The sequence below is a fragment of the Plectropomus leopardus genome, chromosome 21 (genome assembly GCF_026936395.1).
Source record: "Plectropomus leopardus strain MGB_pleo_1.0 chromosome 21, ASM2693639v1, whole genome shotgun sequence".
NCBI lineage: Eukaryota > Metazoa > Chordata > Actinopteri > Perciformes > Serranidae > Plectropomus > Plectropomus leopardus.
Genome location: NC_142196.1, coordinates 9,061,149 through 9,600,754, shown reverse-complemented (window position 1 = coordinate 9,600,754; position 539,606 = coordinate 9,061,149). Strand labels below are relative to the sequence as shown.

Here is a 539,606-nt window from a genome sequence, read left to right as displayed (position 1 = left end):
AGATGCAAACTGTGCTCAGTCCGTTCTTGCCTTGGCACAGGCACTGCTGGCAGATTGGCGGCAAACAAAATAAAACCTGTTGCTTTTTTCCCTCTCACCGCCTGTAAAGAGCCTTTCTTCTGCCTTATAAGGAGAGAGCTCACTTAAACGTCTTGATGGTATGGCAAATTATGAAGGCATCAAAAAAGGCAAAGCCAGCCAGGGCTGCTTCCATCTGTGGTCCTGGAGTGAATCACCGGGAAGTTGGATGACACTCTAACTAGCAAACGTCAAACACGGCTGCGAATAAAGGACCACCGCAGCAGAAGATGGATGGTTTAGGGCTGGAACTGTGGCTGAAAGAAAAAGACAGGATTTTAAACGCTTTGTGGGCGTGCATATGTATGTGTGCATAACTGTGTCTTTCACCATGTGGGCACAATTGTGTGGGCACACTAACAGGCATAATGAAAGTTTTGGAAGATGTGTGGATGACAAGCTGACAGCCAGCACATTAAGCAAATCTGACAGGAATTCAATTACAAGACACATCACTTGTCTGTGTGTTGCAAACGGATGTCAGTCTTTCTTCTTAGCAGCAGAGGCAAAGCCCTAGTTTGGGCTGTTAGCTTTCCTTTTTACCATTTTTGTGTTTTTTATTTGCTGAAGAAGTTTTTAAATGGGAAGGCGTATGAGGAAAGAGCTGCAGGTTTGCCTCTTTGAAAAGTCTTTTTCTAATTTAGCGTGACACATTTTAACTCCTGCTTTAATTTATGCCTCCTTAGGCTATCCAAACACATTGAGTAAGGTCAAGATGGGAAAGTGAAATCCCCTCTCCCTCGCATCATGTGCTGCGTTCAGATGCCTTTCACATAAAATATAACCAAATAGATTTGATTTCATTTGATAACACAAATTGCAAACGGTTGTGAGATGTGCAAGAAAAGTGACAGGAAAATGACCTAAAAATTGTTGTTATTTTGTTGTTAACTATTTTATCCATATATTTATTTATTTTTTGTTGATTTTTTTGCTGTTTCCTTTTCCTTTTTCCTTTTTATTGTTGCTGAATTTCAAGTTATTTTCTTGTAACTTGTCACATCTTCCAATGTTTTTGAAAGAACTCAAGCCAGTTTGCTCAGGTTTTAAAAGGTTAACCCTTTGATACCTGGGCAAGTTGGCTTGATTTCTTTCAAAAACATGGGAAGAAGGTAATGAGCAAAAAAAACTAAGAAATGGCCCAAACAATGACCAATAAATTAGTAAAAATGTACAAGAAAATTACCTGAAAACGGATTTTAAAAAAATTGGGAAAGAAATACTATAATGGCTATAAATACAGCTATTCCCTAGCCTTTTTCTTTTTTCCCCTAAACATTTTCCCTTCACTTTAAAAAAAAAAAAACATTTTTTCTAAACATTCATTTCTTACCAAGATGTCTAAAGCCCTTTTGCCTATGTTTAGAGAGAAAATGCACCATGTGAAAGGCATCTGAAAGGCTAATATACTGTCTATGGATAAGTACTCTATACAACCCCACTTCAAAAGATCAGAATTATCCCTTTAAAGTTCTTTGTTTTTATCCGCTGCAACTCCTCACTTGTTGTTGGTGCATTTGTGTGTTTGCCAACACCCTCATTGTTAATATGACGTGCGAGCTCACCATCACATCTGCCGATTGGAGTGTAAATCCGAGATCTCAGATGTGCTCGATGTGTCTGACACAAACAACAAAACATGCTTGTACTAATGCTAATCTACCAGATTTAATCCTGGGCGGTCAATGATGGAGGGTGGGTAGTGTTTTCTCACACAGAAGGATGTTCTTACTCTTTTGTGTTCACCAGAATTTCAGAAATCAATCTTATGGCACTTCTGCTTCCTTTCAGTAATGCCAAATAAGGTCAGTGAAATCCAAGATTTTGTTAGGACAAAGGGTGTTGGGGGGCTAAATGTGTGAGTTTCTGTCTTTTGCATCAGATGCCGAGGTGAATTCAGGTCAGATGCTTAAATGTGTCTGTCCTTATGACACAGATTGCAGATATGCTGGGATCTGCACCGCAGGCTGTTCAGGGATCAACTGTCAACCCCCAAAGTGTTATTCTTAATCTTCCCCACAAGTCTTGATGAGATTTAAGTCCTCAGCCCTTCAAAATACCATCAATAGCAGATTTGAATTTGGAGATGTTTGGGGGAAAAAAGGAGAGAAGTGTCTCCTTATAAACAGATTTCAAATTAGACAGGGATTTAAGTCCATGGAAACCTTCGCCTGACTTCGGACATAGGGCATAATCGTCGTATTCTTCATTTGTCTTGTTTGGAGAGTTCATTTGTGGTCACAGCCATCCGCTAAAGCTCTGCTCGGCTGTTTGAAACTGAGGGAGGGTCTTTTGAGGACACTTAAAGCTTAGATACAGCAGACTGACTACTCCCCCATCCATTATTACCAGCTTTTTATAAGCATATTCACAACCCTTTCTACATGTTTTATCAAGAACAAAACAAGATAAGATAAGATGAGCTGTGTTGTTGCTTCAGAAGAAACCTTTCAGAGGAAAATTAGCTAGAAACAATTCTCACTGTGTTGGCTGATGGTCATTAATTAGTAGATGTCTGAAGTTAAGTACAGAATTGCTGTTGGAGTTACAAATGTGCGATTTCTGTATGATGTATCTTTTATCTTTTTGTATCTTTATCTTTGAAGCATTTTTATACAAAAAGTGTTGGTGTGCTATCGGTCATTTTTATTGCTCTGTAAAATCATTTAAACATTTTAGACCTTCAAAAATCTAAACATTTTTTGTAAAATGAAGGTCACACCATTAAATTCCTTCTAGCTACATAAAAGATAAAGGCGACTTCTCAAATTGGCACGGAAAATTGCCATTGGATGAACAAAAAACATTCTTAATAATCCAACCATGTAATTCATTGAGATCCTGATCCTCATGTCCTCGTAAGTTCACCAACACAAAACTGTCTCTGTGTCCCTGTTCTTCAGTGTTGATATGATAAATAGAGGTGTTAGTTTAATCAGCAGAAAGCCCACACACAACAGGACAACAATAACTCACTGACGCAATGTTCGCAAGTGGAGGAACGAACAGGAAGTCCATATAAACAACAAAAAAACTCAGACCTTTCCATGATACCAGAGTTTTATGCTTGCTGGTTATATTTGTTTTAAGGTGTAGTGTACGGATGCATGATCTGATATGCTGATATATGGTCGATAACCCATACCGATATCGATATATCCACTTTTTTTCCCAACTAATTTTAGTGATCAAGTCCCTTCTGTAGTGGAATTAACATCATTTTGTGCATACTCTTATTGTGATGGCCCACTAGTAGATGGTGATACAAAATGCAGTGCTTTTCAATGTATGTAATAGTCATTCATTATGCAAAATTAGAAAAAACTTCCACCTAGGATTGATGTTTTGCACATGTTCACTTTGTCAATATAAAAAAAGAAGCTAAAGTTGTGTGTGAAATGAGCAGAAATCAGCATGTTGGCCATTACCTATATTTAATTTTAAAGCCAATAACTATAGTTACTGATGGTGTACCAATATTATCGTGCGTCCCTAGTGTAATGTGTAAGATTTAGGGGGATTGTGTGGCATCTAGTGGTGAGGATTGTTGAGTCCAACCAGCTGAAGTGTCTCCCAGACAGAATTTCTTCAATGTTCAGGAGGTTTTTGACAGGAGCCATAATAAACAGAACCAATTATTTAAACAGTAAAAACAATGAATAAAGCAGTTTCAAGTAAAAAAAAAAGTGTTTTTCCAATGCACTTGTTATGGTGCCAACAACGATGCTGTCGCATCTGACGCAGCTGTCTATTTAGATTTAGATTTAGATATAAACAGCTCATTCGGTAACAAAAACACAGCAACTTTTATTTTCAGGTTATTATACAGTAAGAAAGCATACTTAATATATTCCATATCTGCCAGTATATCCCCCTAAATCCTACACACTGGACCTTAAAGTAAAACATGCCACTTACTATTACGTCTTGAACATTCGTGGGGTCTCTTGGTTCACATTACTCAGTAGGCAAACCTAATTGATTATCTATTTCCAGTAATACTACACACAGTTGCCGAGATGTGACCATTAGTGGATGTGTCTTGAGGGAAGATGGTGTAGTAGAGCATGGACACCATGTCAACAACTGATGGTAAAAGGAATGAAGGTGAATTCAATTATAACAGCACTTGAGGGTAGCAGCCAACTGCTGCCCATATCAATACTCCACATTTCTCTGAGTCTAATGAGAGGTTTCATTTACAGAGGATCATCCCATTAAATTCACCTCACGCCGGCAGAGCTCATGTCAGTGGAGAGAGGACAGGAGGAGCTTTATTTTGTTAAGACATGACTGGCTGAAGCTCATGAAAATTTCAGAATGTAACTGTGAGCGGTTCCTTTCCTTGAAAATGTAGCTGATATTTAGAATTCATAAGTGATTGGATCACATGTTCTGAAAGTAAGCTGTGTTTGCTGAGGCTTAAATTTCCTCTTGAGCTGCAGCCTCACTGATCTGCACTCTCTGAGGATGTACAGGATGAAGTTTTCACAGCTAATGCAAGCTGAAAAATTGTTGCTCCACACTGTTGGATGTATTGATTGCTCTAGTGCTATATTGTAGACTGTACTCTGACGCAGGTGTTAATTGTTAAGTAGATTTTTCAAAAAATTATACAAAATAACTGGCACATAGATGAGGAAACGGTGACTGGTGAGAACTCGACTATCATGCAAGTGAAAATTGTGATATAGTCATTATATATTTAATAATTTCTTGGAGTTAGCACTTGATATTAGAAACAAAAATATTTGTGATTTCAACAAACTAAACCTCAATGACTTGATGAACATCCCAAAAACTAACTCAGTGTGTTCTGCATGAGCACCAGACGCAGTCAAAGTAAAAATTAAAGTCATTGTGCTGGGCATAAAAGTTTGCATTCACTCACTCTGCACTCTGCTTCTCCTCTAATCAATCAATCTGACCAGCTCTGACCAGATCAACTGATCAGTTATCCATGCCACAACTCAAACTGCTGCTGAGGGATATAAATAATTCATGATAAGTTTCTCCTGAGTGTTCACAGATCTACAAAAACATAGAGGCAGCACAAAATAACCACAATTATACGTACAAGAAAATAGGCAGCGCAGCTTTTGTTAACTATGCTCTAAAATTATGGAATACCCTTTCAAAAGTCGTAAGAGAAGCTGACTGTGAACATTTTTAGCTTCCGGCGTTTAATTTAAATAATGACATTTTTATTAATGAAATTCTTGTAAATGTCATTTTTTATTTTTCCTGTTCTCACTCTGTTCTTTTTACTTTGGTTTTTATATCTTATTTATCACAGCCTGTCTTTTTATTGTCTAATCTTTTGTGTTGCATTTTCCATTGGGAAGAACTTTGAGATGCATTCCTCGTATGAAAATTGCTATTTAATTTTATTAACTTTTTTAACTTTATTATTATTATGAAAATTACTTTAAAAAATGGTTAACACCCACAAGATAAAAAAAACAACACAAGGTTTGCATAGATTCTGATTCTATTGGAAACACTTTCTAAAAACCTCTACAGTGTTCAGTTCTGTCTGTCAAACAGTCATAACTGGCATGTCTGAGCTATCAGCGGTCCCTCGATCTTTATTGAAGTTATGTAAAAATAGGAAATTTTGAATACTCAATGGTAGATTGTTAAAAATAAAAACTTTAAGGAAACACATGAAATACTAGTTAGTAATGCTATGTTATAGGACTGGAATTTAAGTTTTTTTTCCGCCCAAATATCAGTGTTGTTCTGAATGACATTTTCTATCTTCCAGAACAGAAGTTCTAGTTTCACTCAAGCTCTCTATCTATTTCATATTGAACACATCAGGGCTGCATACAACAGATGCTCACTGTCAATCACTTAAGCATGTTGCTGCTCGGGGAAAAAAATGAATCGGTCAAATCCACGTTGACTCGTCACTCTCCTCACATTTCTCTTTCTGGCTGCTGTGAGCTGATAACAAATGGAAACAATAACCATAAACACATCATACAAATAAAAGATCTCCTTCCCAAACACTTTGCACTCCCCTTCATCATTTTAAAAGTGCTGGGGCGCAGTCAGGCATAAACAGATCCTAAGGAGAAACAAAGACTATAAAAGCCAAAGAGATGTGCTGCTGCAGATAAACATAACAGACAGACCATGGGGAAGCAAAGCAGCTTTGATTGCTCTGGGGGATTTATTTTTTTAAAAAAAGAGAGTGAGAGAGAAAAGGGTTCTCCCATATGGAGTGGAGTGGTGGTTTTTTTGAGCTGTTGGACGTCCACTTAACTGAAGTAAACAGCATCATAAAATAAACATATCCACAAAACAAACAATGCCATTAAACAAATGAGCAATGCAGATAACTAACCTAATTGCTGTGGGGTATATCATAAAAGCAGGCAGTTGTGTTTTAAAGTTCCAATTTTGCTCGACAGGAAGGTGAATGACTCTGTCTGTTAGTATCCTCTATTCATTATTAAAATACACTTATTTTAATTTGGCCCCGGAGTTGTTTATGCATACTCCAACACACATTATCCTCTGCAGATAAGCATGGATTATTGCCAGCTAATCTAATCAATATTAATTACAGCAGAATTAACGATTCAGAATGCTGCTTATCATCTATCATTCCCAGCGTGTAGCTTTATATCTCTTTTCAAGCCGTACAGTCATTTCATCATCAGAGTGAATCATCATGCCGGAGCTGTAAGCCATTTTTATAGGGGGCCAGACGAGTTCTTAAATTGAAGATCCTGCAGTGCAAAATTGACTTCTCTTCCCTCCTCTTTTCTGTTGAATGCCATCATGTAGCTAAATGTCCAGTTGAGCTGACCTTTTTCTGCCGATGACTCATGGGCCTCTCTCTGAGCTCCTGTTGTGGTGAGTCAGCAGACAATCACCACTGATCGCTCCAAATATCACATCCTGTCAACTGAGACAACAACAGAAGCTTCACTTGGGTTCGGAGGAAGTAAGGGAGGAACGTTGTTTTTCTTAGCTGTGGGCTTGCAGACTGTTGGCGTGAATTAAGTAAAACTCCTGACCATTTTACGTCGCACATAAATGCCCTTTTTGCTATTTTACATGGTGAACTTTATTCAGCATATTGGCAATTCAAGACAGCTTTGTGAATACTGGATTGCTGAATACATGAACAAACAAAGGAAGATAATATTAGTTATACTTCAGATAGAAGGACATATTTACTATGGAAAAATAAGTAAAGACAATCTCTACTTTATGGACAACATAACAGTAACTTTATATACTACAATATATGATTTATGCTGATGCCTTGTTGCAAACAACAGCATGAGCTATATCAATGAACTCAATGACAGCAGTGTTGGAGGCTGGCCCAATTCTAGGGCATCATTCATTCCAGATGAATTGGGCAGCCGGACACAGCCTGATTCATTGCTTCGGGCGAGTGGAGTTTGGGCCAATGCTGGGCCAGGTCGTTTTTGACAACAGCTCTGTGATTCTAGTATCGGCATCCAGAATCAGGCTAGGTTTATTCGACTTGATTCTGCGTCACTGTTTATCATTAGTCTCAGCTGACGCAGGCAACCAGATGCAGCTCAATTTATTTGTTACGGTGTGCCGAGTTTGGGCCAAAGCTGGGCCAGGTCAGCTGTGATACCAGCCCAGTGATGGCAGTGCCAGGGCCACTGGACACAATATATTTCAACTGTAAAGGAGCACACCGGCGGTCTTGCATGTTCTATAGTCTGACATTAAGACTCAACCGATATTTCTTTCCACCTCACTTGACATTGTATTCATGTTAGATTACTGATTTTGTCCTTAATTTATATCTTCATATCAATCAAGTTTCAAATTCTCTGAGAACAGATATCTCCGCTGTGCTGGCATGAACGTTTTCTTTAAATTTATTAGAAAATACAAAGTGGGACTGCACCAGAGAACACAATAATGCAAAGCACTAGTATGGGGTTAAAGGACAAGGGGCATATACAGTCAGTTTTATTTGTGTGCACATGCTGTCTACATGTGAGTTTGTGTGTGCAGTTTGTGTACTGTGTGCGCTGATGTGTGAGGTCAGTGTGATTGCATGTGCAGAAACTTTAATGCATTTTATTAAGGTAAATGAAAGGCAGTGGAGGCCCTGGTGTCACCATGGTTAACATAGTGTTTTGGTATCGCCCACAGGTTGACGTGCTGAAAGGTCAAACTCATTGTGGAGCTGCTCTAATACGTAGCAGAAAGGCGACCTTCACCTCTCCATTTACCTCCATCTCTCACTGACGAATAGACACGTGACTGCAACAATGAGAGGTTGGTGTTTTTCCGAGTAATTCCTGTAAAGAATTAAGTTCCTGAACAACTATCAGGGGAGTTACAAGCTTGCGTACAACACAGTGTTTTTATTGATTTCCTGATGGAAATATTTCTAGGTCCTCGCTGGCTTCTTTGAATGTATTTATGCCACAATCTTCGAATTATGTTTCTCTCTGTCTTGGCACATTTTGTCGGTATTTACATTTCTCTGGCGGTGTTTGTCACAGAGATGTTCTCCCCCCACAGTTTCTGTTTTCATGTGTTCTGCTTTTCTTTACTTGCCACTGATTTCACACCTGTCTACATGTAGCTCCTACTGACGTCAGTGTAGGCCCCCCCCCACCCCCGTCCCCCCCTTGAGAAAAGTAATTTAGGGAGATGACATGTGACACGTGACACATTGACCGTTGCATGCGTCCCTCTCTTTTCATTACTTTGTTCTTTAGTTCTCTTTTCTCTTGCTTTCTCTGTCATTTTTCTGTATTCATCACTTTTTCTTTCTCTTTGTTCTTTGAATATTTACACAGGATTTCACTACAGGCATCTTGTTAATATCTGTTCTTTTTTTAAACCACATTTTATTTCAAAGCTTTGCTATTAACACAGAGAGCTATGACAAAACAGACATTAACCCGTAAACACCCCGGCTGATGTCAGTTTTCCTGTGTTGTGTTCAGACACCTTTCACTAGCATGCAATACCTGAGATTTTTTTTTATTAAACACAGGAAAAAAAAACCTAATGAGCAACTAGACAAGAAAAAAAGGTAAAATTAGTAAAAGGTAAAAAAAAATATAATGACTTAATAATAATGATATATGTGTGTGTGTGTGTGTGTGTGTGTGTGTGTGTGTGTGTGTTTCATATATATTTAAAGGGTTAACAAAAACGTAATAGCATCTATGAAGAATTCAGGACATCTGCTGATCTAATATGTAATTTGTCACAAAAATAATGTCCTGCCAGTTATCAGTTTTTGCTCCAAGAATAAAAAAAGAACACAACAACAACAAGATGGCCCGAGGAAGGCGTGACTCACTTGACATTTAACGTTTCTCATCACCCAGTGCAACGCATGTATTTGACTGTAACTGCTCTCCTGGCTGTGATATCATGTTGCTGTGAGTAGGTGCTGTATGGATCCATGCTACACTCAGAGACGTGGTGAAGTGATATCATCCAAAGACTTTCTATTGGATGATTACGCCTCAGATGCGCCTGTTTGGCCCTGAAGTTAATTACCTGATACTTGATCTGAAAATTATTGTAACCTGAGAATGCAAAGGTGCATCACAGCAGCATGACATCACAGAGCATGTAGTCATGGTGAGAGTGTAAGGGGTAGAGTTTTAACCCTTTCTAACCCAAGATAGTACACTTTAAATGAGGGAGGCTTCATAGTTGTGGTCTTAAAATTTGGACTCGAGCACAATTTGATCTGATCCAAAATGCAGGTGGGTTAATCAAAATCTTTAATCTTAGACTATCTTTGTGTTCCAGTACCCCTACTATAGTTTGACAGGAAAAGATTTAGTGTGTCCCAGTATGCAGTATGCCAAAAATACTAGGATGTTCAACTACATCTGGTCAGATTTTGTAGTATGCAAGCCAACATGCATTTCTGGCTATTCTTACCCACAATCATTTGCGCAGTGGAAGTTGCATAGCATCGACATTGTGATGGCGACTGAGCCACAAACAGTTGACAGCTGATTGACAGCTGTCAGAGGGTGCAATGATAGATGGCTGCGCATTAAAGTGACTGCTTAATATCTCTTGATTGTGTGCATACTGCACGCAGCAGTACATACTTTTGCAGGTGTAGTACCTACAGTAAAAAGATTTAGTATGTGATTCAGAACACACGTAATGTCTTTATCAAACCGCCATCTTCATGTGAAAATAATTTGCACCCACATTACCATGTTTTCCAGTTTAAATCACCTCAGCATCATGAAAAAACCTAATCTCATCTTCTTTCACCTTTTTCAGTTGGCAAACAACCAAACTGTGCATCATAACTAACATCTGGTAAGGAGAGAGACAGACAGTACCAACAGACCAAATAATTATTTCTTGGTCAAAATGTTGGCTGACAAAATCTATATATATGACATCTTGATTATCTTGAGTAATGATTTCTGGATAGAGACGTTGCTGTTGAGTTTGTCTTATGTATTTTTTGATGATGTCAGCATCTTCATATATAAAGGCTTATTACGCCAGTGATCATATAAGTATGAATAAAACATAATTTCAGTTTTTGCTCATTTTTCTTTTTCACTACAAATCAACAACATAATCCATTATTTCCTGAGTATTATTTATAAGGGGTGTAAATCACCAGTTTCATCACAATACGATATTATACCGATTCACTGGACAACGATACAATATTTGCCAGTATCACAAAGTCTGCCACGATACGATTTTGATTCGATTCGAGTGATATAAGACAATATCATATGCCCATTTAACACGGTCTGTTACAGAAGGAGCTGCTACCCCTTTCTGTTTTGTTTTTGGCTATATAAGATTAAAACATCACATACAATTTTTTTTAGAGGTTAAGTGCAATAACGTTTACCATTGACTCCACTAATACAAATCGAACAGCAAATTGGATAAATCAACCTTCAGGGCTTTTTTCCTGAAAGCGCTTTCTGGAAGAAATGTTTGTCTTTGAATGTCATTTGAACCTGTTTATTATCTTTTTTCACAAACTTCAAGGCTATCTGGCTCAACAACTTACATGTATTATTTACATGTTTTCTTACTCACCGTTGGTTTGAGTTACCTCATCTCCCAGTAGAACGGCACGTTTTTTCAGCCTCACATCATTGACACCGAGTAGCTAGTGTTGCTGTGTTGCTGCTAGAAGCTAGCAGAGTGAGATGCCCCCCAGGCAAGTACGTCATCTTATATACCATAACGTCACTGTTTACATATGAGATGTGCTTTGTCTGTTGACCCTTACTTTTTCCGAAATCCAAAAGAATATTTCCACACTGCTGATTTATTCTCGCGTAAATACTGTTATCCTCATCATCTTTCTCTTGGCTGCTTAACATTATCTGCCTGCTGCTGTTTGACAGTGACACACAATTTCAAAATAAAGGTGTATCCTGATGATTATGATATGAATCTATGTTTTCGCTTTGCATTGATCAGACTGCTTGTTGATCACTGAATCAATATCAATCCAGATCGATAGATCATTGCACCCATATAATTTACTGTGTTTTTTAACTGTAAATAGCAGTATTGTCCACCTGTCGGTGCCTGAGACAGTGCACCTGATGGTCAAACAAATCAAGAGAAATCTGGAGAACCACCTCATCGTGTTGTTGTTTGAGTACAAACTGAGCACTCCAATTTATCCTACTGCATAAACACTTCAAGTTTAAACGTGAGGACATTTCTACTTTAACTGCTACACTTACAAATCTCAACCGTGTCTTGACTTTGGCTCTTCTCCACAGTGTGTTTCCCACTCAAATGAATTGCCGTCTTTCCTTGACCTTGGTGGAATTTAATCAACTCTTTCAGAATGGGATGAAGAAAAAACAGAAAATCCTCCCTCAAGGAAATAAATAATAGTCGCAGTAAATAATGGATTAGATTGTTGATTTGTAGAGAGAGAAAAAAAGAAAATTATATGTTTTAGTTATACTTATAAGATCACTGGCATAATAAGTCTTTATGTATGGAGATGTGGACATCAGTTTTACATTAAACCACTTGGGAGTCTTCACCGCTTGCAATCCTTTAGGATGTTGGACAATATTGACTTTCACATGGCCGGTTCTTTCCCCGGCTATACATATTTAATATAGGAGCATATGGTTGTCATCGGAGGAGGTCAGTGCTAGAGGCAAAGCTGTGGCTGTGTCCTGTTGGCTATACATCTACCCTCCCTTCCTTGGACGGGGCGAAAGGGGGAGGGAGGCAAGAACTGAAGGAAGTGAGAAAAGAGGAGAGACACTTGAGCTGCATGTAGTTCTGACTGCTGAGAGAACTATGAGAAGAATTCAGGCAAAATAAGATACCTGCATTATTATCTTAAAGGGATACTCCTTTTTTTTTTTTACATACATATAAAGGTCAGTTTAGTAGCCATGAGGAGAATTACTCAGCCTGTGTTATCTTCTGAGGCTCTGAAAGGGGCTTTGTCATGTCTGAAAAACAAACCCTGATCATAATTAGTTAGTTCATCCTTCTTTTTTATGTCTGTCTCTTTTGAGTCCTCTAGCTTAATGGGAGTGCAATACCAAATTGTTGAAATAAGAAAGGACTTTAACAGTTAAAACTTTGTTTGCTTAATTTTGAATTGTGTTGACTTTTATAACATTGATAGAGTGAATGACTCCTAAAAGCTGCACTTAAGTTAACATTGTAGCACTCCCTCATCTGGAAGACAATGTTTTTTTTTTTTTCATTAGGTTTTGGTTAGATGCCGGAAATAAGGTGTGCAGTTAACACATACTTAAGAGACTTTCACGTTTTGCTCTACTACATAAAATATGTCAGTAAATATTCCACTCATAAATTTTGCAGCTGTTATGTGTCTTATAAAAGGTAATTGTGGCTAAATGAGACTACAGAGTGTCCTCTTGAAGAGCACGGCTTTACAGCCTCGTTGTGACGGTGAAGTCATGGGACCATAGTGTATTTTGTTTGTGGCCCACTGTTAGCTTTTTATCTCTGTCAATTTCATTTATGCTTCAACAATCATATAATTGATGTTTATTTGTGAAGATTATCTTTTTGAACGACATGCGTAATTATCAGGAACTTTTGTTTGTCACAGAGCTTATTTTCTGCAATAATCCAAAATATATTTGGAAAATCCCACTGTAAAATCTGACAAGATGATTTTACAGTCTTTTAAATCTACATTTACGTTTACATTATAGGTAATTGTTAAGTTTACTTGAAATTTAGTTTTGTGTACCTAATTTTGTGAAACTGTTGAAATTTAGAAATGACAAGTTTAATTAAACCAATCTTTCTAGGTGTTAAGTACAGTAAACCAAGTTTCCTGTGATATAGTATATCTGTTTTCTGCTGGTGGCAAACTACTCAATCATATTATTTTCAGTCAGACTAACTTGGTTTACTGAAATTGCCAACACTTAAACAAGGTAATTCACTTGTCATTTTTAAGTTGCAACAACTTCACAAATTAAGAGACAAAAATTAGTAAACATAGCTAAATTTCAAGTAAACAACAAGTAAATATAAAGTAAAGAGTTATGGTTATATTTAGGTTCCTTTTTCAAGGCAATCGGTTTTCAAGAATATGCAAAGTTAGATCAACTCATCAGATTTTACAGTAAATAGGATTTTTGAGAAGGGAACCAGAGCAATGCTAACTTCCGCACTTGCCTACAAAATTATAATCCCCACTGCACTCTGTGTTTCCATTATGGAAATGTAAGAATATGATGATGCTGCCCTGGTTTTATATCATAAGGCTGAATATGAATGAATGTACAAATGAGGTAGCTTCAAGACACGTGACTGAAATACACAATAGTCTTCTGAATATCTTATCCATGTCATGGATCCGTTGGATGATAATAAACTCCAATTGATTAAAGCCGTATGAGCCCAAAAAATGCTTCTAAAAGCTGCTCTAGCTGGCTCAAATTTGATCATCATTTTTCCTCTTTATGCTTTGTTTTTTTTAAGCAAAAACACAAGCAGAGATATAGACTTTGATGGAGGCTCATGAAAGGTCTTCAAAAAAAATTAAATATATACAGTTGCAGAAGACATGGAGCAAATTTAATGTACTTTAGCTTTAAGTAAATGCATATGCTCACACAAGCATGCACACACAGTATAGCGGTGCATTCTTCTGCCTTCTGATGGCCAGTTGTTGCAGCATGGCAGAGGTTGACGTGGCTGATCTTCCTAATGCACCCTCCTCTGCAGAGGTCATAAATTAGTCTGAAATACGGAGCGGGCCGCTGCTGCCAACCTCATCTGCAAAGTGAGTGAAGTGAAGCAGAAAGAGACAGCCCGAGATGCAGCGTCAGGCTGTTCTCAATACAGAAGTCTGGCATGTCTGCTGCTCCGGCCCTGCGTTTCTGACTCCAAACTAAGATATTACATTCTCACATGTCAGAGTCCTCGTTTTGCTCCAGAGCTAAGACTGCATCCAGCTCTGACTGTAGATAATATTGACTGATTGGCCTCATTTTATAAACCCGCCATTAATTAGAATTTCTGAGTAATAAAATGTATTGGATTTCCATTATTATGGAGGGAAAAAGATAAGGAGCTCTTTTTGTCTGAGCGGATTTTCTTGGCTTTGCGCTGCTTAAAGCACGAGCGACTCTTTCAAAGCGGAGAACGAAGAAGAGATACGACATGAAGCAGACATTGCTTTTTCTAATTTTCGATTGTAATTTCATTTCCCAAACCTATTGGACCATTATGGAAATTGAAAATCAGGCATTCCAGAGAAAATACTAATTTCATTTTGCCCCAAAAAGCAACCTTTTATCTACGTCTTTGTATTATGTTCCCAAATGGTCTCTTTGTTTGGTTTGATTGGAAGGTAATTGTGCACTGATTGATATAAACTCAACAATAGTTGCTTTTATTGCACTTCTAGTCCAAGATGTCTGTTCAAATTATTTTTTTCACCATTAACTACATATGATAATTAACAGACAGCTAAGCCTAATTGATTCTGCATCTTCCCACTGCAGCAAACATCAATGTTTTAAAACCAATTTAAATTAGCTGTTGTAGGTCACGCTCCTCCATTTGAATGATTTGTGAATATTTAAAAGCCTCCACATAAACAGGATCTGTCTGTCTGCGTATCAGCACTTCAGTGGGTATAAGGAGGAGTATCAACTCAGCATCCAGCAATCCAGGCCGTGTGTTTATCCAGATTTGTTTCAGATAATACACCACTCTGAGAGAGAAAAGACACTACTTTGGCTGGTGTAACATTTTCTTTCCTCGAGTTGTACAAACAAAATTGATTAGCTTCCCTTTCATGTGCCTGAATAACAATTCATTTTGATGCTGCGTATAAATCAAAGATGTGTCTGGTTGGTTGACTGCAGTGCTGCTGCAAATGCTTTGAGAGAACCACCTCCTCTCACATGCACACTTATACCAATAAACAGTGAATTTTTCAGGCAATAAAACATGTTCTCCTCATTTGACTTCAGCCAACATTCTTGTTACAAAAGTTGAAAAAACATTTGTCTGAGAATTATTGTTCTGAAACTTAGCTCATATCCTCAATGCTGCATTTTTATGAATAGCCTGTATACTTACCTATCAGTGTTTCTTATTAAGCATCCTAATGCAAAATTAGTACTATTAATTTTTGGAGCTAAATTTGCTGGTGTATGATTACTGAAACTACAGATAAGCAGAAAACTGGAAAAGGCAAAAAAAAAACCAAATTAAAAAAAATAGCAATTTGAAAACACACCCTCCTCCTACCATGGATGTATTAAGAGACCTGGATACAGCATTAGCTGTGGGGCCCCATTCATTCCTATGAGACTTGCTCAGTGGTGCATGAAGTAAAGATGGTCCAATTACCACATATAAAATTACCCGGATAATCGGCATAGCTACCACACAGCTTCTACATCATTGGGCCCACGGAGAATAGGGAACTAGGGTGTTTCCCAGTGTATCATACATTGATTTATTTAAAGTTATTTCATTTTATTTTATTTCTCTGTTTTTATTAGACAACAAATGCGACAAGAATTAGCAAGCTAATGTTAGCTTTCCCACTGTCCTTTGCCTCGATCTCCACCACTGTGGACTGTTTTGCAGGCCGCAGCTTGAAAACTGAACTTTGGTTTGCAGCTGCAATGGTTCGAATTTGGCCAGCACAAAACCCATTGTGTCTGGTGTCACAGCAGGCTGAATGGACAGCAGTAGTGCTGCATGTAATCTGTAACGGCAGATACAGAAAGTTTGACGATCCGGTGGGGCGTTAGGGAGGTCCAGTCTCTAGTGCCACTTCCCAATCTACTCTTGGCGAGGTGGTCTGTAGCGATGGGGAGTGAGGTGGAGGACGTACAGTGATTCAAGGCTTTACGTAAAGTTAGCTACATAATCATTAACTTTAATTTACAGTGAATTGAACTGAATTTTTAAGCCCTTAGCTCTGGTTAGCAAAAGGTTAAACTGTTTTTCTCTTATCTGAAACATCACCAATATTGACACGTGTTTTGTTGTTTTTTTGTGAAACTCTCTCTTTATGATAATTCTGTCCTTCCTTTTTTGGGTTTCTTTGTAGTGTAGGAAGGAAGTTTGTTGTGGTTTCTATTTTGACCAATGACCCCAAATTGAAACTGCCTACCCCAGCTTTAAGTAAAGTTCCAAAAGCAGCACTTTTACTTGTATTGGAGCATTTTGACAGTGTGGCATTGGTTAAGTAAAGAATACTGAATACGTCTTCCATTACTGTGGTGAAGTTTACTGGATGAGAAGGTACACCTAACACACACACACACATGCACGCACACACGCACACACACACGTACAGAGCAAAGTTTGTCTTCCTGTCTCAATGAAGCGGCAGCGACCATTTAACATTTACAGTGTTTAATCAGTCAAAGATGAAGGAAGTCAGTTACAAGATTAGTTTAATCAGCCTCTTCCTGCTCTCCTTCCTGGCTCATTACAGTGGAGACACTATTAGTGTGATATATCAACGTGCACATCAACAGGTGAGGCTGATCAACCCCAGGAACCTTTCCAGACACCAAATCCGTTTGGTCTCCTATTAATTCCCAGCATAGGAGACTGACCAGACTTACCTGTAGTGCTATTTATCAGTCTAGATTGTTTTGGTGTGAGTTGCCAAGTGTTAGAGATATCTGCTGAGATGTCTCGTCTTGTGGTGCTCAAAGTGCCAAAAAATACATTTTAAAAACTTAACAGCAATGTCTCTTTCCAGAAATAATGACCTGGTAACTCAAAATAATCCTGAGACCTTTTTCTGAGCAGTTTCATGTAGGAACTATTTTCTTTCTACCAAACTACTCCCTATAATATCAGCAATAATATTCTTACTAGTGGTTCGATACTAACTAACCTAAGCTACCTAACATTACAGTTCAGCTGTGGAGGAAGCCATTAATGTTAACAAGTCACATAACAGCAATGTTTCTTTCAAAAAATCATGACCTTGTTACTGAAGACAATTCACTATTTTCACAATGCAGAAGGAAGCGTGCATCTACTGCTCGCTCACCTAGCACCACTGAGCTAGCTAACATTACAACTCAGTAAAAGACAACGCCATTAATGTTTACATCTTGTGTTGTCACCAGTGCAAGCCTCCTGTCCATGATTTTCTTACTACATAGCCACACCTGTCAACCGTATCACCCCACAGAAGGATGTGTGCGTCTACTCATAGACGACGGGTTTGTGCTCGTGACAGCACAAGATGTAAACATTAATGTCGTCCTCCTTGGATGAGTTGTTACATTAGCTAGCTCAGTGGTGCAAGGTGAGCTAGCAGTAGATGCTGGCTTCTTCTGCACTGTGAAAATAGTTCCTAGATGAAACTGCTCACAGAAAAGTCTGTGGATTAACAAGGTCATGATTTTTATGAGAGATATTTCTGTTAAATTTTTCTTATGTATTTTTTGGCTCTTTGAGCACTACAAGCTGAGTGCCATCAAGCTCCATTATATCAGAGAGAAGGCAGCATATATCTTTAACACTTGGCAACTCTCACCAAAACAAGCTAGATTTTTTTTTTTTAATGGCACTACAGGTGGGGGTGAACTGTTACTTTAAGAACAAGTGGCTCCAACCACAAAATCTTATGAATGAACAGAAAAGTGCTAATGAGTTGTGTAACCAGCCTGTAGGGAGAACATTTGTAAAGCAATAATCAGACTTAAAAATGGGGACAAAGTAATGCATCCAATTTTAAGAATACCATATCTAATATTTTTACAGCATCAAGCTTACAGGTGGGGCACGGCAGCCATCTTAATCAGGCGCATCACATCCTCTCATTAATTAACGGTGTCCTGTGAGATCTTCCCCTTTTGAAAAGCTTGTTTCAGCAGTCTTTTCCCATCGTGCATCTGAACGCTCCCCACTCACTGTCTGCTGCAGACACACTTAAGATAATGAATAGCTGGAGGAGGCTGGCGTTCTTTACTGCAGCCCAGTAAAAGGCCACCCTGTCTGGATCCACCAGGCAAAAAAAAAAAAAATCTTTCCGGCAGCATCTGGTCAGACTGTGCAAATCAGCAAGCTGAATCTCTTTGGATTTCAAAGAGTTCAGATGGCTGTATTTAAGATGTACTCATGTCATCATTTAAGTTGCTATGAAAGATTTGAAAAGGCCACCTGAGCCAAGATAAAGATGTCTATTCATGTTCATTCCTTCTTTTCCAAAATGACTGTCCATGACTCTCCACAGGAAGGTCAGCTGTTTCTGCTCATTGCCAATAACTAAAATAGGTAAAGGTCAACCTGAGACAGGCTGGGGGTTTTGGAGGACCTTTAGACGGGGGTGATGAAACCATTGGCTTTGAATTGTCATCATATTCATCTGCCAAGATGTTCTTGGCAGCATCTTTGAAAATTCAGTTTTACTAATGAATTCATCTCAAATGAGCCAAAAAATAAACATTAAAACAAAGACTTTAACCAACCTTGTAAGTTAATTTTTAAAAGGGATATATGCGTCCACTGTGGACAAACAGCAAACAGTACATTTCATGAGAAAACGGAAGTGTTTTTTGACATTTAATAGGCATCAATTGACACACTGATCTAGAGAGTCAATTGTAGATGTGAACGGCACTGACAAAGCTGCGATATTTGATGAGTCGGGATGAGAATATGTTGCATTGGCTCTGTCAGTACTGTTCCTCTTGTTTATGGAGTTAGCACCGTTAGCTGCCAGCCGCTGGCCTAGTCACCTCAATGTTAAGAGCCGTGTGCAGAGAGCTCATCGAGTCATTTTAATATAGCTGCACGATTGGCTTCTATTTCTCTCTTGAGTGACAGAATCTGCTGCATACTCTCAGTTTTTTTTCTTTTCATAGTTCTGTTCACATATCTATATACAGCCCTGCCTGATCAGCCCCTCAGACTGTTGACACCATCACAGCGACACCCCCAGACTGCCTTTTAGATGGTGTAAACTGTCTCCAACAAACGCCTGAATTGGGTCAGGGGATATTTAAGGATGAGGCAGTGCTCTGGGAGTAAAGAGGGGACGATTCTGAGGGATTGGAAAGGCTTTTTGTTTCATCACCACTTGCTATTGAAGCGGAGGGGATTATGGTGCTGGACTATCACTGTTTTTCACCATTATGGAGTGTGGATGTTTGACAAACTGAATTGGACCAAAAGGGCAAAGCGCTGTAAAATGCAAGAGATGCATTTAAGGTCGCCAATTTACTGTAAGCCATTTACATAAACTCCCTGGATAGTTGGTGTTCACAGACTCTCAGGCTACACTGTATAGGTTCAATATGACCAGCACTATCATGGACATACAGTGCAAGTATGTATAGTGCAAATCAAAATTGTTTTGCTGTTGCTTGTCTCTTCCCTTTTTTTGTTCCTTTGTTTGAAATGCAGATTCAGTCAGTGTCATCCACCTCTGATCTGATGAAGGTGCCTTCATAAGCCAAGGAGTATTTGGTTTTCTAAGAGAACAGAATGCATTATAATATGAAACAGGGTGATGGCAAAAACATATGCCGAGCATCACTGAGATGAAAAAGCAGTAAAGCTCACTATCCCTGGTCTCAGTGACTGTCAATGTGCTGTTCATGTCATGAGATTGGGGCTATAAATAAATATATAATCAAAAACAGAACCAAATGCACACATCTTTGTCTATGCGCATTATTGGCATTAGGCAGCGGAACTATAAACATGATCTCTCCTGAGCAAAGGTTTAATAAGGGGGAAGATAGCAATAAATCGCACATATGCTGAGAATTAGGCATACAGCGGGGGTGTTCCAAAAATAAATAATGACAGAGCACTAGCTTCTTAGGAGAGGAAATCTGTCCAGCACTAATTTGTGAAGTATTTCTTATGAGATCAAATTAAATCTGTTAATAAAGTTGATGAACAGAAAGTGATATTTAGCCATGTAGAATGAATACTGTCACTGTCACTGGTCACCCGTTAAGTGGCTTGGTCGTGGAGGTTCTGTGCTGCTGAACACATCACCAACTGACTCCATTTCTGGAAGTCATGGGCTAGGGCCTGAGTTTTGGCAAAGCTCATCGACTCAGTGATATTGTCTGCCCACTTCTTTCGCTGTCTGCCTCGTCTCCTTTCCCCCCACACTGTTCCCTGAAGGATGGTCTTGGATGCCCATCAAATCTTGTCATGTGGCCATACCATCTCAGTTTCCTTTTTTAGACTGTGGTCTGAACCTCTTCATACTGACCAACGTGCTGTTTGATGTTTTCCCTGACTTCTTCCTTTGTTATATGGTCCTTGCAGTCCTACAAGGACCGCATGTACAGTACACTTACACAACATTATACTTAAATTATGCAAATATATTTAGTTGAAATATGTCAAATCTGCCCTAATTTTGGCTATTGTCAGGAGTGTCTCAGGGAGAGCATCATCCATGTCTGACAAAGTGGGATGAATTTTACAGTTTTGTTCAAGATGTGTTACATAAGAATACATGTTTTACATGTAACCTAAGCGTAGTTTTCTTGTTTTGCTCAGTGGATGTGTACATTTTGAAAAGCAATGTGTTTCATGTCTGCGTCTGCCACCAGTTGGCCGTCATGAAAAGAGTAGGCGTAATTCCACTACAGAAAATACTTGATGTTCTCTGCAGTTAGGTGGAAAAATTTATGTGCATATATTGTTATCGGCACCAGCAACTGGCCAAAATAAGTCAGATAATATCTGCATATTGAATATCCCCGACAATCCCAAATTGTGAAGTATGAGACAACGGCAGGTGCCTTTGGGTATCAGTCTTCAAAAACCATATGAGCTGGAAAATACAACTTTGAAAAAAATGCAAACAAAGCTCAAACATTACAAATATATATATATATATACACATATATATAATAAGTTTAAGTTTTTCACCCACTCACTAAGTACCTCTGGTGTCTTCAGCAGCCTCATGTACTGCCAGTAACACAGATGTGTCCCCATTGACTTATTTCAGTCCCTGTATACAGGTCAGGCAGTGACACACTGTAGCACTGAGGGGCTGCGGACGCGTCTGTCTTCGCACTGCTATACCTTAACGTCACTCACACACAGACACACACACACACACACACACACACACACACAGAGTGTTCAGCATGCATACATGAACTTGCGAGCTGGCATGTACTCACGCAAAAACGCACATATGCAGCCTCGCGCTTACATACACAAACACATATACGGGGTCATTTCTCACTCTGGCGCGCATCCACTCGCTGAAACACACACACACGCTGAGCGAGGAGGCCAGATGGAATCACAGCGTGGGCTGTTGGCCTTTCACACTCTGGAGACTTGATTTCTCACTGTTTCTTCTCCTTCACCGGCCCTTTTTCCTCTCCTTCCTCATCCCACTTACCCCCGTTCTACCGCGCTCTCTCATCTTTGTCAATGCATGCTCGCCTTGATTTTGCCTTCTCTTTTCTTTCTGTCTGACCTTTTTATTTGTTCTTTTTATTTGCTTTTCCATTTTGCAAACAATACAATACAAAGGTCGATTGTGTTGAGCAGATTGTTCAGTTCACAACAAGGCAAGCTGTGTCTGAAGACACTACTGAAAAATTAAAGTGGAAGGTCAAGAGTTATCACATGTTGATGCTGGAGAAAAAAAAACCAAACACATAACCCAGTAGTCCTGAGCTATAACCAGTAAGCACACTTTACTCTGACTGCAGTCTTCCTTAATCAAATCAGAGGCAAGAGAAAAGAGGGAGAAATGCTTAGTCCTCCAGCCCTTTCGGTTGTCTGTGCCGTAAATATTGATTACAGGTTAAAGGCAATTAGAATAATGGAGCAAAAACCTTGCAGCCTCTGCCAAGCCTTCTTGGCTTTGCCGTGCAGTTTAAAGAATAAAGATTGTGGAGAACGCTTGCAAGCAGGCCTGAGTTCTGATTTAAAGAGCTTGACTGTCTTACCGAAATAAGCCCTTAATACGTCTTACAGAGGATAATGCATATTATACACCACTGATCAACATCCTGAGCAAGGGAAATCGCTTGCCAATGCCCAAGAGCTGAACTTAAAAGGTAAACTCAAAATTAGACAAGGAAGAGTTTAAGGAATTCGACTGCCAGAAAACACTGCAGATATAATTAGCAAAAACAAGCGAAGGTGTTTTAAGTCCCAGTAGTCTCTTTTCAAAAGACCAGGAAGCCAGATAGAGGCAGACATACTGTATCCTGTAGGCCAGTGGTTCCCAAACTTTAATGCCCAATGTCCCCACACAGGCCTACCACATGAACTAAACACTAAACACATCTTTGACCCCACTCGTCTTGTTCCAAGTGTTCATTTATTCTGACTTTTAATTGGGTGTTATTGAATATTCATGACTATTTCAAAGTAGATATTGTTTCAATATTTTTTCACACAATTGAACTGTGAAAGTGTAGGTCAGTTTGGTCAAGTTTATGTTCATACTTCTACCACATGGATAACTAACTAGCTCATTTCATCTGTCGGCAAGCTCAACAGTAATTTTTAATTAGCTAAAAAATACTTAAGTTAGCTTTGTCAACCATATCATTTACATTGAGCTTTTTCACCTTTTATACTAGCTTATTATATAATTTGTTTACCACTTTTAGCTTCATACATTAAAAAAACTTTTATCTAGCTTAATTATTTCAGTGATTTGTTTGTTACTGTTATCCAGCTGTTTGAATTGCTAACTCATAGTTACTAGACAGTTCTACAATATTTATCTGCTACTTAATTTACTTACAGCTGACTCAATATGGGACTATAATTTTTATTTTTTCAAACTGAGCTACTCTACAATCTTTCCAGATACACTCTGGGGACAACAGGAATACCCTAGGGGGCACAGGCGTCCCTTGGGGTAATTGCTAGACAGTTCAGTACTCTGCCGGTGTTGTTGAATTGAGTCTTGGGCTTTTAAGTTACGCTGAATATGACAGGAGGTAGAGATATTTGCTTTGAAAAAGAGGGCAGTAAAACTTAACATTTGATAGAGGGAGATGTCATCAGTGGACCATGTACCTGATGGCATATCATGACATAATCTGTATGAGGCATCTTGATGCCAGGCTGCAGATGGCAGACACACCAGGATCCTGATTCAAAGCAAAGCATGGGGAGCAGTCCAGTTCTGTCTTAAAGCGTGCCATACAGCTCAGGGCAAAGTCTGTATCACACACACACTCACACACATGCACACACACACACACACATTCTCTCTTTCTCTCTCTCGACACAAGCTCTGTGTCAAAATGTCATATAAATATTTAAAGTCTGATCAGGGGACAGTCAGGCAGCCGGAGACTCCCGGAGGGTCCAAACTCCCATTTCTAGCTCTCATTGCAATCCATTTTCTGGTCAGGCTCTACGCATTCCCACAGGTCTGAGTGTGATCGACTCCAATACACAGCAGACAAGCACACACACACACACACACAGTCACTTTCTTTATCAATACAACCATTCAATCAGCAGCTCAGTGGGAGTGCTCTATGGAATATGCCTCAAAACCCACATTGCGCTTTAAAAAAAGTCTATACTAGATAAAACTAAGCTCCATACAGAAAACTTTTTTGTCTTGAAATTGAAAACTCCTTCCAGAATCACACCTATTATGCTTAGAACTGGCTCAAAAAATGTTCATTGGCTAGATCAAAATCACAGACTCTTGATTTTCTAGGTTGCAACAACCTTAGGGGGGCAAATAACGGTACCTCCAGTAAGAATCACCCCACTGTGAGTTACTGTAATGTTATTTTTTCCAGCTGAGACCAAATAAGGTGCACTATATGATGATGATTCAGTCTCCATAAAGATCCTACAGCCAAACTCAGCTCTGGTTTTACAAATAAATCAGTCCAGCTTGTCCATTCAGTCCCACCGAAGGCAGGAATGTAAACTGGGTGACCGTTTCACCTTAAATAAACATGGGGACCCCTGTGGCCCCTCCAGTTTCTTCCATAACCACCATCCTGCTCTATGAGGAGGTTTTTAAGGATGGGCTAATACATGGCTACTCTCAAACTGACAAGGGAGTGTTCATGCATGCTTTTTTGTATGTACAAGTGCAAGTGGGGGCGGAGGGGGGGTGCATATTTGCTAACATAGGTAAATACACATGTGCAAACATGTGTCCCTCATGTGATTGATAAACTTATGTGTAAGTGCATAAGGGGGATGCTGTGTGTCTTTTATGAGGGCTAATGTTTCATGCTTCTGTCAGTGGCCCCACTCGGAGTTCGTCATCATTTAATGACAAATGTTTAACAGTTTGACATTTCGGTAAATACACTCATTTGTGATCTTGCAGAGGGTTAGCTGGGAAGATTGATACCACTCTCACCTTTGTCTGCTAAATATGGAGCTCAAGCCAGTAGGTGATTAGCTTAGTCTGGAAACGGGGGTGAATAGCTAGTCTGATTACATAAAAAAAAAAAAAAAAAAAAACTGAAATGGAAAAACAATTAGCTAAGCTAAGAAAATCACCTGCTCTATCTCAATATTTCCTGAATGGGCATCACACATGTATACATTGGTACATGCAGGACACACGTTCCTGCACATGACCCTCCTCTATGCAAAGTTAAGGCCAAGCTTCCGCAATAACAGGGCTAATTTCATTTCACCAGAAATCAATGAACAAAATGAGGCTAACTGTTAAAAACCAGAAAGGCAAAATGACATTTAGTCATAAAGTATGGAAAACAAAGTCCAATATCTGCAAAACGTCACAACGTTAATGTACATACAAGATGATATTCTAATGTCGTTAGACAATTAAATTATTAGTAACCTGATTTTCCTTTCAACCAAAATTTAACCAACGTCCAATGTCTTTCTGATGTCATATTAATGTCCGGTGCCAGCTGGAAAACCAAGTTGCTGTTCAAGATAAACATAGCTACAAATCCTCCTCTGGGAATCATGAATTCCCATAACAAATTAAATGGTGAGCTGTATATTAGCTGTCAAGATATGCTGCACTGGTGTCTTACTTATGCGAGGTTCAATATGGATGTAGAAGTGCCCCAGTATGGCAAATGTTGCATGAGCAGTTGCCTGGCACTTCACTCCAGAAGCACATTTTTCTGCACCAGCCAATAAGCAATTCTGTTTTCTAATGACATGTAAAGCTTTGTCTCTCTGTCTGCTCGTCTCTCTCACTCTCTGTTTTGGACACAACTGACAAATACATGGGATGTGTAAGCATGGCATGTATATGTGATAACTTAAAAGAATTAGATAATTTATTTATTATTTCTTGTATTGTTCACAATAGATTATTGTGTTTTCTTGTAAGAATAACACTATTGCTGCAGACTGGAAATGGTCAACATCATGCTTTGCTGTGCCTGCGTCCGGTGTGAACCCGGCGTAACACACACAAAAAAATTGGATCAGATCTGAAGTGACACTGTTAAGCAAGCGACATGTACACTGTTCAGAGCACCAGCAGGGGTGGCATTGTTTGACTGTACATAGTCTAAGTGAAAACAGTACAAATGGATCATCTTACAACTGACAGGAGATCATCCCAGGTCCTTGAACTGATCTCTAAACCTCTGAGTTCGTTCACTTTGATCCCTGATCTTCCTCTGTCCTCCCTCTCTCACTCTAAAAGCCCCAGAGGAGTTTGTGAAAAAGAAACACATCAGGCAGCTCAAACAGGGACCCCTCAATACAGAGACCATAAACAGGCTGAGAGTAGAGGCTGTGTGTGTGTGTGTGTGTGTTTCTAAGATAATATTCTGGTAAAATGCATGTAGAGGAGAGAATGGAAAGCGGCCAATGCATGTTTCTGCATGTATTCATATTAATGTGGTTTGTGTGCTTTAATATATCCAAGTTTATTCTGGTATTCACTTTGTGTGTGTGTGTGTGTGTGTGTGTGTGTGTGTGTGTAAAAAAGTGCCTGCACTGTAAATGTGCTTAGTGTGTATTTGGGTTTACACAGTGCAAAGGTTGTGTGATATAGGATATGACCAGAATGTGTGGAGAAAGAGTGAACTGGCAAACCCACTTGGCTAAAATTGCTTCCAGCTTTAAAAGAAAAGAGGAAATACCATTCTGGGAGAGAAATCCTCAGCGTCTGTGTTAAACATCATTGGCATTGTTCATGTCTGCAGAGTTTAAGCTGAAACACCTGCTCAAAGAGGCCCTGTCAAGCTGAAAAGCCAGTTTTACTGTGTTCATTATTGAAGTTTGTCTTTCGTACAAAAAGATTTGGACTGGAGAGAGTTGTCATATAATGGCCTCAGTTAACCTGCTGGGCCCATTAGCATTTTGTTCGGCTCAGGAAAGCAGAAAAATGTTCCGCAGACTAAAGCACACTGGCAGTTTAAGGAGAAAATCACAAGGATCTGCTGAACATGTGCTGCAGACAGAATCATGAACATTAAACTCCTTTTTCAAGGCTACTCCAACAACTCCTGTTCTGTTTTTACAACTCCATGTAGCGAGGTGAGCATGCAACGAGCTTACATAATCCACAACTGCTGAGCCAGTTCCTTACAACTACCGCACAGAAAAGGCTTTAAGATCCAACTGTGACAGGTTAAGTGGACTAATAGACTGCATTAATATGCTTGGTTTTAATTGATGTGCTTGTTGAAAGGGATAAGGAAAGAAACCAATGCAAGTAGACCTTTAAAAAAATAAATCTTGAATTAATTTTTTCCCTACTAGTGTAAGGCACACACTGAGGTCATGTACTCAGTGTGTTGGTGGTTGTGAAAGCATCTACAACCTGTTACAATGTGTAAGACGAGGTTTCGGTGGAGATTGCATGATGATGTTTAATGAATGTCAGTGCCAACTTTTTCATAGAACTCTAGGCACTGGGTGTAGTATCTAACGTATATAGCCTTATACCATGTTTTGTGTGTGTGTGTTAGTGTTTTGGTGGGGAGGGTTGAAAGGAAATGGTCACTAGTGTCATGCTATCAGTGATTTAAAGGTCCAGTGTGTAGGATTTAGTGGAATCTAGCTAGTAGGTTGCAGAATTAAAAGTTCGTCTGCATGCCAAGCATGTAGGAGAACTACAGTGGTAACCCAAAAACGTGAATGGCCCTATGGAAAGTTTTTTGGTCTTTTTGTTCTGGGCATGGATACAGTGGGTACAGTGTTGGAGGTGGGATCCTCTTCATTCTTACGAAAGTTACTCTGTGGTACTTGAAGCTTAAATTGTTCAAATTCTGTGTATAAAATGATCTAGATGATCGGCATTGGTTTCACACGGTGTGGCCCGGGCACACTAAAGACTTCTGCTGGCCAAGCCGGCTACTTCCGGTTTTGCGCTCTGCTAACTTGACATAAAATAAAATAATTTATTCTTGTGGTTCTTCCAGACTTGTTATTGGACTGAATGGATCAAATCCTGATTGTGACGTCTGTGGTAAAAAATATTTTTGGGCCCAGTGGAATCTCATGAGGAGCTCAGAAGTTGTAATTCCACTTTTTGGCTGCAACAAAAATTGGCTTCATAGGCCAGCGCAGTACCTGGGGGCCTGGCTCTGGGCCACTGTAGAGCAATATAGCAGATTCCATGAGAGAGAGCCTTTACCAGATGTAGATATAAACCGTTGATTCTGAGGTTCCCAAATGGGATTCTTACTTTTGGGTAACTGTACATTAATAAAAATGTAGTTTAATAAATTTGATATACCTTTTCTTTCAGGGAATGCCCATGACTCTTAAATACTGGACCTTCAAGACATCTGTCCATGTACAACATCAACCATTTAGTGGGGACACATTTTGCTAATAAGTTGTGTTTCACTTGGCAGTGAGAGTTAACTGGTCTTGCTTGCTGTGGTTAGGGATGATTTCCACTAGGCGTTACTTTTGGTTTGTTATTTCTACACCTGCTGAGTCATTTGCAGCTCCCACACACTCAGTACTGTCTTTGTCCTGCATTATAGAAAGAAACAGGTCAATATTGCAGTAGTTGTTTCTCTTTAATCGGTCCAGTGGCAATATGGGCATTTGACCACAGCAAAAAACAGCTAAACACAAAATCATAGATAAGACAAGCAACAGGTAGCATCCCTAGCCTCCAAGCAGGTTAGCTGGGATATTAGGGATATTATGAATTATTATGAACACAAGTGAAAATAACCACCAAAATGCCGCACGAAGGATCATGACTGTATTCTAACTATCCTGGCTGCAGCCATGCATATATGGACTGCAAAAACATGAACATATTGTGTTAATATATTCAGCTAAGCAGACATTGATTGAAAGGATCCGTGGAAGCCCGGTCCTCAAAATGTGCTGGCTGATCCAAAGTCCAAATGCATTTTTGTGGTAAAACATATAGAAAGCAGCTGAAAGGCAAATACCATTAAACAGCTCCATACGTGCCAAGATGAAAAAAAGTCAGACGTTTCCTGAAAAGAGTCTTGCTGATAAAATCAAACACACATGTTGTACATACCATGCCAGTGATCAAGTATAGATGTATAACTAACAAACGTAAACCATTTGGGGGGGAAAAAGTTCTGTGTTGGTTGATCAGTGGACAGGTTGTGATGCCTGATGATAATCACTCACTAGAGGACATAGTTCACCCACCCACCTCATCTTATGCATGATTCATTGGCTCTTCATTTCTTTCTTTCTCTCCATGGACTGTACACTGCACACAGTATCTCGTCATCGGCCATTTGGGCCCAGACTGCAGCACCAGATGGATAAAACAAGAACCTTTAAGACTGTGAAGGAAAAAGAACATTTTCTAACTGGTGAGATAAGAGGCAGGATGTTTTGACACATCCAACTACTCTTTACCAAATGCGTTTTATACCGTCAGACTAATTTATTATAAAAGATTCATTTTTCCACAATATTAGTCAAAGATGTACCTCAAGGGGCAAGGTCAGTTTGTGACTCTTTTCAAGGGAAGGAGGTATATTATAATGCTCTGAGTTATTTATTGAATAATACAATGAGTTTATCACAATGCATGTGTGCAGTGACCTTAGAAAGCAGAATTTAAGCTGCAATATTAAAAGCATTATCACAAAAGTCTGAGATGCTTATTAGGGAGATGAATAAGAACGTTAACAGCGATATTATCTATCTCACATATAGTTTGCAATGAGCCTCTTATTAGCAAATTATTGGATATGTGTTTTGTCATAAAATGTCTTATGAGCAAAATTGCTCATTGTAAAGTTGCATCCGGCTGGGTGTCATTTAAAAAATCACAATACCAATACCAGTACCCTTAGTGAATTTGCATTTCCAAGGATAACGAACACATGACTTACCCTTGTCTGCCTTGCTCTGCTTCTGATTAGCTTTCTTTGACATTCTTACCTTAACTCTAACCAATCTCACTCTTCTTACCTAACCCAACCAATCAAACAAATGAAAGCAATGAGTACTAGCTAAAAGGAGAGAGAGTAGGGCAGGTCATGCCTTACTTATCTTAGGAAATGCAAATTTGCATACTCTCAAAGGGATACGGATACAAGTACTTCCTTTGATACCCATAACATGAATGGAGTGGTGTGTAATATAGTCATATTTTTGAATGTTTTGGTGGCAACTTGGCTGAACTGCCAAATCTGTCAAATAGACACACTGTGCATAAATTTAGCAAACTACATATTGTATGGGTTGTGACTGTGGCTGCAGGATTGTGAGCAGTTGTTAGAGTCTGGCAAGCTGTACACTTGCATTAACAGGGCTAACTGTTAATATCACATGCAAACTTCACCTAATAGTTATCAACAGGTTTATGAGCCATTTCAGTGTCGGTGTGAATTTGTTTGGACCATTTTACGTTTGTTGGATGTTAGCTCATGCTAACCAAGCAGATATTTAACTGGCAGTTCACCAGGATGAGAGACTGCAGTAAAGAAAGTTTGCTGTTCCTATAAAAGGTGGGACGCACAAAAAAACATACATTAAAAGTACTTTCAATTGGTGATCTTCCATATCGATTTTTGACAGGAATTTGTCCAAGGTTATCCAATGTTTTATAGCTAGTTGCTCACTTTAAGCTAGCACCCTCTGTGACCTCAGCAGTCCATACTTGAATCTGCAATTCTGTCACATGAAGTTCCCAATGCAAACCTCGGGGGGGAAAGTCTAAACTTTTTATATCTGGCAGCAGGTTGTATCTTAAGAGGTATTTTCACAATCTCACAGTTGTCTTCTGTTTGCAAGGTTAGGTTTGCCCCAGGAACTCAATGTGACCAAATTACAAAGTAACATATATTACAAATGGGACTTGTCTCAAGCTAAATGCAGAGGAGTATTCTAAAGAAAACAACACAAGTTAGACTATGATTTCTGACATTTACTATGTCCAAGAGTTGATTGAACTTGTAAACACTGATCAGTTGACTAAAATGTTACTAGAACTATATTAAAATTAGGTGCCTAAACTGCTACTAAACTAGTAAACACCATCATACAACCTTGGTACACCTGACAAACATGCAGTTCCAGTTTTATCCAAGACTAGTCCTGCAAAGAGCTATCGCAATGTTGCTGCGGATACAGCTCTTATCTATGACTTTTAAATGGATCTATAGCGTAATATTCTCAGCGTGCCCTCCTGTTCACCCCAAGGGGCCTCTGAGTAGATGGCATTCTTCAGTTGCTCATTGAGCCAATCACTCATATGACGAATAAGCTGTTGGAAGGTAGTGATACCCTTGAGGGGCACAATTAACCCAGTGAGTCTGCAGTTACAGGCAAGGATATAAGCAAGGATACGTATATGGGAGCACCAAACCTTTGGTTGGCCTAATGAGACTGTCGCTTGGTGAAGTCGTCATTGATCACCGTAGTCTATCATGATGATGGACACATACGGAGATTCAGATTGTGTTTCCGATGAGTTAGAGTTGGATGTTATGTCATTGCTGGACATCTGAAATGCTGCTTTCAACAAAGTTAATGTGAAACAGAGGCAGGCAGAAGAGAAAAGGTGGTTAGGAGAGTAAGACAAGATGGTGACGACAGGTCAATGGAAACTTCATCAGGGGTATGTCAGTTATAAGTCAAAGGCAGGACATGGCTGTTGACAGGACTGAGTGCCATTCACTGCTGTCCAACCCTCCCACTCAGATTTACAACTTACTTGCCCTTGACAAACCAGCCTTGAAACACAGAGGATTTTTAGGAGCAGAGTTTGTACTGGAACATCGATGCAGCTAGAACGAACAAGACCTCTCTTCAACAAAAGAAATTCTGAGATTTCGACTTTCAGCCAAGGCGGTTAACTGCACACATTGAGCTAAATTGTAAACTGTCTCAGTTGACCTCCCTCAGAGACAGGCATGGTGTAGCATTTCCTGCCCGGTGAGTGCTATGAAGTTGAATCAAATTCTACCCAATTACTTTCTCCTATAAGTGCATCACAACCCAGGTGAAAATATACAGTACTGCAGGGTTCTCAGAAGTGGACGGAGATGGGACTCATTCTGACTATCTCCAGCAGAGTGTCAGGAGTTGATAACACTCATAACCCCCCAGTGTGTCCAATTTTTCAAGGTTTCACAGGGTTCGGACATAAAAACACACTCCCGAGGCAATCATACTAGCTTGATTTTTATGCCACAGTATACTCTATCTCCATAAAATCATGTCCTCATAACTGGCACTGCTACACAAGTAGAAGTGTATTAGGTTTTTATTGATCATGATTAGGTGTTTTTCTTCTCCTTTAGCCACTTTCATGGTTCCTGTCTGCAGCATGCGACACAAACAATAGGGGGTTAATGTCTTTTTTTAGTGGTGCCTTCATAACTCCTTTCTGCGTATTAAGATTAGGTTTATTATTATTGCTCTCATAGGTGCACTGTCATCGTAAAAGTTTCCCCAATTCAATCATGCACAAGCAGCAGTGATGGCCACAATGCTGGGTTTCAGCAAGTTCAGAGCGTACCTCAACCACTGCCTGAAGGAGAGATAAAAAATAATTGAAGAGCAACCTGTTGTTTTATGATCCTCTTCATATTTGACAGAAAAGAAACTTTGGAAGACTTTCAGCTCTTACTAATACAAAATCTTGGCTACTGGCAAGCAGTTTGCTGGTTCAGTGAATCTAATGTCTGACTCGTGGTTCTGTAAGAAGAGCTCCTCTGACATCTTGAAAAACTATAAAACTAATTTGCAATCATCCTATTGAAAATGCATTCTGAGAAGTTGGGTAATGTCGTGCTAAAAAATAAAAATGAAAGTATGGGCTCAAACTGAAAGAAATAAAATAAACCTCTCGTTTTTTTCTGCTTTTTCAAAATTCACCGTGACGTCTCATTCAGGTACAGTATGGCTGTGCATATTTTTATCAGGACAAGAAAGCTGGTATAAGTCATTCCTTTCGCAGCTTGTATGAAAGTAGATCTCAAAAGATGAACAACACGAATCTTCCACAAGATTTTCTTGACTGAATGAAGCTGGACTGATTGAGCTACTAACATAGGGCTTATAGCCCTAATTATAAGGATTTATCATATAGACCTACAACATATGATTTTTTCTGGCACTAGGCCTACAACAACAAAAATATTTTCAATATTGATTATTCTGCTAAAAGCTTTCTCAACAAATCAATGAAAGTTTTGGAAAATAGTTATTTATTTGCATTGTTTCCTGGAGCATATGGCCAGCATATTAAATGGTGAGCTGTAGAGATTTAGTAGTGATGGCAGTCGAATTTTGTGGCCTTTCAGAGTCAGGTGAGCTGTTTCACATCTTAATTGTAGCTGGCTCTTGGTTGTAGCTTAATTATTACAGACATGACAGTATTTTTATTTCTCATCCAGATCCCCATGTATATCCAAAGATCTCAAATTATTCATATACACTGGACCTTAAAAACATGAGAATGAGACCCCCAGTCGCAATGAAATGCCTGTTTAAAAATGCTGGGCCAATTTTCGGACTTCTCACTTTTCCTCAATATGGCCTCTACTTCAGTTTTTTTTTACAATGCCTGGACATTTTCTGGAGAACTTGCTTTTATTTACTCTTATATTTATGTGGTAAAGTTTTCGAGATAGTGAGAAGGAGTCCTCCTTGTTTTGTTGCTGAGTGTCGATCCAATGTCCCACTGCAGCTGTAGAAAGAAATTCAGTGACAGCTGTTATTTCTTTAAAATTAACTATCTTGTCAAGTAATATTTACTGCATTAATAGTGTCTTAGTGTTTTGCCAACTGTCTGTCAGTATTACATACAGTATATTAAATGGCCAGTCATATCGGTCATGTGGGGTTGTATTGGAGACATTGTCCTCAATCTCTGCGTTGTCTTCCCCAGAAGACTCTTGATTACAGGCATTAAACCAGGGAATAATCCAGGCCAAGACTCTTAGAAAATGTTAATGAGAACCTGTTTAAACCAGGTGCTTTGCCAGAGGGCATTAACAGAATGGCCACCCAGAATATCCTCTTTGGTAAAATGAACATTTGGAAGAACCGGTGTTCATATTCTGACACAGCAGGCTGGCAGCTTGTCTTCCAAGTATGTCATAAATCTTATTTTGAGCCTTTACTTCACTTAGAGGTGAAGAGGGATTTATTAAAATCAGGAAATGGGCCATTAATGACCAGGGGAGCGTTGCCTAATAATTGTTCTCAGACGTTTTATTCTGGTCTGTTTCAGGCATTTCATTCTACATTATTTTGCAGGTTACTGGTTACATTTTAAAAAGCTCAGTTTGCACACCCACTGTGTGAGAGCCGTGCTCTTCCTATGTATTGACTCCAGCATCCCAGCCAGATGTGTTATCCGAGATAGTGTTATATTTTAAAAACTCTTTTCCTAAACCTAGTCTATGTACATTTACGTTCAGTTTGTAACTTAACAGTCAGTACATGACATCATCCGTGGGGCACTTATTTGGTAGCAATCACTGTAGGAGGATACGTTGAATATCAAAATATTCTTTATAATTCTCATATTGTGCATATAGTGAGTATGTCTCAAAAGAAACTCTTAATCAATGTTTTTTTTTTTTGAAGAAATACATATTACAGGATAAATACTAAGGAAGTCCCGAGGTACATTTTTATCCACCCAAGAGTTGAGAGAGCACTGTTCTTCCACAGCCAGATGTTTGGCCTCGGTTTAAGCTTGCATGTTGTCGAGTGAGAAGAGAAATCTGTACTGTGCAGCACAACACCAGTTTTCTCTGAGAACCTGAGAAGCGTAGCCTGAACAGAATGTGAGGGAGGATATGTTTTGAAAATGACCTGTAATCCAATCCAAGCTCCCCACTTCCTCCCTGATGGGACTCCCTCGCCAGCCTCTGTTGTTTTCATTTTTGACAACATGCTGAAGCACATTTCATCTCCGCAGAGAGCGACCTCCTTTACAGGATCATCCAGTAGATGTTACGCTGGTGTTGCTGAGCCAGGTGCCCTCGTTCAAAGGAGAACATGCATTTCAGCATGGTTGTCTCCTGTGGTGAGCAAACCACAGGCTTTTACAATAACAAGCTGTACCAACTGAGCTGCACATGAACAGAGTGCTCATAGCTGGCTACTCTGATACTATGCTGCATCACTGTGATTAGACTTTCATTCCAAATCATAAGTAATCGGAAATACAAAACTAATTTAATAAGGTTATGAATGAGAAATTGTAATGCATTCTCTGAGCTCTAAATGTTCTCCTCTAGTGATCAGAATTCACAGTGTTCATATTCTGGGAAAGCTCAATATGAATTGCAAATATTACAGTCATGCATTCACACTTTCAACAATTTACCTAGAGGCGTGTTTTAACAAGCAGTGAAACATTTAGTCATCAGATCTACTTTTTAGACAATTGAATCACGCAGTACAAAGACATAACGGTAACATTCACTCCCCCGTGAAGTGAGCAGTGAAGGCTACCTGAAAAACAGACTATGCAGTATATTGAGTATACAGTGCAGTGACATGGAGTGAAAAAGGAGCAATAGCAAATTAAAAAAGCAATCACTACGTTTACATGCACAGTTAAGTCGAGCTACGGTTATAGCTGGATGGAAGCCATTTAATTGGACTACTGTCCTTGTCCCAGTATACATGCATCGGGGGAGAATTGATTTTTTTGATGGAAGTGTCTCACTCTGGCGCGGTAGGCAATGATCATGCCCCCTTTCAGCTAGTTGCTTGTGGACCATCTTTCAGTTGACGTGCCATATCAAACAAGTAGCGGCAAACGGGTTGCATGTTGAACACTTAAAAAATGTGAATAACCTTTTGCCACTGTGCATTTTGTATGTACTCTTTGCTTTACTTGGTACCATCGTCTTGTTCGTTTTTTTCCCCCTTCTTCTTTTGTTTTTCATGACTTTCTTCCATGAATTTATGCTGCTCCACTTCTGGGTCAAAGCCCAGCATGGAGACTGTGGAGTACACACAAAATGTCTAGGCCAGTTTAGGTTTGTTTTGGGCATATAGTAATTTGTCCCCCAACAAGATTTCTGATTTTATGGTGACGCACACATCTTGATTTGCACTGAATAACAGGGAGGTGTGTACTGATTCCTCATTATCTGTATCTGTATTTTGAATTGAAGTCTGGCAGTTGGTGTGGTTTACACCAGAAGCCAAATTAAATCAGGCAAATGTTTTATTTTTTTAACCTGATATTCATTGGCAAGGAAATTGTGCCTTCAAAAGCATAAAATTGAATTAATAATGACTTATAATTAATTATTTTTCCTCTCTATGTTTTTGTTTTCTTTTTCTTTTTAATTAAACCAGGGCTGTCAAACCTATGGCCTGGGATCCACAACCGGCCTGCCCAGCAGTCCAGTGTGGCCCACTGGATGACTTTGCACACCTAATTTTGATGCATCTGTGAAGGCTTAGAGATGCAAGGTTTCCAGAGCAAGTTAAACAGTGAGTAACCATCTTCATGTAGAAAACTGTTTTAGAGACTTTTCAACCCTTACCAGAATACAGTAAAATGAGTCTGACACCACTGGCACAGCCATGCTAGTGGCTCTGTGAGAGCTAAATGCTAACTTGTGATTTGTGCACTAAAATATGTTTCTGAAATCACTTTACGCAAGAAACAGATAGTGCAGTAACATTAACTTGGACATTCTTTGATCAGCTCTACCTAGTTTTACGGTTTGAGAGAGAGGTGGGTTTGTCTCTTGATCCGCCTCTACAGTTTTGTGTGCAGGCTGGTGTGCATATGAAAATACAAAGGTACAACATGCAGGTTGGGCAACAGTGCTGAGATGTAGGGAAGTTTCCCACAGTTCATTTACACGAACAACCCACATTGTTATGATACAAGCTGGTTTAAAATCATCAAAGTGTCTCTTTAAAGCAATCTACCACGGTTCAGTGCTCTGAGTTCTGCTTACTCTACTGGACACCGATTACAGCAGAAGGGGTTCATTGATATTTTTTCCTCCCTCTGCCCTGCAGCATTTTTTTCTGCAAAAAGTAGGGTGCACAGCTAAAGCTTCCTTCGCCTGCAACGACTCCATCTGGGCACCAAATGACGAGTGGGTGGAGAAAAGAGAGAGAAAGAGAGAGAGGGAAAAAGAAGTGTGCAAAGTGACCGGAGTCCCTCCCCAAAGTCAGCTCTGTAACAGAGACAGATTGCAGTGGGAGGGACATGTCCCATTTCTGAGTGTGAGTAGCACTGAAAGCAGATGACAGCATGATCTCAATCAAAGAGGCTGTCAGGGACGGAGGGATGGACAGAGAGAGACAGAGACACAGAGCCAAAGAGTTTGATGTAACACTGCACACACACAAAACAAGAAGGTTTTTTTAAGTAGGGCAAACCAAATGTGAGACTATTTGTTGGAATTAAGTTTATTTGACAACTGCTTCTCAAATTAACTGCTCTGCTCTGTCCAATAAAATCTTAACGGTGCAGTCAGCGGTTCTAATACAAAACACTTTTTGTCAAACTCTCTTGTGAATATCTCTTTACAGTCTCTATTTATCCTTTCTGTGTCCGCTGGAAAAAGAAATCTGGTGTTTCTACACAGCCCTTGCTCTGTAAATGGGTAACAAACAAAGTGGCTCCAGCCAAGAGCCACAGCTGGCAGACTGTTAGGAGATGAATTTAAAAGTGTGTTGGAGTAGAATCACAGACTGTACATTTAATTCATTTGTTTAAGTGCCCACCCATTATGAGATGAAGGCATCCTTGCGACTGTGGCTAGCAGTTGTGACTTGCTAAAGTCAAATGGTGCTGACTGAAACTCCACAAAAGATTTAACACCCGCCTGTTGCACAATTCACTGATGCAACAATCCCACTTTTAGTTTATGTGTGTAACATCTTGCAGCAGACGGAAATAATGAAAACATTTTATAAGGAACTTTACTGTCTGTGGCAGGCGAAAGAAAGCACTGCAGAGTTCTGTGAATTAAAGATTTGATAAAATCTTTTAGAGTTTCTACTTAAGCCCTACTTAATGCAATTTTTCATTGCCCTCTCCTGGGTTCCTCTTGGGTCAAAATTTTCTTTATTTTTCTGGATTCATTACTATTTGTCCACAGTTCCTTTCTTTTTTACTATCACAACCTGTTTCTGGCACTGTACAGCCTTTATAAAGGCCCTCAGAGACAGCTGGTGGTCAATGTTTGCAGTGTAGCTAAGCGCACTAGAAGAAAAACTGAAGTGATGAAAGTAAAGAGCTAAAGTCGAGAGAGTGAAATTGAAACAAACTTGTTATAACTGTTTTGACAAGGTAAAATTATTTTTCTCTGCCCGTTCAGCAGAAACAATTCTTGATGGTTTGCATTGTTGTTCATTGAACATGGTAAATATGATTTGTTCCTTCAACATTAGATTGTGCTGTTAATGTGCTAACAGGCTAACTAGCATCATGGCGGTTTTCTGTTTTCCCATTTTGAATGATGTCTGCAGACAGCCACTGTCTGCTGGTATGGAGGGGTTCTCCCTCTAACTCAGGTGCAGAATATATGTGCTGGTTGGTTTTATTTGTAGTATTTGCATTCTGTTCATGTGCAATGTTTAGGCTGAGGCACAGGTGATGAGAAGTGGTGAAACAGTCGGCTTTTGTTGCCACTAGTTCTTTGATGTCAGCCCAGAGTGTCTGGGCCATAAGCCCCATGACTCTAGAAGTGCTCTGTTTCCTGCCCATTGGACAGGAAAATGGACACCTTATCTTCATTCTGAACTTGTTACTTGAGCGTAACACAGGACAGTCTAGCTGTGTGTTTTGGGTTTCCTTGGAGTCATGGAGGACCCGACTTGCCCTCCCTCTCCACAGCAGTGTACTTAGCTGCCTTTCAGTTACAGTGAGCCTCCTGTTTTGCCTGAATTGGACACTGAGGACCCAGGGGTGTGTGGGCCAGGGAGGACACCCACCTGTTGGTCCCTGATGTTGGCCAAACCTACAGCCTGGCTTTCCTTCCTCCATCAGGTAGTACAAGGGTCATAAACCCAAAAACTGAACCAAATTAACTGTATGAAACATAAAACTGCTGATGCAATGCACTTTGTATTTTGTTATTTTAATTCTTCAAAAGTCACTAGATTGCAGGATACAAAGCCTGAAATTCAAATTTCTCTGTGAGCACTCCAAACCACCTCTTTGGTTTCAAAATCCTCCCTTTTTTGAGGTCTTAAGGTTGGCAGCAGATACCTTCTGTATCCTCAGTGCTTAAAGTACTGAGTGCTTAATATGGATATAATCACAGTTAAAGAATAGTAGTCAGCTGCAATCCAAAATCTCAACAGCTGTCTCCAGATCAGGTCTTATACTTGCATGTTTTGAACATCTCTCACCTCCCAGTAACCCACCACACTGGCTCCCATGTGCCAGCAGAGTGATTATTCTGTTCCCACTTGGAACATCCACCCTGCAGCTGGCCACAGCGCTCAATACCCACCCAGACAGATCGTAAACGACCCAATCAGATAATCCCGTTCCACCTGGCTGTCCAAACGAGCGGCTGAGCTGCCTGGATGGTTATTAGCCATTGATTACAGCACTCAGAGATTGCCTATCATAGCTTTAGATAAATCTCCGTGCACCCATGTGCTGCATGCCCATACTGGGTCAAATGGATAATAATGCAGATAGTAATGTGCAGCACTCATAGTAAGATAGCAGCTGCAGCTGTTGGGCTCAGCAGCAGGCCACCAGTGGAGGACAACACACTGGATTCATTACACAACAGAATGAGAGCAATTGAGCATCATTACTGTCAAATATCACTGTTTGCTTTCATAATGGGGATTAATGATGATGAGGAACTCTACCGACCTCGTAAATCCATCAAGTGAGCGCAGAGAAAATCACACACCAGCACAACAAATTGATAGCGGCTGCATATTGATGAAAATCAGAATATGACATCATCTCTCATCCCTCTTATGCTTTCTGTAAGAAAATAACATCACGGTGCAAACTTTGAGCCTTCATCTGCATACAGACACCTTTTTTCTTGATCGGTTGATCTGATGCCTCTAGCCTCAAAATATTCTATACATAGCTAATGTAATATTTGCAAATATCTTCAGCTGTTTGTTACAGACAAGGCCGACCTTTGAAATGAATATATCTTCTTATCATGAATACAGTTTTGATAGATTTGTTTGAACCTGTGCCGCTGCCACGCTGCATACAAACAACAGCACTCCCCCGGGCTGCTTTTATTTACTGTGGCATTTGGTTGTGTCGCGAGCTATTGATCAGGGCCAGCTCATCATCCTTTGGGAGAAGAGATTGCTGACCCCCTTGCACACTGTAGATGACCCAAACGGAGGATAGAAATCTGCACCCCCATGTGAGGGTCAACAATCCTCAACTGATCCACAAACCTGCCTGGAGTCATGGAAAATCTACAGTGAAATTTACAGTCTGTGTGTGTGTGTGTGTGTGTGTGTGTGTGTGTGTGTGTAAACACATGTCTCAGTCTAACACTATCAGCTGCTGCCATGGTGCTCACCTCTTTTATATACCCAAGACTGGGCATCTACCAACATCCCACTTATGTTAGATAGATGTAACAGTCTCAAACTGTCAATAGTACAAATTCAACATGTATAGTATCCCTGGAGCTCTCCATGTAAACATAGATATGGACCAATAGTCTGTCAAACTGCTAATTATGATGCTATCTTTGGTGTGTTTGAGGCTTCCTTCTGTTCTGCTGAAGTGTCTTCAAACTCTATTTAGACCTATACATGGACAGGGTGAAAGTCTTGATTGGACTGGGGACCTCCACAACATAGATTGTATAAGCAATGGATGTAGCCTCCATTAAGTCTTCCATTGGTTTGGGGACTGACGTTTTGAAACCTGAGTTCGGCATTTCGGCCGTTGTGTGAAACGTTGTATGAAGATATGTTGATCAATGGATAAATTAGAGAATTTTTAAGACAATGCATCTTAAAAGTGTGCCATAGTGTTGTCACACTTTTTTTTATCATTTCTGTACTCAATTCTGCTCTAATTCTGCAGTACATAATGAGTCAACTTGTGTAGTAGTTTATGTACCACAGGAAGATCACAACAACTGGATGTGACTTTTATTTAAAGGCCAACATACAGTAAATATCAAAGGGTGTGACCTATTACATCGTCTGTGCAGAGATCCAAGCTCATGCAAGACACACATAAACACGTTGTACATCATACTCATCCCACTTGGCAGTTTAGTTTATGAGTCAGGGTCAGAAGCAGCAGGTGAACTTCCTGTGATGCCGTCACATGTGTGCAGAGGGGGGGCTGCCAGGAAATGACACATTGTCTAGGAGGCAATGCTGCCAGGTTGCTCTCTGACAACACTTTGTTCTATTTGTCTGTGCATCTATCTGTAAGGCTCCCATATGTTGTACAATCTCTATCACTAAGGACATGATGCTGAATTTTATTTTATTTATGTCCTGTCCATATGGACCACATAATCTCGGGTGGCTACTGATGGTATATGCAGGGTGTTGTTTTGGATGTCAGTGGTGCTGCACGATTTCATTCCCCTGGTTGGGCATTTGAAAAATTGGGGTAAAAAAGGCAATGTGGTGGACTGAAAATATATAGCTTCAGAATTTTTCTGAAACATTAAATATTTATGATTTAATAAGTAGCAATCAAGCGTTAGACAATGTCACATCCTTAGAAAAAACATTTTTTAAGGTTCGACCTTGAACCCTAACTGAGGGCTCTACCTTGAACCCATCATAAAGGGTTATACGTACAAGCATCTGTGAAAGGTTCTACCCAGAACTCCCTTTGAGAGGAACTACAGAGAAGAACCCTTATATGATGTATTGGTTCCCCCCAGTTTACCCTCTGGGGGTTCTATCCAGAACCTTTCCAGCTTCTAATACCCCTTTCCCGGCCAAAATTAGAGCATGCACATGGGTTTTTCAAACACTTAAAATAGGCTATAGGCTGCTTTCCAATTGCTAATAGAGCAGAGCTGTGTACATGGCACGACAGCAGACTAGTAGGCCATGCCTTTCTGTCACGGATAGAGCAGAGAACAGGAAGCAAAATGGACTGTGAAAACTTAACAGTGGTTACTTGTCTTTGTACATTACTTATTGAGTCTGTATTTCAAACTTGGTGCAGTCTAATTTGGATCAGTGTTTAAGTGCTGCTTAGGTGGAGATGGAGGGTAATTAGTGGTGGCGCCTCATTGCATCTCACCATTTAAGGAGCTTAAATTAGCGTGAACACCCTGATGTTGTGTTCCTATCAATGCCAATCTAAACCAGAGGCGATAAATACCCTTGACAACTTCCAAGTCATTTCACCCAGGTGTGAAAGTACACTTTCATTAAAAAGCTAGATGCAAGTGAGTGTAAGCAGGTTTTTTAGTGTAGTGGGAGTGAGGCTTAAAGAACCCAACGAGAAGGTTCTACTGAGAACCCTTTCATATTTTATGGGTTTCATCTAGAACCCATCCAAGGGGGCTCTAAAAACAGCAATTGACTACATTACCCATAGATCTTGGTTAAAAATTTGAACAGACTACAAAATGCGATTTACTAGGTGGCCACAAAAAATGTGGTATTGTATGGCATGGATTGATGGAAAAGACATTAACGGTGGCAAAACACAAGTAAAATGAGTTAATTAAGGGGATTCCATCTACATTTAAAAAATGAAACATTCATAAACATTTGAATAGTTGAGGGTGAGCATCTTTTAACACCCATACTTTCAACAATCCTTGATGAACTTGTTCTTCCAAAAAGGGTTCATGTCAGCACAGCAACATGACAATGCTAACATACTGATTTTTTTCAGTTGCCATATTTGCCAGCTCAGTTTAGCACATAACATTTGCTAATAAGCATTAGCACAAAGTACCACTGAGGCTGATGGGAATGTCATTGGTTCTGCAGGTATTTGGTCATAAACCAAAGTACTGGACAAATTTAGATTAGGTCCTTTTGATGGTGCTTGAGGTTAATTCATGAGAGTCATAAGGGTTTATTTTCCACAATGAATGTCTGTAAGGCATTTTATAGCAATCTGTATCTCTGAAATGACCAAAGTGGCCAATCTGCTCGTGGCTAAAAACAACTTTAGTTATTATTATTTCAAAAACGTGTCTCAGTCGACATGACTCTGTGTGGACAAGCTGTAATGGACTGTCTGACATCACTTTTTGCTCCTTTGGCAGTCTTATGTCAGTTTAATGTCGGAGTTGCAGGTGCACAGTAAAAACGAAATATTTTCAGGATTGCATTATGGTGGTGTTAACAAGCGCAGCGAGCCCCTACCTCTCTCCTCTCATAGCTCCCAGTAGTGCTTCCACTTCTCCGCTTTCATCCACCTGAAAGTTGGCAGTGATTTCAGTCAGGAGTATGTTCTTGTCTCTTTGTCACAGTGAGCCACAACACCAAACCCTCTGTACTCCCTCAGACTCCTCACCAGTGTTACCAATTCACCCAGCTCATTAACACGGCACATTTCCCTTAATGATCACAGTCTCAAGGCTTTCTCTTATTATCAGCTGCACATCTGTACCATCTCCTCATAAAGTGTTTCTTAACTGTTGGAGCAATTTTGTCTTTAAAAAGCCGAGGGCCTTTTGCTTATAATTAACATTTTTAAAGGCCTCTCATGTCATAACACCTTTGTTTTAATGTGATCATTCATCTGGGGAGCATCTGCAGGATATTGGTTTTGCCATGGCATATTCTCAGCTCACGATTATTCTTGGCCCAGGGCTGATTTAGCCCATTACGGTTTTTACATTTACATTCTAAATGTGTAGATAACACTTGTATCTTGAGCTGCTTACAGTTTGAAGCGAGGTAGGCTTCCATTTTAAGGCTGCCAACAGTGCCAGCAGTAAATGCATTGTATTATGATATTGTAATTGTAAGGAATAGACTGTATGCTTATAAGAAGTGTGATTGTTATTCATAAACTTAGGTATTTCAGTCTAGCATTGAACCTGAGAAAAACTGCCACAAATAGAAAAGGTAGATGTTAAATAAAGGTGCTTTATGAGAGCCCCATCACAGTAAGTAATATGAAATGGCCTAAGTATGTAATATAATCTTTATTTAATTTCATTTTAAATTCTTTTCAGTTTGGAAGATTTTAACATTTGTCAAATGCAGCTTATCAGAAGTGGAGCAGCTGGCGATATGACACGATGCAAACTGTCAGTGTAAGTGAGCATTGTTGTCGGAAGTGGCTGTAGTTCCTGTACATTTTCTTTTCCCTCCCTTGAGCTAAACTGACAAAAACTTTCTGTCTGCTAAGTCTTGCACTGCTTCACACTACATGAACCTGGCCAGTCTGGGCCAACAATTCAGACACATTTTAAAAATCATATGGGGCCGCGACCACGGCCTGAAGCCTGCTCTGCAGTCAGGAGGGTCTGGGTATTCACTCCTCAACCCATTCAGACTACGGGCTAATCTGTGCTGACAGCTGGGCTACTGCTGTCACGCTCGGAATAAGAATAAAACTCATCTAGCGTAACGCAGCATTAATTCATATGCTAACTGTGACAGGTCTAGGCTAACCCACTTCTGCAGGCTACAGTCTGCTTTAAAATGTTCCTGTGTGAAATGGTTCTTCGCCCAGAGCCAAGAGCCAATTCAGTGCACGAGGACCAGTATGAGAAACGCTTCAGGGAGCTATAATCAATCATAATTTCTCAAAGTAGGGTGGTAAGTGCATTGCTCATCTTTCTGCTGTGGCGCTCCCCTCACTGCTGAACTTGCACCATTCAGCTTTTATTCAGCAGTATGTCGAGGTGGACGACAGGCGGTGAGCGTCAGCCACGATGCTTTGAGGTACTTGATCCATCAGTGAGAGTATTCCCACCTAACATCAGCTGCATTAAAGCATATTGGCCAAAGTCTTCTGTCATATTTCTTTCAGAAAGCCTGTGTGTTTCTTCAGGTCACAGCCAACTGCTTATCTCTTTATCTCACACTCACTAACACACACAGACATTTGGAGAAGATGCTACAGATATCATTAGACCCTGACTGGTAAATTATGGATCAGTTGGCAAAAACAGCACTCTCTCTCACTGTGTAAGAGCATTTTGTGCTTCTTCACCACAACATTTCGGGAAAAAAATTACACTAACTATGAATAATGTATTGGTGGCAGTAATTCAAAGTCTTTTATTACTGTTTGTGCAAAACGCATGCACTGATGCTGCTTCTAATATCACTGAATCATTTAAAGTTGTAGAAACAGTAATTATTACCATGTCAGGATTTAAAAAAAAGATTAAAAGGCATATTTTGCACATTTCATATGTTTTTTAGGCTGCCCGCAGTGCAAACTGCAGGCGCACTATATACTATTCGTCATTTGTATTGTTTTTTATGCCATTCCTTCCCTGACTTTTTAACCCAATTGCTAGTGCAAATGTTGGCTTTTCCATTTCTGCAAACCACAGATGTGTTACATTTGAATGTAACGTGGCAAATATGTTGAAATGTTACATCTCTTTATACGTCAATTTTTAGTTGAATGTTTTATGTTTATGACATTGCTGTGGTTAACATGTGGTTGGGTTTTTAGGCACAAAAACCACTTGGTCACGGTTAGGAAAAAAATTTGTGGTCTTAAAAACCCAGTATGGCTGCCACAAACATTGCTGGAGATGACCCGAACTGTTGTTGAAGAACACCCACTTTTATAACTACACACAAGGTTAGACATGTTCCAAATTGCCGTTAAAACAAACACACACACACACACAAAAAAATGCTTTTATTGCTACAAACAACACTGGATATGTCCAGAGCTTGTTAAAAAGCATCCATTTTCTGCTACTAACATGGTTGGACATGAGCCAAACTGTTGTTCAAAAACATCCACCTTTATTACTACAAACACACACACAAACACACGCTTTTGCAGCTACAAACATAGCTGGACATGTGTTGAACTGTGATTGGAAAAAAAGGCTTTTGCTACTACAGACAAAAGCTCTATACAAGTACAGAGCTTTTGTCAAAAAATGCTTTTTAAAAATGTCTTATTATTTTGTATTTATTTATTTATTTATTTTGCTACAAATGTCACTGGACACATCCCCAGTTGTCATAAAAAAAAACTACTTTTGTTGCTCCAACCATGGCTGTAAATGTCCCTAGCTTTCACTCAAAATAAAAAAAGAGCAAAAAATTACTTCTGTTGCTACATGTCCTTAGCTGACATTAAAGAAATACACCAGCTTCTGTGGCTACAAACATGACTGGACATGTCCCAGATTTTCTTTAAAAACACCCACTTTTGTGGCTACAAACACCAGTGGACATATCTTGAAATGTCGTTAAAAAATGCCCCCTTTTTTTTTTTTTATCACAATCACTGTTGTTGTTGTTGTCCTGAGCTGTTGCTTTTGTCGCTACAGACACCAGTGGACATATCCATAGCCTTTGTTAAAAAAACACCTAATTTTGTGGCTACAAACGCAGCTGGACATGTCTCAACTGTTGTTAAAATGCGCTTTCATCACACAAAAACCCTGGGACATGTCCTGCTTTTATCACCACAAAAACCACTGGACATGTCCTGAATTGTATCATTTATTAAAAAAAACACCCACTTTTTGTTGGTCTGCTGTTGTCTGCTGTTTTTCAGTTGTCTCACTTGGGTGTTATGCCAGCACCCCGTAATGTATGAATGAAACGTACAAATATAATATCAGTGGTTTGCAGAAAGGTACAATGCCAACATTTTATTCTGGCAGCTGGGCTCCACTTGAGTTTAATTTGAAATGTTATGACAAAATGCAATGATTACTATTTCTTCACTGGAAAAACACATATTTCCCACTTTGAAAAAACAGAAACAAGCCTCTACAGGAACTACATATTTTTTATATCTTGTCATGAAATGCAGGAGATGGGAAGTGCCATTGCCTTCTTTAGTGTTGCACTTCCTCCAAGTTTCTCCCACTGAAGTTATTAACAGCTCTGTTATGGCATCAGTCTGCCTTATTCCCAAAAGCACAAGTTTGAAAAAGAAACTGTTGGCCACAGTGAGCCAGAGAGAGAGAGTGAGGAAGAGAGGGAGAGGGAGAGGGAGTGAATTAGAGAGAGAGAGTTTGCCAACAGCGCCAATCGACCTACTTCCGATTTTGCGGTGCGGATCAGTTTCAGGTTTTTGGCCAATGGGTGGCTGCATGGTACGAATGTTTACCCCGTACAGGAAGGGTGGAAACATTTTTTGGTGCAGAGCAGACTCTGGGTTTCAGAGCCGCTGTAACCACAACCAATCACTGGGGAAAATCTCCCCAAAGCCATTTCTGCGTGTGTGTGTATGGAATTAGTTTCCATTGCCCTGACTTTGAAGCTTACAGTTTCTAGTCTTATCAGATCTACGTGGAGGTACTGCACAACTACTTTTGACATTGCAGGCCTTCCTGGGAAAAGGTAAAGTCAGTATAATACTGTATATAGGCTGATACTATCAATATATGTTACTAGATTGGCTGGATATTCAAATGCACTAGTAGCAAAACTATAGCATACATTGGTTGACAATGGCGATTCCCTTATAACGTACTAAAAAAAGATGTATAAACTATGTGTAAGCATGTTCTGCATTTACCCTCCACATTGTGTGAATCCAAGTCGTCAACAAGCTTCCAAGTTCAAATATCTAAATGATCCATTTTACGTCAATGCCTGTGTTCAGTGCCAGTGTAGGGAGTAGTTTGTCCCATTTATAGCAACATGAACTTTGTGGCCTGTTACAGACCAACAATTTCAGCTGGCTTTCTCTTTTCTTCAACCATAACCATTCTTCTTCTCTAATTTGCCAGATTACAGTATTTTTCAACCTGTGTTTTTTGTAATTGAGGTCATTGTGACTGTCGGTCATTTTTTTATAGAATCAGGAAATGCTTGAAATCATATCAGAGTAGACGGCACATTGGTCCTGCTGCCTTTCTTCTTGTGCCTCCATTCTTTGTATTTCTTCCTCCATTTGGTTTAATTTCTCGACTGTACACTCCAGTTTGAATAATTATGGTCGGCCATGAAAGTGAAATGACTCACACTCACCCTTATAATAGTCGACTATTACCACCACCACCACCACCATTATTAACCATTGCACTTGGTTTCCCTGAATTTCATTAGAAGACTAAATGCTACTTCTGTAGCAAGCCCCAAGCCCAGATCAAGCCCCGGTCTTTATAGTTACAGCAGCTGTCACATTTTCTTTATTTACCGTCACATTCAAAGAGAAGTATTTAAAAGTATTCATGTAGAACTTACGTTTGTTTGTATGTTCCCTTTACCAAAATCAGAATGTGTATGCAGGTTTTGTAAATGCAGAAAAGCACCTTGAGAAATGTTTGATAGACTTATTTTCCATTGACAGTAAAGCAGAGCGGACAAGTAGGGCTTTCTGTTATTGTTGGAGTTCTTTTTGTTTTTGTTTTTCTTATGTTTCACGTTTTGTTGTCATCGACATGCCTGAAAACAGGTTAGTAAAGAGTGGAAAGCAGCATGGAGGCCAGTGAAAATGTTACGGTGGTTACTTCTTTTCATCTCTTACTTGTTCGTTCTCTCTCAAACTCAGTAACAACTAAATTTTGAAAGATGTTCATTTACTGCTTAGATGGAGATGGACAGTGTTTTAGTGCTTCTACAATGCTTGTGAATTCTGTCTAAACACAGAGATTGATGTGCAGACACACAGAGACAGACAGACACACAGCGACACACACACACACACACTCTCACGGACTCACAGATGTACTACCAGAGAGAATCCACGTGTGAACGGCCAGGCAACTGCTGAAGGGTGCCTGCACGACAATTAAGATATCGAGGTGCTTCCGTTTCCAGTGTGGCCCACCTTGGAAAAGAAGTTTTACTTCTTAAACAATCCATCTGGGTAGATTCAGAGACATGTACTTTTTCAAAAAAGAAAGCTTTGAAGGAAGTAACAAATAATCCTTGTACTGACTATGACAAATGTGGAGTATCACATCCAAAAACATTTAATGTGTCAGCCTTTTATCTCATTTTCAGTTGGCATGTGGCAATACTGAGTTTAAATCTGGAAGAGCAGATGGGGTCTGTGTATATAGACAAAGAGGCAACTGAGGATAACTGATGCTCTATATAAAGAAAGGAAGCTAATGTCATTTCAGGTGATAACCCACCAAGAAAACACTTCTATAAATGTCTGCAGTTACACAGTTTATCTGAGCAAGTCAAAATCAAAAATATGACATCCCATCCCTCTCCTCACTGGAGCAACAGGTCACAAAGAAACTGTGGTAATGACAGCTTGCTTTCTTCTTTCTATTTCTCAATGTCTAGTTCCAAAGTGTCCTTAGAGGGAAAATTAGGAGCATGAAGGAGGGATTTAAATTAGGAAATAATGGAGGAGGTTTGGAACATGGATTGTGAAGATGCACAGAAGTGAGCTATAAATACTCATCTAATAGTATTGCAACATAATTGGCTCATATGTATTATGTTACACCAGTGAAATTAGACAGTTTTGACAACAATATACCCAACAATTGGACAAAGTTTAATGAATTCTGAATGTACGTTATTTATGAATATTCAGTAAAATTATGGATTTTTGAAAAGGCACAACCATACACTACCATGTGTTTATTTTTCAAGCTAAACTGCATATTGCTCTTTACTGGAAGAAACCGAATAGGCCAAGTATTAAGGAACAGAATAACAAAATGCTATGATGAATGGTGTTAGAGGAGATTACTTGCATGTCGCTGCTGTAGGGTGTAAACCTCCTATCTCCAAAATGCTATTTTTCAGGAATTAGAAAAAACACTGTGTTTTTAAAAGGATCCAGTGGAGATGGGAGATTTAGTCACAAGATTTTTAACATACATTTCATTGGTTTAGAAATGGTGAAACCCACTGATAAATGTAGAGGGGGACTATTAGAATTAATTTATGAAAAAAAAAATAGTGAAATATGGAGATATGAGGTTTGTGCCTGACAATGATGATATTGAAATGTAAAAAAAATAACAGTGTGCACCACTCCAAAATAAACAGTATCAAAAAGGAGCACGGTTGAGGCGAAAATCAGAAATGAGAAATACCACCAGCACTCATAAGACTTCACTTATTTAGGTATTTAGGGCAATCGTGGACACAAATGTGTTTCAGCTAACAAGCTGTCTTTAGCATGGCAATCCAAAAAAGGGTATTTAGAGTAAAAATAGTATACAACAGGTGAGGAGTTTCACCTATTATTGCTTTATGTTATAATGAAAAATAGAAAAAATGTGTTTTGAGGAAATCTGGAAATCTTTTATTATATTCCTTAGAAATTTGTGTAGTGTAAAAGTGCAAGGGTTGCCCTAACATAAGGCAACAATCTGATAATATTGTAAAAAAAAATGATACATTAGTACAACACATAAATATCACCTTTGAGACGACTTCTACTAGAAGAATTTCACTTGATCGCACCAAGCTTACTCCTGCCAGCCACTAATGGTACATATCACACATCGTACACTTACAGTACCTACTCCACTCTTTGCTTTTCACAGAACTCCTCCAAACCTCCTCACTCTGCCTGTTTATCTTTCTCTCTCTCTATGCAGATTCCTCTTGTTGAGGTTTGTGCTTTCATCAGCAAAGAAACCGCCAGGACTCAAAGCCAAAAAATCCACAGACTTCCCCGCGCGTCTTTAACTAATCTACTGCCAAATCAGCTGACAACGCTTCGGATCTCTACAGCTTCATCTCATTCATACATCTTCCATCTGATCTCTTTAAACCAACCCAAACTACATCAAGTTGTGGTTTTTCAGTCCGTATGAGTGTGTGAGGCACGCCACAGATTTGTTACCACATTTCTCTCTCGCAGTACAGATAACTGGGGCGTTGTTGCTTCTGCAGAGTGAATCTGGTTTCTTGCTGGTGTGAAACTGACTGCACGACTAAGCTTATTATGTAAATATCCAATCTGTTCTCAGCGATGACAACGTGTGGGCTGTAATCACGTTATTTTTTCACCGAGCCGACCCATTTCTGCTGTTTGTCTGTACGTCTCTGTGTCCAGCGCCCGGCTCGGATGGAGCCACATGGCAGGGACTCTGGCCCCATGGCTGGGTTAATAGAGATCAGCTCTCAGCCTTATGTTAAAACTTCCTAGAAGGAAGTGCAATCACATCACTGCGATGGGCTGTGATCAGAGCCAGAGAACCAGATGTGCTGATTTCCCGTGTCATTTGGCCTGGGGTGGCCAGCCAAGCTGTGATTCAAAATGGCAACTAGTACCGTTTTTGTTTTTGTGTTTTTTATAGGTGCACATGCACTGCCACATTCTGGTTGGTTTAATGACCTTACACTGTATGTAAGAATGCATGCGCAATAGGTATGCCAATAACGATTATTTTAATTGTCAATTAATCTAGCAATTATTTCCCAAACATATTCGTTTTTTGGTCTGCAAAATGTCAGAAAATAGTTTAATAAAAGTTTTGATCAGTGTTTCTCAAAGCCCATGACATCCTCAAATGAAAATTTAAACACTTAAGAAGCAGGAATCTGTGGAGCCCCTAGAGTCCCATAGGTTTTAGATAAGTCACTTGTTCTCAAAAGATAATTTATTTGTTCCCTGAGTATAATAACTTGTGTGTACAAAATAATTAACCTGTTCCCACAAGATAATTAACTTGTTCCTGCAGCGGAATTAACTTGCTCCAACAAGACAATAACTTGTCCACACAAAATAATTAACTTGGTCCCAAAAGTTATTCAACTAACAGGTCTCTCCTGGGAATGAGACCCCTTATCTCAATGATATCATCTGTAACAACAAAGGTTAAATAAAAACAAAAAAGTTGTGCACACAAGATAACTTATGTGCACAAAATAATTAACTGGTTCCAACAAGATAATGAACTTGCTCACACAAGATAATAAATTGTATTCACAAAGTAATTAACTTGAAACCGCAAGATAATAACTTGTGGGCGCAATATAATTATCTTGTTCCCAGAACCAAATTAAGTTGTTCCCAAAAGACAGTGTGTGCACAAGGACAATTTCACCTATAAAAATCAGACAAATTTGACTTTTTTCTTGAAGTGATTGAATGCTTGTCAAATTAGTTGGGATTAATTTAAAGTTGACAAGTAACCAATTTATAATAGTAGCTCTATTGGCGAAACTGTAGGACCTCCAGGAGAAGCTTGTGCTTGGTCTGGCACTGGCTTTTCATAAACTCTGTCTTTGAAATGTGAAAAAAAAAAATGATAAAAGTTGAGAAAGAATGACCCAAAACCTTCCTTTTAAAAATAAACTGAACTGAATGACTAAACATTGGCAGAAAACCAAACTACTAGAAATAAACTAAAAATGAGAATATTAGAGAACTAATGAAACACGCGAGATAGCAGAAACTATAACTTGACATGAATTAAAAGAATCAAAAACGGGTTTTAAGTGTATTTCTTTCAAAAGACGAGAAGCAAGAAACTTAAATAAAAAATGTCTTCAATATTTTGAGTACTTTTAAAATTAAAAATAGTGGCACGAAATATAGAAAAAGTCATGCCTTTAACCACAAAGTATTCGTGGTTCAGAAGAATTGTGAAAGAAAGCAACACTGTCAGGGTGAAAAGCACCCCGGAATGATTTTTGGGTTCAGACCCAAGTAAAATGGTCCAACTGTGAAAAAGGCTCTTGTTGGAAGAGAGTGGTTATTTCTTACTGGAGTGTTTTTTTCCTTCCAGTTGGCTTCAGCTGGCCATACGATAACACAGCAATCAATCCGAGACCTTGTTGAGAGGGCGGCTTCTCTCTGTGCTTCCAAACTGGCCCCGCAGTTTCATCTGGAGAGAGAACGTGATCTGATCTTGATCCCACCCAAACTCAGGAAGCACATTCGGAGTTGAACACGTGTTAAGTCCCAGTTGAAGACAAGTTTTACTCCTGAATAAATGAGGGAAATGTCTGCTCCCAGTAGCCTTTTGTTGATACATGGAGGTAGATTTGAAGTTTTATTGCATGAGCAAAGCAGAAGTACAAAAGAATTTGTTATTCCCAGAACAAATGTACTATTAATAGGTTTTACAACACCTTGAATAATACAACCACTTGGGGGGGAACTCAGTGCTTCGTTGCAGATCGCTTGCGTCTCTTTATCTTCCCCTTATACTCTTTTTAATTCCTCTGCTCGGAGAGAAAGGGAGACAGACGGGAGGCTTTGGATTCATGCTGCCAGGAGATCCAGGAGGTCTGACTGGGAGCAGATGCAGCAGTTATGAGACAGAGACATGTTTGGAAAGGGAGGCTTTGAGGATCCTGGCAAAGCTCTGCGCTGGTGGGAGGGCCAGTTGGAAAGGGCCAGAACCTTTCAGAAAGGGTATTCAGGATTATCGAGTGAGAGAGGAAATCATTAAGTAGAGGAGAGGAAGAGAGACGGTGAGAGCGAGAGAATTAGGAAAGGAGGGAGGAAGTCAGGATGAGAAAATGATTTAACCAGCCAACAAACTTCTAAATGAGAACAAGTGGAACAAAGAAAGGAAGTCAAACTTTCACACTGGGAAGATTATTGTAAACTTTCATTGCGGCTAAGTGCAGTTAAATTAATCAAAGCCAAGGGATGAAGAGAAGGAACACAACTTCTGTGTCACTTCCCTCCAGCTGTGTTTGTGCAGTTTGAGTATTCAGCCAAATTCAGATCATTTTCACTAATGTTAAAGGAGCTCACAGATGCTTTTAGACATGGAGCAAATGTTCCAGCATATGACAGTAAAGACAAAAGCTCTGTGTCATCTTGAGAGTAAAATTGCTTACTCTTTAGCTCGGTGCTAACAGACCAGTTTCGTGCAACATCATCACAAGATGTCAGTGCGTGCAGGGGGTGGAAAACAAACAAGAGCAACTGAGAGTTTATTGGGAGATTTGCAGTTTTTGTGCTACAAATTGCAGTAGTAATGCGTGGAACTACAGTATGTTTCAGATGGGTGCATCATTTTCAGCAATCAGAGCCCTGGATTTTAGTAAGGGGGTGGATAGTTTTGCACGGATATACTGGTGAGGAAGAGACAGCTGACACTGTTACTTTGGCTGTTAAATGTTTATCGGGCTCTGTGATTAATATTCCGGTGACCAGTTTGTGTATTCAGGGGTTTGCTCTGTGACTTGGTAAACCATAGAGGAGGCTGACTGATGGCTTTGGATGGAAAATGCATCACGTTGTTACACTGATAATTTTTCAGAAACAAAACAACACATAGCATAGATGTGAAGATTTCTTCTATAACCCCTGTGACTACTAAATAATATTAATGCTGTTTTACATAGTTTCTTTCTAATAGTATAATATCCAAAACAAAGGGACTTATTGTATGTGCTCTTAACCCTTTGAAACCTGGGCAAATTGGCCTTATTTCTGCAGACAATGAGCAACTCAAGAACAAATTAGAAATTCGGAAGAAATTAGTTAAAAGTACAAGGAATGTACCTGAGAATAAGAAAAAACAACAAGAAAGTTAAAAAGCAAACAGGAAAATGACCTGAAAAGTATTATAAAAAATTACAGTTATTCTGTTCTATATTGTGAATTTTGCGTGTCAGGCACTAAATTTTCTGATTATTCGGATACTGCAAGAATGCAGGGAAGGCCAGACAGGGTTTTTTTGGATTTAGGGTTATTTCAGAAAATAAGCTCTGTGTCAAACAGTTTATGATACTTAAATGTTTTGTTCAGCAAAATAATCTTCAGAAGTGAACAAAACTTTTATGATTTTTGAAGCCTCAGTCCAATCGCCATGACTGTAATGTTGCCATCACAACAAGGCTGTAAGCTGTGCTCAGCTTGTAGTCTCCTTTAGCTTCTTTTTAACAAGGGCTTTTTTAAGACACAAAAAAGCTTCAAAATTGACGAATAAGGTATTTACTGATGTATTTTATGCACAGAACACACTGTGAAGATCTCCTAAGCTCGTGTTAACCACAAACCCTATTTCAGGCATCTAACCAAAGCCCATTCAAATATCCTTTGACTTTTGGATGAAGGAACTGGAACTACTACTGGATGCTACTTGCGCTACTGCACCATTTTATGAAGTGACGTGTGGAGTAAAGAAGCTTTGGATATTCAGTAGGGAGTGCCACAATTAATTTAACCGCTACACAGAAATGTTCTTGATTTCCAGCAACCTGTCTTCTTTCAAACACACTATTTTGAGTGAGAGGGAGACCTAAGCATGATCTCAACAGTGAGAAGAAATGTGGACTTGTCAGGTTCAGTGAAATCACTGATCTACTGAGGATTCCCAGGGTGATTTTAGTGTCTGTATCCTCATCACCTATGTGATAAATCATTTGTGTTTGTGTCCTTCATACATGTCTACATTTCTAAACGGTGGCTCAGCAGTGGAAAAGGTAAATTAACAATTCATGAGTCTGCAATCCGCCTTGTTACACACCATGTGAACTAATGGTTGTGTGAGTCAGCAGACCTCAGAGCACAATGCATCCTTTATCCTTTTTCCAACCCGTGATGAGCTGTCACGTGTCAGCCCTGACGTCTCATCGTCTTATGTATCTAGATGTACATTTGATTTGCATGTGTAAACTGTGTTATAAGTAGTCCCATCATGACTTGCATTTAGCCCGATAACATTTGTTTTTACCTTTTGTAGTGTTACAGTGCATGCCGTAGAAACTCAAGAGTCATGGGTCACACAGGGGTCAAACAGATCACTGTGATAAACAGTTGTGTCCCCGACTGTAATGTTGCTGATGTTTTTTTCCAAACTTTAAATGGAGTTTTCCATTTTGTCTGATCAGTGAGAATCCCTCAGAGATGAGTGGGGTGTGTGTGTGTGTGTGTGTGTGTGTGTGTGTGTGTGTGTGTGTGTGTGTGTGTGTGTGTGTGTGTGTGTGTGTGTGCGCGTGCGTGTGTGAGAGCGCAAATTGAAACCTCATCAATGGGCTAATGGTGCGGCTCACCTAACTTTTCTGTGGCGCACACACACACACACACACACACACACACACACACACACACACACACACTCACACGCACACACTCACTGACTTGTTCCTCATCCCCTGGTGTTAGTCTAAGTGGAAAATCATTGATCTGGCTCATTAGATCTGACCCTTCTCTATATTATCCGAGGAGATTAGAGAGAGGCTTTTTCATTAGATTCAGTTTTGTTTGTGTATTATGAGAGAAGCACAGGCTGATGTATAGTTCTTTTACCAGGCAATATCAATGTAATTAACATATTTTTATTAACATAAAATCATATACTTTATGGATGTAAAGATGATATCAGACCTTGATGAAAGGATTGCCTGTAAAAGAAGGATCTTGAAACACTGAAGAAATCACTTACTTTACACTAACTACAATGACAGTCGATGGCATCATCATAACTGGAAACAGTGCTGAGACACAGAGGAGACTTCTGGGTACAATGAAAGACTTACTTACACTCAGGGTTCTGGTTATTTGACATCAGCACTGAGCCTATCATCGCCCTCTAGTGGGCTTGAGGGATTTATAAAATAAATACAGTATATAAAACCAACACACAGACAGAAATACTACGATACAACGTGCAGCTTTGTACTGGAAGGTGGGAAGTATAAATAATAACTAAAAAAACTAAAACTAACAATCAGTATGTCTATATCAATAATGAGAAGGCAAAAAAAACACTGATGTTAAAAAGCACTGTAAACATGTACCAATTTACTTTCTTTATTATATTTAAATAGAAATAAGGCTGTTTTTCTGATGATGTTTTTATTGACACATTTATGAAAAGAAATCTAAGCTAAATTTAAGTGATACTGTTATAACATTTGCCCTTATACTAGGCAAAAATCTTAAATCACCATGTTGTTTTGCAGAGTTGTTATGAGGATATGTATATACATTTATTTTTCAGTCTCATCATCAACATACAAAGAATACAGAGAACATGTATAATGCATTAAAACACCCCAAAAGTCAGAACAAAATGGCTTGTTCAGACTGAAGTCAATATTTAGTGTGAAACATGGAATCGTACAACAATAACAAAAGGTAGCTCAAACAAACAATACTGAGCTTTGGACGTCTCGACTGCAACCTGGTGTAAATACACCAGAAGATTAGTATAGTAAATGTCATATTGTCAATACAAGAGAGTTCAAGACATGCTAAGTGAAAAGGTCACACTAAATATTTACAACTTCAGCTGTTGAAGTTGTTTTATTCTGAAATTTTTGCGTTTTTATGCTTTTATATTTTCTGGGTGTTCTGGTTTTATTTTAGTCAAGGGTCTGCTGAGAAATAATATGTATGGTCATTTTAACTTTGCTAAAATGACAACGTTTAGGGCATGTTAAGACTTTTTCACAGTACTGTAAGTCATGATTGTAACTTTTTGCTTTAAAATAGAAAGTCATTTAGACTATTTTTTTTTGTAGTTCCTCATAATAAATTAATAAATATACCCTAAAAAAGCCAGTTTCAACACTTAACCATTTACCTGTAGCCTAATGTTAAAATATGTTTGGAAAGGAAAATAATATAAGCATTAGCTACATTCAGCTTTTATTATGAAAGTTATGACCAAACGTCTGTATTCTGGTGAAGTGACATCCCTATCCTGGTGTACAAAGGTAAATTCATAGCTGTTGTCATGAAAAAACTACAAATTTGGAAATTTAACTTAGTGTCTATTTACATAAAGAAGAGAAGAAACAGCGATACTTGAACTTTTGAGAAACATTTCAAACCCAAACCGTCAGGACTGTGTGTGGACTGTCAGTTTTCAGCAGAATTTGGCTGAAGACTTCGATGGGGGCGCTCGTGCCAGCACGCACATGCGCATTCGGTGGGAAACACGATTGAAAACGGGCAGCTATGCCGCGCGGTGCAGAAAACGGGCTGGACGCGTCCGCTTGGAACAACGGCCGGTGTAACGGAGGACTGACCCGGGGACTGCGGGACCGGGAGGCTGCTGACAGGCGTTAACAGCGACACTTTTCCCCGGGGATAACCTCCTCCTGTGAAAGCAGCGGTGCGAGCGGTCGACGAAACGGCTCCTTCTCCCCCCTTTCCCTCTCCTCTCCTCTGCTTTCGGCACCGCAAGAGAGACACACCGAGGCATCAGCAATGTTGCTGCTAAACGTGTAGGATTTACCCCCCGTTGTCCGTTTCTTTGTATCGACTGTAAATAAAGCTGAACAGAGACAGTAAGCGACAACAGCGGGGTTCACTATGGTTTTATTGGCGGTCCGCAATAGGAGATGTCTTAATAGCTGCTGTATGGGGACGTTATGCTTGCAGTTGTTGCTGTGGATTTTATGTGCCGTGAACGGAGAGGAGCAGCCGTTCAGTGTAGAGGTAAGAAACCTTATTTGTTGACATGACATGTCAACATAGGAACAAGATGCTCTCCTCACCATTACTTTGCATTATTTTTGCCTTATTCCCAAAGAGTAATGCATCTGAGGCACATTGTTTAGATTAATGTTGAGTCTGCGTTGATGTTTCGGTAACAACAGGGTCTTTGTGAGGTGCCCAGCTGGGTTTGTAGTCCCATCCTGTCCCTTTCTCCACTTTTGAATTTTCTTTGAAGGTTTTTTTTAATATATGTAATTTAATTATCACAATATAATAACCTAATTTGTTTCCCTATCGAGGCTTGTTCATATTCTCAAACTGGGCTGAGAAGTAGTGTCACCAAACAAAAAAAAGAAGCGGCTTCCTCCTGATGTATAATTTGATTGAAGATGTCCTTAGTTGACATTATTGGTCACAAGACTAGTTTAAATTAAGTTAACTTTAATACTGTTGTTTCCCAATATAAAGTCAACATACCCATGTAATTCAGTGCTTAGTCAAAAATGATATTTTCCCAAAGTAGTCGAACATTCAAGGTGGCTCTATTTTTGTGTTAATAGGGGTCCGTGACTAAGAAATGTTAAGCCAAAACACAAGAAGAGTATTCTCATATACCGTAGAGTATTCATATAGTGCCACTGTATCAAAAGCAGGACATGCTCTGAGGCTTATTTCTGCTGAAAGAGATCTTATGGGTTCACAGGCAACAATGTGGGCAGCTAGAGGAGATTTTAACCGAGAAAGAGAGGTTTCTTTTCAAAGGGAGCTTTTATTCTGATCTGATATCCCGACTTAATGGATTGTTAAAAGCCTCCAGGCTACAAGTGTTACGCCAATAAACTTTAACACTCAATCAGCTTTTAAAAAGAATCAATGTTTATTCCTTTTGTCTTTCTTTCTTTCAAGATCCTGCACGACTAACACAAGCTTTCCTACCTCGGGGAAAGTGAGAAATTTGGGTTTTTATCAAGGGCACATCTGTCTGCTAGACATCTTTTATTTCCAGGGCAAATCAACTCTTGTTTAGCCAAAGTTGAATGCATACGGCTATCATAAAGTGTTACGCCGCAGCCCCTCGCTGTTTCTCACACTTGGCTGCACACACACAAACACAGAGACACCACACAGGAACATCCTGGCATGTCTACTGACAGCCATTCAAGTCCTACATCCACATATCCACATGATTTGCAGGCTTGGCATGCCACACTGTTCCCTTTGGAGAGGCAGGGAGCAGATTTAGTCCAGATGCTACAGGTTATTCAGTTAAAATGTCCAAGCCCACGACAGACAGAGGAAGGAAGTTAGAGAGTTCTTTGCACCCACTTGTATATTCTAGGCTGATTAGTTGATAATTGTCCCCTAAAATGGCCAAATTAACCTAAATCTGTGCCAACCAGATGTCAAAACCCATGTTTTCTGCAAGACTTAACCTTGTTCTTTGTTGCAAGACATAATCAACAATGTAAATATGAGCAATCAGTGATTCCAGCTGGTATTATTATCATTATCATATTTTATAATGTATTTCAAATTCCTAAGTTGGCTTCGCACTCCCTTCTCCCACATCCTCTGCCTTGACTTGCATGTTATTATCCACCCCCAGCCCTTGCATCTTGCCCTTTCTTTTCCAAGCTTCTCTTTGTCATCATGTGAATGTATTGTAGTCAAGGCGCTCCGATCTTTAGTTTTTTATAGGCTGCTTGTAGCGTAGAAAAAGTCCAGGCTAAAAACACAGGAAACACAAAACCTTTGCTCTAAGAATAAGCTTTCATCGGAAAAAAATTAAGAACAAGTCAGTAAATTTCTGTAGTTCTATAGCACTGTAAGCATGATAAGATAAGTTGTGATAGATATTGATGACAGCCTCCTGCTACGCCTGTCATGTGTCCTGCCAAGAGAATGAGGTATTGAACAAATGTGGTTACAGTAGTTTGTATCTGTGATCACTGTGTTTTTAGCATGTGTTGCAGGATTTCAAAGCTTCCATGGTAGTATAAAGTGGGCTTTTCAGTGCAATGTGAGCCATTTATGGCCCCTACTTAAACCAGCATCACCGTCTTAGGTATCCAAGATGTGAGAGAATAAGGCATCAGCATCAAAGGTTCCTCAGTGAGACTGAACTGGGCAGCTCTTAGGTGTATACACGTGTGCCTGTGGATGTCCAGTAGTGGAGATAACAGTTAAATAAATTTGGTAAAGAAGAATGCATACTTAATCCCCAGAGACTTGAGCAAATTAGCTTAATATCTTTGAGAACATGACAGAAAGGCAAAAGGCCAATTAACAAGATGTTGCCCAAAATTAATTAGAAATTAGGTAAAAAGTCACAAGAAAATTAGCACAAAAGTAAAAAAAGAAAAATGGTTTAAAAAAAACAAACCAAAAACAAGGACATGACCTGAAAAAAGTGCTATAGATGTTAATGTAAATAATTTCAAAAATCTATCAATTATGACATTAGGAATCCTCCCGATTGCCATACACCTTTTGTCCTCTGGGGTCATTCTGACCCCACCCTGTTTTGTCAATTGTCAATCAATTCTGTGTTACACCTTTAGTCTTACTTCAGTTCAACCCATTACCACACATTTTCCCTTTGTTTGGGAATTATGGGCCAATAGACCTTGTTTACATAAGTATAAAAAACATATTTTGATGGCAAGAGATTTAATTTGGGGTCAGATTGACCCCAAGGACAACATGAGGGTTGAAAAAATCCAATAATTTTCTCTATTGTGCTCTTTTAATTTTTTTAATCTTATTTTCAGTACATTTTCTGTCAGCTTTCCCTTATTTCCTGCAAAATTGCGGGACATCCCTTGCTTAGTTGCTTGTGGCCTTTTTAGCCATGTTATCCGAGGTTAAAATGCTTGTAAAAATCTGAACGAAGCACAATAAACTGATGCTGATCCAGGTTTTAAAGGGTTAATGTATTATTTGACCCTAAGAAGTAGCTAAAGCAGGCCAAAGCCAAATGTGTCCCACTGTAGGTGCTTTCTAAACAGTGTTGCCACGTCCAGCTTCAGAAGCTCAATCGAGCAGTATTATGCTGCAGTTGGACAGCATCATGCAGCCAGTAGCAGGACGACTGATGTCCCTCTGTGGACAGTGTTGGACTGGCTTCATTGTAGCCATTTACCGGACTTGTTATGACTGCGTGCACGCGCTTTCACTGCAGGTTATGGAGAGTAATAATGAAGAGAGAGTATTTCCTCTAAATCACAGGTGTGGTTTGAGGTGGGAGGTCACCTAAAGCGTCCCCTGTAATTGCCGGTCAGATTGCGGTCTCTTAGAAAACTTTTTGGATGGCAGCTTTAGTGCTGACTTCCTGGATTAGACTTCATGGCTGAATTACTGTATTGCCAATTTTCCCCTTCCTTACAGTTTTCTTTGGATTACATTTTACAGAAAGTACAGCCTGTCACCGGATGATAAAACACTAATTAATACTAAGTTGTAACACCTCACTTCAGTCTAACACTACAGATCTGCCAGTCTGCGCTTATTGCTGAAATAATTCCAAAAGCTCCTCAGCTTTTGTTTATCCGATTGTCTTTCCTCAAGAAGTAATTTTCTCTGCAAATTAGACAATGTCATGAACAACAGCACAGCCAGGAGTTAATTTCATTTATCTCCTTGTGAGTTTTGTTTTCTCTTTCAATTCATATTGATTTTATATGAAAACTAACGCCACTGGAGTCGCTTTGTAATGCTTCCTCTGCAAGGCCACATACTGTACTGTAGGTGGGCTGTGCAGGCAGTAGAGCTATCATGGGTTATTTTTATCATTAGCATTTACGTAATACAGAGTAATTAAAAGGGAGATAATGGATTTTAATCTCTTTTTCCTGTCTGTGTTTGACACTGTCTCACAGTTTGGATGAAATTTCACTTAATATTGCATAGGATTTGTCTCTGCTCAGTGCCACAAACACACAGCAATCCTGAACTATGTTTAAATCTCCTCCAGTTTTGGAGGAGAGTTAAACATAGTGGTGGCTCTGAACTCTTTCTGATGCTTTAAGGCTTTCAGTTCAAGATACAACATCATATTTAGCAGGTTTAAAGGCCAAGTGCACTGCTAAAACTCTTACCCCTGTGCTGCTTTTGCATTGGATTACTATCTTAAAGCTTTGAATGCATCTGACCAATATGGTAATTTTAAGAATTTGCTAACATTACAGCGAAACTGGAGAATATTCATCTTAAATGCTTTTGTTCACATCTGTGTCAAAAAATAGTCTGGTTACATAAAATCATCATTGTAGCACTCACAGCTATTTCTGTGCTCTGTAGCCTACCTTCTTTTCATTCTGCTGGGATTTGTGTTTTTTTGACTCATGGATGATTTTTTCTCACCACAGTAGCTTTCTCTAGGAACATAACAACAACAACAACAACAACAACAACAATGTGGAAGCGCCAAAGCCTCATGAGCATCGCATTGCTTTGGTTTAACTCAGTATTTCACAGAGAGGCATCAGGTGCAGCGCTTCGCTCTGAGTCACATTAAGTGTTTGAATCATGCCACTATGCTCACCAGAGACAAAGCGAAGTTGCTTAGTCAGAGATAATCTGCTGTACAACAAAGAAAGCACAAAGTTGCTCCGGTGTACTCCCATCTGTTAACACATCTTGTCTCAGATGGATGAATGAATTAATAAAAGCTGGTTTGGCTAGACTCTGCTGACTGTCAGCTGTAATAATTAACTTCACCGAGTATTTTATCTGTTCTCTCTATTCGTCTTTCTGTCAGTGAGATATCTCAAAGATCTATGATCGGATTTCTAGGAAATGTGGTGGACAGGCTGCATGTGAAAAACAAATTGTTTTGATTTTGGTCATGATTAAACATTACTCAGTTATTGACTTTAAGCCATAATCACGAAACAGATACAAACATAGAGTTATGATTATAAAATGTGAAAGATGCCAAAATCCATGTAACACTGAATATAGGAATGGGAATGTGTGCGGGTGTAATTCAGATAATACAGTGTTTCTGTCCCCTCTCTAAAGTCCGAGGTTTTTGGAAGTCAGTGAAAGCAGAACAGGCGGAGCTCTCCATGACTTCGTTTTTTCCTCTACAGCAGTTTGTCACTCTCAGATTGGTTAATTAATCTGACAAACCGTTCACAGCTGGTCAGATCATATTAATTGAATAGAAGGGCAGCACTGTGTAAGTGAAAGCAAACTTTTAGACTCAGATGAATGAACGGTAAATAATAATAATTATCTTTATTTATATAGCACTTTTCAAGCATAAAGTGCTTCCCAGAGGGTGCAAGTTCAAAAATACAATTTCGTAAACAAGTAAATAAAATGTAGATAGGAGAATTAAGCTCATTTAGCAGATAAAAATTAAGAGTAAAAGAAATAACGTTATGTATAAGCTGATACCATGCTAATAAAGGATGTAATCTCATATAAAAAAGGCTGAATGGTTACGGTTAAGCTTCACTTTTAATGTACCTAAAGTACTGCTGCACCGTCTCTGCCCCAAGTGTGTTATAAATAACTGAATATATAATAACTGGCATATATATTGTATATTCCAATGGTGCTCCAAGAATGTCTTCTCCCATGTCACGATACAGTGTATACCGACATAATAAACTATTCTTATTAATAATATGACGTTGATTTCACCCATGCCCCCCAGCCCTACTGTAAAATTCTAAGTCACATGCCATTGACATTGCTGGTAGCAGTTTTCACACCAAGTCCAGTCCAGCCCAATGCCAACTACTTAGTGCTGTTGTCACTATGTCGGGAATGATGGAGCTTCATTCCTGTCACAGCTGATGTTACCAGTCAGCATGTCCAGCCTCTGAGTGGCATCTCAATAATGGGAAGCAACTGGTGTGAATGTAAATGTGTGTGGCAACAGTTGTGGTTTCACACTTCCATGGATTTTTGTTTTCACTTGTCACTGTTTGTGCAAGTGTTCATTTTTAGCCGTGTGTGTGTGTGTGTGTGTGTTTGAGTGTGTCTTGTCTTCCTAGCCACATTTAGATGGGACAATGGCTGCCTTGCCCTCACAGTTCTGTTGATGACCAGACCAAAGTGACTTAACTGATGCTTAAATATAACTGAATACAACCAAACACAGTGTTAAAACAGTCTGAAAGATCTTATCTGCTATCTTTGATAATGAGCGTTTACTGGCATGGTGATGTTGCACTAAATTTCTCAGAAATCACTTGGCAGTCAAACAGGATACAAGGTACATTATTGTGCTTTTACTTGAAATAAGGAAGTTTGAATGTTCCTTTAATTTCCTGTGTCATGATGGTGAACAATGAACAACTTGATATTCTCCACAATTGTCCAAAAGCCTGAAATTGAAAATGTATGACTTTGATACTCTTTGATAAAAGGTTCTAGTCTTTCCGCTTTAATTTACATTAAAATATAGCCAATTTCTCCTTTATTTTCTTCAGTTTTCATCCTCATCTTTCTGTTTCTATGCAGCCATATTTCCCTCCTACATACAGTACACTTTGTATGTATGGGCTTACCCTCTGTGTCTGAGTGCACGCAGGGATGCTTATGAGTGTATTTATACTTGTGTGCTTCGCCCTCGTTTCTCCCTGAGCAATCACAAAGATGCAAGTACACAAACATACACATACACGCAGCATTCTTGACGTCATTTGGCTTTGGTAAGAGAGCAGATTTCTGAGCCACCAGGGTGTCTGTGTCAGTCTGTTCACCCAATCCTAGAGAATACACAACACCTGCACTGACCTAAATGATTCATAATCGCACACACAGACGCAGACATACACACACACACACACGGCTGATTTTCCTCAGCAGTCACTTGTTATTGTTATGTGTTGTTCCCAGGCTTTCTCCCTGTGTGTCAACACTTTCTGAGTTGTATCTTTGGTCACAGCTTACTGAGCCGTTAAATCTTTAATGTGGCTGACAACTGCAACATTAGATGATGCCAATGGGGCATCACATGTAAGGCTGTCAATTAAGCTGTTGACAGAAACGCTCAGGGAAAATTGTGTGTGCGTGAATGTGTGTGTGATTTATTTTTTATTATTATTATTATTTGTTTATTTTGTGAGTCATGACAACTGTTACAATCTGTTTTTATGTGCAGTGATACAATCTCCTACCAGAGGGTTTAAGTTTGTGAGAACAGTTCATCCCAAATTTAGCAGAAGTATAAATGAATCAACCCTGTCGAGGCTAAGTCATTCAGGATTAAGATCTTTTTTGAGTTTTTTAAGACATCAGCTGGTGTCAGATGTCATAATCCAGACATGTCTTTTTCTCATTTTTTTAAGTGATCAAGATGCTTTGGAAAACCCCCAAAAGATTATCCACTAGAAAAGCCACTGTTCTGATCAGTATGTATGATCAGACTGTGACATTTTAGGGTGACATTTTTGTGACATTTTGTCCTAATGGGGCCACGGAGATAGTGAACATGGTCTGCATTAAGTTTTGTTTTTTTTTTTAGTGTGTGTACGTGTGTAAGTGCTAAGGGATAAATCTGAAGCAATTCCCCTGTTCAACCTCTGCAGTAATCACGTTGCATCGGGGTCACTAGGTGCAGATGATAGTTTCGGTATCATTAAAAGTCATGCGGCGTATTTTGCAAATGCAAATTTTACAGTATGAATTCAAGTGCAGCAGTAAAATCATGTGTGTGTGTGGGTTTGTGGTTACTGGTGTGGGCAGGAAGGCTGTGGTTGCCTTGACGACCCTGGCACACTTGCCAGTGGTTCTGCGTGTAACCGATGAATAATTCAGGGTGGTCATAGGCTCAGGCTTTCCCAGGAGGCCGGGATCGTGTTCCCACGAGTCACCTGTGACCGGAGCTCCAGTCACTCCCAGCTGCTCTGTCCTGACTCTGTCACTGGACAGAAAGATCCACCATCACCTGAATATTTTGTTGTACCATCAGGCAGATCAGTGCCAAGTTGCAATTCTGCTTTGTTGAATACTTAAATGTAGCTGTAGCAGTTGGAATTTCATTTTAAGAAAAAGTGAAGTAAAAATGTTAAAAAGTGACATTTCTGATGTGTGTTAGTTGCGGCATGATTCATCTTCATTGTCTGAATTTTTTTTGCCCACTGTAGCTCCTGAAAATGGATCTGCTTGTTGCACAGTTAGACTTTTTTTTCTAAATTATCCCTTAAATATCATGGCTGGAATGATTCCAAAGTGTGCTTTCTTTTTCAACTTTTTTAACTTTTTAGTAATTGGTAGACCTGATATTTGCAGTATAAAAGAGGACTTGGGGCAAGGTCCTCTACTGCTGAATTTTCTGTCCTAGCAGGGAGCTAATTGTATTCACTCAGCATCCCTGGATGTAAATCATTCACTGATTAGATGAGTAGACTGAAAACCAGGAGGGCTCTGAAGCACTGACAGGAACTCGGCCATAGCGGAGGAACTTATTGACATTTTGCAGCCTACAGGCAATTCTAAGGCAGGATTTCTATCCTGCCAGCACTTTACCGGTCACACAAAGTGACACACTCGTGTCACTTAAAGTTTGTAAAATTGCACTGAGTGGCATATGGCTCATAATTTGAGCACCATATCTGCTAAATAAATGTGAAACATTATGCTGGAGTGTGGAGTTACCGTTCTCTGGTTTGGCAGATGGATCTTCTGAATTATAAAATATTGCATTTAGAGAGACAAGATAGCATGAAAAATAGCATGCAGGTTTTGGTTGTCTGATTATACCATATAAGGTATCTGAAGATAATTGTACAAACTAATGAACAATATGTTTGACAGATTCTGAGACAGAAGAGGCTGAAACAGCTAAACTATAAGCCAGATGCATGATGGATACTGTATGTGCATATACTGTACATGTATTTAAACTCTTATAAACACGTAGGAACAGTGTGTGTACTCACAGTGAGTTCTACTGTTAAATATACGGTTCGGTTTATGTCCTCTGTCCCATTCTACCTATAAACCTTCCCTGAGTAGCTCAGACTTGTAAACACACTCTACTCCCTGAGCAGTTTGCTGACAGTCTGTTACAAACCTGCTCTGATCACAAACATAGTTTTAAAATTTATACAGCAGTGTGAGTCTAATTACCTCCAATATTGCAGCGTGTGTCACAGGACTGTGGGAAAACTTGTGAAATAATGTGTGATTCGCAGTACTGTCACAAAAACTGATGTATGAACTTCACCTTCAGTGAATTAAAGGATGTGCAGGGCTTCCAGTTCCCAAAGTCCAATTCATATTAGATATTTTTAGATCTTAAGTTGTTAACCAAAGAAAAGCCTCATACTTAACAATTAAAACGGTGATTTTTAAAACGGCAATCACCTGATCCCTCACTTGATGTTACTTTTTTATACTGAATATGGCTTCTCATTAGATTTTTTGACATTTTTAAAGGGGAACCTGTGTTCATTTTCTTGTTTGTACTTGTATTTTTGGTTTTTGCTAAATATTTTAACATGCTTTAATGTAAAAAGAAAAAAAATATATTTTTCTTACATGGTCTACCTGAATATAGCCATTATGGGCCTTTTGTATCGCAATATCTGTGCCTGTCATTGCAGCCGGGGTATGACTGTAAAGAAGTAAGATAGCGGCACATGCTACTGTCGAAATCAACAATAAAAACTTCTGAACCAGAAGTTGCATTTCCATCCTCCTCTCTGTATGCGCATTTTTTTTCAATTTGTGCATTAAAAAAACAATGTGGTAACACCAAAATAAATAAATAAATAAAATCTCAAAATATCACAAAAAAGTGGGGGAGGTGGAAAAGTTGGTACATCCATCAAAGCTAAATGTGACTGAGTGGAAGGAAACAGATTAGCAAAGTCATGATGTATTGTCACTGCCAAGACCACTTAAGTTCTCTTTAAGATGGCTTTTAACAATGTTTTTATTCATATTGTGTTATGCATTCAGAGCTGCTACCAAGATCATGTAACTGTATCATTAGTTGTTCAAAACTCAACTCTGTTTTTCCATTGTTCAGTGTGCTGTCCCTCATTAGGCTATACATCCATTGTATTCCTCCGCTTGTGGCTTCACTGGCGCTCTTCTTCTGCAGTGGTATAATAGCAGCTATTTCTGCTTGTTTTGATAAAACAGTTCACATAATTCACATAACTTTATCTGATTTTCTTGATGGATTTTGAATGGAAACCCAATTATAGTCTTCACAGTCATACAAGCACAAGCAGGAATATACTTACAAATTAATAAAATTGGCAACCAAGATTACATGTTTCCATGACATTAGCATGTAGCTACATGTAGCAGCTTTGTAATGTAAACACTTTTACTAGTGTGCTGGAGTAGATGACATGTCAAGAAATCTGTCTGAGCAGACGTGAGCTTGTAAATGTAAACAGTATTCAGAGCAGTTTAAAGCCTGAGGTTTTTGCTCACAAGGATTACTTTTTCACGCTTACCCCATTATTTTAAAAAATGGGTCACACTGAATATGAACATCACACGTTGTAACATTATACAGTATATGTTGCAGAAAGTAAGAAAAAAAAACATTATTGGGCCCCTTTAAAGTCATGTCAATGTCAGAAGTCTAAAGCTGAGCTGCCGTATCCACACCTCATCATAAACAATTCATGCACATGTGATCTCTGGCACAAGTGGCATGCTGTGCCTGTAACCTGAGGGGACCGAGCTCCTACCAGCTGATCAGTCTCAAACGTCAACATCAGCAGCCACCGCATGCCACCAGCATGTTGCCATGCCAACCAAGCTTCCAGTGGCACGTCTCATCCATAATAGATTAATTCCATCGCCTTACAGGTTGGCCCTCTGATTGCACCTATTGGCTAATTGGCCCTCCTTCTGCTCGCCAGTTAGCGGGCCAAGCCGGCTGGTTGAAAGGTGGTCCGGGGACATGAAGACTTCGGGTTCAACTCAGTTCAGTGCCTGTGCGAGGCATGTGGATGAGGACAAGGCCTCTGAGTCACTCTGCTCTCTTTTTCCTGATGTGTGGCGTCTGTGTATTGGTAGCATAGGGAGTTTACCTGAGATGACTTTACTAAGTCTGATTGTGGGTTTAGTTTCTCTGTTGGAGACTATTCTTTACCCCAAAGGACAAATGTAGCTGGAAAATAGCCTAAGAGAACCAGCTTATTGCATTTGCTATGGTTATGGTTGTATAAATGCAGTGAAGTGTCCTTTTAGGGTAGCTACGAGGGCCAAGATTTTAAACCACAAGCTGTTTTTTTCCTATAGTGTGACAAAGGTGAAAATGAAACGCACTGTGTTGAGGAGTGAGGTGAGGTCAGGCGCCTCTCCCATCAGAAGCATGAGAGAAATCAACTTCAAAGTGTAGTGAAATCAAGTGTGGAGAACCCAAATATAGGCACTGAAGCATTTAAGACATTTTAGCCTTCATCTGGGCATGCTGGTGGACTCCTTATCTTTCCACTTCAAGAGTGCCTTGATTTCTGGAGAAGTTTAACCTCATTATAACATGCCACTCTTTCCGGAAGAGACTCGCTATTTTTCTAACAGCATAATTATTCGATTACGCATGAGAGACTTATTTTTGTTTCATGATGTTTTCACACTTGGCTGGTTTGATTCAGTTGCATCATGATGTGGGTGAAAGAAGGGGTGAATGGATCAAACAAACACGCCAAAAATGATTGCTGGTTTGTTTAACCTCAAACATTTTTATCTGATATCAAGATAGCTACAAGTATTTCCTCTCATATGTCATCTAGTGTCTAGATAGTCCCAAGTCACATCTTAAGTTACAAACTTTGAGTTTTGAGTCCTGAACAAATCATAATATGCTCTGCATTAAATGTAATGCCATTTTACCAACAGAGAAATATCTTTTAAATTTTAAAACGATTGAAAATTGTTCTTTCCCCATCTGTACATCCGTATGTACAGTAGTTTTTGTGCACCAACGAAGTTATCTTTGGTACCATTTTTTCCAGCTGGAACTCAGTAACCTAACATTAGTTCTTCATGGTTCTCTCTGCAACTTGATTGGAGGCTGCAAGATTGGTTTAAATTAACTTGATTCGGGAAAATTAAGTTCCTATTTGCTGGGAATGAATAGCAGTAATGATAGTTGATTCAGGAAAAAAATGGAGACGATTTAATATGTGGCATACTATTTAAATAACGTACTTAAGGTAAGAAGTATTTTTAAGTCAAAAGGCCTAAAGTCCAAGTGAAGTCACAAGTCACTGATGCCAAGTCCAAGTTGAGTTGCAAGTCTTTTTTTTTATTTTGTGTAGAATAAAGACATCAAATCTGTGACTGAAGTCTGACTCTACTCCATGACATGTGACTCAGGTTTAAACCTCTGTTATCAAATAATTCCTTTCTTAGATGCAGGGAAATAGATCTCATTGGTTGACAGTTGAGTTTGTAATCAGCCAGTGTGTAATGTTCACATTTTGGGGTTTGGTTTAGGACAGTGTGTCGATTGGGGAGGAATGTAGGCAGCACTAGATAAAGTGTGATTACCACTCTAAATCATTATCATTACAACAACAACAAGCAGTCTTAATTGTAACTCTATTAAACTGTACCGTCTGCTCGTACAAAGTCCCTCTTTATCCATTTGGAGGTGGAGAAATTTCTGTCTTATTGAATAAGGAGGGCTGTCGAGCTAGAGCCTCCTGCTCTCAGGAACCCTTACATTGGCAGGACACAAGGAGCCATAGATAGTAAAGAGAAAGAGTGAATCAATGAGAAAGAGAAGCAAAGCACACTTTTAGGATCTACTCTTCTACCTCTTGGTTTATAAGATGGGTCACTTTCCTGGGAGGAGCAAAACATGGAAAGACATGCCATTGCCACCAGCTGTTTGCTGCATTGCACACAGTAAATATCTACTGTTTGGTTCTATCAGCTATGTCCCCATATTTTCTAGAGATCCAAAGCATAATAATTTAAGGTCCTTCTATATTTTGCCCCTTTCCAAAAGAAGTCATGAAATACTAATAACGTTTGAGTCAAGAGATAATCTATAAACTCCAGCATGATGATGGAATCAAAGATCAAAGACGTGGATTCAATCTTTGAAAGTGTATGCAGTATTAATACATTTGAGCCTTGAACTTCTGCTTCTCTTTGAGCCTTGAGGGTGTGTAGTTTGATTCTTAAAGTGTAGTTGTGGCAGTGTTCGTGTCAGTTTGACCATGAAACTTTTAGGCTTTCTATGTGACTGATGAACTGAGGAAAGACAAGTTTGTAAGGAAATGCAAATAGCAAAGTTAATAGCTTCAGGCTTTAAAGTGATCCAAGCAGTGTTGCAGATATATGGAATATTTGACTGAACAAGAGTCGCTGCTTAAAGTAAGGTATAAAGCAGCTTTTAAACTAAAAGTGCAACTTATACAAAGCCATGGAGGGGATTTGTCAAGTCTTAGAAAATAGCCCTAATGGTGTAGTGTATCTTGATACAACAGTTTGTATGTTATCTTACAGAAATGCACATGCAATTGTTCATATGATATCTAACAAATTAATGTCACACTAGGCTAGGCTTAGGCAAGTAAAGTAACAGGTTAAGTTGTGGAAAGAGATTTTTGCTGTGTCTAGTTACATACTTAAAAGTAAAGAGATGAACTTAAATGAAGTTACATACTTAAAGTGAAGATACATAGGTTAGGCTTAGAAAAGTAAAGTTATGTAGGTTATATTAAGGCAGGTAAAGTTATGTAAGCTATGTTGAGGAAAAGAAACATGGCACATTACATTACGTAAAGTTACAAAGGCTAGGTTTAGGCAAATGGACTTACATATGTTAAGATGTGAAATGGAAAAAGGTTGGGTGTTGTCATATTACTTACTTAATGTAAAGTTATGTTCTTGATGTAAAGTTACGTAGGTGAGGCTCAGGCAAGTAAAGTTAATGCAAATGAGATTTAGCCAAAGAAATATAGTGAAGAAATACCTTAAAATAATTCAAAGTTCACTTGGTTTCACAGGGGGGCACGTACGCGGGTCTCCTGGGGAAAAATCCTGTGTTTGTTTGACCCATCTACCACCCCAGTGTGCCTATGCCCATCAGCACATGTGATCCAGGCCTTCCTAATTAAAATGTTAAACATGAATTACTGGCTTATGATAATTTGGATTATAAATGAATTGAGGTGCATTAATTTTAGTTGGCATACGTGCAATCAGTGCATGAGAACATCCTGGATGTTGGCATAGTGTTGTTGTTTGGGTTATCTGAGCTTTGGCTGGGAGACTACAAAAACAGAAAGCCAGCGTTGCAAACTGAAGGTGAGAGGTGTAACAAATACATGACATTTGTTGTACTGTAGAAAATGTAAGCTGTAGAGTTATTGGAGCCTGATCTGTATGACAAACTCATAGTTCAGTTAAAAAATGTCCCCCAACTTTAATTAAATGCAGTACTGAAAAGACGGAGGGCTCCTTTAAGCATATAATCGTGCACAATCAAGGGGCCTCAGTATGTTTGACACTTTTCTGTAATTCTATATCCGTCTCTGCTCTTGTCTGCTGTATTCATTTATTGTGCTGTCTTGCTGTTTCCCTGCAGTGTTGTATAAAAAGAACCAGTGTGACAGCTACACCCTCCATGTCCTGCCTCTGTCTCTCCATCTCATTCTCTGAACACCCCTCATCCCTCACCCCACCTCCTCCACGCAGACACACACACCATCCAATATCCTGTCAATGTGTGAGTGACAGACATATCTAACAGCAGCTTCTTTCTCTGTCGCCTCTTTTCTAATACATCTCTGTATCTGATAATGGCTGCATTGTCTAAAAGCCCAAACACATCATACCGCCTCACTTAATACATACTGCCAACACCTCCTGAAAAAACTCTCCGTCTTGTTTTCGTTGCAGCTTCTCATTTCCATAATAGTCGTATAGCTCATGGTGCACATGCATTTCATACACGCTTTTCTTTTGTTCCGAGTTGGACTTCAGTGCATCTAAAAAGTTGTTTCTGTGCACATACATGACATTTGTGTTTGCATAAAACTGTTCATGGCAATACAAGTTTTCGCCCCCACAGAAAAAGTGCGCCAGCATTTTCAAAACCCAGTCTACCAGTTGTAAAGTACTCTCAGACTGCAGGGGAAAAAGCAGCCTCATAGTGTTTGGATTTTGTTAAGCTAAATATGCAGTGCCACGTCTGTGCAGTATACTTTATTTATCAGCATCTTTTTTTCACCCCAAAAGAGAATTCACGGGTACAGTAGTTACAGGACAGAGCCAAACGTGGTTACAATGGAAAAACCCTCTAATGTCAAAGAGGAGATGTGAGGGAGGGACAGAGATGATTACAGGACAAGAGAAGGGAAAGTAGACATTAGGAGGCAAAGGCATGGCAGTAGACAGTGACATGACAGAGACAAGATGCACTGAAGCAAGAGAGAACAAGTCGAGATCTTAGAGTGTGTGTGATACCATCTGCTTTAAGGGAATTGAATGAATTAAACTTTATTATGGGGCTATAAAGATGCTTGTTAAGCATGCTTGTAATTGAGTGTGAACATGAAATTCAAATGTTGCTTGAGGTATTTTTAGATTCACAATCATAAAACTGAAGATTGAAAGGATAAACACAACACAACACAACACACAAGTTCTGAAACTTTCAGCTCTGATTTGGAAAGTTAAAAATAAGACTCGAAGGATTAAAAGTAAGATTTGATTGCCTGCAATAACTGCTCCGTACTTGTAATGTTTGCTGTGTTACAGAGATTTAATTTAAGTTTGTGTGCATGCCTTTCCGGGATCCAACTCACTTCTTCTTCTGAGATTAAAGCATGCCCTTTGAGCCTCGCCTGCTGGTATCTGTGATACTATTTTAACAGGGGAAAGATCTGACACTCAGGGAGAAAAGGCAGCTCAAAACAAACCAGACTTGGCAGAGTGTTACGGAGGGTCGATAAATTATTTGTGCTCTTCAAACCTGAATCATAGTTTATGCTTTCAAAAACTTGCTTTCTGTTTTATGATTTTTACCTCTTAAACTGTGGCTCTTAATACACCTTGCCAGATTAAGACTGAACATGAGTGATTTGGCGAGAGATTTACTTGTTTGTAAGTGTGTGCACCATGTGGGCCTGAGGTATCGTTGTGACCCACCGCGTGCTATTGTGCGTTTTTTAATAGCTGTTGTCAGGCTTGAGCATGTATGTCAGTGCTCTTATAAGAGCATGTTTGAAATGAAATCATCAAAGTGTATCTGCGTTTTTGTCTAAGCTTGCACATATGTGTGTGCCCGTGTGTGTCAGATTATGAAGCTGCAGTTTCAGTACCTGAGCAGCCAAATGGAAATCTCACCCAAGCACTTCTCTCCCCCAGAGGTGTATTCAGAGTGTAAGAGAACATGACACACATCATAATGTTATCACCCACTCACTGAGTGCAACGGGGGGAGGAGGAGAGAGCGTGGATAGGTAAAGAGCAGCAGTGGGAAATGCATGAAATAGACCCAAGCACCCAACACAAAAATAAAAACATTGAAAAAGTGGAAGAAAAAATAACATAAAAAAGGTGAAAAGAAATGTGAACTATGACACATGCATAACATGTGCCACATTGACGAGAATTGTGCATGATATCATTGCTGCGGAGTGTAAATGTGTGCATGTGCCTACCGACAGTCCTCAGGGGACGCGAAGTAGCATCAGGGATTTGTCAGCGTGCCAATCACAGCACAGATGCACTACATAGATGCAGTCAGGCTTAGATGCTGTAGAGTGTTGATCTCGTTTAATGAAAGCATGAAAGACTTTTGATTAATTTATTAGTGCATCTTGGTTTCGTTCTGTTGTAGTGATATGAGACACAGCTGGGCTCAAGAATAAAAGGGCTTTGACACTGCTGCACAGTAACTGCCCAGACAACTGCCTACCTGCTAGAGCGTCCCCCCAATAAGGTAAAGCAGTTTTAAAAGCGGTCCGTGGCTCTGATTCCAGGCAGGTACAAGCTAGCCCATTTGACCAGCCAAACCCAGGCGGAAACTTAAAAAAGTTCAATGGTGAACTCGACGCAGCAGAGGAAGAACTGCGCGCGTGCACATGGGTAGCAACCACTTCAAATCCCAACTGCCTCGTTCAAAATCGCTTCCCCTTTGCCGCCTTCCCCTCACTGAAATGACTTGAGGCAGCGAATTATTGTGCAGCGATGTTAAAGCCTTCAAGGACGGCCCCGGGGCAAGTAAAATACCATGTTGGGCTAGTAAACTAGCATCGAGCTAGTGCTCAAAAACAATAAAACACATTTATTTTCTGGAACTGATGATGAAAGTAGCTAAGGAGTAAGCCATCTTGTTTCCCTCTCATCTCTGTTAAGAATTCCACGAGCGCAAATACAGATCGGATCCTCTGTTTATGAACTGAAACACAAACAAGCATTTCACTTATGCTGGAAACAGCAATTGTTCTCTATATTTAAAGTCAGTTATATTTACAACTAGGATCTGCTCTGTACAGTCAGTACTCAACCATTTGCCACTGCACATACACACAATGTTCACTGCCAGAAACAAAATGTTACTAATTAACTTTCTCCCATGCGTATGATAGGTGAGTCTCAAAGCTTAATTTAACTTTGAGGCAACAACAACAACAACCAAAAGCACAAATATTTCCATCTCTTACTGTTGTCACAGGCGTCTTTTTTCCCTCACAGTGTAGCACTTCATGAATATCTGCAAACAGCCCATCCAATGAGTTTCTAAAGAGCTCATTGTTGCTGCTTGGAGCCTGACATGAGGTTCGCTCACTGTAACAGAAGCTGTAGACTCACATTTGTTCCATTGTTGAATAATGTTTTGCCTTTTTATTACATTCTCCTCACCCGCTCTCACACCATGCATCCCTCCCTGTTTAGTGAATTTCATTCTCAGTGTGTATGCTTTCCTGTGCAGCAGGCCTCCGAAATGACTGAAGCTACTCGACAACATTGTGTACGAGAAAAGGGGCTCAGGTTTCACTGCACAGTGTTGCAGAATAAAGAATAAAAAAAAAGTTTGAGGCAAATACGCAGCCTCGCAGCTCTTTGAGATTCTAGGCCAGTGTTTTAGTGTTTCTCTCTTCTTCAAACAATACCATTTTTTTTATTGGTTGGTTGGCTTTGTGTTGCTCTATGCAGCAGTTGGGGAATCTGTTTAGCATTTTTATGATGAAGAGTGAGAGAATACAGAGAGGCTGGGACTATCCAAATCCCTAAAGCCTCTTGTGTGGGAAAGCCCGGCCGATCCCCCATCTTCTCCCTGGTCCAAAGATCTGAGCTGTGATTCCCTCTGGTGGGATTTTATAGGGACACTGAAAGCTCTATTACACCAAAGCCTTTTCCTGACAAGCCAAATGACATGATAACAGATGACACTCTGCTCTATAAACTTGTATAGAGATTTCCTTCTTTTTACTGGTGCCCTTTTCCTCACTAGAGTATTTCAAAAAAGGTGCCTTTAGATGTGTTATTAGATGATCTTTTTCTACTTTCGTATCTGTTGCTCTCATGTTAAATTGTAATGACATTTAAATGATTATCTAGGTCAAGTGTAAGAGGGAATATTTTATTAAATATAACATTCAGAAAATTAACCGAGTGTGTTACAAAGTGCCTCTCACAACACAACAAATTTACAGCTGATAACATTGGAACCTTTGCACACACAATACACTTTCATCCCTTGTCTTTTTTGCATTGACATCAGACTTTCACCTGGAAACCCTTCTCTGTAATGTCTCATCCTTCTGTCGCTGTGTTTTCCACAGGCATGGCTCCAGAGGTATGGCTACCTCCCTCCTGCAGACCCCAGAATGTCGGTGCTGCGTTCTGCTCGAGTCATGCAGTCCGCTATCGCTGCCATGCAGCGTCGCTACGGCCTCAATGTAACAGGGGCTCTGGACAGCAACACTATAGCGTGAGTCATGCTCCTTTAAAGATGCCACAATATGGGACTTTGAGTTCTGAGCTCTGTTCATGATGAGTTTCTTCCAAAGATAAGGAAACATGGGTGGGAGTTATAAAAATTTAAACAAAAAGGAAAAAAATGCCAGTTATTCAATGACTCCGTTTTAATGCACATGTCACCTATTTTAGGAGATATATGTTAGTACAAAGAAGCATCAATGTTTAATTTAATAGTGTAAATGTTCATGTCTGGTAATAGCTTGATGTGTGCATGCTACTTTGTAAATTTAGTTCAGAGTATTTCAAACAGATGACTGATTCAAAGTTCGGAATAAGGCTGCACAGTCCTTTTTTTATCGTAATGTTTTATTGAGATGTCAGCTTGTGCACAATGTGAAAGACTGGGATATTGCTCTTCATGCTTTGGCTGGTAAAGATTACTGGATACAGCGTTGGAGGCCTGGCCCCATTCATTCCTATGAAAGTTGCTCAGTGTTGCTCACAGCCATAAAAAGTTCAACTGCCATGAATAAAATTACTCAATGATGGGTGCTGCTTCTGCCCTGTGTGGCCCATAGAGCAGGTGCAATAGAGACTTCTGCCAGCCAAACCAGTTATGTCCAATTTAGTGCGGTGCTAATTTGAATGTGGATAAAATTCAATCATGCAGCTCTTGAAGACTTTCCAGTTGTTATCAGACCGGATCAAATTTTGATAGTGAATCGAGTCATTTCGCAGGGGTTGTGATGCCTAAAAAATGTTTCTACTTTTATAGACATCTTTTTCGCAATGTAAGTCAATAGGAAAAATACTTTTTGGACCTAATGGCATCATGTGACTGAGTAATTATACTGTTTGGCCACTAAGAAATTTGGCTTCAAAGCCTGTCGCACTTCCAGGGGGCCTATAATATAGTAACAACTTGCTCTGTAATTCAGTCTGACATAAACTATGCTGTTAACTCTGTGGTTAATTCTGCCAACCAGTCACCCAATTGGGCTATACTCAGAAAAGTCAGCCATGTTCCCATGTCCGCTCTAGTTGACAGAGCTGCACAAAGACAGACACACAGATTGGTTTGTTTTCTTCAAAGAAGAAATGACTATCAATCCTGAAACAACATATGAACTGGAATGCAAATGAATATTTGTTGTATCTTGGAGAAAAACATCATACTGGGCTGAGGAGGATGTCTTGTGTTGTAAGAGTAACTTCTTACAGGGCTATAGCGTGATGTGTAGCGAGTGTGTGGATGAGAGAAATAAAAAGAGAGAGTGACTAAGAAATTACTAGTAAAGTTGTCAGGTGGTAGTAAATGTATAGTGTAGGATTCTGTGCCTTTGTACCTCTGGTAAAGTAAAAATAAATATATATACAGTACGTAACAGGTATTGTGTAAGTCAAAGTTAAGAATTGTATAAACTATAATATATGTTTATTTATCGCAAGTATTATCATTATCATGATATTCAACCTTATCACATATTTCCTCATACTGTGCAATCCTAGGTTGGATTAATTATTAAACCATGAAAATAGCCAAAAGGCAGAAATCCTTCTTAGATATATTTTATAATATGTTGCAGTGTTGTATGATGTGTTGATATCCGTGTTTTCATCAACAACACTAGCTGAAATGTAAATTCACTCAGGCATAAATATATTTTACAAGAGGAGTGAACAACAGCCAGGAGGTAAAACATGCAGTAAAGTAACAAGGACTGGTAAAAGCTAGACTAATGTCATTTATTGTTTTTGACTGTTAAGACTGAAGTGGTCTAGACATCTTTTGAAATGGGGAACAAATGGTAGATGAGTGGCTTACTCATCCCCTGTTTTGCATTCTGTAGGCAACCAGAGTCGTTTCGCCAGACACTGAGTAACCCTAACATGAATTAAGTGGGGCGTTTTAATTTGATCAAAGGGGCCTTTTAAAGAGAGTACACCTCTGTTGTCAGATCAAAGGCTGCAAAATGCCAAAGTATTAATACTCGGTGGAAGAGAGGGAAGAACAGGGACAGTGTTTCGTTGGTCCTCGTACAGTGGGTCAGACCTGAACACAGCACATAAGGTTGGTGTGGGTTTTAAGAAAGAACTTGCTTTTTTTGTATCTACGATGACAAAAAGAGTCACTCTGATGTTGCCTTTTGTGGTACACATGGATGTACTGAATTGTTAACCCCTTGCATTAGGAATCAAAGGTATATTACAAGTAAAACAAAAAAAAAAAAACTGATATTAAGTATATGCATTTGTATTTTTAAACCCACTGTAGCAGTCTTAACCCTTGGGCCTTAACCAGTATCCTTTTTACCTGCATATAACTAAAACCAGTGTTCACTGACATTTGTCCCCACCAACACTGAAATGCCATCCGTGCTACAAACAGCAGTGAGCTCAAATTGGCCACTGAACTGTAACGTGGCAATGTGGTGGCCAGCGGTGTGAATGCAGACTAACAGCTGTCCAACCTCTGGGCTGAAACCGAGTGAAATGTGATAACAGCATGCCTGTGTTTCTCTCTTCTCCTCCTCCTCTGCTTCTCTTTGTGGAAGCAGCGATGACACGATAAGGTGAGGCGTCTTTTGCATGTAATGCATGAGTAAATGTGTACTTGCATGTGCAGTGTTTAGATTTTGAAATAGCTTTATGTGTAGTGCACTCATGCATTATTGTGTGTTTTGTATTTATGCCCTGCACTTCCTGAGAACTTTCCGTCCTGTTAGAATTGCTAATACAAATGAATGCAAAGAAGGACATGAATCATTGCAAGTCTGCCTCTGTTCATAAATTCAAAGAGCTGCATTGGATCAGAATTGCTTTTAGTCATCATGCCGTCATTGTACACCATCTCAGAATGATCAGTGTACCTTCAGTGTTGATTGGTGGCCTCCTCTTGTCTCCTATAGGTGGATGAAGAAGCCCAGATGTGGAGTTCCTGACCAGATAGGAGGTGCATCCAAATTCAGTGTCAGGAAACGGCGGTACGCCCTCACAGGACAACGGTGGCAACACAAACATATCACATACAGGTGGGTGATTTTAAATTCATCAAAATGATGTTGGTCATGTTTGCTAGCTTATAATAGAGGCGCTGTCATTACAGCATTTTATAATAATCCAGTTTGCATCCAAGCCCCATAACCACCTGACATGCACAGAAAATCCCAGCTGCACACCTTCCCCATCAGCTGGGCTCTTGTCAAGTTGTGAAGACATCCAGTCAACAAGATTAACCCAGTATGTGCCTACAGCCGGAGACACAACGTGAATCTGCACACACAGCGGCGTGTGCACACAAACAGCGCTTCAGGATGTAACTGGTGTCATTGACCTTTTCATTAAGATACACATCCTTTTGAGAGAGACAGAAAAAGAAACCGGCGGCTATCTTTTTTTCACGCAGTTCTTGCTCTTTTTCATCCTACTCATCTGCCTTTGAAAAAAAAAAAAAAAGTTTTTCATCTTTCCTTCATGTGGCAGCCCTTTAAAAACTGTCAAATTTTGCTGGAACTTTTGACTGTATAGGTCTCTGTCTGCAGGCTTTTTCCTGTTCTGTCTTGTGGATCAAACGAGTGACTACTGAACACAATATTTATATAATGGATGGAAAAGTACCAAACCAAGGGTTAAACCAAAGTTCAACATTGCTTTAAGCCAAACTACAGCCATTAAACACAACACAGAGCATGTTCTTCAAAGCTTGCGCTGTTTAAGAACCAGCTTTATCCTGAAAACATGGAGCACAAATGGGAAAAAAATGTACATACAAGATCTCATCTCCAATGTCATAATTCACAAGCACATTTTCTGGCATTCAGCTACATGAGTAATAATGTATAGGACATGTTATATAATATTTCCCTGTTGATTTAGTGAGGACAGTAGCCCAGTTTCTGTAATATTTTATATGTACTATACCATCCCTTGCCCCCAGCCCCGTGTTTCATGGGATAATCCTCAAGAAGTGCACTTGTTTTTCTATTTTTGCTCTGCCCTGAGGATAAATGTATAAGTAGTATTACATGCTGAATATAATCTAGTGGATCAACGATGTACAGCTAAAGTATGACTGTATATCACCCATGGCAGAACTGCCCAGATTCCTGCCTTTTCGTTTTTCTCCTAAAACAAATGGCACCGCGATTGGCTTCAGAGCGAGCGTCATGAGTGCTTGGTTCATCTGCCGTGGCAGAGATTTGAAAAGAAGAAAATGAGCCTGCTTGATGAAAAGTGGAGGAGTAGATGGGTGGAATTGAGGAGTGGAGGCAGAGTGCTGGAGGAGAAGCAGCTGCAGAGAGAAAGAGATGTGCAGAGAGAAGAGGAGGAAACCCCAGTGGAAAGCAGAGGGTGCTCTCTGACAGATTAGGGTTATGTAATAGGATAGGAGCATTTTGAGAGTGTGTGCTTGTGTGTATGCATATATATGTTTGTGTGTGTTGTACATGTATGTGTTCCTGGCCTCCAGTCGTTAGTCAGATGTGCCTGCAGCTGCTCCTTTTAGCTCAAATTGGTGCAGTGGAGGTAGTTAGACATTTTATTTCAGGAAAAGACTAAACTACCTCCTCTAAAAAGTACACTGCTCTTTGAATTTATTACATTTACTTTTTATTATTATGCATTTCAAAACAGTTTTGAAGTCCATATTGACAAGGTAAGCATATATTACCAATTGTCTTGATTTTGAATCAAATGACAGCAATAAACAGCATGAGACTAGCTTAAAGTGGGCATGTCTGTAACGGGGAGACTTGTGGGTAACCATGGAACCCTTTTTTATCAGTGACTTGAGGTGAGAGGTCGAGATTGGTACCACTTGATTTCTCATGTCTTCTATTTTCAGATGATACCAGTATCATCACTTTAGCTTTAAAGCTCAGCCCAGTGCAGTTTCTTAAAGACAAGAATATTGGCATGCAATTAACATGACTTAAAAAAATAAAGCATTATTTACGGACCTTAATTGACCTTAACTAACGTGTTAACGCTGACAGCTATAATAATGTAATAGGCATTTTTTTCACACTGTTTATGTTATGTACCACCAAAGCAAATTTCCGTGTATGTGAAAACTTACTTGACAATAAACTAGATTCTAAACAAATCTTATTTTTTATATAAGCCCAATACATAAAGGTTATAAACTCAATTGTTTCACTTTTTTAAGGTCCTTTAAATTGATGTTGGAAGTCGAAGAGAAAAGCAGTGCTTCTTTTAAATGTCATGTGCGTCTCATTTTCATGAATAAATCTGTCATTTTTCCCCTAGTAGCTTGGGTAGATGTTGGTAAAACTGCAGTGTTGTGGGTTTGAATCCAGCTTAACGTCTCCTTCTTCCTTGATAACTTTCTTCATCCTTCAAACTATAAGCTGAATCATCCAAAAATAATTGTAAAAAAAAACCCAACAACTCTGGCATTTGGAAATCATAACAAATGCATGGCCGCCCCAGGTGTGTGCTAGTTTCCATGTAGCCACATACAGTACTTGCTGTGGGTAGGCACTAATTAGCTTTGGCATCCCCACAGTTCTCTCTGCATGCAGGTACTATTATAGCACATGAGCTGCATCCGGAATCATTATCACCTCACAACATGGAGTTTAATATTTTATATGTCCTCAGAGCAGGTTGGGATTCTTTTATTTGTCGTTTTATAGCTTCTCCCTGCATGTGTTTCTCTCTTGCTCTCAAAAAAGGACACACGTACAGTTAGGTTGGTAATAGAATCAAATGAAACCAGCTTTGTATTCCTCAAGAGGCCACAGTTGCTGCTAAGGCCTTTCATTGTAACCCCAGACTGAGCAAGACAAGGACATGTTTTCATGGAGAACCCTTGAGGTGCTACAACATTTTCTCTTCCTTTAATCTCAGAGAAAACATTTGTGTCGTTGCACTCTCTCTGGGTCAGCTAACATTGATTCGAAAGCAGGATTGTCTTGTACGTTGCAAATCTATCTCTGCTCTGCATAAACACTTGAAAAGACAAAAGGGCCATTTTGTATTGCCTCCATAAGTGGCCCAATCAGACAGATGCTGTTTGCTTACTTAACAGCCAACCATCACACTAACACCACTTCAATTTGATGTTCAAGATTGTCTCTGTAATTCAAGAGTACTGGCAGATCTGGAGATGGGAGTGTTTATTACTCACACTTGTTTTAGGACAATTGAGGACACGCATCATTTCCAAGCTAGTATTCATCACAACTGAAATCACTTGCGCTAAACCTGATGATGAGCAACAAGCCATCTGAACAGGATTTTTGTTGCTTTCAGCTTGTGGCCCTTTTAGCATCTTTCATTGTTTTAGTGTAACAGCCTTAAACTAAATTGTTTTAGATCACTCTCACTGCTCTCATCAGTGTTGTTTTCTAACACAGCAAGCAGCTGTTTTTAGCAAGAAAGCTCTTGTAGGACGACCACTGCTCAACCCAGATTAGTTTAGGGAAGTTGCTGGAAACATCAGAAAGACAAACTTGTCAGAAATATTTCCGAATACTTGCAATGTTTTACTTTAGAGTGAAACACTGCATAGATGTAAGTGTGCAGAAGTCTTTTTTTAACAAGCAAGAAAGCTCTTGAAACTCATTGTACAGTAAATGGCCAATACCAACAGCAGGCAGATGAAAACTGTTTGGTAAACGTAGTTTAACATTTTGCGGTTTAGGAGCTAGATATGTCTCTCAAGAGTTGGAGGAGATCAAAACCAGAGCCTTAGTACAGCCTTTAGTTTGAGCAACAGCCCTAGTGCTAGTGTTTTTAGCTGAGAAATAAGCAAGGAGATCTGAGTGCAGCTAAGCTGGAGGGAAGCTTACTACAGTTCATTTGCACATACTGCCCACATTGTTGGTTGAAAATTTCCTTTAAGAAGTGTAGGCGTACAAACCTCTACATGAACTTTATAAGGTGATAATATGGCAAAGTTTTCTTCACAGCATTACCCCCAGATGGTAAAAAAGTAAAAACTGTGATCTCAAATTTGCAGACAAATATTTAGTCACTATAAATCATGTGATGTGGTCATCAGCTGACCCAAAGAAAGACCAGTTTAATTAACTGGTTCCTATTCTTCTTTGCAGATCTATCTGCTGTGCTGCTGTTGACTATTATAACTGCTTACTCCATCATTTCTGCCACCAGATACTCTGCTTCCTTTTTGCAGCAAAAAATGTCTTATGGTCTGTTTTTGTAGACTTGTCTTTTAGAATAACATAATTCAAGTTTCTTCATGATACCTGTGTGTGCGTCTGTGTGTCTGTGTGTCTGTGTGTCTGTCAAAACATAAAATCATTAGCTGAAAGTTTTGCCAAATCTTGTGAGTGTAATTAAAGCATCTTTGCTGAAGTGGGCTGTCAGCAGGTCCGTCTTGACAGAGCAGATAGAGAAATAGAAGCAGATTGTCTTTTGGCTTAAACAATTACAACATTTTAAATGAACATTGCCGGTTATTCAGTGGCACTCTATTTATATTTCATACCCAGCCTTTATGCTTCCCTTTTCACAGAATTTGATTCAATAATTAATCTGAGCTTACATGCAATATTAATATGCAGTATATAAATGTGCCTTGCAGCAGTCTACCCACCATGCTGAAGATGAGCAATAGTCAAAGACAAAAGATGTTCTGATAATATTTACTCCTATTATGGGAAATGACAGCCTGACAGCCAAACAGAGATGCTGTGAAGAACTAAAATGAAAAAAGGAACAAAAGCGATGAGGTGACAGGGAGAGCACAGAGGAAACCGGCTGGATGGGAGGAGAAAAAGGGAATTCTTGAAACTACTTGAAACACCTGTGCAAAAAGACGTGAAAGAGAACAGAAAAGAAAAGTTGGCACGGTGCTGCTTTGTTGCACACTTTATTTACACACTTCACTTATCAACTGAACATCAGCCAACCAACTTTTCGCTAAACTCAGAGTCTGCGCTAAAAGCGTGAGATAACAGAGTATTGTGTGTTTACAAGCGTCTAAGGTAGTTGATGTAAACTAAATCTTTCAATCCCGAAAGAGAAACCAAATTTTAATAGAGCGTGACACTGAGATATTTTTGGAGCGAATAAAGTGAAGTGAGGTTTTCCTGATTGCCCAAACCAGACTGGGGCTCTCAGCAGGCAGTGGGCTGTTGATAATCCTTAATTAGAAAATAAATTCCAGTGGCAGGAAATTGTCCCGTCCTCTCCCACACCTGCAGCAACTCTAAGCTGGCAGGGGAGGACTCAGCTGTTTTCTCTCACAAATCGCTCCATTTAGCTCTCTGTTGGCGAACACGATGAGCGTGAAATGGCTGCATGCAGGGAAAACAGTGATAGGGACAGAGGTTTTTTTTTTTTTTTTTTTTTTAGCATAGTGTGATCATGTAGATTGACATGCAGTAGTATCCTCTGTATTCAGCCCTTGACTTGGTAACGTTATCCTAAACTGACTGTATTGTTTTCTATCCCACCACATCTCATGCTTCAGAGGAGGTGGAGGCTATTTACTTTGCCTGATTAGATTCTAATCTTTCATTTTTCCTCTGAGTGGACATCTAGCAGAATAAGCCACTTTTCGGTGTGTTTGTTTTACCAAACGCTCGGAGAACCCAAGAGTCTTATCAGACCAATTTACAATAGATTTGCTCATCCTGACAGTTGAAGGAGAAATCCCGGTTCGAGGCTTACTGGGGCATGATGATAAGAGAAAATTATCTGGTTGTGTGAAATGTTTACAAAGACTTCTAGGGTTTTGCCGGTCTAACTTTTCCTCCACCTTATCTCATGTCTCTGCAGCATAAAGAACGTGACACCCAAAGTGGGTGCAGAAGAGACCCATGACGCCATCCGGCGAGCCTTTGACGTTTGGCAAAACGTGACGCCGCTGCGCTTTGAGGCTGTGCCCTACAGCGAGCTGGAGAGGACCAAGAAAGACGTGGACATCACCATCATCTTCGCTTCAGGTTTCCACGGTGACAGCTCCCCCTTTGATGGCGAGGGTGGCTTCCTGGCCCACGCCTACTTTCCAGGGCCAGGAATAGGAGGAGACACACACTTTGACTCAGATGAACCGTGGACACTGGGCAACCCCAACCATGACGGTAAGCTTTGATTTATGTTTTTGGGACATTTTATTACAGCATTACACATTTTTGAAACAAGCATGAATTCACAATAGCTGCAGCCACCAAATTTCAACCTCTTAGGGCAAGAACTGCATCCATCAAGGTTGGGGAAATCTTTGTGGACCAACTAACAGAGTGAGTGATAGAGGGGCTGGTCATAGCTAAAAACTACTCTTGACGCGTCCTCCAAGAGTGTATGACAAATAGTGTATGAGTTATTAAAGGGGCATGGCTAAAGTTCAGAGGCAGGGCAAACCTTCACCAATGAAAAATGAACTGTTTCTTTAATCCAATGTTGCCTGTCACAAATGTTTCTGAATATCAGATTATGAGTTGTTAAGGGACAAGATCAAGTTTGGTGTTTATTATTATGAAATTCATAAGGTCAAGAAAAGATCTTCTCAAATTCTGTCTCTGCAGGATCTGAAGAATGAATTTCCTCTTTTAGGGAGGTAATACTGATCATCTGAAGGCCTCCTTCTTGAGTGTAGGCAAAAATGGTTGATGTCATGGTGAAAAAAGCAGTTCACTTGTTTCAAAAAATGCAGGAAGGCGACTGCGGAGCTTCTTCTTCAAAGCACTGCCGCTGTGCAGAGCATGTGATGAAAAGTCATGAAAGGGAACTTTGTTTAATCCAATGATGCCTTTCACATTTGTTTATGAAAATCACATTATGAGTCATGAAGTAACATGGCAAAATGATGTTTGTCTTGTGCTCTGTGTCTGTGTATAAAGTTTTTTCATGTTGCATAAATCCATTTAGAAGTTTTGCACTTGTTTGTTATACAACACTCATACTGCGACACCCCTTTTTCGCCATTCGGTTTGAACACACACCTTCGCCTCCATGCCAAATTTCAGCCTTTTGGAAAATAGCTTTTTGCAACATGCTGCGCTATAAATCTGCTGTTTGCAGCTAAAAAGTTCTGTCAGCTAACTCACTGCGGATGAATTAACATATTAATGTAGAGTATGCACACGGTTGATATTCTGCACATAGGCTCTGACATCATCCCTCTCCATTAAGAAACACAGAGCTTTGAAACAGCAGGGTGTGGGCAGTGATGAGCATTACTTTCCCCCTAGAGAAACATAGAGTCAGAGTTCACAGGTGGAAGTGGGGCTTTTGAAATACCATATAAACAGCAGCAGAAGCCACAAGTGCCAACATAGCTTCCAGGTTGAGTGGTGTGGCAGCAGGCTCGGCAGAAAAGAGTTAGTCGAGCGCTGGCTGCTTATGTACACCACCACCTAGTCTCACTGACAGATTTTGAAGCTCTGCTGGCTGGTCTTGTGTACTGAATTGTAATGTCAGCTTGATATTGGTTTTGTTGGTCAGTGTGCCGCAAATTTCCACTCTGATCTGATGCGATTTAAGTCTTATCAGTTGAGGCTCGCTCTTTGAAAACATCCAAGCCTTCTAGCAGCTATCTCCCCTGGTGAACCATAGTAATCATAGCACCTCTCACTCCTCTGCGACCTCGAGCTTGTGCCCTGGCTGAGTACTTGCCCTCAGAGCTTTACAGCTTGTCAGGCTGTATGTAAGCCTTTAGCTGGGTCCCTAAGTCATTCTATTGTGTGAGTTGCATGTTGAGCAGCTGTGTTGCTGTTTAGCATTGTGGTAAGGGTCCAACAGATCTCTGCTGGTGTGTGTGTGGCAGCAAGCAGCCTGTCGACTAAGCTCCCAGGTTGATCTCTGACCCATGTGCAGCCTTCAGTGCGGCGATGACAGCGCTTTGTAAGAGAGTAGATGGAGAAACAGATGGAGCTGCTAAAGAAAGAAAACACTGTAACAGAGACGTAAATACAAGTAAAGTTAAATAGAGCAAAGAAAATCCAGGCAAGAAGTGAAAGTTAGTTTATATCCTTCTGATATAAAATGTCTGACATACACTGAGTTGTATCTGCACAAATTTTCTCACATCTGTGTTCCTAAAATCTGAGATTTAAACATACATCGTGCAAGCTAGATTAGACACGTCACAAAGACGAAAGGCAGTAGCTGTCTAATATGGGAAACATATTTCAATGGGGGAACAGACTTTGACAAAAAAGGCAGTAAAGAGACCTGAAACCTCCAGTGCAAAGCGGACTTGTCAATACAGGGAGAGTTAGCATCAGCAAAGTCAAAGATTTGAGAGCAAACTTTGCAGAGTGTGCAGTTTTGGATCCTGGAGCTTCCTTCTACTATCTACCAAAACCCCATCATAGCAGATATTATTGTATGCTGCAAAACCACTAACAAGCTAACAACCACACCAAGCAGTGCTGGAGAGAGCAGAAGGCAAAACCTACTGCAGGCAGCGCTGGTAGGCTAGATCCAGAATTTATCAATGTGGGAGAAAGATTAGATCTACCTCCAGACCCTTTTTAATTTATTACATGAGAAAACATGAGGTTGCCATGTGCTTTTTTGCCTAAACATGACCACGTGCAGTGTAATCCCACCATGTGCTTGTGTTGATATCCAGGTAGCAGCATCATCATCACGTCAACAGCAGACGCAGAAGGATAGAGCATGATATGTATACGCTCAAGTCGGCTACAAAGTGCAAATATGTGACAACTTGGGATGAGAATGTGTTGGCAAAAACCATGTCAAACAAAATATTAGTGGTAGTACACTTTAAAGCGTGTCTGGAGGGGGACTTAAAATATTCTTGACTGGATGCTTGTCGCAGCAGGACTACATGTTTCAAATTTGTCTCTGATTCTAAAAGATGTTTTCAGCCTTCTTCGTGAATTCCTCATTAAATCTGAGGGATAAGTCTACCCCATGGTCCTCAGCTCAAGGGGAGTCATGACTATTACTGAGTCATGAGTCAAAACAATGACAGCAATGACTGAGAGATGGACAAGGAGACGATACTAAAAAATAAGGACACAAATGAGAGGGAAAAAAAAGGCGAGCTACTAGCAGGAAGGCGGTAGAGGTAACGGAGAGTGAAAAAGAGGATAAGAGAGAATGGCAGAGTATCTCTAGACAAATATTGGAGGTTCAAGAGCTCATGAGAGACGGACGGCGAGGGAAAGACTGAGAAGTAAAAAAAAAAACATTTGAAGAGGAAAGGGGAGAGAGGAGAGCAGAGATGAGTGGGAGCTGTTGAGCACTATGCGTCGGAAATAGAAGTGAGCAACTTGCTGTCGAAGACTGAATTTTAAGCAGGAGCGGAGGGGCTTTTGTAGGCTTAGATAATATGTTGTGAACGGCTATATTTAAGGCTTTTGAGAATGCGTAGTGTGATCAAACCGACAAGAATCACTCCCGCAGGTTGAATAACACAATGGAAGTGATAATAATTATCAATAACTATTGATGCGCCTGCTGTGTCATTGCCCACATGATCTGCACATAGAAGCTCATTAAACATATTTAAGCACACATCTGTGCACATGTGCAGGTGAAAATCCAGTCTGAGCACGTGCACATATATATGTCTTTTGTTGCGCCTCGGAGGAAGGAGAAGCAGCTGTCATTGAAGGCTATGATTCACCCCCTTCAACACTCACATTCAGACACACTCTCGCACTACCCCTCAGTGCAATATTAATACAGCCCTGCTGCAGCCCACACTTCTGTGAAAGCATCCCATAATGCATGCAGTTCTATTACGCACTCTCCAGCTGGCTTTCTTGCCAAATATGAACATGCACTGGCTGAATCCTGACTGCTCGCTGTGGCAGTGGGTGCTCTTATTCCTGCACGATGACTGATGTTACACTGAGATGAATCTCTGAAAGCTCACACAGCTAGAAGCTGCACATAGACTGTATTTTTTGCTGAAGATATATTTTCAAATTTCACAATTCTTATGCCAAAAAATACTATCAATATCAGACACTATTGGTATTGTTTTTGGGGTCTTTTTGTCCTGGCACAGCAGCAAAACCTCTAAGGCAGTGTGTAGATTTTTGCAACTAAGAAGATTATAGTATTGCAAGTATTACTAATATCACTACTAATAATTAAAGATAGCCACATCATAACGACATGCAAAACCAGTGTAGCGTTTATAAGCTTTACATGTCCTGACACGAGCTCTAGTATACCATAAATATTGAGCAAATAACATTATATCTACTAAAAATTAGTTGGTCTATTAAATTTCAAAAACTAGTAAGAAATGTTGATTGCTGTTTCCCAAAGCCCAAGATGACATTCTCAAATGTTTTGTTTTGTCTTCAACCCAAAAATATTCAGTTTACTGTCAAAGAGATATAAAGAAAACACAAAATATTCATATTTTTGGAAAACAGAATCAGAGCATTTGGATTCATTTCCAAAAAGACAAATCGATTCATTGATTATCAAATGAACTGGCCATTTATTTATTAGCAGATAACTAATTGGTCTAAGCCTAAGAGAATTTTACAACTCTGGGAATCCATCTTTAATTTTAGATGTCATCTAACCAATGCTCATATTATTATATATTCCCCATGCAAGTAGTTTCAAGGATTTGCAATCCATCCATCATCCATCTCCTCTCTCTTCACATATCCATACTTTGTAGGGAACAGCTGGGAATGATGTCATTTTCAGCCTAGAATCGCACATGATGTCTGCGTGGCTGGATTTGTTTTTGTCTTTCTCATCTCTCTTTCTTTTAGTCTCCTCTCCCTCCTTTTATCGTGTTTTAAAAGTGACAACTACACACAAACACACACACACACACTGGCACACACTGGAGATGAGCTCCTGTCCAGTAAGCTGCCCGTGCCTGTCATATTTAATCCCCCCTACGCTGTTGTCGGGAAGGATCAGTCGTCGTGGCGACCGCTGCCAGCATCGCACCATAGATGTTATTGTTGTTGTTTTTGATGATGACGTCCCTGATGCACACTGGAGGATGAATCCCCGTCTGCATGGTGATAAAAACAGTCATACACGTGTTTAAGCACTCACACATACACACTCTCTTTCACGCTCACTCCCTCTCACACACACATACACACATATTCATCTTCACTATTTTGTCTGCACCTTCGCTCACGCTGCAACTCAGGCATCTGAGGATAGAGGATTACTCAAAAGTTGCATTCAGTGAGATTTTTAGCGTACACAGCAGAATGAGGTTCTTATTTGGATTAGCTAATGGCATTTTAAGAGAGACTTGGATATAAAGTATGTAGCGGCTGCTTTCTATATGTCTGTGTGATTTGATACTTTTATCATAGAGAAGAGAAAGTGGTGTGATGTCAGCAAAATCAGAGACACGGTAAAAGGCAGATAACTGCACAAACATCAAGACAGTGGTTCTGATTTGAGGATTTATTTAGCAAAACACTGATTCTTGCTGGAAACAAGTAAAACACTTTTTTTTAAAGGTGTTGCACATTTTAATAACAGTTGTTTGTTTACACCATAGAGAGGTATTCGTCTGCTAGAGCCTGAGTGCCTCTTGGCTGTTTTTATCTTCATCCTTGTGACTTCCTGCTACATCACCGTCATCAAGATATTAATTTGACTGGAGATACATTATCATCTTAGCAAAGGAGTCAGAATCCCAGTCAATTAAAGCACCTGAATTCATCCTCAGTCTTTCTTTATCTTCAGTTTGATCTTTTAATTTGATCTTGTGTCTCTCTAAATACAACCCAAGATATTAGTATGAATCAGCTTCTGCTCTACAACAATCAAAATGGTATTGATTCTGAGTGTTGGATGTGTAAAGACATGAAAACATTAGTGTTTTGATCAATTCGGCGATCGGCAGATATACTTTCTGTTGTAGTTTGTGCAATTTTTCAATAATTATTTATGTTCAATATTTATTTCAGTCATTTCTGAAGTAAAGATCTCAAATTCAGTGGTTTCAGCTTTGCTAATCTAATGACATGTTGTGTCTAGACGTGTCGTAGGTGGTGAATGTCAGATTATGCAGTTGTAGCACCTGCAATATAAACAGGGTTTCCATTTTTCAATAATCACCGGTTTTTGACTGGGAAAATCTGCCAAAGTCCGACATACTTAAATTTCTCCAATCATAACAACTGGTGAAAATACTTCCTCTCTAATAGTGTGTTTTTAATAAATGCGACACACGTGAGTATCAGCAGCACAGTCCATTTGATTGCATTGTTTTCTGTTGGAATGTCCTGAATGGCGTTGCCGTCTTAAGCTGAAGATGCCCTCTTCTATATAATCCTGTGGCTCGCCCTGAGAGCACCGCAGTTAACGAGGAATGGCTGGTTTATGAGGAGTTATCTTTGTGATACCTCCTTATTTCACAATAAAAAGTTAAATACGATTGAAGCTGGATGGAAGGAAATCGCCAGGGAGCTGAAAGTTTCTCGCAAATAACCATCATTAATAAGGAGCTGCTTGTTGATGGCTATATTGTATGATATTTCCAGTGAATATCACAATATAAAACGTGTGTATTCTGTTTAAAAAGTAAATATGTAGAAAGATAGCACCTGTTTTATAAGGAGTCACTTTTCCAGCCTGATCTTGAGTGTACAGCTGATAGGTATGTGGTTTGTTTACATGACATAATACTATAGATGTTTTTTAAGTTCAATAAACACATAATATTTCTCCCATTTGTCCAGCGGCATTGAAATCTTTCAGGACATGTGGACTGGCACCAATGTTTTACTTACAGAAACTGCTGTTAGGCCTTTGTTGTTGCCTCCATTTCACACTTAACCCATGCTGTGGTTGACAGTGGACTCCATGATCTCAGCACATGCCCAGCCCCAGCAGCAGAACCTTTTTATTTGCAGCATATCATGCCTGAGAGGAGTTCAGAGCAGAGTGAAGAGTGTTTGACACAAAGGTTTGGAAAAATCCTTTCCTATGAAGACTAACTGACGGATTTACCCATTTCCACCCTCCCTCCTTTCCCTTGTACGCCACAAAGTGTGCGTCAGCCTTTGGTGCTGCTTTAACAATGGAGCTTGCAGTCGAGGGAAAGGATTTGTTTAAGCAATATTTAAATGAACAAACATTCCCAGCAGTGGATTAGAGAAGCACTTTTGGCTTGAGGAAATTGTTTGTGGGTTTTATTCCGTCATAATCAGAACTCTGTTCATATCAGATTGGTCTTGGTAATGAAGTGGAACACATCTCAAATTGACGGAAGAAGTAAATTGGATATCTTCAACGTGGCAGTTGGCAAATGTGGAGTTATAGCTGACGTGCAAAGATACTGTACACAAGGAGGATCAACATTCATTGTTGAGTTTACAAAATTGGGCAACATCCTGGATGATTTGTGAACTGTTTAATTTGTGTATCCATGCCAGAGGTGGATGACAACACATCTCAAACCTGTTGGCACCGTAGACTGATCAGTTCCACGTATTTCTTTCTCAGTGTTTGCTTTTTCTCTTTGAGCTGTCAAACACGGAAAGTCAAGTATTAAGAAGAAACAGACTGACTGACATGATCTGTCCTTGGATCGCCTTTTGTTTGTACATCCCTTGCTCTCAATCTGTATCATTTTATCTTGCACTGTGAGAATTCACACATTATCGTGTTAAGGATTGCACTATGATTGCTGCTAACATATTTTAGCCAGGATGATACACAGTGTGAGACAACAGGGAAGGAGTGTGTGAGGGGTGGATGATAAGCCAATATCCCCACGGAGAGTGCAACATCCCAGAGTGCAAAACAGAGAGAAGTGGTCCTGGAGCGCCTGCAGCTACCCTACATTCCTAGACTGATGGATGAATCGCTGTGAGGGCTCAGTAGATGGAGGGATAGATAGATACATGGGAGAATAAACTAAAGACGAATATGTTGTAATGGTGTAGGGAAGAGGTAGAATCCAAATATTATGTAGAGCGAGTAAGAAGATGAAATATGATCATGGAAAATGTTTCAACAAAAGTAAAATTGGGATGCAGAGCGCTGGAGGGCAGAGAGGAAAGGATTGTGAGGGATTTAGTGTGAACACAGGATAAGGGAGAAAATACTGGAACTAGAGATAGTGATGATTAGATCGTCTTTTCATCAGAGCCCAACGTGCCACGATTGCTTTTGAAAGGGAGCACATTTGCAGGAGGCATTCTTATTTGACAGTTTTCCATTTCTGGAAAAAAAAAAAGGAAAAACGGCGAACAAGCAGACGTTCATCCGTACGTTATCACAAGGTCATCTTTGTGGGCTGAGGCCGCTGTGTTTTTCTTTGTGGAAAATCAAAGCGATGCATGCAGGAATAGATAAGACAGATTCCAATTTGACTTTCAGTCACACTGAGGCTGATTGAATTTTACAGGAGAAAAAAAAAAAACAACAAAAAAAAACATTGTGGCACCAGAAAAAAAAGGTTTCATCACTGCCACTGCATACCATGACTGTATGCAAACACCCAGTCTCACCCAAGGGTGACTTATAAGGCCTGGTATGCCTTCAAGGACCTTCAGTCTCCAGTAATATCAGTGAAAACTATGTAACATAACACAGCATGCAAGCTAGACCTACACACAGGAAATGAGAGATTCCAGGGCTTTATTGTTTTCTTCACCCTTACCCTCAAAAAGAGCCAAAGAGGTTAGAAAAACACACTAACCAGGATGGGAAATATGCCAAGAATTTATGTTTCCAGGTATTGGGATTAGATAACGGGGCACTCAATAACAGGGAGATGATTGGCTGTGGGAGGGGATGTCGGGACGGGCTCGACATTGATCAGCTGATTGATTGATGGTCGCAGGAAAGCTCGGCTCCTTGACATCGATTGGCAGAACCGTTTATCATTGACGTCCCATCCTGTAACTTGATTGTACATTCAAAGTAACTGTCATTTTGGGTGTTTTTACCAGCAGACAGTGAAAGAAGATCAATCTTCCACTTCTTAGCAGTGGACAATGTGGGCTTTGTTCTGTGGAGCAGACTCTGGGTATTGTAAGGAAAGAGAAAACAGAAGAATGGAAAAGAAGAAAATCAGAGGTGTTAGAGCAGGTAGAGTACAACAGAGGAAAAAGAGGAGAGGGTGAGGAGCAGAGGAGCATATGGTGTCCTTGCAGGTTTATTTTTAGGTTGCTACTCCTACTGGGTGATGAGGAGGAAGCAGTGGACTCTTTTTCCACCCTGTTTCTCTTTTTCTTTTGCCTCTCCCTCACAGTGTGCAGTAAGTTCAGTGGGCCTAGGTTGGCATGCTGCTTGATGTGTTTCCAAAGCGCTGTTAAAGTTATTAAAATAATTATGACTACAAAAGAAACTGGCAAAAAACAGAATGCAGGTGACTGTTTATCTATAAAAAAATGAAAAAAATGAAATGGAGAAACCAGCTTTATTTGCTGGATTTACTTGATGATATTTCCTTCTTGCTATTCCTTTTTTTTGTGGCAGGCAGTAATATATTTTACAGCCAGTGCTACCCCAGAGTGAGGAGTAATTTCTCCTTGTTGTCCAGACATTCAAATTACAGTGTATGTTTTTCCAAATGTTGGAAAGAATGTCTGTTTATGTTGGTTGGACAAAGTTTTAGTTTGTCTGGAGAGTGAGGTCCTTCTGTCTGCTATGGTTATTCAGTCTGTAGATCATCATGGTCTTTTTTAGGTTTCTTATCAGGTATTATGGTCAGTAAGGCTGCTGCTGCATGTTTTTCCATTCCTGCAACTAGTGCATTTCTGTTTTTCTTTAGTAATATTTTTTAGGGACCGTCTCCTTTATTTCTTGTTTTCCAACGATGCAACAAGATTATCATCATGAAACATTTCTTGGGCTGCTTTCCTTTTTGCAACGGTGCTCTTGTTTTGTCTTTTGTGTTATAAATCCAGCCCACCACTTTCCTTCCAGAGATACTTTTCCACCCATCCACGAAGGCCCAAATTCACTCTTATCCAGGCTGTGGCAGTTTATGTCAGGCCTGCTTTTCATTTGAATAATATTAGAATATGTTTTTTTTTTTTTTTAAGTTTTATAAGTGATTGATGTTTCTCCATGAGTCTAGTGAGTAAAATAATCGTGATCTCAGTAATGACAGAGGTAATCCTGATTATGATTTTTGTCATGATCGAACTGCCCCTTTCTAGATCTTTTGCATGGAGAGTTAGTTAGATTTTTTTTTATAGTACATGTTGAAGATATTGGAGCAACCTATTTCTGTAAATCCCAGCGCATTATATCATTGGATTCAATGAAAAATCTATCACAGTCCATTCCCAATATGATTGATTCACACCTTTTTTTATTTAGGTACTTTGCAATGCAGTATAAGTGTATTGTTCTACTGGCATTAGAAGAAGCTCTAAAATGGAGAATAAAGCATTTTGTCAATTCCTCTAAAGTTGTAATATGCGAAACCCATTAACTAGATTAACTAGACCCATTAACTTTGATTTAATCCCCAAAGGTGTAAAATCAAAAGCTGGGAAACAAAACAAAACAAGTCAGTTTTTCTATTTGACTTCCAGCTGTATGATATCTTATGTAAGTTCTTTTCTGTTTTGAAAGCAATTCAGGTTTGATGGTCAGAGTTAAAGTCTGACCATAATAACTGAAAATGTCCAGGCCCATTTAGTAAAAAAGAAGCGTGTCATCTGCATAAGGGAGGATTTGCCTCTCTAGTCATTGATTTTAAAATGTTACAGACCCATTGATTGTTAATTCTGTCAAGGTTGTTCAGCTTCTCAGAATGCCTTCCTTCATCATGCAGTGTGTTTTATAAAGATCTTCAATCTTCACGATGTCCTTCTGTCTCTGTCTTTTTCCCTCTATCTCCCCTACTCTGCTGCTGCCTCTCTCTATCTCTCAGAGAAAATAAATGAGGAGAATCGGATGCCTTTTCCTACCACAGGCACAGATCTTTATCTTTTACTGGAAGCATGTGTATGTGTGAGTTCTGAGGACGTCCAGCATGGCTACATTTGGGCAGGCAGTAGGAACAGTATTGATGGTTGAGTTACTGTAAGTAGAAGAATTTGTGGGAGGACACAGGCAGTAAAACAGCACTGAAAGCTACACACACACACACACACACACACACACACACACATACACACATTTCAAGGGTGCTGGAAGAACTCACTACCTTGTAGGCAGTCTTATCTCAAGGATGCAGTGTGTAAGTTGACATTACATGATATAACCCTGTGATATGATACAGCGCAATATAATATATCGGCACAGGACACTACATTATCCAATCCAGGAACATGATAAATATGTTTAATTCAATATTATATACCACAGCAGATAGATGTGTGTTTTACAGTATACATCATGTTGCATGTCTGTAAGATATGATAATAGATTAAGCCCTTTGTGTTCAAGAAGTAGAGGGGTTTTTTTGCCCCTGGCTCTGCCTCTAAGGCAGCATACAGGCTGTCCTTACTCCTCACCAGTGATTGGTAGATGCTGTTGGAGTCAAGTAAAATTATAATTAGTAAAAATCCACAATCAAACATCCATCAAAGATAAGGGAGGGATGTGTGTGATTTTTGAATAAGGCTAGTGCTTTAAAAATACTGCAGATCCCTTTTTTGTGTTAGACTTGCATAATTATGAAAACACAATACCATCTTACATGTACTGGTTCATTTTACTTTTAAATTTCTTTTTTTTTTTTACCCTGCACGTTTTTGACTGCATCCTATGGCGTATTTGTCTCTCTTTTTTTGCACTTCAACAGCTGTTGGGTAAATTTTATATGGTTATAGTTAACCATCCTGAACAGGACTTCGTTTAAAGTTTTGGCAAACCTCAGGAGGAAAACATTTATTCCGTTGATTTTATGATGCTTTATTTATTAATTTATTGTTCTCAATGTGTTCCAAAACATTTTTGGTCAATGTGTCAACATATTTTCTGAATCCAGTTATGTGCAAAGGTGCATGCAGAGCTGAGAACTCTGTGCACAACTCAAATTTTATGAACACTACCATGCATACACAAATGGTATTTCAAAACCTGGACAGACTGATTCAAAAAAGTGTGCAAGTGTAGGAAATAGCACTCATGTAGTTTGGAGAGCCTTAAATTATTTTTTTCCACCCCATTTCTGAATCCAAGCATATGCAATTGGAGGCATCAGTAATGTGAGAGACCTGCATGGAAAATCCTGGCACCATGTATTTGTGTCCAAAAGTCAAATGGATTGCTTTACAGCAAATAAATAAATAAATGTAAACTGAGTTGTGGTACAAATTGGCGGCTTAAGTTTTCAGACTGTGCCGCACTGGCCAAAGCTGCCAGTAACAGGGAGGAGTGAGGTGCAGAAATTGTTTTAATGGCAGAAAGCCACAGAGTTTATGGGGAATTTAGTTTTGGGGTCATATTTGCTGTAACAATAGTACAGGGGTGAGATAATGGCCACTTGGTGTCTTGATCATCCACGCAGCGGTGTTTAAATTTGCTACATACAGCACCTTTAAAACTTTTCTTATTGTTTGAGAAAATATCTTTGGTGGTTACACACTAAGTTAATTTCCAACTCTGAATACCACTTTTGAGAGCGATAAGGGATTTAAATAATTGCCTTCACACTTTAACAAAGAAAATGAAATGAAGAGAAAGAAAGCTGAGATATCACCATGCGTTCCTGCCCACCAGGCTGCCACTAGAAATAGACAGCCGCCTACTGACAGCAGCATCAACTTCCACGTGGGCGGCCGTACTCTCTTCCGCCCCCACACATGAATACACACACGCTTACACTTACACTCTCAGAAGCACACACACACAAACACAAATGGTGCACCTGGGGAGGCTTGCCCTCCCACTAGTCAGTCAGATGCTTTCATAACCTTACACTCGTAATACTTAGCAAATAAGAAGTGTAAACAGATCTGCGTCGCTCTGAGAACACACATATTTTATCACTCTTAAAGGAATGTGTCTTTAGTGATGTTTCTGTATTGAAAGTATGAATAAACCATGCTTTAAGCGGTGTGATACATTACATAGGGAACATTTTTAGAATCTTAAAGGATGCTTTGGCACACAAGTGACCCACTGAGCAGCTCATACTTAAGTGAAAATCTCACCCTTTGTTACTATTCAAATCATTATAGAAAAATGTGTTTGCTACAACCGCAGACAGTCACTCCTAACCTACATACATTAAGACCTCGGGCTAGAAACTCTGTGACACATCCACAAAGGCAACATTTGTCTGTAAATATCAGATTTGTAGCTCTGCATCCTGGAAGAAAGCCTTACCCAAGAATGTTTCTTTTGTTCCACTCGTAAAAGCAAGGAGGGGTTTTGGCAACAGTTTAAAAGCAGTCAAGGTTTTCTTTTACGCCATACAAAAGCTAGAAATGGCTACATTTTCTGAAAAAAAACTTGTGTGCTCACTGCTGAAATTTAGCAGTTCAAACATTTGCCTCACTATTGAAAATGACAAAAGTTGATGTTTTTGTTGAAGTGACATTTATAAAAAAACACTTCAAGAAGCAGAAATGTCAGCCACAATGAAAGTGCTAACAGAAGTTGAAGTGTAAGGAGCAGTGAGTGAAGTTAATGTATGAGTTGAGGTGAGAGTGCTGAAAGGAGTTGAAGATTCCGCTCAAGTTCAAGCAATGCGAGGAGTTGAAATGTCAGTCGAAGTGTCGGTGATAAGTTCAGCTGGAAGTGTCAGTGGAAGTGGAAGTCATGAAGAAAATTGGTGCCAGTTAAACTGAAAGATAATGGCTTCAGCCGAAGTGTGAGCCCTGAAAGGAGTAAATTGTGCATGAACAGTGAATGTTTTGGGAGTTTTTTTTGTTGTTGCGTTTGTTCAAAGAAACCCAAAAGATCAAAAATGGTTTTGAAGTGTCAGTCAAAGTGCAAACACTGAAAAAAGAGGAAAAACAGTTGAAAAGAAAGTGATGAACGTCGTTAAAATTGAGTTGATGAAGTTGATGTTTTACCACTAAAAGCAGTTGAACTGTCAACCGAAGCGTACGACATGAAAGCAGTTGAAATGTCAGTCCACATGTCTGTGATTAAAGTAGTTAAAATTTCAGCTGAAGTGGAAGCGCTGAACAGTTGAAACAAAATTAAACTTCTTTCAGCACTTCCATTTCAACTGCTTTTTTCTTTTTTTTTCCTTTTTCAAAATTTGTTTTACAACCAACACTTCAACTTTGTGTTGAGCACTGACAAGTGAGATGTCAGTTGACATCTGCGAAAAGTGGTAGACATTATGTATTTTCCCCAAGAAGATGGAAAAAAGAAGTAACAAGCCAAGTGTTTTATAAAAGTTGAAGATTTATTGTTTGGCCGATCATCACTTGTTTGCTGAACTTAACGGAGAACGCTGATGACCTGAGGATGGTCCAGAGTGATGCTCTACAAAGTGTGTTTACTCAGATCATATTAAAAGGAGCATTATTGAAGACGTTTACCAGCTCTGTACTATATTTTTCAGGCCTTTTGGGTTTTATGGGTTTATTGAAAATTCTGTTGTCTCTCTGTCTAGTTCACCGGTGCAAGCTGAGTTTAGAAAGTTTCTTCCAGTATGTTTGTGGTGAAGTAACATTAGTGTTTTCTGTGTCCATGGACACAGCTGCAGAAGTGTGTATGTGTGTGAGAGAGAGAGAGAGAGAGAGAGAACCATTGCATGCGACTGCGTTATTAATGATTAATGATCACAATGAAAATGTACGCACATCCCCATCTCGCTCGCAGGTGCTGCACAGAGATAAACATGACAGGAATAAAGGATGTCCTTTCCTTGGCAGCATTTTTTCTCTCCTTTCTGTTGGTTTATTTACCTCGAGTCCACAGGAGCGGCCAATATTTGGATCCCTGGCAATGTTCCACACACAGAATTTCACTCTGTAGCAGCCTCTGTAAATAAATAATTACTCCAGTGTACATATGTTGCTCCCATCAGCCGCGGTTTTGTTCTCTGACAAGCTTGTGAGAATTAAGTGTAATAGATTCAACGGCACAAGTGTTGCTCAACCAATATCAACAGCCCAGAGCAATGGAGAGAAAGAGGGGAGGGAGGCGAGCAAGTGGAACAACACACGGTTCTTTATAGGATTGTGTTGCTCAATGGATGTGTCAGTGGCATTGAGGTCCCCTTATATTTGTTCCTCATAAAATGGTCTTAAATTCACAAATATGTTAAATACTACTTTAAACATTCCTATAGGTTTTGCAACATCTGCTTTGACACAAGATGCTATATTCGCTCATATCGATGATGACCTGACGACGCTTCACTGTCTGAGTGACGCACCTCATTTTTTCCCTGATAATGCTAAACTGAAGAGCTGTAACTAACAATTATTTAAATTTTAGAGTAACTTGCCGATCATTTTTGTCAGTTATTGGGTTTTTTAAAAATAACATTTCGCTGAATGGTAAAACATGCCCTGTGTAATTCAGAAAAGTAAAAAAAAAAAATCAAAACTATTGTGTCGTGCATGTCTTTTTGTTTGTTTTTTTTTGCTAAAAAATTACAAAACTGGTTATTTTTCATCAAAATAGTTGCTAATTAGTTTTCTTTCAAACAATTAATCACCTAATCATTGCAGCTCTGCTCCCTTGCAATACTTGAATAAATAATAAGTGAAATAATAATATAGATAATAAAAGTAATGATAATATATAAGTGTTGTAGATCATAATAAATAGTAAATAATGATTGTGCCACTGATGGATACTGTACTCATGCTGATGATGACTTGATGATGCTTTACTGTCAGGAAACGTGGCGTGTCAAAAATGTATTTTCCCCAGCAGCCCCCATTTTTGTTCATATTCTCAACAACTTAAAGTCAAATATTAAAACTCCGGACCAGGAGAAAGAGAATAATCATTTTTTCTCAAAATGTTAAACTATTAATTTTATACAATAGGTTGTTTAAATTTTAATTGATTGGCATGTATGCATATAGAGATACATATGCAGTCTGGATTTGTAACTAAAGTTTTCAGATTATTTGCATTTTAAGTATACATGAATATAACGAACAGTTTGTCACCAAAAAAAACACATTTTACTGCGGAACCACTGAAATGACCCCTTGTGGCTCTCGTGGTCTCACTACATTGAATATCTATCAACATCACTGCATCAGATGGTGTTTTACAAAAACATTATCTCCCTCCCCAACATTTTAAACTCAAATTATGCCTGTGACAAACCAGAAAGAAATGGCACTTTCACTTCAGCTTGGTTCCTGAAATTTCACACATGAAACCTTGGTGTTTATACTTGTGGTACTGTACAGTTAAGTTGATCTGGTGAAATGCTGCTCGTGGCACACTGTGTGTTTCTGTTTTGTCCTGTGAGAGTATGTTGGAAGCGGAGAGAGAAGCGAGCAGAATGCAACCATTGTACTTTGGCTGCATTCTTCACAATGGTCACTCTGTCAAGTCAGGCACACAGCTTTGCACTGACAGCCAGCAGAGCTCAGTGTGCCCAGGGCCCTCTGAGCCAGGCACTGAACCACTGGGCTGAGATCCTCTGGCAGCCTGTCAGTACAGCACAGCACTCCTGAACGGCCGGTGCTCCCACTGCTGCCTCTGGTCTCTGTTCTTTTCCTTCTCACTTCACATATCTCCAGCTTCCTTAGGGTGAAGGTTGTTCTGATTTCTGAGGACGTAGCAGCTCAGACATACAAGAGTGTCAGTACTGTGAACTTCACCTTGGCTAGTGGATAACAGCTGATTTCCTTCCTTTTGCTGCTCTCCACTGTTGAACTCGCAGCCAGTGTCAAGGACAGTAGAAAACATCAGAGCTTATTTGGCACTTTAGCATCTTGAAAACCAATGTTATTTTTTTATTAAAGCTGCTCAAGCACTTTTCATGTGTTTAGATTGTCCTGTATCAGGTAAGGCCCCTTCTATTCAAACTCACTGAAGTTCAGCATTAACAGCACTTGAACAAAAATAAGGTTGTTTTCTTCCTGTACCACACAGAGTCATGTACTTAATGTGTACAATAAGGAGGCTAATGAGATATTTCAACCCTCATCAGCGAGTATGGGGAAGTGGTCGAAACAGCCAGCTTCTGACACTCCAAGTGGTAGTAGTACATATACAAACTTGACCAAATAAACCTGACATTGAGATTATTTAAACCAGGTATTCGACGTATAGCAGTGATTGAACACAAGTGGACAGCTGGGGACACCTGGCCTTTCACGCCTAGTTTACATTTGTATTAGGCGCTGTCTACTTGTGATTCAATAACAAAAGTCGCATATTAATACCAGGTACAAAAAGGGCCACTGATGGTTTATTTGTATGGAAAAGTTCTGAAACATCCTCTTTTATATGAATAACAGCATAAATTAACATCCAGTTTAAAGTCAGTTTAAATGAACACATTTTGAACGTGGTGGGTGGTGTTGAAGAAAGTGCACTCGTCTCACAGGGCTTAGGGGGAACATCGTGTTAGGCACCACTTGCCTGCTGTCCAAAAAGGTTTTAATTGCAATTTCAGGAACGTTCCTGAAATTTAACCCCTTTTTTGCATTAACTTTACTGGGCAGCACAAGTTTTACCATTCCTGAAAGTGCAGTGTCAGCCGCCCAGGGAGTCGTTGGGGCTGAACAATGGGAAACATTTGAGCTCCTCTGGGACAAAGAGAGTGCTTATGCTTGCTTGGACTTGAACAGAACAACAACAGCAATGAGATAACAGCAGTAACAGTCGCTGCTGCGTTTTCTAAGGAAAGGCAGGAGGAGTTAGAAATGGCCAACCTCTGCTGGGCATCCTCGTGTGTACAATGGGAGGTTGTTATAGCTTTGTTTGTGGGCTTTCGCCGGTTCAAGATGATGATATGGTGCTAACGTTGCAGGGGCTGTTGTGTTTTTCGAAAGATTTCCTGACTGGAGAGAAAAAAATTGGTCCCTTGATGGAGCTGGTAATTTGTCCACACTAGACAAAATATAGACTTGCATAAGGGGTTCAAAGATTGGAAAAGCTAACAAGAGGACGGTCTACCGGTCAGCTTGTTTTCTGACATCAGATGTCATGTATTGAGTGAACCACGGGTGCTTAGTTAAACAGTAGGGAAGCAGAGAGCGTTACAGGCCCCTGGAGGCCGGCGCTGACAACCTGAGCTATTATTGCAATTGAACAGCGGTGTCCAGGGCCCCATATCTGATTTGTGGGCCGGTGCGTGTTTGTCTCTGAGTGTTTATGTCTGAAACCAGGTATTCCCATGTCACATGTGCCCCCAGCTAGCAGATGGGCTGTAGCAGCAGTGACATGTGCAGGGGGCCGGTAAATAATGGCCAAAGAGCAGGTAGAGGTTTCTGGTTTCTAATCACAACCCCTGTTTACTTTACGGCAGCCCTGTGGGGAAAGACAGAGAGAGGTACTACTGATCATAAATCTCCAGTGACTCTCCTCCTCCACCTCTTCCACTAAATCTTCGCTTCTTTATTTTTATGGTGTTTTTTTTCTTCTTCTTCTTCTTCTTCTTGGCTACACTATCTCATTAGCAGCAACCTTGACCTACCCGGAGGAGAGAGTCGGCAAGACTGCTGCTGCCACCATGATCACTGCCCACTTAGCATGGGAAAAAAACTTTAAAATAATTTAGTTAGTCCTGGAAATGTTGTTTTGTTACATCAAATGTAGCTTTTATGATTTAAATAGTGGGTTGTTTTTATGCGAAATTATTGCCCAAACCAGTGGATTGCACATATTAGATTGTAGTACAGTAAAAATGTCCTGCATCTGCTCTTCTTTCAAATTCAAATTCAAATAGCTTTTAAAGCATGAACAAAATGATGTTAATGCCAAAGCATAAAACAAACACAAAATCATTTTATACATATTATACACTTTCATTCATATATATATATATGTATACATATATATATACATATATATATACATATATATATATATATCCCCCGCAGCCTCCACAAACACAGAAACTGTTGTCCTCAGTGGGTTATCTCACAAGCCCTGCACAGCTTTGCAATGTATTTCATCTCCTGGCATTGTTTTCTTCATCTGTATCCTGCTGTTGAGGCCCTCTCGCTCTGTTTTCTGCTTTACGTTTTGGAGCTGAGATACAGCCACTGACAGGAGGGTGATGTTACAAATGACACGGTCAAAGGTTACAGCTGTATAATTCATCATCTCCATCTTTTGTGGTTGTGGGAACATTAGGACATCTCACAAGATAACAAATAGTCCTGAGCCTTATCGTTTTCCTCAGCTCAGTTTTTCCCCCTCTCTTTATCATTTTGTGTTTTTTCCCCACTTTTCCTCACACAGCTATCACTCCAGACGCCCTTTCTCCTCAGTTTACCTCACCTTTTTTATCTCTGTAATTATCTAGACTGTCGAGTCTTTGTCTCCCACTCATCTCTCCCTCCGTCCTGTAACTTTTTTCTCGCCTTCATTCCGCTTCTTCTTTCCTTGTGTACACTCTCCCCTCACATTACCTCTTTGTCTCTTTTATCCTTAGCTGTCTGCTTCATCCCCTCTCCCGTCTCTCTCCACTCTCAACCATCCCCTACGTAGGCTCTGTATATACCATCCAGCTGATAATTAGCCAGGCAGTGCAAATCTCCTCGGCTTTGTTTTGTGGCCCAGAGGCCAACAGGACGTCCCTGTCTACCACAGCGTGACTTACATAAGCAACCGACACATCAACAACAACAACACTGACCTCAAATGGCCCCTGGAGGAAGAAAGGCTGAATCAAGATTGAGGGACAGACAAGACAGAGATGGAAAAAGACAGACAGTCCTTCCCTCTTTTGCACAGCTGATGTGGCCAGAGCATCTGTAGTATCAGCACTGGTTCAGCTCTCATGTGCTTGTACGTATTCGTCTGTGAAAGAAAATCTTAAAAAGCATAATCGCACGTGCTTTAGCATCATAATTCCTACCACTCCAGGTTGTTATTTGATATAATGTACCTACTTTAGCATATATAATGAGTTATTTCTGAGGTTTTGATAATGACAGAACAATTCATAGATTGAATCAGGCAGGGGGTTTTTATACCTCCATCAGGCATGGGTTGCATAACGGTCTTACAGTACACCAGGGATTTTAGAAATCCTGATGGTGTGATCTTAAGTACTGTCAAAAATATGGACCCACATCTTTCTATTAACTTACCACTGGAGAGGCTGTATTGAGGATAACCTCCACACCGGTGACAGCCATGACCAGAGGTTTTATGTTTTCAGGGTGCCCGTCGCTATATCTCAAGGGAATTTCCTCAGATTTGGCACATTATCCAATTCTACCCAATGAATTTATTAAATTTTGAGTCAAAGGTCAATGAGGCCTCCAAAAAACATTTTTTGGCCACGACTCAAACAAAGTGTCGCTCAAATGTCTAATGGGAAAAAATGGTGATGACATTTTATATCCAAAAGATCAAAGGTCAACTTTTCTGTGACATCAAATGTACTGCAAAAACACTTTTCTTATTCAATGCCATAACTCAGTAACAGAAGGGGAGACATTTGTTCAGATTCTGAATTAGTGACACTAATATTGGGTGCCACTTTGCAAGTGTGATGATTGTATAGATCTTGTGTCGCACTAGTTGAAAATGTGTGTGAAGCATCCATATTTGAAACATTGTCTATTGTCACAGCTTGACTGGTTGGTGGAGGCGTAAAATCGTGAAGCAGTGATTGTAGTTTGTATATGATTTTTCTTTGTGGTAAGTTTTTACAGTTTTGATTTGTTATCAGATGAAATCTATTGTAGCCACATTCAATCTCACTTTAATTACAGTATAAGACAGTGATACAAACTCCATTCATACCTAAAATTACACTGACCAACTGTGCAGAAGCTCAAGTGCACTCAGCTCTGTCTTTCTACTGCTTTCAGGAAACTGCTCAAAAAAAGAAGAACAAATTGCTTGTTGAATTTTAAAAAATGGCACAAAATTATTTTCAACATTCAATTATTTAACAAATGGAGGAGCACACAAAATGTCTCTGAGTGCAGTATTGATTGCAGTGTGGTTATTGCAGAAGTTGACATTGCCATGAAGATTTTAAAAAAAACAAAACTATGTAGTGTGGTAGTGTGCAGCCCTATCCAATTGTATGTGTAATTCAGCACATATATATTGTAGAAATTTGGATCTAAATTCAAATCTTAAACTGCTCAATTTGTTTACTCAGTTTATGAGTTTATTCTGTAATGCAGTGGTTCCTAACCCCAATTTCTCCCGAGTCATAAGTGCAAGGTCCACACATTAGATATATGGCCTCACTTTCAATTTTATTTTACAAAAGGTAAACATTTTGGCTTAGAACACAAAAAAACAAAACATATTGCAAGACTAAACAGAAACAGCACTTCAAAATAAAAGCTCTGTGCTGAAAATTCACTGTACTTCAAAAATAGCGTGTTTTTTTCCAAATTTGGCACATTCACGAGACACTTGTGGTCCATTCAGATTGGAATAGCAACCCACTTTTGGACCGCAACCCTCCAGTTTGGAACCACTGCTATAATGCATTGAAGCCTAATGGAGAGTAGTTTTTTTAAAGCCTGTGTTAACCACCATAACTCAGCCAATATACAGTATAAAGGTGAACACATTTTCTTATTTAAAAGGTCATTCAAAAATCATGGCAGTCAGCATCAGTGTACGCAGCAAACACACACATGTTCTTCTGGAAATGCTACAGTAATTTAATGTGTCAACAATTCTTTGCTCCAACAACACATCTACCAAAAGAAATAACCTGCTATTTGTCTCATTTGTGCACAATAATTGCACTAGCTTCTGTACCACAATTAATTAGCCAATGATATTATGTTGTTTAAAACTGCTTCAGTGAGCACTGATACTCTCCTGCTCACACAGCCATCATTGGAAATGGCCCAAAGATGGGTCGTCAGCTGCAGAGGACTGACCCTGTTTCCTCCACAAGTGATTCCAAATTCACTGAGCCGTTTCTCTCTTCTCTTTATCTCCCTTCTCTTCTGCGCCTCTCTTTACTTGCTATAACTTTATCTCTAGACACTTGTTCAATATTACAAGCTTGCATAAATTTACCCTCTGTTTCTGTATTTTTACTAGCTATCTACTTTCATTGGAAAGAAATGGCTGAAGAGTGGAGCTTTTTCAGCAAAACCCTGGGTGTAAATGCAGTCTGTGTGTCCTTTTACACCCATGCAATAGAGGCCTTTACATAAGCCTTAAAAAGATTCACTGACATTTATACAGTCAAATATCCTCCACAAGGTTCCAATTAGGCCTCTCTGTAGTGGTCTGGTCCGTAAATTCCTAAGCATTATACTGTACCTGCTCAGAAGTGATCTGAATCACCGTCTGTATCTGCTGATGCGTTATTCATGTGACAGATTTGCAGCAGATAAGTGCCTCACTTTAGTAGGAATTGCAATGAATAAGTTATGCTCTTTTTCATTCCTGTCGAGTCTCTCTGTGTGATAAGAAAAAGAGAGAAAGGTAAAACTGAAAAGAGACAGCGGCAGCGGTGGAGAGCATCGGAGGGACAACCTTGAAACAGAGGATTGTACATGCAGAAAATTTGACCTGTCCAATTTTTGAAAAAAAAAAAACCTGATTAACCTGTATTTATTGTCTTTAAATTTGTGATGTTAATGCCAAGATATCACTGTTGCCATAACATTTAATTCATGAAAGGGTGGAAAAGGCTCTTCTTTGAAGTGCATTTATTTTTAGGTCTCCTTGGAATCAGATAAATAGCTTCCCACAGACAACCAATGTGCTATTATAAATTATACATAAGACATAGCAGTCTAACCCTAATTGTACACACATGAGTTTCTCAACAATGATGATGAGTTTCTTTATGGGTTGGATTCGACATGTTGGCGAAACATCAGAGAGGAGGGGTGGTTTTTGTTGTTGTTGTTTTGGTTGCTAGTGACGTAAATTGAAGAACTTGAATAGGATGTGGGGGGGCGGCTTTAAATCCTAAATATCCAAACCTAATACAGTTGGGATCGGGTTGAGGCTTGGTTGTCAGCCACAAAGGGCTTCTAAGTCAAAAGGTCAGCCCAATGTAGTCTTCGGCTTACCACAGCTCGAGGCTAATTACAGAGCGCTGGGTTTCAGTGCTCTATGAGGGGGACTGTGTATATGAATGTGTACATGTGTACAGGCCTGTGTAATACATCCCTTCAGTGGCTGTGGCTCGCAACATAATCCACTCATGAGGTGCATAAATATTGGATTATCTATGCTCATACATACACATTCACATGTGTTTGGATACAGATTCTAGTGAGCACCGTACATGGGCTGTTTTATAGTCTAACCGCGAACTAACCCAAAACTTTTCCCTTGAAGGCTTTGTATTTAAATCAGCCAGTACAAAACTTGGCTTTATTTTGAAGGAGCCACACTGGCACTGCCAACCAGAACAGGTGCAACTTGTGAGAGATATAAAATGCTACAAACACATTTACCGTTGAGCACAGCAATAACAGAAGGCTCTCTCTTTTTTCCCACCCGTCCTTCACTCTCTCTGTGTCTAGGTAACGATCTGTTCTTGGTGGCGGTCCATGAGCTCGGCCATGCACTGGGCCTCGAACACTCCAACGACCCCACAGCCATCATGGCTCCTTTCTACCAGTACATGGACACGGACAACTTTAAACTGCCCATGGACGACCTGCTGGGCATCCAGAAGATCTATGGTAAGGCCTCCTGACTTCATTGATATTTAGGCCTGAGTTATGGCAGGGCTCTCACCCCATTCGTAAGTATCGCTTGGCAGAAATTAAACCATAATTCTCAATGTAGGCTTCAGCAAAAGGTTTCAAGTTGTCTCCATGGTAGTTACGACCCTTCCTTGTGTTTTTGTTTTCTGTCAGAGTTTTATTTCTTTCTATTTAGTGAAGCATAATCTGCACAGACAGCTGTTTAAATCACACAAATATCCCACTGTATTTTTGCTTTAACTAATTTACCGTTTGATTGATAAGATCCAAATCTGTGAGCTGCAGATTCCCCTTGCTCGCCATGGTGGGCTGGGAGCGAATCAATAAATACTACCATTGTTGATTTTTTCACCTTGGTACCAACATAAAAAATATTTTTGGTTTAGCAAATATCTGCTGCCTGTCAGCCTGCTGAAGGCAGTTTGACTGGCCGCTGTCCCCGCAGCTCCACAGGAGCTGCTGCTGACAGACAGCTGCTTCTTTTTACCGAGACACTGAATGCAGGTCAGAGTCTGTATGGATTGAAAACTGCTATCTCCATGACAACGATAATAACACCACCAATCACATTTTGCAAAAATATGACGTCAAGCAACACTCTATTTCTGTCAGAATTACATCATGTTTGTCAAACAACACTCATCACTACTTTAAATGAGGCTTTAGCTATCAGTCCAGTTCTGGTGTTATTTGTAGCTCACCAAAGATTCACACTCGCCCTGCAAGAATGTCCATGAATTGTTGCATTTCAGTTAATTAAATTGATTTCCCTGCAAAATGTAACTCTTTTAAATGCTGGTTTGGACAAGCCCGAAGTTAGACATCATAACTGGATCTCTCATTACTGAAACTGAATTTTTTGTTAGGGCTGAGCAATTTATAGATATTATATTGATAGTGTGATAAGAGACTAGCTGTGATCTTGGATTTTGGATATGATATCAAAAACGTTGTCTTTTTCTTGTTTTAAAGGCTGAAAAACAGTAAAGTAATATAATTTTCTGAACTTAGCAGACTTTTGTAGCAGTTTTATTATTTGCTTTTACCCACTTGAATATCATAACCACATTACTAATTATCAAAAATATCTTTGTGGAAATAGGAATAGTCAACCCTACAATATCGGTGAAATACAGAGATATTTTGTGTTGTATTAGGATCTTTAATTTTCTCCATATTGCCCTGCCCTAGTGTCTGTGTTATTCTAACCCAGTTATAGCACAGTGACTATTTGGTTAGCCAGATAAAGCCCAGATCTGAGATTGAGACCTAGATTTAAGATCACAGGAGATGAGCGCTTCATCATCAGAGCACCTACACATTCCTCATTGACACACATTTTGAGTCGTCAGATGATTGCTGTGCTTTGTCTGCTCATAAAGCTGATGTAGCTCTGGGGCGGGTGTATCAGAAGTGTGAAATTCAATTTGACGGTAATGGATTTATGTAAGCATCAGTGTAGGCTTCATTTTTACACTCCCAGAGTTGAATTAGTGGAACATTAGGGTGGATGTTGCTGAGACCTCAATGTAGACACGTGCTCTTTTATGTGACATGTCGTGGAGGAACCTATAATTTTTAGAGCCGTGAATTTTTCATGTTATCGTCCCAACCTCAGTTTGACATCCAAGTTCAAAAACAACTTGTTGGGGAGTGACAGCGTTGTCCCGTACAGCTGTTGAGGCTGTAAACCAGTCACACTCTGCTGAGATGACTCCGGTCTGTCACATGAATGGCTGCACACACACACACACACACACAAAAGAACCTGCCATCTGCTTACATGGTCAGGGCACGTCCCTCTGGGAGTGACAGACCTGGGCAAGCGATCAAATCTCTCCTCATCCCTCTCGCGTTTAACTCCTCTCCGCTGCTGCCCCTCCCTCCCCGTCTCAGTTGTACAAAGAGTTGAAGGGCAGGACAAGTGATGGCAGCTCCTCTCTCAGTCTCGTTTCTTTTCCAGCAGCAGTTGGCCTCCTTTTCTTTCTCCTGGCAACAGAGATGTGCGGAGACTAAACAGAGGCAATACTGCAATACAGAGGCAGTTAACATGTAAATGAATTAGATGGTGGCGATGAGTTTGAATGAAGAAAACGTACAAATGAGTTTCTATAAAGAGAGGTATAAGGAGATGTAAAGAGAATTATGTGTGAATTGAAGAAATGAAAGAGTAAGATATTAACATTGAAAAGAGGCGTAGGAATGTAAATGAGAGAGAGATGTTGGATTTAGGACTTTGATTTGTAGTCAGTGGGAGCCAGGCCGGATCACACGGTGAATTGTGGGAAGAAAAGGTCTGACAGCGGTAGGATGCGCTTGATGTGGAGGATCGATTCATTCTTAAACTTTTGGACATTTAGCTTTCTTTTTCTCTCCTTAGTGCTGAGGTCAAAGTAGAAATGTAGTGTATTTGTCCTCAAGGAGGAAAGTCTTTTGCACAGTAGGTGCATACATATTTGAATATGTTATACAGAATTTCACCAAATTTATAATACAACAGAGGCAAAAACATTGATTGGCATTTGACACATCACAAACTGGATTTCATACTATTTGGCCAGTTGCATCACAATATATCCCCCGTCCATTTTGGGCACACTTGCAGTACGGATCCACGTGCAAACAGAACACCCAAAGCGCACTTTAATGCAAGATGTACACTGGATCATAGTCATTATTACTCTAAAGCTGCAATGATAAGTCAAATAATCAATTAAGCAATTGAAAGGAAACGTAATCGTTAACTCTTTTAATAGTGGATTTATTGTTTCAGCAATTTTTCAACCAAAAATGTCAAACATTTACTGACTCCAGCTTTTACATTTGTGAGAAGTTGTTGCTCTTCTTTGTGATTCATGATAGTAAATGAAAAACTTTTGGGTTCTGCATGGTTGGTTAGACAAAAGAAGCAATTTGAAAACATCACTTAAACAGCAGATCATTTGATAATGACAATAATTGTACGTTGCAGCCCTAGATCACAGTGAACTACCTCTCAGAACTTGTATAAAAGATGGTATAAGTAATAAAATTACTAATTTGGCATTTAGACTGTATAGTTTAGTAAATTAGAATCTAATATTACACAGCATCACATTCGTAACTGTTTGAGTATGTGTGACACATACTTATTGGCATGTCTCAAATCTATACTACATAATAAGTCAGTATATGATACTGATTGTCAGAGTATATTTTTTCAGAAGTTAGTGAACATAAAAATCAATAATACTTCATACTTATCACGAATAAGTATGATCAAAATGGAATAAGTATGCATAAAGATAATTGTAGGATCCATTGCTTTGGATGTAGACCCATATTGGGATTTAATAGGTAGTATATCTCAGCCACTATTGAGTCTGATCTTTTTTTAATGCTACTCATGTAAGACCCTGATTTTATTGAGGTGAATTGCTGGATTACCCTTGAAAGGACACTCTTCAAGCTTCTTTGTTTTCATTCTAGGCTAGTGGTTTCCATTCATGTTCTGTCCAGGCGCAGGAGTATACAGAATATCACTCTACCCAATCACTGCACCACCTGAGCTCACTGGTTAGATCCCTGATCGTTGGTTTAAAATGTACTAATCAGTGAAATGAGTGGGCCTCTGTGATTGGCTGGGCCTCAATGACACATGGGCGACCTCTGATCTGATATGTAGGACCACCCGAAGATCTCCAGATCATTGGGAATATAATGAAGTGGCCCAGTGGCTTACTATAAACTGAATGACCCCAAATCTGCCCAATGCCGTGTTTAATTTTCCATGTCATGGGTTTACCATAATGTTGTTACGCATTTGCATGTTTGTCTACATGTCCATCTGACAGCGAGTCTTCACAGTGCTTACATAACCGCAGAGCGCTCTGGCTCTGCTAATCTGGGATGTATTTCAGGGGATTTAATTCAGTCAGTGAATGGAATCTCTCGTGCAGCCCCGCTGATCAGTTGTGCGGACTGGCAGATGTGTAGCAGAGTAGCGTTCCCTCCTAATCCCATGATCAGCTAGTGTATCAACTTGACAGTTTGTCTTTGTTAAATTGCTCACTATATCGACTCCTTCAGATAAATGATTGGTTGCTCATTCAGTTCTTTCTAATCCGCTTTTCATTCACTGACTTTTGAATCATTTGTGGAGTCATTTAATCATTCATAACTCCTGAATGTTTACAGTAGCTTTCAAGGCCATTATTTATACATGCCACCATTACTCACTGATACTTTCCATGGGTTAGGGGTGGGGAGAGGTGTAGCTTGTCACATTTGCATCTTTCATATTGAAGTAATCTATTCCTGTACTGTTGGCCCCAATTAACACATGGCGACTCATATCCCTGCATTCACAGTTACACAGTGTGTTATTCATGCGTCGTCATGTGCTCAATTATTCATACACACAACCCACTTGCTTGGCCTCCCTCTACCTCGCTCTTTGCTCTGTTTTTCCTCTGTAAGTCTCTCGCCCTCTTTCTCCCATGTAAATCATGAATGTGAAATGATGCCGAGGCATGTCCAGGCCTCCATTTGGGAGGACATTTTATTTTTATCCCTACATTGTATACATTTTTACCTGGTGTGCTTTTTATTTTTGTTTTATTCATCTTGACCTATCATATTATGCTTCGGTGAGCTGCATCCCTAAACTTGGCAGTGTTAGGCACTACTCACTGATGTTTGCATGACCTTATCTTGTTTTTCTATCATTTCTTTTATCACTCGTGTTTGTTATGATTGTTTTTTTTGTCTTGTTTTCACCCTTGTTGCTTAATTTCCTCTTCTCGTCTAACCTTGTCCTTTGCCACTGTGGTTTCAGTTACAGGTGAAAAACTTGTAACTTGGCTTAAACCTTTGGCTCTCCTGCAAGCTCAGGTGGAGAGTTGGCTGTAAATGGAACTGTTATAATATAAGTTGTTCACACTTAATTTGCATCTATGTTTACATCTGAAAATATCTAATAATTCCTGCACTTATAAACCAGTTCTATCCCACCTGACTCAAGGCTCCTGCAATTTTAAGAGTCTGAAATAAATGTTTCCTGGAATCAGTCACCAATCATTAGCTGTCTTTAACTCATTTTCTGTTTTTCCCAATACACTTTTTCTTTATTGGAGAAAAATATCAAACTCTTTTTTAACAAATACCTCTGTCAACAGTATTATGGAGATGAGGACTAAGTGGGTAAGGGGAAATGAAAATGACATCACTTAAGTGTAATGCAGCCTTTAAAACCAGGAAAAGAAAACACTCTCAATATTACAATGCTCTAAGACGATATATCAAGTCTCAAATCGTAATATTTATGTTATTGAAATTGCCCATCCATAATATAATTGTAAAGTTAGAAAAGAAAAATGTCCTGTCATGTCTTGTCCTTACAGTTAATATAAAGCTAGAGCAGTTGGTTAGCTTAGCTTAGCACAAACTTGAAACAGGAGAAATATGTTATTATTCCTCCACCTAAACCTACCTCAGAGTGCAATCTCCCTGTGAAATGTTGCACTGAGCTGCAGTAACAAGTGAATTTCCTCAGTGTGTGGATCAATAAAGGCTATCTTATCCTAAACAACGAACCTAGCTCTGTCCAAAAGCAACAAAATACTCCAGCCACCTAAACATATTACTGATTAAACAGCAACTTAAACACCCTAGTCAATCAGTGTATAGGAAAATGATTTGTATACTGGATTTTCCATTGCCTATAATGTCCGCCACACTATGTTTCACAGTGCCGATAGGAAGGAGAGAGCAAAAGGGAGAGATGAAAGATGGTTTCCTGCATGTTTTATCTTGTTTGTTTAATCTCTATGGTCGTGACTATTTCTTGGCTGAGAGCAGTGACTTCCTTGGTCTAGTCGTCACTCTGATAAGGAACAGCCGCCACTGGTTGCCTAACAAAGTCATGTGTTAATTACCAATCTTTAGAAAGGCTGGTAGGCAGTTTTTGTAACCGCCGGACAGAGCAAGGCTAGCTGTTTCACTCCGTTTCCAGCTTTCGTGCTAAGCTGTGCTAACCGACTGCTGGCTGCAGCGTCATATTTAGCCTTTGAGAGTCTTATCAATCTTTTTTATATAATATTATATAATATATAATATTATCTAACTCTCAGGAATAAAGCAAGGAAACCTATTTCTCCAAAATGTTACACGATTCCTTGATTTCTTTACAGTTTGCAGTTGCTGAATGAGAGCAACTTAACATCTTTCACATGCATTGATCTGCATTTATTGTTATGTATTTATCATTGCTGTGCAGTAGGGTATGAGTGTGCTTCAAATGAAACCACTCGCCTCTAGAAAGTGGTTAAAAAAGGTAGAATTTGTGGTTGCAAGTGCTACATGTGACAGCTACATGTATCACAACAAGTGAGATATATTCTCTGACTTCCTCCAGGGCCTCCCGATAAGCTTCCCCAGCCCACCAAGCCTTTGCCGACGGCGCCCCCTCCACGCTCCCATCCTCCATCAGATCCCCGTAAGCCAGACAGGCAGACACGACCTCCGAGGCTGCCCCCAGGAGACAGGCCGTCCCACCCCAACGCTAAACCCAACATCTGCGATGGAGGCTTCAACACCCTCGCCATACTGAGGAGAGAGATGTTCGTCTTCAAGGTAAGTCAAGAGTCTGTGATATCAAAACAAACCCAGGGCATTTTCACTTTTGGTTTGTTTTGAAGAGTGAACCCTGGGGATATTTTACCCCAAACATGGATCTCTTGGCAATGTGAGAGCACAGCAATTAGTCTTAACTGGCCAAACAAACTTGTGAGACGTCGTTGAAAGGGTAGTTCCATATCATATTTCCATTTGCCTGAAGAGAGTCCTTTCTTGCATGAGATCTCTGCCTATAACAAGTAACGTGTGATATAACTTATCCATTGATTCAGACCACTGGAAATGGCCTGCAGGTTTGAAGACACCCTGAGAGAGAGAGAGAGAGCTAGAGAGCCTCGAGGATTACCTACGTGTACAGAGGGAGGGAGTTTTTCTGCTAATCTGCTACATGTTCAGTTTGTGCAAAGTGTGCATAATGTGGAAATGGCTCACTTGGATGTAATACAAATTACGTTGTTGTGTTTTTTCTGCACGTTGTTAGAAAAGTTGGTTTTGATTGTTCGGCGTAAAAAGTTTAACACTGGTTATTACATGTAGAAATATGGTGGACTCTCCTCAATTATCTTATAATTAGTGCCTGTTTATTTCAGTGTATAATTAAAGGAGCTATTATGTCTAAAATGAGCACTATTCAGATTACTCGGGGGCCGTTTGAGCAAGAATTTGGACAAATTGGATATTTTGCCAAGAAGAAACACCACACCACACGCAGCGCAGCACAGTTTTCCTTTCTTCTAACAAACTTGAGCCTGGTTTTCATTCCCTTGCATGAGAAAAAAGGTACACATGTCCCTTAATGCATCTTTATCCATGGTCTAAGCTTGTGAGCACTAGACCTTGGCAACATGCGGTAAGACACAGAGAAAAACCTTGGGGCAACACAAAGATGTCCTGTGTTGTCTGCAGAAAGGAGAAAGAGTGCTGCTGATGCTTTATGTGAGTGTGACTGTATTTTTCTGCGGATATAAATAGATAGTACTCAATGGTTAAATAAGAGGCTTGTGGAGCCAGGGGAAAAACCCTCTCTGTCCTCTCTGCCCCCTCTCTGACTGTGTTCTTTTACCTCCAAAAAAAGAAATCCAGCTTGGAATCAAAGCTGCTAACTGTGAAGATATTTAACCAAAGTTAAACTCAAAGCTCACAGTCTCTGGTTTTTATGTTTGTTTGTTTTTGTAGATGCAATCTACAATAGTCTTAATACACCCCCTCTCTTTTGCATGACGTGTTTTGCGTCTGCTGTCACCCTGCTCCCACCTGGTCCAATGGGGTGATGAGGATCATGAGATTTCTGCAAAGCTCAGAGATACTGTGGAGACAAAAAGGAGGTTCAGCAATCGGCCAACTTGTTTTTGAGTTTAGGAAGTGAAGAGTACAAGTAAGGCCACAGCTATCAATTATTTTAGGAATCGAGTATTCTACTGATTATTCTCTCAATTCCTTAGCAACTCTAAACTAGAAATCACACTGATTTTTTCTTCCTTCTTCGGGTCAGTTCTGTAGACTGGATGCTTTCTGTCGAGATTCGGAAGCTTTGATTTGGTGAAACTGTGGTAAGCTACTGCGATTTTACAACGGACGAACCATACAGAGTTTTAGTTTAGGTTAAGCTTGAAACTTTGGACATTTCTGTCATTTCCCCTGGCCTGTCAGTTGTCTTTGCCCCTACCTGTTTTGTCTTTCTTCCTCTATTAGCAATCAGCGCCATTAAATTATGTCTCCTGTCCACAGCTAAGCCTGTTCCGTGACAGTAATAATTATCTTTGCAAAACACCCTGTGCTGTTTATAGTTATATGAATTAAAAGTTTTTGTCATTGAGTTACTCAAGATTCTCAAGCAATCACTTCAGCCCAAAGTATAAGGCCAGCCGCACTCTAAAAACACCTCTACAGTATCTGTGGGCTTAAAATTGTCAGTTTGTCATAGAACTTTTTGGAGAATAATTTCTGTAGTTTGAACATGCCATACCCTGTACTTTATGTTGTCATAACTAATCAAAACATTAGTTTGATGCTTTTTTACGTCTAACATGTTCTCAAATTATTTTACCAAGGCTTTGACAACGATTAGCCCGTGATGCACAGATAGGTGTCTCTTCTCTTTTTTAAAGAATTTTGGCTAATTCGTGCAATTTTTTTTCAAATCTGATCTTTTCCCTAATGTCGGGCTCCTTGGAAATGTGCATTAGGTAAACATCTCTTTGTTTCTTCATCATGCCAGAGCATAAAATGAGCCTTTCTCCTGTTGTACCTCTTCCAATCTTACAGATTGTCCTTTAGGAAAAGCCAAACCTGAAATGATTTTGCTGCTCATCCTGCTTCCATGTATTTGTTACGTAGTAATAACACTAGTTTAAAACTTTCAATAACCTGAGTGTCATATGAGTTCATATACTGTCTGTTCTCCTGCTTGAATGGATGATTTGACTTCTCAATTAACATTTTCTTTTTCTTTTTAATAGCTTTTTTAATAGCATTTTTGACTTTATGTTTTATAGCTCACAGCAGAGAGAGACAGACAGTCTCAACAAAGGTCTGCAGCTGAACTCAAACAAGCAACGTTACAGTTTAATATATGTTTTAACCATCAGGCTACCAGAATTGCCTTACAATTAATATTTGCAATGACAAGGTGAGTTGCTGAGATGTGATGTTTTTTGCCAGCGAGCAGCTTTTTAGCAACTGAGTGTAAATGTGACAACAAGCATTTTAGTTTGCTAGATTTATCTATTTAATTGCTGTTGTTTCTTTTGTATTGCGCTTATATTTATCTTGCAGAGTTAACCTTACTAAAAGTTTTTAGAAACCTTACATATGAGCATTAGCTCAGTTCATAGTAAAAAAAAACCAAAAAAAACATAGTCCTTGTGTGCCAAATGAGTTTCCAAGCACACTGTGGAGGCTGATCCACAGGGGCCACCCATGCAAACTGCTGCTCAGCATAAACAGCATGGCTCCCCCTCTTTGTTTAAACTCTCCGCTTATTACAGCCAGCTTTCCAATTAATGCTGAAAATGAAATGTACATAATTAACCCCTAAGCAAAGGGGTAATGAGGTATGGCAGTATGTATCATAGTGCTGTATATTGGATGTCAGGGATAGTGTTTTGCCCCACTTTTGCATTATAACAGGAGGCAAGTGGGCACTTGAAAACCAATAATATCTATCAGATAAAATGAATAGATTTTAAAAAGTAAAGATAAGTTAATCTGTGCATTTTTGTTTTTAACCTTTCCACATTTGCTATCCTTGCTCATCTTTGCTAAGAGGCAAATTCATTCACAGCAGAAGCAAGTCACAGTAGCATCGGGGTGTTCATAGGATTTGAGGGCATTCAGGGCTCAGCCCAGAGTTTTTTGGGGAGCAAATTTGCATTTCCTTGGATGCCAAAGGCATGACCGTCCCTGCTCTGCTTTACTCTGTCTCTCATTGGTGTACCCTGACATTTTTACCCTTACCCTAACCAATCTTAGTCCTCTTGTGTGAACCAAACCAACAAAGGTAACAAGCATTAGCCAATCAAAGGGAGAGTAGGTCGGGTCATACCTTTGCTATCCAACGGCATGTGAATTTACGCCCAAGAGATTCTCCACCGGTACTTTTTTTTGTTAAGTTCTACTATGAGGCTTTTTATACACTCTTGCATCTTATTTGCAAAGTACAGAAAACACAACAGAGTGTAAATCAATTAATTTTCAAGTTAAATAAAAAAAAAAATAGCGGCATCCAGTCTGGCCCACGGGTCATAACTAAATTATCACTTGTGCACAGAAGACTGCAGTGTTATATGGAGGAGGAACTGAAAAAACAACCAACATGTAAAGGATATAAACAGACATGTCTGTGATTCCAAACTTGAAGTCAGGTTTAAGAATTATGTATATGAAAATAAAAATATCATCACTACCAGTGATGTGAAGAGGGCCCCTGGCTCCATCATTTTTTGAGGGCTTTGATGAATGTTTCGCTCTGTTGGCTTTTATAGCAGTAGCACCAGCTCACATTTTTCCAAAGGTGTAGCGAAGCGGAGGGGAAAGACTGACGGAGAGAGAAGATTTGTTACAGCGCACATGTAAGTGCAGTTGTAAATTCACTGCGTTCACATCATTAGGACCACCAGTAACATTATGACTCATAAATGATTTGTGTTGCCCTTTTGCGTAATCCACGCCTCAGCCCGTGAATCAAATGTGTTTAGTAAAGTGAAATCAATAAGGGATGACTGGTTTGACTTGGATCCACTCTGTAAGTGAGTTTCACAGGAGGAGCAGGTGGTCCTAATATTTCTTGATTCTCAGTGAGCGGTGTGCCAGTTTTCTCCAAGAGGACTGAGGTATCACATTAATGCCTTCTTTCCTCCTGGTAGACAAAGCTGCCCAATTGTAAAACAGTTGATCTGGACTCCTAATTGGAGATGTTTGTGTTGCTCCAGAGCTAGATTTATTCCCTTTAGGGCATGCCAAGGTTTACGTATTAGACTAAGACTAGTTAAAATGTTGGCTGACTGAGTTGAAAGGATTTACAGCTTGTGCTGACTGTTTGTTGCAGTTTTTATTTCAACTTATGTCTCTGGTTACTACCATTTATAAGGGTGATTTCTTCCTTCTTTTTTTATTTATTTATTTATTTATTTGATTATACGATTGTTTGCTGGGTTACTTCATGGTGTAGGTCCATTTGGTCCACACAGCTTGGCTAAACCCACCGTCCCCACTTGATTGTTTTGGAAGAGCGGAGTCGAGTCAATGCCAAGTCATTATAGCAGAGATCTCAGCAGTCTCACAGCCCCTGAAGTCCACAGGTGGTCCAGCAATGAAAAAAAAGGGAGGCTGACAGAGATGACTTTACGAGAGTTTATATCGTGAAATACAGCAAAGGCACTGAGGTTGAGGATGAATTAAAATGTTTCTTTACTCTCACTTAGAAAAATAATGATCCACATTGGGCTTTTGCAACACAAGGACCAAATATTAAGATCCACATTGTCAGCACAAATCAAAGTGGAACCTGTTGGTCTCCAAAAAGAGGCAAGGGAAACAGTATCAGTTATAGTTGGATAATGACAGAAGAACACCTCATTCATACCAAATCTCTGAAGAATATGTCTGTCACAACTTTGTATGTGATTATTCCAGCTTGCTTGTGTTCTGCCTTTGAAAGTAATTTGAAGTCTACAGTTTTGTAGATTACTTTCACAATAATTTACATGTAAATAGAACATTTTTCTCAATCTACTTTTGCAATACACAGGATGCAAGGAAGTTTGAACAAAAGTTTTTTTGCCCCATGTGCTAGCCTTTCAGAGCCTTTGCTTGCTTAGTAAGTGAGTCACGTTAATGATGTGTACTAGGACAGAGCCCTGCATCCACAGGCCTTTTTAAAAAAAAAAATCACAAACCAGAATGGTGAAACCAACACCTCCCCCCACAGAGACAGAGGTTATTGTTTTCCAAATATTTAAATATTCCACTTCCAGATGCAAGTAGTGTAGCTCATCAAGAACTGCTGAGAAAAACTGTTCCATATGCAATTTTATGCAGCCGTGAAGGCAAATGATTTCCATATTACAGCAGGATATAGATGTTTGTTATCAGTGTCTGGTAATACAATGTGGGACAAATTATAAATGTATTATTGCCCTTATATAAAGTTGGCGTACACACAAGAGAAATAATTATTACAAATTAAAAATAGGAAAAAGAAAACTGTGAAGCAGAGGATAAGACAACCTGATATTTAATCCACAGTTTGAGTAATGCTTTGAAAAAGCTGCATCCTACACTTCCCATAATGCAATCCATCATTAATTAGATCCCCCTGTCTCCTAAATGTCCACTTTTTCCAAAAACCACACCCCCAAATTTAGAGCCGAAGCAAATATGACCCTGATGACATCATCATAGCATTTAGGGTCTAAGGACAGAGTGATGTCCTTCTGAGGCAAACCATGTTTTGTGAATATGGGCTTTATAAATAAAATTGACTTGATTTGACTTGACTTGATTTAGACTGCGTTCACAATTGATGCGGAAGCGCCCCGATATGTTAATTGTAAACCAGCACGCAGTCTCCAGGCCATGCCCATCAGAAGCACGTTTGTCTGTGCCAATCAGCAGCGAACAGTGTGAACAGTCTGGCTGCTCAACGTGGGTGCTGAAAGCAAGTTTGTTTGTTTTTTTTTCCTCAGCAGTAGTTTGTGTGTTTAGTGGGATGGATAATTGATATCCATACCTGGTCCAATTAGATCAATAGATGAAATACAAACTTTAGACCCAGCCCAATTAATGATTAAGTGTCACTTTCATTGCACCTGCTGTTCTGCTGCTCCATCTGTGCCCAGAGTATGTTCTGCTCTCCAAGAGTGTGGTGCAATGAATAACGGCATGATATATATATTTGGGCCGCCACAAATAAATTAATGTGTGGGAAACCATTGCACACTTTGCAGGATACCATGAAGGAAAAGAGTGACAAGATCAGATGTGATTTTACAGCCAAACAGTCTAATTTTTATTAACAGAACTATTGCAGCTATTGCAGATGAACTTTAGATGTAAGAAGTATCATTCCCAGCAAAGCTGAGAGGTGCCTGATATATCTGAGGAGCGTTAATCTACAAAGGCAGGTTAGGAGTCATGCTTGTTAAGGTGGTAGCTTTACGGTTGATCATTTGTCTCTCCGGTGGGGTAACAGAGGGTCGTTTAAGGTTCACACAGTCATCTGTGTGGCCGTGTAGATCCAGTGTCACCAGTAAATGCTTCACTGAAATTACACAGCTACCTTTTTTACCTACTTTTATGACTGCAGGGACTTCGGGTTCAACTTTCTATGAACTCTTAAGCCATATGGTAGAGAGTCGCTCATTCATGTATATGCATGCACACAGGGACAGGGCCTTTCTCCAGCTTTTTTCTCCTGCTGTACCAAAAGTGTACTAGACTGTGACCTCATCACTTATACTGTCAGACAGCGACCAGACAGCAAGTTACCAAGAGTCCGCGCATTTCCCCTCAGGCTTGGAGTGTAGTAAAATATGGACATATAGTCTCAGACATCGTCCAGCAGACTTCAGAAGTCTGGATATGAGTTTATGGCTCGCTGCCATCTTGTCAGTTTGGAGAGCCAGGAAATCCAATCCAGGCTTTAAGGTTTTAGTGCAGGTATTCCCCTAGAACATGCTTCTTTTTAAGCTTTAATATAACGGGACGGTCATTTTAAGATCACCACAATGACATTACATGAGTTTCTTGTTATTTGTAGAGAGAAGTTGAATTTTTTTTCCACAGACTTCCATTTAAAGTCATTTAAAGGGCCATAGTTCACGACAGCCCTTATGTAAAAGCCTGAAAGAATACATATTTTGGAAAGCAATGATTTAGCAATGGTGGTAAAGTCATTTTATTGAGTTTACTTCTGCTCGGCGCCTGATTATAATGCATGATTTGCCAGCTCAAAACTTTGTAACTGCAGACCATTGCATAGATGCAATCAGAGCCTCTTGCGCTGCCTACAGTCAGGTACAAAAGAGAGAAAAACACTTCCCTCATCAGTCCAGCTCTCATCCCGAGACAGCCTATAATAAAGGAAACTGCCAGGCTCTTCCTCCTCCACCTCTCCACTAGTCTTAAGTGTAATCACAAGGGTCTTGCCAGTCACTGAGAGACCTTCCTTCCTTGATGTGGACAGATTTAGAGCTGGGGATTCTGGGATGCCGGAGGGTGCCTTGCAGTGCAGGATTGGCCACTTGGCCGCTGATGTTGGAGACAAGCTTTGATTCCGACATCCATTAATGAGAACACAGTGGCCAAGTGGGCAGTGAGCTGTCCACTCTTATCAGTATCTTTCTCCTTTCTGTAACTGGGAGGAAAGAAATGGAGAACCGTGACACCTAGAATCGTGTCTGAGTGCTCTCAAAAATGTGAAAGACTTTTCAATGACACCAGTTAGTTTTTTTTTTCACGTTTGTAAGGTAGAAATGCTAAGAAATAGCTAACTACTATATCATCAACATAGATACATAGTCTTTTACAGATGTTGTAAGATTCTTAAACATCTCATGCTAAATATAAAATATGAGACAGTTAGCTTAGTTTTTAATAAAGATTAACCCTTCCCTGACCAAATTGGCTTGATTTCTCTCAAAAACATAGGGAGGAGGCAATGAACTACTTAAGGGGAAATGACATAAAAAATTAACAAGAAATTTTTTTTAATAATTCTGTAATATAATGTTTAATATGGAATCATGATAATTAGAAAATATTTTTTCTCTCTCTTATTTCTTTTCCCCTAGATGTTGGAATAAGTTGTGCAATGCCTTTTTTCCCATTTTTTTTTTAAGAAAAACGCACCAATTTGCACAGAGTTTAAAGGTTTAAATACTTGAATACTTGCAAAAGGCATCTGATATATATATACATGCATATTGTTTAAAATAATGAATTATTCTATTAATATTATATTATTCTATTATATTGATATTTTGCCACATGTATAAACAGTAAAACTGCTTTATGAGAATGAAGAGTGATGGAAAAAAACAACTGCAGGTTGAAAAGTTGAACCAGCTCTTAGTACCACAGCGACTGCATTTCAAGGTCATACTTCATTATTTACAAGTTATGTTGTTCAGTTACGTTAATGTGGTTTAGAGAAGTTTTGTTCCAGTCGATTCTTTGAGAAGGGAAAAATACATAGTACACAAAAACAGAACAAGTTCTCTTCTGCTGATAGATACTGTGTTCTCAGCTTCAACCCTAATCCTCTACCTCTCTGAATTATTTACACCTGCATTCTGCTCTCAGTCAAGCCAAGAAAGTGTATGTGTCACATTAACCGAGTGAGAGATCAGCAACACTGTCATCCTAACACCACTGTCTGTCATATTCTCACCTCTTCACTCACACACAGACACACACACACAGCAGCAGCAGAAGCTCACCCGGGGCTGAGCTGGATTAGCTTTTTAGTTTAAACCTCATTGTTAGATTCTTTTTTTCCTGCTATTTGTCATTTATCATGGATAGCAACATTAAGAATATGTGTTTTTGTCCTTCTATTTTATTCCTATTAAATGGATAATTCAGATCACATGAAAAAGAGCTGTGTTAGATATTCATCCATAGTCAGTGTATTACTTATAGTAGATTTCATACCCCTTTTTTTACCAAGATTAGTGAGCACACGCAGGTTTATTAACTCAGGTAAAATTGCTAAAAATGCGTAGACTGTTTTCTCATTGCCAGTAGAGCAGAACTGTGTACACAGTGTGTTGTTGCATCTCGCCAGTAAAGGAGCTGAAATTAGCGCAGTAGTACAAGTCAGTTAACTCCACAAACATGTTAAAGGCTTCCACCTGCAATATCTACATATAAGAGCAAGACATCCTTGCTCTTGCAGTTACTAGTCTTGCTTTATAGTCTATTCGTGTCACTTTGTGGCCATTGTTGTCTCTTTGTAGTTTTTTTGTATCTCTTTGCAGTCATTTTAAGTCTCTTTATGTCATTTGATTGACTTTCCAACAAGAGATATACAACAGTCACTTCAAACAGAGGCTGTGACACAGGGGATCCCTTGGGCTTAATCAGTAGTCCTTTCGTGGCCTTTATGTTTGCATAATGGGTTTTTGCCAGTTATGTTTCACAATACTCTTCCAGCAGAGTACCAATGAAGTAATGTTCTCATTGCTTGATCTATGTCAAAATACCTGTTCATTGAAGTATCAACTAAAGGCAGAGCAGTTACCATCATTTATGTGAAGCCAAAAGTGAACTCAGCAGGCCACAAACGTCATGCAGTGATGAGTTGTACAGTATTAACTTTTAACGGAACTTGCAGGATAATTTCTGCAGTTTGCGTTCCACTTCACAAACTTTCCACTGACAAAAACTCATTGGTAGGTACAGTTTGTTAATGCCGTCAAGCAGTCCAGAATTTATATTCCTACAGAGAGCGTATGGTAATTCAACCTCATTGCTCTGCATGCATTATCATGAGACAGTATGCGTGACATACCCAGCACTGCTCTTTCTCTCAAAGTATAGAACATGAACAATTTCAGATAAAACAACGTCCGCTGAGGCTAAACGTGTTGTGATTATTCTAGACATTCCTGTAATTGCAAAGTGTCCGCTGAAATTTTCTACAAGCGAAGTCTGCTCGCCTGAGCTTTATTTTCAGAGTGGGAGTGGGACGGTAGGGAGGGAGAAAGAACATTTTCTCTTTTATGAAGTCAAAAGGATTCAAATGGGTCGAATTTCACAGTTTGATCTGTTTTCAATTACCGGGCCTGGCCGCGTACAGAAGAAAATGCTGAACAATTGAAATCTATGGAGGCAGTAGGTATAGAGCGAGAGGGGGAGAGGAAGAGATGAGGAATTGGAATGAGAGACAAGGGGAAATGAAAAGAAAGAGGTGGAAGAGTCCAGGGAGAGAGGAGAGTCCCAGAGAAACAATTGGATTAGACAGAGAGAGAGAAAGAGAGCAGCGCAGAGAGTGTTTGATAAATGGGCTGTTTATTTAGCTTTCACTGTGAATGAGGCAGGGTGTGATGATGTGTTGTCTCCCTTCTCTGTATCTCTGCGTCCCTCGCTATGAGGTCAGGCTTTTTGGCCTGAGCGCTCAGCCCGTTTGGGGAGACGCAATTGGCCGTTCATCGCCAAAGGGTGGGACATCTCGCTGTGTCCTAATGGCTTTCACAGCTGGGTCTCCCCTTGGCTCCCTCTGTCATCAAGTTTCATCCAACATCAAAAGGACACACCTTCCACTTGGCCGCGCTCACGTTCTCTCCCCCCACCCTGAAGGAAATCAGAGACTCCTGGCTTCTCATAAAGCTCCTGGCTATCACTTTGCCCCCGTTACTTGATGGTTTTCCCAGTGTGTTCTTTAAGTTCTGCGTGCTTTGCGACGGTCTCATGGGCTTTCCAGGCAACCTGAGAAAGTATATGTGGATCTTAAAGCCATCAGGGCTATCACAGCAGCAGCTTGAGCTGATCATCGCCAGCAGGCTTTGTTGTAGGAGAGGGGAAACCAAGGAAGCTGGCCTCAGTTCACCGCCATCAGATGTTCTAATTTACCGCCAACTGTGTTACAATATGCAGAATTCATTATATTTTTTTTTCTTGGTTCAGCGCAGTTTGTTGTTTGGCGTCAAGAAACTTTTAAAGTGACCTTGATCATGCTGCTCTCCCTAACACTGCCCTTTCTTCTCTTTCAGGACCACTGGTTTTGGCGGGTGAGAGATAACTCAGTAATGCCAGGATACCCCATGCTTATCAGTGTTTTCTGGAGAGGCCTTCCGCCCAAAATAGACGCGGTCTACGAGAACAGCGAGGGCAAGTTTGTCTTCTTCAAAGGTAAGCTCCCGTGCTTCATCAGCACCATCACTGTTGTCACTTTGCTGCTGTGTGAAGCTCTTTTCCATTAGGGGCACATCAGAAAGCTTTGATTCATCCTCATCCAGCAGTTTGGAAGTCCAGTCCAAAGACTGTTATTCATCTACAGGAATTTCCTTGGTATGCTCTGTATACATGGCTGTCACATTGTCTTTCTGTATAAACTATACACACATGTCTTTTCAGCATTCAGCATGTGTTTTCTTAAACAAACAGGTTTTTTTCTTGTCTGTAAGAACTGCTGTATGTTATCATGCTCACTCAAGGAATTGCCTTGATCGTATCTATGTGTGTAAGTTCAATGCAAATATGTGGAAGATTAAAGTATTGTTTTGCTCACTTGGTTGACAAATCCACCTTAATCCAGCAGTTTTGCCTTTAAAAAGAATGCTGTCGAGTTTGGTGGTGCTGGTAGTAATGTGAATTTGCGGGAAATTTAACTGCATCTTGCGATGAGGATTGCAACCAGCTGAAACTTTTTGCATGTGTCAGATATTCCGTACAGGTACACACATTCTCCCGTCAAGTATGTTTTTGTAGATCACAACTTCTGCGTGGGAACTGGCTTCTGTTAGGCCTTGTTTTCAAGAAATGAGACCCTGGGTGAAAAGCAGTTTCACATCATTACTCAATGTTTTTTAGTAGAAACATGGCGATATAAACGGCTCATTCTACACTAATGAAAACACAATGATTATTATTTTCACCTTATTTTCAGGTGATAATACAGAAGAAAACATACTTATATTCCATTTCTGCCGACATACCCCCAAAATTACCTCACACTGGACCTTTAAAGCTTCACTGCAGCTAAACATAATAAGTATGTATAACTCATGGAAATCGCTTTCATGTCATGTGCCAAAGAGCTTCAATGTGTGTTACAGTAAGTTTGATTTTTTTCACTGTTCTGAAGAGATGCGTCTATAAATTCAAATCTTGACTAAGCTAGCCCCAAAATACAGAGATTCAAAGTTAATTACGTCTTAAGCCACTTAAAAGAAACAGCAAACAAGCATAGCAGTCCTGAAGACTCCTATTTGCATACACTCCAGAGAGACACAGACAGAGAGAGAAAGGGAGTGTGTTGATGAAAGGAGACGTAGGTAAGCAATGAGAGTCTGCTGAGATAAAAACTACAAATCTTCACTCCAGCCTGTTTCTCTTTTCAACACCAAACAATTCCTGGAAAAGCAGGCCGCTGGTCCTGTGTGTACCACAAGCTTTGCAAGTTTGATTTCGCTGCTTTCTCCTCTACCCCACTCTCTTTCCGTGGCTGGGTAGCATGAGGATGGCACACAGATTTAGAAAATTTATACTAACAGAATGCTATTTTTCATTTGAACATGCACAGCTGATTTCCCAGAAGGCCTTATTCTGTCTGTCCCCATTTGGAATAAAACATTAGGAAGAAAAGTCGGTCAGAAAACAAAATGCAGCACTCTAGGCCCTCTTCTAACCAGCCGTTCTGCATATCCACTAACAGCGCCTTGTCTGATGAATCCTCCTGATGAAAATAAATGCACAGATGGAGGCTTTAGAGTCTAGTTTGCACTGAAGTCATGGCAGAGACACTGATTAGCTTAGTGCTGTTAAGGCAACACACAGCAGGTCAGTAAGCAGACACCACTGGTATACATTTGAAATAGATTCAGCATGTGTTCTCCATTCCCACAGTGCAGCTTTGTGCCAGTTTGGAGTCCTTGTTTGCCTGTTTCTATTCTTCTGAGACACTGGATCTGCAAATCAAGAATGTGTACTCAGCTTATCGTGTGAAAACTGTAGAATCAAGCCTGTTGTCAGCTTTGCTAATCAGAATGTCTTGATGTTGTTGACAGCATGCAGGCAGATTTTGAAGACTTACACTAAAAAGCTGTATGTGTAAAAGTCAAACTACTTGATTAGCGTAAATCACAAGGTAAGAGGTTGCATTATGGCTATGAATTCAATTAATCAAGTAAAATATTCAATGGCAGTAGCAGGCTTACGCAAATGCAGCAAGATCTATATGTCAGTATGCATTTTCCTCCCAGGAGGCAGGATCCAATCAGAGCTTGATTGGTGTCTTTTGTGTCAGAGGACAGCCAGAGTTGGTTGCTTCATTTACCTCATGCAGACATGTCTTAGAGTGTGTTATTTGAGATTAAAGGTACACACATTAATCAGCCATGTCAATATGTCTGCCAATATTAGCTTATTACATAAGTATTGACGTGTACATTATTTCAGTACGGAAATGCAGAATTTGAAAACAGTGTCAACAGTTAACACAAACAGTTACTTAGTTTATCCTCCAGAGAGCAGTGACCGTACTTGTAGGCTACGTCTGTCAAGCTTTTTTTATTCTGGCCATGACTTATCAGTTTATAATAATAACGTGGCAAACTTACCACATAAAATACTTGACTAATAAGAAATAATTTTAAAAAACAGTGGACAGACGCAAACAAGATCAGACCTGTCATTTCAAGCCAGGGATTGTGAATACTATCAGCTGAAATGACGACTGAAGCTAGACTGAGTTTTCAGTTTTAGCTACTGCCGCAAGTGTCAGATAATGCAAACGTTAAAACTCCAAATTTTAACTGAGTTTGTAGCTTATTTTATTAATGTGTGCAGTATTGCAGTATTGTTAAATTCCCTTTCCTGTTCATTTCTGAAAAGATATTTATATAGATAGATACAAAGTGTACTGCAACCTATAAGCCAACAAAATGGAGTTGAAAGCCAAAGATATGCTCTTTGCCACTGGAAAAAAATAACTTAGCAGGGTTAGCTTGTTAGCTGGACATGCTAATATTTGCAGCTTCCATAGCAGACACTTTGGCTCTTGAGTTTGTGGTTTTGTAAAGGCCTAAACAAGAAAGCCACCCTCTTAACTATTTTCAAGGCTTCTTTTGCCTTTATAAAATAGTACAGAGATAATTATGAAAGGGGTTGAAAATAGAGGGGACAGCAGGAGTGAGTCCTACAACCACAGACCAGTTTCAGCATCCTCGGTTCCCTTGTCTCATAGTCAATGGGTTTTTTGATTTAGATGCTCGAAGTAAGGTCTGTGGTTAACACAAGCTGAAGAGGCTTTCAAATTTATTCTACGACATAAAGTATGTCAGTAATTAACCTTACTCGAGAACTTTGAAGGTTTTATCTGTCTTAAAAAAGGCTGTTGCTAACAATTGGCTGAAGAAGACTATAGAACGTCATCACGCTGAGCCGCTTCAAACACGACATTAAGTTGTGCAACAGTAGTGTTGTTTGTTTGTAGCCTTACATTAGCTTTCTATTTCAGGTCATTGCATTTAGGCTTCAAAAATCCTACAAGCAGTGTTCACTTTTTAAGATTATCTTGTTGAACAAGATGTGTAAGTATAAACGTTTGTTTACCACAGAGCTTCATTTCTGCAGTGATCCAAAATCCAATTGAAGAATCCCATAGGTTTTTTGGCCTATGGGACCCATCCCTGATGTACTCTATAGGGCCACAAGTTAGACCAACTCAAATGTGATTGATCAATATTACTCAGACTACAAACAGAAACCAGAATACTTGCAATACCAAAATCTTGTTCCGTTGCCTACAGATTTCTGCAGCGATATTAAGAAATCTTTTTATAGAGATTTTCACATTGGGGAATGTGTGCGTATGATTGTGCATAATAATTTCAGTAAACACATGCACATGTGTGATTCATTTGGCTGTACAGCATGTGTTTGCGTGTGGCCCGTGTAAGAAGGAGGGGTCTCTTTTGGAACAAATCTTCATCCTATATAACACTCCTCATACAGTGTTGAGGGCAAGCGGAGGATTAGTCGTTACACTGAAGCAGATGCCGGAGCTGCCACTACATCAAAGCAGCCCTCACAGCTCTGAAGATGAAGCCAGACTTTTATGTGGAAGGCAATGCAAGTCGACTCCAATTTTTTTTTTTTTAAAAAAAGGAGAATCCTATTAAATGCAGGATAGAGAGAGAAGGCTTTTTTTCATTTTGTGTTTTTGTGAATCAAGTTTAACTCATTCCTCTTCGAGATGGGAGGCTCTATTAATCTGAGGGTGTGGTGTGTTTGTGTGTGTCTGTGTGTGTGTGTGTGTGTGTGTGTGTGTGTGTGTGTGTGTGTGTGTGTGTGTGTGTGTGTGTGTGTGTGTGTGTGTGCGCGCGCGCGCGCGTGCGTGCGTCAGGGCCAGAGGAAGTGTGACCCAGAATGTGTGGAGCAGTGTAAGAGAACAAGGTGAAATGACAGGAATTTCCTTTCCAAAAAAGAGGCCACTACAGGTTTCTCCTTCCCACTTACATTCAGCCAACGCTCCGTCCTGCTGTTCCTCCTCTCCATCTATAAATCTCCCTCCTTCACCTCAGCCATGTAGTGTAAACACTTCTCGAAGGCTAAATGTCAGATGTGTGGCCTTTATGACGCAAGAGAGTGAGTGCTGCAATCATTTCTGCTTTATTTCACACCCTGTTCCTGTATTTGTTAAGGGAAAGTGTGCAGGTCATTTTAAAGCTGACCTTGCAAAAGTCCCTCATAGTCTGTCAGATTTTATCTACCATTCAAGTAGAGTAAAATGTCATGTTAAAGCTGATTCATTAAAAAACTTTGTTACACATATTTATCATCTGCAAGTTTCCTCCATCTGCAAAAGTGAGACATACACACCATCCTTATTTTATCTCTTTCTCCTTTGAAAGAATCAAAATCAGAAATACTTGACTTTGGTTTGTTGCAGTCGCTCAGAGAATTATAGAAAGGAAAAATAAGTACCATCACAAAGTATGGACATGTACAAATACAGTAATAATAACAACAATTAGCACCAGAATGAGAATATTTAAAATGATAAATATGTGTAATGTGCCAAGTGTATAACAATGAAAACATTTGTGCCTTATGGTACAACACAATGTATAAAAGCAGTATGTAAAGTTAGAAATCTGAAAATGTGTATGATGTGTATGACATGGGTCAGCAAAGACTGATAACATTCAATACCCCCCCCTTTCCCTGTTTTTGTAACTTTGTCATTTCCACCTTCTTTTTGTCTCTCTTGCAACATACTACTCTCCCACTCAACCCCCCCTCCCCCCCACTTCCTGCTGGCACACCCTTCACCTCCACTAGTGACGACATAAATCACTTCCTGGGGTCACACTGTGTCAGAAAAGTGCAGTTTAACCTTATTACTGCACAGGAATGGTGGGTTGAAGAGAAAAGAACAAAGGAACAAACTTGCAAACTGTAAAATGATCCAAATAATAGGACATTTTAGGTTAGTTATTTACAACATCATTACTAGAGACCTCCCAAAAAATATCCTAAAGTTCAGGTATTTGTTTGGCTCCTTGGGGCTCGTAAACTTTGAAAAAATGTTTTAATGTGACTCTGTGGTCGCCAATTTTCCCACAAGGATCATTGCTGTTTCTTTTTATCTCAGCTAAGCAGTAACTGGCTCAGTTTGCCGCCCTGAAATGTTCCCAGAGTACCTCTAAGCAAGGGCAAACTTGTCACCATGTCTGTGTCCTATTTTAAATTAGGGAAACATCAACATCAAATGCAGTAATACAAGGCAACAGGTTATTGCCCACCATTTGTTACTAGGCTTGTATGTGTCCTTGTAAATCTGCCCTTCTTGTGCGCTTGCTCCTGGAGGGTAATCCCAGCTGTTACTTGTCCTTCTTCTTCTAATTTATTTTTCCCTCTCTTTTTCTTGATGTGCAGGGAAGCAGTTCTGGGTGTTTAAGGACACGGTGTTGCAGTCTGGATACCCCAAGGACATCGCCCAGTTCGGCCATGGTATGCCGGCCCAGAGCATAGAGACCGCTGTGTGGTGGGAGGATGTGGCCAAGACCTACTTCTTTAAAGGGGACAGGTGAGTGCAAATGAAAGAAGGACTCTGTTTTCACGAACATCAGAAAACAAAAAATCAAAAACTCCAAGAATTCAGAAATTAAGCAGTTTCAAGCCCTGAGAAACTGCAGCTATAGTGAAAGGATGAAACTCATTATTCCAAAAGATATTTCCCCAGTTGTTTTTATGTCTCTATGCCATTGATAGCCGTAGCTGGAGGCAGTATGATTTCAGGTCATCTGTATGTCTATACATTCCATTCTCGTCAAGACCAAATCTCAAGAATGCCTAGAGGGAATTTCCTCAAATTTGGCACAAACGTCCACTTAGACTTGAGAATAAATTAATTTGATTTTGGTGGGCATAGGTGAAAAATCAAGGTCACTGTGACCTCTTCTTTTTTATTATCATGAAGGCAGTATCTGAAGAACACCTCAAGGGAATTTCTTGAAATTTGGAACAGACGTCCAGTTGGACTCAATAATGAACCGATTCGATTTGGTTGGTCACAGGTCAAGACTACTGTGACTTCCATCTATCTAATTTTTTGAACACAATATCTCAAGAAGACCTTGAGGGAATTTCTTCAATGTAGCACACACATCTACTCACACAAAAGAATAAACTGATTAGAACTTTGTGGTCAAAGGTTAAAGGTCAGGGTTATTGTGACCTCACAAAACATGTTTTTGGCCATTACTCAAGAAATCATACACAAACAATGACAAAATTTAACATGAATTACTAAATAATAAATATAAAAATGATAGTATTAATTATCCAAAAGTTCAAAGGTCAACACAGTTTCATCATAACGTTTGGGAAAGAAAAAAAAAAAGACTTCAAACAACGTCATGACTCTGGAATAGAGGGGGAGAAATTTGGTGAGATACTGAAATGGTGACATAAATCTTGAAAATGTAGCGATTGTATAGATCTTTGTGGCTGCTGAAGTGACATGTGTGTATGTTTTCACATACATTGTAAACTGTAATTGCAGCTTGACTGGTTCCCGGCAGCATAAAACTGCTAGGCGATAATTCTAGCAGTTTTTACTGTATTTTTTGTGGTGGAGAGCTCTGTCCAACAACAATTCTGGTGACTTGAAGGTCACTGCATATAACTAACAATCTAGAATTGCACTTCCATTAAGTTAGGGGACTTGTGAGAGACTAAGATTTGCTGACATGTGGTGTTAAGAGACAAGATAAGGGATAAAGAACCATCTGTTGTTAATCAACCCATTCATTCCTAGCTGTCCAGTCTATTTTGTTTTCATGTGGCTCATCATTTGTTCCTGTTTAGGTACTGGCGTTACAATGAGGAAATGAGAACCATGGACCCCGGCTATCCCAAGCCCGTCACAGTGTGGAGAGGTGTGCCTGATTCGCCACAGGGGGCCTTCGTTGACAAAGCCAATGGTACGAGTTGTCCTGCCCGATACTCTGATTTGGCAATAACAGCACGCTTCATGTGCCAAGCGGCATTGATTTCAGCTGGTCACTGGCACACGCAGCGCGGGAGGTAAACCAGGGTAGCATTGATTGAAATTTGCCCCAGTTATTATACTGAGTTTTAGTGGGTGGCTTGCATCCATACATGCAATATCAGGGGAAACAGACTGATAGAGTGTTTGTGCACAGCAAATGAAAGATGAAAAGAGGTCAGTTTTGAATTGTTTCACAAGCTGAATGTTCTATAATCAGACCATCCTGCTCAGTGTGCCATAAGACCCAGTTGGAGCAGGATTGTGGAAAGCAGAAAGGACAAGACCACCGCTGGGCGCCCATTCCGGTTTAAGCCAGTTGGCCCTCGCCAAGGGTGGAAAGGCGGGATCTGTTATTCTCAAAGTGCTTACTCATAGGCTATTCAAATAGCCTGAAGAAGAGCAAAGCTTTTCCCATTGGCTGTATCATGCCAGGTGGGTTTGGGCCTGGTCTTGGCATCTCCGGGGCTGGAAAAAGCAGGGCAGGTGGTGCCGAACGCTCCCGCCATCTGTCCCACGGATATGCTGCCAGATCTGTAGCCGGGCGTGTCTGCTGGTGAGGCCAGGTGGAGCGGGCATCAATCGAGGCATGAAGGGTGGATTGATATCCAAAGGGACGATAGGTGCATCACATGTAATTCCGCCAGTATATGTGTGGGCCTCCGATTATTTGGCAGGGAAGCTGTTTGCAGACAGTGTGTCAAGTGGCACGCTCATAACATTGACCCAGATAACCGGGCATAATTGAGTCTGCTGCTGCTGCTGCTGATGATAGTGTGTGTGAGGCAACACGTTTCAGAGCAGGGGCCCCAGGGTGATGTTGACCTGGCTCTAACCCACAATAGCTCAGGCTGTCTCACCTCTCATCCTCCCCCCCATCTCTCTCCCTCTCTTACTAACCATGCCCCTCACTGTGTGTTTGTGCTCCCAAACCCATCTATCTGTTGCTTCATCTAGATCTCTAGGTCTCTAAATAACTTCTTTTTCGATTCATTTGTGTTAAATGTAGGAGAAAAGTGTGGCAGAAGCTGCTGCCAGACTGGAAAGAAAAAAATCCCAAGAGTGGTTACATTTCTTCAGCTAATCACAATACTCAGCTGAACTCTAAATGAGAGTTTGAAGGGTGTTGTGTGTAGTTTGGCTCGTGTTACATTGCCTGCTACACAACCACATGTTGCTCAGACTGTAACTGGTCTGGTTTTGAGAGGCAAGCTGTGACTTTTCATGAAAGGGAAGACCTGTGTGTTTCTTTTTAAAAGTTCTGTATTCAGAGCATTAATACAGCAGCACACCATAATGTGTACAAAATAGTACACACGTACAATCATAAACTACATTTAAAAATATTAATATTTCTACTGTCAAATGTTATTGTTGTTACTATTGTTGTTGTGCATCTCTCCCGTTCTCTCTCTCTTTCCTTTTTATCATTTTGTCATATATTACTGTAATTTTATTGCTCCTTACATCAATTACATGTCTGTCCATCCTCGGAGAGGGATCCATCCAAAGTTGCTCTTCCCAAAGTGTCTGCTGTTTTTTTTCCCTCGTTAAAGGGTTTTTTAGGGGAGGTTTTTTCCTTATCCGCTGTGAGGGTCCGAGGACAGAGGGATGTCGAATGTTATAAAGCCCACTGAGGCAAATTGTGATTTGTGATAATGGGCTTTATAAAAATAATTGAAGTTGAATTGAAACATGGTGTTTTCAATAGGCAATGAAGTCAAACACGTGTGTGTGTGTGTGTGTGTTGTAAGTTTCTCTGTCTTTTGTTGTGGTAAGGTGTTCCAGCCACACATGTATGTTACTGCATGTTTGTAACCGTAGCTAGTTCATCACTGCTTCTCTGCACTGCGCTCACACAGTGGTTTCTGCTAATATAGCAATGGTTTTGTGGTGAAAGCGAAGCGTTCACCCAATGATTCCATCCTGGTTAACACCGTTCACCTCGTCAGCACTGTTGGTGTTATTTAGTGCTGTTTATGGTAGAATTGTAAGCTACTAAATGCAAGCTGTGCTTCCTTCATGTTGACAACCATGTGCAGACAACTCATACACTCAGAATTTTGCATAGAGCCCCTTCAGAGAACTTAAATTACTGAAATTACTTTAAAGGAATAATTTAGCATCATGCTGAAATATGCTCATTATTTGCTTTTGGTACTGCTTTTGTCTGTATGTGAAGTGAAAAGCTTGGACTGAGCGGCAATTAGCTTAGCTTAGCATAAAGACCAAAAGCAGGGGAAAACACAGAGCCTGGCTTATTCCTCATAATTAATATCTGGTTTTGTTTGTTTGTTTAATTTGTTTAATCTGTACAAAAACAAAACAGCAAATAATTGTGACTTTTTTAGGGAAAAGGAGTGGCTGTTTGAATAGTTGAATATGATAATTCAATAATTAAATCACACAACTCACCATAAACACAAGGTAAGAGATATATTGAGTTGACTGTGAGCTTCCGATGGACAGAGCCAAACTAGCTATTTCCTTCTGCTTCCAGTCTTTATACTCAACAAAGTATTTGGCTTAGCTAATCACTTCTTCAATCTCAGCAAGACAGCGGGTTTTCTTAAAATGATCTCTGTCATTTTCCACTGCTCATAAATTCATTGTAAGATGTCCGTTGTAAAGGCACACAGTCTGCTGGGCATCAAAACACCAAAAAAATGAAGTTTATTGCACAGATAGAAATTTTAATTGGGTTTGCTGCTATCAGATGACCCTGGATTTTGCCAAAAAAAATAAGCACTTAATGTTTTTGAGGTTTTTTGTTCACAGTTATAGAAAATGTATTGGATAAAAATCAGAGATTAACTTGGTTATAATTACAGCGACATCCTATAAACACTCCCATCAGATTTCCTCTCACAAACTCCTACAAGAATACAAAGGCACTACACAGATTCAGCTAGTTTTTGAGTTCTTCCTTTTCCTTTGTGGATCATGTCCTCCCCCTCAAAATGAATCTTTTAAAGCTTCGTACTGAGCTTCTTCACTTCCTCACCAGAAACATCTTCACCTAACAAGTGGAATAAGACGCCCTGGCTTTTACAATAGCCATCTCGCCATCTGGCTGCAAATTCAGAGCATTTCCTCCCCTATTTTCCCCGAGAAGAGTGTGCATGAATAATAAATCGCGTGTTAAGGGCGCCAGCGAGGAAGAGGAGAGCTGGAGAATTCAGCCAAGCTGTCATGCTCAGTTTTACATGGAATATATTTTCCAAACAAACACTTTTAGGGACAATGACTTGCATGAGGGAAGTAAAATTAGTACCAACCCAGACAGGCACTACATTTTCATATTCCGTTAATGTTAAGACGCAGGGGGAAAAAATAATCTATTTAAATCAATTTTTTTTAACCTTCATATTGTTATATTACAATTTATTCAGAGTCAAAATGTTTGCTGGAATGAGTGTTTGTGAATAGAATATTTTTTCGCTTCCGTCACCATTTTTACGGCTCTCGACCCAAACACAGAGGGGAGTGTTTTTTCCTATTGCGAAGGGCATTAAAAAAAAGAGCACTGTGTAAGTAGACTTCTGTATGTGTGTGACATCGGGACAATTGCCCCCACATCCCCCTTAAAAAAACGACCTGCCACTCTTGTGATTTGAGAAGGTCCTCCGCAGCAGCTTGGCTCTCCATGACATTTGTTGTGCTGTTGTGTGATATTAGCTGTGGGGGTTTGGCTCCTGGTTGGGTGTGTTTCCTCTTTTATGACCAGATATAATTAGTCCTGCGGGACAGTCAGAGTAATCTCAGCTGAACAATAGAGACGAAACGGAAACAATGGCTCAAAAGCAGAGCAGCAGACACAGTTGTTTGAGGTTTGCTTGTTTTACCGCCCTGGCAGTTTATCGTCTATTGGATCTCAGTTCAATCAGGTTTTTTCTTTTCTTTTCTTTTTTTGTGATAGTAATGTATGAACGTTTTTTCATTTTGTTTTAACCTGGTGTGTCTGCACAGTTGGAGTGAAGATTAGACTACATTAATATTTTTAGTATTATAGTATTGTTAGAATTTGGTTCCAGTGGTGGTTGCGTAGGATTGTTGCCGACTTGTGCAGTACGAACATTTCCAATTATCCATAGCTTTGTTAAGTTTAAAAGTCAAAATTTATTGAAAAAGATAGACTTAATCGTGTCCAAAACATCAAATCATCAATCTAACAACTAGCAAGACTTACTGAGGCAGTTTGGGTGAGTTAGATTTTGTTTGTTTGAGTTTTAAAAAAGTGTGTCTTACAGTTTACAGAAAAAAGAAAATAGTAGAAAATACAATGCTTTTCAATGTTTGTTATATACATTCACTGTGCAAAATGAGAAAAAATACTTCAACTTACAGTTGATGTTTCCTACATGTTTGTCAGTGTGGTGGCTGATTATGATATTTCATTTTAAAACCAATATCTGTCGATGCTGATGATGTGCCGATGTTATCGTGCATCCCTACTTTAAAGAACCAATCTGCCCCACAATAAGTACTTTTTATATTGATACTGAAAGTACATTTTTGCTAATACAGCTTATACACTTATACTTACACTTATACTAAAGTATGGCTTAGTAAGCAGGATGTTTATTTCTAATGGACTATTATTAACCTGTGATAGTAGCACTTTTGCTAAAGAATAGAATCTGAAGATATTTTTGTATTCTGCCCTGAAACTCTTGTTTTTGCTGACCTGCAGAGGTCTAACTTGCTGCGGGGATATAGAAGTACACTCCAGGTTGTGGTTGTACACCATAACATCACTGCTGGGTGTGGTCAGAGGTGGCACAAATCAGAGTCTGCAGTGAAACGTTGTTTTTCAGCCTGTTGTTAAATCAACTCACAGGTTTCTGTTTCTTCCGTGTTTCCTTCCCTCAGGTTTCACCTACTTCTACAAGGGGAAGGAGTACTGGAAGTTCAACAACCAGTTCCTTCGAGTGGAGCCGGGCTACCCGCGTTCCATCCTCAAGGACTTCATGGGCTGCGAGCTGACGCCCATCGACCCCGCCCGGCCGCCCGCCGATGACGGCAACTCGGACGTGGTGATCGAGCTTGACAACGAGGCGAACACGGTGAAGGCCATCGCCATCGTCATCCCCTGCGTGCTCGCGCTGTGCCTGCTGGTGCTGGTCTACACTGTGGTGCAGTTCAAGAGGAAGGGTACGCCACGCCACATACTTTACTGCAAACGCTCCATGCAGGAATGGGTCTGAAACATCGGAAAGACGTGAGACGGTGGGGCGAGGGCGGCAGGAGAGACAGGTGGAAACAGGAGAACACCCCCCACTTTCACAGAGGAGGACAGTGGACTTTGGACATCTTTAGTGAGAACACACAGCCACGCTTCCTCCTGTTGGGTGATCTGATAGCTTCGTTCAGACCCGCAGAAACAACCTGTCGGCGATCCCTCACGCAAAAGGTGACCCCACGACTTAAAGTTGACTCCGCTAACCCTCAGCCTTTTTAACAAACAGGGGAGCAGAGGGACGGACTGTGGGGGATCTTCGCCTGATACGACATTCAGTCCCAGTAAAAAAACAAGAGGGTCGGTATCACTTTGTATCTCAGAAACTTGACTTCCTATCCCATTCCTCTTTCATTTCTCTGCCCGACTGCTCTTAATCAGAAGGAGGACTTTCAGGGGGACACACACTTTTACCACAGGGCACTGCATTGTCATCTGTCATATCAGGTTGTTGATGAAACAACAGTTTTATATTTTCTGATCTTGGTGCCCCCCTCTGCTTCATACTGCGCTCAAAAGATACACAGTCTCAGATAAACTCCAGTTAATTACATCACCAATCTGCTACCAATCCCTTTTTTTTCGTTTTATCTTTTTTATTTCTTTCTTTTCTTAAATTCTTTTGAGAAAGCAGGTCCTCACTGTTCCCTTTAACACGCTCCTGAGGAAGAGACCAAACTAAACCAAATAAAATCAATTTCTCTCCAAAGAGGATCACTTTTTTTCTCTTCTTCCTTTTTTTTCTTCAGTTCATCCTTTCTTCCCTTCTCTGGATCCTTGCAGCGATTAAGAGTCGGGGAGCTCTGACTGTTGTGGCAGTCTGTTTGAGACACAGGGGCCAAATTATTCTGCAATATTTTAACTCGCCTTAATTATAGATCATACAACTTGTGCTTGATTTTGCTGTTCTTGGAGTTTTTGTTTTTTTTTTGTTGTTTTTTTTATTTGTATACTGCTTTTCTTTTTGTTCATTTGTTTGTAATAGAAGCGAATTGAGAGCTTCTTGTGATTGGTATTTTATGTTTTTTATTACGTTACCCAGAATTCTCAGCACTGGCTTGCTGAGCCTTTCTGGACAGAATATACAGTAGGTTCAGCCTGTATTGAGAGTAATGTATTGTATCGTAAGAAAAAAAAAAAAAGATGTCGAAAGGTTCTGGAGTAAAGCCACTATTTTTGTGTGTTAAGATATTTGTTATTGTTACTTTTATCATTTCCATACAACAGAAATCAGGCTTATTGTGAGCTTGAGAGCTTGTTATTGGATTTGCTGATGTTATTTTTTTGTCCTTGGCCCATATTCCCCTCATTTTAAAGTGTGCATCCAAAATGGTCATTCTGTATGGTTATTTGTGAACGGACAGACCTTTTTTTTTTTTTTTTTTAAGAATCCTGTTGACTGCCTTGTTTGAGAGAGCTCACAGTTCCCAGAATGCTCTTGTCTCCTGACTGAGGACCCACAAAGTGAGACACCAAGTCAAGATCAGTGCCTGTGTCAACGTGCATGCAAGCATTTACTGTACATCCAACCGGTTCTGCTCAACGTGGCTTTGGAAACCCCTCAAAAAAAAAGCTGAGGAGGAAGTTTTCTCTTGAAAATACTGTTTGCATTTATTTTTGTACATTTTAAGTGTACCCCAACTCCCCCCTCTCCCCTTACCTCCAGGTACAATTAAATCTAAGAAAAAAAACTTCAAAAGATTCAAGTGGTACATTTGGGAAATCTTTGGGAGATCTGATGGGTTATTGGCTGATCGAATTGGCTTCAACAGAAACTGTTAGCAAAGTTTGTGTTCTCGCCGTCATGGCAAGCAGTCTCTGAATGTGTCTGTTTTCATGATCACATACTGGTTTCTTTTTTTCTTTCCTGTTTTCTGGTCAAAACAAATTGGACATCTCACAATGACTTGTTTGTGTAAGACTTTAGGACAACGGGGAAACGTGTCCTGACAGAATGAATAAATTGATCAATATATGATTAAGAGCTGCCTTCCAAATGTCTGCTCATCTTTGAATTGTATGTGTTTTCAGTGCGGTCATTGTTGTCTGTGTTTATCTGTTAATCACATCTGATTTGATTTTTGCCTGAGTTTCTGTTACTCTTGGATGGCGTGCACTTGACAGCAGTGGTTTGACATGAAACTTTGATAAAAGAGGGCACTTGATGATCCCATGTTAGTGTCAAGCACTTACTCTACCAGCCACTTCATCTTATGGTGATTTACTGGAAGAAGCCAAGAAAGATTTGTATTTATTGAACATCAGTGACACTGCAAAATAATGTAAAAATGCAAATATCCTTTATAGTGTACAGCCATGCAAGCCGCTCTGCTGTACAATGGCTAATCTAAAAGCTTACAACAGGATGGCCCGCCCTACTTTCACTGTGATTGGTGAATACTCATTGACTTTGTTGGTTGGATTGGTTCAGTTTTGGTTAGAGGACTGACATAGGTTAGGGTAAGGGATAAGCCAATCAGAGGCAGAGTAAGGCAGAGAGCAGTGGCTCAAGGACAATTCTGACACACTGATGTTTGGTAAGTGTTATGTTTTCCATATTTTACCATCTTAGTTTATCGCGTTATCATGCTAATCTTTGCTAATTGGTACTAAACACAAAGTTTGCCTGAGCTGAAGTTGAAGTCTTGATTAAATTGACCAACAGAATTTAAGTTAGGGGATTACCAAGGTTGTCATTTCTTATCACCTGGGCACAATGGATAGTTTTAAAATGTTTCATTGCATTCCATCCTTGTTGAGATATTTTAGTCTGAAAGTGATGGACCGCCTAACAAGCAACAGCTCTACACTTCAATGCAAATAGCCACCACTGATGTTTATATTGCCATCACTATATTAGCAGTTCTGCTTGTCTTCTTCTTTTCTAACTGGCAAACATGAACACACATTTTCTTGACCTTTGCTTTGTTTGTTGAATGGGCCACAAAACCAACATTAACCACAGAAGAGTGCACTGCTATCTTCGGTTTAACGGCGAGGTTGTAGCTAATGAGCCTCCCAGCTGCAGCACATTAAACAGCACGTAAGCATGCCTGCAAATATCATAAAGGTCTGTTTAAAAACTGACAGGTAGGCTACAGCGCCATTCTGTTAAGTTTGTGTCTCGCCTGCCAGCTGCCATCAGTCAAACATACACAGAAGGACTTTTTTTTTCTTCCTTCTATTGATAAAAAAATTTAACAATACATGATAAACTTAAAAAAAACATGCTGACTCCATTTTTTACTGCAAAAAAAAAAGAATATGTGTTTAGTTGGACTTTAAGCAACTTTAAACTTGGCTTGAACCAGTGTAGTGCAGACAGTGCAGCCTGAGGGCCGACCTACAGTGCGTACAGATATTGGCTCAAACTACAGTGACCTCTGAACTCCACAGATAAACTGAGCCAGCAGCAGGAAAGAAAAATACTAAAGTAGCATCTGATTCAGAGAAAACTGTATGTGTGTTGATCTGGGACCGAAGAGCTCAGCGGTCCTTTTGTGGGCTGCTGTATTTTTGGGTGGCATGATAAAAATCAGTGCTTTAGATGTACGATCCCAGCGGTGCCGTGCTGGCATTTATTGCAGATTGAATGTGAAACAGGAGCCGTCTACGTCCCGCTAGTGTTTATTCTAGCTTCGCTAGGACACATTTGACATACAGTTGCTTACAACAAAGAAAGTGAGGTCAAGCAAGTTTACTGACTGCGGTCACCGAGTCTGTGTGTATATGTGTGTGTGTGTTTGTGTGCGTGTGATGAAATTACACTCTTAGGGATAACACTTCATCGGTTCTCATCACAGGACTGTTCAGTGGTGAAATTGCCTCTCTGCTTTTAGACAAAGGCATTATATGCTCAGCTATGTTTAGATCGGTGCTTTTTCCTGAGGCTTTTACTCATTGTCTATTCTCACTCCATCCCTGTAAATACAGACTTTGAGTGTGTCCATGTGCCTATTTGTGTTCTACCCGTTCTGAAGCGGTAAAAACAAGCAGTTCAGTGTTAAAATGTCAGTCAGCATTCTTTCTTTTATTTCTGTTTGTGTATATGTGTGAGCATGCTCTGAGCAGAGTGCAGTGTGGGTGTTAAAGAAGTAATACGTTGTCTTTTCAAGACTGTGGATCTGTGTCTCGGTCTCTGTCTGGCTTACAATAAGTGATTCTCCCTTTGCATCTTGATCCTGTGCATGCTTACTGAACTGTGTGTGTGTGTGTGTGTGTGTGTGTGTGTGTGTGTGTTTTTGCAAGCATGCCTAACTCACAACTGGAGCTTGGACAATTCCTGTGGGCCCAGCAGCCTCTTTTGCGACTGCCAGGCTAAAATATTGGTGCTAAACTGACCTACGTTGACCAGGGCTGTTTTTCTATGGTGCTATTTTTGTCAGCCCTCCTACTGCTCCTTCTCCTCCTCCTCCTCCTCCTCCTCCTTGCCCTGCTGTCATTGGCTCAGAACTTGAGTGATTACAACGGCAACCAAAGTAATACATTCTCATTTAACCCAGTGCCTTACAGTGCACTGCTTAATGGCCCCTCATAGGTTAAGCACCATATATATCCTAGTGTTGGTTATTAACGCGGCACAGTGAAGCAGCTGAAAGGAGCTCATTGAAGGTCAGCAGGGGTCAAGCTGTTGCCTTGACCTGGATGAAAAATGTTAAAAGATATAAAGAAAATCCACCCCGAGATTAATGGTTGTTTACTCGTACTGTCTTCCGCAGCAGGGAGGCCAGTGGATCATCTGAATGCAGAGATAACATTGTTTGTGACTCCTTTTGCCACTTTTCTATTCTGTGTTCATTGGATCATTATGTCAATTTGATGACATTTAAGGTGTGTACTGTATGTGTGTGACATCTCAGCACCTCCCTCTCAGCTCAGAATTGACTGTTTTCTTAACCCTTCCCTGACTGCTGAGTCTTAGCAGCTGTAATTAGGCACAGGCAGTTTTTTCCCCTTTTTAAAACCGGAATCAAAGAGCAAAAGCAAAAAAAAAAAAAAAAAAAAATGAATGAATATTGTTTGTCTATACACTAACATAAACTACAAAGGTGGGCATGTCTGGTCAACTAGCTTATTAAGCAGTCGGCAAAGATATTAAGTAACAAGGTTACGTAACTAGTACATAGTGTAGTAGTCTATTTCCCCTCTGTGGAAGCCAGTCCTGATAAAAGTCTAGGCTAACATTAGCAGCTCTGTCCTGCCAAAAGCTAGCACACTTTCTTGGGTCCTGGTTCATTTCTATAAAATATTGCCCAATAAACATTTTCTCCATAAGCTACCATTATAAAACACATGCTTGGAAAACTGTTGACAGGACACGTCAAACTGCAAACAAGGTCATTTATGACTCTTTCTATTCTGAATTTTGGATCCATGGAGTTTTTTTTATTTGTAAAATTTTCTTCGAACCAAGAAAAGCACTTTAAGATTCTGTGATGCCATCTTGGGGTCCAGGTTCCAGATCTTATTATACATCCATGGCACTACCATTTTCTTAATCAGCTAGCTTCTCAGATCTGCTAGCAACTGTTGTCAAGTCAAAATACAAAATGAACAGTCACCAACTTTTTTTTTCTTAACTCCTGTCTGACATCAAGGACCCATTGCTTCAGGAATTACGAATTTTGGGAGGAAAACCTGCCACCATTATCCTTACAAACTGCCCTGTGCGAGGACAGACAGCTTGACAGGCACAGCAACTCTGAGAGACAGGGCTCAGCGAATGGTCAATTGACTTGTCCAGTCATGTCATCATGCTCGGGGAGGCACTCTGATGACACCCATTTCAAACAAATGTCATATTTTTTTTAAACCATTTTTCCACTGAATGTCTCTCTGCATCATTCTTCTGTTGTCTTTGGAAGCTCCACTGTGTCGATCAATAAACCGATTTAAAAAGATGTCGCCGTGCATCTTTGTCTTGTTCATGCCCGTGTTCATGCATGCGTGGTCGTGACCCACCGCCATTCCCAGCAGGAAAGACACTCAAGCTCGCTCAGTCGTGACATGACGGTTTGACGTGAAAAAAGTTACACATGATCAAAAAATGGATTTCTTTTTTGTGACACACTTCAACTTATCTATTTGAATATGAATACCTGGGATCTAAAATTTATTTTTTGTCAACTTTCCAATGTTTTTTTTTATTCACAGTTTGATCATGTGTCAGCCTTTCATGTCATTCCTCCCACATCCATTCAGATCTGCTCTATCATTCCTTCAAAGAGGTGAGCTGAGCCGTGCCATGATTTTTTTATTCCTTTTTTGGTGGAGAAATAGAATGGCTACTGTCACTATGTGGAGTGTTACGGATGAAAGCCATCTTCCAATCTCCCTCAGGTCCATTCAGATGCAGAGAGCCTTTCTGCTCATACCACAGAATAAACCATCTTCGTATTTCTGCAGCAATAAACCACCTCTGTAAGGACAGGAGAATTTCGATGGAGGATGAAACGCTAAAGTCTCTAACACAGCACCATGTAGAATGATATTGAATGTACAAATCAATGACACCTCTCTGCTGCAATACAACAAGCTCTGCATCTACAAAGAAATACCCATTTCTGTGCCTGCTGGCTTTGAACGAGCTGCTCGGACCAGACGGCCTCGTAATCTGTTTCCAATTTCTATCATTCCCATCATTGGTTCCAAATGGTTTTTCGGCCGTGCACCTTCTCCCTGAAATCTGCTTGGAATAACACCTACATGCATATGAAAACATACCCAGGGCATATTGTACATTCCAGACACTCAAATGAGACACATTATGCTTTTGTGGAAAGTATTTCTGCCCTGTTGTAACAATATTAGATTCTTTTTCTTTTTCTAATTGCTGACATTTTGTTTAGGTTTCCCACCATGTTTTGACTGAGAGCTTTCTAGTTTCTGATTCTCCAGCTGTCTCCGGCACTGCTGTGCTGTGTGCTGTGTTCACATCATTAACTTCAATGGTATGGGGTCGATGGACTGAGACACAAAGGAAAATAGGTTTAATACAGAACAGACCTAAATGAAGTAAAGAAACAGTTCTTTCCTGTACTTTCGCTTGCTCCCTGTAGCGTCCATTTGCTATCCCTCCCTAAACACTTGCTTTAATGGTACTGAGGGCACAATATGGCACAAACCATAATTAGGCTGATGAGATTGGAGCTGCAGGCATTATCTCACTATGTAGATTAAGGTAATATAGACTCAGGCTAAGAGTCAAGAACCATCTGCTCCATTAAATACTGATACTGATTTCACTCATAAAAGCTCCACCAACTTTAAGCACCCCTTCATTACCCCAAACGTCTGAAGTGTCTGACTACAAACCAGAGGTGTGGACTCGAGTCATATGACTTGGACTCAATTAAGAGTCAAGTCACAAATTTGATGACTTTAGACTTGGCTTTACAAAATGAAAAAACTACTGCCAACTCGACTTGGACTGTAACACCAGCGACTTATGACTTCATTTCAATTTGAGCTTTTTAACTTTAAAATATTTGATACCTTTCCCCAAGCCCAATGATTAAAAACTACATTAATTTCTAGATCCACCTGTTTGAACCAAATCTGATTGCATCCAGCTGTGTTGTAGGAGACAACCGTGAATTTAAACTACTGAGCACCAGCTGGGAAAAAAATGGTAATGGTCAACAACAACAACAACAATGACAACAACAACAACAACAACAACAAAAGGACTAACAGTGTGCAAAATGTGCTAGTGGAAAATTATAGACAGAGACCCAACAACTTCCAGCAAACTCGTTTTAACTAATAAATATACATTTTAAAAGCATTCCTGATTTTTGTAATATTATTATTACTGTTAGAGTGGCATTACACTTGGTGAAGAGACTGTTTTGACTTGTTTAGGACTTGAAACTCAAGTGTCATTTGCAAATCACTGACTTGATCCCATATCTTCTACCAAAAACAGTGCAGTTAATGATCAAGTAGCAATAATGATATATTTTGGTAAAGGGTGATGACATACCCAGATTGGGCCAGTTTCTTTGTCTTGTTGGTGTATTTTTGTATTTCACCTCAAACAAAACTTCTTTCTCCTTCACTTTATTGATGTGCTTACTGGAATCGTGAAGATGGATACCTTCCAACCTGATGTACTGACCCTTTAAATAGTGATTTAGATGAAGGACAAAATATAGTATTATACTCCTCAGGAAGGGACAGTCCAGTATTTCAACAGTTAATGGAGTCACAGAGCTTAGCTGACTCATGTTGTCAGCCTCACACATCTATTGTATGAGCCCCTCTGGGCCTATTTTTTCTCTCTTCTCCTGCACGGGTCACAAGTTCATATTTTGTAGGGGTCGTCCTGAGAAAAGCAGCCCCAGGAGGTTCCTTGTTTTCAGGCGTATTTTAAACAGTAGTCTCAGGTGGCATTTGCAGCCATGAAACCTAAAATCACAGAGAAGGGCATCACACATATGACCCTGAAACTGAGCTCAAGGTTAAGGTCAACAAGAGGTGCTTTACTTATTGTTGCTGTTGGATGGAAAGGTCCAAAATGTCAGCTTTGCAAGTGCTCAGGAAAAAACAGCCTCGACCTTATGTTGACCTTACATTGCATTTTTTTGTTTTGAAAGGGCTTTACCAGCCCAAAAAAAAAGAAGTAGGGCCAATTCAGGTATATTACAAAAACTGTCCCAGAATAGTAAAAACTGGCTGGACTCAGATGATCTGAACGATGAAGATGGTGGATGTGTAGGTCCTGAGCTGGTGTGCTAACAGATGGTCTGCAGTTGTGTGTCTGGTTGGATATTCTGCCAAATTCAGTTACTGGGCAAAAGCTCTGGTGGACATTTCTGCAGTCAGCATGCCAGTGGCACGCTCCCTCACAAGTGTTGTGTATTAAAATTGCACATTTAAGAGAGGCTTTTCACTGTGACCAACCCAAGGCACACTTGTGTAGTAATTCAATGTGTTTTTTTTTTGTATCCCAAGTCATCAGATGTTGCCACTTTGCAGTTGACTCCTGCATCTACATATTATGCTTCAGGTATCCCTCTGTGTCTGCTGTTTACGTTTGCTACCATTATGTCAAACAAAAGCACATGGGGGGATTATTCTGCATGTGGTTATATTTAGGCAACATCAGCTCATGGAAACCAAGTTCAAGATTTGTTCAGTCAATCCACCACCTCTCCCCTCAGCCCTATAGGCACCTTTGTGCACCTAATATTACGTTACTGGCAGTGTTTTAACCTGTCGCGGTCCAGAGGCGTATCATGCAGACTTGACACGTGCCATTCAACTGTGTGGCCGTAATATAACACGATTCTGTCCAGCCACATGCTCAGCTGACACCGTCCAGCGACTTATTATACAGACGTGAAAGATGGCTTTTGCCTTCAAGATCTTACGCCGAAATCACTGCAAAAGTGGCAGAATATGATGACCTCAGAATGAGGTTTTCTTAGAAAAGGAGAACTGTGAACACAGATTTTTTTTTCATTTTGGTTCAGTGAACTTACTTTTGTGGGCCTACAGGTTGAAAAGAAGCAAAACTCACAGGGCTAATGTTAGCTACAGCTGCTAAAATCAACTAGTTTCAAAATTACCATTTGCTAAATGTCTGAAATCGAGGACAGACTGTTTCAAAAATATGCTTCCTTACTTTTGTAACCATTCAATGAATGAATGCTTTTCATTCATATTCATATTTTAAGGTCAATAAAAATTGCTGGAAGTAAAGTTGTTCACTGTTTACATTTGATTTAGTGTTTTTACTACAATTTTATTCTTGTAAAGCTGAAAAAGTCACCAAAGCGACATTTTCAGATGCTTAAACTCTCCATCCTCTAATGAAATATTGGTGTGAGACAGGTATGCATTTCAAGTCAACACATTGTCAGGGGTGGACACTGTGGAGAAGGTCACAACTGTGTGAGCCGCAGCGCTGCTTTCAGCGGCTGCTGCAGATAGCATCTGTACGTGCCAGGCTGCAGTCCCAGAAGACTTGTCGTCCGTGGCTTTACCCTCCACCGTCCTCTGTCTCTCTGCGGGACTCTCATTAGTGAAGCAAACACATTATCCACACTGACTTCCATATAGACAGGAGGAAGGAGGAGATGGAGAGCAGGAAGTAATGATCCGCAGTGTCCAGGTAAAATTAGCACCATTAATCACACCATTGATTGGTCAGCTGCAGAATGCAATGCCCTCGCCCCCGTCTCTTTCACAAGAAGCAGTTATGAGCTCCCGAGACTGGGTCTATGGTCAGCTATAAATCATATGTTTTGATTGTGGAGGAATAGTCTTTCTTTGAAATGTCTTTGTTTATCTGGAGGCTCTTTTCTTGCGCTGTTTGTGTTTTTCAGTCTTCAGTGGAACAGTCGATACCTGTCTTCTTGTAGATTAAGAAGAATTGCGCTTGAAAACTTCCCGTGCTCATTCAAAGAACTGAGACTCAACAGCGATTTGCTAGAAAACTTTTAAATCTCACTTTCTGCATCACCACCTTTGTCCTCTCTGCCTCCTCCCTCGGATAGATTTTCTGCCGGCTTCTTGACCCAGACATTATGAACTGTTTTCATTTTTTTAGAGGCCAGATTCCAGAGCGGGAGTGAGAGAGCTTTCTGTCTGATTGATATCCACCTTTCACAAAGATGTATGAGATTTCACAATGGAGAGGTTAGTGAGGCCATTACTATGCATCAACCGCCAAACACCTGCAAACCTAAAGGAAACATTATTGTTATTTTCCAAACCTGTGACGGATCGCTGCCTCTTCACTGCACAAATACAATGGCCCAGCTGTAGGTCTGTTTTATTTAACTAACACAATTTTCTTTCTGCCTCTATGATATTTTCTTTACATAACACGTACAGTGCAATTATAGACTAAAGAAAAAATATATACACATTTTTTTCTGTAACATAATTTTACATTTTAAATTTTTATTATATATATAGTTTTCTGGACAATTTTCTCTCTTTTTGAATAAATGTCTAATAATCCTCCCCTCTTTTTTATTTATTTATTTATTTTTAAGATTTTTTTTCAGCTTTTTTTTTTTTTTACCTTTACTACAGAGGACAGCATCAGCATGAAAGGCGAGAAAAAGACAAGATGACATGCAGCAAAGGGGCCAAGGTTGAAATCGAACCCACGGCTGCTGCAGCAAGGACAGAATGTGTTGGCGCTCTACCAGGGGAGCTAGCGGGCGCCCCCTCCCTTCTTTTTCAAAATTAATTTTTAGGTCATTTTCTTGTCACCTTACTAACTAACAACTAATTTCTTGCAATTTGTGGGATATTTCTTGCCAAGTTGGTCATTTGTTTTTTCCTCATATTTTAGAAAAAAATCGAACCCATCATCTCAGTTACAAAGGGTTAAATAACTTGTGAAGGGCGTCTAAATGCAGCACAAGACAACTGATGCCGATCCAAGTTTGAAAGGGTTAATGTTCATCTCTGCACTTACATCCTCCATGATGTGTCTTTCGTTACACTTGCCTGACCTGGTGAACGTTCATGTCTATAAAAACTCCATGCCCCAGTTAGTAACGCAGGCATCTCGTTATAAATTTTAATGCTTGAGCCCAAGCTGGGATATGACTTTAGAAAACTCCCTCCAGAGCCACAGACGACATCACACAACTGCTTTCTCCGACTAATTAGCCCTGTAGTCATAATGAGTAGACTGAACGAGGTGGAGTCCCCCTTTACAGAAGTTACACTGTGGCTTTGCCTGCTAAGAGTCTGCATTTTGACCTTTGCAGAAGTGGATACGCGAGCGTGAGAACATCAGAAGAGCAAAAAATATCACTTTATTTTTTCCTGCGCTGATTTCACAGCTTCCTGTGACAGTGATAACGTTTTATCAGCAGGAGACACGGGATACAATCTCTTCATGTTGAGAACTACTATTTCTGAGGACCTCAGCAACAAATCTGCTAAATCAACACACCCCAGACATTTTTCCCCCCCTTTTTTTTATTCTTTGGTGATTATTTTCAGTGAGTGGAAATTCGGGCTCAGGAAGTGTTACGCATTTCAAACAGTCCAGAGAGGCCGGCTGAGTGGCTACCCGCTGGCACTCCGTATATTTGCTTTCCCTTTGCTTTGTCTCAAGCCTCGATGTGAAGATAATGTGAAGGGCTTGCTCTGGACTTTATTTTGGTACTATAGCCATGATGGACCCTTGGTGGTTTCCAGAGACAATTTTCTTTTTCTGTGCTCAGCAGAATTTCACTCAAATCTCAGGCAATTAGGATAAGATCTGTGGGACTTTATTAGCCTCAGTCAAACACATCTACATCTTTAATATCAAACATAAACATCTTTCTCTCATAAGTGAACATGGATAAGGTCTCTGAGGAATATGTAAGGGCAAGGAAGCAAGGGTTAAAGTGAGATGACAGCAGGCTGCATGAGACAAATGACTGTGGGAAAAACAGGGAGCTCCATGAAGCAGTCAACCTGATGTAAATGGCTCTTTGCGGAGGAAATGTGGGCTGTGGCCTTGTAACGCAAAGTGCATGTTATGTACGCTGCTCTGTCTGATCACAAAGGAACTGACTTCGGGTGATGAAGGGTATAGCTGCACGATGTCCTACTTACAGGATGTATGGTCAGTGGCCTGAACAGCCTGAAATATGTTTCTGTGTGTGTGTAGCATGTGTGTGTCTGTGTTAAGTCTGTGCATGGATGTGCTTCAGTATGACTCGTGTGCTCTGGTGTGTGTGTTTATGAGTGTTTGGCCTCCATTGCTGGGTCACCCACACTCATTACTCATGGCCTTTAGGCTGTATATATATTTAAGATATATGGACCATAGAGTTCATCAGGTCAACTTACAGACAGCTGATCCATGTTTTTACCAGCAAACACTTGAGGGTTGCATGGTGTATGAAACTGGGAAAAGAAGATTTATGACAGATTTATGTAACTGGATGCTATTTTTAGTATTTTGATCAGGCAACAAAGGTTTGCTCATACATATGCTAGTAGTGTGAGACATGAATTAGCTTTCTGGGCACAGGCACAGGGGCCCAAAGTGTCAGGACCCCCCCTAGCTTTCACCTGCCAAATTTCACTCATATTAACATGTACCAGAGGGAGACTCAAAATGACCACAAAGAAGCATAAAGGAACCACAAATAGACACAAAAAGACCATAAAGAGACACAAAACAACTAGAAATAGATACAATAGATAAATAAATAATACAATTGATGAATTTAAAGTACATAATACTTATCTAAAAGTTTTAGCATCAGAGTATTCCTAAAGAACCAAAAGCAAGGTACATTTATGCAGAATGTCCCATATCAGAAAAATAAGGCCTATATCATGTTATTTGATCAGAATTATTGATGAATTAATGTGTACATCACTTTATTGTCGCAGATGGTAAAGTTGGGGCAAATTTAAATAAATGAATGAATGATAATGATTTATTACTGGATTACATTCTGTATTACTTATCAGAATTTGTAAGTAATATTATGAGATCAATGGGGTCAAGTGAATGTGCTTTTTTACTTATACACATTTACACATTTCATGCAGTAAAGCCAATAAAACATGCTTTTACATGTAAAGCTAACTAAAATACAGGATCAATATATTTCATAGGCTACATCCAAATAAAATGCCACTGTAATACATATTTAAAGGCGAAAATATAGACATAGCAAGCCTGCCAGCTGCCCCAGTCACTGAAGTGAGCTGCCACCCTCACAGGTGACTTGGTGGACCTGTGGAGACGTAAATCTAACGCACCCATTGAAACGGCGTTTTACTCTGTGGGCCGCAGCAGCAGCACCGCTCACAAGGAAGCTGATTCACCTGTCATTTTTTGTTTTTCAACACCGTAACCGCGTTTTGTAACCACGTTTGTGCGCTAAAAGTGCGATAACGTCGCGTAAAGAGTTTTTCGTTTTTGAAGGACACTTTATTGGCACCGGGAATCTCTGCACGCCTGACCTGTCAGTGTGGGATTACTCTCAACAGGGACACCAGGACCCGCTGCTGGACTTCAACAAAGGTATTTGCTGCTTGTGTTGACTTATTTTCGTTTGTTTTAAAAAAAGCTGCTGGTTTGCTTAATGTGGCTGTTGATGCTGTTGTTGTTGTACCACATTGTTGCAGAGGCCGCTGTCATGGCTTTAGATCAATGCTAATTTCTGCATGTACGCTACATCCGTCATATGCTATGTATTTTGTAGTGTTTAATGTTTGCATTAGCCACATTGTGAATGCTTGTTGTTTTGCTTGTTGTTGCTGCTTTTATGTTGGATTATTGCAGTGTGATATTGCTATGTACGGTTACAGTTGTTGTTGTTGTTGTTGTAGCCCAGTGTAAACTAACAGAGGGAATATTGGCTAAGCTTTAGCCACTGAGAGGATGTAAACATGTTGTCTTGCACATATTACATATAGCCCAGTTTCCCTGTTATAGTGGCTTAATTGGGAAGCATGTAGGCTATGGCTTTTTATTTACCAATTAAGATTAATTGGCAAAACAACATTTTCTCCTCATACTTTATATTCAGATAAGCTTTGGACTATTTAAGCTTTAAAGCTGTGGGTTTCTGTGTTTGCTTCTTCTACTATTCTACATATTTTATGTGAACTGTTTAGCGTTTGTTCTTGGGTTTGCACTTTTGTTGCATTCATTGTCACTTCTGTCATGTTTAAATGTCACCTTGCAGCCTGGCTGTTTCTCTGTGTACCTGATTCCAAGTGTGAGCTGGTATTCTGGAGAACTGGCTGCACCATGTATGACAAACCACCTGGTGAAATTTTGATCTGGATGAAATATATATGGAACACGAGGAGAGTTAATGAGGATCTTCGCTCTGATGCCTCTCATTAACTACACTTGTTAAATCTCTTTGGAATGGACTCAATGTGGCGTTATCAGTGGTAATATACCAGTTTCAATAGATGAACCCCTTCTGCACTATCAAACTCTCAACTTGTGCCCCACTTGGCAAGACTTTATGAATCGATTAAGACTTCATAATGGAATTTTCATTATTAATGATTCAGTGGCAGGCATGATAAAACTGTGGCAGAGCGCCGCAGATGGCCCTTTGTGGGGGGACACGTTAAAGTGCCACAAAGCAGTCGTTCATAGAGCCTCCACTGTAAGCTGGCTGCTGCTCAGAGCTGTCACCTGTGCAGTGAAGACACAAAAAGATGTTTATTTACAGTACAAACCAGAGCTGTGGAAAAAAGAGTTGCTCAGCAGTAGGTGTGTATTTATAGTTAGCGCCTGTGTTAGCGGTGAGTGGCCGTCGCTCTCTGACAGACTTACTTAGCAAACCCCTGTGGGCTCAGACTATCTATCCTTTTTACAGGGAAGTCATTATAGAAGTGGATTATACACGACAGCAGAATCTCATTTCCAAACCTCTCAGGAACGCAGGCTGAAACGTTTGGATTAAAATTCTCGGGCAAAGCTTATTCCAAATATGAAACATAAATTTTCACTCAATCTAAAATGCTCTATACAGTTACATTTTTAACTCGGAGATGTGTACTTGTCAATAAGTAAGATGTGTTAGTCAGTGGACACACTCAACTCTTAATTCACCGTGGACTGTGAGCTAAAGCCTCAGACCTTATACTCCTTGTTTGATAAATGAAGGCATCTCGGATCCCGATCTGATTTAATCTCTTTTCTAATCCCGCCGCACACAGACACTTTGACCTCCCAAATTTATGAGGTGATTATCCAACCGTCTCATTTCCTCATTTCTCCTCAGCTTGGGAATTAAGGCTTCAGTGATGTCAAGAAAGTGGATTACAAACACTGTATTCAAACACAGTTTAAATGTGATAAGATGATATTTATGTTTGTATGTGAGACATTACTGTCAAAGGATTATTATAATAGATTGGATATCAGTAGATAAACTAAGGGTTGCCCTTGACTTCCAATGAAATAAAAGTGATTATTCTGTAATGAAACCCCCAAAATGTCCTTTCTTTGACATGCTAAATGTCTTAAGCTTGACCTCATTTTTTAATTGACCCAGTGCATTGTGAAAAGATTTGAAAAGAAGACGGTCAGACATAAAAAGAACCAAAATTGGAGCAACGAATTTGACAACAGATGATACTACAGCACTGCAGCTCATCTAACAATCAATCAGGGTCCAACTAAAAAATATAATCTGGTATCTATTTGTGTTTTTGATTACCCATGTGGTCTGCACATGTGATAAAATAGAAAAATTCCTAAACATAATTTTCCAAAGCCCAAAGTGGTCTCATAAAAAATGTCTTGTTTTTTCCGACCAACAGTCCAAAACCCAGAAATACTCAGTTTACAATAATGCCAAACAGAGAAAAAACAAACAAAAACAAAGCCTCTCATTTGAGACTCTAGAACCAGTAAATTTGGGGCATTTTTGTTTGAAAAATGACGCCAACAATTAGTTGATTATCAAAAAGATGTAGATATCTAATCATTTCAGCTCCAACACTTGCACATCAGGGCTGCTACTAATGATTATCGTTTTTGCTTAATCCGCCCATTATTTTCTTGATTAATTGATGAATCGTTTTGTCAATAAATTGCAAGAAAACAGTGAAAAAAACAGCTCAAGGTGACATCTACTTAATGTGTGACAAATCAAAGCATATCATTTTCACATTAAAGAATCACGCGGCCATCAAATGTTTTAACTTTGAAATAATGACTGAAACATTTTTTCAACTATCATAATAATTGCAAACTTATTTCTGTTGATTGACTTATCGCATAATTGACAACCATTGCCTCTCTAGTGCACATCCACTCTTATCTTTTCAGAAGCTATTTGACTTTTGAAAAACTCAAAAGAGTTATCTATCCATGACTACCTGGTTTCACCAAAAGTTGCCACAAAGATCAATATCTGAAGTCATTTTAGCTTATATAAATTGTGAAAACATAAAGCCCTACATTGCTGCCTTCTTCGTCTCAACTGAGATCGAAACAATAGCCGTGGTTCCCTTACTAGGTATTTAATTAGTTTTTTGACTTTCCTCAGTGAATGGAGTTGCTCAGTTGTCATGGAGATTTGACAACTGAGATGAAGGTTTAGCTGATATCGACCTAGGAAAGTATGGTATTTGGTCACATGATAACAGGTAGTTGTATATTGGGAGGAGGTGGTAACCCCTGTTTCTCTGGATGGTCTCTGTTGTTAGATGTGAATGGCCTCCTTGATTTTTCACTGACCCTTTGTTAAATGCAGCTTGTTAAAAAAAAATCCATTATTTTATGAGCCTAATGAGTTACGTACCGAAAAAGGTACTGTTTGGGACCAGTGCAGGATTCCAGGTACCGGCACCGTTATGGCTTCAAATGTGAAAGGTGTCCAACTGTATATAGTCACAAATGAGATAAATGTTCTTCTTTAGATTAGATTAGGGTAAATCAAAGTTGTAAAGAGATTTCAGAAAAGCTCGTTTGATGGTCCGATGGTCATTGTATTGTTTAGCTTGCACTATTGCACTCGCATCTATTTATGTTTTTAGGCCTTTACAAAACAAGGCCATGCTAACACTTGCCTGCATCTATTCGTATTAGCAGCAGTGTGGATTTGCGACAGTTACAAGAGGTCCATCACTGTTGTGGCGGGATGTCTGTTAAGTGCAACATTTTGGGTTGACGACTTCTTCCATGGTGCCAAAGCTCAGAAAAATCAACCTTGTTCTGATAAAATGTGTTAATGTGCCTATTCATGACAATAACAACATTTCTAAAAATATATTGACTTGCAAATTAACCGCAGAAAAACAAAAACGGCCCCTTCATTGTAAATGCCTTTAGCCATACTATTGTCTGTTACGCTTTTGCAATATTGTTGAGCATCGTAATCAAAAAATTACCTTTATCAGAATCAGGTCATTGCTACACTCGCTCAGTGAAATTTCTCTCAGTGGTCATAAAAAAGTCCCCGTCTCTCCTTTATTGCCTTCATGAAAATGACTTCAATAAAAGAGGCTAATTAAAAATTGTACTAATTCTAACACTGGCTATGGATCTTATCTTTGACGATCTGTGCATTGCGTCAAAAGCAATTAAGGAAACTGGATGGGCTAAGTTGTTCTTTTGTTCCCCAGCCAGTTTAATTAGTTTGATGAATAGTGTAAGAACCAGGATCTAAACGCCATTCAGCACAGAACTCATCGGACAAAGTGTGTTTTGTGCAGTTTGAGAAAAACACTTTGTCTTTGTCCTTTATTTCGAACACTGCAGACGGCTCTTTGGTAAAACTCTGCTGAGGCACCGTGGTGAAAGCGGTAATGTACAAGCAGCCCTGAAAGGCCTTGTGAGATCGTCTCATTGGTTTGGGGCTTAAGATATAGACAACAAAATCTACTTGTCTTGCGGCAATTATACAGTAATATTTCAGTCTGAGGTTATGTCCCCCCTGTATGCCTCTTATCCCTGAACAGCATGCTCAGTCCCACAGTCTCATCTCTCCATGGCCTGAATAATTCAGACTCACTTATCCTGAGGTTGGGCTCACTGTGGCCCTGAAGTGGACTCATAACGGTGACTATTCATGCTGTTGTATCATGGCTTTTGTAACCACAATTGTGGCACAGTGGGCCGAGCGGTGAATGCATCTGTGTGTGTGTGTTTGTGTTTTCCACTGAAAAAGAGCAATTGAAATACATCTCATTTACTTGTTTCTCTAGAAATATTGATCCCAGTCCAACCATTGGGGTGGTTTCCGTATTATAAACGCTGATAATGGGTCAAATTCTGAGGAATCCTCTACATGTTTCAGCGATTCCCATCATCGATATCTGATCTTCTTATGCAGTGTCACCAAACAAAATGTAAACATGGTGTTTTTTTTCACTCATCAGTGGTGAAGGCTTCAGTTGCAGCCATGTGCTTCTGACCCCATTCATTACCAGAAACAGAAACCTTCTAGGCTGAAAAATTAAGCCGGAGCAGAAATGCCAAAAATTGCAGTTCATCGAATGACCTTTTGAGGCTGGTTCTGAGACACAGTAAATCTTCATAGACCACCTTATTAAAATTCCCAATTTTATGGCAGAAATAAACATGTTTATTGCCGAGTACAAAAAAAATGTTTTGGTCTCTAATAATTTCGACATTCATAACAACTGTGTGGTGGGTGACTTTATTTTTTTTCACCATTATATGTTTTATTAAGGCCTGAAGTCATGCATATTTCGCATTATCGCTTTTAAGCTGGTCTCTGGTGAAAGTAGCTGTTGACTCAGGGTGCGTGTGTGTGAGACGGAGGCAGCTGTCCAGAGGAAGAGAGGCTTTGCCGAGTCAGCCTCTGAGATAACTTTGTCTTTTTCCTTTTGCTTATAAAGTGGTGAATTTACAGCTCACAGAAACCTAATTTAATAGAGTCTCTGGCTTTTGTTTAAAATCTAGTGTCATAATAAAATGTTATTTCCATCCGTCATCAAATGTAATTAGCCCGCATTAGCTCAGAGGGCTAACTCAGCTCATTAACTATATCATGCGCAGTCACTGGTGCCCCGAATGTCCTGCTGAGCTTCATTCAAACTCTCAAACTCTTTATGGAAAAAGAACTAACGGTAAAATATTCATATTGAGCAGCTAAATCCAATTCAGCTGACACTTAGTCGGATACAGCCCGAGTAAAAACTCACACCGAGCTGAAATGAAAGTGCACATAACTTATGGAAATAATCTAAGTAAAATATTTAGTTTCTTTCTTTCAGGGGGGGCAAACCTCCATTATGTGCCTTTAGGGAGCCTATTAACTCAATACATGATAACACATGCAGCCACGGTAGATGATTTAACAAGATTTAGTTGCATCCTTATGCATAATTTACTACAGAGAATCAAACCTTCTCCAACGGCTGAAAACACCTCATATGACTTTGTTATTGTTTATAGCACAGCGTCATCCTTTACCTGGATTGACTCTCTTCAGTTTACATGTTCAGGCTTGTTTTCTAAAGTGCCAAACAGCTGATATATACAACAGCCTAGAATGTCTATTTCAGTCCCACTGTAGACGTCTTTAAAACACCCGTTTTAAATTATGAAAGCATTAGCATACATTTCTGCTGTGATCGCTAACTCGAAATCTTAAGCTGTCTGCTTAAAGAGACATATGTTGAGTTGTAAGTGATTTTATGCATTTATTGCTGCTCATCTTTTAGTGAGGCAGATACAGAGAGCGGAGGCTGAACTGAAATGGAAATCATATAACAGCAGAATAAAAGTTGGTGCTGGTCCCTGCAGCTTCACTGATATCTCTCCGGTTCTCTTAAGCCAGAGTTGACAGACATATAAACCCACAGAGTCCTAAACAGACCGTGCTGCACTGTCATGTTGGACATTTACAAATGAGTCAGGAATTATCTTCAGATTTACTCGCATCAGAGCCCGGGCCAGCCTCCTGCATGATGAATGATGCACGGTGATATCCAGCCGGCTACTGAGACGAAAGGAATACATGTCCTTTGTGTGCGTGTGTGTAAAGTTCACTGCTAATCATCACAAACACATACATATGCAGAAAACGGCTGCAGCGGCGGGTAAGATAGATGATCCCGACTTCCTGTTTTTATGAAAACATGAACACACACTCACACACATACATGCACACACATACTATGATAGATAGATTGCATTCTCCGGCCAACCCACCCCATTAGAGCTGCATGCTATCCTTCTTCTCCTCGGCTTGGCCCACCAAACATCACCCAGGGGGTCAACAACAATCTAAATTTCAATTAAAGTGGAAAATGCCGCTGATAGAGAGCGAATGAATGTTGATGCCTCTTCGTCTAAGGGTTCAGGTTTCAGCGGCTGCTCGGGAAAAAAGCATTTGGGGCAATTATTTCATTATCTGAAATCCGCTCACAGCGGGCCAGGGTCACAGCCCTGGCTGAGATTAGGCGGAACCACAATTATTATTACAATTAGAAAGCAGACAGCAGCAGCAGAAGTGTTTCGCCCCGGGAAAAACTGAATGTCAACTTAAGACTGTTATTAGAAAGCTGAAGGTGAAGAGAAGATTGAGAATGCGGAGAGGGACGGGGCAGGTTTTGGAGATGTTTTTTTTTTTTTAATTATTTGTTTTCCATGTTGTTCATGGGCTGCGGCATGCAATTTGTGCTTCATTGCAAAGCCTGAAGTCTGAGGGAGGATTTAATGAGTTGAAGAAAAAAAACAGGGAAAAGTGAAGCCTCTTTCTGCAACCGTTTAACATTTAAACTTTAACGGCATAAAAACTACACTTCAGCGGCTCCAGTTGAAGGACTGATCTGAGAACCAATTGACTGAGAGTAGAAGTTTGACACATCGATAAAGTTTACGTGAGGGTTCATTGGGTTGAACTGGTGATCTTTGACCCACTGACCTAGCTTTGCTTTTTTGAAAGAAATCACGCTGTTAAGCTTGTATTCATTGACTGCTTGGAAACGAATAAGAGGAGACAGTTTTGATGCCAAGAGCAGGAGGTGCACCGTGTACCTAAGGAAATCAAATTTGAGCTTGTATTACAGATTGGGTCCAGCTGCATTTTACTTACATCATGCCTCTCCAATTACTGTTAACAAAATAAGGGCTCGGATCAGATCAGTGTTAGATCAAAGAGGGAAAAGAACAAGATGTGAGGTTATGGAGGGATCGAGGAGATACTGAGAGGGGAGTTAACAAAGACGGGTCGTGGTTATACAGTAGTTTGAAATATCTTCTGGATGCTTCCTATTGAGCTTCTGCTGGTTGATTAAACTAGACAACAGAAATACTAGTCGGTTAATGTAATTTTTAAACTATTATTTTATGCAACTGGCATTCACTCATTTAAAATGCTGTCATAATAATCAGACACATTTTATTAAGATTTTCAACAATTTTCCAAAAATGTTTTTTTCTAAAAAATGTTACTTATCTGTTATTTAGTGAGTTGTCCTCATGATTTTTTAAGGGACGCACGATATTGGATTTTTTGGCCAGTATCCTTCATGACAATATGTAACAACTCATTCGGCCGATAAGCGATGCCAATATCGATATATCTTTTTTTTTTCTCCACCCGATTTTAGTGATCATATCATCAAGTCTCCTCTGTAGTAGAATTAACATCATATTATGCATATCATGATGGACGGCATCATGATATGCATAATATGATGTTAATTCTTATCATGATGGCCCACCAGCAGATGGAGACAGAAAATGCAACGCTTGTCAGTGTATGTAATATTTATTAATTGTGTAAAATAAGAAAAATACTTCAGTTTAGGATTGATATTTCATTCATGTTCACTTTGTCAATAAAAAAAAGGTTTGTGATAGTGGCATTTACCAGAATGTTGGCCTATTCCAATATTTCATGTTAAACCCATATATTTTTTTAAATGGGTCCTTGATTTCAGACAGGCAGACAAAACCTTGGTTCTAATTGTTTAATATCTTAATTTTTGGTTTTGGAAAGGTGAGCAAACAGTCAATAGTGTGCAGGATCAAGACCTTAGATGTAAACAGTAATGTGATATGGAAGCCAAGGTTACAGAAAATACAAAATATAAACATTGAACAGTGTATTTATAGGTCTATGAGAAGAAAACAAATCTGTCCATTAGGGCGGCAGAAGAAGCTCTGGCATTTGTTGATGTTCTGATTTCTTTTTCTTCATGTCTCTGCTGGAAAAAAGTATGAAAATTGTGTTTGGCATAAGAATAATCATTAACACGTGTTTGTTAATGCTGTGCTGTTAGCACAGCAGCAGGAGCAGATTGCAGTGCGGTTACATTGTCTTTGGTTTATGAAATCGGAATCTGTCAAGAAAACATTTCAACAGGTGAAAAACAATCTGTGAAAACAAACTGTTTTATCCCAGTGTGTGTACTGTGATATAAAATCCCCGCTGAGCAACTGAAGAACTTCACAACATGTGTACACACACACTCACACGCACACATTCAGGCTGTTTCATAAATGTGAATTAGTTCTACTTAGCAGCGCAGCTACGATGCTATTAGGACAGACTAGCATCAACCAGAGGGTTTTTAGTGAGAGGATAATAATCGGAGATCTGAAGAGGTCGTCCTCTCCACTAATTGACTCCAGCGTAGAAGTGGGCCCCAGTCGACAGTTTCCCGGCCGGTTCCTATCGATAGTTGATATTAATGTCGCGGTGAGGTAGCAGAGATGGCATTTCAGAGACGTCGCCGTAACTAGTTTTTGATTTGTTTCACGGCAGGGAAGGAAATGGAATGAGATCTCCAGCTTTGTGTGTGTGTGTGTGTGTGTGTGTGTGTGTGTGTGTGTGTGTGTGTGGGTGTGTGTTGTAAGCACCAAGAAAACATAATGATAATCTTAGTCATAACATTAGCGTCTAGGCGTGATAGTGTTTGGAGCAGCGGCGTTGGCAAGAGCTAATGGGGGCATAATGACGGTGGGTCTGTTTGCTGGGAGGATGCTTTGTAAAAAGAAGAGAAAGTTTACTATACAACTGATACAACGTGCGGCTTCATACAATGAAACTTTTATGCTGGCAGCCATGTAATCCTCCATTAAGTCATCTTTCTCCAAACAGCAGGCACAGTTTCCCCCAGTGGCATGAGTTTATTGAGATAGTTCATTAGACTTTATTGATTATATTATTAGAACAAACCAACAAAACAAATGAACTGTTAGACTGTTCTTGTTTGTATACTTCATTGTTGTTTACCTCCAGTTCCATCAGGTTACCAATCATAATTATTAATACATATCACATGAACAACCTGATCAATTTTGTCATTTTCTGAAAAGGTATTCCATGCAACTTTTTAAAACTCAAAATATTTAATTCTTCACATTCTTTTTTTTTTGAGAGCTGGAAGTGTCATGCAGATATCATGATACTATCCAAAAAGTTTGAATAATTTTAGAGGTTAACCAGATTTTAAAATGCTTATATGATATTGATGGTTTGGAAACTAATAATAGTAATTAAAAGCCAATAGTGGAATAAGTGGCCAATGTCAACATCGCTATACCAAGTGATTGAGCTCCTTTTTTGGTCGATTCATCACAACCTTCCGCTCTTCAGCTCTGGTTTGGAATGAATGTACGACCCAGGACTGGTGGAGACTGTCCAACCATCCGCAACCATTGTAGCCAAGTTCAGATAGTTTGTAAAATGTTGGTTTACTGACCTCTTAATGATTTTTTTCAAATCTTACCACCCACCATCCCATATAAAATGTTCACCAAGTTATCATATGTCATAATTTAGTGTAAATTCGGTCAGTTTTTTTCAGTGCACGGGTTTTGTTATTCTGCAAGTCATTCCTCTCTGCTTCCTTTCCATCTTAATCAGCAGTCAAAGGCGTCAGCAGGGATATCGCATTATGGAGAAGTCATGCAGTGTTGCTACGCTGCCAGAAATCAGCAGCAACATAATCAAGCTCAATGGAGGTGGATGCAGCGGGTCGGCGGGCGATCAGCTCCTGATTAGGAGGCTTTTTAACGTCGACCCTCAGCGGAAGAACTCATTATCAGACTTCAGTAATATTCAGAAATGAGTCTCTTTAATGATAGAAGGAGTCTTGAACAAATTGCAACATCAGAAATGATCCATCTTAAATGCGTTTTGGAAACACTTGTGTCACAAGCGTGTATGGGTTAACACTCATTTACAGACAAAAGTCGCTAAATAAAGATGGCAGTGGATTGTTTATTAGGGTTATTGTAGGGTCGGGGCTTTCATTGGGTTTCAGTGTAGTAGGGGTGCAAATAAAAAACCATACAATGATAGTGCTGTGATATTATGTTTTCTAATAACTTAGCTTTTTCTGCACGTTTTGGCCTTTTTTCCACAAACATATGTTTAGGTCAACGAAAACGGACATTCTGGAAACTCCTTCCAGGGGTGAAGATACAGAAATGCTTTTTTCAGTGTTTATGTGTAGACAGGAATGTGTAGAGTTTCTCGCCTCCTTTATTTGACGTCAGAGTGTGCGCCGTTATCTGACACACACTGCATGCCTGAGCAGCTGTGACGACAACCTCACCGAACTGCAGCGTTGTTACTGTGACGCTTCCGCAGGGCTGCCTGTTGCTATGCATACAGTATTTTCACATTTACATGTCCATATTCCACTCATTTATGAAGTCGTGCAGCTCCTGCGTTGTCAACAACACGGTCCTGAAAATATTTCAAAATAAATGTGTCTTGTGTTTACAACTGATTGGATTCTGTCCACAGAGGACTTTGATTTTGAAATGAAAGCAGGGATGTTTGAGTGCAGCAGACGTATTTGTATTTCCTCATCTCTGTGACAGGAAAAAAGACATTGAAACTCTAATAAAAGGTGGCATAGAGTCAATATGTCTATCAAAACAGCAGTTTTACTGTCGCATGAGGAACAAATCGGCAAGCCTCCGTTTCTCTCGATGTGCTGCCGCTGACCAGCGGTGCTCACACAGGCAGAGTGTGCGTAACTTCACTTCAGTCTCCCCTGTGATGCACCATTGTTAAGCGTTTTTGGGTAATGACTTCAGGCTTCTGATTGGTGGGTTAGGGTTAGCTGGAGTCAGTATCTGAACAACTTTGGAGTAAAACATTATCTGGCCAACCAACACGTGTTGACTGAACCATGTGACACATCAATGATCTCCATGTAAATAAATCACCTTTTCTGCTGATTAACTTTTGAGATGGCAGCATGCCCGGCACCCTAGAGTGCCTTTTTGCTAATTATTTATAAGTCACAGCTATATGGATCTGAAGTGCTAATGAGATAGCACCCCCTGCTTTGGCCCCCCTCCCTTCATCAGCAGCGCCAGGCCTTAGTGAGGGTTTTAAAAGCGTGCCATGGGCTGACACGTGCGGCGGACTCAGCTGCCAACGAGGCTCCAGTCATTGATTCAATGTGACTGTGAAATGGATGCATTTTTTTTTTCCTCAGTGTCTCATAATAAATTCACCAGGGTAATGATAGGTGTCTGAGCTGGCTGTAGTCAGACAACATGACTGTTTATCTCTAATGGCCAGCAGTTTGGCCATTTGAGTGCGCGCTCAGCTCAGTTTATACCAATATTACCCCTCTTTTACTCATCTCTCCTCAGCATCACTCCATCCTTACATCTGTATCTCCTCCTTTCTGCAATCCCTCCTCCTCCTTTTCCTCTCGTCCTACCTTCCTCCTCTTCCTTCCCTCTTTTTCTCTAAATGGTGCCATCAGTCCTTATTGAGGCCATTGCCCAGGCTCATCACGCAAAGTGCCGCTGGCTGCAGCTGAATGCATCTCTATGGGCTAGCAGTGAGAGCCAGGGGATAGGCCGGAGGATACATCTGCCATGACAGTAATGCACTGACTCAGCGCTCAGTGCTCAACACTGTGGCCTGGACAGGCCCTTGAGGGGTCTGGACACACATACAAACATGCACACACACACACACACACACAAACACACACAGGAAATCAAGTCTGCAGACACATGAGTGTGTGCGTGCATAAACAAGTGCACAATGGAAGTTTGTTTGCATAGATGTCTGGAGATTCCTCTATGTTGAGGAATATATACACGCACACAAATATATACAGAGAGAGTCAGCCAAGCAGTGGGACATCCCCGGTCCCTCCACTGTCTCCTCTTATGTTCACATAGAAATCCAGACGACAGCCCATTTTCCAGCGAGCATCTGGAATACAAAAACACCATCGACCCTCTGGCCACCCGTTCTCTGCCAAGATAAAATTTGCTTCCTTCCAACAGTGTCTCGTGTTTGCCTCTCTCTCCCTGAGCTTTATCTCCCTCCCATCATCGTAAATTGCCTCCTTTGTGAAATATACAGTGTGAGACAGAGGGATCCTTAGAAACACACACACACACACACACACACACACTTGGGGGACTTTGTGGGGATACTGGGAGTGCTGCAGCTGTCGTCCTAACAATGATAAATGGCAAAGAGACAGGTTGAGATGCTTTTGTCTTTGTTTGCGTCGGCATCAATTGTCCCCCTGAGCAGAACGGTGATAATGCCTTTAATGGCTCAATCTCCATCAACTTCATGAGCAGAACATGCACAGGCATGTGTGCCAAGACGCGCACGCTCACAATTATTGTCTCGTCCATATGCCGAGATTCCCACGTCCCCTCTTCCTTCCTCCTCCCTCTCAACTGGCCTTGATTCTTCAGCTCGTCCGTGCTGCTCCCTTCTCTTTTTCTTCTTGTCCACTTTTGTTCCACACCATCATCTGATGCCAAGGCCGCCTTAATAAATGTCTCTCCCCTTGTTCATCCTGCTTTCCAAAAGAAACGTGGAAGGAAAGATGTCATAGAACAACAAATGTTGGGACAAAGGGCTGAGAGAGAGCACTGCAAAAAATGCTCATGATTTACATTTATCCCTTTTAAATGAATATTGGCAGTTTTGACATGCAAGAACTGAAGACTTTTTAATCAGTTTTTCCATATCATAGCGCTAATCTACTTTAAATAGGAAACAGCTTGCAGTATCTTTTTTGAATTGTTAAAGGGCATCCGTCTCTGTGGGTAATAAACAGTCAGTGACATGTTGCAACATTGCATCAGAGCACTTAAATCAGGCAATAAACTTTTACATTTTCTAAAAAGTTCCAGATTTCTTTAACTGCGTGCATTTGGAAGACAAGAGACAGCCTAGTCCAAAATCAGTTACCAGATGTGGTCCAGTTTGGTCGTTACAGTCTGATCTCTGTCAGCAATAACCGCCAATGCTCCAAAGCTACATGCTGACAGTATAACGGCCTTCATTATTACCAATGCATAATGTTTAGACTGCATTTATTTGACAAAAATGTACTTTAAAAACACCCAAGACAAGATTCGGTACAAAAATCTCAGCAACTAATAAATGCTTTGGAAAATCTCACACAGTGAAAATGAATAATACTAAATTTGCCATTGAGTAAAAAATGTGATACCCATGAAAATAAAACAAATTAATTTGTGTCCAAGTGCCAGGACCTTGAAACAAGCCCTCTCACCAGGATAAAGGAAAAAATGATTTAGACAGCTCTTCAGATCAACCCTAGCCTTGGAAATGGACACAATTAAGTAAAAATGATCTCATTTTTGTTTTTAGCATTTGAAATTCAAACTTAAATGCACTGATATTAGACAGAATTGTCAACTCTGCTACCATCTTCAGTCTCATATTGCCTTCTCTTCAACCAATTTCTGAGGGAAGTGGATTTGATTTTTAATAGATTCTCACCAGAGACCAAAGAATCTGCCTCCATTTAATTTAATTTAATTTTTAAGTCCATTCTGATGTGTAGTCATGCCGATATACCTGTTTAGTGATGGTTTTAAGAATGGTGTCGAGCAAAGTGAACAAACTACGATGTCTGACAATATTGAGAAAGCATTCAGAACAGCCACGATACCAGCCTCTATGTTGTCTGCAGCGCCCTCCGCTGTTGTTGTTGCACTTCATAGTTCCACAAAACTGCTTGTAAACAGCTTGAGAATGGCATTACTTCCGCCTGTGGTGCTGATCAGCTAGTTGTTATTCTCCCCGCACTAGAAATGTACCAAATACTGGGCTGATGCTAATGTTTAAAATAACAATATGGCAGTTAGCCAGTACCAGTGTTGTTATTTGCTGTTATACAGATGCTGTTGTTGTTGTATTGTTGTTTATTTTGTGTTTGTTGATATAAACTACACTGTACACTATAGAAAAACAACTAAACTGTTTTAAAGTACTTCACTCTATCATTACGCTTTTGCATGAGCACAAATTTAATTGTACAAATCTCAACAACCTTTAAAATAAACTTTCACATGAAAAACGTCCTTAAAAACCTGCTTTATAAGCCTTTTATATACATAATATATATTGTAATTCCATCTCAGATATCTGTTTTATGTTGCTGTGAAAACAACAGCAAATTTCTCCTTCAAACAACTGCATTTATTAAGTTTCTCACCAAAAACTACATTACTTTTTTTTTTTTTTTTTTTTTTTACATATGAACACATCATGACAACATTATAATTTACCTTCGCCTTGCACTCATTTTTACTGAATAGAGCTAGGATGCATCATATTTTAACTAAGCACAACCTTTGTGAGCTGTTAGCTCTGGCCACTGGCTGCTTAGAGATAACGCTAACTCGCTCTCCTCCCGCTGAGTCAAACATGGATTCATCAGTCACAATGGAGCATTATTCGCGAAACAACTATCTGTGACCTCTGATGTGTTGATAGTAAGTTTACTGCATCCTGGAAAGGATATCCACTGCATTTCCTGTTGCATTGGTGATCTTTGCCAACACGAAACTATCCTGAGGTTATGTTGAACACATAATCATGAAAACAGCACCATTTTAGAGGTAACGCGTGGAAGCATTTTGAAATACGACATAAATGTTGAAGCTGCATCTAAGGTAACTCTGTTTGCAGTTCAGGATTGTGTGAGGTCCACTGAATAAATGAATTTGAACAAATTAGTTCAACCTTGATTAAACTACTCTGATGGAGATGATATTAAGGTGGTTACTTTTTGCAGTGCAACAGACAGTGAGAGAACAAGCGAGGAGGAGGAGGAGAAGGAGGAGGAGGAGGAGGAAGTGGTCCCAGCTGACCTCTCACTTGAAGCCAAAGAGACAGTAAAAAGTCATCTGTGTTTGTGTGCTTGGCAGTGGGCAGACTTTGTGTACACACCGCTATGAAGGCCTAATAATATTTTCCAAAGGAGATGAATCTGTTTTTCTTTTTGCGGTTGCTCAGATGGACCTCAAACCCTTTCTTTTTTTTGCTGAACTAATGGAACAGATGGGATATGTGTGTTGTTTGCTGGCTCTGAACAGCAGGTTTGCACTCCTCTCCCTTACTGGAAAGTGGTATCAGCTAGTTGGCCTCGCAGGACTGATGGGAGGGGACAGGTGTGTGGACAGCCTTTCGATTATGAGCGTATCCTCGGGTTCATAAAAAAGAAGTTAAACCTATGAAAATAAAACTTGCGCTTTGTTAGGACAACATGATAAAAGTCTTAATTGAAGGTTCAGCAATTGTTGTTGAGATCAGCTTTATTGGGAGGTTTGCTTACTGCTGTTAGAAAGATTTTTCAGTGTTTTTCTATTAAGTTTCAATTTGTCTCTTACTGTGCTCCAAAGGATTTCCTTGTAATGACTGTACAGACATCAGAATGTATTTAAATCACCCACTGTGGGGTGAATCTGCAACATCACAGGGCTGCAGCCCCTTTCTGTGGTCTAGTTTGATGAAACAGCAGGATTTTTACTTCTTGTTTTCTGAAGTTAAAAGGACATTTTGCCGACTTTCAACCAGCTTTGCATCAAAATAATGTGGGTAGTATGTGTAAAAGAAGTGTGGTAAGATTACTTCCATCTAACCAGTGTCAAGATATCCCTTCTACCCCCCCCCCCGGCGAAACACTGCCTCCACTCTTTACTACTGGAACTACAGGCTGTACTTGCACATTTTAGTATTGCAAGCCAACCCTGCCGAGTATACAGCTGATCAAGGGACACACCCGCCCCTCTTTCTGTTAATTAAACTCACACCAAAATTCTATTAATCGGTAAAATGAAGAAGTGCTGATTGAATATGAATCAACCTTGTGTTACTGCACTGCCTATCTCTCACCTAAAATATATTCAAAAACGTATCGACTCCAAGCGGTGAACCTAAGAGAGATTCTGATTACAAGATTCTGTTACTGCATATTTCTTGCCTCCAATACTTTCAGAAACATGTTTTAGCTTGCTGTTTAACTGTTACACAAGGCACGGACGGCCACCATAGTGTCAAACTATATAGGTTGCATTACCCACCACCGGTAGTGTGTTGCATTCAGGTAGATGTAGGTTTTCAAGCTTTTGAGCAAAAGCCAATGCCACGGTCCTTTTTCTCTTTTTTCTTTCTTTTTCATAGCACCAATTTCAAAAGTATTTGCGTCTTTTCACTGCATAGTTGGCTTAGTTTATATGACAACTCTCTTTATATCTGTGAAATACTTAGTTAAGGTAGAAGGAATGTCCGAGAGCTAATGTACTACAGCTGCCTGATATTGTTGTAAATCATCACCACTGTATCGGATGTGTAACTTTTGAAATAATTTCAATAATGATCTCAGTCTAATGAACAGCATCTCTGCAATTAGATCATTTGGCATTTACAAGCCATAAATAGAATTCCTACCTCTTAAGGGAGCCATCTTATTGGATTTTGCCAATTATTACCATTATGAGCACATAATTGCTTTAGAAACTTCACCAGTTGCCACAGAGTGTGACCTCAGCAGAGCGCTCTGAATGATTCCAGTGAGTCAATATTGTCTGACAAGAAAAAGTTACTGCTGAGAGTGAGGCAGGCAAATTTACTGCATAAACACCAGCGCCCTGTCATTACAGCACCATGAACAGGATGAGATCGTTTCGCCCGCGGGCATTCGGCCCTTATAATGCATTGGCTGCAGAGGCCTGGTTACCGTTACCCAGCCCTGTAATGAGTGCTTGCTGGCTGGTGGGGAACAGGGGAACTAGGAGAAACGTGATTGAAAGTCAATGGAATAGAATGAGTCCCATTGATTTCTGTCAGAGATGCACAGCAGGAGAGCAGACACAGGCTGCCATATGACCCCATTTAACTATAATGTGTAAAGCCCCAGTTATTGAATCAGCCTTTCACATACAAGTCAGTATGCCAAACTGTCCTGCAAATATAATAGCTTGTGTCTGACACCAAGGTCTCGGCCTAATCCCATTTCTTTGTTTTACCCCTACCCCTGGTTTTTGAGTACACCTTTGCCCCTAGGAACAGAGTTGCAAGTGGAAGTGGTTAAAATCTTTCTCGATGAAATGGGACTATATTTCAAGACCTTGAAAATTCATCAGTAGTTATAGATGGTGTTTAGGCAAGTAGACACAACTATGGCAATAATGGTATTACAACAATGGCATTTGCTATTTACCTGATGGAGATAGAAGCATGGATGCTCATGATTCGTGCACAACTTAAGTTTCTTAGTTGTTCAAACAAGCAACGTAGGCAGTAGTAGGCATCTTTGACTGATATGCACAATTCGGCACTAATAATGTCTCATTAGCGACCTAGCTAGTTAGCTTTCGAGACATCAGCATCAGCACTACTAGCAATGCTTTCTTAGCTTGTTATAAAGAAAAGGACCATAATAGATTGAAACATTAAACTAAGATAGTATGATGGTTATCATAATAGTTATATCCTAATTTATGTAGAAAATACATTCTTGGGTTTCTTTTTTGCTTTTGCAGTCATCTTGCCGATTATTTCTCCAGACACTCAGTTTAGAGTCTGCTCCTGAAAAAACCTGTTTGAAGGTTGCACTGGAACATACCAAAAAATTACAGCCAACTCATACATACATTCTGCACCTGCATGAAAGGATATTACTCCTACCAGTAGGCAGTGGAAGTCTGTATTTGTCTTTTAAAAAAAGAAACCAGAAGACTGAAAGGGACAGATTCAAGACGCAAGTTAGTGCATTAATAACACAAGCTGGTGTTGAAAGAATAAAGCATATCTACCATGTGCTAGCAAACAATAAAACAGTTACAAATCATTTCTGATACAGAGCTCTGTGGATATAAAACATAAGCTTTACTACTAGAACAAGTTTGTTTCGATCTCACTCCCCCTTGACTTTAGATGTTTGTTTACTTTCTTCACTTCTGTTTCTGTTCTCATACGAGCTGAACTGCCAGTGACAGGGATTTCAGTCACCGACAGTCTCTGACGCCGATTCAGCATGCTGAATCTGCCGAAAAAACCCCGACAAGGGCTGATTAGGCAAAACAGTGGTTGTCACAGTGCAAAAACAAAGTGACAGACGGTCACAGGTGGGCCAACATTGACAATGGCTGACTATCAGCTTGGTGTGTCAGGGCCCTATTCCTTTATTCTACCCCTCTATCCCAACAAAAATCGAGACGATCTTCTCATAGACGTTAACGTGCAAAATGGGCTTATGGCTTAGTGGTAGGCTCAATAAGTGTATTGGGATTGAGCTTTAGTGTGATGATGGTAATGACTGAAAAAGTAGTTCACATTCTGATCCTCTGTAGTGCAGCAGGGGGTTTCATTACTCTCATAAGGACTAATTGCTGTTAGATAGTGGGAAAAAAATATAACATTATTATTTAATTTTCCTCAATAACAAATTACTACTTTGATTTCTGTCTTGGTTCAGTAGTTTAAATTAAAACAGTGTGTGCTGTAATCAGCTCCTCCAAATGGTGCACTGAAGTTAAGTTTACCCAGAAACTATAATTTTCCTTAAACCCAATTTGTTTTCATCACGATCAGAAGTCTGCACTTTTGGTTTAGCCATGCATGCTCTCAGTCTGCCCAACTACTATTTAGCTACTATTAATGGCCACTTTAACATAAAGTGAAACTGGCATTTGTTTTACAGCACCAAAGTAAAGACAAGAACCAAAGCTATCAACAACTAAGCCAGTCGCTGCATCTTCAGCAGATTTTGAGTCAAATGTTGCTACATTTCTATTGGCAGTCCAGTCTGTACAGTCATGACAAAAACACATGTTCCCATGTAAAATAACAGTTGACTATGGCAAAACGTTTGGAAATCTTGTGTTCATGTAGGACCCGATAGCTCATAGTTTGAAGTTGAATGAGAAAGAAAATATGTTTTCAGTGCTTTTTAACACCAATCATTTTTTTTCTCATGAAAACATTTCACGCCTCATTTCAGGAGGATGAAGATTGAAATCAGCAAATGAAAAGAGAAAATTAGTCCCCCCTCAAAGTTCCCAGGCTGAAAATGAAACTTCTCTCAACAGGATTATTGTAAGAGCATAAAAACAGGTGGCTGTTTGAGTTCTCATGCAGAGATCTGGTAGTTGTTTGTCAGACCCTCCCAGGCTGTCTGGCCTGCCCGCAGGTCATGGTTGGCTGTCTTCAATGACACATCTGTCTCTCTCTCAGAGCCTGGCCCTGCAGTCCAAAGAGCCAGCTCTGGTTACCTGAGGGGCCTCCCCCGTACTCTGAGCCTATATCAAAGCAGGGAGAAGGAGGCCACATTTTAGACGTCCAGAGGGAAGAGAGAGGGGAGCTGCCGGGAGACTGTTTTGCTTCTCTTTACTTTGGACACATTTCAGTAGTTAGAGGAAGTGCCTTTTCCATGAATCCATTTCTGTTGCTTTTGTCATCGTAAAAAGATACAGCAAAGAAAAGAGGGCAGGACAAAGTGAGAAGGGGCGACCTTAATCTGTTGAGCTGCAGACCATAAGGGAATGACCTTCATCAAGATTATAATGGCCTGAAATGATATGGTGCTGACAGTCGTCTGTCATTAATAAGCCATTCGGAGGTGACATGAGGACAGACTAAATGGAGACACAGTAAGAGAAAGAGGCAGATGCAGGGTGAGCTCATGGGACACGCTGTCATGTTTTGCCATTCCTTCAATGAGAACAATGGGAGATCTGTTAGATGCAGTTGGTTTCTTTCTTTGCCAGCTCTATTTGATAATTTCATGGCTTGTTTCGACATCACTTGCACTGTGATGTTTTACTGAATGGATTGCACTGTGCAATTTTGGTGTGCAAAAATGTCAGCTAACTAGAATTTTATACAGGCGGATAGGCGTTTAAGGATAATTAAGTTATCGACTTAGTGAACAATATATGGACACGACCGTCATCATGTTGCTGACCTCAATATTTTCTGTTGTGCTTACATGTAGATGCATGCAGATGGATAAAATACAATGCTTTTCGGTTTATATAATATTAATTCATTGTGCAAAATACGAAAAATACTTCGACTTAGGGTTTATGTTTCGGACCTGTTCACTTAGTCATTAAATTAAAAGAAATCTGTTTATAATATCACCAGAAATCAGCATGTTGGCTGATGACATGCTCATATTATCATGTATTCCTAATAAATATAATGATTTAATAGGTAAAGGCAACAGCTAGAACAAGTGGGTGAGTTCACAAAATGATTTCACTTTACTGTATTGCAGCCTTTAAAACCAGCAGAATACATCACTCATCCAAAATCAATAGTCTCAATCGTCTCATAATAGGAAATTTGACTTAATGTTGATATATTGCCCAGCTCTAATTGTGACAGGCATACAGGCAGGTGCTATCATAGATTTTTAACAAGCATGGCAGTAGCCTCTCAGTCTTGTAAAGGTATAAGTTTGTCGAAAAGCACACATAAAGACCTCTCAAAACTCCTCTGTTTTCTTTTATCTTTAATGTTTGCTGTAGGAACTCTCATTGCTCAAAGGCACCTTGTCAGATGTTTTTTTTCTTGAGGGGAAAGTATCATTCACTTCCTCACCAGCATAATCTTAAAACGTTTCAGGGATTTAAAAACACAGCTTTTTGACTGCAGGTCTACTCTCCTAAGTTTGAGGCTACCACCAGCCGAATGTGGAGCCAGCTGTGAGCTTAGACTTTGAGGATGAAGACATCCCAAGGGCAAAACAAACTCCTTCCCCGCAGCAACAACACACCTCAGCAGATGGATCATTTACTGTGAAAGCAAAACACTTTTCCCTGTTCCTCATTTTGCTTCGCCTCTATCGCTCATATCTCCTACATTGCTTTCCTCATCTACAACGCTTTCTCATTTTCTCTGATTTAGTCTCCATCAGGCCTTTCTCTCTGGCTCTTTTCCTCCCTCTCCATCCTTCTTTCTCCCTGCTGCTCCATCTGCGCTGCATCGTCACAGGAGGGTCATCAGAAGATGCTCATATATCCAGATGCCTTCCATTACAAAAATGCGTTTCAGAAGAATTGGCTTTCAAGGCAACCATGCAAGACAGGGCTGAGTCGAACATTGTTGAGCAATTTGTAACATCGCCGCCAGAACACCAGCTGGCGCCCATTTAATTGCCCATTCGGTCCCGAGGTGCACCTCTATCCCCAAAGCTGTCAGGGCTCTTGACATGATGGAAAGGTAGGTGGCAAAGACAAAAAAGCCCAGACGGATCCCATTCAGCATGCTTTTGAGTAAATCAGCACACATACAGACACCATAGGCACTGACCAAAAAGAAGTTGGTGACAACAATGCCTTCAAACGTTTTTTATTTTATTTTTTTATTTTTCGGGTGTGTGAATGCAGCATAGGTGGAGCTCTCCATGACTTTTTTCCTTCTCAGCAGCAGTTTGTGACTCACAGGTGGATAATTGATGTGTCAATCTGTTCACAGCTGATCAGATCAGATAGATGGATGTGAGGAGCAGCTGCTGCAAGTGAATGCAAACTTCAAGGCACAGCAGAATGAATGATGAAGTTTCACTTTCAATGCGCCAAACGTTTTGCTGCTCCATCTGTGCCCAGAGTGTGGTGCAGTGAATATTTGAACAGTATATATATTCCAATAGCACTCTAATGAATGGCCCAGCTCCAAAAAAAGACGATCTGCTTGTGGCGGCAGATGTTTTAATCTTGGGAGGCCGCCACAAATGTATGGGAAATAGGCTTTGGCAGTATGTTATCTTTCATACCATCATATCTTCCTGAAGTTTCATCTGGGTGTATTCTATATGAGGGTATAAGTGTGCAGAAGACTGACGAGGCTTAATGGCCTTGTTAACTTATCATAAAACAGACTTAATTCAAACTCGACAGAAACAAAATAAAACTCACCCCAACCATCTTGATTACTCTTGTTAGTAATCTTTTCCACTGTTCACTGTGGTCCACTGTTCTAACAATCACCAGCTCGGGTTTGTTCTAAATACATCCTTAATTCACCAAGTTAGATATTAAAAAAATATGACATTGTACTCCACTACCTCTCTCTGCCATTGCTGACTGCCAGCTGTTACCAGCTTTGTAACGTATCCCTCCACCACTACGTGTTGCTGTTCCATCAGTAGAGACCAGAGACTGAGCTCTGGTGGTGCATGCTGTGCACTACATACAATGAGCTTAATAGAAAGAGGGGAGCCTGTCCTTATGATGGTATTGAAAAACATACCTTTGGTCTTTCTATAAACTGGTAAACTGTAATACAGTGATACCGCCCAAGAAGAGTTGAAAACAACAGTTGTTACAACAGTGTTTCTACAACAGTGCTTCGGAAAACGACAGAATTCTCAACAAATAAACATTTTCATATGAACACCCAATTGTTATACTTTAAGTAAGGAAACTGCATGTAGACAAGGTCGCACTAGCAAGGAGCTAACAGTTGACCTCAGTCGCATTGTAAAAATGACGACTGACGTCCTACGACCATGCAGAGCGAGCCCTTGCATTCTCAGATATATTCCCCTCATCCTGTCTCCCATGCCGAAATAGGACCACTTCACTAAGGATGGAGGCATCCTGCAAACAGCGGTGTAATGTCGTGGAACAAACTCCTTCTAGGCTCAGAGTAGCAGCCCATTTTGTCTGCTCAATCTACCAGTCAAAGGCTGACAACGAGATTTATGAGTGAAATAAAGGCAGCCATCGGCTCCGGGTAAACAACGGAAGTCGGAGGAAGAAGGATCTACCTTTTTTTCTTTCATTGTTTTTAAAGGGACAAAACACAAAGTACAAAAGCACCTGGTGAGAATGGAAAATATTCTCCCATTGATGCATCCAAGAGGCCTCCCAAAGTATCAGAGCTGCCTTTGAGGAGGTGTTGAGTGATGCAGCAAAAGGCAAGAAAGAACAGTTGGCAATAAAATATGGAGTGTAAGAGGGAGACTGTTTAATAGCATGCCATTCAGACTGATAGGACAGCATATAAAAAGGAACATTCATTTCCCCACCAGGAGCCATTCCAGGGACTTTTTATTTCTCACCACCAGATGTGAAAAGTTGGTTTGATACAAAACTAAAGTATTATCTCAGTTAGGATGAACATATATATACACTCAAACACAGTAGGCCTTCACAGAGGCCGAGATGATCTCAGACAGAAAGGGCTGTTGTTAGAAGGAAAGAGGAAGATGAGGGAGGGGTAGGGTTCTGATGGTGGATCCGGAACAGGTGGCTCATGTTTTTACACTAAATCTCCTTCAAAAACACACCTTCTTCCTCCTTCCACCCACCCCGATCTGCGTCGGGATTTACTTTGTAATAAACTAAAACAGTGAGCTGTATCCTGTTTCAATTCCCCTATTCCCTGAAGTCATTATTCACCTAATTACCATCATCCAATTCACCAGTTCCTGTGCTCTTCCTAGCATGTAACTAAGCATCACACTACTGTACACTGTTAGTCTTCGCTGACAGCACAGCGAAGATCCTGCATTATGCCACTACACTCTGTTCAATGGTTCTCGTGAGGCATTTTAAAATCTAATCATATTCTAATGATTGAGATGAAATGTTTGCTGAACCTTTATTCCCTTCATATATTTTCTATTATTGGTCAGCTGTCTGGGAAAATTGCTCAGAGCGTTGTTGAACTGACTGGAGTAAGGAATCAATGTAGATTACAGGATAGATTCAAAATAAGTGTAGCTTAAAAACACTGGTAGGTAAGTACTAGCAGCAGTGAGGATTAGAACTCACAAATGTTGAAAGACAATGACAGGTTGTGAGAAAGCCACCCACTGATTTACGAATCTCCGCTAAGCTTGAGACGTGGACACAACAAGCAATCACACTTTGCAACATTTTAAATTGCCACATTCTGCATTACATTGTTGATGTATGAGAAAGATACTGAAAAATAACAATAGGTAGGTAAAGAACAGTCTGGCAGAAACTGTAAAGTTTGCTTTTTTGTTTCACTAGAGGGAAAGCTGCAGCAGTAAATGTTATGTAAAGGCTGTTGTAAGCAGGGATGCACCAACCTTTTAATGGATGCTTCAATCTGATCTTCCAGATTAGCATAATGCAGATCAGGTATGGCGCAGCATGTGACCCATTCATCTGCTGATTTGATTTTGACTTTGTTTCTTGTGAGTCCCCCAACTTTATGGAATAGTGAAATTTGCAGGAAAAAAAGAAGTGGTATTGGATTAGCACTCAGTATTGACAGAGTAATTTGGGAAACTGGAATCCATGTAGAGAGAGAAGGAGTTGGATTGGTGTGTCCCTAGTCTAATTACATTTCTGGTTTGTTATATTGAAATAGAAAAGCTGGTCCACATAGGTTTGAGGATATGAGGTATGTGTGCAAAATCCAAACAAAAAAGATGTTGATAGCATGCTGTAGAGTGTGTATTTCATCCTTCCATCATCACATTCAGCAGGCTTCTTTAGCGTTTCTCACTATTCTGCCATATTTGCATGTTTGTTTAATTGAACCTGGCTGACTGGAGGATCAAATATGACATTTTTTTTGTTTTTCTGCAGCGGTTGAGACGGCCTCGCCCATGGGAGAGCAGAAATGGGTCAGAGATATTATTTGGGTGCGTGGACCATTATTTGATGAAGTGCTTAAAGTTTCCCCGAGGTCTAAATCAAGATTCTCTAATATGATTTCCCTACTGGCTAATTACATCATGAATAATTTGTAGCCAGTCCACCACTCTGGCTATCACATCTGGAGCACAAATTAAAAGAGAGAGGAGAAAGTGTCTGTCTGTGCGTGTTTGGGTTAAAACACAAGAGTGGGAGGAATAAAGGATTAAACAGAGGAGAGAAAAAGATCAGTCTCAGCGACAGAGGAGTGCACGGAGATGACAAGGTAACTGATGTAATGTCAGAGCAGCGGGCTAAAAGGGGCCATAAAAATGGGCCGTTCCCCAGACTGCAGACGATAATAAGACAAGATAATGCATAGCTTTCTAATAAAATCTTTATGAGAGTGAATCTATGCTGGAGCGCTCTGTGTGCAGATCATTCAGACTGGAATTAAAATGCAAATTGTCTGCATGAGCTGTTTAGTTTTACACTGTTACAGAAACTGGGTCTCAGATTTGAGTTAAATAAAACATTTTTATGTTTTTTTCTATGATTGCACATTAGGTTACTGGCTGCCTAAAGTGGATATTGTTTTTTAACTCTGATATGATGGACATAATCTATGCTGAACAATTCTACATACTTCATTCACAAAAAAAGAACAGTAGAACTGTAACACGAGTCTTGATGATAATGCCGCAGCTCTGCAACAAATGTGTTTGTTTGTTTTTGCCAATGAATGATTCACTTGACTCATCAGTCAGAGAGAAGCAGCTGTGAAAAGTGCGAGAGGGAGGGAGGAGCTGAGCTTGGGAGGTGAGCCAAGCTGCGTGAGGCGGCTCCACCTCCGTCCCTTTGGGTGTTTTTGACGCCGTCGCTGACACAGTGTAATTTGTTTCATTTCTGTTGTTTCATTTTGTCATCCATCTAATCGAGTTGCTGCGCCCGTGTGTTTTCTTCCCCGCGCCGACATGTAATTGGTTTGCGAGGTGGCTTTTTGTTTGTGACAGTTGTGCAGCATATGGCGAAGATTAATGGAAACTGTCCTAAAGATCCCTTTAAAAACTGTTGCAGCGTGGTGGCATTAAATGGGTGTCTGGTTCGAAGAGATGAATAAGACAGAATGAAACTGTGGTTTTCTATTTGTACTTTGACTAGCAGTTAATAAATGTGCTCATCTCTGTCTGCTGAATGACACCTCGGTATGTCTACAATAAGGAATTGATAACACCATACAGTGTTTTACATCATGTGCTCGTGGATGCTCAGACTGGATGGATCACTATCAGGGCTGATATTTTCCTTTGAAAGTAAAACAGTGAGCTGCCAGATGGGACCAATCCATATCCAATAGTTTCTTTAACAATATTGTGCAATTCAGCTTTTCTTCTATCAGTTACATCCATTACAAAACAACAGGCTGCTTACTGAGTATCAGTACACATAAAAATGATCCCAAACAGTTCCATGCATGAAGGTTAACAGATTTTAAATTTTTTTTATTTGGTATCAGCAGATAGCCTCAGATTAGGTAACAGAGTCACAGTCAAGGTGGAAAAAGCAGGATTGGTGCATTCCTACTTATGACTTTTTACATGTGTTTATCATTTGGTGCGGGTGAGGAAAAAAAACCAACACAGCACAATAATGTGATATTTGTTTTGGCGATGTTGTAAGTATTTTTTTTTTTTTAATTCTATAAATTCTATAAATTATTATTATTCACTGCAAATACAAATTAATGTTTTGCCTACTAGAACAATACAATAATTACTTCTTTCGCAGCTAGATGTGTTGTGCTGAAATCAAAATGATTGAGGTGAGATGGACGAGGCAGCTGTGGCTCAGAGGTAGAGCGGGTCGTCCTCTAATTGGAAGGTCAGCGGTTCAATACCCAGCTCCTTTGGTAACATGTCAAGTATCCTTGGGCAAGATACTGAACCACCAATTGCTCCTGATGCTGCACCATTGGAGCATGAGTGCGTGTGAATGGAGTAGCAGGTGGCACCTTGTACAGTAGCCTTGGCCACCAGTGCGGTTGTGATGTTGTACTGCATATCATCACAGCTGTGATTATCTACAACTGAATCATAGCCGTGATGATATACAGTACAACAGCACTCCCTCTTATGTGATATTGCTTAAGTAGCACTAGAAAGTCTATTTGTGGCAGATGTTTTAATTGTGGCGACTTGCCGCAAATAAATAAATGTGTCAGAAACCCTGGATAATCCATCTCGAAGTGGCTCTACATGAGGAAATATAAGATTTTTTATCTTGAGATTGTTGGAGTCTGAGTTGAAGTCTCACAGGTTGAGCGACAAAAAAACCAAGGGGGTTTATTAACACAATTCAGCCTTCCTTTCTTGTGTGAGTGCGTGCCTTAGAGCACCCCGTGTCTTTATCTGTCCCTCGGATTGGTGCTTAAGTGACAGATAGATGAGCCGAGCAGAGGGCAGCGGGGCTAGATAAGATGACACAGAGGACTGAGAGACTTTGAGAGTTTGAGGGTGAGACGCGGAGAAGGAGACAGCGATCTAGCAGAAGAAAGTGACAGAGCCTCAGGAGGATGGGCAGACCATTGAGAAAATGAGGAGGAATGTCATGCTTATGAGCAGAGGCACGGAGGAGAAGAGAGCTGTAGGAGATGAGAGCTTCGGAGTGACAGCACGGGGAATGAGAGGAAGAGGAGGGCAAAGAGATACAAGAGAATGCAGGCCTTTTGAAAGAAGAAAGGACTGAACTATGAAGAAATTATCATTTTTTTTGCACTATTGGTACTTTTATCTAATTTCTGTGTAAGTTTCCATGGGGGAAAGTTGCAGTTGTTTTTTCATCTTACTCCCATCAACACACGCAGTTCTGCTGTAAAATAAACTTGTAGTAGTTTCACGTTAGGAGATAAAGGAGCCTTTCGGTGCATTTGCCCTCCGTATAGCTATTGTTCTACACTTACTGCACTTTGATGGATAATTGTGACTGGCAGTCTGTCTTATTCATACTGTGGTCTGCATTCTTTCTAGTAACTTAACTATTCCTTACTGCAGGGGACAGATCAAAACAGTAATTTTTTTCCTGATGTTGCTGCTGTATGTAGTAGAATTTTAGCTTTGATAAGGGTCCTTCTTGTTGAGGTTCCTCAGGGCATTTTCACAGGAGGTACCAGGGCCCCTGACGAACTTTTCGGTTGCATCGGTGCGGCTAAATTTTTATTAAGGTGAACCATTCACAAAATTTCACTGTGCCTTTTGGCACTGTGATAACACATTTTGAGTGTGGCCCTTTTCAGTTCAGTCACACATTGGTTTTGTCAATTTTGTCAACACCAGGGCTCTAATGTAACATTTTTCATCTCCATCCCAAACCGTCTGGAAGTATAGTTGAAACTGTCTCAAAGAATATGTTGGTCATCCCAATTAAAAACCGTTGTATAATAATTTTATCCACAATTAAAAGTTATGTGTGGCATTAATAAAACACCACACGACCATCAGAATGGTTAAATTATAAATAAGCTCACATTTTATAATATATATATATATATATATATATATATATATATATATATATATATATATATATATATATATATATATATATATATATATATATATGTATACACATATATATATATAGTCGTGTTTCTTACCAAGTTAGATCTATATGTGGCTCACGACTAGGTGGACTTTTTTTTTTGTTTGTTTTGTTTGTGTGTGTGTGTGTGTGTGTGTCCTTTTCTTATCATTCGGTGTCCCCTGTCTAAATTCAGACCTTTCTGTTAACACTCTGGACATGAAAGTTCATTTTCCTACACTGCGCCCGAAGAGGAGAACTTTCTTGAATTCAGGATTTGATGCATTTTTTGCTGTATTTCATTACAGCCTGATGTCACAGGATGCATACAGGGAGTCAAAACAAGATTAGTTTTCAGCACAATACACAGCAAGTAAATCAACACCAGATGTCTGCGTGTTGATGGGCAATTTGCACACAATAAGAAGACAGTGTAATCAGATTCAAAAAATTGTGATTGAGTGACTGTTCCATTTACAAAGCCCACACAACAGAAATCACGGTATAACTTTTTACTATAAAGTTTTACTTAGAATGTTTAAACAGTAAAAATAGTAAATGGCTCTTATGGCACAGAAAGTTGGAGACATAAATCTGTTTGTCACAGCGTCATGGCAAAGTTGGGTGGAAAAAGGAAACTGATGAAGCAGTTTTGGCTTGATTTATAGACTTGCTCCAGTAATGACAACATTACCACACCACCCCCTGTATAACTAATCCTGTCTACACTGAGCTAAAGACAACAACATCCACCTAAAGCTACAAAAGACTCACACAGAGGGCCAATTTGGGTCTCAGCAAAGCAGCACTTGCTCAATGCTGTGGGTATTTCAATATATTTAATGTTTCCAAAGCCGTTCTGGGAAAGGCATTGTGGAATTTATTCATTACTCAGTTTTTATTTTTGCAATGAAAAGAAAAAAAACCCATCATTATCAGCATTTAGCAGGTTTTTCTCAAAAAAGGTGCCATATTTGTGTCATATTAGCTCTTAAATGAGTGTTTCGCAAAAATGTAAATAAATCCAAATTCACAGTGAAAGGGTTTAAGAGCAAATCTGTCAGAGGGAATGAGTCACGAGACACCAGTGGCAGCAGAAACTGGCAGTGCTGTTTCAGTTTGGGTACCTGGCTGAATGATCTCCAGCATGAAGGCTTTCTCTGCTGCCTTAAAAATGTAAGCTACTGCTCATCACAGCGGCATTTTATGTTATAAATCTGCCTGAAATTTTGAATTCAACTTTGGTGAACATTGTCCCGTGGATTCATGCCGTTGACCAACAGGAGGCTGTCTTGACTGACCTTTGCAGTCCAGTACAGACATGGTTTGCAGACGGTTATGAGACATGGTTCACGATGGTACAAATATTTCTTTTTGAATACATTTTGTGAACTTGTGAGCAGTTTGCAACTTAACCCCTTTGAAACCTGAGCAAACTGAATTGATATCTTTCATAAACGTGGGAAGGAGGCAGTTAGTAGCTTAAGAAGAAATGAACCTGAAATTAGAAAGAAATTAGTTAAAAGTAAAATGACATACCCTGAAAATTAGATAAAGGGAAAAGGAAAAAGAGAAATGACCTGCTAAAAATATAATTACTCTGTCATAATCACCATCATCTATTTAATATATAATTATGATACTTTTAAAAATAGTTCCTTGAAAATTTCCCCTAGCTTTAAACAATTATTTTCTAAATTTACAGTTTTTGTTTTTTGGCAGGACATCTCTCGACAAGTTGCCCATTTTTTTCATGTTTTTGAAAGAAATCAAAGCAAATCTCCTCAGGGTTCAAAGGATTTATAACTTGTGAAGGGCTTCTGGAGGCACAAGAAAAATGATGTTAATCCAGGTTTCCTAGGGTTGACTGACAAGCTTCTTAACTGACAATTAGCAAGCTTTTAGCAACCTCATTAGCTCAAAGAACTTTTTTCCCGCTTGAATGAAACGCTTTGTTGAATGAAGTAATATACCAGAGAATCTCTGCCTATCTAACTCAAAGACAGGCCGCCTTTTTATTACACTGCCTTGTATACACTTACTCCTTTGTAGTGATGCAGTTGGCGGGTATAGTTCGGTAAAAATAAAACAGTTCTTATGACTGCTCAAAACAAGGGCTGTGGATTATCTTGAGTTATCGAGTTATGATTTCTGGAAAGAGCAGGGTTTCCCATGCAGTCATTTAGTTGTGGTGTTCTGCCCCGATAACAGCCTCTGCTGCCGTGTATTGATTTTCTACCTTTGGAGCTGGACCATTCATTTAGAGTACTATTGGAAATTTTTTCTTGTTCGACTATTCATTGCACTACAATCGTGCAGAGTGTACTCTGGGCACAGATGGAGCAGCGTTATACTAGGCATTGTGAAAGTTAAAGTTACTTAACTGTTTATCACACTTGCTCTCAAAGTTTGCTTTCACTCGCCTCTGCAGTAGCTGCTTCTCTTTTCCATCAGTATGATGTGTAAAAGCTCTGATTGGATTGACCAATCAGTTATCCACCCTGTGACTTAAACTCCACGAACTACATCTGAGGAAAGAAAGAAGGCATGAATAATTCCAGCTATGCTGTGTTTATGGATCTGCACAAAGCTCAGAATTTAGACAGAGGACATAACACGATGTAAATGGACACAAACACATGCTAGAAAAAACACTGAAGAGACATTGCTGTTGAGTTTTTGCAAATGTATTTTTTGGCGCTTTGAGCACCATAAGCTGAGTGTCATTTAGTTCCATTATGTTGCAGAGAAAGTAGATATCGCCAGCACTCAGCAACTCGCACTAAAACAATCTAGACTGATAAATAGCACTACAGGTAAGAGGAGAAATGTGTGTTTTGGATTTTGGGTTGAACTGTCCCTTTGATGCAGACACTCAAACAGGAGTTTGCTGCATTAATCTCAGTTAGAAAAGTAAACATGGGCAGCGCAGTGGTGCTCAAATGACCCGTTAAAACCCGACAGAACAATAATATAATATTCCCTCCACAAAGTGCTGCCAGTTTGCTGTTTTAGTTCACAGTCCCAAAAGCAACAGTGTGGAAGGGAAAAACCAGCACTCAGACAGTGAACCGGGGCCAGTGACATGTTCTTCCTCCGTCCTCTTTTCACAAAGACAGATTCCCATCACCCTTGGAAAACCATCAGATAGCAACCACAGTGTTATTAACCTCAGCCACAAACCGAAGACCAACAAGTTGGCAGGCGGTCTAAAGAGTCGCCGTGTCTTTGATGAGGTTTTAAGGTCCCTGGTTTTCTGCACAGAGGAAACCACTGAATCTTAGGACAGCTACATCAGTGTGCAACAGTCTGCAGTTAATAGTCTTTCAGTGTGTTTGTTTTACCATTTGCATTTCCAATTATCCTGTGAATATTGCATTTTATGTACTATACTCCTTCCATGAGCAGTCATTAGTCAGGGGTAAAACAATCACAGCAGACAAAGGGAATTAATTTGAAAAACAATTTATTAGTGTTGCTATTAATTGCTATTTTATCATTTTTAAGTGTTTAGCAAGTAGGGACTGGAGACATTGCTTTCTGTAGCGTGTGGCACTTGATGTATGTAAGGATTTCTGTTTTATTGTAGGGGTTGAAAGTCATATTCAGAATAAGTTCTGGAGGCATATTGCATTATTCATGGGCTCCTTTTGTTACATTTCATGAGTCCGACAGTAAATAAGCTGCTCTGACTCTCCTGTTTCAGTTTGATAATGTCAAAAAAACATGTCAAATGGCTATGTAGTAAGTGTTTCCAGGTGAGTTGTTAACTTTAGTTGCAATCACTTTGAATTATATTCAAAGTTAAAAAGAAGACCTTATTTTCTCTCATACTTTTATTCCCACTGTGAGGTTAAATGCCTGTTCTTCACCTCACTGATGTAATTAAGACAACAGTAAATTAATGGCCATGACCTTGAGCCAACCCCCAAACCCTAAATCCATTAACTTTTGCCTTCATTCTACCCAAAACCATGAAGGCAGTGAAGCGTTTGACTTCTGTCTGGAAGAAGCCACCGCACCAAATGGCTGTATTGTTGGTTTGGATGATGAAGGCAGATTGTGTTTGCAACCATATGGTTTTATTTTTCAGCCGAGCCAGAGGCCTGAAGGCTGAACTGGTTTCTCTGTTGTTATTATCATTATTATTTTCTACAGTAAGTCTACTCGTAGTTCTGAATTTAGAAGTAGGCCTAATGGAGCCCAGAAGATGCACTTGACCCTGTCGCTATCTGTTTGTGTCCAAGTTAGTTTTATATTCAGAGGTGTAAATCAGTCAAGTGTTTAGGCAGATTTATGGGTATAGAGGCTGTGATGTCTGCATTTAGTTTATTCAGCATGAGAATCACTGAAAAGATGAGATTCAACATTAGAGGCTCATGGTTTACTCTCCATTGATAAAAATATCAAAGCTAGCTGTAAGCTATACAGACCAGAGGCACTGTGAAAATTACCCTGCTTCTTTAGAAACATTTATTCATTCAAGTCTTAATTTCAGGTCATAAGCCTTACTTTCAATGACTCTTAAAATATAAAACTAAAAACTCTCAGTTGGTAGTTTTTTGGCTTGGTAAGGTTGTATAAATGACATGATAATCTTTAAGCTTCAGTCATCGTGTGTCCAAAACCACTCCCCACGACCACAGACCACCTCACCGGTAGTGAAAGTGTGCAGCAGGTCCGCAGACAGACGCCCAGCCAGCTTACACATCAACTTGAATCCAGCCGACGCAAACCCCAGGACGGCCCAGACTCCTCGCCGGATTAATAATCTTTCTGTTGCTGTCTTTACACAGCGTAGCGCTGCTGCTGGACATCAGCAGTGCAGCAGGTTTGCGCTGGCTGATTTTGAGCCGCAACAGCCGTCAATTGAAGGTCCATCTCCTGAGCTACAGCCCATTCTCCTTCCTCCTTGATTGTCTGGCTAGCTAATTCTTGTCTCTTTGTGGTCTAATAAACAAAGAGGAAGGGCGAGCGAATCTGCTGCATGCAACTTTACAATGAAATTTGATTAAATAAAAAATGTACGGGAAATACTGGGTTACTATATGAAGCGAGTGCATACTTCCGTGGTCGTCTGGTAGGGAGGCAAGCTGCAGGAGGAGAGTTTATTTGCAAATGATGCCTTTTTTTTGGCTTTTACAGATCTCTGCCCACCCCAGCTTGATAAAAGAAAAGTTAATTCATTAAATTGCTGCTGGTGTTTTACACTGTTTAACATTTGAATTTGTACTAATCTACATATGCCTTTAATTTAAACCTGACTTCCCGTTAAGTCTTGAGCAGTATTTATCTTATTACGTTTGGCTGTGGTTGACAGGGCTATAATGACATGCCCTTCATTGATTCACAGGTCTGTACTGTCACAGTAAATTATGAATCTCACTACCTTCACTTATGGACTAATAATAACACAGGGATGACAATAAATAACAATAGGCTGACATCTCATTCCGTTTTCCATCACCCGGCCCTTCAGCGGTACAGAAGTGAGATACACAAAAGCAAAATATCCACATCAATCTCAAACACGCACGCAGATGCTTCAACACTCTCCACCTGCCTTGCCATGTCTGCCAAATTAATCTGTGTGAGGAGATGAGTTTGGGATGAATTCATCTCTACTGGATGAGAGAGCAGCTCCCATATGCTGGGCCTGCTGGGAACCTGAGAGCCGTATCCTTATTTCCCCCGAGGCGGCAGTCGGTGTAACCCAGACAGAGGCATGGCGGCACTAAATGGAGTAGAGATAGGGGAGCGTTATCTGTGGAGACTGCTGAGAGTACACACACACACACACACACACACACACACACACACACACACACACACACAGACGGCCAAGCAGAGGTTCATATCCTTAATGTGACCTATTTCTCCTCATGTTACCTGGTGTTATGATAGCTTCTTATCTTCAGTCTGTAAGACGGTGGGGCATCTTAGGTGAACTTCACTTGTTGAAGATGTTGCCTTGAATTTTAATCACCAAAAAAGCAAAACAAAGCAGCACACAATGTTCAAGACAAGCAGTCCTATAGAAAAAAGTGGATTACATCTTGTCAACACAAATCGAATGTTTATGACTTTCCATCATGAAGTGAAGCAGAGGATGTGAGCAAAATAACAGGAATATCCCAACAAAGTGACACCAACATTTTTCAACATTACAAACTTCACAAAGGTGTTGCAATGCATTGCTTCAGTTTGTGCAGGCATTTATATGATTGCGTTCACACCAGTTTTACTAATTAATAACGTACAGAATTTTGAATATGATTATGGTTAGGCAACTTAAACTTTGGTAAATATAAGGCAATTAAAACTAGAGACAGAAAAGTTATTTCATGAATTTTTTTAATTACAGATGCACAATAATATATGCACGTCATTGGTATCGGCATTTATTGGCTTTAAAATCAAGTAAACAGGTACAGAACATCAACCCTGAGTTGAAGTATTTTTCTAATTTTGCACAATGAATGCATATTACATACTTCAAATAGCATTGTATTTTATGTCACCATCTGTTAATGGGCCATCACAATAAGCTTATCTATAATATGTTGTTAATTCCATGACAGAAGAGACTTTGCAATCACTAAAATTAGGTGGGGATGAAGGTGGATGTATTGATATTGGTATTGGTTATCGGTCACATGGGTTCTTTTTATATCAACTATTGATCCAATATCATGGATCCCTAGTTTTAATCCACCAGACATTGGTGGAACAACCAATATAATTTTGAAAAATTTGCCTAGTTGCTATACTCTCAGGAAAAAGGAAAGCAATCTGGTTGTTCTTGCAACAGCAATGCCACCACTAAAAGCATTTAGAACACATATACCACAGCCACTTAGTAAAGAAAACAAGCTTATATAGGCCAAATTTTGAGTTAGAACAGCAATCCCTCTGTTGACAAAACCCATGTTTTAGGTGTCCAAAGGCACAATGTTGTCAGCCAATCAGAGGCTATTATTGACCACGGTGTAAAGGATGAAACTCATTAGGGTCCCCAAAACTAAAAATATTAATTACAGTGTAAGTTGCACGTGTAAGTGAAAACCCGAGATGTCAAAATTGAAAGGAAATGCATTCATCATCCACGACCTTAACCACATATGTAATGCTTTGTGTTAGGCAACTTTTACTTTTCAGACGTAAAACATGTATCTCAAAACATGGTTTTCATTTCATGAACTTTCAAGAAATCTGGCTCAAATGTTCGAATCTGTTGCATTAAATCTTTTTGTGACCCGTTCACCGATGTAATTTATTATGTTAAGAAGCTGGGGAACATTATGAGTGGATTTGTCACTAGAATGAAACAGACACACACAGTTTTTGCCATCACAATGTATAGCCACAGCAAACATAAGAAGCAAAGCAGCCATACTGGCCCTCATATCTTATACTCAACCGAGCCATGTCTGGATATGCTCAACTTTTTTTGTTATGCTACAGCTGTAAAACAGCGCAGCACCATGTGGAAGATATCACACATCCAAAGCCAGATTTGAGTTTCTCAGAATTATCTCCAAGCATAATTTCCTTTTTGCTCTTTACCATCATGCAAGACGTATTCCATCCAACAGTATCTTTGATCAAACGATCGTCTTTAAATGATTTCACTCTGATTTATTCAAATATCTTGGATCTTTTCAGAGTTTCAAAGCATGAAAAAAAATCTCAGCCTTGACCCGGATCTCAAGGACACGCATGTCCATATATGACTTTTACTGGAGACATTCATAACTCTTACTTGTCAAACTGTGATGGGGAAAAACATTACATTGAGATATAAATCTGAACACAGACTAAACACAAGCTAACAATTTATCATGTAAATATTATGGCACAGCTGCAAGTTCTGAGGAAAAAAAAGCAAATTCCTATATGAATAACTGGGAAGTTGTGTCATAAGGCTAAATAAATCAACAATGGAAACTTACTCTGCTTAGTGTAACTCCTCATGAAAATCAGATATAACTAAGGTTTTTGATAGCCATCTAATAGGCAGGAAATTGGACGTATGAGTTTTGTGCCAAACAAAGCAAAAGCCCAAAAACAAAATGGGTCAAACTGGTCTATTTGTTTTGTCTTCTCTGTTACAGTCATTCAAGCTCTATTTGGGTGCCTGCAGTCTGTAGGACAGAAAATGAAAACACGAGAGCAAGAGTTGCAGATATGGACAGACATTCGGTTTAGACGCTCACACACACCAACAGACGCTGGAGTATGATGAATGATGTTTGGGCTTGAGAGGTTGCACTTCATTAGGGAGGAGGACAAACTTTGTGCCAAGCTCAGTGCTCTGTTTATCCTTTCTGGTCTCTGACGAGGCAGTGGAGACAGTGGGAAACAATGCTCAGTGTCAATAGAGGGGGGCATAACACATCCATGACTATGCCAGACGCTTTCTTTACTCTGCTGTATTGTGTGTCGTCCACATGGGTCCCTGAAAGTAAGCCGGTCAGCACTGCGATGATGGATTACCTATAAGGAGTGGAAGTCAAACTGGGTCTCGTGTTTCCTCCAGTGCCCTATGTTTATTATTGGACACACTGGAGTCATCTGTCAGCAGACCTGCCTCGGTCCGTGTTACAGATACAGCGAGCCTGCACCGGCAATGTTTGACTAATCAGCCACGTTGGGGATTATGTTGATTATTAACGCATAATGTATATCAAGTAGACTGTGTGTAGAGCTAATATAGCTGCTGCTCACAGCTCTGTGCCACAAGTTGGCATGCGACCAACATAATTTTAAAAACATGCTCACTTCATTGTTGCAGCTGAGGTCTCATTGTTTGGAACACATTAGACCTTTCTTAAGCTGTGCTCTTGTCTGAAACTGTTCTTTTGTTAAAGCGTCAACAGTTTTTAACTAAGTACCCTCTGAATTTAAAGTTTGGATTCAGCTAAGTACCCGGGCTGTCGTCAACCAATGAAAATCTTGATCCACTGAAATTCTAACTACTCTTTATAACTAATCAGTTGGTCAAAAAAATCTGAATGTAATCTCAAAAACTAAAATGGACATGATGCACTGAGTACTCTCTGTCTGGTAGCATTGTGGGTCTAGTATTTTCCTTAAGGCCGATGTATTTTTGAATGTTTTGCAAGTAAGGGCGGCGTATTTACACTATGCTCCAAATGTGAATAATGTGACAAGGCAGTGAACGTCTATTCTGCACTGAAGGTTGCACATTTGGTGTTTTTATCTGGTTGCACAGTGTTGACAAAAGTTCAACTTCTGGTAAAACACTGCAGTCATTGCTATTCCTTTTTACCAAGCTATCCAGTCACATTGACGGAGGGGCAAGAAAAATACAACCTGGACCAACTTGGGTTAGTCCACTCTCTGTAAGTCCTTCAACCTTCCCTTTATCCAGAGTAAAACCATAGCAAGTCCCCTACATTTTACCCTCATTTATACTTCCCCAGTTGTTCCATATCACAACAATCAGATGCAACCAATATGTCCCAGCTGAAAAAAAACAGTTTGCCCTGGTTGGGCATTTCCAAAGGGGCACCTTGTGATTTTACCTGGGAAAGAAAAATGCTTTGGGAACAACATTACCAATTGTCCAACCAATTAGTCAGACAAGAGCACATCCACCAACCAATTGACTAATCGACCACAAGATGTTAGCCCCCACAAAAGTCCCCAAAAGCCCCCAAAGTGCGCTTGCTCCTCCCACTTTTTTGAGGATGCTTTAGGAACTGACTTATGTGACTTTGGCATAGACAAGTATCTCAGCATACTTTTTTCATCAGTCACCGGGAGTTGTGGAAAATACAGGCCTGGTTACACCAGCATATAAATGGAGAAACCTCATGGTTATATAAAGTCATTATAATGGAATCGCTGTAATAAGTGGATTTACACACAGTGGTTAAGTAAATCCAAGAAAGTTTTTCATTTTGGTTTCAACCTTGGTGAGCTTTGACGGCTGACGAACTGTTTTGACAGTGTTGATTATTAAGGGATGGAGTGCCAGCACTCTCCATTTATTTTATTGATTTATTTAGCCTTTAATTAACCAGGTTTGTCCCACTGAGACCAAAGATCTGTTTTACAAGGGAGAACTGGCCAAGAATAGCAGCGACACAGAGTTGCAGCAACAAATAAACTCATTTGAAAACTCATAAACCTTTAAACTTCTTTTAAGGTCACCATGTGTTGAGGCTTAAGATCATTCTGCAGATTGTTCCATGCTGTAGGTGCAGAAGATAAGTAGGTTGGAATTTAACCAAGAATTGCTTTGCAAATAAAAACATTAACACACCATTCTACCATAGCTTGTGGCTGTGTTGCACCAACCAGTTCTTCTAAACTTCCTCAGTGGAAGTAGAAACTGCTGAACTAAACAGGCATGGTTTTAAGAGATGTGTGAGACAGGAGTGAATGTTACAAATATGTCTCAAAGACTTAAGTATCCGAGCTAAGATAATACCAGTCAGCAAGTTATTAAGCTTGGTAGCCCAGAGAGCTTTATTTTACCTCTTAAATAACTCTTCAATTATGTACAATTTCGAAAGTCAAAGGCCATGGAGGACAAAAATGTCAAGTGCAGAGAAAACAGAGAGAAACTCTGAGGATTATTGGGCAAGAGCTTTAGTGTCACTACGGTTCTAGATTAACTGGCCACTGCTCTCGCAATTACCTTGCCCCAGCCCTGCAATAGGTCGTTATATCCCCAGGATCCAATGTGTTGCAGAGATGTGCGAATTAATTTCATTGGACCACTCTCTTATGTGACCAGGCTTGATAACTACAAAAAAAATTGATGTGTGGCTCATCTAGCCATCATCCAAAGTCTTGGAAAGTTCTTCTTTGGTAATTTACCAGTACTAATTTCTCTATAACACAAGACATGCTAACATTTCTTCGATAAACATACGTTTCGGAGTTGAAATGTTTATTATTACACAGTTGGTTTGTCTGAAAGTAAAGCTGAAGCTCACAGTTTCACACATTTTTATTGGACTCTTAGAAATGTAACTCAACATAATTAAGAAAGGCCTGTTGTGTGTGCAATTAACAGTAGCGGTAATATGACAGCATTATTCTTCATTTGTTGCTTTTTTATTTTTTTTGAGATGGATACCATTTTTCCAAGAACTCTAACAGACCTCTGTTTCCTTTGTCTCTGCTTGGTTACCAACAAGGTACTTTGGCAGCACATTATACCTCTGCTCCCCCTGTTGCAGCCACAAACACAAATCAGGCGTTGAGTGAAACTGATTTTCTGAGGCAACGTTGCTGTGGAGCACAGTATCATTCAGAGAACAACAATGGCATGTAAAGTGGAGCAGCTTGTTCCCCTGACAGTGAATTGAGAAGTAAAACATTTGGCCTATTGTTTGGTTTTCTTCACACGGTGGAATGAAATGTAACAGGGAAATAAAGCCAACATAGTCCCTCTTGTTCTTTTGTTGTCCGCTGGTATAAAACATCACTGACCTGCGTGGTTGTTGGGTCACTACATGAGTGGCTGAAGGAATAAAAAGCATTACGTGAACGTCAGTAAATGCATCATGTCACAGCAATTCTGGGTTTTGATGCTTTCGGTATTTTCTCACTGATTTTTATTGTCGCCAAATGTTGTGTATATTTATAAGGATGTGTATTTCTGCTGTAGGTACTCATACCTAAAGTGTGTGTGGTGCCTTTTGTGTACTTTTCATTTTTAACGATGACTGAAGATGTATTGGCCTTGGAGACAGAGCGGCGATCATGCTCCAGCAGCTCGTGTGGATATGAGGTCATAGGAAATGTGTGTTATATTTAAGGACCTGTCGACTGGTTTCCTGGTGACACCTCCTGCGGCAATAGTGTCACCGCACCTAATGAGTCCTCTGGCCTCCTGGGACGCTTTCACAGGGTTTAGTCCAAATAGCGGAAATGACTTGGCTTTGACCCTCCTCCCCTGTACCTCGCTAGGGCAAACAGGAGGCTGCACAGACTCAGCAAACCTTTCAAAAGCTGTGGGGAGAAAATGAGAGTTTTCTCATGTTGGAATAATGGTTTCTGAAACAGTTTTGTGACTTTGTGAATGTCATGAAACTGTCGAGCTGTTTTTGCCATCACCTGTCAGCCGATTTAACAAGGGTTCTTGAACTTGTTTCCTGCAAAGCTCCAGTTTTTGGGCTGCCCCCTAGAAACTGTTCTACCAGATAGTGCTCTCTTTTATTAAGAAAAGACACAAATACTTTGAGACTCCACATTACTAATAAGTTTGTGCATATTGTTAAATGTAGTCGGTCTGTTGGTCAGTTTACCGCTTTAGTGCAGACGGAAATATCTCATTTATTTACTGCATTGTCATTAAATTTTGCAGACATTCATGGTCCCTAGAGGATGAATTCTAATGACTTTGTGGATCTCCTGACTTTTCATCTTGCTCTGTCATGAGGTCAGAAGTACAGTTCGCCCAGTACAGATTTTGACCAAATATAGTCAGACTTTCCCTTACTTTATCTCACATGCTAATTAGCAAATGCATACTTAAGTGGGATTTCTACATCCCCAGAAATGTAATTATTAGGGTTTCAAAATATAAACACGTTTCTATATCGGGCATTGTTAATATTAACAATCAATGCATCAAATAATCGTGTTGAAAAATCAACAGACAAAAAAACTGCAAGTGGTGGGAGTTGCTACGTTCTGCTCCCCCAAAAGTAGAGCCATTGTGGAGCCCTGGTGCACAGCTGCAGCTTCCATCGTGGTCGACTGAGCATCTCTGTTAGCCGCAACACCCTAAATCAGGGCTCTAAGCACAACCAAAACACGAGAGAATTTGTAGATAGCTCACACAAGGCACGAAGCTGCGGCTCTGCTAATGTGCTGCTCACATTACTCCACCTGTGTGGCTTTGATTTGCTGCTGTCAAATAAAGCTGAATTGGTCTCTAACAGCCAATATGGAAGTGGAAAAACATTATTTTGCAGTGCTAACAGTGAGTAGACTGGATTCAACTATCCAAGAAACACTGAATTTCCACTTTGCAATCAGTATGTTGCAACAGACACCAGCATGTTGCAACATGCTGCTGCATTTGCATACTTGTGGCTCACCTGTTGGCTCTCCTGAGTCTTGCCTTTCTCTGACCTCTTTCCACAACATGGTGTTTTCTCTGGCTTGATGGTTTTTGCTATTGCAGTTTTTCCATAAACTCTACACACTGTAGCGTCAGGATGGTCGATGCTGGAACCAGCATGTCTGGCACAACAATAATTTTCTGTACCAAGTCTCTTAAATGACATGTTCTACCCCTTTCTACTGTTTAGCTGAACAATAACCAAACCTCCCGATGTTGACCAAATGCTCTATAATTGTGCTGTATTTAAACATGACTCACTGTCTAGATGAGTAATCCATGTATAAACAAAACGGAGGAAGTGTACATAATAAAATATGCCATCAAAGAAAGGTTATGTTTAGTTTTTTTATTGGTTGTAAAAAAAGAGAAAGAGATGTGGAAGCTGTTTTTTGTGACAGAGTTTTAATCTTTTTTGTTCTTTCAACTCATATTTTTCTGCACCAGCATCATCAGGAAAAAATCTTTCACAATTATCAGTTAAAAAAAAAGAGATTCTCATTGAGATTAATTCCTTTTATTTGACAAGTCACCGAAACAGCAGCGACAGCAGAGACGCATATCTCCAAATGCATAACTTACGCTGGTGCTGCAAGTGTTGGCCTTTCATCTACCATCTCTGCTGATAGGAATATTTCCCCACCTCGGCAGATAAACTTAGACAGTAAAGTAACGACTGGAGCGGTAATCACCCGATATGATCTGAATTCGGGGCTATTTTCATCGTATCCCATGTAGCGGATATAGACACTGCTGTTGTTTGTCTTTCAGTCGTCCGGGAAATAGGGTGTGTAAAGGGGAGTGCCCAGATATGATCAAATGGAAACCAGCTCAGGTCATTTGGGATGATGGTCTCAGTCGCTGATCTCCTTTTTAGAATCATTTTACCCAGACCAAGGGGTCATTTCAGTTCAGGATGACCAGAAGTGTTGTTGTTTTTTTTGTACTGGGAATGTGAGAAGGACCCAGATTCTTTAAGAGGGTCAGTCGAGGTCTCCAAACATAGTCAATGTTATTCAAGGTTTCTGTTATTCTGTGCTGACGCTTGAAATGTAGAGATGTCCTTTTGTGACATTCTGATCTGACTGTTTGAAAAGGAAAGCAAATAATACCAAATGTCATTTCATTTTCTCCTTTGTGTTGCCTGTCACCCTGAAAAAGTGGTGTCTGTAGAGAGAGTGACATTAATGATTAACCCGTCAAACCAAAGAAAACTGCAGCAGCAAAAGGCAGGAACATTTCAGTTTTGGAACACGCTGGTATCATAAGAACAAAGTGGCTGGAGATCGGTCTAACTTCACCCTGGTGATGCATCCAGCTTTAAAAAAAAAAAAAAAGACAGTTTCTGTGTTGCTCCAGCAGTTCAGAGCAGTGATGGATGGTTTCAGTCTGGATAATGTATGGTGAGTGTTGTTGTCAGAAGTGGGATCTGTTAGAATGAAGTCATCCTGTAAACAGCATATTAGGCTTTGGCATGGAAAGTTCCTGTGTTCATTTGAATATTGCAACATCTGGTTTCCTCCCGAGTCAAAGGCAGCATGTGTGCGTCCTACAAAAGAGAGGTGAAGCTTTGGTCCATGGTTTAAAATCTACATTTCTCTCTTTTTCTATGATAATATTCATATAAAAATGCTTTACTTAGAACTTTTTAATAAAACAGATGATGTATTCAAAAACAGTGCATTTAATTGTAAATATCCACTTGGTTTTAGATGATCAAGCAGTTGATTTCCAGCTTAAATAATGACCATGTAAAGCTTTCCTCCAGAATTTCTTCCCATAAAGAATCACGTCTGGTTTCCTCTCATGTAAGACCAACATTGCTAAAAATGTCACACATCACAATTTACATCTAGTGCTAAAGTTCAGTGCCAATGCAGGAAGCAGGATGCCCTTTATGTAGCGAGGCAGAACATGACGGTTCAGGTCATGTGTGCAATTAATGTTATGTAAGCTATTTGTCAACTGTTACAATGATATGCTCAATGCTAAAGTTCAAGAAAGGAAATATTCTTCCACCTATTTTCCATAAAACAGAAAAAAAGAGCCATCTGTATTCAAGTTTCTTTTTTCTCACTAAACTAAAACTAGCTAAATTTCCTTCGTAGCTGATTGTAAAATTCACTTTTTTCAAACTCGACAAAACAAATTAAGACCCACCAAAACCATCATAACCATCTTTCCACTGTTTCAGCAATCACTAACCAACCACCAGAGATGCTTGTTCACCTAGGCTCCCAAATGCCAAGCTTTGAAGCCAATTTTTGTCATGGACAAACAGTGAAGCTGTGTAATTACACTTTCACATGATGCTATCTGGCCTAAAAGACTTTTTCCCATAGACTTGCATGGCCAAAGAGATGTACATCAGTGGATACATTTCTTTTTTTAGTCTCACAATGCCTGCAAAATGACTCTTTTTTTATCATCAGGATTAATCCATTGAGACCAATAACATTTTAAAAGTCTCAAGGAGCTGCATGATTGAATCCTTTTATTCCCATTTAAGTTAATGGGGCGGTAAGGCGGTTGTATCTGACTTAGGTCTCCAGTGCACTTGCTCTTTTGGCCACATAGTTTAGAAGCCAATAATCCAGGTTATTTTAAAGGTGGCAGTTGAAAAATGTATGGCTTTATGCACCGCTAAGCAACTTTCATAGGAATGGACGATGAATGTATATTTTGACTTCTCAGAAAGATTGAAGAAGAGAAGATGAAGTTCAGCAGTGTGGTATGAGTCAACACAATGTAGAAGGTTAGTAAAATTGTACATTTGGCATTACAGTACATTACAGTACATTAATTACATTAATTGACTGGGCATAGACAAGAAGAGAATTCAGATGGTAGCACATGTACCAATAATAATCATGCTATTGAAATCTATTGATATTAAGACACACTTTTTCTGCTTATGCTCAACATTTAAATTGACTTGTGATATATAAGATGTAAGCTCAAACAAATTAATATCTTCATTAATATCTTCCAACAAGTTTCCCCAACTACTGCCAAGAGTTTTCATAAAAGAAAGAACAACGAATACATCGCAAGAAGAAGGCTCATTATCTACAACAGGAGACTGGATATAAATCAATGCAGTGCTTTTACTTCATCTATCTCATGGGCACGTAGTTTGGATCAAAATTATAGGAAACAGATAACCAATCATAGAGTGAATTAGAGACAGACAGACACCCAGCCTGATTTGGCTGTGGAAACAAATCAAGGGATCGATGTGCATTATGTTTATGAATACAAACCGCTGCACTCTGGCGGCCCAGTCAGGAGGCTTTGGATTGAAATCAGAGAATGCATGCTGCGCGCTCATTATCTGCCTCACAAGGCGCATGCTCACGCACAAATAAAGAGGCACCTGCACACACATACACACACACACAAATCAGTGGACTGACAGATGCATAGACAGTGTGGGCGCACTGGAACACACAATTCAATAAAGAGGGAATTGGAGCAGGAGGCTTTTTATTGGCTTCATTGGATCCTTCCTCAGGCCAGAGTTTCTAAAAATAAATAGTCAATAAATGTCAAATTAAGTTAGTCATTATTATTATTATTATTATTATTATTTAAATTAATGTTCTACCTTCGTGGTTGCTAATGGCTGTTTCTTGGGTGAAGAACCATACTTTAATTAGAGCCTATAAATAATAAGCAAATTTTGACTGTAAAAAAGTGACAAATATAAGGTTCTGCAGTCGAGCATGATAGCCACTGTGGTGCAGCACCAACTAAATGTTAAAAAAAAAGTTGTAGAAATGAGTAGAGAATATATTTGAAATTTAAGCCCTGTCACATGATAAGAAGTGTTTTTTGGAGGTAGTCTCATTTTTTGCGAGCCTGACAAAAAACAGTACTATTGGAAGAAGCTGATAATCACTTCACACCGCTTTTGCCTTTATCTGCTCTCTCCCAAAATGCCCACACCCTTTCCCAAATCCACATCCCTGCATGTAACTTATTCCATTGACAGGGCCTACACACACACACACACACACACACACACACACACACACACACACACAAAAAAAAAAAACCCAAGCAATCTAAGTTTAGGCTTTCGATGACGCAAGTGCTGATGTCCCAAAATTACAGCCCAGATTACTGAGGAGCAGAGACTAACTGTAATTTATAGGAGAGATTCGCCCAAAATCCTATATTAGGTCCCTTTTATTAGAGTTTCCAGACAACAGTTTTGGGATTTGCCAAAAAAAGATATTGGGGCACATTCCAGCGTTAGGTAGAGCTATTAGTTCAGCTCTTAAACTGGATATAAAGTATGAAGCCACTAAACATGCAACTGGTTTGTGTTAGAGAGCATTTGCAGATGTACTGTCATAACTTGATAAGTCATTACATAATTCTAAAGTTGATTTTTTTATTTTTTTTTTAACAACTGTCATCAAGTAAGTTTTACCCAAATTTTTGCCAAAAAAAAAATGGCACATAATGCTGCTTTCTGGGTATTTACAGAATTAGTTTTCTGTAAATGACACATATTGGTTTTTGTTTTGATATATACCTTCTATCGTTTCATGTAACTGATAGATTGATGGACTCTTTGATATTTGAGAGGATACACAGATTTTTGGCTTAAAAATATACTGTGAATGATCAAAGGAGCAGGATGTAAGCACAAACAGTCAAAGGATGCTACGCCACCTGCACAATAATAAAATCCTTGTGGTAACAGGCTCAGCATTGCAGTTTTGTTGATCTCTTATGAAATCACATCTGTAAAGATTTAAGATGCAGCCATGAAAATGGTTAAAGGGACAGTTCACCCCAAAATGAAATATAAATGTTCATTCTCTTACCTGTGGTGCCTTTTATCAGTCTAGATTGTTGAGATGTGAGATGCAGAGTGTTGGAGATATCAGCCATAGAGATATCTGAAAAGAAAACTCAATGGCAATGTCTCTTAACAGAATTCATGTCCAAGTTACTCAAGATAATCCACAGACCTTGTTGTGAGCAGTTTCGTGTAGGACCTATTTTCTTTCTTTCTGTTGAACTACATCTTCCAACTGTATCACCATGCAGAAGGAAGCGTGCATCTACTGCTAGCTCACCTGTCACAAGCATGAGCGTCTTGTCTATAAGTAGATGCATCCTTACCTCCGCATGGTGGCATAGTGTATGTATTTCAATTTTGTGTGAAATGAGCCTTACAAGTACTTTGAAAATGGGTAAGATTGCTCTGCTGTTTACATCTTGTTTTGAGCATCAAACTGAGCACCGTGATTGGCTGTAGTTGATTTCACAAGCCAAGATTGTCAATGCTGCATGAATTAACGATAAACTGTATAAATAATGGATGTAGCTACCATACCGTCACCCACTGGTTTGTGGACTGCCATTTTTAAGCCTCAAGTTCGGCATTTTGTCCGTCTCCATCTTGTTTTTGTGGAAGCCAGAAGTGACCATATTTGGATGAGGGTGGAGGTGTGGAAGAGGTAGATCTGAACAGACTGCGACGCCTCACAGACAGCCTGTCACTCAAAGTTACCCTGCACTTGAATACATGTAACTTTAAAAATTCACCCACATACAGTTGTGATGAATGTTCAAATAAGCTGTAGAGACCAAAACTGTTTTTTGTACCAGGCTGTAACCATGTTTATTTCTGTTGTAAAGTTGGCCATTTTAACATGAGGGCATATGCAGATTTACTGAATTGGCCATTTGAGGAACTGCATTTTTCAGCACTTGTTGCTTGGAATCAAACCATACAAGCTGCTGTTAACCACTATACTTTTGGTCACTCATGCCGCCTGTAGCAGCCACACTTCATCACTCATTTGCCCCTCAGAAAATCACCATTTTTGTGTCCAAAGGTCAATGTGGAATATTGATTCCACTATACACTACAGGTCACTTTGACCAAATTTGAGTGAATCTTGACAGGTGGGCCACAAACACCAGGCAGTGATTTAGCCCAACAGCTGGGCTCAGCCTGCTCTGGCAGGCTCACTGGCCAAAGTTTCTGATGGCCAAAAGAGAAAATTAACCCATCTGTACTCACCAAGAGTAATTCTGCACATGGAGATGTGGATCACCAGGAAAAGAGTTCATGACCTGAAAGAGGGGCAGATGCTTAATTGCACTGCATGCAAGTTTGATTACATTTTGGGATCTAAAAACAAGGTTTTTAGAAACTAACTTTTACAGAGTTCTGGGTAAAGTCCTCATCTATGCTTCAAACTTTTCAATCTGTAGTGCAACTGCGTACACCTGCTTGCCTGCTGATTGTCTGTCTTGGCTTCATGTCTATCATCCTGTCGTACCTGTTTGCCTATCTGTCCGTCTGTCCGTTAGTCTGACATGATTACACACAAGCTGTGCAAGCATGACGACGTGCGATTGTAGGACTCTAAAGGGATTGCACTGGACTGGTTAGCATCCGTAATGAATTTTGGTCTCTAAGTCAGGATTTGAGACATGGCAATGATGGAGCAGAGTGCACGCTGGTGTAATCGTCTTGGGAAACTGGCAGAATCCCAACACACGTCTAACATGACAACCACAAACAGAGAGAGGAGGGAGAGCGGAAAGTGAGGAGGCGAGACTTGTGGAGAGAAAAATAGAGCGGTTTGGTAGAAAACAAAGAGAAACCGCTGGAGCTGCTGGCAGGGAATTGGTAAGCTCTGCTGAGAATCAAAGAAAGTCAGCTATTTAGTCTGCATCCTGATACACACACTCACAGATTCACAAAGCAAGTAGGTGCACCACAAAGACGAAATCATTCAAACACACTAAAACCCTTTTTCTGTCACATCAAATATAATGTCAGACAAAGTATATTTAAATGAGTCCCTGACAGTTGATGCTAATAATATCCCATGCTTATTTCTGTCATATCTGACAACTGGAGGTTGTTTGGTACATTCCTACTACTTTCTGACTTCTCGACTCAAATATTCCCATTTTATCTTCTTCTGGTTATACATGAAACACATTAAATGGGTGTGAAATATGAAAATTTTGAGTGCACACTAGTTCATCTATGCATGCGCTTTTTAAAGACCCAGTGGGCTCATTATGAATTGGAGTTGTTTGAGAACAGTGCTGTAGAGGCTCGTTGAGTTAATTTTGGTAAAAGTGATTCACAACAGAATGGTTCCTTTGTCTGCCAATGTAAAGCTGAAAATATATTTTGTAATGTTTTTAGAAGCCATGCCAGCACAGTGGCTCTACTGTGGGAATGGCAACGTTGGTCGCTGGTCCTACCACTTTGGTCCAGACTGAAATATCTTAAAAACTATTCGGTGGAATGTCAAGGAATTTTGCAAAGACATTTCTGGTTGCAAAAAAATGCATCCTGATGACTGTGGTAACCCCCTGAGGTTTTCGCATGCACCACAAAATGGTTGACATTTGTCATTTTAAGAGTCCATCCAATTTTTTGGATGGATTGTGAAAAAAGGTACAGAAATTGATGTCCCTCTCAGGATTATTTGTAATATATATGGTAGTGCTATGAAATTCATCTATGACCACCATCAAATTTAAATTTGTATTATACTTTAATGACTTAATGCTGGTCAAACTAATGACAGTCCCGTCTGCCTCAGCTGTACTTTTTGTTAAATGCTAATCACGAATATTAGCATCCTTACTGTAAACTAAGATGGTGAACATTGTAAACATTAGACTTGTAAAGGTCCAGTGTGTAGGATTTAGGGGACATATTGGCAGAAACAGAATGTAATGTATAATCACCTGAAAATCAGAATCATGTCTTAATCATCTTAGAATTTTCTGTCTTTCTCTACCTTCATTACTGACCCTCAACAGCTGTTCGACTTCATGCCCTCAAAAAACCTTTGGGTTGAAATCCCTCCTCAAAGACTTTAACTCTGTCATGTTTTATAACGGCCATTTAAATTTCTAAGGAAGCCAGTTCAAGTGGACCTTTCCTGTTGACCCTACTTGAACCTGACACTTGAGCACCATCTTACTAATGATCACTCAAAGATGGTAACGGGTGTGTTGGGCATAATTCTCCAGTCATTTACTTCTCTTTTCTGTCTCACTGCGGATGAAGCACTTTGTCCCAGATTCTTACTGTGACTCATGCTGATGGAGAGATACAACGAAATAACCTGCAGCACTGGAAATATGTAAACAGGCAGGAAATACAAAGTGGAAAGCTTTTATTGTTTAAACTGAATCCATTCCTTGCACACCTCTCTCAGTGATACAACACTGATGGAGAGCTGGTGTCGAAGGACACTGACCTGTGCGGTAAGGTATAAACACTCTGCTTTTCCCAACAACAACAAACTGTCTGCTGCTGTTCTTGTGCAATAAGCCAATAAACATCTCAAATTTATATCAATTACTGTATTTTTTCAGTCATACTGAAATATGAACTTGGTGTAATTAAATGTAGGCCTGCCTCAAGAGACAATAACTCCCTCCATGTCTTTAAAAAGAAATTGAGACACAATGCTAACTTTTGCAGATTATCTGTATCGTATTTTATTTCAGTGTTGGCTGATAAAATGTATTAATTACCTTTTTTTATTTAAATTTTCACTTGACTTCATAAAACAAAAAGTTGCTGGGAACTTGCCGTATATGATGTTGGAACGTTTCAGTTTTAATCAAACATTTTCAAAAATCATTTACACAAAGTTTTGTTTACGAGTTTGTTTTATTCCAAATTTTAAATGTTGACAGAAAGATTTTTATTTTTATATTGGCATATCAGTTCCAAATATCGGTTTCATTAACAACTAATAATCTCTATTAATATCTGCCCTGAAAAAAACAATAGCAGCATGTTAGCGTAGCTGTTTTGAGCATGTTTGCTCACTAATGTTAGCTAAACTGTATCTCCTTACAACATCACTGAGCTGCCAGCACAGCTGTGGACTTTTAGTCTTGTAATGAATTTGCAAATATTGATGCTCTAACAAGAATCACCCAAAATTTGTTGTTGACACAAAGGGGTCACAGTTTCCATTAGTTTCCAGTAGTAGTAGCACTAGTATTAGTTAGAGAAAAATACTTGTGATGTTCTAAATGTGTCTTATTTTTTCTGTTCTTTTTGTAAACAGAGCACACATGTAACAAAGAGATACATGCCCAATAGGAGTTCGCTTAGCATCTATATTACCCTCCCCCAATCAATGCTGCAATGGTTCTGCAGAAACAATGCAAACAGCTCCTACTAACAATCTCAGTGAACACTATTTATTTTCAGCACGGATCAGCACAATTGGCACCGACATCCACTGATTACCAATTGTTCTCAAGAGGCATATTCAGCTTTAATTAATCTGGCCAACAAATACATTGCAGGAATTCGAGTTCACAACACAAGTAATTTGTTGCCAGAGGTGCATTCATCCTCTGTGACCTGAGAGAAGCCAAGGTGATATATGATAAATTGTAGCTTTTCTTTCTTTTCTATGAGCAAAGGAAAAAAAAAATTATAATAATAATAATATGGGCAGTTGCCAAATCATATGTTAATATTTTTCTTTGTCAAAACTTTAACACATGCTGTTTTTGCAGCTATGACTGTTTTTCATGTAGATGATGACAAATCCCAGAAGATGCACACAACGCCTGTAACTCCCCTATGGGCCAAGCAAACTGTGTCAAGGCAGACATCCTGCTCCCACTGAGCCCTAAACGTACAAACATGTCTCCTATGACATCTCATCTAATCCCGTCAGCAGTGTTGTCCTTTATGATGTTGCTAAACACCCGCATGTCATTCAGGATCCGCAACTGTCAACAGTCAGAAATAAACCATTCTCAGACTTTGTAGAACACAGGAAACCGTAGGAGCTCTACATCGTTTATCCTGTTTGGGGAAAATCTTTCAAGGCTTTTATCTAATCTAAACAAGATTTGCCATGTGCAGCTGGGCCAGAGTGGTTTTCATGACTCAGATCTGATCAAGGCCACAGACCCTCTGTAATCTGCAATAGAAATGCACATGAAAACTGAAAAAGAGGTGAACTCAAATGAAGATGTTATGGAAAAGATAACAGGATAGTGTGGACAGTAATATGTAAAATGGTCACTTGAAACAGACAGAATTCTGCTCCATTGGCATTGCTTTGGCATTTTCTAAGCCCCGTTTACGCAGCCTGTGTAAGGCGAGAATTTTGCGTTATTATTTCGCCTTGCCGGGCTTTATAAAAGCTACGAATTTGCAATAGGGGTACAGAGCTGTGCTGCTGGTTAGCCTGCAGTAAGAGGTAGTAACAGGCCCGATTCAACATCTGTATGAAGGGGACAGCTGATATGCAGGGACTACACACACACACACTAACACACTATAGCTGATGCTATTGTGTTTAAGCCTGATTTCTGGTAGGGCGCTCGACAATTCTGATGAGTGTCCTGAACGTATTTTTGACAGAAAAAAGTGTCGCTCTATAATTTCTTTTCATGTTGTGCATCTGGATAATTTCTTATGTTGACGACACCCTGTATTTTATCACGCAGTGTGACTTGGTAGTCACATTGCATCATTGTAGTAGTCACTTTAGATAACTTGTAACATCCTCGTTTAGTAAGCAACGGCAAGCCTCTCTAACACATCTAATGGAGTTTTGTGTCCCAGCGCGAGCAATATGGGTCCCGATCTAGCTAACCAGATCATTAAATTTGTTGGCGAATATCCAAAACTACTGAAAGTGCACCCTTTTATTAATGTCCAACATTTGCTGGAGTAAGATGTATTCAACCTGTAGTTCCCTTGTTCGGTTCAATGGATGCACTGACCTCCTCCTTTTTTTGTCTGCTCCCGTCATTTCCTTAGTAGATGAGTAAAATCTTTTTGACTAATGTTGAATCACTCAGTCAGTTCCCACCATTGTCCAAATGCGAAATGATACAGAGTAGCACAAGTACAAAGACAAAACAAACAGGTCTCAAAAGAAATATATACCAATCGAGATGATACAATTTACTAAAACTAACGCTGACTTGAGGAGAGTATCTGGTTATCATGGAGATGACTGAAACCTTTCAGCAAAGCATAAGAGGAAAACGAAGCACGTCTCTATAATTACTGTCATGCAACACTCATCAAAAGTGTTGATGGCCATTCCGTAAATTAGGCTTTTCGCACCACGCCTCTTTTGCTAAAGCTCCGATCACTCTCTCTCGTACGCTTACCAGCTAAGTAAACACTAATTCACTAGTCGCTCATAATTCCCAGACTAATGGCAGACTCCCAATTGCATATTTTTACTGAATATTGGCAAATGACCATTGATGACTGATCTATCAGGGCATTCCTGCTCTGCACAGACAATGATAACATTGGGCAGATCAGATTTGACTCCTACTATCATACTGAAATCCTTATTTACAATTGCTTAATTCTCCTAATCTTGCCCCTAAACTAACTAGTTTTCTGATCTTTTCCTCCTCTTCGCCCCCCACTCCATTCTTGTTAGAATAATGCACAGATCATATTCAAGAGACTGAAATGGGTTTTTCATGGGGAATTTATTCAGACTTATTTACAGTATTTATGAAGAGGGTCACTTTGAATAATTTCAGCCTGCTTCAGTTTAACATTTGACTTGCAAATCAAGGACATAGCAATTTTCCAATTATTGCAAAATATCTACAATACAGTTAGTATTCCAGAGGTACTGAAAATGTCTGTCCATCAGCTGAAACATATGGTAAGCTGCTCTAATGTTGATACCTCACTTAGGTTTGCCTAAAGGAGTTTCTTTACCACTGTTGTTTGGAGCAAACATCTAGCATAACAGGGAGTAGTACATATAAAGGCTGGGTAAAACCCACCCTCCTGTTACCATTAGTTGATTTGGACGTCGAGGTTCATGCAAATATCAAACATGTTTCAAAATAAATTTGCATGTCTTTGCCTGAGAAGCTATTAATCAGGTGTTTTTTTTGTTTTTGTTTTTTTATTGTCACAGTAATAACCAGCCTGAATAAGGCGTCAGTTGACAGGAACCTGTTTGCTATTCATCAAATATCCCTTCTCTATAGAGTGCTCCAAGGAGTCCCAAAACCTAGAAATAAGTTGGCATTTAGAATTCCCGCCTTGCCTCAAAGTCGATGGGTTGTTTTTTGTTTGTTTGTTTATTCTTTTAAATTCCTATGTCCCTTGTGTCTGTGAACACAGCGCAGGCAGCATGACTTTTTCCTCAGCAACAGTTTATGACTGGCTTGGTGGATAATTGATTTTAAGATCTGTTCACAGATGACCAGATCAGATCAATGGATGAGAGAAGCAGCTGCTGCGAGTAAATGCAAACTTTAAGACTCAGCAGAATGAACAGTTGCTTTCAATATGCTTGACGTACTGCTGCTCCATCTCAACCCTGAGTACGCGCTGCGCTCTGACAGTGTGGTACTCCAAATAACTATATAGTAAATATATTCCAGTAGCACTCCCAATAAACTGCCCAAAATAGAAAATATATTTGTAGTGGCAGATGTTTAAATCATAGCGGGCTGCCACAAATAAATGAATATGTGGGAAATCCTGCAGGGCAACGCTAACATCCACGTTGGCCTACAAAAAAACAATATCCCTGGATCACTCTATCCTCATTCTCAGTAGTATGTAAGTAAAAATACAAGCTTTACAAACCACCCTCTTATGTCGTTAGTATATTCGCTCCTTCCACTGTTACATTACATTAGCTGCTCTGCACAGAAACATCAGCTGAACATGCCAGAAATGTAAATGTAAAGAAGTCCACAGGCAGCAAGGCTTAATTATACAGAGCATCAGTGACACAGACACAGTCTCAGCATTTCAATCCAGGCTAAACAGTCACTTGTTTAGCGTTCCCTGCTCATCCTAATCCTCTGTTTGTTGTCTTCTTCTTCCATTTGCATCCATTTGAATCACTCAGACTTATATTTCCCCGTGACATGCCTCAACACCTCGGTAAGAAATGGAGGAAGATGTGTGAGCTGTGTGAAAGTCTTCTGGGGCAACGGCTTGGATTAGTTACGTGCGGTTGTTCGATGCATTTCAAGGCACCGCTTTGTGTAATGCAATTCCCATGACCTACATTTATTAGCATGTGTGTAAAACATGCAAACGTGTGTAGAAAATTGGTCCCAGACTAACCTATATGGAAATTTGTCTGCTTTAGTGCCAAAGGACTGTCACTGCTGTTTGTATTTCATGCTTCATTTTCAATTTACTGCTTTCCGTCCTCTGAGAAGTGCTTCTCACCAGTGTTCATATCCAACTTCAAAGGCCAACAGCGTGAATCTATGATGTGACAGTAATTTGAGATGGGACCCATTCCACTCATGCAGTCTTAACTTGTCATTTAAGCGCACACAAGCATGTTCTTACATTACAAATACACTGAACTCAGTAAGAACATTGACCCAAATTTTTATTTTTTTTTTTGCTTTTGCATGACCTCACACACGTTTTTGCACCTGTCTCTGTAATGGCGTTTGGAACTGGTGTCTCCTCCGTTGAATCCTTTTTCCATCGCTGCCACCCATCTGCTCTGTCCTGGTTCTGTGTTTCCAGTCCACATCCTGTACGAGCTAATGAGCCAGACTCCATCATCTGTTCCAATCTGCTTCAGCTGTGCGCTGGAAGAAAAAAAATAAATCTATGCCACTGTAGACCCGTGAGGAACAAAACAACTTCCTGAGAATGATGCAGCAAATATCAAAGTTTCAAGCGTGTTATGGATCAAAGGGAAGATATTTCATATAGGGACAGACCTCTCTTTGGTGTTTGTGAAAAAGTTGATATATCTGATAATGCTGGGATGCAGTGGTGTAATGCATCATTCCTGAAATTCAATTACAAAATGGTCAGTTGCACACGAAAAGAGCAAAGCACTTTTTTTTTACCAAACAAAACTTAAATTGAACCCAGATAGTTTCTGTATTGGTATTGGTGTGTATTTTGGAGTATTTTTTAACTCAGAGTGTGTGCTGTCTAGAGATAGTAACTCAACAAAAAGGTGGCTGAGAGTTTAGATCAGTTGATACATCTGTTTCCATTGACCACAGAGTACCATCAATACACTCCCACTAAATCCCAGCACAAAAAAGCATCTCAGTGCAAATACAGACAAATGGCTCTCAGCTGATAACAACATAAAAGCGCAAAAAGGAGAGAAAAAAGATCAGAGTGAAGGTCAAGGAAAAGAGAGATTATCGCTGTGCTGTTGTGGTGTTTAAGAGTTGCACTGACTTACAGTGAAGCCCTGGATAGTATGGAGAGACAATGCATCAGTGGTGATGGCTGTTTTTTAATTTCTTTTAAATAACCCTATCTCTGTTTGGCCTCGGGTGTCACACACACAGAAAGTCAACAGCTGGTTTTCCCAGTTTGGTCAAGTGTACGAGCTTAAAACAGTTTGATTCTACAAACTGGTTGAACTTGTATTTATCATTATGTTATGTTCTGGCAAATTAAAATAGCATACATCAGGAACAGCATCACAGTGCGTAATCCAACTTGTATTGTTTCAATTATGAACAATATGACATGATAAGCATAATCTTGTTTATAAATATATCTTCAATTATAAATGGACCAACAGGTAGCCACTACTGTCTGGCGGGCCCTGTGCAATTTAGCTGAGCAGGGGCGGCAACATGAAGGACATCAAATTTCATTGGAGTTTGCAAAAGGGGGTTGTTGTTGGGGTGACAAGACATGTCATAGTCAGTCTTAAAGAAAGTTAAAACTGTGCTAGTGTGGGAACACTTTGGATATGAAACCTAAATTCATCAAAAGTCATTATGTACCACTCAGGAGTCGCTGCTGAGTTATGTGCAACACCTAGTGGTAAAACTTAGTATACTGCTCAGGTGTTTGGTTACAAGAAGCAACGTTTAAGATTTATGGGATTTAGTGGCATCTAGGCATGAGCATTGCAGATTGCAACCAGCTAAAACTTCTCCGGTGTTAGAGGAAATGAAAACGGTTTCATGTAAAAAAAAAAAAAAAAAAAAAAAATCAACATATTTCAGACACTCATCGCGGGGGGGCTGGTGTCTTCGGTTGTGGCTGAGCGTTTGGTTTGTTCTTTCTGGGCTATTGTAGAAAAGAAACATGATGGTGCAACATGATGACTTCTGCGAATGAAGACCAGCTACCTATGTAGATATCAATGGCTCATTCTAACGTAACAAAAACAAGATGATTCATATTTTCGGGTGACACACTAAAGAAAACATACTTATTATAATACATTCAATTTCTGCAACTATATCCCCCTAAATCCTGCGTGCTGGATCTCCAATGTCAAACCAGTTTGGAAATGTCTACACTGGTTAAACTCCATGAGTCTGGCTTGCAGGTTCAATTTGTATGTGTGTGGACATGTTGGAGAGCGCTGTGTGATGAACTTAGGTAACCTCCACAGTGAAGGCAGCAAGTGTGAGTGAGATGTAGCAGATTCAGTCGAGACCTTGGCCCACCCAACACCTGTGTTTATACATTAGTGTATGTGTGTCTGTGTGCTCTTACAGGGCTAAATAAGCCAGATGCTCCTGTGCCCTTTTACTGCGAATGGTGGCAGGTGCCTCTGTCAGAAAACTGAAATATTTGCATGAGAATATTATACTCACCCTTCAACTTGTCTTTAATTTGCTGGTTCTATGTATGCATTGCAAAAGCCAAGTGGAGCTTTCAGCTCATGAAATTAACCTTCCTCCCTGTACTCATGCCCTCATCTTCCATCTTATAACAAGAAAATTGAGTCCTCCATGGTTGAGGACGTTACACTCTCTTAAATGCCTCTTAGAGATGAGAAGGAACAAAGAGAATGATGGCTTCCAGAGGAGTTTGAATTAAGGAAACACTGGGTGGGTTTCCATTAACCCTCAAATTACGCAAATTGAAATTGTGAATATGAAAATATACCTAAATGAAACATGTTAATTTAGGAAGAAAAATCCCATTTATAGCAAAAAAAGCTTTAATGCTCACATGAAATGGTATTTTAGGCAATCGGAAAAAGCAAAATTTTGCAGAAATACAATGGAAACACTTTCTTTTCTCTTTTATAGGTCACATGATGCCGTGGCTATGCGCTTGTCAGTAGGAACTGGCTCCCTCATGATGCAGCAGGCACTACAAGAGGTGTTATTGCATTGCATAACTCTTAATAACTCCCACATAAAAGCGGCTTGCCTTCCGATTATCGCTCGCATAACACGTCTATGTCGCCTTCCACTGGGAATCATGACGGCTTGTGAACCTGAAAACTCTGAACACCATGCTTCGTGGAATGTAATCTCGAGAGGAGAGGTCACATAACATCATGAGAAATGCGGCATAACATCACTCATTGGAAATGCAGTCATCTTGCAATTGTGCGACATTTTGAAAATATTGCTTAATTTTTGCACAAATCCGTAATGGAAACCTGCCTACTTTCAACTTTGTCTTATTTTTCTTAATTTATTGTATTTTGTTGTTCCTCCCCCCACAGCAGCAAATTTGTGGCTATTATCATCTCTGTCTAAAAGCTGATTTTCACGTGTCCAGTCCTCTGTGATACAATTTAAACAAGCTACCAGACTTAAAAAAGACACATAGAAAGACATCACTCAGGAAGTGAACTACTTTGTTGTGTGCCAGTTATCATGGAGAAAATGATGGCTAAATCAGAGCTGAGTGTATAAACTACATGCTTGACACTATACACACCTGTTAACTTCAGGCTAAAAAGCAAGAGAGAGCCTGCAGGGGTTTAATGTACCTGCATTTCACAAACCTTTATATAGATTTTTAAAGCATGTATTTCCCTTATGACTGTTCTGTTTGCTTAGTTATAATTCATCAAATGTAACATCTGTCAGCGCTCGTTGGGATCATGTTTACGTAAGATAACATGGAGCCAGGGATTTCTGTTGTGATAAGGATGCTTGTGCATTAATGTAGATAGGCACGTCTTCAACTTAATGAGGTCAGCATCGGCAGCAGTACTAATCAAACAGATTGGTGCATGCATACTTAATTGTACAAGCAACAAACTGAAACAGATATAAATGAGCGTTATTACATTTCTACACATGATCAGACATTTTCACCACATTCTGGATTTAAAGGAAAAATTCAGTCTTCTATGTGTCTGTCTGGAAAAGATAAAGAGACATGAGGCTCATTGAGTTTTTCTTTGCATTATGAAGCCTGTATCCTGCAGTAGATGCTTGATGCTTGACCAAAAAACATGAAATTTTGCTTAATTTTGAAAATGGCATAGTTATATTTTCCCTCTGGCAATGTTGTTATCCTCCCACCCAGAAACCATTTTTTGGGTTCAATATCTTCAAATGTGTTCCTAATGAACACTCCAACTCCAAAAATAAAAAATCAATAAAGGGGGCAGATGTTTCAGTGTGGCAGTCTCCCACATATAAATGAATGTGCGTGCACTAAAACACTCCAAAAAACGCATACTTACTGCTAGTGTACCATTCATTGAGCTACAGCGTGCCAATGGTGACATGCATGCCCAAGGTTGTTGATCCCTGTTTGAGAACCATGAAATTTGGTAGGAGCACAGATAAAATGGTAGCCTGGGTAGCAGACGAATCCCCAAGCTCATGTTTTGTTTGTTTTGGCAGTAGCCTCTGGTCCCTCTCCCGCTCAGACATAATTCCAGCAGACCCAGCTTTGGTCAGGCCAATCACAACTGTCTGGGCAATATGGGGAGGGTTTGCGGAGTCTTTGCACTTTATTCAAAATATGGAAAGACATATTGTCAGCAAAATTTTTCATTTATTTTTTGCTTCTTTTTTTTTAACATCTAAAATTGGATGTATTTGCAGGTCCGTAATGCAGCACAGAGGAAACTCATGAGTTCTTTTATCCCTCTGCAGTAATTTGAGTCACGGCATGGGTATTGATCAGCTGAACTGGTCAGAGCTGATCAGATTGATGGATGAGAGGAGAAGCAGAGTGCAGAGCAATGCAAACTTTTAGACCCAGCAAAAGGAGCAGTTAAGTTTCACCCTCAGTGTGTTGTCTTCTGCTTCTTGTCTTTGACAACAGGAGGCTCAGTGCACTCTGAGAGTGTGGTGCAGTGAATAACTGCACAGCATATCAAGCGATAGAAAATCTATTTGTGGCAGCAGATGTTTTAAATGTGGCAGCCCGCCACAAATAAATGAATCTATGGGAAACCCTGTTCCACACTCGCCTCAGATTTCACATAGCTCCACTTATTGCTTGCTGTAGGCTGTTGAAAAGAAGAAAAAAAAGATTTTAAAAAATGTCATATTTTAATTGTAGCTTAAATATTTGCTCAACTTCCTTGCAAATAAAAAGTAAGATCATCAGATTATCTGATTATCTCCATATTATCTCCCAGGCTACTGAAACCACAGCGAGAGATAAGGCGAATCTTTTTACAAAATCAGCCCTTTACACCATCCAAAATCCTTCTGCTAATGCTTCCTGCTCACATGCTCTGGCTGCAGCTTTCTGTTGAACCATTTTCAAATTCTGATGGCAAAACAGCAATTCTCTACACAGACATTTTGATACCACACCATCAGAGCTCATCTGAGCATGAATGAGTCTGTTTACGTTTATCTGTTGCGGCACTGAATGGTTGTTGGTCTCTCCATTTGCATTCAGAGGCTATGGAGGTTATGTGGTCTATGGATGTTGATAATGCACCTTGAAAACTGAAAATAACTGAGGGGATTCAAACAGAATCACACAAATTACTGAAAGGCACAAGCAGATATCATATTCTCACTGAGCTGTTGAAATTGAGGATAAAAATGCAATACGGGGGGTTTTGGGTCCTAGGCAGTCCCCCAAAGTATACATTAATGGGTGTTTCCATACATCTAGCTAAAAATGCTGTATTTGATTTAAATTTCAGGGTCTCTAACATAAACAGAATCTGATATGACAAGTAAGACAAGCCACAGATGCTTTTTTGAGAGGCCAAAATTGTGACCTGGACTCCTAAGAGCATGAAAATCTGTGTGAAATATGCAGGTGTTTTGAGTGTAAAGTTACAATTTTCTTTATGTTTAAACTAAACAGCTTGGGCTCTCATTTAATTTATTTTTTTAGGGTGCAATAATGACTGAAACCCTAGCTGCAACAAACTTTGCAATCTTTTAAATTCAACAAAAATGTTTTACAGAATATATTGTTGAACTGCATATACATCAAGTTTTAGGAAAATCAAAAGTGTAAATCAGAAATCTGATTTGACGCTTAATGAGCGATGAGTGTCTTCAAAATATTTACTATTTAGGTGTTTTTGATGTTCTGTGTTGATTACGACTGCATCATCAAAGTTCACACTCTTCAGAGTAAGTCAGCTAATTCTCACTTTCTCCATTTAATTGGATTGAAATATCCAAACAGTTTCTATGTGACACCAGTGGAGACGGCATGGTGGGCTAGCAGCAGGGCTGTTTATTAATCAGCTGCAAATTGAAGGCTTAAGTGTGATGTATGCAGTGGGACCCAGGAACTGGCATCTGTGATTGACACCAGGCTAATGGGGTGAAGCTACCACCAATGCTTTTACTGGTGGAGACAGCTGACGTGATTACGGTCTGAACATGTGTACAAGTTCAAGCATGTGTCTGTCACTGTGGTGAATAGATTTAAGTATTTTTTTATATCTCACTGCCCAAAAAACAAACCCAATTGTCGTTGGGCTCATCGATTGTCTAGTTACCAAGCAGAGAGGGCTAATAAGGGGCAAATCATCTTCTCTAATAGCCCAGTAATAGGCAGCTATTACCCTGTTTGAGCCCGTCATTGACAGTAATGAGGCCAGTGGAGCTATAATCAGTCCATAATGTAGTGTTGAGCTCTGGCACATGGAGCAACAGTGGAGAGGAGATGGAGGGAGAAGAGAAGAAAAAGACAGCTGAGAAATCTCAGACGAGGCCACATGCCAACAATGCAAGCTTTAGGAGGAAATTAATTCATTCCCAGAGGATGTATCACGTAACATCAGTGTACACACACTGCTGCTCAACCGCTGATAGCTCAGTGGGAACGATACCCAACGCTACCGCAGCCACACAATACGGATTGTAAGCTTTACCACCTGCATTCCCTGGAGGCGTCAGAGTGATGACGCCGAGCCGTCCCACTCAAATCAAAGATATTTGAACAGGACAGTGAGCTTGCGCTGGGACTGAGTCTTCTTCATAGGATTAAAGCAGGAGGCATGGCAAATCGTTTAGGTCTTTCGCTATACAGCACTATGAATGGATCTCCACGTTTTACATGAAATCCATCAGGCTGGGTGGATTAAAACGGCTGCATGTACACTCAATTTGATCCTCAGCTTCCCGTGTAGAAAACCAACAAAACAGGCCTCCAAGTAGGTGTGTGTGTATGTGTGTGTGTGTGGTAAATGAAAATAAAACAAAAGGGCCCCAGTGGACTATTATGTTTGTCTGGACATGAGGCACAATATTCCGATAGTGTGTCCAGTGAATATTCCACGGTATCTTATTCCAGGACGGTCTGCTCCAGTTTGGAAGCGTGGGAAAGCAAAGCTGCTGTCTGAATCAGGCCAGCCAAAGGGCCTGTGAGGTTTGTTTGCACATGTGTGTAAATGTGTGTGTGTTGCAGCTGCAGCATCACAGTCCAGCATATCCAGTGATGTCATCCAAAGTCATGAAGCTGTGTGTAGCGGGCTACTGTGTGTGTATGTGTGCTCATTATAGAGAGCCGTGTAGATGAGATCACTGTTCGTCTTTGTACCTCCTGACTGAAGCCTCTCAGTAAGAAAAGCTTTTTGATTCCTGTGCACAAGCTCTCATAAAACATCAATACTTCATTAGAAGCCAGACAATCCTCTGCTGAGCAAAAGCTTAAAAACACGACACCTGCTTGATTACTAAAGGCTTGTAAAAGACTAGAAATGCGTCCCAGCTGATTCAGGCGTGCTGCAGCTTTCAGCCAGGTTTGGATATTCATGTTGAGGAGACACAGTATGTAATGAGATTTTAGGACATGAACCCTCTGGTAGCTATATTGGAGGTCCCCAGCTCCATCTGGCCATCTCTACAGGAAATTTATATATAGTTTCTTTACAAGGGGCTAATAATATTACTGTTGTGGTAATCTTGTAACTTTCAGTCACTTTACCAGAACAGCAAGAAATGGCCCAAAATCTCATGCTTTTAAAAGAGCAGTCATTTATTGGACTGCAATTTCTTTGTGTACGATGTATATGCGTTGCACCATCTCTCTTTTCTCCACCACACACACACACACACACACACACACACACACATGCACAATACAAGAACATCCAGAGCAGCAAAAGATTTGCTTGCGCAATCACAAACACATGACTAGGTTTAGCCTATTTTGTGCCTGCAGGGAGACCCCAGCTCTCTGAGAGCTGAGACATGGCATGCCACACACACACACACACACACACACACACACACATATATAAATACACACATCTTTCTCTCCTCCTACTTGAATCAAGAGCTTGGAGATTGCACACAAATGAGAGAAAATGATTAAGACAGAGACGGCTTTATTTGGTGTGTGACCGACTGTGAGAGTGTGTGCGTGTATGCGGTCTGGGCTGAAACCATGTGTTGCCATCTTATTGCCAGTCACCTGTCAGGCGTAGGCGCTGATAAGACACAATCAATCCACCTTCGCTCTATCGGCCTGGTTAGCTGTGATCTCACTCTCCATCTGTATCTTTATTTCATCCTTTTTCTCTTCCTTTCTCTTCATTTACACAATCTTTTCTATTCTGCCTCCTTCACCTTTAGTTTTCTGCCCTCACTCTCATCTCTTCTTCTTCTTCACACAACAGAGGGAGTGAAGTTCAATCGGGAGAGCTGGCAGGTGTGAATATCCATAATGAAGGAAAGATCAGAAGTGACAAAACCTCTGGCAGGCACATCTCTATATGTTTGAGCGTTTCATTGGGAAACAGCCTTACATGGTGTTTCAAGTTTTTTAAAAAAAAAAACTTCTCCTTGTAGATTTCTGTAGGTACATATCTGTTAACAAAAGGGCTATAACAGTTTGTGTTTTCATACCGATCTGTTACAGTCCAGTGCACACAGATGCAGGCAAAATACACTGAATGCCGATCGATGGACGTAATTTGGGACCACAGCTCACGGGCCTGAGTTCCACCCAGAAACGTCTAGCCCTATGCCCTTAGCAGCATATGTTGAGGTTGGAGTTAGAGGGGTTGAACTTATCTTTATAGGCCCATATTTTTTGTGCCTCCCAACTGGTGATAGCCAAGACCTGCGGCATTATGTTTTTTACGGTTGTCCATATGTATGTACTTACAAGGTCACTGTGACCTTGCCTTCCCCATTCTTGTGAACGTGATAGCTCAAGAACACCTTGAGGGTAATTTCTTCAAATTTGGCACAAACGTTCAAGTAGACTCAAGGATAAGCTAATTAGATTTTCGTGGTCAAAGGTTAAAGAGACCTCTTCAAATTTGACATGAACATTTACTTGGACTCCAAGATAAGCAGATTAGAATTTGGTGTTCAGAGGTCAAGGTCGCTGTGACCTTGCATCCCTCTCATTTTCGTGCAAGCAATATCTGATGATGACTTGAGGGAGTTTCCTCAAATTTGGCATAAAAGTCCCCTTGGACCCAACAGGTCTCTTCTATAGTGTTATTAACATCATATTATGCATATTATTATCCTGATGGCCCAACAGCAGATAGAGACATGAAATACGATACTTTTCAATGTATGTTGGTTGTGCAAAATAACATTGGTGAATATTTTGAACATGGTCACTTTATTAATTTAAAAAAAGCCAATATCGGCTGATACAGATGACGTGCTGATGTTATCTTGCATCCCTGATTATAAGTTGTTTTGGACAACAGTATTTGCAAAAACAAAGATAAAGTTGCCAAGAGATTTGGAAGCACTAAGGGTTGGACATTGTGAGCATTTCTGATGGTTCTGTGGTCAGAACACACTGGATGATCGCCATGTTGGCTTCACCAAAAAAGCCCAAACTTTTCTTCGCACAAAGCTGAGCCAGTACACAGAAACTGACAAAGTAAACATGTGATGTGACCCAATTTAATCTCCATAAACAGAAACTTTTACTGATGGTGTTTCATTCTCTTAAGAGTAAAGGACATCATTTAAATGAAGAGGATGTTTTGATCAGTCCATCACTGAATGGATGATTAAAACATCCCCTTGTGTTTCAACATCTCATTACCAGGTCCTTCGGGTCAAAGTCCTCTGCCGAGTCCAGATTGCAGGGCCGCACCTAACTACAAAACAAAACAAAACAAAACAAAACACATAAAATCCGAGTTTGGCAAATGCAAGCAAAGGAAGGAGGAGAGGCAGGCAGAGAGTGAGTCATAATGCAGCTACTGAATGTCGATTTTATCGCATGACCATCATCGAACGCATCAAACAATCATTTCAAGTTTGATTTCAGCGCCTTCCCATTCAGCTTTTGTTATTCTTCTCCGGGCAATTAATAAGCCAGCGTTCACCAAGATAAAAGCCAGACATCAAACCATGGCAGAGGCTTATCTCCCAAAGAAAAACAATTATGAGCTTTTGTCTGAGGACAAATACACACAAGAAAAAAGACACAGTTCTGATGCATATTTCACTTTTACTGTCATAAATTTAATAAAACTGTTGTCTTGTCCAAACAACATAATGTATCCAGTATTGGCATTTACTCCTGACTTAATCAGTCATTACTCTTTGTCTACCAACCGTTTGCACTTTAAAACCAGAAAGGGTTTTTTTTTCTTTTTTTTTTTCATCAGAATGATTCATGCGTCAGACTTCTTTCCAAATCATTAATTGACGACAATGTACAAGTGATTATCAGGTCTGACAAAGGGAAGGCAATTTTGTGAATGTGAGAAAGAGAGAATGGCTTGTATCAAAGCCGAGACGATCCTGAGATGACAAATGAAAATCCACTGAGCGCTGTCGGCTCTGCTTTGACAGTCTTTGATGATGACAAATTGATTCATAAATTGAACCTGGTTTTCAACAATATCCTCAACGGTCAAACTAATGCAAGTATTTTCATTGGCAGCAGGGCTCCAGCATGTCTCAGTGGATCATGTTATTTTCACCACAGGTGGATTCTATTCATTGTAAAGGAAGAGGGGTAATTATTTTTTTGTTTCAGGTTAAAAAAAAGAAGTCATCATGTCATGCCTTAAAATTTGGGCCAGTTTCATTTAACTGTTTTGTAAAGATGAATAGATAAAAGTGGTCAGGCACTGCATAACTATCATAGTCCAAGTTCAAGGCCAAATTTGACCCTAAAGTGACCAGAACTTGTGTGATCATAACATTGCAACCATAACTATGCACAGCCGGCCTGTCAAGCTTTAGATTTCTCCACATGTTCCAGTGGTGTTCATGTGGCTTTAGTGCAGGGTTTCCTGTAAGTGCCAGCCTGATATTGATTTACAAAAAAACATACACACATCCTGCAGCCCTAGAGTAGTGAACCAGTATTACTTCCAAGGCCAAGCAGCGTTTTCATGTTATATTTCTTTACCCATTGTTTAGAAGCTAGGCCTTGATGGTAAATGGTAAAAATGGACTTGTATTTGTATAGCGCCCATCTAGTTGTTCACCCACTCAAAGCGCATTAACACTACATGTCACATTCACCCATTCACACACACATTTAACCTTTTGAAACCTGAGCAAGTGGGCTTGATTTCTTTCAAAAACATTGGAAGAAGGAAATTAGCATTTTGACAAGAAATGTCTTGAAAAATAGAGGATAAAGTAAAACCTTTTTTAGAAAATTACCCATAAGTTAATTTTCTAAAAATCCTTTCCATAACTTACTTTGAGGTCATTTTCCTGACCTCAGCTTTTACTAACTCATTGCAATTTGCAGGACATTTTTTTGTTAAGTTGCTCAAGTCTGAACTTTAAAGGTTTAAATCATAATGAGAGGTGTCTGGACGTGGCACAAGAAAATGATGATGTGGATCCAGGTTTCAAAGGGTTAAACAATGGTGGCCAAGGCTACCATACAGGGTGCCACCTGCTACTCAGTTAAACATTTATATGTTCACTAACATGAACAATAACTGATGAGGTTCAGTATCTTGCCCAAGATTACTTTGACATGCAGACTGGAGGGATGAGGCTCAGCAGTGTCATGGTATTACTGGTATACTGGGTTACTTAGAAATCCTGAAGGTAAGATTTTTACAACTATCAATCATATGGATGTTCCTCTTTCTATTAAACTGATATGGAAGTGCTGTATTGAGGCAATGTAATGCACAGCATGTGCCACCAGAGGTCAGTCTCTACTGGTGCAACAGACAGCTGAGCTGAGAAACATGGCAACTGTGAGTGCCTTTGCCCCTGAGAACAACAAGATGACTTCTTCCAACTAGAAAAGCAACTTTTTAGCCACATTATTTCATTTAAAACATCATCGGTGTTCAAACCAAGAAGTTTTGGTATCCGCCGGGACATAAGTGTTATCAGGTCGTCTGACAAGAGGGGCCCTTATTTCCTATTTATTTATTATTCTATGGTCCACAAGTATTTAAACGCAGCAAGACTTGTTTTCAAAAATATAAATACCACCATAAATTGTAAACCCTCGGGAAATGTCAGGAAGGTATATAGATATGAAAAAACAGATACCACCCAAGCACTACCAGGGACTGAACTCCAAATCTTCTGATTAGTGTCAGATCTACTCTTCTGAGCAGAAAAAGCCTTTTTTTTACTTGTAATGTAAAATGTGAAACACACTATTTTTTAGAATATGAAAAAAATAGATCTTTGTCTTGCTTGTCTCAGTAAGCCAAGCATTCAAACAGGTTATGAAAGAATGAAAGAGTGCATCTGACCTTGCACATATGCTCAACACTACAACACAGCAACAGTTGTCATTTCAGCCAGCAACATTGACATCAAGGATGAAAGCCTCCTTTTGTCCTCTATCTCAAGTGAAGGACCACATTGTTTAAAAAAATAATTTCATCCACGGCTCCATATTCGTAAAACTGCTCCATATATATATTCCTCCCAAATCTCTATGAAAAGCTGTTTGAACCTGGTCAGACTCTCTCTGAAACAAATCTGCTTTTTCTAACTATAATTCTCTTTTGTCTGTCACAGCCTTTTCTCCGCCACATGAAAAAGTGTTCGGTTTTGTGCACATAAAGCAACTCTCGGCAGTCTGTCATGGCTGCCGCTCTCAACGGGCAACAATTGTAAACCAGTTTTAAGTGCAATGAAATGAACTAAAACAGCGTTTGATACTCACAACTGTGAAACCTAAAACAAAATGCTTGAGCCCACAGAGGCAGCCAGAAGCAGCGTTGGATCAATGTTGCATTATTCCAGTTATTAGTCAGCACTTGGTGAAACTGGATCATATTTGAACTTTTGTTCCCTACGCAGTGGTTTATTCAAAGGTTCTTAAAACATTTTACTTTAATCAGAATTCTATTTCAAGTGGCACACTTACATCATATTGGCGGATGATAACAGCAGAAAAGAGCAATGAACACATTTAGAAGGCTATTTGGCACACACGCATTACAATAATTTGCAATAACGTAGGTGTTGGGGGAGATGGAGAAAGTAAAGACCCAATAGTTTTTTTGCCCTATTCAATTGTTCAATCTGGCCGATGGATCATGTGGCTCTCATTAATTATAAGCTAAATGTGTTGGTGATTTAGCTCAGTGGTTTCCAAAGACCCATAGCCCATAATTTAATCAGCAAATGTAATCATAGCTTAAAGAACAATGACTCCCCAATGGAGAAATGACCTTCTCCGCTCAATCGTTACTGCACAGGCAGCCAGTCCCTTTGTGAGCTGAAAACACACCTCTTTGAGAAAAGCCTCACATCCCACAAGCCATTACTGTCTTATAAACCCCAAGTCTCATCCCTGCCTCCCTCTCATGCTCCATCTGATTTGAAATATTGAACGTTTCTGCCCGTCTAGTCAGCCAATTTCCCTCTATTACACACTGAAATGCTCTTTAACATATGTAGCACATGTATTACATCAAATTTTTGTGTAGTGTTAGGAAGCACTGCATGGATGTGCAAAGAGTAAAGAACACAAGTTATATATATACACAGGTTATATTTATCAAGCAAAAAAGTTTGAGCTTCTCAAAGAATATAGAACATTTGGGGGTTTTGGACTTTTAATAACGAAACTAAGAATATAAAGACATTTCCTTGGGTTGGCAATTTTTTTTTTGAATAATGATGAGCAGACATATTAATAATAAAACTTAGTTCCAGCCCTTATTTAATGTGAAATTCAGCTGCAGGGAGACTGAAGACTGATTGGAAAGAGAGAAGATAGCAGGAAAGAGGAAAGATTGCTTTTCATGCTTTCATTTGTTGGTTGTTGCTGCTCCAGTAGAGACGAGTTGTTTCAGAGGCTAAATGGCTGACAGCTTTTTGCAAGTGGTGGAATTCCCTGTGGTGCTTCTCATCTCTTGTCATTCCTCTCCCATTTACCTCCCTCTCCGTTCTTTTGCTCCTTTTTCCTCTTCCCCCATCTCCTGTATTTTCTGTCCACGTCCTCCTGTTTCTGCTCTCACCACATGGAAGGGGCTTTCCAAATATTCTTAATGTGGCTGACTCTACGTGGAGAACGGGCCCTTCAGCTGAGAAGCAGAGATGTGGGGGAATAGAGTGAATTATAGATGGATGGATGGAGACTGAATAATTAAAGGAAACAGAGGCAGATGGGACTGCTTTGGGCCAGTCAGACCGCTCTCCTGATATTCATGTTCAATCATCTTATAGAAAATGTGGCTCATGGTGGTATGATGTCATGCATACGTGTGTGTTTACTGATATGCATGTGCATTAGTGTGTGCACTCAAACATGCACGTCTGATGATTGTCCAGGCATGAGCAGGCACATAGACTCGCCCTGTTTGTTTTGTCTCCTGCCTCCCTACAGCTAAATCTAATAGACACACAGACAGAACCTCCTGCTTGCTTGATGTATTCAAATGGCGTCAGTGAATAGAATGAATAATAGATGGTGATTGTATGTGTTTTTTGTGTCTTCAGTGTGGGAGAGAGCGGTGGCGGGTAATGGGGCTGTCTAAAGCAATAACATCAAAGCTTTCTTCAAGTGTACAGTAGTTTTGAAAACAAACAGCAGAAGAGATGTAACCAGCTGTCAAACTTCCTTCCTTCCTGTCTGTCTGACTTACCTGTCTGTGGGCCTACATGTCTGTCCTACATCTTCCATCTCTATGGGAATTTTGAGCTAACAAACTGGTTATATTGCGGCTGTAGGGGTCTTTGAAGTGACGTTTAATACATATTAGGCGAGAAATCAGGGGCCAAATTCACAAACGCTCTGAGGAATACTATCAGAGAGTTTCCAACTTAGCCTTAAAACTTTTAATAAGGAGTCCTAGGAGGCTTAGGGGTGATTTAGGAAAGGTTTCAGAGCAATGTTGAGCAAGAAAGAGACAGAAACTTTTATCTTGGTGAGGAGGTGTGGTTGACCCTTTTGCTAGGTATGAAGCATTCTTTTAACAGATATGATTGGTTGTCACAGACATGCCCTTTTGTGAGTCTGCAAGGTGTGGACACCCGGCAGAAAGAAATGAACTGTGACACAATGAGACTGTGGAGGTGTTATGAGTTTTATTTACTCCGTGTCATCCTGGGGCCGTATTCACAAACATTCTGAGAATACTTTCAAAGAGCTCATAACGTCGCCTAAAAATTTTTAGTAAGGAGTCCTGGCTTAGGAGTGATTTAGGAAAAGGGCTCAGAGCAACTCTGAACAAAGATGGGACAGAAACTTGTATCTTAGTAAGGAGGTGTGGTTGACCCTATTGTTAGATATGACACTTTCTTTTAACAGATGTGATTGGTTGTCACAGATACACCCTTTTGTGTATAATAAATAAACACACATTTTGTGTGCATCCTAGATACATACAGTACACTATACTACTACTCTGAAGTTTCAATTACAAGCTAGTCTTTAAAGTGTAGTGTTTTGGCAGGTTGTACACAGGAAATAAATGGCTTTTGTACCGACAGAAAATAAGACGACATCAATCAGTTGATAACTCTGAAAAGCTGCTGTTGATACAAATTTGGAAAGTTAGCAAAGAGAAAGCTTTTTTCCAAGTTGTCCCTGGAGCTGTTTCACCTCTGCCCACAATCATGTTTAATTTCTACCAGCTGTGAGCAGGTCCTGCATATTTTATTTGGATTTTCTTAAGGGACAATAGTATCTATCAACAGTACATTCAGATATAGTATTCATATTAACATAATTGAGTACTGTTAATGTAATTTTGTTACTTTTTCAATGTGAAAAAATGGATAGATGTTTTTGTGTCACTGTAGTTCTTTTATTTGTGTGGCACTCAGGATAAGTGTCAGCTCTGGAACCTCAGTGCTAGATGCCATTAAATCCTACACACTAGAGCTTTAAAGGTGTAGTCAGGGATTCTAATCGGATACACTTTTTGTCAAATTCTGCAAGTATCTCCTCTCTGTGTGTGTGTCAGAAGAACAATCTGGTGTCCAAAGACAGTCCTGTAAACGGGAAACAAATGAAGTGGCTTGGACTGCTCCACATAAAACCAATCGGGACGCCCTGTAGCTCACCTGGTGGAGCAGGCTCCCCATGTGCAGAGGCTTTGTCCTTGTTGCAATGGCCGTGGCTTCAACTTCAGCCTGTGGCTCTTTGCTGCTTGTTATCGCCTCTCTCTCTCTCTCTCCCCCTTTTGTGCTTAAAGCTGTCTTATAAAGTGTTAAACTTCAGTTGATTGCCCAGTGACTAGTTTAAACCACCGAACTCGACAGGCTTATATTTGATACAGGCGTCTGTATTGAACAAGCTTTTAATTCCTTTCACACCATCAGATTGTTTCACTAAACCCCTCTGGCGTCTCTCTTGCTGGTATTACTCTTTTCTTTGGTGCTTATGTTTTTTAGTAAAATGAACAGAATAAATTGTGGAGAATCTTACCAAGTTAACCAATGGTGAGATGGCGAGAGGTATGGTAAATCTGGCACATGACCGGAACGGGTGTATTTGTTTGAGTCTTGAGTTCAAATATCAGCAGACTTTCTTCTTTCTGCTTTCGGCTGACTCCCCTTTTAATGAAATAAGTGCAATGAGTGGAAAAACGGAAAAAAAAAACGGTCATAGCATCAAAATAAGACCTCTATTGTAGCCAGTGTAGCTTTTCAGGGATTTCAAGCAGAGCCTAACCACTAGACTAGTCAGCTGTGAGGAACACAGAGATGGTACAATGAACAAGACAAAGACACAAAGAGAAAAGGTGTGTTCACTGTTTCTGTAAAACTCCCGCTGTGGAGACAATGAAGGCTGCACAGTAATCCAAACAGGAAATAGATGGCACACCCCCTGGTCAACCAGAAAGCAGCCTATTCTCCACTACAGTAAAATGCTCTCTTGATAACAGTGAAAACAACACTTACTGCTCAGCAGGAGGTTTTTTGAGGTCAGATGTCTGAATTAGAGTTGATCATATTCCCACCTGCAACTTGTACTTTCAACTTTGCTGGGAAAAGTCACCAAGAACTCGCTGCTACTGTGTGTGTGTGTGTTTTGCTCCACCAGATAGAGCAGTGATGATGATAGGGTAATTAGGTTGCCGATGTGGCTGCCTGCTCGCAGAATAGGTCAGAGACATCAATCACAGAAACCTCCACAATGCAGGCCTGCTGGGAGACTGGAGACGCTGTGTGTTTATGTGCGAGTCTGAGAGAGATGGAGAGCGTTATTATTGTGTACGCTTTTTCATTTACTCATGCGGGTGTGTGCTCACTTTATATGATTACAGCAACTTGTGTTTGTCCACTCTAAAGATGTATTTGCAATGAAACAGAAGCCGCATTGCACAGGCACAAGTTTTCTTTTTCCTCTTTCTGTACACTGCCTTCATCTGAATAAGGTTGGAGAAAAATTTTAGCTTCACATCTCTCTATTTTTCATGTAAATTTGAACATAAGATCAATCTTCTTAACTTGCGATCAGACAAAAACAGCTGTAGCACAAGAATGCTGTGCTTTTGTGCATAATTTTGCTTTATTTTCATTCAATTCTTATTGCCAAGTTCTGCATCTAATAACTTTTAACACTTTGAGACCTGGATTGATATCAGTTTTTTTGTGCTGCTTTCACAAACTATTTGAATCTTTGAAACCTGGCAAATTGCCTCAAAATTATGGGGGGGGGGGCGGAAACTCATCAACTTGTCAAGAAATTTCCCACAAATTGCAAAACATTGGTAGAAATTTACTTTGAAATTATTGTATTTTATTTTTTAAAAAGGGGGAAATATAAAAGAAAACTAGGGAAAATGCACAGAACACTCATTTTATTCTTATTTTAATTTTTTTTAAAAATTGTGTTAAAGAAAAATATATTTTTGAATTTTTTTATATGTCCAGCACTTTTGGGGCCAAGTCTTTATATCTTTTTTTTTTAATGTTCTTTCTTCTTTACTCATTTCTCATTTCACTTTTTGGGTCATGTCTAGTTAAGTTACTCACTTCTTTCTCCCAGTGGTTTTTGCAAGAAATCAAACCAATTTGCTCGGGTTTCAAAGGGTTAAGCATATTTGTGCCAATGTTTACATGCATCCATTTGCTTTCCTTTGCATGTGATGCAAACCACCAAAATAAACACACTTGTTTTCAATCACTCACCGCGACACCTGCATTTAAATTTTTTTCCGTACGTAACTTGATGTTCCCACATGTTGACATGGCGTTCTGTAGGCAGCTATTGGCATGACTCATGTTGTTTGGAAAGGAACTGATGAAGAGTCACAATGCTGTCAACACCGTCAACACTGAAGACGGAGATGTCAAATTCTCAAACATTCATCACACCAAAGACAAAAACAGAACATTGCTGCAAGCAGCAATTTGACAAGACAAGCAGCGCATAGATATGAATCACTTCCTGTTTTTGTTTTTTTGTTTTTTTTTGCCTTTTCCACCAGCTCCATTCAAGTCCTGCCCAGAATTTGAAGAACGAGTATATCGTTGAACAAATACAATAGGAGAAGATAATCAATATAACAATGACCAAAGCTCTACAAAATGATTTAAAATATGATGAATTGAATTAAACAACACAGGGAAGTTTTGACACTGTATCCAATATTCTGAAGAATTTGCTCCATATTGGATAAATACTGAATCACCAAATTTTGGATGAAATCTGTTTAGATGAAGCCATTCACTTTAAGATCCACCACTCTTTGCTCTGATTTCACATACACCTCCTTAAAGCAGGGACACTCCTCCAAAAGAAAAGCATAATTCCAATTTTGGCTCTCCTCATCCTCATTATCATCTGCTCATGAATCAGTTCGCGTCCACTGCACATCATCTTATAAATAAAAGCATAAATGCTGTGGCCTCCATGTTTACTTCCGTACAACAAGGTTGTACCCCTGTTCTTTGGAGCATGTGGATTGAGTTCACCAAATTAATCTGACTTGACCTGATCCTTGAGTTCTGTTATTCAGACATCTTTAAGAAAATACAAATATGATTGACTAGTTTGCAGCCAGCAGAATACAGATATATAGCACAGTAAACTTGGTTAATTGAAGTTGCTAAGACTTAGAAAGTTTAATTTATTTAAGCTTGTCATTTTTAAGTTTTATGTAAGCTTAACAATTAAATATAAAGTAAACAAAAATTAAGACTAATAGTTGTATTTACTTACAGTTTTCAAAGTAATTAGTATCCTAGATTTTTTTTTTTTTTAAGTAAAATCAACCTATCAGATTTTACAATGCAGTGTCAGATCAACATTTTAAAAGTCAGATGGTGAGCTCTTCCTTCCACCCTGGCTGCAGCTTTACCCATCTGCCAACCTGAGCGTGGCTGGCCGATGATGAATCCTCCGACACCCAGGACCTCTGTCCTATCAGACCGAGTCATGCATGGCTTTTGCTGAGCTCGGCTTTGTAGCACCCAGCTTATTTCAAAGTTCACTTCAAGACAAGTACAAAGAGCCTGCATGCTTGATCAATGCTTATCGTCACACATCGGGGAATAAGCAGCCTGTGGTCTCTGCATTTAATTTTCTTTTTATGGCACTATTGCATTTGTAAGCATAACGTAATAATTAGTTTATGGTTATTGCACCTCATAAGAGGCTGGATGAGCTCAGTGTGTCAGTTAGACTGGAGCCAAAGTCAGCAGCGGTATGCTGAGCTTTGCTGTTTGAATCTGTTTTAACAATATTCATGGGGTGTGGAGGGGGATCCCTTTCCTCTGAAGTCTCAGAGGGGACCATGTGTTTTTTTCTGAGCAACAAAATGGAAATGAGAAGTACACTATGGATTTAATTTTCTTCCCTATAGTGATCTGAACCGCTGGGAATCTTAACAGGCATTGTGCTTACCTACAAGGTCTGCAGTAGCTATACTTTGTATAAGCAAATGAAAAAGCGCACATAGAAAAGGGTTTCTTGTAACAGTATATTCAGTCATCAAACTACACATGAATATCCCCTCATGCTTGCTGCACTGTATGAAGATTTTCACTAATTAGATCTCTGCAGCCACCAACCTTGATTCACTGACCTTGTTCCCTTCCAGACCTTTTGCTGCTGCCATCTTTAGTTTCGACCCCTGACCTGCAGATAATTAAATGTGCTTCCTCTGTGACAGTTACAGGCATCGCAGGCCACATCATACCGTACATGTGTTGCGTTTGACAGTAGGTTTTGTTTGGTGAGGCTGTGTCTGTAGGCACAAACAAAGCATGCTGTAACAATCCCTGTCTGGATTTTTAGCAAAGTAAGACTTTCTACAACCATCTAAGGACTTGTTGATATGTGGCTGGCATTTCACTCCAACTGTAGGCAAGCAAACATATCCAACACTTGAGGATTGATGCAGTGCATTCAAATTTTCAATATAATAATCAATATTTAACAGACAATGACAATGTTAATATGAGAATGTTTAAACTAAGATGGTGAATATGGTTAACACTATTCCTACATAAAAACATGTTACATACGAGCATTTAGCTGTTGTACTAAAGTTCACCCTCATGGAGGTGCTATCATGGCTGTAGTCTTGTTGTATTTCATGTAGCATCATTTTGTAAAACTTAATTTTTTTCTTCTTCTTTTTTTTTTTTAAACGTTACTTCAAAGGCAGTGGGGGATTTAAATTATTAATGATTCCTTTTGATTTTTTGGATTTCTAAAGCAAAGCAAAGCTAGTGACCTTCCCTAGCCCTATATTTATTTTAGAAAACATTTCCCTGTGACTGCTCCACAGCTCAGAGGATAAATAAGACCCTGAAATAGCAAAGCTATGCATTTCTTAAAACCTCAAGGTTGGGCCACGAGGAGTGCTTGGTCTTCATCCTGCTTTCACAGTAAACAAACATCGCTAATTAATTTGGGCTTCAACTGCTATTTTCATACAACACTTGGTGACACTAATCATAAATTTTCCAGTGATAATAATAATTGCCCCCTCTAATCCGTCCATACATTTGTAATTAACTGGTGGAAAAGTTTATCATCGTGAGTACAGGAAGGACGCAAATTATTCTTGAGGGGGGGGGAGAAAAAATCATTTTCTGCAGTGTCAAGGATTTGTAGCTCCTTGATGCACACGCTTGCGTGCGCACACACTTAAGGAGCTGAGCAGTCAAAAAAAGCGACAATTCTGTAAGCAGAATGGCAGATTAATTCGTGGGGTGCAAGGTGTGCGTGACCAGGTTTGTATGGATGAGAGAGAGCGACAGACTGACGGTGTTCTGTGCCAGAGGGGGTCAGCCGTGTGCAGCAGCAGTGTGGTGCTGAGTGGAGAGCCGCACACACATGTTGATGCTGCACTCCGGAGAGTTAGTCACTCAGGAAAAACACAGTAGTAAAGAAGCAGAGACACAAAAAGAGAGGATGATCCAAACTCCTGCACCAACAGATGCTGACACAGTCCATCCGCTTTCATTTTGTCATTTCTCTTTATCTTGCACTCCCTTTCTTTGACAGTCTGTTTTGGCTTTCTCATTCAATCATCCTCTGCTGATGCTTTTTTCGTTTCTTATTCCACTTCCATCTCTTTGTGCAGTGTTCGTATTTCCAATGAAATCATCATTTCTACTGATTCTTTGGTCGAGAAAGAGACTTTGAAAGTAATTGCTTCACTAGCTGCAGCATATACCGCAGAAGAGGATGTGCAACAATTTTTGGTACAACTGTGATGCATAAGATAAGAGGTGTAGCCACTGCCAGAAGGGATTATTATTTAGTTTTTGTTTTTGAATGATGTGTAAAATGTCTATCTTATGAAAATCAAGTTATTATGATGTCGATGCCACAATCCTGCTTGACGCGACCTTATTATGCGTCATGCCTCCACTATCAATATACGCATGGGACTCTTACCAACACATACAATATTTGCACGTAACATCACATGCTATCATGGAGTGCATTTAGTACTTTTACACCAAATACTATTGTAATATGACATGCTATTGTTAATGTTGCTGTGCATCTCTTCCTACTCTCTTCCTCTCTCTTCCCCTCTTTCTTTTTCTTTCTTTTTTGTCATTATTGTAATTTATTTATTATTTATTTGTTATTTACATCTATTGCACGTCTGTCCATCCTGGACTCTTCCAGGATGGACAGACGTCAGCTGCTCTTCCTAAGGTTTTTTTTCCAGCTTTTTCCCTGGTTACGGGGTTTTTTTAAGGAGTTTTTCTTTAGGCGATGTGAGGTTCTAAGGACAGAGGGATGTCATATGCTGTAAAGCCCTCTGAGGCAAACTGTGTTTTGTGATAATGGGCTTTATAAATAAAATTGACTTGACTACAAAAAATGGTTATTTTCAGTAAAAAAAAAAAACAACAAAAAAAAACTTAGATGATAACTGGCTATATTATCTGTCTTGAGTCATGACAGTTCTGTAAACTGACATCACTTATTGCACTATAAACTGCAGTTTACAAGACAAGACAGGACAAATTGTTGGTGGAGTTTTCACCTTTAGAATTGTTTACCACTGAATAAAGTAAAACTAATGTCCTGGCTAGGGCTGTTAGGATTCATGAAATCTTATTAAGCCACCAAGTTAAAGCAGTCATGGTTTGGTGCTAAACATGGAATACATGATATGTAGATTGATGCACATAACACTGAACAAAAATTCATAAACTAGAGTTCCACTCAGAAAATTATATGCTGAAGTTAGCATAACAGGCATAATGGTGTACGAATCGATTACACTAAGGAGATCACAAATGAAACGTCAAGTCTGGAAGACCCACCTGGTCAGTTACAACAGAAATGGAGCAACTTATGATGCAAAAGCAGGATGGAATAAGCAATACATTTAAACGGAAATGGACCTACACTTGTATAGCACTATTCTAGGGGTTCGACCAAAGCACCTTCACACTACAAGTCACGTTCACACATACATTCACACACTGGTGGCCAAGGCATACAAGGTACCACCTGCTTCTCCGTTTTTGAAACACTTACACACGCTGATTGATCAGCCATTAAGAGCAAATTTGGGTTCAATATCTTGCCCAAGACAAGATGACTGGAGGGGCTGAGGATTGACCCCCTCCTCCAACTGAGTCGCAGCTGCCCTATTGCATAGCCAAGGTGCAACTAATTGTAACACTCCTCCTATTACACAAGTTTTATTTTTTAATAATTCTATGTGTTGAGATGCTTTGCAGGTTTATAGCATATTGTGATCTGTTGACCTTTGGATTTGTCCAGTGTTCATTGATTGTATACAGAAGTGTTTGACATTTTCCTTATTTTTATGGTAAAAATAGTCTAACAAAGTTTCCACTAGGCAAAATGTTACTTCAGTCCTCAGCAGGAGGATTTTATCCGAATTTCACACCTGAACTACTGTCCATTTTCTTAGGCATTTGTGTTTTTCCCAGTGTATCAAAAATGCACTGAACTGTGACTTTTGTGTAAACCCCTAATACCAACACGGTTCAAGTCAGAGGCACTGAATAAAACTCCAAATCACAGTGTAAAGCGTCAGTATGGCTGAAATCTTATTCTCTTCAAAGCTGATTAGAAACATACTAATAAAAGATAAAAGCAAACACAAGCAAAAGCTCAAAATAGTTGCCTGGTTGCCATAAAAGTTGGCAGAACAACCAAAACACTGCCACATGTGCTTTCATGAGAATGATCAGAACTGTTGGAGTGCATCTCAGCACGCTCCCTGGATACAAATGCTTGCTCTATAATTGAGGATAATATGACTCTGCGGAGTTTTTGCTGCGCGTTGGTGGCCTTTCACTGTTTGAAAAGATTACAGTCCTCCGTCATCAGTCTGTCATCATTAATAATAACGCTAATGCTGATTCCACCTCCACACATCCTGCTCCTGCAGCATCATCATGTCAAAAGCTTTCACGGCCAACATTCTTGGCGTTGAGGTGTTGGATCAGATTAGTTTCAGGTCCAAAAGTGCCCAAACCTTCGTGTATAACTTTCATGGCGTCAGTATGAGAAGGAGACCTGCTGTTAGTGACCTGACATGAAACAGAGCACTAGTTAACTAGACACAGTGGGATAAGGGTTGAAAAAAGAAAGGTGATGAACTTAATTGTAAGTCAAAGTGCCACTTTCTGGCTGCGATAACAGCAGGGGAAGGTCAGCTTGATCAGCAGGATCTGGAGACTTTGATTGCTTCTTTGATGGCCTCAGCTGTCCTTTTGTGTGTGTTTTTTCTTACATCTTTTTCTTGCCTTTGCTGTACTTTTCTTCAGAAAGAACTTAAAAGGGTCAGAGGTCAGTCCCAAAGAAGAAGGCAGGCTGCTCAGTTTCAATTTCAGCATCAGTCGGGGATTGCAGAAGGCGCTGTAGCCTGGTCATGTCTTTGGGGGATTCTGGGGCAATGAGATTCCCACTAAAGCCACTTAGAGCTTTATCAGCACTAGCCAATCACTGTGGCCACTGTGGAGCGCCGAGGACCATCCATCACAGCATAGAGAGCAGGGCCCGGGACGCCTCTGTCACTAGATAATGCATTGTGAGGAGAGAAGGGGGAGAAACGTCTCAAGAGGAGAATGTCTTCCACTGTCCTTAAAGGACCCACCATTTTAGTCTGATGTAGTCTTTAGCCCCTTTTACACTGCCTGTTCAAGGTGGTAATATTGCGCTGTTATCCCGCTTTGCTATTCTGTAAATAAGGTACGAATTCAGAATGGGCGGATAGAGTTGTCTTGCCTTTAAGCTGCTATGAGAGGTAGTTACAGCGCCAAAATGGTCTCCAGGGTCTCCCACACATTTATTTATTTGTGGCCGGCCGCCACAATTAAACGACAGCATAAATAGATTTTCTATTGCTATTTGCTATCACTATTGAACTAAATGTATACTGCGTGGTTATTAATTGCACTACACTCTTGGAGCAGGAAAGTGTTCATGTTCTAACAATATGCTTTTTTTCTGGTGTGGCAGCCATACGGCTCTGTATAAACACATGTACACAAGATTAAAAAAAAATAAAATAAATAAATGAAGTTTTCTGATTCTCTCCCACCCTCCCCGTTGTCAGCTACCAACATACATAGATTCTGATTTTGTGGACAGCACTGGTCTCTGTATAAAAAAGGAAAGCTGGCAGGACAGTTGTGATGTTTTGATGATGAGATTTAAAAAGCAGGTACTAGCAGTTAGCAGCTAACTCAAAAAAAGAAGTACAGCAGCTGTAAATGTCCACAAACTGGGAAAATAATGAGGTTCTGGAGCTCCTCCCCCTTTGAGCAGAGGACGAGATCAGCCGCCATGTAACAAAGAAGATAAGTGATTGTTATGGCCATTTTATGCCATTATTATTGTTTATGAAGTGCTTCCAAGTGCATATGTTATATGTCACAGGAGAGGCTGACGCTGTTCCGTTAAATATTGCATGTAATACCTCTTTAGGTTCCATGATGCTGGTATGCTGTCTAAAATCACACACTGGAGCAGCAAGATGCTGCTGTTGTTTGGTTCTGTTAAAAATGCAAATTAGGCATGGAGAAGGGACTTGGTTGTGACCGTGTAGCGTGATTTCGGTGTAAAAAAGGCTTTTGACTGTGGGCAGGACTTGTACTGTGAAGCAAAGACAGACAAAGGAAAAGGAGTCCATAACAAACAACAAAAATAGAGAACTTACCCAGAAAATTCAAACTCTTCCCACACTCTAACAACCTTGTTTTTCTAGAATACCTCAGTCAAATGCCAGCAGCACCAGCAAGGCCTGAGCACTGAGAGGCAGAGGGCTCAATGTTCACCATCACAACCCAGTCTGGAGCAAATCCCAACACTGGAACACTGGGTTTGATTAATGCCCTGACTCCTCCAACTGTTAACAAGTGAGAGAAACACAGAGCCAGAGGAGGAGAAACAACCCGATCAGAGAAGAAATAAATGAGCAACGAATGGGTGTTTAGAGGAACTCTGTTCTCGTGGGGTTTTCCCTCCGGCAACGGCAGCAGCAGCAGCTGTCTTTAAGCTGGAAAAGAGACCTGGCAGTGGGATGTGAGGTTATGTCCCACCTCTGCCAGAAAGAATTGAGTCTCTACAAAAAAGAAATCCAACACAGAGATTAGAGTGATAATATTTCAACTGAAATGAGGCTCTGCAGCGGCCAATGTGAGCGCCAGTGAGAGATCTGGAAGAAAAAGGAGAAGATGTTATTTTTTTCCTGAATCCAATATGAGAAAGATCAGGTCTATTATATTACCTAACAGCCAGAGTGTTGTTTTTTTTACTATTGGCAATAACATCTGACCCATACAGTATGATGAAAGATAAAAAAAAAGCAAGCCCTCTTTAATAAAAGTGTCTATCAGATAGCTGTTCTTTTGTTTGTGTTTGCGAAGAAACCACAAAGTTTAATCTTCAGCAGCAGGTCCTCTGACACCAGAAAATAGGAGATAATCTTCACTAATCTAAATAATATAACACATCGGTCCTCTTTCTGAGAACAAACATTAGTATCAATACTTGTGACCAAGCATGAAATTAAAGTCTTGAAAAGCATAGCTGAACCGCGTCAAATTGCCAAGACAGAATATAAAAACATAACAGTATCTTATCTTACAGCAGCAAACACACAATTGTTTGCTACTGTTGTATTATATCACACTTGAAACTAAAGGTGGACACAATAATAATCAGACTTTGTTCCCACAATATGGATGTGAAATTTGGTGTTTTCAGCTTAAGTTTTCTCATTTTTCAGTATGTTGGCCCTCTGGAAGTTCATGTGTCCAACTTGGACTTTGAAAGTTGGATTTCACTTCAGCCCTCCCTTTAAATATTCTTAAAAAGTGATATATCAACCTCAGATAGATTGATATTGTGTTGGGACGCTTTCTGTGGTGGATTTGGATTTAATAATGGAAATGGCCTGGTAACATTTTCCAGCCAAGAAAAATAGGTGCCCAGAGCACAATATCGTGGTGTTGCTGTGGTGACTCTTGAAATTACAAAAAAATAAAGAAGGGTTTAGTTTTGCCAAGCTACAGACCGCGAATACAAGATAATGCCTTTAAGATATATATGGGTGAGTGTTCGTGGAGACATTGGCATCTTGGTAACTTTGTCTTTCTGATGGGCATAATGGATATCTCTCTGTCTGTCTGGGCCTGTATCTTTAGGAAGCAAGAAGTTCCTGCTGCTCGGAGCAGTTGATGCTCAAACTGATGTTTTGATGACCACTGGTGTTGTCTGCTCATAGAGCTGCAGGATGTATAAAAAGATGACATAATGATTGCGGTTTATGGATTAATAGGTTGTTGTTTTTAGAATAAGTGTTGGGGTGCAGTGATGTCACTTGAATGGAAATTGAATTGTACAGATCTTGAGTGATAAATCACCCAAAAGTATGTACAAGCCTTTTTGCTGTATAAAACCTTTCTCCTAAGTGTTGGGAATCAGAAAGTGAAAAAAATACTAGTATAGTTCAAAAAATGGACACACTTTTCCAAAAAAAAGTCCCATTGTTTTTAGTTGTGCAGTTCTATGTGTGCCCCATTATCTGTGCCATTGTGCAAAGCAGCTCGTCTCTGTGATGCTGCAGAGGGCCACATCACACTTCAGAGAGGGCCCTGATCCTCCTGTCTGATCTGCCTGTAGTCAACACAGAGTTTACATCCATATGAGGCCCTGTTGCTTGTTACACTGTCTCCTGATTTACCCATGTCTCATTATTGTTATTATTATTATTATTTTTATTGTTATTATAGGGGCTACCAGCATTTATTCTAATGCAGCTGCCAATAACACAGAATGATCATGGATGTATTATAGAACGATAGCTACAGTAGGATAAGACCAATCACACTGCAGTTTGCTTCAGATGACGTATAGCATACATAAGCGGATACAAAGCGTCGGTCAGTCTTCCGATTGGACGACAAGACCAAAACAAACCTCTGACCTCTCCAAAGGAACTATGGGAAGCCAATATGGTGTTTAGCATCGATGCTAATATACTTTTATCACCAAAATATGATTCAAATATGGACAGAAGACACCCAATATCGGATCTATCATCACGGATTTATTGAACAATGTCTCGTAAAAACACCCGATTCCCAGGGCTCAATAGAGAGGCTTCTAAAAGATGCATTGGAGTCATCCCCGTGACAGGCACAGCCGGGAGCTTTACACTGCAGAAGAAAGTAAGACGGTGCGACCTATGGTCGCAGAGTTAGGACACTTTACATAAAGCGGAACACATTGTAGTCGCCGGCGACCACGCCAGTCGTGATTGGTCTAACCTGAGCCAGTTTGGGTGGAAATCTGTCCGAAGTGAACTAGGGCTAGATGCATCTGCCAGAACACATAAAACATGCTTGAGGATTTGTCTGGTTCCCACGCTAGTGACCACCCACCCTCCCTGCTGTTTGATGAAATATTTAGACTTTTGTAATGCTGAATACATCAGCATCAGTGGTTTCAGCAAATGGCCACTGCATGTTAACATCCAAGTAAAACCTTAACTGAGGTTTTCAAAAGTATTGACTTTTTCATTACCACATGCTTAAAACAATGATTATATTAATTATACATTTGATAAATTATAAAAAGTACCAAAGCTAAAGAAAAAAACATCTACAATCAGATTTTCAGCCCAAGGCTGCACATTTGAACTACTCCTCAACCAGTGGCTGTTAGAGCACTCTCTCCCACAAAAAAACCCCCAAAAAAAAACAAAACACCATGTGACTGGAGGTGTGTGTTTGGTGACTTTTCTGTATCAGCACTTTGTTCTGCAGATTTTTAAAGAAAAAGTCCTATTTTGTGTGCCTGGGACTTCCTTTTATTATATATTTATATCATGGTATTGAAAAAGGTATCGAGTAACAATAACTTTTTTTTAAAAAAAAAACTAGTATTGGTACAAAGTTAAAATTCTGATGTTATGACAACCCTACTAGGTGCTCTAGGAATTACAATAAGGCTCTTGCCTGTTACAGATAAATGAGGAAAAGAGCCACAAAGTCTGCAGGGGGAGAAGATTGGCACTAGCTGAAAATATCACACTTTATAAATGAGTGGCAGCAGTATGCTTCCTGTTTCCTACCACTAGTCAACATTGGTGTCTTGTAACCATGGCCACGACTGTTGCCTAATCCTAACCAAGAAATTATTTCACCCCAAACAGTGATTCTTTTTTCTCCTAACCCTAACCAAGTCATTTTCTAATCTGTGTCTGGACCTAGCCAAGCCTTAATCAGAACTTAAACATATAAAACAATAACAACTACAAACACTTGATAACAAAATGCCATCTTGCTGATAGAGGGTAAGATCAGAAAAAATGCATATATGTGAAAGAAAGAAAGAAAGAAAGAAAGAATAAAGAAAGACAGAAAAAAAAGAAAAAGAAAAAGAAAGAACAGCATTCAACTTTTTTCCATTTTACTAAGGACATCTCAGACATAGTGCACTGCGAATATTAAATTAAGAGGTGCTCCAGTAATCAACCACCATGACTTCATCTGTTTGACTTGGGGACCATTTCTACCCTCAGCATCTGTCTGTGAGTGTTACAGACACACAGTTCATTTCCATCCCTGGCTTGTCTTTCTGTCTTTGAGTTATCTTCCATGAGAAGATGAACTCTCATTGTCTTGCACACACTAATGTGTCTTAAGATTAATAAAGCCAAGTAGCACTGTTTAGGATTGATGAACTTGGCATTCACAGATTAGGTTCCTCACCAGCCAAGGCAGAGATTGCTTTTTTTTCCCAGCAACCGCAGTCATTATATAAATACCTGATACTAAGTGATGTCTGTGTAGATTGGATTCAGGTGATCACACTGTCACATTTAGATTTGGATTTCACCAAGTTTGAGTTTAATTTCGCTTGTCCTGAAACGTTTTATTTCTTCTTCCATTTCTCTCTTTTGTTAGGTGACTGAGCTGAGCTGTACTCTGTAATTTTCTATGCCCCAGGGAGCTTTCAGTCTCTCTCATGTTTCACCACCAGACTGGAGGCACTCCATAGGCAGTTGAAGAGTGAGGAGTTCATGCACTCGTAATAAATGATGCTGCTACCTCCTTTGGCCTTTTACTTAGTCCTGAAATGACTGCGTAGCCTAGAAAAGTGAAATAAAACGCAGCGTTCCTTGCTTGACAGTGAGCTGTGTAGGATTTCGGTGCACCTGACTAGTCATGAAAGACGTTCTACCTCGGTTGACCCTCAGAGCGGGATGGGAAGGAAAAGTCATTTAGCATTGTGGCACTCCACAGGATGACTCACTCCTCCTCTGCCAGAACCAGATGAGAGGGGAACTTCCCTTCTTTCTTCGTTCAGCTACTCCTGTCTCTCCACTCCTTTCTCACTGTTGACGTTTCCACAGCGTGATGAGCACCCGGGTGATATTTATGTCCTGCCTTTTTTCCCCCTCCTGGCACAGTGTCAGACACATTTAAATAAAAAAACAGAGAGATGGGCATAAAATGAGGTACAAGCCACAGGGTGAAAATGATGTGGGGAGTAATCTGGAGGGATATTATATTTCCAGTACTGTGTGGCTGCAGGAGGGTTTTATCACTGGATGGACCTTGTTGCTACAAAACTGCTTCCAAGCACCTGTCTCATATTGGAGAGTGACGCTCTGCCTCTCGGTGTTGTCCACTCCATCATTCCTGTGGCAGGCTTTACAGTTATCTGGTCCATCTCCTGGGCTGGCACTGCACTAACGCACATCTGTGCAAACACTACTGCGTTATAACCTGGCTTGGGCGGTATGTAATATTTTATACCTTCATACCTTTCTGAAATTTCACCAGGGTACACAGTATTTATTGGTATAAATGTGCCCACCCAAACCATCTTGGTTACCCTTGCCAGTAACCTAGTTAGTAAGTCCACTGATCCAACCATCATCATCTATGGTTTGGTCAAAATAAATACTTAGTTCACCAAGTTAGATGTAAAAAATGTAGTGACGTGTTAAAATTGACCGCTGGCTGTTTACAGACCTGTAACTTATTCCTTTACCACTAGGTGTCATGGTGTCATGCAGCTCAGCGGCTTGTTCCACCAGTAGAGACCAGAGAATAAGCTAGGATGGGGCTGGGTGTTTTTTTACATCCATGATCATTACCTAACCTAACCAAGAAGTTTGTCACCTAAACCTTACTGCTAACTCCTCACCATGGACCCCTTCTACTTCAAGATACAATGCAAAAGTCTGCCCTCAGGGTCATTTTAGTAACGCCTGTGGCTTCTGCCTATGTGGCAAATAATGAGGAGTATGGATGAAGTCACATTATTAACTTTAACCACTTTTAGGGATAATTTGAATCTTTTTAAGTGGAATTGTACGAGGTACTTATCCATGGTCAGTGTATTACATACAGTAGATGTCAGTTGGCACTCCCCTAGTGTGGAGAAGCAGGCTACGGTACAACACAGAGGCTGAGCAATGTACTGCTGTGGCCCGGGGTCAGCCACCTAAGAGCAGTCCTTTCTTAAAAAAAATCAAGATTGGGGCGACCTCTAGCTCAACTGGTAGAGTGTGGGCCACATATGGCTGAGGCTTCTGCAGCGGCCCCGGTTCGAGTCCGGCCTGTGTCCCTTTGCTGCGTGTCATTCCCCCTTCTCTCTCCCACCGTTCCTGTCCTGTTCCCAATAAAGGGAAAATGCCCCAAAAATAATCTTTAGAAAAAAAATCAAGATCAGAAACATATTTTTGTTTACTTTTTCCCTATCCACAGCAGTACATTGCTTAGCCACTATTGCAATAGAGTACTTTTGCCTGATTTTACAAATGGGGGCACGCTAACTGACATCTGCAGTATGCAATACACTGACCACATTGCTACGAGGTTCAGCCTGACGAAAACTTTGGCATCTGTAATTGCTGTAATGTGCACGAAAGCAAACCCTAAGTTGTATTGGACCAGGAATATTCTTTGAATGAAGTACATACCCTGGTGACGACCCAAGCTCTTCCGTCTTCGCAAAGCTACAATGCAGCAACCAGGTTACGTGGGCACATCAATGCGCTTAGCTTTTAGACCATGAGTCACTATGTCTGATGCCTCGGGACTTGCCTCATATTGATCACAGCTTCTAGTTCAGTGAACAAACACAGACACAAAGCCAGAGCAGGCTATCACATTTCCATATCCACTCTAACATGATGGTGCCTATTGATTGCGCTCATCGCAATGGCTGCTAATAAATACCTTGTTGCTTCAGCTGCTGCAGTTTTTCCCTGAGCTTGCATCTCTCCAATATGGATCCCCAGTGCTGCGTAAATCCCCCATTTGCTCTAAGTAGGACCACCTGCCATTACTTTCTAATAAAGATTAAATATATAATATATAAGATCTTGGATAATGGTGTCGAAGCGAATAGATGGATAATGATAATAGATGGCTTTAAGAATTGCAGAGCCATCAGCTAGGGCAGGGAGGAAATGAATAGCTGAAGTAATTGTGTAGTATGTGTGTGTGTGTGTGTGTGTGTGTGTGTGTGTGTGTGTGTGTGTGTGTGTGTGTGTGTGTGTGTGTGTGTGTGTGCGTGTGCATGCTTGCAGCGTGTCTCTTCTGGCAGTATTTGCAGTGTACAACACAGAGACAGCAGGCTGTCTGGCAGGCATCCATTTGTATAATTATTTTTTTCTTTTTTTTACCTGACAGGTCTTCACTCATTCAGAGTGTTGTGACATTTTGTAGCAGCAGCTTCCAGACAGCAGAGTGGCTGACATTATACTGAGCCGCTCACCTCTCTGCCCTCTCTATTAGCCCTCATGCAGTTCCTTTGCTGAAGCAGCGATGTTGATTAGGCCATTCATCTCAATCATAATGATTACTGTACTGCTTTATTCATTTATTGGACCAGAGTTAAGCAAAACAAGTTCACATTCAATGACAATATTGCTTTTTTTTTTTTTTTTAGCCCTGCAAGCAGCTGAAATATCTCAGCCAGTGTTTGATGGATTGCCATGAAATTTTGTACAGACATTTGTTGTTCAGAGAATATAAATCTTCCTGACTTTGGTGATCCCCAACTTAAGCACCCCAACGAGGTTAACATTTGTTGTTTTCAGTGAAATTTCTGATTACTATTGAATTGTAATAAAATTTGGTTCAGGAATTCATGCTCCTGTCGGGATAATGACAGTGGTAAACCCCTGACTTAATTGAGCACCACCATGAGGGAAGATAAACAGATTTTTCTTTCTGTATCTCCCTCCTGGAACAATGCTAGAAAGGTCGGAAAGAGGAAATGGAACTGGAACAAAGAGACGAAGACTGAGAGGGGAACAGTTGATTCATAAAGCAACATAAATATGAAATCGGAAAGAAAAACACTGAAAGTGAAGACAAAGCAAGGTCTTTGTTGGAGTCCCATCCTCCTTCAGAAAACAAGCTGTGAGTTCCGCTGAGCTCACGCATCAAGGGCTCTTGTCCCCCCTGGCCGTTCACACACGAGCACCGGGGCTGGACACCCATCCCATCCTGTCCCAGAGAGACGCATCGTCTGACATAGTTGTGGTGGAGGGGCAGGTGCTGTGTCCCAGCAGGATGACGGGAGGGAGGGACAATGTATGCAATTCCTGTCTGGCACACAGTCAGGATCTCACGGGAACAAGGCACAGGAAATGTGTGTGTGTGTGTGTCTGTGTATGTGTGCCCACGTGTGTGTGTATGTGTGTGCGACTATTGGGACTCTGCTCCCCACCTCTCTGAAAGTGAAAATCTGGTGAGGCAGCAGGCATAGGTGAAAAAAACTGCAGTGCTCTTGGACGGGATATAAGGTCAGCAGTACTCTATATGCACACACACACACACACCATAAATGCCTTTCAGCACGTCCGTTGTGAAAGTTAAGCGATCTGTTAGAGGCATATGACAACCCAGCAACACCTGCACAGACTCATTTATTTGGAATCAAAACATTCAATTAATACATGATAATATATTTAATGTCAGCAGATTGAATTCCAAGATGTTACTCAGCTGTTGAGTTCATAAATCGCTGCTGCTGTGTGTGTGTGTGTAAATTCACATATTAAAGTTTCAGCTCCACACTTTGACAGCCCCATGTGGTTGTTTGAAATCTTTAAGTGTTTGAACTTGTTACACTTTACATTCCTTCACTCTACCGGAACAAAGTAGGTCAGTGAGCTATAAGCTGTGCTCTTCACTGCCAAGTGAAGACAGAGGTCATGAGTTAAATGTTGTCCTAAATTTTTGCCAGCGATAGCTGAGGCTGGAGGCATTGATGTTTTGGGGTTGTCGTCCCCTGCATCCATATTTTCACAGACAACGTATGAATGTAAACTGAAAGATAAATTTGACTGGTGTGCAGTGGCATTCAACCGTATAGTGGTAATTCCAGTTGTAATAGTATGTGAGGTGGGCACTCGTTTTGGGTTCAAATCCACCAGGTGGCTGGGGCGTTTCAGTGTGGAGTTAGCATATTTTCCTGTGCCTGTGGATTTCCTCTGGGGTCTCATAATCCAAAAACATGCAGGTCAGGTGAATTGGAGACTGTAAATCGCTCACAGGTGTGAGTGTGAATGTGGTTGTATGTTTATATATGTGTGATAGTCTGGAGACCTGTCCAGGGTGTGCCGTGTGTGCTGGGATGGACACCTGTCCACCAGTAAAAGTGAGAGGAGAAATGGATGGATAGCAGTATGCACATGTACAGTACACAGTTGGTGCACATATAAAACTCTTTCTCTGCATTCCCAGTCTAAGTAAATAAGTGGCAGCATAGCTAAGACATTTAGAAATGATCCTCTGTGGTGCCAGGGGCTAAGTGGGAGCCAATGCGTAGGTGCAGGGTGGAGGCGATGTACAGCAGCAGGCGAAAGTAGGTGTAATCGCTGCTAAGTGTGAGAGCAGGAGGAGGCTCTGTGAGGTGTTGTGGGCCTGATTCAATAAAATCTCTGACAGCTGATGACAGACCTAATTTATCCAAGAGGATTTAAAATTCACCCACTGTAACGTATGCTTTTCTGGCTGCAGCACTTCAGCACAGCACAGGCTCTTCATAATTCCCAAAAGAGATTACATTTATTTTACAAGAATGTAAAAAAATGTACAGTCATAATCATTTAATCATGTGGAAATTATATTACATTCAGAAAAACGCACGATAGGTGCTGTATTACAACTCCCAGCTAGCATGTCTAACTGCATATCATTAGTTGAAATCCAATGTACATTACAGGGTTTTTTTTTTTTGCCACCACAGTAGAAATCCATTTCATTAAATTTGTAATTTATTACCATAAATTTTATTTAGACTAAGATGCATTTCTTAAGTTGCATGGTGTGTGTATGTCCCTTTTTCCTCTTTTCCTTTCCTCTCTTACAGGAGAAAAGGCCTTTAATTCACTTGGTGGGACGTGTTTATGTTTTGGAATAAACAGGAAGAAGAACAGTTGGTGGTTAGAAGGAGATTGCAGTCAGCAATACTAAGCAGGCAAAGATAAACAACCACGTACAGAATCTTAAGAAATTCCCCAGAAATGAGATTGATTGACCTACATTATTTCACTTAGGTGATCTCTTCAAATTACATCATAAATCACCAAAAATGAACACAATTTGAAAAAAGGAAGTCACATATTACAGTTTTTAAAGGGTAATACCAGTGTTTTATGTTTCTATTCGTGCCTGTGTCTGCATGAAGTCTCAGAAGCAGGGCTTGGTCGGGCTCAGTATTTTCTGTAATGATGAGGTGAACCAGGTTCCGGTTTAGACTCACACATTTGGTTGGGGTTGTAATTTTTTTGGCCCATTGAGAACTTTCTCTCTCTCTCCCTCTCTCTCTTTCTCTCTCGCCAACTTTTCCAATAATGCTCATAATCAACCATCTAGCTCCAAAGACATATAATCATACGTGGTGGCACGTGTTTTACTTGTGGCAGGCTGCCACATATAAATGAATGTGTGGGGAACCCTGGTGGAAAAAATCTAAAAGTCACAGGAAATGAACATAGCACTAGATTGTTTTGTCATGTGCACGTTCACCTGCTGTGCACAGGCCTCAAATGTTGAACCCTTATAACACTATCATAAGCAAAACACTGTTTTATCACTTTAAAAACCCTAATTGGAAGCACAATATGTATCCTTAAGCTGAGGTCAGTTTCCTTTTGTTTTTCTTACATGGCTGCTTTATCTTGAGATCATTTTTACATAAAAGGCAGTACTATGTGGTACTGTATTTCATGCACACCCAGTCTCCACAATGAAAGGCTGCCCTATATTCCTCACATATAACACACACACCCACATACACACACACAGACCTGACAGATTACAGTTGGCATCCGTAGCCTAGATATGAAGATAGTCGCTGCTACAGCTCTTATCCAGAGGAAGTGGAGCTCAGCGGGGAGGCAGCCGGGGGCCAGAATGTAGCCAAGTCTCTGAGAGGAGAGGAAAGGGAGGATATTATCAGTGTCTCCATCTGTGGAGGGTGGCACAAGACAAGATGAGAGACACACCTTTCATTAACCTTCACCTTCCTCCTGTTGTCCTCGCATGTGTGTGTTTGTGTTTATGCGGTCAGATGGCAGATAAAACGCTGGCAGCGCAGTGTGTGGAAAGTTACTCCGAGATGGGTGTAAACCGTGCTCTTAGTCATACAGACATGTAAGATTTATCTTTACTGTATCTACATCGATCGTGTTCTGCTCATTTGTTTTATGTTACACGCACATAAGCCTTTTCAGATGTTCCATATGTACTATCCTACCGTATGTGTTGATTCAATTTACATTTAAATGCCACTTAAGGCTATTCAGAGACAAAACAAACAACAAAAGAAATCAAATGTTTATGTATTGCTGCTGTTTTACATAGATATACAGAGGAAAGGTGGCTACTGTGTTTGAGGATGCCTTTTCATTCATTCCAATGATTTTTCTTTTTTTTTTTCCACCAGCTTGGAGCAGGTTTTGTTCCAGTTCTCATGCCTGATTTTTAACAGTTCATATTATTTTGACAAGCTAGACAAAAACATATTTGTTTTTCGTTGACCTGAAGTGCAAACTGTGACAACATCAATGTGTGTGTCATTTCTGCAGGTTGGAAAGAGTTTGGAGACGGCAACAATGAAGAAGTCAAGTAAGATACCATCTTCCTATCATCAATAGTTGTTCCATGGTTGTTTTTTGCAGTTTTTTGTAATATGAGAACAAATGCTTGCATGTGATCAATACAATCTGCCATCTTGCTACTAGTGTTCACTTCAGTGCAACGCCCTTCATTAAGGACACATCCATGATTACAGTGGTTGTACAGCGGTTCAAAACTGTGAGCTTGTTCTAGATAGCACCATGTCATGAATAATGAAAAAAAAAAGAACCAGAGCTAATTTGGTGTAAAGGTGGTTACAGTGTGCATCTATTGTTGTTGGACCTTGTAGATCAAATGTTGTTAATACAAAAGTGATTTGTAATTTTTAGTAAAAAAATAGAATTCATTTGAGTTGGATAAAGAATGCTGTACAGTAAGCGTACTGACCATATTACCACTACTGAGTAAAGATTCATGATAAATCCATCTGTGCCAAATTTCACTACCTGAGTGCGCGGTTGATTCAGACATCAGACATGAGGCGGAAGTCCCACTAAGAGTCCCCCAGAGCCTGGAAGCCAGCCATGAAGCTCTGAGGCCAGTTTTGCATCAAAATGTATTGCCCCATCATATTGTGTTCTCCCCCCTGTTCATGCAAAGCGGGCTTTGCTCAGGTTAAGGTCAGACGGAAACGCATTTGGACAGGGAAACAGTCTTCGACACAACACCTGTAACAGAGCTCTGTGGTCACTCCGTCAGCTTCCCAGCAAGTCAGTATTATTGCCCCCCTGTGGTCTTGCCTAGAACTGGCCTTTGGGCCAATCCTTCCACAATTATTGTGCATGGCAAAAAGTCTTTCTACGATTCATACTGTGGTCACTAAACAGAGTTTGCTATAAACCTGAAGATCATTCAAGAGTGTGTCAGACAATACAGAGTAATTTAGCATTTTATTTTCCAAAATGTTGTGATCTCTGCTTTTGTTTTTCATTCTGTGTACTGTAATATGATGTAGTAGTGTTCTGCATCACCTCCGTACTGCATACTAATATTTACAGAGACGATATATATTCTGTGTTTGCTTTCTGTCCTACAGCTGTTTCCCATTGTAGTGTCCACTTCCCCGCACGCATCATTAAAGTTTCATCCCATCATATCCGCCTTAGTCAATGTAACTAATTCTGGCAGTGTTGACCCAGGCAGTGGTATTTTTCAGCAACAGTTGACCTTTGTCAGGCTGGAAGTGTTATGATGAGCAGACCTGTAGCTTAACGCTGGCTGACAGCCTTGTCATGTAAGATTTGATTGGTCCCAGGGGGTGTGTCAGACACTGACATGAAAAAGAGAAAAAAAAAGAAATTGGGTTGTTAACATTCATGAGAAATGATCACGATGTCAAAGGGAGAGCATCAACTTGTCATCTCTCCAGACAGCCCCGATCTATTTGACTGTCCGTCCCTCTTCTCTTCAGCCCCGCGCCGTGACGACCTATCTTATCTGCTCTTTCTTTCTTTTTCTTTCTTTCTTTCTTTCTTTCTTTCTTTCTTTCTTTCTTTTCTTTTTTCCTTCCTTCTGTCCCCTTTCTGTCCTTTCTCCCTTCCTCCCCTCACTTGCTTCCTTCTTTCCCTTCCCATTACTTTTCTTCCTTCCTTCCTTCCTTCCTTTCCTCCTTCCCTCCCTTTTACTTCTTTTGCCTTTGCCTATCCTTCCTTACTTTCTTTCCACAATGCCTCCCTCTCTTCCTCCACTTCTTCCTTCCTCTTCACGCCCCAACACCCTTCCTATCCTTCTTCTTTCACTCACTCTCTCACTCTTCTTTCATCCCCTTTCCATTTCTTGGAGTCCTTTCTTCCTTCCTTCTCTAAGTCCCTCCCTTTTTATTTGTTTCTTTTGCCTCTCCTTTATTCTCTTCCTTCTTCCATCCCCCCTTCATGCCCTAAGACCTGTCCTATCATTCTTCCTGCTCCCTCCCTTTTATTTTCTTCCATTTCTGTTACTTTTCATCTCTCTGTTCTTTGTTCCCTCCCTTTCCCTATTCCTCTTCCTTCCTTCCTCCCTTCCTTCCTTCACTTGCTCCCTCCTTTTACCTTACTTCCCATTCCTTTTCTTCCTCACTTCCTTCCTTTTCCCCTTCTCTCCCTTTTTCTTTCTTTTTCTTTGTCTGCCTCTCCTTTCTTTCCTCACTGCCTTCCTCCACTTCCTCACTTCCTGCTGCATGGCCAAACAGCTTTCTTCTTTCACGTGCTTCCTTCCTTTCCATCCTTGCCTCCCCATTCCTTTTTTCATTTTTCCTTTTCTCGCTCCTTTCTTTTTACTTTGTATTCCATTGCCTTTCCTTCCTCCCTTTTTTCTCCCTGCCTTCCTATCTTCCTTCACCCCTCCCACTCCCCCTTCATACCCTAACAAACTTTCTACCTTCACTCTTTCACTTGTTACCTCCCTTTTCTTTCATTCCATCTTATTTTCTTCCCCTCTTTCTTCCTTTTCTCTTTCCTTCCCTCCTTTCCTTTGCTTTTCCCTTCCTTACTCTTTCCTCCCTGCCTCTCTACCTTCCTTCACCTCTCCACTTTGCTCTTCACGCCCTAACAACCTTTTCTACCTTTCTTCTTTCACTTGCCCCATCTTTTTCCTTTTTTCCTTCCAGTTCCTTTTCTTCCTTCCTTCTCACCCTTATACTTTCTTTTCCTTTGCTTGTGCCTTCCTTCCTTTTCTCCGCTCTAGGGCTACAACAATGAATAGATAAAATCGATAATAACTGATAATTAAATGTGTTGGCAAAGTATAAAATGATCGATTTGTTGTATCACGCAATTATTATGTCACTTGCTGTATCGTGGGTCTATTTACGTCACATGAAGACAGAAGCGGAAGTAGAGAAGCCGATGTTTTGAAGAGGCATGGCGTTATGCAAAACAAGGAAGTGTGCTAACTGCAAAATATGCAAAAGTGACATGGCATGGCACGGGAGCACGACCGTTATGATGCAGCATCTAACACGAAAGCATGTTGGAGTCATCATTTGAGTAAGGGTAAGTCTCGCCAAAAAACGACGTATGTTCAGTTTTAGAGTAAGGAAACGTTACGTTAGTTTTTGCAGTTTGCCAGATGTTGGATGATGTTTATGTTTAACTTAGCATTAACTTAATTCATTGTGTGACTTAGTCTTTACTTCAATTTAATGTTCTTTTTGTACAGCGCTCAGTCAGCTTATGCAGTGTTTAAATGTGCTATAGAAATTAACTTAAATGTTACATTACAATGAAGATGGTTATTTAATATATTATAAAATGTAAAAAACATTTTATAAAGAGATCAGAGTGACAAAAATAATGTTTGTTAATACGGAATAAAGTTGAACAAATTGAGCAAATTTAGTAATAGGATTATAGTAATAGTAGTAGGATGAAATTATCAGATCACATCTATTCTTACTACTGTAATAATTCAACAATGAAAATGTGTCTTTTCTGTATTTCTCATTGCAGAAAAAAGCACCATGAGCAGCTTCTTGATGGGAAATGCATCATGCACTACACAGCAAGCACCTGTGATGACCGATAGCATCCTAAAAATGCTTTTCACAGACATGAGGCCTCTATCAATGGTGGAGGATGACGACTTCACTGCCATGGTCCATGCCCTGCATCCAGGTTATGTTCTTCCCTTAAGGACCCATTTAACAAAACTCATGGAGAGAAAATATGAAGAAACATTTCAAGAAGTTAAGACTGCAACAACAGCAAACTTGCTCTCACCACTGACGGATGGACAAATGTACCCACTGAAGCATACCTTGGCATTACATTTGCACTGTTGTCAATGATGATCTGTTTTTGAATAAAGGGATGGAGAAAAAAAATGCTTATTTTATAATTCTTTCTATTTGTATTTTCTAAATCTGATTCATTGTTCAATCGAAAAAATAATCAACCGATAAATTGAATATCAAAATAAATGTTAGTTGTAAATGTTAGTCTGCTCCGTCCTTCCTTCCTTCCATTAAATATTCAAAATGTAACATTTCTACCTGGAAAACTGTCCAATCCAGAATCGTCTTCCTCCTGACAACTTTCCGCAGTCAGTTTGCAGCGGGATCCATATCAGCCCACAATGCACGTATGAGCATTATAAATAGGCAAAGTGGGAATAAGAATGCAGACATCCTGTAGATATGAATAACTACACCCACAAGAGACGTTTTGCATCACGATGCAGATCTCTCGGCCTGACGTGCGATGCTTAGTTTTAGCGTATCCTTGCTAATCAGCCACCTGTCCATCCAGAACCCTCCGATCAGTGGGCGGCCCAGAGCACCTGAGCTGCTGGCCCATTCCTCCTGGCCAGAAGCTCCACTGTTGTGACTGTGGGGAAACATGTGACCATGCTTTAATGGGCAGTCTAAATCACAGGGCTGTCACTTTGTGCCTTCATTCAGATTAATGTGCACGCCGAGCGGCCAGGCATTAAGCCCCACAGGCCCTCTCAATGACACACCTCGGTGCTCCGTGGCTCTCTGCTGCGCACCTGCCACACAGATATACACACTGCAAACCCACACTGAGGCTTGTCATGCTTTGCTAAGAAGCGCTCAAAACACAAAGACACACACACACACACACACACACACACACACACACAGCTTTACCAGGAAACACTAATAAACCTGCACTCTGAAAGCTTGGGAAGAGATGAAATGGAAAGAGTGAAACAATGGGAATGTCAGAGAGTCAAATGTATCACAACTGTGGTGTTCTCCAATAAAAACACATTGGCCTCACTTACCTCATCTCACCCTCGGTTAGCAGCTGAAACACACTTCAAAGATTCCTCATGATTAATATCATTGGTTTCTCTTCAACTGTTCTGAAAATCTGAAGTTAATGTTTGACGTGATGCAAAAAAAAACTTGAATACTGAGTTTTCATAAGCTTTGGTGACAAATTTAAGTGTAAGAGGAGGTCAAAGAATACTAAAAAGACAAATTAATTCACTAATTAGCAGTGGTGGAATGTAACATAGTACTGTTATTCATATTATGCTTTTACTTCCCTAATTTGAATGCTTTAGTTACTTTTACAGATTTTGATTTTTTGCATAAAAAATATGAAATGAGTTTAAATGTCTCTGTTTTGTTCTAAAATAAATTACCTTACAGTTTATACAATTATAGCTGCAATAATTAGTTGATTAACCACTTAGCTGATAACAAAAAATCAACTACCAACTACTTTTGATAAATATTTAAGTCTTTTTGTCATTTTTTTTTATTTGGGGGGGGGGGGTATTAATAAGAATAATAATAATAATTATTATTATTATTATTATTAGTGTTATTATTATTATTATATACATTTTAGTTTTGGGGGTGTTTTTTTCTCTTTTTTCTTTTTAACAGTTAGGAGTTTTGGGGGTGTTTTGTTTGTTTTTGTGGTTTTTTTTGTTTTATTTTTGTTTCTGCATTTGGTACTTTAACTTTTAATGCTTTTTTTCAAATTCTATACATGATTTTACTTAAAGTAAACTTCAATGCAGGACCTTTTTTTTTAACCTTGTAACAGAGTACTTTTACAATGTGGTATTAGCATTTTTACTTAAGTACTGAAGGATCTGAATACTTCTCCCACCACTGCTAGTTAGTGTTTATATAGCATGGATGGAGGCATTGGAGTGGGAGTATGTCTTTTCTGTTTTGTCCCTACACTTTAATACATCATCACTCACTTAAAAAATATCTTTTTGAAACCCAGAGTATCAACAGACACCCAGAAGATGCGTCACCCAAAAAAATAAGATGCTAATTATTAGTTCTTGGGTTTGACAATGAATTGCTGCCTCTTTTTATTTTGCGGGAACAAGTTCTGTAGTGTCACCAGATGTTGCTGTCTTTGAAATGCTCATAAGTCAAACTGGTGTCTTCTCTCATTCACTTTCTTGGAGCTCAGGCTAATTCTCAACAGCATCTCACTAATTCTGATGAAAACAGTTTCATCAGCTGAAGGAGAGGAGAGATATGAGAGGATGTCCTGCCCCCATTTGGTTGCAGACAGAAATGCAGCACTCAACACTGAGGAAGGGAGACCTCATATAGCACCAACACTCAACCCTCTTCAACTTTTCAGACATCTCCTTTGAAGTTAAATTTAGTATCATTCCCAAGCTAAGTGCAAAGTGTTTGATCACCCAAGTCTAACTTATATATCAGAGTATATACTGAATGCAGCACGTCATTTCTCCAGGATTGGATTAAAGACCATTTTCATGGTTGTGAATCTAAGGTACATTATTGCACAACTGTGACTGTAAATGTATGATATGCCATTTTATGTATTTACTCAAAAAATATGAGGGCTTAAACTATCGCAAATAGCAACACATGATCTACTGGAGGAGAACTTGATATTTAGCATGAGCAGTGAGGGCCACCGTGGCTGACAAGATTTACAGTTATACCTTGGAAAGTCAAACTTTCTCATCAGAAAAGCAAAAATACGACAAAACACCAAGATGCTTAGCAACAACATTGCCAAAACACCCCCTACAAGGATTTCAAGGATTATTGCTTTAATCCTTGTGGACCTGCTTTGAGGTTTACAATTTAATACTTGTCCAGCACCAGTGAAAAAGGGAAATAATGCTCAACTTGTTACAATGTTACAACTTATAACTCGGCTGCATGCCGATTCTAAATTTATTCTAGAATGCAGAAAGCCAAACTTATAGGCAAAACTGTAAAACTTCACAAACAAACAGTGGACTTGGGTCACAAAGTTGGTGGGCAGAGTCGGCCCTCCCCACTAAGCGTTGCCAAGGACCGCCTGGTCTACAAAAGATATTTTTCAATGAACAAGAGAAAATAACAGTTTAACTTTCCATGCAAAAACTGACATTTTGTGCCATTTTTGCCAACAAATAGTGACAAAATAAGTTCATAGACAGGCACAAAACAAGCACTCCTGGGATTCTGTGGTTGAAAAAAAAAAAAAAAAAAAAACTACCATCGGGTTACGGGTTAGACAATACTTTATTTAAAAATAGCGTAGCTGCTAATAAGGCTCACTTTACTTGAACTTGCTTATTGTACATTATGTGTGCTTAACCATCATCCTACCATCATATTTAACAAGGCAAATACTGACTTGGGTCCCTGGGGCCCTCAAGACTGCACTACTTTAAGAAACAACAAAATGTCAATGTATTTCTTCTCAAAACATTATAGTTACATCATTATTTTTTATTGTTAAAAAGATATTTTTAGGATAGTTACTGTGAAGTTACAGTCAGTTGACTTTGAACACTGTTGGTTGTCGACAGAGCACATGAGGAAATCTATTTGTCTCCTAGTTACAGTGTCACTCATTTTAAATAGCACTAATTTAACAGAAAAAGAAAACAAATTATGTTAGATCATCAAAAAGAAATTGATTGACATAGTCATGAAAAACTGGAATGACAGAATAAAGGAAGAGCAATCTCCAAGGCTTAAAAAAAATTAAGCCAACACAGAAGAGCCGAAAACTGCAGTTCATAGAATGGCCAAACTCTCAAAACCGGAGTCCACAAACTAATAGGTGACGTCAAAGTGAGTACGTCCATTATTTTTACAGTCTGTTAGAATTAAGCACCTGTGAGATAAGACAAAAAGTACAGGATGTGGGTTTAACTAATAATTACAATACACAAGGAGGTCCAGTGACGCGTGAATACCTTATAGTAAGGGGGATCCTACCTAGCGGCCCTCAAAAGTATAGGGCCAGCCCTGGGAGAGCCCGTTCAGAGTAATTTATGTGTAGAAGTCCTGGTAATTTTGGGTCCAAACAGCTTTTACTGTCTTGCAATTTCACTTCTTAAAAGCTGTACTACTCAATATTTCCATATAAAAAGTGGATCAAATAATCCTGGATAATATGAAAGATGTCACTCAGTTACACACTATATAGAAAATTTAAACAGTTCCCCATTTCCCCAAATCATTCAAACATCCTTTAGCACAATATTTATGTTTTTCTACCTGAAACTGTGCTAATGTTTAGGTGTTGTTACTTTAACTGCTCTCATCAGTGTTATTTCCAGCCGCAGAGAACTGTTTTCAGCAAAAAAACAAAACTTTGCACTACATGTTCAATACCTGAGGAACCTGAACAGAGATTTTCCACGCCTTGATCAGTCCAACAACACTTATGATTTACTGAAATTAGACAGTATTCAGTATTCACACAGTGCTTTCTGTGGTCATGTGAGGCCACACATGCTCAATTACAACCCAGTTAATCCTTTAATTAAAAGATGTAAATTGTTTAATCCAGGCAAACCAAAGCCAAATGTTTTAGTCACAATAAATAAACATTTGGGCTTACAAGCCACAGCTTCCTGCCCTTAAATATTGTAAACCATTTTTATATGTGACCATATTCTTTAGGCCTGCTGACTTTCTGTAGCACTGAACAAAAACAACAAAAGCAAGTTTTGAATATTTTAACAAACACAGAGAGAAACCCCCGCACACTGTCTCGCTTTACTGCTGACTCATTTATTGAATGAATAAAACACTGTTTTCAGACCTTCATCAGGTATGATGGCAGCATCAGAACGTTTCGTCATACGTACAAATACAGACTGCCTCGATTTTTTCTAATCATCCAGTCAGATGACTGTTGAGATTGATGATCACCTGAAAATGCCTTGCATCATCAGCCAGACAATAGAGTTCAAAAATTTCACAATAACTCACAATAAACATTAAATATAGCTACATGTAACCTTACATACCTCACGTCAAAACATAATAAGTGTCATCCTTTAACATCATGAACATCATCCTATAATAAATACCTGAGAGTTCCTCAAATGGTCACAGCAACATGGTCCAAACAACAAAAAAGTAATAGACCACTCCAAACTAGAGACAAAATACAATAAAGTGAAAGAAATTTATGTTAGTCTTAGATTTTGAAAAAGTTAGCCACTGGGATAAGTGTTCTTTTTTTAAACTGAAATAGTCCTTCAAACTGCCTTTTCCCAGGAACCAATCACTGCTTCTTTCCCTCCTACACTGAAGGGAGACCCCTCGCATTGTAACTGAACAGTGCTTGATTTTCATGGCATTGTTAAAGAAGTAATCATGTGGCATTTGCCAGTCTATGAATTGGCCTCCCTTGGTTAGGCCTTCATGTAATTTACTGACCCCTGGCTGAGAGCAGCTCTGTATTATACCAATTAGAGCGCTGAGTCATATGTCACTGGCCGCCGGAGAATTCAGCCTCCTCCACTTTGGGTTATAAATTTACCTCTCGCCGTTATGCTGTCAAGGTCTATTGTCATTCTGCTGCTGACTGACAGCTGAAACTGATATGTTGCCTACACGCTGGTGTCAGGGTGGCATGCTGGAGTGTGTGTGAGGAGGTGAAAGTTCAGGGTTTAATCTGTATTATATTGTAATGGCTGTCATTCATCTCCTTCAATCACTTTTCTTTCTTTTTTCAATTAGTCATGCACCTGATTGAAAATCCTGCAACAAAACAAGTAACTCAAATGTTTTCTTCAGTTTTCCCAGAGTACACATTGAGTGCAAACCAGACAAATGCTCTTTGCTCTTTTTAATATACACTGAGCTCTTTCACAGCAATGTCAGGATCCAGACCCAACCCCCCGAGGCTTAATTAGATTAATGGAAGAGATGGAGAGAATCTAATGACCTATCTCGCTGCATCACTGGACAGAGGAAAGATGGAGGGGCATGAAAAAGTGTGTCGCCACTCGCCTGCTTCCTCCTCCACTCACTCTCCTCTCTTCTGCCAGACAAGTCAATGGTCCTTGAGAAATGCTTGGAGATACATTACACGAAAACCCACGGCTGAGTCAAGCCCCGTCTGCGTCACAGTGCCATTTCGTTGGTCGTTCCCCAGTGTGACAAGAGGAAGCAGAATATGGGCTGAGTGGGTGGGCGATAGTGGTGTAATTTTATTCTTAACGACAAGCGAGCATATGAGTGTCTTTGTAAGATAAGGGCTAAATGAAAACAGCCAAATATGCACAGATAATGAAAATGACAATGGAGTGAGATTTATGGGCGCAAACAGTCATACTCCCCTCATGTATCATGCTGATTATGAAATCAGCTTAATGTATTCATGATGCAGTGTCTATATAATGTGGATTACTGGGGTTTATAGCAGAGTGCTGATATGCACTCCCACTAATACAACAACAAAGCATGCAAAGTAAAAAGAAAATTGTTTTAACTTAAAAACATTAATTTCAAGGCTGCCTTCGATTTTGAAAATGACTGAATTGAGAAAAGTTGAATTATATTAGAAATGACTTTAACTTGTCTTCTCAAATTCAGTCAACGGCCTGGACACTCACATTTTTAACTTAGTTAACTAGTTTAACTAAGTTAACTAGTTTTATGTTATCACTGTTATCTCTGTCAGCACCCTGAGCAAAGTTAGTACAGCATGCAAGATTATGTTAAATAACAAAAAGAAACCGCTTACTCTCCGGGGCCACAAAGGTGGCCACTATGTTTCTGCAGTAACGCTGTCCTGGTGGCGGTTGGTCTACTCCAAATTTTGGGGGAAAATTTGGTTTTATTAATAGAGATAGCAGTCTTGGAATCCGTCAGCAATTAGGTCTGACTATTTGGAAACCAAAATGCTTAATGATACCAAGATCTTTTCCCATTTTCTTAACATTCTGCAGATATCTTTTTATGGAGATTAATAAAAGAGTAACTTTAAAGGGCTTACATTATGATCACTTCTCACACTTGGTCCTATTGATATAGTTAATGAAAAATTTATAGTAAGATGGTTCAGTAAAGTACATTATATGCTGCATTAAACAAAATGTTGGTTGAAGCATGAGGACTGGTAGCATTTAATCTACCATAAGTACAATGGTAAAAGCAGTCCGCATGCACACATGTATTCTGTATAGGCGGTCCTCTAGTGTCTCAGCCTGCTTTATTGGTCACCTGTAAGCCTATTGGGATCTTGTATGAGATGGTGATGGGCTTAGGTGTCGCTGTGGTGGTAGGGGCTGTTCTCTGTGCAAGAGTATTAGTGGTGCTAAAAGCAGTAATACCATCTGAGCCAACTTGGTTATGAGGGTGTGTTGCTTTAAAAGAAGGGAAGACGAAAACATAGACAGAAAGAAAAGAAAGGGTTAATTTAGGAGGGGGGGGTCTTTTAGCTCCTAAGGAAGCTGTATACTCCCTACAAAGTCACTTGCAAATGTCAAAGCAGATGCAACTTTAGGTTTTTGACATGTTTGGCAAGTTCAAGAGCATTCTCAGTGGCCCGCAGATGCCAGCGGCTTCGGGGACCCCTGCACCGGCTGCGGCTCCTGCTCCTGCGCCGGCTCCAGCTCCAGCTCCAGCTCCTGCTCCTGCTCCTGCTCCAGCTCCAGCTCCTTCAAAGGTAAAACTTGTTTGAAAGTAGATAAAACAGCATGCACTGTATTCAGTGAGTAAATCTAAATGTTCTTTATGAATTGTGAGATATTTTTTATTAATATTCTGTGTCTCAAAGGGTATTGGATTCTTCTATGATGCTCTTACAAGCGTTCAATAGCTTTTATGCTGTTCAGTTTGTGCCAGTAGCAGCAGTAGTTGCCAAGACTGAAATCGAGCATGACTGCAAAAAAATGAAGTATTTTATCTAGCCTGTAATACAGCAAGTTTGGTTACATTTGTTTCCCCTAAGATCACAGCAGTGGCTTCTTATCTGCTCCTCCATCCATCCAATTGCTCAGTACCCTCGCCAACAAAGAATCAAATAAAATTGTTTCATTACACGGACCTCATTGAAATCGCTCATTACCCAACGGGCACTTTTAAATCCATTTCATCTCAAACACAGCTTGTTTTTAAAAGAGTCCATCAGGCAGGGGAGTCATTTGTCAAATGCTAAATTCACTTTTCTTTAAAAAGGCGCTCTAAATTAAAATGTCTCTCTAATGACCGTGGTTTGACTAATGAGGCCGAGCATCTGACTTTGTGGAAAATGTTGATTTGTCTTGTAGGAGGAGAAGCCAGCCGATAAGGGGAATGAAGACAAGAAAGTGGACAAACCGCAGGGTAAGTCATGACTGAGAAGGCATAGTATCTAGAAACTGAGATATTGTGTGTCCTTTTCACTTTTCTTTATGATGTTTCAAACTGAGTTTACATCTCTTGTACTATACCCTGGGGTCAAAAATGTATCCCATGTAGACTAGGTCTTAGAGGGAGTTCAAAAACTTGTCACTTTTAAAATGGCCAGCACTTACATGCAAGCTCATCAGTGTCTGCAGTTGCTCTCAAAGCATTTTAAATCCTTATTACTGTCATTCTTCAAACAAAAAGTTTGGGAGCTGTAATCAAGTTTGTGGGCTCTTGTGAGGCCGAGATATTGATCAGGAAGAAAATCAGATCATTAAGACACCAGAGAGGCACACAAAAAACAGACACTGAGGTTGACAGGTTATTTATATGAAAAGTTCACGTTGTTCGACTTTTCTTGAGCTTCTTGCCTGTCTGAACATTATTGTCCCTGCTCTCTGACGTCTATAACATAAATTGAATGTCAGTGACTTATTGATTGTGTTGCTCTCAGTTTCGACACCTGTCTTGGGGAGATGTTAGCGTCAGGGGGCGGGTCATTCATCTACTGTAGGTCCTGTTAACCACACTTTGTGTCTTTCTCCTCTACAGCTTGTGTTGTATTATCTTATCCTATGTAAATATAAATGGCTCATTCTAAGGTAACGAAAACACAACCACTCTTAGATTCAGATGATTGAACACTAAAGAAAACATACTAATTGTGTTATATTCAGTGTCTGCCAAAATATCCTCTTAAATCCTACACACCGAGCCAGTGCAGCACAGATGCCAAAAGAAAGGATAAAACAAATATGTTTTGTTCAATTTAAATAGAACTCTGTCATCCATAAAATGTGTTTTTTATTATAATTCCCTCCAGAATAATTGATACTGAGTTTATATAGCCACCTGTCACTCTGGGGGAAATGTTTGTTCCTTTGAACTCTTAGAAACTGCCAGATGCTTCACCTTATTAATAATAATAATCTCTGATTTTGCTTTAGCTAGCTTTTAAGACTTTTGTTAAAAATCATAATATCTTGTGTAAATTTGATTTCACTTGGTAGTGTGTTACAGAGACACTTAGTTAAATAAGTTGATGAATTTTAAAACAGAAAATAATAAAGTGGAAGGCTTTAAAAACATTCATTATAAAAATGAAGTCTGGAGAAGATTAAATGTAATTGTGATTGTTCCACTTTCTCAGAGTCATCTCCGGCCCCGGCCCCAGCAGCAGCACCTGCTCCAGCTCCAGCTCCAGCAGCGGCCCCTCCAGCCGCTCCGGCTAACCCTGATCAAGCTGGACCTGAGGGGTAAGACCCACATTGTTTATTCAACAATCACGCCATCATCATCACCAAGTGTTTTTCCTACCTAGTTTGTTTGCGGACATTTAATTGCAGGAGGGACGTTAGATACAGTATATATAGCATGGACAATTAAAGAGAGTAGATGTTGTGTATTTATCCCTTGAGACTCCAACCTCCACTTTAGCATAACACACGCCTGCCAAGACACTGACACCACAAACCAGTATCAGATTAATCACCCAATGGACGCTAATTAATCAGATTCCCTGGAATGATGGCAGAGGGAGACAGAAAGCCTTTAGAGATGAGCGCGGCATGTGAGATCTTTATCCCCTGGTGCAACATGCATATAAGGAGGGAGATGACCTGAGAGTGGATTAAAAGCTTTGCAGCTTTCAAGGTTTAAGAAGCTCGCCGTGGCTGCTTCTGGCCCAGCAATAAAAAAAACCATGAAGGCTGATCCTCCCAGTTGTAAACACACATAACTTTACCAAATGAGGAGAAGTGTTGTACATGTTGAATCAGTGGCTCATGAAAGAGCGGTGGTGAGAGCGAGGGGCATTGTGTGGAGCACGGTTAGACGTGTCAGCCGTCAGCTTGAGATATGTGTGGAATAAATAGCCTTCAGGTGTCAAGAGTTCAAAGCTGATGCAAATATACTGTACTCTACAGCAGGGCTAGGCTGTTATAAGTATGCTATAAAAGGCTTTTGTGCACCTCTGCTAAACCCGTATTATTAATCACGATTGCATAATGTCATTGGTAACAGCCATTTGACACAGGGTCTGTTTTTCTTACAGCCTTACAATACATATGCTCAGAAAGACTGTCTCTCAGTGAAGGACTGGAGGTGTTACTTGATTGCATAACTTGGCTGATTAACCCTTTAACACCTGGATTAATGTTAGTTTTCTTGTGCTGTATTTACACGCCTGTCACCAGCAAACCTCTGAAACCTGAGAAATTGTTTTGATTTCTTTGAAAAACATGGGAAAAAACATTATGAGCAACTTGGCAAGAGACTGCAGTCGAAAAATTATTTGAACTTTTCGACTGCAGCCAAGCATCTCACTCACCTTTAAGTTGAGTAGTAACGACATTCTATAGCATGTCAAAGGAAAGGAAGTGGTGTCCCATTTACGTCTTCTTGTTTGGCTTGCCGTAAGCAATTATAAAACCATTTTTCTGTCTCTGTCTATTTGTGTAAGTGCTTATGCACAATATGTTTTCAAATGTTACCAAGCTTCAGGCAGTTACGATGCAGTGATGATTTACAATGTCTTGACTTCAATACATGTGGCTCCTCCTGTCAACTGTGAGTACTGCTAGATTGTGTCCACTAGGAGGCAGCACATGAGCACAGATGTCCCCGTCCTCTGAGGCTGAAGTTGTCTGAGACTGAATCAGCTGAGCCTTTCCACTTAAAATGTCAATTTCACAGCAGAATTGTTTTTATTTGGCAGGACAAATCACAATTGTTACGCCAAGGCATGTTTGAAAGCAGCCCCTGTAGACATGAAATAACAGATTGATGCCACAGCTGCTGGTTTTACTGAATTGGCCTTTGTCTTTTGTTTAAAGTGTTCATTAGTTAAATCAGCCTCAGAAGTGTGGTTAGTTTGTTGAATTAAAATGTTTGTAGCTTTGTTTTTATACATATATATACATATATATATATATATATATATATATATATATATATATATATATATATAGCCAAAGCCAATTTGCAGCTTGCGTGCAGTGAAACAAAGATGTGAGCATAGTAGGGACATACCCTGCTAGCATTTTTTGGTTCCAAAAATGTTATGTATGAGAATGTAACCAATGCAGTGTTTTAGTGACATTTTCAGTGGCAAGTTTTCTTGTAGTTCCCAGAAAATTCTTTTTAAAGTTAGGGAAACATCCTCGATAAACATCAAAAAATGTTAATTTTTTTTTTTATATCCCATTACATTACCTTTTCATTAAAAAAAAGTGTTGTGTAATCTCAGTCCTCAATAACATGTCCTGAATGTTTCTTTAAAAATGTTCTTTCTTTGTTCTCATGTAACATTGTGGGAACATTTTTTAATGAAAGAACACTCTATGATCTGTCACCTTTCAACATCACCAAAACAAAATGTTGCAGTTATAACATTACGTCTTAGTCACCATTTAACCTTACAGGTACATACATTATTTATAATGATGAACATGCTTAAACCATTCTTTGAACATTAAATTAAAATGTTTTATTTGAAACATTATTGCAACTTATAGGTAACATTAGCCAATGCCGTGGGTATGTTCCCTGATAGCTGTGAGTCCATCTCATTCATTGCTTATAAAGTGTGTGGCGGTTTATTTTTCTGAAGAATTCTGCCTTTTTTTTTTCTTACCAAGCTGTGTTCGCAACATTTACAGGCTACAATTTTCACTTTCATTGAAAACTTTCTTAAAACACTGCATCAGTTGCATTGTACCATTCTCAGAACGTTTTTAGAACCAAACATTTCTAGCTGGGCTGCCTTTATATGAGTCTATATTGTTTGTAGGAAACTCCTCCGTATTTATGAAAAAAGAAGATTCTGTAGCTAATTTTCTGGTGTTATTCTTCATCCTCAGGCAAGAGGCAGCCCCTCCTCCACCTCCACCCATCGTCATCAACAAGTATTCAGACGAGCAGCTCAGAGCCATAGTGAAGCTGATGAGAGAGAGACTGCAGATCTACAAGGACAAATTGATTGATCCGCATGCTTCTTCCCCAGAGATCACCCCTCCTGTCAGTGAGTACAAACCCAGAATCATTCCTCTGTGTGCATACCAGTTAGAGCTTCACTTCAGCTTTGCTAGAAAGCCCAAAAGCTTCACGTGGTGCTTTATAGGCCGCAAATGTTTATTGCGTTACATGTTTTAGAGCACTTAGCCTTAACATTGTCCTTTCAGCACCTTTGCTGCGTAAAGACCACTATGCGCAAGTCATAGAGGAGAGGAAAAAGCAAGCAGAGGAGGACCGGATCAAGAAGGAAGAAGCTGAGAAGAAGAAGAAAGAGGAGCAGGAGAAGAAGAAGAAGGAGGCCGAGCAGAAGAAGAAAGAGGAGGAGGAGAAAAAGAAAGCAGAGGCTAAAGAGGAGAAGAAGGAGGAGAAAGACATTAAGACCAGGTTAAAAGAAGCTGCTTGGTATTCGGTGGATGTTGTGATTGAGCCCATTGAGCATCAGCTGGACTCAGTGCTAGGAAACACCATCGACCCTTTCACTGACCGCCGCTACATCGCCTGGCTGAGCTTGGTGACTCTGGCCTTCAACTACAACACCTGGTTCGTCACGGCCCGTCTGTGCTTCCCATATCACACTGAGAGCGCCATCCCGTACTGGTTCGCCGTGGATTTGCTGGCCGACATCATCTACCTCACAGATTCCATCATCTTCCAGTCCCGCAAGCAGTTTGTCAAAGGAGGAGACATCATAGTAAGGCTAATATAATCTTGGCTGATGGAGCCTGAAGATTTGAGGATTAAGGATCTAATAAAATGACAATTCATTCTCTTTTTCCAGAAAGACAGAGCGCTGACAAAGCAGACTTACAGAGATTCGGAGAGATTCAGGGTACTGTAAATATTCTTTTACCTTTGAATATGAAGATGCTCTCATTTCGGTGACCTACCACATTTGTCTCTCCTCAACAGATGGACATTATGTCCCTCATACCATTCGACTTGCTGTACTTCCAGTTTGGATTCAAATCCATTTTTAGAGCCAATCGCCTGCTGAAGGTGAATTTACTCATGTGTTACCTCTGCTGTGCAAATATCAGCCACTTGTGACTTTGTTTTTTTTCTGTGATTGCGCTGGCTGACATTTTCATCTCATTCTCAAGGCAGATACATTTTTTGAGTTCAGCGATCGTCTAGAGAGCATCATGGCCAAGGCTTACATCTGGAGGTAAGTCAAATGAAAGGAATTAAGCAAGCATGATAATGCCAGTGTTGTTGTCATACATTTATCTTTTTTTAAATTACTGCATTAAAGGCTAATTTTGGTATTTTCAACCTGGACCCTTTTTTCCTATGTCCAAGTGACTAATGGGAACAACAATTTTTGGCATGGGGGCGATGGTAATTTACATCAACTAAAAGTCCTAGTTTTTGTTACTGACACATTCAGATTATTATTCTATATGTCTGACAACAAAATGTAAAGGTTTCCTTACACTTTGTTAAGGAGTAGGATCCTCTTTGTTAACCAGAAACAGCCTTGAAATCACTATTGCCAAACCCACCAGCCTCCATATAAATACACAGCACTTTTAGCATGTACAGAGCCAGCATATTTTCACAACTGGGTGGAGTAAGGGTTTATTTCAGCCAAACCAGAGTTGGTGATTTTTGGATCAGTGAAAACACAAACCAAGATAGTTTTTGTTAGTTTATTTTGTTTCCATTGACTTCAAATGAGGTGTGATTTACAATTTGAAACAAAGGTCTATTGAAATGTAGTCTGGTGGGTTTGACACAGTGATTTCGGGGCTATTTCTGGTTAAAGAAAAAGGATCTTACTCTTTATCCAAACAGTCTGTTTCTGTGTGAATCCTTTATATAACATTGACCAATTTTAGAAATTATTGCTCCCATTAGACACAAAAGATATGAGTAAATGGGTCCAAGTTGAAAGATACTGAGACTACCATTTCTAACATATTAAAAAATAATGAGCACAGAAAAAGAAGGAGGTGGCCAAATAGTTAAAACTTTTTTTTTTCATTAGAGTGATTCGGACCATTGGCTATCTTCTCTTCATGCTCCACATCAACGCCTGCCTCTACTATGTGGCTTCAGAGTATCAGGGCATCGGGCAAACTAAATGGGTCTACTCCGGTCTGGGCAGTGCGTAAGTAAAAAAAAATAATTAAAAAAAATGAATATATATATATATATTCCTGTTTGTGTTTGAGTGAAAGCCATTCTTGTTTGTTTTTTTTCTGCTGATGCACACTTTTAAAAAGTTGTTCTAAGTATCTGTAATGTCTCTTTCTTACTTTTAATTTAAAAATACTTCTGCCACTATTACCACTTAAAAGGATTATATGTGGAATCCGTAAGAGGCCACTAAGAGAAAAAAACATTCTGATGATCCATATTCTGTTTTGAACATAACAGTTTGAACAGTTGAACATAAAAAAATCTGCCAGAATAATCTTTCTAAATTCCTTTTTTTATTTTTTAGTGAAACAGTTGAGTTAGGCCCGGTGGGAAAAGAAAAGTTTCACAAAGTTACTTTGTTCTGCCTTTGAAGATAGTTGAAAAAAAAAAAAGTTTTGAAAAATAATTATTTAAGCTTTTTTTTTTTTTGAGGGGGAGGGGCGGGATCATTTTTGAGGTGTTTGTTGTTGTAGTACTCATTTTAACCACAAGAGGATTAGGTGCACCACAATTTTCTGAATACAACCAAGTTCATTCCTGTTTTCACCTGGAAGAAAACAGGAATGCTATTCTATTTAGATCATGGTGGAATAGAAAAAAATCACCTGGTCCCCCCCAAAAAATCACCTACCACCACACCCAACAAAACTTTTCCCAGCTGTTTAACAGAAGAAAAATAAACTATGGAACTTAAAAAGAATATCCCAACAAACCCTTTTTTAAAAAACTGTTTTCAAGTCATAAACGCAGGAGAAATGTTTAGATCAAACTCGTAAAATGGATTACCGGAATTTATTACTCTCACTCGCCTCTCAGGACTTCCATACTACCACATTCGAAATACTGATACTTCTGTGTCACTGAGAACTGCTCATATAGACATGTTGAACTTATGTCACCACGTCAGTTAAGTGCAGTATAATTACACTGCTAGGAAACTGCACATTTGTAACTACAATACTGCCAACTGAATTATTTTTAAAAATTTAGCTCCATATAAATATAAAAATACTGTTTTTCTTTCAGCTTGACTCTTAAAAAAGTAATCTTTCAGTGAGTTCCAGTTGTCTCAATTTCTGAGACATCCACAGACAATCACAAATTAAAACTGTCATGTATGTTTCATCTCTGCTGCTGCTGCAGTTACCTCAGCTGCTTTTTCTATGCGGAGAAGTCCCTGCTGATGATCGCTGAGTTGCCAATTCCAGAAACCATGTTCGGACAGATCTTTCAGATGACAAACTACCTTTTTGGGGCAATCTTTATGTCCATCATTCTTGGCCAGGTAGTTAATTTGTAATATTATTTTTAATTTTTAATTTTCTTTTTTTTTGCATTATTTATGATGACTTAGGCAACCTGATTTTTTTTTTCTTTTTTGTTCCAATTCACACTTTTTTGTTTTGCATTTTGCAGCAAGACATCTCGGGAATCAAGCTGTTATTTTAAAAACAGGAAAAATATCAGTGATTCATCCCAAACACATGCATGAAAATACATCTATCTACCTGTCCAAAAAAAAAAACAGGCCAGTGACATTTAGTGTCGTTTGTAACATTCCCTTTAATGCCCCCGCCGTCTCCACAGGTACCTGCGTTGTTACTACCATGCTGTCCGCAGTCTGATCAACATTGGGGGTCTTAACGAACCCCATACCGTCTTTGAGATTGGCTTTCAGATGACTAACTTTTTCGTGGGCGTCTTTGTGTTCTCCAGTTTGATTGGACAGGTAACAAAAAGCCACATTCTGCCCATAGCATGAGTCAAAGTCCCAGCACGCTCAGTCCCTCTGGACTCCTGGTAGACATTAGCATCTCTTTATTAGCATGTATTCTCCCACTTGTCTTGTAAATGTAGTGAAGCAGTCACAGATAAATTAAATCTGACAACCATGGTTTAACTAACACCCCATCATCTGCCACTCCAACCGCCATGTTTCACTGGTTCCCTGTCGAGTCTTGACTGTCAAAAAGATGTGTTAAATGTGTTAAATGTGGCATTTAACAGCAAAAAAAACATTGACAGCATCAGTTTTTGTCGTGTCATGTGTTTATTGTCACCATCGCCTTGCCACAGATGAGAGACGTCATCGGTGCAGCTACAGCAGGACAGACCTACTTCCGATCCTCCATGGACGGCTGCGTGGCCTACATGGTGACCAACCGCATCCCCTATTTGGTGCAGAACCGAGTCCGCACCTGGTACACTTACACCTGGGACGCTCAGGGCATGCTGGGTCAGTAACCCTGGTTAAAGTGATAAAAAAGTGGCACTACAGCCCACTGTAGCTCCACACTTGTTTGGCATGCAGTTATTCCCCAGAATTACATTTTTGTGTTTCATGCTGATGTTTTCAGATGAGTCTGAGCTGCTGGATAAGATGCCTCTGGTGATGAGAACCGCCATCGCTGTTGACATCAACCTGACCACCTTTCAGAAAATTGATCTTTTCAAGGTGCCTTTTTAAGACCCCACAATACAGTAAAAGAGCCATTCTGTAGCTTGGACATTAAGTCAATTAAATATATTTTTTCTCCACAGGGTTGCGACCAGCAGATGTTGGTGGACATGTTACTGAGGCTAAAGTCTATTATCTATTTACCCGGAGACTTTGTTGTAAAAAAAGTAAGTTCACATTCTTCACAGCATCTCCATCCTGGATCTTTAACGTGACTTTTTTTTTTATAAGAGCCTGTTTCAACAACATTTGTGTGAATGTCTACTGTTTATTTTTCTGTACAGCATTTGTTTTTCTGCACGTGTGTATGACTTTGCCCTCTTGGCAGGGGGACATCGGTAAAGAGATGTACATCATTAAAAGTGGAGCGGTGCAGGTTGTGGGAGGACCTGACAACAGCATTGTGTTTGTCACACTGAAGGCTGGCTGTGTGTTTGGAGAAATCAGGTAAGAACGAGTTTCCCCTTTGTGATTGTCAGACTGAATACAAAATCTAAAGAAAGAAATCTCAAAGCAGCTAGCCTGCTCCTGATCAGGCTAGCTGCACAGAACAAATCTCCAAATCTTGTAATTTATGTGTCTCTGCTTCCATGCAACCAAGTCAAGGCTAAATTCAGCCCAGATACCTGCAAAATCCTGGCTTTATCTGCTATCTAGGTTTTGTGCAGTAGCCCTCTGGTGACTGTCACATCCTCTTCATCCCTGTGCCTTGTGAAAAACATGTTTTTATACATTATTTTAAACTGGCTTAGGTTTGGACATTGTTTTAGCTCGATAGACAGTGAAAATTTTTTGAATATTTCCTAGTGGTAGGCTTTAAATTCTACAAGATCTGTAAATTTTAATAGTTTTGATTGAACAAATAGTGAGTTTGTGTGATCCAGATATTCGACATTGTGAAACAATCAATCAATCAAACTTTATTTATTCGTCCTCTGTTATGGGTGGGCTGTGAAACATGTTGGGTAAAAGTCATACAGTTAATGAGGTTTAAAAACTTTGAGCTAAAAGAGTTCGATTGATTGTCCACATGCAAGTTAATATCAACTAAAAAAATAATTCAGTCATATTTTGAATGGATCATATAGAGAGCAGTTCAGAGAATTCTGTAATAAAAGAGGCGCATCGTTTTGAAGGTCTAAGGGCTGTCAGGCAGAGTCTGGGAGGACTGTTGAAAACAACTGTGAATGATCCATATTGCTCTTTTTTGGAAAATAGAAACTGAATGTTTAATATGCAGCAATGTAATGTTCTCAATTAAAAGATAAAATATTCAAATCCACAGACAAACACAGTATGGTAATATTCAGTCATGAAATGCTTTTTCTTTTTTAGTTTGTTGCAGTCATCCAAAGATGGAGGAAACAGGCGGACAGCTAATGTCAAAGCGTTTGGCTTTGCTAACCTCTTTGTGCTGGAGAAGAAAGACCTGTTCGACATCCTCGTCCACTACCCAGAGTCTCAGAAGGTGTTGGCCAGGAAGGGAAGGTGAGTCAGAGGCCTGAAGGCAAAAGCTACAACAAACAGCTGATTCAAGCCAACACTGGGTTGCAAATTCTGAACAAACAGACAGACTATACTGACATGCTGCAAATGTTTAGGCTGTAAGTTCTAAATATTTTAGTACTGAGTGACCTTATGTAATGTAATGTAATGTGTTTAAAATTTGGGCTTATATACAAAAAACAAACAACTGGGGAAATCATCTACAGTTTTCATTAGATAAGTGATATGGCAATCCTAATTGATTCTCATTTGTTAAATTTTTTTGTTTTCGATGAACCACAAGTTTTTTGGCATTTTGTTTTTTTTTGTCAACTATGGTTGGTTTTTCAGCGGATTTAGTTTTTTTTTTTTTTTAATTAATGCAATTTCAGGATATTTTCTTTAATTTTCTAATGTTGTTTGAGAACATTAAAAAAGTTTCCACTCTACCTTGAATCATAATCAAAGTACATTGTAATTTTATATTAAAAATATTCAGAAAGTATAAAAATGGTCTTAGTTAGGTATTAGTACGTTATAGAAGTCCTGGTAAAGTGGTTAAGTCATGGCTTAGCATATCATTAAAAAGTCATAGCTTTTTCAGCCCAAACCATGTCTTTTTGGACCACATACTGTACTGTCGTGTTTTGATCAATTTTCGGACCACATACTACACTTTGGCATTTTGATCAGTTTTTTGACCAAATACTATACTGTTAAGTTTTGATCAATTTTTGACCATATACTATACTGTGGCATCTTGATCAATTTTTTGACCACACACCTGCCTGTTGCCATTCCTGAGCAAGCTCTGTACTTGTGGTGCCCCGATCCCTCAGCTGAATCAGCTTTAGGAGACGGTCCTGGGCTTGCTGGACTTTCTTGGCCACCCTGAAGCCTTCCTCACAACAAGTGAACCTCTCTCCTTGAAGTTCTAGATCAGGGGTCGGGAACCTTTTTGTCTGAGAGAGCCATGAAAGCCAAATATTTTAAAATTTATTTCCGTGAGAGCCATGTAATATTTTTTAACACTGAATACAACTAACTGCGTGCATTTTTAAGTAAGACCAACAATTTTAGAGTATAATAAGTCTCTTATTCTTTTTAATAACATTGTTATACTGAAGCTAACCAATAATAAATAAAATACGTTTACCATTAATGCGGCTTCTGGTGCTGCATGTTTTTGCTGGTGGCTTTGTAGTCTGGTTGATACTTTGTGGGGTTAAGCTTCATGCAGGTGTTGAGGCTTCCATCCGTTAAATGTGATCGTAGGTTGGTCTTGATGTTTTTAAGATGTGAGAATGACTGCTCACATGCATACGTAGAGCCAAACATGGTCAATACTGCAATACTCACACACTGCAGTGTGTGGTATGTGACAGGAAGCACGCTCCAAGTTTTGATAATCAGCTGGTCTTCGGGTTGAAGTTTTTTCATTTCTGTCCACTTGTGTTCGCTGGCCAGCTCTGCTTTCTGTCGTGCGAGTCTTTCCAAATCTTCATTCAGTGATTTGAACTTATTCACCCACATGTCTGAGGCCTTCAGGTCAGCAACTTCTAGCTCAAAATCTCTGATGGAGACACCGGGGATGCAACTCAGGTCGGCTTTGTCCACTGCACACTCGTGTGGATGAGTGATGAACTTAAAAAGACGAGTGCGTTCACAAAATTATCCAAAGCATGCTTTGAATGACTGCAGGAGATTAGATGTGAAGCCAGTTAGCTGCTGGAGATCAAAATGTTGAGCGGGGTCACTTACTGTGCATGCATCTTTAAATCCTCTCAGTTTTTCAAAGTGAAGTAAACGACCTGTTTCAATATCCACGATAAAGAGTTCCAGCTTGTTTTCAAACGCAAACACTGCTTGTTGAAGGGATTAGACTGCATTTCCAATGCCTTGCATTTTCACACTGAGCTCGTTGAGATGTTCAGTCATATCCACAAGATAGTAAAACTTCAGGAGCCACTCAGTGTTCCCTAGCTCAGGATGCTCGACGCCTTTCATTTCAAGAAAAGACCAGATTTCGCTCATGCAAGCAGCAAAACTGCTGAGCACCTTCCCACTTGACAACCACATACATTGCCGTGCAAAACCAGACCGGGATAATTATTTCCAACTTCATCCAGCAGTGTTTTAAATTGCCGATCATTTAAAGCTCGGGCAACAATAAAGCTGACCACTCGAATGACCAGCGACATCACCTCACCAAGCTGCTCACCACACATTTGAGCACAAAGCGCCTCCTGATGAAGAATGCAATGAAAACTTCGGATGGGTCTATTTTCATGTTCACGAAAAAGTGCTACAAATCCTTTGTTTTTCCCCACCATGCACGGCGCACCATCCGTACACACTGAAATGAGTTTATCCATTGGTAGATTTTTTTCTTGAGCGAACTCAATGAAAGATTTAAATAAATCCTCCCCTCTTGTTGACCCTTTCATTGGCAAAACAGCAAGACTTTCCTCACGCAGAATGTCACCGACAACATACCTTGCAATCACACCGAACTGGGATAAATGGCTTATGTCTGTTGACTCATCCAAAGCGAGGGAAAAGAATGGCGCTGCATTTATATCCTTTACTTGTGTTTCCTCCATTTGATTTGCCATCATGATGGTACGATCGTGAACAGTTCTTGCTGACAGAGGCATGTCTTTTATTCGTTTGATGATCTTGTCTTTATCCGAAAAGCTGTCAAAAAGTTAATTGGCAACATCAAACATGAATGTTTTGGTGTACTCGCCATCTGTGAATGGCTTTGCGTTCCTCACTATTGCTAAAGAATCAGCAAAGTTAGCCGAATTCCAGTCACCTTGTCGGGTCCATACACGGAGTTGCTGCTGACTAGCTTGAACTCTGCACAGTAGCTCTTGACATGCTTTCCTCCTGCTGTCCCCCACTGGATATTTCAATGCAAATGTAGCTTGGTGTGTGTCGAAGTGCCGCTTTATATTTGACCGTATCATTGATGAAATGATATCATTGCCTATTAGACACACTGCAGAACCTGCTCTCTCTACAAAAGGACAATTCCTCTGTCCATTCGTTCAGAAATGTACGGTAGTCCTCATCTTTTTTTCTTTTCACCATCTTCTTCATCAAAAGGGTTTGCCATTTTGAGGTGTTTTCACCTGTTTTTAGGATAAGTCATTTTTTTTGACATTTTTGCCTTATTATAGCCTTGCCTTTTTGGTCATTTTTTTGACATGCATTATTATGGTGTTTTTGGCCGTTATTGCAACAAACTATGCTATGGCGTGTCTCGGCACGCAATTTTATGCTGTTCTGAGGTGTTTTCAACTGTTTTTCGGACATGTCATATTTTCACATTTTTGCCTTACCGTTTTGGTCATTTTTTCGACATGCATTATTCTGGTGTTTTTGCAACAAACTATGCTATGGCGTGTCTCGGTATTGTGTTTTACTCTGTTTTGAAGTGTTTTCAGCTGTTTTTGGGACATGTCATTTTTTGACATTTTTGCCTTACTATAGCCTTGCCTTTTTGGTCTTTTTTTTTTTACATGCATTTTTTAGCCATTTTTGCAACAAACTATGCTATGGTGTGTCTCGGCACGCTATTTTATGCTATTTTGAGGTGTTTTCAGCTGTTTTTCAGACATGTCATTTTTTGACATTTTTACCTTACTATAGCCTTACTTTTTTGTTCGTTTTTTCGACGTGCATTGTTATGGTGTTTTTGGCCGTTTTTGCAACAAACTATGCTATGGCGTGTCTCGGCACGCTATTTTATGCTGTTTTGAGGTGTTTTCAGCTGTTTTTGGGACATGTCATTTTTTGAAAATTTTGCCTTACTATAGCCTTGCCTTTTTGGTCATTTTTTCGACATGTGTTATTATGCTGTTTTTGGCCATTTCTGCAACAAACTATGCTTTGGCGTGTCTCGGCACGCTATTTTATGCTGTTTTGAGGTGTTTTCAGCTGTTTTTGGGAGATGTCATTTTTTGAAAGTTTTGCCTTACTATAGCCTTGCCTTTTTGGTCATTTTTTCGACATGCATTTTTATGGTGTTTTTAGCCATTTTTGCAACAAACTATGCTATTGCGTGTCTCGGCATGCTATTTTATGCTGTTTTGAGGTGTTTTCAGCTGTTTTGGGAGATGTCATTTTTGAAAATTTTGCCTTACTATAGCCTTGCCTTTTTGGTCATTTTTTCGACATGCATTATTATGCTGTTTTTGGCCGTTTTTGCAACAAACTATGCTATGGCGTGTCTCGGCACGCTATTTTATGCTGTTTTGAGGTGTTTTCAGCTGTTTTTGGGAGATGTCATTTTTTGAAAGTTTTGCCTTACTATAGCCTTGCCTTTTTGGTCATTTTTTCAACATGCATTTTTATGGTGTTTTTAGGCATTTCTGCAACAAACTATGCTATGGCTTGTCTCTGCACGCTATTTTATGCTGTTTTGAGGTGTTTTCAGCTGTTTTTCAGACATGTCATTTTTTGAAAATTTTGCCTTACTATAGCCTTGCCTTTTTGGTCATTTTTTCGACATGTGTTATTATGCTGTTTTTGGCCATTTCTGCAACAAACTATGCTATGGCGTGTCTCTGCACGCTATTTTATGCTGTTTTGAGGTGTTTTCAGCTGTTTTTCAGACATGTCATTTTTTGAAAATTTTGCCTTACTATAGCCTTGCCTTTTTGGTCATTTTTTCGACGTGTTATTATGCTGTTTTTAGGCATTTCTGCAACAAACTATGCTATGGCTTGTCTCTGCACGCTATTTTATGCTGTTTTGAGGTGTTTTCAGCTGTTTTTGGGAGATGTCATTTTTTGAAAATTTTGCCTTACTATAGCCTTGCCTTTTTGGTCATTTTTTCGACATGCATTTTTATGGTGTTTTTAGCCATTTCTGCAACAAACTATGCTATGGCGTGTCTCGGCACGCTATTTTATGCTGTTTTGAGGTGTTTTCAGCTGTTTTTGGGAGATGTCATTTTTTGAAAATTTTGCCTTACTATAGCCTTGCCTTTTTGGTCATTTTTTGGACATGCATTATTATGCTGTTTTGGCCGTTTTTGCAACAAACTATGCTATGGCGTGTCTCGGCACGCTATTTTATGCTGTTTTGAGGTGTTTTCAGCTGTTTTTGGGAGATGTCATTTTTTGAAAATTTTGCCTTACTATAGCCTTGCCTTTTTGGTCATTTTTTCGACATGCATTTTTATGGTGTTTTTAGGCATTTCTGCAACAAACTATGCTATGGCTTGTCTCTGCACGCTATTTTATGCTGTTTTGAGGTGTTTTCAGCTGTTTTTCAGACATGTCATTTTTTGAAAATTTTGCCTTACTATAGCCTTACTTTTTTGGTCATTTTTTCGACATGTGTTATTATGCTGTTTTTGGCCATTTCTGCAACAAACTATGCTATGGCGTGTCTCGGCACGCTATTTTATGCTGTTTTGAGGTGTTTTCAGCTGTTTTTCAGACATGTCATTTTTTGAAAATTTTGCCTTACTATAGCCTTGCCTTTTTGGTCATTTTTTCGACATGCATTATTATGCTGTTTTTGGCCGTTTTTGCAACAAACTATGCTATGGCGTGTCTCGGCACGCTATTTTATGCTGTTTTGAGGTGTTTTCAGCTGTTTTTCAGACATGTCATTTTTTGAAGATTTTGCCTTACGATAGCCTTGCCTTTTTGGTCATTTTTTCGACATGTGTTATGCTGTTTTTGGCCATTTCTGCAACAAACTATGCTATGGCGTGTCTCGGCACGCTATTTTATGCTGTTTTGAGGTGTTTTCAGCTGTTTTTGGGAGATGTCATTTTTTGAAAATTTTGCCTTACTATAGCCTTGCCTTTTTGGTCATTTTTTCGACATGCATTTTAATGGTGTTTTTAGCCATTTCTGCAACAAACTATGCTATGGCGTGTCTCGGCACGCTATTTTATGCTGTTTTGAGGTGTTTTCAGCTGTTTTTCAGACATGTCATTTTTTGAAAATTTTGCCTTACTATAGCCTTGCCTTTTTGGTCATTTTTTCGACATGCATTATTATGCTGTTTTTGGCTGTTTTTGCAACAAACTATACTATGGCGTGTCTCTGCATGCTATTTTATGCTGTTTTGAGGTGTTTTCAGCTGTTTTTGGGACATGTCATTTTTTGAAAGTTTTGCCTTACTATAGCCTTGCCTTTTTGGTCATTTTTTCGACATGCATTTTTATGGTGTTTTTAGCCATTTCTGCAACAAACTATGCTATGGCTTGTCTCTGCACGCTATTTTATGCTGTTTTGAGGTGTTTTCAGCTGTTTTTGGGAGATGTCATTTTTTGAAAATTTTGCCTTACTATAGCCTTGCCTTTTTGGTCCTTTTTTTCGACATGCATTTTTATGGTGTTTTTAGCATTTCTGCAACAAACTATGCTATGGCGTGTCTCGGCACGCTATTTTATGCTGTTTTGAGGTGTTTTCAGCTGTTTTTCAGACATGTCATTTTTTGAAAATTTTGCCTTACTATAGCCTTGCCTTTTTGGTCATTTTTTCGACATGTGTTATTATGCTGTTTTTGGCCGTTTCTGCAACAAACTATGCTATGGCTTGTCTCTGCACGCTATTTTATGCTGTTTTGAGGTGTTTTCAGCTGTTTTTGGGAGATGTCATTTTTTGAAAATTTTGCCTTACTATAGCCTTGCCTTTTTGGTCATTTTTTCGACATGCATTTTTATGGTGTTTTTAGCCATTTCTGCAACAAACTATGCTATGGCGTGTCTCGGCACGCTATTTTATGCTGTTTTGAGGTGTTTTCAGCTGTTTTTAAGACATGTCATTTTTTGACAATTTTGCCTTACTATAGCCTTGCCTTTTTGGTCATTTTTTCGACATGCATTTTTATGGTGTTTTTAGGCATTTCTGCAACAAACTATGCTATGGCGTGTCTCGGCACGCTATTTTATGCTGTTTTGAGGTGTTTTCAGCTGTTTTTCAGACATGTCATTTTTTGAAAATTTTGCCTTACTATAGCCTTGCCTTTTTGGTCATTTTTTCGACATGTGTTATTATGCTGTTTTTGGCCGTTTTTGCAACAAACTATGCTATGGCGTGTCTTTGCATGCTATTTTATGCTGTTTTGAGGTGTTTTCAGCTGTTTTTGGGAGATGCCATTTTTTGAAAATTTTGCCTTACTATAGCCTTGTCTTTTTGGTCATTTTTTCGACATGCATTATTATGGTGTTTTTGGCCGTTTTTGCAACAAACTATGCTATGGCGTGTCTCGGCACGCTATTTTATGCTGTTTTGAGGTGTTTTCAGCTGTTTTTCAGACATGTCATTTTTTGAAAATTTTGCCTTACCTTTTTGGTCATTTTTTCGACATGTGTTATTATGCTGTTTTTGGCCGTTTTTGCAACAAACTATGCTATGGCGTGTCTCTGCATGCTATTTTATGCTGTTTTGAGGTGTTTTCAGCTGTTTTTGGGAGATGTCATTTTTTGAAAATTTTGCCTTACTATAGCCTTGCCTTTTTGGTCATTTTTTGGACATGCATTATTATGCTGTTTTTGGCCGTTTCTGCAACAAACTATGCTATGGCTTGTCTCTGCACGCTATTTTATGCTGTTTTGAGGTGTTTTCAGCTGTTTTTGGGAGATGTCATTTTTTGAAAATTTTGCCTTACTATAGCCTTGCCTTTTTGGTCATTTTTTCGACATGCATTTTTATGGTGTTTTTAGGCATTTCTGCAACAAACTATGCTATGGCGTGTCTCGGCACGCTATTTTATGCTGTTTTGAGGTGTTTTCAGCTGTTTTTGGGACATGCCATTTTTTGAAAATTTTGCCTTACTATAGCCTTGCCTTTTTGGTCATTTTTTCGACATGCATTATTATGCTGTTTTGGCCGTTTTTGCAACAAACTATGCTATGGCGTGTCTCGGCACGCTATTTTATGCTGTTTTGAGGTGTTTTCAGCTGTTTTTGGGAGATGTCATTTTTTGAAAATTTTGCCTTACTATAGCCTTGCCTTTTTGGTCATTTTTTCGACATGCATTTTTATGGTGTTTTTAGCCATTTCTGCAACAAACTATGCTATGGCGTGTCTCGGCACGCTATTTTATGCTGTTTTGAGGTGTTTTCAGCTGTTTTTGGGAGATGTCATTTTTTGAAAATTTTGCCTTACTATAGCCTTGCCTTTTTGGTCATTTTTTCGACATGCATTATTATGGTGTTTTTGGCCGTTTTTGCAACAAACTATGCTATGGGGTGTCTCTGCACGCTATTTTATGCTATTTTGAGGTGTTTTCAGCTGTTTTTGGGAGATGTCATTTTTTGAAAGTTTTGCCTTACTATAGCCTTGCCTTTTGGTCATTTTTTCGACATGCATTATTATGCTGTTTTTGGCCGTTTTGCAACAAACTATGCTATGGCGTGTCTCGCACGCTATTTTATGCTGTTTTGAGGTGTTTTCAGCTGTTTTTCAGACATGTCATTTTTGAAAATTTTGCCTTACTATAGCCTTGCTTTTTTTGTCATTTTTTCGACATGCATTATTATGGTGTTTTTAGCCATTTCTGCAACAAACTATGCTATGGCGTGTCTCGGCACGCTATTTTATGCTGTTTTGAGGTGTTTTCAGCTGTTTTTGGGAGATGTCATTTTTGAAAATTTTGCCTTACTATAGCCTTGCCTTTTGGTCATTTTTTCGACATGCATTATTATGGTGTTTTCGGCAGTTATTGCAACAAACTATGCTATGGCGTGTCTCGGCACGCTATTTTATGCTATTTTAAGGTGTTTTCAGCTGTTTTTGGGACATATCACTTTTTGAAAATTTTGCCTTACTATAGCCTTGCCTTTTTTGTCATTTTTTCGTCATGCATTATTATGTTGTTTTGGCCATTTCTGCAACAAACTATGCTATGGCGTGTCTCGCACGCTATTTTATGCTGTTTTGAGGTGTTTTCAGCTGTTTTTCAGACATGTCATTTTTGAAAATTTTGCCTTACTATAGCCTTGCCTTTTTGGTCATTTTTCGACATGCATTTTTATGGTGTTTTTAGCCATTTCTGCAACAAACTATGCTATGGCGTGTCTCTGCACGCTATTTTATGCTGTTTTGAGGTGTTTTCAGCTGTTTTTGGGAGATGTCATTTTTGAAAATTTTGCCTTACTATAGCCTTGCCTTTTTGGTCATTTTTCGACATGCATTTTTATGGTGTTTTTAGGCATTTCTGCAACAAACTATGCTATGGCGTGTCTCGGCACGCTATTTTATGCTGTTTTGAGGTGTTTTCAGCTGTTTTTGGGACATGCCATTTTTTGAAAATTTTGCCTTACTATAGCCTTGCCTTTTTGGTCATTTTTTCGACATGCATTATTATGCTGTTTTTGGCCATTTCTGCAACAAACTATGCTATGGCGTGTCTCGGCACGCTATTTTATGCTGTTTTGAGGTGTTTTCAGCTGTTTTTAGGACATGTCATTTTTGAAAATTTTGCCTTACTATAGCCTTGCCTTTTTGGTCATTTTTTCGACATGCATTTTTATGGTGTTTTAGCCATTTCTGCAACAAACTATGCTATGGCGTGTCTCGCACGCTATTTTATGCTGTTTTGAGGTGTTTTCAGCTGTTTTTGGGAGATGTCATTTTTGAAAATTTTGCCTTACTATAGCCTTGCCTTTTTGGTCATTTTTTCGACATGCATTATTATGGTGTTTTTGGCATTTCTGCAACAAACTATGCTATGGCGTGTCTCTGCACGCTATTTTATGCTGTTTTGAGGTGTTTTCAGCTGTTTTTGGGAGATGTCATTTTTGAAAATTTTGCCTTACTATAGCCTTGCCTTTTTGGTCATTTTTCGACATGCATTATTATGCTGTTTTTGGCCGTTTTTGCAACAAACTATGCTATGGCGTGTCTCGGCACGCTATTTTATGCTGTTTTGAGGTGTTTTCAGCTGTTTTTCAGACATGTCATTTTTTGAAAATTTTGCCTTACTATAGCCTTGCCTTTTTGGTCATTTTTTCGACATGCATTTTTATGGTGTTTTTAGCCATTTCTGCAACAAACTATGCTATGGCGTGTCTCGGCACGCTATTTTATGCTGTTTTGAGGTGTTTTCAGCTGTTTTTGGGAGATGTCATTTTTGAAAATTTTGCCTTACTATAGCCTTGCCTTTTTGGTCATTTTTTTCGACATGCATTATTATGGTGTTTTTGGCTGTTTCTGCAACAAACTATGCTATGGCGTGTCTCTGCACGCTTATTTTATGCTGTTTTGAGGTGTTTTCAGCTGTTTTTTGGGACATGTCATTTTTGAAAGTTTTGCCTTACTATAGCCTTGCCTTTTTGGTCATTTTTTCGACATGCATTATTATGCTGTTTTTTAGCCATTTTGCAACAAACTATGCTATGGCGTGTCTCGCACGCTTATTTTATGCTGTTTTGAGGTGTTTTCAGCTGTTTTTCAGACATGTCATTTTTTGAAAATTTTGCCTTACTATAGCCTTGCCTTTTTGGTCATTTTTCGACATGCATTTTTATAGTGTTTCTGGCCATTTTTGCAACAAACTATGCTATGGCGTGTCTCGGCACGCTATTTTATGCTGTTTTGAGGTGTTTTCAGCTGTTTTTGGGAGATGTCATTTTTTGAAAATTTTGCCTTACTATAGCCTTGCCTTTTTGGTCATTTTTTCGACATGCATTTTTATGGTGTTTTTAGGCATTTCTGCAACAAACTATGCTATGGCGTGTCTCGGCACGCTATTTTATGCTGTTTTGAGGTGTTTTCAGCTGTTTTTGGGACATGCCATTTTTTGGAAATTTTGCCTTACTATAGCCTTGCCTTTTTGGTCATTTTTTGGACATGCATTATTATGCTGTTTTTGGCCATTTCTGCAACAAACTATGCTATGGCGTGTCTCGGCACGCTATTTTATGCTGTTTTGAGGTGTTTTCAGCTGTTTTTGGGAGATGTCATTTTTTGAAAATTTTGCCTTACTATAGCCTTGCCTTTTTGGTCATTTTTTCGACATGCATTTTTATGGTGTTTTTAGCCATTTCTGCAACAAACTATGCTATGGCGTGTCTCGGCACGCTATTTTATGCTGTTTTGAGGTGTTTTCAGCTGTTTTTGGGAGATGTCATTTTTTGAAAATTTTGCCTTACTATAGCCTTGCCTTTTTGGTCATTTTTTCGACATGCATTTTTATGGTGTTTTTAGCCATTTCTGCAACAAACTATGCTATGGCGTGTCTCGGCACGCTATTTTATGCTGTTTTGAGGTGTTTTCAGCTGTTTTTGGGAGATGTCATTTTTTGAAAGTTTTGCCTTACTATAGCCTTGCCTTTTTGGTCATTTTTTCGACATGCATTATTATGCTGTTTTTGGCCATTTCTGCAACAAACTATGCTATGGCGTGTCTCGGCACGCTATTTTATGCTGTTTTGAGGTGTTTTCAGCTGTTTTTCAGACATGTCATTTTTTGAAAATTTTGCCTTACTATAGCCTTGCCTTTTTGGTCATTTTTTCGACATGCATTTTTATGGTGTTTTTAGCCATTTCTGCAACAAACTATGCTATGGCGTGTCTCGGCACGCTATTTTATGCTGTTTTGAGGTGTTTTCAGCTGTTTTTGGGAGATGTCATTTTTTGAAAATTTTGCCTTACTATAGCCTTGCCTTTTTGGTCATTTTTTCGACATGCATTATTATGGTGTTTTTGGCTGTTTTTGCAACAAACTATGCTATGGCGTGTCTCTGCACGCTATTTTATGCTATTTTGAGGTGTTTTCAGCTGTTTTTGGGACATGTCATTTTTTGAAAGTTTTGCCTTACTATAGCCTTGCCTTTTTGGTCATTTTTTCGACATGCATTATTATGCTGTTTTTGGCCGTTTTTGCAACAAACTATGCTATGGCGTGTCTCGGCACGCTATTTTATGCTGTTTTGAGGTGTTTTCAGCTGTTTTTCAGACATGTCATTTTTTGAAAATTTTGCCTTACTATATGCTTGCCTCTTTTGTCATTTTTGCGACATGTATTTTTATGCTGTTTTTGGCCATTTCTGCAACAAACTATGCTTTGGCTTGTCTCTGCACGCTATTTTATGCTGTTTTGAGGTGTTTTCAGCTGTTTTTGGGAGATGTCATTTTTTGAAAATTTTGCCTTACTATAGCCTTGCCTTTTTGGTCATTTTTTCGACATGCATTTTTATGGTGTTTTTAGCCATTTCTGCAACAAACTATGCTATGGCGTGTCTCGGCACGCTATTTTATGCTGTTTTGAGGTGTTTTCAGCTGTTTTTCAGACATGTCATTTTTTGAAAATTTTGCCTTACTATAGCCTTGCCTTTTTGTCCATTTTTTCGACATGTGTTATTATGCTGTTTTTGGCCATTTCTGCAACAAACTATGCTATGGCTTGTCTCTGCACGCTATTTTATGCTGTTTTGAGGTGTTTTCAGCTGTTTTTGGGAGATGTCATTTTTTGAAAATTTTGCCTTACTATAGCCTTGCCTTTTTGGTCATTTTTTCGACATGCATTTTTATGGTGTTTTTAGGCATTTCTGCAACAAACTATGCTATGGCGTGTCTCGGCACGCTATTTTATGCTGTTTTGAGGGGTTTTCTGCTGTTTTTGTGAGATGCCATTTTTGAAAATTTTGCCTTACTATAGCCTTGCCTTTTGGTCATTTTTTCGACATGCATTTTTATGGTGTTTTTAGCCATTTCTGCAACAAACTATGCTATGGCGTGTCTCGGCACGCTATTTTATGCTGTTTTGAGGTGTTTTCAGCTGTTTTTCAGACATGTCATTTTTTGAAAATTTTGCCTTACTATAGCCTTGCCTTTTTGGTCATTTTTTCGACATGTGTTATTATGCTGTTTTTGGCCGTTTCTGCAACAAACTATGCTATGGCTTGTCTCTGCACGCTATTTTATGCTGTTTTGAGGTGTTTTCAGCTGTTTTTGGGAGATGTCATTTTTGAAAATTTTGCCTTACTATAGCCTTGCCTTTTGGTCATTTTTTCGACATGCATTTTTATGGTGTTTTTAGCCATTTCTGCAACAAACTATGCTATGGCGTGTCTCGCACGCTATTTTATGCTGTTTTGAGGTGTTTTCAGCTGTTTTTGGGAGATGTCATTTTTTGAAAATTTTGCCTTACTATAGCCTTGCCTTTTTGGTCATTTTTTCGACATGCATTATTATGGTGTTTTTGGCCGTTTTTGCAACAAACTATGCTATGGCGTGTCTCTGCACGCTATTTTATGCTGTTTTGAGGTGTTTTCAGCTGTTTTTGGGAGATGTCATTTTTTGAAAGTTTTGCCTTACTATAGCCTTGCTTTTTTGGTCATTTTTTCGACATGCATTATTATGCTGTTTTTGGCCATTTCTGCAACAAACTATGCTATGGCGTGTCTCGGCACGCTATTTTATGCTGTTTTGAGGTGTTTTCAGCTGTTTTTGGGAGATGTCATTTTTTGAAAATTTTGCCTTACTATAGCCTTGCCTTTTTGGTCATTTTTTCGACATGCATTATTATGGTGTTTTTGGCTGTTTTGCAACAAACTATGCTATGGCGTGTCTCTGCACGCTATTTTATGCTATTTTGAGGTGTTTTCAGCTGTTTTTCAGACATGTCATTTTTGAAAGTTTTGCCTTACTATAGCCTTGCCTTTTTGGTCATTTTTTCGACATGCATTATTATGGTGTTTTTAGCCATTTCTGCAACAAACTATGCTATGGCGTGTCTCGGCACGCTATTTTATGCTGTTTTGAGGTGTTTTCAGCTGTTTTTCAGACATGTCATTTTTTGAAAATTTTGCCTTACTATAGCCTTGCCTTTTTGGTCATTTTTTCGACATGTGTTATTATGCTGTTTTTGGCCATTTCTGCAACAAACTATGCTTTGGCTTGTCTCTGCACGCTATTTTATGCTGTTTTGAGGTGTTTTCAGCTGTTTTTGGGAGATGTCATTTTTTGAAAATTTTGCCTTACTATAGCCTTGCCTTTTTGGTCATTTTTTCGACATGCATTATTATGGTGTTTTTAGCCATTTCTGCAACAAACTATGCTATGGCGTGTCTCGCACGCTTATTTTATGCTGTTTTGAGGTGTTTTCAGCTGTTTTTCAGACATGTCATTTTTTGAAAATTTTGCCTTACTATAGCCTTGCATTTTTGGTCATTTTTTTCCGACATGTGTTATTATGCTGTTTTAGCCATTTCTGCAACAAACTATGCTATGGCGTGTCTCTGCACGCTATTTTATGCTGTTTTGAGGTGTTTTCAGCTGTTTTTGGGAGATGTCATTTTTATAAAATTTTGCCTTACTATAGCCTTGCCTTTTTGGTCATTTTTTCGACATGCATTTTTATGGTGTTTTTAGGCATTTCTGCAACAAACTATGCTATGGCGTGTCTCGGCACGCTATTTTATGCTGTTTTGAGGTGTTTTCAGCTGTTTTTGGGACATGCCATTTTTTGAAAATTTTGCCTTACTATAGCCTTGCCTTTTTGGTCATTTTTTCGACATGCATTTTTATGCTGTTTTTAGCCATTTCTGCAACAAACTATGCTATGGCGTGTCTCGGCACGCTATTTTATGCTGTTTTGAGGTGTTTTCAGCTGTTTTTGGGACATGCCATTTTTTGAAAATTTTGCCTTACTATAGCCTTGCCTTTTTGGTCATTTTTTCGACATGCATTTTTATGGTGTTTTTAGCCATTTCTGCAACAAACTATGCTATGGCGTGTCTCGCACGCTATTTTATGCTGTTTTGAGGTGTTTTCAGCTGTTTTTGGGAGATGTCATTTTTTGAAAATTTTGCCTTACTATAGCCTTGCCTTTTTGGTCATTTTTTCGACATGTCTTTTTTTGGTGTTTTTAGCCATTTCTGCAACAAACTATGCTATGGCGTGTCTCTGCACGCTATTTTATGCTGTTTTGAGGTGTTTTCAGCTGTTTTTGGGAGATGTCATTTTTGAAAATTTTGCCTTACTATAGCCTTGCCTTTTTGGTCATTTTTTTCGACATGCATTATTATGCTGTTTTTGGCAATTTTTGCAACAAACTATGCTATGGCGTGTCTCGGCACGCTATTTTATGCTGTTTTGAGGTGTTTTCAGCTGTTTTTCAGACATGTCATTTTTTGAAAATTTTGCCTTACTATAGCCTTGCCTTTTTGGTCATTTTTTCGACATGTGTTATTATGCTGTTTTTGGCCATTTCTGCAACAAACTATGCTTTGGCTTGTCTCTGCACGCTATTTTATGCTGTTTTGAGGTGTTTTCAGCTGTTTTTGGGAGATGTCATTTTTTGAAAATTTTGCCTTACTATAGCCTTGCCTTTTTGGTCATTTTTTCGACATGCATTTTTATGGTGTTTTTAGCCATTTCTGCAACAAACTATGCTATGGCGTGTCTCGGCACGCTATTTTATGCTGTTTTGAGGTGTTTTCGTCTGTTTTTCGGACATGTCATTTTTTGAAATTTTTGCCTTACTATACCCTTGCCTTTTTGGTCATTTTTCGACATGCATTTTTATGGTGTTTTTAGCCATTTCTGCAACAAACTATGCTATGGCGTGTCTCGGCACGCTATTTTATGCTGTTTTGAGATGTTTTCAGCTGTTTTTCAGACATGTCATTTTTTGAAAATTTTGCCTTACTATAGCCTTGCCTTTTTGGTCATTTTTTCGACATGTGTTATTATGGTGTTTTTGGCCGTTTCTGCAACAAACTATGCTATGGCTTGTCTCTGCACGCTATTTTATGCTGTTTTGAGGTGTTTTCAGCTGTTTTTGGGAGATGTCATTTTTTGAAAATTTTGCCTTACTATAGCCTTGCCTTTTTGGTCATTTTTTCGACATGCATTTTTATGGTGTTTTTAGGCATTTCTGCAACAAACTATGCTATGGCGTGTCTCGCACGCTTATTTTATGCTGTTTTGAGGTGTTTTCAGCTGTTTTTGGGACATGTCATTTTTGAAAATTTTGCCTTACTATAGCCTTGCCTTTTTGGTCATTTTTTTCGACATGCATTTTATGGTGTTTTTAGCCATTTCTGCAACAAACTATGCTATGGCGTGTCTCGCACGCTATTTTATGCTGTTTTGAGGTGTTTTCAGCTGTTTTTCAGACATGTCATTTTTGAAAATTTTGCCTTACTATAGCCTTGCCTTTTGGTCATTTTTTCGACATGTGTTATTATGCTGTTTTTGGCCGTTTCTGCAACAAACTATGCTATGGCTTGTCTCTGCACGCTATTTTATGCTGTTTTGAGGTGTTTTCAGCTGTTTTTGGGAGATGTCATTTTTTGAAAATTTTGCCTTACTATAGCCTTGCCTTTTTGGTCATTTTTTCGACATGCATTTTTATGGTGTTTTTAGCCATTTCTGCAACAAACTATGCTATGGCGTGTCTCGGGACGCTATTTTATGCTGTTTTGAGGTGTTTTCAGCTGTTTTTGGGAGATGTCATTTTTTGAAAATTTTGCCTTACTATAGCCTTGCCTTTTTGGTCATTTTTTCGACATGCATTATTATGGTGTTTTTGGCCATTTTTGCAACAAACTATGCTATGGCGTGTCTCTGCACGCTATTTTATGCTGTTTTGAGGTGTTTTCAGCTGTTTTTGGGAGATGTCATTTTTTGAAAGTTTTGCCTTACTATAGCCTTGCCTTTTGGTCATTTTTTCGACATGCATTATTATGCTGTTTTTGGCCGTTTCTGCAACAAACTATGCTATGGCGTGTCTCGCACGCTATTTTATGCTGTTTTGAGGTGTTTTCAGCTGTTTTTGGGAGATGTCATTTTTGAAAATTTTGCCTTACTATAGCCTTGCCTTTTTGGTCATTTTTCGACATGCATTATTATGGTGTTTTTATTGTTTTGCAACAAACTATGCTATGGCGTGTCTCTGCACGCTATTTTATGCTATTTTGAGGTGTTTTCAGCTGTTTTTGGGACATGTCATTTTTTGAAAGTTTTGCCTTACTATAGCCTTGCCTTTTTGGTCATTTTTTCGACATGCATTATTATGCTGTTTTTGGCCGTTTTTGCAACAAACTATGCTATGGCGTGTCTCGGCACGCTATTTTATGCTGTTTTGAGGTGTTTTCAGCTGTTTTTCAGACATGTCATTTTTTGAAAATTTTGCCTTACTATAGCCTTGCCTTTTTGGTCATTTTTTCGACATGCATTTTTATGGTGTTTTAGGCATTTCTGCAACAAACTATGCTATGGCGTGTCTCGCACGCTATTTTATGCTGTTTTGAGGTGTTTTCAGCTGTTTTTGGGACATGTCATTTTTGAAAATTTTGCCTTACTATAGCCTTGCCTTTTGGTCATTTTTTCGACATGCATTTTTATGGTGTTTTTAGCCATTTCTGCAACAAACTATGCTATGGCGTGTCTCGCACGCTTATTTTATGCTGTTTTGAGGTGTTTTCAGCTGTTTTTGGGACATGTCATTTTTGAAAATTTTGCCTTACTATAGCCTTGCCTTTTGGTCATTTTTTCGACATGCATTTTATGGTGTTTTTAGCCATTTCTGCAACAAACTATGCTATGGCGTGTCTCGCACGCTATTTTATGCTGTTTTGAGGTGTTTTCAGCTGTTTTTGGGAGATGTCATTTTTATAAAATTTTGCCTTACTATAGCCTTGCCTTTTTGGTCATTTTTTCGACATGCATTTTTATGGTGTTTTTAGGCATTTCTGCAACAAACTATGCTATGGCGTGTCTCGGCACGCTATTTTATGCTGTTTTGAGGTGTTTTCAGCCGTTTTTTGGGAGATGCCATTTTTTGAAAATTTTGCCTTACTATAGCCTTGCCTTTTTGGTCATTTTTTCGACATGCATTATTATGGTGTTTTTGGCCGTTTTTGCAACAAACTATGCTATGGCGTGTCTCGGCACGCTATTTTATGCTGTTTTGAGGTGTTTTCAGCTGTTTTTCAGACATGTCATTTTTGAAAATTTTGCCTTACTATAGCCTTGCCTTTTTGGTCATTTTTTCGACATGTGTTATTATGCTGTTTTTAGCCATTTCTGCAACAAACTATGCTATGGCTTGTCTCGGCACGCTATTTTATGCTGTTTTGAGATGTTTTCAGCTGTTTTTCAGACATGTCATTTTTTGAAAATTTTGCCTTACTATAGCCTTGCCTTTTTGGTCATTTTTTCGACATGCATTTTTATGGTGTTTTTAGCCATTTCTGCAACAAACTATGCTATGGCGTGTCTCGGCACGCTATTTTATGCTGTTTTGAGGTGTTTTCAGCTGTTTTTGGGACATGCCATTTTTTGAAAATTTTGCCTTACTATAGCCTTGCCTTTTGGTCATTTTTCGACATGTGTTATTATGCTGTTTTTGGCCATTTCTGCAACAAACTATGCTTTGGCTTGTCTCTGCACGCTATTTTATGCTGTTTTGAGGTGTTTTCAGCTGTTTTTGGGAGATGTCATTTTTTGAAAATTTTGCCTTACTATAGCCTTGCCTTTTTGGTCATTTTTTCGACATGCATTTTTATGGTGTTTTTAGGCATTTCTGCAACAAACTATGCTATGGCGTGTCTCGGCACGCTATTTTATGCTGTTTTGAGGTGTTTTCAGCTGTTTTTCAGACATGTCATTTTTTGAAAATTTTGCCTTACTATAGCCTTGCCTTTTTGGTCATTTTTTCGACATGCATTTTTATGGTGTTTTTAGCCATTTCTGCAACAAACTATGCTATGGCGTGTCTCGGCACGCTATTTTATGCTGTTTTGAGGTGTTTTCAGCTGTTTTTGGGAGATGTCATTTTTTGACATTTTTGCCTTACTATAGCCTTGCCTTTTTGGTCATTTTTTCGACATGCATTTTTATGGTGTTTTTAGGCATTTCTGCAACAAACTATGCTATGGCGTGTCTCGCACGCTATTTTATGCTGTTTTGAGGTGTTTTCAGCTGTTTTTCAGACATGTCATTTTTGAAAATTTTGCCTTACTATAGCCTTTGCCTTTTTGGTCATTTTTCGACATGCATTTTTATGGTGTTTTTAGCCATTTCTGCAACAAACTATGCTATGGCGTGTCTCGGCACGCTATTTTATGCTGTTTTGAGATGTTTTCAGCTGTTTTTCAGACATGTCATTTTTTGAAAATTTTGCCTTACTATAGCCTTGCCTTTTTGGTCATTTTTTCGACATGCATTTTTATGGTGTTTTTAGCCATTTCTGCAACAAACTATGCTATGGCGTGTCTCGGCACGCTATTTTATGCTGTTTTGAGGTGTTTTCAGCTGTTTTTGGGACATGCCATTTTTTGAAAATTTTGCCTTACTATAGCCTTGCCTTTTTGGTCATTTTTTCGACATGTGTTATTATGCTGTTTTTGGCCATTTCTGCAACAAACTATGCTTTGGCTTGTCTCTGCACGCTATTTTATGCTGTTTTGAGGTGTTTTCAGCTGTTTTTGGGAGATGTCATTTTTTGAAAATTTTGCCTTACTATAGCCTTGCCTTTTTGGTCATTTTTTCGACATGCATTTTTATGCTGTTTTTAGCCATTTCTGCAACAAACTATGCTATGGCGTGTCTCGGCACGCTATTTTATGCTGTTTTGAGGTGTTTTCTGCTGTTTGTGGGACATGCCATTTTTGAAAATTTTGCCTTACTATAGCCTTGCCTTTTTGGTCATTTTTTCGACATGCATTTTTATGGTGTTTTTAGCCATTTCTGCAACAAACTATGCTATGGCGTGTCTCGGCACGCTATTTTATGCTGTTTTGAGGTGTTTTCAGCTGTTTTTGGGAGATGTCATTTTTTGAAAATTTTGCCTTACTATAGCCTTGCCTTTTTGGTCATTTTTTCGACATGCATTTTTATGGTGTTTTTAGCCATTTCTGCAACAAACTATGCTATGGCGTGTCTCGGCACGCTATTTTATGCTGTTTTGAGGTGTTTTCAGCTGTTTTTGGGAGATGTCATTTTTTGAAAATTTTGCCTTACTATAGCCTTGCCTTTTTGGTCATTTTTTCGACATGCATTATTATGCTGTTTTTGGCCGTTTTTGCAACAAACTATGCTATGGCGTGTCTCGGCACGCTATTTTATGCTGTTTTGAGGTGTTTTCAGCTGTTTTTCAGACATGTCATTTTTTGAAAATTTTGCCTTACTATAGCCTTGCCTTTTTGGTCATTTTTTCGACATGTGTTATTATGCTGTTTTTGGCCATTTCTGCAACAAACTATGCTTTGGCTTGTCTCTGCACGCTATTTTATGCTGTTTTGAGGTGTTTTCAGCTGTTTTTGGGAGATGTCATTTTTTGAAAATTTTGCCTTACTATAGCCTTGCCTTTTTGGTCATTTTTTCGACATGCATTTTTATGGTGTTTTTAGCCATTTCTGCAACAAACTATGCTATGGCGTGTCTCGGCACGCTATTTTATGCTGTTTTGAGGTGTTTTCAGCTGTTTTTCAGACATGTCATTTTTTGAAAATTTTGCCTTACTATAGCCTTGCCTTTTTGGTCATTTTTTCGACATGCATTTTTATGGTGTTTTTAGCCATTTCTGCAACAAACTATGCTATGGCGTGTCTCGGCACGCTATTTTATGCTGTTTTGAGATGTTTTCAGCTGTTTTTCAGACATGTCATTTTTTGAAAATTTTGCCTTACTATAGCCTTGCCTTTTTGGTCATTTTTTCGACATGCATTTTTATGGTGTTTTTAGCCATTTCTGCAACAAACTATGCTATGGCGTGTCTCGGCACGCTATTTTATGCTGTTTTGAGGTGTTTTCAGCTGTTTTTGGGACATGCCATTTTTTGAAAATTTTGCCTTACTATAGCCTTGCCTTTTTGGTCATTTTTTCGACATGTGTTATTATGCTGTTTTTGGCCATTTCTGCAACAAACTATGCTTTGGCTTGTCTCTGCACGCTATTTTATGCTGTTTTGAGGTGTTTTCAGCTGTTTTTGGGAGATGTCATTTTTTGAAAATTTTGCCTTACTATAGCCTTGCCTTTTTGGTCATTTTTTCGACATGCATTTTTATGGTGTTTTTAGCCATTTCTGCAACAAACTATGCTATGGCGTGTCTCGGCACGCTATTTTATGCTGTTTTGAGGTGTTTTCAGCTGTTTTTGGGACATTCCATTTTTTTAAAATTTTGCCTTACTATAGCCTTGCCTTTTTGGTCATTTTTTCCGACATGTGTTATTATGCTGTTTTTGGCCATTTCTGCAACAAACTATGCTATGGCGTGTCTCTGCACGCTATTTTATGCTGTTTTGAGGTGTTTTCAGCTGTTTTTGGGAGATGTCATTTTTTGAAAATTTTGCCTTACTATAGCCTTGCCTTTTTGGTCATTTTTTCGACATGCATTTTTATGGTGTTTTTAGGCATTTCTGCAACAAACTATGCTATGGCGTGTCTCGGCACGCTATTTTATGCTGTTTTGAGGTGTTTTCAGCTGTTTTTGGGACATGCCATTTTTTGAAAATTTTGCCTTACTATAGCCTTGCCTTTTTGGTCATTTTTTCGACATGCATTTTTATGGTGTTTTTAGGCATTTCTGCAACAAACTATGCTATGGCGTGTCTCGGCACGCTATTTTATGCTGTTTTGAGGTGTTTTCAGCTGTTTTTGGGACATGCCATTTTTGAAAATTTTGCCTTACTATAGCCTTGCCTTTTTGGTCATTTTTTCGACATGCATTTTTATGGTGTTTTTAGCCATTTCTGCAACAAACTATGCTATGGCGTGTCTCGCACGCTTATTTTATGCTGTTTTGAGGTGTTTTCAGCTGTTTTTGGGAGATGTCATTTTTTGACATTTTGCCTTACTATAGCCTTGCCTTTTGGTCATTTTTTCGACATGCATTTTTATGGTGTTTTTAGGCATTTCTGCAACAAACTATGCTATGGCGTGTCTCGGCACGCTATTTTATGCTGTTTTGAGGTGTTTTCAGCTGTTTTTCAGACATGTCATTTTTTGAAAATTTTGCCTTACTATAGCCTTGCCTTTTTGGTCATTTTTTCGACATGCATTTTTATGGTGTTTTTAGCCATTTCTGCAACAAACTATGCTATGGCGTGTCTCGGCACGCTATTTTATGCTGTTTTGAGATGTTTTCAGCTGTTTTTCAGACATGTCATTTTTTGAAAATTTTGCCTTACTATAGCCTTGCCTTTTGGTCATTTTTTCGACATGCATTTTTATGGTGTTTTTAGCCATTTCTGCAACAAACTATGCTATGGCGTGTCTCGCACGCTTATTTTATGCTGTTTTGAGGTGTTTTCAGCTGTTTTTGGGACATGCCATTTTTTGAAAATTTTGCCTTACTATAGCCTTGCCTTTTTGGTCATTTTTTCGACATGTGTTATTATGCTGTTTTTGGCCATTTCTGCAACAAACTATGCTTTGGCTTGTCTCTGCACGCTATTTTATGCTGTTTTGAGGTGTTTTCAGCTGTTTTTGGGAGATGTCATTTTTTGAAAATTTTGCCTTACTATAGCCTTGCCTTTTTGGTCATTTTTTCGACATGCATTTTTATGGTGTTTTTAGGCATTTCTGCAACAAACTATGCTATGGCGTGTCTCGGCACGCTATTTTATGCTGTTTTGAGGTGTTTTCAGCTGTTTTTCAGACATGTCATTTTTTGAAAATTTTGCCTTACTATAGCCTTGCCTTTTTGGTCATTTTTTCGACATGCATTTTTATGGTGTTTTTAGCCATTTCTGCAACAAACTATGCTATGGCGTGGCTCGCACGCTTATTTTATGCTGTTTTGAGGTGTTTTCAGCTGTTTTTGGGAGATGTCATTTTTTGACATTTTTGCCTTACTATAGCCTTGCCTTTTTGGTCATTTTTTCGACATGCATTTTTATGGTGTTTTTAGCCATTTCTGCAACAAACTATGCTATGGCGTGTCTCGGCACGCTATTTTATGCTGTTTTGAGGTGTTTTCAGCTGTTTTTCAGACATGTCATTTTTTGAAAATTTTGCCTTACTATAGCCTTGCCTTTTTGGTCATTTTTTCGACATGTGTTATTATGCTGTTTTTGGCCATTTCTGCAACAAACTATGCTATGGCTTGTCTCTGCACGCTATTTTATGCTGTTTTGAGGTGTTTTCAGCTGTTTTTGGGAGATGTCATTTTTTGAAAATTTTGCCTTACTATAGCCTTGCCTTTTTGGTCATTTTTCGACATGCATTTTTATGGTGTTTTTAGGCATTTCTGCAACAAACTATGCTATGGCGTGTCTCGGCACGCTATTTTATGCTGTTTTGAGGTGTTTTCAGCTGTTTTTGGGACATGCCATTTTTTGAAAATTTTGCCTTACTATAGCCTTGCCTTTTTGGTCATTTTTTCGACATGCATTTTTATGGTGTTTTTAGCCATTTCTGCAACAAACTATGCTATGGCGTGTCTCGGCACGCTATTTTATGCTGTTTTGAGATGTTTTCAGCTGTTTTTCAGACATGTCATTTTTTGAAAATTTTGCCTTACTATAGCCTTGCCTTTTTGGTCATTTTTTCGACATGCATTTTTATGGTGTTTTTAGCCATTTCTGCAACAAACTATGCTATGGCGTGTCTCGGCACGCTATTTTATGCTGTTTTGAGGTGTTTTCAGCTGTTTTTGGGAGATGTCATTTTTTGAAAATTTTGCCTTACTATAGCCTTGCCTTTTTGGTCATTTTTTCGACATGCATTATTATGGTGTTTTTGGCTGTTTTTGCAACAAACTATGCTATGGCGTGTCTCTGCACGCTATTTTATGCTATTTTGAGGTGTTTTCAGCTGTTTTTGGGACATGTCATTTTTTGAAAGTTTTGCCTTACTATAGCCTTGCCTTTTTGGTCATTTTTTCGACATGCATTATTATGCTGTTTTTGGCCGTTTTTGCAACAAACTATGCTATATGCGTGTCTCGCACGCTATTTTATGCTGTTTTGAGGTGTTTTCAGCTGTTTTTCAGACATGTCATTTTTTGAAAATTTTGCCTTACTATAGCCTTGCCTTTTTGGTCATTTTTTCGACATGTGTTATTATGCTGTTTTTGGCCATTTCTGCAACAAACTATGCTTTGGCTTGTCTCTGCACGCTATTTTATGCTGTTTTGAGGTGTTTTCAGCTGTTTTTGGGAGATGTCATTTTTTGAAAATTTTGCCTTACTATAGCCTTGCCTTTTTGGTCATTTTTTCGACATGCATTTTTATGGTGTTTTTAGCCATTTCTGCAACAAACTATGCTATGGCGTGTCTCGGCACGCTATTTTATGCTGTTTTGAGGTGTTTTCAGCTGTTTTTCAGACATGTCATTTTTTGAAAATTTTGCCTTACTATAGCCTTGCCTTTTTGGTCATTTTTTCCGACATGTGTTATTATGCTGTTTTTGGCCATTTCTGCAACAAACTATGCTATGGCGTGTCTCTGCACGCTATTTTATGCTGTTTTGAGGTGTTTTCAGCTGTTTTTGGGAGATGTCATTTTTTGAAAATTTTGCCTTACTATAGCCTTGCCTTTTTGGTCATTTTTTCGACATGCATTTTTATGGTGTTTTTAGGCATTTCTGCAACAAACTATGCTATGGCGTGTCTCGGCACGCTATTTTATGCTGTTTTGAGGTGTTTTCAGCTGTTTTTCAGACATGTCATTTTTTGAAAATTTTGCCTTACTATAGCCTTGCCTTTTTGGTCATTTTTTCGACATGCATTTTTATGGTGTTTTTAGCCATTTCTGCAACAAACTATGCTATGGCGTGTCTCGGCACGCTATTTTATGCTGTTTTGAGATGTTTTCAGCTGTTTTTCAGACATGTCATTTTTTGAAAATTTTGCCTTACTATAGCCTTGCCTTTTTGGTCATTTTTTCGACATGCATTTTTATGGTGTTTTTAGCCATTTCTGCAACAAACTATGCTATGGCGTGTCTCGGCACGCTATTTTATGCTGTTTTGAGGTGTTTTCAGCTGTTTTTGGGACATGCCATTTTTTGAAAATTTTGCCTTACTATAGCCTTGCCTTTTTGGTCATTTTTTCGACATGTGTTATTATGCTGTTTTTGGCCATTTCTGCAACAAACTATGCTTTGGCTTGTCTCTGCACGCTATTTTATGCTGTTTTGAGGTGTTTTCAGCTGTTTTTGGGAGATGTCATTTTTTGAACATTTTGCCTTACTATAGCCTTTCCTTTTTGGTCATTTTTTCGACATGCATTTTTATGGTGTTTTTAGGCATTTCTGCAACAAACTATGCTATGGCGTGTCTCTGCACGCTATTTTATGCTGTTTTGAGGTGATTTCAGCTGTTTTTGGGACATGCCATTTTTTGAAAATTTTGCCTTACTATAGCCTTGCCTTTTTGGTCATTTTTTCGACATGCATTTTTATGGTGTTTTTAGCCATTTCTGCAACAAACTATGCTATGGCGTGTCTCGGCACGCTATTTTATGCTGTTTTGAGGTGTTTTCAGCTGTTTTTGGGAGATGTCATTTTTTGAAAATTTTGCCTTACTATAGCCTTGCCTTTTTGGTCATTTTTTCGACATGCATTATTATGGTGTTTTTAGCCATTTCTGCAACAAACTATGCTATGGCGTGTCTCTGCACGCTATTTTATGCTATTTTGAGGTGTTTTCAGCTGTTTTTGGGACATGTCATTTTTTGAAAGTTTTGCCTTACTATAGCCTTGCCTTTTTGGTCATTTTTTCGACATGCATTATTATGCTGTTTTTGGCCGTTTTTGCAACAAACTATGCTATGGCGTGTCTCGGCACGCTATTTTATGCTGTTTTGAGGTGTTTTCAGCTGTTTTTCAGACATGTCATTTTTTGAAAGTTTTGCCTTACTATAGCCTTGCCTTTTTGGTCATTTTTTCGACATGTGTTATTATGCTGTTTTTGGCCATTTCTGCAACAAACTATGCTTTGGCTTGTCTCTGCACGCTATTTTATGCTGTTTTGAGGTGTTTTCAGCTGTTTTTGGGAGATGTCAATTTTTGAAAATTTTGCCTTACTATAGCCTTGCCTTTTTGGTCATTTTTTCGACATGCATTTTTATGGTGTTTTTAGCCATTTCTGCAACAAACTATGCTATGGCGTGTCTCGCACGCTATTTTATGCTGTTTTGAGGTGTTTTCAGCTGTTTTTCAGACATGTCATTTTTTGAAAATTTTGCCTTACTATAGCCTTGCCTTTTTGGTCCTTTTTTTCGACATGTGTTATTATGCTGTTTTTGGCCATTTCTGCAACAAACTATGCTATGGCTTGTCTCTGCACGCTATTTTATGCTGTTTTGAGGTGTTTTCAGCTGTTTTTGGGAGATGTCATTTTTTGAAAATTTTGCCTTACTATAGCCTTGCCTTTTTGGTCATTTTTTCGACATGCATTTTTCATGGTGTTTTTAGGCATTTCTGCAACAAACTATGCTATGGCGTGTCTCGGCACGCTATTTTATGCTGTTTTGAGGTGTTTTCAGCTGTTTTTGGGACATGCCATTTTTTGAAAATTTTGCCTTACTATAGCCTTGCCTTTTTGGTCATTTTTTCGACATGCATTTTTATGGTGTTTTTAGCCATTTCTGCAACAAACTATGCTATGGCGTGTCTCGCACGCTTATTTTATGCTGTTTTGAGGTGTTTTCAGCTGTTTTTCAGACATGTCATTTTTGAAAGTTTTGCCTTACTATAGCCTTGCCTTTTTGGTCATTTTTTCGACATGTGTTATTATGCTGTTTTTGGCCATTTCTGCAACAAACTATGCTTTGGCTTGTCTCTGCACGCTATTTTATGCTGTTTTGAGGTGTTTTCAGCTGTTTTTGGGAGATGTCATTTTTTGAAAATTTTGCCTTACTATAGCCTTGCCTTTTTGGTCATTTTTTCGACATGCATTTTTATGGTGTTTTTAGGCATTTCTGCAACAAACTATGCTATGGCGTGTCTCGGCACACTATTTTATGCTGTTTTGAGGTGTTTTCAGCTGTTTTTGGGAGATGTCATTTTTTGAAAATTTTGCCTTACTATAGCCTTGCCTTTTTGGTCATTTTTTCGACATGCATTATTATGCTGTTTTTGGCCGTTTTTGCAACAAACTATGCTATGGCGTGTCTCTGCACGCTATTTTATGCTGTTTTGAGGTGTTTTCAGCTGTTTTTGGGAGATGTCATTTTTTGAAAGTTTTGCCTTACTATAGCCTTGCTTTTTTGGTCATTTTTTCGACATGCATTTTTATGGTGTTTTAGGCATTTCTGCAACAAACTATGCTATGGCGTGTCTCGGCACGCTATTTTCTGCTGTTTTGAGGTGTTTTCAGCTGTTTTTGGGAGATGTCATTTTTTGAAAGTTTTGCCTTACTATAGCCTTGCCTTTTTGGTCATTTTTTCGACATGCATTTTAACGGTGTTTTAAGCCATTTCTGCAACAAACTATGCTATGGCGTGTCTCGGCACGCTATTTTATGCTATTTTGAGTTTTATTGAGTTTTTCTTGGCACACGTCATTTTTTGATAGTTTTTCCATACTCAAAAATTCAAAATTCAATTCAATTTAATTCATAGAGTCCATTATCACAAAACATGGTTTGCATCAGAGGGCTTTACATTGTACGACATCCATTTGCCCTTAGACCCTCACATCACCCAAGGAACAACTTCCAAAAGAACTCTTGTAACGGGGGAAAAAAAGAAGGAAGAAAGGTCAGGACGAGCGGCAGAGGATGATGAGGGATCCCTCTTCCAGGACGTTCAGAAGTGCAATAGAAGTCGTAAATAACAAATGAAATACAATTGTGGCAAAAATGAAAGAGAAAGAGAGAGGGGGGAGGGGGAGATGGAGGAGAGAGGCACAGCAATAAAGTAAATAGACGTATGTCATATTACAATAACGAAAATATCAAATGCACTCTATGATGATATTGTGGGTGTTGATAGGAGTCTCATGCATATATTGATACAGAGGTGAACAAAGGCATGATCACAGCATCGGCACAACCAGGACCAAGACCACGATCAGGGCGAACGGGGGTACGGTATCAGCACTGCCACAGCACGAGCACAACCAAAGGCACGATTACAGCACAAGCACAGACATCACAACTATCAGGCACAGCCACGGTTAGGGCCAGGATCCGGGAAACCTAGGAAATAAGGGAGCAGGGATGCTACAGTGAAACAACAGGATGAGCGTAGTGCAGTTCAACAGAACCCAAGATGGTGAGCAGCAAAAAGAACGAGCACTCAATGAGGGTCCCAGAGTCACTGATCAGCTGTGATGACTTCAACATGAATGCCAGAGAGCAGAAATAGAAAAGATAGAAAGATAGAAAGAGGGAGGAAGGTTTTTGGTCATGTTTTTGACATGTGTTATTATGGTGTTTCTGGCCGTTTTTTTCAACAACTATGCTATGGCGTGTCTCGGCACGCTATTTTATGCTGTTTTGAGGTGTTTTCAGCTGTTTTTGGGACATGTCATTTTTTGAAAATTTTGCCTTACTATAACCTTGCTTTTTTGGTCATTTTTTCGACATGCATTTTTATGGTGTTTCTGGCCATTTTTGCAACAAACTATGCTATGGCGTGTCTCGGCACGCTATTTTATGCTATTTTAAGGTGTTTTCAGCTGTTTTTGGGACATGTCATTTTTTGAAAATTTTGCCTTACTATAGCCTTGCTTTTTTTGTCATTTTTTCGACATGCATTATTATGGTGTTCCTGGACGTTTTTGCAACAAACTATGCTATGGTGTGTCTCGGCACGCTATTTTATGCTATTTTGAGGTGTTTTCAGCTGTTTTGGGACATGTCATTTTTTGACATTTTTGCCTTACTATAGCCTTGCCTTTTTGGTCATTTTTTTGACATACATTATTATGGTGTTTTCGGCAGTTATTGCAACAAACTATGCTATGGCTTGTCTCTGCACGCTATTTTATGCTATTTTGAGGTGTTTTCAGCTGTTTTTGGGACATGCCATTTTTTGGAAATTTTGCCTTACTATAGCCTTGCCTTTTTGGTCATTTTTTCGACATGCATTTTTATGGTGTTTCTGGCCATTTTTGCAACAAATTATGTTATGGCATGTCTCTGCAAGCTATTTTATGCTGTTTTGAGGTGTTTTCAGCTGTTTTTCAGACATGTCATTTTTTGAAAATTTTGCCTTACTATAGCCTTGCTTTTTTTGTCATTTTTTCGACATGCATTATTATGCTGTTTTTGGCCATTTCTGCAACAAACTATGCTATGGCGTGTCTCGGCACGCTATTTTATGCTGTTTTGAGGTGTTTTCAGCTGTTTTTCAGACATGTCATTTTTTTGAAAATTTTGCCTTACTATAGCCTTGCCTTTTTTTTCATTTTTTCGACATGCATTTTTATAGTGTTTCTGGCCATTTTTGCAACAAACTATGCTATGGCGTGTCTCTGCACGCTATTTTATGCTATTTTAAGGTGTTTTCAGCTGTTTTTGGGACATATCATTTTTTGAAAATTTTGCCTTACTATAGCCTTGCCTTTTTGGTCATTTTTTCGACATGCATTTTTATGGTGTTTCTGGCCATTTTTTCAACAAACTATGCTATGGTGTGTCTCGGCACGCTATTTTATGCTATTTTGAGGTGTTTTCAGCTGTTTTTGGGACATGCCATTTTTTGGAAATTTTGCCTTACTATAGCCTTGCCTTTTTTTTCATGTTTTCGACATGCATTTTTATGGTGTTTTTAGCCATTTCTGCAACAAACTATGCTATGGCGTGTCTCGGCACGCTATTTTATGCTGTTTTGAGGTGTTTTCAGCTGTTTTTGGGACATGCCATTTTTTGGAAATTTTGCCTTACTATAGCCTTGCCTTTTTGGTCATTTTTTTGACATGCATTATTATGGTGTTTTCGGCAGTTATTGCAACAAGCTATGCTATGGCGTGTCTCGGCATGTTATTTTATGCTGTTTTGAAGTGTTTTCAGCTGTTTTTGGGACATGTCATTTTTTGATATTTTTGCCTTACTATAGCCTTGCCTTTTTGGTCATTTTTTTTGACATGTGTTATTATGGTGTTTCTGGCAGTTATTGCAACAAGCTATGCTATGGCGTGTCTCTGCACGCTATTTTATGCTGTTTTGAGGTGTTTTCAGCTGTTTTTCAGACATGTCAATTTTGAAAATTTTGCCTTACTATAGCCTTGCCTTTTTGGTCATTTTTTTTGACATGTGTTATTATGGTGTTTTCGGCAGTTATTGCAACAAACTATGCTATGGCGTGTCTCGGCACGCTATTTTATGCTGTTTTGAGGTGATTTCAGCTGTTTTTCAGACATGTCATTTTTTTGAAAATTTTGCCTTACTATAGCCTCTCCTTTTTTGTCATTTTTTCGACATGCATTTTTATAGTGTTTCTGGCCATTTTTGCAACAAACTATGCTATGGCGTGTCTCGGCACGCTATTTTATGCTGTTTTGAGGTGTTTTCAGCTGTTTTTCAGACATGTCATTTTTTGAAAATTTTGCCTTACTATAGCCTTGCCTTTTTGGTCATTTTTTTTACATGTGTTATTATGGTGTTTCTGGAAGTTATTGCAACAAGCTATGCTATGGCGTGTCTCGGCACGCTATTTTATGCTGTTTTGAGGTTTTTTCAGCTGTTTTTGGGAGATGTCATTTTTTGAAAATTTTGCCTTACTATAGCCTTGCCTTTTGGTCATTTTTTCGACATGCATTTTTATGGTGTTTCTGGCCGTTTTTGCAACAAACTATGCTATGGCGTGTCTCGGCACGCTATTTTATGCTGTTTTGAGGTGTTTTCAGCTGTTTTTCAGACATGTCATGTTTTGACATTTTTGCCTTACTATAGCCTTGACTTTTTGGTCATTTTTTTGATGTGTTTTTATGGTGTTTCTGGCCATTTTGCAACAAACTATGCTATGGCGTGTCTCGGCACGCTATGTTATGCTGTTTTGAGGTGTTTTCAGCTGTTTTTGGGAGATGTCATTTTTTGAAAATTTTGCCTTACTATAGCCTTGCCTTTTTGGTCATTTTTTCGACATGCATTATTATGGTGTTTTCGGCAGTTATTGCAACAAGCTATGCTATGGCGTGTCTCGGCACGCTATTTTATGCTGTTTTGAGGTGTTTTCAGCTGTTTTTGGGACATGTCATGTTTTGACATTTTTGCCTTACTATAGCCTTGCCTTTTTGGTCATTTTTTCGACATGCATTTTTATGGTGTTTCTGGCCATTTTTTCAACAAACTATGCTATGGTGTGTCTCGGCACGCTATTTTATGCTATTTTGAGGTGTTTTCAGCTGTTTTTCAGACATGTCATTTTTTTGAAAATTTTGCCTTACTATAGCCTTGCCTTTTTTGTCATTTTTTCGACATGCATTTTTATAGTGTTTCTGGCCATTTTTGCAACAAACTATGCTATGGCGTGTCTCGGCACGCTATTTTATGCTGTTTTGAGGTGTTTTCAGCTGTTTTTCAGACATGTCATTTTTTTGAAAATTTTGCCTTACTATAGCCTTGCCTTTTTGGTCATTTTTTTTTACATGTGTTATTATGGTGTTTCTGGAAGTTATTGCAACAAGCTATGCTATGGCGTGTCTCGGCACGCTATTTTATGCTGTTTTGAGGTTTTTTCAGCTGTTTTTGGGAGATGTCATTTTTTGAAAATTTTGCCTTACTATAGCCTTGCCTTTTGGTCATTTTTTCGACATGCATTTTTATGGTGTTTCTGGCCGTTTTTGCAACAAACTATGCTATGGCGTGTCTCGGCACGCTATTTTATGCTGTTTTGAGGTGTTTTCAGCTGTTTTTCAGACATGTCATGTTTTGACATTTTTGCCTTACTATAGCCTTGCCTTTTTGGTCATTTTTTTTGACGTGTTTTTATGGTGTTTCTGGCCATTTTTGCAACAAACTATGCTATGGCGTGTCTCGGCACGCTATGTTATGCTGTTTTGAGGTGTTTTCAGCTGTTTTTGGGAGATGTCATTTTTTGAAAATTTTGCCTTACTATAGCCTTGCCTTTTTGGTCATTTTTTCGACATGCATTATTATGGTGTTTTCGGCAGTTATTGCAACAAGCTATGCTATGGCGTGTCTCGGCACGCTATTTTATGCTGTTTTGAGGTGTTTTCAGCTGTTTTTGGGACATGTCATGTTTTGACATTTTTGCCTTACTATAGCCTTGCCTTTTTGGTCATTTTTTTTGACATGTGTTATTATGGTGTTTTCGGCAGTTATTGCAATAAACTATGCTATGGCGTGTCTCGGCACGCTATTTCATGCTGTTTTGAGGTGTTTTCAGCTGTTTTTGGGACATGTCATTTTTTGACATTTTTGCCTTACTATAGCCTTGCTTTTTTGGTCATTTTTTCGACATGCATTATTATGCTGTTTTTGGCCATTTCTGCAACAAACTATGCTATGGCGTGTCTCGGCACGCTATTTTATGCTGTTTTGAGGTGTTTTCAGCTGTTTTTCAGACATGTCATTTTTTTGAAAAATTTGCCTTACTATAGCCTTGCCTTTTTTGTCATTTTTTCGACATGCATTTTTATAGTGTTTCTGGCCATTTTTGCAACAAACTATGCTATGGCGTGTCTCGGCACGCTATTTTATGCTATTTTGAGGTGTTTTCAGCTGTTTTTGGGACATGTCATTTTTTGGAAATTTTGCCTTACTATAGCCTTGCCTTTTTTTTCATGTTTTCGACATGCATTTTTATGGTGTTTTTAGCCATTTCTGCAACAAACTATGCTATGGCGTGTCTCGGCACGCTATTTTATGCTGTTTTGAGGTGTTTTCAGCTGTTTTTGGGACATGCCATTTTTTGGAAATTTTGCCTTACTATAGCCTTGCCTTTTTGGTCATTTTTTTGACATGCATTATTATGGTGTTTTCGGCAGTTATTGCAACAAGCTATGCTATGGCGTGTCTCGGCATGTTATTTTATGCTGTTTTGAAGTGTTTTCAGCTGTTTTTGGGACATGTCATTTTTTGATATTTTTGCCTTACTATAGCCTTGCCTTTTTGGTCATTTTTTTTGACATGTGTTATTATGGTGTTTCTGGCAGTTATTGCAACAAGCTATGCTATGGCGTGTCTCTGCACGCTATTTTATGCTGTTTTGAGGTGTTTTCAGCTGTTTTTCAGACATGTCAATTTTGAAAATTTTGCCTTACTATAGCCTTGCCTTTTTGGTCATTTTTTTTGACATGTGTTATTATGGTGTTTTCGGCAGTTATTGCAACAAACTATGCTATGGCGTGTCTCGGCACGCTATTTTATGCTGTTTTGAGGTGTTTTCAGCTGTTTTTCAGACATGTCATTTTTTTGAAAATTTTGCCTTACTATAGCCTCTCCTTTTTTGTCATTTTTTCGACATGCATTTTTATAGTGTTTCTGGCCATTTTTGCAACAAACTATGCTATGGCGTGTCTCGCACGCTTATTTTATGCTGTTTTGAGGTGTTTTCAGCTGTTTTTCAGACATGTCATTTTTTGAAAATTTTGCCTTACTATAGCCTTGCCTTTTTGGTCATTTTTTTGACATGTGTTTTTATGGTGTTTTTGGTCGTTTTTTCAACAAACTGTGCTATGGCGTGTCTCGCACGCTATTTTATGCTGTTTTGAGGTTTTTTCAGCTGTTTTTGGGAGATGTCATTTTTTGAAAATTTTGCCTTACTATAGCCTTGCCTTTTGGTCATTTTTTCGACATGCATTTTTATGGTGTTTCTGGCCGTTTTTGCAACAAACTATGCTATGGCGTGTCTCGCACGCTATTTTATGCTGTTTTGAGGTGTTTTCAGCTGTTTTTCAGACATGTCATGTTTTGACATTTTTGCCTTACTATAGCCTTGCCTTTTTGGTCATTTTTTTTGACGTGTTTTTATGGTGTTTCTGGCCATTTTTGCAACAAACTATGCTATGGCGTGTCTCGGCACGCTATGTTATGCTGTTTTGAGGTGTTTTCAGCTGTTTTTGGGAGATGTCATTTTTGAAAATTTTGCCTTACTATAGCCTTGCCTTTTTGGTCATTTTTTTTGACATGTGTTATTATGGTGTTTTCGGCAGTTATTGCAACAAACTATGCTATGGCGTGTCTCGGCACGCTATTTTATGCTGTTTTGAGGTGTTTTCAGCTGTTTTTGGGACATGTCATTTTTTGACATTTTTGCCTTACTATAGCCTTGCTTTTTTTGTCATTTTTTCGACATGCATTATTATGCTGTTTTTGGCCATTTCTGCAACAAACTATGCTATGGCGTGTCTCGGCACGCTATTTTATGCTGTTTTGAGGTGTTTTCAGCTGTTTTTCAGACATGTCATTTTTTTGAAAATTTTGCCTTACTATAGCCTTGCCTTTTTGTCATTTTTTCGACATGCATTTTTATAGTGTTTCTGGCCATTTTTGCAACAAACTATGCTATGGCGTGTCTCGGCACGCTATTTTATGCTGTTTTGAGGTGTTTTCAGCTGTTTTTCAGACATGTCATTTTTTGAAAATTTTGCCTTACTATAGCCTTGCCTTTTTGGTCATTTTTTTTTACATGTGTTATTATGGTGTTTCTGGAAGTTATTGCAACAAGCTATGCTATGGCGTGTCTCGGCACGCTATTTTATGCTGTTTTGAGGTTTTTTCAGCTGTTTTTGGGAGATGTCATTTTTTGAAAATTTTGCCTTACTATAGCCTTGCCTTTTGGTCATTTTTTCGACATGCATTTTTATGGTGTTTCTGGCCGTTTTTGCAACAAACTATGCTATGGCGTGTCTCGGCACGCTATTTTATGCTGTTTTGAGGTGTTTTCAGCTGTTTTTCAGACATGTCATGTTTTGACATTTTTGCCTTACTATAGCCTTGCCTTTTTGGTCATTTTTTTTGACGTGTTTTTATGGTGTTTCTGGCCATTTTTGCAACAAACTATGCTATGGCGTGTCTCGGCACGCTATGTTATGCTGTTTTGAGGTGTTTTCAGCTGTTTTTGGGAGATGTCATTTTTTGAAAAATTTGCCTTACTATAGCCTTGCCTTTTTGGTCATTTTTTTGACATGCATTATTATAGTGTTTTCGGCAGTTATTGCAACAAGCTATGCTATGGCGTGTCTCTGCATGTTATTTTATGCTGTTTTGAAGTGTTTTCAGCTGTTTTTGGGACATGTCATTTTTTGACATTTTTGCCTTTCTTTTGCCTTTCCTTTTTTGTCATTTTTTTTGACATGTGTTATTATGGTGTTTCTGGAAGTTATTGCAACAAGCTATGCTATGGCGTGTCTCGGCACGCTATTTTATGCTGTTTTGAGGTGTTTTCAGCTGTTTTTCAGACATGTCAATTTTGACATTTTTGCCTTACTATAGCCTTGCTTTTTTTGTCATTTTTTCGTCATGCATTTTTTTGGTGTTTCTGGCCATTTTTGCAACAAACTATGCTATGGTGTGTCTCGGCATGCTATTTTATGCTGTTTTGACATGTTTTTAGCTGGTTTTGGGACGTGTCATGTTTTGACATTTTTGCCTTACTATAGCCTTGCCTTTTTGGTCATTTTTTTGACATGCATTATTATGGTGTTTTCGGCAGTTATTGCAACAAGCTATGCTATGGCGTGTCTTGGCACGCTATTTTATGCTGTTTTGAGGTGTTTTCAGCTGTTTTTCAGACATGTCATTTTTTGAAAATTTTGCCTTAGTATAGCCTTGCCTTTTGGTCATTTTTTCGACATGCATTTTTATGGTGTTTCTGGCCATTTTTGCAACAAACTATGCTATGGTGTGTCTCGGCACGCTATTTTATGCTATTTTGAGGTGTTTTCAGCTGTTTTTGGGACATGCCACTTTTTTGGAAATTTTGCCTTACTATAGCCTTGCCTTTTTGGTCATTTTTTCGACATGCATTATTATGGTGTTTCTGGCCGTTCTTGCAACAAACTATGCTATGGCGTGTCTCGGCACGCTATTTTATGCTGTTTTGACATGTTTTTAGCTGGTTTTGGGACATGTCATGTTTTGACATTTTTGCCTTACTATAGCCTTGCCTTTTTTGTCATTTTTTCGACATGCATTATTATGGTGTTTTCGGCAGTTATTGCAACAAGCTATGCTATGGCGTGTCTCGGCACGCTATTTTATGCTGTTTTGAGGTGTTTTCAGCTGTTCTTGGGACATGCCATTTTTTGGAAATTTTGCCTTACTATAGCCTCGCTTTTATTGCAACATTTTGTGCTATGATATGTCTCTGCATGCTATTTCAGAGCTGTTTTCAGCTCTTTCATGTCTCATAAAACAGTCTTGTATAGAATGTCAAAAAATAGCTATCTGTAGTGTTTGTATTGTGTATAGTGTGTGTATCATAAAAAGGCAATGCTACACAAAATGAAAAAAAACCATAGTGTGTTGAAAAAAAGTAATAGTGTGTTAAAATTGAATGAACATGTGAAAGTTTTCCAAAAGGCATTCTTTAGAGACTCATCATTACGTTTTAGTTCAAGTCTTCTTTTTTAAATTTTTGAAAATGATCATGATATTGGGTCCATAAAGTCAGTGTGACAGAAGGTGTATAATGAATTTGGTCCCCCCTTATTGTTGAATCTGTGTTAAAAGCCCTGACAACAGGCACTAATATATTTCTGCAAGCTTACCTGGTATCAGAGGACATGTGTTGATCCAGGTTCTCGTTCTCTATGCCTGTAGGAAACTCATGAAGTCGAAGGGTCCAGCAGCAGCTAAGGCAGAGGAGGAGAAGAAGAAAGGACTCGCACTGTTTCCACCCAGACCGCCAACACCCAAACTGCTGCGTGCTTTCGGTGGAAAGTTTAACAAGAACATTATTGACAAAATGAAGGTGAGAATGCTTACATTAATCTTAATATGTGGTCATATAAATAACATAGGAATTATGCAGACTACTAAACATTCCATATTTTGTTGTTTTCCCACAGGCTTCTGCTGGTGGCCAGTAAGGATTGTTGTAGGCTTATTGTTTATAACTCCTTTTTGGGAGTGAATGTACAGTTTTGTTTTCAACCCCCTACTCTCTTTTGTACTGAGCGTATATTAACTGTCATTTTGAGATTTTATTTAAAATTGATGCCTCTGTTATCTCAGGATCAATCCTCTGATTAGACAAACAGCCCACCCAGCAAACCCCACCTAAAAAGCAGATACAACAAGCAGATTTAAATACCAAAAATGTATTAAAACACATACAGTATTTCCAAAATATTTTGATAAGATGTGAAATTTGTGAATGTTTCTGTAAACCTAAACAACTGGCTTAAGTGGACTATGCTTGTTGTACCTTGTCGACGTTTGTTTGTTTGTCTGTTTTTATTGGCTATATTTATTCAGTTTGCCTATGCGCCGTAGTTATGAAAGCTTATAAGAGACTATGTATCATATCTATGGGTAATAGTAATGCTCACAATATCATGTTTGATTCATTTGATCTCCATCAATATCTGATTAAATAAGTACTTCCCCTACAGTTTACTTTACTTACAGTGGCATTCTGTCCTGTTTATCTGCGTTTTGTGTATCTGTCTGTCAGCTGTGCGTTTATGGTTGGAGTTACAGTTCAGACAAAGAGAGAGAGGTGCTAACTAATCCTGTTTTCCAGACAGGGACATTGTGAGGGTTAATTAACTAAGTGGGCAGAGTGGACTGAAATAACCCCAGCAGTCTAATTTTACACCAGCAACTTTTACGAGTTACTACCATGTAATTTATGCGTTATCTCAGTGATTAGATTTAAAGAAAAATGCGCAAAAGAACTTTTTTTTTTTTTTTTTAAATCATGCCAAATATAAATAAAATACATCATATCCCCCCAACCTACTTTGACAGTAATTCATATTTTAATTTGATCTTTATTATTTAGAACAGGCTTGATACAGCTCAAAGAAAGTGGGATTTCAGACTTTTTAAGAGCTTTTTTAAAGCCACTTGTAAGAAAAAATAAGACCAATTTTACAGTGGCCAAAATAAAAGGAAAAGAAATCATGAACTGACATCAATTACGTAAAATATAGGAGAATTTTGCTTATTATCTATTATGACATACTACATGACTTTTTTTGTGATGTTGATGCAAGAGACATTTTGAGCTTTTAAAATGCAATGTCAAATTTACAATTCCCAAAAATCATACTTACCATGTCTTTGTATTTTTAAGACTTCTGAAAGATTGATTTAGGACATCTTGATATCATTTAAGGCCTTATTTTTTCATGTAAGTAGATTCAATGCCTTTAAGATTTTTTAAGGATCTACATGAATCCTGTAAGAAGATGCACTTTAATTAATTACTACTATGCACATTTGCCAAAAAATGATAATAAAGGGGTCTGGACTTGAATCAGCACAGGACACAGGACAGTTGTCTTGCATGGCAGACACTGGCTGCTGATCTGGTGTTGACTCCAACAGAAAAGGGGGAGTGCCCAGAGGGAATTAATGGGTCTAAGAAATTTAATTGCCTCAGTCTGTTGCTTGGATGTGAGACAAGGACTACAGAGCATCCTGAGACTAGTTTTAAGGATCTGAGAGTCCCAGAGAAAAGGCATATTTAGGAAGAGAAGTGGATGGCCAGTTTCCTGTAGCCCACACCGAGCCACGCCATGTTCAGCAGGTTGAAAAAGTTGCTCGGGGCTCCAGAGCCTCCCCCTGCCCAAGCTGCTGCTACCCCGCCTCCCAGCTCAGCTCCACCAGCAAAGGTAAGGCCTGCCTTTTTTTCTGACATCTTAATATGGACCACAGTGACCTTTTGAAAACATTTCTTTACATTTTCACATTTGTGAAATCAGCACATTTGTCTCACTAAACAGCTGCCCATACCTGCTCGTCACACGTGTTGTTTTTAAGGAAACCCATGGCAGGTGACTCAGATCAGTGAAAATCTCCGAAGCAGCTTGGCACAGATGCAGAGCAGTCACTGCAGTTCCAGAAGGGAAGCATAGCTGGATTCACTTTTGCCTTCTCAAGGGGATGCTGAGTCTGCAATATTTTTCCTGAAACTGAGGGAGGGGATAAGGCTGATGAGCTCTAAGTATAGTTGTGTGCACAAAAGAATCATAGCAAATAGTAAATTTAAAGCCTGGGCCAGTTGCATTATTATATAAAGCTTTGACATTTTGAATCCACCACTAAAACGATAAGTCTTACAATTAATGCTTGTCCTATTAGTCTGAAGACTTTGTTTGTCCTTTGTTTTTTTTGTATTTTTTTTTGCACACTGTTAACAGTATTTTGTAATTACAGGAAGAAAAGCCCCCAGAAAAGAAGGATGAAAAAGAGCAGCCACAGAAAGAGGAGGAAAAGAAAGTAGAGGAAAAAAAGGAAGATGAAAAGACAGAGGAAAAAAAAGAAGAGGAGAAGAAAGAAGAAGTAAAGAAAGAAGAAGAGCCCAAGAAGGAGGAGCCAAAGCCAGGTGAGAAGTCTACTTTTAGTGCAGCGTGCACTGTTTACATGCAGACAGGAAATTCTGTAAATATAGCATCTGCCGTGCAGATATTTGCAGCTGATTCATTGATTTCAGGCAGAAAAAAACAGTACTGTTCGCATCGCAATCACTGTTTTTAACCAAGTTCAATAAATGAACAGGAACAGGAACAGCTTGTAGTGGTATACATGCATGCATTTATTAGAAATCATAACAAATACATGCTAAACTGCACTTTCTGGTTATTGGACTTTTAGATTTTAATTTAAATGTATATTCTGTTTAGTCGAGAACATACCTTGTGCAGATTCTGGAGCCAGATGTCCCTCGCATATTTCTAGGTGATTTTATTTTGATCTGCAAAAGGTCAAAGGAGCAACTTCTCTGGTGTTCTTCAACTTTGTCCAGGGCATGATCACAATGATGATATCAGTGTAAGGATGTGTGTTCAACTGTTGGAAACAGACTCAGTAGCACTGCTGTATTTTTCTTCCAGCACCTGCTGCAGCTGCTCCTGCTCCTGCTCCTGCTCCTGCTCCTGCTCCTGCTGCTGCTCCTGCTTCCGGTGCTCCTGCCAATCCAGAGGGGGGTGAAGGGTAAGAACACACCAAATACTGCCTGTAGTGCACATCTCCCCCAGTGCAGGCTGGGATTGGTTCCAGTGCCCAGCTACTCTGCAGAGGTTAATTTGGCAGTATCACATGAGAAGGAGTGCTGTTGCACTTAATAGTAGCCTCATGCCTACCACCAAATCGTAGCCGTGCTAATATTCTGTACAACTGCACTGGCATTAGTCGATAGTTTAAAGAGGCAACAGATTGTGTTGTTTTATAACAGTGGCTATTTGTGTTGGTGGAGCCAAAGTAATGATTAAATAAACAAATCATAAACATTCCTGCACACTAGCTTGCTGATGTTACTTTGTGGTGGCAGGTCTTTACATAAGAGCAGGCCAGCTACTTTGTGTCCTGTGTATTTTGATTTTACTGAATGTTTGCGTTTTTTGTGTGACCTTTGAAATAAGACTAGTCTGTTGACTGTCACTTTGGTGGCTTTTTTGATTATGATCAGTTAACAGCCTGATCAGACATTAGTGTTGCAATAATGGTTGATGTCATATGAGCACACCTGGAGGTTCGCAGGGCAGTATCCAGGCTCCTTTCCCTCCCTTTCTCCTCTTCTGATGACCATTCATAAGTCAACTTGTGTTCGGATTTCTTTTTCTGAGAAGAAAAAAATAAACATTTGCTTTAGTCCGAATTCCACATTTTAAATGAACCTTTCTGTTGACTTGTATAAGCTTCCCTACCTATTTCCATTAAGTCTAACTGTGTCGTGATAATATTTTTGTAAAGATGTTTGCAGAGATAATAGAGAGGGGGATATTTTAATTTAATCATCTGAAAGATCCATTGAGAAATGACATTTAATTTTTTTTTTAATGATTTGTTTTATTGCAGTAAAAATGTGAGGCTAGATGAGATGACTAGTAGCTATACAAATACACTTGACTGGACTAAGAATACTTTGACCCTGGAGCTTGAGCTCTCTCCATATAACTCCTTGTGCCCCAGGTTTCCAGGTATCAGTACATCAGCCTCAGTGCAACACAATATAGCACAACAAAGGAACAAGAGATTCAGAAATCACAGTGTAAAATTTTAGGCATAGCTGTTGGTAATCTCTGCTACCTACATCAAAACCTGCTATATTTACCCTCCAAATATACATTGAAAATCCTGAGCTGATTGTTCAGATTGACAGTTTACTCTGAGTGGCTGTTGCAAGTTCTGCAGAGCTATATCTCCCTTGTTTTGGCTTTCCAGTGTCTTTCTACTGTATGTTAGCTGCAGCAACGGCAGTCATGATCACACTGTGATTTGCAGCCTGTGACTCCCAAAGCAGCAAAGGAGATTAGGAGCTTAGTGTTATTTTTGGCTGAGAATGATCAGAGATAACATTCACATGCAAGTGCACTGTGGTTTCAAAGAACTGATTTTGTTGTTTGCAGATCACACACTATTTGAAGTTTAGATTTAAGTCCAAATAGAAGTCCAATCTAGTTGCAAAACTAATATAGGGTTGTGTGTCTGTGCTTCTTCAGATTAACCTTTAGAGACCCATCATGCACTCCTTTTTATCTTTTTTTTAACAGGGAGAGGGCATCTTTAGGGGAAAATAACAGGTCAACAGTTTAAGCCACACAGAGGTGTTATCAAGCAGGGAACCTGATGACATAATGTGTCTGTTTTGCACTTTTTTGAAATTTGAGAGTTTAGATTTTGAAGAGGCTTAGAAAATGATGATGGATGTACATACGGTATATGATGGCCATTAACAACCTCTATTATGTCTGATAAGTAGTGGAGGCCATTTTTGGGTCAATACCATTTGGGACATGGATTTGGTGCCAAATTTAACCATTTTTCAACTCATGATAAGCCCCCCACAATACCAAATTAAGACACCAAGACCGTGGGAAACACCACAGAAAATACATGCTGTGATTTGTCATCAAAACTTCTGTTCTGGAAATTGCTTAGGAATCTCCTTATTGTCAATATCACATTAAAAGCGCTACATATATCCTTTTAATGTGCAGTGTCTCTAGTTTGTGGTTGTAGGGTTTCTTGAAGATGTGATTGAGGTTGAAGATAGAGGTCACAGCAGTCTTAATAGTAACTTTATACAGTGATGTCTGTTTAAAAAATGTTCTAAATACAATGAAATGGCTATTAAGAGGGCTAACATAATCGCAAAGGGAATAATATTGGTCATTGCCGATTTATGCAACTGAAAACTACTTAGGGATCCCAGTATATTTAAATATACCATTTTTAGAACTTTTAATTGTTACTAAATTTTAATAGAGAAAGAAATTTTAATTGATTTTTATTCAGATATCTTCAGGTTAGAGGGGCCCCTTTGAAAATGGTCATGTCAATTTTTACCAAAGTTTGGCCAAACTTTGGAGCATTATTTATCTCCCTTCCAAACAAGTTTGCATAATGGTTGATGGTTGACACCAATGGATGCCTTTGGTCTTCTAGTTTTACATGATACCACTATCTAGCGCTAGCTTAATGTTACTTTTCTACCACATTCCTTTATCCATGTCTTTTCTGCTTTTGCTCCCTGTTTTCAGTGAAGAGCCGCCTCCTCCTCCACCTATTGTCTACTCTCGCTTCACAGATGAAATGCTCAGACACGTGCTCAAGAACATGAGAGATCGGACAGAGGCGCTCAAAGAAAAAGCCATAGACCCTTATGCCACTTCGCCAGAAATCACCCCACCAGTCAGTAAGTATGGACAATGACAGATCAACATGCAGACAGAAAACAAGCCCAAAGCTATTTAACTCACCACCACTCTCTTTGTACAGCACCTATTCTGAGGAAGGATGACTACATTAAACTGAAGGAAGAGGAGCGAATAGCAAAAGAGGAAGCGGATAAAAAGAAGGCAGAAGAGGCGGCCAAAAAGGCAGAGGAGAAGAAGAAAAAGGATGAGGAGAAAAGATTGGAGGCTGAGAAGAAAGCAGAAGAGGAGAGGCTGGCAGAGGAGGCCAGGAAGAAAGCGAAGATCCTCCCGGACATCAGCTGCTCCTGCTTTGACGTCCTCTTCAGTCCAATAGAGAGCAAAATGGATAGCATCCTGGGAATCACTATAGATCCTTTCACAGGTAGGTGTGGTGCACAGGGGACAGGAAAACTGAAAATAAATGGACACACATGATTAAATGTGAATGTCTGTCTCTCTCCAGATCGCCGGTACATTGCCTGGATGTCCCTGGTAGCGCTGGCATACAACTACAACACTTGGCTTTGCACTGTCCGGATGGCCTTCCCTTTCCATAACAAAACCATCAACCCCTTCTGGATATTTTTTGACATTCTCAGTGACATAGTGAATGTTATTGACATCATAGTTTGGCAGCCGCGACTGCAGTTCGTCAAAGCTGGAGACATTATCGTAAGTCACAAAGCATCATGCAGCATTACTGTTAGTGATTTATGTCCAATCTTACATAGTTCTATGTATAGTCTTAGAGCCACCTGAACTGTTATGCTGTGTGTATCCTTCTGCAGAAAGACAGATCAATGGCGAAGACACATTATAGGAAATCTATGCGATTCAAGGTGAGAATGTAAATTATACTGAAGTATATTTACTCAAGTAAGGTACTTTTATAACAATATAAACCTTTATTTAAGGCTCGGGAAATCAATTTAGGGAGACCATCATTTTAAGTGATGCAGAGTGTGAACAAGACATTTAAAACATTGAACATGCATGCAAATAACAGTTTAAATAGAGACAGAATCATATAAAACAATAAACAATAATAGCAATAGAAATAGATGGGAAAGAAAATACAGGATAACATCCTTGTTATGGTGTAGAATTATAACTAAAAACATTTACACTCAATTAAAACAAGATCTGAAATAAGGCATTTGAACAGTAATGGAGTATTTTCACAATGTTGGGCTGGTATTGTTACCTAAGTAAAAGATTTTAATACGTCTTCTGCAGGGGTGTATGATCAGTCCATGGAATTTAACTGAATCTAGTGCTCACTGTAACCTCGGAGGAACAGAACATGTTGTGAAAAGTTTCTTGTATTTCTCTGTCCTCAGACTGATATCTTCAGCATTATCCCCTTTGACCTTCTATGCCTACACTTTGAATTCTCCACCGTGTACCGAATCAACCGCTTTATCAGGGTAGGCAGCCGACTGATAATTTTTACTACCTCAACGCCAATGAAGAATAACAGAGAGAAAAAAAGTGATATATATTAATATATATATATATATATATATATATATATATATATATATTAATAGCCTTCATATTTCCTGACCATTCCTTTAATAATTTGCTTCCTTGTGTGTTCTAGATTGAGTCCTTCTTTGAGTTCAGCGATCGACTTGAAAGTATCATGGCCAAGGCCTACATCTGGAGGTAAATGCTGCTGGAACAGTAACAGGAGTAAATTTACACAGTTTTTCTTAACTAATTTTTAGTGCACTGCAAAAAGACACATGTCACATAGAGTTGTAGTTATAATTTATTTCTGTGATTCATTAATTTTATTATTCCAATTATGCTAATTTTCTGCCGTCTTCTGAGCAGGTATACTCACACTCAAATGACCCTAATTCCACACACAGAGCAGTTCAGTCACACCTTAGCGTCTTGTTTTGCTCTTTTTCCATTGCAGAGTGGCTCGGACCACAGGTTACCTGCTCTTCATGCTCCATCTCAACGCCTGTATATACTATGTTGCCTCAGTAAGCCAGGGTCTTGGAACGACTACCTGGGTATATGATGGCAAAGGCACAGCGTACGTACTTTTGGCTTTGATTTTACTTAGTGTTGTTATGGGAGCTCTCCGAGGTGCTGAAACACTAATTGCTGATCCCTGGCTGGCATACATTCATCTCTTTATAATAGACAATTTCCTACTTATTATATATATATATATGATACAGTATACTGCGTTAACTATTCGCCATTTATTTGAGTGTCCTAATTCTGAGTGCAGTGCAATTTTCAGCTGTGAAACACTTGATTCAGTTTCTGAATTCTCAATACAGAGTAATCTTCTGTTTATCACATTGGGGAAAAGTGAATTAAGGTCCGATCTCTCTCATCCAACTAGCAACCACCTGGAAACATCCCAACAGTCCTGAACAAGCAACCATCTCATTATGCCCTGCCAAACACATGTAACACAATAGCAACCACCGTGTCAAAACATTACACTACTATTCATCTATTATTGGTTGATGGGGGAACCCTCTACACACTTCTTCCTGAGGCCAGCATATGTTTTACAATTTCCAAAATCTACAACAATATTTCGTGTCAAGATAGATATATTGATTTATTGCCCAGCCTTACTAAAATAAACCCTAAAAAAAACTATCAATCAAGTACCCAAAGGTCCATGTAGCAGGCCACTAGCAATGTACTACCAGTCATTTAGCAACACCCCAGCAAAAACCTAATTCTGACACGTTTTGTTTGAGAAAGAGATGAATGTAGACTCGGTGTTCATTTCATTCCATTGAGTGATTTTGTGGTAAAGGATGGTATTTTTTGTCCTTTGTATGTATTTTCAATCCAATGGGCCATCTGTTACACAACAGCAAGTTTGTTGTGTAACAGAGATGAAATGAAGATAAACCTTGTCCTTTCACAGGTACCTGCGCTGTTACTACTTTGCAGTCCGCAGCCTAATCAACATCGGGGGTCTTCCAGAGCCTGTAACCATCTTTGAGATTTCCTTTCAAATGTCCAACTTTTTCATTGGCGTCTTCGTGTTCTCCAGTTTGATTGGACAGGTAGGAGGAGAGTCTCATTTATAGCTCTACCATATCACAACTGTCATATTGCACATCTTGCCAAACGCTTGTTTTTCTCCAAAATGTTATATAGTGTAACTTAGCACTGTCCCTGTCTTTCCATCTTTTAGATGAGAGACGTCATAGGAGCAGCAACAGCAGGTCAGACATATTTCAGGGCATCAATGGACGGCTGTGTTGAATACATGAACACCAACTCCATCCCCAATTATGTCCAGAACAGAATCCGCACCTGGTACAACTACACCTGGGCATCACAAGGCATGCTGGGTGAGACTCAGAAACCCTTATACAGTACCAGTAGTGATAAATCAGATACCAAAACGCTCCTAAAAACCAGTCTAATATTTTAATGAAAAAGCAGTTTTGCAGAGAATTGATGAATGTTTATGCCAGCTTACTGTATGTTGAGATATTCATGTCCACTCCAGATGAGTCTGAGCTGCTGGATAAGATGCCTCTGGTGATGAAAACTGCCATCGCTGTTGACATCAACCTGACCACATTCCAGAAGATAGCATTGTTTCAGGTGACTCAGCATTTACTGTGTCCTCCTATAATTTGAGACAATTACATTGCATCTTAATAGACATCTGTAGTCATGGATGGATTACTGAGCAGGCCAACTGTGCTTTCATCTGCAAAATACATCTAAAATTAGCATGCACCACCAGGAAGAGACTCAAAAAGACCACAAAGAGATGTGCAGGAACTGCAAAGAGACATAACAACGAAAAAGAGACAAATATCAACTACAAAGAATTAAAAAACAACAACAAATGACAGAGAATGACTACAACAAAACACAAAATTACCTCAGAATGATAAAGAATGACAGAAAAACAGAACGACTCCAGAAAGACACAAAACAACCACAGAGGTACACAAACAACTACAAAGGGACACAAAACAACTACAAAGGTGTGCAAAGCAACTACAAAGACACATAAAATACCCATAAGAGACACATCCACTATAAGGAATTATAACACAACCACAAAGAGACAGAGACTGACTATAGACACAAAATTACCTCAAAATGACAAAGAATGGCCACAGAGACAGAATGACCACAAAAAGACAAAAAAAAAAACCCAAAAAAAACAGAGACACAAAACAATAACAGACAAAATGAAAACAAAGAAACAAAACCACAGAAAGGTGCATAACAACTACAGAGTGATACAAATTTACCTCAAAGTAACCTAAGAGACACAAAATGACTACAAATAGACACAAAACTACTAAAAATAAATGCAAAACCACAGAGTCAGGGTGTCTTTTTAGTGTGTATGAGATGTGGTGGGGCCTTTTGCATATCTGCGCCTCAGGGGCCCATTGACTATAATGCTGCACATCATACACATCTATCTGAATTCAGCAGTGAAAGCTCACCTGTTAACCTGCTGGTGTCTTTTCCAGGGCTGCGACCAGCAGATGTTGGTGGACATGTTACTGAGGTTAAAGTCAATCATCTATCTACCTGGTGATTTTGTTGTGAAGAAGGTGAGTATATGTGTTTGTGTGTGTAAAGGGTAAACCTTGGTGACCATCATGAAGCAAATATTTTCTTAATATTTACAAGGTTTAATTACCTGAGAGCAATGCTGACTTCTGTCTTCATGTCCTGTGCTCTTCTCCGCAGGGGGACATCGGTAAAGAGATGTACATCATTAAAAGTGGAGCTGTGCAGGTGGTGGGAGGACCTGACAACAGCATTGTGTTTGTCACACTGAAGGCTGGCTGTGTGTTTGGAGAAATCAGGTGAGTCTGCATTCATGATATAAAACAACAGAGCTAAACAATAAAAGAAAACAAGTCACAAATTTGATCATTTTCATCATCATATTATCCAGTAAGTTTCTTGATGATTGACCGACATGATTAGAGGTGCACAATAACTCATTTACGCCAATTGCTGATGCAGATACCAATGTATGCACGTGTTTTTCTGCCTAACTGCAGAGAACATCAAGTCTTTTCTGTAATAAATTGAACATATTATACCTTTTCTTATAGTTATGGCCCACTAGTGGCAGATGCAGACATGAAATACAATGCTTTTTTAAAATGGACACATTTATGAGGCAAAACAAGAAAGCTTCTTTAGCCTAGGTTACATGTAAAACACAACATACTTATTCTTATGTAATAATTTTTAAACAAAACTGTTAAATTCATCCAATTTTAGGATCGATTGACCTATTTTAACAAATTAAAGTTGGCGTATCATATCAGCAGAAAAGTTCATTTTGGGCTGATTACCATATTTCATTTTAAAGCCATTATCTACTGATGCAAATTAACTGCTGATATTATCGTGCATCCCTAAGTTTGATGATACCGTATAAATAAAGTTTGGTTTTCTTACCTTAAACAAAGCTAAATAATAGTGCACTATATTTCACAGTAGGCATGGGTTGATATGAAAATTTTATGTCATTATTATCAGGGCCAAAAAACTGCAATTTTTGATATCCCAACGATCAACAGTAAATGCTTAAAACTCCTAAAATGGCCCTAAAACATACTGGATTAATTTTTACCTTGCTTTTGTGAAGAACCACACACCAGATTCTTTAACCATTTGAAAATGGCATTGTCTCTTTCAATATGAAATATGCTAAATTAAAAGAGCAGTGTGCAGGTTTAAGGGGACTTAGTGGCATCTAGTGGTGAGGACTGCCAGAGGTCACTTACTCTCCAAAACAAACAGACGCCGTGATTTAAAATGATATATACCCCGGCTAAAGAAATTTCACATGAAAGAAATTCAGTGTTTTTTCAATGCTTGTCGCACATATATTATACATATTATGTGATATCTATGTGATGTCTATGTTAAATAAACTATACCTCTAGTCACACAGTGTATTTGGCCTCTATCCCCATCACAGTTTACTGCAGTCTGCCAAAGATGGAGGAAACAGGCGCACAGCTAACGTGAAAGCGCACGGCTTTGCTAACCTTTTTGTCCTAGAGAAGAAGGACTTGTTTGATATCCTCGTCCACTACCCAGAGTCTCAGAAAGTGTTGGCCAGGAAGGGAAGGTGAGTCACTGACTGTTAAACCATCTGGATGTGCAAATTTAAGTCTAAAATGATTGTCTCTGTGTGTGTGTTTGTGAAGGAAACTGGTAAAAGCCAAAGGCCCTGCAGGTGCTAAAGCCGAGGAAAAGCCGAAAGGTTTGGCTGGGTTTGGACCAAAACCACCAACCCCCAAGATAATGAAACTCTTTGGCAATTTCCGCAAAGCCAAGGTAAAGTCTTTCCTGTGATGCATTTACAGATAAGAGGGATAGTTTGATTTAGTGTTGAGAAACAGCCTTGTACTCCTATAAAAAGTGAAAGCACTGAATATCTAAAAAACAGTGCCATTATTTGTAATGAGCGGTGACATATCTTTTTTTTTTTTTTTGGTCTTCTGTCTAACAGGAAACCCAGGAGAAGAAATGAGAGTGGGATGTGTGAAGCTGCTGAGCTCCACAGCTTCGAGTCTGTATCATTTCGTATATTTCACTTTCCAGAGGCTACTTAAAGGCTCACGAGAATACAGAAATGTGGCATCTGTAATTAGAATTAGGCAATATTCATCTTGTTAACTTTTCTAAATTACTTAAGAGTTACGTTGGACTTGATCAGTGCCAGTAGTCACATAGGTAAAGTTTCTATGTGTAATTTTTCATATTAAACAAAGTTTAACATTTTTACTCAAAATCTGTCCTCAGTTTTATTCCTAAAAATGAGCTCTTTCATACCTCAGACTGATTTCACCATCTGTGGTCATGCACTGGAAAGCCAGTATGAGCAGCGATGGCTCTAATGGCTGAACTGGTAAAGAACACCACCTACTTCTTGATATCAGAATTTAAACTATCAAAAGAACTTAAAGAGTTCACCCCAAAATACTCTTACCTGTACTGCTTTTTATCAACGCAGTGTGTTTTGGTGTGAGGTACAGTGTGAAATATCGGCTATAGACATCTCTGCCTTCTCTCCCATTTAAAGGAACCAGATGGCACTTCAACTCTGGTGCTAAAACAACAAAAAAAACAACAAAAAAACATTTGAAATATCGCTTCCCAGAAATCACGAGCCCCTTGCTCAGGTTCATATACAGATCTTATTGCGAGCAGTTTTATGTCTAAACTATTTCCTTTCCACAGAACTACACCAAACACTACAGAAGCCCTGAGGGGCAAGTGACAAAAAAATTCTTGGTGGCCTATTTTCTAAGTTCATTTTTTTTTCATGTGTGAAATGCCCCGTTTTGTTTAGGAAAGAGAGGATTTTTTTTTGCAAGAATTTTTTTTTGTTCTCCATGTGTAAAACCCAGTGAAAAAAACTACTACTGTTGATGTTAGATTTTGCATTTTTAAGTTAAAACAAGAGAAAACACAAATGCTGTGTTTAGAGTGCAGAGAGAAATGAAAAGTCCCCTAGTGGTGCGCTGCAGCTTCTTGTGGTCAAAATGAGTATAATGATTATTATGTAAATTAGCCTTATTTTCCTACTAAAAGAAAAACTGGGTTCTACACATGGGGAAAAAAAATTGCGCAAAAAAAAAAAATTTCCACTCCATTTCACACATGCAAAAAAACTTTTTTTAAAGAAAATTGATCACCAGAATTTTTTTTCTCACTTGTCATTCTGTTGGCTGGTGTAGTTCTGTGTAAAGAAAGTAGTTCCTACATAACACTGCTCACAAGGTCTGTGGATTATCTTGAGTAACAGGGTCATGATTTCTTGAAATCAAATGTAAGCTGAGTGTCATCTATTTCCATTATATTGGAGAGGAGTCAGATATTTCTATGGCAACTCTCAGCAACTCACATCAAAACAATCTAAATTGATAAATAGGAAGTAAAACGACACCAGTCCTCGCTAACACTGTTAAGATGAAACATGAAAGAAATTACTTCTCTGCTGCTTACAGCACTGCAAATTAAAAACTGAGCTGCTGCCAAATTCAAATGAGGTGCTGGAGATGTTAAGAGCACAAAAGCAGTCGTTGAATTTTGTGTTTGAGACATGCTGGGCCTGTGACATCAGAGAAATGGTTATTGCTTTCATGATTTTGCTCTTAAAAGTGGTTACAAACAACTTGTGTCTTGTGTGCTCAGCAAAACAAGCTTTTTTTTAGAAATGTCTGAGGCCTTGGAAATAATAAACAGGAGACAGAAGGATTACCTTTAGACATGAGTGTTATTTGGATAATGATAACACCTGAGCAGCCTGAAGCGATGAACACAAATCCATAGAAACTTGATCACTAATTTTTAAAAAAAAAAAAGTAATGTAACATGACACATAATAGAAAAAAAATCCTCACAAATTTAGCATAAGAAAAACAGAAGTGAGAAATAAGGCGTGTACAGTGGTTGAGCTTCCTGCTCTCATGCACAAAACTGCAATTGGATATTTTCTCTCAATATGCAGATAGCTATCAACTAACATGAGTGACCTTTTGTTTGGTTTTGGAATGAGAACAGTTGAGATTTAAGCTGTCATCTCCCTCCAGATGCTCTCTGTACATTTACAGTACCTTTTCAGCTCCTCACAAATGTTTCATTAGTCTCTGCCCAAAGTCAGATCGTCTGCAGGGTCACGTAGTCTGCAGGATACTTGGCTGGTATTGTCCTGTATATTGTCTCCCCAGCAGATGGGGGTGTGCAGAAATGGTCCTTTAGCTCTGGAGCTTCCAGAGGATGATCTGTCTGTCCTCCCCGCCTGTGATCACTGTGGAGCACAGCTCACTCATCCACATGGCCGTGACAGCACCTGTGCACACAATAAACATTTCTTTAAGAACAAACATTTCAAGTACATACTTTATGCACTTTCATATTGTGAAAAATGTACATGTAGCATTAGTACTTTGAGAAAACAGTACAAAGACACACATTAAGCTTGGGTTGGCACTTAATTTGTCACTATATCCTGTTAGTAGTACATGAGGCAGATCTGAAAAACGAAAATCATGCTTCTCTTCCTCCTCATAGTGCTCCTAATGGCATTTGCAAGAATCATTAAAACAACTAATTAAAGCTATAAGTCCGTAATGCAACAGTCAGTCATGTCAATCATTACTTGTGAACTGCAGTCACACTGTCCAGCTCGTATGAACCAAGGTTTTTTCATCACAGCCTCAGATGTTTTCAAAAACATATGTCGTGTAGTTTGTCTCCTGGCTGCAATATCCAACACAGTTGAACTAAAACGAAGCACCGCCCACCAGCTTGATCAAACTTTCTCATTTTACAGCCAAACAGTACACTAAAATATGTTTCTGAAAACAATTTTTAAAAAAAAAGAAAAAAGAAAAAGTCATACAGTAACAGAATCTGGATTCATATTTGATGCCAGTCATTTTTCAGTTTGACTGCAGTTCACAAGTAGATATTGACATAACTAACAACTGTGTTGGAGACTCCTCGGCTCTAATTGGTTGTTTTTGTGATTCTTGCAAATGACATTAGTACCACAATTCAGGAGGCAGAGGACAGTAATTTTTCCACACATTCCTTGTGTACTACTGTCAGGATATAGTAACAGTTTAAAAAAAAATAACAGTTTGTCATATTTGCTAAAAGAACTACCTACTGTTTACTACTTTAAAAAGTTGTAACGTTGTTGTGACTCAATATTAGAAACAAACACAACCGTTAAATCAGTGTTTAACCACATGAGTTGTTGAATGAAGAAAGATGGGCTGCACCTGAGTGTGCTGGGATCCTTTGGGTGACTGTATTGCTGAGCAGGTCCCACAGCAGGAGGTCTCCAGACTGTCCCCCACAGAGCACCGAGTGCCCGTCCCAGCAGAAACACCTGGACACACACAGACTTTCATATAAACATCCACATTCACAGGTACATACAGTTTAGAGTCACCAATTAACCTAACCTGCGTGTCTTTGGACTGTGGGATTAAGCCAGAGAACCCAGAGAATTTAGATTCAAACCCAAACTTGAGGTGACAGTGCTAACCACAGGACTATTGTGGGGCGGCCAGCAATGTGAATCATTTTTTATTTCCTCACCTCTGCTCCTCTTCAGCTTTCACAGATGAGATCAGCATTCCCGTCTGGACGTCAATAACTTTCATGCAGAAGTCGGCACCGACACTGAGGACGTGTCGGCTATCTGAGGATATAAAAAAAAAAATCAGAGTCATCACTTTAGTCATCGTTTTTAGGTCACTCAGATATTTAAAACGCACACAGACCATTGTTGTGATGTAATTTCTCGGGTTCAGCTTTGAAAACAAACATCATGAGACAAAAAGAAAAACTAGCATACTGCTGTATGTCCAGGTGTTTATATGGCTTAGAGACAAAGGTATACATTATTGACTGCTAGGACAACAAAGTCTATGAGGTATAATGAAGCAAAGAGTGCTGCCAGAGATGCCTACCTCTGTAATGCTGGCATTTAAAACAGAGCAGCCCTCTCTTTTGCAGTAAGGATCACAACGACTTGCACAGCAACACAAATAAAACAGCTGCCGGCCACTTCAGTGCGGTGTAATAAAATTAGTTTGTAGGTGCAAAACAACAAACAGCAAGGCAGAATCAATTCCTGTGCTCAGCTCTGACCCTCAAAGGCAAAATTTATATTGCACCGACTGAGAGGCTGCTCTGATAAACTATTTAAGAAGCCCACTCACCTCTAGCACTTATTCTGTGGGGGCAGATAGTGTACACATAAAACTTAAGCTTGTCACATAAAGTCATTCTCGGAAAGTTTTTCTGAACTTCAAACTCTGTGCTAATAAACACAACAGTACTAAAAGTATAACAGTGGCTGCTTTGACACATACCTGGGCTAAAGGCCACGTGGTGGATGGTTCCAGTGTGGCAGTGGATCTGCTGCAGTGTCCCGTAACTGCTGGTGTCCCAGATGGTGATGGTCCCATCTTTACAGCCAGACACCAGCAGAGTCCCCGCTTGATTCAGACCGATGGCGTTCACCTGTACATGGATGTAAGAGAGGTGACGTTACAGAGGGGAAACAGGTATATATTTTTACATGCTGCTGCTACTTTTCAGTGTTCAGACTTGGACACTACCACATTTTCTCTGTTACTGAAGTCACACTTTAAAGGTCCCGTAATATGCTCATTTTGAGGTTCATATTTGTATTATGGGTTTCTGCTAGAACATGTTTACATGCTTTAATGTTAAAAAAAAACAACAATTTTTTTCTCATACTGTCTGCCTGAACATACCTGCATTCACTTTTAGTGCCTGTCTCTTTAAGGCCCAATCATGAAAAAGCCCCGTCTGATCTGATTGGTCAGTGTTTCACAGTCCTCCACATCTGCACGGTCATTGCAGCCAGATAAATGACTGTAACAGCACTTTCTATTTTTACAGACAGTTTTACTGGAATTGCTTTGCCAGGCAAAAGTTTGGGTTCATGTTTATTTCCTGTCTGCCAATTTTGCTCACACAAACGGAAAAAGATTCCATGAAATTCAAAAGGACCAATTCAGACGGTTTATGTGAAGTTTGAAACGGTCTGTATTGCTGTGACATCACAGCTCCACAGAAGTCTTGACGGCGCATTTAAAGGTACAGTTTTGGAATACACACTGTGTAAATTTTAAGGATGCATCGATATCAGCATTTTTTATTGTTTATTTGTTTGTTATTTTTTTACCCCTTTGTGCCAGGGAAACAAAGGTATCCACACTAAATATAGGGCACTGCCATCAATGAATGCCATCTTACTTGCAGAAGGGCCACTGGCAGTCAACATTGTGAATATCGGCTGATACCAATGTGCGGCTTATATTTTGGTGCTTCCTTATTAAACTTCTGTGTGGACTGAGAGCTTTCATACTTTCACTGTGTTTATACAGCACCTATACCTGCCCTGTGTTAAAAGACATACAGCAATCTAACTTTATACAACATGGGACCTTTAAATACAACATTTACTTCCACACACTCACCCCAGCATCATGTTCCAACTCAGCCAGTAACTGAAACTGGGATCTCTTGTAACTGGATGAGCTATCAGCAGCGCACTGCCACACCTGTGAAATATACAGTATCATCTGTAACTTTTCATCTCTCAATTAAACATAAAAACGTGAACATGCACCACATCTGTCTGCAATAATGACATCATGTATTATTAGCTTTTTTACAGACCCTCCCCTGCTCTAAAAATCAAAATTCCAGATAATTTAATTTCATTTAATTAATTTCATTTAATTAATAATAGAATAGCATCACCTCATTAAACTTCAGTTTTACCTTGACGGTGGAATCCCAGGATGCTGTGTACAGCTGGTCATCAAACCAACACATTTCACTGACAGCATCATCATGACCCATCAGTGTGTCCTGCCGCCTGCCGTATGGGATGGAGTAGAAATAACTAAGGGAAGAGAAACATGTGAGTCAGTGTGAAGTCAAATAATTAATTCTGAAAATCATTATGTCCATATATCCTTTACATACACATTGTTGTCCCAGGAAGAACACACCACAGTTTTACCATCTGCCAGCATCAAACATGATGACAACACCTGAAAAATTGCAGAGTAGTTTATTGTTCAGAGGGAGTTTACAATGATAAAATAGATGGTGAAGTGGAAAGTAAATATAGCAACATACCATGTTAGAGAAGGACATGCTTCTCTGGAAGTCCTTCAACTCTTTGGAAAACATTTTAAGTGTTGAGTCTGGAATAAAGAGTGACATAGCTGAGTAATACAGACGGCAATTCTACACCAAACTGAACTCTGATCAGTGCGTTTTGAACCAATCTGCAATGTGTTCATCTGTTCTGCACCTTACTACTTCTGATGAGAAAACATATTCAAACCTGCACATTACTGCACACCATTATGCTAATAGTGGAACCCCAGAATGGTTGGAGGAAAATGCAGAAAGAAAGAATGAATGAATAAATAAATAAATCCTAAAAATTAAAAATGAAAAGAATTTTTTTCCTAAAACAAAAAGGATAAAAATAGATTTCAAAAGGTTCATAAAAAATAAAAAAAAAATAAAATAAAACACAAAGAAAACAAAATAAATAAAAAGCTTCAAGTCTACAAATACAAAAATAAAATAAAATAAGTGAAACTAAAAACAAACAAAAAAATAAATACATTTTTTAATAAAAAAAACCCAACTAAAACTAAACTAATATAAGGGGGAAAACAGGAACATTAAAAAAAAATCAGTCCAGCACTCTGATTATAATTTTTATTATTACCACCACGAAAAAATATAATCAGAGTGCTGTCCTGATCTTTACTTGATTAATATCTACTTTGAGGATTCAGCGCCCAGTCTCAAAAAGTTTGTTTTTAGTGTGCGCCTTGTGTCTCATTTTACAAAACCAAAAAACCCAAACACACGAGACAGTCGTCACTCTGAGGCTGGTCAATACACACTGCTCTGTTAAATACTTTTCCACTTAGTGATGATGGCACTGATGTTAACGTTACACAAGCAGTGTTAATGTTACTGGTGTGAAATCTTTTACCGTAATGGACCAGGGTATCTCAGGTGGCACTACACTACAGTTCCATAACAAAGTCAGTGCCTGTCTTTTGATCCTTTTTGCAGCTCTAAAGTGATCAATATTTGTCTCGGATTTGAGATGTAAAGATATTTTCCAGACCTTGGGATGTGGAGAAAATAGCTGCTCCATCTCGACTCACAGCGATGCCTGTCACAGCCCTGCACATCAAATAGAAAGATAAAGTTACACAAAAACAGAACACATGCAGAAATATCTAGAAGACAAATATGGAGGGGAGGGTGTACTTAGGTTAATGTAGCAGTCACACTGTAATTAGCAAGGAAAAAACAGACAAAAACACTGTTGCAAGTGGACTAAGTGCTCTATTGAGACTAAAAATCTAAAGTAAAGGAAGTAGTTTGACAGCTGCAATCTGTCCTAAGCTGCCCCCTCTTCAAATGTCCTCACAATATGTTTTAATAAATCACTATTTTCTTTCCTGCAGCTGCCTGCTGCGTTCTAGCTTTGCACACACTTCCTCACATTTGAAACAGAGCTTTCATTTTAGCTGTAAGTGGACTAGCATGGCAATTATATCCGTACTTTGTCATTACTGCAGCCATTTGGCTGCCTCCTGACTTACTCTTTATGGATCTTGTGGCTTGAGATGGGTTTCAGATTTCCCATGTTTGCCCAGGCCAACTTCCTGCTCTCCTCAGTCAGGTCCTCAAAAGACGAGTCCTCACTCTGAGAGGCTGCATAAAAAAAAAACAGATGACTGCAGCAGGGACATATGGAGGACAAAAATATTATTTTTATGTGTTAGATGATGGTAAATGCTGCTAATGCCAATTTAGTAATATGCAATTAAATACGGAAAATAAATACATTATTTTATTTCTTATTAATTTAGGTCATTTTACGATTGGACACACTTTTTTTCTGTTAATCGAGCCCACATTCTGAAGAAGAGGTAGCGAGTGCTGCGTTTTTCACAGAAAAATCCACTTGGAGGTATGAATCATCATCAGCACCATTAGTCAGTTTACTATTATTATAACGTGACAAACTGTGTTTGTGTGTTTCTGCAACTTTACCTGGAGACAGTTCACTGACTGGCGAGTTGCTGCTGAGGCTTCGAGTAATGTTATGAAACCTGGGTGTGATCCTCTGAGGGTGAGGGGTGGTGAACAGCTGTTTGGGCGTCTGGCCGAACTCCAGGATCTGTGTCAGCATGGCGATTCTCTGGTCAGGGTCCTCGATGCTTCTCAGAGAAATGGAAAGTTAGCCCCATGATGAAATGTTAAAATATAAAATATCTTTGATTAGAATTTGTGAGTTTGTTTATAATTTGTTGGTTATACCTATCACAGTCGATGCCTCCTTCGTAGGTCAGTGGGTGAAACACTGAAAGGCAATAAGATGAATATGAGTTTTTGTCCGTTTTTGTTGGGTTTGATGCTGAAAACAGGGGCAGGTTATTTTACCGTTGTGGGCTGCGACAGCTTCACTGCCTCTCTGTTTGAAGCCAAACACCAGGTCAATCCACTCATGAAGGTGCTCGGACACATACTGACTCTCAAGAGCTGTTCTGTGCTTCTGAAGAAAATCATTGGCATCTGGAGTCGTGACAAACGGGAAACGGTAAATGTTAAGGAGAGAATATGACACCTGGGTAGCACAGAGTTTACATGTATACATAGATTGAATAAAAGAAGGGGACGGACCCTCCGGGTCTGAAAAGTGAAGCCAAAGTGGAAGGGCCCTGAACCTGCATTCTTTCTAATGGCCAGCAGGGGGTGACTCCACTTATTACAAAAAGAGGTCAGATTGAATAGAAGTCTCTAAGACATGACCCCACATCTCACTTAATTTGTTACCCCTGTTAACATTTTACTAAATACGTTATCACAAGTCCTCTTTTTTTAATACAGCATGGTGCTCTTTTTGAAGATGATGATCCCATTTAGAGTAAAATAAACGATAAAGCAGTGTATGTATGTAAGGCATGGCTGTTACTGACAAGTCAAATAGATGGTCTAAAGACTTGCTCATTTTCGATTCAGGTTTTAGCTTTAAGCCACAAGCCTAAAACAGCATCCTGATTAATAACATAGTTAACATGGATTATGGATGCACCTTACTAACCAGCCTAGCTAGCGCGCATTACCCTCTCTTCCAAATATGGTCAGCTCTGGCTCCAGATAAACCAAGATGGCGATGGCCAAAATGCCAAACTCAAGGCTTTAAGATTGTGTTCCAATTACCAATAGGTGACATCATAGTGGCTACGTCCATTTCTTTTGTAGAGTCTATGAATGCATACCAGGATCTGAAAGTTACCTGAGGCCCACTGTGGGAGAACAACATCTCCGACTAAACTTCCGTTCTGCCTTCTGCCCAAACCAAGATTCAGTTTGTTTTCCAGGAAGCTGCAGTCGTTCCCATAAAACTCTGGAATCAGCTGCATAATGAGAAAGACATTTATACAAAGCAGACATATCATGAAACAGGATCTTCGACACAAAAACACATCAAAACACTTCAAATACTGCTTTGCAATGGAGTTACAGTAAATGCATATTCTGGCACCTCAAAAAGAGCTCTGTGGAAACAGCGAGTCAACCACTGAACTGATTAATTATGGTTTTATTATTCTCTGGGTTGAAATTCTCAAACAGGTTTTCACTTTCTGTCCTGACTTGCCACTAAGTCCTCCTCCTATAGAAACAACAGCAAATATTTGCTTCTCAGTCATCATCAGCATGCCGGGAATCCTAAATAAATTGCACACAAGGTCTATTTTCACAGTCATTTTCACAATTAAAATGTAACAGGCAAGAATAGATAAATGGATCATTTTACACCTATTGTCATGTTGATGTAAGTGAAAAAAAAACTGATTTGGCTGCACTGACAGCGCACTTCTAGGAAAATATTTTGTAAATATGGCAGTAGTGTCTCACTGACATAATACAATGTTGGGTCATATTTTACCTCTTTAAAGTCTGTTGCTCCCTCCAAGCAGTTTTTCCATGTATCAGCTATGCTGTAAGAAATCAACACAGAGCAGTAAATACAAATATGCATCATAATACAAAATATAATAATTTAATAAGTCCTTTACGCAAAAATAAGAATTCACAGAATAGAGTAACATTTTTTCATATATCAATCTCCCCATAATATTCACAAACTTGTTGATATCCTACAATTTATGGTTTATCAAATGACTCAGTCACAGTAAAAATAAGAGAACAGAACAGATATTAAACACATGTCTAATGATGACAATTATCCAGTATAAGACTTTTTTGTACATTTGAAATGACAGAAATAATGTACCTATTAAACATGCGATCTGCGTGGTCATAGCGGCCATTCTGGAGACAAAGCATGTGCTCTGGAGCTGCAGTGGAGAGCACAGTAATCAAAATATTAGCTTAATTTTTCACTAGAAGAAAAGTTGAACACTATATCAACAGACTCTAAGACCCAGAATAAATTTGCAATAGAAACTACCTGATCCCTCATTTGTGTAATTAGTCTCTAGCTTGCTGCAGTAAAAGATATTACCAGCTGTTGGGAAAGGTGCTCTACAAATTAAACAAAAAAACAAATAAAGAAGAAAAGCCTAGAAAGGCTAAAAGGTTTTTGAGGTTGGCTGGTGCATAAACACACTGAATACGGCTGTGTGTGCTGTGCTTACATGCATGCTCTCGGTTTTATGATGAAGTGTGTGACGTACCGACTCTGACCAGGTAGAAGAGGACGTAGCCTGGAGATGAGTAGTGACTGCCATACATGAAGCGAGGTTCAGGCATGCCTCGATAGCGAGCCTATGAACATGACAATCTCTGTGTTACTGGTAGTCACAGTACAGAAACAACATGTAGCAAACACTCCAGTGCATATACATCCATTATAAAAAAGGTTTTAAAGTTAAAACATACAGTATGTATTTTTTTGCCAAAAGGGGACTCAAATCAATCAAAACATTAAGAAAAGGTGGACTTTGATGACATTGTAAGGTAGCGCGGGATCATGGGAGTTGTTGTCTTCGTTAATCAACCACCATTGATGGTAAAAAAAAATCCCTGATGACACTCGGAAGATATCATGTTTACAGACAAATGTATAAATGTTTTTCCACATTACGTTTAGTCATGTTTATTTGTGTTAATTGTGCTAATTTGCTAAATTACCCACATAGCTACTGTAGCTAATGTTATCTGGCAAACTCAGTCATGGGATAGCCCAGCACCATTATCCATGGTCAAAACAATCAAAAGCGTAACTTCTATTATATGCTTTGGTTTTGTAATCTGTTGAAGATTTTGGAATTCTGTTAAGTTTAGATATACATGTTGCAATCTTGATCTTGCTTTGATTGCCACAAGGAAGTGCATTACAATCCCCCTCCTACATTATTACATTATAAGCATGTTGAAAGATGAAACATACTCTGACGTATTATCTGGCGTTTCCCCGCAAGTTAGAGCAACTGCAGGGGTTAAAGAAGATACGATTCCATTGACAGGCAACCAAATGATTTCTCTGGGTTTTAACATTGTTGTGAAAAATTGGATAATAAATTACACTACTCACCAATATATGTAACATTGGTCATTTTTAGACATTTGGGCATTTTTAGTCGAATAGTTTTTTTTTAAAATGCAGATATGTTTGCTCTTCTAAAGAAGCTGTATGAGACGTGACTGGGATTGTCTGCATAAAGTTGTCAACATGGAGGTGTGGCTTGTAGCTAACGGTGCTAACACCATAAATAATGCTAACACTGCGTCATTGTCTGTTACTGCTGTGCAGAGTTGCAACAATTAGTCAGCCAGTAGGAAACACTCACAAAGACTCACATACACTAACAAGCACGAGCAGCCGCACAGTCTACAACAACAAGGACTGTGCTTCTCAGATTACAACACACGATGAGGGAGCGTGTTCTTATTCTCTGTTCAGGACACCATATCTTTGCAAAGCAAATAGTGTTTTGCTGCTATATTAATGCTCTGAATAAGATCAACAGACTTAGTCACTGAGCTACATCTAAAAAACAAAACAAAAACAGAAGCAGCAAAGTCTCACCAGCAGTCGGTCTAGTCGCTCTTTGTTTAGGGCTCCCACAGGTTTGCTCAGGTCCCTGAATGTGGCAGCATTGGTCATATCTGGGGAATATAAGGACAATAAGCTACTGATGCATTTTAAATATGAGCAATTGTAGTGAGAATCAAAAAACTACTGCTCCAGTTGTTAAATTTAACCCATAAGTCACACAAGAAGCAATGCCAAACGCATCAAACACATAAGAGCAGTTATGAGACCTGTAACTGCATCCCAGAAACAGGATGGGTACTGATCCTGACCACCTTGGTCTTCCGTAGTAACATGTTATGTGAATTAATCTTTGGTATCGACCTACCCAACTGTGCGCTTGTGTAGTCAGCGATGACCCAGGGGAAGACAGGATACTGGGAGAGGTCGTTGCAGCTGCGGTCAGCCAGGTTGTTGAGGTGAAGAAGGTACTGGTAGTTGCTCATTTGGCCGCGCTGCCACTGCAGCATGTAGCTCTCCGCTGTGTGCTCCGTCATGTGGTTCTCTGAGCAAGAAACAGAAAAACAGCAGGTTTAAGTAAGTCATGTTTACGAGGTTTCAACAATAATGGTTGAAAATATTGCTAATATTTTGGATCAGTGCTGACGTCTCATACTCATGTAGGCCATCAAGGGAGTGTAAAACACTTCCGAAAGCCTGATTACTTTGCTGTATATTTGCATTATGTTGGACAGTTTTTCTGTCACCTTTTGAAGACCAAAAGGGTTAAAATAAAAAACATATTCCATCACCAAACTAGAATTGCCATCATGCTGTTGTATGTCCTTGCAAAGGGACCTTGACCTTTGACGACCAAATTCTAACCAATTCATCCTTATGTGCAAGTGCATGTTTGAGCCCACTTTGATGAAACTTCCTCAAGGCCTTCTTGAGATATGGCATTCATGAGAATGAGACAGACGCAAGGTCACAGTGACCTTGGCCTTTGATCACAAAATTTTAATCAGTTCATCATTGAGTCAGAGTGAATGTCTGTACAAAATCTGAAGAAATTCCCTCAAGGTGTTCTTGAGAATGAGACAGATGAGGTCACAGTGACCCTGAACTTTGACCTGTGACCACCAAAATCTAATCTGTTCACCGTTGAGTCCAACTGGACATTTGTGCCAAAATTTAAAGGAACTGTTAAGATACTGAGTTCACCAGAATCATGATGCTTCCGGCTATGGCTAATGCTGCCGCTGAGGCATAAAAACGTTCATATTGGAAGACTAAAGTAAAGTAAGAAAAGCAGCACACCAAGTACCTAACTTACATGCATAAGACTATCTTCAGTACTGCTGACCTTCTTGTTTCTAAGACACAAGACTGTTTAGAAATTCAAGATTGTCTTTAACAGACTCCCTTGTGGCTTTGACTTTTCTCACCCAGGAAAGTAGCGATGTAGTAGTAGATTTCATCCCTGTCAGCCGTGTTGTAAAACTTCAAGTAGATGTCAGAGCAGAAATCGTTCTCTGTACAGAACACCTCAAGACCCTAGATGATTAGTGAGATGCATGCAAACATGAAGATTTAAAATGATTAAATCCTTATTGAACACATTTTTATGTCTTGACTTGCTATGGTTATTGGTACCCCACCAGAGGTTTGAGTCCATGCCGTCTTTTGTAGATTCTCCTGACTCTGTGGAGTTTGATTTGAATCACCTGTTCCTGAAATGACAAGCCATACAAATGTGATGCCATTGCCACAGCTCAATAACAGAACTCAGCATGTCTATTCAGATGTGGCTGCTCACCGGATATCCATTGAGAGGCTGGAAGTAGAGGCTTTCATCTGTTATGCAGATGTGGCCGGGATTGGACACCAAAGGCGTGACCATCTCCACCGCACACTCCATGTGAGGCTTCTCAGCGACGCTCTGAAAGCTTTACATCAGATTTCCAATATTGTCTCATTTAGCTGCATACTCCTACGGAAACTATTAATACTACAACAATGCTTTAATCATTATATTACATTAAACTAGAATTATGGCCTCACAGCTGTATGCTACCACAAACCACTGAACTTTCACTTACAATTCATGACTATCTCTGTGAAAACAGGGATGCTTCACACACACACACACACATCTTCAACCCGGCAGCACAGAAAGATTAGTATCACCAATTCAGTATCTGACCAAATGTCTCCCCTTATGTTCCTGAGACATGACGTTGAGTAATTGCCAGAAAGGTTTTTGTTTTTTGCAGAATATTACAAAGTCACAGTGAAGTCGACCTTTTGGATATAAAATGTCATCATCACTTTATCATTTTATCCTATTAGACATTTGTGTTAAATTTTGTCATATAGCATCCAGAATGGGATGGATGGACAAGGCCACAACATAATGCTCTGGCCTCAGCTATAGTTGGCGCGGATGTAAAAAAAACACTGAAATCAAAGCACTTCAGTTTGTGGTCAACATACCAGTTTTTGTCAAAAGATGATCTCGCCAGTCGTGATTGTAAATTGGCTGCAATCTAGAAATACACAAAAATATATGTGTTATGCAGGGATGACTATATGATAGTTACTACCAAATAACACTAATCATGCTCTGAAGGAAGTAAGATTAAGTTGAATACAGTACAAGAAGCAGAATGAATCATTCATGCTTTTGTTTTTCATAGTTTCATCACTTTGTTTGAACTTTTGAGCACTGGTTGACTCACCATTGCAGTTTGGTCTCCAAGCTTCTCCAGACAGGACGCCCTGTGGAGCTGCAAAATTCACAAGATTAAAAAAATGAGCAGAGCAACACTGACGCCTATCAGAACGACAAATATAAAATTGCATGCATCCCTGAGTCAAGAACAATCTAACAGCAGTTTATCAAAATAATTTAACCTCCCAGTTCTGCAGCCATTATTGCTTGGGAGTAGCTACATACCTGTAGTAATGTTTGAACAACATCTTCTGTTTTACTCCAACCTTCCAGCTGAAAAGTCACCTTCTTAGACCCCTGTCACGGTGATGAGAGAAGTTTAAGTGTTTCAGTTGAATAAATGAGCAAATCTCAGAGCCTTTTTCTATTCACAACTATTTCTAAACTCATTTTTTGTTGTTAAATATGTGGCTTCAAATAAGTCTTTGGATATATTCATTTTTTAATGGCTAAAATTTTGAGTTTTAGTGTGAGCATTAGCATGACAACAAGGCATGTAGCCAATTATGATGCCTGGAAAATACTGCAGAAAAGTCTCCAAATAGCTGAAATCCACATTGTATTCGAGGCTGTGATAAGTCAAGTGTGACTAATTGCATTTCACACGCTATTTAGACCCGACAGGACCTTTACCCTCCACATTTTTGCAAGCATAGAACTTTTTTTTTTTTTTTTTAAAAAGGACTAGACCATGATACACTGCAGATTTGCATGAACAGATTTTCATCCTACAAACAAACAGATAAAGAGCACAGTCAAGTCTAAGCAAACAGCTCCTGGCATATAAACTTCAGAGGAGAGCCCTGCCGAGCTTCAGCTGACTCACCCTTTCATTCCTGTAAGGTGCTATGACACTGTTCTCTTTGATGTAGATAACCTGAAATTAAAGTGAAAGTGAAATTTGGGTTTTTACTTTAAAAAGCCATAAAGACTGGTAACTAAAATAAAATTACAAAAAAATTGTTGCTGAATGATGACTCACCTGTACACATGTAATAGAGATGGTAGATGGTCTCGGCCTATGAGGAAAACACCGAAAAAGCAATCAATTTATAAGATTTAAATGGAAAGTAAAACAAATTCCAAAATTAAACAGTAAAATTGAATTGAACTACCAGCTTACGTCATCTGAAAAGCAGTATCACAATTAGTTTTTAATGATAAGACACAATATGCTCAATCATTTGGAGATGTCGGTTTCAAAATTGGTGTCTTGGTTAAGTTAACATTAGTGTGCCATTTTAAAGTTACCGGACCAGTTTGACAGACTGAGTAAACAACAGCGTGTGAACTGAATGTGCTGGAGAGGAAACCGCGCTCACTCGTTGAAGGGGTTGTTCTCTTTCTCGACAAATTCAATCTTCTTACAGTCTCGAAGAGGAATCTGCAGAAACAGCATCACATAATCATTTACAGAGACCTGGTTACTATATCGTGTGTAAAACAGAAACCCATTGTACATAATAACAGCCATGCAAACTTGCATTATAGAATAGGACTGAGGAATATGCTGATAATAAATCAATATTATGGTATGAGACTCAACATCGCCATAGATTTTACTTACATTACTGTTTGATTAGTTATCAAAAAACTCATTGTGTAAATAGTTTGTGGAAACACCAATAATCAACCAGCATCGTAGCAATATCGCTATCAGGGTATATAGTCGAAAATATTAGAATATTTGATTTTCTCCATATCACCTACAATAAAATGCTATGTTGGTTCTAATATACATATATATATAGTTTGATTGTATTTTTTACTTTTTTCAAACTGCAAATATACTGTTAGTACTCAGATCTTCGGCTTTTTAAGAAATGGTTTACTATTTCTTATTGATGACAATTTTCATCATTTCTATACTTCCTTTCCTGTTTTGAAAAAAAAAAAAAACTGGTGGCAAGAGTTAAAAAACACACACTATACATCAAAATATTTTGTAACAAACCTTTAAAATTGGCTCTTCAAGATCCTCTGGATCAAATATGACAGATCTGGAGCAGACCTTGAATGAGCCTCTGACTTTTCTGGAAGGATAAAAGTGAACGTCAGCTGCAATATAGAATAATACAAGTATAACTGGACACATTACAAGGAATTATAAACAGTTCTTCTGGATAAATAGCCAAAACGAAATGCTATTTACATTTTTAATTGTTAATGTTTGTTTCTCATGAGCCAGAATGAATTCAGTTTAAAGATTTTAAGGTTTTGCATCGTCTTGTTTTGCACTGTGAACCAATCCAGCAGGTTTCTTGGCTAATCTGACATTTATAGCAAACAGTGTAAAATACAACGAGCCGACTGGTAAAGACTGAAAAATTACACTAATGACACAAAATAAAGAGGCGGGAGATGCTGATTGCCACTGTTTGGCTCACGTGACACATTTGAAAACACATCTTTAGGCATAAATCTGTCACTTCTCCTTATCGGACACATTTTCTGCTCGCTCTGATATGACAATAAAACTAAATGGTCTGAATAATCTTGTTCTGAGAGACTTATTTTTTCTTAGTTTGCTCAAACCTTTACAGCAGGATAAAATGGTGTTTGAACAGCTGCTCCTTACAGGCTAACACAACTGCCTCAGGCTTTAAAGGCTTTGACTGATTATCAGTACCTGCAAACACCTGATAAGTATAACAGAAGTGCTACAAGTATCACAGCTTTTTTGGGGTTTTGCACATTATTTTGGCTTTGGCATGAGATCAGAAGGTTGAATAACGAAAACTGGTGAAACTGTGCTGAAAGGTGACAAAGAAACCACATTTATATACCATTACCTCTCCTTTTTTGAGTTTGTTGTCACATGATATGCAGTGTGCTGCTCGAAGTAATATTCCTCCAAGTCCAGCAACAGGAGAGAAAACCTGGGGAAAAACAGCAATAGAGGAGTTTAACAAAAAAAAAAGGAATGCACAGAATAACAAAAGATGATATCTCTGATTCTGCTGCATCAGTTTTGATTTTTTTTTTACGGTTCTGCCAATGTTGGGAGAGTAAATTTGTCAAGTATTTGAGACCACAAATTTTGCTTCCATCAATAATATGGCATATACAGCTTTAAAACTGGCCTATATTTTCATTAATGATCAGTTGGGGAAAAAACCCCACAAATTGTAAGTTATTATTTATTCAAACAAACTTTTTTCATCTTGCCAAGATCAAAGTCAACAGAAAAATCAATAATGTCAAAAAAAAACCCTGATTTTTAGGCTGCAGGATGCCGACAATGTATGAGGAATTTAGAGTTATTTCAGGATCACTTCCCCAGTTGTTGCCTGTGCTGCAGCCATCTCATGTATGAAATATTTCTGCCTTCTAGTAATACTTTTTTGTTTTAACCACATTTCTGCTCAACAGTAATTGGGGTTTTTAAGTGTGTGACAGCTCACTTTTCTTAAATAACTATATTCACCTTTGGATCTTGCTGGGAGTCTCTCCAGAAACTATAAACCAGTGTTGCAGTAATTGAGATTGATTTTAGTCTCAAGAACATTTTTTAAAGATAACGGTCTTGTCTCATTGCATTTGCTTTGCATTTTTACTTGCTCTTGTCTCGGTCTTAGATAAGGGGGACTCTGGATTTTATCTTAAGACCAGTCAAGGGTCAAGACCAAAAGTGCATGGATATCACTAAATTTACAGTTTTTAGTACATCTTCCACTCTGGCTCATATTTTATAGTAAAACTTGTATTCACATGATAAATATCCAGTACACTAAATGGAGAAATTGTACTAGAGTTTTAGGGAAAGTGAGTGTGACCCATCAGTCAAAATGGTCACAATGAGAGTAAGACACAGTTCGATAAATGCTGTAGTTTTACATTTTTTGTCAATGTCACGATAAAAGTCAGTGTTTTTACTAACACTTTTGTTCATTCAGTGCCACAGCAATCCCTGATCTCATGTGACCTCAATAATAATAATAAAAAAAGACCTAATGAGCTCCAGGCAATGAGGTGAACAGATTTGAAATTTGCTTAAAAGAGAGTACTGGTGTCAGATTGAAAGGAGGTAACAGAATCAGTATCAGGAGAGAAAATTCACATGAAAACTGTGACATCACAAAGGAGACATTATTTCCATGTTTACTTGTTTTAACCTGTGGTAGCTAATTCAAAAAAAAAAAAAAAAGAAGAAAAAACAGTGTAATCCAGGCCTAAAATCATTCCATATGCAGCCCTGTACACTGAAGATATTAAGGGACTGTTCTTTATTTATCAGATGAGGGAGGTAGCTGGGGTGTGGCTTTATTTTTGTTGAGTCCAAAAGCTTAAAATGCATTAGCAATTAAGCACCTCTGTTCTACAACATAAAATACATAATTAAAAACCCCGCTCGCAAACTTAGAAGCTTTTATGAGTCTTTAAAAAACAAGTGGCTACATGAGACTACACATCGTGCTATGCCGAACACGGTTTCACAGCCTTAATGAGGCAACGTAAAATCATGCGACTGCGGCGTGGTTTGTTTATAGTCTAACAATAGACTTTTTCACTTCTGGCGATTGCATTTCGACTACAAAAATGCAAAAAGTGGTGTCCATTTGTGAAGATTATCTTGCTGAACAAAATATATAAGTATCATAAATGTTTGTTTACCACAGAGATTATTTTAATGAATGATTTAAAATCCAATGGAAAAATCCCATAGCCTTTTTGATGAGAGAACCGGGATGAAGCCAACTTCTGCATCGGCCTGGGGCACTCTATAACCATATCTCAACGTTTTCGGCTATGATAAATGTTTTACATGAGATTAGATTAATTTAAGGAATCCTGAAGGAAATTAAAGGGCCAAGCTGTTCACAGTAAAATGAATAACACAACAAGACGATAAAATCATGTTAAAACTACAGATAAAAAAAACACAAGCCTAGAAAACACTAAAGGACTAAAACCTATAACTAAAAATCAGAGGGCAGAGGATCAAGAAAAGGACTCCAAGGATAAAGTGCATCATAAGTGGATCATGGTGGGGCAAATTCACCTAGTTGTGTGCAAAATACGAGGAATTAAAAAGTCTTTTTTTGGATTTGGAGATTTTGGACATTTTTAATGAACAAAACAAACACCTTTCAAACTGACATGCCTGTCAAACTGATGGTTCTGAGGATATTTAAAATAAATTCAAAACACACAAATTTAGAATTAAATGTCCCTAAAGCAAAATCAAAAACCGTATTTCCTTCCCCAGTGCTTAAAAAAAATATTTGAGGTGCCTCCCCCTGTTGTGCGCCACCCCTCCACTCAAACAGATGACAACACTCCCTAAAGACAGTAAACAATTTAACCACTGCTCTGTAAACCATCATTTCAAAGCTTTTAAGAGATCGTCCTTGTGGTAAATATGGAACATATTTAACTCACCAAGGAGTCATTCTATAGGGCTCTACTTTTTTCCCCATTTGCTCATAATGTCCGCTATATGGTCCCTGATGCACTCCAGTCGATACATTAGCATTGTGGATATACTCATATAACTATGTTGCTCGTGTCAGGTCAAAAATGGCCGCGTGAGGCTTTTCTTTAAGGTTATCGAAAGTGACATCAGGATTTACAGTAGGTTTGATTTTTCAAATGACAAAGACATTCGACTTTCGGTTTACGGTGAACAGACTCCACCTCATATTTATCAACAGCACAGACGCAGACTGTAAATTCCTGCTCCTCTCCGAGGCCACTAATAACAAGAGTGCATCACTCCGCTGACAGCGAAGCTCTCATTAGCTGAGTGGCCCAGTCTGACGCTATAATGGCATTCAGCTACAGTAGAGAAAGACACACGCAGACTAAAGCCACACACTGACCTCCGCGATGTCTGACACAACGTGTTAACAACAGGAGAAGCAGCACAAACCTTTCTTTAGTTCGTTCTTGCGTCTTTAAAAAAGCCATGACTGCACACCATCCTTCTGGAAACTCAACACCGACCTGCCACAGTCTCTGATCACATCTCTGTAAACACGGAAACTTGCTGGACACCACGTGACACAACCTGAGACAAACGATCCCTAAACAAAGGAGCGGAGAGAGGTATCACTCTGACGCTAATTCGGGATACCATAACCAAGTAACAAAATTTAACCCAGGCTGAGGTATTTATATGGAGCCCCTTAAGCCCATGAGTAGATTTTTTTTAAATCCTGTCACCATAAATTAATGAATTATCTCGTATGGGAAAAAAATATCTTGAGCACGCAAGGTAATAATGAATATGAGGAAAACCTGCGCACAAACTGGGTAACAAACAAACAAACAAACAAACAAAAAAATCACTTTTTGGGGCTTAAGGGACTCTGTAAAATAAGGATTTATAAATAACAAAATGGCACACAAGCATTCCTATTTTCATTTTGCACAATGAAAAAGTTATTTTTAAATTATTTGAGGATATTTGCCAATGTTTCTTGTTATACATCATATCTGGTGCAGTTTTTTGAAAGGTGTAGTACTGCATTAACTGGCTAAATGTGTTTCCATGAAAACACTTTTTAGAGTTCTGAGATGATAATTTCGTTAATACAGAAAAAAAACAGCAGAATTAATTTCTGTCAAAGAAATGCATCTCGCTTCTGTAGTTTTCATACCAAAATGTCTTGCAGAAAATATGAAAGACGTGCGTGAAGCCGCGTCACGCACATTTGGGTTAGTGAATGAGCACCCTAAAATAGGCGATCTTTGTCTGACAACGTCTTGACGTGTCATCGGGGACAGTGAGGGAAGTTTCCGATCTTGAAATGTCTCTAGTTTGAAACAGGCTAACGGTGCATGTATTAGACTCAGCTTTATCAAGAATCATGTCCCTGCTGCAGTGTGTCTGCAGATCAACATGCAGTGGAGAAGACACATCGCGGGGCTCGCTTTCAGTATAGTTTTTGTTGTATCATATTTCACTAATAAGGTGAGTTTGAGACGATGCATTTTTCCGTTAACTCCACCTAAAACATCATTTCTCAATCGATTTAAAAAAAAATACATTTTGACTTTTATCCAGGGATTTACTTAAATAGTTTACTATTTCGCAGCATAGAGGTGAAGCAATCGACAGTAACATATTAGTTTTTGCAGTATGAGCCGTATAGAGAGCGTGATTTATTTCCGTGAAAACTGCAGGAAACTGCGATGTAACCCACATTATCAGCAATAACCACGAAGTGAACATGATTAAAGAGCCTTTTCGAATTGCTGTAACCAGTCAGGCAACCCAACAAAGCAGCATTGTTTGCAATTTTCAACTCTTATTTTGGTAGAAACTGATGCAGGAAATGAATAAATTGTAAAAAAGAAATATGCCGAATCGAAGAGTAAAGCCCACATATGCTGTTTTAGTCAGATTGTTTTACAGATGATAAGTGCCTTTGCATTTTCTTTTGGACCCACTAAATTATCCGAATTTTAGAGGAGGTTTGGTGGCAGTGCTCCCAGTGTTCAGTCAGGGTTTCCCACGCAATTATTTGTGGCGACCCGCCACTATTAAAACATGTAATGCACAAGCAGATTTCTTATTTTTGGAGCTGGACCGATTATCAGGAGCACTGTTGAAATTAGGGTTAAAACAGTATGAGATTTTCACGTTATGATAACTGTCTCAGAAAATATTTAGGTTTCACAGTATCATGGTAATACAGAATTATTAGTATTATCAGTCAGTAGACTGTTTAAGGAATGAAAACAGAAGGGTTAGTTTTGGTTGAATAAATGTTCTATCACTATAAACAAAAAAAATTGAAATTAAAGCATATTTTTAAAAAATCCCTCTTTTGAAAACAACTAAACTAAGTGAGGTTCTCTATCCAATTGCATTTCTGAATATAATACTGTAAATGAGCGAATGTACATAGTGTGATAATGTACAATTTCTTATCACAATGTACCTTAACAACAATATATTGCTGAAACTCTAGTTGATATATGTATATATATCGTCCATGATAAGCAAAAGATATAGGTTCATGACTTAAATGATCTTTTTCTCTTTTTTTGCAGTTTGTCCTGTCAGTGTTAAATTTCACCTATCCAACCTTATTTCAAGGGTGAGTATCTGAAGGTAAATACTTTATGTGGAACCTCTCGGTGTGTTTGTATTTTCCAGATCATTGCGGGGTGTGTGCAGGCACTTAAAGGTTAAATAAATAATCTAAATTCAACACTTGAAGTGGTCTTAAAGGGCAATCATTGGCCTTTAATACCATTCCACTTGTGACAAATACATGTTTAAAAATCTTTGCAATGTGTAAATAAATATTAAGTGCATTTGAATCTGCATTTTGATTAACATGGCCTTTTGTGTGCACCCTATAAATGAGTGATGAAAAAAAAAAACAGTTCAACCAAAAAAAAAAATTAACAAAAGTGCTGTTCATTAACATGACTAAAATGCATATTTCCAGATGGCAGACATTTATTGGAGCTACCCTGCTTCTTCTCTCTGGGAAGTTTGGATGGGTGGAAATGAGCCACATCTCCAGGTATTTTTTATATACTACTGTAGGATTCATACTCAAAGTGTTTTTGTTTTTTCTTGCTACCAACACTCTAAAAATAGACTACTTGTTTTAACTAAAAAAGTTGTGTTATAGTGTAATTTAAGAGAGGTTTGGGTAATTTTGTCAGGATTAAACTCCTATTCTCAAATTCAGTCAATTTAAAGATTAAAGGCAGCCCGGACCCTTACTTTTTTTTAAGCTAAGACAATTTGTCTTTACAGAGAATAACCACACATATTATTAAGAGATTTGTTTCATATGTTGTAATGTTTTCAGATCAGCAGCTCTTTCCTGGCTTCCTGGCTCTCTCCTGTTTGTGGGAAACATATATGCTGGTTCCAGGGCCTTATCACGCATAGTATGTCATATAACCTATCAGCCTAAGATCTAGTGTCTTTTCAATTACATAAATATTCAAGCAGATCGTGCAGCTGAGGTGGGATACATCTAACACCCTCATTTTTCTTTTTCTCTGTCCAGGACATTCCTTTTTTCTTCACCCTTCAGAATTCATCTCATGCTGTTAGTTACATAATCTTGAAGGCCGTCCATAGAGAGGTAAGTGCCTGCACCATCTGCGGCGTGTGAGTACGATTATGTGCAGTGCACTCGCTCCCTTTGTACTCCCTCATGTTGCTGTTTTGAAACAAATGGAGCGAAATAAGGCCTAAAGGAGGCAGAGCCACCACCGCTTTATGAGCTTGGGCATACGCTTTATATTGTACAAGCTTTTTATGAGCTGTATGTAATATTCAGAGCATCAATATCGCAGCAAACCACTATTTGCCATGTAAAGATATAGTGGAGGAATGGCGTCCTGAGCAGAGAATGAAATCATGCTACCCTTAAGTGCTCTGTAATCTGAGATTCTCTGTGGTTTGTTGTTGTAAGCACTGTTGCCATTGTTTAGCACTGTTCATGGGGTTAACACAGTTAGCTGCTAGCAGCCAGTTCAGCCCCTTTAATCACCACTATGATATAGCTCAGTCTGTAAAATTACTTTGTTTTCTCTTTCCAATCGACAGAAGATGCAATGGCTGAAATTAATAAGGTTTGTGCCTTTTCCCTGTTCCATTCACCTGTGCAATAGCACAGTAAGTTTTATCAATATGCAGTGCAACTATATAGTTGACTTTTTTGTTGTTGTTGCCAATTTTTCCTATGTAAATTACACACAGGTCGTAGGAGATTGGATAAAACATGAAAATAGAGGATATTTTAGTTCTCTCATGAAAGCAGCATGATTACATAATAGAAATATTAATGGATATGATGTTGATAAAGGTAATACAGAAACTTTTAAAGCACTTTCTTTGTTTCTTTTGTTTTTGATCAGCAATGATAAAAAGTAAAAGGACATACTCAAAAATATGAAGCCCAGAGGTGAAATATTCCTTTTTCATGACTACATCTTTAAATGTTTCTGCTTGTTCTAGCATAAGCTTCATGCTGCTCTCAGCTATCAACCTCCCCCTCCATGATCCTCAGGTAATAATTCATTTCTATCATTTCTACTTGGAAAGGGGAATAAGACTGTTTAAGGGTCATTTGCCAAAACAAATCTACTAATGTTTTAAATGTTTGCATATTTTGCAGTTTGACTACAATGGTTATCTTTGGGCTGTTTGTCATCTGCTCTGTGTCGGTAAGTCCAAGAATATACAAAGATGCTACACTTTTAAATGTATTAGCTCAGGATTTACATAAAGAGAGGAACAATGGCCTGAGAGCTGAGCCACGACGGACACCACAGATGATTAAAGGAAGTGTAATAATCAGTAGAGGCTGATTGTTTAAGTATATTATGTCATTTTTCAGGTGCATACAGGGCGTTTCAAGTTCACTATAAAGCCAGTAATTTAAGGTATGTGGAAGCAAAATGATACATAATAATAGAGAACATATAAACATGTTGATTGAAAGTGTGTTTCTTCCTTATCTAACACAAAGGGCCATGTTTCAGCTTGATAAACCGCTCTGTTAATGGGACCAATTGGAGAAATGCCCTACTTTTTCCACACATACACACCGACTTAGCTTAAAATTTGTTCACTAAAGACACTCATTTTGTTATGTTTTCATTGTAGTGACATTGAACAACAGTGCATTAACTACTTGTTCAGGTAAGAATAAATCTTTCTAAAACTATCGCATACATCACACATCAGTGCCATTTAAAAATTAAAGGCTTTACAATGTCTTAAATAATCTAAACTGATTTTTTTTTCTTACACTACAGCTAAGACCTATATGCACTCATTTTATTATTTACTTCTTTCATTTTAGAAACTAAGTGCCTTTAAGAGAGGTCTACGAAGCTGTTATCTCGATTGAATTTGATGCAACATGCAGATGGTCCGATTGTGTTTATTGCCTTTCCGGGAGCTCTAGAAGGAGTCAAAGTTCACTAGAATATTGAACGGCTGAAAGGCTGGAGGAAGGGCCTATGATTCAAAAGAGGAACGGAGTAAAAAGGGCCTTTACAAGTTAATATGCAGAAATCCAGACATTTTAAACTATATATAAGTAATAGCTTGCTTGCTGGAAAAATCTGAGTTAACTTAAATGCATAACCTCTATGATAAAGTGATTGTAAAAGGGTTTTTTCCTCATGTGCATCCAGAAAAGATGTGGTACTTTTTTTTTTACATCATCATTAGAGTGCATCTTCAGATATTGTCTAATTTAAGCTTTTCCTGCCTTTACAAAACAGTGTTCTGCTGCTGGCCATTGCTGCCCACCCAACAGGTATGATTGATCCTGATGAGATCTCACATATTTCGTAGGTAATGCTAAGATGATAAAAGTTGCATCAACCCAATGTGGCTTCTACAATCAAAAATCTGTGCCTCGCAAACATATTTTTGTACCTCTACAGGTGACCTCATGGGTGCCTTGGAGTTCCCCTCCCTTCAGTCCCATACTTTTCACTGTGGTTGCTGTGCCAGGTGAGACCTTCCAGTTTTTTTAACACACATTTACTTAGTTTACAAAGTTTATATATCAGCCATTAGCCTTTAAGAGTATACATTTTTTATGTCAGAAATAAAACTTTTTCAGCATGATACCTCACCTAATAGTAAATGTTTGTTATATCACAGTGCACTGCTGGGGTTTTTGTTGCTGTTGGCCACAGTCAAACTAAAAAGTGGATTGTCCCTCGAGCACTTCGGGGTCTGGATATTTCTGGCTAAGGTGATTGTTTATCATATTTTTTACTGTTTTTATTGAAATGACCTCTGCTTAACACCAAGTTTTGCATCTCTTTTCTTGCAGGTTACTGCGATATCCCTCTCCCCATTTATGTTTGACATGGACATTAGTATTCCGTCTCTTCTTTGGTAGGTACCTTACACACCTATTTTAGGTATTGAGGTAGGTATTACATATTGCTTAGACTTTTGCAATTCCTTAGAGTTAAAAGCCTTGGACAAAGGCCCTCGGTCCTGTCCACTTGTCTTATTCATTTGTTTCGTGCTTCTTCTCCAGGTGTTTTTAGGTCCTCCTTATCTTGCTTTGCAGGTTCCATGGTAATGCCCGCTTGGTGATTTTTAATGTTTTTAAGTGCGTGGCTCCACTTACTTCTCCTAATTTGAAGTTGTATGGCTTCTTGCTGGGTGCACTCCCATAGGTTGGTGTTTGCAATGGTGTGCCAGTAGATTCCCAGGTGGCATCGGAGGCAGCGTCTGATGAATTTCTGTAGTTTGTTGAGTATTTTGGTAGTAACTTTCCACAATTTTAGTTTTCCACATATTACTTAGTGTGTTGACTCTTGTTCTTGCCTTTCCTATTCTGGCTTTGACATCTTCTCTGTTCCTCTGTCCACAGTAAATATGCTCCCAAGGTATGTAAAGCTGTCTAACTCTTACTAGTTTATGTGCTTTGTACTGCATCTTATGGTGAATGTGTGCAAGTAGTGCTATAACATCAGCAAAATGTAGATCCTTTAGTTGTTTGTCCAGGCTCCATTGAATGCTGGTTCTGTTGTTGTTGATTACTTGGTATATGATCGGGTCCATGCAGAGGAGGAAGACTGAGGGCGAGGGCAAACATTCCTGTTGCATGCCAGTCAGAACCTCAAAGGCTTCTCGTGGGCATCTGTTACGAGGGAACTCAACACTGAGTCTCTTAGAGGGTGCTCTTGACAATACAGATGAACTTTGGTGGGATGCTTTAGTGTGGAATCAGTTTCCAAAATGTCTCAGTTAACAATGTCAAAGGTCATTTAAAATTAATGAAACTGGCATGGACAAGAGAGTTCCTTTCCATAAACTGCTCAATGATGAGGGTGGCAATTTGGTCTTCATAAGTAAGGGTCTATGAAATATGTCGTACTTTTCTTCAGAGTCCATGTTTTTGGTTTTAATGTTTCTGGATTCCGTCTTATGATTTAGGCATGTCTTGTTATCATTAAGTGTCAAATCTTATGACTATAATGGTAGGGAAAAACCTTGATTTTTATAACTTAGATCCACATTTTGGCAAATTCCTGGATGTTCTATGTTTTACAGAGAAAACAAGAAAAACCCACATGATGGTAAACAGTTGTCAGTCAGTTTGTTTTTGTCCTCAGTCTTCCATCCACTGCTTTCTGAAGCCACTCCATTTGACTATAGTCGAGCACCTGCCCTCATATTGAGAGCAGCATTATTCCCTTGAAGTTTCTGCACTCCTTTTTGGTCTCCTCTCTTGGGAATCTTCACGATTTCATGTCCACAGTCCGATGGGACTTCATTTACCTTCTAGATAGCCTTCGTGAGATGGTGAAGCATACTTAAAATTTCAGTGTATAAAATTGAACTGTATTGATCTTTGGGTTTATGGGTTCCCAGCTGATGAGGGCTTGTGGCGTCTTTGGATAGCATGAACCCTACTTCTTCAAGTGTGGTTTTCAAGGCCCAGTACCTCCTCATCTCCTCTATTACTGCCATCTTTCCTCTTGTATCCATGATATTGGTGTTTTGTGTTGCAATGTTGGTAGGTCATCTTGGCGTCAGAAGATTTAGATACACCGTCTGCTTGCGTATTTTTGTATTCATCATCATTTTCTCTTTAGCTTGGGAAATTGAAGAGTCTTCCGTCCCATGACTTTGGTATTGTTTGGTTTTTATCAGTGTTTCCGTAGCATATGTTTCTTACTGGTTGGAGTTGCTAACCCCCCAAACACAATATTCCACCATTTTTGATGTGTTTCTTAGTTGTTTTTTTACCCCCTCCCTTGGCCACTAATCTTCATGATAATGGATTACAATATCACACCAAATGGGGAAAGACAGTCTAAGGTTTATGGACAAACTGTCTTGGTACTGAAAAATATGAATAATATAATGGACGATCAACGAATGTCAGCTCTTCTAGGTTCTATGTGTTTTTCCTTATTATTTTACACTGGTACTACAGGGGTCATTATCCATAAACCATGAATGAATAGTACATTTTGTTTCCTTGTGTTTGGTTTCAGTGTGGTCATCAGTCATGTTGGAGAGGCCCTGCTGGTGTACTCTCAGAGAGACTCACAGCTGTGACGAGGAAATTGCAGCTCGCTAGGTTAATCTACAACTTTCATGCCATAAAGAAATTTCTTTTGTATTTTTGTAATTTCTCATATATGCACTGACAATCTGTTGACCAAATAAAGCTACTTTTGTGTACTTATTGTGCTTGTTTTTTGCTCAAAATAATTTAGTAAACTACAGTGACATTGCAATTCTATTAATTGAGGATGAATGACCGCAGCATTTGAGGTAAAGCAATTGGATTTCTTGTTGATGGAACAACTGAGGCCTTTCATATCCCTTCATATAGACAAATAGTCATTTTTATTTATCCAAACCTACGCAGTCACAGACTGCACATTGACATAATAGACTTGAAACAACAATAACACAAAAAAGACAGGGTCAGCATTCTTAATAAGGTCTACAGGACATTACTGTTCTCAGTGCAATTTAACACAGTGATGAGCTTGCTTTCCATACTCCTCTGGAAAAGGACCAACTCAAACTGTTTTTCTATGGAGAAAAGCACATTTTTAGCTTTCCTGTTGTTTTTTCTTTGGATTTGGGGAGAATAAGGCATTGAGTGGTTGTCTTCTCCGAGTACGTGCCTGGGGAGTCTTCTCCTCTTTGATATAACCTACAAGGAAATTATATCTCAGTATCTATATGTGTTTTTTATGCCTTTTAAGTCAACACGGGGTTTTGTAACACTGATAACATTGGAAGAGTGACAATTTTCGATCTCTGCATGGTAATGTGTTCACGAAAAAGTGAAAATCATTGAATTACCTCTTTCAATGCATGTTTGAGTTGATGGGAATCCAACTTCCCAGAAGTTTTCAGGAGTACATGGAGGAATATACAGAAATCGGTGCCTTGAGCAGGCAGACAACTTTTTCTGCCTTTCCTCCTCTGGTAGATGGGCGTAATACTGTTTGAAATACACATCCTTAAAATAGGTTTCTGTGATGGAACGTGTGTGGTGCTTAGCTTCATTGTCAAAATACTTACAATTTCGCATTCCTTGCAGGTAGTGCCCTTCAGTTTCCTTCTTTCGTCTTTCTTGCGAACCACAGCCACGTGAGCAAATGCTGGACGTCTAATCCAAAGAGAGAAAATGTAGATTGTGGAAAACTGATAATATCTTTGACACTGGAATCCTTCTTTTTTTGTCTGCATACCTTTCTGCTCAAAATACCCCAAAAGACAAAAGCATTGATTCATAAAAAGCAACCAGAACCTGCCGACTGTACGGCTGATGGAGTATTTCTTACCGTGCTTTCTGCCTGTTACTTTGGCTCATGGTGTCTTCATAAGGTTCTTGGTGAACTTAGAGATTAAAAAGAAGGACATGGACACTTTAGTTTTAGGAATACCCAATGTCAAACAGAGAAATACTGGTCAAATAACATGATGACAAACAGTTTCTCTAAATGTAAAAGCTCACCATCTTCATCCTCCTCTTCTCGTTCTTCATCATCATTTTCACCACAGGGCTGGCTCTGGCCTGTGTGTGAATTGTTAAATGACTTGTACTCCCCGTAAGCTGTTGTGTCAAACATCATATCCAAACTGTCATTTGCCTTCTCGCCAATTCCTGGAAAGCACAAAGATATGTTGACATTTTCATGGAAACACATTTGAAATATGCTATTAAATGCTGCGGATAAGACCTGTCAACTTGTGTATGATTTCAGTGTCAATCTAAGCATTTCCATTAGCAATTCTTTTTTTAAAAATGTAGTTTATATTCACCCGACACGCTGTGTCTTTTGTCCTGGGCGTTTTCTCCCCGACACTGGAGTAAACTGTGACTGACCCAAGTGCAGTCGGTATCTACTAATTCTCCGGGACGTTCTTCTTCGTCTTCCTTTTGCTAAAATATAAACTGGTACAGATAAATAGCTCGGTGTAAAAGACACCATCTATCCAACTGGTCAGATATTTGCTAAATAACACTAAAAATCATCAAGGTGAATGAACATTTCTGACATACAACAATAAAGGGCTTTTCTAAATTCATAATGCACTTCAGATCAGCAGGATATACAGTATCTTGATTGCTAAAACAAGGCACAAGAGCCTAGTGACTGTATATATTCAGCCATGCGACTGTACCTCGTGCTCTCTCCACTCGCTGTCATACATGGACAGGGCGAGCGCAGGGTCAATGCTCCATGAGGGCTCCACTCTGTGCTTCCTTTCAGCTGGGAAAGTAGAGTTAGCATTGTCACATTTAATTCAGCAGAGGATAAAGAAATACTTGAACTGGACTAACGTTCAGTCTAAAGTCAGAAAAAGACCATCTTTCACATGTTGCTGTCAAACACAAGACACTCAGAAAACTCACCATCTTTTCCTTCATGTTGGTCATGTGAAGCATTCAGATTCAGCCGGGCGGTTCCTTTCTTCCCAGCACTCTCTTTGTTTGCTTCTCTAACATTTGGCTTCTTGAAAGCAGGACTTATACAGGACACGTCTGGCCTTTGGTTTGAAGTCCCATTTAGTGCTGGCCCCGCCTAAATGTTAAAGGAATCACATGACATTTTAAATCCATATAGAGGAGCTATTCCATCTATACTGCTTATATATTATATGCATTTCTATAAATATAAGAAGTGCCACTAAAAAAGCAGGGGATACAAAGATGCACACTAAATTTGGTCTGAAAATACTGCTGCAATTTATCTTGCTGGGTGGTAGCTTTCCCCCAACACACGTTCATAAAAGCCCTGACGTGACTCTACTCAACTCGACTCACTCTTTTACAAGATTCCAACATGCATTTATGAAAAAAACTTTTTCAAGCCTTTCAGAGACTCATAATAAAGCTTTTTTTCATCCCAAAACTTGCGTTACATTTTTTTAACATATCTGATTAAACTTGATTCAGACATAGTTTCAGATAGTTGGCGTACACGAGGGGAGAGACGGAACCCGGAGAGAAAACAAGAAAAACCCACATGATGGTAAACAAAAAAATTGTCACACGTGGATGCATATTAGAGCTACATTACGTTGACAGCTAAAGGCAATAAAGTCGCTGTCACGTTACAGTACGTGGAGGGTTATCCATGAAAGATAAAAGGAGAAATTTCAATACACCCGACAAAATTTCATGAGTTTTTCAAAGGATTTTAATAATTCCATTACTTGGAGGTTTTCCATAACCCATATCCATAACCATGGGTATAGAGGATAATAGAGGGTGGAGCTGAAACATTGTAGGCTGCTGATTGGTCAAAGAGAATCATTTAAGGCTCAGTAAAAAAAAATGTTTTTCTTCGCCCACTTGCCTGGCATTTTTCAAACATAACTGATTCAAACTCTTTTCAATCACACGTTAGTTGAAAAACAGGGAAAGACTAAACACGGGGAGAAAATGAAGATTCGTACGTAATAAATATCACATCGACGCGAATATGGGCTTTTTTAAGTCGGCAGCTATAAAACTGAGACTTGCTGTTACATTACAGTTTGTGGACAAAATCCACAGAAGATTACTATGACTGATTGGGTACTATCTGCAGTGAAAAACAAAATCAAGGAAAGGACCTGGTACCACAGTGAGTCAAGCCGAAGTGAAGCATGCAGTGCAAATGAGACATTACCTTTCCGTCCAGCAGCTGCTTGCTGAAGCTTTGATTGCTTATAGATGCAGAGGCTTGTTTGATCAGGTCAGGTTGCTTGTGTTTGCCTTCCTTCTGTTTGTCCACCCCTTCCTGGATTTCTTGTTTGTCCTCCTCTTGCACCTCCTGCTCAGTTTCCTCCTTCTTGCGCTTTGCTTTGTTAACGGAGCCATCCTCTGAAAACCTTTTGACACGTGGGAGAAGTGATGGGGATGTTTCTGTGGTGGATTCTGGACTGTGGAGCAGTGTGGATGAAGGGGTGGAGCGGTAAGGTCTTCAGGCAGGGAAACAAACATGGTTGTGTTATTGGAATGTCTTTTGCTTGATTGAATGAAAGACAAAATTCAGTCAAAATAATCGGGAAACGTCTATATGGGACAAACCCTTCCGACTTGTGGTATTACTGGTACTGTAGTTATGAAATTTGACTTAAAGCAGTCCACGTGTTTCTTTAGGACAATTCATAATTCACTGCTGTCTGCAACTGTGTCCATTTTGACAAGCCAAAGTTGTCAAAGTCTTGATTTACAACCCATGATACTGTCACAATCGTCAGCCAATGAATTTGCACCAACTGTTATCATCCTTACTTCAAACGAGAGACACACTTCCAGGGAGATCTTGAGCTACTCTGCTGGCCTGCAGCTGTGTCAGTTTTCTAAGGAGAGATGACAAGGAAAAGGAGCTAAGGAGCTAAATTGCTCAATTCACAAAATGAATTTTTGGCAAAATCTCTTTCATACAGACTTTACAGCAGTGTGAACTCAACTTACCATGTCAGGCTTGTCAATAAGTTCAAGCCCACAAGTTTCTGCAACTGCTTCTTCCAGGTATGGATTCACATCATCTGAAACAAGACAGACCCAACAACAACTTCACACACCTCACAGCTGTGATCAGAAACTTTACACATGACAACCGGAAATGTTCAATTGTGAGCACTTGAGGACAGGTGGAAAAAATTCTCAGTAAATTATGGAGAAAAACTGTATATGCAAAACTGTATATCCTGGGTTCAACCATTGATCTTAAGGACTCTGACTTGTCCTATTTTTAGAAGAGATGGATTCGCTTGGCTTTCACAACACTTAAAGGGATACTAATGAGGCACTGGAAGAAAAACACCCACCCCCATATGAAGAATGGACTATGACAATGGACTGTGTACTCTCTATTGAACAAACTTGATGAGTAAATACATACATGGCGCTCTTTCACTTGCTGGCTACATTCAATTTAGGGACGAATGCAATAATCTAATGCAACTGAAAGATGGCTGGGTTTAACCTTGAAGATGATGTCAGTGTGTGAGTGTATGTGTAAGCATTACTATTTTAAGGCCTTATTTCTAGGTTACTAAATTCAATGACTATTAAGAGAAGGATCCTCAGGAACCCTGCAAGATTAGTGTCAAAAATTCAGCATTCAACCAAATGTCTCCCCTTTTAAGTCATAGTGTTGAATAATAGCCTGAAAAGTGTTCTTCCAAATCATCATGTCATGGTGAAGTTGACCTTGACCTCCTGGACATTTAAGGTAATCACTTCATTATTTTATCCTCTTAGACAGTAGTGCCAAATTTAAAGAAATACCCTTAATGTGTTCATGAGAATGGGACAGACGGACAACACAAGAACATGATGCTTCTGGCCTTGACTGACACCCACACAGAGGCATAAAAACTACACTAATTATGATAATGTCTACTATCACTGCTTTCTATGCTGCTTTCTGTCGCATGGATTGCTCTGAAAGAGGCGGTTTGTTCTGTTCTTTTGAGTTTTCATTATCCAGTCTTCTGAGTAGAGCGTTTAATCGGAGACTTTAGGGTTAATTTACAGCAACCCCTCCCTCCGTGCAGTCCCGTTGTGTGAATTAGTCTGATATGAGGGGTGTGTTAGTGTAGATAAATACTGCCCAGTGCTCAAAAAGGGAGTAACAGTGCTTACTTGAGAGTTGGGATGCATCCAGTTCACAAGTGTTGGGCACAAGAACTTGCACTCTTCCAGGATTCTTTGTAGCGTCCACAGGCTCCTTATCCAGTACTTTAAAAAAAAAAACAACAACACACATAAGAAGACTTATGGCCTTCAGTAAAATTCTTCAAATAACAGAAATTAATATTAAAAAAATCTAAAAGTGGCTTCAAGCATACTGACCACTAAAGAGAGACTTGTTAGACTGTGGTAGAGGCATCTCTGCATAGCGAACATGCTTCATTTTCCCGCCATCTTTTCTTTTCTTTAGTTTGTTTGTGACGGGCAGCGAGCTTGGCAGGATCGGTGAGTCTGGGATGATGCCTTCCTCTTGTTCAGGGGATGAGGCCTGCTGGGGCTCCAAGCTAAAAAAAACAACCCAAAAAATAAAAATAAAAACACCTGCAATGTGAAACTGGGAAATGACACTTTAAAACTCATTCCTGCACAGAACACCAGAACACTAAACTGGAGCTATGAACCTGTCCTGTCATAGAAATTTGTGGAGGAAACATGCATGCAAAGCAGAAGTGAAACCCCTGTGATGTATGTTTTGACTGCAACACTTCTAGTATTTACAGGAACACAGCTGCTGTGTTGCATTTATTTCAACATTTGTATTATGTCAAAGAAAACATGTTGACAAATCATGACTGTGACACAATAAGAGTCTTACCGAAACATCTTTAATTTTTGTAGTTCAGCATGTAGTTTCCTGTTTTCATCCTCAAGGCATTTTTTTTCATTCTCTGGGGAAAAAAAAACAAACATTACAATTTATAACATTTTGCTCTTCAACATGCCAGTGGCCATATCTTGTGGTACATGGCTATTGTCAGAATAGACTTATAATGTAAAATAAAACATGCCATGGATTCTCAAGACTGTTCATGAGTCTACAGCCAGGCTAGCTGTCTGCTAACACTTGCTACTTAATGCTAAAAACAAAGCGTAGCTGAGGCTGATGGGATTGCTATAAGTTTTGCATGGAATTGCTCAAATTAAAATGATAATTTTATGATGATGGCACCAGAGGAAAAGTGAAGGGATCAACAAAGTTATTTGGACTCTCCGTCTGGGTTAACAATGTCTGTCCAAACTTTGGTGCAAATCCATTAAGTGTATGTTTAGCTGTTTCTTAGAATAAATTTTTAAAAAACAACCCAAAAAAACTTGTTGGTGGCACTACAAGAAAATTCAAGCGATCGGTTAAATCATTAGAAAGTCATCCTTTAGGTGCCATATCTGTTGACACAAAATTTAATGGCAATCCATGGTAGACCAACTGATGTTTCCATCTCTAGACGAAAACTCCTAAACGAAAAACCCCAGCCTAAAAAAATCCTGTGGGCTAAATGTTGAAAAGAAAAGGCCAGTTAAGGGTATTATTAACATTGTATTAAAGAGGCATTCTGTCAGAAATGAATCCCTTTCTGACCTCAGCCTTTTTGATTTGAACAGATTATTAACTACATATGTGTTTTGGGGGAGTTTTTCCTTAGTCGATGTGAGGGTCTAAGGACAGAGGGATGTCGTATGCTGTAAAGCCCTCTGAGGCAAACTGTGATTTGTGATAATTTGCTTTATAAATAAGATTGACTTGATTGAAATTAACTTGACAATATGAACTGATATTAGATAGTGTAACAACGTGGTTTGATTAACCAGAATGACCAACCATTCGAGGCCCCCTTAAAGGTCGCTCATGTGATATCCATCCTTACTTAAGCTACAAATATCTTCTACAAAAAAAACAAATAAAAACAAAAACAAGAACAAACAAACAAAAAATGATTCTCTGATTATCTGCAAGCTTGCAAGCAAGGTTAAATAAATTACCTAAATTTCATTACTTCTGGTCAAAATTAGGGAAAATTAGGTTTTTATTTTAATTCTTCACTTGCAAAAATGTTTTAACTCAGATTTCCTTTTTTTAAGATTATTTTGTGGCTTTTGCCTTCATTACATATAGGACAGCATAAGTGTGAAAGGGGGAGAGAGGAGTGACGTGCAGCAGCAAAAGGCTGCAGGGTGGGGTCGAATCCATGGCTGCTGCTGCAAGGACACCGCCTCTGTACATAGGGTGCCTGCTCTGCCAGGTGAGCTCCTGGGTGCTCCAGATTTTTTTCCGTTTTTTCAGACCAATGAGTCTCTGGCTCCCTGAACCATGACAGAGCCTTTGATTTCTTCAAATATCAGGACACTGTCTTAAACTGTGAGGGGTTCTTTCATTTTATATTTGTTGCACAGAAGAACTGCCATGACCTTTGTCCTGATTATGGGCTTAAAGTAATAAAGATTCCTTGTGCCAGGTAAAGTTAAATGCAGTTTGAGAAACTCATTCTCACGAAGCCTTTGGGATACTGATAAGTATTCCACTTCAACAATGGAGATGTTGCCCATAGCAAAGAGGTGCAATTGATGTGGAGTTTATATATTATATATATATTTGGTGCTGAAATTGGCATTTTCTGTTATCTGTTGTAAACGGCTGACCTAAAATTTTCAAAGTGCTTCAAGCATCTGGACTGTCTGTGAGCAGAATGTAAATGTGTTGTTTTTCACAACAGGGAGGGGGGGTTAGCTGCAGCTCATCACTTCCTTTATCTGACTGGAAAAATAAGCATAATGATTGAACTCACTCAGTTTGGCGATGAGGCACAAATTCTGATCCTGGTTATTTTTCAGGTTTTCCTCTAAGATGGCACATCGATCACACTCTCCTGCATGGAGCCTGGAAACAGAGAACAAAAGCTGCTGAACTTTGTTACGCTTTCTTTTATTTTTCCAAACAAAGACAGCCTGCAATGTGGAGGGAGTTACCTTTCCTCCAGGAGACTGATGGCATCCTGCAGGGTTTTGTTTTGCTCCTTTAGCTGCTGCGTGCGATTGTAAAACACCTCAAGTCTCTTAGCGTCTCTGTAGAAAACAAAAGAATTGACAGTTAACTAATGGAGTCACGATTATTTGTAAATATTTACCAATGATTTTCTAAAGCCAGGGTCAAAAACACTCATGTTATCATCATTTTTGTATTTAAAAGGAAGTGACACAGTATACTCACAAACAACGCTCATTTTTCAACTTGATCACTTTAGCCTCCAATTCTAAAAACAGCAAGCAGATGCAACGTTGAAGAATGTGAAACAAAAGCAAAAAAATAAAAAAAGACGTCATTTTTCAGTATGTGACTTTAGTTTAACCTACAGAAACAATAAATTCTATTTATGTCTACATAAATCATGGTTCAGTTACCTTGAAGTGCATTCTGGTGGCACTCTCCGAGCTGCCTCCATAAATCTTCAAAGAGGTCAGCTGGTTTGGGTGTTCCTCTGCTCTGTCCCGGGCTGCTCATCCTCCATTCACTGATAAATCCAAACTAACCCTCCGAAACTACCGACCTGCCAACACTGCCTGGAAAGAAAAATCTTCATCATATATATTGTTGGGACAGTTACTTTTGAAATGTAGTAGGTTACAGATGACTAGCTGGTCTGTTAAAAATGTAATAAATAATTTAACTATTTTAATTCATAGATAAAAGTTTTGTCATTTCTGACATTTGATGACTTTTTAATTATGTGTTAATTTTTTAAAAACTGGGCAATAAAGCTGAAAATGTCTGGAAATAGATTAAAAGAAAGCATTTCCGCAAAGGGTAAAGATGTGAAGCAACATGAGAAATATTATATTCTACATATAAACATTTTACTAAAAATAAAATCGTCGGATGTAACCCCTCTATTCACCAACACTCTGATAAATAACCTTAATTTAGTGACACGTTTTTTCTCTCAGTAACTGTAAGTGATTAAAAATTGACTGATTTTCTAAATTAATTACATTCACGTATCTATATGTAACTATGCTGAAGGGTAACTAGTTACATGTAACAAAGGTTAGTTTCTCCCAAGCACTCATATTTCTGTATTAATTTATGAAAAGAAGCACGGACATGTTGGTCTCTCAATGTTAAACACTGACCACTAACCGAGCTACAACCACAGCCTTTTTTTTGTTGTTGTTGTTAGTATTGTCAACCCAGCCATAACTGTTTATGATAAACGTTAACACGATTTTGGGTGAATATCCATCATACTCCTTTTCCTTTCTTGTGTACTCGCCATCCCTCTTTTACTATAACAGAATCTGACAACAATGAGGCTTTATGGAAAACACTGAAAGTAAGTTATAACTCATAGCTAACTAGCTAACGTTAGCGTTAAATGTGCTAATGAGAGAAGTTCGCATTAAGGTTTAAATGTCTGCTCGGAGGCAAAGTACAGATCACACTCGACATTTGCTGGCATTGCTTAACATATTTTGAACCTGAAAACACTTTCACACAACACTGAATTATTCATAGTCGTCTGCTAATCAAGCAGCACGCTTTTACGTTATGCGCATTTAAACGCTACTTAGCCTGAGTCTGTTAACACAACAGCACCGACGTTTTCTCGATGTCGTAACATTTCACGACAACAACGGCTGTCTTACGTTTTTAAAAAGAGGAACACTCACACAGACGAGTCTGAGGAAAGCGTACAAGTTGACAGGGGATGATATTGTTAAGCTGACATATCCGTGTGGAGTTTTTTCATGTTGACAACAACAAAACAAAATCCAAATTCGCGCGCCGAATTGCATGATGGGAAGTCTTCTTCTTCTTCTTCTGCTGCTGTTGCTAATCTGGAATCTTGGACGCCCCCTGCTGTTCAGACTTTACTATACTTTACTGTACTACTACAACCAGTGCACTAGAATAAACAACTCTTAAAGGGCTCTGACTGCAACTATAAGAAGCAATTCTGAGCAGTTTGGGCAAAATTTCATCTTTTTATTTTTTATTTACCGTTTGTGGAGCTTGTTCTGTGCAACAGACCATCGAGGACGTTAGATGACATATTTTGAAATATATGTTTTTCAAGAAATAATGGTCACCTTAAAAAAAAATCTCAAAGATGTAATGGTTGTTTTTTTAAAGCAATGATAATTAATTGATTTTTAAGATAGACCAGATGATGCTGCTTGGTAAAATTTTAATCAAGCCTACACAAATCCAAACTTGCCAAAGCATCCCTGTGTAACAGTTTAGCTACATTATTGAAAACAACTATTTGGACATGTGTCAGCTACATTATGGTAAACTGCCATTTTCTCCCCATAATGTTAAATTCATTTTTTTGGCAATATGTGGAATCTATATTGGACTTTGTACAATTTACTTAATTAAAAACAAACAAACAAAAAAAACCCAATATTTGACATGTTACTTGATTTATAGTTGTTGTATATTTCTTTCTATTAAGTTAACTAAGGGGAAAGAAGCATTAAAGAAGTTTGTCACTCCAGCTGCACATAATTACAGCACCCCACATTTATTTGGCTAAAAATAAAGCCAAAATGACCAAAGCAGAAACTAGTAAAAGGTGACAAGAAATTTACCTTAAAAATGTGTTTTTAAAAAAGAGGATATAATTATCACAAAAATACAGAAAAGCTTTACAATAACTATATTTATAACTATAGTAATTCTTATAGTATAGTATAATATATAGTATATTTACCATAACGGTACAGATAAAATTAACAAAATATATGAAATAAAGAAATACAATTTTGGCAGTTTTTTATTTTTGTTTTTTTGTTTGTTTCTTTTGCCTAATTTAAAGGTGATTTTATTGCAACTTTTTTGTGGCAATTTCTGGGCCAAAACTTGTTAAGTTGCTCATTGCCTTCTTCCCATGTTTGACTATGTGTTTGAAAGAAATCAAACCAGTATCTCCAAAATTACACCACTCATCGTAACCAGAAACTGTAAAATTTGGTTCATTATGGTAAAGGGAGGGTCATGATTTTTCCCCGAGTCACTCAGAGGCTAGAGAAAAAAATTTGCATCTCCAGGTAAGGTGTGTGATTTAACAAAAATAAAGTCACATCCCAGCTGCTCCCTACTCTGACAAATAAAGAACAGTCCCTTACAGCTTGATTACATCTTATCTAGTATGGAAAAAGAGGTGTAATGACTTGTGTAAAATTACATTCTAATTTAATACAAAATATTTCGTGGTAGTCAGGCTCTTTAAACTACATAACTCTCCACCTATGTTCAGGGCCAAGAAGTACAAAATGACACAATAAGTGAAAACAAAGGTTACCCTTATATTTGTTTTATTTTTGGTCTTTCTTTAGAATACAAAACAAGAACCAAAATCACAAAAATAACATTTACAAAACAGATTATTTAACTGAGGTGACTGAGGCAACATAGAAAAGCATGTCTGAAACAGTGATACTGGTGGGTTAGCCTGGAACCTCGAGGTAAAACAGCGAGCAATGTAAAAGGTCAGATATCTTTACTGCTTTTGAATTAGTGCCTTTCTTCAGTAGTGCTATTCACAAATGGAGATTAACAATATCATGTTTTCCTAACATGCCCACAGTTAGCAGTGACTTAATGATGTAGTGCTTTAGACCTACCTAAGAACAAGTTGATTATTGTGAGATGTAGGTCAAATATTCTAGGCGTGTCGCACTATATGGCACCATTTTTAATGGTTTCTATTTCAATCCTCTCTCATACACACACGTACACTCACACACAACACTGTTCCTACTCAGCCACTCTTAACTCTTAAATGGGTGCAAATGGTTTCAAACAACTTCCTCCGAGAATGCTTCTGGAATAACTGAATATTTTTATCATCTGATAACCCCCCCCCTCCAAAAAAAAGCAGGAAACAAAGGCTGCTTCAAACTTTTGGGAACGTTTTCCCCTAAAAGTTTTGACAGAGCAGGAAAAATAAAACAAAGAATGATTAAGAATTGGAATGGCCATCAGTCGGAGGCACAAACTCAAAGTCCCATCTCTCCTAAAATACAAAAATGGTAAGACGAAATGCATACACTGCATCACTGAGAGAAATAATAAAAACCTAGCTCCATTTACCAAAACACAAAGCAGTGAAAATAGTACAGTTTGGTCTGCACTTTTTTTGTGCAGGTATGTTTTTGCATGAATAAACTTTTCTTGTCTTTTCTTCTTTCACATGTAAGACATGGTCACTGGTGATTCAGCATTGCAGATTATTACTTTTTCTTTTTTTTTTTTTTAGTTCCTTTGGATGTGTGCCTTTTGTTGATTTTGCATCTGTCACAGCAGGTAGATTGCGCTAGCATTACTTCATATATCTATATATACACATGCATTCAACATCATATGTATCCCCCAGATTAAAATGAACAACAAAAAAACAACTCCTAACTCCCTTTTCACCACTTTAAGCTATAAAAACCTGCATGACAGTCCACAAAATAAAGTTTGCATGGAGGCATTGCTGTTTTTATGTGTGATATGCAGCAGGTTGTAGAGGTGCTGGCGCTGGGGTGTGACATGGAATGCAGCCTTATTCCATTGAGAGGGGGTCATGGGGATGGGCCTATTCTTCACCCCCTCCTATCCAAATGGGCCTCTTTCTATGTAGTTGGGTTTTAGATTCACATTATGCTGGAAGAAGAGTAACTGGTTGCAGACACTGGCAGGGCAGGTCTTCACCAAGAGCAATAAACACTGGAGTAGAGTGTGAATGCATATCTACCATCCTCTGACCTGCTGAGAGAATGACATGTAGGAATATCAACTTCAAATCTGATTAAGGTGGAGGTTTAAGAGCAAAGGTTCCCAACTGGTCCAGCCACTGAGTCCAGATTTCTCCTTAGTCATTAGTTCAAGGTCTGCATGCAAGAGAAATTAGCACATTTAAATTTAATTTGACTAAATGTAAATAACACGTGGGATTAAAACACAATGAAATAAAACATATTGCAAGAATAAAGTCCAAGTGGTTAAAACCAGAGGCATTTTCTACCATTTGAAAACATTGAGGGCTTAGCCAAGACCTTTGTGAGAAAGAAAACTGTCATCTCTAAAAAAAAAAACAAAAAGAGAGAAAAAAAAGGCGATTCTTTTTCCTTTTTCCATTGTTTCTTTAATAATTTCTTTATTTTATTTTTTGGGTGATTTTGTTTTTCTCAATTTTCCTATTAAATTTTTTGGCTACTTTCAAGAAACTGCCGGCCCGCCAAAAATCACCAAAATTACACTATTTGTTACAGCCAGAAACTTTAAAAGAAAGAAATTATCATTGAATTTTTAAAATTTCTGACAGTCTATGAACACAGTATGTGTGACAAACACTTCATGCATTGACCCCTGAATCATGCAGGGAGGCTCAAGGAAAAATATTTGTGGTTTTGGGGAGGAAAAAAATAAAAATAAATAAATCCAGCATGTTTTTCACAAACTTGACATGGTCACGAGTCATGTGCGGTCCATTCAGAATGGACCTGCGACCCACTTTTGGACCGTGTCCCACCAGTTGGGAACCACTGTTTTAGGCCATAGCAAGAAGGGTTACATGTTTATATAAAACACATGTTAATGGCATGTAAATACCAAAATATCCTACTCACGCTTCCCTCTCTTCACCACTGTGGGGGCACGTAGCTGTAGCTGGGTGTGCCAGGAGGCCGGTATGTGGGCATCGTGACTGGGTGAGGGGCAACAGACGCTGGTGATGGAGTTGTCAACAAAGTTCCTGAGAAGCAAAGTGAACACAGAATGAGCACAAGCACACAAGTATGATACAACAGGACGCATGTCCAAATGTTAACCACCCAAAGTCTGCTCTTACCCAGGTGCTGTATTCCACTTGATCAAAAATTGGAGGCACGTGGACGATTTTTATTAAATACTTAAATATATCAAATTTTAAATAATTTTAAAATTTGGCGTAGTTTCCCCTTTACATAAAGTAAATGTGACTTTCCAAAGTGTCAGCACTTGGGTTACTCTGAAAACTCTGTAAAGGCAAAACATTTGCGATGCTGTAGATGGCGTGTCAGCAGAGGGACATACAGTGACTGAAGTTAAGAGAAATTTGTTTTATTGTATAAATTAAGATTAATCGACCAATAATATTCATTTAGCCCACAAATATAATTATCTAATTGTTATAATCACTCTAAAACATAATACTCCACATTTAATTTTCATTATTTAATTAAAAATTCAAATACATTTGAAACTTGTTTCCTTGTGTTGGACAAAGAATTTGTGGACTGTACAGACGAGGTGGTTTTTTGATTATCTTTTCTTCATAAAAAAGCTCACAACCACTCGAAAAATGTTCTCTTACCTAAGAGAAAAAAAAGAAAACATTAAATCCCAGAAATTAAAGGGTTCTGACAAAATAAGAACAAATCTTGGAAATGAACAAAAATAAGAGGGGATTCTTTTGCATAGCCATTCCTGAATGAGACCCAATGATAATAAAATAAACACTTTGACAGCAAGGTATGGGGCCAGATTTACTCAGACCGTATAAGCAAATTGAGCATATTTACCTTCAAAACAAGGAGACAGAACTTGATATTTAGCATATCTACAAAATATAGATAAAACAGAATAGAAAGCAATGCTCACCAGCTGACATGGCCATGGTGGTGCCGGCTACCATCCCCATGGCGACACTGTTGTGTCGGGGAGGAGGCATGGGCGGGGCGTACATGGCTGCAGGCATCCCATTCGGCTGGACCACTGTAGTGTGATGGATAACATGAGGCGGTGCAGCATACAGTGGCTGTGTGTAATAAGTGCCTTGTTGTTGTGATGGTATTAGTGCCTGGATCACAGAAGAAGAAAACATCATGTTAAAGGTCAAAACATTAAGCAGAGCAGGAATTAAAATGGTGTAAAACTTGACGGAAGAGAAATTTAAACAGGTACAGGTTTATCAGTAAGTTATTGTGTCAAAATTGTAAATCTGAATCTTTGATTATAGCGCCATCCTCTGGCCAATCGGGATAACACTTTAACTCCAGAACCAGAAGCTTAAAACTGCCATCTTTAAACAACACAAATGTACTGACCTGTGCATAGGGGTTCTGTTGGGGGTAGGTGCTCCTGACCGGGTAAACGGCAGCAGGGTAAGGACTGGGTGAGGAGGAGTAGGGTGGGACAGTCCCAGTGTTGGGAGAGCAGGACATTTTGAAAGGAGTGCCTGGAGCATAGCCTAAGTGGGAGGATAAAACTTGACGTTAGTGCTGCTGATTATTCAATGCAGTCACTTAAAATAAGCAGAAGTTTTGCACACTGATGGTTACTAACTGCATCTTACTAAAGATATGCAGACTGAAACATTGACCCACATATGACCTGAAGAGGTGTTGGAATCCTTGCTACAGCGCTGACTTGTAAAATCTCAGTGAGCTCATACTATAGTGAAACCAACATTATGTAAAACATAATTACCACTGGGGAAGGCTGCGTTCGCTCCTGCATAGATATTGGGAGTGTATGCTGGAGCAGCTGCTGCGTAGCCAACAGGGAATCCAGCTGCCAAAAAGGGAACAAAAAAAGTCAATATTTTTCAGTTTTCTTGATTTCAGGATAATTTTTTACAGTTAGGATATTTGCTTATACCATTAAGCATCAAAACATGAAATTACCTGGGTAGCCTATGCCCTTAGTATTGGTAAAGGGGACCCCTGTTGGTGCAGGGCTGTAAACTGGATTCATAATGGACACTTATTCAAAGATTCTGCAATGAAAGAAGCACAGACTATGTGAATTTCAGAGCATTTAATTAACAAAATAATTATCACACTAATACTGATTCTAATACTTCTACTACTACTAATAATAATTAACTTTATTTATATAGTACCTTTCATGAAAGAAACGTAGCACAATGTGCTTTACAATAAAAGCAGGCCAGCAAGGCAATTCAGCATAAAAAGACATTCAAAAACAATTTAAAAGAAAAAAACAGTGCTTAAAATCTTTAGATTTAAATACAAACAAACAGACCACCAAACCAATAAATATAAAAAGAACTTCTGTCATCTGAAGAGTAAAAAGAAGAATTTCAGAAAATCACAGCTGGTCAAAGGCTACAGTGAACAGTTGCATTTTTAGCTTTCTTATAAGAATATTAAGTGAGCTGGCTTCTCTGATATCTATAAGTAATGGAAGAATCTATAGAGAAAAGACGAGCAAAATTAAAGCAAAGATCATCTGGGTAGATCTCTCGAAGTTTCATGTTCCAAAAGCATCCCATTATACAGTATAACCTGCCGTGAATAAAAAACAGAGGCTGGTTTGCTGAAATGTAGACATCCCCTGATGCTGCTGTTGGACAACAGTGTAAAATGACCTGTTCAAGTAAGGATATTGACAAATAATGCATTACTGCAACACTTAGCATAGACGAGCCTTGACATAATAGTTGCTAGAATGTTGAAAAGCAGCATTTTATATTGGGAACAGGCCCATCCACAGAAATGACTGGCCTTTACTTCTATTAACCCATGCACATGCTCTCTCTTTCCTAGTTTAGATCAGTATAATTTTCAGGTCATGTGACCAGCTGCACACTTTATTTCCCTCTAGAGCTGCAAAGAAAAACATGACACCATTTTCAGGAGAGGGGGTTTTCATTCAGATAGACTACATTTTACAAAATTGTGCAATGTTGAATTTTGTTGTTTTGATAAGTAATGGTGAACATTGTACTTCCAATAAAAATGTGAAAATCACTGCTCAGCTGGGCCCCAGAAAGCGTATTGCTTTCCCCCCTAATGAGTGGCCCTGATTGGGACTATGACATTATCTGGTAAGGATAACAGTAAGGGCTGTCAATGTCTTATATTAGATGACCTTGTGGAGTCATAGTCACAACAGATTTCTTCATCTGTCTAGTGCTCTCCACATATACTCATAGCTGGCATTTTGACATTTTTTGGGAGCTGTTTTACATAAAATGTATAATTTAACATGCTGATGTACAAGACTTCTGCACCACTGTAGGGGTGGAAATCACCAGATTCCCCATGATATGATATTAACACAATACTTAAGTCAAGACACAATGTTATTGTGATTTTAAACATGATGTGATATGCATATTGTAATAAAGTATTGCAATTAATTGCAATTTATTATCCTTTTCCTTATCCTGTATGGGCAAGTTATGTCCCAAAAGGAAAATTTTTTCAACATCTGTTTTAAGATAAAACTTTCAGTCTGTTCCTCTCACTTCAGAACATTTTTATTGCAGCAAATTGTATATAGTAGCATGTAAAAGCAACTGATTGTATTATTCTAGTAGATTATCAATAGTTTCTTTTTTTTGTATTTGTACATTTTTTTATCATTTAAAAAAAAATCAGAATGATAGTGCCAAGCAAATATATGGCAATACTATGCTGTTTCAATTGCCCCCCTCCCCTTTGCAGCACTGAAGTGATTTTTTCATTGGTCCTTAATTTCTTAACTGAGTACGAGCAGTTCCATACCATAATCATGTGTTTTTTGTGCACAACCACTGTTATTTATCTGTCATTATGCAATGCATAATACAGTTGAAACACACAATATTTAACTCAAAAGCATTTCAAAACATTTCATAAAACACTATCTTGTGCAACTGTTTACTTACAGATTTGTGTTGCAAGAGTTTTACAACTGTCTTAATTCCATTAGCAGAGTGAGTTTTGACTTGAGCTCCACATGATGCTCATTATTGTGAACTAATGTCCCTGTGCTGCCCTCTAGCGGTGCTCCAAATACCATTACATCACTTTACAAGCTGCTGATTCAAGGACAATTTCAACAGTGAAGGAAAAGCACTACTTTAACAGCCTACGTCATTTGATATTGAGGTAAAGCTTAAACAAGGGCACCACTATATAGCCAAAAATAGCCCCCTATTCAGTTAACTACGTTACTACCAAAAACCCAAATCTATTTTGCAGTCTGATTTTTGAAAACCACTAGGTAAAATCTAACCTAACAAATCTTTATCATCTCATCATCAAACTGAAAATAGGCTATGTCCAAAACGGCGAACAGCAATAATTCAGCTTAAATAAAGATTTTGATTACCAAAAGAGTCGACAGGAATGAGGGGGGGGAGCAATTCAAAATGCCAAGTTGACTATTTTTAGTTTTTTTCACAAAGTGTTGCTCGGTGGTTTGCACCTACGCTTGTTTTCAGGAGTCCTTGGTGATAAATAGGTGTTGGTTTGTTTTCAGGTGACGTTAGACGTGCTGCCTGCAAAAATAAAGATGGCAACCTTTTAAGTAGAAGAATTTCGAAAGGTGAACGCAGCGGGGCTTTGTTATAATGAGCTAGCATAGCTCACAAGCATTACTAGCTGTACAACCCGCCGAGCATGTTTGCCTCTGCAGGCTGGTTTCGATGCGCAGACTGACCTGCTAATCACCTGCCTGACCGCGTAAAACCAGCGGACTGTCCCCGGACAGCAGCCAGATGGGGGCAGCTTGTCAACAGGCCGCATAGCACAGGAGGCAGACAGCCAGACAGCTGTGCTCTGCAGCAACGCCTGTCCCAACAATACACGCACAACACTCATCACCTTATCTGAATAATAACCGACAAAAACTTACCGTTAACTGTCCCGACCGTCTGTTAGTCCCCTCCTTTGGTCTTCTGGTGTAAAATGTATTTAGGCTAGCTGGTGTTTTGCTCCCAGATGCTTTGCTGAACTCTTTTGAGCATCGGCGTCACTTCCGTGTAGTGTCACGTGGTCACGTGCGAATATATATTTTTTTCATGAGGTAACCAATTTAAATTGTGGTTATGAATTTTTTTTTCTCCGTTTTACACAGTAGCTTTAATTTTTTTCTAAATTCTCCTCAATATACACGCGATCTCTAAGACGATTATGAATAAAGTTTAATTATCGTAACAGGTCAGATACTTCTTGTAATTGTAATTAAACAATTGTTTTTTTAGTACAAAGATTACTTACTTTGTGGTGGGTTTTTTTTTGCAATACGGTAACTACACTTTGACTTTGCAACAATGTAACGTCCAATATCCTCACACTGCAACATTGTTGCAATCCTTCGTGAGCTCATTATTATGGCTGCTACGGTCCTTGCAGGCTATAAAATTTATTTCATGTCGGCAAGGGCTTCGCTTTATCTAAAAACATATCAATATTGGAATTACTCGATTTAGCGCCTTATCTGATTTAAACAATAGCTTTACAAAATAATTTAATGTTTCTTTAAGAGCGGTACATTAAGAACTTTTGTTCTTCGAGGACCTTGACGCATCGTTTCCATTCAGCCATTGAACTGGGAAGAGTAGGGTCCATACTGTTGTGGTTTAAGTGCGACCTATATGTGGATTTTATAGGCAAAATGTCGCTATTTCGCTCATATTAGGAATCCTTCTACGGTGTAAGGTGAAACTATTCGGTCGACTGGTGTCGTCGGTAAGGAGCAGGGGTATAATGTCTGGAGCGGCCGGTGGAGGAGGCTCCTCCTGTCAGGGTGCAGCAGCGGCAGCCAGTTGCAGCTCCGCCGGCTCGCCCTACGCTGCTGCAGCCGGGGGAGGCGCAGGGGTGGCCGGGAGGTTACCTGCTCGGGTCTTGGAGCATATTTTCTCATACTTGGAGCTTTCCGATTTGATGCGTTGTGCATTGGTTTGCTGGCATTGGAACAATATACTGGCGGATGAAAACAGCGAGGTGTGGCGCAGCCTCTGCACCCGGACTTTGAGCGATGAAGCTCTGCGCTCTGACATCCTGTGCAACCTGCACACCTACAAAGGAAAAGTAGGTTTATCAACATACCTCTGTTGTCCCGGGTGGGGAGGACCGTGATTATTGACAAACTCCTTTCAGAAATGTGTCTGTCTGTTTAAGGCTACCTTTGCTCTGCAAACACCTTGACGTTACGTGACTGATAATGTGGTAAACAGCACACTGTCTTCAGTATAAATTCATTAGCAACATTACTGTATCACAGAAGACCCCAGTGATTCATGCAACGGCTTTAATAAACAAAAACAAAGTCATGTTCAGAGCAAATGTGTTTGTTTGCTGAAAACACGATTTTAATTGGGAGAAGAAAAGAAAAGAAAACTGAAAAACTGAAAATGAATGGCACTGTTTGTAGGAAAATCTTTGTTGTGAAATTATTCTGCATTTTTTGGACCCTATGAAACTCCCTAAAGGAACTTTGGAGGTCCCTAGACCTAATTTTGAGAACCACTGATTCAGCTTTAGATCCCTCGCTACACTTTAAAATGCCAAAATCCAAACCAATATCAGAAGATACTGATAAATGTATCTCAAATTACAATACTGTGAAATATGTGATAGAAGCTTCTGAGCTCCAAAGCCCTGATTGGTGCAACACATTCTAAAAAAGCCCAAATCCATGACAATCTTGCATAGTTTGTGCATCTTTCCATGAGATATGTTTCTCAGATCTCTGGAGCTCACCAACAAATTCAAGAGGCTTTTCCTTTTGCACCCAACATTTCCAAAATATGGTGTTGTGAAATGTGATATAATATAAATATAACAACATGATCTTTTATATCTAAATGATTGTTCACCATATCAATTGTCCTTGTCCAATTGTTCTCTACAGCTCAAGGCTTTTCAACACGCTCTGAGCTCCCACGACTGCTCCCGCAATGTTTATGTGAAGAAGAATGGCTTCACCTTGCACCGCAACCCTATAGCCCAGAGCACGGATGGAGCACGGGGCAAGATTGGCTTTACAGAAGGGAGGCACGCGTGGGAGATCTGGTGGGAAGGCCCTCTTGGCACTGTGGCAGTCATCGGCCTTGCCACAAAGCGGGCGTCCATGCAGTGCCAAGGCTACGTGGCCCTGCTGGGCAGTGATGACCAGAGTTGGGGCTGGAACCTGGTCGATAACAACTTGCTTCATAACGGGGAGGTGAATGGGAACTTCCCACAGTGTAACAATGCACCAAAATATCAGGTAGGTTACATGTACCATCTCCAGATTTTAGATAATCCAAAAAATATGGCGTGGAATGAATTGGCCAATCAGTGATCGCATTTCTGGACATATGTTTGCTGTTTAAAAATGTATAATCATTTGATATATTTGCAATTTAGTAATGTGTAATTGTCTTTCCACAGATCGGGGAGAGAATACGAGTGATTCTGGACATGGATGACAAGACGTTAGCCTTCGAGAGGGGGTTTGAGTTTCTCGGAATAGCGTTTCGTGGACTGCCCAAAGCCTGCCTCTTCCCCGCTGTCTCGGCAGTGTACGGCAACACTGAAGTCACCATGGTGTACCTGGGAAAACCTCTAGACGGCTAGACGCAATATAACCTGTGCCACCATTAAAACTTACAGGCCAAGAGCAGACCTTTTTCTGTCAACAGACTGCAGACTCTGTTTGTCACACCGTCTCAAAGGTTTTGGAGTCTGAGGGGGGCATCATGTTCCCTCCAAGCATAATAACTTTTCACACACACAAAGAGAACTGTTTGCATTTCTACTACAGCCCGACATAAGGAATCAGCTTTCAGACTGGACAAACTACAGGGAAAAAGAAGATGTGCAACTATCATAAACATTTCTGTATAAACGTGGAAGTGTCCACTTTTACAGTTTAGCTGCTGGACTGTTTTATTTACTGGATAGTTGAACATTATTTAATTCAGGCTAACAGTGCTGAACATTAATTTGAGATTTTATGTCTGCTTAAACGAGGCCAAACCCATTCTAAACTGTGGCAAATACTTTATCATTTTAACAAGTGAAACAGTAGTTGTTATCAGTAGCTATCTGTCGTACTGTATGAATTAACTGAAACAGCTCATCGTGAATTAACAGTTTCACTATACTCGATGACTGGATTATAATGGTTATATGCCAAATTAATGTGACCTGATGTTATTTTGCTTTAGGCAAATATAGAGGACATGCGGACCAGCTGTCATGCATGTGCATGGATACTGGCGTGTGGACTTTAACATCCGACCTTTTAATATACCTATCCAGTAATGGTGGAGATTATACCTGTATCATGTTAATGTGTGTCCTTTTTTAATGTGCTACCGTAGTATTACACACTATTTATTTCTTGGTTTTATCTATGGTACTATAGATCCTGTATGGTAGTAAGGCCTGAGAATAAAGTCTACATGGTGCCACTCTTACAATAAAGACAGTTTAACGTATACCTTATGCACAACCATCCAATTACACTTCGTTTTTTAATACATGTTATATTAAGCGGCCGCATTCATTTCTATTTTTGGAGCCTTAATGCCAGGGTGCAGGATGACTTGTACATTTAAAGACATTGCACAATGGCATGCACAGTTCGTAGTAAACACCACACACAGTGACTAAAAGCAGATCAAGTCAAGGCTATTCATTCAGCTCTACAGTGTTGAACTGCACATATTGACTACCTGTGAATCAGCACTGGACAAAAAAAAAGTGTTCAGCACTCATCTTTTACCCAGATCAATAAAAGTGTAGAAATGGAAACATTTTTAGTTATGGCTTGAAACATTAGCTATTAAGTGGCACAATAAAACCATTTTAGGGCTGATGACATTTCTGTTTTGGAGGTTAGAGAACAGGAAGTCACAAGGCTACGTATTAAGTTAATCATTACAGTCATTTCCAGTGAAGATTAATATCTAACCTACCACATAATAGTTTTGAAGTGTTATCCAAGGTTCTGCATATGACATTCAAATCACTAATTTAGCAGCAAACAACTATTTGCAAGGTAAAGATGTAGTTGAGTAAAGAGCCTATCACACAGAGAAAAGCGTCGGCAGCAAAACCATTGTTTTCCTATGGAACAGTACACCTGTCAGGAGCTCCTCTTTTGTTGCTGTGCAATGCGTTTTTTGGGCACATTAAGTTAAAATATTTTAAACTTTTTAGCTCAAGATGCGAAGTTGCACTGCTCATCAGTATCACTTCAGATATCATCAGAAAGGCACGCAGCCCTGCCCCAGGTGCTTTCAAAGCGTTTTTGGAGCGGTTGCACCTGGTGCAATATGTCTTGATGTGATCGCCCCCTTCATGGCGTCCTGAGCAGAGAAAGAAGTCATGCTATTTATGTGTGTTTTGCACTCTGGAGGTGTGCTGTTCTTTGCTGTGGTAAACAATCTGGCAGTCAGTGCAAGTTAGTGCATGTAAGCCCCTGTGTGCGACCCACTGAATACCTAATTGCTGCTGCTCTGCACAGTGCTCACACTGCCGTTACAGGCTGTTACGCTCGTATCAGAACAGTTCTGTTGTGAATGCGTAGCGCCCATCCTCTAGTTGCCCCCAGTTAACATCATTAGCTCTGTTAGTGCTGTTGCTGTTGTTAGCACTGTTCCAGCTGTTCGCACCATTAACTGCAAGCTGCTGGCTCAGCCACATTCATATTGAAAGCTGTGTGCAGACGATCCTGGCCTACACTCTGGATTTTAGATACGTTCTGAATGTCGCATACATTCAGAAAGCCTTTAAGTTCTCTTTTGGCATATACCAGGTGATGTCTATGTATTTTAATTCATATTCATTAACAATGTTCAGGCCTATTTTTGCACAAACCTGGTTTCAGTCCACTGTAAATGCATATTGTAGCAGCATGGCTCAAGGAGTGGCAATTTAGATAATCCCCTGACTTTTTTTTGGCCATTGTAATTGCACTCAGTTGCACTTCACTGTAACTAGCTGGTTCAAGCAACCCCTTGAGTTTGTATAGTGTGGAGAATGATGAGCAGGTTCATCTTTTTGTGCCGCCTAAATGTCTGGGAACAGAATACATACAGGTCTGTCCTACAGCTGACTCGCTAAAGGAAGCTCACAAAAAACAAAACAAAAAAAACCAGGTTATTTTAGCACAGAGGATAACAAGATGGCTTAGAGAGTGCATTGTGCCATTGATTTCACATTTTAGTATTAAAAAAGCACAGCAACCCACATGCAAATCTTCTCGTTAACATTTAACGGGCATAATAGGCATTAATACACAATATTTGTACGCACTGCTGTGCTTTGTAAATCACCTCAGGCTGTCTCTTAAAAACTGGCAGCATTTTAAAATTGCCAGTGGCATATATACTAATAAATAAAGAAAGTGCTATCACATACTACACAAATACTGTTACACCATCATGGAGTTGATGTTTTTTTAGTTTTCAGTGAAATATGACAACTGTTGGTTAAATTCCAATCATATTTTGGACAGACATGTCCCCATAATGCCATCATCAGGTCATAATTTGCATGGTACTTTAGTTTATAACCAAAACTTTAAAACACTATGCCATTCCAATCTGTCTCAGCTGTATTTGCTATTCAGAAAAATGCCAGCATGCTAACTAATAAACTAAGATGGCAAATATGGTAAACAATATATCTGCTGAACAATGGCATGTCATGCCGTTGTGAACATGGGCCTCAATAGAACCAACAAAGTCGCTGACAGTGTGAATCATAGTCCTGTTTATGTGAGTCAATCACATGAAAGTCGACACAGCAGTGAATCACATTGCATTGAAAGCCCATTAGCAAAATGTGATACTTTTGATCTGACAGTCACCATTTAAAAGAATTAGTTGCCAAGGGAACACAGGAGGCTTGACTTCCGCTGCCTTAACTGTTGCTAGACTATTATAAACACTACAAACTGAGTACAATTAAAGAAAAAGGCTCCCAAAAATACAACGTTATATGCCAAAAATAAGAAAAACTGCATTAGCATAGCAACACTAACTGGAGGATTGCATCAGGACATTTCTTTGAAAAAATATGGCCTAAAATTAGCCTGAATCAACACCTCTGGCTGTCACTTAGCATTTTTTTGCAAACACATTCATTTCAGCTACACCCAAGCAATGATTTACAACATGTGTATGTAAATGATTTATAAAGGTAGTGCAAGGGATTCAGTGTACAGAATTTTCTACAGACTTTACTTTCACTGCTATAAACTCTCAATTTCTGGTATGTCTGGAAAAAACTGTCAGTGCAGAGGAAGAGATTTCATGCAGCAGTTTGTTCTGAAATATACAGAGCCAAATCAGCATGACTCACAAATGTGGATTAACAGACAAAAAAACAGGTGCACCACCCACAGAAGCTCAACCTTTATCAACAGGATATAAAAGGAAAAGACATCACCGCCGGACACAGTGTTCCACTGCGATGTTCTCTGAGGATTACCACTTCAATAAATGATTGATTGCATATGTGCTGCCAATGCTAAGAGCTTGGCTGCCTTGGTATGTCTATTTGTCCCTTTCTCTTTGAATTTCCGTCTGAGTGTTTCCTAGTTCAGAGCAGTCTCTCTGGCGTCCTGTCATTTGGTCCTGTTCTGACCCTGAATGTCTGTTCGCCAGACTGTCTGTCTGTCTGTCTGTCTGTCTGTCAATGTCAGTGTGTCTACCTCTGATCGCTTTACAGTATCTGCCTGTCTGTCACTACACCTTTCCTCCAGACTGTATTTCTAACCAAACGAGGTTAGCACAACAGCTAATTAAAGACATTATATCTGGGTATTAACTGAAATTATCTTGTCTGTTGTTCAGACAATGTTCAGATAAAATGCAGCAGTTCTGCACACTGAAAAGTAAAACAATTTAATAAGACATGGACCAAAAATCAGAAGAAATTAGTAAAATTGAAAACTACCATAAAAAAAACCCAAAAAAACAAATAAGATAAAATATATATATATATATACACACACACACACACACACATATATACATATACATACATACATACATATATATACACAGACACATCTACAATTATTAGTATAGTTTTTCGGACATTTTTTTTTAAAAAAATTTTACCCAGTTAAAAATAATAAAATAAAAATTAATAAAAAATAATAAAAGTTAGGTATTTACCTTGTCACTTTTTTTAAAATTCTTCTTTTATTCTTTTTCTTATTTCTTTTCAAGTTGCTTACTGCCTTTTGCCTCATGCTTTTAAAGGAAATCAAACCAATTTGCTCAGGTTTCAAAGGGTTAAACAGCTTGTGAAAGGCGTCTAAATGCCTAATGCCTAATGTTTAAATGTCGATCCAGGTCTCAAAGGGTTAATACTACCCCCTGAAATGACTATGATGCCATGGGCTACACCTGCAATTGTAGTTTCAAAATGCAATATAACCTATTTCCACAAGAGTGCAGTAATCCTCTTGTGCATTTTACCACAGAAAATCCTGGTCATGTGCAGTGTGCCATCTCAAGAGAATCTCACTTTAATTATTAATCAAGCAGGTTCTTGCAAATAAATAGAATATTAAAAAAACCCAAAACGTATATTAGAAAGATTTTAGGAGGAGGATAGAAATGATTCACATCACACACTACTGTTAATGTGTCTGATATTAGGTGAATATATATTTTTTACTATAATAATAAAAAAAAAGACACATTAATGTTTGGTAACCAAAGTGCTCATTACTGTGGTGGTATTTCACCGAGGGTGTGAGTTGCCCATATCTCCCTTCAACCATGGGACTTACCCCCCCAACTGTCACATCACCGCCTCAGTTATCAAAAATATCATGCAAATTTTAATATAGCACCATGTCTTCATATGTCCTGAAGCTGACAAATAAACAGACTTCACACTTATGCATGCACATGATTTCACTAGAAATCCAGTATGTGGGCTGCTTTCCATCTGCCTGCTCGGTATACAAGAATAACACAAGTGACAGTTCATGCTAAACTATAACTGGAAGGGAAGGCTTACATCTGAAGCTACTAAAAGGGACCTTGCTGGGGTAAAACTGGAAGAAGTGTAATGCATTTAGCTGAAACATTAAGCACTTGATATCCTCTGTAAATGTATGTTTGTTATATACAAGCTAGAAGCCAACCGAAGGTGTAAAGTGGGAGATTGAGAGTAGGTTAATTCAACTGCTATGTCTAAACAAGTTTTTAAATTTCATTATTTATACAGCGTGGGTGAAAATGAAAGGTGCCCTGTGAAGTTTTGTTGTAAACAAAGCATCTATTTCTGCATTTTTCCGACCATGTTACTACCATCTATCTATCAGTGAAAACAGTGTGAAACTATTGGCGAGGTTTATCTTTTAGTCTATCTGGACCCCTGTTCACAGGCCTTTTCCTCTGCTTTGATAAAATGTTTCCATCATTAGGCTTCTCAGTTATTTAACATGAAAGGTAGTTGGGGTATTTCCATAGACTGTATAAATAATGGACGTAGCAACCATGACGTTACTCATTTGTTTGTGGGCTGCTGTTTTAAGGACTCAAGTTTGATGTTTCAGCCGTCATCATCTTGGTCTTTTGGAGCCAGAAGAGACCATATTTGGAGGATGGCGCTGGAGTGAGAGGTGGATGTGACTCATAAACCGTAGCAATCAGTAATGATGACTCGCAGATAGCCTATCACTTAAGTAACCGTGCTATTAAATATGAATAGCTTTGGGCCTTGATAAAAATGGAACAGGTAAGTTATATGACCAAAACTGTTTTTTTTTTGTACCAGGCTGTAAACATATTTATCTCTGCTGTAAAGTCATTCTAACATGGGGGCTTGTGAGGACTGAATTGCTTTTGGAACCAGCCTCATATGGTCATGTGAGGAACTGCATCTGTTCGCAATTCGATGTTGGCTTCAGACATGTATAGCTGCAGATACATTCCGTTTGTTGCATATTACACACTCCTACAAACTGCACTCACCAAGACAAACCCACAAACACGGCAGTTGTCTAAACCCTGTTACAATGCAACACTGTAGTGAATAAATACAAGACCAAATGCAGCAATAATCCCCTTTATAATTAATATTAAATGAAGATGTGATAAACTTATAAGTAACAAGATGAAGCCATGCCATTACCCTTTCCCTAATCTCAATTGTCACCTTTTAAAGTAATTCTTCACGGCCAGCTAATTGCTGCTTAAGCATTAGCAGAAGTAACAAGTTGTGGCCTTCCCATCACCCTCTCCTTAACCTTAACCGTATCTCTTTTATTCAAATCTATGATTTTAATGCAATACTCTATGGCCATCTTATTGCTAATTTAGCAATTTTGTTGGGATATATGCTCTGGGGCCAAGGATTTTTTTGTTCTATGGTAAACAAATGTTTATGATACTTAATTTTTTTTGTTCAGCTACATAATCTGCAGAAATGAAAACCACTTTCAGGATTTGTAATCCTAAATGTAATTGCAAGAAGTAAAAAGCTAATCTTAGGGTATGAACGAAGTACACTGCCATCGCATCTTCCCCAATAAGGGGCCGTAAAGCCTTGTTTGGCGCATTTCAGCTTGATGACGTTATGTAGTCTCATTTAACCATTTTTTGGCAACCGCCTTTTATTTTTTTTTAGACAAAGGCTCCCATATTCACTTTGGGGTATTTATGGCATATTTTATGTTGTGGAACAAAACGGGAAAGTCTCTTAAGCGCTAGTGTTAACCACAGACCTTATTTTAGGCTTCTAAAAAAAAAGTTTTTAAATGCAAAAAACCTTTAGATGAGGAAACCAGATTTCCAGGTTTTATGAATCATTCCAAAGGTACGGTACGTGGGTTTTTCAGCCCCTAAAGGTGCCCCAAACATTCTTCTTTTGAATTGTCCTCTTTTTTTTAAAGAAAGTTGCCACCCGCAAAACTGCAAGGGATGGTGAGGACAAAGTGAATGTATAAAACTATAAAACTTTTAAATAACTTTCAGAATAATGTGTCGTATATGTGCATAGAAACAGTAAAGCAGTGAAAACAGATCAGTACAGTCGGTTGTCTTTGTTTTTAATTTGTATATAAAATCAGTTGATGTGTTTTGTCTCAGAAGTTTTAACTTTATTGTCTTCAGAGCTACACGCCCTAACATGGAGTCACGGATCAGAAAATCTTGTTTCCACCCAAACTTAAAACTCAGTCAGAAGTGAGAGCTAAAGATGTCCTGTGTGAAAACAGGAAGGAATTACTAACAAATCAACTCTTTAAGGACGGCACCATCACTTCCTGATTCCTAATTCCCTATTCTCGCACCCATGGGTGACTACTAAGGAGAAACAAGTTAGCAAGGGTAGTTAATAAAGTACGAGAACAAAAAGGCGTAAGAGTTTGTGCTTTCAGTGTGCTTTCAACATATATGTAAAGAAAGTGAAGCACTGGAGGGTGTCTCCATAACTCAAAGTATGTTGCAGTGATATGGTTTGTGCTGAGAAGTGTGCTACCCATCAATCATCTTCTGGGTTGTTTTTATGTGGAATTTTGGTCCTTCACTTTACTACTTGATATTTACCAACATGATTGTATCTGTGTGTTTTGTAATAACTGTTGCAGAAACAGGCCGAATATCTGGCAGGAAGGGTGTGTGTGTGTTGAGTGGTTTCCTCTCTAAGAGCTTGGCTGATCAGAGCAAGCCGAGGGTGGAGAGGGTGTGCTCTCGTTAGGTTTTTGCGGTCACAGTTGTGCTACCAACCTTAGTTGCCTGCGCAACATCACTATTGTCATAATGTTTGTGTGGCAGGAAAAAAAAAAGATGAGTAAAAATGTATGCTCTGCTGGTTGAGAGCTGTTGAGCCTGCACTCGCCTTCCTGTGGCCCTGGGCTTGAGAACCTCTTTCTGATTGCAGCTTGTCCATGTGACTTTGGTTTCCGTTGCTTGCCTGCTTCCGTGAATAGTAAAAAGAGGCATCAGTGCTTCAGTCAGAGCGGAGGAAGGCAGCTGAACCTCACACATGAGAACACACTCTGCAACAGCGAGTCAACTAGCGATATGGTCAGGGGATCAACCGTCAGTGGCTTGGGAAATCCACACCTAACCACCAGTGTAAGTAAATGCACTGTGCACTACATGCACTGATGCAAAAACTGATAAAAGAAGCAAACTTAATGCTTTATCTAAAAGTAGAATGTTGAATTCAAATCTATTTTGTCTTTGGTGTATTTGATCGAGAGTCTGTACTGATCACCTGCTGCTGTGCATGCTAAAAATCCTGCTAATGTTGTATAGGATATAATAGAGTTTTGTTAAAACAAATTACAGCATAAAACAATTTTGATATTAATAGTGAATGTTGCATACAGTGTCATATATTAATAGCAAATTGTTTGGTATTTGGCATTTGAGAAATGCCCCTTGAGTTATGTATTGCCCACTATCAAAACTCTAAAGTTTAAAAATAAATTGGCACAATGTGATCTCAATCAAACTTTACAGTTTCACTTTTTAAGTCATTGGGAACCATATGCTGTAATTTTGTGAAATTCTCTTGCATTGTAAGCATGGTTTATATTATGTCAGTATTAAACGTGTGGTTTTCCTACAAGCTAGCTGTTATCACACCTGTAAAAAAAAAAGAAAAGAGAAAGTAATCTGAAATATGTCTTTTCGTCAGCACATAGGTGAGTATAAAATATTTTTTGGAAAACAACAGCAAAGTGAAAATAGCAGTGACACATTTTATCATAGAAAAACAATACTTCATTTGAAATACAAAGATTTAAAAGTAACACGCAACCTTCATATTCAGTATACGTCACGCAGTGGTTTGAATTGAAATTAGGGAAATTTTACTAAAATGTCCAGCTGCTGTTCTCATGATCAGTATGATATTATAGATTTACATCAACTTATTTATCTTTACCTCCAGTTTTACAATTAGTTAGTTATTTGAATGTCTAGGGTCAGCCGTACACATCCACAAACATAACATATAACATGTTGTGGACATGAATAAAAGCGTATTTGTAATAAGTGACATTTAAGGTTTGGATACAACATGTAAAATAGGATACAAAAATGTTTTAGTTATGAATACAAATTTTAAAATAGCTAAGTTTTTTTGTGTGAGTGTGTGTATGAGGGTTTTGTGACTTTGTTACTTAGCTTGTATATGTTACTTTTTAGTGATAACAAACTAAATAAAATACTAAAAAGTTAAAAAGTTGAGTGAAAATCGTCACTCATATCCTCAGTTATGGAGAGAGCGTAGGTTTCATTTTTCGAGGGTAGGTACATTTTGGGGAGGGGAGGCACATTTGAAATGGGGTGTTTAGGGGGCCTCTTCCAGAAAATTTGGAGCATCAAACACCTAATTTCCTGCACACTGGTTAATTTTTTGGCACCAATTTTCGCCTTTTTTGGGATCTATTTATGGTTTAAATGTCTTTCATTTGGTCAAAATTCAAGGCCTCTGTTACTCTACTGCTTTTATTGGGAGGGGGACAAAAATTCATGTTCTAAATACTGAGGCATGTCCGAAGTGTCCCCTTTGAAATCTACACCAATAGTTTTTAACAAGAGTAGGTATCTGCCCATCTACGTCCATGACCTCGATACGCCGTAGCAGTTTGTTAAGCTGCTGTCTCTCGCTCTCCTAATTTGATAATCCATTTAGAGTGGACAGATTGATTTCATTTTCATGCGTAGAGCACATATTTGCATTTTAAGACATTATTTCAAAATGCCATGATACCACACTCATTATCACATGCAAATTATAAAGGCTATGGTTTTTAATGTAGGAAGAGCAAGGCTATGTGGGTATATATTTTGAAACATCTATTGCCAGCACATGCCTGTATTGATAAATCGCTCCTTCTATCACCTTGTCAATAGTGAGGATGTTAAAATGCCAGTCCACAGGCTCCCTCCCATCCTGCTTTGCTTGTTACTCATGTGGGGAATCCTAACATCGGTCTCAAGTCATCCAAAACACAGCCCATGCCAGCTGGTAAGACGTTTCTGTTTTTCCTCAGCCCTACTTAATGATCCCACATATCTAAGTAAACTGAGATATCAAAAAGAATATATCTAATTTAAAAGACAAAACAATTCATGTGATTTTATAGAAGACATTGCACGTAGAGGGCTAAAAAACATGATCTCTGTCTTTTAAGTCATTCTTACAAAACTTGCATACTCCGATGCTGCATTCAATGCATATCAGATTATCTGTAAACATGAGATGGTGACTCAGACTGAAAATGTTCTTTTGTGAGGATGTTTTGTGCGCTCAGATATTTTCCACTTTGTCTCCAAAGAAAGGCAAAGTTAGTAATTTATTAACTAATCAATTAAAGTTGGTAGTCTGGACTACTTTCGTGTAGGACCTCTTTACTTCTTTTACTTTCTAAAGAGCCCTGAAGTCTGCATTTGTGAAAGTTAACATATAAAATATAATATTAAATGTTGTTAATAATCTGGGTTTGGTCTGGAGGCTCTGTTGCTTTTCCCCGGAGGGTACCTACTTCTAAGTGATCAATAGTCTTCCTTTTAAATAAAGTAGCTAGCTAAAAAGTTTATATGACGTAAAACCCCCAGATTTATTCCTGATATATTAATCAAAAATAAGTCATTTACTAAACACTAGTAAAGACAGAAAAAGAACAAAAAAGAGAGAGCTCAGAGAAAAGCATGTGAAGCCACAGGATATGGTAAGTTCTGACTTGTGTAAGCTATTTTGTCGAGTTGCTTCTCTACAAGATGCTCGTAGTAATTTAAGTTAGTCTTTTATTGTGGAAGGTAAACAATTGAAGGAGTGAGGCGATAATGTGCTGCCATGGACAACATGAAAAAATAAGAGTGTTGCCATCTTGGTTCACGCTGGTTCAGAACACAGAGCCTCCATGTTCATATTACTTGATTCTAGCTATCAGTTGTACTTTGCTATGAATCAAATTAGCTATTAGCTCTCTTGCCCAGTTTGTTAGAACATGGCTGTTAGGGGCTAATATTCCAAAAATGCAATATAGCGAAGATTACTATAGCAACTCTGTGAGGCTGTACTCGGGAACATTTACTTTGTGATTATTGCTAACACTGCCATGCTGAAATTATCACACCTACAATGCCATGTTAAAGTTTAGCAGATAATATTCATGAAGTTCACCATCTTAGTTTAGCCCAATGCTAATTAGCACGAACACTAGACAAAGCACATCTGAAGCTGATGGGAATGCCATTAGTTTTGCAGGTATTTGGTCATGAAGTGAAGTATTAGGTATCAAAGGTATTTGAATTCATCCTCCATGGGGCCTCAAGTGTAGTAACATCCATTGCAGTCCATCCAACATTGATATATTTGCTCTGGTCCATTGTGGTGGATAAACTGCTACTGTAGCTTAAAACTAAGAAAAAAAAAGTTCAAACGCTACACAGAGTGATATAAAAGGTCTAACAATCCTTTCCATAAAGGGGGTGGCTAGTAAAAGCCCACAATAGACTAAATTCAGCCTTGTGATTCCTGAACCTTGCATATTTTCTACAAAGGTCAAACATTTTTCTCCCACAAAGAGACGTCCAGTTGACAAACACGCTAATTTAAGTCAACGCACTCTTCTTTTCTTTGCAGATACAAAGGACGGCTCTCTGCAACAATGGCAAGTTCTCCTCTGTGCCTTCAGGACTGCCAGACAACCTTGAAGAGCTTCAGCTCAACTACAATCACATTCAAACACTACATGACAGCTCTCTTCATTTCTCCTCACTAAATACATTGAGCTTAGCTTGTAACAATTTGGAGAAATTAGAAGCAAACACTTTTCAAGACTCAAAATTATCATTAGAAAGCCTTAATTTAGCAAATAACAATCTTCATATTGGCTACCAGGAAACCAGCCATGCATTCAAGACTCTATCCAAGCTTAGAGCTCTGGATCTCTCTGAGAATGAGCTTGATGACGAAATGGCAGCCACTCTTCTCCAAAATCTGACCTCCCTGGAGTACCTCAATCTTTCTGGAAACTTCTTGCAGAGATTGGATGAGACGTCATTCAGGGATCTTCACCAACTCAAAGAACTCGACCTACAGAAAAACATCATGTTCGAGATTGATGGTGCCTTTGACAGTAATTCTAAACTCCAGCGGCTAAACTTGGCCTTCAACTCTCTGCTTTGCCTGACAGACTTCCACATGACCCAGCTTGTGGTCCTCAATGCCAGCCACAACTACATTGAGTGGTTCATCTCCAGACCAGACCTTAACGACACTTTCCAGCTGGAGGCACTCGATCTGTCACATAACAAACTGCTCTTCTTTCCTTTCTTGCCTAACCACAGCCACTTGCGTAATCTTTACCTATCCCACAACAGCATTAGGTTTTACGAACACTTGGCAGACAACGACATGTTCCCCAACTCGACTTCAAGTGTGGAGTTCTACAATATGGAGAAGTACTCTGGCAATGTGACAGCTCAGCTGTGGGACGAGAGCCTTCATGGTGACATCTCATCTCTGGAGATTTTAGATCTGAGAGGAAACCAGGTGGAGTATTTTCCTCAAGGATTCATCCAGAAAATGCCGTACCTATCTAGACTTCAAATGAGCACAAACTGTCTGGAAACCTTAAACCTAACGTCAAAACAGTTGTCTGGCAGCTTATATGAGTTGGACGTTAGCAACAACAGGCTGAACCAGATTGTCGCAGATAACGATACGCTGACCTCTCTTGGCAATCTGACGTACCTTAACCTTAGTCTGAATGATCTTGGGGGATTACCCTTGGGATTATTTTCCTCATTACCAAGCCTCAGGTCAGTGGATCTCAGTTATAACAGCATTGACATCTGCCTTCCTGAGGAAGTTGAGACCAGTACAGACACTAGCTTGGATTGCGCAGATTGGAAAAACATTGTATCGCTAAGGCAGCTTTACCTTAAGGGATGCAACCTTGAAAGAATTCCATCATCTGCATTTGCTGGGTTGTCTCTTACGCACTTAGAATTGTCCGACAACCCTGGACTCATTGTCCAAGAATCAATCCAAAGTCTCAGCAAGACGTTACAGCATCTAGGTTTAGGAAACACTCACATACAAGACTTTGACTTCTCCCACTTCCAAAGTCTGAAGTCTTTGAATATTTCAAGGAACTCTCTAGCCCACCTCCCCCCTTCACTTCTAAGTCTTGACCTGAAAGTGCTGGATTTGAGGGACAACAGACTGTCCACTATTCCCACTGGTCACGCCAACACATTAGCCCAAAAACTGCATACTGTTTTCCTCACAGGAAATCCGTTCAACTGCTGCCAAACTGAATGGTTCAGGACATTTGAAACAACAAAGACAATCAATATGGTTGGACAATCAGTCATCGAATGTCAGGATCTGATTCAAAAAACACACAGAGTGGAGCACTTCCAGTCAATTTTGTGTTTGGAGGTAGGCGGGGAATCTCTGCTATGGTACATTCTGCTTTTACTACCCATCTGTCTTTTTTTTGTGGGCTTTTCGATCATTGTCCTCCTCACCTTTAAGCCCCAAATGCTACAAATGTCAATCAAAAAGAAGTGCTTAAAGCCTACATCTTACTGATACTTTATAAACCTGCAACAAACCACATTTGTACAGTATATTATTGAAAAATGTAACTGAATGTATTTTGAAATAAATTCAAGTCATTGTTAATGTGTTTACAATGATGAAGGGACAATTTTAAGTATTGAAGCAACGGGGTATTCACTTTTTCACAGTGCTGTGCTGTTCAAGTGTGGTTCAAAACCAAACAATAATCCTGATACCCTGATGCAAAAATGTGGCTATGTTCCTGTGGGACTTGTGCATGTGCGTGTGTTTGTGTGTGTGTTTGTGTGTGTGTGTGAGAGAGAACATATGCAGAAGTAGTTCGATGCAAGCTGTTGCTATAAGCAGCAGAGGAAACATGAAATTTCCTGTTTTGCTAAGATGTGCAGCAACTGCCCAGTTCTGTATCTCAAAGAGGAGGGCTTTGAGGTTTCCTTACCATCAGTGAGACACAGATACAATATAGACATAAAATTTCATTGTATCACTACTCTCAAGGAACCAATCTGTTAATACTTGCTTATTGATTTTGCTATGCACTTGGCCGCAATGAAGCGAAAAAACATCAAGTTAAAGCAAATGTTTACAGATATCATTATAAACATTATATAGCAACAGCGCTGTATGGCACAGAGGGAAAAGGCAACTGATTTCTCTACTTTTGTGTGAATGTGGGTATTTGTTAAGGAGTGGGAAGGCTGGTAGATCAGTGTGTAGCTGTGCAGAGTGCTGGAGACCTAACCATAAAGTAACCAGAATACCGCTGTGGTGATGCTCAGGGTCATGGTGGTTGGAACATAAAAAGAGAAAGCGGAGCAAAGCTGTGTCAAAGCCTAGAAACACCATAATTTTTACATATCTTTTATGACATAAAGTTATCTGTCAGACAGTCAGACGTGACATGTTTTTTAATGCTAGTCTGCAGAGCAGGGAGAATTAGTTTGAAGCATACATGGACTCAACTCAGTGCAGTATTTGACTGCAGGTAGATGAACAGGCTTGTGACTACAAGGTTTCTGTTATATATCTTTAATCACCATTAATTTAGGAACAAGTAGTGTGAACAATCACACATCCTACACTGCTGGATTCATTTTGATCTGCAATTTGAAACCAGTGTAAGCTTAATTTGAAGCAAAAGTGCCAGCAAATATTGAGCTTAGTGGTGCAAATTGAGGTTTTCAGTTTCTAACAGGAAATCTACAGCCGGCGACACAAAATAAAGACATCTGAGTAACTTACTGGAGGCAAAAAGTTGACCTATGGTAATAAAATGCTGCTACTGTTCTGACAAAATGGCCTTTGAGTCTGATGACATGGGGAAGGAATTGAGAAAGACTTGTCGTCAAGAAATCATCATTTGCGGAAGGCACTTTGCAACTGGCCACAGATTGTTGACCAAGAGGAATTTTATTTGATTACTCAGCTATATTAGGTCAAAAGTTAGAAGACAACTATAGGGCATTCACACAACATGGCGGCCAAACTCATTGATACAGTGCATTTGTCTTTGCAAAACAGCCCAGCTGTGGTTATGGGGTCCGTTCTTGAAGTGAGTTTCCAAATATACACCACAAGCGTTGCTGCTATGTCAACCTTTTTTTTCTTCTTTCAAATAGTGGTCACAGTTTCTCACAGATAAATCTAAACATGAACAGAGAAGTGAAATTTGATGTTAAAAGTGGTCAAATAAGATTCTTTTGAGTTTGCACTCTGTCAGCGGGTGTGCACTGTGGTAATTCTGAGCTAGATCTCTGTACAATCTAGATATGGCATATCCGGATACATTTTACCAGAAGTGGTCAGGGTGACTGTAAACGTGTTCCTGATTGCACTGAACAGGTGCCAAGACAACTAATTCTAGTGTTGATTATGCCTCCAACCTTGTACTTGGAAATTACCATACAGTGTATGGGACTATTTTGTTTATGGTATAAGTACATATACCTGTGAAAAGTTCAGACACTATAACTCTCTTGAAGCCCACTGACATTTACTATATTTCTTTCACACCTACTAATGGAAGTTTTTGTTTTTAAAATATTACTACTAGTTTACATTACTGATATTAGGGTTTGCTACGATATCTTATGACATATTTCTCAGTCAAACTCCCATTTAAACATTATGTCTTTTACCTGGACCTGAAGTCATTACTGAATTATGTGAAATGTTCACCAAATGACTGTTTTTGACTCGTAAGAAATCATAAATTATCTTCTACAAGGAACAGATATTTACTGTAAGTGATCGGCTGATGACTGTGATCTAAGTCAGGTTGTCCGGTCAAACAACGCCAACTATTTTATCCCGTCTTTACTCGGCAGGGCATAATAAACAGAGGCTGTGTCACATTTTTTTTTTCACACCCATTGATGTTACAGTTCAGTCACGAAATAAGAGATTTTGACAAAATTAACACTGATAAAGAAATCAACAAAAGTTTAAAAAGAAGCACGAAGAAGTTATCTAATCTTACCCACTTTATCATACAATATAATTACTTAAGCAACCTGAAGTTATTTACTGAAGGGGCCTTCCCCGCTAGGTGCCCCTATGTTTGGCAAAAAAAAATTAAAAAATAATAAAAGCAGTGAAAAAGCCCTCTTAGATGCTCTTCTGGTAGTTCTGACATCATTAAGTGCCCTGTAGCACCGATGTTCCCAACTGGTCCAGCAAAGGGGTTCAGATCTCTCCTTAGTCATTAGTTCAAGGTCCACAAATGAGATAAATGACCACATATTCAATTTTAACGAACAACATGTTCACTTAGAACACAAAAATATATAAAAATGCAAAAAATACAGGAACGTCACTTCAAAATAAAATCTCAAATCCCAAAATAAATTGTGTTTTCTACAAACTTGACAGTGTCATAAGTCAGTTGCAGACCATTCAGAGTGGACCCGTGACCTACATTTGGACCGCGACCGACTTGCTGGGAATCATTGTTTTCATGTGGCCTTAAAATTAAAAAAAATGCAATGCAGTGCTAATCACTGCATAGGCTGCCCTATGTCAGAAAACTTTCTGGGCACTGGTGTCCCACAACATGTAGCGGATGCCCATTATACTTTTTCACCCCTGCCCCCGAGACAGCTTGAGTCCACCACTGCTAAATGCTAACATGCTTATGTTGATGCTGAGCAGCTCATATGTTTTTTAACCACCTTAGTGTAGCATGTCAGCATGCTAACATTTGCTAAAATACTGCACACAAATTGCAGCTGAGGCTGATGGGAATATCAGGTACTTGAGTAAAAATCAACCAACCAACACTGCCATCCATAGAGCTTAGCTGCTAGCATGGCTAACAAATCTACACAGCCCTCTTGACAAAATGTTTGACAGTGAATCTGGTGGCTACCAGTTACCCATTTACAGTGTGAAGCAGTCTCTTCAGCACGCACATGAGATAAGTAGCAGTTTATCTCCTCACATTGCTTCGTCACCCTGCTCTGACTGTCCTGATGTCAACTTGCTTTTGCACCCGAGCAAACTCATTTCAACAGACTCCACAATTTCTCTGAAGCTGTCAAAAGGAACGAGGAACTGCCTGATGTGAAGTTGTTTACAGATAAGCATTTTGTATCAGCATCCTCTGTAGTTGCGACATAAAAACCTTTTTCAAGGAATAAAGAGAGCTGAAGATACATTGCAAACACTGATATTTAGCTTTTTTTCCTCTGCACACCAAGTGAATTTTAAGGAAGCCTAAAGTGGCAGATGTCAACTAGTATTTTCTGTGCCACACATGAAAGAAAATAAGGACTGATGAGAGAGGAAGTATTTTTTTCAGGATCACTCATCTGATCTGTGAACGGTTACTTTATCTAACGGGGTAGGGTTATTTTTAGAGATAAAGATGTGAAAGATTAAAAAAAAGTCGGGTATTGAAACTGTATAACTGAAAAGTTTGCACACAGCTGAGGTTTTAGGTCGACCAATCTAGCCTCAAAGCCTCAAATATATGATTTATCAGCTTTTACTTTATATATTAGCTTAGTGTCCATTTGTATAAAAAATGTTTATTCTAACACTTTAGGATTCATTCTGTTGGGCCTTTAGGTGACTATTACACACATTAAACAGCTCTTTTGGTAAAAGGTAACAGACTTCTAAAATTAAAGGTTGGTGGTGTCTGACGTTGGTGGGCGCGTGCTGGAAAAAGAAAATATTGTCCCATGCAAGCTGATGTACAGGAAGTCAACAGGCAGTTTGCAAAACTCCACTTCCTCTTAACCCTTCCTGCTCTTAAAACAAGGAAGGATGAGGCTCTTTGCACTGGACTTATTATTCAGGAAGCGTTCAATAACAGTTAATTGTGCAGCTGCCGCAAAATTAAACTAATGATAAGAGTGACACGAGGTTTTACAAGTTAATTTCATGAAGCAATGGTTAGAGAGGAGCTATCATTAGTGAGGTTGAGTAAGGCTAGTATAGTGGTGCCCTTTGAATCTTTTTCAAATGAAGATATTCTATTAAACTGGGTCAGCGTTTCGTGTCATCTTCTGGGAATTTGTATTTTTTTATATTTTGGTTAACAGCTGCTTGCAGAACAGGATGAAGCTCAACTGGGAGTTGTGGAAGCCACTGGGGAAAGGGTCAGGAGAGAGCCCAAAATAACACCAGGGTAGAGAGAATATAGTCTTTGCCCGAGATCACCATATCCTCTAACAAAAACATGTTTCAGTATTTGCATTAAAATAAAGTTGTTCATAGGTGAAAAAAGAAAAAGGATTTGTCCACAAACATAAAACAAATCCTTAGAAGAATAAGCTTTAATTCATAAATAAATCCATATTTTAAAAAAAAAATACTTCAGTTAAAGTCTTTCTGTTTTTAAACTTACTTGACCTCTTTCACAGGAATTGTGTCACACCCTTTTACACAGTCTATGGTCACACCAGTATGTGGCAACACTATCAGTGTTGAAAACAAAACATGGTCTTTTTGAACTTTTTAGCAGAGCTACAGTACATTTGTGAAGGTTTGACACAGCAAGTGAACTACTAAAAATAGTTTGACTTCTTTTTTAAAATGTACACTATGTATGTCATTTCCAATGTATGCTCCTTAATATGTCTTCTCTACTATAATTTAGAGGAAAATATTCTATAAAAATAGGTATATACATATAAATAAAGTTATTATTATTATTACTAGATACTAGTTAGTTTGCAGATTCAGAGTATTTATACAAAATATAGAGCAACTTATAAATTGTGATGTATTATTATTATTATTATTGTTATTAAAGATGAATCTCTCCAGCAGTATATCAAGTAGTTAAATTAGCTCCAACTCTACCAGCTTCACATTAGTGATCCTTACACATGAATGCATCACTACTACTACTACTACTACAACTACTACTACAACTTCTCATGATAATAATAATAATAATATTTGTATTATTTTGACATGTGCCACTGTCTTTAACGTCTACTTTAAATACACTGTGATGTGAATGCTTTTGTATTTCCACTCAAGTCAGCTTTTGAATGCAGGACTTTTACTTGAAACGGAGTACATTTATACAGATGTAATTCTCCTTTTACTGAAGTACAAAATCTTAGTACTTCTTCCACAGCCAATGGACATTAACTTTTATGAGAAAGACTAAATTTCTCCCGCTCAGTAGTGTGTCTCAGTCACATATGATTCTGCCTAAAGACATGGTCAAAACATGACTTCGATTGTATGTGCCAACAGTGCAGCCAGTTACATTTCACAGCACACAAAATGATAATGACGACTGTACTGCCCTCCAGTGGTGCCTTAAAGAATCACAGCAAGTCAACATTGAAGCCAGCTGTGAATTCCTCTTTTGGCCCCTTAACGTATCCTCACTAAAAACAAAACAAAACAAAACAAAACAAAACAAAACAAAACAAAAAACATTGTAAAGGGCTTTTTTGTTTTTGTTTTTGCATTCTTTATTTCTTTGGGGCAATAATAACAAACATGTTTGCTTTTTTAAAATAGAGGCCTCTACCAAATAATTGAGATGTCTCATCATAATAGTACTACAACAGACAAAATTTAAAATGACAAATCATGTACTAGTACAAATGATAGTAATGTGTTGGTATACCAACATTCATATCAATTTTTGACCACGGAAATAGGAATGTTACTAGTAATAATATTATTTCCACTAATGTATTCTAGACTTTACCATTACAGTGCTTTGGAAACATGTTAGAAATGGTAAAAAGTATTACCAATATATTTTTCATAAAAAATATGAATGAAATACCATTGTGGCATTAAAAACAGTGAATATTCATTCTTTTTTATTTCATAAAAATTATAAATGTATTAGCTTAGCATCACTGCATTTACAACAAAAGGCCAATTCAGTTGTTTGGTAGCGCATGTGTTGAAAAATTAATTGAACCGTATTAGATTTTTATTTTTGTATAATGTTAAATAAATGTGTTCTGTAAGACCTCTGAAAGTATTGCATGTTGAAAATCTCACCGCAGAGCACTCTTGTCTAGAGGACAACTTCGTTTAGGAGGAGAAATGAAGAGCCTTACTATTTAGACACAGCGACATCTAGTGGATTATTTTTCGCATGACATACCTAAATCGAATAGTAGGGACAGCTCAATCAGGTTAAATTCAACACATTTTCAATTAGACTCAAAATGTGCTCAAAGGTTGAGCGGGATGTTCAATCGTAACTACTGACAGTTTGCAGTCACATAATAAAATTAAATCTCAAAACACACAAGTGATATTTTCCTTATTTTAATGTATCATATTGTATATTCATTTTACAGTTTTATGCTATCTCGTCCGTTACACACAAAACAAAAAGCAGTCATGTGATATACTTTAATCTCCCAGGATGTAACATTTTTTTTTCAATGTGGAGTTGAAATGCAGGATTAGGGGAAAATTATGTTAGTAATGTAAAATAAAAAAAAAAAAGTATATGTTTTTACTTTAAGGCATTTTCTTCAAAGTAAACACCAAGTCAACCAAGACTTGAGAGGATAGAAATATCACAAATTTTGTATTCATGAACAATATACAAATTAATAATTTAATCAGAGATGACAGCTGTCTTCTGGCTAATGAAATTCCAAGAGAAATGTGGAAATGCTGGTTTCCAATTTTCAATAACTTCAATAGAAGTATTAGGGTTCAATACTTAGAGAAGAGACTGAATTGTCTCAATACTGCTGGTGTAGCTGCAAGAAAGGCAAACGGTTTTAGAAAGGCGGATTCACTTTGATAGGCACTTAATGACTTTTAACTGCTCTGTTATCTGAAGGTTACAACTTCACTTATTCTGCGTCGCTCATCAATCCAACGCACTGGAGCAATGTGTTTAATTCGTCGCGCAGGTGAAAAAAACTGATGTGCAATACTTATGATACTGTTAAAAAAAACCTTTATATTTTGGGTAACCATAACAGCTCCATAAAATTAGGAATTATAAAATAAGACTTAATAATAATCAGCATCACTCTGCACTTCAAACAAGTGCATTTTTTAAAAAAAAAAACATGTCTACTGTATCACTACTTGAGAAAACAGGGAGGGAAGAGAAATAAAACCCTCACATTAAAAGCATTTAGTTCACCATCTGAGATATATACTGTAAACAAAAACAATTTAAAAAAAAAAGTTTGGGAGATGTTCTGGCACAAATTGCAGATTGCATGGCATCAAACACAAAGGCATGGAAGCAGATTTTTTTTTTTTTTTTTTTTAGAAATGTACTGCGGTTGCATACACATCAGGGATTGGGGTCCATTTCCTTCCACTCAAAACGTATTAATTCCAGCTCGAGTCTGCGAAAACTGAGACTCCTTTTCATAGAAAACTCATACTAAAAGGACTGAATGGAAGAGAAAGTGAGGCCTGTCCCTGCAACACAATATAAATATGAGATCACAGCTGGTTACAGAGGGCTGGAAGAGAGGAGGGGGTAGTTTGTGGGTCTCAGTTAAGTAGCTCCAGGTAAGTGATTGGCACTTTGCCTTTCTGGCTGCCACGCTCACCCATCAGCCAGTCTGAATCCATGCCTGGGACGCTGCTGACTGTGATCACCTGCAAAGACAGGGACACATATTGTATTACCTCATCAAATCTCAGTTTCTATTTAAAATCACTTGCATAGCAGAAGTTTACAATTTTACAGTGTTTTTCCACTCGTCAAAGACACCAAAATTAAGTAATGCTTGGTTAGAAAGTCTATCCAGGCCACACAGCTGGCTCACATAACCCAGTGGCAGACTGGAAAATGTTGTTGAAAGTGAGTATTAGAATGAATGAGGTAATGCTGGTTCATTGTTAGTCAACCACAGGCTTGTAATGGACAGTTTAGTGCTTTTCCAGGAAAGGGAGTGGCTCATGTTCCACTACTGTACATGAACTGCTCTACCACACTTTGACTTTAAACTAGGCTTCCTTTTTGACCCTTTTAAGTGCTCATCAAGAAAAAAGTTAATAGAAAAAAAAATCTTTGCATAATTTATGTACTTGGGGCTATAATAACAGAAATCAATGTTTATTTTTTTTAACATACCCAATTTTTTTTAATAAAGGCCTCCATCAAACAGTTAAATTTTTCCTTAAAAAAATTATGAAAATGTTTTCATCATATACAAAATGGATAAGACTAAATTAATCATTTAATAACAATGAATGAGTTTTTTTTCTTAGCAAATGGCCAATTTTCATTTCATTAGCTTAGCTTCACTACCTTTACCATGGAGAGCTAAATCAACCATTTGTTAGTGTGTTTTTTTAAAAAAAAAGTAGACTTTTATTTGATTTTTTTCATAAAGCCACACAAATCAGTTTATTAAGACCTCTGAAACAACAGCATGTCAAAAACATCTTCCTACCTATGTAAATGGATTTTTAGCATACAAAGCTAAACTGAATGGTAGCAATTTCTTAATCAGGTTGAGTTAAACTAAACACATTTTTAATTAAAATATAGTGACCTAAAATATGCTCAACCAAGCAGCTGGGCAAGACGTTTCAGGGTTACGTTAAAATGTAAATTCTGTATCTTAAAAAAAGATTAAAAACAAACTACAATTAGACATAAAAAATGGAAATAACAAATTAGCTTGATCAATATGGATAAATATGTTGAAAAATTGAAGTAAAAACATAAAGCAATACTGAAGTCACCCATAAATTTGGGATGGTTGCCCCCTCTGCTAATGATTATTTCATGCTCACCTCATCAGCCAGCAGGGAAAGCTCGCTGCTGCTGGCAGCGTCGTAGTCGTAAAGCACTCGGGCTTTGCGGCTGCCGTTGGAGCTTCGCAATTCATTGAATCCGCCCGATGCTGTTGAGCTGTCGCGGCCTGCAGACACACTAGGCAGGGAGGCAGACACCGGGATGGTGGGCACCGAGATGCTGGCCCCGCCCGACACTGACGATTGGTTGTTGTTGGAGAATGACGAGGGGAAACTGGCGGGAGGAAGGGGGTGGAGGGAATAAACACTGGTAACTGCAGACTGCAGTGCTACCCTGAAGCACAGCTGGGTGTTTAACATGTTCCTCACGGAAACAGTGCAACTCTTTTTGCTCTCTCTCCCCGTATGAATTAGACAGAGATGACTTGTGTGACCTCGTCCCTGATGAAGTATTTTTCATCTTTCTGCTAAAAAGTGCAAAGTTCTCGCCGCCCTGCATGAACTTGCACCGGTTTGATTTTATCACACAAAGCATGAGAAGAACACTCATCATCAGTGCTCTGAAAGTACAGTTTGACCCATTCAGAGAGAAAATTAGCAGAGCACGGACGGTCGGCTCTGTGCAGTAAGAGCATAAAAATATTGGTACTTCTGTATGAGTAACACAGATTGTGAAAATATTGAGATAAGTGCTGCACTTATCTATTATCTCCCTTGCTGCTCCAGTGGAGCTGACATGTGACCTTACCTGTTTTGTGAACTGCCTGGAAAATGAAAAGCCACATAATGCAGAATGACACCAGAGATAAAACTGAGCTAGATGAATGGAGCTATTCAGGACAAAAGGAATGAAAGGCGACTGTGGTATTTCACCTGCCCAACTGCTTTTGGAGGTCCACCATGTACTGGTAACACTGTGCGTAGTAAGTAGTCTGAGCCTCCACGAAGTCATTCAAACAGCGTAGGTGGTGTGCCTAGTGATGCACAAGAAGAGATGTAAGTGAATAATACTACAAGCGCCATTGTTTTTTTAATCAAACTTTCCATGTGTTATTGTAAAGTTTCTAGTAAAAAAAAATACATCTGAAAAACTTAACAGCAAAGTCTCTTTCCAGAAATCATGGCCTGCTTATTCAAGGTAATCCCCAGACCTTGTTGTAGGCAGTTTGATGTAGGAACTATTTTCTTTCTACTGAACTGCCCCCACTAATCGTAACACGGTGCAGAAGGAAGCGTGCATCTTCACATGAACGAGAGGCTCGTGCTTATGACAGTGCGAGATGTAAACATTAATGCTGTCCTCCTTGGCTGAGCTGTAATGTTATCTAGCTTAGTGCTAAGTGAGCTAGCAGTCGATGCACACAAAGCAATACAGATTGATAAATAATACTACAGGTAAGAGGATTTTTGATTTGGGGAGTGAACTGTCCCTTTAGACATACACATCTTTCTGTAACAAACCTCTTGTTATCCTAAATAGTAGCTCTTCCCACTTCAAACACCAGAAGTCTTTGCTAGCGAAGACCGGCAGCACTACAGTACCACCCCTTAATGTTACTTGTTTAATGGTTGAATGATAATTAAAGTGGAAGCCTGAGAGAGGAAAAGCCTTTAACAACTGTGTGTGAGCATGCAGGGTGTGCCGGGCTGCGCTGGGCTACATACATGAGTGCTGCTGACTCCTTCCAGCAGCAGTCGGGTGATCTCTGCCTGCCGGTCAAACTCACTCTGGGTCATCCTCAGCTCCTGCTCTGCCTATACATGAAGACCAAAAACAGATTTTTACAGAGCAACACTATCATACACTTGTGCCTGCTTTAGAGAAATAATGATGATCCAAGAAACCAAAAATCAAATCCAGTTTTTACTGATTTATGGCTGTAATCAGAGTGCTTTAAATACCAAAGGACATATGGTTTAAAACAGTGGTTTCCGACTGGTGGGTCGTGGTCCAAAAGAGGGTCACAGGTCCATTCTGAATGGACTGAAAGTGACTCAGGAATGTGTCAAGTTTGTAAAAAAACACACTTTATTTGAAGTAAAGGAAATTTCCAGCACAAAACTTTTATTTTGAAGTGCCATTTTGAAGTTACTCTTGAAGTTACTATGTTTTATTTATTTGTGTTCTACACGTTACATTTCACTGAATAAAATTATATATGTGGTAATACAGTGAATGTATGGTACTTGAACTAATGACTATGGAGAAATATGGACCCTGTGCCTGGACCACTTGGGAACCACTGGTTTAAAACATACGTGTGAATGAATTAACAAATTAGTTTGCTGATATCCTCTCTTCTGAAAAGGGGGCCTGCCTCTGACATGCATCTGTGTTTCAATAAAATAATTGTGTCTACTGGTGTGAAGCTTACTGTTACAAATTAAAATACAGTTGTTAAAACTCTCTGGCACAAAATAATCAAATTTATTTAAACTCAGTGTCAATACTGATTTGTCTCCAAAAAGGCATTAAACATTGAAAATGAACCCCAACATAAAGATGATGCCAAAATCCATACATGTGCAGTTGGTTAAGAGTGAAGAGGGAAGTCACAGGCACATCAAGAAAAGACCAGGAAAAGGACACCATGAGGGAAATGTCCTGAGGGAAATGTTTCCCTTTCCTCATACTGAGCCAAAAGATTCAACATGAGACCTGTTAAACAATGGCTTGTTGAGACTTGCTAAAAAGTCCAACAAACATATGGTCCAGAGCTGAGACAGACAGGGACAATGGTCTTACTGTCCTGACCTCTCCACAGCTTACATTAGAGCCACGGAGAGAACATGTTTGGGTCTTGTCCACAACAAGGATTCAAGGTTTTCCATGAGGTACGACAGTATGTGTCACGGAGGAGATAGGGAGAGGAACAGACGGCAGCTGTTGACAGGCTGGGGGTTTGGTGTGTGTGTGTGTGTGTGTGTGTGTGTGTGTGTGTGTGTGTGTGTGTGTGTGTGTGTGTGTGTGTGTGTGTGTGTGTGTGTGTGTGTGTGTGTGTGTTCAATTCAAAGATGGCTCCAACATTCCACTCACCTCTGTCACTTCCTCTGCTCACATCTGCTGCTTTGCGTTTGTGAAAACAGTGACACAGTAGTTAGAGCTACAGCTGCTGCACAGCCACAGCCAACACATCCTTACACTGTGTGTGTGTGTGTGTGTGTGTGTGTGTGAGAGGGTGTGAGGGTGAGAAATGAGCATGCTTTAACAAAACCACACTCTGTAGACGGCAGCACTGGGATATTTCTCATCCCTTAGCTTTCACACAACCAAAGCACCTCAGGCTCCCTGTGTGATCTGTGTGACACCGAGTACCATTTGTCAACACAGATTAAAAGAAGAGCTGGTGCTGCCGTTAACCAGCTGAAACTACTATTTACACCTCCTGTTTTTACGTGACACCATGTTCTTCATGAGTAAACAAGTTCATGCAGATATTGTTGACAGGACAAGTTTGTTTGTATGGATTAAACACACCATTAGACAAACCTGCTGTTCAGAAAAGCTACATTAAATGAGCATGCTGACAAGCCGCAGGGAGAACTTGGCTTGGAATTCGCAGAGGGGAATAAAATAATAGTTTTGTGAAGAGGGATGGAGATTAAGTTCACCAAGTCTCAGCATGTTTCTTGATGCATTTTTGGAAAATTGTGTTCAAAAGCCACTCATTTACTCAAGATGCTCTGCAGCCAAATAGCTTTGTTGGGATACTGCCCAGCATTTTTTATGTCCACTCACGCCCCTAAAATTACATCACACTGATTACAGATACTGCGTCCAGTAGTTGTAAAATATCAGCATCTTAGTTGAGCATTTGTCTCATCTCTTTTATTGCTGACACATCCATTGTGTTCCACTCTTGATGCATGACAGGGGTTATATTTTTCCAAAAACATTTGGCCAAGTCTTGGTTCAGTTGATAAATACTGAGGCCATTAGAGATATCATCTTCAGACATTGTTAACTGGAAGTCAGTCTTGCCTGGTAGAGCCATGAAAGACAATGTACAGCTTTGACGTCAGACACAGGAAGACAACTGTGCATAAAGACACGTACGTGGGGCTCCATAGTAAAAGCATTTGCTCTTGCTTGCAAAACCCAGCAGTGTTGTAATGAACTTTTTGTACACCTGCTAGTGTGGCTGGTGGTTTCCAAAATCCAGCAGCCAATCAATAGATTACCATTGTTTTTTTGTCTGGTAAGTGAAGCAAAACTAGCAGCCACCTGCATATTTTACCAGCTGTCTTGATGGGTCCCAAGTACATCTTAAGTTTTAAAATTCTTTAGTAATCTCCAAGTTAACTCTCCAAGTTCTCTTGTGTCTGTATGTTAAGTGTTAACAATCAAAGACAAGAGATGCATTGTTATTTCTTTTAGAAAATAACTGTGTGCCTAAGTTTTGTCTGACCCACTACTTTTGTTTATTTGAGAGCTCTAATGCCCCTAACAATAAATGTAGTGTGGAGCCCTGGTACGACAAAGAAAAAGAGAAATTCAACCCAGATGTTAGAAGAAAAAGGAGACACCACAGCAAGAAAAAAGGCTGTCCAGAAAAAGGGAAGCATAAACTTCCCATAGCTGCTCATGTGACCGTATGCAAGTCACAAGAGATAAAATGATCAGCTTCATGTTGTGTAACTTGGTGTGGCAGTCATGACTAGTGATTTCAGACAGAAGGACAGTGGTATACGCCCAGACAGCTTTTCTTCCTCTCAAAGGAAATTGGCTAATGATTTTAGAAAAGAAGAATTCACTCACTATTCATTAATCAGCATTAGAATGACCTAAAGAAATCTTGATGCAAAAACAATGAAGCCCTTCACTGACAATGATGTGTGTGTGTGTGTGTGTGTGTGTGTGTGTGTGTACTTACTGCAGCTCTGGCATCAGTCATCCTGGCTTTCTTTAGCCTGGTTTTGGCTGCATCCAAATCCAAACGTTTGACCTGCAGCAACTTCCTTTCTTTCTGCACACAAAACACAATCAAACTCTCAAAAAATGGAACTCTCCCGTTCGTGCATCACGTACTGTCACTATTTGTTTTGCATATGAGATCGGTGGTGTGCATTTGCTGTCATCACTCACTTTACGGTAGATGGAGAATGAACAATCATGCTGCTTAGTATAACGGCATGTCTAATGTGCAGGCCATTTGGAGGCAATTGATTAAAAGTCTAATGGAACAAATTACATCAGTATCATACTCTTTTTTAAACAGGTGCACACTGTCAATAAAGACGACCATAATCATGCTCTAAATGCAACTACATAGCACAGAGTAGCATAATAGCTGTGTCAAGAACAACAGGTAGAACAGTGGAGTCACATGAAGTGTTTTTATTGAAAGAGAGAGAAAACAGCATGGTGATTGAACTACTTTTGACTGGGTTATTTTGATTAATATAAAGTGATAAATTAAGGTTAAAATTAAAAAAAAAAAAAAGTTGGACATCAATGGCCTAATGTCTAATTTATCCAACATAAACTTTTTGTCACATTTTGTTTCTGAAATCCAACCTGAATCCACCCCTCTGCTGGGATCAGGATGATCCTGATTTTATGAATCAGTGGTATCCCACTCTTACTAAAAACATTTTTAACAACATATACTGAAGGTCTGATCCACATCAAAACCAAAACTGGATTACGTGACCTGATTTCTGAATCCCTTTTTTCTTTTGAAAAACCTGTTTTCAACATTTGATCCAATCCGAGAAGCAAAATCTAATCAGATTACTTCTAAACAACTGGGTCCTGAATATCTGAAATATATTTCCTCATCTCACCACTTCACTTTTTACATTTCTTCTTTTTAACCATTCCTCCCTGCAATATTTAAACATGTCTTGTGTCTAAATCTCCACATCTTTAAGTAGGCCATCTTGCAGTAGCAGCTGTTCTATGAAAGCATTGCAACTGTCAGCCAGAGAAAATTCTGAGAGACGGGAATAGTTATGTTTGCATTAAGTGAAACTTAAGCTTGAAATGGGTCTGATTACACAGCCAAATCAAAGAAAACAATGATGATTATCATGTCCTCAGACTCACAGAGGGCATCATATTACCCTACTTACAAGTACAAGTTTTATGTCTCACATCTTGAAGGAAATTCTATCAGTAGTATTGTCTGGGCCAGTTTCTATATTTTTGTCAAATAGATACCAGAGTTGTACCTATTTTGCCTTTTGGTAACGTTTTACTTCACAACACAATTTGAAACTTTTGACATTCTACAATGAAATGTATTTTTGACTAACTTGGCTGCAAAAGAAAGTGACAGTCATAAAGACTTTACTCAACTACGCTCCACAGTGATGATTGTAATGACAAGCATGGATACTCAACTTGTTTGACCTGGAGGCTGCTTTAGCAAAATGACAGAAGGCCAATTAATATACAGATATTAATAATATTTATTAAATAAAATGAATAAACAAGGTAAATCCAGATAAAGCAGGCTAGCACAGGTCAGGTGTATGCAAAGGCTTTTTCCAGGAGGACATTCAAGGGACTAGCCCAGACCTCTCAGGGAAGCAGGAGGTCCTCCCCAAACACTTTTTTAATGCAATCTGGCACCTTATTTACATTTAATATACAAAAAAAAGCCAGAGTGAATCAACTGGCAAGATTTGGCCTGCAGTATGAAATTGAGAATCGCTGATTTACAGTCACTCACCAGTGCTGAGAGTCTGTGAAGAGTGAAAGAGATAGATGACCTGTAGCCAGAAAGTCCAACTCACCAGGATGGTTTTGAAGTCGCCCTCTAGAAAGTTTCTGAAAGGTGTCAGGAAGTTGATGGCAACACTTTGGATTAACTCCCTCTCTGCCCCGCCGATCTGCTTCTCTGTCTCCCCACATTTTATCAGAGCATTTCCTGTAATGGTCAGCAGCACAAACACAACTTCACTAATACTGGACAGGAGAATGTACAATGTGGCACCACAGTGTCAACTAAAGACTTCCGCCTTGCGAGGAAACAGAGACCTGTGGATATGTACAAAGTGCTGTTGTTGAAGGAGGCTGCAAGAAGCCAAGGCTAGGGATGAAGCTGGTGTTTAACATTATAGCAGAGGAGTGATGTTCATATGTTCACCAGAAAATGTCAAATAGCCTTTACTCAAAGCCCAAACACTAAACCTTAGCAGCAAGATACTAAGAGGCTTTTCAACCATTTTATATTCTTTGAATTAAGCACAATCACAGGGGAGGATTGTGTTTGTCAACCAGCTTCAAGAATCAGCTAAAGAAACTCCAAAAACAACACTTGTCTGAGCCACAGGCACTCTTTAGCAGAATACAGCAGGAGGTTAAATGTTCATTTAAGTCCCAGTGTGTTGGGCAGCTCACTGTATCACTCACCATAGGCAGTGCCAGGACCAAATTCACTCCCTGACTCAATCATGGACTGGCCCAGGAGCTCATGGTTGTTCATTCGCGTTGGGGCTTTTTTCTCCAGTTTCTCGTACACAAATTCCTCTAGCCGGACATCTGCAGATTGCAACAAGAAAACTTAATTACAAAGTCATAAGACTACAGTGAGGGAGCCAAACTCAGGCAGCAACTTACGGACAGCCTGCATTACATTTGTTAACTAAAAAAGAAGCTTTCATATTGACAGTCATGAAGAAATTATTAACACATCACATGGATGGACAGTCACAGTCAGCCCTCGTGTGGTACATTTTATGGATGCATTAAAAAAAGTAGAACAAATCCAGCTTACATTATCCAAGATGGATACACAAGACTGTAAGCAGCAGCTGGTCTGTGCATGTTTGTTGTGCCTCTGCTGTGGTTGTACATGACAGTGTGAACTGAGGAGGATGCACAGCTGAGCTTACAGACTTCACAGACACCCTACCTACTGCTGTGTGTCAAACAACATCTCAGAGATGCTATGCATTTTTTGAGTGACCCGTGGCCTTCTTAATGACAAACAGGTACACATCCCGAATTGCAGCATTACCTGAATCATAGCTGCTATTATTGTTCAACGCATCTAATCAAGGTATCAACTGTCACAACTAATATGATACTATGGACAATATATTTGATTTCTAATACCGATTTACAGGTAAATTATATAATGACTGTTATGTCATCAGTCATGAAATCAACAAAATGCACTTAAAAGTGAGTGACACTGAATTGACAGAATTATGGATGGAATCTGGTAACTTTCTCCACATCAAGAGAGCAAGATAAAGTTGGTACCTGTCCCACATTGCTCTAAAAAGGGGTCCAGTATGTCCGCATTTTGTCTGTCAGTCTGATAAAGTTCATCACATTGATGCTCTTACTTGGGTTGGGCTGTAGTAAGACTTCTGTCTGCTTCATAATCCTTTCTGTCCATTGCTTGGTGTTCTCAGCTCTGACCAAAAGGTTCTCCAAATGCGCATCCAACTCTGTCTTTTCAGCCTGGCCAAGTTTCTCTTCTGTAAACTGAAAAAGAAAATATCCTATTACAGTGTGTACATAACCTATCGCCTTAAAAGTGATACACAATATATTAAGAGAAAGTGGCTCGAGTGTCATGAGGGATAAGTATGATGCCAATTAAGATTAGCAAGCTGGACAAAATATACGTTATCTGCCATGCTAATGTTGATAGCGCTCTCTTATGGTTTTCGAGGCCTGCTTTCATGGTTATGTTGAGCAACTATAAAGTGTTGGCTATAATACTGAGTGGGAACATTATTGTTTAACACATCCTAAGGCTAACATCAGCCTACTTTGCAGGATATATATAATTTTTCTGATAACGGTCTACTTAGCAACACTACTTTAGCCACGGTAGCGTTAGGTTTTTAGCATAGGAGCTAACGCTAACTGACTGCTAAGAGCTAACGTTGGTTAGCAACAACTTCCACAAACTAGACGGTCAAACTTACTTGTACCGCGCGGCTTAGGAAAGTACCGGCGTCTGCAGCTAACCGCTTAACGTTAAAGTCCATGGCACCGGGGGGGAAATAAGCACTTAACACAAAAGCTAGCTTGTTTCACAGTCAAACTGCCATCCCTATGGAAAATGTCATTGAAGCAACTTTTTTTGTCGGAGTTCCACCCAGCTGTTGATCCTGACAAAGATAGTATACGGACAAGATAGTTCACATCCCCAACCGATTCTGACAGTTGGGACAAAATGTCGCGCATGCGCACATTGGCATTCGACAACATGGGAAGGTGACAATAAGAAATGAACAGCAATAAAGTGAAACTACACAGCACACGTTTTAGTTTATAATAACAAGTCTTGCTTTTCATGTCGGTCGACAAGCAAGCCTATTTGGTGTTATTAGGGGATGTTGGAGGTTATTAGGTCTACAAGTTAGGCTCTGCTCAGGGGTTGCTATTTTGCAGCATTCATGTCCTGCAGAAATATCAAATTGCGAAGTGAAACAAGAAGTTCGAAATGCTCCACAATAGCAGCACAATTGAGATGTGACATTTCTGGACAGAGATACAGCAGGCATATGGCAACAATATTATTTATTTTACCTTTTTATTTTTACTTCATTTGCTATACATTCTAGAAACATTTGGCAATTCTAGTAAAAAGTGAATAAACCCATAAATTTCAACTTTGATGCACATGTGCCTTGTAGGCATATCTTTACAACTAACATAATATTTACAAGTTAAACTGAAAGGGAAGTTAAAAGGTCGCAGTGACGGCAGGTGCTCGTACTTGTGGCGACTTTGCTTGCTTCTGCTTCTTTTGGCATTTAACCTTTTGAAACCTGGAACAACATCACTTTTCTTGTGCTGCTTTCAGACACCTTTCACAAGTATTTAAACTTTCAACAACAACACAAATGTTCCACATGTTGCAAGAGGATTATTTAAAAAAATGATCTATCTATCTATCTATCTATCTATATATATATATATATATATATATATATATGCACATATATGTGTGTGTGTGTGTGTGTGTATGTGTACTTACCTTATTTAACTGGTTTTTAGGTAGTTTGATTGCTATTTCTTCTTTTGTTACTCATTGTCTTTTTCCCATGTTTTTAAAAGAAAACAAGTCAAATTGCTCAGGTCTCAAAGGATTTAACAGCCTTGGTGTAACCTACATGCAGCAGCATGTCACTTTGTAGGTTTATCTTCTTTTTCTTCTATTTGTCGAGAATAGATGGACTTCTTGCCTGCATTGATAGGCTACAGACTCAAAATCACATGTAGGATGATTCCTCTTAGGAAAATACAAACTGGTGTTCTCTCAGCTGCGGTTTCATTAAACATTCAAACTACATAAAATAAAGCACCTTACAGCAGCAGTTAAATACCATACATATTTATCATCTGCCTTAAACCTTGGAGCTCGCACACTTTGCCTGTGCTCATTGACCCTTTACTACAAGTCTGAATATTAACCTTTAATTAACCTTTCATCATGCAATTCATAGCATACGAGATCCAAACACAAAACCACCACTCTATCAAATATATGAGAACAATAAATATTTTTTCCTGAAAATCATATTGGGGCCACTAGCCTGGATGCTGCTCCCTCCCACCATAAACAGGAACATCACAGGATTTAATTTCATTATGCATTACTTCTATGCAGAGGAGGAGAGAGGGACGCTCATCTGTCCTCATAAGTTATGCATTTTCTTATTAGCGGCAGTCATGGCTGGACTCCAAACTCTGCAATTCTAATGAAAGTAAAGGACAAATTGATGTGCAAGTGAGGCTATTATAATTATGGGGACAGGGAGGGTGTTCTTTAGATCCCCATTTAGAATATTGTCTGTTTTATACCGCCATGTTGCATGCAGATCACTTGCTGTGGGATCTACAATATAATATCTTGTGCAACCCTCTCCTCTTTCTCAGAAAAAGTCTTGAGGAACTTTGGCAGATTTTGGAAAAACAAAACCACTCTTCAGGTCTGGATGTAATTATGCCAGACAGAGCCTGCTACCTGCTGTGTGGGAGGAAGTCAGGCAGAGGGAGAAATCAAATGACTTCCCCTCTGTAGGCTACCAATGCACCGTCAGCTACAACCTTTCTACTCCACTAAACAGTGGCTCGAAGATTTCTTCATCCACACATTTGTTCCTATGCTGTGTTTAACTGAAAATGCCATGGGCTTTTCCCATCACACACATACAGTAGTTTCTTATTGTACTGCCAAGATGTCATGTAATACCAGTTTACATAAAGGTATTGATTTACAGCGTCAACCTTTAAATGTTTCCAATTTGAAAAAGGCTCATACTTTATCATTTTTGTACATAAGCTATAAAACAACGAAAGCACTCCAACTGTAGCCTACACACTGCATTTTTTTATAACCACACTATGTCAAAGAAATTAAGGCTTTGGCCTCGCTTTATGCTTGGCTAACATTCAGAGTAGTTGGGGCGGGTGCTTTAAACACGCGAATATGGAAGTCAGCACTTTCAGGACGGCAGAACAGCTCCTCTGAGGGAGGAATCGGCTGCAGTCTGGTTGTTCCAGTAGTAAATCTGTGTGTATCTGCTCTTTCACTTCACAATAACAGAAAGCACTCAAGGGCAAGACAAGAAAATGAAAACCTGGCGAAACTTAACTTCAGCAAAATGACTTTCTCATCAAGGCTAATCATGCTTCCTGAACATGGGTGGATTATGAGACAGTGGGCCCCCGGAGCACAGATAAGCAAAGGGCCCCTCCACCCCTCTTACCCAGGAGCAAGCACATGGACTTTTTAGTTGTTTTTGGTCTCTTTGAAGTACTATTGTGGGGTTCTATTGTCCTTTTGTCTCTGCTTTTTTGTGTCTCCTTGGCTAGTTTTGTGTCTTTTTGGAGTCGTTTGTGTCTCTTTGAAGTAACGTTGTGTCTTTTTTGTTATTTTGTGTCTGTTTTCAGTCATTTTGTTTCTCCTTGTGGTTGTTTTGTGTATCTTTGCAGTGATATTGTTTTGTGTGTCTTCTTGTAGTCAGTTGTGTCTCCCTGAAGTAATATTGTATCTGTTTTGTTCTTCTGTGTCTTTTTGTAGTTGTTTTGTTTCTCCTTGTGGTTGTTTTGTGTCTGTTTGAGTAATATTGTGTCTTTTTTGTCATTTTGTGTCTCTGTTTAGTTTTTTTGTGTGTCCTTGTGGTTGTTTTGTTTTTTGTATTCGTTTGTTTCTCTTTGAAGTGATATTGTTGTTTGTTGTGTCATTTTGTTTCTTTTGTCGTTTTGTGCATTTTTGTTGACGTTTGGGTTGCTTTAATGTGATTTTGTGTCTTATTGAAGTAATGTTATGTCCCTTTGAGATAACTGTGTCTCTTTTTTGCCTCTTTGTGGTTGTTTCGCCCGTTTTGTGATGATTTTATATGTTGTTGCATCTCTGCGGTCATTTTGTGTCTTTTCTCGGTTGGTACATGTAAACCTGACTGATATTTTACAAGTGAAGACCAGGGAGCCCCTTGACAATTAATTCTGGCCCCTGTGCCTGTGCCCAGTGAGACCATTTAATAATCCACCCATGTTTCTGAGATTATGAAATCCCAACTATCCACTTCAGGGCGAAGAACTAATGGAACAATACAGATATGTTGGTGACAGAGAGGTTCTTTATTTTGACGTTGTTTACAATGCAGCCTTTGAGGATAATATATTTCATGTCCTCAACACAAAAGATAAATTCCTAACACAGACTTTCACAGTCATACGTGATGCAACTTTGACAGAGCACATGGCTTCGAGTTTCATTCAGTTCAAGACTTTAGAATGAGACTGTCATGGATTGTCGTGTCAAAGCACATCTGCAACTTGTGAAAGTCCTCTAAAGTAGCTTTGATTATCCACATCCCATAAATACTTGATAGGCAAAAGCAAAGCTGAACTACAATTGCTGACTTTTTTGGACCACATTTTCAGCCAGCTCAAGCAGCAGAGGGTATCGGAGTGTCCTTTTCCTCCAAGACTCTGGGATTCCCTGGAGACCAGTCTGAAACACATCAAAACGACAGCTGAAAGCATCAAAGCTACAGAAAGCTTCCACAATTACAGACAACAACAATATGCTAAATTATATATCTGAGATCATGGGTGGATTTTAATTTCAGGTTCAAGGTTCACAGTACTAGTCCTCTAAAGTGCTATTTTTCAAAAATCCCCATCCAAGGTAGAACAAAATATGACCAGCCCCTTCTAATTCCCAACTCCTCAAATACTGCCACTTTGTCAGTGATGTTCGCATCAGATACTGAAGCACTGATTTCCACCACTACAAATTTTAAAGTGTATCACTGACTAATGATTGGTATATGAGGCAACATTCCTCCAGTACCTGCGCCCCAAAACAGGCTCCTATGAAGGAGGCTCGGCTGGCGGTGCATCCCCCACAGCGCATGGTGTCCCTGACTGCTTCATCCAGCTGTTTCAGCTTCAGGACTCCATGAAGCGCTCCCTGGAACGCACCAGGCAAACCTAGACACATACCCAGATTTAGTGCAGGTGGCTACATGATAAATGATGCAATAACAGATCAGATATCAAATATAAGATCAATTCTTTGTAAATGTCCTTATATTGCCCCCAAGTTACTTAAGTTATTCCCTATGCATTATTTGATTTACTTTTGCAGTATCATTACTTGAACAGACCAGGCCTGCAGAGCGTCACACGTATATTAAGCATCTCAACCTTTTAGCCCTGTAAAACCTGAGACACTCAGCTCAGCGGGACAGGGAAAATGAAAAGGAAGGAGGAGGGAGACCATTAGTCAGGAGATCAAAGGCTGGAGGATCCAACTAACGGATATACTGACAGGGAGGTACGCGAGCTATGCCAAGTCAACAGACCTGGATCCTGCTGCCACCGACTGGCTTACCTCATGTGTTTGTGAACACAGCAGGTATGAGCTGTTGGGATGTCTTGGCTAGGTTGTCCTTCACCTGGTGAATATGCGCTTTAGCAGCAACAGAAGAAGAGAGATGAAAACATTGTTTAGTGTTTAAACATTGTAACCCTTTTTTGCTGTGGCTGCCTATTGTCATAACACACAGTATGTAGGATATGTTATACATCTCTGTTGTAACATTATGTTTTGATTTTGAAAGACACTATTTCGGTAAAAATGATCATGTCCTTACATGTAGCATTTTGAGTTTCTTAAAGTGTTGACCACATTTCCCTTAAGACCTGTTTGTTTCTGCATTCTGGTTTGTTTTTGCCTTCTGGTTTGCCTGTCACTGCCTCTTCTTATTTTGAGGAAGGATGAGGGAAGAGCAAAAAATAAAAACAGTTCCTGCTGTATACTAAAAATCTTCCCATTACTAAACAATCAAACAATACAGCAGATTTAAACCCATCCTGTTACAATACATTGTAAAATACAGTATATAGGTTGCTAGCAGGGCTGGTACAAATGCCTTGCACACAGAAATTACATTTAAATAGTCCAACATTTTGGGCATTCACCCTCATGCCGAGAGAATTAGATGGCCCAGAAGACCCACACGACTCAGTCACATTGCTGAGCCAGAAGTCATTTAGCTTATTCTAACTTTTACTCTCATTTTTTTAAGCTTATCATGCTGAAAGTTAGTTCCAAATTTCAAAAACACTTAATTGCTTCCCTGCAGAGAGTTAGATGAAAAGGTTGATTGCATAACATCTCTCCACTTAATAAGATGTGAAGCTAGACCCAGACACATGTTAGCTTAACTCAACATAAAGACATGAAGGAATGGGAAACAGCTACCCTGGCTCTGTTCTTTAAAGATTACTACTAACATGTCTTTTTCATCAGTCAAAAAGTTTAATTACATATATGGCCAATTGAAAATTGGCCTCAAAGCCCAGCGCACATCCTTGGGACGTGGCCTGGAAAGGGAGGGGTGAGGGGTATTCAGTTGGTTGCAATCTGCAATCTCACCGCTAGATGCGACTAAATCCTACACAGTGGTGCTTTAGCAGACAGTTATCTTAGTACTCGTCACATTTAAGCAATTAGACAGTGAATCATTAAAAAAAATGATTTACTCCTTTAAATCTCAAGAGGACAGAGGACACACGGAGCCTCACCAATGACAGCCAGGTCCAGCTCCTGGGGGTTTTGTCTCTTCGGGTCACTCAGCTGAGCCAGAACTGCATCCAAGGCATTGGGATCTGGACCGTTCAGAATGAAATGCTCCACAAACCTGACAAAGTTAGACAGACAAACAAAGATTACGCCTCCCTTCACTCCTCTCATGACTACTGTTTGATCAAATGGGTTTGACCTTCAGCAGAACTGTCTCTTACCTCGCTGCAGCCAGTGTCACAGCAACACACATGTCATTGTTCTGGGTCACCCGTATGGCTTTCTCCACTTTCTCAAGCATCTCAGGTCGCCCAGCGTACATTGCCACCACTGGAGCCAGTTTAGTGACACCGTCCATCTGACAGTCCACATCACAGCCTCAAAAACACAAATGTATACAGAGATTACAACCAACAAATAAGCATGGGGAGAAAACCTTAATGTTCATATGATCTGTGATCTTTACCAGTTTCTTCTTTGCCGGCATCCACATTTCTGAAGAAAGCTTTCAGACTCCCATTTCTCCATGGGCCAGCTATAGGGAGGATGGCTTTGGGACCTAACAAATGCAATAAACCCTTTTAATGACAGCTCTAAAATTACATCATAGAATACCTGTGGTGAAGATAGAAGTATGGCTAAGAGACAAAACAAGTGAGAGAGGAAAAGAAACATTTCCTTTATGTTGATGCAGTTTCAGTTTCTGTAGGTGGAGCTCTTTTCTTTGTCTGCTCAGTCATGGCTATCTCTGCCAATGATGATGACACAGCTCTTCTTATATTATTCTAAGACATAAAGCTGTCTGGAGTTTACTGTACCCGAAAGCGCCCTGTGCTGTGGTGGTGATTTGCAGCAGCACTGCATTTATATGATATCCTGACAGTAAAAAAAGCACAGAATATCCAAAGCTCTGGATACCAACCAAGAACAGAAAGGTCTGACTGTATGGAATATTTTCATAGAGAGGGAATTCCCCATTAGCTGGTAGGAAAAACATTATGTAAAATGTTATCAGACAGTAACAGAGGTTCTCACAGCCTTTTAGGACTGTTAAGCTGATGATTGATATATTTCAGTATTGACAGTTACATAAAAGCAGAACAGGTACCTCCTTTCTTCCTGTAAGGATCATTGAGGGGCAGGTCGTACACTGTTCCTGGGCCAAAGAATTTGTAGATGCGCTTGGTCAAGTCTTCCACATTAACATCTGCAAATACATGACACACACTGTATCCTTAAAAAAACATTCATGTTAGCTTTAAAAATAGGATTAGATTTTGTGGAGGATACAGGGGACACATTAATATTTAGATACATGCACATTATCCCCTCTATAAAAACATGAAAGTAGCAAATGAATTTTACCTTGACAAAATCAAAGACATATTATAACTCCATATATTGAAACAGACAATGTACACAGTGATGCATAAAAAATCACCAAATGTATTTGCTTCCTTGCCAGCTGTTAGATAAGAAGAATAATACCACTTCTATATTTGAACATTAGATAAGACAATTGGCCTAGCTTAGCATAGAAACTGGAAAAGAGGAAACTGAAAACTGAAAAGCAACAAAATCTTTTAACCAGGACCTTTAAACAGTTAACACATATTGTCTTTCAGTGTAAAGGTCCAGTGAGGATTTAAGGGCATCTACATGCTTGGCACAGGGGAAAAGTTTCACTTTGGTTGCAATCTGCAACCCTCATCACTAGATGTTGCTAAATCCTACATACTGGACCTTTAAGTGTATTTATGTGCTGGACCGTTTCTTGGTTGGGTTTCAGGACTTTCTGAAGTTTTGTCTTCAGAATGTAACCCCAAATAACCCGGGAAGTCAGCGCTATAAAAAATAGTAACAGCCCTTCAAACCACAACTTTTCCTTTTTAAACTTCAGTTTGGCTAGCCATTTCCAGTCTTTATGCCCAGCAAAATGAACATTTTCTGGCTGCTATTTCATATTTAACGCAGTGGTTTTTAAAATTATCAGTAAAGAAAAAAAATGAAAATCTATGGAGAGTCATCCATTTTGCATCATAGGTGACACAGGATTTTTGAGAAATATATTCTTAATTTTACCAGTTTCAGAGTCTAGATAGGGACAACTTTGATGATGACATATGACAATCTGGGTAACAATCCAACAATGTTACTGTAACAAACTGGCAGGCACTGAGAATGTCACACTGACATATGACCCACAATTGCTGCCTGTTTGAATTAATTCCATTACCTCCGCACTGGCTCAGTGACTCCAGAAGGACATATGCCTGGTCTCCATAGCAGGTCTGCTCGCCAGTCAACCTGCGGTAGAAAGGATTTGCTGACTGAGGCCTAAATTCAGGACAGGGCTCCAGATCAGACAGAACTTCTTTGAGCCGGTCTGGATTGTAGATCCAATGCATGGGCTGGGCTGTATGGGTGGATAACACACACACACACACACACACACACACACACATAGGAAAGAGGTAGAAAAATAGTGGAACATTCAATAGTTCTGTTTTTAACTCGACATACTGTATATACAGTGTGTCAATAACAGATAGCATGGAAAGGGAAATAGTTGTTAGTTGTACTGGACTAAGAGGATCAAACAGGAACCAACATTTAGGACCCACCCTTTTATTATTTACAATGACATGTAACAGTAAAAATAAACGATAACTTTGGTGAGTTTAAGTTTAGCAGTGCAATATTGCAGAAACTATGTGCTTTCATAACATTGTGTGTGAAGTCAAGTTGACTACACATGTTAAGGAACAGCCCATGTACTTTATCAGCATGCACAGATGTTGTTTATGGACAATGCTACTGATAATGCTTCAGTGCAACACATAAGAAAACAGTGTTTAAAATTTCATGTCAAACCCAACAAGCCCTAGAAAGCTTTTAACAATATTTAACCACAAATGACAAATAACAAACGTTACATATAAACCCTATCACATTTGCAATGTGATAAATAAACATGTATGTAACATGAAACAGTAGAAGCTCCATAAAAGCCCCATAACATACAGCAGGAGTATGAATTATTGAGATATGGCAAGGGAAGGAAGCAGATTTGGTTTATAATATGGAAAGCCGTGCTGATGTAATTAACTCAGTCCCAGCACCATAACACACAGTTTATCTTACCTGCTGCATCTGCCACTGCTGCCCCAATAATGGCCCCAATGGCTCGGTCTGCCAAAGTCAAGGCCATCTGCTTATAATTTATACAAAAATAAACATAAGAAATAATGTGAGTTTCATCTTATATTAAAATATAACCTTTAAAATGATTGCCTGACATGAATGCCTGTGATCTTAATTACTGAAATAGAATTACAGCTCACTATTGTTGTTGGAAATGTTCATATGAAGGCAGGAACTAAAATACTTTTGCATGCAGAGTTTTAATTCAAAACCCTTTTTTGTAGAAAAAGTAAGTTACCATATACAACACAGCATTAACTGTATTTGATTACATAACATCTGGTCAAAAGATTGTTCTTATGCATCCAAGACTTATGAAACCACTGAGAGAGCACAGTTGGTTCAGATATTAAGTAATATGCTATGGCAATGTATCATTTCATGTAATACCTCAGAAGTCCTTGAAACAATATGGTGCATCAAAATAAACTATATTTTATGTCAATTACAAATATAGACTCATTTATCATTACCTTAGTGCCTTGTCTTCACCTCTTGGCATACCACTTGAAGTGTTGCAAAACGTCAATGTCAGTTGTCAGTTTTCAGACGAGGGGAGGATACCATCAGTCCAGTGATAAGCATACACCAATGGCAACCCAAGAAAGACTGTTGTACTGGACAGAGGCCAAACTGATAAAATAGAGGTTTAAAAACTGAACTAATATTATTATGTACAGTGATGTTCAAACTTGTCTCACAAAAGAATGTGGAGGGTAGATTATGTGTAGTATATGATGGTTAATTAGTTGTTCTTTATTCTAATCATGAGATATTTTTAACATTTTGTCTCTAACATTTGGAAAGCAGCGTCATGTTTGGAAGTCGTCTGGAGAGAAAACCTTTCAATGATTTATTTATCAGATGCTGTTCCACTTCTGTGTATGCAGCTCAGGCAGGTATTTTTATACTGTTGTGTTTTAGGCTCACTGTTTGGGTTGTTCTTACTTTAGAAACTTATAGTATTTATGTAACAGTGGCTGTTATAGATAGTTTGCATGATTGTTATTTGCACAGAATTTATTTATAATCCTTATTTATAACAGTAGCAAGAGTCTTCTGTCACGCTTTGGCTCCAAGACTGCGCTGAGGCACAACAGTGGTTTGAGCTAGTATGCCAATGTTAACGTGCTGATATCTAGTATAGTCTATGTCAAGTTTTTTCACTTAGTTTAATAAAGATTTGGCCTGCTGGTGTAGCTAGATTAAAACTCAGAGGACCATCATAGTAATTAGGATTCATCATCTGGGGACCATGATTTATGTACAAAATGTCATGATAATCTAATACTTGTCAACATATTTTAATGTGGACCAAAAATAAAAGTTAAACTTTAAGAGTAAGACAAAACAAATCTAACTTGCAACTCAGTTGATCTAACTCAGCTTGTGTTGCATTTTGCTATACTGGAGGCAACAGCTCTGTTTTGCTGGATTTTTGAGGCCCTCTACCTAAATAACAATGGGGGTCACTCCCCTCACCCACTGAGCTTGGGGCTGCAGCCATATGGAGCATTTCTTTGTCTGACCCTGTCTCTAAACTCAAGACAGTTTTAATAAAACCATGAATATTTTCTTGAAATTCCTCAAAGGTTAAACACTTCATTTATCAGTTAATTTGCACTTGACGAACTCTACTGCAACACCAGAGGGCAAACAACTATGTGCTGAAATAGCTTTCAAAGACTCTCTTTGTCATTTTAATTTGTCAAGCTCTCTCTGTATATCTTCCACTCCATTGCGTCCATTCTGGCAGCTCCCCATTTGATCCCCCTGTTCCAACTCTGATGAAACCCTGCAAGGCCTGGCCAGGCTCCACTTATCCCCGGCCTCTCATGGGTATCCCAGGCCATTGATTTCTCTTCTGGCCTCCTAAACCGGTGAAATAGAGTGCTAAGGGTAGGGTCAGGTAATCAATAGCAGCTAGAAAACAACGCAGACAAGCTGCTACGGTCTCCCACAGTGTTACCACTTCGTTATGGTTGTATATGTCATTCAGGAAACTGAAGGTATTTATGCTTAAACTTGATATGTAAAACACACATAACATTTGAGTGCATGTACTGTAAATCCGTTAGAGTTGGGATCTTTACAAGGAAATGGAGAGCATTTGCTTTTTCTGGCCGGAAGATAACATGCCCTTCACAGAGGGAATAAAAGAGCTGCACAAATAGATCAGCCACTGTCACTGGATCAAATGACACAATGAGCTGGATGAAGCTCTGTAAATTACAGCCTGGCAAAATCTGCAAGAAGATATTGATGGAGTTCAGACAATGTGACAGTGCCCGCATGTTCAGGGGGCCACTAAGCTTTGGTGGCTATGATAATCTGGCAGGACAGTGGGAGGGATACCATCCCCTTATTTGATGCCAAAACTTGCAAAGTGACAAAGTGTGACATGGAGGGCATGTATGTATGTTGACCTGGTCACAATGCTGTCGGTCACCACATGGCCTGCACTGTCACATTTTATGTACCTCATTGTTAATAAAACAAGACTGAGAGTACAGCCATATCAGCTCTGAGACTTTAACAGTGCTTTAGTCTAAATACCAATATTAGTATGCTCAGAATAATAAATATGACATGCTGATGCTAATCAGGTATAATGTTTTCAATGTTCATCATTTAGCATTCTAACATTTGCTAATTAGCGCTAAACACAAAGGACGTAATTAGTTTTTAAGGTATTTGGTCAAAACCAAATTACTGGAAAAATGTAAATTTTGAACTGCAGCATTTGATGAAAAGTCAGCGGATCACGAAACTTGTTTGTCTCCCTCCACTGGGGACCATGCATCTTTACAGAACTTGAAGTTAATCCACCAGATAAATGAAATGTTAATAATGGGTTCGTCAAAGTAATGAGGAATGATCCTTTGGTCACCATGTATGTCAGTACAAAATGCCATGGGGATCTATTCCATAGGTTTTGAAACATTACACTAACACCCCAAAATGTCAACCTGCTGGAAGATCCTTTGACTTCAGTCATTTAACCAATGACAGCAGATTGCCAGCATTCATCACCTTTGTTTTAGTGAGGCTTGCACATGAACTAATGACCTAACTTAAGTGTAAACGTGCACAAACTAGAAAAGGACTCACAAAGCAGACTCAGATGTGGATAAAAGTTTGGGGTCTTTGACCAGGCTCAGGTCGGTACACAGGTGATGAGTCAGACAAGCCAAAGTATCCAAAATGACAGGCAAAATTGGCAGTCAAAAGGCAAAAAACAGTCTAACCAAACTCACAAGAAACATGAGGAAAATGCTGGGACTCTTACTCAAAGGTAAAGACGATCTGGCAACAAATGAGGGTAGAGCAAGGACTTAAATACTCTAAGACAAGGGGGACAATGAGACACAGATGAAACATATTCAGACACAGGTGAAACACAATGGGGCGGGCAAGTAATCACAAAGGAGGGAAATCTGACAGGGAACAGGATCTGAAATGAGACAAGACAGTGGTCACCAAAATAAAACAGGAAACACGAATAACAAAAAAGTCAGGGAGCTTGACAGGTCTTTACATAAAGAATTAAAGTTTTACATGTTCTTTTGGTGATCCAGACAACATGGACTTGCCAAACTTTGGTTATCCACATTCTAGGTGTTATCCCTTGACTCTAACAAAGTCAAGAAAATTTGCAATATGTTTATACTAGAGTGAAACTCAACTAAAGGTTCCTTTGGTAGTAGAACAGAAACACAGAGCATGTATACACAAGTGGAAAGTGCTTAATACAAATGTAAACAACCACTAAGGCATTTTGTGATCTGATCAATCAAACCACTTGCCAAAAGAGTGAGAGATGCATTCTACGATATATCTTTTGACTACAGAGCCTTATCATGCTGAACCGCAATAAACATGGTTTTACAGCTTTGTTGTGGTGGCAGTGTTACATCATGCAACAGTGGTGTAGTAGCTGTTTAGCCTAATAACAAACAGCGGTGGTGTTCATTTGTGAACACTATCTTGCTGAACGAAACTTATTTTAAAAAATCACAGAGATTATTTTCCGCGAAGATCCAAAATCCAATGGAAAAATCCCATTGGCCATCCTTGGAGCACTCCGGCTGTAGACTCTCCAAATATGTTTTATGTGATATCGTTTGTTTGTATTACACCCTAACCTCCTTATCGTGCACCATCTTCTTGTGTTTCTTCTTTTATCTTCAGGGACTCAATGAACATTTTATGTCTTATTTCATTATTGATGCACTTTAACTACGTGCTGTGATGGCAAAAAACAAAAGCCTTGGCAGTCAGATCACATCTGCCATATGTGCCCAGACATAATCATGCTGTTTCTTGGAAACTCACATGGTTATTCATTACCTTCCAATTCTGGTCATATTCCAGGTGAAATAACCCAGAAGTAGGCAAATCAGTCATCTGTGCTTTGCAGTAAAAACACATTTTGATACCAACACCAAGGTGCTCCAAAAACGTCATAAACTGCTGGGATTATTATATTATGGCATTTTTTTGTACGTGTATGGAAAAATCCCATGTATGATTCTGTTTGTGTGCTTCCACTTGCTCCTTGTACAGCATTAATCAGAGGAATGCTGATAATTGTCTGGCTGCATGGCCGTCCTTCTCGTCTGGGAGAGGAAGCTGAAACAGGAGAAGGGTGCTGAGAGGTATGCCAGCATACGGCCGCTAGCCACCTCTCCTGTCATCCGCACTATGCCAGCCATGGCATCCAGTGTGCAGGCCAGTGGAAGACAAAGCTGGATGCCCACAACTCAGCCGCACAAACTCCCCCCACCACTCCTTTTCAGTCTTGATTTGAATACAATGTGGACAAAAAAAAAGAAGAACAGAATCGTTGACATTTCTGACATTCGTCCAAATCATTCGCACAAATATGAAGAGAAGAAGTGGTGAAGAAATTTACATCACAGACGTGTTTACAACTGCAAATGCTGGAGAGTAATCTTCACATTGTTTGCACAGGCCTGTGTTCAGCCTGTGTATGTAAATGCACTCAGCAGGATTCATTCTTCTTCTGCATATCGTTTTTCTGAAAGGGTCTTTCCTCTGCAAATCTTAACGTCTCTGCGAATCTCATTTCTATCTCTAAAAGGAAATTAATCTTGTAGGTGTGTTCCTCTCTTCTTATCTTCCATCATTTCTGCACATACTGTAAGAGCAGCCTCATGTAGCACTGTTAATGTGATTACCAGTGCACCCTGTGCTATATAGAGGGTTTCACATATTGGATTTCTCATCCTCTCACATTCCTGTCTTTGTTATGTAATACATACATTTTTGTCATAAATTTAGAATGCCCTAAATTTATCATGTCTCTCCGTGCTGTTATGTTGCTGTGATGCTCAAATCCCTTTTTGCACATCCAGATTTAGATGTTTGTTTAATTCCATTTACTCGGCAGTTTGTGCTGCCTATTGCTTTTTGTTGTGCTAATAGCCCAACAGGGATCAATAAAAACTTGTAACAGTTAGAATTGTATTGCAGGTGCACTCTCTTGCATCACATTCCTGCTCGGAAGCCACTCACTACAATCTATTACTTTTATCTGCAGCTCCACTGGATCAGTTAAGGCTTAAGAGTGACTTGACAGCAACAGACGAAGAATGTTCTACACTCTAAAATGTTGGATTATACATTTACAATAAATCACTGGCTACTAGTTGTGTTTCTTCCCCAGTAAGTTACTGTATCATTTTTATAGGTTAGTAATTTATTGTGAAATATTACAGTTACACCTTGTAAAACTATAATACTTCCCAATAAATTACTGTAAAATTGATACAGTGACATGATGTTTATTCCAGACAGTGGATATGAGGATGCTGTGATCATTTCCAGGGCTTTAAAGGATGTAAATGTAATATGTCCTGATAAATTACTGTAAAAATGATAAACCGATATAAATATGAAGATACTGTGATTATATCTGTGATTTTTCCAGGATGTAACTGTAATATTTCACAATAAATAACTGTACAAATGATAAAGTGATATAGATATTAAGATACTGTTATTATTTCCAGAATTTTACAGGATGTAACTGTAATATTTCTCAATAATTTACTCTCAGATGAAACAGTACAACATATACTTATGTGGATACTGTGATTAATTCCAGTATTTGCCAGGATGTAACTGTAATATTTCATACAAACAAACAAAATTACTGGAAAAATGATACACGGATACAGATACACTACAAAATGTTTGACTGTAAATTTACAATACATTTTTTGTTACTTGTTGGATTACTTTCACAGTAAGTTACTGTACCATAAATTATTGTGAAATATTACATTCACATCCTGGAAATACTGGAGATAATTAACAGTTGAACATTTCAGACATCTTGGACAATTTCTCACAGCCACTCCTGAGCACAAACCGTACCATTGGCACCTTGTAAAGATGAAGAAAAGACAGCCTGCGCATACTGTAATGACCCGACATCCTTTCCATTCCTATTACGGAGCAATTTAACACATTTAATTTGATGCTCATAAGCCTAACCATGTCGGGCAGTCAGCATACAGCAGAATCTGAAGAGAGTTTCCTCATTTATTCACACAGAAGCAATAAGAGATAAACCCAGCTTCAGTTAAACCATATATTGGCTCAGTCACGCCAATCATGCTCTTCGTGAGATGATAAGCAGCATTATGCATTTGCAAGATGGTTATGTTAATGCTTTGTAAAGTATGTTTGAACACTCTCTCGGGGCATCACAGTACATTTATGTAAAAATACAACCATTATCAAACCATAAAAGCAAATACATATGTTTTAGTAATACAGCACATTACTGTATTATTACTGTAAAAAAACACAGTTTGTTTTCTCATTAGACCTTTGTATTGGACAAAAATCTAAATGTCATGAGTATAAATGTGTGATGGACGTAATACAAACAGAGGTAGTTCTGTTTATTTGCTATATAAACAGAGGAAGCAATAGCAGTGGGTGATAATAAGAAACTGGCAATGGCAATTAAGTCAGAGGGGACTTAATTGCATTGTATAGGTTTACGGTAAAAAGTCCAGTTGGTAAATGCAATTAAAAGTGACTTTCCCTCCTAAGCCAATGCTGTGTGCTATCAACATCCTTTTTTGTTTCTTAAAATAAGGAAGGATGATGCTCTCAAAAATCCATTCCACTGAGTTTGAACACCACAAACTGAAATGACAACTAAATTAAGAGGTTAATCAGAAGACAGGGCTCTCGATATTACAGCTTACATACTGTGCACTGGTTACATTTTTAAACAAGACATCCACAGCACCATTAAATCATACTTTACAAAAAATCCAAAACTTTAAAAATCAGTAGATAGGACACATCTGCTTTTACAGGGGCCACACAATTTCCTCCCACACCTCAAGATTCACTCATGCAAAGAAAAGTTCAGAGTTCTGGTAAAAACATGTGAGATGCATCACTGAACAAGAACATGCAGCTATTTTATTAATATATTAAAATACAAAGCATAAACGCCAAACAAACATGGTGCTAAACATTACCCAAATGTTCTTTGGCCTGTAATCATAGGGGAATCTGTTATGTTGCTCTATGACACCTTTTAAAGGTGTTATGCAATACGTTTGTCAAATAGTGAGGAGCCATATCACACATTGTTTTTAAATTTTTAGCCTGGGGGCCTTGAATTGATGGCAGATAACACAATAGACAAGTTTACTTAAAATGGGAATGATTATCCTATTAATCACTTTTCATGAAATTTTGGCTTAAAAAAATTCAATAATTCAAAATTGTACTAAATGACCTAAATGAACAGTGCATAGCCTTTTAAGTGATGCATTACATAGACCTTTAACTACTGTATGTAGACTAATTTCGACTCTGCTTTTTGTGACTGTCAGATTAATGAGTTTCAATGAATGTATGAGTTATAAACTATAACCACATCAGACTATTTTGTTTTTTGGTAACCATATCCATGTTTGATGTCTGTATCTCAATGAGATGCAATTACTTTATTTATTTAATTATTTATCGACAAGCTCCACCAGTGCAGGCGGGATATTTGCATCCAAAGAAGAACTTGGGTATGATGCACAATAGTATATATAAACTACCAAAACAAAATGAATTTATTCAATTAATTTTTTTAAAATGCATTTTTTTGCACAACTATTTATGCGGTGCTCTGTATTAATAAGTAGCTATTTAGTGTGTTTTCCACCTCTTGTTTTATTTTACTGTAATAGTATAATGTACACAAAACGAGCCTATGGTTAGCAAGCGGAAGAGGTGAGGAGTTTGGTGAGGGGGAGGGAAGAGAGACACTGAGAGACGTTGAGAGAGTGAGTGTGTATGTGTGTGTGTAAGTGAGTGAGAGAGCGAGAGAGGAAGAGTGCAGGGTGCGCTCCATCCACAGCCTCAGCACACCGGACTGTCATCCTCCACCAGCTCTCTGCTGTGGTCCAGTTCCGTTTTCATCGGGGTTTTACACTTGGCGGTGGAGCATGGATGCGATTTAAGACTCGCCACCGATCCGTCAGCAGTTTCACTTGCTCTAAAAGAACAAATTCTCTTAAAGCTCGTCCGGCTGAAGTCAAAAATAATGATGGAGTATTGGAGGCAATGCGCGCTGTGGTTAATAAACTGCAAGGTGCTTCCAGCTAACCACCGGGTTACATGGGAGTCTGCACAGGTATTTGACTTGGCCCAGACCCTCCGGGATGGAGTCCTCCTCTGCCATCTGCTCAACAACCTGAGACCCCAGTCCATCAACCTAAAGGAAATCAACCTCCGACCGCAAATGTCACAGGTAAGAAACGACTACAATGTAGGTTCATCTCTCCGTCGCCAAACTACAACTTAGCCCTGCTGGCGAGAGCGCGGCCAGACATCATTAGAATTATGCTAGTTTAAAATTTCCCTGCTTCTCCACAGAAAGGACGCGCCTGCGAGAATGCCATTGAAAGTTAAGATGAATGAAAATAGCTTTATATCAAATTCGGCACAGTATGATCCACACGTTAGCCCTTGCTTTAAAGAAAATTTCAACTTTTTAAAAAATTGGTTCACCGCTCGTCAACGCCCCCATCGTATACTTTGGTTACGGAAAACGGGACTAAATAAGAAGTCAACAAATTATATTAGTGAGAATGAAGTTCACCCCAGTATACGATACCATTTAGAGTATATGCCGAATATAAAAGATGATCCTTGCCACTGTGATGAGCACTTAATTGTTGCTTTGTGACTCGAGGTTCCGTGACAGTGAGCGAGCAAACACTAAATAGCCGAAAAATTGAACGGAATTCGGTAGCGATCCATTGGGGCCAACTTGGTGCTATGCAGGAGTCATACTGTGAACTAAAATGACAAAAAAACTATCTGTCTTTGATTCTTTTACTTGATTTTACAGTTTAGGGTACTTATAGTAACTGTTCCTCGTTGACAATGTTGGTCAACACTGAACCCTTATAACGGCTCCATGTACACGGAGCTCCTCTATCTGCCCTCTGTAGGTGATGCACTTACACGTGTGATAGATGTTAAGTGGTGATGAAGCTTTGGTATGGGCTATCCTGATCAGATACATGGGTTTATTCCATGAGATTAACAACATCAGATATATTAGAATGGTAATTTTGTCTTTTTAAAAAATCGAGCCTTTAAGTTATTAGTTTGATTGCCTTACAATTAAATTACTCTGATTGGTTCTTCTGCTTTGTTTTGTCTTTAAGGTTAGGCCTATATGTGGCTATATAACAAAAATAACTAACTAATGGATGGCACTTTATTTATTAGAATAGGGCAGTGGCTGGGGTGCGACTTTTTTTCTTTCTTTCTTCATATCATGACCATCCCTGGAGCTACAAATATTTTCCCTTGAGTCTCCTTGTGTGACAGGGCGAGAATGCTTGACCCTCCCTTCACTATTAATAACAATATTTTACAGTTTCTGGCTGAATTGAATGGTGTGATTTTGGATATTTTTAAACCCTTTACAGGTTTTTAGTGTTCTGAAGATTTGATTTGAAATAAATACAAAACACGATTTATGATTGAATGTCACTCTCCTAACCCAAATCAAGAGACACATGTCCCTCCACAGTGCTTAAAAAAATATTTGAAGTGCCTCCCCTATTTTGCACCAACCCCTCCCCTCTCATAAATAAGGAACAGTCCCTCGTGTAATGAATGTTGCAGCACAGACAACTTAGTTTTTACCTCTACTTTTTCTATAGATAGATAGATGGATAGAATGATTGAAAGCTGAGGCCACGTGGCTCCTGTTTTTCAGATGCCATCTGTTTCAATAACAGGACAGACTGAGCCATGACCAGATTAATATTCGCCTTCATAACTGTGAATCTGGACGTCTGGCTCAGTGTCAACACAGCGAGGTAGACACTCACCTACTGAGCCTGCAGACCTGCTTCAGAAACATTAGACTGTATTCCACCAGTAATGTGCACACACACATAATACAGCATTTCTATATAATAGATGCCCTAATGCTCTTGCCCGATGCAAAACAGGTGATTAATCTTAAACTATGGATGCACTGCAAAACTGATTAGGAGAGGGAGATTAGGCTTGTTTCCTGGAAAAAGCAGGTAAACTCAATGTCACAATCTAATTTGGTAGCTGCCTGTTCAACTTGAGCACACGAGTCAAGTGGACAATTTGAAAAAATCATAGGGGATTATAATGTCATCAATGGCAATGGAAATCAACTGTCAAAGGATCCGTTTACTCGGAGATTTCAGAGAAAACTAGATTGCAAGTGAAAGAGGAGAAGCTGATTGGTCCATTTACTGGTAGAAGTTCTGCTAGCAGCAATACTGATTGGGAGACATCAATAGGTCAGTGTTGGCTGTCACTCGTGACATAATAACATACAACGGAGCTGCCATGCGTAGAGAGGTTGTGAACCATACTGGCGCTCAGTGACTGGCCTGGCCTGGCCCAGACTGGGTTATTTATAGGCAGAAGTTGTTTTATGCATGGATGGATGGCTTACTCACACAAGACATTGCTGCAGCTACAATTCAGGGATGAATTAACATTAGTAGTATGCACAGGCACAGTCCTACACAATTACAAAGCACATGTGCAAGTTCAGGTGTGGGAGCATTACTTCTGTTACTGAGGGCTACTTCAATGTTTGTGAACTGTGTTTCCCAGAGGTCATCTGCCAATTGAATGTGGGAATTTTTCTTTGTGAAGTTTGAGGTTTTTAGGTGATGTGTGGTTTTTTTGCCTGCATTCACCATGATGGTTCTAACTTCTCTATAAAACCACCTACTGTAGTTGGTCTTTTGTTTAGCAGAGATGTAAAGTGCATCACTTCCAGGATTTTTACTGGAAAGAAACACAAATGGAAATTACTATTGTGATAAATAGTGTCAACATCTACATTAATAAACTTTGCAAATGACCAATTTGAATATTATTTGGACTTTACTGCTTCATATGTATGTCAGTAGATCATGACTCGTGGCTTCCCCTTTCACACACATTCACACCATGTGATGCTGGATGCCAACTCCCTCTACAGCGAGCACAGTTCAGCTAAAAATGGGTGTCAACACCCCTCCCAGTGACTTTCCTCCCTCTGTCTCCTCAAACTTAAATTTACATAACTGAGGGCGGAGTTGCTTCCCTTTTATCCTGCATAATTCATGAGGGCCGTGGCAGCTACTTTATCATTGGCCAATAATAACACATGGGACGCTGCTAAGGACTCACCCATGGGACCCATGCGATGGAAAGACAAAGACAGTGAGGGGACAGAGCTACAAAGAGTCTGCCTGGCCTCCATAGGCGCATCTCAGAGGACATAAAGGGCCCTAAAGGGCTAGCCCGCTGTGCTGGTGTTGGCTGCGTAATTAAGGCACAATGCATTAGAAGTTCTGGAAGGTTCACATGTGTGATGTTGGCATCAGGATGGGTTGCTTCTCGTTCTGCAACATTAATTATGTGTGGGAGTTTTGTATTGGCTGTGTAGTGAGTAATTTCTGTTAAGAATGAACTCATGTAAGGGCAACAAAAAGCCAGCAAACATGTAGGCAGGAAAAAAGTAGCTGGGATTTGTCTATTCACTGGTTAAGATCTGTGCTCTTGTGGTGAAAACTGAATGATGCATGGGTTGTGTAGGTGTACTCTGTGCATCTGTGCACATAATTGTGGTGTTTACAAGGTTTGCCACAATATTAAAACTGAAAAACTCAAGTTCCAGTTAAGGTCAACGTAAAGCAAAATGTTTACCATCTTTGATTGTAGCTTTACAGGGCTGTAATGAACTTATGATAAAGTCTAGATGCAGCGTGACCACAGCAACTACTGTATTTTGCTTTCCTACCAAAAAATACACCACATAATCAGCAGTTACTTTTTGTCTCATTCAGTGAAAATCAGCGGTTTAGCGTCAAGAGGAACTATGGATTGCTTCTCGTGGCGCAACGAACCAACCATGTGGTCAAACATGCAGCATGCAGTTTTTCCATCCTTCTGTTTCTTGAAACATTTGGGTCGAAGTTCTGCTGAATCTCAGTTTTTATTGAGAAGACTGCAAATATACTCCAAACGCTGCTTGTGTAAGTCAGTAGTGAGGACATAAACCTCCTTGTGTGGGTGTTTTTTCTGTCATAATGTTGCTAGCAAAGGACTGTTCTAAAAACAAACTAGAGGCAGTTATTGATACATTCAAAGACACAAACTGCCAAAATACATAACAACTGAACTCATTTCATTTGATTGAAATTTAGAAATCTTATAATATGCCCTGACACCCCTAACTTGTTAAGCCTACTGTTGCCTTGTGTTCCATGACACAGGATTATAAACTGCAGATTCAGAGTGAGAACATTGTTGCGAATCCACCGGCAGCTGAGAGGCCGTGAGCCTCAACATGCACAGGAAATCAGGAAATGGAATAGAGGAAGGAAGTGAAACTAAACATGCACTCGATCAAGCTCAGACCAAAGCACTGAGATGTCAGACACAATGAAGAGAAAAGCCGCTGCTTTCTTCACACAGCATTAAAAAAAAAGAAAAAGAAAACCCACTTTGCTCTTCATAGAGTCGGCATCAAAGACTTCACTCCATTTTTGGAGAGTGAAAGTGAGAGAAAGATGGAGTATGAAAAAGAGTCAAGTCTAATTTTAACGAGTGTCAGAAAGTGTTTTACAGAGCGACAAAGTACATCAGTGCGCTGAAAAATTAGAGAAAAGGCTTCATGGATTATACACAGATTCAAAACCAACATGGAGATGCCATGAAGACTCAATCAGTGCATTCATGAATGAATCATCTATTTATTCCAATAGAATACAGAATGAAGCATTCAGTGTTAGATTTTCTTATAGGCAGTCACTTTTTATTCAGTAGGGCACCAGGGGAAGCTAGCCTCAAGCTCTGACTATGCTAGGTCCAGCACAGTATTGTCAGGCTACACAACAGGGATAGCTTAAAGCATACAGAGAACCACTGCGTATACATTATGCATTTATTATGCTGCAGCATAATCTAAAGCACATGTCTGAAAAACCGTTATCACATGAAAAGATGACAGCTCAGTAAATAGCACAGTTGCTTTTATGCAGGTTTGCAGCAGGTGTGTTGTTTGAATTGGCAAACTGCACCGATTCTGACTCAATGAGACCTTTTCCAGGCGTACTGCATTTACACATTTTACACACTCAGAGGCTACTATTATACATTATAGATGGTACATGTATATTTTGTCAAGGCTGAGACCAAAACTCTGTGATGTCAAACAATGAAGAGAAAAGCCGGCTTCACGCAGCGAACACTCCTTACAGCGGGCTTCAAAGGCTCCGAGGCTTGCTCTTCACTTGCAAAGACAAAAGTTAGACAGCGATAGCGTGGGAGAATGAGAAACACACAGAGAGAATGTCTTCATTTTCCTTTGGTTTGTGGAGAAGAAGACGTCTTCAAGTCATGCATGCTGAGGAAACAACAAATTGGGAATCTGTGTAAAAACATAAAATAAGATGTTGCAAATGTGAGCAAATAGAGACATTTCACTGTGGTGTAGAGTCAGGGTGCAGGTTATTTAAGTGCAATTAGAGAGGAATAAAGGCTATTGTGGGATCGTCATGGTAACTGAAATTTAAGTTTCCCCGTAATGAAGCAGAATGAGGTCATAGATAAGTGAGGTGTAACCACGTGCAAAGGAGTTGTTAATACTTTATGTATCTCTGTATGTGTGAGTGAACAACATACACAACTCATCACACACACACACACACACACACACACACACACACACACACACAGACTCTCCTTTCTTTTTAATCAAGATCCTCACCATCCTAAGATGCACTGCAATGCGTTTTGTCTTATAAACACACTTTTTATTGTTTTTTACAATAGTAGTTGCATTCCTCAACTTATAGTCTGACAGGCAACTGCACAGATGGAAGAATGGATTTCTTTGATATGTTATCACTGACACTTGTACACTTCCTTTTTTGATGCCTGGTTTGTTACCGTCTGGTTGTATTTCTCTGTGGCACTAGCCAAGTTGTACTTAAATTTTACATCTATGTCTGTGGATGCTTCACACGCATCTCCCCCATGGCAGCGCAGAAGATCTATGTCTGCTCAGATACTGTATTGTCACCAACTAATACAATAAATACAGTGAATACAGTATCTGACCAAATGCCTGCCTGGTTTGTAACATATTTTGTAAAGTCACAGTGACCTTGACTTTGACTTTCGACTAGCAATGTCCAATCAGTTCATTCTTGAGTCCAAGTGGACATTTGTGCAAAATTTGAAGAATTTCCTCAAGGTGTTCGTGAGATATTGCATTTACAAGAATGGGATGGATGCAAAGTCACAGGGACCTTGACCTTTGAACACCAATTGAATTATTACATTTTTTAGTCGAAGTGAACGTTTGTGCCAAATTTGGAAGAAAAAAAACACAAAAAACCCTCAAGGAGTTCTTGAGATATTGTGTTCACAAGAAGAGAGAGAAAGACAAGGTCATGGTGACCTCGATCTTTGACCTATAATCACCAGATCTAACGAGTTCATTGTTGAGTCCCAGTGGATGTTCGTGCCAAATTTGAAGAAATTCCCTTTCTTGAAATTTGAGTGAAAACATAATCTCTCTGGCCACAGCTATTGCCAGTGTGGAGGCATAAAAATCAGCTACATTTTAAGGTCATTTTATGTGGTTCCTTTTTTGAGGAAACTGAACCATTGCTTTACAATAATTTGTTCCACAGTAAAGTAAAACTAATTATTATCTGAAATATTCCTGTATATGGTGATTAAGAATCACAGTGCAGCATTTGAAGATCTTTGTGCATTTTACAGCTCAGCTTCTCAACAACCTACCATACATACAAGCCACAAACCAGTGTGTGAAACTTTCTGCATGCAGTCAGACCTTAATGCAAGTGGATATGACCTTAAGACTAGAAGACTTTTCAGAGGGAGCCATTCTGCGTCTCAGAAATAATTTATTGTATCATAAAACTGTTAAAACTTTGCAGTGGAGCATGAATTTGCCCTCTTCTGTGTCGTTTCTATGGGAACAAGAAGGCATAAAAAAATTAGAGAGTCACATTTCAGTGGCCATACGTCATACTTCACACTCTTATCTATGTTGTACGCATACTCATACCTTTAACCTACTGAATATGCATACTGATATTGCACATGCTACAAAATGCATGCTATTAGCATGCAGTATGTGAGCGTTTGGACACAGCTTGTGAGTCCCTTGATGCCTGCCCCCGTGGCTTGGCTGCTCGCATTGATTCATGTTGAAGAAAGCATTGCACCTGTCAGTGTGTAAACACCACGTTACTGCACCCATGCATGCCATGTCGGACCAAGTCACCACAGCCTCCCATTTATAATTCCAGTGCAGCGTAATGCAGCGGCTCTGGTTTGTTTCGCCGTGTCATTGCGATGACATGCATATTCATGTGCCCCTACTATGTGCAGTGACATGGACGCAGATGTTTGCAAATACAAGCTCATGTTGCACCTCACTTGTGCATGTACATGTGCACACACAGAGCAAACTGACCTTTCATTCCGTCACCAAGGTAACAAGCCGGCACCATAGCCAAGCGGTAAATGCTATGGTCCAGTGCACATTAAATTATAGATAAAGTATATGCTGATTTTATTAAGAGATATTCAGTGGTGGAGCATGTACCTGTAGTCAATGTTTATTATGTTACTCAATTCTGCTGTGGATGGTTCAGTTAATCACTGTTGAGTGCCCTGAAAGCTCTTGAGGAAGTCAATACTGTCTGTTGTCTTTACTGGCAAATGATCATCACCATAAGTGACATTTTAAGTGTAGTCAGGAGCTTACACACATCAGAGGAGGCCTCATAGCATACACTATAAATAAGAATATGGATTTAAATAGTAACATCAGCAAATAATAATAGCAGTTTTGCCCTTTTTAAGCATGGTAGAAATGTCAAGATGCTATCTGGAAGGCAGTGAGCAGTCAGGAATTGTAGATTTAGATCCAGATGATACCAACCCACAACCACGGTCATAGCCAGCAGCAGTGATTCTGCAACCTTTTACTGCCAGGTTCACTGGAGTGGAAACCTGGAGCCAAGCAAAGCAGAGAGCACTGAATCCATCTTTACGGATTTAAAGCTAAGACATCCATATACAGTCTAAATATTCATCAGTGGACCTGTATGTGCACACCTTTTGGGTGTAACATATATGCATTTTTTGTATGTGCAAGTACGGAGCCAGTATATATATAAAAGGGCTGCTGCACATTATTGTCTTTATCAGTAGGGACCGTTCGTGCATGTATAAGGCGTCATGCGCTGAGCCATTCAAGGTGGAAGTGATGGATGACTGTTGTCTATTGGAAATGGGGATGTCCTTATTGATGTAATCGAGACAGAGAGCGAAAGTGTAAGAATTCCAGCAATAGAGAGGGAATAATAGTGATACATGTGTGTCATAGTACACACAGGGAATAAGCAAGTCTATACATGGCATTGCTGTTTTTACAATACAATGTACAGTATACAGTTTTATGATAAAGTTTCCATGGAGGCTCTAACATTCCAGGAATAACTTCTGCATCCCTTTTTATCATTCTCTGTCCCCTTTTTAAATTTAGATGTTTTTGCAGGTCCATGAACCTGAGTTCTTTTGTTGAGGAGTTGGATAATTGAGGGGCGGATAATTGATCTGTCGATCCGTTCAGACCAGATTAGATTGATGGATAAGAGGAACAGCTGCTGCAGAGTGAGTGAAAGCAAACATTTTGATCCAGTGCAATAATTAGTTAAGTTTCACTTTAACTGCACCTGGGGTTCTGCTGCTCCATGTGTGCCCACAGTACGCTCTGTGCTTCGAGAGGTGCAATGAATAACCAAATTGTCCAGCTCCAAAAATATAAAATAAATTACATGGTTCCAAACTTTTGAATCGTGACTTGCCGCCACAAATAAATTAATGTGTGGGAAACTCTGATACATTTTGGCAAAAATAATGGGCAGACTTTAGCAGCAGTGTTGACTTTAAGCAGTTTAAATCCAAAAATATACACACTGATACTTTAAACCCCACACCTGAATGGACACAGAAACACACATACACATGGCTAAGACAGCAGTAGACCAGATTCTGTCAAGTGCCACAGCACAGCATTTTTCACACTTTTTTAACACAATCTTCCAAGAGGCATAAATCAGGGGGAGTAGAGGGAGGAGGAGGAGTGCTGCTGTCTGCTAACCGTTCACGCTCCAGTGTTTGTGCATTGAGTGTGTACATTTTATTTAGTGAGTCGCACAGTTTATAATATATTCAACCCTCTTTTTGTCCACCACCTTTGCTCTTTGTAAGCCTTCTTTTGAGCCAATCACACACAGTTTAGCTAAAACTACTCCACCTGGGTTTCTGTATCCAAGAGGGTCCATATCTCACGCAGTAACACTAATTCAATTCCCTTATCTAGTGGGGGATGGAGTAAGCTTTATGTATATGTAGGGGGTCATGGGGGTTAAAACCAGGATTTCATAGAAAATGGCTTCTGGGACACTGATTGGTGTTGTGGGGGAGGTACAGAGGTGGAAGGGTGGGGGGTGGAGGGTGGAGGGTTTTCCCTTATTGCCTCATTGTCATTACATGAAAGAACTATATGCCTTTGTGTATCATCCTCAGAGTGAAAGTGCTGGTGCTGTAGTGAGATCAATCAAAGCTTTTCCAAAACCAACACAGTCAGGTGCTGTGAGGCAGAAATATCAGGAGGCCAGTTTTCTGTCATCTTCAATTCTTTCTGTGATTGTTCATTGTAAATGCCACTATAGCTGTTCACGCAATTTAGGTAACCTTTATTTATGTTAATTTTGTCAGATGACTTTGAGAACATAATGACGTTAAATGATTGGCATCTTAATGCAGCATGGTAATTAATATGTTGATGCCAACACCTACGTTGTGTTTTTGGATATATTTTACAACAGTATTAGTGATGCTAACACTGGCTGTGATGTAATTTTGTTGTTTGCCAAAGCAAAAATAAGAAGAGGTTTAGTGGTTTACCCATTGCTGTTGTGTTTTTAGTGTGTTTATTAATCTTTTTTTAAACTGTTCCTGGGAAAGATGACATGATTGTCTTGAATTTTTCGATGGTACTGGCCTTTTTAAGAGGATATAATTATGTGATTGGGAGCTTCTGTGTCATCTTATGCATATAAAAAACAAGTAATTTTTTTTAAAAAGTACTGAAAGAACTTCTTAAAAATAACGTTTTTAACTGTTGTATGGAATTTAAAGAATACGTTTTGAAATTTTGGGCAATATGCTTATTGAGTGAGATGAAAGGAATGTTAGCACTTATATCTATATATCTTAGCTTAGCACAAAGCCTTGAGACATGGGGGAAAACATCTCTAATGCTCACTAATTAATATCACAATATTTAAAGGATTCTCTGCTGGTTGCCTGGTCAACTGGCCCAGACCCAAAACTTGTCTGGTAGTTTCTCTTTCGAGCCAAAACAAACCAAAAATGTTAAGTTGTGGGCTGTAAAACCAAAACAATAAGCTGAATTGTGCTAAAACGCTCTATAGAGCTGAGGGGAACTGCTGAGTCAGGTGATAATTATATGTGAATACGTCACCATGAATGGCACCTTTCACGTCACACACTCATGTTAGAAGTGCAATTTATAGCTTTCCAAAAGCTATGTTCTTATTGTCTCTCTCACTTTCAGATAATGCTAATTACGCACAATTATTTAACATACTGAATTGAGGGATTAGCAGGAGCACCACGTAGAGCTATCTACAGGAAACACTGATGACCTTCATGCTCACTATCTCCTCACCTAAAGAGAGAGGTGACCACTGAGCCAAACTCCTGAAAAAACAGAATAGCCTCTTACTGGAAATGTGAGAAGATAAAGGGGTGATAAAGAGGCTGCCACTAACTAGCAGAGGATATTCGGAGTCACGAAAGTGACTGGAAAAAGTCAGTGGAAAGACCATCTGAATGCGACATCATTGTTAGTCAGTTGTGTCAATTGTAAATCAAATCAGTGGGTGTTCCAACTAAACAAGCAGCTCTCTTTCACAGCTTAGCACACCTTAAACCAGAGAGGAGAAGAAATCAGTGACCACAGTTTATCACTGGGATGAAAAGCTGCTGACCACTGTAACACTCACAATATCCCATTAAGATGAGTAAGCTGATGGGCGTCTGGTCAGGCTGTGATGACCCCGACCTCAGTGTGAGAGAGAGCAGCAGCTCTTTTCGTCAGACCTTCGCCTACGTTCCACCTCCCATTTCCTGGTGACACAGCTGACAAAAGCTCCAACATGACATGGATGTGACCCGTTGGCTTGGATTGTGGTCTGTCGCCTACTGGTTATGACTTAGAAAGTCTTGACAAAAGAGCTCCACAGACCTGTGTGCATTATGTCATTGGCTCCGGAGACAGTATCTCGGCAACTTAATCCGGCAGGGCTTTGAAACTGACAGACATATGTCTTATTAGCTTTTTCCCGCCTTTGTATTTCTTCAACACTTCCTCTTAATAATTTTCCACTTAACTCTCTCACACTGCTGTCATTTAATATATATAAAAAAGAGTCAGACAGAGAGCTTTTAACCACCAAATGAGATTCTATACACAGGCCTTGAATCCCTCTGCAAGAGACTCATGCATCTGATTGCCATTAATTGGGGCTCAACAAGGTTTGAGCAGCACGATGGCCAAACTCCTGGCTGTCTTTCATTGCGTAGATCTACAAGAGAACAAGAGCAGGATTTCATTAAGCTCCACAATACGCATGGGGCCCATAAAAGGCTCCAGCTTGTTGCTATGGAGCTTTGACTTGTATGAAGGAATACATAAGCAGAAACTGGATACTTATTGTGGATACAGAGCACGACCTGGCTCATATCAAAAGCATGGCAGCGAGATGGCTTGTCTTACAGGAATATTTTTTAGCCTCATATTCCAAATGGTTGGTCTTGGAGATGAAATGCACTGGTGGGATTTTAAGCCCTCTGTACACTGGTTGTGTATAAACTATGCATTTTCATCCTAACATAGTGTTTTGGGCTTCCTGCTGAGATGCTGCAGCATAATCTATCCTTAATTCCTTATTCTACACAATGTGGTTATTTGCAGGTTTCATTGAAATGCAGAAATAGGTGCGCTGACATTGCTGGTTATATTTGCCTTGGATTTGGAACAGTTTCATTTATATAAACATGAGAGGTATAATTAGAGCCCAACCAATATGTTTTTTGATCCTGATATTTGAAAGTTAAAAAAAATAAAAATAAAATCTGACAAGTTTTTTTGCTGATTTTTTTTTGTAGAAACACAATGCAGAACTGTGAGTGCAACTTGCAAAATGTATTTTTTGTCTATTTTAGTGAAGTGTAATTTATTTGTACAGCTCTTTAAATCACACAAATATCCTGTTGTATATGTGTTTTGTATTTAAAAGAATCTACATTGATTGGTCAAGGCTCCCAATATGAGAGCTTGCCTGTTTCACTACAGGCACATTCGCCTCAAATCGCTAAGGTTTGCAGGGAAATAAAATCGGTGAATCAATGCATACAAACGCTGATGTTCTATAGACAACTAAGTAGATTAACAATATGTTTAATAATGGAATAAACACATCTTCATCCATTTTGGCAATGCTTCAATGCTAGCAGTTTGTACATCCTAGAACAGCTATCAGCATCTGTTTTGGGAGGTGTTTATGGAAAATGGAGTAAATGGATTGGATGGATTCTTACACACCATTCACATCTTGCTTTCGTCTTTCAGTGGGGATTCCAAGTAAGCTAGCTGGAGTTTCATAGCCGCTTTAGTGGACAGTGGGATCAATCTTCTAATCTAACTCATGATTAGAAAATTAATAATTGTAATTGGCTTCTGGGAATTGTATTTTACAAAATGGTAAAACAGTCCTTAAATATACTGAGGGTACAACACAAGCATGCAGGTACAGATGTGCAAACTCACACCCACATGTTCTCACACACACTTGCTATGAGGCCATTCACTTCCTGAGCCCCAGAAAGTCACTAATGCAGAAGAAACGCTGCCAGTGGAACAGTTACTGGTTGCCTCATGCTGCTACACTCTTGTTAATACAATCCCCCCTCCACTGTCTTCAGCTCAGTGTAGTAGAGACACTGTCTTTCATATGCGCTCTGTGAAGCTGCTTCCCTCAGATAATAATGCAGAGGTCCTTTGGGACTCTCCAGAGACTCCAGGCAGACAAGATGTGCTTGTCTGATAAAAGAAAGTGATGTGTACAAGTGTAAACATTCGATATTATTCACTCACTGCTCGTTCGCTGCTTTACGCTGCTTCTTATCTGGAGCTCACTGGCTGGGGGCTTTTCTCTCTATTGTGAAGCCATCTGTAGAGCCTAATTCAATTGGAGTAGAGAGGTATTTCATATTTGATGCATGGACATGCACCACACTGACAAATCTCATTTTACTTTTAACCACAAGAGCTAAGGTGTGTTATGAATAACAGAATTTTGGCTGCTTCTTCTCCTGAGCCATTTGTTTTCCAAGATGACACTGACTGAATTATTTAGGATGTTAAGTTACAGTCGGGCCCTTGAGTGCGGACTCAATATACTGACAGTATGCCACAGGGTTATGCTCTCTTTAAGAAACAGGAAAGGGCTAATGAAATCCACTTCCTGTAAACCTGTTACCCAAGAAGATAGAAGAAGCAGCTGCATTCCATCTGTGGTGCTCCTATGCAGCTGAAACTTAAATAATTTAGTGTCTTTTTAATGATTCAAATAATACAGTGACATTTTTAGAGCCAACACTTAAAGATGATAAGCATTCAAATCAGGGAAACTTGCCTGTGGCTGCCAATTTAAACCCTTGAAACCTGGTTCAACTTTCCTTGTGCTGCGTTCAGATGCCCTCACAAGTATTTAAACCTTCAAAAAGTGAGAAAATTGGCTTGCTTGCTTTTGAAAACATGGGAGAAAAAAGCAAGAAGCAAACTTGGCAAGAAGTGTGCAACAAATTGCAAGAAATTATTAGATTTGGAACATTTTTTTAATTCCAGGGGAAAATGTTAAAAAAAAATGATATTTATAATTATCATTATTATACATTTCCATTTATTTTACAGAATTGTTTTTATTTTGTTAAGTACCTCTTTTCAGGTGATTTCAATTTTTCTCTCTCATTTTTTTGGATGCTAATTTTTAGGTAATTATCTTGTAATTGTCACTTTTTTGTAAAACAAAGTTTTGGGTAATTTCGTCTTCCATTAATCAGAAATCAAGCCTATTTCCTCACCTTTCAAAGTGTTAATTGCTATGGTGATGCTTCAAGTTATTTTTCTAGCACTGTCTGAGTCTGCCTTTGCATGTACAGCAACCCAGTGTTCTTAGTTGTCTTTGTTCATTTCATTTGCTGGGCCATTGTACTGGTGCAGCCATAACGCATCATTGCTCAAATGCAAAAAGCAACAACACAGTTGGTCTTACACGGCATGCCTTTGTGTTGGCTGTGATATGTTGTTGTCTTTGCACCTCGCATGTCAATATTGACACTGATGTACCTCTGCACCGGTTCCCCCATGCGAGCATCTCTTTGCATGGAGCAAAGTTACCCATGTGTAATGATCTGCCTGTGACAGGTGAATATTGACTTTCTGCAAATATATGCATGTTAGGGTAAAACAAGAACTGAAAACATAGCAGTTGTAATCCAACAGTTTTCAGGGTAACATTAATGCAGTAAAATGCCCTTTTACAGGCGAGATCATCTGTTAAACCTTGTCCCAAAACCCCTCCATGAATCATCTCTTTCACCAGCACCCTTTTTGTTCCATCCTGTATCAACTACAGGAAGTCACAGATGTTGCACATTGTCTAACTACCCTGTGTTGACACCTTCCCCTGTACTCACTGCTGGCCACTTGTCAGAAACAGAATAAACCACCTGACAAAACTTTATTTAACACCCTGGCTTCCGACCCCCACCGGTTTTCTCAGTTTCATTGGTGTTCTTGTTGTTGTTGGGCAGCAGTCAGCGCTAACTGCTGCATAATTTGGATAAATCGTTTCTGGATGAAGCCCCATTAACGTCATTAGCAAGATTTAGAATTAGGTTGCAGACAAGGCAGAAAACACAGTCAGTAAATGACCTTGTTTATTATAGGAGTTTCTTATTGATTGTTTGATTCAATTTTCTCAGGTCAAAGTGCACCCTCAGCTGTAATTAAGCTCACGGTGTATAAAAATAAGCTGAGGAAGGGTTTTCTGACCTTTTGCGCAATTATGCTGCTTTATGGTTGGGAACAACCTTGTTATCCTCAGTGTCCATGACACAAATTGTCTCGCATAAGTGTCAAAACATCAACAGACAATAGATTTCCCTTTATTTATTATGAGGACATTTGCATTTACAGTTTGGTCTTTATAGGGAGAGCATGGATGTATGAGAATTTAGTTTGTAAAATGCACTGCAGAATTATTAAATATATATTTAAGGTGATTTAGAAACACTGTTGCCAATGTGTTTATTATGATGTACCAATTCAAGACAAATTCCTTGTATGTGCAAACCTACTTGGGCAAAAACTAATTCTGATTCTGAGCTGGGCATTAAGAATTAGGGATGAACAAAGAAATAGTTACACCTAAAGAAACAGATTGACTGACAGACTGATTGAAAGTGCAGCATAATATCATGTGGCCATGGGCAGATTATGAGACAATAGGCACAGACATGAAGTACACCCCTCCACCTCTCTTACATAGAGGCAAGACACGCAGACTATATAGTTGTTTAGGGTCTTTTTGTTTTGCATCTCTTTGTACTTGTGATGCATCTGTATGGGGTTTTGTGTATCTTTGTTGTCATTTTGTATCTCTGTGGTTGTTTTGTCTCTTTCCATAGTGTTTGTCTGTCATTCTGAGTCTCTTTGTAGTTGTTTTGTGTTTCATTGTGATCATATTGAGTATCTTTGTAGTGGTTTTATGCCTCTTTGCAGTCACTGTCAGTTTCTTTGTAGTTGTTTTTGCCTCTTTGTAGTCTTTTTGTGTTACTTTGTGGTTGTTTTTTCTTTTTCGTAGTATTTGTCATTTTGTCGTTATATGTCTTTGTTTAGTTATATGTTATATGATTGTCTTTGTAGTTGTTTTGTGTCTCTTTGAAGTCATTTTGACTCTCTTTGTAGTTAGTCTTTGTGGTTGTTGACCCTTTTTGTAGTGTTTGTAAGTCTCTTTGTGTCTCATTGTGTCTGTTTTGCATCTCTTTGTAGTCATTTTGTATCCCTCTGTAGTCATTTTGAGTCTTTTCCAAGTCGGTACATGACTCTTGAAGTGACATGTTGCATGTGAAGGCAAAGGCAAAAAACTGAAGCCAAAATAATAAGATATCAGTCTCAGCGGGACTGCTATGCTGTTGCTGAATTCAGTGTTAATTAGATCACTGTGAACAGCCTGAATGTTGGTGGCCATCTGTAAACAGAGAGGTGAGAAATCAAAAGAACACAGAGGGAGTAAATTACAACAGTCATTGTCAACCTGCAAGTAAAAACAGATATCTAATCTTGGTGGTTACATCATACTGTACCAGTAGGAGTAAATAAGATCTCTGTTTTTCTCTCCCTGCTCTGCTGAATTATCTGTTCCTAATTATGCATCACTCCACTGTCCTATTTCAACAGGAAATACATCATATTAATGAAACAAGATGCACTCATGGTGCCTATAAACACTGACTCATGTATCTTTCAGAGCTGTGGTCCTCCAATGTGTCTAGTGGGTCCTCTGCTGCACGTCCTAATTAGACAGCCAGAGTGAAAGCTACTGTAGAAGGCAAAGGATAAAAGCAGCACTATCTGTACCCATTCAGTGAAAATTACACACAAAGCTCTTTGAAAATGAAATATAATAACATAATAACATAATAACGTTTATAGTTGACTTACTCATACATGTATCCCGTCTGTCTGCCCAACACAGTTTCTGTGCCTGAAGAACATCAGGACTTTCCTGGCGGCATGTGGTGACGTATTTGGCATGAAGAAAACCGAGATGTTCGAGGCCTTTGACCTATTTGATGTCAGGGACTTTGGAAAGGTAAGGCACGGTTGACTCACTGCATGTGACATTCTGCTGCTCCATCTGTTTCCAGAGTATGCTCTGCAGTTCGAGAGTGTGGTACAAAGAATAACCAAGCTGTACATATATTTCAGCAGTGCTCTTAATGAGTGGTCCAGCTCCAAAATTAGAAAATCTTTTTGTGGTGGCAGATGTTTTAATCGTGGCAGGCTGCTGCAAATAAATACATGCCTGGGAAACCCTGCAGGAAGTCCATGCTGCAGAGATCTCTACTGCGCAGACTCTGGCTCTAGATGATGTCACTAGTGTAACATAGCAGCGACTGTATCTGGGATGTTTTGGCTTTATTTTTGTACAGTAAAAAAGAAAAAGTAGAAACTCGTTTTCCATCTTTATATGCAGATTATGATGATGACAGCCGGTTTCCACCCTCACTGTGTTCGCCAGCTGTCCCTAGAGACTGAACTGAATTAGTCAAATGTTCTTTTGAGCCCACTCTTGTCTTTGTGTGAAAGTCATGGAACTTAGTCAAAATTGAGAGATAATAAGTGATAGAGCTCCTTTTTTTTTTACTTATATTTTGATTCTAATTATAATGTAGGTGTTGGTGCTTCCAGTGTCCCTTTTGCAAAGATTTACAAATGCTTTAATCCATTTTGGATAACCTTTGTTTAGTTCATCCTCTCACTGTAACAGCAATTGCAGTGGCCTCTTAGTCAGGTCTACAGTATCATATAGACTGGTGCTAATCAACACATTCTGAGATCATATTGCAGCTTTCCTCACACTCCTCAACGCAAAGCCGAGGCTGAAGTCAGCAACGTGACCCAGCCGTTTAATCGCTTCCTCTCATTAGAGGGAATACGCTTCAGTGTGCAGACTTTACGAGGGGTTAAAAGTCTGGCCTTGGGTTCATTACTTTGATGGGACTCTGCTTGTAGTGCTGTGAAGCTGTCTGCGGCTCTTTGACAACCCTGCTGCTGCCCTCGTGAAGTCCCCTGGAGGTCTACTCAGAAATCAGAGAGAGAGGGATATTGCTGGCCCCTGGTGCACACTATGTTTGGAGTTTATGAGACGTTAGGGTCATACTAGCTGAATATGTGTGCATATGTGTCAGTGGGAGAAACACAGGAAGACACAGAGACATATCTGTTGACTAGCTTTTAAAGTCCTCCATTTAATTGTGGTAAAATCTGTTAAGAAGTGGCATTTGGAGCAGCATGTGACGCTAAAAATACTCCAGTGACACCAGCAGTTATAATAACATCAGTGATTAAAATTATAATCAGCTGAGATGAAAAAATACACAGCATGAATTTAATCAGCCCCATATTAATGCAAATTAATAGCATCATATCCATCATATCAGAGGTGAAACACCGACTGTGACAGCTGATTTTTAATAAAAAGGAACAGCACACCCTTTCTGGTTTCAAATTGCTAGCATTTTTATCATGTGGCTATTATGAGAGAACGAAACCACAACATGAAACCATGTTCTTAGATTATGAAAAAAAATCTCCAATCATCACTCAAGATGGATTCTAATAAAATATAGGCAACATCAAATGAGTTTACATTTATCTGGGATGCAAGGATGGTGAAAAAATGTTGCCAAAAAAATGTACCATCTGCACTGATAACACTCCTGCAGTAAATCTCACAAGTATTACCTTTATTTTGAAACCAAAATTATTTATATAGACTTTGTGATTGCAAAGAAAAATACTTTTAATTTTGGGCATATAGTCTTTAAGCAGAGGCCTAGTGAAGTATTAAAGGAGAATTGAGTCATAGGTCTTTTTTTAATGAATGAAAAAAATACCCCAAAACATTTGGCTACTGAACTTCCCTTTTCAAGGCAAACACACACGTTAGGGAGCAACACTCTACCAGAGAAATGTTTACGAAAGTAACAGCTTGTGAAATGAAGGCATGTGAAATTGCCACAGAACTTGAGTGTCAAAGTTTTGTTGAATATGTGTCAACCAGGGGCACCCAGTAGCTCAGTGGATAGAGCGGGTACCCCATGTATGGAGGTGAAGTCCTCATTGCAGCAACCGCAGGTCCAATTCCGGCCTCGGCCCTTTGCTGCATATCATCCCCCTTTCTCTCCCCCTTTTCCTCTTCACCTATGCAATAAAAGCATAAAAAAACCCTAAAAATAATCTTTAGAATATGACTCAACCAGCCAACTTGTCCTCCCAAGATAAACAATCTGCTCATTTGACTGAACTTTTCAACTTCTCTGTGCATTAATTAGAACATTACTGGCAAAATCATTTGTGTGTTCCCAGTAGAGGTTGACTCCTGATGATTCTGGTGTTTGTGCAACTGACAATGTAAAAGAACAAATTATCTAATATCCACTAAAAAACATTCACTTAACGAATGCTTCGACTTAGAAATGATAATAGCATTTCATCATTAACATATTATGTTAATACAGTCCTTCAGATGAACTCTTAATGATGTAATTCTTATTAAATAAACACTTATGGATCCTATGAACAAATATTTTTTTAAAAGAGAAAGGAAATTGAGAAAGGCTTTAGATGTGGTCAGCAGCACCTTTTTATCCCTAGGCCTACTTCAACATGCATCTTTGCTGCTGTGCTGAGCTGAATTAACTATAGCTGAGAGAATTAAGTCATCTTTTCATTAAGTCATCTATTATTAAAGCACATTTGGACCGCTGGCAAATTCCTTTTTTCACCCTTGTAGGGAAATATTTCAGAGAAAAGCTACACAAGAACCAACAGTGGCTCCTCTAATTTCTGTAGGATATGCAAATTTTTATCCTTACTCCCAAAAAAACAAACAAAAAAAATGCTGCTGTTAGAGGCTTTGTAGATTTGCACATCCTTGATTTTGCATTCATGTGTTTTCTATTCAAATGTTAGCCTCTCTGTGTTTCGAAGAAAAAGAAATAGAGGGATTGCAGGCTGAAACTGCTACTAGAAATAGGCTATAAAGTTCTGAAAATATACTAGTCACAAGCACCTTATTTAGTCAGTCTAAGGAACTCCCTGCTTTAAAATAACTTTTACCAAAAAATTGACGCCATTCTCACGTTGGTAGGCTACACTAAACATGAGGCTACAGCTAATAGCTGATCAGCATAGCTTAGTGTAAAAATAACCAGGAGCCGGTTAGCTTAGCGTAGCGGGAAAACAACTATTTGCAGTTTTATGTGGGGGTGTTTGGCGTGAATAGCCTATATTTTGGCTGGGAAGCCAAAAAACTATAGCCAAAACTAAATATGTGATCATTAGTGAGCTTTAGAGGGGCTGGTGGGCAGATTTTGTCTAGGCAGAGCCAGGCTAGCTGTTTCCTGCCATTTTCAGTTTGCTATGCTAACAGGCTGCTGTAACAACTGTAGCTACCCATTCATCAGACCCATCACCCCAAACCATGATGCAATGTAACTAATTAATCTATAGTTTATAAAGGTACTAAGTAAAGTATAAGTACCTCAAAATTGCAGGCTACTTCAGTATTTCAATTTTATTCTACTTTATACTTCTATTCTATTACATTTCAGAATGAAATATTGTATTTTCTAGTACTTTTGTTTGACAGCTTTAGTTTCTAGTTCCTTTGCACATTCAAATTATTAATATTATAATATTAAATACTACTACTATCAATACTAACTATTGATTATTAAAGATTAAACTACCAAACAGGGTAGGCTACCTTTGTAAAGTAAATAAAATCAGCTCCACCTTTAAGAGCTGCAATATTATAGTGATAGACACATTAATTCAACAATAATTATAACCCAATAATATAGTATATATTTTCATGAAATCAGTCACTCTACATTGTGAAAACTTTTGTTGCATAAAGTATATTTTGATGTTAAAACTTTACATAAGATTTTGAATGCAGGACTTGTAACAGAGTACTTCTACACTGTGGTATTACTACTTTTACTTCCATCACTGACCCCAAACCATAAATGCTTGATCCTCTCTCGCATTTAATCATAACTTGACACTTATGGCTTAATGTTAATACATGACAGCCTAATCGTGTGATTGATTTCTGTGTCTGATTTCTTGGTTTCTCTCAAATGAGCTCTCTTCGTACACTGATAATTTTTCATTTTTTGTGATGTCCGATTTATTCCTCATTTCCCTCAGTGATTTCAGTTTGCTCAGGCACAACATTTTGATGACTCTCTTGAGTGAATCTCACATTGCCCAGAGTGAATTTAACATCTCTGAAATTAGACAGCGAGCAGGCCCCATAATCCTCGCTTGGCTGGCTGTGCAGAGGCTAATGGAGTGAGGAGAGGAGGGAATGGGAGAAACTGCCACTCACCTGCAGTTCCAGCTTCATTTTTTTTTGTTTTAAAAATAGCTGCCGGACCCACTACTGAATTAAACATCAACTGCGTCTGTTTGTTTTAAAAGTTGTGCGGTAGTCTTGATAGAGTCTGTGTAAGGAAACACATGCTGAATATCTCTCTTTGCAGCATCTGTGCTGTGTAATCTGAAGGTATTTTCCTGCCTGCTGTTATACTGGACATGTTTTAAACTGAACACACATAAGACAACCTTCACTATATGGCCTAAAAAATGTTTTCTACTCCTCCACCTATAAGAGCTGTAAAGGAATTTGGCTGTAAAGGACAAGTCCCTCATAAGATTTCAGGTCTTAAAAAACATGACCAAAGGGAGAGTGTATCTTTGGATTTGTGATAACTCCGCTACATTTGACAAAAACTTGTTGTTGGATTCAAACTGTGGCCGCACAACAGTAGGAAAACTGACAAATACAGCAGGTCTGTCTGCAGCCCTTTCCCCTCAGTGCATGAACATCTGGTTTGCACATCTGTCTTGTAGACACATGGAGGGTTGTGTGTTCTGTAGGGAGAACAGAAACTTGGCTGCACAGGGCATGCACATACTCATACACACCTGGCAGTGCAAGAGAGACAGATGATGGTATGAAGTATTTAGAGAAGATATCAAGAGCTACCTCTTGCTGTTTCAAATTTGTGGAGGCATTTGGTGGCATTTGATGACAAAATAAATCCGTGGATTTCATCTATCATTACTTTAACTATACCCAACACAATGTTAACATACACTAAAGGTGACGCAACCCAAATGATCTCGTGGAAAAACGTCATACCCTTGTTGTGACATGATTGAAAATACATGCTGCCATCATCATCCCTGAAAAAGACTGACTAATTGTCTCACTTCTATTTTATTGCTTATTCCAGTCATCTCGTTTCAGCTCTTTTCAAAAATAGAGTCAAAGTGCTGACAGGAGCTTTCCATATTCACCGTCACATGATGGACCGTCACTGAGTACTTGGAAAAAATGAGTGTCATGGACTGACCTATTAAATAATGCAGCATACTTTAATTTAGGAACACACTGAAACTGGCAACAGAAGCACATCATCTGTGCTGCTGTGCTCTTAAGTCACTGTTTGTAAGATGTATTCACTGACCACACAACTGCATGTTAGAGGGACTCATTGGAAAGTCATTCATCAAGCCACACATTCTTATCTCAACAGTGTGAAACAGTATAATATCTAGAATACACAATGCCCTTATTTATTATAGCACAATATGTCTTTGCAAATCTAAAAAATTGCTAATTTCACCACTTAACCTGGTATTTATTAATACACATTCCAAATGCTACACTTTAAAAAGAAACAATTTTACAAACTATACTTTTGTTTTAACAGTGTAATAGTTATCTCAAATGACCCATGTATACAGTATGTGAGTTATGTACATGATTTCATTTATTTTTATTCAAGGAATATTTTGACATTCAGGAAAATATGCTTATTTTATTCTTGTGTTGGAGTTAAATGAGTAGACTGACACCACTCTGTACCAATCTGTATTTTATAACGGTATCCATGCTGCTCTCATTCACTGTTTGTACATATACCTACAAAAAGTAATGAATTGTAATTTGTATTTAACCCATGTAATCGTGGGCCAGAAGGTTGTGGTCATGTGACCTATACGCTGCATACTGTCCTCTGTCACATGATGGGAGTAAAGGAGGAATTCAGGTGACATGGGATAAAGAGCAAGAAAGTCTGTGTAGCGTGGAAGTTCAGGAAGGTGGGTTCAAGCCATTCTGAGCTGATCAGATCAATGGATGAGAACAATAGCTGCTTTGAGTGGATGCAAATTTGACCCAGCAGAATGAACAGTTAAGTTTCACTTTTAATGTGCCTAACGTTTTACTGCTCCATCTTTGCCCGAGTGTGCTCTGTACTCCGACAGTGTGGTGTTATAAATAACTGAACAGTATAAATATTCCAGTAGCACACCTAATGAGTGAATCAGCTCCAACAATAGAAAATCTATTTGTGGCTGCAGCTGTTTTAACTGTGGTGGGCTGCCACAAGTAGATGAATGTGTGGGAAACCCTTGCTAATTCTTAAGATGCAAAACAAACCATGTACAGGACTTTTCCTGTTGTTTGAGGATATGTTGCAGTAAGAAGCTACTGGTAGCTTTCTGTTATCTCAACTTTGCATAAGGACTGGAAAAAGGGGGAAGCAGCTACACTGGATCCATCAGAATATAACAACAGCTGCCAGCGCTCTAATGCTTTCAAATCAACATAAATAGTCTCCGCTTGGCAACATCACATCGATGAGAATACTCCAGGAAGCCACTGTGCCCTGCGAGGAAATAGGCCTACACATGCATAAATCCCCTGTAAAACTACAACTTGTCATTTTTTTGCTTATTAAATCAATTAGATATGACATATTAATTAGCTTGAGAAGTTCTGGTAGGTGGCAATTGAGGCTGTAGCTTATATAAAACTGATGTTCTCAGCAGCCTCAGAATGTAAATGAACATATTTCCCAACTTGTCCAACTATAAAACTTAAACAAATTCCCATTGTTCTGTAAAATTTCACTTTTTTGGGGCAATATTCCAGTTTTAAAAATGCTCCAAGACAATCTTAAAGAATATCTTAAAGACAAACCTTGAAGACAAAAAGCACATCTGGATGATTGATGAACACTGTGGGTATTCATGTGGGCAGATTTCCACACTGTAAAGTAACCCCAGATCATCTGCTATGTTCCATTCTGTAGATCATGCAAATTGTGCTGCACCGCAACTTCCTTTAGATGGGCCGGGAGATGCCACACCTGCATGTGTTTAGCCATATCGTATGTAAATAATCTGGCAATAAGTGACTGATGTTTTTGCAGCTGGGTGCTTTTCGTCCAACTGCAGTGAAATCAGCCCATGTTTCATTTATCAGACACAGATGAAGGTTTGAATGTGTCTCCCATACAAAGACGGTGTCAACTCATCCCTGCTGGGCTGTTCTCTATTACCACGTTGTACCACTGGCTCTCTTGCATTTTTAGGTGGATGAAGATGTTGACTATTTTGTTTTGGGCTGGACAGTGACAGCCAGGGGGAGGGGAAAGCAAAGATGGAAAGGAAGAGGGAGACAGGCAGAGTGGGTTTATTGATTGGTGTCTTCCTTCTCGGTTGACTGTGATAAATTTAACCACGGAAACCCACTAACGGCTGATGCAGCCCCCCATCATCTCACCCTCTCTGTCTCTTTCCTTTGTCCTTCAGCTGTGCTCTCTCCAGCAGATCTGTGTGATCAGATATCATATGTCTGCTACGTGCTAATGGATACTTGGGTGTATCTTTACTGCTTGGCTAAGCTGGTCCACAATTGCTATGGAGACAGCGATTTTGATAGCTGCCATTAAGACAATATCAGTGGATGGCAATATATTGGGATGATATCACTGAAAATCACATATTGGCCTGTGGATGTTCCTCCCAGACATCTGCTATCCTCAAGTGGATTACCAGAGGAGTCTTTCTAGAGTGGTGTGGGAGGTTTCACTTTATAGCTTCGTAGGTGTCAGTCGGTTAAACCTGCAATTAAACTGTCAGCCTTAAGGAGCTGTGAACCCACCTGCTGTAGATTCATGAGTCTGAATCGTGGTTCAGAGTCTTGCTTTCTCATCAAGGTATAAATGCTGCTGCAGATGCTTTTCTATCTTGAGAGAACACAACAAAAGATACAAATATGCAGGAAGTTTGTTGGTGTTTTGGGCACACCAATGCAGCTTTCGTAAAAACCCATATTGGAAGACACTTCTACAGCTGTGCACAGCAGGTTTGTATGATTGGCTGATGAATTGTAGCCAACTCTTGGAAAGGCAATGGCTCTCCGATGTCCTTGTTAAATAAACAAATAAAATAAAACAGATGTAAAACCTATTTGTTTGGTTTTATTGGCAGACGGCTGTGCAACAGACCTTTCTCTGACAGACATGTTTTCCGTTGAGAATATTTTTAAATAAAGAAATGGCTGTGTGGCAGCTGAATTTTCATTGACTATATTTTTGGGACTTTTTGTGGGATAGGAGTGCTATATGAAATACAGACAGGATTTTTTTTTTTATTACACGTCAAGTTCATTATATGAAGTTTGGATATGCACAAAACTTGTTACATTATGCAAGAAAGAGGCTGATTTGAGAGACTTAAAGTCTGCAATTCAGAATGTATAAAGATAAAAGTCAGCCAGTTGGGAAAGAGATGCAAGAATTTTTAACAAGGAAACTTTTTTGTGAAAAACAAACAAATCCCAAAGCATGTAAGACACAAAAGATTGTTCAAAGCAGGGTATTTTATGTCTTAAAAACATGTAATATACAAGTGAAAAGAAGAGCAATGTATCTGCCTTAGGAAAGCATAATGATTTGATAACAAGCACCAAATACATCACAGTGCAGCCAAAGTCACAATCATATTACTGATGTAATTAATAATAATAATGACAGAAATTCAGAAATAGGCTAAATACATAGGTAAGAACATGACAGAAAATAAGAAAATAAGTTGTTGACAAAGATTTTGAGTCGTCCATATTTGATTTTTACAATATTTTTCCTCAATATCAATTTTTTGCCCATTACTGTCTTGCATATGTGATTACAGTTACTTAATGTGAGTGAAATGAGAACAACAGAACTAAACTAATCTGTTGATGGCAGAGTGAATAAGCCATTTTGGTTGATGAGAGAGTTGAGGTTGTTCTTGATATATGAAAAATGACTCTTTAAACCTAAGATTGGTTTATATTTTGAGAAAATCTGATTCATATAAGCTGTCAATAATTCAGGTTGTTCACAGGGATCCTTATTTCCCCTCTGAATAAAATGTTTAGAACATTTTGTTTCATCATTTTTCATAAAACAACTTGCTGGCCTGCTGCATCCTGCGGAAACGCATTCTCTCGAATAATATTTGAAAGTAGTAGTACTGGTCCTGTGAGTCTTGTATTTCTCCAGCAAATAATCCAGGTCCTGCAGATATAAAGTGATGGCAGCTTCAATTGAAGTACCAAAGTCTGATGAATTTGTGCCAGTGTGAATATTAAGTTGAGCCTCATGGATCAACATCTGGAGGTGAAAGGAGGCTCCGTTAACCCAGATTTTGAAGCCACGGGTGTTCATCTGCCCATCATACAGCAGGGAGTTTCGGAGGATGGTGAGATGGTTGCTCAGCTGCTCTTCTAGTCTTTGTAATTCCCTCATTAATCGTCGCTCATTGTTTATGAAAATGCGATGGCGCCTGAGTTACTCTGACATTGTGTCCCGGACACCTGAGGCTTTTTCTTCACCAAGTACGTTGGAGCATGCTGTATGTATTATCATCTGTTTGGGTGGCGCTCTTGATGCAGAGTTCCATGATCATGGCAACCACCAATGCTCCAAGTCCAACAGCATTTGGAACTGAATAGGTTCGGCCCAGAATAGGTCCCATCTTGCTGATGTAGCCTGGTAGCGTCTTGACCAGCTCATTAGAGTAACTCTGCAGCACAGCGTTAGAGTTGATAGCAGAATATTTGAGCAGACACTCATCTATGCCTACATCTGGTAAGAGGCATGGCTCCTCCAACACACCTTCATAAAGCTTAACAGAATACCTGTCATAGTCCTCTTGAGAGTATGTAGTGCCCATGTGTTAGCAAACTGTGAAGCTACCACAAAGTCCAAATGCACCACAACAAACTGAACACCAGGTAATCACTGTAAATGCACTGAAAAATAATGCAGCCAGCTCTCTTACCGAGACCAGGATGACCTTACAACGACCAATCAGGCCTCTGGAAAGTTAGGCGTATTTGTTGATTTTTCTTTCAGTGTGTCCAAGGTCCAGAAAAGCCCAGTTAACCCATGTGTTTACATGTATAGTTTGCTATTTAAATGTAATCCACATACACTCATCGTAGATTGTTCCATTATGTGCACTGAAAGAGTTTTATGTGTTTCAGTAAAGAAAAATTTCAAAAAATGCACCCCAGAAGTAGGAAATTGGCTCACCTAACTCAGCCTTCATAATATATACAAGAGGTGGGAAATGTCTGTCAGAAAATGAAATTTATGACTTGTATTTTTATTTTAATAAGAAAAATGTTACTGGTGATAAGTGATATAAAGGAAGAGGTGGTTGCTCGTTGGATGAACTGTGATGATCTCCATCAGGTGTAAGCCTGGAGGGAATCATGCATTTTAATGTGTGTGTTTATATATATATCTTTGACATCCAGTGTTTGTGTTACAGTGTTCGCGTCACCATGTTTCTTTTGTCAAGCTTGTCTGACCTAACAACAGTGTCTAAACTGGTGCAGGACATAGCATTGGCTATTTGTATTGCGCATGCTTTCTCACTGGCACACCTGATTTGAAAGGAGTCGTAGTTAACATCATAAATTACACCTTGTCTGGCCACTATGATGAAGGCCTACGTAGTTGGCAGTTCGGATTATTTCTGGCAGCTGAAATCATGTTTTTGATCAGAAATTCAGAGGTGTCGTCTGCAAACATTTGTAGCTTGACTGAGGAAGTCACAGTATATATGGGTTTACTAATATTTTTTTTTTTTTTTTTGGAGTCTGTAATCAACTTTCACTCGGTCTTCAAGAAGAAACTAATGTCATGAAAAGGTAAAATGTTTGTTAAACTACATCACTACACCTGAGTTTAGTCAGCACAGAAAAGGAATCCTGATTGTCTGTTTATTGTACAAATCTTTGCCCTACATCGCAGTGCATTTACCTCAAGTTACATTGCTCTGTGCCTAAGAAAGCACATTTGGAGTTACTGTTGTGTCCAAAGCAACTTGATGGAACCTGCTCTAAAGCTGTTGTGCTGAAAGCTCTGTGTATAATCCATGGACTCCCAGTGAGTGACTGCATGACATCAGCCTCCACTGGAATCACACTTTTCATAGCAACTGGCTTTCCTCAAGCATGAATGCACGCACACATGTGCAAAAACGCACACACCCAACCCTTGCTGGCTGAAGATTGCTCGGCCAGAGAGCTGTGCCTCCCTGCTTGCCAGCTGCAGCTGAGATGGATTGTCTCTTTGATTGTTTCAGGGTGTCGGAGAGAAACTTCTTTGGTGATTGCGGACATCTGTTTGATCCCCGTGTGAGCACGCTGGATGTCTTAGCTGTGGCAACCATCACCTAGGGTGCCACAGTTGTAGGGGTATTTCATCTGGAAACCTCTGTGCGCTCACACAAATGCACATGCCTACAAAAGGCAGAAAAGTAGGCTCATCATGGGGAGTGTGTGGGTTTGGTTATGAATATAACAGCTGATTTCTCTTCAACATAGTGACATATGCAGAGAAAATATGTTGTTTTGGAGGTGTTTTTTTACTTGGACAGGCCTCTACACTATTTTACATTGTTCCACATTAAGTAATTGTTTTTAGTTGACTACAACAGAGCTTAAAGCTGAAAGGAATACTCCACCCCCAAAATTACCATTTTCTATCAAAAATTAATTAGTTTGTTTCATTGAATTTGTGAAGAAAGCTTCACATGCCTCCACAGTGAACAAAGTTTCCAAACTGAGAAAGTTCCTCATAATTTGAAGTCACACTCACACAACTTATTCAGGATAATCCAAGTGTAATTTATCCACTAGTATGGTACTTTTACTGTACTACTACTTTTTACTGTGCCATTTTTGCAACTCAAGACAATTCTCGTAATTCCAGCAGCATATTTCAGAACCATCTCAGAAGCTTAAATGTGTGCCTTGTCTATTTTTGATGAAGCCTTGGCACATTACATATAGCAGATCACGTTTTCCTGCCAACAGGCAATGTATGTGAAATATAACTAATAATCCTCAAAACTATGTAGACGATAGTAGTAGTAGTTTGTAAAATTAGCAGTGCCAGACAGTCCTGAATGTGCACACAAAATACTAGGCTGATCCTCTTCAGGTGTATGCCTGTGGGAGATAAGATTAGTAGCATAAACTTTTACTTGCTACAGTTTTTGTATGTTTTTCTTTTTTAAATGTCAATGTGACACCAAATAATCTTCCGCCCCTCAAGCCCATTTTAATCTACAGCATGCAGGGCAAGTTGTGTTAGCTGTAGTTTTAGCATGCGTTTGGACCATGCCACAAAGAAATTAAAATTCCACTTCAGATTGGCCAGCATGATACTTTATGCTAAGACATTTCATCTCTAATGTTTTCCTGCTTACAATGCAAGTTAATTAAACAGACAAAGACATGCACACGTGAACTTCCTTCCAGTAGGGGTTCAGCTTTTGGTCTATGGAACTGTTTTATCATCACCTTGTTTACATGGATGTTTTCTCTGTTGCATCCTGAAAGCACCCTTCATTTGGGGGGTCGGATAGAGGACTGTAAGACTGGGGAAAGAGATTAAGAATTGAAACATTTGGCAACAACCTCTCCCTACTGTAACAGGGTTTCTGGGAAATTGGTTGAAATTAGAGAAATATTGGTACCAGTATGGCTGGAGTGAGACAGAGGCTACAAGTCATTTCCCTTTGTGTTTACACGTCATACAAAAAAAGATATTCTTGTGACAGGGACTCTGATATTTAAAATGCTACATGGACATGGATAATAAGATGTTTGCATATCAGTGTGCCTGTGTGTATCTACATGCTAGTGTTTGTGTTTGTGTGTGTGTGTGTGTGTGTGTGTGTGTGTGTGTGTGTGTGTGTGTGTGTGTGTGTGTGTGTGTGTGTGTGTGTGCTAGCAGTGACTCCCCTGAGGACTGACTCATCTCAAGTCTCAGAAAGCAGCAGGAAACAGGAAGAGGAAATGGTCACCACAGAGCCCGTCTGGAGTTGTTTCTCTCTGAGTGTGTGGATGTATTGAAATTTAGCTTCAGGTGTAATGGTGCATATACACCAGTGTAATCAGTATCTGTGTATATGCGAGTGTAGAAACAATACACTGGCAGATGTGCTGTGTTCCTCTACATGCTGTCGAAATCAAAACTACCTCCCCTGGTGTGTTGAATTTCTGGGGCCAAAAAGCTTTTCAAGACCCATATTTTTTGAGTGCATGCACGTGTGTGTGTGACCAAAAAAGCTGTTTTATCATAACTATTGTTTTTTTTACTGTTCCTATCTTTCCTGAGCTTGTCTCCATGTTGTCCTGTCAGAGGCTCTATCAAATACCCCCTGTTCTTGTGACAGGGCCCCGGCCCCTGGAAGTGGAAGTGTGTGTGTGAATGTGACAGAGATTGTGTAACACAGGGAAAGAAACAGAGAGGCCAAAGGGTGTTACAGTTTGAAAACTGGCTGGGGGAAATTTATGCTTGCCACTTTTTTGGTCTACTGTGTGTGTGAGAGGGAAAAAGAGTGTGTGTTGTATATGGTTACCCCATACCGGTTCAAAGGGAGCCTCCCATTGAGTGTGAAACACATAACACTGCAGGTAGTCCTACAGTGGAAAGATTAAAAAAGGAAAAATGTTTTTCATAAAAAAATGTAAGTGTGTTTTAGAGTCTTTCCATCCATTGTAATTCTTTAAATTTTAATTTTTTGTTTTTGTTAAAGATGCATTACAAACACTTCTCCATGTTGTCCTGCTGCATTACTGATTAACAGCATTGGTAGTAAATAGTGCAAAGTTAACAGTAATTCAGCTTACAGGGACCTTAGTGTGAGAACTATGCATCTTAAAGTGTTGCTGGGTATTGAGGTTACCTGGTCTTGCAGACATGCCAGGTATTTATAGGCCACTGCTGAGCCGGGCCAGCCGGAGAGCATGTGAAGCTAAGCCACCGTGGTCAGGATCAAAGACTACAAAGACTGAAGTGCAGGTCTACAAACCAGCCCTCCTCCCCTCACTGCCCTACTTTCTGACAGCTTTTTTCCCTCAGCTTCAATACTGAGCTACCCACAACAACAGACCTACATCTCACTGTGACTAAATCAAACAGAAGGGGTTAGACTGATGTATTAGTTTGCAAGGCTGTCACTGGCCTTTTGCTAAAGGTGTGATCTGGTCTTGTCAGTGTTGTTGATGTGTTTTGACAGATATGATGCTGTTTGATTCACATAAAAGAAAATGTGCTGATTGATGATCAAATAGTGTATTCATTTGCAACTTGGACAGTATGTCTCTATGGGATGACCAAAAACTGAACTCTTTCGAAATGTGACAACAAATCGGATTCTACTGAAAAATGTTTAAATATAGCAAAGGTTTATTGTCAGTTATTTTGATAAGTATTGCAACTGATCTCAGTACAGAGATTTATTGTATTTTATGGTCTAAATGGTGTTTTGGAGGAAACTCCACCCTGACAGGAGGAAAACATGGGACTCAAAAAGGTCTTGCAATATCAGCTAAATATTTTTTTTTTTTCCCCCGCAGCTTCAATCATAGCCCTGATCTAAAACCATAGACAATATTGTGTGTGTCACAGTTCCACAGGGATATCTCTCTGAACTCAGAAGTTTAAAATCAACCCATAAATTTCTAATAGGAAGAATGTTGAACATACAAACTCACTGGTTGCTGGGCAGTGTTCTGTACTCATAAGATGGGAAATAACATTATATAGCTGTCGAGCCAGTAGGCAATTTGTAAGCAAAATAATCAAAAGGCATCCCGCTTATTAACCTGCCACCCCACTCCATCCCTCGAGTTTGGACCCAGACACTGTCCTGCTAACAGGCACTGAATATAAAATATAGATACAATATAATTATGAGGATGGATGCATTTTTAATGAATCATACATAGCCACAAATCTCTAATCCAAGTCATGGACCAAAATGTGGCCTGCAACATTCTTGGTTAGGCTTGTTGTTTGTAGGCTAGCCAATTTCCCCAAAACTTGTGGCCCCTAGGTTAAGTTCAAGAAAGTAAAGTTACAAAGGTCAAGGAAAAAAACAAAGTTGGGCATCGTCACATTACATACTTCATGTAAAGTTATGTAGGTTAGGTTTAGGAAAAGAATCATGGGGGCAACATACCTTGAAATAACTAAAGTTTACTTGCTTTTGTTAAGCTTGGGCTATATCACGGTATACCATAAGTGCAGGTGCTCCTCTTTCTATGAAACTCATTGTATGTTGTACACAGCATGCACCACCAGAGCTCGGTCTCCAGTCTCTATGGGTGGAACTGGCAGCTGAGCTGAAGGACACCATGACACCTAGTGGTGGTGGGAGAAGTTACAGGGCTGTAAACAGCCGGTGTCCAGCAACCCCAGAGAGACAATAGGGAATGGTTTTTTGCATCGGACTTGGTAAATGAAAGATTTATTTTGACCAAACCAGAGCTAGTAATCATTGTAACAGTGGACTTGCTAACTAGACTATTAAGAGTAGCGCCGCACACTTAACCTGGTGAAATTCTATGAAGGTATGAAAAATTAGATACCACCCAAGCCTAGGGGACACCAACATGGGTCTCCTGGGGGAAAGTCATGTGTTGTTTGACCTGTTTACCACCCCGACCAGGTATACATACAAAGAGTGCATGAGAGCACTCTAAAAGTGGTATCAAGTGGTATTCTAATCTAACTATCGGCAAGCAAGTGAATAAAGGTTTTGACCTGAGTACCATGACATATAGTAGGCTTATATTGTCCTGGATCAGGGCCCATTACATCCAAAAGTAACAACCTCCAATATGTCAATGAAGTTCTAATAACTGTACACGTTTTCAGCCTTCTGACAAAAATACATCAGGTGTTTTCTTTGTAGCCTTGAGCAAGTTAATATACTAGACGTCAAAAACACAGCAGACAAACCTCACTATGTAGTTTACTGTTACACCGTTGAGCTGTAAAACTTGGATCCTGCTTACAGATGACTGTACGAGGTGCATTTACATTCAGAACATGAATTGCCCGTGGTCAGAGTTGTCTGCCAGATGGGCGACCATGCACTGAGATGGAGAAATGTTTAGATTCTGCATGTTTATTTCACTCTCTGCAGTCCGCTATCTCCCTGAGGCGGGGCAATTCTCCCCTGGGCACCTGCCGACTTCATCTTAAAGTAGAGGAATGAGGGAGATTTTATTTTCAACAAGTGCAATCCCTGTCTCTGACACATTTTTAAAAACTTTCTTCTAAATCTTTCATGAGGTGCCGGAGGCTGCAACTGTCATCTTTCCAACGTATCTGAGTTAACAGCAACGAATGGGATTTCACAGGGACGTTTATGTTCTTCTGATCTCGCTGAGAGGTTTTTCTCTAATATAAAGATTCTGCAGAAGCCATGCAGATGACTGTATGTATGTCAATGATGCTTTTTCCAGATGCTCAAGGCTCCAACGATGACGGGGGGTTGGGGGTCTTTTCTTCTCTGTATTGCTTTCCAGAGGTGGAGGTGGAGTGGGTGGATGAGCTGTCACTCAAAGTGGGGGCGTTTCTAAAAGCTAATCTCCATCCTCCGCACTCTGCTCAGAAAATCTGTTCCCACTTCACAATATACCAACTGCTATGTGTTATATAATATCCAAAAAGATGCAGTTTTGCTGAAATCCCATGGGTTGTCAGGGAGAAAAAAAGTTTGGATTTGTGCAGTGGATGAAATACATGGTGGAGGAAGCCTTGCGATTCCTACATGAGGAGCTGCAGTTTGTTGCTCAAATACAAGAAACATACTGACAAGAATTAGAGCTCTGCAGCATTTATCATTGTCCAGCTGAGTTAATGAGAATTAATCCACAAATGGTCACTGTGTATTTTAACAAGAGAAACAGCTAAGACAAGAACTGTCTGCTTTTTACTGGCAGTTTGACATGGATACAAAGCATCAAGAGAAATTATCATTCAAGCTTAATTTTAATAGCATATTGGACCCAAAAACAGACAGCGGGGGTGTACTAATTCAATAGACACAGCCGCTTCAATAGTAAAACATTAATACAGACTAGAGAGGACAGTTTGCAGTTAGCTTCATGGACAGACACAGGTGGTCATGAGCATCATGAAAAGACTTCTAATGTCTCTTTTAAGACACAATCTTTGATGGTAGATAATGTGTGTTTTCCATTACAGCTCATGTCTTCAGTGAAGTGTTAATCAATACTAATCTTGCTATCTGGCCTGTAGTGTAATATTGAACATTAGGTTTATCTAGCTGTATTGTTCTGTGCTGCTGAACAGGTATGTTCATGTCCATGTCAGGTTCATTCTAATCTTTGCCAGTATTTAATAACCGTATTGAAGATTTGAGTTTCATAACAAGGGGAGATGCATGAAATGATACCACCCTGAAATTCAAAGCTGCCATGCATAGAATTAGTATGATGCATTGCATCTTTAAAGGTTCCTATAATGGCATACGAATTGTTTTTTCAGGAAATAGGCCAATATCATGAAAATTACACACATGCATCCTGATGAATATTCTTTGGAATAAGCAACTAAAGGGTTAGGGAAAGGTTATCGCTATGGTTGGGATAAGATTTGATAGCCACACAATGTGTCCTCATACAGAGATTTGCGCGATATGTTACAAATTAGCACCCCTACCAGTTAGGTAAGGTTTTGAAAAAGAATCCTTGGGCATTGTCGCAATACGTTAAGTATGTTACATGATAACATAATCTAAAATAACTCAGTGTTGACTTTTAGTTTCACATGGAACACGAACCCTGGTTTCCTAGGTCAAAGTCCTGTGATTGTTTGGCGAATTTCCTCCGGCTGTGTGGCTAACTTCCTGATAATTTGAATGGGGATGAAACCATTTAATCTGATTGCTCCCTAGAATTTTGAAATGTCATCGGACTGGATAGATCAAACCCTGATAGTGAAATGTTTTGTGGGGGTTGTGATGCAATAAAAACCCATTCATCAAATGATTTACAGATGTCTCTTGCCAACTGTAAGTCTATGGAGGAAAAAATGTTGTTTTGGGACATGAAAATCTCAACCAAATTTCACAGCAGTCCATGCAACAGTTGTTGAGATGTTCACTAAAACACAACCCTGTGAAACTCAGGAAAAGTCAGAGAATAACCAAAGTCAGTAGGCTTCATCCTCTGAGATTAGGAAGGTCTTTACCAAAAGATGATGAAACTTAGTGCTAGCTTGGCTAAAAAGGTGAAGCGTCACAGACTTGCCATTGACGAACACAAACTCTGCATGACACCCATCCACACCCTTACTTTCCACCTCACTACAGTCAGGTCATACTGCTTCCTACATTAGATGGAAATGATGCTGTATGGATTATCAGGCTGCATGATTCATGAGGTCAAGGTGTGCATGGTCACAAGGCCCATGAAAGATTATAGAGAGGTGTTTTTGAGATGAAACACTGAGATGGATGATGTAAGTTTCTGTATAACTGGAAACAAGTCAAGTCCATGCTATGATCTGAAAGACAAAAAATAAAAAACAACCCTGAAGTTAAACACTTTTCTCCAGCTGGTGAAACATAATCAACAGCTGTTACATGCTTTTGTCTCATGTTCCTCTAAGCTTTGTTAATGGGTGCAAAATGCTTCCAAAGTGCCATATTTTACTCTGTAATATTAAATTATTGAAGCGAAAAGTCGCTGAGAAATACCACAACAAGATTGCACACAGCCGCATGACTAATGTGCAGAATCTGCACAGTGAGATTGAAACAGTGCGTATTTAATTGTTCATGATTATAATAGGAACTCCTCAGGGTATGCTAAGCGATGCTAACCCACTTACGCCATATAGATATAACAAGCTGGCTATCTGTGGCCAGAGCTTTAGCGGCACAGAAGTGGGAAACACATTTGTTGCATGATAAAGGGAACGAGGCGTATTTGGTTAGTCTCTTTTCTCTTTCTGCTTGTTCGCTGCTGTTTTGTTGCCAGTTTGGGATTTCATCACTTGGTTTTGATGTGTCACATTATGTACATCAAGAAGATTTCCCACATTTACTATAACTTGCATCAGAATTTTAACTTGGGCAAACAGGGTAAAGATCAATGAGTGGACGCTTGTGTCTGTGGCAGCTCTATTTCTTGATCCAGTGATTAGAGGAGTAGTGCTTTACATATTAATCCTGTCAGTTGTGTCTTTAATACACTAAAGCAGATAATAAAATGAAAACCAATAAAGATGACTAGTTGACGTTAAGACAGCTTACTTGATTTACAGCTGGGTTTAACCCTTTGAAACCTGGAGCAACATCACTATCCATTTGCTGCCTTTAGATGCCTTTCACAAGGAACCTTTAAACCCTGAGCAAATTGGTATGATTTTTTTTTCAAAAACATGGAAAGGGGAAGGGGCTAGGGGAAAATGTTGATGAAGAGAAGAGAAAAGCTAAATTGTGTCATTTTTGTTTTTTCATTTATTTCTTTTATTTTATTTCTTTTACTTTTTTTCTCCCTCAGGTAATTTTCTTGTGCTTTTTATTATTTCTTTCTAATTTTTGGGCCATTTATTCTTTCTTCCACATTGCTCAAGTTTCAGAGGGCCAAAGCATTGGAATATTGGAGTTCTTCATTGACTTTCCTGTCTTTTAATGTCTTGAGCCAATAATACAGATGACCATGTTTACTTTTTTACCACAGAGACCGGGATTTACGGCTCCTTCTCTTTGAGTATTTGCCTGTTATGTCTCAGGTCAACACTATAATCCAGCATTGACAGAGAAAAGCAATAAAATGGCTGACATGTAAACTACCATGATGAATAGAGGTGCGATGTGCAACAAGATGGATAACCCCGCTTTAGTCTTTGTTTACCCACAGCCACTATTAAATCATAGTGTGAGCACAGGAGAGCCAGAGATGCTGTGTGTGTCCTTTGTTGGCCAGAAAACTGCTACGTTTGAGCTGCTGGGGCTCATAAACAGTGAAGCATTTTGCTACCTGTGAGGGTTTGTCTAAATATATTAGATAAGGTTGTTCTTCCCAAATTTAGGCAGCAAGTCTTACTGACAGGGGTTTGTTTTATGTGGAAAGCAGAGCAGCATGTCTTCACTCGGTGAGGTGCAGTTTCCCCACAGAGGGCTTCTCACTCTCGGCTCTCCTGGCTTTTCTAACCTTCCAACGCGGTAATTACATTCACCTGGTGTCTCAGGTGTAGATCAGCTCCTGATTAGATGGCTGCAGGAAAAACCAGCAGAGTTTGTAAAGAGAATTTAAAAGAAGAAACACTTCAAATAAGCTATACTTTATTATATTACAGCTCTTTTTATATTATATACAAAGAGTTTAAATTAGAGGTGTGTTAATTTAGATTTCCATTACTTTGCCCCCAAAATATGTCTTAAAGCTGTGGAGAATTATTCCCACTTTTAAGTGAGAGTAATGCAAATAGAGTCACAGTCATTTTGCAACTATTTTTAAAATTATTTTAAGATATTCTAAATTCAGAATGTAGCATTTTCTGTCATATGTCTGAAATATGCTCCTAAAACCCAGATAATACAAGCATATCTAACAACGTATTTGGAACATGTGTGACAGCAATTTGCAACACACTGCGTCTTATCTGTTCACGGTCGGCTTTATGCGTTGTCATGGGTAGATTGTACACAAATCAACTCGCCAACAGTTTACAAGGCTGCAGATGCATGCCCAAAAGCTACATGCTTCTGGTCAGAAAAAGAAACACATATACTTTTAAACATGAAAGACTATGGCATCAACAGGTCTTTGGATATGCTCAAAAATCGCAACGCCGACCTTTTCTCTCTTTAATACGTTAACCACCTTCTTTAAAAGTATTTTGATGCAAACAAGAGGGGCTCTAGCTGTTACAGTTTTCTATATTTTGACATGATAAAGGACATGTTGGGCATGTTAACTTGAGTATACACAGCTGCATAGAAGAGTATTATTTTTTATTGGCCATTGAAACAGATTAGGTTGAATTTCATCTTTGTTGGAAGAAGGGCAAAAATTTGAATATTTTGTGTATGTTAACTAGTCTCTGTTATTATCTTTTGTAATGCAGAGCAGGTGGATCAAGGATCCAACAAAAACTAAACTGAAAGGCAGGAAGGACTATCGAGGCTGATGCAGGCCAGGTGTGTAGATGGTAAACGAGTGAAAGGCAGCGCAGGACCACAGGAGCAGAAAACACAGTAACTGAAACCCAAAAACTAAGAAAACACAATCCTCTCAATAATAATCTGACCAAGTGAAAGTAAAGACAGACTTACTTCTTATACACTAGACCAGTCTTCCCAAAAGTCAACAGGACACAGACTGTAACATAAAACATAAAGAATAAATTTATCGTGTTGGTTGTTATTAAACCAAAACACTTTGCCATTCAATACGAACAAGAAATGTTATATGCAAATGCAGCCCTGTCTTCTAGAAATGTAACGCAAAAAATGTTGATACTATATACATGGTATTTCATTTGTTTTGAAACCTGAGCAACATGGCCTGATTTCTGTCAAAAACACAAAAGGAAAGCAATGATCAACGAACTTAGCAAGAAATAGGTGAAGAAGTACAAGAAAATGACGTAGAAATTAGCGAAAAAAACCCAAACAAACAAAAAACAAAAAATCAAGTAAATAACTTGAACTGCTTAAAAATGATAATACATCTATAAAAATTAAATTGACTATTCATGATTATTTTAAAAATAGTTTGCTCAAGATTGTTTACTACACAAAGGGAAATCTATTACAGCCACTGCAAAAATTAAAAAGTATTAGGTGTTTTTCGAGGTCTTTGTTAAGCTCTGTCAGCAGTGTTATTTCTTTTCACTCATGAGCAGCTTCTCCATTTGAGCATCACACTTTGTGACAATGTTGTCATACGTAGTCATACATATTCTGCCAAGATTTAACTAAGTAGAGAATTTGGCCACAGCGTCTATACTTTCTCTCACTGATGGCACGCTGCAGAGTAAATCCCCATAACTGATTTCAGCATTCGGTTGTCCCCTCTTGTGAATCCTAAGGTCCCACAGGGTGAGACAGGGCTGACTAAAACTGAAGCGTAGGGGTTCATGACTGACGCAGCAACATCAAAGGCTCCGGGAAGAAAAAGAAAATATCCTGAAGAATGTCCATATGGATTTTCACTGACCGCCTTAGGACATCGTTTACAACGCGGACAACCCACTCAAACTTGCTCTTACACTTGGTTACGGTCTTGGCGAGTCTTTCAAGTCTTGGCTCCCCAAATGAGCCTACAAGGAGCTGAAATCTGCAGCTTTTAAACTGCATCCTGATAAGAAGGACTCTTAAAAACAGAGTTTATATTTTCGAACTCAAACACCCCTCTGGGAGACTACTTTTTCTCGTGTGCTTCATTTTATCATCAGTTAACTGCAGGATAGTGTTTCAGCGGCCGGGGAATGAGATCGTCATGTCAACGTGATGAAACAATGGAGATTGTATTGTGGATTGGTTTGGGAGTGGGTGGAGAGATGAGGTTATGTCTTTTGCATGCTGCCGCAATGGATTCAATGATAATAACAGCAGTGAACACAATAGCAAAAAGCTGCAGGATGCCTCGTGCTATCTCTGAGTGGAGGATTCTCCTCAGTTATCAGCAGGCTGTATGTTAGAAAAACATAAATCCTTGAAATACACTTGCTATCTTTCACATCAGTCTTTGATGATTATAATGTGGCAAGTTTCTTATGAGCCACACACACAGATCGACAGATGTGTTCTCCAGTCTTGCGATGTGTTTTACACAAGACACAAACAGATGCGTTTAAGTGTTTGGACAATGTTATTGAGTTTTCTGTGAATAAAATGGAGGAAGAAAATCAATCATCTGAACATCTGCATGAAAATTTGCATAGTAAAGTGCCATCATAATCACCATTTTACCAATTCCTATCGATACATACTTACTTGGAGAGACTGATTTGCAGCATAATCAGAAGCTCTTTTGCATTTTCTCTTAGTTTTTGTCCTTATTTCTTATTGTTCCCTCTAAAAAGCACAATGTAAGTTGTTCCTGTGAGAACTATTCATTGTTGACTACATTTATAAAGAACTATTTTTGAAGAAATGTGGTTGAAATTCATGGTGGGTTGATCTTCCTCTCATGTTACACCTGATGATCAGTTTAATTGTCACGAGGAGTGCTATTAAAGCTATGAAAAAAGCTGGCTCTGAAGTTAGTTTTCTCAAGTCTTAGAAAGCAACCCCGATGACGTCATTGTGATGTCAATGGGTTACCATGTGCTTGATTTTCGACACTCTGTGTTACAAATTCCAGATGTGGAGTTTCAGAGATGTTGGCATTCATCAGACAGGGAGGAGCAAACTAAAGGGCTGTTGGATTGCATTTTGGGAACTGTAGGATCTAGTATTTTTTGGGTTAGATTGCTCCTTTGATTTGGACCATCCCTTTGTTCAGGGCTCCAAGTTATGATGATTGATGTATAAAACGTGGGGAGAAAAGTGAAAAATGCATATCACAGTTCCCTAAAGCCCAAGATGATGTCATAAGATTGCCTGTTTTGTCCAACCAACACCCAAATAAATTCAGCTGAAGAAAAGACACACATCCTTACAACTTAGATGCTGAAATAAGGCAGTGTTTGCTTTATTTTTCTTGAAAAACATTCAACATTCATTGATTATTGAAGCAGTTGCAGGTTTTTTTTTGTGTCGGCCTATTTATTAATTAATCATTTCAGCTCTACATTTGAAAAATCGGTCTCATGCAAATCCCTCCAAAAACCACTAATGAAATTGTATTACTGGAGTAAAACGTAGATTTTTTTTTGATAAAAAAATAAGGATTAACTTAACTTTCATGCACAAAAGTGAGCTTTTATATAGTCTGTAGTAGTAGAGGTATCATTGTTCTGGGGTAGATTGCATTCTTGTTACTTGCTAAGAAGTACTAATTCATTCCCACTTTACTATATATGTCACATTTACATTCATAAGTTTTCTCTCAGCAGTCTGTGTTTATGTGTGGTACAGTATAACTGGTGGTACCCTGCCGGTCAGTTGTGAGCAGCCTGCTGATTCAGACAGTGTGAAATTCAACTGGAGTTACCTCACCTGTCAGCGAAGGGAGGATTTTTCAGATCAGATGTGCTCATGCATCAAGACCTCCAGTTGCGAGAGAACATCAGTATGCTGGTGAAGTGTTTGTGTGTTTGTCTGCATGTGAAAACCATGCAAATGTGTGATCACTTGGGTAATATGCTCCCCTATTAATGTGAACATAAAACATTCAGGGAGCGCAGGAGTGAAGGACTTCTGGGATCTGCTCTGAATTGTATGTGTATGTTTGTGTGTGTGTGTGTGTGTGTGTGTGTGTGTGTGTGTCCTGAGGGGCTGTAGTCAGTGGAAATTGATGTGATTTACCTGGACAGCAATGATGCCCTTGCTTTTGACCTTACCCTACTGAGATGAAGTTATTAGAAGGGAAAAAGATAAAGACTCACACTGAAAGCATATACTGTTAACTGTCCTTCCAGTGGAGCACATAACTAAACTGAATTTTCGTCCAAGAGATGGAGTAAGAGTGTGACATAGTTAGGGGACTGGGAGTGTCTTCTTTAGGGATTGATTCTGTTCCAAAGTTTGTGCTGGAACATGAGTTTTTGAACATTAGAAATCCCAGCAGCTGGAGCACTGGATGCAGAAAAAAGTGTTACTTATGGTCCAGTTGTCACGTAGCACAGAGTTTGTGGCACATTTAACTTCATGCTTTAGAAATATGCACTGCAGTGTCATGTTGTGTTCACAACATTGTTTCATGTGATGGTGGTTCATTTTAATGACACTTGCACTTGACAAGTGAAAAATATCCATATGTGATACAATTCTCAGTACAATGGGGGAAAAATGACATTGAGGGCATACAACCTTTTTTTTATGAAAAGATAAATATAACAAGACCATGACATGGCAGTATGCAGGTTTCCATTAACCCCTTATATCGAAATTGCGAATATAAAATACACCAAATGAAAATACATCAATTTGGAAAAAACTCCCATTCATCGCATGATGTGGTATTTCAGGGGATTCGAAAAAGCCATATTTCGCAAAACTGCAGAAGTAGGCCCCCTTATGATGCAGCAGGCGCTACAAGAGGTGTTATTGCATCGCATAACTTCTAAAGTTGAACAGATCATCCAGAGGTTTTGAATCCACAATTCCTCTGTGGAATCGTGGACTATCATCTCCCAGAAATCCCTCTTACATGGCCACTCTCATATATAACAGGGTTGCCTTTTCCATTATCACTCACCTAACATGCCTACATCACCTTTGATTGGAAATAATAGCAGCTAATGCAGTGGCTGTAATAGACTGGCATTTGGAAAATATCACTTAAGTTTCGTGCAAATCTGTAACGGAAAGCCACCTAATGAACCACCTGATGAATTTACTTTACTTGATTAGTAGCAGAGAACAGCAGAACGATGGTAGCAAGCATTAACAATAAGAGAGAGCAAGAATCCAGTATACTATGGAAATAGGTAATGAAATAATTTCTAATATTTAGAATCAATTTGTATTGATAAATCAATATTTAGGACAACACTACTTGACATTGCACATCCTTGGGTCCTTAGCAATACGCCCTCCAAGTGTGAAGTCGGACAGACATAAAGGGACGCTCCATCTATTTAAGTAAGAATTCGGTTTCTGCTGTCTGAGTGTAAAATTGGCCACGGCTCATAAATAATACTTGTTAACCAGTATTTCCTGTGCTGAGACTTTGCTGAAATCACTATTTTATGATCACAGCCTCTGAAGGTGATCGGGCTTATGTCATCATATGTTACCCACACTAAAACACGAGTCTCGCAGATTGCGATGTGGTTTTAAAAAGCTTGGCTTAGAAGAAGATACATTTTCAGATTTAGCTGGCTTAGTGTGGACATGCTCCATTTTCTTGAGAAGCTCCACTCTCTTAACCATATGCACGACTGTGGAATTAATGCAAGTAAAGCAGTGTTTGATGAGGACAGCAGTGGACTAAATGATGCAGGCAATGAAGACTGGGGAGAAAATGGCAAGCGTGTGTCGCATTCCAATCAGCTACACGTCTGTATATCCAAACATACTAATTATGTATTATGGGCGTTAATGAGCCATGGCACTGATTGCCAAACATTAGCTAGTCTCTCTCTTCGAGCAAATCAGGCATTTATTGGCTCCCTTTTATACACCGGCTGCATCTGTCAAACCAACGCGCACACACATTCATGTATGCATATAACCACAAATACGAATAATCAACTGCCTGTGCAAAAACGCAATTATTTCATATACATTTTGTACTAGCCTGCATTGTATTTCCTTTCTACACTGTGTATTTTTTATGTAAATGTTGTGTTTTTTGTAATGTGAATTTAGCATCCATTGTTTGCCACCAGGCACAGTAACACAGACTGGGAAAGGGCTGTTAAATATTCACATGTCCTTTGGTTCCAATCTGTTTCAGCAGAAAATGTTTGATGTGAAAAGTGTGGGAGAGAAGAGCCTTTTGGTTTTCTCCCTGAAACACAAACAGCATGTTACTGACTCTCTTTCCTGCTTTTCATAAATGTTTCAGTAAGCATAGGCTGCAAAAATGAGATAGCATGACAAGGTTAGTGAAGATTTTGAAAACTTGTTGATTGATACACACTTGAAATGAAAAAAAAAATACATTTACAGATGACATTTTGAATCCTAACAAACCTTTATAGCTCCCTGTAGTCTTTTAAATGTGTTTTTGAACTACAGTATATTAGCTTAAGCCAAATTGGAGCCTTAAATTCCTTCACTGTTGCAGCAGAAGGAGGTTTTTTTTCGTAAACTCTCCAGACTAACCTGTTTCTTACACAGTATGAAGACACTGCGAGACAGGACGTGCTGCAATCTATGAAACAACTGCTCTAAAGCATCAGGTGGGAAAGTCCCCCTGAAATAACGGTCAGCGCGGGCTGCAGATGATGCTAACATTATCTGAAGGAGCTCTCACACCTGCTTGTTTGGTGCGGTCGGATAAACCCCCTCAAGTATTCCCCTCCTGGTTCATCTCATGTGGTGGCAAAAACCCGAAAGCAAACAGCTGATCCTTGGTCAGCCTTAGTGAGGTAGTCACATGCATCTTTCATGTGAGAGTGTGAGTGTTTTAATTTAAAAAGTTATGATGAGGGGTGCATGATAGGTTGATAATTTAACCCTTTCAAACCTGGTGTGACATCACTTTTTTTGTGCTGCTTTCAGACGCCTTTCACAAGTATTGAAACCTTTGAACCCTGAGCAAATTTGTTTCAAAACATGGGAAACAAAAGGCAAAAAGCAACTTGGTGAGAAATGTTCCACAAATTTCAAAAAATAGGTAGATTTAAGAAATTATTTTTAAAAAGCTAAAAAAAGAGGAAATGTCTGGGGAAAAACAGAAAGGGGTTTAGGGAAAACTATATCCATAGCTAAATAATTATCACAATTCCATATATATATATAATATTTCACAAAATTGTTTTTAACCACTTTTTTAAGGTCATTTCCTTTTCGAAAAAGATATTTTTATGTTTTTATGTTATTTTTATGTATGTTTTTATGTATAATTTTTTTGCTTTTGTTTTGTTTTCCTTTTTTTTTTTTTTTTTTTTACAATTTTCAGTTAATTTTCTTGTACTTTTTACTTATTTCTAGCTAATTTTGGGGTAATTTCTTCTTTTGCTGCTCATTGCCTTCTTGCAATGTTTTTGAAAGAAATTAAGCTAATTTGACCAAGTTTCAAAGGGTTAACAATAATGATAATAATAGTAATAATAATAATAATAATAATAAATGCATTATTTGGATGATGGCACAGAGCGTCCATTGGCTGCAGCACCTGTGGTATGAATGAGTATTTTTTGTCATATTAGCCAAGATTGCAGTCATAAACCACAATTTTGCTTTTGTATTTGTGATTTGCAAAATGTCTCCCCAACAAGATGATGAAGCTAATTGGATTTTTGTCATTTTGACACTGCAGTTCAGTTTGTTTTCCTTTCAAACGCTGCAGTTAAGCACCATTTCCAGCACTGATTTCAGAAGTGAGTAGGTGACCTCAATTACAATCTGTAAACAGGAATAAAAAGTACTTGATTTGGAAAGCAAAGCCACAGAAAGGAGGAGTAAAAGCTGAGCACAGAAAAAACTGGGACAGCGTGCTGGATTGTGTGTTAAACCAATAAAACTGTTGGCGTGTCATACATCTAAAATGCAGCACCCGTTTTCTTAAGGTGCCCTCTACCATGAGAGACGGCAAAGGATGTCTCTGAATATATAAAGAGGAGATCAGTGGGTTTGCATGTCAATAGCAGATATTAAAAAGTGTCTTTATTTATGTCTTGGGAATAAAATGTTTTAATTGGTCTCATAATGGATCTCAAATATCTAGCAATTATTTATCTTTCCATGAAAACATCTGTGTTTGATATAGTTTAGATTTAAAATCCTGCCATTGGCATTGCAGTGTGACAATATCTAGCATCTGATTGCCATTGACCCTTTGAAACCTAAACAAATTGACTTGATTTCTATAAAAAACCTGGAAAGTGGGCAAAAAGCAACTTAAGAAGAAATGGCAGAAAGAAAGAACGTTTGTGAGAAATTTCTAAAAAGTTACAAGAAAATTACTTGAAAATAAGCAACAAAAAACAAAAACAAAAAAAGACAATAAAAACCAAGAAAGTGATTTTAACTAAATAAAAAAAAAGTTTTTTCTTTTTTTTCTGTAACAAAATTTTAGATAATTAAGAGAATAAGAAATATAGTTTTCCTGACATTTTTCCATTGTTTTTTGATCAGAGGTAATATCTCCCCCCAGGCTGTTTGCGAGACCTTTTTAGTCAAGTTGCGCATTAAGTTTTTTCCTGTGTTTTTGAAAGAAATCAAACCAAATTTCTCAGGTTTCATAGGTGTTAATGATAGTGAAAGGCATCTGGCTGCAGCACAAAACTGATGTCAATCCAGGTTTCAAAGGCTTCGTGAATGTAGTAAGTATCTGAGTTTTACTGGTTTGTAGTATAATTACTGTGTCAAGGCTGTTTTCACTTGCCACAGTATAAAATTATTAGTATATAAAACTAAATGGCTGCAATTTTTGACTTGACTTGCACTGTATGTCAATGTAGACATAAACACTTACAGTGTGAAGTGATTGTTATTTTTGCAATTCACTGAATGCAGACAGATTGCTGCCAAAACTGCACCTGCATCCAAGCACACACAGAGACACAGAGACACAGACACAGACACAGACACAGACACACACACACACACACACACACACACACACACACACACACACACACACACACACACACACACACTGTTCTCATCTCCCTTTCATCTGTGCAGACACATCCCTCATCCTGCTTTAATTACTCTGGTGTGAATCATTAGATCCGGCGGTGCAGCCATGGTCAGACAGGGCAGGTTTATTAGCCTCCATCAGAGGGCCGATCTTCGCCTCATCAACACTCATCTGCTCCATGGCTGCTGAGCCTGTGACCTCCGTTTTATGTGCACACGCTGGACACCAAAGCTAATGCAGCACGTTTGATCTTTTTAATTCGGAAGATGATGTCCTACTGTACGGGGCTCCTTTTTTCCACTTTCAGCCTCAACTTTTTGGCTGATGACACAAACGCTCAATGCAGCTTTAAAGAACAGATGATGCATTATTAAATCTTGCATAATGAAGGACAGTAGTAATCATCTCTATTTTTGCTTTGCTGACTTGGAATTAAAATCTCTTTCATTTGTGGTCATTTTCTGGACATCCTAATGAACAGTGGTGCAACAGCTGATGGATGTAATACTTGCGAGTCTTCAGAGGCTCCACTTGGCTGTGTGCAGATGGTCAGTTCTGTTGCGAACGAGTGTGACTCATGTGTTCAGCGAAGCCAAAAAGCACAACTATATACGACTCGTCCCCCCAAAGTCGCCTGCCAGCCAAATCTGGAAAGCCTCCAAAACTGTGTTCAGCACGCAGTGGATCTTCAGCTTTCGGACATGTTGTACCTGCCAGCTGGCCTCCGGATGTCATGCCCTTCATTTATTATTGGAAGGAGAACTATATCGACTCTGTCTGATAACTGTGTGAGGATTAATAACTGGAAGGAGGAGAAGAATCTCTTTTGAGTTTTGGAGGATGCACTCAGAAATGTGTCATCCGCACTGCAGCCTATTGGACTCTAACATTGACATGCATTGTTTTTTCATGTGTTGAGTTGATTGTTAATGCGGAGTTGACATGTTGCAAGTAGTCCCCACACTTTTGCAAATATACTCACAACTGCCAAAAGCCTAAATCATTTTCTTTCATTTTTCTTTGCTTGCTAAAGGGCAAACTGATTACAGAAGCTGTCTAACCTCCAGGCTGCTGCTTCGGGACTTCAGTCTGTGCTTAGCTGATAGTTTGACAGCTCTGAACAGGCTTTAAAGGTGTTAGTGTGGGCTCTTGTTTTCTAATGTAACATGCTGCAAAAAAGTTTCCGTACTGCACAGCAATGCTTAGCACTCATAAATTTAGGGCAAAATTATTCTGAATAAATTGTTAGTTTGTTTGAGAATTGGAACACTAGTGCAGTTTTAATTGCAGCATAAGAGACACTAGCATTAATAAGTGGAAGATGAATTGTTCTCTGACTGGGACACTGATCTTCAAGGCCTCAAAGAAAAAAACATTTAATATGTAGATTGTGTTATTAATAGTAAAAAACACTCAAATGATCAAGTGTATGTCCAAGAAAACTAGTGAATTATGGAAAGCAAGTTAACCCTTTGAAACCTGTTGCCTTTTATTTATTTTTTTTCAATTTGCCAAGTTGCTCATTGCCTTTTTCTCAAAGAAATCAAATTTTCTCAGGTGCCAGAGGTTTAAATGCTTATGGAAGGCATCATCAAAACTGATGTTGATCCAAGTTAAAGGATTAAGCATTTTGATTAGATTTTCTTATTTGTTAGATTGCCTTTAAATGCATGAATAAATGCATGTCTGAGGTACTGGTGGCTCTCCTCTCATGATGTGTTATCGCAGCCTCTGAGGTCCATGTCGCTCTGCCACAAACACGGCTCTACATCCTCCCACCGTTCAGCTGCTCACCACTAATATTTCCCTTTGATCAGAGCTGCCACTGATAAACTCAGCTTGTGTTTCATGGTAATGCACCGCTGCCTCTGATGTCTGTGAGGATAAAATGCCAGACTTTGACAGATTTATGGAATTTGAAATGTCAGTCAGTGTCATCCACCTTCTATTTGATGGATGTGATACAGTTTGATTGATTATACGTTGTTCAATTGATCACCACAGTCCTTAAAGTGGAGGTCTTTGTGGTTAAAACACTGAATGCTGATACTGAAAACAGTTCAAGTCCATCAATCAGCAGCATTGGAGCGTTCATTTGAAATCAGTGACACACAACATGTCACAATATTAGTCCCAGTGGTGCACAGTGTTACAGTGCAGCTTAAAGGGTGTCAGCAGAAACATGTTATTGCCTCTCTCTGTGTTCCACTGTTGAGTCTTTTTACTGTTGGGGGAAGGGAAAGGCCAGTTGTGTGACCAGTATTGATCTCTGAGAGCTAATGCTCCAGGCCAGATGTATCTACGGCTACATCTGTGATGCGTTTGTGTGAATGCGAGCATGCAGGCAGTCTATTCATCGGCACGTCTGCGTGTTATGTCAGCGGACAGATGACCCACAAAGACAGGTTTGTGGGCTGTTTGCCAGGTTGCAAAGTGTGAATGAGTGGTGCTCCCGTTGACTCAGATCATAAAACATGTATCCTTCTTTTGGCAGGTGTGTTCAGCTGTGATTAGTCAAGCAGGTCACAAACACACACACACACATACACGTACGCAGGGTCAAGGGCACTGGCTGGACTGAGCACAACAGCGTGAAATTACATGTCATACTAATAGCAATCACGTCAGCCCACGAGAGCATGCGGTTAACTTCCCAGCACGATCAATTACTGATCAGTTCATGTGACGCCGCTCTGCGTCTGCTTCTCTGCTAACTGTTGACTGTGTGTCGAATTAGTCATCCTGTGCCGCAACAACATTCTCTCTTTATTTCATTTGGCATCATGTCTACATTTATGTGTAGGTGTTTTGTGTGTGTTTGACAATACAATTAAAAAAAATCCCCATGGTGATAAAATACACCAAATTAATATTGTATATATTGTAATTACTTGAATTTTAGAATTCAAGTTGGCTTGTGTGACTTAATTAACTCCCTTATAGAGTAGCAGTGTGTCTGTTATTGTGCATGAATAAACAACACAGTCCCAATATGTCAGTAGTTGAGGTGGAGTGTTTGAGAATGCTGCCCTCATGTGTCTCTGCTTCAAAATACAACACCACTTGAGGACCAGACCTAAAAACAAACCCAGACTGAGTATTGTCCTTTCATTAAACTTAAGTGTGTTTTTAAGTGTACTGGTTTATTGGTTTATCTATTATTTGTTATTTATTATTATTATTATCTTTTTTGTCTTATTTTATTCTATTTTTGATTATTTTATTCATTTTGATTCATATGTATTATTTTCTTTAAATTGTCTAGTTAAAGTACTATTATTCTATTGGATTTCTATTATTTTTTAACAGTTCTGTCCCACATGTCTCTTTTGTTGATTTGCTCTTCATCTTCATTATTATTTTATGAGTTTCTAACTACAGTTTTAATGGATTTGATTTGCTTTTGTGCGGTTGAGGACTTTGTTTTATGGCTACAACTTGTACCTCACACTTTGAAGTGTATTATAATAAAATAATTTGTCCTTTATTCCCATTGCAGGTTATGGACACCTTGTCTAAACTTTCCCACACGGTGATTGCACAACAAACTGGGATCAGGTATGTTAAAGTAAATTGACAGCATGCAAACTTACAATAAAATATGAAACATGATGCTATAATTATATTTATATATATATATAATTTAATCTGCTACGTCTCACATGAAAGGTGTATAATGATGATATTTTGAGCCTGACAGAATGCTCTCTGTTTCCGTTCACAGGCCTTTTCCATCTGAGGAGAGTGTTGAAGATGAGGATATCTACAACCACCTGGAGGAAATGATAGAGTATGTGTCTTCTCCTCTCATATACACACTCATAACAATCTTTAACACACTTGTGATTTTCGCAAGAGCTTCATTTTAAGGTGTCATTTGTTAATTTAGTCCCTTGTGTCACAGCCACCTAAAAATCTACAGGCTGTTTTGGATGCAGAGAACATTTGTTCCCTGGGTGTTGACTGGAAGGAAGCCAGATTTTCAGCATGAGCTCATCCCATACTTGTCTTATTTAAACATAAGTGGTTTATGCTCAATATTTATTTCAGCCTGTTTTCACACCTTTTTCCCACACACTTTAAACCATTAAAGGTTTAAAGTAGAGATTTTCTAATATTCAAATACCCTTAAAAGTTGAACTGGAGTAGATCGTTTTGCGAACATCAAATTATCTGTTTAATATATTACACTGTACTGTTTTTTTTCTCAATAGCATTTTATGGTTTGCATGGCTGCCAAGCTAGATGCCCTGCACTTAAAGGAGGAATTCGCCACATTTTAAGTGGATATCCAATCAGTGTTGATGGTAAATAGTTGATTGAAGCAAAAAACCTCAGTGTGTGCTGTAATGACAGAGAAGCTAAGTTTTTTTGCTTTTGCACAGCCCTTATTCCAGTACTTAAATGATGCATTGTGCCCAAATCTGGGCATCTTAATTGTGGCTGTGGCTATAAATAGTAACTACATAGACTAGATCACCAGAAAAAGAAAATAAATGTAATAACATTATAGCAATTTCAACAAAAAAAGCATGGCTTATTGTACCTGGAAGCTGTGTAGCATAACAATAGCCAAAAGCTGTTACTTTTTTTTTTGGTCAAAACACAGAGTTAGGTGACAAAAATACTCACTCAGTGGTCATGAACCTTTCTCAACAAACTTCATTTTAAAGTAACTTTATTAGAACTAAAACAAAGTGACCAAGTAGCAAAGTCATAACATTATTTAATCCACCTACATTTCAAATAGGACTCCTGACACAAAGCTCTTTATCTAGATGTAGTGCAATTTTGAAGGTAATATGGTTTCTAATTTTTGGATTTTTCCCCCAATATTTTTCCTTTTATGCATTTTTTGCTATTATTTTGTCTAATTGAAAGCTTGACTTCTTGTGATTATGGATCAATTTATGATGATTCTCCAGAAAACAAGAGGCCGATTTATCAAGATGATGAAGTAACTCATCATGAGAAAATGACTTTTGTTTTCTCAAGTTAACTTGAAATTTTATATTATATTATATATTTTATATTCCTCAGGGCACCTTCATAAATGTTTCCCAGTTTTTAGGATTTTAGGAGTTTACTGTTTAACATTCTGCATTGCTCACTTAATCTATTTATTTTTTTAATTACTAATTCACCAACGCAGTGTTTTAGTTATTATGATGTTATAATTTCATGATCACAAAGAGCTGAGCACTTAATTTTGTTCCTCTCATGTATTGTGTGGCTAGAATGACAATAAAGAACCCTTGATCCCTGAAAATTAGTGTTTGGTCAGTGTGATTACACCTAATTTAGCCTTAGAGATCACTGTCATGACTGCTGGGTGACTGAAGTACAGTCTGATCTGCTGATCAATAACAGGTACTCCTTGATCTGGCATTTTCAGCTTCTGCTCGTGGTTGATGATCTCTGATGAACATTAAGTAATAAAAGGAAGTACCCTTTTGTTTTACTCATAATAACGAGTTGAATATCTCATTATCTCTATAACAAATCTTTTTTCAGGATAACAAAATAATTAACACATGATCTGAAGATCACGGCATTCAAAAAAAAAAAACTGCAAGCGTGGGCCTTTTTTTTACATCCGTAATAAACAACAAATCCTTATATTTGCTTAATGTTGGATTAGAGTCAAATGTAACTTCCTGGATTCAAGCAAAAGCCATTAACAACTATGGAAAAATATGGGATTGGTTTCGAGTATCATTTTAAGGGCAGAGCTAGTGTAACTTGTGTGGAGATGTAAGTCAGTGGAGACAGATAATCTTACAGTAAAACTGCTGTTGGGAAGCCTCACACTGACTCGGTGCTCTGGTCTATGTTTAGCGCTGACAGCTCCTAGGGTAGGAAGCAGCCCACTAGTCAGTAGTGACAGAGGAAAACAGCAGTCTGACAGCAGCCAGCAGTGGATGCGGGGTGGAAGTGGCAGCCTGAATCACATTAAACAGAGCCGCGTTCAGCTCTCAACTCCAATCTGCTCAGTGTCCGGCAGAAAATGGACACAATGCGCACAGAAACATATACATCCACTCAAGAGAGCTTCACTATTGAACTCTAGCTGACACTGTCAAAAGTCGTGACCAAAATATAGCTGAAGGAGACGCTGCTTTTTGATCCTTTGAAAAAAATCAAGTTACATTCTAACTGCCCACCTTCAAGTTATAACTGAGCAAAAAGAAAAAACTGAAATACAGCAATGTGTCTGTCAGAAACCTGCAGACAGTCTAGGACAATATTTCAACACGGTCTACTCATGAACAACACATAGAAAATAGTGCTTTTCACTGATTGGCCACAGAAAGTGAAAGCGTCATTTGCTCGGACATTATTTGGGCTGGTGTGGACTTCATGCCAGTGCAACTAAGATAAACTTTCATGTCTTCTTTCTACATCCAAACATCCACACAGCTTTAGTATCAAACTAACAATTTTTAACGTAGCATTTAGTGTGGACTTTGCACCCTAACTTAAGAGAGAACTTATGCACAGCTGGTGCGACAGGCCGCAGGTCTGCCTGGTGTAGATGGCTAATCACAGCACAGCTGGATGGGACAAAGGGGATTGGAAAAACGTTGCGCCTGAGCAATGGATGTAAAGCAACTACAGTGTGCAGACATGAGCTGGTATATTCTGGTTAGATTATTAGACTTCTGCCACATTCTGTCAGAAATACGGCAAACACATCTTCCCTCTCAAGAAAAACTTTAGTTGCATTGATTGTTCTTTAGTGAAAATATACTATTCAGTCCGTTTGATACTGACATGATAGTGGCTCCCACAGAAAGTTTCACATCAGCTGCAGCCATCTTAGTTGTTTTCATAAGTCCCTCAACAATGCTCCACTTCACAGTCTTCTTCTCAAATATGCCTCATGTTACATAAACGGTTGTGATTGGCCATGTGCATCTTAGGTCACAGGAAATCTGTGCAAAGCGGAGGAGGTCAGCCTTAGTCGCAGATTCCTCTGGTTCTGAGGCAATCTGCAATTTATCTCCACCTTCACAGCCTACATATTCCATGCTTATTTCTCAGCCGTCACCTCACCCATTCTTCACCCTAATACACCAGCATGCTACACATCCTGATGCTTTACATGCTCTGTCTAAAGACTCCTCTCACATTTATTCCCTCTCAAGGACATTTGGTTCTAAAGTGCACACACACAAGCACTGAGTCATGTCATGTTAGCCCAGTTGCTAGGGCACAGTAATTGGCTCAGAAGTGAGCAGTCAGAACATGCCTGTGGCGTCACACTTAACAGTCTTTGCTAGTGTGTGTGCGCGCGTTTTTCTGAGCCACTTTCACAGCCATGGATTAAGTGTTGTCCCCCGCTAACAAGATTTGTAGTATAGTATTAAAATCCACTTCAGTAAAACCAGAACGTTGTGTTTTCTCTTAAACCTTTCATGTACCTGTCAGGAGTAAAAACCATTACCCACTCACATAAACTCAGGATCAAACAGCAGTGTGATGTAATATAATGTCAGTACTATATTCTGTCTTGTGTGCTGCAGTGAGAACGGCGTGGAAGATGAGGAGGATCTGTATGACTGTGTGTATGACGATGAAGACGGTGGAGAGATCTATGAGGACCTGATGAAGACAGAAGCCATTCCTCCTCCGGTTAGTCCTTCCCGCTTTGCTGTCAGTTCACTCACTTCCTTGCCATGTCTCATGGAGTGCCTCAGGGCTGTCGTGTTTCTGTGGGCCAACCCGGAAGCTAACGTCGCCCTGGTTCCCTCTTCAAAAAGCCTATGGGATTTTTTCACTGCATTTTTTCAAGTGGTGCTAAACCCCGCCCCTTGAAAGCAGGCTAGCCAATCATTAATTAGCATCAGCTAGCTCTGAGGGCTTGACAGACCATCACAAAAGGGCGGGGCTTAGCAAAGGGTAAATAAAGTCCTAAAATTCTATAGTTTTCAGCCTTAACTTCTCAGTTTTTCTTCTTAAGTTGTACACAATGTTATTCCACACTATAAATTCTGGTCAGAATTTACAAAGTTAATTGTAAATTTACTCATATTAGAAATGCTTTGTTTAATTAAAAATTATGTACCTCATACTTTATCATTATTGGCAGGCAATCTAGCGAGCGTGTGTGACTGTGACCTCGCTCAAAGGGTTGAACAGGCTACATCTGGTTGAAGACTCAACAGTCTGTCAGCCCACAGTGCTGACACATAGTAACAGTCTTGTGTGTGTGTGTGTTTGTGTGTGTGTAGGCGTTCCAGAAGCAAGCAGAGACTGACATCAGGAGCTGCTGTTTAACAGAGATCAAGCAGACAGAGGAGAAATACACTGAGACCCTGGAGTCTATAGAGAAGGTACTGTTACTGTCACTTTATAATGACACTGTGGCTCAAAATAAAATGTGCTTAACACCTTTTCTGTGAATTCATAAACACTTGTGTATGCTGTTTTATACCAATCTTTCTTCGTTTTTTTTACTTGAACATTTCTTAGTTTTTCACACAAAAAATGGAAACAGCATACGTTATACCTTCCAAGATAAAAAAGAACGAAAAAAAGGAAAAAAAAGATAAAAAAAAAAAGAAAAATTTGATTACGGAGAGATTATGGCGTAGTGTAGAGGATGAACTTAACAAAAACAGCAGGAGACATGCCCCTGGAGTATGTGTCCAGTATGACCTTCCACAATTGTTGTTCCTCATTATAAACTTCAGAAAGGTTAGATGCAGCTCCCTCCATAGAATTTGTCTCCACAAATGTTTGAAACCAGCTCCTCTTTCAGCTTATCTGCGTTCTTCCAGTTCATCGCTATCAGTCTTTCAGCTGTCATTCACCCAGTTGTTAAGATTTGTTTGTTGTGTTTTGACCAATTTTCTCAACAGTATAATTCAAAATACATATTGCTGCATCACAGTGAACAGTATAGCCAAATGATTTTGCGTAATATTTACCCTGAAGGTTTTTATCTTGGTGAGAGTCCATACCATATGATAAAAATACTGATGTCTCAGAGAAACGTGTACAAGAGTTTAGATTGTAGGTTTGTTTATTATAGGTTTATTGTTGTGAAATATTGCTAATGTCCCTTAGATCAGTTGGTTCCAACCTTTTTGGAAGATGAGCTGTTCTATTGGAATACATGGGAGTATACCTACTTTCGCCTCGATAACCTATCCGTCTACCTAGTATTATGCCCACCTCATAAAGTACCTCTATACCACTGCAAATGAGCCCTTTATATAAAGTGTTGTATTAGAGTGACCACTTCTCAAAGGTTGAATATTTTTTTTCCGAATAGATTGTTTGGCAAAAGAGGCAAAACTATCCAGAACTAATTGAATAAAAATCAAAAAATGAGGAATATGCATTAGATTATCAGAATAATATTTTTACTGTTTCCTATCACATTAATAATCAGCGCACAGCCTTAGATTTATTTCCTCATCCCAAAGAGTGATTTCGACTGCATCATCAGCCTTGGGACTAGTTTTTCAGAGTGGGTCCTCTGCAGTTGTAAGACTGCAATCAATTGATATTTTCTCTGTAAGTGGAAGTAGAATTCTGTAAAAACTGTGAAAACTACACTAGGAAAAATAAAAATGTATTAATGCATCATTTGTGTTACCAGCATGCCCTAACGTAAGACCAGGGTTGGTTTGAATGATCAGTAATGTTACTGTAATCCCAAAAATAACTTCATATTTCAGTATCAGAAATAATGAGAAATGATGCAAATGACCGATCAAAATGTACGATTACTTCCAGCAAATTTCTGACATGCACTGATTTACTCTTCATTCTCTGTGGAAATGTGAACCCACACTCAACTACAGCAGGTCAATAATCAAAGTAAAGTTAACTTTCTTTGGGTGGAAATAGTCCCATTCCACTGATTTCTCTTTGCAGTGAAAGCATGACAAGAGCACTTGAAATCAATTTGGCCTCCTTATCACTTGCAATATAGGAAACTGTGAAACTGACTGCCTGTAATTTGGGGTATAATAGAAAAAATAATGACTAGTGTAACAAATCTGTACTCCCAGAGATAAATGAAGGAAAGAATATATTTTTATTTTTGAAATTAGAAGTGGGTAATGAGTATTCCCAGCACTGCTCAGAACAAACTCTGAGAAAAGCTCTTTTGTCATAGATGTTTTCCACCTGACCCTGCACTTTTACAGGACTGTGGGAGGCACGCCGCCTCTCACCCCCCCAGCCACAGCTACTTGTCTTCTCCCCCTTGTGTATGTTCATGTCTGGAAAAAGACCTTGCCTGCTCTCCCAGCGGAGTACTCAGTAGATGAGTTTCGATATGAAGTGGATGTTGGAAGTTAGTTTGTGCTCGCCCGCTCCTTTGAGATGTAGAGGTGACTATGCGGCGGGAGCTTTCTGAGAGGAAATCATTAAATTGCAAACTCTGAAAATGAGATTATTGTCGTGACCCAGACAGTCCTCCTTGTTTTTGCTGACTGCAGCTCTTTGCAACTTGGCCCCATAATATAATAGCTTCTCACAAAATGACTTTCCCACTCTTACTCTGGAAGAGGTGAGCTTCATTCACTCACATTCTCCCTCTCTGCTGCAGCACTTTATGATGCCCCTCACCATGTTTCTGTCCATGGCCGAGATGGAAAAGGTGTTTGTGAATATCCCGGTAAGTCATTGTCTTTGAAATGTTATGACTGGGTGGTCAACTCAACATTCTTTATTTATGGGCTTTTTTCACTGAAAACATGTTGACGTGTCACAGTAGGAACGGCAGAGGTGTGAATAATAACATTAATGACAGCTTATTACCCCATTGTCACTTGTCACGCTGTCATGGATATTTTTAGTTGAATTGCAACTGTTCAAACAGTAATAAAAGTGTGTTAAATATATTGGAATTAGTAACAACACTAAGAGACTGCAGTTAAGTGAGGCTGTACCTTTAGGCACAGTTGTACTTCAGCTGGAAAGGTAAATGTAAAAGTGTCTTAAACCGGCATTCTTCTTAATGACCAGCAGGGGGCAGCTCCACTGGTTGCAAAAAGAAGTCTATTTGTACATAAGTCTATGACTAAACTGACCCGACTTAACTGGGTAAATCATGGTCCAATGTGTAGTAAAGTAGAAGATGAAGCAAGGTGTGCTTTAGGGCTTGGTTTTCTTGTGATTTACAAGTTGCTACAAAGGTGACCTGAAAATTGGAATAGAGGCGTAGAAGGGCGTATCCATGGCAGCTTGAGCCATTTGTCCAAATACGGCCACTTCTGGTTTCAAAACAATTAACCCAGATTTGTTCAGGTATAATCCCCTGATCAATGGGCTAACCTGAGCCTGACCATTTCAGGTCAGACCTAACCACAACCATCTCTGCACATGTGTAGAACAAATCAGGTTTCAGGTACAGACTGGGCAGCAACAGTCCACAAACAATTTACAACATCACTATGGCTATGTTTACTTTTTTATGCTGTCTATGCTTGCTTACAATGACAGTGCTAGCATACTCATGTTTAGTAGGTAAGATTTGCCATATTAGTGATCAGAAAACAAAGTAGACTAAAGTTTAGGCTAATGGAAATATGATCAGCTCTTCAGGTACTTTGTCTTAAACTAAAGTCAGGGAATGACCGAAATTATTACAATTCATCCTGAGGGAGACATGAATGTCTGCATTATATTTAACATGGGGATATTTTAATCAAAACCACACATCAACCTCATGTATAGACAGCCCAACTGACATTGCCATCCACTACGCCAAGCTGTTAGCACAGCTCAGAGGGGATCATATTAGTCAGAAAAATCATATTTTATGCTGTCTAGGTATCAAGTTAAGTATGCTATACTGTTTACCTGTCAAAAGGAATATTTACACATTACCATTACTCAGATTGATTTAATGTGTCATTTGCCACTGTCAAAATATTTACTTTCAAATGAAAGTTAAGCTGAAATACTTAATTGATTAGTTCATGAACAACTGTCAACTGTCTTCCTAATTCCAGGTTCTCATTTACAAGGACTTGCTGCTTATGGTTTTTTGTATGTGTTAATACACCAATTCTATTTAGGCTTTGGGCTGCTTATCACACAAAACAAGCATTTGATGGCTTAGCTGTCAAAAATTGTAATGAGCTTGGCATTTTTTAATTTTCATGGAACAAGTGATCAGAGAAAATCTTCTACAGACTTATTTATAAAGACAATAATCATTACTTTTGATGTAAATTAATATTAAAGGATCATTGCTGTCGTGTTTCAGGACCTGGTTAAAGTTCACAAATGTTTACTGCTGGAAATCCAAGACTCAGTCCACCACAGAAGTGCCCAGAACCTTTACCAGATCTTCATTACTTTCAAAGAGAGGTAAACCACGAATTTTAAAACTCCATTTATTATCCTTTAGTGTGTACATAAACTCTGAAATTTTCTTTAAAGCACTTAGAATAAATTATTTATATAAAAGTCATTATAAACTGTCCTTTGAAGTCTCAGACTCTGTTTACAGAAAAGCATGCTGGTTTCCTCCCCAATCCTTTTGCTGCATGCATTTGATCTGTCGCAGGTTGTTGATTTATGGGAAATACTGCAGCCATGTGGAAACAGCCATCACCACTTTGGATGACATTTGCAAAGAGAGAGAGGACGTACGCATGAAGCTAGAGGTGATTTTTTTTTTCAGTGTCACTAAATTATTATATAGAGCTAAAATGACAAATGTTCATTTCTCATAATCACCTCAGAACGGTCATAGAATGCCCTCAAGTGTGTACCTGAGGCATTGCAGGTGACGACACCACAGCTGACAGCATAAATGATTGTAAAGTTTTCTATTAAGCTCTGATAGTTTGCTCTGATAACTTTTGGTCATTAAGACTTCTACTTCCTTTGGACTCATTTCTAGAAAGTAAAAATAAAATTAAAGAAAGATTTTTTTGTTGTCTTGTTCCAGGAGTGTTCAAAGAGAGCCAACTATGGCAAGTTCACACTGAGAGATCTGCTAGTGGTTCCTATGCAGCGAGTTTTGAAGTATCACCTCCTCCTGCAGGTACAATGCTTCAACCTAACCTTAATATTTCTGTTTTACTTTCATCATGTCATCATGGTGTGGAAATCCTGTTCATCTTTGAATACACTCAGTATGTTTTCTTATATATATATATATATATATATATATATATATATATATATATATATATATATATATATATATATATATATATATGTATATATATCTTCTTTTAAGGACAAATTGAGTATTGATTTGTACGTGGTTCAATCCTGGCTGCTCCAGTCAACATGTTGAAGTATCCTTTAGCAAGATACTGAACCCAAAATTACTCCTGATGGCTGTTCTAACAGTGTGTGAGTGCGTGTGAATGGTTAAAAACTGAGCAGCAACTGGCATCTTGTATGGTACCATAGCTACCACTTAATGAATGTGTGTGTGTGAATGGGTGAATTTGACTTGAAGTGTGAAAGCACTTTGAGTGGTCAAAATAATAGAAAAGCACATTACAAGTGCTTTGAATCATCAATATTTCCTATGATTTACAGGCATAGAGGGGCTTTAAATGAAAAAAAAACAAAACAATTTATTATATTAAAAATTATATTAATTAATTATATTTATTCTATTTATATTATGAGTGATTATCACTGAAGATTTGTACATTTCTGTAGACCTTTGAGTTATTTTTCTTGAGTTTTAGTTCTCTGGCTGTTTTATACTTTGCTTAATTTGTAAAATGAAATGGCAGATTTATAATTGAGTTTGTACTAAAAAAAGGATACCATGCATATTGGATAAAGAGAATTTAAGAAGGTTTTAGACAAAAACAAAAAAGGAATGAAAAGAAAATTGCCGAACATCAACCATATCAGTGGTTTTGCTTCATGTTTTCGGTGCAAGCAAGTTGCATTGTCACTTCTATTAAGCTCTACTGCTTTTGTGTTCCCCAATCAGGCTCAGGGGATTAGGGGAGCAACAATAATAATGAAACTAGGGAAAAAAGAAAAAGGAAAGTAGAAATGGGTGCATAACAAAAAAAGTGACATATTTGCAAAAAACAAGGCACTAAAGGTGAACAAAGAAGGTCTTGAAAAATGTAACAAAAATACTACTTTCTCTTAAAGAAAGTAACACTAAATGCAACAATAATGACTAATTCAGTAAATAAACAAAAAACTAACCACCCTCTTCAAAACATGAGTAAAGAATGCTGATTCTGTGCGCTACAACTAGTTTCTTTGGTCTGAAATCTGACACACAAAACACACACTGACACACTGGCTCACTAGCTCCAACGTCTGGCTTTTCCAGTTCCTATATGCTGCATGCTGCTAATCATGCATCACCTGTGCTTAATCAGGAGATTAAGCACAGGTGTGCTCAGTCACTCTTTGCACAGTGAGGAGGAGGAGAGGGTGGTACCTCGAGAAGCACACAAAAAAAGAACGCAGGAAACAGGCAAAAATCTTCATCCGTAACAATTGCCTTCAAAATAATAATAAAAAAAAATGTCATCTGTCCCTCCTTAACTTTAGGGTTATTGTAGATTTTACACACAAAGTAATTGATCAATTAATCATTAAAATTACCCAACAGAGTATAAAGTAATTAAAATAGGAAATACTTCAAACTATCAAAACATTAAAATGCCAAAAAACATGATGTAATATTGCAATCCAATAAGTCATGTAACACAGCCTTACTTTTGATACTGAAAGTATATTTTTCTAATAATACTTTTGTCTTTTTCACTGATGATTACACCAACTGCTTATGCACAGTGGCTGAGAGAAAAATACTCAGTTATACTTCACTTTGTATTTCCATCAAAACTCACACTTCACAGCTGGATATAATATCAATCACTGTGTTTGTAAATGATCAAAGCCGGGCAGAAACTTCCAGTTAAAAGTCTTCACTGACTTTATAGATGGCTGTCAGTAAGTGACAAAACCCCATCAGGGACTTTTGAATTCATCAGCGGCTCTGATCATTGTCAGTCAGACATTATGAGCACAAGATGACTCGCTGTCACTAGGTGGTGCTGTTCACCACGTATGCCTCCCGTCCCCTGCCTTCGTCCTTCAGGCTGTGAGACTCCTCGCGTCTATTTCTGTGGCTTCTTTATGGCTCTCAGTCTGAAATGACCCGCACATAATAGTCATCTGATCGAGACAATCAAGGAGGAGGAGAGAGAAAATAGATAAAGTGAAGTGAGGACTGAAAGAGAGAGCAGCAGGTAGAACAACACAAACAACTAAAGACAGACAGAGAGGTGGAGGAGAAGTATTGTGAAGTGGTGAGAATCTGGATGTGAAGCTGAGCTGAGGCTGAGGAAACTGTGCACAAAGTCAGGAAGACAAATTGCTGCAGATAAAAACATTTTAATGAAAATGTCTCAAAGGACTTTTCTTCATTGATGCATTTTGACTATGCAGGACATATAGTGTTCCCAAATGTTCATTTATGTTTTCATGATTTTAATGCTGTTACGTTAAAATTCTTCTTAAATTTTTTTTTTTTTTTAAATATAGCTCCATTATATAGCTTTATAAAGTTACATTTCTTCAGGGTAAATCATGTGTATTCATGTGCGTGCGTGCGTGCGTGCGTGCGTGCGTGCGTGCGTGCGTGCGTGTGTGTGTGCTTGTGTGGTTGTGTAGGTGACAGGGGCACCTCTTCCTCCTTGTCATCCATAAAGAGGGCTTAGAGTGTCATGTTTTATTTCTTAATTCTGTTTTTTTGGTTAATAGCTCAAATTTAGAATTAGGTTTTCAGTTCTTAATAAAATTCCAATTATTATGGCCTATCTTTGCTTCCATGCAAAAACCTGTTTGAGAGGGACAAATTTGGTTTGCAGAACAGCATGTATTACATATGTTATCTGTTAATCCTTACAGGCATTAAAAGGTATTTAATGGGAGTTTTGATATTTATGTACAGAAAACCTGATTCTGTAAGGATTTTCAATAAAAAGCCCTAAATTAGGCTTGCAATCATGCCCCAATCATGTTTACACCCAACACAAATGTCCCACCAAAAGAAAAAAAAACAACCTGTCGCAACAATGTGATTTCATGCTCTGGGCCAAGATCCCTGTGGCATAGCCAGGCGATAGCTAGATCCAAATAAAGCATCTGCTGGGTTACTTTCCTGCACAGTGACAGCCGGAATCTCTACAATAAATGTCTCGTCACTTCCTCCCGCTCCCCGAGTTCCTCTCTCTTGCTGCTTCTCGCTTTCTTTCTTTTTTTGTCATCAATCTTTCTCTCTTTTCTTCCTCACTGCCTCCGCTCATCATTTCTCTTCCCTGCTGAACACACCGCAACACGATTCCCTCAATGAGTCCATCATGTATGGTGCCGGCTATCAGTGTGACCACTCCCTTCCTCTGTATCTCTGTGGATGTGTGGAGGTGGGAGCAAGGCTTGATAAATAGGACTCTGTCGTCTTGCTAGTGATAATAATGCCCAGGTTGAGCTTGACTGACACCAGGGATTTGAGCGGTGCCAAGCAGACATATATATCTCCCTTAGCGGCTCAGTTTGTGTATTTGTGTGTGTGTTTGTGTGTGTGTGTGTATGGACACAGTTTGCACAGGCCCCTGTATGAAGGACATGCATGGCATCCTTCCTTATCCTCCACTGCTGAGGTCTAGATGTCTTGTTTACGCTGCAGCCAGGCACTGGCAAGCAATTTCAGATACACGCACATTCACACAGAGTCACACCTGCAATAGATGAGTGCACACACACACGCACACACACTATATCTGATTTATTTCAGGACCGGATTCTTTTTTTGCAGTAACCTTTTTCATTTCATATCTAGAGCCAGAGCATTACTTTCTCATGTGTGGAATGTGGCTGTAGTCCATGTTAGCAGCAGGATAGCAATGAATGCATTTTTATTTTTAATTTTTTTGGTTTATGATTCACAGATAGCCTTGCTTTCACTTGTACAATGTCAACCTTTAGCTATATAATGCTTTAAATCAGTTTTACAACATGGACTGCTATCGCACTTATATTTTGTGTGTGTGTGATTTGTTTCTGTCCACTAGGAGCTGGTGAAACACACTCACGATGCCACTGACAAGAGCAATCTGCGGACAGCCTTGGATGCAATGAAGGTATATCATCAGTTTATCCAGTTTTTTTTTTTTTTTAATTTCCACACATTCCCATTATCCAGGAAGAAAAGTGAATAATACACGTGAAGACAAGTGTATCTACTAAGAAATGAGAAGAAGACAGGATTTTTGGGTTCATATACAGAGGTATATGCAGAGGAAAATAGTTTTGAGCCTTTATTGGAATGCATTATTGCTTTTTGGATTGTTGGTTAACTTAACTAAAGTCATCTATTCATTTAGATGCTGTTAATCATTAACTGTAATAACCAGCATCATTAATAATGTCTCAACACAGCTTTTGTCGACTCACGCACTTACATGATCAGGTCAGAGAAGGGATTATATAGCACTTCATTGCAAATCATTGCTTGCCAACAACCATTGACTACACAAAATAAATGAGTCTTCCAATAAATACAGCATTTATAAGTCCTGCTCATTTCATAACTCTCAAAGGCTGCTCACTTGTCCAATGTCAGTATACAGTGTCCCAGTGGAGTTTACAAGCCTGCATCAGCAGTGGTGACTTTTGAAGGAGAGGAAAACAGTGCAAAAAGACAGAAAACCTGAGCACATAATTGGAAGAAAATTGAAAGGAAAAAGGAAAGACTTTGTTTTCTGATTTGTTTACAGGACTTGGCTCAGTACGTCAACGAAGTCAAGCGAGACAATGAGACGCTCCGAGAAATAGATCAGTATCAGAGATCCATTGAAAACCTGGTAAGCCACCTGTTTCTTCCAAATAATTAGATACTGATCTCATTTTCACAGTTCTTCACAATCACAATCCCCAATCTTTCTTTGTCCCCTTTTCTGTAGAATCAGCGCCTGAGTATCTATGGCAGACCCAAAGGTGATGGGGAGGTACGGGTGGCCTCAGTGGACAAACGAGCTAAACAGGACAGGTGAGATGTCAGGTCGACATACTGGTTGAGTAAAGACTGACTTACGGCAGCATAAGTAGAATCAGGTTCAGTGGTTGGAAAACTGCCAGTGTGTGCTGCTATTAGCCACAGTGCGGTTAGAAAGTAAACGTGTGTCTCTTGTTTGTGAAGACACTCAGTAATACATTAGGTAGCTATTTTTATCTAATCATTATTAACCTATCAATCAGTCACAGGAACTGGAGTTAACTGACGCACAGAATACAACCAAAAACTGTCTCAAACTCTGTCCAATTTGAGACAACAAGGGTATTAAGTGATGACTACACAAAATCCAGACAAATACAGGCTGACAATGTTTTTTTTTTTATAATTATTATTTGTTTTTAATAACTATGTCAGAAATAATGCATATTGTAGCTTTTTTTGACACAATGGGCCACATGTAGCAGCATTCTCTTAAATTTCTTTTTTTTTTTCTTAATTTTCTGGTAAGAGAAAATGTCAGAGAAGTCAACTCCAGGTGCACCAAACAGTCTTAACCGGCCCTGATCCAACACAAGGATAAATCCCACTTGGTCATAAGTCACTTACTAGCACAGTTTACACCCTCTAAACAATATATAAGGGCAGGTTTTGTGCCTTGTGCAAAAATTCTGGCACATGGCCAAGACTGAAGAGGTGCCACCAAAAAAAGTTTGTAAGAAGACCTTTTGCGAAACTGACATACTGTTAAATAAACTTAAACATGCAAATGTGATTTTTCCAGTTATGGAGTACCAGTTATGGTGCTACAGGAAAATAAAAAAAACATACAGTTTATATGAGAAGTTGGAACGATGAAATTTTTTTGTTGTTTTAGAGTAACATAAATTTACGCCTTCAATGACTTTGACTCTTTGAACTGCAGGCACATCTTCTTGTTTGACGCCGCGGTGATTGTTTGCAAGCGGCGAGGAGACAACTATGAGATGAAAGAAGTGATCGACCTACACCTCTTCAAGATCACCAACAACCCCACTTCGGACAAGGAGAACCGAAAGGTCTGCACACACGGATAGAACATATAAGCTGGTCACAATAAGCTGTTGTACAAAGATCTATGGGGTTGATTTTTGGGGACAGTCTCAGCTTTCAATAAACTTTTTGTCACTGTAGACATTTTATCTTGAAAGCGCAAATGTAGAAATTAATTATGGCTCAGTTTCAGCTGTGTCACTGAGAGTATTCAGAGATATTGCTCTGCTATATTTAGCTGTGTCTGTTGATCACAGCCACAACTAATTTGTGTTATTAGTTACACCCGTATGAATGATTATCAGCAGAGTTTCTCGCACACAAAGTTGTAATTTTACAGGTCATAGCATGTAGCAGTAAACTTACAGCCTGTGGGCCACATGTTGCCCTCCACAGGGTGCTGGGTTGGCCCACCACCCATTTCTAATTCTCAGTGAAAAAGAAGTGACTCACATTGGGATTTTTTTGTACTTTGTATGTCAGTAAGGTGCCAGAGTGCATTAAAAAAACATAAAATTGAGCTTGTTTTTCAAATCTTCCACAAGAGGTCCAAGCTAATCCACCAAGGTCCTCAAATTCTATAAAAACACCTGATGCAGGGATGCTGCAACTAGATTTGCCTTGTTTATTCATTTTATCTGATAAATGGGTCTCCCTGGTGTATAGAGAGGTGCATTCCAGATAGGAAAAACTACACTAATACATGTATGATATGACAGAAAAAGATTTCAAACAGAAAAGAAAATCAAGGCTTTGGCAAGGCTTTGGCATATAACTGTTCATGTATTATATGTGTTGATTGTATTGTAAAACATGACTAGACTGCACATGAGTAGCTCGAAGGTAAACTTTCCTTCAGCATGTAGTACATGCCAAGTTACACGCTTTTCATGTTTGAGTTTGGGCCATCACCTTGGAAAAGATATTGGCACATCTTTCAGTCATTTCACCTTTTTTTTTGGCATCAGCACTTCCCTTTGTGAACATCTCCCTTTCCGTTCCAAGAAAGTAACTCAATTCCGCTTTTGGCGCTGCCACAGTGATGATGTTTTTACCTCAGACATGCAGCAACATTAGCCTCAATTAAATCAAGCTGAAGTCAAAATGAAACAAAACAGGGAGTTTGTTTCTGCCAGGCTTGCAGACTGCATTTATTGTTCATATTTGCACAAAATATTAGAACCTGTTTCTCCACTTTCATATTGTGCTGACACGAGGACTCACAGCAGTGAAACGTGTTGAATCTGAATCCCATGACAAAATGTCTCACTACCTCTGGCAGCTAAAAAGTGTATATCTGCAGTTAACACTTGTTAGTCCACAGATACATCACAGCTGAGAGGAAAGTGTGAATCACACGTCTAATTTTATTGTTTTTACCTAGAATGAAGAAGCTTCTGCTTCTCCGGGTCACACTGAATCCACACTGATTCAGGTCACAGACTGAAAAGAAAAATGTTTCTCGAGCATTTAGCTTTTAATTTTATGGCATGTTATCACCATTTCCAAAAAGCGATAACTCACTTTAAGATGTGATTTACAATGATTTTCCAACAGCTAAAACAGCTTTTGATGACATTTAATCTCACTCAGTGCTTTAAGCCATGTCCATCCTAACAGGCCCAGAACAGAGTAACGAGTGTACCCTCTACTTTCAATGTTGCTTTTCTAAAAAAACATGCAAAAGTGAAAAAAATAATAGAATATAATTTGCATTCTGTAAAATTAAAAGAACAAAACAAACATTTCATAAAACAACCAATCAGCTATAATGGAAGGAAGTCTTGCACTGTTGAGTCCATTATTGCATCTTTATGACTTAGTCAGCAAAGCTCAGATACCACGTTGGACTCCTGACAAACCAATTAACAGCGCTACTTCAGCATAATGAGAAGCCATAACAATTTATCAGATAAACGCAGCTTCATAAAATTCAGTAAAAATCGACTTGCTTCCTGACTGTATTTTATAAGCACCTGTACCAACATCTATACCCCACTGCTGCCTTTTGTTCTCAAAATCTCCCTATGGTGCTGAGAAAATGAACCTCGTGCAAAAATGGTTTCAGCTCATAACACAAACAACAAAATAATCACCAGAAAAGAGTCTTAAATAATTTGATACATGCTTGTTGCAGCACATGTTTTACATTGTCTTGTTCATTCAGCAGCATAATACTGAGAGTGTCAGACGAGAACAGTCTGCCTCCTCCCAGATGGTGTTATCATTAAACCTCGCTTTGGGCCTGACTACACACACACATACACACAGTGAATACTAAGTGCCAAGTGGTGAAAAATATTGCCAATCATAATGAGGGATGATATCTAAGGCGTGCCAGGAAACAATGATTTCGGTAATAATGATGTTGTAAATAGCAGACATTAGTAGGCTTCGACCCATATGGGCTCGTAGAGTAATTTTTTTTCCTATGAAATCTCAGCCACCTCAGTATCAGTCACCTCTGACATGATGGATTTGATGCCATTTGTTTGATTACATATTTATTATGGAAATGCCAAAGATGATGGTGGCTGTCTGGAGGAAGCAGCAATAACAACCTTCATCATAGAAGCCAAATAATCACATTTACATTCAAGTCATCTGGAGGTAAAACCAAATAACCTTAAAGTCTAATCATTGTATGCAGCAGTAGGAAAGCTTTGTGTGACCATTGGACTGATGTGGAGCCATTTTTCGTGCTAAAATTGAAGTGAAGTGGTAAAGTTAAAGCTTCATGTGTATTTCAAGCCATAATAATAATAGAAATTACAAAAGATCAAATTAAAAGTCATGTGTACAGTGTCACAAACCAACAGATAACCATCACCTGACTCTGCAGTTTGACACAGCTAAATTCAGTAGTTTACTGCCCTACAGGTTATTATTGTTTTGTTTTTTAGGTGCACAACCTTACTTTTGGTTTTGGTTCACTTTGTCCAACAATAACAATGCTGTGAGAGCAGCCAAAGTTATCAACTAGCTGGTCAACATGCAGAGCATAAGGCAGCCTAAAGGCTAGATCTTCCCACCAGAGTCTGGAGGAGACCAAAAACAGAGCTAAAAAGGAACGTTAATGTTAAACTTACATTCGGCAGGTGGAGGGAAACATGACACTATATTAATATTAATGTTGTTTAGGTGGATGTTGAGGCGACGTTCGCAAATTATTTTCACTATATTTCCTTTTTAATATGTCCTTGTCATTTCCTAAGGTTGTGTCTCACTTGAACCACTTTACACTACCCTCACCATTTCATGTGGTACAACTCTGTTTCATTTGTATTTATAAACTTTCAGAAAACATGTACAAAGTTGGATGCCATGAGCCCAGACTATGGACAGGCTCTGTCTGTGTCTGTACATATATCTAATGTAAAGTATAAATGAGCCTTTAGTTAACCCTCTAAAACCTGAGCATAGTGGCTTTCTTCCAAAGATGTGTGGAGAACTTAGCTGGAAATTAGTAGAAAAAAAAAGTTACAAGAAAATTACCTGAAAATAAGCACAAAAAAGTAAAAGACAAAAACAAGTGAATGTCCTCAAAAGAGATGGAAATTTAAAAATATATAGAAATGTATTAATTTTCATATATTTCACCATTTTTTTCTGTAACATAATTTTAGACATAAAATCAATAGAAATAAAGATTTTTTTTCCCTATTTCTTGGAACTTTTTGAATAAACCTCCCCTCTTTTGTTTAAAGTAAATTTTAGGTTATTGTTTTCTCCCTTTTTTCACTATGCAATGCAATAATGCAATTTGTGGGACATCTTTTAGCAAGTTTGTCACTTACTTTTTGCCCCATGATTTAGAAAGAAATCTAACCCATCTGGTCAAGGTTCAAAGGGTTTAGTAGCTTGTGAAAGGCATTTGAATGCACCACAAGACAACTGATGATGATACAGGGGTTTACCTACATATGTCAAAATAACTCACCAATAACAACAACATAAATATGGATTGCAATAAGATGCTGGTACAAACAGGGAGGAAAGTCTTGTAATTGCAGGTTTGATGTGGGAAAAAAACAAAATTCACTTGGGCACATTGACCCGCATGGTAAAATATGTGGGCAATGGTCAGAGTAATTATATTTTAGGACGACCAACAAAGAAACTGTTTCTTTCATCAGTCTGGATGTGCTATCCTTTTAAATTTCAAAGATAAACCAAGCAAAAACGACCTAAACTGACAGACAGGGAGACAGACAAACACCCTCTTCTTCTCTTTACAAATTGGTTGCTAGAGATATCTTTGCTGAACGTTAAGACTTGGTGTCCACTGGGAATGCCTCTATGGAGCCCTGCTTTCCTTTTCTCTTTTCTTTCAATAGAAAAGATGAGCCTTTGCGCTTCTCTGACAGCACTGTGAGCTTGCCATGTTTTTAGCCTTCAGAGCTGAATGCTGGAGGTTCAAAACCCCACCGAGGAGCCATAAAAAGTGCATCTCCAAAGCATCTGTTTAGTGATGCCATCTAAAAAAAACAGAGGCATGTGTTGACACAGAGGCTAATAGACTAAAATTTAGCCTTTGAAGTGAGTAATGGTCGCTGATTACAGGCTCACTCACTACTTGGGTCTGTGCATGCTGTCTGATGCCCAGCAGTTATGTGGCACAGCGAGCTCACACTCTTTTTCCTGTTCCCCTTCATGCTCTTCCTCTCTGTTTTGTCTCTGTCTGTCAGTTCTGCCGCCCCTCCAACCCCTCAGTCTTTGTGTTTGCTCTCCCCGAGGCATCCCTCTTTCATTTTGCATCTCTTTGTCTCCATCTGTCTCCCTGCATCCTGTCTCCTCCAGCTCCTGCCCCCTCCTGCTCCATTTGTCTTTCACTCAAACCCTCAATTTATTTATTCACTGTTGTTTTATATTCTCAAATGCGTGTGTTTTTCTGCCCTGTTGCAGTGGTCCTACGGATTCTACCTCACTCATAACCAGGGCCAGAACGGCTTTGAATTCTTCTTCAAGACCAAAGAGCTGAAAAAGAAGTGGCTGGAGCAGTTTGGCATGGCCATGTGAGTGTGTGTGCATTCGTACATCGCAGAGTGTGTGTCCCTTTGTCTCAGCTGCATTTTGTCACAGCATCGAAACGCACGTTGCCTGTCCTGTTACTCAAGTTAGGCTACTTGATGATTTATGAGGCTGGAGACAGAAAGATGAGCAGATTTTAAGTTGCACTTCCTTTTAAAAGCAGAAGCCCTGTAAATGCACACAAATGGCATTTTGAAGCCAGTATTTCAACATTTAGGACTTTATACTCACAGGACACTACTGGTTATGTGAATTTCACCTCCAGGTGTTTGTAGTTAAACTGCATCAACCAGTCAGCATCCTGAACTAGATACAGATTCACTTTAACTGACTGACTTAACTGGCGCCAAGAGTGACAAATGGGACTTTAGTATTTCACTTGAAGAGGGAAGAAATACGAATGACTGATTAATTGTGTGAAAGAAAACCCCACCAACCACAGCATTGACACATTTAGGCCAAACGAGTTGTATTGAGTAAAAAATAATTGTAGTAGTAGATTAGAAAAAACGGTGTAAACTATAAATGGTTTTAATGAGTCTAATAAAACAAAGGGTAAAGAAGTTTAAACCATGGATGAGTAACTGTATGGGCCTACCCGGGAAAGGCCCAGGGGCCCAAAATGTCAGGGACCCCGCTTGCCTTCACTTCTAAATGTCCCTCAAATAACATATACCGAGCAAGAAGAGGCTCAAAACAATGACAAAGAAATAATGAAAGAGACATATTACACCTACACAGAGATGCAAAGGAACAATTAAAGTTTTTTTTTACACTGCTTGTTTGAGGCGGGAATATTGCTCTGTTAGTCCACCTTGCCGTTTTGTATAAAAGGTTTGATCCCAGATTAGGGGACAGGAGTTGTCAAGACTTTAAATCAGTAGCAGAGATAATAACAACGCAAAATTAAGGGTCTGTGTAAGATAAAGGCCTGGCAGGACGGACCATTGGCAGAACTGACCTGACATTAAATTACATGTTATTTGTGCAGCCCCACTAGCGGGGAAATTTAAAAAGTAGCTTCCAGTGGTTAGTGGCTAACTTTAAAAAAAGAACAGCCACAGAAAATGTCCACATATTTGGGAAACGTTAAGAAAGGGCTGCCGTTGCATATGTTATGTCACACAAGAGGCAGACACTGTTGTGTTAAATGTCATGGCTCTTTTGCTTTCGCGATGCTGGCATGCCATCTAAAATCACGCTGCTGTTGTTGGGTTCTGTGTAAAAATGCAAAGCAGGCATAAAGAAGGGACTTGGTAGCAGTCCTCTAGCATGATCTAAAATGGGCTTAAGAGACACAAATGCCACAAAAATTTCAACAAAGAGATACTACAACACAAAAAAATGCACAACAACTATCAAAAAGATGCAAAAAAACAACAGAAAAAAAGGCAACACCACCACAGATTCTGTGTGTCTTGCTCCTCAGACAGGACTCAGTTCTTTAATTTCAAACCATGAAAACAGCTGCAGTTCAGTGAGATTAGAATTGCTTGGTTTATCACGACCAAGACGTGTACAGGAATTTGTTTTACCAAACTGGCACCAGTAAGATTGAAGCAGAATAGTTCACGCTTACAAATAATACAACAGTTGCAGACAGTGGTGTAGTCTCTTTTGTGGCCCTGGAGAAGATTTTTAAAGTCTAAAAAAATCAACCATGATGATGTCATGGTGATGTTGTCAGGGTTACACCAGCTTGGTCCCGCAGGCTACAATTTTTTTTAACAGCAGTCTTTATTACAAATCAAAGGTGTTGAGTTTTAAGGATTTGTGCCTTTGTTGGGCATAGGGAGTCTAACAAAAGATGCTGTCGAGTTGCATTTTGGGGAATCTAGGATCAAGTCGAGGCCAATTTTATCTGGGCCTCAGCTGCTTTGATTTTGACTTTTCTTTTTAAATGTATCTATTGCATTGGAAATAACTCATCCTATCCATTATATCTGACGTGGATGACAATAAATAGAGATTTTTAATAAAAGGATAAAATCAACATCCTCCTGCATCTCGAGCTGAGATGCCTGTTTCTGGATCTCTGGATGAACTGCCAGTGACATCAGTGACAAGTAGTTAAGAGCAGTGGGGATCTTGAGCAGGTGCGATCACAGTGAAAACTAAAAACTGGAGAAAAAAAGAGAATAATTAAAAGGAGAAAAAAAAGGAAATAACATTTTCAAGTGATAAAGGTAAGCAACAGGCCCGAGTAGGAAGTGGAGAAGAGGATTAGGCACATGAAATGTGTTGTGATGTGAGAAAACAGGGGCTCTGGTTGATTAACTTCTCAGGCTGAATTAACAAGCTGCGTTCGCAGACAATCGCACGCTCCCACAGTGATGCTTAATAGCTGATCTGTGAACGGTTGTTTTCTCATGTGCCGTCTCTATGTTCCACTGTTTGCTGCTTGACTAAGATGACGCAGCCACGAGGGGTAGGTAGACACATCGCTCTGCATCCGACAAACTGCCGCTTAACCCTTTGAAACCTGGATTGACATCAGATTCCTGTGCTGTATTCAGATGCCTTCAACAAGCATTTGAACCCCTGCGAGCTGAGCAGATTGGTTTGATTTGAAAGCATGGGGGAAAAGGAAATCAGCAATTTTTGCAAGAAATGTCCTGTAAAGTGAAAGAAATTTGTAAAAGGTGAAAAAAGAGAGAGGGAGAGAAAATTATCAGAAAACGGGGAAATAACCAGAAAACTGTAGTTCTAATTGTTATACTTATTTAAAATTATATGTTACAGATTTCTTTAAATTATTATTATTTTTTTCCATGTTACCAGGTAATTTCCTTTTGTCTTTGTTTTATACCTTTATCCTTTATATTTTTGCTATTTCTCAGGTAATTTTCTTGTAACTTTTTACTAATTTCTTACTATTTTTTGGGTCATTTCTTGTTAAGTTGCTCATTTGCACAGATTTCAAAGGATTAAATGGCAGCACTTGAGCGCTCCATCCTGACTGCAGATGAAGTCATGTTGATGCTCTGAAGTTCTTAAAATTCAAACAGCTACCTCTCAGCGGACTTTATATAGTTGTGACAGACATCTTTAAAAGCACACTGAGAAATAGTGGAACTGGAAGAGGCCACACACTGTCAAAGTCAAAGGAAGTTCAAGGGGTTTTATGAGATTTGGTTGTTGATGTAAACATGCCATAGCAATGTATTCAGTATCTTTTAGTGTGAAAAAATGGACCCTCTTTGTTGTCAGGGGTATGCAATTTATAGTTAACAACAATCTTCACTACAAAGCGGATATATTGGTTGACCCCACTACAGAAGGGAGGACACCACTGAGGGTTTTTTCTTCTTTGACACTTTCTTCCATCTCAGCATCCTATTTTCCAGAGAACATGTCGTAGCTCTTCAGTCAGACTAATTATTTGAGTTTCAAAAGTAGCACCTGCGCATATTAAGCAAATGCTTCTGCAACAATGTCATCATGTCCAGCTATCACAACAGTGAAAAACAAAGGACAGACCCTTTAAATTTGAAACAAACAGGCCTTTGCGTTGCAGGCAAACTTGGGAAAATCCTGTCTGTGTTATTCTTTATACACACACACGCACGCACGCGCGCGCACACACACACACACACACACACACACACACACACACACACACACACACACACACACACATTCATCCATGTCCCAAGGGGCCAAAAACACTTCTATGTTCACTTCAAGCAGACCTTGCCTGTCTATTTGCAATTCTCTCCTTCCCACTTCAAAGAACCATATCAGTGAAATGTTACTGTTGCCTTGGAAGAGTTTGTTGGCTGCAATTATAAGTGAATTTTTTTTTTTGTACTTTGAAATTCATGTTGTCATCAAAGGCTGAAGCTTTTTGAAAAGTGTAACAAAATGGGTAACAAGTGACTTCTTTTCATTCACTCATCTGTAGGCTGTAGAACTTACAATAGCGATCAGTGTTTATTGTACAGTTTGGTCCACCTACTCGTTCTGATTTTGAGTCTTCCATTATTTATATTAGGTGTGTTCTGGGGCATAGAACAGCACAGTATAATGTTGTCAGTGTTATATAGGGAGCTTTCAATACCTGTTTTCAATATTTATGCTGAACCCTTTTAAGATCATCATGGAAGGATTTTCTATTTCGTACCACAAGTTATATTATCATAATGTAAGAAGGCAGGTACATGAGCAGAGACTGTACTGAAAACTCACTGGTGCATTCAAGGACACTCCAACTCTTTCCATTTAGCTGACGCTGCGTTTTCGGTGCAAGAAACAAGCAGATTTGCATTATCTTTTCGAAATCTTTGTTTATTGTTTGTCCTCTGGATTTGATTTTTCTGACATCGCTGTTCATGAATGCAATTCTTTTTGACAGCCCACATTAAAATTCCAGATGCACCACTAATTCAAAAACGAGAGACTTTTGGGGGAAAAGCTCCTGCTTGAACTGCATTAGTATGTAGGGATAATAACGTAAAGGCACTTAACTGTCATAGACTACTCTTCCATACCAAGCTTCAACTTCCTCCAAGTTGATTTTTAATGTGCTGGTAGCAAATTGGTGTAAAATCAAGAGATTGCAAACACAGTAAGGTGCAGACAAGTGCAAGTGCATCAAAATTAAAACACTCACCGCTTTATTCACCTCACCAGCATGAATAATGCTGTACAGCATTAGTCATGTGATTTAGACCATAGATACAAACGTTATTCTTATTTACTTGTAATGGATGCATACATATTAATGAGAAATGTAGATCATAAACAGAACCATATTATTACTACCATCTTTTCAGAATATTCCTCAGCAAATACAATCTCTTTGTAACTCATTAATATCTAACAGTTGTTGTGTGTTGTGTGTTGTTTAGATCCAACATTCGTCCTGAGAACGCAACTAACAACTTCCATGAGTTTAATATGCACACCTTTGAAAGGATCACCTCCTGCAACTCTTGCCACATGCTGCTAAGGTAAGAGGCTCATTATTATTCATAAACACACACACACACACACGCACGCACAGTGGAGGCAACACAAAATCCTCTTCAAGGCTATCGTCAAACATAAAGACTGAGGACGAGACGTGAACCCTTTTCCCCTCAAACAACTGTCAGGACTCCTTTCAAAGACCTCCACTCTTCCTATTCCTCTCCAGTGTACCCTAACAATCTATTCGTCACTTTCCTTTTACTCCTCTCTTCTTCTGCACATGTGCCTTAGTTACACAAAGTTTCTTTTGAATTTGCTGAATGGTATCGGCACCCCAGAGGACTGCGACTCGTGGTCTTTCTTACAGCGGGGACGACTGAGTGGTTTCACCTACCGAGGATGGTAAAGAAAAATGTCTGTCACACTTGAGCACTTCTTCAAGGCGATGGTTGGGGAAAGGGGGACAAGATAATTGCACTGTGAATATACAGAGCCCGGCACTGAATTCACTGACATTTTCAGAGGATAAGATATGAGAGAAAACAAGAATAATGCCAGAAGGAAATATCTGAAGTGCAGTGTATAATTATTTTCCACAAATCACTATTTTCTTGATTTTTCATAAATTTTTCTTTCAATAATAATGGTCGTATGGACTATTTCATTACATCTATTGTGCTGGAGCTCTTTGTGTGTGGTGCTTGTAGAGGAACACTGAATTAATTTTAAAAGGCACAAAAGAAATTCCACCTCTTATCTAACAGGCTCCAGATATCAGACAACTTCATGAATCGGGAATCTAATGAGTCAAGTGTTATTCTGTGATTTTGATGTACGACATTATGTTATAAAACCTGCTGCAAGATTCTTACATCAAGTCTACTGCACTGGTAGTTGGAGGTCTTATTATGTTTTATGATAACATACAAGTGCACATGCCTTGCTGAGGTGTTAGATTATTAACCAGGAAACATGATGCACACAGTAACGTGTCTTTTAGACATTTTAATTTGAAAGAAAAATCTAAGGCTAAACTCACTCAGTGATTTTGTAAGAGTTGCAAAGGTTTCACATCCTAATGGTTTAAATTCAATGCTCTGACTTCTTCCCCCAAAGCAACACCCACCCCGTAGTTCTGAACTGTGCACAAAATAACAGTGTACCTACTGCACGTGAACTCCATGATAGTTTTTCTCAAAGAGGTTAAACAGACAATTAGCTGGAGAGCAGAGCAAAGCAGCCTTTACTTTCATGTCATTTTAATTAGGGCCTCTGAGATGGTTATGTAAATGAAAACTCCATGCCGCTGCTGCTTCAGTCCCTGCGTGTGTGTGCACTTCATTTACACCAAGAATTTAGAGTCTCTTCTTTTCAGTATTTATCTGATATGAGCTGATTAAGTTTTTTTGGTTGTGGAATAGTTTAAAGGTATGATATATGCTCTGCTTTGACGTTTTGCCTGGCTATATTTGCATTTACTTTTTTTTTTAAGCTGTGTCTGTTGGACCCCTGCTAACTATGTTCTGGCACCAGGTCACTACATTTTTATTTGGGCTGTAAACTCAGAATTATGTCAACAATGTGAGTGCATTCTAAGAGTGTATTTTTGAATTGAAACTCTTGTGTTTTACTAAGTCGTTACTGCAGCTGCCCTTACATGTACAATGCACGCAAACGGGACCACTACTTCTTCATAACACTGCCTCCTGAACTTTGACCTTCTTTCTTACAGATTCATTTAAAAAAAACAACTGCAAAACACTTCTTTGCAGTGTTTGAATAGTACATTTTTTGACTGCAACCTTCATCCAAACTTTTTTTTTTCTCATCTATGCATTGATACACTGCTACCTCCATGTAATACTATTAAATAATCCATGTGGTGACTCTTCCTGTTGCTGTGTCTGCAGGGGAATCTTTAACCAGGGCTACCTGTGCTCCAAGTGTGGTTTAGGTGCCCATAAAGAATGCCTGGGCCGCTTTGGCAGCTGTGGAAAAACAGGTAACGCACTACTGCTTCACACACGCAAATAAAACCTCTCACAATCTTACACAACCCCATATGAGTCACATCAGGTCTGCAATAAATCTGCAGTTAACAACTTGTCACTGAAAACAATGATTCCAAGGGAAACATCAAATGTAAAGAACACAACTGCACTTTTACACTGTAGCAGTGTGAACATAATGACAGACGACGCACATAAAACCTGATGTGCGAGTGTCTCATGTGACTAATTATGGGTAAGATGTGTTGCATTGTGACTTAAAACCGAAGCTACGCAGTGACATTCTGGAGAGGATTGCACCAAGTTGAAATGTGGGAATTAGGGGCTTTTCTTTAAGTAAATAAGAACTTAAAGTGCCCCTATTTCTACAAACCAAGGTCATGCAAGTATTCGATCAGTATTGCAGATCTTCATTCCAAGCTCCCCTGCTTCCCTGGGTGGTTTTGACACTTCAGAGCACCTTAAAGGCAATGTCACAGTGTATCATCGCACCGCTCCCTAAAGCTTAATAGTAGTTTTACTGAGGAGTTTTATGAAACTCCTGACTTTTTTATTATGCCCCTGTTGTGTATCTGTCACTCAGCTCCCTATGCAGGAGCACTGACAGCTCTGAAAGAAATGGTGGGAAAACTTCAGACATGTGGAATGAAAAGAAGGCCTTCAGAAACCAGCTTAGCATGTCCTCTGTGTGTGTGTGTGTGTGTGTGTGTGTGTGTGTGTGTGTGCGTGTGTGCGTGTGTGTGTGTGTGTGTGAGTGAGCGAGCAAGAGAGAGGGAGCGTGAAGAGGTGAAAAAACTACAACTTTTCTGTTTGTTTGTGGAACTTCTTTTAGGTCTTGAAAGTGCACGCTCGTGTTCTCACGGCAATAGAACTCTGCACAAACCAAGCAAGCAAGCGTGCAAGTTTTACTGTTAACAGTGCTTGTCACAATGGCGTGTGTTTGTCTGTATTCCCCGTGGCAAGCTGCCAGCTCCTGTTGGACCTGGCATCTGTCATGGCGCTAGCAGGTTGCAGAGGCATGCCAGGGCCCACCTGGGTCTGTGTGTACCTGAGTAGATTTGGGCGACACCTGCGGCAGGAGAGCGGGTGAGGACTGGGATGTCGGTTTGAATTCCCCCTCTCATTACTCCACACTGCATCCACCCTCTTGCTGGTGCAGGAAAATGTGCAGGGGGTGAGGACTGATACTGTAGTGACATACTTAGTAAGTAGTAGTACTAGAAGTAGGAAACACCTTGAAGTAGAAGTACAGAAATAAGCTGTGGTGTGGAATTAAAAACATGTAGAACATTTAACAAGTTTAAACAAGTATTTAAAACATACTGAAGAGATATGAGATGGTAGAACAGAGGGGAACAGGCACAGCAAGACTTTGTTTTTTAATGCATGTTTGTAGTGTGTGTGTGTGTTTATTTGGACTGATCTGTTCTTGGTTTGTCTCAATTCTTGGTTGATTTAAGGGAATGTTGATGGTTTTGGGGGGGTGTTGTCAGATTAAGTAATCACTTCTGCCCACTCCTTTTCAGACATGAAATACTTAAATTATACACTGACTATGTCAGTATATGTCTGGTGTTGTTTTATTTACTTATACTTTAAATGTTCCCCTTTTTGAAATCAAGATCTAAACAAACATAAAACAGACAAAAGCTACCCAGTTAGAATAATGGGGGGATTTTAATTTCTTTTTTGCACCACTTTTCTGCTTACCACTACTTTTCTAATGTTCAGAAAGCCACCACAAAGTCTGCAAATACAAATATTGCCAAAACACAAGCAGGGCTGCACAAACACAATCACAGCACCACAGTATAGGGCTATATACGTGTGTGTTTGTGTGTGTCAGAGATAAGCTATTGTTTACCTGAATTTGTCTCTGTTATCAGCTGCTTCGCCAGGTGTTTGCGCAACAGGTCAAAGTTCACTTAAGAAACAACAGGCCTGCTGAGAGAAGTGTGTGTGTGTGTGTGTTTGTGTATAGGCAGTGCATGGTACATATTTGTGGCTTTCTGCCAGCAAGCGCGTGTCTGTGTGTGTGTGTGTGTTTATGCAATCGCTCTGTTTGTACAGGTACAGGAGTACTTGTGTGTGCGTGCAAAGGTGTGTGTTTGTGTGTGTCTAGGGGGTGTAACCCGTCCCTCAGGGAGCCAATGAAAGAAACTGGTGGAGCAAAAACCTCAGGTCTGCCCCCCCTCCCTCTCTCTCCAACCCCCCGCCTCGTTACCTCCTCTATCCCGGCTGTCAGGTAGTGGCAGCGCAGCAAAACAAAGCGAACCGCGGTCAGATGCGAGCGTCCGCCTTCTCCACTAATGAGGGAGTGTTGCCTTGTACCGATGAGTGTGTGCAAGTGTTTGCGTGCACCCGCTAACCCGTCATTCACTATGCCTGTTCTCAAACTTCTTTCAGATCCCGGCTCCGTCAGAACTCAGGTGAGCTGCTGCTGCTGTGCGTGTGTGTGTGCGTCCGTGTTGATGTGTATACTGTCTGTCTGTGTGTGCCATTCGCCTTCTCTCCAAAGCTTTGCTGCACTTTGAAGACTGCTCTCTCCTGCAGCTATTTGCCAAGGAGACTCCAATTGACTTTACTTGCTGCAGCTTTCCTGACGCCAGAAACGAGAATGTTTTTTTTTGCAGATTTAAGCCTGAGTTGTGTCTGCTGCTTCTGTGTACTTCATTGCTACAGTGCTCAAAAGTTAAACCAAGCAGGACATTAGACTGGGCTTACAGCAGTTATGTCAATAACTGTGGCTTAAACTGCACTGTGCAGGTAGGAATACAGCACAGTCATCAGCAAAAACATGAACGTGGGGTTAATTTGAAAACAGCTCCCACTGCTCCGGGTATATTTCTCTGGTGCTGTATGACTAATGAGAGGTGTTCTCTGTGCAGAAAAAAAGTGCTAAGCACATTCGAAATGCATGATCCAAACTTTTAAAACTTTGACAAAATGCTCCTATGCAGTGTACACAAAAAGTATGCATGAATACAGTGTGTTGTCTTGTTGTGATACAAATAATATTAGGTTTATTTTGGGTGAAAACACTGTACATCATCATCTGCAAAAAATATCTGTATTTGCCCATAAAAATCACACCGGTGTTAGTGCTCTCTGCACCTTTGATATATTTCTGCTGCAGCGGGACACACAGTAGTTTGCCTGTGGTACCAGTCCATGCGATATGGGTTTTAATATGTTATGTCCATGCCAGGCTCACTGCATGTGGCCTGTATAGGGGAGATAGCAGGCTGGGGTAAAATATTAATTCTGCATGTGCAGCAGTGGAGAGGTATATTCATAGCATTAGGGCTGTGTATCCAACATATTCACCTCACTGAGTGGAGCTAATAATTGATTCAGTAGGTTACAAGGAAGTAGATGGTGATGTAGGTTGCACTGACTTTGGATGACTAGAGATGTTTAAGATATTCACTTATACTGGGGCAGTGAATTATGCACTAGTGATGGAGAAAGTGATCAATGAACTTGTCATTAATGGGAAAAAAGTTCCAAACATTTGCGTCTAAATGTGCGTGTGTTTGTTCATGAACATGCCTGCATGTGCCTGTTTCAGTGTGTAACTCTGTGTGTGTGTTTTTTCAGCGCAAAGATCGAGATCCAGGTGAGAAATTCAGAGCACAGTACCACACCAGACATCCTTCACATGGCACACAGCTTTTTTTCCGACACTTTTGTTTATTTTTTTCTCACTGGCAATTTTTATGTGCAGAGAAACCTCTGTTCCTAAGACAAATTACCAGAATTTGGAATGTAATGCCACTTTTGAGATACACTAATATTGTAAAGCTACACGCTGCAAGTATTACCTGATGTCAGCTTTGAAAGCATCACTTTTTCCCTGGAAAACATAAAGACTAGCCAGTAAATTTTTTATGTCTAATATATTTTCTAGATGATTCTCACCTAACCCAACTATCTAAATGGCTTAACTTTAAGATAAACACCTATTTTCATCACTGATTAATTATTAATTGTTGAATCTATATAATACAAAAGGTCCTCAAAAATCCAAAAAGCCACAGGTGACATCTTCACATTGCTTTCTTCTATCTGAATAACAGGACAAAACAAAACTGTATTTGATTTTTAATGACATTAAACAGAAAAGGCACTCTGTTTCCTGCTTCCTTGAGGAGTTTATTAATAGACATTTTGTTCAGCATTTAACATTTGTTTACAGCTTTTTCATTATAATTACAGTAGGATCTCTAATCCCTCTTTTGTAATAGTGGTACTGTAAATGACGTGTTATCGTTAAATGTGCATTACACACATTCAATTTAATTATTTTTTCTTCTGGTTTCAACCCCTCCTGCACACACACGACATGAACAAGATAAACCAGGAAAAAGTCCCTCTCTCACGTTGATAGTCAAGACTGGCAAAAGCTTTGCATGAGTTCCTCCTGGCATGCCATCATAGTTGTTTTCCCTGGTATGAGAGGTAATCTGGCTCAGTGACAGAGGAAGGTGTACCTGGTAGTTTTTAACTGATTTTATCATTGTAGCTGGGACTCGGTACATGAACCTTTAAAGCATGCACAAAACTATATCTCACATCCAGATTGATTTAACTTGATCACATTTATACCTGGTGTTAATGTGTCTTCAACAGCTGCATTGAGACTCAGATTCAGATCCAATTGCGCTATCCAGCTCAACCAAACTGTTGTAGACTGTAACTAACTGCTATGACAATATGGCAATAAAATGTACAGTTTTTTTAAATCTTGAAGCTTTTTGGGGGCAATATTAAACCGTAAACTACAAATTCTGTATGGCCTCTCGGGGATAATGGCCTAAATGAAATGCTAATATACTTTTGAAATAATTTACAATACTGACACTGTAAAATAACAGTAGGAGGCTGGCAAAAAAAATTCACGGGAAAATGTGTTACAGTGCAGCCGTTACCTACCAATTGTGTCGCCATAGCATCATAAGTGGCTCAATCATGATATGAATTACCAGGTTTTGCTTGTATATTTTAAGCAGACCAAATGAAAGCAGACACTCATCTTGACTTCATCCACAAGTATCTTTAATATGCAAAAGCTTTCTTCTTTCTGCCCACGTAGTTGTTGTTTGTGGACTGAATACGCAATTGTATTTGTGATCAGTTGGTCACATGCATCCCTGAGCACCGAAGGTTTTGGCGATTGGATCACAATCTGTCCTCAGTGTGTTTCGGGCACATTTACACCCGTACTTTCATGTGCTCAAGCAGTGCCCGATTCCAATCAGATCACCCAAAATACATTTTAATGCAAGGTATTCAGGTATTCTATGACTACACATATAAACAGTTTAAGTCGGATAAAATCAAAATCAGAGTGCATTAAATAGCATGTTACTGGCTGCGTACAGTAAATGCAGTAAAGCCGTTGTCTTTCTGCCTCTGTCCTTCTGTGGCTTTCTGTCTCTCAATCTTTCTCCAATTGAATATGAATAACATGCAGCATCCTTTGTACTGTGTGTGTGTGAGTGTGTGTGTGCTTACACCACACTGAGGGCCTTTAATCTCTCATAAACCTGGCTTCAACACTCATTTTTCCACCCCTCCATCCATTATGCTGCAGAAAATCATTTCTGACTGAAGACGCATTAAAATCAATAGGCATTTGATTGCCCCAGCCTTCGGCTTTTCATAATATTTCGACGCTGCTCCCTTTGTCTGTTTTCAAAGGTGCACTAACACTTGGCTTGTCCTTGTGTGGATAGGAATGCAATTCATGCCCCCGAGACTCAATTCTCCATGGCCCTGTGTCTTTAGAAGTCCTATTCAGGCGAGCTAGCACATGTCAGGCTGCCAGCCTCGCTGCTACAGCACTGGAACAGACCCTGAAAGAGAAGCAAGCCAGATATAGATGTATTAGCTTTCAATACAATGTTGTTGACATTTCTATTATTTGCCTTAAGCTTTGCCCTTTTCTTTATGCTCTCACTTGAATTTCTCTTCCTCTTATTGTATTGCTGCGCAACGCTATCGCCGCACAATGCAGAGAGAGATATGCACATTTCATTTGGCACATGAGATATGAACTTGGGATCTGTTTGGCATGGGTGGGTGTTTTAATTCAATTTCAGTGATTTCTCGGGGAATAATGGATCAAAGCGGGCCATTGTGCAAAATCAAATAGTGCTGACTGAGGTCATTCCAACAAACAAATTCGGCCTGATTAAAATGCCCTTCTTTAAGTGCCAGTGCAAACACTTACTGCTTTGTAATATATTACCTGTGGTGTAGTGTGCTTCAATTACTGTTTGTGCTGGTATTATAGCAGGTAAAGAAAAGACATGCATATAATGAACTTGAATGCCTACTAGCAATGCCTTAATTAAAAAAAAAGACAATATATGAATGAAATTAAAATGAGTATTTTATCAAATCAAACTTGGAGTATTTTATTAACATTTCTGTTTACATACAGTTGTGTGTACTCAGATAAAGTCACCCTAGCATGTCAGTTATCATGTCAGAACATGGAAAAATGAAACCACTGAATCTGCTTGTGCCAGTTTGCTTCTTTGCATCAAAATAATTTTCAAAGTTTTCCACTCCTGGCAAACTTGTTCAACCGTGAAAACACAGTCCCCCTCATTCATTTCATTAACCACCTTTTTGAAAAGATTGCCTTCGAGATATTGACACATAACCATGAACTTGTTAATATCGAACTTGCCTGAAAATGTGGGTTTTTCTTTTGGGCTTGCATTTCTACCACAGCCTTTCAAACAGTTCGCAAGTTAGTTTATGTACAATGTATCCATGACAACGCACAGAGAAAATGCTTTATTTGGAAAAAGGCCTAATTTGCAATATCCAAGTGGAATATGCTGTTTACATGGCTTTCTTTAAACTCAGAATGTTGTAATGTTTGCAATAGTAGTGGAATATTAGCCTGCAAGTGAGCATAATGACTGTAGCCAAGAAAAAGGAGGGAAACGGTGACAGAAACTCCAAAGACAATACCATTACCTTGCATAGTATTTGGAAAAACTTTTCCTTTAAATTTGTATTATAAAAGGTGATTCAGACCAGTTTTCAAACACAAAATTGTCCTTATAAATTCCCCCAGGAGGCCAGAATACATCGTGCAGCAGTCAACAGCGTCCACTCTCAAACTCACTCCTGCTTATCGTTTTATATCTCTGAGCTTGATAACCAGCCATGCACCACACTGCACCCTTGCTTATCTGTAATATGATAATGGGTCCAAATGATTTACAAGGGCAGTACACTGGTTGACAAGGGGTGTGTTTGAGTATGCGTGTGTACACATTTATACTCCTTCTCATTACCACCTATAACAGGGCCATGAATAGTTTAGTAGGGCAAAGATGCACTTTTAGAATGACAAACATGCCCTTTTAGGCCGGAGGTCACTGCTCTCGCATGCATATACGCACACAGACAGGCTCATATGCTGGGCATTCAGTGGCGTAGGTTTTATTTCAACATTGATGGTTACGAAACGTTGGGATTAAATATAAAGTATTGTATCATTAAAGGAAAATGTTTTTTTTTCGTGTGGTTTAGATTTGTTAGACAATGTTTTAGGTCCAGTGAACACTGACGAGGGAGATTTGTTTGAAGCCCCTCTGCAAAAAGTATGCAGGAGCTAACTGTATCCCTCTCACAGGTCTGCCCAAGATGCTGGTAATCAGGAACTACTTTGGCGTGCCGAGCCCAACGTCTGGTCCAGCACTCAGCATCCAGACGGGTGACATCATCGAATTAATCTGCGCCGACCTACACAGCCCCTGGTGGCAGGTGAGAGGTTGCACTCCCTTAATCACATGTTTCACAACACTAAAAAATAGATGTATTGTATTTAAACCTCTCATTTCCTCCACTGTCGGACCTTCTAACCCTCAGAGTGACCTCATATTCTGTAAGAGGGTTTGAATGATGTATCAGTCAGTCAGTTCTGCATTTTTTATTATAAATCAGCATGCTCCATTTTTTATTAAATGGATTTTGCACTAATGTTCTGTGTGTCAACTTCTGCATCAGTTAAAGATATGTTTAATGACACACATTATCTCTGGGTCATTCTTATGTTGCAGCAACATTTTTGCCTCCTGCTCTGAAAAAAGCAAAGATTTGTGGTGGTACTGATCCCAGATAACCAGTAATCAAAATCACTATATAAAGCTTGAGGGCATTAGGTGATCATTGAGCAAGCAAGAACTCTTGCACAAAAACACCAAGAGCTGCCGTGATGCAGGTGACCAAGTGGAAAGGTGTTCTTTTATATTCCCTCCACTCCAAACACCCTCAAACAGAAGAGCAAAAAAAAAAACCCTCAAAATGGCCTAGAGACCAGAGTTTCTGTCTGCTAAAATCTGCTAACATGAAGGATCAGAATGTCCTGAGTGTGCATTTCCTCACCTCTCTTAAGCCCTCAGAAAGGGCGTCGTCACGCTCTGAATGGCCCAGAGGGGAAAAGCACCAAGCTGCTCTTAGTTCTCACTGATGAGTCAGTTCCAACACCCTGTGCAACAGGTGATCTGAATAACCCTCTAATCAATTCATGGGGAACTGTGACATACATCTAAAGTGAATTAGGAAAAGGGAAATAATAGCAAGTACAAAAAATAGGTTTTTACATTATTTTGATCGTAGAAACGTTCTTAATAATTTGCCTTAACAGAGTGGTACTTGAAAAGTGTGACAAACTCATTAAAAACATAATAGATAATAAAAAAAATGAAATTAGTAAATTAAATTAAAAAATATAATTAAATTAGTAAAAATGTATGCTCACTTTACTCCTTCCTTTTTTGGAAGGCAAGAAACTACTAAGTAAGGGAGTGTAAAATGACCTCAGGGGCACAAAATTTTGAAAATGGCCAAAAAAAAGAACAAAAACAACAAAACAATCATTTCTCCTAATATATATATATATATATATATATATATATATATATATATATATATATATATATATATAATCACATGTTTTTTTTTTAATTTAATGGCTTTGTACTGGGGACATAGTAAAATAGTAAATTTGAGCAAAAAAAGTTCAATAAAATAAAAAATAAAAATCTCAGCGTATACACAATGTAAAATATTGTGTGTTTTTGTGATAAAGGAGATTTTAATCAGTTTAACCCACTTGTTATTTTTTTAAACACATTTTAAAGAAAATATGAGGAAGTATTTATGGGGAAAGAAATGCTGCATAACCCATCTGTGACTTGTCCCAGTCAAAGTAGAATTCCAGTTGTATACTTGGCTAAATGTAGCAAGTAGCTAAATGTAATTTGGACTATTCTTGCTAATGAGCTGCAAGTAAAAGTCAAATTCTCAGTAACATGTGTACGCCTACAGACAATTATACACACATCAGCACACCTCTTATAAGGGAGCAGAACTCCCACACTCTGGAAACGTTTGTTAGTTTTATGCAAGCAATTACTTTGATGTGGCAACACGTGTGATTCAAACCTCACTGGAGGAGGAAAGATAAGCCTTTTTTTTTTTTTTAAAAATTTGATGCATTGTAGTGCAGAAGTCACTTACTGTGTGTGTGTGTGTGTGTGTGTGTGTGTATGTGTTTCTGAGGCTGAATCAAAGTCATCATCATAATTTTAATGGGATTTTGCCTGAGGCCTGAAAAGGGCATTGTATTGACATGAACTGCTGTATGATTGTATTATAATCAGACATGTAGTGAGGAAACCAACAAATCTACTTAATACAAAACAGATAAAATAGATAAAGAATTCAATTAACCTTGTGTAAAAGCTTAACTAGAGGCAGCTACAGCCCCACAGTCAACAAACATTCAATATCTATCACCTTTGTAGCCAGCAGACCATAATCATTTCTGTTCTGGGGATGCGTGAAAAAATGGAATCGATCACAGTAATTTCATTTCATTCACCAGCAGCCATCTGTTTACTCTGTCAATGTTACCAGCTATAATCATTATCACACTGTTAGCGAGGATGCAGCAGAAAGCAAAGCTTTTCCACAAGAGCTGATTAAATGTCCTGAGGTGGTAGGGATGTGAAAGGTGACCACCGCAAAACCATCAAAATTGGCTTACGTGGTAGTGTGCTACCTGTGCCTCTCATTCCCAGAGGGCAAAAATAAGGAAGGTCTCAGAGCCCCTAATTAACTCCTAGAATCCCTCAAAACGTCACAATCGGTTCTTCTAATAACAGTCAACAGGTAGCTGATGTATAGCCTTCTGGTGCTACAGCTGCTGCTGTAGTTATAGTTCTGCAAACTGTACACTAAATATAAACAAAATAATGTATTAAAACTTCAATTTGACTGGCAGCATCCTTTCGCCAGGTCTTTTGATACATCCAGTTAACAATGAGCTTTGCTGTTTTATAATCAGACATGTAATGATGAAACCCTCAAATCTCACACTAGTACCTAATACAAACAAAACAATAGCTAAAGAAATCAATTAACCCTAATTATTTGCAAAAATGCACTTGTATAAGATCAGAGATAAAAACAAAAAAAAATTTATGTAATGCTTATCCGTCTTTTTATTTTATTTTTAATTTGTATTATTATTATTGTGTAGGAAAAGTGACTATGGACCATGTAAAGTAAAAACAATTCAGCAACAGCGGCATATTTTCTGAGTACAAAGACAAAGATTGCACATATTCTGCAGCTTCCTGTGTATTTGTGCAGTTCATATACATGCTGCAGTTACAGATGCTTTTCTGAGGCTCATTTTCTTTTCAGCTATGAAATCCATGACTGGATTATTGCCCCATATAAATCCAATATTTTGTCAGTGCACAGAAGAAAAAAAACAGCATCATCAACCCCCAGCTTCTGAGTCAGTCAGAAGAAGAAAAAGATAACTACACTACAGACTCCCTATTTACACGGACCCAGTGTTGTTAAATCAAGGCACTGAGCTGAAAGAGGCATCACCATGGGAGGAATAAGGAACTCGTCCTCTTTCCTTCTTCCTGCCAGCCATTATTTCAACAATGGTTAACTGGGGCTGTAAATTTACACCGCTCTGTGTTGCAAGCTAATTGTTTCTGAATTATGGAGACACAGCCAGCCAGATGTACATAACGCAATTATCTCTCTGTGGTTTCAGGGCAAAATCCTGACGACGAAAGAAGTTGGCTTCTTTCCAAGCGACGCTGTGAAGCCTTGCCCATGTGTAAGCAGTATTTCCTTCTAGTCGCTATGTTAGGGCCTGTTGTAGCAGCTCCTGTTTGGCTGCATGACATTTACTGGCAGTCTGGTGATGTGAAGATGGTTTGGGAGACACTTGGCATGACAAGAAAAATATCACATGGGTTTTTTATGTTTTACTGTCTAATTTACTTTATCAATAACAAGCAAAGAAGAAAATAATACACATAAGAGGCAAGCATACTTTATGTTGTAGAGACTAAACTGGAAAACCGAGAGAGAAGAATAATAGCGTGTATTGTCTTCACCGACTTAACTGTGTATTAAGTGCTTGTTTGTGTTCTATCCCCCCACTGCTGGATTGTCATGTTCCATTTGATAAAATGTAATTCACACTATGTCCAGCTGCTTCAGGTATATGAGCTGTCCTGTAGATAAGAAAATGTTATCGTCATGTCTACACTTTTGAGATAAGAAGAGCATTAAGTTGTTTTATAGGGGTTGTAAGCTGTAAAAGCGCCCGTTTTTACAGACGGGCAAAACATCAGCTTGGAGACAGCACTAAGGAACTGGCGTCAAGTACTTTACTGTAGTGTTGTATTTTGTTTGGATGAGTGCAAACTTCATGAAAATAACAACAACAAATGTTGACTTTTGCTCTTTGCTCCAGGTCCCGAAGCCCGTTGATTACTCCTCTCAAGCTTGGTAGGTTCACAAAACATCTGTCTCAGTCTGAATGTATAACATAAAGAAGTCTGAGGTCAAAACACAGCAAATGCAGATGCACATCTATTGTGTGTGGAGGATCGGATCTCACAAACCAGCTACAGGCTTATGATTAGTGTTCATTTATTTCGATTTCACAAACGTATCAAAGCAATTTTTATATTTAGTATTTTTACTTAGAAATAAACAAACATACTTACTGTAATTAAAATATTTACTCAAACTACTACTTTACAATTAAAAATAGTTATTGTCATAAAAAAACTCTCTTTTCTCTAAATGAATAATTGAACCAGTCAAAAAATGTTCCATATCCAACCAAAATAATTTTATACATATGCCATTATTAAATAGATGACAGATAGTTTTAGTTTTGTAATATCAAAGCAATTACTCTTTGGAAATAAAGCAAATAAAACAGCTACCACGCAAACTGTAGAGGACAGTATATACTAATCAATATTTTTTTTCATGCATTTCTGTTGTGTTGTAGGTTTGCAGGGCCCATGGAGAGGCTTCAAGCAGAGGCCGAACTCATCAACAGGGTGAACAGCACCTACCTGGTCCGCCATCGCAGCAGAGAGTACACAGAGTACGCCATCAGTATAAAGTAAGTCTGACATGTCGATCACGTCTTTCAAGAGCCTCATAATACAGAAATTGTTGGTTTACCCACCTCTGATTACAACTAGATTCTTGGATTTTATTCATTTAGATGAATGAAAATGGCTCTTACATAATAATAGACAATTTGCCCTCATCATAGGAGCGTCCCTTAAATGTTATATCTGTATTTAATCCTTTGAAACCTGGAGTGACATCAGTTTCCTTCTGCTGCTTTCATACAGCAAATATTTTAATCTTTGTACCCTGAGCAAACTACTGCAGTTTCTTTTCAAAACATGGGGAAAGGGGATTGAGCACCATAGTAAGAAATTGCAAGAAAGTGGAGGATTAAGAAAATTATTTTTAATGAGCTAGGGAAAGTGTTTTGAGAGAAAAGGAAAAAAAGGCTTAATTCTATCAATAATTATTGTAATTATATATTTAAATTATGCTAAATAATTATTGTAATGCTTGAAGTACTTTTCAAATGTATGTATTTATTTATTTTTATTACTAATTCTCATGTAATCCTCCTGTCTTTTTGCTCAGGTTTCAAAGGGTTAAAAATAACAATAGACATTGTGGCAACAAAAATAAACTTATATATTAAATTTACTTATTACTTTACTTATTAAACTTATTTACCTTTTTATTGACTTGCAATAGCTGCCTGTCTTGGGTTTGGCTATAAACAGTCATCAGATCTTATTGTTTCTCCATAACATGACAGTTTTTCTGTGTTTGTGCAGCTTCTCTGTCTGCTAGATTCATCAGATGCCTTTAGCCAAACTTTGCAGGAAGATGTGCTATGAGATTGTGGTTAACCACAGTGATGTGTGTGAAACTGACCAAACCAGATCCTAATTACGGTGCAGGCTCTCAGTTAAGGCACATGTGGCAGAATTCATTATGGTTTAACCTCAAAACTGACAAATACTATTCACAATTATAATCACACAACCATGTTAATCTTGGTAATGAGAAAGTAACATCAGAGCCTCTTGGTGCTTGTGACAGTACCATTGTTTGTAACTATGCATGAGACAAATGGCGTAGGTGCAAATGCAGGCAGTGAAAATAAGACTTTCTTCCACAAGAAACCGGCACGCTTCTCTCTGAGCAACAGATTCATGTAAATTCATTCAACTTTTTTTTATAGCATTCTTGTTTTCTCAGCAATCGTCCGCTTTCAGCGCCTTCAAGTTCCTTTTTAATTGCTTGTGTGCACACAAATGCGGTGGTCTAAACAGAGCAGGGAACGACTGCAAGTGTGTGCTCAAGGTTATTAAATCTACCCCTGAAAGAGAGAGAAGTAAAGTAGAAAAAGAGAGGCTCTCGATGGAGGAATGACATTTTAGAGCATTACTCACAAATGGAAATATCCATGTCTTCGTTCTCTGTCTCTCAGAGTCAAGCTGGCAAGGTACCTTCCTGGACAGTTCCAAGTTTATATGGCTCCTTAATCTCTAACAAAGCCTTACTTTCTTTAAGTTTGGATATCTCAAAGCACAATTCTGAAAGTTTCAATATTTATATATCATATATCATTATGAGTTTACTTTTAACAGCGAGAACTACTTTGAGATTGACAACTTTTACTGGTTATCATGTGTTACATTTCAAATTGTTCTTGTTGTGTTAAAAGAGGTCATAAAAAAACACAAACAATTCAAAGCTTTTACCCTTTTCAGCTTCAGAGCCCTATCAGCCACTCTGTTCGTGCCAACACGAGTATGTGGGTGAGGTAGCAGTTACACACTTGCGCACATTTCCTCCTGACCACCCATCATTCACGTGTCACAAACCTCTGGGACCCCATGCATTACAGCGACGGCCGTGCTCTCCACAGGGGCCAGGGGCCGACCACCGATCGATGGCGGTGATCAGAGAGGGAAATTACACTCATAACTTATTCAATGGCCCACAGGTACAACAACGACGTGAAGCACATAAAGATCCTGACCAAGGAGGGCTGCTTCTACATCGCTGAAAACAAGAAGTTCAGGAGCATATTAGTGAGTCCTTTTCTGCCTCTTCTTTTTTTTTTTTTAAATTCCACCACTGCAATTCATAAATAAATCATCGTGTTCGCTTAATGAAGTGTCAAAACCTGAATTTTATTTTAGCAACGTGCACAAAAATAGCTGTGATTAGAGACATGTTTATACTGGCCTCAGGGCGTCAGCATTGTAGATAAGTCCAGTGCATATTGGAAAAGGTTCACCAGATTTCTTTCATACCAGCACTGTATTTTCTGTAGCAAAGACTAACTAATAACATGTTTTTAAGTGTAATATTTAAAAAAAACTGCATTTCGTTAAACATGTAATATAATTGCACTTGATAGAGTCAGAAACTTTAATCAAAAGTTCTGTCCAATGTGGTCAGCTTCATAACATTTTACATATTATGCACCACATGATTTGCTTTGCATACTATTTGAAACTGACAGCGGATTAAAAGCAACAGGTACTCTGCTCGGCTCTTCCTTCTTTGACAGAAATGCAGGTGATACAGATGTATATGTCAAAAGAGTTGAAAAATAAAAAGCAATCATGGGTCGTTTAACCCTTTTAAAACCTGGATTGACATCAGTTTATTTTGCTGCATACAAAGGCCTTTCACAAGATTTTAAACCCTTTGAAATCTGAGCAAATTGGTTTGATTAAAAAAATAAAAAAATAAATAATGGAGAAAACAGGCAAATTCCAACTTGGCAAGAAATATCCCACAAATTGTGAGAAATTAGTCAAAGCTGCCCCCCCAAAAAAAAAAAACCAAAACGTGAAAATTAATTTTTACAAAGGAGGTACAATTATTAGAAAATTATTTTTAAATATAGATATTAATATATAACAAAGGAAAAATGTCCAGTAAACAATATTTAGAATTATTATAATTGTGTATTTTTAATTATTTTACAGAACTAAAAGGAATTTTCAATTTCTATCACATTTTCTTGTTTGTTTTGTTTTTTTGCTTTTTTTTGGGGTAATTTTCTTGCAATATTTTCTTTTTGGATAATTTTTTAGCCATGTCTTGTTAAGTTGTCCATTGCCTTTTCCCCGTATTTTTTAAAAAAAGAAAGCAAAGAAATTTGCTCGGTTTTAAAGGGTTAACAGACTTTCAAGAAAAAATGTGACATTTAGTAAACACAAACGCAAATGACTGCAGTACTTTCTTTACTTATTTTCATGTATATATGTGTTTGTGTGTGTCCAGGAGCTGATTGAGTACTACAAACACCATTCCTTGAGAGAAGGTTTTAGGAGTCTGGACACAACGCTGAAGTTTCCTTACCAGGAACCGGAAAACGCTGCTATGCACCGCCTCAACCGGCCGGGTGGCAACAGTGAGTAGATCTATATAGTTATTAAGAACAGAAAGAATAAACACTTTAATGATGTAATGGTGCAACACATACAGTTTGTATGATATCTTATGAGTTAGTTGCCCAAGAATGACATTATGTACTCAGCATAAAGTTACACACTTTGCATAGTTATATAGGTTTGGTTTAGAAAAAGAAACATTGTGATGTACCTTAAAATAGCTAAAAGTCTAATGATTTTACATAGTAAACCAGGAAAGTTTGGTGTCTATTTGACCCATCCACCACACTAATCTACCTCCTTATAGAGACTTTCGCTCTTGTTTCTATTTCCTTCTTTACTTTTGCATTGGTCATGTGATCCCCGCCTTTCCGATTATATACACAATAACTGGCTCATAAAAACATGGGTTATACCAGTTGAGGTGCGTAACTTTTCATAGGCACACCTTTGAACAGTGCATGAGAACAGCCTGAATAGTAACAACTGTTACAAGAACTGGACAATGTTTTAAATACATGATTTTCTAAAATAGTATTTGCTAATTTGATAAATTTTTTCAAACTAAAGTACTACAACTGCAGTGCAGATATTGCAAATTTAATAATTAGTTTGATAGAGATATCTATCCCATACTGTATTTGTAAGCTCATGATACATGGCACGTCAGACTCTTATATTTCCTGTTAATAGGACAGCAGTTAAATCAGAAAGTGGGCAGTTGTTTGTTGTTGTTGGGTGCGAATCTTGTATCTCCTTATTTCACTTTTTACATTTATTTCTCATACATTAATTCTATCGGTCCCCCTCTTGAATTCACTTGGCAACATCTTCACAGCTTTAAAGGAACTAGGTAGCTATTTGTTGTTAAAAACAGTCCCGCCTCTCCTGACATTAATTTTTATGATCAAACTGTCAAACGATGGTTGGAGAATCCACTAAGCATGATATTATATTTCATAAAACTCTCTGGACATTTACTGAAGATCAAATCAATTTGAGTTTTAGGGGAGAGAAATAATCTGCTCGAGCTTTCGACAAGTTAACCAAAGTCAAGACCATTCATGATCAATTTGCTGGGTATTACAGGAAAGTCACATAATAAAATCATCCATTATAAGTGAATTTCAAATCTTTTTCACTTTTAATTCAATGTTTTTAATTTCACTGAGGTCACATAAACATAATATGAAAGAGTAAACTTGTAACATATATAAGATACCCGTTTACTCAAATATCTAGATTGGTTTTTTTTTACATCATACAGTAAGAACTGTAATATTATCTGGTCATTCATATTTTAGATATTTAATTTCTATTTTTAGGATATACAATAACTACTTAAATACTACCTGGTCAGTGTATATATATATATATATATATATATATATATATATATATATATTACATCATACAGTAAGAACTGTGATATTTCATAACTCACTGGTGTAGTTTTGTTTCTACTTTTGTATTTTAATCATAATTATGCTTCAGAAAGTCAAATTAAAGTTGGATTTGAAGTTTGTAACTTGTAGAATTATTAATCTAATTTAATGGTTCATATTACAATATTAGACTCATCATCATTTGATCATTTGTAGACATGTCACAGCCTTGAGTGAAAAAAAAATCAGTCATATTGAACATTCAATCATCAATTAATTTAGTAAATGAGTGTGAGTTTCATTTGAGATTCTGAAGCTCATCAGTGGATTATTGTTGAATGAAATCTGTAGACTGCTGCAAACGTCATTTTACACTTCAGACAGCCCAAAATGTATTTGCAGCAGCGCCTGGAAAAGCTGTCAGAAAACTTTGTTCCTGTGGTTGTTATGGTGTGTTGTCTGGCAGTTGTTGGGGTGAGGATTTGAGCTGTGTGATGTTTCTTTTTGCTGCTTGTTCTGTTATGAACAACACCTTAAGACAAAGCAGCTGTTGTCACCAACACGTTGTGAGGAGCAGAAATGTGCTGGAATGCAACGCATTGATGATCATTTATGCGTGCAGCTGCTGCTGTGTCAGTCATTACCCTTACTAACCTGATTCTCCTCAGCATTCAGGATATGGAGATGTCATCTATCAGGGCTGAATGAGAGCGAACACGACATTCAGGGAGTTGTTTTTCCCATCCGATTAGGAATGTAACAGATGTAGGGTGTGTAACTTTGAACAGAGATTTTAATGAGATGATGTTTGGTTTTGAAGAGAAGCAACAGATGAAACGGATCTTTGTCAAACTCCAACTCGGGAGTAAATACGGACATTCCTGCGACAAAAAATTGAGCTTTTCTTGTGTATTTAAGGATGAAAAGATTTTTTTTTAGTAAAGGAGTATAAAGAGTTTATTTTTAGGAAAAGAATTGGCTCATAATGTTAGGTGGGAATAAGTTTCAAAATCCCTTAAGAGAGGTTTAACCACCGAAGAAGAAAGTGCTGTTCGCCCAGTAAAACATCTATGATCACCCCACACAAGCTGAATGTTTCAAGCAGCGCCAGAAGAAAAGGTATTAAACACTGTGTGAGCCAGGCAAAGCAACATTGCCCATCAGTTGGCTAATGGAAAATGTATGACTTATCGCAATCAGTGGCAAAATGAGATTTCATTTGAACCTTGTATGCCACTGCGTGCAATGGAAAAAAGAGAAAAAAAAGTCCCGATTTGCTGACGATCACGTTCCAAGCGGGAGAAATGTGAACAGATTGTACGGAGCGGTTTTCTTGTTCTAGAGGAGGCCTGTTGTTCAAACTCCACTTCAGAACACAAGTCGAGACAGCTTCAATCCAAATTAGTTTTGCTCTGCTGTGGTCTTCTATCTTGTAGGCAGCCTCCTCCCGGTGTGCAGACTTCATTTACTCTCTTTCACTTCTAAATGACTCTTTGTTTTGATTTCCATCCTCCTCGAGCACTGCTGGAAGACTGCTAATTAATGTTTATGCTTTGTTTTATATTTTTTGGACAGCTTTGCAGAAGGCAAAACTGATTGATTGATAGTTTTTTTTTACCAATACACTAACTACAACAGCAACAACACCAGTGTTAACCCAGAGTATCAATTAATATGTGTCCATGGAACAATCTGAGCTGACAGCGTGTGGGGGGACTGTGCGCTGCTGATTGGATTTTAGCTCATCTTCAGACTCTTGTGAAATGATACGTTTGTGTGTGTATGTGTGTACTCTCCTCTATTAGTCAACCAGCCCATATTGTGTATTCCAGTGTGTTCCACAAATCAGATTTTGCAAAAATGAAGCATGTAAAATGCAGCTGGTGTTTTGGTGGCTGTTTGAAGTGGAGGGCGATCCCTCTTCATATTGCTCGTACCTAGACACCATTAGGGGTTGCTGAGCTGTCTCTCAGTGTGCTGATTAGTATTCATTTTAAAAACCACTGGAGCTCTGCTCTCCTTCCAGCATATCAATAACCCAGGCCAGTTAACTTGCCAGCAGTATTGTTGGGAGCGGCACATTTTTCATAAAGTTTGGGCATTTATCTGCCATTGTGGGGATTAGATTTTCTATTCCCAGTGGCACAAATGTAGGCTCCTGTGAAAGAGCAGGTTTAGAAACTTTGAATATGGAGGCGCAGACTGAGGCAGGGATTTAATGAAGGGGAGTACATTTGTAAAATGAGTAAAAATGTTTAACAACTAATATTTGAAGCCTTAGTTTTTGGCAATTATAAATTGTTCATAAATAAATTGTTCTTGTGGTCTTTTTGCATCCCTGTGTAGTAGTTTCTTATTGCAGCTGTTTTGTCTTTGTAGTCATTTTTCCTTCTTGTAGTTATGTTGTGCCTCTTTGTGGTTGTTTTTGTATCTCCTTGTAGTTTTTTGCTTTTCTTTCTCTAACAGCTAGTTTGTACAGAGGCCCTGGTCGATGGGCTTTGGGCCTGTGCCCAATGGGCTCATAAACTAAAGCCAACTTCCTATCACCTTCTGACTTCTTGCATCTGTCTATGTAATGCATTTTAAATAATCATTTTCCGATGTCCAGACAGTACAGATAATTTGGGAATGGGATGCTTTGTTCACCGTGGTTCAACTTTTCTGGATAAAATCATTCACTTGCATCCACTACTTTTATTGAATTTATAATGTGCAGCCTGTTTGTACTGATCAAAGCAAGCATCAGCATTTTATCCTGATTGTACTTGTGCCATATACTTGCTATGTTGACATTCCAAAATAACCCAGTGGACTCACATTTATCCATAAAGACGAAGGTACTAATACTTTCAGGGTTAGAGGTTCTATTCCCCTGAGCGAGGCGCTAACTCTGCCAACTCTAAGACATTGTTGGAATCAGATCAATCCCTGTAACTTCTTTCAGCGCCAGTGGAAATACTGGAAGGGAGATAGAAATGCAAAATCAGTGGGCCTCCAGTGGGTTATTTCTCAAGTTGTTTGCAAAGCAGAGGCACAGTTTGTCTTTCGGAAGAAGAGAAATCTGCACTGTGGACATTGTGAGCTTCAGAAAGACTACATAAAAAAACAATTAGGATACCATAGGAAACAACTATATCAATACAATATTAAGTCAAGCAATATTGTCTAAAAAGTTACCAAGTTCAACGTGTCTGTCAGAGGAAATTTGTTAAGGAGATGTGTGTCTGCAGTTGTGGCTGTATTACAGCTGGATGATTTTCTTTATAAATATGCAAATAGAAATCTATTCCCTATGCTGTAATTGTGAGTACACTGCATGTTCCTCCCAATTAAATGCACAAGTAAAGCTGTCGTCTCCCATTAATGATGCAGACTTCCTTTTGGCAAATTGGAAACAAGATATGTCATCACTCCATATTTCAACAAATTCTCAGTGGTGGTGTGTATTTGTTTTGAACCTTCAATGTTTCACCTTTAATTCAGCCGAGGCAGTCTTTACATTTTCCAACATCAGAACACAAAATGTGCTTTTTATGAAAATTAGACAATAGTGAGAAATGCTTAAAATGTTTTCATGCCCCCACACTGACGATTTTTTCAGGTTGTCTGTCCATCCCATTTTTGTGAATGCAATATTCAAAGATTAGATTTTGGCTGGTCACAGGTTAAGGCCACTGTGACCTTATGTCGATCTCATTTTGTGAATGCAATATCTAATTCTAGTTGAGAAGAGCAATACTTCATGTCTGCAAGTGTATTATGTAAATTTATATAAGCCAGGTTTTGGAGCTTTTGTGTTTAATTTTCAGAATAAGAGCCTTTCAATTATTTTAAGTGCATAAATTCCAAAAAAATGCAATTCTAATTGCACTGACTAGCTCACATGAGGCTAAACAGTATAAAAAATCTGACAAATAAACCATCATTAAGAACTGCTTTCTGTGGATATGTCAATTAAATACCACTTGCTGAAACTGTCATGTAGCCATCGGCAGTTTTTTTTCAATCAAACTGCAACTGTGTTCTTTAGACTTTAGAGTTGGGGTTTTTTTTAAAAAAAAAACAACATGTTTTATTTTTTCTCCTTTGCTTCTCTCTCCTTCTACCATCCCCCCATCCCTGGCCTCTCCCCTCTCATTTCTCTGCTCCCTGCCTGGCCTGCCCTGCCATAGCCCCATTGCTCTGCGGCCTCTCTTTTGTAACTCCTGCCGGCTACAGCTTTGTACCTCCTTCCTCTGCTCCCTTCTGGTCAGGTACAGGTATCGCTTCTCTGTCTGTCTGCCTCTCTTACACTATTTCTCTCTTTCTCCTTTCATGTTCAAGGCTGCTTAGCATGCTGGCTGTAGCTCAGTGCTTTCACATCATCGTCTGAATCTTCGCCTTTACATCTGCCGTCCAGCTCCCCATTGCACCATTTCACCTCTTTCATCGTTCCGTGCACATTCTGAGTGGAGAATAGGAACTCTTTGTTTTAGTAATGCATGTATGTAGTGTATGTTATTTTGTGAGTGTGCTTTTTTGCATGTAGATACAAAAGTGTGAGGCAGAAACTGTTAAAGGAGTGGTGTTTAAAGTGTTTTCAGAGGCGAATGTAGCTGAGCTCAGTGTGTGTTTGCTTGTGTGTCTGTCCATCAAAGAAAAGGTAGGGGTGTCCAAATACACAGAGCTCCTCTATATTAGATATTCTATCCCCACGGCCAGGTTGTAGAGGTCTGACATTCCATTTCCACCTGTCAGCTTAGCCCAGTCCGACCCACCAGTCAGTGTCTGGAGAAGGTAGAAAGGCGGCAGGGTGGGATGGAGCAGAGGTAACTAGCTAACCTCCTCTACAGCCGTCTCTCAGACTGCTGTCTCCTCGACAGGATGTCTAGTCGCACACACTCACACACACACACGCACACACACGGCTCTCAGAGCATTCAAGCTGGACTTACTCAGCTAAAGAGATGCACTACATTACTACAAGAACTTGTAGGGCCACACTTCTCTTTTAGTTTGACAATGTATAAATCACACAAGAAGTGTTCACACATTAGTAGTTCATCAGATCAGCTGCAAAGCATCATTTCTAACTTAACTTTGTTTAGTTTTTTTTCCCCTGCCTTTATTTTCTAACAGATAAATTGAGTTGCACCATATATTTGTAAATCCATTACTTGGTTTAGTTTGGCCATGAAGTCTTGTTTAAGTCCATTTTTTACCATTAAAACTTCTCTAGTGAAAACTTTTTTAACTTTTAAGTAGGTTTCGAGGATAAATTTGTAGAGCTGTGCCATTAAAAGCATGCAAGTTATGTTTTGTATTGTGGCTTCACAAGCTGTAGCATAAAAAGGAGGGAAACAAAACAGAAAATCGAAGTCATGACGTTACGCTCAGGCTCTTTTTCAATAACTTCAATAACTGCTATCCTCATTTTAGGATAAACATGCATTCACTAAAGCAGTCTAAAACATAAAAAAACTGGAGCCTGATGCAGGAAGTCAGAGAGAGTGTGAGCAGAGCATGCAGCCACAGCTTCACAGCTGCTCTCAATCAGCTTTCAATCAGTCACTGCACCGAAAACAAAGAGAGCAGCCACACATATACACAGGTAAGCATGACAGGAAATGTAAAACACAAAATGACATGCAACACTTCCCCCCCTTAAGATGGCAGCCATACTGGTGTCATCATATCATTATTAAACAGCATTTTAGTGTCAGGTCAGATGTGTCAGCCAAATTCCATATAATTTGTTTTACTTTTTACCCATAAATCTCCTATGTTCTCAAGGTAACAACAGCTGGTGTCACTGGCTCAACAAATTTAAATATTGACATTTATTTGAGAAATAATGGCTATATAGTCTACTTTTTAAAAAATGTCAGCTAAATTCTACAATTTCTACTACTGAGAGGAAGAGGATGCTGACAGGCTTTTTTCTGGTTGAATGAAAAGATATCACTCATCTCCATCAGTGTGTGTACATGTGTGTATGTGTTGACACCGAAACTGATGTTTTGTATTTCTTTTTAAAGGCATCCTGTAGCACCTTGAATGAACTTCTTTTCAATTTGTTTTTTAATACCCACCTCTTTTTCTCTCTCTCTTTTTAGTGTTTACTCCAAAAGTGATTGGTGTGGCAATAGCACGGTACGACTTCAGCTCGCGTGACACCCGCGAGCTGTCACTGCAGGAGGGTGATGTAGTTAAGATCTACACAAAATCGGGAGCCAACGGCTGGTGGAGGGGCGAGGTCAATGGCAGGGTAAGTGGTAGCATAACCTCCATTGCCAAATACAAATGAGGAAAATAATCTTTTCCGAGTGCAGATATTGGCTTCCAGGTTAAAAAGTCCAACATTTGTACAATATACGCTGTACAATATATGAGTACGATACGATACGATACGATACGATACGATACGATACGATACGATACGATACGATACGATACGATACGATACGATACGATACGATACGATATGATGCGATACATTTGATATGTAGCTTTTTACTGCATTCATGTTTAAAATTCAATTATAATTATTTAAAGCAGAAAAGTTTCAGAACTTCCTTTAGCCGTGTTCACTGAGAAACTGGTTTTGTGTCTTCATTCTGGCTGTTAAAACATTAAATCATTTTTTTAGGTAGCGCTAAAAACTCTCTTTGAAGATTTGGCAGATATTCTTGTCTGCAGGTACCTGGAAGGGAGTATTCAGATTTAGTCTGTTTTATCCTTAGCCTGTCATGTACACCTATCCAACATTTCATGCTCCCAATATCATTGCTTGGAAGAGTTCATTTGCTGCTCTTGTATGTCTTAAATGCGTAAATCTTCCTGTCCAACACTAAGAGCGCTTTAAAATCAGGCATGGAGCGTTGAGAAATTCATGCTTCTAAATGCAGGGAGATATACTCTCCCACTCACATGCACTAGCTTGGTGGAGAATGAGTGACAAATCAGTCTGCGTGTGTGTGTGTTAGTGTGTGTGCTACAGCCCTCAGTAATGCATCTGTGCCGTGAGTGTATTTTGTGAACAGCTGAGGTAAATGAAGAAGACTTTCTCTTTTACTAAGCCTGGTGTGTGTGTTGATGCTGCTCTGGTGAAAACCAAACACTGTACGGTAGAATCTGTTGAAAGCTGTTAGACTCTCTGTGGAGCCTTCAACCAGTGTAAACAATCGGCACTGCTGGCTGGAAAAAAGCTAGATGATTCTAACAATGGAATAACACTTTGGATTATTTTACTCTTACCTTTCATTATCAGTTCAATGAAATTTCAGGCTCTTATCATCTTGTCATAAACATAGCGGCATGAGATATCAGCTGTCCTAATATGCTGATGTTGGTTTGGGCTTTTAAATGCATTTTCCAATCATACAAAATGACTGCAGTCATTCATATTTGTCAGTTAAACACATTTAAATAGCCAAAATGATTTACATTATTTAATGTAAATCATTTCATCAGTTTTGGCCATTTAACCTTATACCTGAGCAAAAGAGCAGGTTGTTTGCCAATGACTCTCTGTCACAGTAACTGTTGTACAGAACCATCAACATGCAAACATACTCATAGCATTAAGTTAAATCCAGTAACTACTGTTAAATGTCGTAAAGTGGTCCAAGTTTTAAACACCTGGTTATTGTTGTGAAACAGTCACAGTTTGCTGAGGTCTAGGCACCCAGAGTACTTTAGGAAAGGGTGGTGGTTTGGGTTAGAATAAGCACATTTGTCATGTAACTAAGGTTACATACGTGAGTTAACTTATATAACATTTTGCTTAACTACGTGAATATAAGTCAGTGTTTCCTTTTGGTACACTGGGCACAGACATTGGTCTCCTGGGTAAACATTCTTTATGTGTTTGACCTGTCCGCCCACTGTGATCTCCTTCCTCATTGTTTCTTAATATCACGTCAATTGACTTGCTCCTTTGCTCCCATCATTATTACTACTGCCACTAGAGGTTGCCATCTAACAATAGACATAAATATGGGACATTATGAGCTGCTTTCACAGATAACCATACAGCTGTTATTTGGGAAGGTCAATTTGTTTGTTTTTTTCAGTTCAGGTTGCAAATAGGTTGAAAGTGAAATTATTAAGAAATGTCCCTGCCAGCGTGTGCGTTTGTTGATGTCCTGTCATGTGCTTTTGTTGCCTAAACATATCCATGTGAAGCGTAATGCCACCATGTGCTTGTGTTGACATTACGGTGGGACCATCCCGGAATGTCAAGAGCAAACATGAAGGGATAATTAGAGCATAATATGTAGATATATATGCAGAAGTCCATTGCAAAGCAGCAATGTGTGATGACTTGGGATAAGAACGTGTTGTTGCATTGAACCTCAGCATAAAGGAAATGGCTCAATGTTACTGTCTTTAGTATTTAAAATTGCCAACAGCAACGTGTGAAAAATACATTTTTATTATTGTTGCACATACAGTATTAAGTTCTGTACTATGGGCTCCTGGTAAGGGCATTCTGGTAAATGTAGGAAATCACCATCTGATGGAGAAAAAGCAAAGAGAGGAAAAGTGAGCACACCATGCATTACTAATGTGCGATTGTCATTTCTTCCCCCCTCAGGTCGGCTGGTTCCCATCCACATACGTAGAGGAGGGTGAGGAGTGAATGGTCCAACATGGGAAGACGAGAAAGATAAAGGAAGAATGGCAGCAGTGGCGTTAGCAAACTGTGAACATAACAGTAACAAAGAGTGAGCTTCTGCACCCCTGCATACCCCAGTGTTACTTTTCCGAGCAAAGCAGGCAGCTTCACTCTCCTCGACGGCGTTCTGTTTGCCTGCGACAATCCCAGAGGCCTTTGGGAGAGAAAAGGGCTACAGTACGTTGCAGATGCAAAGATGCCTCATCATTTCTGGTTGACTCTGTGTGGCTAAGTGACTCCACCAACTAGCAGCTTGCCTGTCAGCGGGGCACAAGCCCTCGCCAGACACCCCCTCCTCCCTCCCTAACATCCGTCCATCCATAATTCACCCTGCGCTCCCTTCCTCTCTCTGCCCCAGCCAGCCCCCCCAAACTCCCACCTGTTTCTGCTTGCCAAGTCGGCCGTCGCCAGACTGTCAAAAGTAGATACTCAAATGCTACTCCTCCATTCATGCGCTCATCCATCCAAGCATCCATCCTCCCTACCACCCCCCTGTGGGAATAGAGCCATCTGAGCCGGAAAAGACCCACACTGTATTCTGCTGTTTTTTTCTCCCTTTCATCCCCTTCTCACTCTGAAGGGATTTCAGTTAGTTTTGACCTTGCCTGTGTGTTTCTTCCACTAATGCAGGTGGTTATTGATGACTTGATGACCCAGATTCACACACACACACACACCACCCACCTCTCCTTCCCTCCAGATTATGATCACCTCACACACACACACTCCTACAGGAGATGTAAGAGAGGGATGGCGTCGGATAGCATCGCTGCACAGTGCCAGCAATTGATCGCTTGTGTTCCTATTTTCCTCCCAACTCCTACATTCTTTATCTCCAGCCCAGCCTCTCATGTTTTTAGTTGTCTTGGCCGTTAGCGATCCTCCTGCTCTTATCGGTGGCAGCTCTGTCGACAGGAGCCCATTCGCGGAGGGTTTATCTTATTGGACGCATTAGCGGCTTGTCGGGGAACAAGCCACACTACCTATGAGCCACCTGTTCCCTAAACATAAAAAAGAAAAGAAGATGAAACACAAGCAGCCCAACTTTGCACTTTTTTTTTTTGCCCTTTCTTCTCAATTTTTTCTGTCTAACTTCCGTTGCTGTTTTGTAAGGTTCATCATCTACAGATGTAATGGAAATGATGGAGTATGATTGACTGCATTTTTTAAGAAATTATTAACCCAGTCAATGGGAGGTTATAGACCCAGATTTGTACTTCTGCAACATTTGCATCAAATGCTTCTGAAGTATTTGGGTGTATTTTTCCCCTCTCAAGAATCTAATCTGTGCAGAAACACTTGCAATTTAACAAGAAAAACATCACATTTAAAAACGTATTATGTAATAGCACTTCAGTCCAAAAGATATTAGCTCTCCGAAACCTTTTTCCTCCACTGCTTATATCTTCCTGCTAACTGTCCTCCCTCTCACTCCCTCTCTCCTTTTCTGTGTTCCACCCTCACCCCCTGTACACATTATGCACACTTTCTCCTTAATCCACAGTGAAACAGGATTTTTCCACATTTGAGGGAATAAATACCTTTATGGCAAAACATGCTGCACAACATACTCGTAATGTTGACACGCAGCAGTATACAGTCACAGAGTAAGAAGGCAGTGTACACATGATTAGAATAGAGCTCATGTTATGTCTGAAGGTGAGACCTGCAGTCGGCTTTGTGCAGCGATTTTTTAATCTCTGACAGGATGTCAACTCTCCTTCATAGTCTGAAAAAGATACAAACCATACTTCTTTGTTTGAAAGATGTACATATTGAATATTTTATTTAATTCATGGTTGGTGATTTCTGTTAACACAATGGGCAGAGGGCATGCTATGAACTAGTACTTTATTTTCTTTTTAAAAAAACAAAACAAAAAAAATCTGTTCTTTGGCTATATGTTTCCTCCTCACTCTTCAAATTCAGACTCCCACACATGCCCATGCATGATAGTCATCCATCTCTTTTTTTGTGAAGGGAAACTAAAAATGAAATGAAATTTAAAAAAAAAAAAAAAAACTGTCACTGAAACACACTTTGGGGCAGTTTACTGACAGGCAGCGTTCTCCATTTGACAGCTTAAAGTGAAAACATGTATCAGACATTGAATAAACTTTCTCATCAAGTTTGACCACTAAATGAGATCATGAAAGCCGTAATACGGCTCACTCGTGGACGCTGCCTCGGGTAACAGCCCTCGGGGCCTGGCTTCCATTCAGAGCTATCATCCTCCCTTGTCATGTCCTCATTGTGTCCCTGCCACTGGGCATTGTGTCAGAAATATATTTTGTGAATCAAAGTAAGACTTTATTGTAATGATGCTTTTGTATGCGCTTCATGGAGCCCATTATGTTTGGAAATCCTAAATAACCCCCTGCCATCCCTGCCACTCCATGCCACTCTAATGTGTATGACAAAATGCTGTTTTTGTTCTCACTCATATTATTTAATGTTAGGTGGATGAAATCTGTCAAAAAAGGGTCACATTAATATATATTCTTTTGATACTGTGACATCTTTTTCCTTTAAAAAAATATATATATATTAACAGTGTCATTAAGTGACCACTAGATGGAAGCATCCTAAACACTTCTTCTTGAAGCGGTCACCTTCAACTTGCTTAAGTTTGGAGATGACATCATCTGATTAGGTGAACAACATGAGAGAATTTAGCATCAGACTTGTTGCTGTGAGTGAGAGAAAGAAAAGACAAAACCAAAGGATCAAAACACACTTTTTAAAGAAGTTAACACTAATGATTGATAATGCAGACAGACAAAAAACCCAAAAGAACAAATCTTACATTTGAAAAATCATTGTGTTCTTCTTCTTCTACCAGATGTTGTCAGATTCATTGATTTTCCTGAACATTTCCTAGGAAGACTAAGAAGACTAGGAAGATATTTCTCTTCTCCTTCTTCCTCCTACAGTCTCTGAGCAGCCAAACCTTACATTTATAACATCTTTAGGAAATCTGAGGTGAGGCAGCGGCACAAATGCGATCCAGCACAAGCGCCTTTCCTGTCTTGGGAGAACTGGCAAGGCAGAGTGGGCTTCTCTAATCGCAGACTCCAGTAATCCACTCCCGCACTCCTCCTCCGCCCAGATGAACTCTGACAGCGGGGCCATTTACAACTGCAGGCCTTCCTCCACTCCGAGTGCGCTTCCCAGATTTTTTTTGTGTGTGCAGGAGGGACGGGAGGAAGGCTCAAGGGTATCTGTGATCTAATCATTACACCATCTCCTCACCCCAGCGACCCTGCTGCATCCATCTCTCTGTCGGCTCCTCTCCCTCTCACTCTATCTCACCTTGTCACTTCTCTCTCTCTCTTTTTCCCCATCTATCTTTCATCCAATCTCTGTCTTCTTGGTTTCTCTCTGTATTCTGTCCCTCACCCCGATGCTCTGTAGCTGTAACTGCGCTGCTTGATGTTAGAAGATTCAGTATTATCAGGAGGGGAGGGAGAGAGGCGGCGCATTCTCTATAAACAACCACAGAAAAATGAAGACTAGTTTAATTTTACCACTAATTCATAGACTGAGAGAGATGATGCTAATTAGAGAATGAATTAGAGCTCACTTTTCCCACTGTTATCTCCTCATATAGTACAGTGTGAGCACAGATTATATCCATATGCAGAGGCACACACCATGTACGTGTGGAGAAACATCTTGACAGGATTTAGTGCTGGGCAAGTCTTAGCCCAGCAGGGGTTTTTAGGATACAATCTCAACCAACATGTGAGGACAATTCTGCAGCAACCTGAACAGAAACATAATACCCCCCCTCGCCCACACATAAAAAAAATATGTCATATAATACTTCTTTCTCTCCAGGCTGAAAATCCATCCCTAATCCATTGACAAACCATGCACCCCTCTCTGTGTTATATAGCTATCAGCGCTCACTCCTGACTGAAGTTTACATTCATTGTGTTCCCGCTCCGTGTCCATGTTCTGTTATCCCGATGAAGCCAAAGATGTATGCTGTACTTACTGTACACTCTATGTTCTGTCTCATAACCACGGTACCCGACCGCTGTGGCCTAACTCTAAAACCGTGCAATCTCGACTGTGTAGCATTACCGTGTATTGTTGCTGTATTATACTGTAAAATATGTACATAGCATATAATAAAGATATACATTGCTTCTTCTAATGGGTTGTGGTCTTTTCATATTGTGTGTTTTGGCAGATTTAAAGCTAAAGTAATTTGCATTACACCTAGTGTTTAAGGTAGTAATAAGGATACATTAACCTCTAAAGAATCAAGAATGTGTGAACACATACAAGGATTTTTCCCCCCAGTTATCTTTAATGCACATTCAAAGCAATAGATATCACAGCAACATTTCCCCTGTGAGATCAATAATTCATTCCATATAATTAAAAAACAATGACAACAATGCTTAACAATGTAAACGTGCATTTGACAATTGTGTACAGATCTCTCTGTCTTTATCTCTCTTTTTTTTTAAGTTAGACATTCAAACCTGTGGTGGAATCTGACTAGGTAGATCTGTATTATTACTGTGCCCAAGAACATATTTGGGGTACCTGTTCTTAAATATTAAGACATTATGCGACTTAACACTTATTCCAATACATTTCAGAAAAGAATGTTGTAATTTTACATTCACTAAACAAATTTAGTTAGTGTTTACTTTACAGATTAAACATAATAAAACTTTTTTTAAGGTATTACCAGGTTAATTTTTTTTTTCAAATGTCACCTACATGTACTCTTTCTCCCACAGTGAAAACCCCCAAATCTTTGAATACCTGGAATCAGCACAGGCTTCGTTCTGCACAGTGGAACTCCAACATCCAAGCAACACACATTTTTGAGAGGAGGATCAGAACAAGGACTATCAGAACACAGCATTGGTAAAAATAGGACATGCTGGAAGTACTGAAACACTTTATGTATAGTTACCGAGTTTTTGAACTTTCAAATGACATTTTAATGTATGAACTCTTTAATTAGTAACCATGGTGCTACTTAACAGACATTTTTAGACTTGAAAGCAATCTCTGAACAACTAATTAATAATTTCAAGACTGCACATGAATGACGTCAACATTAATAATCACCAACAGCTAAGGAACAACAGGAGCACAAAGCCTGCTGCCAACTCTTGTCAGTAAAACCAAAAGAGTGTAATTCTGTGTCCGGCCTTTATTTTGGTCAGTCTCATCCCTGTCAGCTCAGCAGGCTCAGAAGTGACTTCCTGGCTAAAATTAGTCGGGTCCTTGAAGTATAGTAGTGCTCATTAAATGGCTGCCATGGTGTTACTGCCGTGTATTGTTGCTGTTCCCTCTACAGGACTTAAATAACCTGCAGCCAGTGGGGTGCTGTTTCTCACTAGCTGATTGGTTAATAGGTGCGAATGAACGTGGGGATAAATGGTGGGTTTTGTTGCTGTTATCATGCTGACAATAATGAAGCAAGTTAACCAAACTTCTATTTATAGCGAGTAAAAATTAAAGCAAAAAGGTGAATGCTAACAGTTATGTGGGTGTGTGAAAGACATGCAGTGAATAGTTGTACAAGTGTGTGAAAGATGGATACCATATGTTAATGCTTACTGTTGCTTCTTTGTAGAAATAATTGTGCATGTGTGTGCAGGTCTTGCGTGTGTTTGTGTGGGTGGTGGTCTCCTCAGCCATCTGCTGCCTGGTTACCTGCTGTAGCTACACTGTGGCTCAGACACCAATAGGATGAGTGGTGGCGGGCGTCAGCAGCCAGTGCTGCTGGCACTGCAGGGGTGAAGAGAATTGCTGCACTATATACCCAACAGGCGGGCTTTTGCCTTGGCCGGGCCAGTCTGGATCTACCACCAGCCCACTTCCAGCTGAGGATGGACCACCAGTGTGACAGATGGCTGGTGAGAGGGTGACATCAGCCCTCTTCACAGCAGAGATTGTTAGGACCAACTTTCTGGACTGCTGCAGTCCTCTCTGATATGAAATGGATTTTTAAGATGAGCAAAGAGTTCTGTGTTGTTGGGACTGATATAGAAGCTCTGGTCGTTGATAATATAAGAGCAGGGGTAGCTGATAGTTATAGTGAGGTAGTTATAGTGAGGCCCAACACGTCAAAGTACACACTTTAATTCTGCCTGTGTGACAGATTTTACAGTGCAGCGTTAATGGCTCATGAGTGCCATATTCCAGGAGCTTTACAGCTAGCCAGACATTGCCAATTCACAAACAATACGCCCAAAGTTGATTATTTATTTCATTACCAGTGTGTAACTTTGTGGCATTTTAATAAGTCCCAACATGAAGAAGTTTAACGAGTACATGGAATAGTTTTTATAGTTCTAAATAGGTCATAAAATGTGATATAGTGCACCTGGCAAGAACTTAATGTTCTTTGAAAATGTACATAGCCTGAATCATCCAGACAGTTGTATGTATATTCTGTTTATTAAGTTCAAGATGCTGTATTTTTAATTTGTATTTTGATTTTCACTGTGAAACATGTTATGTTCATGAGAGATATACCACTGTTGTTCTGCACACTGTTGCCTATATTTATTCTGTTCCTATTGATACCATAAACAAAAGCACAGAAAAGGATGCAAGCCTCTCATTCATCATTCCTCAAGCTAACACAACATAACAAAAAAAAAGAGAGTTAGCAAGCCAGAGGCAGTTGTGTCCGGCTAAACTAGTTCAGTCGAGTTACATCTGCTAGAAAGGCAATGCAGCCTGTATCACCAACCTGAGGGATGAACACATTCTACTGATGGATGGACAGCCATGAAACATGAAATCCAGAGAAAATACAGCACATAACGCAAAACTCTCAGATAGCCCTTAATAGTACCAACAATGAAGAGATTTTGCAACAGTTCTCAACTGCAGCACCATAGGCATTGTCACACACACACACACACACACAAAACTATTCAAATTTAAGATTTTTTTTTTCTATCACAAAAAAAAGATGCTTGGCAGCTAAGAGATCAATCTATTACTAGACCCCTATTGAAAACTGTCAGTTTTCATGTATTAATATGTTATATTTATACTGCAGTACTGTAGTCTTGAACATGTCAAAACATCAGTGAGGCCCATTGAAACGAAATGACCTGCTGAATTACCTGAACCTCGCTTGTTTCAGTTTAGCACTGCAGTTATTTGTCTACTTTTTCATCCATCTCCCATTTCCAAATCCCCGCATTTCAACTAATCTGCCATGTTTTGACTTCTTTGACTGAACTCCATATATCCTGCTCTATTCCTCACTCTGTCTCGCTCGTGCTTTCTCTGGGTTTATTGCTGTCTTTTGGGGCCATGAGGGAGCCATCATCATTGCCAGACGGTATGGCTGCTGTGTGTAAATATCAAGCAGCACTCTTTCCCCCTTGTTTTCCTGGAGACTATCAGCACTGCATAAACACTGAGGTGCTGTCTACGGAACACACTCAGACAGCTCATCACCATAAACCACACACATACACACACTTGGCTATTCAGAAACACACACACACTCGTGTATTGGCATTTTTCTTTGCAGGTTGCAGCTACATTATTCCCGCCTTTGTTTTTTTTCTCATACATACTTATGCAGTGTCGAAGCGTTGATTCAAGGGAACGTATGTCCTCTACAGCCCTGTGTGCATGTTGACATGGCTTGGCATTTCTAAGCAGCGATGTGTGTGCAGGGTGACGGCATATATTCCAACTAGCACTGGCATGAATTGAAGACATACAGCCATGCAAACTCTAGTGCACTTTTCAGAGCTGTAGATTTCCATTGTAGCCTTTTTTTTTTTTTGGGAAATATTCACACATGCAAACACACGCGAGCTATACAGAATGCGCCCCCCCCACACACATACGCATGCACACACATTGGTAACAGATGGTGGCACAAACATTACTTTCGATAATAATCAGCATCATAAACAATTAAAAATGTATCCTTTAATTTGCTGAAAGGCTGAAGTTTTATTTAGCCACATTATACTTGCAATATTTAACACATTCTGCTCATATCTTCTCAGGAGGCTTCGTGAAGACTTTACGCTGCTGTCCTTCCAAATTCACCTTCAAGGTCAGCAGATACCAGCAGCACACCTGCTGTACAGCTGACGCTGAGTGGGATTGGAACCATGTAAATATCCGTCCGAAATACACAACGGGCTCAACAAAAGCATCCACAGGAGTCACATATGTGGTTGATACTTGCAGCTGTTATATTCTGTTTGTACTGTAAATACTTAGGTGTGATGACACCCTTTATGTTCCACACTTTTTTTTTTCTTTTTTCTCCTGCTGTGCATGAATTAAGGTGAAAAGTAGGGGAAAAAACAGAGTGCAGTGTGTATCATACCTGTGACTTCATCATACTAGAGCTGGATAAACTCCATCTTGAAGTTGCAAAGTTACACATTACACATTTCTTTTCTACACCAGTATCTATTAAATTATTTTGATGGGTTGCCATCAATAACCATGGTTACCTGCAGTATGTCATCACAAAAGTGTATTCTTTACATTATATTTATGAGAGCTCATTTGTGCATCTGCATGGTATTACTCTACTGCAGCCAATGAATGTTCATTAGTTACCTATCTATATACTAATTTGCTTTGTTAGTGGTGGAGTCTGCCATTCCAGTACTGGATTCGAATGGTGAGCACATTCACAAGGGATTCCCAGAAAGCATTGCACGTGTGGACTGGACAAAATTTGGATGACAAGAGACATTCAGAGCGCATTCAGACCTCACAATTAATTTGTATGCATGTCCTTCTTATCAATTCAGTTCAAAACAGCTGCTCCCAGGCATTTTGAAGATGTGACATATTTGCAGATGCACAAGTATAGCTCCAAGAAGTTGTAAAAAAAATAAGACAATTTTCATTAAACAATAAGAGAAAATAAAACACTTTTATGCTGTGTTTACTCATCAGTGACAAAGTAACAGCGTGACCTGCTGTGTCAGTTGTTCCCAACTTTGTCCAGTCACGGGGTCCAGATTTCTCCTTACTCATTAGTTCAAGGTCCACTCATTATAAATGTCTACATATACAATTTTATTTTACAAAATGTAAATAACACATTGGATTAGAACATAAATAAATAAAACATATTGCAACAATAAACAGAAACGGCACTTCAAAATAAAAGCTATGTACTGGAAATTCACTGTACTTTGAAATAATGTTTTTTTTTGTTTTTTTTTTTAAATTTGACATGTTAAAGAGTCACTTACTTGAGTGCTCGTTGATACAGTTATGTTGTTGTGGGTTGGTGAGTCTACTACTTGCAAAAATGAAAGTATGCCCCATTTTGACATCACATTTTGTCACCCCTCTTGCACTGCAATAGACAAAAAGCTAGCATAGCATAAGGTAACTTACATAACTAAGGTAACTTACTAACAAAATAACACAGTAGCACAACAAGAAACAAGTGTGGTTGTTGGACATTTCACCACATCGAGTGCTGAAAAAAGTGAAGGCCAGTTCATCTTTGATTTGTGGTGCATTATGCTTATCACACAGCAACATGTGTCAGGTGTCAGTTTGTAGCTTCATGTCACCGGCTTCCATAGATAAAGTGTTGCTTTGTCACAAGTATTGTAAACACTGCATAAAAGTCAAGGGTTTCCTGTATGTATAGCACTGAATTTTGCATTTAAATACCCAGGAAAAAGTGATGCAGTTTAAGAAATGGCAAATAGATCTGTTATGGTATATCCCAGTAGTTTTTTTTTATAAAGAGAAAACACTTGGGAGTCTAATATATGTATTGCACCAAACCTTCTGTTATCATTGTTTCAGATGAATTGTGTTGCACCAGGTTTCAATTATTCAATGCCTTTGGAATATTCTAATTTTAGGTTAAAAAGGCTATAGTTTAACCTTAGATGCTCACCCATCATTACAAACTTGTGTTGAACAAATGAGTTCAAACTCTAAGAACTTTTATTTTTAAATGTTGGCAGAATCCCAATGTTTCCCCAAAGTATCAAATCTGTCATGCTGAATTTTTTAGAAAATGTACATAAAAAAGGCACATAAAACTTTCTTTGTGTGCTAGATTTAACTATTTTCCTCAATATGAATGTGATATTGCTTGAAGGCACCGCTGGGAAACATACAGAATATATATGTGATCTTAGTTACCATCATGGGTATGTGTTATCTAGTTCTGAAGCAACCTAAGGCAAAATGTAAGAGAATTATTAGTAACATTATGTTTAAATTGGGTAAATGAACTCCAGCTGCCCTTTCATTTTTACGCCATTCATTCTGATTTGCGCTCAAGTGAAATTTTAACACAGCCAAAGTACTTTCTCATGTCCAGTAGATCCTAGAATTCTTCCCTCCCCTGTGGTTTGTATGAGAGTCTGGAGCTCACACTGATCCACTCCAACTTTGCAGAGGAGATGAGGGAAGCTATCACTCTGTATGCTAAGCTACTGTCTCGGTTTCATTTCATTTGCCCCTCTATTCCACATGCATTAGCTCATCAGGCCTTGTGTTATTGAAGTGGGACTGGAAAGATTTTCCGGCATCATACACCTTGTGATATGTAATCTTCACTGCTGAAACTAGTACCACAGACTGGCAATTTGACGTTTGTCTGACATATCAATTATCTACTATCACATTTCTAATTTGGCACATTAACCGCCTGAATGTCTGCTCCTGTAACGCTGTAATATTTGCTTTGGTCCTGTGATTGTGGGCTGTTTTGGTGTGGGCTTGTTGAGTATGTGCAACTGTGAGCCCAACACATTCCCCAGTGCATGCAGTTTAATCGCTAGATAAGTTTATTTTAGGTGCTGCTGGGAAGCTTCACATCCATTATTTATCCGTACCGTTTGTGCAGCGCACAGAGATTGCAAGTTTACAGTACATTTGTGTGCATGTGTTTAAAACTGAAGCACTGTGCTGCCCCTCTGCAAAGGCAACTAGTTGAAAAGAAGGGTTTAAAGTTTTTTGGCTCTTTACCAAACTGTAACATACATATTAGTTTTAAAACCATTTCATTCTTTTAAGGCTGATTGAAATCACTGTAACAGACTTAAAGGTCCTATATTGTAAATGTCAGATTTTCATGTCTTTTTTAAATATAAAGCAGGTATAGATGCTATGTAAATTCTGTAAAAGTATTAAAACTCTAAATCCATAACAGAAATAAACAAAGACCTTATTTAGAAACATTGCCTTTAAATGAGCCTTCAGGATTTCTGTGAATTAGTGATGTCACAACTATACAGGCTACATAACCTGTTTTAACAGAGCACTCAACCCCAAGTTGTCAGCTTGGTCAGACAATGCAGCAGCATCATCATTATTTTTTTACGCTACAGTTTAATCATTTTGGCTTCATGTACCTGAGCAACTCTCATAGATAAACGCTGCCCAGTTTCATTGCAGTATTCAGGTCTCTTTAAATATCCATGGCTTTGTCCTCCCCATAATGACACATACCTAAGAGACAGTATTTCTGTTGTCAAAGAGAGTCATTTTCCAGTTTCCATAGTTTCCAAATATGTAGTTACAGTGTTTTGGCTTTGTCGGATAATGAAGTTTGTAGTATCATACACATACTTTATGAAAACATTCAAACATAAAGAAATGGATATTTAATGCTCTTCAGCACAAGCTTTATGAAATGTGCAGATGTGTCTTATTTAATATACAGCTGCAGCCATTGATTAAACTTTACCTCCATGCTGTAGCTCAAAGCCTAACTGTGGCTTCAGGGGGCTTAGTTGGTAGTACACACCCATCCAGTTCTCTATATTATGTATGCAGACCCCTATTTCCTCCCGCGTGGCAGAAGGATGATGGAGATGTGGGAGGCAGTGCTTCTATTTCAGGGTCTTTGAGTCGAGCTCACTCTTTGCTTTTTCTCTCTCTTTCCCTCCTAACCTCAACTGGCAATCATGCCATTTGCAGTGTGCCCATTCCCCAGTGTCCCCTGAAGCACCTCCAGATGTATTCAGCTCCCATTTGTCATTCCTGGGAATGTGGTGGCGTCAGCAGTTATGTCCCAACCTCCACTGATGGCACCACACCACCACCACGAGGAGTTTCAGCCCCGCCTGAGGTCACCCTCCTCCCTTATTACAGTTTTATACCTTCGGCGTGATGGATAATGATGATGTTGTTGCCCTATTTAGTCTGCTGTGGCGAATACACTCACGCATCAACTGCTCATTCAGTTGCATTTCATTTTTGTGCTGGCTCACTTTTCAAAAATCTGTTAGCTTCGCTGGAACATTTAATGATACTGAATTTGCTGAATCTTGTTATTAGTGTGGTGCATGCAAGCATTATAACCAAGTAACAACAGGTGTAATTTGACTGGAGAAACCACAATGTGAATCTTACTGTACAATAGGCCACAACAAGTTGAACAATTTGACTTGTAACAACAGGAAAACATTAATACCAGTTTTATTGTGTCATGTGACAGGGAACCAACATGCACAAGACCAGGACCCTGAAACAAAAGCATCTCATTGGAATTCAGCCCACATATTATAGCCTATATGTGATTTTCCTAATGTGGCACGTCAAAATGGTCTTTTGTGGAAAAGCTCTTGTTGAGTCAGCATTTTTACACGCATAACTGTAATTTTCAATATGTGTTAAAAGCTGCTCTAATTTGCAACATGAAATATTAGCTTCCCTCAGGAGGCTACCTGTAGCTGTTTGTAGTTTTGTAGTGCACGTTTCCCCAAAATTGGTATCGTGTTGAAGATGGCCTGTAGCCCGTTTCTGTGTGGCTCAAAGTGAAAACAAAGCATCATATAAGTAAAGCCAACATTTACAAATTAATTGGGCAATGTGCCATTAGTGCCCATTAGCAATCTAAAAATAGAAGTTCTCATCACTGCCACAAATGCAAATAGCCTATAGTAGCCCTTATGGACATTTTTAGATATTTTAATATACTTTCATGATGGGAAGAGATGCTACAATATTGAACAAACTACAACACTAATGGTACATTTCCTTCTGCAGATATAGTTAACTTTGCTTAACTGATTAAATTCTGCTCACAAAACAAAAACTATGATTTGTATTCCAGGGTCTAAACATAATGAAGACTCCCATCAGCTGCTGAGAGAAGATCTTGAGGCCTCTAGTAACTTGTTGAGCAGCTAACGGCAGCCCTCATTTGACACAGCTTTGACAGCTCTGCTCTCATCCCTCATAGCTACAACATCCACCTACGGAAACACAAAGGCCCAGCAGCGGCGTGCACTGATGACGATCTAATAAATTAAACTCAATTAATTACCATGTTTAGCATAATTCAGGAGTTTAACAAAGGTCTTTGTGGTAGATGTATGCATTACAACAATTATTCATTTTGATGAGCAGGGATTATAAATGAGGCAATTAACATGCTGTCAGATTGAAGGAGGGAAAGCCTTGCTGCTCATGCTCTGAATCCAGTTTTTTTGCATGTAAACTTGAGACTTGAGTGCCGTGGTGGCGACTGGTGTCAGGCTGTCAGATGGGGAGGGCTGAGGGTCAGCTGGGTGCTAGAGTGACCAGGACAACAGTGGACAGTTGACCCCATCAAAACAGAGCGGCTGAGTTAAATTGGAGATGTGACGTCCTTCCATCGTCTCAGGTTAACCTGATTTAACTCAACAACACACACACAAACACACACACACTTCGGATGTTGAACCCCTTCCTTTTTCCACTTCACATGGGCACACACACACAAACATGGACAGAGACACGCACACACTGGCTGCCGGCAAGTTAAGTCCCCAGGCGAGAGCTGGGGCTGCGGAGAGGGGGAACACATTAGCCTAATAAGGGCCATCTGGTGGCCATTCATTAACTTGACCATCCTTGAAGTCCCCGACCCAAAATGTCATTTTTCACTTTGCAGAGGAATCCGTTAGGTGACAAGATGAACTTGGGCCAAATTACCAAAGATGGAAAATGTGAGTGAAACAGGAAGACAGTGTGCAGAGGGAGAGGTGGGGTGTGAGGAGGACTGGTGGAGGTGATGGTGGTGGAACTGGGAGAAAAAGAGAGAGGGAAGGGATAAGGATCGACAGGGAGTGGGAGCATGAGTTAGGCCAGAGAGGGAAGTTAATTAGCGGATATTGTATACACTGGGGGCTGATCTGGAGCATTAGTGACACAGTGAAATGGAAAAACATTTTTCACTCCATTAGCTTATTCTTCATATCATCATAAACACCTATTCAACAATAAGGTCCAAACATTTGACAGTTATATACTTTTTCTCATAAAAAGCATAATATTCACTTCCTGGAAAAATGTGCCAGTGGAAAAATAACAGATTAAAACACCTTAAACACCTTAAAACAAAATGTGGGTCCCAGTGCTGTTGTGAGGACCACAAGTGACGCACTACAATGTGACAATTTTTTTATTTTTTTTTATTTTTTTTTGTACAAAAGGTCCAACTAAACCCCCAAGTCCGCAAATCCTACAAACACCCCTGGTTTTAACACAATGCACTTTATTCTTGCGATATGTTTAATTTTTGCACTGTGTTTTTAAGACCACATGTTATTTACATTTTGTTAAATAAAATTAAAAATGTGGTAATTTCTCTTAAGTGCACCAATGACTAAAGAGAAATCTGGACCCAGTGGCTGGACCATGTGGGAACCACTACCTTAAAAAAACACTCCATTTCTGTTCATTTTCTGCTTTTTGGAAACTTAGTAGATGGATTAATGAAAAGACCCTGTGACAGATACCTGTGCAGTACATCTCAGACCTTGACTGACACTCATTTACCATGATAAGTGAGTCTTAAATGAGTGTACGCTCACACACGTGAGCTGCGAAGCCCTTGTGCAACAGGGGGTCTGCACCGGTTTAATCAAGCTGTCTGATTAGATGCATGCACGGAGAAGCACCTTTCTGTCTTACACCAAAACACTCCTCAAGGTCATATGCAAATGCACTGACGATTTCCTACAGCCTTAAATTCTTTCAAGTGGTAATGTGAGTTATATGCATTTTTTTCTATAATCCTTAGCGCTAAGCGGTCATTGCTGTTTTTGCTCTGCAGTTCCTAGTGCTCAGCAGCTAGAGGATGAATGTGTTTTTATTTTAAACATCTATTGTTATCAATGTTCAAGGTTATTGAGAATTAATAGAACTATTTTTGGATAACAATGTATATATTGACCCAGCGCTAACGTCAGAACTGTATTGTTATGTTGTGTGTCAGTGAGTGGGTGAGTGTCTCTAGTTGTTATTTGTCTGGTCTCACGTGTTTATGCTACATCCTCTTTGTCATTGTTCTCAAGATGTCTTCAGGGCCATGCGGTATATTTTCCTTGCTCTTTCTACAGATCAAATTTACTTTTCATACTACTCCTTCTGGCTGCTCTTGAGATCCTCAAACGGACTGTGAACGCTTATTTGTCTTTGAATTCTCAGTCAGATGGCAAAGTGAAATGTATATGCATGTGCACTGATACAGATACATATAGATGGGATATTTCTTATTTATCAAGTTATAAAAAGCCTTGTAAAAATATATTCTCGGAACCTAAAGCCTTGCTAGTCCCTGAGCCTGAACCAGCAGTGCTTTGGGCTAAATGCTATGCTCACAATGACAAGGTAAACATGTCAATATTTAGCAAGTACTATATTTACCATGTTTATCTTAGTTTAGTATGTTGTCAATTATGTGGCCATATTTAAGATTCCATCCCAATTAAGTTTCCATCCAACAAGCTTCCACTGTGGGTTTGTACTTTTCATTTTTACTCTGCTTTAAAACAGGAAACGATCATCACGGTAAGTGCAGATATATTTTTATCTTCATCACTGAAGTCACAGCAAACCTGAAGCTGAGCACAAGACTTAGAACAAACATGCAATGAATAATTATTTCACTCAACACACCTGTTTGTGTCCTTGGGGATAAGCAAGAGCAAAAAAAAGGTATTTTCTGCTGCTCAGAGACGGCTCCTTAATGAAGGTCTTCCTAGGCAACAATCTAGGTTACAGACTGCATTTGCTCATCAGCACAAACCAGAGGGGGGAGAGATTCTCAGTTGGTTGGACACAAGTTTCAGGAGACGAAAATGTCTAATTATCCTTTTTCACGATGGGCTCAAAAGAGAAAAATTTCCAGCCTTCATCTTTGTCAGCATTGCTCCACATTTAAAGCTGCCCCATGGCTCAATGCTCGCACTGACCAGACACACTGATGCAGGTTGGATGTGGCTCGCTCAAGGGCATTTTAAATTCCAGTCGATGAGAAGCAAAGAGGGAGGTTTTCATTTACTTTCCCTGGTTGCTGCCGCTGAGCTGCCAACCAACACACTGTGCTATCCAAACCCTGGAGGTTGCCCGCTGGTCAGGTTGCCAGGCCGAAGGACTTTTAGCCATATTTGTCTCTTTACCATCCAATAAACGCCTTTTGTTTGACTCTCTGCCAGAGCCTTTGCTGAGATATTCCCATTAGTAGGGCTGGACCACAATACGGCTGATTATGCCATCCTTATTAAAGCTGCAGGGATGCCAGCAGTGGAGCAAAACTGTATTTACAGCACCAGAGACGCTCTTTTGTTCTCCCAATAAAAGGGAAGATACGGGAATGTTGGCTAATGATGGCACAGATGACCATCTTGGCCCTCATTTGTAGTTAGCAGGCAGCATGAGGCATCGCTCTCTCCCTCAGACCGTCACCCTTTTACTCCTATCTCCCACTACACGTTGTACCTGCAGGAACATCAAAGATAGCAGGAATTAGCCGGCCTCTTTGAAGGTGAACACTGATACAGTGATGCTAATTCTCTAACCTCCGTCTCCGTCTCTTTAAAGTGAAAGAAACTTCAAATGAACATATCACTTATCTGTCAAGCGTGGCCTCGTTTTTCCTCAAACAATGAGAGAAAACAAACAGTAAAAGGGAGGGGTGGGGGTTATTTAGCTGGCGTGGTCCTACACATGAAAACATCAAGCTGACAAGATTTCTATCACTGACTGATTTTCAGTTTGTCATTCAAACACCCGGTCCAGGCGCTGTTGTCTATTCCCAGTGTGGTTTACAGAAGTCAAAGCCGCAAGTCTCACGTGTCTGAAAGTGTCTGCACATCAGGTGTTTTGCCACGGGCATGGCACCGAATCAATTCTATTTCTGACGAGACAGCTGTCTCTGGTCTTATTAGT

General features: G+C 39.2%; 13 protein-coding genes and 1 pseudogene across 27 annotated transcripts; 8 read left to right on the top strand and 6 right to left on the bottom strand.

Annotated features, from left to right (window-relative positions):
- The first annotated feature begins 57,840 nt into the window (after positions 1-57,840).
- Positions 57,841-142,450, top strand: mmp16a (matrix metallopeptidase 16a (membrane-inserted)). Of its 2 annotated transcripts, XM_042510582.2 has the most exons (11): positions 57,841-58,360; positions 77,101-77,249; positions 79,798-79,812; positions 80,149-80,271; positions 86,012-86,316; positions 109,711-109,872; positions 116,291-116,508; positions 127,725-127,863; positions 133,615-133,765; positions 135,049-135,164; positions 140,102-142,450. In XM_042510582.2, the coding sequence occupies exons 1-11, from the start codon at positions 58,235-58,237 to the stop codon at positions 140,434-140,436; spliced, it is 1,839 nt and encodes a 612-aa protein (XP_042366516.1). In that variant the 5' UTR covers positions 57,841-58,234; the 3' UTR covers positions 140,437-142,450. The 2 variants fall into 2 exon arrangements, with proteins under 2 accessions (XP_042366516.1, XP_042366517.1); XM_042510583.2 differs by lacking the exon at positions 79,798-79,812.
- Positions 142,451-154,150: 11,700 nt separating this feature from the next.
- LOC148186014 (uncharacterized) lies at positions 154,151-250,954 on the top strand. Of its 3 annotated transcripts, none has more exons than XR_015775421.1 (4): positions 154,151-154,473; positions 247,075-247,114; positions 249,929-250,095; positions 250,552-250,954. XR_015775421.1 is itself a non-coding variant. In XM_088072259.1 (3 exons), exon 3 carries the CDS (start codon positions 248,450-248,452, stop codon positions 249,467-249,469), a length of 1,020 nt encoding a protein of 339 aa, XP_087928385.1. In that variant the 5' UTR covers positions 154,151-154,473; positions 247,075-247,114; positions 248,163-248,449; the 3' UTR covers positions 249,470-250,095. The 3 variants fall into 3 exon arrangements, 1 of the variants encoding a protein (XP_087928385.1); XR_015775420.1 differs by having other exon boundaries at positions 249,925-250,095; XM_088072259.1 differs by lacking the exon at positions 250,552-250,954 and having other exon boundaries at positions 248,163-250,095.
- A 6,957-nt stretch (positions 250,955-257,911) lies between these two features.
- LOC121938210 (cyclic nucleotide-gated channel beta-3-like) lies at positions 257,912-307,934 on the top strand. The gene is made up of 17 exons (XM_088072342.1): positions 257,912-258,483; positions 259,088-259,142; positions 260,356-260,461; positions 263,066-263,226; positions 263,387-263,910; positions 263,998-264,048; positions 264,129-264,215; positions 264,320-264,384; positions 265,207-265,329; positions 266,949-267,090; positions 267,438-267,597; positions 267,719-267,816; positions 267,903-267,986; positions 268,148-268,266; positions 269,155-269,307; positions 305,913-306,063; positions 306,161-307,934. The coding sequence occupies exons 1-17, from the start codon at positions 258,331-258,333 to the stop codon at positions 306,179-306,181; spliced, it is 2,253 nt and encodes a 750-aa protein (XP_087928468.1). The 5' UTR covers positions 257,912-258,330; the 3' UTR covers positions 306,182-307,934.
- LOC121960814 (cyclic nucleotide-gated channel beta-3-like) lies at positions 307,795-318,901 on the top strand. Its single transcript, XM_088071694.1, has 18 exons — positions 307,795-307,933; positions 308,478-308,646; positions 309,155-309,254; positions 311,804-311,958; positions 312,042-312,341; positions 312,423-312,631; positions 312,748-312,798; positions 313,300-313,386; positions 313,563-313,627; positions 313,887-314,009; positions 314,871-315,012; positions 315,144-315,303; positions 315,465-315,562; positions 316,456-316,539; positions 316,679-316,797; positions 317,931-318,083; positions 318,163-318,292; positions 318,468-318,901. Exons 1-18 carry the CDS (start codon positions 307,838-307,840, stop codon positions 318,486-318,488), a joined length of 2,262 nt encoding a protein of 753 aa, XP_087927820.1. The 5' UTR covers positions 307,795-307,837; the 3' UTR covers positions 318,489-318,901.
- nsmaf (neutral sphingomyelinase (N-SMase) activation associated factor) lies at positions 312,023-339,325 on the bottom strand. 3 transcript variants are annotated; one of them, XR_015775304.1, is made up of 35 exons: positions 339,173-339,325; positions 336,093-336,179; positions 335,255-335,333; positions 334,623-334,684; positions 334,283-334,319; positions 334,127-334,177; positions 333,526-333,597; positions 333,308-333,355; positions 333,063-333,115; positions 332,386-332,515; positions 332,228-332,299; positions 332,015-332,123; positions 330,955-331,131; positions 330,621-330,700; positions 329,266-329,356; positions 328,863-328,926; positions 328,515-328,566; positions 327,861-327,981; positions 327,005-327,136; positions 326,882-326,924; positions 326,615-326,781; positions 326,161-326,272; positions 325,677-325,735; positions 324,659-324,726; positions 324,503-324,570; positions 324,296-324,419; positions 323,989-324,072; positions 322,852-323,002; positions 322,073-322,175; positions 321,751-321,860; positions 320,223-320,813; positions 318,948-319,067; positions 316,629-316,776; positions 315,435-315,587; positions 312,023-312,370 (listed from the first exon to the last, which is right to left on the bottom strand). XR_015775304.1 is itself a non-coding variant. In XM_042510757.2 (31 exons), exons 1-31 carry the CDS (start codon positions 339,208-339,210, stop codon positions 320,719-320,721), a joined length of 2,739 nt encoding a protein of 912 aa, XP_042366691.2. In that variant the 5' UTR covers positions 339,211-339,325; the 3' UTR covers positions 320,219-320,718. The 3 variants fall into 3 exon arrangements, 1 of the variants encoding a protein (XP_042366691.2); XR_015775305.1 differs by having other exon boundaries at positions 315,435-315,529; XM_042510757.2 differs by lacking the exons at positions 312,023-312,370; positions 315,435-315,587; positions 316,629-316,776; positions 318,948-319,067 and having other exon boundaries at positions 320,219-320,813.
- A 683-nt stretch (positions 339,326-340,008) lies between these two features.
- On the top strand, positions 340,009-347,452 carry slc35d4 (solute carrier family 35 member D4). Of its 5 annotated transcripts, XR_015775395.1 has the most exons (17): positions 340,009-340,216; positions 341,302-341,348; positions 341,706-341,783; positions 342,078-342,159; positions 342,282-342,359; positions 342,827-342,852; positions 343,238-343,289; positions 343,398-343,446; positions 343,620-343,665; positions 343,889-343,924; positions 344,515-344,549; positions 344,680-344,749; positions 344,903-344,996; positions 345,078-345,142; positions 345,291-345,432; positions 345,630-345,645; positions 347,263-347,452. XR_015775395.1 is itself a non-coding variant. In XM_042510462.2 (16 exons), the coding sequence occupies exons 1-16, from the start codon at positions 340,145-340,147 to the stop codon at positions 347,416-347,418; spliced, it is 1,002 nt and encodes a 333-aa protein (XP_042366396.1). In that variant the 5' UTR covers positions 340,009-340,144; the 3' UTR covers positions 347,419-347,452. The 5 variants fall into 5 exon arrangements, 3 of the variants coding, with proteins under 3 accessions (XP_042366396.1, XP_042366398.1, XP_087928273.1); XR_015775394.1 differs by having other exon boundaries at positions 345,291-345,645; XM_042510462.2 differs by lacking the exon at positions 345,291-345,432.
- A 149-nt stretch (positions 347,453-347,601) lies between these two features.
- rbbp8 (retinoblastoma binding protein 8) lies at positions 347,602-357,579 on the bottom strand. Of its 2 annotated transcripts, none has more exons than XM_042510628.2 (19): positions 357,426-357,579; positions 356,160-356,318; positions 355,969-356,011; positions 355,728-355,823; positions 355,547-355,638; positions 353,581-353,653; positions 353,088-353,269; positions 352,878-352,973; positions 351,702-351,775; positions 351,519-351,586; positions 350,911-351,202; positions 349,650-349,818; positions 349,418-349,506; positions 349,055-349,175; positions 348,747-348,896; positions 348,574-348,628; positions 348,311-348,398; positions 348,089-348,230; positions 347,602-347,936 (listed from the first exon to the last, which is right to left on the bottom strand). In XM_042510628.2, the coding sequence occupies exons 2-19, from the start codon at positions 356,257-356,259 to the stop codon at positions 347,833-347,835; spliced, it is 2,034 nt and encodes a 677-aa protein (XP_042366562.2). In that variant the 5' UTR covers positions 356,260-356,318; positions 357,426-357,579; the 3' UTR covers positions 347,602-347,832. The 2 variants fall into 2 exon arrangements, with proteins under 2 accessions (XP_042366562.2, XP_042366563.2); XM_042510629.2 differs by having other exon boundaries at positions 356,160-356,314; positions 357,426-357,578.
- A 1,479-nt stretch (positions 357,580-359,058) lies between these two features.
- fam168b (family with sequence similarity 168 member B) lies at positions 359,059-367,041 on the bottom strand. Of its 3 annotated transcripts, none has more exons than XM_042510410.2 (7): positions 366,376-367,041; positions 363,414-363,505; positions 363,217-363,300; positions 362,835-362,977; positions 362,389-362,587; positions 361,377-361,501; positions 359,059-360,638 (listed from the first exon to the last, which is right to left on the bottom strand). In XM_042510410.2, exons 2-6 carry the CDS (start codon positions 363,481-363,483, stop codon positions 361,389-361,391), a joined length of 609 nt encoding a protein of 202 aa, XP_042366344.1. In that variant the 5' UTR covers positions 363,484-363,505; positions 366,376-367,041; the 3' UTR covers positions 359,059-360,638; positions 361,377-361,388. The 3 variants fall into 3 exon arrangements, with proteins under 3 accessions (XP_042366344.1, XP_042366342.1, XP_042366343.1); XM_042510408.2 differs by having other exon boundaries at positions 359,059-360,516; positions 366,376-367,037; XM_042510409.2 differs by having other exon boundaries at positions 359,059-360,513; positions 366,376-367,037.
- Positions 367,042-367,072: 31 nt separating this feature from the next.
- Positions 367,073-369,953, top strand: fbxo45 (F-box protein 45). Its single transcript, XM_042510407.2, has 3 exons — positions 367,073-367,553; positions 368,377-368,733; positions 368,898-369,953. The coding sequence occupies exons 1-3, from the start codon at positions 367,230-367,232 to the stop codon at positions 369,081-369,083; spliced, it is 867 nt and encodes a 288-aa protein (XP_042366341.2). The 5' UTR covers positions 367,073-367,229; the 3' UTR covers positions 369,084-369,953.
- A 7,394-nt stretch (positions 369,954-377,347) lies between these two features.
- On the top strand, positions 377,348-383,141 carry nrros (negative regulator of reactive oxygen species). The gene is made up of 3 exons (XM_042510655.2): positions 377,348-377,563; positions 379,355-379,469; positions 381,090-383,141. Exons 2-3 carry the CDS (start codon positions 379,368-379,370, stop codon positions 383,046-383,048), a joined length of 2,061 nt encoding a protein of 686 aa, XP_042366589.2. The 5' UTR covers positions 377,348-377,563; positions 379,355-379,367; the 3' UTR covers positions 383,049-383,141.
- A 6,638-nt stretch (positions 383,142-389,779) lies between these two features.
- Positions 389,780-401,318, bottom strand: sh3glb1a (SH3-domain GRB2-like endophilin B1a). Its single transcript, XM_042510442.2, has 9 exons — positions 401,106-401,318; positions 400,515-400,656; positions 399,574-399,702; positions 398,955-399,088; positions 397,088-397,180; positions 393,879-393,968; positions 393,087-393,187; positions 392,253-392,487; positions 389,780-391,106 (listed from the first exon to the last, which is right to left on the bottom strand). Exons 1-9 carry the CDS (start codon positions 401,166-401,168, stop codon positions 390,999-391,001), a joined length of 1,095 nt encoding a protein of 364 aa, XP_042366376.1. The 5' UTR covers positions 401,169-401,318; the 3' UTR covers positions 389,780-390,998.
- Positions 401,319-404,753: 3,435 nt separating this feature from the next.
- LOC121960760 (crystallin J1A-like) lies at positions 404,754-411,016 on the bottom strand. Of its 2 annotated transcripts, none has more exons than XM_042510611.2 (10): positions 410,905-411,016; positions 410,372-410,438; positions 409,464-409,643; positions 408,336-408,434; positions 407,694-407,786; positions 407,449-407,605; positions 407,230-407,345; positions 406,034-406,111; positions 405,491-405,630; positions 404,754-405,148 (listed from the first exon to the last, which is right to left on the bottom strand). In XM_042510611.2, exons 2-10 carry the CDS (start codon positions 410,436-410,438, stop codon positions 405,044-405,046), a joined length of 1,035 nt encoding a protein of 344 aa, XP_042366545.2. In that variant the 5' UTR covers positions 410,905-411,016; the 3' UTR covers positions 404,754-405,043. The 2 variants fall into 2 exon arrangements, with proteins under 2 accessions (XP_042366545.2, XP_042366546.2); XM_042510612.2 differs by having other exon boundaries at positions 410,372-410,441; positions 410,905-410,984.
- A 7,780-nt stretch (positions 411,017-418,796) lies between these two features.
- On the top strand, positions 418,797-526,590 carry vav3a (vav guanine nucleotide exchange factor 3a). 2 transcript variants are annotated; one of them, XM_042510017.2, is made up of 28 exons: positions 418,797-419,231; positions 435,943-436,059; positions 469,100-469,158; positions 469,325-469,390; positions 473,127-473,235; positions 473,835-473,936; positions 476,168-476,236; positions 477,833-477,936; positions 478,136-478,235; positions 478,523-478,618; positions 482,646-482,714; positions 483,351-483,437; positions 483,537-483,622; positions 484,512-484,644; positions 489,524-489,633; positions 494,500-494,601; positions 496,471-496,562; positions 498,976-498,998; positions 500,170-500,188; positions 504,230-504,360; positions 507,680-507,745; positions 508,391-508,425; positions 508,940-509,056; positions 510,980-511,067; positions 512,275-512,404; positions 517,942-518,022; positions 519,865-520,016; positions 522,348-526,590. In XM_042510017.2, exons 1-28 carry the CDS (start codon positions 419,025-419,027, stop codon positions 522,390-522,392), a joined length of 2,595 nt encoding a protein of 864 aa, XP_042365951.2. In that variant the 5' UTR covers positions 418,797-419,024; the 3' UTR covers positions 522,393-526,590. The 2 variants fall into 2 exon arrangements, with proteins under 2 accessions (XP_042365951.2, XP_087927801.1); XM_088071675.1 differs by lacking the exon at positions 517,942-518,022.
- Positions 444,701-446,131, bottom strand: LOC148186013 (uncharacterized; annotated as a pseudogene).
- Positions 526,591-539,606: the final 13,016 nt, after the last annotated feature.

What these genes read in the sequence shown, in the direction of transcription:
- fbxo45 (XM_042510407.2), top strand. Translation starts at nt 367,230, where the DNA reads ATGTCTGGAGCGGCCGGTGGAGGAGGCTCCTCCTGTCAGGGTGCAGCA. An exon ending in TGCACACCTACAAAGGAAAA is followed by an intron (nt 367,554 to 368,376) that starts GTAGGTTTATCA and finishes TGTTCTCTACAG; the next exon opens with CTCAAGGCTTTTCAACACGC. An exon ending in ACAATGCACCAAAATATCAG is followed by an intron (nt 368,734 to 368,897) that starts GTAGGTTACATG and finishes GTCTTTCCACAG; the next exon opens with ATCGGGGAGAGAATACGAGT.
- nsmaf (XM_042510757.2), bottom strand. Translation starts at nt 339,210, where the DNA reads ATGGCTTTTTTAAAGACGCAAGAACGAACTAAAGAAAG. An exon ending in CTACACAAGCGCACAGTTGG is followed by an intron (nt 330,701 to 330,954) that starts GTAGGTCGATAC and finishes TATATTCCCCAG; the next exon opens with ATATGACCAATGCTGCCACA. An exon ending in AGCCACAAGATCCATAAAGA is followed by an intron (nt 325,736 to 326,160) that starts GTAAGTCAGGAG and finishes TTTGATGTGCAG; the next exon opens with GGCTGTGACAGGCATCGCTG.
- vav3a (XM_042510017.2), top strand. Translation starts at nt 419,025, where the DNA reads ATGATGGAGTATTGGAGGCAATGCGCGCTGTGGTTAATAAACTGCAAG. An exon ending in ATGTCAGGGACTTTGGAAAG is followed by an intron (nt 436,060 to 469,099) that starts GTAAGGCACGGT and finishes TTCCCATTGCAG; the next exon opens with GTTATGGACACCTTGTCTAA. An exon ending in CCCTGGAGTCTATAGAGAAG is followed by an intron (nt 473,937 to 476,167) that starts GTACTGTTACTG and finishes TCTCTGCTGCAG; the next exon opens with CACTTTATGATGCCCCTCAC.
- LOC148186014 (XM_088072259.1), top strand. Translation starts at nt 248,450, where the DNA reads ATGATCACGATGTCAAAGGGAGAGCATCAACTTGTCATCTCTCCAGAC.
- LOC121960814 (XM_088071694.1), top strand. Translation starts at nt 307,838, where the DNA reads ATGTTCAGCAGGTTGAAAAAGTTGCTCGGGGCTCCAGAGCCTCCCCCT. An exon ending in TGTGTGTTTGGAGAAATCAG is followed by an intron (nt 316,798 to 317,930) that starts GTGAGTCTGCAT and finishes TCCCCATCACAG; the next exon opens with TTTACTGCAGTCTGCCAAAG. An exon ending in GTGTTGGCCAGGAAGGGAAG is followed by an intron (nt 318,084 to 318,162) that starts GTGAGTCACTGA and finishes GTGTTTGTGAAG; the next exon opens with GAAACTGGTAAAAGCCAAAG.
- mmp16a (XM_042510582.2), top strand. Translation starts at nt 58,235, where the DNA reads ATGGTTTTATTGGCGGTCCGCAATAGGAGATGTCTTAATAGCTGCTGT. An exon ending in GGGCAACCCCAACCATGACG is followed by an intron (nt 86,317 to 109,710) that starts GTAAGCTTTGAT and finishes CTCTGTGTCTAG; the next exon opens with GTAACGATCTGTTCTTGGTG. An exon ending in GGGCATCCAGAAGATCTATG is followed by an intron (nt 109,873 to 116,290) that starts GTAAGGCCTCCT and finishes GACTTCCTCCAG; the next exon opens with GGCCTCCCGATAAGCTTCCC.
- nrros (XM_042510655.2), top strand. Translation starts at nt 379,368, where the DNA reads ATGCCAGTCCACAGGCTCCCTCCCATCCTGCTTTGCTTGTTACTCATG. An exon ending in AACACAGCCCATGCCAGCTG is followed by an intron (nt 379,470 to 381,089) that starts GTAAGACGTTTC and finishes TTTTCTTTGCAG; the next exon opens with ATACAAAGGACGGCTCTCTG.
- rbbp8 (XM_042510628.2), bottom strand. Translation starts at nt 356,259, where the DNA reads ATGAGCAGCCCGGGACAGAGCAGAGGAACACCCAAACCAGCTGACCTC. An exon ending in CCACCAGAATGCACTTCAAG is followed by an intron (nt 356,012 to 356,159) that starts GTAACTGAACCA and finishes TGCTGTTTTTAG; the next exon opens with AATTGGAGGCTAAAGTGATC. An exon ending in AGCAGCTGCTGGACGGAAAG is followed by an intron (nt 349,819 to 350,910) that starts GTAATGTCTCAT and finishes TTTAACATTTAG; the next exon opens with GCGGGGCCAGCACTAAATGG.
- fam168b (XM_042510410.2), bottom strand. Translation starts at nt 363,483, where the DNA reads ATGAATCCAGTTTACAGCCCTGCACCAACAGGGGTCCCCTTTACCAAT. An exon ending in GAACGCAGCCTTCCCCAGTG is followed by an intron (nt 362,978 to 363,216) that starts GTAATTATGTTT and finishes CCTCCCACTTAG; the next exon opens with GCTATGCTCCAGGCACTCCT. An exon ending in CACCATGGCCATGTCAGCTG is followed by an intron (nt 361,502 to 362,388) that starts GTGAGCATTGCT and finishes TTTGCTTCTCAG; the next exon opens with GAACTTTGTTGACAACTCCA.
- slc35d4 (XM_042510462.2), top strand. Translation starts at nt 340,145, where the DNA reads ATGCAGTGGAGAAGACACATCGCGGGGCTCGCTTTCAGTATAGTTTTT. An exon ending in TATCATATTTCACTAATAAG is followed by an intron (nt 340,217 to 341,301) that starts GTGAGTTTGAGA and finishes CTTTTTTTGCAG; the next exon opens with TTTGTCCTGTCAGTGTTAAA. An exon ending in CATTGCTGCCCACCCAACAG is followed by an intron (nt 344,550 to 344,679) that starts GTATGATTGATC and finishes GTACCTCTACAG; the next exon opens with GTGACCTCATGGGTGCCTTG.
- LOC121938210 (XM_088072342.1), top strand. Translation starts at nt 258,331, where the DNA reads ATGTTTGGCAAGTTCAAGAGCATTCTCAGTGGCCCGCAGATGCCAGCG. An exon ending in CAGCTCCAGCTCCTTCAAAG is followed by an intron (nt 258,484 to 259,087) that starts GTAAAACTTGTT and finishes TTTGTCTTGTAG; the next exon opens with GAGGAGAAGCCAGCCGATAA. An exon ending in GGACGCTCAGGGCATGCTGG is followed by an intron (nt 267,598 to 267,718) that starts GTCAGTAACCCT and finishes TGATGTTTTCAG; the next exon opens with ATGAGTCTGAGCTGCTGGAT.
- sh3glb1a (XM_042510442.2), bottom strand. Translation starts at nt 401,168, where the DNA reads ATGGACTTTAACGTTAAGCGGTTAGCTGCAGACGCCGGTACTTTCCTA. An exon ending in TCCTAAGCCGCGCGGTACAA is followed by an intron (nt 400,657 to 401,105) that starts GTAAGTTTGACC and finishes TTTCTTTTTCAG; the next exon opens with TTTACAGAAGAGAAACTTGG. An exon ending in AAGGAGTCAGCAGCACTCAT is followed by an intron (nt 393,188 to 393,878) that starts GTATGTAGCCCA and finishes GTGCATCACTAG; the next exon opens with GCACACCACCTACGCTGTTT.